Below are 497,672 nucleotides of genomic sequence, written 5' to 3' on the forward strand. Positions count from 1 at the left end.
GAAATTAGCGTGCTCACCTAGGTGTTATGTTCCCATCAATGCCGATCAGAGCCGGAGGTGAAAAAAAAACTGTGACTACTGCAGAGTCATTTGACCTGGGTATGAATGCCAATTGTACACTTACACATCACATAGAAAAAAAACAGATTTTTGAGGGATTTTTTTTTTTGGATTGGAAATTAGGCTTAAGATAAATTATCAAATAAACTACATGTTTGTGATTTGACTTTTTAAACCTTTACATGAGTCTGACGGGTTGATCCCACCTGCAGCAGCAGGCTGATGGAATAAAGCAAAGAGCAGAACTGTGTCCAGATCAGCTGTCACTCTGCTGGTCAGCTTTAGCGGGCCCCCTGCTTGTTTCTTTCCTGAATCCACTATAGATGGGATTGTGGCTAAAACAAAATTAGCCAGACTCAGTAAGAAGTCTTGAGCACGCCTGTTCTATGGGCCATAAATAATATAAGCAGTGCTAATTATCTGGGTAATTTTATGCACAGCTACCCAGTTGAGCAACTATCATAGGAATGAGCAAGGCCAAGTGCTCCACAGATTTCACCATGAAGTTGCTTTCCAGCTGACACCGGACGTCAATATGACGTCAAAAAGATGTTGGACTCTTACGTTGGACGTAAAATTTTGGTTGGAATGAAAATTGATTGATGGAGTTTCACATTGTGGGTGTGTGTGGTGTTTTGCAGATATTGTATTTTGTTCTCATACCTTATGACTCAATGATGTTATTCTATGTTAAGATGATGTTTGCATGAAACGTTGGGAAGATGTTGGATTACGGTTACTTAACAAAATATCAACGTTATCTGTAATCAGTATCTATGTCAAATTCTCATTAGCATTAGATGCTATCCTGACAATGAATTTTAGTCACCTGACACACCAACCTAAATTCAACTAAATACCAACATTTAACAATGTTGGTTGCCAGCTGAGCTTGGTCAATGTCGCATTTGGTGATGGGAAGGATGTGTACAGTTGGTTTTTTCTACATGTTTTTTTAAAGGGAAAAATCTGCCTTCTGCAGCTGGAAACAAAGCAGATGAGAAGAGAATTGTGAGCCTAAAAACAAAAACAATGAGCTGAATTTGAATGAATGTGCTTCACAGAGCTGAGGGAAACTGCATAGTTGGGTGGTTATACTCTGAGAGTTTATTACTACAGCTAGAGCAACCACATTTGCATTATACAAAGTAATTTGGTCCATTGTCAATATTAAATACATTGATAAGTAAAGCTTCAATTTCTGCCCTTCCAAATTCATTTTATGGCTCAATTTCAACAATGGCATGCCTTTAAATTCTACACCGTCACCTCTTTGTTCAGTGAGACCAGAGGCAAAGTCACGCCTGATGCTCAGCAGTGAAGAAAACAATAGTGCTTACATGGTAAAACAAGTACTGAGCAGAAGTTTAGCTGGAGCAACTACTGCATGGGGAATTGTCAATGATGCAGAGAGCCACTGCCTTCAAGATATGCCATCCCATCGGATCCACCTCACAGACCATGCTGCTTCCTGTCAACTTATTCAATATAAGATAAGAGCCTATCTCCACACAGCAGATACACAGGTAATTTAGGCTACAAGGATGGAAGTAAAAGAGATTTCTTGTCTACTGGATCACTGAGGTTAAAAAATCTGTGGATTTGATGTTTGTTTTTCTGGTTGTTGCAGGTTTTCAATGTGGTGCACAGTTACTTTCAAAGCATCCATTAGCAGAGTTTATGCAATGTTGCCCCACCATAAAGTTCTGCATTGACTCAACAATGACTCATTCATTTGAGCTTCACACTACCGAGAGTGTAATGTTCAAACTGACCCATTTAATGGCTTCAAATCAGCGCTGTTTGTTTTAGTTATACAGACTCCTGTTTTTTAATATATCCTCCTAGTGGAGAGGAACTCTAGCATCACTGAAGCTTTGTATAGTCTCTACCATTGACTCCTTATGTTCAGAATCAGAATCTGGTTTTAATGCCAAGTACATTTACATATACAAAGAATGTGACTTGGCGTTTTGGTGCAAAACAATTAACATAAAGAAAGAATAAAATACTGGATTTATATAGAATAGAACATAAGATAAAAATATAGAGGTATTTAAATATATAAAATGACAAAATAGAATATGTATATATATATATATATATATATATATATATATATATATATATATATACTGGCAATAATAAAGGACACAAAAGTATGTACATAATGTGCAATGGAGGGATTGTAATTAAGTTAACCTAAAGTGTGCAGTGTACAGAAATACAGTCCTGTGTGCGTTCATGTAACGCATAAAAACTCCCAAAACTATGAGCTGACCAAATGCCACACACACATACACACATACACACATACACACATACACACACACACACACACGCGCACACACACGCACACGCACACACACACACGCACACACGCGCACACACACACACACACACACACAACACACACACACACACACACACAAAAAGCTACCCAAGTGGCCTTCAATATTGATCATTGTTGGTATTTGGTTGAATTTAGGTTGTGGCGTCAAGTGTCACATTATTCCATCTTTACGTTTTACCACTCTGCCCCCCCCTTCTGCAAAGTGTATATGCAGCTATTGTGCCAAAAAAAAAAAAAAGACAAGACAAACCAAATTCTCCTGGTGCGTGACATGAAAGAAAAGTGTCATGCAACACTTTTATGTGTCAAAAATACATCATATCTGTCAAACAGCGCTTATCAAAAGTGTCAAGCTCCCTACTGAAATTAGGTTTCAGGCAGAGTAGAGCAGGTCAAGCCTTTGATAACCCACAAAACCCAAATTCCACCACCTGGTGGGCAGAAATCTGACTCGTTTTACATGATAGTTGCTCGATATCTGTATGCTGTATATCTGTATGTAATAAAGCGATGCCCTAGAGTGGCAGATAATAAAGTAATTGCAAAATAAGTTAATCAGTAGTGGTCGTTAATATATGTTACATAGTGAAGGTTCATCTCATGAGCCTGCTCTTGGTTGAGAAAGTAGTGACATAACTTTTTATTAGACCCATGTGTTTTTTTTTCTTTGCTTTGAACAGTGGAAACTTTCATCTTAAATCTTACTTCAAAAAATGTAGTTTGATTTGTGGCGAAGACACTCCTCTCTTCATACTATTAGCCACTGCTAAATTGGCACCAGTGTGGCACCAAAGGTGTATACAGTAATGAGGCAGTGTTGGCAGATGCTGGTCTTAATGATGTCTGGCTACTACTTCTTTGCTTTCTTGTGTCTTTAAACATTTTTAATTTAGTATTTTGAATCATAATGTTCAGGTTGACTCTTTAACAAATAGGGTTTGTTAATGATTTTTTTTCCTCTGGGTGACACAAGGAGCTTCTGTCCCCAAAAGTTCTGTATAGCATCTTTGGATATGTCTTTGACACTGACAGCCACCATTATTAGTTTAGGCAGCGCGCTGATTGTTTGTCCATGTGAGCTAAGGGAGCGGGGGTTAGCCGTAGGTCAATTGTGGCTAATGTTAGCACTGTTGGCTAAAGTTATTGCTGTGTAACTAGCATTACTGGCACCATTATATTATGTAATCATCATCACTTTAGGTCACAGAGGCTGCTGTTCAGCAAAAGTTATGTTAAAAAAAAGGTAGGCAGGGTTTCATTCAGTTTAATTCAAAAAGGCTTTATTGGCATGTGGAAACATAAATTTACATTGCCAAAGCAAGTCTGAAATAGAATTTTTTCCACACCGATTTGAAGAAAATGTTGCTCAACCTTAAAACCGTAGCAAAATGGTGAAACCCCTGCACAAGTTTGAGTAAAGCCCCTTAGATGTAATTCTCTTAACGGACCAAGGCTGCGTTCAGTGACAAAATGTAGCAAAACGTTTATTTTAACAAAAAGAGAGGTGCATTAAACACCAAAGGCGCATTGCCTTTTAATATTGCAGGGTTCATTCAGTTTAATTCAGAAGGTTTTATTGGTGAAAACAAAACTGTAGCAAAATAATGCACACCGTTTTGAGATTGAATGTACCTTTGGTGTCAACCATGGCCTTTATTGGCCCCTCTCGTCACCTCTCTGCCAGTTTGAGAATCTGATTGGCCTGAAGCCACACGATCATAGACCCAACCCATTTATGTGAGCCCCGTCAGCTAATATATGGCTGTTTATGTGTTTGATTTTTTTTTTCTGCTTCCTGCTATCTTACAAAAAAATACAACTACTGCAACACCAGTTAGAGGTGAGTGGTAGATGACATTTGTTGGAAAAATATTACAATTATGTTTCATAACATTACTTTAATTCAGCAGATGCTTTTATACAAACTGACTTAGAATAAGTGCATTTGATTATGTGGATGTAACCCAAAAATCACATCAACTTTTAAATGTGTTGCTTTAAGTGCTACATCAAAACAATAAGAGATGGAGAAATAGGTTGCATATTTATTTGCAGGATTGACAGAATGCTTGTGAATGTACAGTGCAAGAAAAATAAGGGGTTGTATTCACTTCCTTAATTTATCATAGTTGTGTTTTGGGCTTAATATGAATTCAAGCAATCAGGAGTGTCATTTATTATTGTCTTTACATGTCAGGTGTGCCTGTACCTGGTGCACTGCTATTTGCATGGCAGATTTGGAAAATTATAGAAGTGAACGTTTTTTTGCTGAGGGTAATGTAGTGAGAGGGTGATGTCACTGCAGCAAATGTCTTGAGACATGTTAGCAACAAAACTAAAACCTGTAGTTATAAACCTGACCTGCAACAAAACTAAACTCTTAGTTTCTGAAATAATCAACATGGTTACACTGCTCCTTGTGAGAAAATGTGGCATCTCTCTTAAAGGGGTACTTTACTGATTTTCAACCAGATTTGTGCCATCAAAGCTGGCAGAGTGTTTACAGATAATCATTGTTAAGGCACTCCTCAGGGTACTCCCCACCCATGCTGTGGTGCAAAAAAACTCACAAGGTGACGTGAAACATGTCATTTTGGTTGGCAGATGGGTGGATGGGTGATGGATGGTCAGACAGCAGCTCTGCTCTGATCTCTGCTATGTTCACATTTTTGAGAAGGCAAGTTTATATTTTCCTGATTATGATGATGTGTGATTTCTCGTACCTGGAACCCATCTGCGCATCTGTGTGTGTGTAACAAGCAGAGTCTGCGTGTGTTGTGACCCCTACATGTAAGTGCAAGTTAAACTCTGAATAATGTTCTCTTTAAATAGTAGAAAAACACTGCGCCATTGACTTTAAAGCAGTTTTTTTTGGTCACTCTCTGCTGCCTCACAGTTGCAATTTACCAATAATATGCTTGACGACATCTAGGTTTAAGACCTACATGCCTATGGGTGCAAGTTTGCTTACACAATGTAGGGGCTGGCCATAAAAATGACAACTGCGTCAGTCTGAAATAGCAATGATAGTTGTGCTGTGCTGTGCGCTGCTTTGAGTTGGGTGTAAAATAGAGCCCATTGTCTCAGACTGCTCTTCCATCTTGGATATCAGCATGCTGGAGAGGCTGGACACCCTTAGGGTGAGCAATTTGTTTGGCAAAGTGTCACTCTGGTAATTGTTCCATGATGTCAAATGACTTTCTGGGGGTGACCAAGCCTTGAGCAAGCTGATGGTCGCCTCAACACAAGCTGGCTCTGTGGGTTATAATGTTGTCTCGGTGCCATCAGAAAGTTGGCAGGGACACCATCAAACTTCATGTTCATATAGGAATATTTTGATTTGATAACTGATTGTACAGTAACTTATTTGCAAATCTATTGATCAGTAGAGACTCACATTAAGGTCACATTTCATGGTCAGAGCCTGGCCACTTTGCTTCAGCATTAATGATAATTTAGGCTGCATGACGTGGTGTTTGCAGCACAGAGAAGATGGTAATTAGCTGCAGAACATTAGCTTCTGTAAAGCTTTTGAAGGACAGTAGTCTGCTCTGGTTTACTGCTCAGTAACGGTGGTGAAGGACCTCCTGTCCTACTCCTTCTATTCCTAACCTCCTGTCCATTTTCTGAAGTAGATCTGATTGTAATGTTGGTTCTGTTATGCAGCAAATCTTAATGGAAAAACCTGAGTAATAAATCCCTAAAGTCTCAGGACTACAGATTCAATAATTCTGTGGATGTGTATGTTCTTTGAGGATTGTGCCCTGGGGACACTACAAATGCACAAATAACATTTTAATTAAAGGAAAACCAAAGAAATAGATGTTTGCTAGTGTGCCCAGCATCACTGATGAAAACCTTGTCGTGCAAATACAGTAAAGGTACCATACAGAAATTACGCAATCCTTTTGGGGAGGGTGGCAGGAATCTCTGGAGTTCTGCCTGGCTTCATGAACTCATCTTCCCCTACATCGTAAAGGTGTTTGAGAAATAGCTGATAATGGCCCCTGTAAGCCTACCTCACGCCATCTGGCTTCTCTGTATTTAAACGTTATTGCAGTTCTGCCATTTCTATCTACTCTCCACATCTGTTGCATGTCTTTGCACTCTCATTCTCAGGATTCTCCCTTTAAAAAAAGAAAGAAAAAAAAACCTACTTTAGGTTCTTTTGTCAAGTTTTTCCTCATCCCTGTCAAGGGTCTAGGATAGAGAGTACCATATGTTCAACCCTATCAGCAAAAAAAGTGTCACTACTGGATGATTCAGCAAAATCCAGGCATATGTTCAGTGCCAATGTGTTTCTTACTTTCTGCAATACCTGCACAGTGAAACTATAATACATTTAAGGTTTAGGGGGAAATCACAGTAAAGCAGATGTGTGGATTTGAGTCACATGACTGGGACTCAAATCTGACTGAAGTCACAAATTTGATGATGTTTGACTCAACTTGGCAAAATCAAAAAATACTTGCAACTCAACTTGGACTTAAACAAAATGCCTTATGACTTTACTTTGACTTGAGCCTTTTTACTTGAAGATACTTGATACCTTCATCTTAAGCCCATTTGGAAACATATAGTTATAGATATTTTCCAATATGATTTGATTTAAAGACCAGACAGGACAGAAACATGCAAAATGATGTTCTGGTACTGGTTTATAGTGCTGTATGCTATGGAAGTACAATGTCAGCACTGCTTTTTTATGATGAAAATCAGGTGCACTTATTTTACAAACATATACAATTTTAAAAAAGTATTCATTATTTTTCAAAATTCAAATATTAAGAACTTGGGACTTGACGTCATCCTGCTTGTGTTGACTTCGGACTTGAATATTTGTCTTCAATGACCTTTGCTTGCTCTTAGGCTTTGTATATTCATATTAACATTAATCTTATTATATTATTCATAATAATTAGTTTTTATCATAATATTTTATGTTTGTAACTGTTTTTATCAGTTTTATTCTCTTTTAGATTTGTGTACGTATGCAATATTAACATTAGGCTACAAATGCATCATGGTTCAGAAAAGATTGTGGTTATGGTTAATAAAAAGGTGACGTTTATCGCAGGTGTGTGGTGAAAGGCTAACTCCGGCTTCTTACATGAAATTTAAAGGAGCCACTCTGATCCTATTAACTTCCTGCATTGACACTGAAAGCTGGAAGTAAACTGGGGTGGGCAGAGGTTTTTAAATGGACGTAATTCTGAGGGAAATAGAGCTTGTATTATGTTCAGATTCTTAAAATTATGAATGACCCATTACCGTATTTTCCAGACATCTCCTTCTCCAATTACATGTAGCATTGCCACCACATGGCACATAAAACCACAAGCATGAAAGTTATATCTTTAAGTGACTTGCCATATTTGCTCAAATTCATTATGGACTTGAAAACTTGTGTTTTAAAGCCCAATAACAGATGCATCAAGTCATTTTTTTCCTGATGCCATGTCTGAAAGAAGTTTACAGTTTATTTCAAATAACATTGATGGCATATTGAATGATCTGCACCCTTCATGTATCTTGTTGTTTTCACTGCTTGTTCATTTGTACTCTACAGTGAGCGCTTGTCTACACGTGCGTCTATTAAAAGCCTGTCGCTGGTGCTGTCTGTTTTTAGACATCAAATGGGTTCATGCATCATCAGCACTTTCTTGGTGCTTGAACATGTTGTTGTTGTTCTACTTGGATTTTGTGCAAATGTGGAGAACAAACATCTTTTTATCACATTTGTATTCTTTTGATCTACGTTTCTCTGATATTACATTTGCTTGGAATTGCTGTTATTGTAATGAACTCTGAATTACAGCCTCGTGTGTTTCTTGCATTGTTTCTATTCTGGTATCAGTGGATTTAGAATTTCTGCTCTCTTAACTTGTTGATGGTTCCATCTTGTACAAATTCCAGGAAAATTGTTGAGCTTATGTGCTGAATGATTTTTTCCCCTTTTCGTGGTGTGCCCCGCCTCTCGCCCAGTGTCAGCTGGGATAAGCGGGTATAGTTGATGGACGGGTGGATGGATAGATGGATTTTGTGCACACAAACACTCTTGAGAGATTTCACCATGCTGTATCCCATAGCTCCTCATGATGAGACTGTTTTTTGTTCTGGTGAGTGTTCCCTGTTAATTGTTTTGTTGGCACATGATGATTGTTAAGCGTTTGACTCATGTATCCTGTGGGTTTTGTTGCATAATTTAGTGTGAAAAGAAGGCATTGTTGAAAATGTTGATTTTGTTCAGTCATTGTGAATGTGTCTTATATGGACACATGTGAGTTGACTAGACAAAGACTGATTGTTTTGTGCAAAACTACGATAAAGAAAACCACAAGTTCCACTGAGGACATATCATTTACTTGCAACGCATGAATCTGGTCTGGAACCTTTGTGTCTTGTCACCTCCCCTCTCTCCACCATGCTGTCACTCTTCACTGTGAGTTCTCTAATAATGCAGATTTAAAAATAACCTTTCAAAAGACTAGTTTCTCTGAATGCTAGGGGCGTTCCTGGAGCATGAAGCTCCTCTGGGAGGACATTTTTGAAAATCTGCTTTGCTTTTTTATAAGTTTTGAACAGTGACATGTAGATACTCTTTTAGGACAGAAAATAACTACTTTTTTTAACCTGAAAAAAATCACTTTAAAATAAACTGTATAGATATAATTTCATATAAATTGTTTAGCAAGATTATTATTAAAACTTATGAATTATTTTATATAAAAGCCTTGTTAGACAGTTTTTGGAAATGTACATTTCTTATTCCTCTATCAATTCTGTTTTTGTAGATGTGCTATACCAGCCCCTGACACACATCTGGTACATTTTCATACATAGGTTTGGTGGTGATTTTCAAGTAGGTACCTAGATATATACTGCTAATAATTTGTGGGGAAACTCAAATAAATTGTCCTCTCATGTTGTCTGACAATGGCAGAGCATCTGGACCAATTGTGAAGACTACCTGGGTGTCTCTTGAAAACTGTCCTCACCAGAAAAACAGCAGCATTGGTCATAGGTGCCAAATTTATTATTTCCCTCGGGATGCCTGACATAGATGCCCCCACCCAGAGCCAATTAGGTCAGACAGCAGCAGTTCACAAGGTGATGATGCACTTTATATCACTGATGAGACCACTGAGTAGTCAGAACCCTCGGGGACTGTCAGGGTACCAAGAAAGTTGAATATAGGAATGTACACAACTTAGGCTCTCAGTTAAAACTTTGCTTGGCCTTTTATATGTCCTGCCTTATTTTGCCGATTTGGTCAGCTCATTACCCTGTGCATGCCTGAGTTTCTGAGCACATGCAGGATTGGCTTCTATGGCACTGTTTTGTTGAAATGCTACATTTAGATAATATTTATATATATTTTTTAGGTAACTACTAAGGTAATGTGAGTAATGTAATGTCCTTTTCTCAGACATAGGCATAAGTAGTGTGATGTTGGCATTGCACAATAAAACCTCTTTAGATGGGAGTAAGGATGAATGGTGGGGTTTCCAAAATGTCTGACTGTGACCCTACCATCAGTAAACATTGACTTCTTTAAGCCATTATCTCAACATCCTGGACAGAACCTGTAGAGGCTATTACAAAGCATAGTTGGAATCATTGTCTTAGTACACAGGTTGCGAAGTATTCTTTACAATCAGTATTATAGCCAACACTTCCTCATACCTAATGATAAAATAGGTTTTTACATCCAGTAAGCTCTATTCAGCGGTGCAGAACCATTGCTTAAACATATGGTTAATGTTGTGAAATGGTTGCAGTTTGGTTTATGCACCAAAACTACTTAATAGGGTTTAGGAAAAATCATGGTTTGTCTTAAAATAAGTACATTTCTTCCCTTGACTTTTGATTTTTCAAGGGACACAAACAGTAGTCACTAAGGTGAAAGTCCTGTGTTTTGACCAATCAATATATCCTGACCTTCTCCATTTGGGGGACTTTGTCGCTCTTTATACTATGTCACTGGACTTCTTCCTTTTCTCCTGTTATGATGACTACGGCCACTAGAGGTGACCACTTAACAAAAAATGTAAATTAAATTGCTTTTACAGTGGACAACAGTTTCTATGATAGGACGGTCTGGATATATTAGTTCTGGTTGCCTTGCCTGAAATTAAGCATGACCATTTTGTTTCTTTGTTGATTCTCATTATTCAATTAGCATAGAAATAAACACATGGAGGCTACAGTAATGTTTTCACTATTGTTTGTGTTTGTGTTTGTGTGTGTGTGTGTGTCTTCAGGGCAGAATGTGGTCCTGGTGACACCGATTGTAGATATTGATATTGTGTATTCATCAAATTCCACCGCTTTTGCTGTGCTTTTGGCGTAAGATTCCGACACCGAAAGCCACCTTTTGTGTCCGTATGATATGCCACTGAATGTCGTCAGCTGAGAATGTTGCAACTTAACTATGCGCCTTTTCTCCTAAACCTAACTGTGTCTTTTTCCCTAAACCTAACCATCTGTGCCCTTGTTGCCTAATCCTAGCCCACACTTGTTTTAAGTCGCGGGTCGCTGTATCCAGCCAGAGTGATCCCATTGTTAAAATGTATCAGTGAGTTATAAAGTGCATCATTTAAGGCTAGATGTGAAACATCATCAGGAGTGGAGACAATACCATTCAGAGTGAGGATGTGTGTAAGGGTGGTACCCTTCCCTTTAAATTGAGCCACTGCCCATCAAAATGTGTGTGTACATGCCTGAACACATTTTGCTTTTCACATAACTAATAATTTGACAAGCTATTTTAAAAGCAATGTAGACCACAAGTGATTGCACACAATTGGCTTTCCCAGAAAGGCCAAATTGTTTCTTCTCAATGCAATTTGGCCTCTCTCAAAATTTTATACATTACATGTGGTCATAAAGCCTCGCTGCTAACCAGTGAAAGCTCTTATAGAAAGCTAAGATCTCTGCTGGGATTTAACAGTCTACATGTAGAGGAAATATGGAGCTATAAATGCCCGTCGGAGTGTTTATAAACCCCACGTCTAGCAAGATCATCATTGTTAGCATTAAAATCCATAACTAGGCCATTTAAAGGTTAACAGGGACAAAGAGGGCAGAGGTACATAGTTTCAAAAATCTTTCTGCCAAAATATGAGTTTCAGTTTGTGCTTTGACACAACATTCTCTCCTACACACAGTTAGATAACAATGTCCTGTGGTATATAGCTGTTGGCCAGAGAAGCATACATTTTTGATTTGGAAGTTATTGAGCTGGGATTTCTATATTATTGAGTAGTTTTGGGGCAGAGGAACATTTCTTTTCTTGTTAGAGAGACATTTTTGCCCTCGTAATGTTTCTCAGCCAGAGACAGCAGGTTTCTTGTAGAATCATTGCTGATGTTTGTGAGCTCCCCTCCCACCCGTTAATTATTGGAAATATATAATGTACTCCATATTATAGAAGTGGACACACTTCAGTGAATTAAAAGTGACTGTTTACTCTGCCTGTATTTCACTGCAGTGAATGTTACTCTGCAGTAGGGGAAAACCTCTGTGATATGAAAGTGCTGTAGTTAGTTCTACACCCTTTTAAATAGGGTAGCTTCATATTGGTTTAGTAAACAAAGACCTCTGCAAACAATGCCTAATGAGGCAGCACTGCTTGTCTGGCCTTGCCAATCGAGGCATTTATGTATCTATTTTATTGCCTCCTCTTCCTCTTTCATCTTCCTGTACAGTACATGCATTTCCGTATTATGCACTTCAATGGGAAAAAGATTGATTAGGATGTGGTGAGGGCACAAGTCAATTCCATTTCCATTTCTTCCACGACAGTAATGCCTACAATAGTCTATGGTTGACTGTGGGTCTTGGTGTATGGACACTTTGTACTCTAAATTGTCTCCGTGGAACATTCACTGGCGTGTGCTTAATGGACCGTGATGAGTCACTTATCATCCTCAGCAGACACTTGTGATATCTTTTAAAATGGGTATCCAGTGATCAAGAGAGTTTGTGTCTCCTCTGAGTAAGCATTTTGAAGAGGTGAAACACTGCTGCTATAGGCTTTGCAGGAGTTATGGTACACCCAGAGCATGGTAACAAATAGTGGCCACAGTAAAGACAGAGGTGCTTACTTCCTGGGTTGTACCTGCCCGTTCTCATTCCGGAGTTGTCAAATAGGGCCACTTTTACAGTGATTATGGTGTAGGTGCCTATAGGCGAAATGCCACCTTTGGACACCTACCACAAATGACAGCTACCGCGGCAGCATGATGCAGACGGGCGTGGTCAGTTATAACGCGACCAGACAGAACCTGACGTATCCACATGATACACCACTGAACAGTGTCAGGTTGTAACTCTGCAGGTAATGATTTAATATCAGGAGCATGGAGGTCCCTATAGTGCAGGCAGGAGGGGCGGTGATGAAGGAATCCAACATCTGGGAGGTCAGTGTTTGCTTCCTGTGTGAATGTGATTTTTTTTGTTACACCTTACCATGTGTCTTTTTTGCCGTAGCTTAACCATACGTGCCTTTGTTGCCAAATCCTTAGCATGTGCTGTTGTTGATGTCCTGGCATTGGTTGCCATGTGCTTTTGTTGCCTAAACATAACCATGTGCTTTTGTAACATAATCTCACCATGTGCTTTTGTAACATAATCTCACCATGTGCTTTTGTTGACATCCCAGCGCTGATAGCAGCATCCCGCAATGTAAATAGCAAAGAGGATACCATGATATGTCAATGCTAAAGTCCATGGACAAAGCTGAATATATAAGATTTGGGCTGAGAACCTGTTGGCTAAAGGTAACAGATTTCACTCTTGTTAGTTTTTTGTGTGCTTTTAATTAAAAAAATCTGTATTTTTACTCTACTTGTGCATTTTCTCATCATCAAGTACTATACTGCATTAAATTTCAAGTCACATTGATACAGAGTGAAAACAAAGTCAAATGAAAAAGTTCCTTAAGAAACGTGTAAGAGTGGGACAGAGGAGAAGTGATCAGCTGGCTGCAGCAGCGGAGAAAAACCTGCTGGTGAACTTTTTGTTCAGCTGACTCTCCAGAAGAGAAACGTGTTTTAAGGGCTAGGGCTGGCACTTTTTGCAACAAATGAACAACATAATGAAAGCAAGGATCACACACTTACTATGGGATATGGTTGTAATTAGCATGATTGTATTTTGGCTTAGTTAAAAAAAAATGGATGTATCTTGCGAGCACACTGAGTGACCTGAATCAAATCATGCTGTTTGATTAATGTCCTAAAATGCTCAGGATGGAGCCTCCTCTGGACTTTTGCTTTAACTGTGGCGTTGCACCCCCAGTGAGGTTTGTGACACCATTCTGCTGTTTGTGATAGTAACCCCTGATTTACTGCAGAGCCTCATTCTGTTAACTCAAAGGTATAGGACCACAGTTGGACAAGGAGAATGAGTAGACTGGTTACATAGGGACAGATCAGCTGAGTGGACTGGTTACATAGGGACAGATAAGCTGAGTGGACTGGTTACATAGGGACAGATAAGCTGAGTGGACTGGCCACAGTGGGACAGACAACAGGCCTTGTCTACATCTGTTATAAACATACATCCTGGGTGATTAAATAATAATTTGGCTTTTCTAAGAACAGGAATAAATGCACTGAATACTCTGCTGTACTAATCACTCACAGAAAACCATTCAGACAGGCAAGTACAACATACTCATTGAACTCACTCTCAAGATGACAATGTCAACAACCACTAAAACCACCTTAGCTAGCAACACAGCCTTGCTTGCACTTACCTGGTGTATATATGTGTGTTTGTGGCTGCAGCCGCTCTGGACTTTATACTGTTATATTTAACATCTGTATTGTTGCATTAGAGATGTTTAATTCTGCTGTTGATTCTAAGTCAGTCTGTTTAATTTATTAATGCTAATATTACATGTTGCACCAACTGGGGTCTGTCTTTATATAACTGTCTGAGTGTTGTCTCATTTCTGGTTAATTCTACACTGTGAAAAAGAAACTATTTGTTTAAACATGGAAAAAAAAAGTGTCCGGGGCTTGAAATTTTTAAGTTGACTGAATTTGAGAAGACAAGTTAAGGTAAATTCTTAATGACCTCAACTTATGTTTTCAAATTCAGTCAACTTGAAATTTTAAGGCAGCTCTCACACTACTTTTTTTTCAAGTAAAAATGAATAGTTTCTCTCTACAGTGTAGTGAGGCTACACAGAGGAAGGCAATTGTCAGCAATATTTATAGGAACTGATAGTCAGTTGTATGCACATAGTGCAAAAGGCCTACTTTATAAATGGAATTTATACTTAGCTTGGGTATTTGTTGCTCATTTAGTTCCACTTGTCATAAGTTGACATTTAATGCAATTTATTTTATAGCCTAAAAATTTTCTTATTTCAGTTTTTCTATATCATAGAATAGGTATAAAAATTTGTTCTGCTGATGGTGCTCAAGGGGAAGTCATGAGGAGTTTATTCTCTGGAGAACACAGTGATTAACAAAACAAAAAATTCATGGCTATTTATCCAGTAGTAGAGATACTTCAAGCTGGGACAAAATAGTGGACTGACCGGAAAACAGACGGCTCAATTGACGTCCTTAGAGCCATGCCACTAACATTTTTAAAAAATAAAAGGAATTTAATAATGTGATAATATTAATTTACTTTGTCAGCTAATTTAAACCATTGTGTATGATGATTTATCAAGCTGCAACCTCTGGGGCTGAAAGCCAATGTGTATGTCCCAAAAATTGCAGTTCCTCTAATGACCACTTGAGGCTTGCTCTAAGAGCGAGTCAATCCCCAAAGACTTTCATGTTAAAAAACACAACTTTTTTTCATAAACATTTTTACAGTCTGGTACGTTAAACCCTTTTGGTCTCTATAGCTAATTTCAGTATTTCTGACAACTGTATTTGGGGCTGAACGTGTAAACTCTCTGGTTTAAATGTCATTAAGGTTAAAGTTACTCATAATTAAGAACGTAAATTTTGCCGTTTTTTGAAAAGTCGCACTATGGTGACAACATTAGATAGGTAACGTAAATAGCACAACCCCAGATTCACAGAGTATAGACATAGTCATGTCACTATTAAGTGTTTTCAGTCCACACAAGTTAAAAGTAATGTTCTGTTCACCTAAAAAAAAGTATTGTTCAGGATTTCATTTTACTAAAAGACACTTCAAGAGCCAGCTCAGTTTTTCAGGTTGTAAGCCTGTTTTTTGCTCTAGTGAAAATATGCATTAGCATTTGTATTATCACAGTTAAACAAGCTGTAAATGAGCTGTCTAAACTAAGCTAGCAGTGTTAGATTCACCATCTCATCTGAATATGGTCACTGCTGACTTCAAAAATCCAAGATGGCAACGGCCACAACTCTAGGTTTTAAAAGAGGAGTCCACAATGCAATGGTCGACATCAGTGGCTACATCTGTTACTTTATATACAGTCAGTGTGATTTATTTTATTTATTTATGCATTTGCAGTCTACATATAAATCTATAGAGTGCTCATCAAAGGAAGATGCATTACTTTTTAAATCCTAAATCTTAAAATTTTAATGCAATAGAGTACCCCACGGAGGACATTTTTCTGAAGGCCAACCCGGAAGCTAGCCTCACACAGATTCCCTTATCAAAAAGCCAATGGGATTTTTCCATTGGATTTTGGATCATTGCAGTAAATAACCTCTGATCTTAAGATCTTACACAAGATAATCATGTGAATGAATGAATGAATGAATGAATGCCATGCAGGATTTTTGAAACCTAAATGCAGTCGCCAGAAGTAAAAAGCTCACGTTAACATGAAAGCTTCAAAGTTGACAAATTGATGTACTTTATGCCATAGAAAATAACATGAAAGTCTCTTGAGCTTGTGTTAACCACAGACCTTATTCCAGGCTTCTAACCAAAAACTTGATGAAATGCTAACTCATGTACGAGTTTGAGGACTTATTACTGGGGTTCTCTATAGGCCTATATTATGTTTTGTAATATATTATGTTATACCAATGAGCAAAGCTGTCATGTAAATGAGTTAAAGTCTGTATTCCAAATGTCCGCTCAAAGTCTCTTCCTCTGTACTTGTGAGGGTATAAAGAGACCAGCAATATTTCATCAATGAAATGTTCTCTCTCTCAACAAAAAGCCAGCAAAGGGTTCCTCTCTTCCTTGTAATGTATTTCTACATCACTCATCTTCTCTCTTTACAGACTTGAGCAAACTCTTCATGAAGTTGAAAGCATGAAGTCCTTTATGTAAAACTTTTCCCTTCCAACTCTGTTCCCATTAGACCCAGAGATATGCGGCATGAAATTTCTCATTAACGCTCGCTCCTGAAGGGGTTCATGTAGCCCAGGCCTGCAGGGGTGTGTGTAGAATGGTGTGAATGAAGGGGCAGGAAGGGCCAGTGATCAGCTGTCACATAAGCAATATACTTATTGATATTTAAAGAACCCAATGGCAGAGCAGGTGGACTGCAGGGAACATCCATTCAATCCATGTTTCATCAAGCTGGCTATTATCCTTGTAACTGGAGCTTACAGGATCAGGTTATAATTGTCTTTGAAAATGAGGAGGCGCAGCAGAAACAGTGCACACTTTTCTCTCTTTGCACTTATGTGTATTGGATGACGATCTGTCAAAATGTGGTAGTTGTTGGTGACAGAAAATCACAATGGCGCTTCCTCAGATGCCACTGCAGTTTATACACTCCATGAAATCAAAGTATCTTCAGAAGTGTTTCAACATTTCTCAAACTTTTGGAAGCTGAATATTGTTAACAAACAACTTTTTTAAAAAGTTTACCACAGTTGTTTGCCTGTTTATGTAGAAAGATAACCTCCTTGCATACAACGCTGATCAAAACACTTCATCTAAAACTGAACTGCATGCACTGTGGGATTGAATTAAGGGGAAAAATATGTACGGTGACAGTGACAGAGGAAACATTTTTTGATCCCACTTGAATTGTGCCATGAATTACACATATGATGTTTGCCAATTTAAAACATAATTTTGCAAGTCAACAAAGTCGGGCCACATAATGCAGAAGTAAACCCAGGAGCTAGAGAACTTTTTGGGGTGTAATACCTGCTCTGCGCGCAATATTCATTAAAGTAAATGGACGCCATCCATGAGTTCCCCATACGTTTGTAGGGTTGTCATAATACCATTTCGTTGGTCTTGGGTGCACATCTTGTTCTGCCTTCGCTTGTTTGACAAGTTTGCACACAGACATCTTCCTGGGGGAAAATGCACTGGATCACCGCAGATCCTTAAAAAGTCTTTCAAAAGTCTTAAAACAGGAATTGGAGGTAGGATGTTTTGCTTTTTTCTGAAGTTGCATTGTAAGATCACAAAATAATTGGTAACATTTATTTATTTATTTTTTTTATAATTCACTGAATTCCTCTTTTTAGGCTCTTCGTGCTGGGAATTAAAACAGGGGAATAAACCCATATATGCAGTGTTGTGGCTGTGAGTGAGGCACATGAAATTAGAAAAACATATCACTAATAAATGCTAGGTATTTCCCAATTCTAACCAGATCAGAGGTTTTGACTTGTTTAATGTTATAATAAATATTTGGGCAAACTCGATCCTAACTTTGGAAAAAAAAAAAAAAAAGAAAAAAAAGTTTGAATTATGTTTTTTTTATTTTATTTTTAATTGTATTTTTTTTTCCAGTTTAGGTTATTGTAAAATTAAATCAAATTTCACCGCAAGTGCTCTCAAAAAGTCTTTAAAAAATATTACATTTAATTCTGATAAAACATAAACAGGTGATATATACACTTCTACATCTATCAAAAAAAAAAAAAAAAAAAAAAAAAATCACAGCTGTACAGTTGTCATGAGTGTAAGCAGCTATAGAGACCAGAACAGTTTTTTGGAACCAGGCTGTAAACATGTTCATTTCGGCTGTAACATTTAGCATTTTAACAATGGGGTCTATGATTATTTGCTCTGTTTTGGAGCCAGCCTCAAGTGGCACTTTTGCATTGGCTTTATTTTGTTTTAAGCCTTGGAGGATTGGTTTTGGTTCTCTGCACATGCACATATACGTATCTCATGCTGGCTCTGACTGCACGTTCTGTGGACTTTACTTTAGGATGATGTTACCCATTTTAAAATTGGGAGAGGTATAATAATATTCAAGACTGCATAACTGAATGGACAAGTAATAATTGACCTTGTTTGCAGTTTGAGGTGTCTTGTCAACAGTTTTTCAGCCATCTTTTTTTATAATTGTGGTCTCTGGGGAAAATTAATTTTGGGCCACAGAGGATTTTATTTTGTTGCAGGTTGAGCGGCCACTGTGACAAATTAGCAGTAAGGCTGAGCAGCGGCGTTGTATCCAGCTATATTCATACATTAATGTAACAGTCTTGTAAGCTACAGGTATCAATACAGATTTTTTTACACTTCAGCTGTCAGTCAAAACATAGCCCAGCCCGCCCCCCTCAGAGGCTTTGTGAAAAAAAAGTTCAGTGTAAATAAAAATAAAGAAAAAAAAAGGAATAACCTTGTTGGCAAATCTGAATCTAAATAGCTTTATTGTGTCCAGAAAAATTCCAATAATCAGATTAGATTTAGAAAAGTGTGATTTGATCAAACAGCCACAACTCACACGAGGCATTTAATTCACCTTTGAAACTTTTTCTGTCCTTGATGTGTCAGAAAAAAAATCTCAAACTGATTGAAAGTGCTTATGACTCTTTTTTTTTTTACAGTTTGCGCTTCCATTATCCATTTGACACTCTTCAGTCACATACAAAGAGAACAAAAATCAATACACTTGAGGAGTGGTTGGAGGGCCTTTATCTTTTTGCGGCGGATGATTTGGCTGTGTGAATTATTCATCAGCAGAAAGCTATGGCCTGTGCTGGTGAGCACAGAGGATAGGAATAACAGCTTTTCCTTATCACTCTTAATCTTAGAAGCTGCAGTAATGCAATTCCTAACATTTAGCACTTAATGGTGTGTCAGAGAGGGAACATGATCTAAGACCATTAGGGCTGTTTTGTGCTGAGGTTCAAAACAGGCTTTTCGCCTCTTATCTCTGCCACTGAGCTGACTACGGAAGCAGAAAAACCATGAAAGGTGTGAGGAAAGTCAAGCTCTGGATTTTTCCCTTTTACACTGATTGTAATCTTTGCATACAACATTACACTATCTTGTAAATACTTTTGACCTTTTCCACTCAATTTTGCCTGGGAAACTTGGGAAACTTAACAATGAAACCGCGAAAACCGGTGTATACGTTTATTGGAAAACTACAGGGCCATTTTCTTAAAAAAAATGAGGTCCTTCTATTTAACTTTATATACAGATCATGTTAAGGTTGTTTCTGAACAGCATTCATTCATTCATTCATTCAGTAACAACAACAAAAACTATCATGAAAAAAATGTGTTGACCACCTTTTTTCAAGGCGAAAACTACCGAACAAAGTAAACAAAAAGTGGCAGAAATCAAATAGGACAATTGTTTTGGAAACAAAAAAGTTATGTTTTGACTAAAAAAAGAAAAGAAATGAACTTAGAGTTACTTTTAACAACTTGAATGCTTGAATCCTTGGAATCGGATGTCCTGCTGGTTGTTTTAGCTTCATGGCTTGTGGTACTTATGGATATAGGAGAACTGGATGCAGCATTTGGAGGCACGGCACACTGCCGAGCCAGCTAACTTCAGGGTTTGCACTCTGCTTACCCGAATGGGGATAAAATGATTTAATTGCAGCTCTTCGAAAGGTTTCTTTGACCGAATTGATCCAATCTTGATATCGAAATGTGTGACTTAATAGGGGTTGTGACACTCAAAAAGATTTTTCCATGGATTAGATGTCTCTTTCCAAATGTAATACTATACAAAGAAGTCTTTTTTGGCCCTGTTGCATCACGTGTCACACCTGGAAGTTGTAGTTGTGACCACTAGGTCGAACTAGCACCAAAGCCTGGCGCACTTCTTGAGGGCCTTGTTGTCCCAATTGGCAGTCCCAATTATAATTGCAAACTCTGAAGCTTGTTTCTTAAAAAAAATGCCATCCCTGGATCACTCCATGTCTCTGCTAGTAATATAAGATAATGTAAGCTAGTGATGTTAGCATGTTAAAACTACTGGCTAGTTTGGGAATAGGTTAGCTAACTTTTGAGGCTTAAAATAAGTCAGTCTTTATTTTTGAGAAAGTTTTTGTTCAGACCACTCTAAGAAAAATTTAATCTTGTCTAAAACTACAGACCCATTGAAAAATGTTAACAATGAGAACAACATCTATACACATTAAGGGTGGCCACAGCCCTGAGAATTCCTGGAAGATACCTCTGCATAGCAAACAGACCATCAGAAAACTGTAACCCAAAACTTTAAATATAAGTTTGCGAGCCATTACAGTTTCTTGCTTTCAATTCTCACTTCTCACACAAATGTCTCTATCTGCTGGAATGTCAGGATGCATCCACCCTCCCACCCTTTTCATATTTTCAGCTGCTCCACAATGGAGGCTGGTGCTACAAGTGAGTGACTGGCATAGAGAGACTTTTCATTGTCACAATTGACAAAGAACCATTGTTGCTGTATTCAACACAATGCTGTATAACCCACTCGATAGATGCTGCTGTTGGATCTCTGCTCTAATTAGCTTTGCTTAATTGAACTGCTTGTCAGAAGTGGGTGATGTTGCCAGAGAACTTTTAAGTTTGAGTTACTTACAGAAGTTGACAGGAGTGAAAGGTTAACATGAATGAGTGCACATGAATGGCAGAGTCCAAAAACTGTGCTTTTTATGGTTACAAAAGAAGTCGTTGGTGCTGTAATGCCTGTGGCAGCTTCACACTGAAATCTGTGATTTTGACTGTGCTGAATGCATCCAAAACTAAATGTTTTTTTTTTTTTTGCCAAATGTGCTTTGGAGAAAATGTAATTGCCTCAAGGATTATGTTCTCTGAAAGCCCATTTCTTCTTTTTTTCACATAAAGTGCTACATCCTTGGGCATGACACTGGGGAACCAGATTTTATGTAGCCTACTGACTCCCACTTGTAATTTGGATATTGTTAAGTATATACTTTGGATAACGAGGGGGAAAGATCAAGGTTTAGTTTGAGAATGAAGTTGGTTTCAGTTATTGTATAAAGCACATCCCCTGTTCTAAGTTATTTTTTTAATTTGGCCCAGACACATATTTATCCTAATCTATGAGTTACCTAAACATAACCATGGTTCCATACTGGGCCCATGCCATTTGTCCACATGGGTGGACACTCAAGTGGGCCCAAGATAAAATGCCCATTTTGGGCCCATACCCACTTGTAGCCCAAGCATAACCAATGTTATGTAGGCAATTGCCATGGACAATCCCATATAGGGATATCCTAGGATACTTTTCAGTACATTTTCTACCTACATGGGCCCCACATACAAATGTTGGCTGAACTGACTTTATAGGCCAGGTGGGTTTCAACTCATTGCATTGCCCCAAAGTAGCTTAGTGAAATAAATCATGTCAGCTGCAGGGAAAAATTTCTTTTCATGGTATTTTTTGCTTTACACTAAGGTGCCGGTCTTGTAATTTGTAGATCGGTTAGGTATGAGATCAAGAGGTGTATTCATGACACGTGTGTTGGCTATAAATGAGAGTAGAGACTCTCCTAGCAGTCATTTGGACATTTCTCTCTCTGCGGATGGATCAGATTTCTTGTTGAAATTTAGTTGACTTAATCTACTCATTATTACCTCCTCCGTATGAGTGACCACTTGAAGTGAATCTAACTGGACTTAACTTGAAGTCTAACTAGGTCCCACATTATCACATGTCCCTGCTGTGTGCTGTGAGCACACAGTCCCCTCCATGTCTTCTTGTTATCATGTCCTCTGGCTGCTCAGCGGGCGCAGCTGACACCAGGGAGCTGCTCAAAAGACAGCACATGGAAAGGTGTGATGAGATGAGATGTGCTACAGTGAGCAGGGAAATGAAGATCAGTGCGTCACTCGTGGGCGATGAGGTGGCACGCTTTAAAACACTACACTTCTCCCTGTGCCTCCTTACACTCTACCTCTGTTTATGATCTTTTTCCAATCTGAGAAAAAAAAAATCTCAGTATTCACTGGAGCGACATCAGTTTATCCAGGGTATATGCTGCTGTCTTCCCCTTCAGCTCTGCATTCAGAGGCTTTTATCCTCAAAACGTGATCCCGTTTTGCCTGAAATAGATTTGGAGAAAATTACACAGCATCAACACATCCTTTGTTGGTGTACTTTCTCTTGCAACTTCCATTTTCATTTGCACGTGACAGAGGTAATCAATCTGCTGTACTTTGACCTGTGCAGCCTCTGTTTGAGTGCCTGTCTAATTGCCTGTCTGCAATATCCCTGAACACTCCGCCACTGTTCATTAACAGTTAATGAACAATGAGAGCACAAGTGCTTAACAAGTAGCCATGTCCACTCAAATTTTCCTGTGTTGACAAAACAGATCCCCGTCTGGATCCTAAAGAGATACACTGACATTCTTAATTTTTCTGTGACTGTTTTCCCCTACTTTGTAGTCACATGTCATTCGGTCAAAAATCCATATGCCTATTCATACTGCTCTTTAAAGCTGCTATAACTGATATTTTGGGGCCATATTAGGACAGCAGGAGCAATGCAGCATTGGCATATAATCAGCTTTAAGTTTATATTGTAAACAATTTAGCAAATAGTTGCTCATTTATACATCCATTGGTTACATAGCAACATTACTGTTGGCTTGAGTTTTATTATTTCTTCCTCATGGAAATAAGTTAGATAATTGCTTTCTTTTAGCTCTGTTTTTGACTTTGTTATTCGAAAGATGGATAGTGTGATGGCAAGACAGCTGCCATGCTGCAGATCACAGCTTGAGAACAAGAAAAATATATGATGTTTTTTAGTGAGGCTTTAGTGATTGCTGTATTTTTGGCAGCTTTTTAGGTAACAAAAGTGGGTCTTTTGCAGCAGTCTGTTACTATGTTTTCAGTGGGTGTTTCATAGTAAAATGTCGCTGTATTTCCAGCAGTTTATTTAGCCGCCAAAAGTCTGTGTTTTATAGCACAGTCACTGCGTTTCCAGCAGCTTTTTAACCACCAAAGTGGGTGTTTATAGCAAACTGTCAGTGTTTCCAGTAGCTTTTTAGCTACCAAACACGCGTGTTTGGTAGCAACCTGTTACTGTTTACAGCAGCTTTTTAGCCACCAAAAGTGGGAGCTTTATAGCAAACGGTTACTGTGTGTGTTTGTCTTTTTAGCTATCAAAAAGTAGGTGTTTTATAGCAAACTGTCACTGTGTTTCCAGCAGCTTTATGACCACTAATCGTAGGTGTTTTATAACAAACAATCTCGGTTTTTCCAGCAGCATCATAGCCACCAAAAGTGGGTAATTTGTAGTTACTTTTTAGCCGCCAGATGTGGGTTTTGTTTAGTGACCTGTTTTTCCACTGGGGATATTACCATGAAAAGTGGCTGTTTTTAAACAGTGACATCGATGGCATCCCAGCCATGACTGTGCCACCAAAACTTTTTTTTTTTAAGCCCATAATCTTTTCCTATCCATGACCATGTGTTTTTTTTGCCTACCCTAACCGCACATCAATCACAGTGTTGTGAAGGCCTAAAATGTCATTGTTGTATCTGCAATATAATTATGTAAAAATATAGTGTATCTACGGTTTGCTGAAACCCACAACTCCAACATTTTTTTTCAGGTGAGTTGGTTAAATAATGATTAAAGATACTTTAGCAAGGCTCTACATGACATAAAGTATGTATCATTCTTTTAGAATTTATTTGTTCATTGAAATTATAAAATTGTAAAATGTTGAATAACTTTCTACAATAAACATTCTGTGTAGGAGTATTTAATTTAATCCCAGATCTTAGATTATTTCAAAACTAAAGACCTGGCCTGTGGTATTTATGTAGTGTTTGTATAGATAGTCTGAGTACGTATAAATGTATATGTATATGAAATTTTTTCTCTTAACAAATTTCTAAATTTTTTTATGTACTGAAAAACAATCAATCAACATGCAGATTGGGTGAAAACGGTACAAATGACATATCATATAAGATGCTATAGGATTAAATAATATAGTGAGGGAATAATATATATGGGAAGAATGGCATAGTTGGTCTCTACTCCATGACATTATCCACTGAAATGAAATTCTGATTACATACATGTATACATATGCTAGATTTACTTATTGTACATCTATACCATGTATATTTATAGCTGTTGTTTGCCGATATCTAAAATTACTTATGGTATCTTGCTTGTGCTTGTGTTTGTGTTTAACCAGTTGTTTTCAGTGTATGCTTTCACAGACCAGCACCAGACTAATTTACTGTATGGAAGCGTCTAAGTATTTTCCACTCAGCCTTCTCCTGTATTTAAGTATCTTTAAGCATCTGACAAGAAAAAAAGCTTCTACAGAGAAAAATGCGCAGTATTGGTCACAAGAGGGCATGTCCCCCTATAAAACAAGCAAGTTGCTAATGACTTTTTCAGGAACTAATTTTCTGCTTTGTGGCGCAGCCCATAAAACAAGGTTATTCTCCCCCATCAAGGGATGAATAGAGATTTAACTGTCTTTTCTGTTTATTGTCTCGCAGCAACATTTACACGTTGCTTATGCCACAAATTGCAGAGGGTCTCTGTTGACTTTGTCACTTGCGTCCCATGTTTTTCTTTTTTCTTTTTTTAAACCCATTAAGAGCAAGGGTAAAAGCACTGATCCATTCTGCATTGACAACAATCTCAAGTGTGTGCACCATAGATCAGTGATAGTCAACTTACGGCCCATGGGCTAAATCTGGCCCCCATGCCATTTTCTAATTCACATTAAAAATAAAGTGATTCACACTGGGAATTGTTTTTGCACTTTTAGTCTACAGCTGGTTTATCAAAAAAAGTGCCAGTCGAAGACAGCCTAAACTAGAAATGTCTTAAAATCTGAGAAATTTCCTTAAACCCTAAAAGTGTCCTCAAATCGTAGTTATGTCCTGATTCCATGCTAAAATCCTAGAAATATCCCCAAATCCTAGAAATATCCCCAAATCCTAGAAACATCCGGAAATCCTTGAAATTCACTAAAATCCCGGGAACTTAAATCCTAGAAATGCCCTAAAATCTTAGAAACGTCCTAAACCCTTGAAATGTCCTAAAGTCAAAGATATGTCCTAAATTCTAGAAAAGTCTTAAAACTGTAGACAAGTCCTAAAATCCTAATAGTGTCCTAAAATCCTAATAGTGTCCTAAAATCCTAGAAACGTCTGTAAATCGTAGAAATGTCGGAAAACCTAGAAATGTCCTCTAATCCTAAACATGTCCTAGAATCCTTTAAACAACCCTGAATTCTTGATATGTCCTAAAATCATGGAAAAGTTCTTATTTCCCAAACATATTCTAAAATCCTAGAAATTTCCTCAAATCCAAGACATGTCCTGAAATACTTGAAACATCCTAAAATGATAGACACAGGGGCTGCTGCGACTGGCCCCTGGCCTCCTGTCATTTTGCCAAAGTGGCCCCTAAGCGAAGCAAATTGAGTATCCCTGCCATAGATTTTTCAAAAGAATGCTACCATTTTACTGCCTTGCTCTTGTCTATTATGCATGTTTTTTTTAAATTTATAAACAGTCAAAATGCAGGATTGCAGCGGCAGAAATCAATGTGACAGTAATGCTGAAATTAGCTTTAAAATGCTGAGCTCTTACTATTACACAAGCCACCCTGTGCACTGTAATTCTCCCACCTGCTAACACTCCCATAACTCTGATCCAAACCCCTGGGGTTGGGGACATGATGACTTGGGCGTACCAGATGACAAAATGATTTTAATATATGTGGAAGGATTTTGTTAAACACATACACCAGGGTTTCACAAATCATGCAAGTGTGTGTGTGTGTGCCGACCACTCAATTAGCACAACGTCCCCTGACAAGCCGTCATAAAAAAGACAAAGAGGCTCCGGTGAAGTTGAAATTCTGCAAAACTCTATTTAGAAAAGCTGGCCATAAGGGCGTTTACAGCTTTCAGTCAAACTATAACCTTACTGATGAATGACTGCAGCGCGATGACTTAATTATGAGTGCACAGGAAATACTGTCCATCCCTAGTAATGACCCCGATGGCCATCGATAAAAAGGCCTGATAAACGCAGACTTCCTGAGCACGGATGGATAAATACGGCCTGAGTAATGAGACCCAGGCTGGTCAGGATGACAGCTCTGCTCTATATCATATGCTGCTCTGTGGTTCTGAGGCGGCACCGTGTGGGATAGGGTATGGGGGGGACTCTCACAGGGAGGCTTTGAAACCTCTGTGTGAACTCCCTCATTCGCGGCTGGCTTTTCAGACACAATGGTTGTGTTCTCCAAGAGAAAATAACCTGAGATATCAGAGAGACAGTAATGAGAAATTCCATTTTCACTCATCTGGTTCTATCTGCACGACTCTCTGGTGCACTCTCAAGTGAAAAGCAACTGCATCAATCTTGCATATACAGTCTAGTTGGATAAATCTTTTGAGCTCACAAAAGGAGATGGTGCGCACATAATAAAGAAGGGATAGGAGATGATTCTGTGCAAATATCTAGAGTTGGATTCCAACCCGTGATGCTTTCAGTCGATGGTAGGTCGTGTGTTTCACCGAGGAACCAGAGCAGGCAGGTGCAGAGGGGGAGGCTGAGGGTACTTGCAGCATCTGCTATGCTGGGGGTAGGATCTGCCCTTGCATCCCTTGATTTCCAAAGAACGCCTTTATTAAGGCTGTTTTTTGTTCCATGACCTGCCCACCATTGAAACAGAAAGTTAGTGACAAAGTTCAGATGTTAAGTTTCGGTAGTGCTGTTGATTATCATGTTATATTTATAGCTTTAATGTTACACAACAACCCCTTCAAATTGTGCATCAGTCATTCAACATAAGTTTAAAAGTGGTCCTGATTGCTGATTCTTACTGCGGTCAAGGAAGCCATTGTTTGAGAAAGTTGGTGAAACCAGCCCCTGCTTGGATGCTGGTGCTTGTCTGTTATTGTACAGGTGCCTCGAGCGTCCAAAAAGCACAAAGAATGAGCCGCATTTTTAGCAATATTTTTCACATTTGATACCTTTTTACCAAGTAAAACGTTATTATATTGCACATTATATTGCACCAAATGTTTTTGTTTTTTTTATTCATGCATGCAAACAGTTTATTTTTGGCCACATTTTAAATAAGTGGTAGAACAAAGTGATTTTAATGAAATATCACTATTTTAAGATGAGATTTGGTCATGTTTTTTTCCTCATGGAAGCATTTGTTCCATATTATGTGTTCGAGAAAATACATTATATGACTTCCAATTCTAAAAAAAAAGTTACTTAAATGTATTATTTCCTTGCAAGCAGTTTATTTTTGGCCAAATTTCAAATATGAGGGAGAATAAAGTGATTTTTATCTGTTTTATGCTCAGATTTGGCTGTTTTTTCCCCTGACTGATGCATTTGTCCCCTGTAATGTGGTCAAGGACCATCAAAATTTCCAATAAAATAAAAACAAAATGCAGTCATTTAAACCTGTAAAACCCTCCCCTAAACCAAAATAAAAAGCCATAAGTCCCTCCCCAGTGCTTAAAAATTATTTGACATGTCTTACCTTTTTTGTACCCCCTACCCCTCATGAATTAAGAGCAGTCCCTTACTGTAGATTATTAATGTTACAAAATTATTTAAGCTGACTTTCCCTTTGAATTTCTCTAAAAATTTACTCATTTAGTTTTGCCTCTCTGAGTTTATTGGGTGAGGGAAAATGACAACAGTGTGGTTTGTTGTTATGTCCCGTGCCACAGTCTGTTTGAATATGGCTCTCTATAAATCTGCAAGTTATGTTGTAAATTATGCCCCTTTTTTAACTTTGAGCACCTGCCCCTCTATTGGCCTCTGCACGGCCCTGAACCAGAGCATCAGTGGGCTTCAGTCAGCTCTTATTGACTGCAGCATGTGGTGAGATTTCCCAGGTTAATACCGCCGCCGAAGATCATCTCTCTCTTTCCGCTCTTTAGCAGGTCAACTAGGAATATCCTCCATACATTCTTACTAATTACTGCTGGCCGTGCATATAAATTGATTTTTTTTTTAAAGAACTAGATCTTCTTAAATCCCCCTCACTATAATTAAGGCTTATATAAGGATAATGGAAAAATGGTGGATCAAAGGTTGAATTAATTGCAGACTTGAGCATGTAATTCAGGTACTGAGAGTGAAAACATTTCCTACCTTTTCCATCATGTTGGTTGACAGGGATATAGACTTAATTCATGTTTATATATCAAAAACCCAAGATTTTTTAAAATGTGGCAACTTTACACAGGTTTAATGTCACCTAGTGGTGTCTCTCCCACAACACACATTTAAAAAAAACCTGACATTAAACATTTACACTTCTCACATGTAATTTCACATACAATATATGCTCTGCAACTCCCACCAAGTGAGTACACATACTAGATGTTAACAACGACACCTGCGTAACGAATATCTAAAAACTGCCAAATTTTGCTGTAGGCCTACTTCTTCCTTCTTCTTAAACATCAGCATCGTAGCATCACTGAGGATAGAAGACGTGGAATACAGCCTTGCCTGTTTAAGATAAAAGATATTTATAACTGGATTCTTTTACAGTTTAAATTAGTCGTATTCTGAATACAGTTACTGTCTTTTAAAATAGATTACTTAAAAGAATTACGAACAAGCGTCAGTTTGAAATGTTTTAACTGGCTGCCAGCGACTGCACAGCGCTGCCATTCTGAGGTTGTGCCGGATGTCTTGTTTCTATGTATTTCTCTCACATGCTTTGAAAGCTACGCAATTGGCAAAGAATGGCTGAATCTAGTTAATACATCCACTGCTCCAAAAATCCTTAATTCACCAAGTTTGATGAAAAGAACATGCCGCTGTTCCCCACGGTCTCTCTCTGCTATTGCTGGCTGCCCGCCATTTACAGTCCTTTAACTTATTCCTCCACCAATGGCTGTGGCGATGTCTTTAAGCTCAGCTCAGTGTCTGGTCTCTACTGATGGTGTGTGCTGTGCTACATACGATGAGTTTAATAGAAAGAGGAATGCTTGTATTTATGGGGTTATTGAAAAACATACCTTCAGGGTTTCTTAATACCCTGGTACACCGTAATACCGCCCAAGCCTGGTGGCATCTGAGCACTCTCAGCAAGAAGGCTGATTAGCATTCTGTTAAGTCCCTGACAAATCAATTATTTTGTGAGCTCAACCACTAGGACTATATTTCTGTGAGATTACAGCATGACTTTCCAAGGGATCCTGGATTTTCTTTGGATATTCTAATAGGTTTTCATTTTATTTTTTTTTCACCTGTAGCTGAGGCCACAGCAACCAGTCATCCTACAACTGTGTGTAACACCCTCACTTTTTACAACTGTACAACTCCTCTGATATAAATACATAATCTGCCCCGTCTTTGAAAGACTGAACTCTTAACAAGATGTGGTGTGGCGCTATGTGGTGCCTAAAACCCAGGGAGTCATAAATATATTTACTACAGGCCTAGTAAATGAGGGAGGTAAAATCATTATAAATACACTTTCCTTGGGGAATAAATTATGGCACACTGAGACAACTTCTCTGCAAAGTCACTCTGAAATAAGCATGAAACTGCCAAATGGGGTTTGGGTGTTTTTTATTGCTTTTGGCTGTGTGAGTTTGTGTTTGTGTGTGTGTGTGTGTGTGTGTGTGTGTGTGTGTGTGTGTGTGTGTGTGTGTGTGTGTGTGTGTGTGTGTGTGTGTGTGTGTGTGTGTGTGTGGCTGTGTTTGTATTTTTATTTGCGTGTGGTCTGTGCAGTGTCACTTTTTGGGACCAGTTTTGGACTAAAAGTCGGCTGAAAGTTGGACAGTGCATCTAATTAGAACCATAATAGGTGTCTGCACTTTTCTAAAACTGCAACTGCATTTAGCTTTTCACAAAAAAACCTTGTTTCTCCATTGAGGATACAGTTAAGGTCTGGGAAGCCTCTGGGGAACTAATATGCAAATAAATGAAGTGTTCCTCAAACTGATTTAAACAAACAATGAGAGTTATATGTACAAAAATTAAGTTTTGTGCACATCTGAACAATCTTAGTTGCATTTTAAAGCAAATTGGTTTCCTGTGGAAGTCATGATCAGCATTGAACGGATATATGAAATGTCTCAATAGCGGAAAAAACTGCTGAATGTTGGTCAGGGCTTGAACTCCTGTTGAGGCAGGAATGATACAGTGTAGGAATGACCTGTCAAAGCTGCTGGGTATCATCCCTTAAAGCTTTTGACACATTTTAAGCCGAACTTCACCGAGACTCGGCTTCACCGTCACTTAGATATCCTGCTGATACACTGCACTTCTTTAGCTCTGACAGCTTGTGTGATTATGTAAATGTCTGTGGTTCAGCGTTAGCTCACCGTACAGTTGCGACAAGTCCAGGATGCAGTGCTGGCTGGAATCAGTGAATAGAGACGGATTTACAGGTGTTAGTCCAATCAGTTTATTGATTAAGGTTGAGGTGCAGAAAGGTTATGGACCCGTTTGACCTCCTGCCCCCACATCCCCTGTCAATTTTAATGTCCAATATTGATTCTTTCAGGCAATCCGGCTTGACTGAAGGGATCTCTTTCTTTCTATTGAATGGTCAGAGAATGAGATAAATGATGGCGAGGGGATTTTCACCACATTGAGCAGTGAAATGGTTGATTAGTCAGTGTTGTTTATGGGAATACTGCACGTACTATATATTTTTGTTTGTTGTAATGGGAACATTGGATGGCATTATGTGAAATCAGTGTAGGGATGTACCCAACACAATCGCGAGAAACAACTGGGGCATTTCTGCTTGGTTATGGTAAGAGAAGAAACAGCCCTTTCTCATACCAGTCTTCATATAGTGCCGCTTTGTAAGGGATTTTGGCAATAGACACCAACGTCAAAAGCCACCTTTTATTGCAGTGTGATACACTGGTGGCATCAGTTTGTAATGCAGCCGATTGGAACCTTTCCTAGTAGTATGATATGCTGCTGGGTGGTGTCAGTTTAAAACAATGTTGGTGTCGATGTTATGTAAGGAGTTGACAACGTTACTACATTGCGGGTGAGAGGGGTTGGTGGATGGGTCCAACAAACCCCAGACTTTCACCCAGGAACCAGATGTACACCTCCCGTATGAATGCAGAGCCAAACCATGGTGTTGTTTATTTTTCTAAACCTAGCAGTATGCTTTTGTTGATGTCACTGCATTGTTTGCAGTATACCAGATGCCAACAGCAGGGGCAGGAAAATACCTAGCGCATAACAGGCAGATGTGAAAGTCCACTAACAAAACAGTGATATTTGACAACTTGGGATGAGAACCTGTTGGAAAAGATCACTGTTGGGTCTGGTTTTGGGGGCACAATCACAGATTGAGAAGCTAGTTGAAAAAAAAAAATGAAAAAGCTATTTATAGAAATATACCAGTTGAAAATGTAGCAATGTTTTCGCTTAAAAACAGAACAAAACAACCTTTTTGTGGACAAACAGAAACAGTTTACTAAACGCCCCCAAATGGCAAAGAAGCTGCAGGAAAAACAGCAATGACTCGCTAAAAAAACGGTTTGGTTGTTTGTTGGTCTTGAACAGTGGTCTGCAGTGCTTTGCAGCCGTTTCACCCACGTGTCACGCTGTCCACCACCCCTCCACCGTCAGCTCATATACTACTTTACTTGAGAAATGTTGATATGATATAAACACAAATATAAAGCATATCTGGGTTGCAGAAACATACAATGCCAACGTTTTCTTCTGGTGACTCGGCCAACATACCTGTGGCACTCAAGAGTGAGATCATAGTGACTTTACTGTGCCCATGGTGTCACGATAACTACAGTTATATTTAAAAAGGTTTTGTCTTCATGAAATTCATTGCAGCACCATCATATTTCTGTACCAACCAGATAATATATTCTATAAATATATACATTCAAATATTCATGTATTATTAGAGGAGTGCAGTAGTTCCTACTTCAAGGAAACTTGGCATATGCAAATTGCTCTCTTGGTCCTGTGGGTGGTCTCTGAGTTTTCTCAGAAACCCAAGCATGAGTAAGTTACTTGAATGACTCCAGCTGGGAGATGTGCACACCTGAATCCAAATTGATATGAGTGCAGGAGAGATTGTTATTTTTAAAAAAAAAGGCATTTGCAAACTAGTTACTGAAGTGTTTTAAGATAAAGGAGAAACCCCGACTTGTTTTTCTCGCTTCCTCTCCAGGACCTTTCAACAGATACGCATCAGGCTACAGGCCTGCCTCCTTTGATAACATTTTGTCCCACATACCTCAAATCTGTGAGGGGGCTTGTTGTTAGATATGACCTAGAAAAAGACGTAACAGCTCGTTTTAGAGCCACAGTGGAAGGAATAAAAAATACCAACTTTTCATGGATTTAAAAATAAAACAGAGATAATGCTGGATTCTGATGCGAATACACCTGTCGGGGGAGTCTGTTCCAAAGCAGGTGCTAAAAACCTTTTTTACTTTTTAATTTCAAGATATTTAGGTGTAGGTTAAACAAAGTCAAAATACATGATTGAATTACTGAAAATAGATGCATCAGCGTGGTCTCACTCCAAGGGGATCAAAAAATGCTTCATGGGTAGTGTCTCCTGCGTCGTTAGTGTGACACCCAGGGCACCCTTTAGCATCTGTACAAGGTGCACTGGTTTTTCCACCAATGCCATCGTTATTTCACCAGTGTTATTATAAGACGTTCAGAGCAATGGACGTATTATAAATAGTAAGAAAGTCTGCTTAGGGCAGGTGAGAGGTGAATGGGTCGATCACAGGGCTGTCAGTACAGACCCCTTCTCTGTCACTTCAGTCAACTCACTAGCTTTCTGCCGACCCATTTAATGTCAAATCTGCTGACCCCTCTGCGTCAAAACACAATGCGAAAGGCTTTCCCCGCATCATTATATTGATGCCAGGTCAACACCTGTTAGTTTCCTGGGAAGAAATTTACTGTGCTACTGTGGAAACCCTGGATCGCAGCATAGTCAGTGATTTTTTTCTTAAGGTGAGCCTCATAATTGTCAGGTAGTGTCAGACTCCTACCTGAGAGTGCAATAAGATCTGGAAAACATGACACAGTGACATTCAGACCGCACCCTCCTCAGGGACCATTCATGTTTTAAAACCCTTAATGGAAATTTGGCCTGGTATGCTTTTATATAACCCTTACTGGATCAGACTTTGTTCAGAGCTGTCAAAGACTCATCAGACTTCTGCATGAAAGTCCAGGGTTTGTTGGACCCATTCACCGCGTCTCCTGTCCATCTATAGGCACCCTTGCACTCCTTCTATTACATCATTAGCGGCAGCATTTCAACGTGATGCCATCCTGGCACGTATTATGCTGATGCAACAGGTTGCGTCTGGCTGCGTTTTCAAGTGACGCTTCCAATGCGCGTTTCATGCTGCTGTGGCAGGTCTGGCCATCCGCCGGCTTATAATAACACGACCGGTTCTGTTTGGCCGCTTTCTCAGCTGACGCTGTCCAGTGGGGTATCATGTGGAGGTGAAGGGTGGCTTTTGGAGTAGGGATCTTACGCTGAAAGCACTGCAAGAGCAGCAGTATGTGACGACTTTGGAATGGAGAACAGGCTTGTTTGGCATCTATGTTAAATTGGCGTCAAAGCCTGATATGGTTCCTGGGGACTTCATGGAGACAAAAAATGAAGTGAAGTTCCTCTTGGGTTTCCAACAGTATGTTATAATTAATCAAAAGCAAACAAACAAATAAACCAACACATTTGTCATCAAAATTTTATATTAAGTTTTATATTATGTTGAATATAAAACTTAGTATGCTTCTCATAACTCTGTTCAAAGATATCACCGGTTGTTTACCACAGTATAACAAGCCAGCCGAAAGGTATACAATATGGTCCATCACCACTCCTTACTTGGACATCCCAGCAGGAGGAGGAGGAGAAGGAGGTGAGGAAGGAGTAGTAGTAGTAGGAGGAGGGAGTCTGTTCCACTTGAATGGCCGGAGCAGTGAGGAGGCTGGTCGGGGGTGCAGACAGACAAGACAGCCGCTCTCTCTTCCACCTCTTCCCTCCGTCTCTCGCTTTTCTTTCCGTGGCCGGCCGCGTGTGCGTGCGTCCCGCTCCGCTCCAGCACTGTTCTGTTCGAGCAGGGAGGAGGAAGGGAGGGGAGAGGGGAAGGAGGGGAGAGAGACACTTGACGCATCGGAGTGAGTGAGCACACCAAGGCTTCACTTTCCAATATGCAACCTGCGAGACGCCGCGCCGTCAGCTACTTGTGCTTGTGACACTGAGAGAGACAGAGAGGAGAGGACAGGGGATGGAGGGACAGTAGTGGAGCGGCGCCGAACAGCTCGGAAACGGCGCAGCCCGCGAATACAACCGCCACACAAAAGAGAGAGCAGCAGCTTTGCGCACAAGTCAGACGGATATTTATTTATTTGTGGCCGGGAGCGTCGCCGCGACTCGACAGAGGTGATGTCTATGTGCAGAATTTTGTATAGTGAGAAAACACGGATTAATCTGAGGCTGTGAATTCCTCGGAGACATTTCTGCCGCGTGGACAGGTGAGATTATTATTATCATTATTATTATCATTTTCCATACAGCAATTTACACCTCTCAAGTTAAATCCATCGTCTCAGATGAGCAGCTCAGACCCAAAATAAAGCCCAGTGAACATCCTAACTTTTCACAGATTACATTAAAACCTTGTATAGGGGAGGCAGCAGCAGCAGCAGGATTGCCTTCTCTGAATTTCACCCTCCGCTGATCTCATTTGCCTGTCTACTTTGTTGTGGGACTATCATGGTGGTGGAAGCAAAGTAATCTGCGAGTGTGTGTGTGTGTGTGTGTGTGTGTGTGAGAGAGAGAGAGAGCGTCTCCCCGATCAGTGCAGATGTTTAGTAATCCTTGTGCGTTGACCCTCCCATGAATAATCCCTGCGGATTTTGTTGATTATGTTGCCCGCCGCCGACTGTTGACCACCTACCGTGGCCACGGGAATTCAGTCTAGTCCCGGATACCGCGGGATTAAACGGAAAAAAACCGGGAGAAAAACTTGAGCTGTTCACATCTATCAAATCCAGTATTTACTAGTGGACCTACCTCGATTTTATGCACTTTAAGGATTAACCAGGGTTTCCACACATTGCCATTAACAAAATTTCAAAACTTTTCCATGACTTTTTAAAGACCACATTATTTATTTTCTTGCACCACTTGTTTTTTACGATTCAAACTCTTATTCAAACATAATATCAGCATCCCACATGATGTGTTCAAGGACTGTCGGATGTGAAAATCCAACCATATTTTTTGTTTTTACAGTTTCTATTATAAATTAGGGATGCACGATATTTGTTTTTTTCCTGATATCGGATCCCAATATGTGACAAGTCATTTGGCCAATAACTGATACCAATTTTGATTTATCCACTTTTTTTCCCAACACCTAATTTTAGTGATCATCAAGTCTCTACTGTATGTCATGATGGCCCACTAACAGATGGAAACATGAAATATATGATTATATATATATATATATATATTATATGATATATATGATTTTCAGTGTATGTAATATTCATTCATTGTGCAAAATAAGAAAAATACTTTAACATAGGATTGATGTTTTGTACATGTTCACTTTGTCAATTAAAAGAGAAAGAAAAATAGCAGTTTGCCACATCAGCAGAAACCAGCATGTTGGCCAATATGATATTTCAAACAGAAATATGAATTGCCACAAATTTTAAGTTTTCTATAGAAATTTCCAAAAAAATTTATTGCTACAAATTAAAAAAAGAAGATAATAGCCAAATCTTTTAAAGAAAACATGCCTGTTTTTAAAAATGTTTTTTTTTTTAAGAAAATAGAAACAAAAAAAATCTCCCAAAAATGTTACATTGTCTATAAAATCACCAAAACAAAAAGAAAAAATTGCTGAAAATTTTTTAAAGAAGACATGCTTTCCAAACTTATGGGCCCGTTGTATGCCAATCCCATAAAGCCAAAACTGCTTAAAAAATTATTTGACATGCCTTGTTTGCATACAATAATGGAGATACGAAAAATGGGAGAAAATTAAGAAACTTTCTTGATGAACAAATAAACAAAAACATAACATTGATGTATATTAGAGCAATGTTGCGTCATCAGCTATGGAAATAAGTTCACTGTTATGTTACATAAATGAAATGTAATTTATTACAACACATTTCCCTTATTTTCCCCAAACTTTTAATAGTTTCTAGTTCCATGACTTTTCCAGGCCTGGAAAATAAGATTGACTTTTCCAGGGTCTCCATGACCGTGGGAACCCTGATTAACCAAAATATTGAAGGTTTTTATTTTATTTTATTTTTTTTATGAGATCAGAATTAATGATCAGCTGTGCCAGTGCTCTGGTGGTGTTTATCAGTGCATCTGTCACTCACTATATCAACTGTCCAGCAGAAGCCTGTGGGCCTGGAGACTGATGGCCAGCAAAACGCCACATAAGCCTACTTTAATATGTTTAATAGATGAGCATCTGTGCAGCTTCAGCACATTCATTGTGCCAACTTCTGCCAAAGCTGCTCACTCAAATGATATCGGAAAGGGATTCGCGTGGAATATTTTTTTTCCAACTGGGGAAACAATAAACTGGCTGGCACAGAGAAAATGTGTCAGTATGATGATAACACCTGTCAGAGTCGTGCTATCAAGCTGCAAATGAGCGTATATCTGATGATGCTCATTCCCCATTAAATCTGACTGGGGGAGCAGCTCCTGCAACTCCGTGTGAAATCTATAGACTTCTCATCTGACTTGACAAGAGCTGAACTTCTACAAAAGGTTAGAGAATGAAAAACTTCACCTAAAAAAAAAAAGTGTACGGGAAGATTATTCCATGGCTCAGTCTTGATTTGAGAACATGAGTGTCGATAGCTCCCCAAAAGCCGGAGACAAGAGAACACAGACTCTCTTGAGATCCAAGCATAAATATTTAAGATTTTTAAAAATGGCTGAATTAAAGTCTGTGGAGCGGAGAGTGAATTTAACCAGCACCTTTGCACACGTAGATATAACAGGCACAAACTGAAGCACCATTAACATGTTATCTGGTATCTAATGATATCCGGGGGGTCTGCGTCATGAGGCCCAGACCGCCTGGATGCAGCCTCGCAGGAAAACAGCCCTTTAATGGCTGGTGATGTCCTGGAAGCCAACACGCCTGTCAGAAGTGACGGAGCACAGAAGTGACATTAACAATATCCTGGGATAGGTGCTTTTAGAGGCGAGGCATGAAAATTTCATTGCGCGGTTTCCACAGGAAGTATCGAAGAAATGTTTCATCAAGGTCATTTTTATTTCATGTCTCTCCAGGAAAGCTAGCTGACGGAACAGAAGAAAGGCAGAATGTGTTTTTGTGTGTATGATGGGAGAAATTCCCCTCCTTGTTTTAAATACAGATGTAGTCTTCTCGTAGACTTGTTTTGTCACAGGATATCGTTGCAGCTACACGGACACTTCACATTAATCATGATAGTTTCACCATCAGTCGTCAGTTGTTTGATCTGTGCAGAGGCATGCTGGGAGTTGGGGAGGCAGGGGATAATAAGACTTGTTGCATCAGCTTTCACCTCACCTCCAGCTGTTTTCTAATTCTTTGGCGAAATCTTGGGGTGGGCAATTCCTACTAATGATTGTGATTAATGAGTATAACTGACTGTGTTAACAAGCACGTAATATTCCAGTTTTTTCTTATTCCAAATAAGACGATCTTCCGACTAAGCTGTTTACATGGCTAATGAAAATGAATGTTCCTCTAATATTCATGATTACATACAGCCATGCATACTCCAGTTAACCCTGGAAAACCTGTATCGAAATCGCTTTTCATGTGCTGAGTTCAGACACCTTCACAAGTAGTTAAACATTCAGAATCTGTGCAAATAGGTTTGCTTTCTTACAAAAGCACAGGGAAAAAGGCAGTAGGCAACTTGGCAAGAACTGTGCCACAAATTGCAAGAAATTGATTGATTTGAATAATCATTTGTAAAGAAGTTAGGGAAAAATTAAAAAAAAAACAACAACTATTAGAATGATAATAATTATATATTTAAAAATATTTTACTGAATCATTATTATTATTTTTTTTAATTAATTTATTTTTTTTTACTATATTTAAGCACTTGAGTCATTGTCTGTTTTGTTTTCTTTTACGTTATCTTTTGCTTCAGGTAATATTCTTGTGCTTTCTCCTTAAGTTGCTTTTAGCCTTTTACCTCTGTTTTTGAAAGACAACAAGACAGTTTGCTCAGGTCTTAATGGGTTAACATGCCCTAATGTGCCATTTGAAAATATGGAAAAGTGGAATTCTTTTTTTTTTTTTTTTATTTTTCCATCGTAGGCAGACTTGTTCAACCATGTGAACGCAACCTCCCTCTTTCATTCCTTCAACTACCTTCTTGAAAAGGTTGGCCCTGTGATTATTTGTGCATATCCAAAAACTTTCATTCTGTGTAAAAGTAGGTGTGATTCTTCTGCAGACCACAAACATGTTTTTTTCTTTTGGGCATGCATCTACTCAGCCTAGTGAACTGTTGTCTTGGTTGGTTTGTGTACAATGAAGCCATGACAACACAGAAAGACAAGTCAAAGTGCGGTAAAAACCCTTGTTGAGATGTTTATTCCAAATGTGCTGTATACATGGTCAAATAATGCTACTCAAACTGGAATAAATCCAGCATATCCCATGTCTTGATTGGAATATGATAAATTCAGAGTAAGACCTTATTTGAAATATCCAAACGGGATATACCGATGAAGTGACCCTGATCAAATTCGGAATATTTTCATATTCGCAATAAGAGTGGAATATTAGTGTGAATTTAAAGGTACCCACTGGTTTCTTTCTCTTTTTTCTTTTTGATTTGGCATTTTTGACTTTTGATAATTGATAGGACAGCTAAATGGACAGGAAAGGTTGGAGAGAGATGGGGGGTGACATGCAGCAAAAAGCCAAGTGTTGGAATCAAACCTAAGCCGCTGTAAAGGCCTCAGCCTATATGGGGAACACACACTACCAGGTGTGGAAAAGGTCGCCCCACACTCACTGTTTTTGAAGCAAAATATAACTCCTGTTTTGTACAGCAGCAGTTCCCAATCTTTTTGCTTAGACCTCGGCTACAGAGCAGTCCAACCTCGTACTTTATTACTCATATGTTTCAGTATACACCAAATTGGTTAGTCAGTCTTCAGAATATCAGTTTTCAAGCAAAGCTTCTGTGTTTTCATCTCCTAAAATGTGACTATTTGTGCTTTTTTGTGCTTTTTTAATTCATGCTGATGAACTAATTGGTGAAACTACTAATTGTTTCATCACTAATTTGAGTCTGTCATTTTTTTTTATCTGCGGGAAACTGTGATTTTTTTTTTAATCATTTTTTGCCATTTCATAGACAAAATAAAGAATAATTAAACAAAGAAAATAAACAGCAGTTTAATCTTAAAAGAATAGGGCTGCAACTAACAATTATTTTCATTGTATATTGATTAGTCAATGTTTTTCTTGATTGGTAGATTAGGTGTTTGGTCTGTAAAGTGTTAGGAAATGGTAAAAATGTTGATCAGTGTTTCCCAAACCCCAAGATGATGCCCTCAATTTGTCTTGTTCTGCCCACAACCCAAAGATATTCAGTGTACTGTTAGATTAATTTAATGTTTGGTGATCAATTGATTATTCAATGAATCAGTTACTTGTTCTTTTGAAATGGCAGAACACGGTAGAAAATGTAGATCCGTGTTTCCCAAAGTCCAGTATGACACCCTTAAATGCCATCTTTGTCCAAAATCCAGAGATATTCAGTTTACTGTTAGTTGACAATTAACTGATTAATCAGTGAGTTGTTTAGTATATAAAATGGAAGAAAATGGCGGAAAAATGTCGATCAATGTTTCCCAGAGCTCAATATGACGTCCTTGAATTTGTTGTTTTGTCTGCAACCCAAAGACATTTGGTTTACTGTTATAGTAAAGAAACAAAGACCAGAGAAACCAGATTATATTCAAAATAAAGAAGCTAGACTCATTAAACAATTAAACAGATTAATCGATTATCATATTAGTTAGCAATTAAGATACTAATTGATTAGTTATTGCAGCTTTTAATGAGAACAGACTTAAAACCTTTACATACAGTATTTCACAGGGGAGAAAAAAGGAGATAAAACAAACATCATTTTACAGAGCAGATTTGTTTTTCTTCCTTCCCCTGCTGTCGAGTATCCATCATCCTTGCATCCACTCTAATAGACATGGTAACATCTGAAGTGTGTATTTATGCCACCACCTTGCTGATCAGGTTAAAATCACTTCTTGGAGATAAACACGGCACAGAGCGGCAAATAAAAGCAAATGCTTGGTGTCAGTTGTTTAGAACCACTGCTTTCTTTTTTTTTTTTTACCTCACTCTGCTGAATTTTCAAAGTAAACAGCGCTGTGAGATTTTCCACAATGCCATAATGGATGAGGAAGCTGCAGACCCCTGATACCACTTTACCGGAGCGCAGTGTGGTTTTATGTATGCCATGCATTACTTGTTTGAATCTGGCATAATAGAGTTGTTTGACAAGCAGAGCTGCGAGTGGCGAAGAAATCTCGCCTGTCAAGCAGGAAACTGGAAAAGTGCACGTTTATTCCTTTGGCAAACTCTAAAAAGGTGTGATGGTTACAATTAGGCTGTATTCCAGATGTGTCAGTGCGCCATCGAGCTGTTATAGAAAAAAGTTGTTTTTTCTGTATCAAAGTGACTATGGCACAAAGAGTAGGGAAGAGATGGAAGGAAAGACAAAGTGATTAACTCACTGTAAGGCTCCGTGATACAATTTGTGAATTTTGGCTTCTTTTTTGGGAAATACATCTGCTGACAAAATACAATTACTGCAAAAAAAGAAAGAAAAAAATTCAAAAAGCAGCTTCTGTAAAGAGTTGCCTGTTTGATGTCTCTGTGCCTGGCACAGACCGGTTTTCATTGAAACAAATCTTTTATCTGCATACAAAATCTTCCACCCACCATACTTTACTCCTAAGCGGATGAGGGATTGTTGTCTAATTCAGTCAAAGGAAGGTCATGAATAAGTGTAATTTTCACAAAAATATGTCCAATCTTCAAAATCAAAAGCGGCTGTGAGCGCAGCGCTGTGAATTGGGAGCCGTGACACAACTGCCAGGAATAAGTACACTTGACTTTAATACAACACAGCTCCTCAGCGTTGTTTACCGAGTCCCATCTCTCTGTTCATTTTTAATATTTAGATTGAAGGAGGAAAAAGATTCAAGACAGCTCATTGAGACAGCTCCATTTCCTGCTCTATTTATCTAGTCTCATTGGTTCTGTAAATGCCCTATTTGTAATCCAATCATATTAGAATAATTTCTCTGCTTTAGCGATGCTTCATGATGCTGTGTCTGTCTTTGGTTCCAAGGCACCGCGGTCCTCTGGAGTAAGTCTTCACAGACTGTCTGAGCTCTGCAACGTTTCCTAATTCAAACATTGTTGCGCACTGCCTCTCCTTGGGAATGGCTTTAATTGAGTGCTTAATAAGAGCAATGCCACACAGCAACCAACTTCAGGGGGTTGGGGGGGGTCTGAGCACTGGCGGTGCTGCATTATTTAATGCACTTACATAAGGCCCAACAACATCTTCTTTCCAAGCAATCTTAAGTGGATAGTTCACCCAAAATAAAAATTCAGTTATTATTGACTCACCCTCATGCTAATGGAAAGTCAGGTGAAGTTGTATAGTCCACTAAACACTGCTGGAGGTTCACGGTGTTGCACTCATCTCCTAAAAAATTGAAGCAAAACAGGATCCAGATATTAAAAAAATACACAATCAAACCACAAAATATCTGTAAATACCATACTGCTGGTCTGAAGTAATCCAAGTCTCCTGAAGCCCCAACGTGGCAAGTTGTTTTAAAAAATGTCACTGGCGCCATGTTTTTAGCCTTGTAGCCTGAAGCTTTTAGCTCCCAGTGTGGGAGCTGCGTTCATGTATGCACACTCAAATGTTTTTTCCTCACAGACAAATGCTTCTGTTGGTTAATCATCCAGGAAAAGCATACACTCAAGCCATTGTTTTGTAAATCTGGGTTTTTGAAGGAAGCTACAATGGCTGGATAACAGAAAAAAACACCAAAAAAGTAGTTTAATATTCTACAGAGGGACTTGTTGCTTGCTGCTACCTTCAGAAGTCTCTCTCTGTGTGTGGGGGAGGCTTCTGGGTAGCATGTAAACACTGGCGTGCAGAGACCATGAGCGCGCATAGGTGAATGCAGCTCCCACACTAGGAGCTTCAGGCTACAAGGCTAAAAAAATGGCACCAGTGATGTTTTTCAAAATAACTTGGCATGTCAGGGCTTCAGGACACTTTGGACAAGCAGTATGGGGACATTATGTGGTTTTATTATATATTTTTTCAAGGTTTGAATCTAGGTCACTATTTGCGTCAATTGATTGGGAGATAAGTGCAATGCCTTTTCCCCAAGAACCTCTGCCAGTGCTTTGTGTACTATAAAACTTCACTCCATCTTTCCATCAGCATGGGGGTGAGTAGATCCTGAGTGAATTTTGGGTGATTTATCCCTTTCAGATGAGGCTCCATAGTTCTTGTTGGTGATACACCTGGCTTGCATGTGTTTGTTGTTACTGAATAGCATTTGTTTTCTCGTGTATTGTGCCCCGCTGGGTGTGGCTCTTATGCGAGAGCCATCTTTCCTCCTGCGTTTAGTCCAATATAAGCAGTCGATCAAACTGCGTTCCCCACGGGGCATTGTTATTTTCTTTGTCTGAATCGAGATTAAAGGACTGAATGGACCGGCTGAGATGACTCAAAAGAATGCTTCAAATATACCCCGAGCACTGTTTTGCTTTCTATTGAAAAGTGTCGACAAAATACAAGCTACGTTAACAAAATACAAGCTTTTTAGGGTTTGATATTTTTTTTGGGGGGGGGGGGGATTTTCCAGGAATACAATACTCAACTACATGTCTGTAAAATTCATACAAGGCCTTTTGTTGATATGGCATTATATTTTGAGTTTCATAACTAAATAACACTCAAGAAAAAGGTTGTCCTTGTTTGTCTTCTAAAATAACAAAAATGTTTTGCATCCTTCTAATCAGGGGCTACAAAGGTTTATGAACTCAAAACTGGAGCATCAGACTATATAGTGTTTGTTGATTATGTTGAAAGAGGAAGAGGATTATTTTGAATGAAAAGAGTAAATTAGGACAAGAGATGGAAATGAAGGCATAGTAGCGAGGTCATATTATCCATGGTGGGCAGACAAGACTTTTTCCTAATAAATAAAAGTTTGGTGCCAGAAAATGCCGCTGGAAACATGTTGTGCTGCTTCGAAACATCTGCTCTGTGCTTAAAGATCTGTTGAAAACAAAGTGATGGGTTGCTACAAAACATCCATGTTTGGTGCCTCAAAAGCTATTTAAAAAAAATTAGTGATGGTTAATATAAAACACCCCTGTTTGCTGTCCACAAAGCTGCTGCAAAGACAGCACTGAAGTTCTAAATGACTCCCCCATGATATATAGAGAACTTTGAAATGTACTATATTCATACTTTGCAGAAAAATACAATGCCAATATTTTCTTCTGGAGACTGGGCTAATAATAATAATAAACACAAAGAGGTATTTTAAAAACACCATATTATTAGATATTATACACAAGCATGTAAAGTTCATTAAGTGAACTCATGACTGGATGTCACATAGTCGCATACATATTACACACAGCTTGAAATGGTTAAATAAGGCCTTTTTTTGGATTTGTTCACTACTTGATAGCTTTTCCCACCTGTATACTGCTTTAATTTTTCACGCATTCCTGCGTAACACATCTGCTTCTGCCTTAATGAAATATATTAGGGAGAATCAATAGCAAATATCACATTCAGGCTTGTTATTTATACACAGGCATATTGGAATTGGTTAAATAAGCCACTCAAGAAATGTGATACCGAAACGTAGGCGACACATTTATTTAATTTATTTTAAGACGGTTGAGTGTGTGTTTCTTCTCAAATTTCTCTGAGCAGCTTGATATTTTTCATTCTTGTCAGCGCCAGTTTTACACATACAGTACAGCTACATCACACCGTTGTGAAACTAGAGGCTTGAAGCTTTACACATGAACAACAGTGATTTTAATTAATGATTTTATCATTCAAAGTGTCTTTTGATAAAGACTCGTACAGTTTTTCCTTTATGTATCCAGGATAAAGTGACATTCCTGAGTACACACACGCACACACACACACACACACGCAGACCTGTAAGCTGCTGAGAAGTACTAGTTGAAAGTGTCTTGCTCAAGGGCACCTTCATGGTGCCAAACGCCTCTGGAGAATATTTAGACATATTTGGCTGCTGGTATGCACTGTCATTTATATAATGGTTTTGAATAAAACTTATCACTCAGTGTTAAATAATGAGGCTCTTTTATCCACATTCACAAACAATATTAGATTAATTCTTTGCTGCAGCGCAGATTTCGAATTTGGTAATATGCCGATTAGTTAGTGGACACATGTTGCAGCTGCTCAATGGATGTTTTCTAATTATTAAATGAGAAAATTACAATGTGGTGTTTGCAGTCATTATCATTGCTTGCATATTGTTGCTGATTGAAGTCTCTATTATTTTGTTTTGTTTTGAATATTTTGTTCACTATCCAGTGAAAAAAAAGGTCGCTAATGACTTTCAACAACTAGAAAGAACAGTCTGTTCATGTGAAGTAAGTTTGGAGAGAACGGCAGATGATGCAACATGCAGGTATTCAAAATCTCATCTGTGTCTCAGATGAAATAATTAGGCATTCAACAAAGGCACTGTTTGTGTAGCAGACCATTTCAGATGTCTGCGGTTCAGATAAATGTGATTCTGTAGTCATTGTATCAAAGTGCAATTAGCGGCCTCATCCATTTAAACCAAGGACAATAAGAAAAAAAGAACAAGATAATGCATTTTTGGCTTGGCTATGGAATGGAACACTATTCATTTTGGATTAGATAAGAAATGCAGATCCATTCAACCTCAAAACGGTGGTAATTTGCGTCAGATGATCACGTTCACATATACAGAAGCTCAATCAGACCTTCTTTCCTTAGCATTGACATGGTCATTGCATCATCAGTGCATCTGTATTATTCAAGCTGGAAACATCAAATATCTGAATCTGAGTGTTCTGTTTATGCTATGGCTGTGTGGTGTACCTCAGTTCTTCGTTTACCTCAAATTTGTCTGACGGAAAAGCTGACACTTGTCATTTCTCTTTGAAATTGTTATTGTCTGACTTTTTTTTTTAAAAAAAGGGATGATCTCATTGTATAATGCTGAATTACTGCGCATAACTCGAGCTATTATGCATTCTTTGATTTAGGTGCAGACGTTTCTGTGTCTATTTTGTTGGTTGCATACTTTGTTTTTGTTATTGTGGCTGCGAATCACTCATCAGGATGAGGACAACTCAACAGCCTGTAAACTCTGCTCTTGTGTCTCTGCTAGTTAGCCAGGACAAGGGCTTAAAATGTTAACATCAGTGAACATTAAGGAAAAGGTAGAGAACATGGACACCAGTCAAACTACCATCCTGCTAGCAGTTGTATAGGCGTTGGATAATAACTGGATCAGCTTTTTGCCTCATTAGTTTCTAATGGCATATTAGGACTGTAAAATACTTGGACTCAATGAAACTGCTAAATCCTGGACAGCACTAGTTTATCAGGTGACTATTTTTCTTTATGCCAATAGCAGAGGCTGTCCTTGTCCTGCGCCACAAGGGGAATACAATATCAATGCTATACGCCTTTCAGAGATGGCTCCAGAGTGGTGCTGTTTTTGGTAGGAGTGAATATGTGGCCATCTTGGCAAAGTCAAGATGTACATACAAACTGCGACACATTCCCTCAGTCCCACTTTGCGTTTCCGAGGATAGCAAAGGCATGGCCTGCCCTATTCTCCCTCTGATTGGTTATTACTCATGACCTTCATTGGTTGGGGTGGTTAGGTTTAGGCAAGAGGAGAGGCATTGGTTAGGGTAGGGGTAAAAATGTCAGGGCAAGCCAATCAGAGACAGAGAAGGACAGAGTAGGGTGGGTCATGCTTCTGGTATTCTAGGAATTACAATGAAGTCCCAAGAGACACATGAGATGGAGTTAATTAGAGTCTGGAGAACGTTCTGGGACACTGCTGTCTATGTCACAGATAAAATCAATGAATTCACTTTTTTAAAGAAACAAAAGCAAACGTAGCCAAAACTTTCTTTAAATCATTCCTCAACCAGAACCCATAAATAAGAAGAACCATCCTGCAACATGAACAATTACAAAGCAGCAGCCTACAGTCCAAGAGGAGGCAAAAAGGGAGTAAGTAGCAATGCATAAGTAAAGGGATCCTACAGAATTGCATTTTACTCGAGTTGTACCCTGTATGATTTCATGAGACGATCATACAGAGATAGTAGTAGATAGATAGAGTTGTGTTCTGTGCTTACTTGACTGGTTTTGTGTCAGCTGTAAAAACATGACTATGTTCAAAATGCCTTGACTCAAACAGTTTTAAATCTGGGTTAGTGAATTAATTTTGACTTATCCCGCAGTATGTGCATATCTATAGAAACATACAACATAAGCATTTCTCCTCAACAAAACCCTGTCAGAATGTATTTATTCTTACTGCAGCTGCAGAGATCCCCATGCAGACCTGTTTTATTTCAGCTAGATATTGCACAATGTCAGATTTTGTTAGTCAACTTAAATGTGTATAATATATGGTATGCAACTTTCAGTCTGCCCAGTGTGTCTGTATTGGGGGTTTTGCTTAGGTTCAACATTCGCTTATGATGTCACTGAAAGATCTTCATGTGTTGCTATTTTACTAAAGATTATGGTCTAGAAATACTTGACAGACACTTTGGGAAATTGGTTATTAAGATTGTCCGCACCAGAAAAGATTTGCCTGAAGTTACCAAGAACAAGAAAAACTTTCACAAAAACTTTTTTTTAAAAAAGCAGCATATTAGTGTGCCCTGTCCACAGCGGTCAAGACTCTTTAACTGGAACCAAATTTAAGTTTCTCTCTCAAAATAAGTTTCTTAGCTTGAGCTAAAGTTCAATTTTTCTTTAGATGGCAGTTGAGATGTGGCAGGGTGATACAGTTTAGAGAAGTTACTGTGAGATGTTACTGTGTGATTCCAAACTGTGAGAATGTGCCACCCACATCAGGAATGATGTTGGTACACAGCAGAAAGCTGTGCTGGAGGGCAGTCATAGTAAACTGCCCCTGTTTGGTCGGGGACTGTGGGCGTACTGCATTGATTTTGGCTCTTATTTGAATGGTCTTTATCGATAAAGTTAACCTCACAAGTCGTAAATGATCAGGATCAAAATCTGATGGAGAGCATATCTAAAGACATTCTGGATACCAGCCTTAACACAGTGTAATCAGTAATTGGTAATTTAAAAAGAAAAAATCTAATTAAAACGCGTAGATTTGCTATTTGCCATGAGTGTAGATGCATTGCACTGATGAAATAATGTTACTGACCCTGCCATTATGCTGCTTATGCCATTATGTACTAAAATGCTAAGAGACAAATATAGTAAGCCTTTCTGATCTGGACTTTATTATTTCAACCAAATGGCAAAAGGTTATGACAGAGCGAGCTGTATAATGGAGCTAATGTAGTTGTGACAAATAATAATAATAATATAATAAGCAGCTTTTCTAGTTTCAATAATTTGGTAGAATTAATGTATAGATAGGAAAAATGCTATGATAAATGGTATAAACAATGGATTTTGCTTCTGTGACATCACTCTTTGGTTTGTTGATGGCCGTTTTGAAGTCTTGACTTTGTCATTTTGGTTATCACCATCTTGTTTTTTTTGGAGTCGGGAGCTGCGAAATAGAGGGCTGGATCTGACTCATTATCAGTGGTGATGCCTCACAGACAGCCTGTCACTCAAAGGGCCCTGCCCTTGTTTATGCGTAACTTAAGAATTGACTTTATTTTTCAGCTTTTTAGGCTGACACTTGAATGTTAGTAAGCAGCTAATACCAAGACCATAAACATGTATCTGAACATAAACCCCTGTGTTTCCTGTTTGTTGCTCCACTCCTCTTGCTGCATAAACCCAATTGCCAGGAAAAATGTTGGTAGTTTACATTTTTGCATAATCTGTGGGTATCGGCACAAAAACCACTTGGTAAATGAAATATCATGTTTTGGCTTGAAATATGGGGTCTGGGGGCCAAATTACTTCTGTAAAATTGGCCATCAGAACAGGTGCAGTCTCACCTAGGTGTCACGCCACCTACTGTCCCCTCCACCTTCCCATGACAGTCAACTAATTCACTACTTATGTATGAAACATACAAATGTAACTTATCCATGATTTGCAGAAATGTACAATGCCTGCATTTTCTTCAAGAGAGTGTGCTGGGTTGTTTGCTTGCTTGCAAGACCCTAGACATGCAATTCTGCATTCGGGTTATGTCTCTCAGTGTTCATGTCATGAATCTTTGTTGGCACTGAAGCAGCACAACAATGTCAATTCATGAACCGCAGGTCACACTCTAGGAGTTGGTTGATATTTTAATGGATGTCATTTATGTCAAGGAGCACAATGCAAAGTACAATCATTTATTCTGCAAAAATGGAAAACTTTGTTGAAATAACACACTGTCACTTTGGTGAGGGATTCTTTTCCGTGTCTTGAATACCTCAGACTTGTAGATCAGCACACTGTAAGACTTTATGTAATCTTTAAATAAAGTTAAACTGTATATAGAAAAAGAGTACTCATTGCCTGTCGATGTTCTCCTCTATATAGAGATCATAGAAAGGACGAACATAGCTTTGCCCTTGAAATTATGTGAAGATTTTTCTTTTGAGACCACATCCTCTCAGGTCCCAGTACAACTTTTATACTTATGTTTCCCTTAGAGATACTGTAATCTTTATCAGCTGCTTTGGTATCTCAGCCTTCACTGTACATCGCTTATTGTATGCAAAGTTTTGAGCTGCAACAACAACAGCAAGTCTATCTCTAATTAAATGTACTTTGGGTTGGTGATCACAGCTGAGATAGGACTTGCTCTTTGTAAGGAAAAAGGAAAAGAGATGTGCCATTGAAATGACAAATATATGTGTTGATCAACAGAAAATGTATGATTATGACATTAGTGATGCTGATTAGACATTAGTATGTGCTTTCTTCTCAAAGTTTCATACCTAAGTAACACAACAGTATTTTTTTACTGACTGTTAGGCAGACAATATAAGGTTTTTGAGATTCTCATCATTTTTCCAGATCATGAAATAATACCAGCAGGCCTAAAAATATCAGTTATGCTTTTGTAAATTACACGTTATCCAGCTCTCTGTGTCACATTTCAGTGGTCTTCTCAAATACATTAACACTTGTGTGTAATATGCTCAATTTGATTTGATTGTCATGACCTGCCATGGTGGGGAATTGCAGAACAGCACTTTGTTTTGTGCTCTTTGCACAGCATGTGAGCATGAACCATGTTGCATTCAAAGGCTTCCCTACTCTCTTAGTGATTATTAAACACTTTGACTAGAAATAACTTAACAACTATGCAACTCATGCAACGTAGTCTTTACACACCACAACACATTAGTCATGAAGGTGGCTGAAACCCCTGTTAGAAACTGACTGGTAGATACACCTCTATTAATGTTGATATGTCCCTTCGATCACTGCTGCTTCTGTTTCGCTTTTTGCCCCGATATCATTGAACATTGGACGATGGATCTCTTAGGGCCAGTGCAGTACATTAACCAAACGTTGTTATCTCCTCGCCAAGCTTATTTAATTCAAGGTGTGATTGTGCACCTCCTGCACAAAGACATCAGTTTCCTCTTGGAAAAAGCTTCTGTAATAGATCGATTCTGGACTGATCTCTGCATCGCCGAATTCTGGGCAGCATGTTCACAGATTTTAAGGGGAACTTCCGAGTAATTTATTTCTATCCATAGTGCTGGATAGGTTAAAATATGAGGGGTAATTTTGAAACGGATTATTAATTTAATTGCTCAGTTTCTAATGTAAGTACCTTTTCCATAAATATACTAGATACACTCCATAGATACTTACATAGATACTCAGAATGTAATGTGCAGAATAACCTTGCAACATGTACACTTGTGGTTATTGTCCTCACTTTGCAAATTTTAAATGTAATTAAGATGTTGACTGCATGATGGGCAAAAAAATCTATCAATCTTTTCAGTTTTCAATACATTTATTATCTCCACCCCCTGTGCCCTGAAACATCATTAGTCAGTTCTCTTTGCAAAGGGCAGTTGCAGTTTATTCTGTCTATAATATCTGAGGATGGAGTGGTGAATTCAATTGCAGATGAGGGATTTATGGTATTATGTAATCAGGGAACATCAGCATTACAAAATGTGAATATATGTAAATTATGATTACTTTTTACCGGCTGTGACAATGATGGGACAACTGGTATTGTTTTCACCTTGTGATTCTTTGTGTGTTGTCATGGCAAAATGTTGTCCTGAAAACACGTATTGTATTGGAAACTACCTCATAGACTTGGCTGGTATAACGGTATAAATGTGAACCAGGGAATTTAGAAATCCTGAAGGTATGTTTTTTAATAACGTCATAAATACAGGCTTTGTATTAAACCCATTGTATATAGTACACAGCAAGCGCCACCAGAGCTCAGTCTCTGGTCTCTATTGGTGGAACAGGCAGCTGGGCTGAAAGACACTCCAACACTTATTGGTGAAGGGAGAAATTACAGGACTAAAAAACAGCTGGTGGCCAGCAGGCGGAGAGAAACCATGGGGATTAGTGGCATGTATTTTACATCTGACTTGGTGAATTAAGAATTTTTTTCGACCAAACTGTGATTGTTGGATCAGTGGACTTACTAACTAGATTGCTAGCAAAGGTAACCAAGAATGGTTGAGGAGAGTTTTATTTTGTTTCTGTCAGGTTTGAATGAAATGCGGTTTATGATGAGTTAATGAGGCAATTAAGCCTCATCAGTCTTCAATGACCGAGAGAAAGTTGAATCCCAAAGGTGTGAAATTGTATTTCTCTGTTTAATAAGGAAAATAGATGTGAGTATAACTTTTTTCTTTTTCCTTCTTTTTTCTTTTTTAACATTTTGTGGGTTTCTATTGTGTATTTTATTATAAAAAATGGAAAATAGGTAGGCCTTATGCATTTGCTGTCTTGGAGGGTTAGCTGTTTGGTAGCTGGTGTGATCGCATCTCAGCTCTGGTTTAGTCTTGAGATTGGTAGTAACAATACAGTGATTGGTATCCACATGTGAAATTAGCAGCATTAGTTTTATTGTTGTAAAGGTGAAAGAAGTAATAGTGGCAGCAGTCATAGTGGTAGTAGTATTAGTTTAGGTACTAATGCTGGTAATGGCAGCAGCAGTGTTAGTGTTATTGCAATCGTGGTAGTACTGTTCAAATTCTATTACTTAAGTGGCATTTTGGAGGAATGCATTCATCATTTTGTCCTTTTCTGCAATTTTTTAATCACTGTGCTCATAGCAGTTTGAATTTAATTATTTGTGGGTCAAAGTATCACTACAATTACAGAGTGTCAGCCTTGTTTTTATTTTCCTTGTGTCATCTTTGCTTTTGTTTGTTAAGTGCCTTGAAATGTGCCCTTGCAAATGAGTATGTAAGAGGAGTGTGTCAAATTTGTGTCATCGTTGCACCATTACAAGCACAAATAAGCCTTCTAAAACTAGGCAATACCTTAGTTAACAAGGCTCAGCTGGATATGCTCTGTGTAGCTAGAACATATATCAACTTCCATTTTCCTGGCATCAAGTAACTAAATAGATTACAGCAGCAATAGGCAAGAACAAGTTTGTGAGGCTTTCAGTAGTGTGTTATCTTTTGCTGCCCTGGTGCTTTATCAGGTTGAGTTGAAAGGCTTGCAGGGAGCCAAAGCAAGACTCTAATACTGTAAAAACAGCCCCTAACAAAAATAGGAGTAGAAAAGTAGCTTCCAACAGTAACCCCAGCTCTATAAATGCATGCTGTGTCCTGACAAAGCTCTGACATGCCACACAGATGCAGATCAATGTATTATCTCCATCTGTGTGCCACTTTTGTCCAAGTCCATTCACCTTGTGATTCTGTCCCATGTGAACATTGCAAAATATAATCATAGGCATAAGTTTGATTATGTTTAGATAACTCCAAAATGCTTGGGGACGTGATTAAAAAAAAACCCAGACAATTAATAGGAGACAGGATTTTAACAAGGCTTGGGGAGTATGTACTATTTAATGCCCTCCTGAAATTTCACAGGAGTATATGGTGTACAATAGTGTAAGGGTGCGGCACTAACCTCCCAACAGCGTGTGCACTATTTTTTTTCAGCTTTTCAGACAAATAATTACACAATAGAAACCCCAAAATTGTGAAGAAAAGTGCTGTTGTCACACCTTCTTTCCTTATTAAACAGATAAATAAAAATGCACACCTTTTGAATTAAACTTTTTTAAAAACTTTTTTCTGTCACGGAAGACTGACGAGGCTTAACTGCCTTGTTAACTCATCATAAAACACACTTCACTTGACAAAACCAAAATTAAACCCACCCAAACTGTCTTGGTTACTCTTGCTAATAATCTAGTCAGTGAGTCCCCTTTTCTGACAATTACCAGCTCTGATTTGTTTTAAATATATCCTTAATTCACCAAGGTAGATGTAAAAAACATGGCATTCCCCACGGTCACTCTTAGCTGGCTGCTGGCTGTTTACAGTCCTGTAACTTCTCCATCCACCGCTAGGTGTCTTTCAGCTCAGCTGCCTGTTACACCAGTAGAGACCAGAGACTGATACTGTGCACTACATAGAATGAGTTTAATAGAAAGAGGAGGGCCTGCATTTTGACCGTAATGAAAAACATGCCTGCGGGATTTTAAAATACCCTGTTAACTGTAATACCATGATGCTGCCCCAAGCCTAATTTGCACCACAGTCAAAGTGTGTGCTTGGTTGCTGGCTTTAAATTGATGTTTAACCTTGTGTATAAGCCACTTTGGGGCAGCACAACAGATTCAGAACTTGAAGCCTATTCAGTTATTTTACATTTTACTTTGTTGCCATAATATTTTTACAGTAAGCATTGGTCACATTCTTATGATACATACCCATGTCCGTATTTTAAAATTCGGGATGTGGCAGACCATTGTGAGGCTTTATTGCACTTGGTTGGCACCATTTACACATTTATTGTTCTTAAAAGTGCCACTTGCATGGCATTTTGTTTTGTAAAATAGCTTACATTGCACAGTGCATACATTTCCAGGCCTTTCCTTCTGTCATTGTATTCATATTACCGATTGAATACATAGTATTCTTAGGAGTGTCTCTAAAATGAAACTCTGCTATTGTGCCTGTCATGTGCCTCTTCACCATACTAAATATTTTTTACTAATTTCATCTATCAAATTAAGGCTGATTTGACATGTTAAAAGGAAGCCATCACCGCAGACAAAACAGGCATTAGCCTAATAGGCACAGGGCTTGGTTCTTTCATAAGATACACTTTAATATGCATAAAACTGCTCTCTAGGAGTCAGGCACAGTCTTGCACCATTGATGTACTCAAGACAGACTCTGACAACCCTCCATATGATGTATGCAGATAAAAGGCCATTTTTTTCTGTAGGTGGAGACAGGAGACAGAGCTTGAAGGTAGAAAATCTGAGATTAATGAGGATGTGGCAGTTTCGGGTACCTTCTCGTATGTGTTTTTCGTTGGTTTTGTTCCGCTCTTTTTTTGCAGTTTTCTAAAACTTTGTGCTGTCGATGTTGAATCTCAGCAGGGGTGGGATGACAGAGTTCTTCTGTTCTTCTCTGTGATAGCAAAATTACACAAATAGTTGTAATTTTTGAGAGGTTTGTGTCGAACATGCCTCAACTCCAAATATAGTATTTTCACCCAGGAGACATTAGATTAAAGCTGCTTGTTTCCTCGAGGAGTGCTGCAGAAGGTAGATTTTACGTCTTATGTGGCTGTATTGCTTTAATTCTTACATTAGTGCAGCTTTTCCAGAGGAACCCTCTGACATTTTCTCCAACTTTTTCTGTATTCTGGCAAACTGGATAAATCCACCCTTCACCGTGCCCTATTTACATCCCGCTTTACTCAACTAACCCTTTTAACCAAATTCCAATTAAATTGGTTCCAAAGTTAAAACGATTTCTGATGTTTAGCCTGGGAATGGAGACTTAAATGTACCTTGCATAGTGTTTGACAACCAGTGGCGCTATAGAGCATGTGTTTTCGAACAGCAAGTCCCACCAATTCGTCTTTATGAGGATGTTAGCATGCTATGAGCACACAGGTGCAGAATACGATCTCTGAATTCACAGATCTGTGACTTAAACTGTGCTTCCTAGATGGTATTGCAGGCATCTGAAGAGCACATCAAGGCAGCCCCTTGTGTTGTTCTAATGAAGGGCTGTTTTTGTCTGAATGCCCGTTAAAGTGATAGCTGTAGGGCACTTTATAGCCTCGTGGTGCAGGGATATATCTTATAACCTTAATGCGCATGGGTCAGTACCAGCCTGGAGCCTTGAACAAAATGTTTATTCAAAGTTGAATGATACATTGTTACTTTCTCAGAAAATAGAGAGAGAAATACAGAACTAGTCACAGTTTGGCCAGTAAACATAAAAATTATAACTCGTGCTTCAATATAGAGGAATCTCAGGAAAATATGCAAGTACAATAAAAAAAAGAACAATCATCTTGCAATTGTGTTGAGATTGAGATTTCGAAAATATTGCTTAAACAAGTGTTTAAGGAAACCCACCTATGAACAGTTTCATCAGGTTTGAGTTTCCTATTTGAAATTAAAAAGAAAATTTTAAAGCATTTTCATAAGCACTGACAGTCTTTTAACACAATGCATTTTTTTTCTTCACCTCAGCCTCTTACACACCTTCAGCTCCTCTCTTGTCACTGCGGTTTGAGACTCTGAAACCTGCTACCTTTCTGACACTCAACAAACTTTCGAGTTTTAATCTCCACTCCTGGGAGACATTGTCTGTGTTGAGGGAAAAGCACACAGCTGTTGTGAAATTCTTCTAGATGTTTCAGTGTTTTTCATCTTTTGACTTTGCACTTTTATGTGCATGAAAGCTACGAGGCTTCAAGCAAGAACAATGCTGTCCCTAGAGTTGCCAGGGATATGAAAATGAATGTATATGAGATATTTGAATATATGAGATATTCATGTGCCCACCATCCACCCAACACTGAAAACACCTTTTTTTTTTTACAGAGAAACTGTCAGGAAAGTAGAAGGAGTTTGTTGCACCACGGATTGGATGATTACAATGAAGATTAAAAGACTTTATTGTAAAGATATAAATGGCGGTTGATTAAATATGCCATAAAGTCTGGTTTAAATTGAGTTCATGAGCTATAAGTGCACTTCATAATAAGACTATCGCTGTGCTCTTCATTGTAAATTCCTGCTGTCTCTTCGTGTTCCGCGTCTTGTGAAATGAGCATGCTGAGCGGGAGAAACAGAGCCGCTGATGAGAACCCTAACACCTTACTCATCTCATGTTTTTCTTTTCATACAGATTGGGAAACCAGAGAGGTGCACTTCGGATTCCATACATTTGTGATTGGATGTGAGACTACTTTGACCCTACAAAACTGAAGATGATGTTGCTATGGAAACTGCTGGTGCTGCAGTCACTTATGGGGTGCCTTGCAGGTAAAGTATCTTATTAAGAACTTTTGATGCATGCCAAAGCTGCCTTTGTGAAGTCCTTATTCATATGTATTTGGGGCAGGTGACGGTATGAAAGCCGTAGTTTAGAAAGGAGCAACCTCAACTAGATTAGCCACGAGCAAACATATTTTTCCCCGCTGATAAAATAATGAGAATGTAGAATCCATTCAACAAGGAAGTTATTGTTAAAGTAGACCATTGTCTGCTAAAGACTTCCAATCACAGGCAATATTGCATTCTGGCTTTGCTGTTGTGTTGTCTGTGGCACTCAAAAAAGGTTAGTAATATCATCCTGAATGTGAATGAGTGGAGTGCACCGCATCAAAGCGAGAATGAAAATATTCAGTTTCACTTAGTTTCAAAGCAGGCAAGATTTTTTCATTCATACAAGGGGTTGACCGATATTGGTTTTTCAGGGCTCATACCGATTATTAGTACTTAATGAGACTAATGACTGATATTTGGAACTGATTACAGTAAAAATCAAAAATTATGTGGAAATTTAGGAATTTGGAATATAACTCCAACACAAAACTGTGTTTAAATGCCTTTAGCAAATGTTTAATCAAAACTTAAACTTAGAACATAATTTGCAGCAAGTTCCCTACAACCTTTTTTTATTAAGTTAAGGGATGACTTAAATTAGAAATGAATAAATAAAAGTAGCTCCCTGAGGTTCCTACCATGCTGATACTTTCTCTGCATGTATAGCAGACTGCCTTCTCTGGTGTTGGTTGCGTGTAATATGCACACTTTTACATTAATTAATGTTATTAGCGATCATTAAGATAAAACGCCGATAGAGATAATCGGCAAAATGCCAAATAATAGCTCTGATAATCAACCAGGTTGACAATCTGTTGACCCCTAGTGCATACACAAGTAACATTTTCAGTTCTACAGCAATACTGTTTTATCATGTGTCCAACCATCCATCAGTGCGTATGTACATCCGTGTGTCCTATTCTTGTGATTGCGATATCTCAAGACCACCAAGAGGGAATTTCTTCAAATTCAGCTCAAATGTTCCCTTGGACCCAGCGATGAACTGATTACATTTACTCACTTGCATTCAGGTCACTGTGACCTTGTCTGTCTCATTTTTGTATACGCATTATCTTAAGAACAACTTGAGGGATTTTTTTTTCAATAGCAAATGAACTGATTAGATTTTAGTGGTCAAAGGTCAATGTCAGTGTGACCTTTCATCCATTTCACTCTTTTAATTGAGATATCTCTTGAAGACCATTAGGGAATTTCTTCAAATTTGGCATAAATGTTTTCTTGGACCTTTCAATGAACTGACTAGAATTTTGTGGTCAAAGGTCAAGGTCAGTAAAACCTTGCATCCATCTTTTTCTCATAAATGAGACATCTCTTTAACACCTTGAGGAAATTTCTTCCAGTTTTGCACAAATGCTCACTTAGACTCAACAAAGAACTGATTGTATTTTTGCAGTTAAAGATCAAGGTCATCAAGCAGATTTATCAGGGTGGCCATGACTTCACTGCTTCAAAAATCACAAATAAAGGCGTAATTTGATTAGGAGCGAAAAAACTGCCATTAACCTACAGTAATGCTTTGGTTAGGTTGCCTGAATCTTACTATAGATAGATAGAAGGAATTACACAAAGTTTTTTAAAACATCCAATACAAGATATCAGATGCAAAATGTACTGTAATCAGTACAGTGCCATATTATGTTGTCAGACCACAGTGGTGTTATTTATGAATATTCTACATGGAAACTTTATATAAATGTTTGTCATGTTATTGCATGATAAACTGTAACTGAATGCAAGTGAATAATCAAATACACATATAATCAGATAACAGCTTTAAATAAATCAATGCTTTGACCACTAGGAGTGGTGTTGAGGAATGTTTTTATGAAAAGGTCCTTTGAATGTAATGTAATGTTTACAAGAATCTCCACAGAGTGCTTTTAAGGTAATGTTGATGTGAAGGATCAAAATCTCAAGAAGAATATAATGCTATAGCATAAATGCTTTTCCATTGTCTTCCATTGTAAAATTAGATATAAATAGAATGCTGCAAATTTTAGCCAAAGACTTTATTGTTTATATTTGACAAGTGGTTAAATGTGTTTTTGAAATGAAACATAAGATATGTTTCAGAAGGTCCTTCATATATTAATACAAATACATCTCATGTCAGGTACTTCAGAGTTACCTGGATTAGAGTAGAGCATGACTGACCCTAATTAGGTATGTTACAATTGTTCCACCATTTCAGTTATAGTAAACCACCAATCAATCAGTGACTCAGTGAACCAATTATTCGTTCAATCAACAAAGAATATAAAAAAAAAAAAAAAAATCATGCTTCAATATTTATTTGATAAAATGCTTTTAAAGAAGGTCAAATTGAGGTCAATTTGTCCAATAGACATACAGTATGACGGAGGCAATGAGCTAACAGGAAATCATCTATTTCAAACGTCCATCATTCACTTACTGTGCAGTAAAGTTGACTTATAGCTTCATTATAGCAAGGTGCCCATTTCAGCCAGAGGCTCTCCGGCATTGATCACATTTTGATGGAGGACTTTAATTTGTCTCCTTTACAAATAGGAGGGGTCACCAGAGAACATCAGTCGAATCACTCATGCATTTAATCAACAGGTATTATACGAATCAAGATAAAGAAAAGGCTCTATTGATGAGGTCTGAGTTCTAGTGAAACCCTCCTTCTCATTACTCAACTCCCATTAGGGGATTCTGCGAACCCCTTGCCCCCATGTGCACATTAGATTATCAGATTTGCTCAGGGGAATCTTGAACTATATTGCATTTGGCTTGTGATTTGCCTGTGCACGTCGCCAATCTAACAACCCCACATGATGACGCGGCACACAGCTGGTGATAATTGACCAGGGTGCTTTGGGTGTGGCTGAATCCTCATAGAGTTGATTCCAATTGGAGGTTATTTCTGTAATGGAGAAATGTGTCATGGTGCGAACTAGGCATGGGCATCGTGAAATATTTCATAAATTTTTAAAATTTTACTGGGGTATATCATATATGACGGTATAAGTATGCTACTAAAACACAATGGAAACCCACAAAATGTTAGGAAAAGTAATATTGTCACACCTATTTTCCTTATTTAACAGTGAAATACAACTACACACCTTTTGAAATTCAACTTTCTCTCAGTCACAGAAGACCGACAAGGCTTATTTTCCTCGTTACTCATACAGCACACCCAGGGTTGAAAATTAGCACCAACCACCAGCCAAATGCTGGGAAAATTAAGTGGCTGCTAGATTTACTTTATTCATCAGCCAAAATACAGTTGTAATCTATTAGATTTTGGAGTCTACCAGCCACAGTGGCAGGTGGACAAAAAAGTGAATTCCCAACCCTGAAAACACCTCATTCAAACTTCACAGATACAAACTAAAACATATCCAAAGTGTCTTGGTTACCCTTGTTAGTTAACTAGTTAGTAAGTCCACAGTTCCAGCATTCACCAGCTCTGGTTTGGTTGACATTGCTGTGTTTCGAGCCAGGGTAGTGCCACAAAATGTTTAATTTTCAGCTTGGATTGTGCCACCAGAATCAGAATTTTAAGCAAAAATATGATCATGCCTTAACCACAGCACTGCTGAAAAGTAAAGTTTCAATGTGTGTCTTACATAATAACCTGCAAAGGTAACATATCCATGGTTTGCAGAAATGTACAATGACGGCATTGATTCTGGCAATTGGGTTGCACCAAGGACACGCATGCATACATGGACATGCACAGTTGAGTTATGGCTGGTTTTGAAGGTGATGTGATAACTGTTCCCATGGTGGCAAGTTTACATACATTATTCAACAATAACTAACATGAAAAAATATTTTGCTACCTTTCATGTTTGCTAGTTAACAACTAGCTAGCTAATAATAGCTTAATTCATAGTGTCTCTCAAAGGCTACTGCTGTTTCCTTGCCTGTTACACAGTGCATCAGTTGACATCTTAAATCAGTGAATGCACCTTAAATATCAATATTACAACTTTGACCATTCGATTTGTTTTTAATGGCTCTCTTGCAGGACATAAACTTCAGTGGTGATTTGATCTTTGAAAAAATGTAAATGAGTTTCAATGGCATTATGAAAACTGAATATTCTAATTCCTTACTTGGAGTAAAAACATGATTGTGCGTTGATCTGGCAGTACTACATCACCGTATATAGTATATATCTCGATTTCTATAATTGTCTTAATATGAATATTTGTCTTCTCTTCCATTCAGAAAGCTTTGATGTCTAGGCTGGAGCGGTGTATGGAGATTTACACCATGGGAAAAGCAGGGTTAATGAGGACATAGTATACATTTTTAAACTACAGAGTGAAAGCTGTGTGTGTGCAGGCAGACCCACTGAGAATGTCCATGAACCGCAGCCGTGAAAGGGTCGCCCTTAGACTAAAATTGGTTTATACTCCTTTCAAAAATCACCAGGCATGAACATTTGCTTTAAACAATCTTTCAGGAATGCGTATCCTCAGACCTCCTTAACGCTAATGTGTTTTCAGCAGAGCTGGAAATGAACATCTTGGAGCATTTTTCGATCTTTAAGCTTGAGAGCAGGATTATTGTACTAACCCTCCTGCTTATCAGTTTGGAACAAAACTCACTTTACAATGGATGATATGGCCCGGATATGGATTTGAGAGGTGGCTGAAAATTGACTACTGGAAACAGGAATGATGCACAATATGCAGACCAAAAAAGCTTGGCATTAATATGCTGCAGAGTGCAATAATGGATTTGCAAGTAGAGTGAACCTCATATAGGCTTGGGGGAAAGGAACTGTACAGATGTTTATTGCAGCTTTAGTTACACTCCTCAGCATGGAGAGTTATAAGTTGATTTGTTTTTCATGCACAAATGAATAAAAAAGGCTTGATAATAACACATGTGCCCACTGAATCTAAAAATCCAATTACATTTTTGACTTAGTCACCTGCTTGTTCACTGGCTGACTGCAACAACAGACAGTGGTGTGCAACAAAGTGATGTGGGAGGCATTGTTTGATTATTAATAACTGCTCTAATATTGTTGTTTCCAGTGATTTATCATTTTCTGTGAGTTATAAAGCTGTAGCAGGTTTTTCTCAAATTTCTATGATAGAAATGATGAGTAAAATGTCATCATGTAAAAAAAACCCAAAAAAAACCCAAAAAACACCCTAAAATTAAAAGCATGTAATTGAAGACACTTTTTATGTAGATCTTTGATATGATATATGACTGTGTGTGATATAAATTATTCCTCTGTGCCATAGAGCTCTGTTATTGTCCAAAAACAATTAACTGACTCTCCAAAGCTTTGCTAGTTTGGCTGCTGGTATAAAGGATAATCGGGGGAGAGTCGTGTTTTGAGTAAATTGAAAATTACTTCTTAGTAAGGGGAAAGGTTTGTTCTTTCTCTATTCTTTTTCTTCACTTTAGGTTTCACATATCCAGCAATACCTTTGTTGGTGGTTCAATGTACAGTAATAGTCCAGCTAAGATGTGAAAAATATTATTACAAGAGGAATACATCTCGAGCAAGTAGCTACCTCTTAGGCTTGGGCAGTATCACGGTGCAGTGTGATTTTCAGTGCCAACAAATTTGCAGACACTTATATTTTGTAGTAGACTAAGATAGAGGTCAGTCTCTATTGGTGGAACAGGCAGCTGAGCTGACAAACATGGCGAACGAGGATAACGTTACAGGACTGTAAACGATTGGCATGCAAAGCTGGAGAGACTGCAGGAAAACTGCATATTTTCACATCTAATTGGGTGAATTAAGGGTGTATTTCAACAAAACCAGAATTTGTGATTGTTGTTAACAGTAGACTAACTAACCAGGTGACTAGCAAGACTAACTAAGATGCTTGGGTGACTTTAATTTTTTCTTTCTGTTGAGTTTGAATAAAGTGTTTTACGTGAGTTAACAAGACAGTTCAGCTTATGTTAGTCGAAGTTTGGTGAAAGAAAGAAACTTTTTTCAGAAGGTGTACAGTTGTATTTCTCCATATTTTTCTGAATATTGGGTTAAGAATATTACCTTTCTTGACACTTTGTGACGATATATTATGTATTGAATATTCTGAAAAAACTAAGAGAGCTGTGGATTGAGAGGCAGCATGATTTGGTGAGTGGATGTGTCTTAGCCCCCCTGATACTTTTTCACTTTCCAGGGAGGAAGCACTCAAACCAAAAAAACAGGGGGTTTAATTTCTTTTAAAATATTTATATAAACAAACAACACTGAATCAAATACACACCTAGGAGAAGGCTAAGGTTTGTCTTTGAGCATTTTCCTACATATTTAACAGCTGTTCATAGCAAGTTATTTATGAACTGCAGTGTGACCTTTTATTTGCTGTTTTGACATATTTTACCACACCTTTGTGCCCTTCCTTACTCTGAACTCAGAACTATGCTCTTATTTTAGAACAGTAGACATCATAGATGTAACCTATACATATGTTTACATTACATCTATAGCTCATTAAATCAATCACGCGCACGCACACACACACACACACACGCACGCACGCACGCACACACACACACGCACGCACACACACACACACACACACACACACACACACACACACACTCCATAATTCTAAGCACTTCATGTTTCACCACCAGAGGAGCTTTTGTTGTATTTAAGAATAGCACTAATTAGGCTCATGTTTCCGGACATTGTAAGAGTGCACAATTTAAAAAGTCAATCATAGAACAGACAATGCACCCACAGTATGTGTTACTTAACAAGTGAATAACAAATTGAGCAATTAAACACATCATATCTGCATTAGTTATAATAAATGGTTGTGTCAGCCTCTTTAATATTTCATATGTAAAGATAACTGCCTCCAGCTTGCTGCTGATATGAATAAGTATGCTAATATAACAAAGCTTCCTTTGTGCAATGCAGTATTAAATATTTAGTGGAATTTCAATGTATTTATTTGAATATTCATTAAAGAGGATCATATAGGGATCATATATATCTCTTTTTTTTGTCCCTGTGCTTTATTCACCTGAGGATTGTTTGCTGAGCACACAGGGTTTTTTTCAGCGTTACATGATTTATACTCGTACTCACAATTTCTCCTGGGAGCTGCAGTGTGATCAAATTTGTGCGTGCTGTTAGCCATTGAGCTGCTCTGCTACTTAACTCAAGAGTAGTTGCTGAGGGAGGTGTGTGTGTGTGTGCGGTTGTGCGTGTTTGTGTGCTCGCAGATTGAATCAGTTCATAAGCATCTTCCGCTGAAGTAAGAGGTATCCACTGATATACATCTCCCACTTGTGATATTCACAGGCATTGTTTTATGGAGGAGAGTATTACTGCTGAGGTAACAACTAAATAAACAATAAAAAGGGTTTTACAAGTCCAGTCTACTAAAGGAAAAAATATCAGACATAAACCAAAGATAAGAGAAGATCAGAGGCGGATTGAGGGGGGGGCTTGTGGGGCCCAAGCCTTAATGTTATCTTCAAAGGCCCTGAATCATTTTTAAAGTTTTTAAAGTTAGTTTTTAAAAAATCTTTCAACTTTGTGTCATTCAGAAAATAATACATTAGAAATGGGGAAAAAATTGATATAGCATAGTATCGCAATATTTTTGTGTGGCAATATTCTATCATTACATGATAGAATTACATTACATATTCTATCATAATGCCAAGTATTGATTTTTTAAATATGTAAATAATTTTTATATTACAAACACAAATTAAACATTTGATAACCAACCAGATGAATATAACCAATTTCTTTTCAAGTCTAGTAGATACATGTTTCTACTATACTCTGCATATCGCAATAGGGCTGGGTAAAAAAATTGTTTTATCAATGCATTACAATATGTTTTTTGCCAATTCATTATCAATTCATAAAATCCTGAAACCGATTATTTCCGTTGTAATGATGTTCCGCTCCCATGGGCGCAGTGTGAGTGCCGCCAGAGCGTGATTGACGTTGTTCAGGAGCCCCGCTAAAATGGCAACAGTGGTGTGAGGCAGCAGTGTGTTAAAATCAGCGTTGACCACATTAAAAGCCAACATTTGGATACAAGAAGTCGATAGTAGTTACGTCGTGTGTGAGCCTCGTGAGTCAGTGTTAAAACACTGCAACAATACGACGAACCTACGTAACCGTTTGAGCTGACACCACGCAGATGTTTTGCAACCTGTTGCTAACACTAAAGCTGTCTGTCTCTGATCACACACAAATACTGGTTTAAAAATCCTGCATAAATGTTTATTACTTTTGTTAAGTTCAGCTCAGGCAAAAATGTGCACTTTTCTTTACTTTAAATTTATTTTAGTTTAAATGTTTTATTTAATAAAGAATAATGTAATGGTAAAATACGTTTTGGTGTCAGTTTGTTCTAAATCAATACAGATAATGCACGCTTTATTGAACACACATCAGAAGGTATTCAAATGAATTATCTGGGTATTTTTGACATCAACACACATAGCTGAATCAATATCGAAGCAACTGGATCAATATCGCATCGAATCGAAATTGAATCGAATTGTGACCCAAAGAATTGAAATTGAATTTAATTGTGAGGTTCTTGACAATACCCAGCCCTATATTGCAACACGTTAAAAATCACAATAATATTGTATCCTGACTTAAGTTTCGCGATAATAATAATATCATATCTGATGACACTCACCCCTATAATATATGCCCATGTTGTTTATCCTACTATGCTATACCCCAAAGAAATGTAATATTATTGAGTAAATGTTCTTCTGTTGGCCTAATAATCATCTCAGAGTATCAAAGACCACATTAACTTGGCATTGTCAGGGATCCTTGATTTACAATTAGAGCAGCCCCTGTTATTATGGCATTGATTTAAATGTAGCACATTTTTTAACTACACATATGTGTGAACTGCACTCCAGAATACAAATACAAATTCCTAAACCACCTTTCTTGTGTAACTTAAAGATAGTAACATCAGACAATTATTGCCTGCTTTAGGCAGCAGGATTGAAAATCATCCCCTATGTTTATTGTGTTACGGTCTCAGATTGATCAAAACAATTGGAAAACAGTTAGTTACAAAATAGAAAGTAGGCTCCACAGGATCACTTTTATCCTTGACAGATATATTTTTTTTCCCAAATGATGCATTTATTTTTAGGCATTCCATAATTTCAAATGGTTTGAAAAATAGTGTATAGAGCTTCCATAAATGGGGAAAAAAATCTTTCCAAGAGAGCATATCCCTTGATCCCCCATAGGTTTTAGCTAAACCTTGAAAGTTTACAATGTTTGCAGGACATTTCCTGTGAAGATGCTCATTGCCCTTTCACCCCATGTTCCTGAAAGAAATCTAACTAATTTGCTCAGGGTTCACAGAAATGCTTGTGAAAGGCGCCAGAATGCAGCACGATTATAATGTCAGAGGGTTTAAAGCTATATGATACATATATTACGACCTTAGACTATATACGAGAACTGCAGGAATCAGAATTTGTTCAGGGGATTTCCAGAGAGTAGATACTGTATAAGGAACTGTATTTTTTTAAAGGTAATTTAGCATATTATTCTGTCACATCTAAAATCAAGAAAGAATATTTAGTTAGTTTGCAGGTCAAAGACAGGTCCTGAGACTTAAGGGTTGATAGTTGGACCAAAACTTTATCTGTCACCCCAAACATGATGGAGTTGAATTGAATTGTTGATGCTGAATACGTTGAAAAATTCCATTTGAAATAAACATGAGCGATGAACCCTCCCAGAAATAAAGGCCCGGTTACGAGTTTAATCCTCAGACCTCACTATGAACTCTTTTCATTTGTACAGTTTCAGCGGTGCAGAACAGTGCCAATTGAGTATCAGTAGCAAAATTAGCTGGGCAGAAATCTCATAGATATTTCAAAACCTCTGCAGTTATTGTGAACAGCAAAACACTGCCTGAAACTGCATTGTATGAATTATTTTCTATGCTTTAGAGTACCACATTGAAGGATATGTTCCTGTATGGCTTTCAACAATGTCCAGGTTTGACCAAAACCTTCAGACTAAACACACAGCTGTGCTCATAAAGTTGCTCAGTCATTTAAGAATTGCTGTTAAACACAACTTCTCATTACCACAGTAAAAATGTTTGATATGTGAGTGTCTGTAACCCACAGCCTGCCACCGTCTCTGGTGGCCCTAAACAAGGTAGCCACCAAATTATTCCAGCCTTTAGGAATTATCTTAATTCCATTTTGTATTGCCCCTCTTGGTGACATGCAGTGTTTTTGCCACAGGCAGCTCTACAGAACACCGCGCAACAATCTCCTTATAGGTCACAGAAAAATATATCTGTAAATAAATAAAACAAATCTCCTGAAGTCAGCGTTGCTGATGCCATTTTTGTGAACATAGGAGTCAGACTTGGGCGGTATCACACTATTACAGTATAACAGGGTATATATTATTTAGAAATCCTAAAAGTATGTTTTTCAATACCATAATAAATACAGGCACTCCTCTTTCTATTGAACTCACTGTATGTAGTGCACAGCATGCACCACTGCAGTTCAGTCTCCGCTCTCTACTGGTGGAAAAGGCACCTGAGCTGAAAGACACCGTGACACCTAGTGGTAGAGGGATAAGTTACAGGACTGTAAACAGCTGGTGGCCAGCAGACAGAGAGATCGTGGGGTATAACGGCATGTTTTTTACTCTGAATTAAGAATTTATTTCAACTCTCTCTTTTAGGGAGGGAGGAGTGGTGGATCAATCAAACACACACACAGGACTTTCACCCAAAAGACTGCTGTTTGTGTCCCGTGTTAAACCAGATATGTTGTGACACAGTTAATGTCACTTGACATACATGTTAACTCACTTAAAGGCATACTATGCAGCACTGTTGGTTACTGTTTATAAACAAAACTCACTAGCAAAAGTGACAGTAAAAAACAACCTACAATTCACTTTTGTTAGGAGTTTTGCCTCTCTATTTATCAGTTTATTCTGTGCTGCATCTCTGGTATAAAAGCTTCTTATGGTGCATTTTTGTAACGTATAATTTGAGCTGTTGTATGATAAAACATTGAAACAGTATTGCCACCGAACAATAAAGCCAACCCCAGATTGACCTCGTTAAGTATATTTTTCGTTTTTCATAACTTGCAATGGTCTGGTACTTGGTCACTACTTTTTTCAAAGCCTCAACCCTACAGTCGGGTTATCTATAAAAGTCCTGAACACAGGAAATAAGAAAAAATATATATAAAAAATACAGGCACAGAATAGTCTCTCTGCAGATGAATAATAATAATCAGAGTTCTTTTACAGCAGCTAATTGTGCATAAATAATGTAGGTCAGGGAGACTGAAAAAAAACTGTACGTTAAAAAAAAATATTTGTTGTTTGACAGTGGGTCTAGATGAACTTTTTACATGCATGTTAGAGAAAAAAACAGGTTAATATGAGGTTGAGCAACATCACTTTGCTTCTGCTGCTCTCATATGCCTGTCACAGGCATTTAAACCTTTGAACCCTGATCACATTGATGCATTGTCATTCAAAATATGAAAAAAAGGCAAGAGTAACTTGTTCAGAAGTGTTCCACAAACTGCACAAAATTTGTGGATTAAGAAAATTATTATATTATTATTAGAGTAAAATATCCATGAACAGTGTGGTGGTGTTTTTAAATTGTTTTCAAAACCATACAGTTTCTTCTGGATAAATAGTGAAATGTCAAGCAGTAAAATTAAATCAAAATTGTGTTCCTATAATTCAAGTTGTGAGCATGGCAAAAATGATTTCTTTGTTTTAGATCACAGCATTATCCTGTGAAATTTGGTTTTCATTCTCTCTGCTTTTACAAAACCAGCGGGTGTGAAATGGACCCTCGCTGTTAAAACATATTCCATATATCAGTGTCCTGACTATAGAAAATGAATATCTCCAGCCCAGTGAACTACTTATGACTTGTGACAGAACTATACATTCTAATAGCTACAAGGAAGCATGAATGATATGTGCAGATATTCTCCGTTTGTGTCACTTTGAACCCATTTATGAGACCCTTTACGTTCTTGCAGCCTTGCCACGATGTTCAGCGAGCTTCTAGCCGCGTGGAGGAAATACATTTTCTTCAAGGTTCATGTGTCACAGCTGTCTCTGTTCCACTGGCGGAGCCTTGTGTATTATCTCAAACAATAACAGAGGACAGTATCTCTAATGAACTCCAGGTAGAGGCTCATAAAGAACAGCTGCACTAGATGTTTGATCCGCTTCCTCAGAAGATGTACTATCTTTTGCTGTGCTTTCGAGGGCATGCTGTTATATGAGAGTTAGAGTATTGGGGGGAGATGATGGAAATCTTGTTTCACAAAGTGGACTCACTTAGGTGCTCCTCAACCTGTTTTCTTTATTTATGCTGAGCCAGGCTCTATAAATTCATATACTGTCAACTGCAATAAGACGAGAGATTTTTTTGTTTTCTTCTTCAAACTGTCAGTTGTCAGCACGGAAACTGCTCTTTGACAGACCAAAGCAGTTCTGCTGTGAATACTAGCTGGAGAGTGGGAGCACAGAGATGAATAGGACGCTGATATCCTCTCATTTGTAACCCTTCGCTGTCAGTGTAGGCACTTTTTGGATTACTGCATACGTTTATTTTTGGATGATTTCCTGACAAAGAGCACGCAGTAAAATAGATCACAGTAAAGCACACGGATACACTGATTGACCTGATTTAACATTGTACGCTGAGAGGTAAATGGTAAAAAGGGGCTATTTAAAAGAATCACACACCAAGCTGGTTCTTGAACAGGATTCCAGGGGTCCATAGCTAAATGAAAACAGCTTTACTTCCTCTAACTCATTAGAAATGAGCTCAGTTGGGGACACTGTGTTTAAGACTGACGTTCTAATTATAGTTTCATAACAGTACTTGTCAGCTTCCAATGGTAGACTTTATACAGCTACATATGTGATTTGTACAAGCAGCAATCACAACCCACATTTATGTTTATTATCAGGCAGCAAGCTCCAGTAGCATTAGTAATTCTAACTCTAATTCCATATAAGCAAAGGAGGAGAAGGTAGGAGCAGGAAGGTAGAAGGTAGATTTAATGGTCATTTTTTAAACCAAGTTTAAAAAATGAAATTACTTTTGTCCTTGATCTTGCTACATCTTTGGAGTTTAGGGATGAGTTGATTAAAATCAGCAGCTACTATGAAAATTCCATCCAGTTCCTTGGGCATGCTGCTGCTGGTGGCATCATTGAAATCCTGCAGTGCATTTTTTTAATTTACATCAGAGTCTTGTGTCTAAATGGCTCCCAAAAGGTCCGTCCATCCAGTGCAACAGCTTGACCTGGGATGTTAGGGGGTTATCCATGTCAAGATTTGCGCAGAGCAGTCTCTGATCTCCCGATGCTGAGTGAGCCTCAGTGAGCATCTCATCCACAATATTCTCTGGTGACCGGACATTAGCTAGAAGAAGGCTTGGTAGAGGAGAAGCTCTTGGTCCAAGTCGGTCCAAGTTGGGTCAGCCTCGCCCTGATGCCGACTCTCCTCCCCCTCTTTGTTGGGTGCTTTCAGTTTCGTTTCTTACCTCTGGTCAGACTTGCCACTTGGCACAAGTCACCGGTAGGGATCCTGTTGCGGTCTGCTGCATTCAGTCCAAAACTCACACAGTTTTCCCTGATGTTGATAAGTGCTTCTCTATCGTAGAAAAGTCGTGCTTCAGCAAAAGGAATCCTGGTGTTGAAAAATTTTTTAAAACAATGCAGCAAAAAAGTAGCAAGGATTTGAGGAGCTTCTGGCTGCTGTATCTACAAGTACATGAGCTGCCGTGATCATAGCAGGTCAGGTAACATAGTATAAAGAGAGACAAAGCCTGCATAGGGAAGAGGTTGGGCTTCAGCGGCTGACGCAAAAATGTGAATAACCCTTTTTAAAGCCACCATTTGGTTTGTCCATTCTAGGCTACTGTAGAAACAAAATGGCAAACTGTTTGGACGACCACTCCATATGTCAATATTAACAGCTCATTCTAAGCAATAGAAAACACAATGACAATCTACAATGGTGACAACATACTTAGAATTATTATATTGATTTCTCCCAATACATTCCCTTAAATCCTACACACTGGACCTTAAAGCAGTTGTGGCAACTGTGGCTCAAGTGGTAGAGTGGATTGTCCTCCAATCGGAAGTTTGGTGGTTCGATCCCCGTCTCCTCCAGTCAACATGTTGGAGTATCCTTGGGCAAGATACTAAAGCCCAAATCACTCCTGATGGCTGTTCCATCTGTGTGTGAATGTGTATGAATGGTTAAAAACAGTGTAGCAGGTGGCACCTTGTACACTTCATCAGTGCATGAATGTGTTTATGAATGTGACTCATAGTGTAAAAGCACTTTGAGTGGCCGAAAGACTAAAAAGCACTATACAAGAGCAGGTCCGTTTACCATTCATCAACTGGAGAGTATGCAGTGTGGCTGAAGCTCTGCTGCTATTATTGCATGCCCTAGAAAAAGTGACTAGCAAGAAAAATACAACATAATCAACATCGCTGTTATAATCATTCTGATTATCATCATTATTATGATCAAGATTATTATTATTATCATTGTTGTTAGCAGAGCACCACTTTCGAACACAGTTATCTTTTTTATACCATCATCACAAACATGATTAAAGCCAAAGTGTTTTAAAAGTACTACACAACCAGCCTGGATTGATGACATTTTGAGAGCAGAAAGAGTAGTTTGATATTCGAATAGTGAATAGTATTAACCCTTGAAAACTTGGATCATTTTCGCTTTTCTTGTGTGTTCAGATGGCTTTCACAAGTATTTAAACCTTTCATTCCTAAATTAATTAGTTTTATTCCTTTTGAAAATGTGATTTCTGTCACGCAATTTGCATTAAATCATTAATTTAGGAAATTATTTTTAAAAAGCAAGGGGAAAAGTCTAAACTATATTTATAATTAGCATAATTATGAAGTTAAAATTATTTTACAGAATTCTAATAATTTGTAGGTTATTACCTTTTCTATTTCCATTTTTTTTAATTATATTATTTTATTTTATTTTTTTAAATGTTTTATACATTGTATACATAACTTTTGGATCATTTCTTCTTAGGTGATCATAGTCTGCAGAAGAAGTGCCTTTCACAAGCATGCCTTTCACAAGCGTTTATGACTAAGAAGAAGTCAAGCCTTTGGCCAGGTTTCAAAGGGTTAATATCAGTAAGGTAGGTGTTAGGGTTGCAAATGCTAAGTACTTTCCTTAATCAATTACTGCCGAAAATTAATACATGATTAATTGATTATTATTTGAAAAAACAAAACAGCTTTGCATAATTAAAACAATACCAAATGCATTTTTTCCTTAATCAAATCTCATAGCAACATGCAGCATGACATGCCCTTTTGATTGATCAATTAAATTTATATTTTACGATTAAATTCTTAACAATCAATCAATCGATTGTCGACTAATTATTATCATTGTAGGCTATACTGTTTAGTTGTCTTAAACTCATTTTCCCTTAAATTTGAAGTAACTTCTGCAACAGTACTGGGTTTTTTAGGTCAAAATCTTTATTGTTGAGCTTATAAAATGAAATAGTGTTTCTGTTATTGTTCTACATAAGCACATACATACACTAATATCAACTAATTTGCTGTACCTTTATTTAATTATCTAGCTGTGCTTTTAAGCAAAAGTTGACCTCAATCAAAAGTTACGAAGCTAAATGTAGTCATTACCCACATTTTGTGCGTGAAATAAAAAGCCAAAATTGTATGCCTAGTTATCACCTGATTCTTCACATTAGTCATGTACCCACCTTGTCAATTATGTTCCAGCATTTTACAACATTTTGTGAGTGTATGTCAGAAGTGCAGCCCATGCAAGTATTCATCTAAAATGCACAGTGAGCAGCTTAGCAGCTCAGCAGCTCAAGTCTGTGGCTGTGAGAGCACTAATGCTGAGACAGACACATAGCTGGGGGGACTCTGCAGCCATTTAGCCATGTGTCACCCCAAGACTGGATTCACTCAGTGAGTCATAGGCCGCCCCGAGCAGGACACAGTATGCACTTGACCACTGCGAGCTTACTGTCATCGCAAATAGGAAAATAGGACAAACTGCTGAAGTCATGGCAAAGGGCTGGAGATGCTGACATTCAAAAACAAGGTTAAAACTATACTTTTTTTTATTATGCTTCTTATGCTGCTCACATTTCTAAACTGCAATATGGATGTACTGTTTTATCATGAAAATGTCTGTATTTGGGAAATGACAACTGTTCAGATTTATAAATTTAATTCTGTTCAAATAAAACATATTTATTCCTGAGGGGCAATATGAAACATTATCTAAGAGCACCCAACACAATGCAATAGAACCATTGCCACATGGCACAGCGCTACTGCACATGTGCAATACAACTGTATAGTGCTACATAGTAGAATGCACTGTGCATTTTCCCAGCTATACAACACTTACATTAAAAAATGCTATTCAGTACAAGGCAGGTTTATTGAAGATCTCTTTGCAACAGCAAGGCGCATTACAGTGACTGTTGCTGTATATAAAAAGTGCAAACAAGCAACATTACACGTCCTGTGGTCACATAGAGTCATACATGCACACTCCTGAAATGCATAGCACTCCTCAACCTTGCTCGATGTGGTCTTGCATGCAATCACATATTAACCAGACCTCCCACCGATGGCCTAGGGAGGTTGTTGTTTGCATGACTCCGTTTAAGTAGATCTAAAATAAGAACCAAAATAAGTAGAGCATTTATTTTGCAGAAGAAAGCTAATGCTTCTGTGTTTCCCGTCATCATGTCATTATCCTATAACCTCATATTATGATCGGTGCAAACATGCTATTTCGTCTGTCTCATGCCAGAATATCCCTGTGATGGTTTTGGCATAGCATTATTTGCATAATCCTGTATATATCAATCTAAAATAAAACCCATAATAGCAATTACATTCATTCTTTTTGCAGCAAATAGCTGAGGCTTTTGTCTTCCATGTTGTCACACATTATGCTTGTAAAGATGTTATTGTGCTACATTCCTTATGGTGCTAAAAGGTGTGGTTGTGGTGCCAGGAATGAATAAAAAGTCCATCACAGTGTCTTTGGACTCTGCTCATAAAAATTAGCCTATTTAAAAACTCAGTAATAGTTCAAATAACTTGTGAAGTGTTGAGAAATATTTTGTTTTTGTTTCTACATTCGACAGTTTTTTGTATCAATTTGTTTTGTGCTTTTATGCCTCTGTCAGTTCATCCATGCCTTCGTAGGTCCCATTCTCAGGAACATGATGTCTTATGAGCACCTTGAGAACAGTCTTGTGAACACAATATCTCAAGAACACCTAGAAGGAATTTCTTCAAATTTTGCTCAAACATCCACTTGGAAGGTCTTTTTGACCTCATAAAACATGTTTTTGGACACAATTTAGGAATTTATATGCTAATTATGACAAAATTTCTCACAAATGTCTAATAGGATATAATGATGAAGTGATGAGAATTTATTTCCAAAAGGTCAAAGATCAACTTCATTGCGACATCATAATGTTCTGCGAAAACACTTTTATGTCTGATGGGGGACACTAATCCTACCCACTTTGAAACTGTGCTGACTGTATACATCTTGTCGGGTGGAAGATGCATATGAAGCATCCATGTTTACACAGACATGGATGTAAACTATAACTTAAAAAAAAAAGCGGAGCCATACAACTACAAAGCACATTGTAAAATCAATTAAAGTATTATGTTTTATTAACCTAAATAACCTTTTAGCGGAGGTTGTACAGATTCTAGGGGTATGAAGCATTTGATACCCCCCAAAAATGGTCTATTTCTGTTTCAGAATTCAAAGGGTTAATAATGACTATATTTAGATTACAGGCATCTTAGCAAAAGCACAAAGTGCTTAACATGATGACAAATAAAATTGTTTTGACCTACATTAATCTATGGCTATAATAGACAGTATAGCTAGGTAATATACTGTCATAATGCCAAACATATACGGCATCTACATAATCCACGCTAATGACATTTTAAAGAGGTGCAAGACTCTAAGGTCAAAAATACACCAATGCATTATGCATTATCCAAACTCGTTACATTATGCAATAAGTCGCTCCGGCAGATCTCCATTGGTGCTAATGGATGGAATTTATATGCTGAATGACTGGGACAGACAGATAGATGACTTGTAGGCCTAATTATGACATTTCATTAACGAGATCTCTGTGGAGGTGCTCTGGCAATTTTTGCTCAAGCATGCAGTGAGAATGCCGCTGCCATTTGGCCCGAAAGTAAAATGATCAAGTGGCTACACATTCGATAGGATAGACTCCATGGCTGGATTGTCCCACAGCACCATGATTCCCGCTTCTGTTGTGCTCCTGTACAAATGATAGCTAACTGATGTGATATCAAACATGCCAAAGTACAGGTTCAGCAACAGGCAGCCGCTTCCTGTTTGTGGTGTAGTCAAGGGTTATATGTAAAAGGGGGATCATTACCTGTGCTTCAAAACATGCTTTGAAAGTAATGAAGTCAGATGGTACTATCTACTCACTAGATTAAGTTATTGATGGCAACAGATGGCCCTCTTTAGCATATCAAAGAGTCCCTCCTACACCAGTTTGCTCACTTATTATTGTGTTTGTATTGGCTGTGATTATGTTATTTAGCTGTAATGTAATCTAAGTTGAATTTCCTCAGTGAAACTTCTCCAGTGCACAGCAAGCCCAGACTAAAGTAAAGAAAGAAAAGACTCTTTCTTTACTGTGAAACTTGGTTTTTGTTGTTTAATTATTAAGATATGCTACAAAAAGTGCATAAAGTTAATTAATGTGAGAAGCACCATTTGGCATCGAATGCAGTGTCTTGAAAATGCATGGAATTACTTTTCTTAATTGGGATTCATCTTTTTTGAGGCACACATATACAAGAATTGACTGAAGGACTGCTGCCTCCTCTGAGTCGGCCAATAGTGAATCAACTTCACTTACCCAATTAGCCATGTGGCACTGTGCCTTGTTATCTCAGCCAGTGATCCAGCATTACAAGCCCCTCTTGATGAAAGAGTTAGCAACTGTGTTTTTGCTACAAGCACTGGCCCACATTGAGGCATAAATACATCAGTTTGTTGTGCTGCTACAGAAAGTGTTATTTGAAGACAGTGTAGATATTACAGCGGTGTTATAGATTAGGTGGCCACTATATGTAGGTACAGGAGAACGGGGTCGGCGGGAACATTTTTCTCTTGACATAAAATAACCTTCCATCACTCACAGACTACTTGGAAAAGTAATGAAAATAATTTGATCCCTGAACAGATACAGCTGTCTGCTAACATCACATTTTTTTAGAGCCCAACCCTAAATGGAGAAGGCACGATTTTGTTAAACGTGTTATCCCAAAATTACACCTCCCCAGGACAATTTGGAACGTGGGTACATTCAATTAGAACAACTTGTTCTGGGCTAAAAACAAAACAAAAAAATAGTCATTTAAATAAGAAAAAAAACCCCACTATATTTACAATGTCACTTGTTCATGCGTCTTTAAAGACAAAATATTAGTAAAATCATTACAGATATGGAATTCATTCATTCCAGTGGCACCTATAAGGCTTGATGTGGTTAGCATAGGCTACGTGTAGCCTATAGGTTTATGTATATTGCTAAGTTTGCTTAATTTGACAAAAAAACAGTCAATTACAACAAATTAGAAAAGTTAAAAAAAAAAAAAAGTTAAAAAATTGAACCCTATGCATTCCAAATATGCTCAGGGGTTAAAATGCAGGCCTATTGCTAATGCAGTTTATCAATCTGAATCTAAATGAATTTACACAGTAGCATTTTCACAGTAGGTCTTATTTAATGTGAAAAGCCTTTGTCTTGTTTTTGTCTACTTTTTATTGATTTGTAACAATGCAATAAACAATAACAAACAATACTGTCCCAGGGCAGAACAGACACACTTTGGACTCCTGTGTAAGCTCCCAACAAAAAAATCAGACAGCTAACACTTCCATAATTTTTTGTGTAATGTAGCCTAACAAAATAACAACAACAATATGGTAGAGGAAAAACAACAAACCTAAAAATTACACATACACACTTAAGATTTAAAAACTGTGGGGAAAAAAGCGAATAAAATGTGAGTAATAGACAGATGGTCTCTACTTTGAGTTTGAAAGAAAAAATGGTGTGGCTGAGTATGAGCATGGTGAATGGAATAGACGTAGTAACTTTCTAACTTGTAAAAAAAGGCACTCTTCCAACTATCCCCCTGTTCCAACTGACCCCGCCCTCCCCTAATATCTGACACAGATTAAACACTCATGGAAGTAAATGTCTACACTTTGCTGAAGCTACTAGCTTGTGTAGATAGCAGCTATTAGCCACCACCAAGTCGATAGTTAGCAAATAGACCACCAATTGGCATAAAACCTATTAAAATCCGGTTTTGCATCTCTTTCACTTAGGGGAAAATGGCTCCAGTGAGAGCACGGCACAGTTCCACATGTTTCATTGCTAACTGACTAAGTGAGGCTGACTCAGTGTTAGCTCACAGTTGGCAGGCTGAGAGAAGGTGTCAGCCATGCAGTCATCTCAGGAAGGACAATGTGATATAAAGGACATTCACTACAAATCCACTTTGGAGTTCTACTTCACCATTTACAGGAGATACCATTAGCTACTACTCCTACTGAAGTATGTTTTGATATCTTTGAGTATCTTTTTATACCTTTTGTACTGCTGCTAGTTTTCTCTCATTTCTGCAGGCTTTGATAAAAAAAAGTTAAAACTTTAGACCTGCTTAAGAGGCATAATCGATCACTGTTAATATGATGCCATGTTTTATTTCTAAGAAACTGCTGTGTGATATTGCTATGAGGACTTCTCCAAATCATTCTGCATTTACAAATGCATCCGTACAATCATAACCGTGACAGCAATAGAAGCTGACAAGATGCTGGATGTGATGGATTACACATCTCAGGCAAGTTAGGATGCCACAAATTATGTTTAAAAATGATTGAAAACAAATTTCCATTGTAGAGGGTGGGAAGAGCATTTCCAAAACTGCAAATACTGCATCATCCTTCAAGCAAGCTGAATTTGAAATTATGGATAATTCACTAATCACATTCAAATGTAACCCTCATATTCCAACAGTTCAACAAATAACTGCAATTTAAATAGAGTCTACTGGCACTAAACCTCTCCATCAGTGCTAAATAATCTGAATTTACTTGAACATAGGAATATAGCAATGCTGTATATAGTAATATTGAACACTTTTTGGTAGATTTCCAAAAAAACACCTAAAACTCTGCAGACTACCTTAAATTACTTTTATAACTTGTTCTGGTTCTCAGCTATATTTCTATGATGAAAATATGTTGTTAGATTATTTAGAAACTTTGGAACGTCAAACACATCGAGAACTCCTGCCTCAATGCGATGACATGTTCAGGTAAAATGGGACAGCTTGGAAAAATGGGACAATCGTGTTTGTTTCTTTTTTTGAATGATTCAATCCAATTATGAGTTCAGTCATTCATTCATTAAGTCATTAATGTAACCTGTGGCTATTTATTAAAAAAAAGATTTTTTCAACTTTTCAGCAATGCTTTCCCTATTTTTTGTTACCTGTTTCCTTGGTGCCATATTGTGTGAAATGGACATGACCGCGTGTGTAACAATTATGACTAACAGCATCATATTGGACTCACAGCATCATATTGTGTGAAATCTAACAGGATGGCACATGATAGCATAAGTCATGATTTCATGGCACCCGGTAGCCTAAAAATATAGTGGTTTCAATTCAGGAAAATGTTCTATTTTACCTGAATACATTAAACACTCGCTCAAAACCCTTTTTCCATCAAAAAGTAAAGTGTCAAACAGTAAATCAAATGCAAAATCCTAAAATGTTTTTTGGTGTTATACTCTTATTGTTTTTTGCTGCAGTACAGTGTAATAACATGTTTACTGACTGGCTGCTACTATTTAAAGAGCCAAAGATGTAAAACCCTATTTGTCCCATTTTACCTGATGTCCCACATTACATGACTTCACCCTACATCACCCCAGCTTCTGTCTGATTAATATTTCCTACTCAATCAATTCTGCGGTTTAATGTTGTTGACTAATGGACATGCAGCATCTGTCAAAGCAGCACCAGCACTCCTGGATGTTGCAATAACTGCCATCCAGAATGATGCACCCCTAATGTGTCTCCATAATCATGCCCATTGCCCGTGAAGGGCACTTCTTAGGTTGACGTGCATGTCAGATGGCCTCATATGTCAAGGTCTCTTCTAGTAGCACTGCCCCGATCTCTTCAGGCCATTTTACAGTGACAGGATGAACATTGACCTCTGTCATTCCACTGGGTGAGCAGCCTGCGGTGAGCCTGACGGTGCCAGACCAGCTGAGCCACGCTGCTAGGCAGACTCCGTGGCCCCTTGCCCCTGGGTCTGCGTCCATTGCACACCTCCAAAGCGGCCCAGCTGTCCCCACTTCATTATGCGCTGATTAGGAGTAGATTACTCTGTGAGGTGGGGTTTTATCACCTTACCCGCAGCACTGCTCAAAGAGGCAAATGGTTGGTCACTTCTTATTGCAAATTTGTACCTACACTGTAAAATCGGACAAGCTTATTTTAGTTTTAAAAAAGGTACGTAAATATAAATATTAGTCTTTATGTGATCTTTACATCTGATTGCTAAGTTTACTTCAGAAAAAAAAATATTTACTATATATTTACTCGATTTTGTGAAGTTGTTGCAACTTTAAAATGAAAAGTTTAAATAAATATATCTTTCAAAGTTGCAGCAACTTCAATAAACCAAGTTTATGTCTGTACTGCTGGTTGCAATCTACTCAAGCATATTTGTATATTCTTGAACATGTTAATGAAACAGAACTGGCATATCTCCTGACTTCATCATTGGCAAAATCCTCTTTGTGATGACCAATTTAAGTCATATCAACTTGGTTTACTGCAGTTGCTAACACTTAGAACAAACAAGGTAATATCACTTGATATTTTTAAGTTATAACAACTTCACAAAATTAAGTAAATACAGCTAAATTGGTACGACTGGTACGCTGTTGGACTGGTTGGACTGTGGGCATGTTTCTACATGATTACAAGGCTGGCCAACTGTCAGTAAAGCTAATAGAAAATAAAATAAAATCAAGACAAACAAAACATCAACATTTTACCACCTCTGAAAAAATAATGCTTTAAAATGGAGTGTTAAGGCGCGAACTGACATCCCTAATTACTTATTTTTACTCTCCTTTTTCAAGGCAATCAGTTTCCAGGATTATTTTAAGTCAGTTGTTGTCCTTGGTATTTAAATGTAGGCATTAAGTGTGATTTTACAATATCCCCCTTATGCTGTGCAGTTTCCCCCGCACATGGGGGCAGATGTAATATTCGACTTCTAGAGTTTTAATCTATATTGTGACTCTAACGTTGCTTGTAAAAACTGTTAAAAACCATCAACATGTAGAACACAGATACAAGTTGCCTACATAAAAATTGTATTGTCCCTGGTCTCCCCCTAAGATCAACTTGTCAGATTTTACAGTGTAGCTACATGACCTCACATCTTTGCCCTTTTCTTGACTCAAGGTTTTCATCTTTTTAAACACTTGCCTATTACAGCTTTCATTAGGGTTGAGATCTGCTTGATGAGAGTATTAGCGAGAGCTCAGGTGTAGTCCATGAAATTGAAGAGCGCGTCTGGCTAACCTGGAGCGGACGTCTCTAGGTGCACTCACCTGCTCTTCCTCAGGAGGAGCAATTATGTCAAGATGAGGGGGGGGGGGGGGGGGTATTCCCAGATGGCCTCCGAGCCGAGCCCTCGCTAATTGGCGGTGTTAAAGATTCAGAGCAGGTTCAAGAGAAAGCACTCTCCTCTCCTCTTTCCACTGCCCCCTACATCTTTGTTTGTCTTTGTTTTGCTTTGTCAACTTTGCCTTTTGATATGCATATCAGCAGCATGTTTTATTCATGGCATTTTGGAGTAGAATCAGTCGAGATCACCTTGCTGTTGTCTGTAAGCACAAGAAGTGTTTGCCGTGTGTATGCGTGGACCGGGGGGGTTGCCATTTCAAAGCTAATTTTGTGACACCGCCTCACTCTCACGCAACCCAAAGAAATGAATGATTTATGCGACTGTCACGCCGAGGCTGCCGAACAAGCGAGACTGTGCATCGCACACCATTCTTTCAGTTTTCCGACAGCTTGTAGGGTTTTACAGCGACACAGGGATGCTAATTGAGAGGCTGGAAGAGAACAGTGATGAGACGTTGGTGAAACAGGGAGGGAAGGACGGGAGAGAGGGTTTACTATCCACCTCCCAAAGGGCACTCGTGCAACACCTGTTTCACCAGAGCGTCATGTTAATCATAATGCTTAAGATGTGAATTTTAATTAAAGTTTTCTTTCATTACAGTCATGTCGGTGTTTATTAAATCTCAGGACCCCATCGCCGCACAGACTTTATCTGTGAAATCAGCGTATGTGTGTGACTATTACAGTACATTATGCGAGGCAATTCAAAGTTTTGCCTGATAATCTGATGATCAGATAGACCACAGGCTGCTATCAGATTGAACACATACTTCTGAGGCTTTGACCTCTAATGGGGCTCTGTAGGCAGGCTAACTCATTAAGTGGCTCAGCCTGCGACCATAAAACTAGAGTTACGATGCTTCACTATCAATAATGATCTCACTACAGAAAAGGAGACACGCTTTGTATTCTGTGAGCAAAATCAATGTCTGATGAAGAGTCAGAGCTGGCGGTGGAGGTGATGACAATAAAAAGTCATATCAGTAAATATTTATTTAAAAAAAAAACACATTTAGGTCCGAGAAACACATAGCAATTATGACTGTGGTGTTGGGTGGAAATAAGGAAGTGACGTTTGCTGTTCACTTCCTGTTTCCTACTTACAGTCACGTTAGGCTTCTTTTAACCATGACACAATGTTTCCATAACCATTACCAAGTCATTGTTGTGTTTAAACCAAACTGTAAAGTTGTAATCCTTGTTGTAATCCCTTGACACTTACTTTCAACATCTGTCACTATCAATGTAAAGTTACGTACGTACTAACTTTGTCATTGGGAGGTGGAGGGGATGGTGGATGGCGTGACATGTGGAGATACGGAGCTTGCCAAGCTGAAGACCACTGTTTTAGACCAACAAACAACATAACCAGTCGTCATTGCCACGTCCTCCAGAGGCTTTTTAGCAGCCGAACATTGGTGTTTTTAAGGGACTCAAAGTTAAAACCCTCTAGTGTTTTATATTCAGTTCAGCTAGATACTAGGTTTTGAGGTAGTCCTATTTTTAACTTTAATGAATCATGTAGAAAGTATTTTTATTATTGTAGAAAAAAAGAAAAATTCAGCTCCACTGTATCTTCTTTAAAATGACATTATTTTTTGTTACCAGTTACAGAATATTCAAAAGTAACTGAAATATGCATTTCAAATACAGGTAACAATTACAGCCTAGCTCTGATCACCGTTATGCATGGAGGCTCCATAAACAAAATTAAGGTAATAGTGTATCTGAGAATCTCAGGTTTAGTTTTAGGAAGAATAATAAATCAAAAAATAAAAATGACACCATTGCAGTTAATTTGATGTTAAGTTCAGATTTACACATTTGTTTAGTTATTCATTACTTGATAATGATATTTGGTTCATCTCCAACACTGTCAATTTTTTTTTTCTGAAGGGACATCAACTGATGTATATGCTATCAACCTTTTTCGGTTCCAAACTATCATAATTATTATGCCTTTAAAAGTAAATTTTCTGTGGACCTATACTTGGCAGCTAGACAGCTCTGCTATGGTATTAAGAGAGTGGACAGGCAGAAGATGTTCTGCTGAAAGGTCATACCTATTTGTAGAAGTTGTTGTTGAGGTGAGGTCTCTTTTTTGTTGTTTCATCCTGGCGTTGCTGCCTGGATGCTATGCCTGTATTGCATCATACGTGCTAAGGCTTGTATACTCATTTGTCACTTCACTGTGGGATTCAGTCACCCTAGTGATGACTGCGACTACACGTCTGTCTGAGTGGAAAACACATCAGCCCAATTATACTGTTCAAATTAGAGGGCGACGGAATAAGAAAATATGATTTATTTCTGTCTCAACAAACCTCTTTATGTACAGCACGGTGGTGCAGAGTGTTTACCTATAAAGTTGATTGGCTCTGTGTTTGCAGTGCAGACTGTGCAGTAAGGCTTTAAAATGGCCACATTAGAGTGCCATGCTGTTCACTAACCATGCACAATAAATTTACACCATGCCTAATAGTATTGGCAAAAGAGCAGTGGTGGCGGGCAAAGCAAACAAAAACTCTGTTTGGAAGCAGTCATTTTGAAAAGTATTATGTTCAAAAGCACAAACAGTACTTACAGGGATTATACAGGAAACCATGAGTCAGGGCTTTCTTCTGATTGTATGCATCTTTCTGCAGAAATCATATCTTTATCTCCTTTGTGTTATAAAGATAACAAAAGGTCCTAAATATATTGCACAAATGAAATCATTGTGCTCTTTCTTGTAGGTCAAACCACTTTCCTATCCCTGCTAACCTAACCATGGCGAACAATAACAACACATCCAGCTGGCCACTTCACATTTCACACATGATGAACTCCAACATTGATGTCCTGAAATGTCCTTTACCTTTCTCCGAATAGTTTGCACCTCGTCTCTGCGGGTGTTCTATTGAGGCTCCAATCGTGGCGAAACCTTTCCAAACAGGTCAGGCTCAAAGCATGAAGACAGTTCAGGATGGCCAAATCAGAACCGTTTTCAGGCAATCTTTTTCTTTATGGCCAGCTTAAGTGAGAGCGAGCATAGTCTGTCCAAAAATATCTCTCTTCCAGCTCTTAGAAGATCGATGCTGATACCATCTGAATAGCTGTTTGATTGTAGCATTGTTGGATGACATTAAAACCTGCCAGCCCTCAGTGGATTAGTTTCAAAGACCCGGTATACACAAGGCTGCAGCAGCGAGTATGGAGTTGGATTCAGTGAGCACAGGGGTGGTTGTTTTTGCACGGTAGTATTTGTACTAACGGATTCTTTTGCACAGAATCATGGCTAGAATGATGCATTTTAACCACACAACATAGCATGACGTTCTTTTGTGATGCCTTTGAAAGCATGGTAAATGAAAGCACCTTGTTGACAGCTGCATATTAAATCGTGTAAAAGAGGAGTAGGAATTCAGGGACAGCGTCAGCACTGAGTGTATTGGGGACACGACGTTCCAGGCATCAAATTCCCAATGTGGAACACTTTCTTTATATTCACAGACTGCAACAACCAATCAGAAAGGAGAACCAAAATTCCAGAGAGCCAAAATCTGAAACACCTGAGACAGTTACCACATTAATAATTAATGAAAACATCCTTGGAATAAGACAAATACATGACAAAGTCCATTGTATACACATACATAAAAAAGATAAATATACATATAAAAAAAACATTAATATGCAAAGAAGTATAGTAAAAAGAGAAACAGATTCTTTTAAATATTTGTATATAAAAGTTTAGATGGACAATGGAAGAAAAGTTATCTCATTTTCAAACTGTGGATATCTTCATAATCTTGAACAAACTATTCATACATCTATTAATGGGACAAGGGAAAAAGTCAGAAATCAATGTTTTTTTTAAGAGAATCTTTAAAGGTGTACTGTGCAGGAATTGTTGGATGCACTGTTCATATATATATATATATATATATATATATATATATATATATATATATATATAAATTCACCTATGAAAAGTAGAGCCCTAGAATTCATATGTGACACATAATCATGAGCCAGTAATTTGTGTATTATCTGTGCAATCAGAGACTTTGCGATTACCTGACCAAGCTAACGGAAGTAAAAAAGTTTAAAAAAAGTAAATAATATAAAGAGTGAAAGCTTGTGTAATAGGGCAGGTTTGAGTGGTGGATGGGTCAAACAAACACAGGACTTTCATCCAGGAGACTGGCATTGGTGTCCCTTGTAAAACCAAGTTCGCTTTGAGTTATTTTAAGGTACCTTGTTACCACTTTTCTTTTTCTAAACCTAACCTCATTAGCCTAAACATAACCTACATAACATAACATTAAGTATGAAATTTTTAAGTTACGTACATAACTTTATGTTAAATACGTAATGTGATGATGTCATCTGTGGGGCACTAATTGGTGGATATCATACAAATTGTTGTAAATGCATTTTTGTAAGATATACCAACCTTTGTATGGGGATACAAAAAAACAGTATCAGTAAAAGTGAAAGATAACCCCAGATTCACTCTGCAATATATTTGCGCTTTTTTAGCACAGAATCCATAATTCTCGTAACGTCCTCTTGTATGTGGGCTGATGGACCTTGTTACTACCTTTTTATAAAGACCTTACCTGCATGCTGTGGAGGAACACATCCATAAAGGTCCTGGGCCGAGCAAAATTAGAAGAAAATAAGAAGTACAGGCAAAGTGCAGAGTCTCTGCAGGTAAATGAAGTGCTACTCTCTTCTAAGTGCTGACTGAAAGGATGAGAGGGCTTACTTTTGAATAAGTCTGGACACTTATTAGGTAAATTCTGCATATATGTTTAAGGTATGTTAGACAACATATATTTAAAGCTACTAATATAAACAAATATAAGGATCGTTGGATAGAATAGGATAGTAGTTTGTGGGAATGACAAGTAAATAACTTAACAAAATAATATATGATAATATCAATATATGATAATAATATGATATTTTGTGGAATATATATTCACAAAATACCAAAACAAAATACCAAACAAGAGTGTTAAATCAAAACATCAAAGAGATCAAAAATATAAGCAGAAAAAAAAGTGCAAATTCAATCAAGGAAAAAGGATGTCCAAAGAGCCCCTTTACTAGAGGAGGATCACAGAATTGAAAATGGGAACCATCATAGTATCACATTAAATAGCAATGTATCATTCAGGGCCTTAGGACAGCGTTTGCAAAGCGTAGATTCAATACTTAAGAAATAGCTGAAGGGAGATCAACTTTCTCACTCCCAATGAAATGTTTTTTTTCCCATTCTGTGGAGTCATTTTAATCACTGGCTAATGTGGTAGTTTAATATTTGACTCAGAAGTTTTGGTTTCCCTTTTTCATTGATTGTTACAGGGTATTGTTTCACAGTACATTTATACATTTTTTGAAACTCTTCTGTATTCAGTCCTTCAATGTTTCCTCCTCTGTCTGTGTCTTCACAGCTGATAAATGCTGAAGCATGCACATCAAACTCAAATTATACAGTTTCATTCTGACTGTTGCAGGGTTTGTATCTATTTTTTTCCCCTTCTGTTCGCAATTAAAAAGGCAATCAGTTTTGGGTACATGTTGCACAATTGAATTGAACGAGGTTGACCCAATCACATACTTTGCTAGCTGAGGTCATGATTGTTAACTGGACTATGCACTTCCTGGCCATTCATGTTCATAGAAATGCAGTTATCACCCTAAAGTGTACACTGAATATGTTCACATGAACAGTTAAATAGAGCTACGATTATAGCTCGATTAGGCCACCGATTCATTGATGGAAGTATGTCCCACTCTGCCACTGTAGCAATATGTCTCCTTTCAGGTAGTTGCTATTTGACCTTCTTCAATTTGACCTATTATGTCACAAACTAAACAAATCACCAACAGCAAACAGGTTGCATGTCGAATGGTGACAACATAGAAATATTTTGGTGCTGTATATTTTGTACATACTTTTCACTTTACTTGGTACCTTCATCTTGTTTTGTTTTCTTCTTCTTTTTCTTTTATTTTTCTCGTCTTTCTCCTATACGCATATACATTAAAGAGTAAATCAACCCCCAACTGCATTATCTAGGTGTGTTAGTCCGACTTTGAGAAGTATGACTTAGCACAATTTCAGTTGGACTAACATGTTTAGATGTATTTGAAAAGTCAAGTTTTAGCCACACTAACACAATACTTTGACTTTTTCAAACATCATGTAAATGTACTGACTGTACTGAACATTGAAACCAAGACACAGGCAGAAAAACAAAGACAAAAAACCCACCCCAGATTGATTTTGTGTGTGGGTGTATGTGTGTGTGCGTGTTTGCTGAACAATCAGATGGAACATTTATTTTCACAAACCTTGGCTCTGAAAGAGATTTAATGAGACCTGATATGATAGTGAAATGTCTGAGGAGGCAAATAGATTGCAGAAAGTAAAAAGGTGCTGGATAAAGAGGCCTATGATCTTGAGATGAATAGCACCACGTAAATGTTTAAAGTACTAAAATAAATACAGAAGTCGACTATAATGCATAAAGATGAGAGAAATAACCCTCAGACTGTCACAAAGAAAAGTGAGAACTGTAAAAATCAAAGGCTTTCCTGACGTCTCTGCATATTTTTCATCCCATTTAAGAGTTAGAAATCTTTGAATGTCACCATAATGTAGGCAACAGCCAATATCCAGAGAGCTGGGGGTATTCCCTGTGGCAGCAACCCGGTGCTTTGGGCTGATATGTTTCTCCCTTAGAGTCGCATGCAGATGAATCAGGTTGTAACAGTGAGAAGAGAAACAGCCCATTGCAGGTGTGTGAGGCCTACTGGGAGGCCCTGTAAAGGTACCTGAGTGTTAGAGAAACATAGGGTTAGGATTTTAATGGTGACCTACTTCTGTTCTGTTCAGCTCAGCTCCGCTGCATGAGGACATGCTAAATAGCCTCCTCTGAGCTGGATGAGAGAAAAAAGTTTCCAGCTGCCTCTGTTCACAAAGACGAGGTCTGGGTTAGCCTCACACATACTGTACATACATAATACTATGTATAATTTAGATATCTGAACAGATAGTTGATCAGCATCTGACTCTTTGCAGACTGCCAGTCTGTGGTGTCACTATAATATCCCACATTTTTGTGGGTCCGTGAATGCAACGCAGCAGGCAAAGTTCTTTTTATCTCCTTCGCAGCTGAATGTCACTGGTGAGGTAGATAATTGATCTGTTGATACGTTCACAACTGATCAGATCGACAGATGAGATATGATGTTTGCAGATATTTGTAAGTGAAAGACAATTTTAGGCTCAGCAGAATGAACAGTTTAGTTTCACTTTTAGTGTGCCTGATGTTCTGCTATGCATCTCTGCTGCTACTGTGATGTAAATAACCCATCTGTGTTTTAATACCGCTCTTAATCAATAGTCCAGCTCAATTGAGACTATGTCGGGACAAATATGACGATGGCGGCCCGTCATAGTCTTGGTTATTAATGGGAAACACTGGTGTTACCTGGTCTGCAAAGTCTTAATAGCTGATGCATGTAGAACAAAAAACTCCATAATAAAAGACAATAAACAAATACTTTCACTATGCAAACACTATTGTGTAGCAGCCAGCATCAATTTGAGTGTACCTAAAAGTTTTGTCGGGCTGAGTGCCCCTAATGAAGCAAAAAAATAGCGCACTCAAAGAGCACCTCAGCGGACACCATCCGTTTATCTCTAGCGTCATCTGCTGTGATCCTCCAACATCGTAGCTCCGGTTACATTCAGCATGTGTCATACCCAAAGCGCCCACGGGGTCAAAGAGCGTGTCACTGCCTTTGAACAGTCTTGCCATGACTGCATGCTCTTTTGAAACTACTATGCATGTAATGAGCGAAAGTTGACACACTGTCCTTGAGGGTCCAAAACTGATGCTAGAGGGGTACCCAGAGCATCATAATTTGAAGCATAGGAACACTGAGCAAGTTGCTGTTTTTGACAAGTTGGGAGTGAGAAAGTGTTGGCTAATCAGTCAAGATTGCCCCTCTGGCTTTTTTCTATCTTTTCTCTCCACTGTTCAGTTTACCTCACCCCTGGCCTTTTTCTTTTTCACAGTTTCACTGCATTTCATTAAATAAAAGCTCAGCTAGGCTTCAATTCACCCAGTTTATTCGAAAGATGTGTTTCATTTATCGTTTTTGCCATGACTCCTGCCTGAGAACTGTCTTTAAACCACGACTCTATTATAAAAGTTTTAACTCCAGCAGAGGAGATTAAATCACAGTAAATGGTGCAGAACAGCTAATAAGCTACAATAGCTACCTTCCAAAGGTCAACGCTGTCAAGACAGCTTGTTATTTGTCAATGGCAAAAATTTGCAGAGTTCACCAAAGTGGAACTTTTCAGAATATTCAAACAAACCTAATTATAACAAGGTTTTTCCTCTGGCTTAATAAGCTTATATATACGCCCTTTTTTCAATAGCTTTATATGCCTCCAGGCCCTTCGACAGCTGTGGCCAGGGCAGTATGTTTTCGCGTTGTCTGTACAAACCTTTATATGTCCGTCTTATTCTTGTGAATGTATCTTTCAAAAATGCCTTGAGTGAATTTTCTCAGATATGTCCACTTTGACTCCCAGATGCACTGATTATGTTTTGGTGTTTAAACTTCAACAGTCAAGGTCACAGTAATCTCACAAAGTTTGTCATAATTCAGGAATATATACGCTAATTATGACCAATCTTGAGACAAATATCTAATATAAAAATGTATAAAAGTAAAAGTATAAAAATAATAAAATGCTGAAATTCCATAACAAAACAGGTCAAAGATAAACTTCAGTGTGACATCATAAAGGAAAAAAATAATTTTTGGCCATTATTCAACGCCATAACAAGCATTGACTTTGTAGAATCTGTAGCGTCTTTGCAGCAATATCCATATTTGTAGCACTGTCTACTGTCATGACTGCATATGAGTCTGGACAGCAGACATGGAGTAAACTGTAACTTGACTTGGTGGCTGAGGCATACAACTGCAACATGGTAATTCTAGTAATTATTTGTATTTGTATTTTTTCTTTCATTTTTTTGAAGATGGGGTTCAAATAGAAATCTGGCTTTCGATAGGTTTAGTCACATGGTTCGAACGTTATTTTCTACGCTTCAACAACATGAAAAAGTTAAATATATCCCCCAGTATATGCCACACTCATCTCTGATCCAAATCTCCCAACTGTTTCCCAACAATTTTAGTAAAATTAACAGATACAGAGACAGTATAAGGCAGCATCACACCCCTACTATGTATGCAGCCAACACCCCTACTGTTGTTATGCCTTGAAAAATTGCATGCCAGCAACAAGAGCCAAAGAGACTATAATGCATGCATGATGACTGGATTAAGATACATACACCTCATCATCGAAACTGCATGCGTAAGTAAATATACTATATTTGCTAATGTTTATTTAGCGAATGATATATTTGATTTGGGACATGGGCACAATAAATGGGCTGGCCGTGTGTGGAGATGTTTTCACAGATATTTTCGCAGCATGTCCCACTGAATATAGCTTGTATGATTTATGACCAATAAATATATTAATCTTTGCTGAATATATAATTGAGTGATGTAGAATTTCTGTCACTTTATCAACTGACACAGAACATTGTTTTTGTACTCTGACAGGTGTGGATTAATGGAGCCATTGTAGCCTGTTGGGGACATTAGCTTCTTTTTTCCCCCCACAGCTGCTGGAGTTTGTTTTTTCGGCACCTTAGTCCCTCCATTCTACCTCTTTTGTGTTTTTGTGAGTGAGTGGAGATAATACAGAGAAACATATTCTCTGCCATTTTCTACCTTTTGCATCAGGTTAAAAGCATTCTTGTTGCTGATAGTGGATGCACAACAAGGTTTGTTAAGTGCATTTCCATTGGAAAGCCCTTGACTCACCACAATTGCAGCCACAAAATGGCTATTGAATGCACCCATGCCGACTATTGTGGGACAGCCAGTATTATCTTCTGCTACAAATGGTGCACTGTTGCATGTTGGCAATGAACACACAGCCAATTCATTTTTTTTTGCCCAATAATTTATGAGGTTACAGCAAGCACAGTGGGCTGTTTGTAACCAAAATATTGAAAAGTTGTCCCACAGATAAGATTTGTTGCGTCCTTGAACGATCTTAGTAATTACAACTGGATGATCGAAAAACAACTAACACATGCCATGAATAATTACAAGGGAAAAAGATGAGCAAGAATGTTGCTGTATTGTTTTAAATCCTCTTTTGGAGGGATGTTGGTTTGTGGCTGAGAGGCATCTCTGAGCAACACTGAGCAGCACTCTCTGCACACAGAGTCGTGTTACAATTGAAAATATACAATCTATTGTGTGATCAATTTGTTTTTAGCCAGCTGAGCTATATGCAACGACATGAGCTCTGACAGCATCAGTGGCAGCATCTACATACGCAGAGATTCATTCCTTGGTGTTTTTATTAGAAGCTTTTGGCCTTATGATATCAGCCTACAGATTTATGCAGATTGCATGTTTGTCAGAGGTGATACCTTTAAATGCCATGTTCAGTTACATAAAAAAAGAAATAGCTTACCCCGCACTAAAATTAGCATGATGTTTGAAAGCTTCCTGGGGACTGGAAGCATACTCTGTTGTGTAGATTTAAGGTGTGCAGGGAGACACTTTCTTGAACTAGATTGCCTATTGAGCAGTTCTTCGAATTATGCATTACCCCGTGCATACCTTCCTATACGGCTCTGCATAGTCTGCCACTACATTCGCAACACAATGGTGAAATTTCTCTCGTAGAAAAGCTTCTGTAGTTTGAAGGTAGAAAGACTGGTTGCGATCTCCACTGTGGAGGCAGTTTATACAAAAGGACCTTTTTCCACTGTTGCAACACATTTTCACTCCCATCTTATTGAATACTGGAGCTCAGTCAGTGGCTGCACAAGTCAAACTATGACACTTCGCTTTCAGCTACCCCTCTGCGTCATTTTTGGATGCTCAGGCACGGCATGTTAATTTTCACTTAATAATAATAACATATAATGTGACTTTTCAAAATAAACTTCAGATTTCACAGGAAATGTAGTTTCTACTCATTAAATGCATACAAAAACAACAAAAGAAGAAATGACCCCAAAATTAGCAAGATATTAGCAAAAGGTATCAGAAAATCACCTGAAAATAAGTTTTACTTACCCAAAATTAGCAAGATATTAGCAAAAGGTATCAGAAAATCACCTGAAAATAAGTTTTACTTATAGTGATTTTATTATCTTTATTACTATTATTCATATTCTACCTCCACCCTCCCGCCACCCCCCGCTCTCCCTTTTTGTAGCCCTCCAGCTGTTATCCCATCCTTCTACACCCTCCTAGCCCCTCTCTTGTTTCCACACACCCCCTTCCGCTTCCCTTTCGCCCCCCTCGCGTTTCGCACTACGACCCCTATCCCGTCCCCGGCTCCTACCTTCTTACCCTCCCCCCCGCCTCCTGATCTTCCTCCCCCCGAGCTTTCCTGCCGCCTAACCGATTCTCCTCCCCCGTTGCCCTTTGTTCCCGCGTATGCCTCCGAACTTCGTCCTTCCAAAGTGCGCACTCTACCCCCCGTCTCCCTATCCCACCTTTTGCTTCTCCCCCCTTTCCCTCCCATCTCCAGCCCCACTCCCCCTGTTCCCCAATCCCCCCCACCCTCCCCCACCCCACTCGTCGCCTCGTCCACCCCTTCACCCCCTACACCTCTCACCCTCCATCTTACCCCACCAACTCACTTCCAACTCAATGAGCCACCCCCCCCCTCCCGTCCCCCCCCGTCCCCAGAACCTCATCAACCCCCCTCCCCGTCCTCACCCCTCCGTCCCCGCATCTTCACCACCACGTCCCCTCCACCCCTCCCCATTCGGGTCCTTCCCCCATACCCCCCCCGCCTCCGCTCCTCCCTCCCATCCCCCCGTCCCCCCCCCCCCCCCCCCCTCCCATGTCTCTGTTCGCCGTCCCTCTTCTGTCTCTCCTTAATCGCACCTTCCCCCCCCTATTCTCACTCCCGTCTGGCACCCTTTTCATTCTCACCCCTCCCCCTTACATCAAGCCCCCCTCTCCTCCCCTTTCCCTTTACCCCGCATTTACCGGCTCTCCCCTCCGCCTCCCCATTCGCACGCCTCCGCCACGTCCCACCCCTTACTCCCCCCCCGCATCCCGTACCGACCCTATTCAGTCACCCCCCCCCCCCCCCCCCCCCCCCCCCGCCCTTCCCCGCCTCCCTCCACCCCGCCTTTCCGGCCCAACCCTGAGCCCACACCCACCCGCCCCACTAGTCTCCCTACCTCCTCCCCAATCCCCCTCCCCTCCCCCTCCCACACTCCTGCTCCCTATGCATATCCATCCGCCCCCCTCCACCACCGCCTTACTTTCCCCCTAACCTGCGCCCCCCCATGCTGCCCTTCCCGCAACGCCAGTCCCCCCCTCCCTGCACCCACGACCTTCCCACCCTCCCCCTCCCCCCCCCCCTGCCCCCTCCACACCCTACGTAACTCCCCCCCCCCTCACACTCTATCACCCCCCCCCCCCCCCCTCCCCCCCAGCTTTCACCTTCCCCTCCCCACGACTCCAACACCCCCACACACCGCGGGGGGGGGGGGCCCAGCCCACCACAACACCCCAACCCAGACTCAAGCACCACTTTCCCCCTGCTCCCCCCGACAACGCCCCCACGGAACTTGCATAACAGCAAACCAAGCCCACACCACAAACACCAACCGCAGCTCTTTGACGAACCCCCGCACCCCACCGCCCTCACGCTATCCTCCCAGGACCCCCCCTCCCAACTCAACCCGCACAACAACCCTCCCACCCCCTTCTTTCCCACAACGCCTACCCAACTCCACACAAACCCCACACCTCACCTGCCCCCCCCCCCCCCACCCCCCACTCCCGGCCTCATTCCCCCCCCATCCCCCCCCTCCCGTCCCGCCTCCAAAATCCCCCTGCCCATTCCCCGCATTCCTCTCCCACACCCGTGCACCTACCCCCCAACCCCCGATTCCCCTCCCACCCAACAAACTGTACCCATTTCCCTCTCCCACCCCCTCCCTCCCCTTCAAACAGCCCTCCCGTCATTCCCCACGATTTACCCCCCCCTCCCCCACCTCCCCCCCCCCCGCCAAATGATCTACCTCCCCCACCCAACCCCTCACTCCCCCCCCTACGCTCCCCCCCTCCCCCTCCCCCCCAACCTCGCCCTACAACACTCTCCCTCCCCCCCCCCGACCTATTACCCCATCCCCTCAACTCCCACCTCCCCTGCCTTCACACTCCCCCCCCTCTCCCATCTTGCCACTTACTCGTTATCCTCCCTCCCACCAACCGCTCTTCCGTTTCCTCAAAACCCCACCTGCCTCAAGCCCCACTTCCCTGCCCTCCTTCAAGCCCCACCTGCCCGACACACCCCATGTACTCGCCCCATCCTCCACTCCTCGCGCGCCCACTCCCCCCCCCTCGTCTTCTAATCGCTCCAAAATCTTCCCTCCCCCCACATCTCCCTCCCCTACCCCCCCCCCCCCCCTGCCCAGTCTACACCTCCCCCCCCACCCCTGCAATCTCCCTCCCACCCCTCCGCTCCCAATCCGACTCCCTACCTCCTCAATTTCCCCCTCATCCCAACCATGCTTCCCGCACTCTCCAACCTCCATACCCCTTCCCCCCCTCCCCCCCCCCCCCGGGCTTATTACCGTCCCCCCTCCCCGTACCCCAAGTCCCCCCCCCCCCCCCTCCCCCCCCCCCGTACCCCCCCCCCCTCCCCCTCCCTCACACTCACCACCCTCCGCACCCCCCCTTCCTACTACGCCTTCACCCTGAAGTGCTCCTCCGCCTCCTACCCTTCCCCCCCGCGTTTCCCGTCTCACCGGCTTTCTCCCCATACCGCCATCCGCACCTTCCCGAGCGGGCACACACTTCGCTGCGCTCCTATTCCTCCGACCTCCACTTTCGTGCCCGAGCCCCTCCTCCAGATTTCATCACTCTCTTCGACCCAATTTATCCCCACCTTACCTACCCGTCCGAGCTGCCGTTCTCATACTAGTCCAACACACCCCCTCCCCTCCTACCTTGCCCGTTTCTCTAACTCGCGCTTTCCCCTCCCGACCTTTACACTTCTCCCCATCCCCCCTCGTCTCCCACTCTCTCTCCTTCCTCTCCCGCGCTTCTCCTCCTGCCCCTTCTACCGCGCCCCCCCTCTCTCTCACCTTCCCGGCTTATCTACCCCCGGCTCCCCCCCTCCCCTCCCCACACGCCCCCGAGCAGCTCTTATCCGACCCCTCTCCCCCTACCCCGCCCGCCTGTCCACTCTCCTTCCCGTTTCGGATTCTCCGTTCGCCCCATCCTGACTCACTCTTCCTGCGCCCCCGCCCACCCTGACACCCTACTACTCGTCACGCCCGCCGCCTCCCTACTGCTTGCGCCCCACACTCCCCACCGTCATCTCTCTGTGGCCCCCCCTCCCCGATACCCCCCGCACACGACTAAGAATCGACCTAGACGAAACAACGACACTCTCTGCACACAGAGTCGTGTTACAATTGAAAATACACAATCTATTGTGTGATCAATTTGTTTTTAGCCAGCTGAGCTATATGCAACGACATGAGCTCTGACAGCATCAGTGGCAGCATCTACATACGCAGAGATTCATTCCTTGGTGTTTTTATTAGAAGCTTTTGGCCTTATGATATCAGCCTACAGATTTATGCAGATTGCATGTTTGTCAGAGGTGATACCTTTAAATGCCATGTTCAGTTACATAAAAAAAGAAATAGCTTACCCCGCACTAAAATTAGCATGATGTTTGAAAGCTTCCTGGGGACTGGAAGCATACTCTGTTGTGTAGATTTAAGGTGTGCAGGGAGACACTTTCTTGAACTAGATTGCCTATTGAGCAGTTCTTCGAATTATGCATTACCCCGTGCATACCTTCCTATACGGCTCTGCATAGTCTGCCACTACATTCGCAACACAATGCTGAAATTTCTCTCGTAGAAAAGCTTCTGTAGTTTGAAGGTAGAAAGACTGGTTGCGATCTCCACTGTGGAGGCAGTTTATACAAAAGGACCTTTTTCCACTGTTGCAACACATTTTCACTCCCATCTTATTGAATACTGGAGCTCAGTCAGTGGCTGCACAAGTCAAACTATGACACTTCGCTTTCAGCTACCCCTCTGCGTCATTTTTGGATGCTCAGGCACGGCATGTTAATTTTCACTTAATAATAATAACATATAATGTGACTTTTCAAAATAAACTTCAGATTTCACAGGAAATGTAGTTTCTACTCATTAAATGCATACAAAAACAACAAAAGAAGAAATGACCCCAAAATTAGCAAGATATTAGCAAAAGGTATCAGAAAATCACCTGAAAATAAGTTTTACTTATAATTATTTTATTATTGTTATTATTATTATTATTATTATTAGTAGTAGTAGTAGTAGTAGTAGTAGTAGTAGTTATGTTTTTGTAATAACATCAGTAAATACAGTTGACAGTGATAGTAATTCATAAATTCATTGTTTGCTTAAAAAAATATGAATAAATGTAAATAAGTAAATGAAATGAGCAACTCATTGAGTGGTTCATTGTCCATGCAGTCATTTAGTCCATCTGTTCAACTACTTCATTCATAGTCATTTGCGTTCCCTCCGTAAATAAACTTGGACACTTAAAGTGGGTTTGGTAATGAATGGGGAGAGGTGCTCAACAAGAATAACATGAATCATCTTAAATTCTGATATACTGTGGAGCTTGGCAGATTGGGGAGTATTTTATTTTCCAAAGGGACACTCGATGAAGCGGCAGTGTGAGACTGAAGAACACTTCCTGCAGCCTCCTGTCTCGGCAGGCAATATTTGACATGGTGCTCATCAGGATACAATACAACATAATGATTGATCTGTATCTTCCTCAGTTTCAATGTTACATTAACAGCTTTCTAACACCTGAAGTCTTCTTCAGATTGATTTACTGTAGGTTACTTACTGGTCAAGAAAGGCTTCATGAAGCCATGTTCTGCACCACTTGGGCAAGAATGGAAACTCAATAAGGAAGTGGGAAGGACAAAAAAAAAAAAATGAATCGACTTCCTGATAATATATTAATGTCATCATCCGGCCCTAACTCACACACTTATAGACCATGATTCAGCTGAACTGTGTGAAGGCTCTAGAGCTCATTACACACAGCATAATCAGACCAGCACTCACTTCTCATCTCTTACTGCAGATTGAGAACTAATCTGTACCCCATTTCACTAAATGCAGCCTGATTTTCTCATTTCAGCAGTTAAACTTGTAGCTGGTAACTTTTATCAAAGAAGTTTTTGTCATATTTGCTGAGGCTGTCTCTACATCCATACAGGATGAGACAGATTATCTGTGAAAAAAATCATTTTCCTCCACCTGCTCGTAGTGCTTCTTATAGCATTTGCAAGAATCCGCCACGAGTGAATGAAATCAACCAATCAGAGGTCATGTGCAAAATGTTTATGACCTGGGTGCTATGTGGAACACAGTCGAGCCGAAACCAAGCACTACCCACCAACCAGACAGTACACTACAATATGTTTCTCAAAACATTTTAGGCCAGAAATAGGCAATGCAGTTACAGAATCTTGATTCACTTTTTTCATTTTTCATTCAGCACTGCGTAGTTTTACTGCAGTTGATGAGCAGTGACTGATATGATAGATATTGATGGCTGCGATGTCATGTCATGTCATGTCATGTCATGTACCTAATTTTTTACCACTCGTAGCCCTCATGAAAATAAAATCCTTGTTAAACTGTAAATTCTTCTTTCTTCTTCGTCCTCTTAAGCTTCTTTTTCCTTTCTAGATTTCAGATGGAAAAGTACAATCCAAGATCTATGTTTACTTTTAAACTTGATAGAACAATCGATGCAGCATAAAGGCAGATGGATATAAGTGAACAGGCTGATATCAGATGGCGGAAAAAATCTGGATTCTGGTCGCCTCATCTTTAAAAAATAACAACAATTAAGGCCTGACAAAGAAAAAAGAGTGATTAAGTCTGTTCATTTTCCTTATCTTTAAAGTGTCATTGATACTTTCTAAAGCCATGAACAAGAAGCACACTGTGATAATAGGCCCTTAATGGAGTAACTGAGACTTGTGTTGTGTCATTTACAACAAAGAGCTCTAACCGCATGAAACCAGCTGATTACACCTCGGCATGGACACATAATCCAAACATCACTGGGCAGATAAATAAATAAATGAACAAATAAAAGCAGGTTGACAAAAGTAAATGAAGGCCTTTTTCCAGACAGTTGTTCTACATAAATCAGGCTCTATATCCTATTACCACCTAAATAGCTGTTGAAGACACGTCTCACTTCAAATCATTCTGCTCAGTGCCGCCGTGTTGTGACAGGCATTTCAAATTGATATGTTTTGTCTGCCTGTGGTTTTGCCCTTCAAAATGCTTAAAGCATTATCAACCTGTTTCTGACACCGACTAATTGGCGTTTTAACAAGCAGGCCGGAGTTTTATAGTCCGCTGTGTTGTCTTCCCTTGTTGTCCTACAGGGAGCAGTGTCCTGCAGAGTCCTGTCTTCACCAAGCAGCCTGGCAGCATTGTGTATCCTGTGGAGACGGTGGAGAAGAACAGGGAGGTGGTGTTCAGTTGTGAAGCGCAGGGGAGCCCGCCACCCATCTACCGGTGAGTGTGGGACTGCTGGGTGTTGTCTGTCCCCCTCTGCACATTGCTCCTCCCCATCAATGCTGCTTGATCCTATACCACTGACATTTCTTATTATTTTTTTAAACAACTTATCACCGGAAAATGTTTCAATCGTGTCTTGAAAAATCTCTCTTGACCATAAACTGCATAAAATAACACAATATTTACAAAATAACACTAGCTACTAGTGTGCATTGGCAACTATGGTTAACTGTGACAATGCTAAATCTTTTTCTCAGCAAAAAACAGTTGTAAAATCAGTCAAACAAATTCTTTTTGCCAAAAAAAACACTTAGCATTCAACACCTTAGAGAGCCTTTTAGTACATTTATATACTGAGAAAGACTTCTTCAGGAAAACAAAATGTTACATTTAACTTCCATGAACTGAAAACACACTGAAATGGCCGTTACGGCTGTGCCTATACCATATGAATGTGCAGTTATGCCATTGTTGGTTACCTGGGGAATGTCTCCGTTGTAGAAACACGTCTTTGTCCCAAGTCCTCACATATTTTTTATTCTATGTAAGTGCACCAGATACTGAGACTTTGCAGACTAGGTTTCATCATTACTGACAGTGTTTCAATCTGACACGGTGCAGCAGAGTATCATGTGGACCACAAGTAGCCATCCGGCTACGATCTTACTTGACACCCCTCCGTCCGCATGACATGCTGTCGTGGCAAGTGCCGTCCAGCCATCCGGTGGTGTATCATAACTTTGCGTACGGTTCTGTCCTGCTGTGTTCCCAGCTGATGCCACCCAGCAACGTATCATACAGCCGCAAACAGTGGCTTTTGCCACTGGGATCTCATGCCAAAATCACTGCAAAAGTGGCAGCATTTGAATGAGAATGAGCTGGTGGCAGTAATTTGTTAAGGGACGACACCCATCTGTCACTCAAACTGGCCACGCCCTAAACTATGCTCAGCTTTCAGCCTTGATAACATTGAAAGAGGTGAGTTATAAAAATATTCACCCCCTGAATGTTGGCTAAAGAAACCAAAGGTAATTGTTGTACTACGCTTTAAAGTGCTGCTGCTAAGTTTGGCATTTCAGTTTTTTGCACTTCTGCATCGCCTTCACTTTTCAGCCCTGGATGTTGCCGCTTGCTTTTAGCATTTTGGTAGCTCTAAATACCAATAAGAAAAAGCTGTTGGAAAACTTAATAGCTAATCCTGTGACATAATGGAGTGTAATTCATGTGATTTCCAACTCAACCAACTCAACCAAGCGAGAAGTAAAAATACTGCGGTGTAAAAATACTCCATTAGAAGTAAAAATCCTGCATTCAAGATATGAAAAAAACCCAAAGATTGGACCCAAAAAAAAAGAAAGAAAGATAAGAAACTGCACAAAAACATCTTAGGATTCAAGTTATTTTATATTCTGAAAGAAAAAGGGATCTAGGTGGACAAGTTTGAGATGTTTCTCAGCACTTAGGCCTCATTTCTGTGTTTATTTTATCTAATTCATGTAAAATTAGATGTAAAAGTAGAAATAAAAACTAGAATGGTTCAAAGGCGTGTCCAAAATGTACTCGGTCTTTAGAAGTGTTTAATCTTTTAAAATCCTACTAATTTGGTAAGAATACAAAGTAATTACAGAATCATGGATTTGCCGCACTCTCATGTGACTACTAAACTAAAACGATGACCCGTACAACAGAGATCACGTATTGTTCTTTTGATCTCAGTTTAATCCGTTCACTCTACATGACACTTCTGCCCCAAACTAGAGACCAGAAAGTTTCTAATCTGACAAAGCCTGAAGCTGCCCCAGCAACAGTGAATTAGACTTCTCATGGACTTTTGAGCTTCTTCTTTCAAATGCTCATTGTAGTCTTTAACAGTAATGAAGCAGAGAAGCTGTCTGTATTCTGGAATATGGTGCTGGGTTTTTGTCACCATGTCCTCAGATTCTTCCTCACATTTACCCTGAATGAAATTGCTCCAGGATTTGTCTCTTGATGCAGCAACAAGAGAGTCTTGGCTCTCGGTTGTCTCTAGGTTTCACAAAAGACTCGTTCATCCTTGCAAGTCAGGCCTGAGCTGATCGGGATCATAGGGATGTGTTACATGATTTCTATTTTGTGGTGGATTTTCCACTCGACCCCCTGCTGGAAGCGCGTCTCGTCTATCTGCAGCCTTGGAATGCCTGTTAAGCTTTGCATGCACCCGGCTCATACCTCGTTTTTTTTTTTTTTTTTTCTGCCGCGGAGTTCAAAGAGCAGCGGTTTTTCCCTCTTTATTTCCTCCGTGCATGGACCATTAGTCTATTGAAAGAGTGCCGTGTTGTGTTGGAGCATCTCTGGCAAGTAAAAGTTCAGATCAATCATGTTTGCTCACTGAAATTGCTGGGCTGAGATGTGGAAGGATTGGTACATTTAATACTTGGGATTGGGCCAGCTTAGAGGGTGACCTAATCAGCTGTTTCCTGTCAAGGTCGCCGCGCGGCCCTGTCAGAGCGGCTGCCGCCTTCTAAAGATGTGTTGCAGCGAGAGGACAACAGCTAAATCATGTTCAAAGTTCATTAACTGCACAGCAGTAAACTGTGACAGTTTGAGCTGCACTGTTTACATTTAATGCCACCAGTAGATATATGTGCACAGATTGTTCTGCACTAAACCTGAATGGAGAGAAACAAAGAAAGTTTTTTTTTTATTTTAAGAAAACATTTAGATGAATAATTAAGAAGCCTTTAATGAATATGGACTGAACCCATATTGACACAACAGCCATCCTTTGGGTGTTTTGATACACAGTGCAGCCAGACTAATGGGTAGTCTCATTCCACACAGCAGTGTTAACCCTTAGAAACCTGAACATATTGGCTGATTTCTTTACAAAACATAAAAAAAAATATGTTAAAATGATAAAGGATAACAAATGATGAAGAGAAAAGTAAAAAGGTACAAGAAAATTACCGGAAAATTGAAAAAAATAAACTAAAAAATGAAAAGAAGAAGTACTTTAGAGATGTCATAACTTTTTTTTACATAATTTTAAATATGTAATTTTTTTTGTAAATTTTAAACAGTAATTGCATTTTAGTTACTCAGGGTGCAAACATTTAAATATTTGTGAAAGGTGTCTGCATGCAGCACAAGAAAAGTCATGTTGCTTCAGGTTTCAAAGGATTGAACTAGCTCCATATTTTGGAAAATCTATTTATTTGGTTTCTTGTGTGTCAGATGATAATTGCTTTTGTTGGACGACATATTTCCCAAAAATAATTGCAATAAATGATATTTTATTGTAATTTGAGACCATTTTATGCCACTGATATAATGATAATATAATAGCAAAATACGCCCCTTCAAAGAGGTCAGCAAAGTGGTTGAGGTCATGTCCATATATGTGCAATAAGTTGATAATGTATTAATTGTGACAGACCTAGATACCAGTCTGATTATCAGTCTGAAATGATAATAACAAATGTAACAATGACTCAGCAACATTGGCTGACTAATAACTATAAAACTATACTGCAGTTTCTATTCAAATTTTAAGAACAGCTATAATACCTCTGTGACTGTCATGTTTTTTTCTCTTGATGTTTAATGTTTATGTAGCACTTTTATTTTGAGGTCACAGTCTGCTGGAATTACAGCATCCTTTGGATGAAATGTTTTTACGATGAACCAAATCTGATAAATTGAAGAGCAGTTCACAGTATGTTCCATCTCACTCTGTCCACCGTATATGTGCTCTAAGAGAGGGGAAGAGGTCAAGTTCTTCATTCATGTGTGGGTGACTTGTGGCTGTGAGGCCGTTGATGCAGTACTCTCTCATCGCTGGAGGCGTTCGACTTTGTGAAGTCACTGCCATGCTGGGCCGCCAGATAGTTGCAGGCCATTGGGTAAGCAGGGTTCCCAGTGCGAGAGGTGTAGCGGTGTTCAGGTACGTGGTCCCTTGGTCTGCTGTTAGTTTGATCTATGTAAAAGCAGTCACAGGGGATCGAAACTGCAGACAATGTGGGTGGTGTTACATTTCACAAAGATCCTTTAAAAAACTTGAATTCTTCAAACATGTTTTCAGTGCAATTTTTTTACTGCATTTTATGGCACATAAGGAGATGCTTATGAACTCTGAAAGTGTAGCGCTGGCTCAGAAGACACAAGGGAAGTTTCCCTCAGAACATCTTAAGTATTGTGGCAATATGGTAAATGGTACAGTGCTTTAGATTGATTTTTGTATGTTACGCCCTCATCCATAGTTGAGGGCATATTTTCTTGTCATTGTGAAGTTTGGGGATTTCAGTAGCACTTATTGCTGAAACGTGGACAGAAAACCCAGAGCTGGCAGTGCAGAGAAGGTATGCCAAAGAAAAAAGAGAAAAGGGCTTTGGTTGACGGTGCATAGTGTGCGGAAATAATGTATTTACTGAGGCAGTCTGCTTGTGCTGATGAGGACAACGATGGTGAAGAGGCAGAAACATCATAAAGGAGTGGGAGGGGAGCAGATGCTTTACATGCGTGAGTGTGATATAGTGTGACTATAATATGCTTTGTATGATGTGTTAATGATGTTCTTAATGGGAATTTAGTTCGCTGTAAACACTGTGCTTTGTGTGGATATAGAGTGATTTAAGAGATGTTTTTTATAGACTGACACAAAGTTAGCATCACTCTTGTTCCCTCGTAAAAAGCCTATGGGATTTTCCCATTGGATTTTAGATTATTGCAGAAAAAAGCTCTGTGGTGAACAAACATTTATGATACTTATATGTTTTGTTCAGCTCATTAAAATAGAAAACAAACACTTTGGGTTCCCAGAATCAGGCTAATTCTACTACTTGTATAACATTCCGTGTTTAAGCCTTTGAAACCTGAGCAAACTGGCTTGATTTCTTTCAAAAACAAGGGAAGAAGGCAATAAATGAAATGAAAATAAAATAGTAAAAAGGACCTGAAAATTAATAAAAGAAAAACAACCGAAACAAAAGATTAGAAGAATTCTGTTGCATAATTTAAAATCATAATTATGATAATTATCAATTAAATTGTTTTTTTTCTTAGCTTTTTTCCATTTTTTCCCCTTGACATCTTCCACTAGTTTTGTAAAATGATTTTCTAAATCTATTCATTTCTTGCAGTTTGTGAAAGATTTCTTACTGATTTACTCATTGCCTTTCCCTGCATGTTTTTTTTTTTTTGGGACATATTTGCTTACCCAAGAACTGATTCCACAGAGAGCTGCTCAGAGTTTGCCCAAGAGGTTTATTTTTGTCCTCAGTTGTGTCATAGGACAGGATTTCTTGGGTTCAGAGCCCAGCAGGTGACCTGACAGGCCATACAGACAGCACTAGCCAGCAGGGTTTCAAAGGTTTAAAAACCTGGCGTTAGAAAGCAGCACAACAAGTGATGTCACTTTAGATGTCAAATGATTAAACACATTTGACTGTTTTTCAATAGTTTAATGATTCTGAAAAACAGGCTATTAAGTCACATTAGGTGCCAGGTCATTACATTATTTCAACTAAGAATGTTTGTGAGGAGGAAAATTTTGGAAAATTAGCCTAACACAAGCAATAAATGAACAGATTGTGTGTGTTGTACTTTTATATTAATGATTTGTTGACTGTTAAACATGTGTCAGTTTGAATTTGGTGTATCAAATCTGGGTCGCTTGACAGCAAATTAGCGGGCCATTTTTTGTTGTCAATCTGCCACTTAAAAGTAATCTTTTCTTCCCGCTTTTAGCACCAGTTATAGGGGACACTAGAGGCTTCTTTACTTTGTAATGCGCTACACACACAGTAACTACTCTATATTTGCTTTAAGAATTTAACTGTCAATGTACTTAAAATGTAACTTTCAAGGTGTAGTAGCACAATGTAGTGTTTTTTTAAAGTAGTTTTAACTCTGACAGTATTGAGTAAATCCTATGAGTTTTTGAAGCTTTTTACTTTAAGAATTATCAACTAACCCCAAGAATCACTTCTTTAAGGGTACCATAAAACTTGAATTAATAGCCTGGGCTTCTATTTGCTCAAATAATTGAACTCAACAGGCTTATATTTGGGACATTTGATTTTATTCAAAAACATAGGAGGAAGGTAATGAGCAACCAAAGAGGAAATGATCTAGAGGTTAGCAAGATATCTGTGAAAAGTACCTGGAAATTTGCCAAACAAAAATCCAAACAAATAAACAAACAAAAAAGAGAGAAAAAGTCATTGTGAAAAATTATCTGAAAGGATAGGTAGCCAACAACACGGTTCTATACATCTAAAGAACTTCTGTAAGAGTGAACTGCATTGTAAACGTCTAATTGAGACAGTCCTGTACTCGTCAAAATGCGTCACCACACCAGGCTAGTAAGAGGGACTGGGTGTTGGCTTATATTTGAAGTTTTACGGTGACTAAAACTGTCAAATGAATATAGAGCCATAAAAACTACAATATTTGCCACCAAAGTGTGGTTGAGTAGAAGTATAAAATGGCATAAAATGGAAATACTCAAGTAAAAGTAACTCAATATCTCACTTAAGTACAGTGCTTGACTTAACACATCAAAGCGCCAGGCTTAAGAAAAAGGAACAGACCTAACATTCACAGCCTCGTGAGCCAGATGGTGTTGTATTATGCCGCTGTGTACACGGCCTGTTGTTACATGATTGCATAAAGCATGTGCCTAACAAATGGAACTGCTGTTGTGGCCTGCTTGCCAGCATAAATCATTGTAAACGGAATTATTAAATAATGTTGTTTATATGTGTTGGATGTAATCTGTTGCTGCGGAGGAGGAGGGAACGCGGTGGTGGCGGCCACTGTTTCACCTCATGCTGCTTTCTATCACTGTTCCTGAACTGCTCTCAATATAACCGTAGTTAGACTGTGCTCGAGTTTCACACAAATTAGAGTATCTGTCACTTAGTGGCCTTAAAGTTGTTATCTAATTGGCTTAAAGAGACAAGAGCTGTCATAGGGCTCTCAATTTGTCAAAACAGAACATTGGCAGCTCTGGGTGGGCAATTATCCTTAACCACCACTATGTTTAACTACCACACACAATTTACAGTCCTCCAACTGGGTAAATTCTTAATCCTTTTTCAACATTGGGAACATGATAACTCACTCAGATACATCAAAACATTTTTTCAAGCTCAATTAGCTATCCCGTATAATGTTTTAGAAAGATAAAGGATAAAGCTCGGAATCGACAACTGTCAGAGAAAATCTTTTGCAACATTTGGTTTTCAAGCTGTCGCGTTTCAATAAACCGCTTCAATACGGATACAATGCCGACTCTCTCCGAGTAATTATGACTGTGAAAAGGCTGCTTTCATATTTGATGGGTTCCCTTTTAAGAAACAGAAGAAAACACTATCTGAGCCCGCTGCTGAGGGTTTGGAGTGTTGCTCCCCTCCCTCCCCTGTCTGCTCTGCTTTTTCACTCCACTCAAAGGTGGCTGTAAGATATTTATGTTGATTTTTGTTTGTTCCACCTCAGCTGCAAATGAATCGCTGCTGTAGTCCTGCGAGACTGTGGCCACCACCCCCCCCAGGCTCTTCTCTATTGTGTGCCATAATAAGGCTCTTGAGAGAGCACACTTACTTATGACTGAACTGGAGAAGGGCCATGAAAGACCATTGTGCTGCACACTTTGTCTATTAAAAGAAAAAAAAAAGTCAGTAGAGGCGCTCTGTGAGTGCTGTAACGCCCAGCCCACAAATATCCTGCTGTTTGTGAGACATTTCAGCTCGGGTAGGCGGGTAAGCAATACAGTCTGACATTGTTTTTCATGTAATCAGCTCCTACTTGTGTATTATATGATGATCCAGGATTGACTCCAGTGACCACGACATCAAAATTGCTTGATTTTCTGCAACAGCAAAAAAGCAAATGAGTCCATTCTGTTGGGTATATTCCTATAAAAGCTGTAATAGAGCAAGAGAATAGCACAATGATAACGCAACACCGCTGTCAGTGTTTCCTCAAAAAGGTTCTTATGCCTCAGAGGCATCAAATTGGCACAAGAGAAGTTAGATAGCAGCGCGCACAAACAGCTCTGCACAGCTTCTTTCTACTGTAGAAAAGGAGCTTTAGCAAAGCCACATTTTTATGCCTCCATAGGGGTGGTAGCTGTGGCTGTAAGCATGCTTTCAGGTTGTCCTTCTGTCCGTCCTATTGTCATAAATGCCATCTCCAGAACACCTAAAAGGAATGTCTTCAAATTTGGCAAAATGTCAACGTTAACTTAACAACGAACTTATAAGATTTTGGTGGTCATAGGTCAAAGGTCAATGTCATTGTGACCCTGTCTTTCAATATCTTATGAATGTAATATCTCAAGAACACCTTATGATATATATTTTGTTAAATTTGGCCCAAATGTCCCCTTCACCCAAGGCTGAACTGATGTTTGTAGGTGTTTGTGTTCAATGGTCAAGGTCAGCTTAAACTTGCATCTGTCTCATTTTTGTGTATGCAATGACATACACAAGAACACCTTGAGTGAATTTTACAAATTTGGCACGAACATCCACTTTGGCACAAGGATGAAACAATTTAAATTTGATGGTCATAGGTCAAAGGTTAATATAATTTTGACCTTGTATTTCTTATTCTTGTGAGTGTGATATATCAAGAATGCCTTGTGATTTTTTTTTTTTTTTTTTTTTTTTTTAATTTGGCTCAAATGTCCATTTGGACCAAAGGATGATCTATTTAAGAATATGGTGGTCAAAGGTCAAGGTCACTGTGACCTCATCAGTTGCATTCTTCTGAACCCAGTTTCTCAGAAACACAATGAGGAAATTTCCTCAAAATTTAGCACAAACATCTACTCAGACTCAAAGATGAAATTATTCAAATGTGTTGGTCAAAAGTTACTGTGACCTTGCCTGTCTCGTTCTTGTAAATATGATATCTCAAGAGGGCCTTGAGAAAACCTTGTCAAATTTGATACAAATGTTCAATTGGATTTAAGAATGAACTGTCTAGAATTTGATGTCAGAGGTCAAGGTCCCTGTGACCTTGCAAAATATGGTTTTTAGCACTAACTCACGGAATTCATATGCTATTTACGACAAAATTTTACACAAATGGCTAATAGGATAAAATGATGATGTGATGACATTTTATATCCAAATGGTCAAAGATCAGCTTCACTGTAGTGTCATAATGTTCTGCAAAAAAAAAAAAACATTTTTGTTGGCCATTACTCAACATAATAACTCAGCAACAGAAGGGGAGACATTTGGTCGGATACAGATTTGGTGACACTAATCTCTGGTGTCTATCTTGAAACTGTGTTGATTGTACAGATCTTCTGTGCTGCCGGAGTGAAGATGCGTGCGAAGCATCCATGTTTTTTACAGACATGAATGTAAACTGTTAACTGCAAATTGACAGGTTGGCGGAGGGATGCAACCACAAGGCAGTAATTCTAGTTTTCACACCAAAGCTGTTTTCTCTTCCAAGTGTAACAATACACCGTTTCCCCAGCTGAACCTGAAATCATTCAGAGAAAATTAAAAAATCAAAGCAGGAGGAAATTTAGAAGTTCTCCTCGAAGAAATAATCAGCAGCTAAATCACATTGGGTCCTAATCAAATCTGCATTGTCCATTTTGCGATAATTTATAAAATGCTCCTTTCATGCTTGTTTATCTGTGCAGCCTTTTATTGCTTTGATGGTTATATATCATCGACAACAAATAACAGCGCCTGAGCTTTTCTTTTTGTTTTTTTTTTGTTGCACCCTGGCTGAAGTAAGTTATGGCTTGAAACCATTGTCCTGAAATGACTGATTTTCCTCCCATCTGTGTTTTCTAATAAGGTGCATCTGTGTGGAGAGATTGAAGAATTTGTTGCCATTTTAAGTGAATTATACCCTTCGTTGATCACCCGTAACACCAATGATTAGCGGGTGGACTCGTCCGGAATGCACAAGTGTGAAGGCAAGGTTGCAGGCATTTGTTTTAATTGTGGCAACATAATGATTAAGCAGCATTTTTATGCGCTTTGACTGGGGTCTGGCAAGATGGATGGCCTGCAATGCTATCTATTCTCAGGGAGTCAAGTCCTTGGCACCACATTGGTTCACTGTTGCTTAGATTAACACAAAGCCGGAGGGCACGAATTCTGGGCCTCTCTCCACCTTTTATTTCTCTCCTGTTAAAAAAAACAATCAAATGTACAAGTCACGTTCCACCTCTTGTAGTCTGGAATGCTTCCATCGCTCCAGTCCACACTGAGCAATGTTTAACTTGTTAATTTACATGTTAATTTTCTCCATTTATTTTTTTATTTTTTTTTTTTAGATGGAAATTGAATGGCACGGAAATCAGTCCCAAATCTGGATCTCACTACAGCCTTTCTGGAGGCAACCTCAGAATCAGCCATCTGAACAAAGACCAAGATGCTGGAACGTATCAGTGCCTCGCCTCCAACTCTTTCGGGACCATCGTCAGCCGAGAGGCCAGTCTAACCTTTGCATGTGAGTCTCGTTTTTTTCTCCTCTCTCTCTCTGGGCAAATTTTTGTGGTTTCTGAGCTTCCACTGCTAAAAGAGGTGCAGCAGAAAAAATAGACACGCTGCTGGCACTTGAGGATAACATGGTGGGTTCTGCTTGATAACATGACAAACATGGAAACATCTCTCTGGGGAACTATTAACTCCCTCTGTGTGCTGACTAGAGTTTACTCGAAGTCATCAGTGCAGATCAAACACAAACCTACAAACAAGTTCAAGTGAAGTGAAACTCAAAGCAAGGTTTCTTAATAACAGAGCTGCCACTATTGCTGCTCTCTACTGTTGAAGACCCAGTGAAAGAAGTAGATTTTACTTGAATTTGCTTAAAATTAATAATATTACATTAACAACATGACAATGTGACAGTGTATCGTCACTAATAAGCCTACAGTGAATTATCAGTTGAGTCTGTAGCCCTTTTTTAAATTTCAGTGTTTTTATGTGGAGTTTCAGTGGAGCATTTAGCAGTTGAAGAGACAGATATTTCCCCAGAAACTAGTAGAAACCAAAAACTGAACTAAAAGGATTTACATTCAGGTATCCTCAAATAGGACTTCAAATGAATGACGATGTTGCTTGGAATCTGCATGATGAGTAAATAGGTAACTGTTTTACTGTTTTAACCATGTACAAGAAAATGTCGGGCTTTTAGCACAGTGGCGGACGAGAAAAGACGCTGCAACTTAAAAAAAATACATGCAAATAGACAAACACAGAAAAATTAAGAAACATCTTCATCATTTTGGGAACACGAGTAGCATTTGGAGAATGCGCTGCAAATCACACAAAACATTGAGAAAATGTGCTACAATACATCACAACACAATGTAAGTGTTTCCAGAGTGCACTGAATAGTGATGCACACATGTGAACATGCTTGTTTTGGCCGTTGTTTCTAGCTCATATTTAAACACCACTGACGGAAAGCTGACTTCTTGCTGTTTGTTTTACATCAGTTGCTCTCAGCATCAAGTTATTGCCACTGGTGCTATCAACATTAACGCGTTAATCGTGATGCAGATAAGGTCTGTAACTATCAGGTTAATTTTCAAAAAAATTGCGTTAATCACTGGTAAACATTTCTGTCTTTAAGAGGCTGCACCATGTTCTAAAGCTAGAGTGATGATACTGACATCATATAAAACTACAAGACCAAACTACAAGACCAACCTTGTCTGGCTTCTCAGTAAGGGGGCTGAGTAACACTTTTGGCGATGGAAAAACAGCATGGCCATTTCACATGGGTCCCTTAACCTCTGACCTGTAGATATCTGAATGATAAAGGGTTCTATTTGTACCCAAAAGTCTCACCCTTTACAAACATTCCCACTTTATGCTAGTCCATCGAAAACATGCAACGAAAAATGCGATTTATCATGATAAACTGTAAAAATTCTGCAATTAATTGGGATTTAAAAAATTAATTGTAGACAGCCCTAATGGCCTCGCATATCGGTTCACATCTGACATATTTGAAAGCCTGGCATAAAATGGAAATACTCAAGTCAAGTAAAAGTAGCTTAAAATCATACTTAAGTACAGTGCACCCTTTAGGGGTGCTAAAGGGTGCAATTTCACACACAGAGGGGCAGAAAAAGACAGCTGGGGGATGAGAACAGGCTGCCTCTATACAGCAACAACCTCAGCTGCCCTCTGTTGCATTTCTTCGGCCACATACTCTGGCTCAAATAAAACAACTAAATATCCAAGTCAGCCAAAACACTGTACAGTGTATCCTTGTACATAACATCCTCTGCACTCACTCTGCACTTTTCAAAACAAATCAGTGAGCATGCAAGTTGTACTGAGTGACATGTTTTAATGCCTGTGCTCCAGAGATAGAGCCGTAGAAATTATTTTTTCAGTTGCCCATCTGTCCATCCTCTTCTTAATAACACTGAGGGAATTTCTTAAAATTTAACACAAACATCTGCTCGGACTCAATGATGAACTGAACCAAGGTCACTCTGACCTTGGGTCCATCTCATCCTCCTGAACCTGATATCTCAAGAAAGTCTTGATGGACCTGTCTTAAATTTGGCAAAATCATCCACTGCAAACTCTGCTTACTTGGTTGATATAGCAAACACGAGGAATATATTCCTTCTATCAACTACATTTACCATCAGCACCGATTGACTGTTCACATAAAGGATGTCATTTTTTTTACTTTAATAGCAATGCACTTGAACATTTAAAGTAAAATGTGAGTTATGCAGAATAGCCATGTGTGTTATGTTACCATATGAGCCTCATAATTGAGTCAGTTCCAATGTACATTTATTGAGTATTCATTCTATTTACAAGTCAGCTAACACAGATAACATTTTTTTAACCACTGAAGTGAACAAAAGAACAGCAAACTAAAAACAACAACTTTCCAACATGCACAGTCAGCACTATCCATTTTGCAGATTCATGTTTTTTTAATGACGTACCGATTTGTGACCGTCACGATGATAGACTGTTTGACGGATCTTGATGAGTCAAACTGACAGTCTCTGGACTTCATATTCCTAAAGCAGGGGGAAGTCAATAAGTGCATACTGTATGGCCAGTTATCGGACAGCCAGAAATGATGACATTAACGGCAAGTGAGTGATCGCTCGCTCAGATTAGATTCGGAGGTTTAGCATTTGGGGACAAGGCCACCGATATGTCTCGGGCCATTTGATTGGTCCCCTGGACGAGTGAGAAGTCAATCTACAATCTGACTCTGCTGGTGGATTTCCACTCTGATAGGATGACAGTTCCATCAATTGTTGGGCTCTGACCTTACCAGCCTTCAGTTGTTGTCACAGAGTCGGGGCATGCATGTATGACCGAGTGTCATCTATCTTCTTTATTACTCTTGCTATTGCTTAATTAACTCCACAGCATGATTGAACGGTGAAGGTTCAAGTGAATAATTTAAAGGGCAACCGATATTACTGGGGACTGTCATGTAATTCTTTACAGGAATATAAGCGAACTAAAGTACATGAGTTTTTCTCCTGCGGGCCGGCTGGCAGCCAGAGATATTCGGCTCCTGTAATGCAGACGACCAGTCAAATACACAGCGAGGGCTCTTTAGGTACAAATGGTGTTTCAGCAGCAATCCTATTTCCCTCAAGAAAAGACTGTGACCTTTTGGTGGCAATTAGTTTTACGCGTAATTTGATTCTGATTTTGACACAAGACAGACTTTGAGCCTTCTCACACCTCTAATAAGCCCACTGGTAATTATAGCTGCCTTAGCCAAAAAGGGAATAATCATTTGGAACTATATAAATGCACATCTGCTGCATGGGAAAGGTCAGAAATTGAGAGATTTAAGGATTGTCAAATCTTTCTAGGTTTGCATTGGCCTTAGAATAAGATTACTTCCCTGAGTTGATGGGCTGTGGGGGGGGGGGGGGGGCGGGGGGGGCACGTCCCCTTAAATATATAGAAAATATGCATGTGTGTTGATGCTCAAATTGTTGCAGAAAAATTCACCAAAATGCAGAAAATGAACCATTAGATGTTAAAATTTTTTTTGATAAAAAACACAATAATGCTTAAGGGCACTTTTTTTCTGTAAAATAATTTTAAACATATAATCAAGAGGATTATAAACATAGTTTTCTGGACATTGCCCCCTCTTTTGGAAGATTTGCGTCTTAAACAAGTAGGAAACAGTGTGGTTTAGTACTCGCCTCTGTCAGAGTAGGGAAGTTGAAAAAAAAAAAACTGATTGTTGGTTTTGGTCTTTGAATGAAAATTGTTGACAATAAGGAAGTAGATAGAATATTTATCCAACAAAATTTACTAGGTTGTTAATCTTAGTAATGCTAATAGGCAATGGGATTTAGCGGGAAGGAAAACAATATTTAATTTTATCTCATTTCAGTTCAATTCAATTCAGTTCAGTTCAATACTTTATTAAGGACTCAGCTCATAGACAGGTCCATAGAAAATAAAACAAAAATAACATATATTAACAAATAAATTAACAAAATAAATTTCAAAAGGATATATTCTATTCTATATGTAATTTGTTTTGCCTTTTTTTGAACTTGAAAAAAGAGAAAATATTAAACAAACAGGCAGATGAAAAAGTAATATTTACAGACAATGAAAAACATAAAGCAAAGATAATGTCATTATTTCTTTAGACTTACATTTGTAGTATTGAATTAAAATACACCTCACCTACATACACCTAAAAATAAAAACTTTTAGAGCTTAAAATACACAGGTAGAGCCGATGTTCTGTTTTTGCAGTTCCCCTCTTGCTATAGCAATAGCTTAAATAGATAGAGAGCAGAGATTCATTGTAAAGTGTTGCAGTGGAATAGGGAATCATTTGTTGATAATAGAGGCAGGTAGTGAGCAATCGCTTCTCTTTATGTGATACATCTTTCTCCCGTCACCTCCTATGAACAGCTACCTGACCACATGGCAAATGTTTCATCTGCAATGGCCAAGACAAACAACACTTGAACAGATTTGTAGTCTGACGCAGGATTAAATCTGATGCGGCAGACTGTGCACCGTCTACAGATGTCTGTGTGTGAGTCTCTGTATAAATTGTTCAGAAATAGTTGGAGACACACTCTAAGATAGATGTTTCATATGTCCATTATATAGCAAATGATATAGATTAGATTCAACAATATATTGCAGCCTGAGGACTCTGGTCAAAACAAAGTAACCTTTTGGGTACGAACCCTTCATTTTTAACCTGTCACACATGCATTTGTACACTATACAATGTGTTTGGTCCAAAGTCTTTACTCTTCACATACAAGTAAAGACACAAAACCTTGTTTTTGTGTCACAGCGCACTGACAGAGGAGAGATTTCTTCTCATATCAGCAGTGACTCTGTCAGCTATTCTTTTCCTGCGTGCTTCAGTATGAGTCAGTCTCTGCTATCTTAAAGACAGACCCTGTGAACCTGATGTTCTTAATTACATGACTGGCAGGCAGTATCAGAAATCAAATATAGACGAGTGCGGTTCCTTTGCAGGAGCTGGCATAAGGCCAACTCACTGTGTAGCTCAGACTAGGAGCAGAAATCTTTATGTTGCCATTTGTTTCATTTTTAAAATGCGATTTCTTGACTGCAGAATGTGTTAGTTGTTTTGAGGGTTTGATTGTACACACTGGTGAAGCAAATGTCCCCTATAGAGGACAATAAAGACTGAATCTGAATATAAATAGGCAATACAGACAGAAACAAAAAATTAAAAAGCATGTTGGGGTTAAATGGATAGATAAATGAAAAATCCGTCATTATCTACTCACCCTCATGATGATGGAAAGTCGGATGAAGTTTTATTGTCCACAAAACATTGTCAGAGTTTCACAGGGAAATGGCGTAGCACTCATCTCCCAAACAATTGAAGCAAATGTGATCAGGATTCAAAGGTTAAGAAAATACATCATAAAACAACAAAATGTCTACATACTGCGCGTCCGAAGTAATCCAAGTGCCCTGAAGCCCTGACCTGCCAGGTTGTTTTGAAAAACATTACAGTAGTTGCTACTTTTTTTAGTATTTATGAGAAAAAAATATTGAAAGAACAATCTCATTATTTAGCTTCAGATCATTTTTGATCACAAAAGTAAGACTTTGAACACAGCTACCCAAATGATGCATATGGACACATTTTACATGGATAATTCTCACAATTTTAAAAATTATGGTCATTATCTGTACAGGATACTTGTTTCATCAGAGTATTTGGCTCAGCCTTATTATTTATTGCATGTATTGTGATTTTACTATGATGTCTTTTAACCAGTCTAACCAGCTGAAGGCTAATTTCCATATTTATGGACAATAAATATTATTTTCTTATTGGTCTAGTGTCTCACAGATAAAGAAAGAAATTATATTTAAATTAGAACTGGGTTTTAAAATTGATGATGGAATCCTGACAGTGAGGCGTTTGGAGCAGGAGTTCCTGCTTTCAGGAGAGCATTGTTGTTCAGAGAACATGCTCTGCCTTCTAATTCAGTCATTTAGCTCTGAGTGTGAGGGATTTCTGCCTTTCCTTTAATTAAATAGGCATCAGTGGCGTCCTAATCTTGTTCCTGTTGAGTAATCTTTCTGAAACACATTATTGGTGTTGTTGAAGTTACAATGCGTTGTCACAGCATGATAACAGTGTCACTTCAGTTGAGACCTGCATTGGTCTTTACTTAAATTATACATAGCCAACTCGACTATCCTATAATATATTAAACAACACTCTGTCTGTCTGTCTGTCTGCATCATTTTTTCTCCTAGATGGGTTTCCCAATCAATCTGAAATTGCACATAGCCATTGAGTATTGCCATAGGTAGAGACTGATGAACTCCTTTGTCTCAGTCACCCACTGCCCATGTCTGTTTTGTATAAAAATACTTCATAAGTAACTTACCTCTTCTTCTGCCCGTGGAGGTGATGAACGAAAACACAGAGAGTACCACTCTGCCATTGCAACCCACATTGTGGTCAAAGGTTGAATTGCAGCTTGAATGACAGAAATAAAGCGTTATTTTTTCATCCTTTCACACCAATTAAAAACCTTTGTTGTTACAAAGCAGATTTTTTTTACCTGTTTATTTGCATTTTTTGGCAAAGTCTGCACCAACAAGTAGGTCTGTGGTCTGCACAAGGTTGTGTTGCGGACATTCCTGAAAGTCTGCATGTAGTGGCAGTGCAAATATCCCCGGGTATGGACTAGAAATAACAAAAAAACTTCCATTTTGGGTTTTGTTTTTTTTTTTTTGATATGATAATACTAATCGGTTCACTTTGTATGACTTTCATTTTTACAGAAAACCCGCAGGCTAAGTTTATATTTGCTAATCTGCGTGTGAGCGCTGTTCTTCCTGAACCTGAGCGTATTATATATTCTGTAGACAAACACACTGTACAATGTAACTCAGTTCTTCTGCCAAATGATATTCCACGGTTAACACTTGTTAGTCCACATGCTCCACAACGCCTTCAAGGTTATTCTTTGAAATTGGCGGGACTCCAAACACTTCAGCATTCCTCTCCATGTCACAAACTTTTGATGGATGATGCTGCTCCTCACGAGGGTTGTGGCTGTCTACCCCCCGAGGCAAGGATAACTGATGGGCAGTGGGCGCTTCCACTCAATACTCGCTGCCCTTGATTAGTATGTCCATTGATTCTATATCAGTGATTATGTAAAAGATGTACACCCATAATTCATACTGATGAATAGGCTGTATATTCAATATCGGAATTCCAGCGCGTGCCTCTCACGCGGGTGGCACTGAGAGGGCTGTGCTTTGAATGCAATGACAAGTTGCTGAAGTTGCCACCATGCAATTATATTAGCAGAGATGTCAAAAAGGGCCAGCTCTTAAGAAAAATGTGGAGCACGCCTTGAAACGTATCCTGTTTTGCGTAGGGAGTTTATATTCACTTATTTATATAGTGACTCCTCTGCGCCAGACATGCTGATATTTTGCTAAGCATATAGGGGTGAGAATTCCTCATGTCACCAGAGTCAGCTTTAAAGCCTTGAGGGGAAACATGAATACCTCATTTAAATGCAAATAAATCCTCGAGACTCCTCTCAGCTGTTGTGATAATGTGGAGTGAGTATATTGACTTAGTTAATGAGGTGTAAATAGCTAATGGGTGTACTCTGGCTTTTACTTTTTATCTGCTCTACACTATCAAGATATCACTCTTGAGGACCTGCTAGAAGGTGGTATACCATACTTAGGATTTACATCTTTTTGCGATGCATAACCATCCAGGCCTACAGATAGAAATGAATTGTGTTTTATGACAGAAGTTGCCATTGTGAGAAAGACTCAGCAGCATCTGAAAGGTTTTTATATCAGCAGATTGCAGAATGTTGACATCTTTCATACATATTTTACTGAAAAGAAATTACATTTTCATGTATTTGCTGGTTGATATCCCTTATTTTCCTAATTTAAATCCTTAGTCCATGATCATTAAAGCAATGCTTTTCCTGATATGTTGCCAATAACTACTGAATCAAAATGATGTTCACTTAAACTGCAGCGGCGCTGAACAAACACTGCCTCAATTTATTCCTTTTTAGCTACTTAAAAAAAGGCACTCTATTTTAATTAATAAAATAAAACAAACAAATAATTTATTGATAATAATAATAATAATAATAATAATAATAATAATAATAATATAATAATAATAATAATGATATCTGTTTCACTATATACTACATTTATTATATTTTTTGACTGGGAACCCAAGCCTTTATCGCACCACTAATAGACTCCATTGACAGAAACAGTAGTTGCTGGTCTAGCCGCTGTCTGGATTAGTTAATGCATAAGGTGAAGCATAGAGATTATTCTCAAAAAAAGTACACTTACACTAATGTTGATTTTTTTTTTAGGTGGCTAAAATAGGTTTTGCTGTGGCCCCATCCACAGCAGAACATTGTTTAGCTTAAAACAGGGTGGAGGGAAAGAGAAGGTGGAAGGTGGGCTATTGAGCACAATGTTTCTGTCATTAAAAATCTTAAACTGTGAGTCAGACTGCGTCGCTAGAAGTTAAAAACATATTTTCTCAAAAAACAACAGCTATAAAATCAATCAAATCTTTGTCGTCTTTGTTCATCAAGAACTCTGATTGGCTGTTAAACACATTTTGAACATATGAGTAGTTAAAAAACAGCAATAATTATTAGGTATCCCCAGCTAAAACTAATGCAGTGTAATAAAGGTCCTGCAATAGATCTCACCTTCATAAAGGATATAGTTTATATATTCATAAAGACCTCTTTATAATTTAACTGCTAATAATTTAGTTTAGCAGTTTGTGGTGTAGTTGAACGGCATTGTGTGACAGGTTGGTCCACCCGATCTCATTTATTTCAGTGATGGTAGCCCAAATATACTATAAAATTAATACCACCATAAACTCCAAAATGACAGATAAGTTGAATCCACAGCTTTCTAAAAGTTTCATAGAAACATATAACTGTCATGTATTTAAATGTGATTATATTATCTAAAAAAAAAACAGCTGTGTGTGGGACACACACACACACACACACACACACACACACACACACAACACACACACACACACACACACACACATTACCTACCATCCACTTAGGAGTCTCAGGTTGTAATGAATCTCCTGGTCACGCTTGGACAGGCTTGTTGAAGTATGATAAGTCGTGTTGGCATTTGGAACGCTCATATGTCTGGGATGTGATCATCAGCCTAATCTGGATCATTGTTTGTAATGCCAGCCCAGGTTTGCAATAATTAATGCTAATGGATCTAGATGGGACATCACGTTTACTTGTTCTGAGGCTATTAATCATTGTTAGCCGCTCTCCTTTTGAAAATTACACTGGTGCTTTTGTGTAAGCTCAGCGCCGAACATTTTCTAATAAAAATTTGAAAGGAGTTATGTTCACTGCTGTTCCTTTATATGTGACAAATTTAATGGATATGTTATTTGAGCTGTCCCTCGCAGGCAAACTGTGTGCTTTCATGCTTTCTTTTGAACTCAAAAGTGAACATGTGCACAGCTGCGTGTGCTCTGAAAATGCATGCCTTTGGTGAAGCCCCCCCACGATGTCCGCCCCGCATCTGAAGGCATTGGCTGTAGCATGTTGTAAATTATGCTTTTCGCCGCTCTCCTCGAGCCCTTTTTACAACAATGCTTCTTTTGCTCTTTTTTTTTGCTGTTGAGAGTGGATGGACGAGGAGGTGGTGTGTGTGTGTCTGTGTGTGTGTGTGTGTTGAATTTTACTAGTGTTGCAGCATGCTTTCAGCACGGGCGAGGCCATGTCTCTGGATGCGGACAGGGACAATCAGTGCCTTTAGTGAAGCAGACATCACCACTTCACAAATCACAACAGCTTTGATCTCAGCCAAAAATAATGCCAAAAAGACTCTTTTTTTGGGGGAATAAATTCAGTACCTTAGATGTCTCTTGCTCTTGTCCACTTTGTTCTAAGGCTCATATTTTGGGGAGGCTTGGGTGCTTTTATCTAACCTTCTATCGTGCCTTCAGATGAAAGTAAGTGGTGAGGCTACTCGAAAAAAAAAGCCTCTGTTGCCATTTTGGAGTGGGCCAGATTGACTCAAAAACAGTATTTTGTCCATCAACTCAAGCCATGTTTGGATAAGAAGGGACTGTCTTCCTATTTGTAGCCTCTTACTTTACTTTCAAGAGTAGAAAGCCAAAATCAATCATGGAACTGAAGGTGCAGCAGTGACAGTGGCGTCATCAGGCCTGGGCATAATAGTGATGTGTTTTAGGACCATAGAAATGTGAAAGTCAATTGTCAAAGACAATTTTCATATTTTAAGTTTTTGCAGTTTTTAGCTGTACCCGGTGATTACAAATAGAAAAAGAAATGCAAAAAAAATAGCTAAAAAAAGTTTTTTTAATCACCAAATATCTTTCAAAAAATACCCCTCACCAATAATGTTTAAAGAAAAAAAAAAAAAGCCAACAAGTTTTAAAGAAAAAAAAAAAGCCTTTGGAAAATTAATAAATAAACCCCCAAAAAAGAAAATTAATATAAAAAAATAAAATATAAAATATAAAATATAAAAATAAAAGTAAAATAATTAAAAACATAAGTCCCTACTTTATGTTAAAGTATTATTTGACATGCCTCCCTTTTTGCACTATCCCCTTCCCTCTCATAATAAAAACAAACAGTCCCTAATATGGTTAAAAAGCCCTGGATCTCTTTTTTTTTTTTAAAGGTTTTTTTTAGGTTAAATAAGATGCCAGAGTGCATAAAAAAACCATCAAAGTGAAGCTTTTCAAGGTCGTTCAAAAAGGAGGATCTTCCCCGGACCCCCGTGACAGAGGTCCGGGCTAAGCCTCCAGTGTCCTTAAATCCTAGGAACGCCCCTAAGCGGTGAAGAAAAAGCAGATCAGATGCGTCCGCTCTCTCATCAGTGATCTCTGATGAGAAAACAGCAACCAGAGATAAAGCCAACTGACAACAGGAAAGTCAATTAGCCTTGCTACGTTAATCACCTTTGAGTGACACGTAAGAGATAACCAGACAGCCAACGTTCCTTGAAAAAAGCGACTGAAAAGCAGCAATTTGTAAAATATGACAAGCTATAAAAATAAATGGTCTAATTTAAGCACGGGGGCCAGATTGAACGCTGCACACGTCATAAACCTCCAAGAAAGCATCTTAAATTCTGATCTTCAGACATCTTTGCTCTGTCTTTCCTTTTTAAGCGCTTTTATGAGTTGGTCACTGCCCTGCCAGTGTTGGGCGACTTTTTCTCAGCCTGGGGAATATAATGTGGAGGGACAGTGATCTGCAGAGTAAAAATGACTGTCGACAGGGAATTTGTCATCCCATCTATGGACTGCGCTCTGATGCTCAATTATTCTGGTGTGGAGGGATGGGGTGTTGTTTTTCCGGTAAGGAGCAGGGACAAACAAATTCATAAATCAAATGAGTGGATTTTACATGCTATGAGCAGTTTAATCTCGCACTTCTTTTCTCACTTTGATGGTGTGTAAATAATTTACGCTTGAGATGCTGCACACAAGAAACCGACCTCCTGTAAGTTGAATTACTTGGTGTTTGAAATGCAGTGGAGGCAGCATATTTATTCCTCAGATTGGAGCTTTTGAATGACACAAATTGGAGCTTTTGCGATCCTCTGTCAGAGTGTGCAGCACTTTGGAGCACTGATGGTTCATCATAGGATTTTGGGGAATCAGAAGTGACTGTTTACTGCAGGGCTATTGAATTACAAATTTAATTGGGGTGGGGTTTAAAACCAGGAAATGTAGATGGCCAGTTATTTCAGCAGCATATTTAAAACCTTATTTTAGCGTCTGATAATGACACATTTTAAACAAATGGAAATGAATGCAGTAAAAGACAGCAGGATCTATTATTTTACGTTTGGGGAAAAAAAAGTCACATAACAGATACAGGCACATCACACAGTGCAGAAACAGAATAAAAAAGAGCTTTTAACTATATTAATGCACAGAGCTAAAACAGGTGGCTATAATAGGAACCATAACACACTCTACCTCTTTCTGCCAGTGTCTCCCTCTCAAGATATGATTGACTGTGTCGCTTTACTTATCCCTGCACATCCTGCCCAAACTGTGCAATGTATAACTGACATTAGAGTAGATCGAGATGGCTCATTCCTAAGCTACTTCCAGACGTTAAATGTAGTTTACATATTTTTGTCATACCAGTGCATCTGATTTATGTATTAAGGGCCGCTCTGAGGTTGCTTCTGGTCCAGATGTGTCCTGCAGGCTGCCATCAAATAGGTCTGGTTTACAACCACCCCACTGTAGAAACAAATATTTGTTTTAACTGAAAAAAGGTAGTATCCAGACTTTCTTAAAATTATAACCATTTATAAATTTAACACATTTTCCTTTTTGAAAAAGTCAAATTTGTAGATGCTAAGTCACATCAGTGATCTTAAGAACAGGCCAAAGTTGCCTCAAGATTTATTTATTTATTCATTAATTCATTCCTCTTTCTATCTACTTATCTTTCCATTTAACTTGTAAGAGTTACTTTGAAGGCCACCTAATGAATGTTAGACCGATATTAACCCCTTTAGCTCTGTTTTTGTCTCCACCAACTCCTCGACCAAATTGCACTTAGACTAAATGAGCAAATGCACTGAGTTTCTTTCATCACTGCTGAGTTGTAGCTGCAGCCCTGCAGCCACGCAATATCTTAACCCTCAGTTATAAAACCTGAGCTGTGGTTCAGCAGTTCTCAAACTGGGGGGGCAGAAGCCCTTATCTGTGGGTTTAGAGGCACTGCAGGGAGGAGCACATGACCGGGATGAAAAATGTGGAGTAGAAAGTTTGATACAACAAGAGTGTTTTCAAACCTGCTATTGAGTTTCAGGTTTCAGACAGCTAAATGAAACACAAAGGACAGCAGACAGATTTTTGACAGATAAGAAAAGAAAAAACTCTGACAGACAAACACATCAGTCAAAAGTGATGTCAAGAAGTATGATCCAGTCTGTTCACTGTCAGTGTTACAGAAAAGTCCTTTTCCTTTATGTTCTAAGAAATAAGAAAGAAAAACAAACTCACTCAGACTTTCTTTTTGGACAAATTAATCCACAATTGTTAATGGTTGAGAGAAATTGTCTGCACCAACACAACCACATCTAGTTTAGAGGTACTTGCTAATAACATTTGCTCTTGTTGCTGTAACAAAGTTGTTTTTCTGTGTACTAGTGTTATTTTTAGTAATTTAATGAATTAATTTAATTAATTTTAGTTATTTTTTAAATCTGTAATTTTACATTAACTGCCCTTTGTATCACAAGTATATTGCACTTTGCTACATTTCAAGTTGCATCCATTATGATTTAACATAAAAGTCAAGTGAAAAAGTCCAGATGAACTGTGAGAGCAGCAGAGACGAGAGGTGATCGCTCGGCTGCTGCAGCAGAGAAGAAGCTGCTGGTGTCTGCGGCTGCAGGAGTGCTGACACTCTGCACTCAGCTGACACTCCAGAAATGATACGCCATAAATGGTTTCGTTCACTGGGCTGAGCTAGCAATAAACAATAGGGCAAAAAAAAAAAAAAAAGAACAAAAGTGCAATTAGGCTAGGCAGCGTTATGTCTATAGCACATTTCATACAACAGGGCAATTCACACTGTTTTAAAGATATAGATTTACAATAAAAGAGTAAAGAGTTAATATATAAAAGTTCAAATCAATTACTAAATGATTTAAATTAAGAATCACATGAGGTGTTATTATCATTAGCATTATTGTACTTTAACTTAAAAAAATAAAGGTTGCATATCTAAATTAATGGCCACAAACCTGCATCCACTGTGAGGTTAATATTGTTTGTAAATGTCCTCTTTGGTGATGTTTAACTCTGTTGATTCTGAAAGAAGTTTCAGAGTATTTAATGCATGCGGTTGTGGTGTCCATAGCTCTTTTTATTAAGTGTTGCAGAATTTTTTTGTCTGAATTTGTCTCTTTTCGGGTAAATTCTGGTGAGGCTACACTGAGGAAGGTGGTTGTACATTTCTAACTTAAAATCAGTTGTATATGCAGGCTGAAAACAGCAGTCTATAGAAATGGAGGGTGCTTGTTGCAAATGTTGTTCCACTTGTTTAGAAGTTGACATTTAATGCATTTTAGCCCAAATATGTTTGATAAGCAGTAGTATCGTTTGTCATCATAACCCTCAGTCATACAGAAACTTTTACTCAGAGTCAGGGGCGTACATAGAGACAATGCAGGCAGTAATGGGCTGAGAAATTATTATTATTATTTATCTTTTTATTATTTTCTAATAATCTCCCCTCTTTTTCAAAACTAATTTCCAGGTCATTTTTTCAGGTCACCTTTTACTTATTTCTTGAGATTTGTGGGACATTTCTTGTCAAGTTGGTCATTGTCTTTTTCCCATGTTTAAGAGTACATTTGAACACCAGTACTTGACTTTAACTTGAGCAAAATTTCTGAAAAGCAGCTTAAATTTTACTTGAGTTCAGTATCCTAGCACTCTTTCATACCTCTGTGTTCAGTGATTGAGGATAAACCGCTACACCAAACTTCTTCCCTCCTTTCACTCGCTTTCAATTTATCTCTCCAAGTTTGGTGTTTCCTGTGACACACCTGTGCTCCCTCAACAGAACCGCAAACAGTCCTTAATGAAACCCAGTGCAGCTCAGTGGCTCACTTTCTATTGCAGCTGGTGGGCAGCCAAAGCTCCAACACCACCAGTGACAATCAGCTCCTGGGGGCTCACACTCCATCGACACGGCTAGTTGTGCCGCCACCCTGTTGGAGCAAAGGGAACATGAACCTCTGCCTCGCTTTGTCACTTTCACAGCGGTGGACTCCTACAAGTGTGTTTTGACAACTTGCTTTTAAATGTGAAGTAATCCATAGTGTCCTCTGCGTGGATACACTGGGAGGACATTCGGACTGCTGAGATGCTTTTCTCAGCTCCTGTATCTGACTGAGCCGAGGTGCAAACATCCCAGAGGCACAGAGAAGGAAAACAAAAGTCCTGCTGCACTTTTTTACCAGTCACTAACGTCACGATAAATTTAGTTATACCAAGGACTGGGAGGTATTTTGGACATTATAGATGGATCAATAAATGGAAGCAGGGTAAAAAAAGCAAGTCCTCCTCCTTGTTTTACAAGCAGCATTAATAAAAGTCTTTGTATAGCTTTAACAAGACTTTTTTTTCATAGAATTTTTACATCTGTGAGGTAGTCACGTCAAAATGACCCTAAAGTGCCAAATCTGGCATTAATCTTTGGAAAAATACAGAGAGTTGATTTCTTAATAGGGCTTAAGAGTCTCAAATAGCTATTAGTTAAACTGCGCTCGTGGGTTAAGACGAGATTTATGTTTAAAGAAATAATCAAAGGCTGCTTCTTAATTGACTTGTCCTGCAGCCAATATGACATATATTAACTGACCTTATAGTCCTCTTCATAAATCAGTGAGCCCAATAATTTTACATTGAGATCACTCGGAGCTGAACTAATCAGTAATCTCATTTCAGAGTGGATTGGTTGCAGTTTTGCGACGAGCAGGTCTGTGGAGAGAGCTGCTCGTGCCCGCACGGCTGCTCTCAGCGACTCGAGAATATGCTGCATATTATAGAGCAAGGTTAATTAAGGTTAATTAATCCAATTTGCAGAATATGTATGGATACATTTCAGACCCACTTGTCTTCATATATTAATTTGCTGTAGAACGGTCTTTTGTTAAAAGCACTGTATGCAGGCACTTTAACCTTAAAGCAGACAACCTTAATGTAATACAAAAAAAACTAAAAATGAATAGGAATAATCAAATATATGAATTAAAAGTTTGACAGGTGGGTATATTTCAGGGGGGGACCGAGGGGGCACATCCACCTCTATGTTTAGAACATGTGTATTTGTTCTCCATAGTAAAAATATGAAAGTAGCAGAGAAATGTTATCATGCCTCCACACCAGTGATAGCCGTAGCCTGAGGCATGATGTTTGGGGCTGTCCATCCATCTGTCCATCCATCCATCCGTCTGTCCATCCATCCCATTCACATAAATGCAGAATCTCAAGAACACCTTTGGGAAATGTCTTTAAATTTGGCACAAACATCCTCAAGGACTGAAGAATGAACCAATTAGATCTCGGTGGTCAAAAGGTAAGGTCACTGTGACCTCACCTGTCACATTCTTGTGAACACGATATCCTTAGTAACACCTTGAGGGAATTTTTTTTTAAATTTGGCACAAGCATGCACATAGATTCAATGATAAACTTATTGGCTATAATTTAGAAATTCATACGCAAATCACGACAAAATTTACCACAAATGTCTTATAGGATATGATGATAAAGCGATGACATTAAATATCCAAAATTTCAAAGGTCAAGTTCACTGTGACTGTATAATGTTCTGCAAAAACACTTTTCTGGCCATTAGTCAGCATCATGACTCAGGAACAGGACAGGAGACATTTGGTTTGACACTGAAATGGTGACACTGATCTTGGGTGTCCACCGGATTTTCGGAATGAGGATGTGTTTGTATATCCACATTTTCACAGACATGGATATAAACTGTAAATGCGACTGGACTTGTTAACAGAGATGTACAACTGCATAGTGATAATTCTAGTTTGACTAAAATAATGACATTCTACTATAAATTGAGGCAGAAAAGGCACAAATTGGTGCATAAAATTCAAGAGGATGCAGGAAGTGTTTTACTGTCAAGTAAGAATAATTGTTTTGGACTATTTGAAACTATGCTAATTTAATAAAGTTGCCATGTTACTACAAATTGAAGTTTTTTAAAAATATTTTCTTACAATTAGTTTGAAATATCTGTGAATAATGAAATAAAGACATTATATTACATTAGAGACATTTGCATCTTTAATTTATGCAGAAAAAACACAAATTGGTACATAAAAATTTAAAGTGATGGAGGAAATTAAGTGTTTTACACTCAAGTAAGAATAATTGATTGTTTTAGACTATTTGAAACTATGCTTATTTAATGAAGTTGCCATGTGTAACTGCAAATTGAAGTTTTTTAATATTTCCTTTCTATTACTTTCAAATATCTGAGTGTAATTAAATAAAGGCATTCTATTAAAATAAATGAAAGACATTTGCCTTTTAAATTTATACAGAAAAAAGCACAAATTAGTGTGTAAATTTCATTCTCAAAATCTGAAAATCTATGTTCTTGACATTTGAAATTGTATTTAGTTTAAATAGAACAAGGCAAGTAGGAATAATTGATTGTTTTAGACAATTTGAAGCTATGCTGATTTAATAATGTTGCCAAGTAACTGCAGGTTGGACTAATTATTTACATTTTCTTGTAATTTCTCTCAAATATCTGCACATAATCATATTAAATTGCTTAACAGCTAATCTCAGATTAATCCTCTAAGAACATATACATAACACGTAACATGTTACCCTCCTACCAGAGTTATCAGTGCAGACGTGAAGCTTTCATTTGACGTGTGAATTCCTCTTACGGAGCTTGACCAGGATGTAAACCATCGGTGCGGCAAATCGTTGGAAGCGGTTATTGCCTGCTATTGTTTCCATCAATTGTCAAATGAAAAATTGTTCAGTTTAACAGTAGTTTTGGTGTCGGAGCCATACCAGGAATAGCTTTGTTCAGTGTTGGTGGGTGTGATGAATGAAAGGTAACCTGATTACCACCGGAGCTATTAAAATCCCTCATGTGTGACCCGCCACAGCAACCCTCTCTGCTTAGCAGCAGGTCTGCAGATTGCTGTTTGGCTCATATTAGTGGGTGTGTGTCACTATTGATTTGAACTCTTTTTTTTTCATAATGCATTTAGCTCATGCAAGACTTCCATTCATTATTTGGAATATACAATTACTAGAGCAGGGTGCAGTAATAGTCCTGATTCTTTTCATTATCCCACCTTCTCAACTGTGTCTCTCCCAGAATGCAAATATTAAGCAGGTGAAACTGTATGTCGTTGTGTTAGGTGCAATCTGCCGTTTAACACGCCTCTCTGAGTATGACTTCAAAACCTGGCAAAGGAAATTAAAGCACACCGATAATTTTTAAAAAACAGGGATCTGACATGGATGGAAACAAAGCAGGTTATCCTGATGCATTCAGAGGCGGCCAATAAGTGTGTTTCCATCACTCCCTAGTACAACAGCAGTTGATTGCTGTGTTTATTTCTGCAACTATTTTTTTTTTGGGAATTTGAAGTTTTATTGATTTTGTCAGTAATAATCATTATACAAACAGGAGAAACAAAAACAACCTAAAATAAATAAAAACAGGCAGGTAGCCAAACAGACATTGACACAGTAGTGCTCATTATTTCATTATAACTTGGTGGGCATTAGCACATGACAATAATGGCATAATATTGTATTACACCCTCATGTTCTTGCCAAGGTCAAGTCCCATATATATCCACTAAGGCTGTCCCATTGTTCCTTCACCATGTCATTTTTGCAGCTCAGTCTTCCCAGCATCTTTTCACATGCAACTATTTCCATCATTTGTTCCTTCCACATTTTCAGTGTGGGAGTTTGAGGTTCTTTCCAGCATCTAAGGTACAGGTAGTTAAGCCAGTTATTAATACTCTAAATGCAGATTTACTTAACTGTGGCACCACTATTCTGTCCCCAAGAAGACACAACCTTGGTGATGTGGGCAGATCAAATTTTAACCAGTTACTCATAAATTCCAGAACATTTCTCCATAAGGGAAACACCATGGGGCATTCCCAAAATGCATGTATGTATGTACCATGTTCTGCTTTACATTTCCAACATAAACTGTCTTTAATCAGACCCATTTTATTGAGTCTTGTTGGGGTGTAATAATATCTATGAAGTATTTTGTATTGGATAAATTTGCCTCTGGCTTCTCTGATGTTTTCTCCGCTGCTGGAAAGAATTCCATCCCATGTTTCTTCGGCAAATGTACAACCAAAGTCTTTCTCCCATATAATCTTAAGATTTTTACAGCCATTGTTGTTTACCCATGGACATAGCTCATACCACTTCGATGCTTTGTGATACATTGTTGGCAATTGAAAGTACTGCTCTATTGGGTTTTTAACTTGAGAAAAGTGAACTTTATCCTTAAGACAGCTTCTAATTTGTAAATATTTCCAAAGATGGCCATGTCCCTCCAGATTAAACTTCTCCCTCATTCTATTATAGGAGAGAAAATTACCCCCTTCAAATAGGTCATTTAGTATTCTGATACCATGTCTTAACCACCCAATAAATTGTCTGTTTGCCTATTTTTATTTTAGTATTGTACCATATGGGTGCATATTTTTGACTATTGTGAGATATTTTACACCTTTTATGTACTTCCTGCCAGACTATCTTTGAATGTTCTAGGATTGGATTCAGACTATTACGTTTCCTTTTTTGATGTTTGTGCCAAGGCTGCTATATTTCTGCAACTATTTTAAATTTAATCTTAATTGCCAGATGAAAATTAGTTTTAGTTACATTTTAGTCATTTTTATCCTTCATAGTTTTATTAGTATCTTATTAGTCAAAATGTTCCTGATAAAATATGCCAATTAGCCAAAAACAAATATCAGAAAATAGATATTAAGGTGACAGGTTGTATCAAGTGTTAAAAATTTACTAAGACATTTTTTTCTAAAACTACAAATGATGATACAAATGATCACATTTACAAGCTTGCATTTCTTCAGTAAGGTTTTGACAAGTTTAAATGATGATTTATGAGCACGCAAAAGCCCAAATTCTTAAACTTGCAAACCACAAATTAGAAAAACTAGACAACTAGCATTTGTACCCAGGTTCACTGTAAGTTCTGATTTTATGATCTCACTGCAGAAAAATAACTTTATTTCAGTCTCAATTCTGTCTGCAACATGAGACTGGAGGTTAGACTTTCAGCTGTGAGAGAAAACTGGGTTCAGGCTGTGTACTTAAGCACAGATACACTCACTGATAACTGAGCCTCCTACCTGCCTGTCAAACAACAATCAAACCATAAACCCTCATGAAACAGTCCAGATCTGAGTGGGGTTCACCTGGGATCAACGGATTTGAAGTCCGTCAGCTGGCGCCTGCTCGCTCTGCTGCAGTTCAGCGGCTAACAAGCAAAGCTAGCTGCTAACAGCGACCACTGCAACCAACAGACTCCACAAATCCATTCAACAGCTCCACCATGTTGAATGGATTTGGTATCGTCTTCCAGCAAAAGCCCTCAGGGCCCCTCACTCTTGGAAATGTATCTTACATGAGCATAGATACATTGAGGAAGATGGTGTTGCTGTGTTTGTATATCATTTGTTTATGAGGGTTGTTGCAGTGTTTCAGTGGTTTGCACCGCTGCCTCACACACAGTGTGGGTTTGAACCTTGGCCTTTGGAGTTTACAAGAACTATATTTGTTCGGATTAAGCCCCAGTTTCTTCACACAGTCTGAAGAAATATAGGCCAGGAACTTTCTGGTACTGTGCAAGTGTGCAATGTGTTTATCTGTGTGAGCTCTATAATAAACTGGCATCCTGTTGCGAGTGTTTCCCCGCCTGCTGCACACTGCTTTAGGCTCCATAGGGCTGTGACCTTGAATGGGAGTAAGAAGCAGGAAAACCAGGGGAAAGAAAAACAATAATTTGTTCATGACGATGCTTTTATGTGTTCAAAGATCAAATTTTTCAGCCTCTGACTCATGGAAATATTTTACTTACTGCCCTTTTTTTCAGATTTGGAAAACTTCAAGACTCACAGAAGAAGCTCTGTATCAGTCCGCGAAGGTCAAGGAGTGGTTCTGCTGTGCGGCCCTCCACCGCATTCTGGAGGTAACACAAAACAATCTCATTTTCAATGACTGTTAAATCCAGTTGGCAAACACGCACTGAGAATTAGCTGGCTGATAGAACAAGGAAGAGTAAGTGAATGAGATCGTAATGTTTGAAATGTTTTCAGATGGATGTTTGCATTTTGAGGCTCTCAGTGTTTGGCTTGGCTGCTGCTGTTTAAATTGCACCTTCATTTGGTAATCAACACCTTACATCTGCCACTACGAGGGACTGAGAAATTTCCAAGTGATTATTGCATTCCATAGGTGTGATCTGTCTTGGTTGGGCCATGAGAAGCGAGACAGCTTCCCTGTCAGGAGTCTACAGCTGATGCTGCTTTGATTAGAGCCTTGCTTACTTAGTACTTACTTTTCTGTCGGCTGAATTAAACTATAAGGCAGTCCTATTTATTTGTCACTGGTTGTGCTTAAGCTAAAGGCAAGCAATGCCCTGGATGAAATGGATAAGGTATAATAAGATACAAATAATATGCCTCTTTGCTTTCTTGCCAAGAGTTAGATGAGAAGGTCAGTAATCTCATATTTGTTCAAAATAGGCAATGCAGATTTATTTCTATAGCACATTTTATACAACAGGTTGATTCAAAGGGCGTTACAGGGCAATAAAATGTAATACCTATTAAAAGATAGAGACTCACAATAAATGAGTACAGAGAAAAGATAAAAAAGGTAAAAATGATTGCAAAATGATTCACAATTTTTAAAAAAAATCACCTTTAGAGTAGCAAAAGTGCAGAAAATTCTAAGAGCGAGACAAGCTTGATTTGGTTTAGCACAAAGACTGGACAAGTAGGTTTAAAGTCATAGTCAAATGGACATTTGAGCAAGCCTGGCTTAGCCACCTTCCAGTTAAGTTTCGATTTCCAAGGGGTGTCTTTCTGATCAACAAAAGCTTTAAAGGAAAAATTAGCAGCTTTTAAACCAGCTCTATGTCAGTGCCGTATGTGCAGATGAACAGTGTTTGATAAATGGACTTGCACTTGTATAGATCCTTTCTAGTCTTCCCAGGCTGCCATACAAGGTACCACCAGCTACTATGTTAATCATTCATATGCAGCTGCAAGCACATTGGGGTGGTGATTGTTGGAACAGTGGACTTACTAAATAGATTACTAGCAAGAGTAACCAAGATGGTTTGGGTGAGTTTAATTTTGAATATTGTTTGAATAAAGTGTGTTTTATGATCAGTTAACAAGTCTTCTTTGGCCAAATGAAGGTTGCATTCAAAGGGTGTGCAGTTGTATGTCTTTGTTCGATAATGACAATAAGTGTGAGAATGTTACTTTTCTTAACATTTTGTGTGATTTCTATTGTGTATTTATTAATCTTAATAACTGAAAGTAAGTAACATATAAACCAGTGAAATTTCAGGAAGGTGTGAAGGCATGAAATATAACATACCGCCTAAGCCTAGTAGACAAAGTGCTCTATCTCCAGAGCCACAGCCCCATGTGCAGTGCACCCAGAGCTCCTCGTTCCTGCACCAGCTGATGACTGCTGAGCTCCAGGCCACAATGAAAAAAGGTTTAGCATTTCATTTCCATATACTGCCTTTGTTGCAATGACACAGTGCTGGTTGTAAACTGGCAATGTGTCCCTTTATGTGCAGTCTTTGTTCTTCTATTAGAGAAAATATAACTTTCAAGTTTATTTATATGGGTTTGACAGAACATGCAACAGAACATGTTTGCCTCAGTGGCACTTTTCTGTCCATCATTGTAAAAACCAGCTCCATATTAGATAAATGGTTGTGATTGGCTTGACCAGAGGTCAACTTGAAATGTGTTCCAACCAGACCAGACGCATCTGCCAGAACAAATAAAACATGAGCTCACAGATATGTCTGGTTTCCAGGCTACATTAGAGCATCGCAAGCCCTTGTGGTGTGACATAATTCCAAGTGAAATGGAAAATATGGACCGGGTATAGTTAGGAGAACCTAAATCAGATTTAAAGCATTTGATCAATTTTCTCTGCAAGAAAGTGACTAAATGTATTTCCCAAAATGTCAAACTATTCTTTCAAAACATTGCAAACAAGCCTGTTTTTTTTTGTTCAGCTGCTACACACCACAGATATTGAATTTGGCATGAATTGTGTGGCTGGTGTGAACTACATTTGTGATTTAAAACATAGTTTTCTGGCAAAGTACCTCATAATTTCTGTCTTATTGCAGCAGATGAGTCCTTTCGTAACTTGTTCTCATCTCTTAATGCAACAGCTGCTTGGATTACATTCCCCCAATTGACAGTCATCTAACAGATATCACTGATTCATGCATCGGTCCACTGTGATAAAAATGCTGCTTGCCTGGAATTGATTGTAATTGTTTGAGGCTTGTATCCTTTTGGGGTTTTACCAGGTGAAAGCTTGGCAAGCTTGGTGGCAATCTGGAAATTTGAGATTTATTTGCAAGTGGAGACGCCTATATTTGATTGCTCTCTATACTGTGAACAGTTGCTTCGCTGACTCTTTTCATATCTGCCAATTTGTGCTGAAGTAATCCAATTAAGGTTTGGTTTTTAAGACCAATGGGGAAATAATTCCAACATGTCAGGCATCTTCAGGCACATGAAAAGCCCCCTCAAGACACTTGTCTTCTCGCTAATATACAGAGCCAGTACAAGCTGTCAATTAGAAGTCCATTTTGGTGACTTACATCTCTCCGCTGTAATAGAAGCCACTATCACCGTGTCATTCAGCTAAATAAAGTAACCAGTCTCTTGATTTTTATCATGGCCCTTCTCGCATGATGCAGATGCAGTAAACAGTGTTGTGATGATGTGAGTTGGATTTATACTGGTAACTTCGCTTCCTTGTCGGGACTCCAGCCCACTTTTTCAAACTGGGATCATGCCAGCTGACTTCTACTGTACGCAGCACATTGACTATAAATAAGTACCTTAAACAACCCCATTTTAAAAGATCCAAACTAGTATGATTGCTTCCATGTTTTTCACCAAGCCCTTTAATGAGAATCTAGCATGAGGAGCAACTTTAACTAAAATCACCCTAAAAACAAACTGCCAGTACAAACTGTCTCATACTGTATATCAGCCACACACAGTGTATTCAGCTCCAGTAACATCTATCCATTCACTCACCACAGAGGATGACAACAACAGACAGCACATCAAGATTCAACAAGCTTCCCCACACATCCTGGTCAGGCTGTTGGCACCAAACACACACTCGCAGGCACGCGCGCGCGCACACACACACACACACACACACACACACACACACACACACACTCAGCCAAGCTGCTGGTCGAAGCATCACAGTATTCAAACTGGCAACAATGAAAAGCAATCAATCTGCAGGCAAAGACCTGAGTGTTTTGCCTGTGCTGGTTTTCCTTGTTGACCCGACACGTTGCTTTTGTTACATCTAAAATGGCACTTGCCTCCGCTTGTAGCAGCAAAACACTGCCGGTTATCTAGCAACACAGATTTGCTTCTCTCACGTCATGCCGAAATCAAAGTGATTGCCTTGAAATTTAGGTTAGGATCTTCACTGACCAGAAAGTTCTGCCATTAGTCAGCAAATTGAAATTTCATTTTATGTTTTGAATCATTTAAATTGAATTGCCCTGGAAGAACATAAGTAGCATAAAATAAAAAAAAATGTGTGTTCCTAAACTGAATTAAACTTTGGGATGGCTCTTTTATTGTGTTTTGGTTGTAGATGGTGGACTACAACCTATAACTAGATGTTAAAACATGTGTAATTGGCTATAATTGGTATAGGCTAATTAGTGTCAGTCAACATGATCACATTTGTTTTATTTGCAGTTAGTGCCTGTTTGAAATTTGACAGATATTTTACTCGTTTGTGTTTAATTATTATTTTGGGTGGGTGATTTCAGAGCAGTTTCAGAGAATGACACTAATTCTCCTCATGCTTTCTGAAATAATTTTTTGTAGTTGTAGTTATTAAATGTTCCGTCATACCCATAAGCACACACGCACGCGCGCGCACACACACACACACACACACACACACACACTGTAGTTTCACACAATCTTGTCCTGCTGCTCTAAATACTCGTAAATGCACCAAATGTGCTATTTCCTGCTGTTTGAGTAACATTTGCTTAAACCTACGGTGCCCCGACGTTAGAGCTAATTACTGTGCCTTTTTCAAAAATGAAACTATATTTTTTTTTTTTACCTGATTTTAAAGATGTACACCTTCTGCAAAGGAATGAATGAGCTGGCAGGGTCGGAAAAAACAACCCTGACTCCTTGAAATTATGTTTGTATGTTACAGATTTTTCCTAATTATGTTGTTGTGGCAACATAATTGCTGCATGGATTATTTTTAGAGACAATGTTTCTTTCGGGTAACAAAACACTACATAATACCTAGAATGGTCTTTGCAAGGAGGTGGTTGAGAACAAAGGTGGGCATACTCAATGCAGGACCTTGACACCAGAACCACAGGGACTCCTGTCTTAGGTTTAGGCAACAAGAACATTTTGGTTAAGGTTAGAGAAAGATCAGTAAATGTTTTGTTTTTTTTAAAAAAAGTAATATAAACATGATGCCACAGTCAGTATGAGTATTGCAGGACTGCTTATTGGATGGAAAACAACATTTTGCTGTTAGCTGATTGCTGAAGTATAAACACTTTTGAACCTTGCCCGGTGCCTTTATTAACAACATTTCCTCATTATGTTAATAGAATATTTAATTTTCTCAGCATTATGTTTCCCTCAAAACATTTTCTGTTTCAAATTAGTTGTAAATGTAATGACTAAGAGACGGGGCTCAGTGGATACACACCACTCCACTCACATTATCAAATCAAATGCACAATTGGTATTGGAGTCACTTGAGAGGTAATGGAATCTGTGCTGGTATTGTCATTTTTTAAATAAAATCCACCCCTAGTCATGACCCAGTCAACGTTTGTATGTCTGGCCCTTGTGGGTATAAATGGGCTAAAAAAGGTTCCATAATGGTGCCATTCCAGTTGTTCACATGTGTGGGACCCAGAAAAGATGCACATTTTGGGCACACTTGATACCCAGGTGACCTAACACATGTGGGGCTCATGGGTAATCCCATCCATCTCGGCAACAAGCATTGGTCCCATTATGGAACCCGTGGACCATCCATTATAGGGCCCATTTTCAGCCCATTTACGACGCAGACAGGTCTTACATCTCTTGAAAGAAAGAAACAAGAACCTTTCAAATCAATCTGCACTTCAATGGCAGACAATTGGATTTTGCTTAGGGATAATAATTTATTTACATGTTACTGAAATAACGACAGCCGTCAGGAGGAGTAGGATCAATCATTTTAAATTTCTAAAATGCAACAGTAAACACCTAAAATTCATCCATGATGCCGGTGACTTGAACTTAACGGCCTTTTATGATCAGAAGATATTGCATACATTGGACTGTACTCACAGGTTGTGGTGCTATAAGCCTCCTGCAGACTGTGAGATTTTAGCATAGGTATCATGAGTATAAAAAGTTTAGTGCAGCAACAGTGTGCGACATGGATCTTAATAACTTGGGTACAACATCAAGTTTGATATATGCAGACTGTATGATCTCAACTCCTTCTGAATCACAGGCCAGGACATACGTCCATCGATATCAACATGTATGAACAAAATGTCATTTTGCGTGCCTCATTGATCTACGCTTATGGAAGCGTATTGCTGCCACTCTAGAATAAAAAGATACGTGTCATTTTCACGTTACAACGTGAAAAGTTGTAGTAGTGTAGAGTCAATAATAATCAAAACACCATCTTCACTGTCTAATTCTCATGACATACAGTATAAATTATCATGTTATAACGTGAGATTTTTTACGTTGTAATGTGAAACTGATCCGTATTTTTATATTCTAGAATGGCAGCAATACGCTGCCGTATACGCTGCTGTAGTGGTAAGTGCAAACTGCCCTCGCAAAGTGCCCTCGCTGCAGCGGCACTTATGTGTGCTGGGAAAACGAGGAGGAGGAGGATGTGGACGCGGTCATGGCTGGGGAAAAAAGGCCAACTTGGCATGCTAGTTTTGCAACAAGAGCTCGGAGTAAGTGTCAGCATCTATTAGCAATTAGCATGCACTATTAGAGTCCTGCTGATCAGTGCGTCATTTCATGCTGCATTCCTGTTTCTTGGTTAGTAGATATAGGTCACAACAGCAGCCACAGAGCGCGATGGTCATCCCTAATTTCTGACTATCAGATATTTATCCCAAGCTGTCTTTGACCAATGCCCGTGACAACCGCCATCTTTAAACCTCTCTCACTGTGCAACTTAGGACCACTGTTTTAGAGCCACGACCAAAGATATCGCCACGTTTCTTTCACGATGGTTATCTTCCGTCTGAGACAGCCCAAAATTACACAGCCTATACTGGGCTTGAGTACAAAGTTTTGTCGTGCTTCACTAGCGGCAAGAATTCAAGAAGCAGCTCAGTCATGAATCTCGGTTGTTTTATTGCAAATCTGCTTGTCCTGTCAGAAGGTAGACAGGGGTGTATACATTCACTGAAACAACATGACTAATGCGGAGCAGGCCGACTACAATCCCATGATATGAGAGAATGTGCCCTGGTTGTGAGGAAATACAAAAATCTGCAGGCAACCTAACATGGAACGAAAAGTGATGGTTATAATGGAATAAAATTTCATATTCATGAAATGCATTCTTCATGATTCTGAGGGCTATTTGACCTGGGAAGAAGACTTTCCTGTCCTGGCAATTTACAATTGATCAAAATAAATGTGAAAGTTTGCGCTGTTCAGTTTGTTTGTGTGGGTGACACTGTCCTGATACGGGTGACGGCCGTTACGAGGCTCTATCCGTGAGCCAATTTTCCTGCTTCTGAATACAGAGAAATTCATATTCCGTGTTGCATCAGGTTGCTTTGAGCAGGTATAATAAAGCATAGCAACCCTGCCCCAAAACCCTGAATACCGAACAATATATGAGAAAATAAAACCAGAAAAAAGATGATGATACATATTCAGTGCTTGTAGTGCTCCGCTGCAGAATTGGAGAAAATCTTTCAGGTGCTCGTTCATCTGCATATTTCATGACATTCCTTTGACATACAGAGGAGATGTATGTATCTCAGTGTGGCATCAGCAGTCTGACAGCCAATAACAAGACAATAATGACTGTCGGGCCACCTTCCCTCACTCGCGAGGACCTCATTGCATTTTAATCAAATTCTGCATGTGGGTGGCACATTCAAGGAAAACCTCTGCACATCCCTATTCAGTACCATATGTTCGCAGACCTTCCCATAGTGGTGGGGCCCTTGGTGAATGCCCAAGCCTCCTGAGGGTCTCCACCTGCCAGAGGGGGCTCTCAGAGGACACATTATGCATGGCAGACAGCTGTCCTGCTCGCTGAATGGAGCGTGGGCTCGTCCATGCAAAAAGACGTGTTCAGACAGAAGCTGGAGTATGGGGAGTGGGTGTGGATGGTGCACTGATATGGGATGGCGCACATCTGGTGCAAAACCCATCATATAGTGTGAACTGCCCATCATATGGTGTTCATGAGTGTGTGTGTGTGTGTATCTTTAGGTCAGTGTCACTGCTGTATCTACAGTACAAATTAGTTCAAAAAGATATTGTTAAAATATGTTTGTTTTTTTTTAACTCTTTATTCACCATTTAGTGCATACACACAACCAAATACAAAGTAAACAAAGTAATGATATGGGATTAGATACTGGATAAAAAGTAAGAGACCAACAACAATAATAAAGATTAAAAAAAGAGGAAATAAAAAGAAAAAAGACAATAAAACAAACAAACAAACAAATGAGCAAATAAAGTGTTGATTGTTTAGGTTTGCCTACATTTCATGTAAGAGTTTGCAGGATGAGTTTTGTTTGGCGTTAAATAATTAACCAAACCAGGAATTAATTTGATTTATTTTTTTTATTTGATTTGATTTATTTCAAACATGCTAAAAAGAAAATAGAGAGTTTATTTTACAAACAAGCAGACAGAAAAAAAAAATTAAAAACGATGCAAAATGTAAAGCAAAAGAAGTGGTCAAACACATGATGACTTGGTTTACATATTCAAAAAGACGTGAGGAGTATGACTTATTTAATCCCACACCTTCTCCAAAAGTCATTGAATTCTAATTAATCAGTTTCCTTATTAATTTAAACCTAGACTCTGGTTAATTAAACATATATGCATACACACACATAGCCCAAAATCAGATATCTACAATTTGACATTATTATTTACAGAAAAACAAGGAGGATAAACAAGGAAAAAAAATAAATATTAAGTAACTGAAACTGCCTTAGTTCACCAAGTCAGATATTACCTTTAGACTTAATCTTGAGGTTGGTAAATGGTCAACATGATCATGTAAACATTTATCAAAAGTGTTATCGTGCTGGATTATGAAAGAACTTTATTTAACAGAAATGGTGCGAATTCCTATTGATGCTTACAAATGAGCTCCGGTTTATTAAATTCATAAGAAAAGTCAATTTCAATGATAGATGTGGAATTCAACATTTTGTTTTCTGATACTCTAGTTTTTCTAGTTTTTGTTTTCTGCCCTTTTCTAATTCTTAAAAAAATAATGTGAAAATAAAAAGGAAGAACACAAAATAATTCATTAAAAAAACAGAAAAAAGGCAACATTGATTTTTGTTGTCAGCTGCCTAGCAACAGTATTCAAATGACTTAAACCAGTTCGTCTCAAATCCTGCAGACTCAAAATGTAAGAGATCCTTTTGAAGTTGAGACGAAGGTACCATTGCATACCTCTTATCCACTGTGAGGAGAAACATGTTTACTTCTGTGGTATTTTGTTGATGATACTGTACATGACTCATATTTAGTCTTTTTTTTTTTTTTTTCACCGGGGATTATTCTGCTCTTAATCTGATTAGCAGACGACACATTTCACAATCTCCATGAGTAATCTCCTTTCACAATCCCACATCCCGTCATATTTCCCCCTCTTCATCTGTCTGGGGACTTCAGCTCTCTGGAATTATATCACATGTCACTGTCACACCATCCATGGCGAACTCGCAGAGCCTCGTCTCCCAAAAACCCCCTTGCGGTTTTGGCGTTATGTAGCTCCGTTACCTTACAGTGAGGAGAAACTTAAGTGACAAGCAGCCAACAACATGACAGCAGCATGAAATGGGATCTAGTGTATTTCCAGGCAGCGACGCTCCGACTTGATTGGAGTTTCTAATCACGTATGAAAAGGTCACAGAGGAGTCTGAGTGCGGCGTGCACACATTTCCCAGAAGACATGTGTGAGTGACACGCTTCCTAAATCTCTCTCTAAGCTTCTTAAAGTTTACAGTACACAGAGCTGATGTTATTGTTGCATCTGAAGTGTGAGTCCAAAAGAGAGCGAGAAGAAAAAGGCTGCTGGTTTACTGTCCTTTTACATGTATGCATCTCATGTGTGTGTACAGTATGTGTATGGAATTGAATTCAGATGTTTCTTTTTCTTTACGGTTGGCAGTGTGTAAGCACCCCCGTCCTCTCCGCTGGGCTGCAGTCACACGCCATGTCCTCGGGCTCCCCGGTGCAGCTACATAAACACAAATCCCTTGGTTGCCCATGGGGATTTCATCCCAAAAGAAATGCGCTGTCACCTGCTGTGCAAGGGGAAAATAACAATTGTCGAAAACATGACAGCTCCATCCGCAGCACCTACTGGACTGCAATTTTAAGCTGAATCCATAACACCTCAGAGCTGGCTCGTACAGCTTTATAACTGCATCCACTGGTGCAAAGAGTTCAGCTCAGTTAGTAGGATTGTTCACCACTCTCAGACTGTGTGAGCTCTGAACCAAGCAGGTTCACTTTAATGGTAAACCAATCAAGTGGTTTAGTATATTTAGGTAAAATGTGCTTGCTTTCCTAATGCAAAACTAATAATGAGTTGTATTTAATGCATATATCTGGAACATTTTCTAGTGTTCAAACATTGATTTAGATTCTGGATGACACAGAAGGAGACCTGGGTAGCTCACGCCCATAGTCACTATAGTTTAAAATAATGGACATACATTGATGTCCCTCATTAGTTTGCTGACTTATGTTTTAGGGGCTGTTCCCATGGCCACGGTTCTTGCACTAAATGTTCAACTTTTGTTGCAGTTTGGCCTTTCATTCACATGTCAGCGGTGTTTTTGGGGCCTGAAAACTCAAACTTTTGAAACTGGGTTTCAGAGTGTAATCTAAACACAGCCCCTTCTACCGCTGTGTAAACTGGCAGTGCGCAGATCCTGTGAAAACAGTGATGTCATGGCCACACCTAGCACATGCTAACAGGTAAAAGACGACTGGGTGAGCTACAGTCTGTCAAATGTAAATCTAGTCATTTTGAGGCAGAAACAACCTTTCAGTGGCAAGATAGCAGCTGCAATCACTTTTTGGCAAGTTTTTCAAAATTGCATTTTATGCATTGCACTGGCCCATTAAATGTATTTACACAGGAAGAAAAGGGACTGGGTGAGCTATAATCTGTCAAACATAATCACTATGAATGAAATGTAGTCATTTTGAGACAGAAACAGCCTTTCTGTGGTAAGATAGCAGCTGTAATCACTTTTTTGGCAAGCTGAAATGGCTTTAATACATTGCATTGGCCCTTTAACTCCCAACAAGCAGAACACTACGTAAATATGCGTATGCGTAAATATGAGTTCACAGCAAAGCCGATTCTTTGGGACTGTTCTGTAGCTGTGGTGCTTCCTGACATTTTGGGAACTTTCCACTCTGTAGTTCCACTATAACTCAAACAAATATTATTTTAGGCATTATTTTTGTACAATTCAGGTTAACATAAGAAAATTAAATAAAAAAACAAACCAAAAAAAAAAGTGTTTTTTGTCCGAAAATGCTGCACAAATACAGATTTTGACAAAAAGGGAACAGACAAAGCTAGAATTAAATGTTTTGTTGTGTATTAAAGCCGAAGATCTGTTCATTATCTTGTGTATTCATTGTTTATATATTCAAAATCTTGAAAGATTAGTAAACATGACCAAAAATGCTGGCACTAGCTGGCAACTTAATAAAAATACTCTGGAGGGGAAAGAGCAGCATTATTTACAAATTTATCATGATAAATATCAATTTCGATCAGTATGGAGGAAATTATTGTGATAATATTTTTTGCCATATCGCCCAGCCCTACTTTATTTTCAAAAAGAAGACTCTTATTATGATCAGTGTTAGATGAATTCAATTAATAACCCGATATGATAATAAAATGGTACATACATGTCCTTAAAAATATAAGAAGTGCTTAAAAATGTAATAAGTGCTTAGTGTCAAATTAAAGGACACACAACACATGCAGGAATTTAAATTCAAGTGCTATAAAAGGTAATAAATAAATGTTAAAACAATGTTTTTTTAGTTGAGTTATATTGTGGGTAAAAAAGGCATTCAGTTTTGACACGGAAGTTGAATATTGGATAAACAAAGAAGATATCTCTAGTTCTGCTGCATTGACTGTGATTCTAAATCTGTGGAGATTAAAAAAATATTGCATGGTAGTTGAGACATTTATAGTGGCTCTTATTATGCATTTGTTTTTTTGTTGTTTTTTTACAAACTTTTTCCCTCTTGGTTAAATAAGGTTATTAATTTGATAGCAGCAGAATAATAGTTGTGTCAACTGTAAGCTGGTGTCTCACGAGTGCCAAACCATTGAGGATTCATGTCGTCACATACGTCCCAATGCGCTCAGCCTTACCTGTTGAAAGAATGATGCAAGCCGCAGCCTGCGCTAAAGCTGCATCAGTTAGTATGTTGCAATCTCCCTTCTCTTCTCTGGGGAACAGAGTTGATAGTCACGACATTTGGATTTCTCAGAGGCACGTAGCTCTTTGTGTTCTTTGTGATCTATTTTAAAGTAAATTACAGTTGCCATTGGACATGGAGAGATTAAAGTGCCAGTGAAAGATAGGTGGTAATTATCCTTAAAGACACTGGAAACATGGCCTGAAATAGAAAGAATGTACATATTATAACAAAGTTGAGTCTCGTTAAGTATCTAGAAAAAAATCAGAGTGAAATTAATTGTTACCAAACATTAGAAAACCTAGTTTAAAACAGCTCATTTTGAAGATAATATCATTTCTTAAGACTGTGTGGGCGTGGCAGATCACATTTTCATTGAAGCCTCTTTGGATCCCAACTTTGTCAACTGTCTCTCCTCTCAGCACATGGAGCTAAGCAGAATCATTGTGGTACAACAATATCTGTTCCAGCCCTCTGACTCTGAACTTTCAGAGTCAGAAGACTCTCAAAAGAATACATTTACTCTGACACTGAATGGCAAGTTTATAAAATGCTTTGTCATTAATATTACTTTAGCATACAGTTAGCATCACATAGAAAACAAGAGCTGAGATGCACCCATTTGTTATCAAAACCATGAAGGCAATGATAGATTACCGTACTGTAGGGTTAGCTAACTAGTGCTGCATTTTCAATCCATTTTTATTATTTCATTGCTTTCCCATTTTATATATTTATTTAATCTTAATATTTTATTTATTTATTTATTTATTTATGTCACTTCCCTCTCATAGTAATTTTAAGTTGTGTATTGTCCAGGATTTAGAGATCTTTTTCATTATCACTGAAACCATATTACATCACCAACATGTACAGACACCTTGATGTATCTCAAAAAATGTATCCTCGATTTGCAGACAGCACTCACACAGCATCACCTATCTCACTTACAATAACACGTATCACAGGATAGAGAGAAAAATCAGTGTGAGGATGACAAAGCCCGAGATGAATAAATGAGAACAGATATGTAAGAAGAAGAAAACCAGGACAGTCACACCTTCAGTTATATAATACTGTCAAAATCAAAAAACATGGGGTGTCTGTGTTAATCTTTCTATGCTAACCGACACTCAAATTCTAGCACACACGCACACATACATACATGCAGACTCACCTTAGCACTCTTTATTCATTCAGCAATGGGCAAGGTAATATAACCTACTTTAACATACTAACTTTCGGCATAATGATACTAGATAAAAAAAGGTGTAACAGTGTCTGTACACCAGTGATACTCAACTTACAGCCCTCGGGCCAAATCTGGCCCTAATTAGATGGCCCCCCAAACATTGTTTCATTCACAATAAAAACAAAGTGATTCACACTTGGAAATTGTTTTTGTACTTTTCATATAAGGTACCAGAGTGGCTAAGCCCTTAACTCATTGAGTGCTATTGACGTATATATAACATCAAAAAAATCCTAGAAATGTGCTAATATCCAAGCAACTTCCTAAAATCCTAGAAACATCCCAAAGTCCTAGAGATGTCCTAAAATCTTAAATATGTCCTAAAGTCCTAGAAATGTGCTAAAATCTTAGAAATGTCCTAAAATCCTAGAAACATAATAAAATCCTAAAAACAGCGTTAAATCCTGGAAATGTCCTAAAATCCGAGAAACATGCTAAAATCCTAGCAAAGTTGTAAGATCCTAGAAATGTTGCAAAATCCTAGAAATGCCCTAAAACTCTAGAAAAATCCTAAAATTCTGGGAAACATCCAAAAAGAACTAGAAATGTCCGTGGATTCTAGAAACATCCTAAAATCCCAGAGATGTCCTCAAATCCTAGAAATGTCCTTAAATCCTAAAGACATCCTTTAAATCCGAGAAACATCCTAAAATCAAAAGAACTAGAATTATCCTAAAATCCTAAAAATGTCCCTAAATCTTACATATGTGCTAAAATCCTGGAAATGTTTTAAAATTCCAGAAATGTCCTAAAATCCTAGAAACACATATGGGGCTGCTTTGACTGGCCCCTGGCCTCCTGTTATCTTGTCATCTTTCAAAAGTGACCCCCGAGCAAAAAAAAAAAAAAGAATATCCCTGCCTGCTTTATGCCAACAAAACACATATTTATAACTTTGCATAAATTGTCTGATGACAGCAATCAACTACAAACTGATCAGCAACTTACATCTAAAAATAACAGAGGCACTGGCTCTCAGCAACACTTCAATATTAAGGTAGCAGGAGTTAAACTGAGCTGGAACAGTTATGGGTTGGACTATATGTAATGTGACCCACGTCATCAGAGATTCTACCTGCTCTCACAGCCAGCAGAGAACAGACAGAGGAAGAGCCTGAGTGCAGATCAGCCATGACACACCCTGCCAGTCCAGATCTGAGCACAAAGGCAGAGAGGGCTGCTGCCTCCACGTGGCATCCACACACTCACTCTCCATCTGACAGGCCAGTGTCAGAGCACGCCAGAAATATATGGTAATTACAATCTGCAGAGTCAAAAGAAAGGGAATGGATTAACTCAACAACACGAGTCGTATTTTCTAAACCCCGACACCTCCAAAATGTGTGTTTCTCCCAAATGTGCAATCCAGTTCCCCTCCTGTCTGTCACTGCAGATCAGAGGCAGCAAGAGTAGCTGAGCGGCTGTCAGTTTCTGTCTTTCTCAAAGCCAACCGCATTAATGGGCTGCCAGTGTGACCCAGCCGCGCTCTTTGTACTACACGATTACTGTGTTTAGTCGTGGACCTAATGCTGCCGACCTCTATTTTCTAATGGGGAGAGACCTTAAAGGGGCACTCAAGACTGAAATCTCTTGTGTGCATCTGCGCTAAGAGTAGATCTTTTCCTAGCGTGTGTGTACGTGTGTGTGTGTGTGTGTGTGTGTGTGTTGTCCAGCTTTCTGCTTCCACCCGAGGCTTCGAGAACACAGAGCATGTGCATCCTGTCCGGTCCTGTAAAGGAAGCAGTGGAACAGAGGATTCTTGGAGCCTGGAGCAGATATGGGAGTAGTGCACTCAGTAACACAATGTGAGATGACAGTAGTTTAACTGAGGAGGGGGCTCTGCAGTTTGTTTGTTTGCTTCTGTGCAAAGAGGGAACATTTCAGCGATGCTATGGTGGATCTGTAAATGTGTAGATTCTAATAGGACCAAATTGTGAGTTTGTTTTCTGTGTTTACTTTGGGACTTTTCTCATGTTGAGCCTGTGAACATGTTGTATAGCTGCACCCTCCATAGCCCTTTTAACACATAAATTGCACTAAAGGGTTGCTGCTAAGTTCTTTCTTAATGCCGCTTTTGCATTTTTGCACCAAACCATGGTGCATCATCCATTATGTGATTTTAGATAGCATGCTGGCATTGTGGAATCACAAGTGACATGTAACACAGCAGTGTCTGCCTCTAGTTTGACATATAACATACACAAACATACACAAACATATATATATATATATATATATATATATATATATATATATATATATATATATAGAGAGAGAGAGAGAGAGAGAGAGAGAGAGAGAGAGAGAGAGAGACAAAGTGAACATGTACCAAACAATTCTAATCAACTCTAAATTAAAGTATTTTTCTTACTTTTGCGGAATGAATGAATATTACATACACTGAAAAGAATCAGCACGGTGGTGTGGCTCACAGCAAGAGGGTCCCCGGTTCGAATCCAGGTTTGGTCAAGGTTTGGACCTTGGGTGGCGGGACCCTTCAGTGCAGAGTTTGCACGTTCTCCCCATATCTGCATGGGTTCTCTCCAGGTTCTCCGGCTTCCTCCCACAGTCCAAAGACATGCATGTCAGGTTAATTGGTGACTCTAAATGGTACCTGTAGGTGTGCGTGTGAGCATGACTGGTTGACTGTCTATATGTGTCAGCCCTGCGATAGTCTGGCCACCTGTTCAGGGTGTACCCTGCCTCTAACCCAATGACAGCTGGGATAGGCTCCACCCCCCCACGACCCTTACAAGGACACGCGGTTATGGACAATGAATGAATGAATGAAAGCATCGTATTTTATGTGGCCATGTGCTTGTGGGCCATCAGGATAAGAGTATGCATAATATGATGTAAATTCCTCTACAGAAGATACTTAATGATCACTAAAATTAGGTGGGGATATATAGATATCCTTATGGTTATCGGCCAAATAAGTTGTTATTTATTGGCATATCGGATATCTGCAAATACTCTAGTTGACCTTTGACCTCTTTAAATGTCAGCACTTCATCATTAGACATTTGTTTGAAATTTGAGAGTACAAATTCTTGAGTTATGGCCAATACCATGTTGAATGAGGACAAATGATCTTGACTTGACCTTTGACCTATGACCCCAAAATTCTGATCAGTTCATTCTTGAGTCCAATTGGACCTGTGTGCTAAATTTGAAGAATTCCCTCAAGACATTTTTGGTATATCGCGTTAACAAGAATGGGACGGAGCTACAGATGGACGGACAACCTGATAACATAATGCCTCCGGCCACAGCTATTGCAGGGGCGGATAATGCCAATGGCATACCATGGCAATAACAATCATTTACTATCCCTGCTTTATGGCGGTGGATCTCCCCCTCTGCTTGGAGCATAAGGACCTCCTGGACCTCATTGTTTTCCTATTTTGTGTACATTTATGGATGCTGTTCTTATTCTTTGAGTTGGCTGCTACCTGCCAATAACTGCGTTTTAAATCTCCCGCGTCACACCAGTGCTGCCTATGATCCCATACTGCCAGCTGTCCCGTTTATACAGACACCATTTTGCCGCTGTTACTACCTCCCGTAGCAGCTTACAGACAACAGAACTCTGTTCCCACATTCTACGATCGTACCTTTTTATAAAGAGCAGCATGGTGGCATAGGGCATAAAATGTCCACCTTGAAGAGGCAGTGTAAAAGGGGCTCGTGGCTCTGGAACTATTTTAGACAAAGTACTTCATGTTGTACCAGATATTTTTCCCAGTTTGACATGACTCAGCAACCCCTCCTGCTTGTGAATGTAATACCAAGCTACTGACGCTTGTAATCAGAGAATTATTCAGTCTGGGAGAGGATGAGTGTGAACCGTTTTGTTGTAAATTTGTGCATTTTGCAGCATGTCCACATCCCACTGCTTTGTAATTGGGTGTTTAAAAATGCATATTGTTGTCACAGTGTGCTCTTACATGTATTATTAATATCAAATGATGAGGCAGCTGATGCTGATAATATATTATGATGCCAAAGCATCCTGATGTAACCGTAAAACTGCAGACATCCTTTTTGTATTGACAGATGGCTGCTTTGTTTGGAGGAAAAATGATTTCTCGTTGTTCCTCACAAGTGTAGTCTTTGTCCAAATGAATATGTATTGCTGTATAGTAGTAGGGGCAGACCCCTCTGGGGAGCATCAGTGGCTGGCTTTGCTCATGGGCTGCAGCAGGAGGAGGAGAAGCAGGCCAGGGCCTGTATTGTGTAGAAATTAATCACATTACAGGAAAAAAAGGCAACTGCTGGCTGACGTCACTGACTGTAACAGATACATGAGGCCTGCCAGTCGAAGCAATCATTAACTACAATTGCTCCACTTTACTGTGACTTTGTTCACTTGTCATCTGCTGCATTTTGTTTATCTACCTCAAATCAACCGTTCGCCGAAGATGCAGTGCACATTGTCATCTTTTCATTATTACTTCGATGATGCCATATTTACAAAGATTGAGCAACCTTTACAATAAACAAGTGTGAAATGCACACACTTGAGCTTTGAGTGGCAGCACTCATCCCGCATACATCCTCTAATGGAGATTTTTATTGGATGATGTCATCATATTTATTCATTTCACTGTAAACAGCGTATATGGCAACACTGAGGTAATTGGACATAAGAATGAGTACATGCTGGAATCAAAGTGGCACTCGACATGGAGAGCACTGCTCAGCCTGTAAAACAGTCATATAATGTCCTCTGGGGCTCTGGAGGAGCTTTCTACAGCCTTAAAAAAAATAGCCCAGACAATGTCATCAGGAGACAGTGTATTTTTAACAAAAAGCCTATGTTACACACTCTGGGTATGATGTTTTGAAAGACGTGGCAGGGAGGGTCTTACATAAGCTGCATATGAGAACTGTAGGATCTTGTGTTTTCAGGGATTGACTCATACTTTGGCAACAAAAAGTCAGATGTCTCTGCCTTGACATCACTTTTGACCACTTTTGACTTTTGATCTTTTTTTAATCAGTCGCAAGTCCAACTTTACAGAAATGCAACAACAAATGATAATAATAATAATTAGATATATTATATAGCACCTTTCATACAAGAAATGCAGCTCCACGTTTTACAACAAAGAAATTACATGCACCAAGTGCTTCACATGAAAAGACATGGAAGACATAAAGATGTTACAAAATAAGATAAGAATAGAACACAACAAATGGATCTTCACATGGATAAAACCCACTTGATTATACTTGTAAAAGTAAGATTTAAAAAAAAAAGGATAAAAATTGAATGCACAGAATGCATAACATAAGATGGAAAATAAAACCTATTGAGATGATATTAATAAAAAGTAAGGCGACAAATAGAATGTATAAAATGAGTAAAAGGCTAAAGTGAAGAGATAAGTTTTAAGTTTTCTTTTACAAATATTTGGCGAGGTGGCTTCTCTGATATCTGTAGGCAGTGTGTCAGGTATTGCTGTATTATCCCTTAAATTATAAGTATCTTAAAAGTAGTGCTTCCCAACTTTGCTTTTTTGGTGTGTATTGATTTCATTTATGCACCATGGTAGAAGTTTATAGCGGTGTTAGGCATAAATGTTTGCTTACAACAGTTTGTTCAGTGTAGCTGAGCTGTAGTAAGTCATACACTTATACTTGGAACTCTGCATTAGATTTGAAGTCCAGCTTTAGTTTGTTAAATTTTTGCAGTCTGCCTATGCATTCATTTTGTTTTTGTTTGGTGAGACTGGCAGTGGGCATCCAGAAATTTGTCATGGGGTGTGTGCCAGATAGGGCCACTGAAAACCCTACGGAGACACACCAATACCAAAAGCCATATCTGAATTTCAGGGATTCAATTGTGCTGTTTATATTACAGTTGAACAGTATATACTGTTGAAGTATAAACCATATTAACATGAAGAGTTAAGGGATCCCATACTGATATACTTTGGTTTCTTATTTCTCAGTTAATATTACTAATTAGCTGTTGTGCATAGACTAATACCAGCACTGTTGTTTGAGTTCCACAACAACACGGTTTTTATATGTTAGGCCTACAGTATGTTTCTATACAAGTTAAGTGTTTTCAAGTAGGCTGGTTGTCCTTTTCCTTAAGAGGACAAATATACAGTTTTAATTGGAAGGAGAACATTTATTGTAAGAAACAAAATAATTACTGGGAACATGCCCTCTCAAGTTTAAGCAGACTTGTGAGTACCCATAGGACCCATTATCATTCAGATATCTTGAGATGTGGGTTCAAGGGACCCCTTTGAAAGTGGCCATACCAATCCCCTCACCAAAATTTAGCCGAATTTTGGAGCCTTGTTTAGCCCCCTTCCGAACAAGCTGTGCAAACATGGTTCGTCCCCATGGATGCTTTAGGTTGTCTAGTTTTCAAAATACCACTACCTTCACAATAGCTCAGTAAATGGATAGGCTACAGCCTCTTGACTACAGCAACTTCAACTTAAAATTATTTTCACTCTGAAATTACCACCCTGATATCAGGGCGGCCATGGCCTGGCTGTTCCCCCTTTGGGGTGCGCCACTGGATACTGGGGCAAGTCTGACTTATCATTTTGTCTATTAAGAAGATGTTAAACTGCCAGGAACCCAAAATACAAGTAAAATTACACAGGCACCTACAAAAACATATAAATATGTGGTGATTGTCATTCAAAATATTAAAGCTCATGAATAAAACATGTTGAGAGTTTTCACAGATGAATAGACAGAACAGGGTTTTAAAACTACTAAGTCTTCTCTATGAAAATATTTAAATAATGGAAAAATTAATATACAGCACAGTTAATAAAAAGCATGGTGCAAAAAAACAGTGTGGTCATTCAAATATTCCATAATAGGCGTTGCATTTTAACTAGTTATTATTTTATGTAAATACTGACACTGAAGAACTGTGCATGTGTCCATCCACAGGTGCCCCAAGCTGATAGAGTCTTTTCCTCTTTGGGCTGTCATAAGGGATGATAGACCTACTTTGGGATTATTGCCCACCATCTTTGTCTTGGAGCCTCATCCTTACATTATCACAAATCAGTCTTGGCGTGATCTAAACCGTGTAAGAGACAGGCATGTTTGACTTGCACGACTTGTTCAGCCTTTGAATATTCAGCGAGGTCTGTCCTTTGAAGCTGCTCCTAGGTCTCCTTTTGTGAGTGAAGCAGCTTTATTCATCGTGACTTATGCAAAGTGATCTTTAACCCAGAGGGAAACCACAAAGAACTCTTCAGGGACTTCTGCAAAACCTCTCTTCACTGGATCAAGTTTTGGAAATAATATTTTTTTGGACAGAATAAAAGAAGCCGTAGACTCTGGTAGAATTGCGATTTTCAAAGGGTGCAACGTTAATATTATTATATACATATTCAAATTTGACAAGACCTTTGCAACACCAGAATATAGTCGAAAACCACTTATATTGTGAATTTGAGCTTAGGTGTTGTTTTTGTTGTTACAAATAAGGCTGATTTTCTGTTGCCATGGCAGTGATTTTAATACTGTCTCCCCGGGCAGCTGGATTTCTTCTACATTTTGTCTTGGAGATGTCCCCTTTTTATGCCAGGGAGCATTGTGTAACCCATAAAATCAATGCCCTGGATGATTTTGTGAAGATGGTAGGGCCAGCTGTGTGAGACATCTCATTATGTTTCCGCTCTCTGCGGCATTCTGCGGGCTCATGTTGTGCCATGTAGTCATATGGGTTTTAAACATAGAACGAGAGCAGGTGCAGCCATATTCCAAAAGCACTGGAGAGGAAACAAACACAAACAACATGCCTTATCCTGCCTTCAAGTGTCCCTTGTCCCCACGGACCTCTGCTGTGCCATCACTCGGTGTTCAGCTGCACGCTCACAGCAGCCAAACCCTAAGCCCGAGCCCCTAGTGCTGCTGATCGGCAGCCTCCGCTGCTTCCCGTAGAGTACAGTACCTGCTCCTCTCAGCCAGCAGGAATTTGGGATCATGCTGTGATAAATGGCCAAGCAGCTAAAGGAGGGGAAGGGTTCCTCCAAGACTGTTTTGTTTTAATTGCTAGTCCACTAACAGTTGGTATGGTTTGATTAAACTCAGCAGGAAAATAGCGTATGCCTGTCAGTTAAAGTGGCTGCTAAACTCCAGATTACACCACACACTGTAAAATCTGAAAAAGTAGATGTTACTGAAAAAGATTTAGGGAACTGATTCCCTTGAAAAAGGCAAGAAAATAAAACAATTAGTCCTAAGTTATGTTTAGTGTATACATAATTTTTTAAAAAGTGTTATTTACTTCATTTTGAGAAGCTGTTGCAATGAAAGAAATTAGATATATATAAAAAAAAGAACATAATATCTGAATCTGAAAAATCTGCAACTGCAAAAAATACATCATATATGAAATTGAAGTAAAAATTAAAATAGTTTATTCAAAAGAATATCAGAATTAAATCAAATTTAAATTTAAATGAACCTTTTCCTACCCTTATTTTTATTTCATTTTTTTTTTTTTTTTTTTTGGTTGTTGCTATATTTCAAGATCAAAACTTGAACTTTCAGTTTCAATATTTTATTTTTCAATCAATTTTTTTTTCAAAATAGCATCCTTTTGGCTTTGATCTGGCTCAATGATTAACAACTAGTTATATTTCCTGGCCTTTTTTAAGGCGGTCCGTTTCCCTTTATTTTAAAGTAAAACCAACGTGTCAAATTTTACAGTGCAGCATTCGAGTTTTATTAGTTGGCTTTAATAATGTAACGAACTCATGCAGGAGTAGATCTCATATGAGTGAGCCTAACCCCACAGAGGACTTTTACTAATATACTGTATCCAATTCATGTAACACAGGTACTGAAAGATAAATGAAGGCATAAATCAAGAAATGTATAACAAGACAAACATAAAATATTTCCCTCATTTCACATATGTAGAGCGCATACGATACTTGCATTTCAAAATAATGCCCGCTTCTTGAAATTGCAGCACATTGGAGTGTAAAATGAGGTTAGACCTGTTTCTCACATGCCAATTCTGAATCATGTTTTTTTTATATCTCTGAGTGCATAATAGAAATGATGTCTGAGGTTAAATTATGGTATACTGGTACTAGTGAATGTGACAATAATGTAGTGACTCCAAGCTCTCTTTTCTAAGTTTTATATGAATCACATTGTGCTCTAAAAGCCTGCACTGTTCACATTTTGCCGAGCATTTGTTTCAATTTAAACACCGTTTCACACTTAATTGAATTATTGACCAGGTTAATGGAGTCCCTTAATTACCTAATTTCATCTACTGTAACAGTTAGTCATTAATTATTGTTACATAGTTATTATAGAACTATCATCGGTTTATGAATTTCTTAATAATTGACTATTGATTTTCAGAATTTGTTCTTTTATGTAAAGGCATCTCATGCCAAACTGGGAAGCCTAATGAACCAGATAAATCAAGTCTTTTGTCCTGATGTGGCTTCTTACAGAAGTTACACAAAGTGGAAGAGCATTAAAGGTGCATTATGCAGGAATTTGGCAGTGGCTGTTTGTAAACACAGCATTCAAACTCGGCCCCTCCTCCTTACAGTGCTTAGACATACAATGTCTTTGTTGTAATGGAAAAGCAGGTACTTTAGCGCACTAACTCTATGTATCCATTCCCATGCTTAGTTCTCCAAAACAGCCCATAAAACATCCATAGAGCCCTCCTTGCCCTTGCGTGTTTCTTTACTGCCTTGTGTCTGATTTGGCCTGCTGAGGGTCCGACTGTCCGACAAGTTTGAAGAAATTCAACAAACTTGATTGTTTTTTTGTCATTTTAACACTTTCCTCCTTGCCGCTGATGGCAGGCTGTATTAATTCAACCTGCACTTTCAAATCACATCAGCTCAAGTGAGGAGCACAAACTTCCAAAAACTCTGCACACTGCTTAGTTTTAAATGGTCTGTCTCTCTCTCTCTTAAAATCCAATTCAAAAAGCGTATAAAATAGGCTAACAAAGTATTTTGGTGCGATTCTAGTGGGAGCTAAAGAGTAATGACAGATACAATTGAATAACGGATAAATAAATAATTAGACTGTATCTTGTTAAGCACGGTAGATTTACAGCTAAATTACATTTACTGATAATGCTGATTTTCACTAGAAAATAACTTAAAAGTTGATGAAGGTTCTTTGTCATCTAGGTTATGGTATCCATATGTGCTTTTTCTTTGGCAATTGGACTTGTTTCAAAGAAAAAACACTTTCTTTCTTTTTCAACAGCCTTAAAACCAACCAAACAAAATGTGCTTACTGGAAAAACAGAACATCCGACTCCTTAAAGGGCATTTACATACTACAAAATGCTGAGCAAAATGTTTTTAGGTGACCAAAACGTTACAATTAAATATCATGAACTAAAAACAGACTGAATATGTATATATATATATACATATATATATATATGTATATATATAGGCAGCTTTGACTATACTTACCTAACCAATGTCGTTGCAGTGGTAGCAACTGGCATCATATTGTCACTTAAAGCACTCATGCCCTAAACTTTATATAGCTTTAATCCTTAATAACATTTGAAAGGGTGAGTTTATTAATATTCGTCCCCGTACAGTTGTTATGTATGGGCAAAAGAGAGACCACAAGTGTTTTTTGTACCAAACTTTAAACATGTTTCTTTCTGCTGTAAAATTTGGCATTTTAATTTTTTGGTACTGCTGTGTCGGATTAGTTTTCAGCCCTAGACATTCCCTCTTGGCTTTGCCACATTAAATCTGCGTGGTTCCTCAAGAAAGACTAACGAAAAATGGAGAATAGGAAAGAAAGAAATCCTTCTATACATGGATCTCAAGACATCAAAGGTGTGTTTGGCTCTTTTTGAAATACTCCAACACAATGATGTGACATCAGGGAAAGGTTGACATTTAAACTCCTACATTGTTATATTGATTTTAGCAGTCTGACAGGTACTTGCCAACATGATGCCCCACTTTAGTGAAGAGTCACACCTTTGACTGGTTTTCTCTAAGAAGGGTGAGATGACATTCTGGAAAACTGTGGCTCTCTTGTTGACACAAAACAAATGGTATCATAACTGTGAATGTATCAGCATGTCTGCACAACTAATTATTGTTTTAAACTGTTTTACATTAACGGTTAATTAGCCTACAATAAAAATCATTGCAAACTTTGTGGCTTATGAATGTCAATTAATAGAAGGTGCTGTTGTATAAAAGCAGCATCATGCTCGAGGTCATGCGCATGGCTGACATTCAGTGCAACTTGTGTGATGCTTGTGTTAAATTTATTAAAAACTCTGTTGTTCATTTTCGTTAGCTGTACGAGGATCTGTAATTATTCATGACAGCACAGCAGAGTGTCTCCCATTTCCCAAGTTGCACAGTTCATCCACATGAAAAATGGTCATCTGACAAGACTTTAAATATCCTTTTTGCAATCTCTCACTGATCCTGTCATTAATTTTCACCTTAGCGTGATATAACTTCATCACCATATTTGCTCTCCTTGGGGGGGGGTCTGAAAACTTATCACGCATCACCACCACCACAACAAAAATATCTGTTTCACAACCCTCTCTGAGTCTCATTTAAAGTGAGATTTTCTTCTTTATCCACAGATCTCGTGTTCTCCTGGATCTTTAATGAATACCCGACCTTTGTGAAGCAGGATACGCGCCGGTTCATCTCACAGGAGACAGGGAATCTGTACATCGCCAAAGTGGAGCCCTCTGATGTTGGCAACTACACCTGTGTGGTGACAAATACTGTCACAAAGACCCGGGTCCAGGGTCCACCCACTCCACTAGTGCTCCGCAGTGATGGTGAGCTCTGCTTTTCAACATAAACAACCATAGCACATGACACCGCTGGATGGCAGTGAGCTGCATAACTGGGCTGCAATATGGTGTGTTTTGTCATAGAATCTGCTAATATGAATAATCTTACATAGGGTAATTGGGATGCAAATTGTGCTTAGTTGGCCTAATCAGATTCATTGTTTGTCAGAAGATTCCCCTTTTCCAAGTTGGAATGCCATAAAGATATATTTCATCTGTACACAGCCAGTCAAGCCTAAGGTGCAGTTGTGAAAAAGGTGAATTGTAGAAAAAAAAATAAGAAAAATGGAAAAATGTGAAAATGAAAAAAATTCTAAGAACAAAACTGCTCAAACTATCATAAATCAACATGTTCTCATCCTAAGTCATCACATATGAACAGAGAAGAACTTGCTATGATCGGTCACCTCTCAACATCACCAAAACATGCCCAGAATGTTGCAGTTAAAACATTACGTCTCGTTAAAATTTAACCTTTCAGGACATATTTGAAATGATAAACATCCTTAAAAGGTTCTTTGAACATTAAATTACGATGTTTTTTTTAAGCATTATTACAACTTGTAGTTAACATTAACTAGTGTTGTTTGAATGTTCTAGCTGGCCACTTACTGCCAATCCAGACTCAAGCCTCTATCTTTGGCTTTTAAACTGGAAGCCCTCATACAAGACAAACCACAGTCAGTTGAAATCAACCAACAAACATATGCAATCTTTATATATATAGACATTTCTGTGCATATTAACACATCAGTTATTCTATCCTGACAAAGACATGCCATGAGTGCCTACTTATTTAGGGCCCGTACAGGAGTACATCTGTCCTACATATAAAAACACCCCTCTTTACAGCTTACATATGGAACATTCTGCCCCCCCCCCATAAAAGCTTTGGACTCTCCTGCCTCTGGTTTGGCAGTTCAACCAAAAACATCTGCATGAAGGTGACACCAGATGGACTAAACCAGACAAACAATTGGTAATAATAGATTGAATAATTTAAATAAGGACCTCAGAGTTAAGCTTTTTGTTTCTTGATGGTATCTCTTACAACTGGATGTGATAACTGTTAACATGCATAGCACAGCAAGCTGAAATAAACTGTTAGCTAGGGCTAGCTTACTATGCTGACAATCTTGCTAATGCTAACAGTGGTGCAACAATGGTGTTAGCATAGCACAACAAAAGTACCAACAATGCTGTCAGCTGGCTAAATGGAATTGTAATTCTAAAGTGAAATTAACTGTTAGCTAACACTAGCTTACCATGCTGACTCCCTTGCTAATGCTAAAGTTAATGCTAATGGAGCTAGTTAGCTAATGCTAACTGGCAATGATACTTAACACTGGGAAGAAGTGCAAGTATGATGTTAGCACAGCATAACACAGGTAGCAACAAACCTATCAGCTGTAAAGATGGTCCACTGGCCTTGTGAAAAAGCTATGTGCTAATACTTATCAAGGCATGAGGCAACCCAATGACATTTAGTTTCAACATCAACCATGCGGTTAAGGTTTGGTAAGATTTAGGTGTAGAAAACACTTGGTAATGGTTAGGAAAGCATCATGTTTGGGCTTAAAAAACAGTTTTGGTGGCACAGTCACAGTTGGAGCAGCTGTTGATGTCTCTGTAAAAAACACAATCACTTGTCTTGGCACTATTCCAACTGGAAACACAGCAATGACTTTGTAAAAAAAAAACATCTGCTTTTTGCGTTATTAGCCCAATTGGACAAAAGGTGGCAGGTTGCTAAAAGCACCCTTTTGTGGTGGCAAGAAAGTGGCTGAAAAACAGCAATGACTTGCTCAAATACTACCAGTTTTGTTTGTTGGTCTTAAACAGTGATCTTCAGCTTGGCAGACGTCCTGACTCCTCCACCTCTCAGTGACAAAATCAGCTCATATACTACGTCGCTCTAGAAATGTTGATACATATTAACCAAATTGAATGTATCCGTGTTTTGCAGGAATGTACAGTCGACATTTTCTTCTGATGACTGAGCTGCCTATTTGCTCACAGGGAGATTTGAAATAGAGCTCTACTGCATTTTATATCACATAATAGCAGTGAGATTGCTCATTTATGTTACTAGGATACAGTTTAAACCTTTGCAATAATAAATGAATGTTTTTTTTCTGATAATGCCTGTATTAGCACATGGAATCATGAAAAATATCACATTCCACAAAGGCTTTCTCCCCCATTAGTCTCCATGTTGTGTGTTATGTTTTGATAATCACATGGCTCACATATTTATACTCCTTGCCACTTCCATCATGTCGCTCAGAGGTGTTTTTCCTTTATTTTTGAAACTTTATCAGTACTAAAAAGAAATACAGCTCCTCCATTCAGAGCTGGATGGAATTGAGGGTTTTATACCGCATTGCTGATAAAAAACAAACTTGCTTTGTCAGAACTGGAAAGTAAGAAAAGTGGTTTTAAAGAATATAATTGAAGTCCAAAGGTTAATTATCTCTTTCTCTGCTAATTTCAGCATGTCCTTTAACATGTGGATCTGATGCTTTAGGCTGGCCTTATCAAGGCACTCCGGAGGAAAGGTCACTGTCAGCAAGTAATCTAATTGTAGGCTTCTGTCCTAGGAGGATGTTCTTTACCATATATAAAGTAATGCAGTACAAGACATGTGAAGCTATGTGTTATTTTCATGAGAAATGTCTTGTATGATATATTGTGGGCTTTTGTCTCCAAGTTAATCACAGCTCATTTGGTGCAATAGTGAACACTAGCTCTCATCAAACAGCATTGGGCTAGGCTTCATTATTGAAAACTAATGCTAAAACTTGAAGTATAAGTCATAAGAGTAAAAGTTAAATGAGTTATGGATGTTTTACAGTAAGAATTGATACACTGGCAGCTAAAAAATATCTGCCTACTACTACATTATGTGCTATTAATTGTTTTGAAACTTCGTGTAAATGATTAAACCTGGGGAAGGCAGTTTAATTTTGGCATCAATGGGCAAAAATCCCATAATAACTTTTCAGCATTTTGTAATTGAAAGCACTTCTGTGCCTCCTCTTGGCTCTTTTTTCAGGCTTTAGAAAATCTATCCTGTGACTGGAGACTTTGGCCAATAACAGGTCATTTTCAGAGAGTGCAGCTGTCAATCATGTCAATCAGTGCGTGTGAACTGTGATCAAAGTGTCAAACTAAGCAGCACTTATCAAATATGAATCAAGATTATGTTGCTGCCTATTTCTCACCTCAAATGTTTTCAGAAATATATTTTCATGGACTTTTTATCTGTAAAATGAGAAAGTTTGCTCCAGCTAATAGGCAGTGCTTGATTTTGGCTTGACTGTTTTACATGGCAGCTGGGTCACAACCTATCTAATTTTTCAGCTACTCGGTACACTTAAATTTGTTTTTGAAAACATTTGAGGCAAGAAATAGGCTATGTAGTAACAGAATTTTGATTCATATAAGATCAGCGCTGACAGTTTGACTGCAGTTCACAAACAGTGGTTTAAATGATTGACAGCTGAGACTTCTTGGCTTGGTTGTTTTCATCATTATTGGAAATGCCATTAGGAGCACTGGGAGGAATACAACTTTTTCTGCCAGATGTACTATTGTTAGGATTTAGTCACAGTTTGAAAAAATAATTTTCTTGCCTTGTTTCCTAAAAAACAATACCTACAGTAGTTATAGGGAAGGTTATATTTAAAAATAACAAATATGGGTAGGAATCGTTATTAGTGTATCCAACACTATTATTAATAGTAATACTAGTGGAAGTATTATGAGGTATGTTTTTGTAATTATCAAATGTTGGAAAGTATCACAAAACATCATGCACATCTTTTCCCCATCTTACTTTCAGTGTTATTGTGTAGATCAGCTGTGGTAATAAAGGGATCAGCTTGCAAATTTGGGGATCAGAAGCTGACTTTGCAAAATAAATTAATAAATAAATAACACATTGGGCATGTTTTATTAGACCTTGCTGACAAACTTTAAATTAAAGCACAAGTAGCTCACATAAGACAAACATTGGATATAGTTTACAGTTAAGAGTTTACAGACAAACAACCAATTGGGTTGACTGCATTCTTTTAGTATTTAATATATATAGACATATGTGTATATATATATATTGTTTGAATTAAGCATACATGGTAATTTGAGAGCATCCACAGGATGTCTACAGGTCCTTAAAAGATCTTGACATCTTAAATTTCCTAAATTCAGCAACTTAAATAATTGGTCCTAAAATTCATTAAATTGTCTTAAATTTAGATTTGTGAGGTCTCAATTGCCCCAGACATTTTGCCCAATTTAATTTATCCTTCTTTAATTAATTTTTGTGAGCATTAGGTTAACACTTTTCATTATTTCCATGATTCTGCCGGATATAAGTGTAATATATCAGAATCAATTAGCTTGCTAGTAGCCAAAAATGTATTGTAAATGTACAGTCAAACATTTTACAGTCTATCTATCACTGTGTTATTCTCACAATAATTTATTGTGAAACATTATGGTTACATCTTGTAAAATCCTGGAAATAATCACACTATCTTTGTGTCTATATCACTGTATCATTTTTTACAGGAATTTATTGTGAAATGTTACAGTTCATCCTGTAAAATCCAGAATATAATCATAATACGGTGAAAGTAATGCAAGTAGTAGCCGGTTATTTATTGTAAATGTACAGTCTAACATTTTAAAGTCAGGGGTTGGGTGTAATGTTAGGGTGAGAGTCAAGCTCTTCTGCGTGGAAAGCCCACATTTCTCATGTTACAAATCTTAAAATGTACCACTGAACCTTATGCTGTCTTTATACTTGCTGTTACAGTTGGCAATATGTATGTTACCCTAAGTCATTCTAATGACCATAATCCTACATAAAACCTATCTCTGCACAGGACCTCATATACTTATCTTTCTAAGTACCTAGGATACTTAAATAAGAAAAATCAGATTTTTACTGAAAATTGGTCTTAAATTTAGTTTAAAATGATCTTGAGAAGGTCTTAAAAGACATTAAATTTAAGTGTTTGCTACCTGTAGACACCCTGATTGAAAATACCCCGTGTGATTTGAGAGATCGTTATTTCAAGCTATTCCTGAGCACTTTCCCTCCATTCTTCCTTCCTCATTTTTCATTACGCCTCTATTTCACAGAGGCAGCGGGTCTAGCGGCAACGCACCAGCCCCACCGCGGGCACAGGGGCCTCGGGCACAGGCGGTGGGGATCGGGGGGGTGGGGGTGGAGGTTGGCACATTAAACAGGTGTCCCCTACAAAAGGTTACGGTGTGAGACAATTACCCGTCCACTTCCACCTGTCTGCTTAAAATGGGTGATAGTGCTGTGGTTACATTCCAGTATGAGACAGTTGTGATAAGGATCTGAATTAGCTTTCACAGTCACTCAGGGAGCCATCCTGATAACACATGCCTCACCAAATCAACGAGATGAAATTGGCCTGTTTCCTCCATCTCTAGAGCTATTTGTGCAACACAGACCTGAATTACAGCAATGGGGGGAAAAAAACCCTATTGTCACACTGGTGAGGATGAGAGGGGCTTAAAATACCACGTTGTGCACCCAGAATTGGCACAGCTCAGAGAAATGAAAGCAGGACCATTACAAACTCACTGATGTAATTTACCTTAGTGTCATTTAAGGAGAAGACAAAAAATGTGGGCTTTTTCTTTTTTCTTTCTTTTCTATTTTTTTTTTTTTTTACAGGAGATGTTTGACACTCCAGTCTTGATTTATGAATAAGCCTCTCCCAAAGAGGGAACACCAGAGAGCCCACATCCCCCCGTCTTGTCCTTTATTCCAAGATTTTTAGCATGCACAGCAGCAATATTATAATCCACCAGAGCTGCTGCACCGACAGTGAATGGGATGCTTTGTAGACACAGTGGCGGTACCCAGGGGGATTTTATGGGCCCATTTTCTGGTTCATAGCTGTTAGCACTACAACGAGATGAAACTCATCTGGATGTAAAAGCTCAAACTGTCTATGAATTCTCAAAGTTTTTTTTTTTCTCCATTCAACATCAGTGTGTTGCATGTCCACCGGAGAGCTTGTGTTTTTGGCTTCTTTTCTCATTAATTTCAATGGGGAGAGCAGTGTGTGACAGCGCCGAGAGCAGAGCGCGTTTCTGCTGCTCGGATCGCGTGGTGTTGGAAGTTGAAAAACATTTCAGCTTATAGTAAAAAAAAAAATGACTGTACTTGGAAAAAAAGGTTTTCAGTAGCTGTGTAGCAGCAGCGGAAGCCATAGTGTTCATATCTCTCTTTTTTTTAGCTGGAGTTCTTTTTTTGCTCTAACACCAACGCTCATTTGCATTTCTCTTTCAGGTGTGATGGGTGAATACGAGCCAAAGATTGAAGTTCAGTTTCCAGAGGTTGTTCATGTTGCCAAAGGATCCACTGTGAAGCTGGAATGCTTCGCTCTGGGAAAGTAAGCCCACTCTTTGTCAGGCTCTGCATGCTGACTTGCATATAAAAGAAAAATATTGCCAGATGAGTGCTGAGATATTTTTTTCATATGCATCACCACTTTGCTGCAGTCCTTGTGTGTTTCAAGTTAGGCTGCTCATCTAAGAAATGAGAGGGCACATGTTGTGGTGAAAAAATGTTCAGCTAAAACATCAGAATTTGTAAGATAGTTGCTGCTGTTACATGGACAGTTTTTCTTTAATCCAAGTGAAATTTTTTCTAATTAGAGATTCTAATGGAGCTGTTAATGGACACTAAAAACAGTGATCCCATAAGATGTGTGTTAACTTGTCCCAAAGCGTTTAATCAGAATTAAACTTCTTTTTTTTTTTTTTTTTTTTTTTTTTACTCACGCAAACTGGTTCTGCCTACTTCAAAGTGTCAAGATTTTTTTTCTCAACCTCATTGAGAAAATTCAATTAATAATAATCCATAAAGTATAGATGTAGAAGAAGTGGTTTTGCCATACAATACAATAGCATGCAGTGTTAAGTGTAACCCAGATTATTTTTGGAGCTACAAATTACAGATGTCCCCTAAACACCTCACATGCATTATTATGTAGACATAATCATTTATTGATGTTCCCTGAATGTCTCGTTTGCAGGCTACTGCAGCCATTAATGACAGATGATTGTTATGTCCAGCAACTCTACATTAACAACAGCAACTTTGACTAAGGCTACTCTTTCAAAATCAAAAAGCTCCCACACAAGAACATAGTGCCAGCAGAGAACTAAGAATTTTTTTTAAATTTTCAAATTCTTTGTCAAAAGAAGCAGAGGAAGGGTTGTAGAAACAGCTGTTGTGGCATGTCAGCGTAAAAATGAAGAGATGCTATCCATCGATGTATTAAGAAACCTAGATAAAGCATTCAGGGTGGGGCCTTGTTTATTCAAGTTAGTCAGTGTCACATGAATGCCAAAAAGCTCAATTTCTGTGGAATGACATTATCTTCTGATTATGGGGCCTATAGAGCAAGTGCACAAGAGACTTATGGTGGTTGAGGACAGCGAAGTGCAGTTGAGCAGCCAACTGAAGACCTACATTCTGGTTGACATTAGACATTCCAAATGTTATCAGACCAAATTTGTCATTTTGCAGGCGTTATGATGCTCAGAAAAATTCATCCACTGATTTACAGACGTCTCTTTCACAATGTAAGTCAATGAAAAAAAAAATCTTTTTGGGCCCAATGGCATCACGTGACAGACCTGGATGATGTAATTCCGCTTTTTGCCATTATGTTGAAATGGCTTCAAAGCCCGGTGCCACTCCTTAGGGCTTGATGTTTTCCCCACATGCAATTTTAGGTTTTTACTTGGTTATTAGGGCTAATGCTTTTTTAATGATCAAAGGTTTACTCCACTTCTCAAAACAACTGAAAATGATTTCCAATCAGGCCGAATCATGCCAGTCGCTTCTGATTTAAGTGGTTACATCATTTAACATTTAAGCATGTGTGGTAAATGTATGAAAAGTTCACTTTTAGCCATTTTATTTCAAGTTTTGCCAAACGGTAATCAATATAAGAACTAAAATCTTTAAAGTAAAGGGTTTTCTGCAAACAAAGTGATTTGCACAAAAATGGAGGGATAAGTTATTCTTGCTGTCAGAACCTGAATAAAATAAACCTTGTGTTATATATTTTTAGGATAGAAAGTTGTGACTTCAGAGGATTAAACTTCTCCCTGTCTCTCCTCACAGTCCAGTTCCATCTATAAACTGGAGGAGAATGGATGGCATCCCCTTCCCCAGAAAAGTGGACATGAGGAAAGCCAGCGGCGTCTTGGAAATCCCATATTTCCAGCAGGAGGACGCTGGCACGTATGAGTGTGTGGCAGAGAACTCCAGGGGAATGAACACAGTGAAAGGGAAGCTCTCTTTCTACGGTAGGTGATCCTGACGCGCATGAATATTTGACCAGCGTGAACCACATCTGTCAGACCAGCTCAGAATGAGAGGCAACACAAGCAGACACAACGGGTCCTATAAAGCAGTCAGCGGCGATCAGCAGAGGCTCATGTGGCGTACACGAGGAGGGAGGCTCGTTTTAACGGCACATCAAAATGATTAAAGGCTGTCAGCCATGATGCCTCTAATATTTTGATCCAGATTAAAGGAATGATGCGGATGAGGCTGAGCCCTTGGATACGACCTTGTTGGTGAGCCTTGTATTGGGTTCCACCAGATGGCATCGTGATTGACATCCAGCTTGACTGGAGATCAAAGCTGTTAAATGTACTATACGTAGGCCAGTGGCACATATGTCAGGGACATAATCTGGACCGCAGCATCTGGATCAACAGGAAAGGGGTTAGTTTCACTTGATGTCGATCATAGTCCCGTAGAGTCACACCTATTGAGTTCGGATAGGAGAAGTCATGATATGCACCGACATTCCATTCCTAGAATAAAAAACTACAACACCATCAGAAAAAATCTACTCACAAAATGAGAGATAGTATAGACTTACACTCATTATTTGAAAGAAAACTAATTTCTTAAACTTTAATCTTCATTTGACAGTAATCATTACCAGAAAGTAAACCGTTACTAATGGTTTCCCTTTTAAATCAGGTATTTTTTCAATTATCTATCAATTAAATACAGCAACATTTTCTGCATTTAAGAAAAATGTTTAGAGCTGAATATCTGAAGTCTGGATAGACCAATAGTGTAACATGTTGATATCTGTGTGTAGCATGGCATTTCTATTATTAAATATGCTAGTTGATGTGTCCTCATACAATGATTTGTAGGTTTGTGTTGGGCTTGGGCAGTATACTGCACTACTTACTTTCAGCTTTTCAGAATAATAAACACTAGAAGCTCACAAAATGTTTAGAAAAGTAATATTCTCAAACCTTTTTATCTTGTTAAACAGAGAAAAATAACTGTACACCTTTTGAATTCAACTTGTTCGCAGCCACAGAGTACTTATGTGGCTTAATTGCCTCGTTAACTCATCATAATACACACTTCATCCAAACTCGACAGAAACAAAATAAAAATCATCTAAACCACCTTGGTTACTCTTGCTAGTAACCTAGTTGGTAAGTCCACTATTTCAACAATCACCATCTCCATCAGCTCCCCGACTGAGCTCTGGTGGTGCTGGCTGTGCACTGCATACAATGACTTTAATAGAGAGAGGAGCACCTGGATTTATGATGGTATTGACAAACATACCTTCAGGATTTCTGAATACTATGGTATACTGTAAAACAGTGACACTGCCCAAGCGTAGTTTGTATGACATTTAACAAATTTCCACCCCACAAATGACATTACTAACATGGTTACAAACTTCACCTGAAGTTATATAACGTAGGTTAAGTCTTCACTCTTTATTCTTCTTCCTTCTTTACTCCCATCAGTGCGTTGGTCACATGATCACAGCCTTCCTGTCACAATATCACAAAATATCACAAAATAACATGACCAATGTGTTGAAATTTTTAGAAACTTAACAGGTAAACAAACCATTTTTGAGCTTTTTGAAATAAATATTATAGATCTGGGGTTTTTAAAGTTTTGATAGTTGAGTGCCATTTTAGGGAGCGAGCATTGATTAAGGGCCACACAGTAAAAGTGCACACAAACTGACTTTTATGGCCTGTCTATGAAATATTATACTATGACATTTTTATGACATACTAGACTACAACTCTTTTCTTAACCTTTTTATGACATTTTCGATGACATGCTAACACTTAACAAAAACTATACCAATCGACAGTGATATAGCCTACATACATTTTATTTTTCCACATTTAAATAAAATTGAAATAATGAAAAAGAGAGACAGCAAAGTGTTTGACATTGATCGTACCCACATGCAGCAGTCAAGCAAGAGCTTCTGCTGGGGTATGGAAACACCACTTGGACAAACCACACACAGAACTGCAGTACAGTGTTGTAATAATAATGGCAGTCTGTGCAAGTTAATTTATGATTAGGTTTACATTTGCTAGATATTGTTGATCGGCAGTGCACAACAAAAAATAAATAAATCTATTTTGGCCATTTTGAGCATATCTGAATATTGTAGAGGCAGTGTCCCCTTATATACAATATAATTAGTCCCTGAGAGGAATGTAATGACATCATGTCCCAACAGAAAGCAAATGTCTAACTATCATGTAACATCATGTTAACACCAGAGCTCTCTGTCCATGCTGACTCCATTATATATGCACCTCTGTTACTTCATGTAAACAAACAATGTAGCCATCAGCTGTGCGCTCAAGATCAGGCTGGAGATATAAACACTTAAAAAATGGGTGAGCAGCCGACTTGCTGTCTTTCTACATTTGTGATGTTACTTTTTAAATCAGAAATCACAGGGTTTATTTTGTGATATTTTCTGGAAATAACATTCAGCTTCCCAGCAATCTCCCCCCAGGCACCTGACACGGTATTTAGGTTTATGTCATGAAAAAAATAAGGCTTTCATATAAATAATTCCTCATTTCAACTTCATGAATCAGACGGTCCTCATCTGTTGCAGCTCTTTCAAAGCGAGCAGCAGATATAAATAGAAACACAGCGTCTGTCAGGACAGCTCTTTTGTCAGCTTCAGATTCAAAATGTTGTCATATTGGTGTAGTTTTAGTTTGTTTAAGAGAACAACTTTTTCCTGTCTGCTGTTATCTTCCCAAAATGTAAAAAAACAGAGACAGTTGCATGTGCTGCTCCACCCTCGCTGAAATGTGATCTCTCTTATGTTGACAACACCGGCTGCCTTGCCACGGCAGTGAATTACACATGACTTGTATAGTTGTTCCATTAGTAAATTTAAGAACATGATATTATATTAATTGCGCATCATATTACTTATTACTAATTCAATCTGAGATGAATTTGTGACTCAGGCTACTTTTAAAATTGCCAGAACATGACATAATGACAAATTCTGGTTCAGCTGGTTTGTATATATCAAACCTGTACACCGGGGCGGACCGGCAGAACCTGAAATTGACCCAACTTTACTGTATACAGTAACTGCATAAGGTAAAGGTAAATAAATAAATCTACCTTGTACTTTGTACCTTGTATATGAAACCAGAATTGATCTTGTTTTTCAACTTAAACTTTAACTAGACCAAAAGATTTACATTTTTTGTAACTTATCAACACTAGACTGTAATTGATCTTGGGGAAAAGAAAATTTAGAGAGGAGGAAGCAAATATTTTGGATCCTATTTGTCTGTCCGTTTTGTAAAAATAATCCAAGTCAGCAAACCCCTGCAAGTTTAAAACAGCTATATTACTATTAACCTTTCCTCATAACTTCCCATAATCTTGAATGACATGATCATAAATAAATGGATAAAACAATGCCATTTTGCCCAGAACGGGTGTGTTCAGGTTCGGCAGGCTGAACTCTGAACAAACTATGGATTTTCCTCCCACCTCGACTGCTCTCTGTTTTCTTCCTCCTGATTTTCTCCCCTTCAAGTCATGCTGTGTCAGCTGTCAAAAATAACTCATTTGGGGCATTAAACAATTTGCCGTGATTTACAGCAGCGCTGGAAGCCCTTCGCCTCGTTCGCTAGAACAGCCCAGGAGCACGCTGTGATCCACCAAGGCTTGATTTGTCCTTTTGAGCTGCGGCTCCTCTCTCATTTTTGATGTGTTTTGTCAGTCTCTCTCTCTCGTCGACTGTCTGCAGCCAGGTGATAAAAATCAGTAATCTTATTTTGAACTCCCTTTGAATTAAGCCTTTGAGACATTCGTCAGCAGTGTAAGCCAATGGGGGAATCGATAAGGGTATCTCTTGTGCATCCAGGCGGGCTACAGTGGAAAGGGAGCTGGGCTTTGTGTGAGACAGGAAGGAATGAAGGTGTTACTTTACGGGGGCAATCTGGTCACTTCTAAAACATTCTCACACTTACAGTATAATGCACCCTTAAATCCCACCCATGCAGTTGGTCTAATGTGTTTTGAGTTGATTGCTCTGGATATAAAAAAGGGGAATTTCGGCCACTGTCTTTCCTCGTAACTCTGTTTTGGAAGCACTTTTTAACTCCTACTCAAGCCAAAGACGAGTTCTTTTGTTAAATTTCCATCTCTGAAAGAAAAGCTCAGAAACGAATTGGCTGTTTGCTCCCTTGTTGATGTTAATATTACTCAGAGGGAAAGTAAATACAAAGCTGTGACAGGTTAGTTTTCCCCCGATGCATTCACATCTGCGTTCCTGCAGACTTTACCGCTGCATTATCTCATAGTGATTTCACTGATAAGCCAAATCCCCATCTTTCCTTTGCTTTAGCCACTTGACGTTTGCTCTGATTGTATGCGCGCTTGGCCCCGGCGCAGGCAGAGATGGGCTGCCTGCTTTCATTTGGTAAGCGTTGACTGAGAGTCGATACATTCGCAGTGGGTGAGGGATAGAGTGAGGGACCCTGTCAGCGAGGGGAAAATAAATAAAATAAAAAACACCACCAACAACAACAATGCAGTCCTGGAAGGTGCAGCGGGGTGGGGCGGCTCAGCCAGGCTCTGATAGAGGGCTGCGGTCGCATGAATGGATGTGATGCCAAATGACTGGTGATGCTGGAGTCTTATAGAGTAACTTTCATCTTTCCCTGTGGGCTCCTTTCTAAACACACATCCCTCAAAGACTTCAGGTGTAGGGACTGGTAATAAAGCAGAGACACTACAGGTGAAAATACATTTTTTATGCACTGCTTAATTTTTGATATTTTGGGCAATTTGCTTACATTTTCTTTCAGACTAACAGAAAAAAAATATCTAAAATAGATATTTAGGTGTAGTTTTTAGTTGAGATTTCTCTTCTGGAAATTCAGGCAAGAAGCGCAAATTTTATAATTTCATCACAGGTCAACATTTTGAAAGTGATACAAGGACCCCCCCCCCCCCCCAGTTATTTAAGATTTGGATTTCTGTAATTTTATTACGATTGTAAAATTGTAAAATTATAGACAATTACACATTTTTATCGAAATGATTTTTTTTCTCATACTCTGAGCCAGAAATCTCCCAAATGATTTTGATCTAAATTCCAAGGATTTTTACAGAGAGGCTTTTTTCATGTATCATTCATAGCCTGCTTTATATACAGTAACATTTCATTCCTGAAATCATAGCGAAAATTGATTTTTTTTTTCATGGCTGTTGACTGTATTTTCTGATTTATAGAGTGAGACAAAGAGATATCTGTAATCCTCTCAGTAAAACCTATGACTCTATGTCAACAAAATGAAATAATAATTTTGAACCAGGCTGTATCCAGAATTTAGACTTCTGTTCTGGAAATGTACACTGAAAGAAGAGAAGTGTTGGACCAATGTTATTAAAATACTTTCATCAGTAACACACTACAGAATTACTTTTTTCCAAACTTCATTAAAAAGTTCATAAACAAAACTTATTTAAGACAAATGTACTTTAATAATTTGATTGCTTTTAAATCAAACATTTGAATCAATGCAGCTTAAATTTACGGCAAGTCAATTTAAAGTTTCTAGTTCTGCCATCTTGCTGTAATTGTTTGCTTTACCCAAAGGTGAAATGCTTCTTATTTACAACCTAATAATATGGCTTCAGGAAAGGCAATTTTTGTAGTAAGTGGTGTGTTATTTTAGTTTGTTAAATATAATTAAATCACTGTCTTGGAAATGTAATTTTCAAGTTGGCTGGAAAAAAAACCTTATAGCTAATGGGTTTTTTTTAAAGCTTTGTTAAAAAGACAAAAATACACACATTGAACAAATTTGCACAAAATGCACAAGTCACAGGACCAATTTGTTGTATTTTTTCTATTTTGTGCATAGTTTTGGCATATATTTAATTAGATAATGCCTCATTTGCATATGTAAACTTAACATTTCAGATTTTTTTTAATACACAAAGATAAGTGTCATAATATGAGCATTCAGCTGGGGAATTTTCATACTGAATCTATTAAAAAGTAAAAAGTGTTACCCTTTCACTTGTAGTGTGATCCCCTGGAGCTGAAATAATAATATAATAATGATAATCTTTATATATATATATATAGCACTTTTCAAGCTTGAGCACAAAGTGCGTCACAAATAAAAAGGTTAACAGAATAAAATAATATATCATGTAGCCCCTCCCGTGCCCCCTTATGACATAGCCAAAATTAAGAACATAAAGAACTTTAAAGCACAAATAATAAAATAGCAATGTGTAAAAAAAACAAAACGAAAATATGTGAATAAAATTTCACAAATAAGTAAGTAAAATGTGGAAATGGAGAATAAACCTAATTTAAGCAGATAAAAAAATAAGATTAGAAAAAATAACCGTATGTATAAGCAATAGATTTGGAATATGCCACTTTGAATAAATGGATTTTTACTTTTTAAACATAACACAGCGACAATAAAGAGACATAGATGTTCCAACACATGCAGCAAGAGTAAATGTCTTGTTTTTCTGTAGCAAGGAAAAATAACAGAAACATCAGCTTCCTGTCAGAGGAACTTGTAACCCTTTTTACTGTTTACACAGACGGCAGCAGCACAGCCTTCATAGTAGTTAAATGTTAATGACCCCAGCCAACCTTGCACGGCTACCTCTGCTGCCAAAGGGATCTCAAAAAGACCTATAGTGCCGCACATGATCACAAATACAAATATTTCTCTGATACTGGAGGCACTTTGATGTGGAACCTGTGCAGCACTCTCAACATAAATACACAAAACCGCGCAAATACCCCCCTCCGGTCTCTGCGTCCACCTCTTTTTTATCTGTCGTCGCTCCGTGGTTCTGAACACCCCCACCCACCCACACACACACACACACACACACACACATACACAACGCATACAAACTCTCACACACACACACTCCAGCTCACACATTCACACATGTATATGCTGAAGTTGTAATGCACAGAGATAGATTTGCAGTTAATGGATTTCTCGCAGTGTTATCCTGCTTCACTCGAAGGCAAAATACAGCCTTATATAATATAGCAGAGGCCAATTAGAGCGGGATTGTACCGTCACTGGAAAGCCTCCACAGAGGTCAGTCCTTGAGATCGGCATTCGAGGTGAGATGTGCGGAATGGAAACGTGAAGTCAGCCATTACTCTTGTCCTGCCACTGGCCTTGTGTGATATAGGATGATGGTGGCTTGACCTACACATCATCCACAGAGTACAGAGAATTACACACACAGAGCTGTGCTGATCTACTTTAATGTTCCACTTTTTGGGGCTTAATCATTAACTAGCCTTGAGTTACCCGCATGACACAGCAAGAATCACTTCTCCTGCTGTATAATTATACCATCATTTCCTCACATTGTATTGAATCAAGCCTTTTATTTATGGCACCAGTAGCCACCTTAATGTGTATGGGACTGTTTTTTTATCATTTTTGTTTTTGTAGAAGCGCGTTTTTCTTTTAATTCTTTTAGAGTGCAGTGGTGTAATGTAACAAAATAATCATACTTTGTTACACATTTTTGGCAGTATCTGTACTTGAGATTTTCTATTTTTGTCAACTATCATGTTTACGTCACTTAATTTTCTAAATAAAATGTATACTTTTACTCTGCTGTAATGCCCCTAAGCATTTCTGTTACTTACTACAAAATAAGAAAGGAAGGAAGGGAAGAAGGAACAAATAACTGAAGGAGGATTTTTGTTCTTAAAATCCATTTAAGTTGTTAAAGAAAAGGACCTTATTTTTCTTCAAGTGTAGTGCAAGCTTAATTTTTAAGGTGGTATTGTTACCAAGAATTAAACTTCATATTTTTTTCAAATAGTGTTCTATTAACAGCATTTACTTTTACTTTTACCTTCAACACTTTAATATTATAAAATTACTTTTGACAGCAAAGTACAATAATTACCAGATATTTTGGACATTAACTCAATTTATGTTCTAATAGGAGAATTAAAAATCTACCAAAGTAATTTTCTGGTAAGATATCTGCACTTTTACCCAAAATATGTCTTTCAGGTATCCACCACTGGTAGACTGTAAGCAGCTGGGAAACATAATTAGGCGGCCAGAAAAAAAGATTATTCTTGCATTTATTTATTCTATTTATCACCTAGAAAAGTGCACATTTTGAATAACATGGCTTTCTCATGGTATTAGAGATACTCTTTGTATCGCTGCAGTAATGCTTTAACTCCATACCAATGTTTCACTTCCTTGATAAATCCATGATACTTAATAATTAATAATATAAAATATTTCTTTTCATAATTTGAAGACATTAAGTTTTGATGTCCTCCTCTAAGGCTCTGCAACCACCAAAGCATTTTTTTTTCCCCCAGCTGAAAACACCAGGCACTGGGAGTGCTGGGAGTGCTGGGAGTGCTGGGAATGCTTCAAAGCACTTTGAAGGCGCAGCATTTTTTCAGCAGAGACACTTTTGTTGCATCTGGTTGCTTTGATATGAATATCAGCTAGGGATGCACAATATTGGATTTTTTGCCAGTATCGACGTAAAAACTAATTTTTGCTGATAACTGATGCTGATATCTATATATCCACTATTTTCCTCACCTAATTTTAGTGATCATCAAGTCTCTGCTGTTGTTATATTTTGCATACTCCTAATGTGATGGCAGATGGAGACATGAAACACAGTGCTTTCCAATGTATGCAATATACATTCATTTTTTCAAAATAAGAAAAAATACTCCAACTTAGGGTTGATGTTTTGCACATTTTTACTTTATCAATAAAAAAAATCAATGAATAGAAATATCTATTTGTGATATTGACATAAATCAGCATGTTGGTTGATTTTGATATGATTTGGGTTCATGAGAGGCGACATATAATATACACTGTATACAGTTGGTCTTTCTGTATTTGTCCTGCATCCTCCATTGTGATTGGACAGCTTTTTTAAAAGTGACCATGATGGGAGCAAAATTTTCCAAATGTTGAATAAATCTTGCCACTCAGGAAAAAAAAAAAAAAACAACAACAAAAAAACAACAGCCAAATTGGCAGCGCATGGCTAGAATAAGTGTTTAGCACCTTGTCACACTGCTGGTTTGTAGCATAGCATAAATGCAAATGCAATGGACGCTGGAAACAACAGCCCCAAAAAACTGCAGAAATAAGTGCAGGCTGAATGTGGCCTGACAGACAAAATCCAGGGTAAAATTAGTTGGGGGATGCAGAGTGGTTGGGGAGTAACTAGATACTCCCCAACTAGTGTTATGTAATTAAATAAATATATAACAAATAACAAAGTAAATGGAAATGGAACTCGTTGCCAAGGTTGCCCAATAGCGATCAGCCCTAAATGTATATACGTAAGTGATTATTAAATTACAATTACCAAGCAAGATGTTGACAAAGGGGTTAGGTCTGGAAACATTCTCTTCTGTAAAAACATTATGTGTAGAATATTACATTTATTCTGTTGCTTCGCATCTCTTTGTCATGCAAGAATGCCTTCAGCACATCCGTTGGGACAAATTTGAGAGCAGTATCATCAAGGGTAGGATGGTTACCAGCAACCATCTCTACAGCCAGACAGCCTCCATTCATTTGTCAGTTATGTGCTGAAATTTCGAGCATTGTTTTTGTTTGGTTCTCTCGTTTGAATTTGCACCACCTCTCGTCTGCCAAACAAATCAATGCACATTGCTCCAAGCAGCCCCATGCCTGCGACCGGCTGACCTTGTCAAGGAGGGCAACGATGTCATTGGACAAGAACGCCTTTCAGCACTAAAAATTCAACAATATTTTCCTTCTGAAATCAATAAAAGGGCTCCAACATTACTGCACAATTTAAAGCTTGTTCACGCTGCCTGTTTTGAATTGATGTCTTTAGGACTTTTACAGCCAGGCCATTAAAACATTATTTAGAAAACTGAATATGAAGAAGTCAAATGTAAATAAGTTGCATTATTTTGATGAAGTAATGAAAACAGTTAAATCAAAACTAAAGGTGACAGGACTTTGCAGTCCATCCGTGGTACTCCCTGCTCGAGGATCTGAGGCGTCAGAATTAGTAACTTCTTCTAAATCTCTACTCAAAACATATCTGCAAACCGTTCATTTCAAACACGTCATATAATAATATCATAATTGTCATCACGCATTGTACTCTTTTTTTTGTTTTATTTGAATAGTCTGATTTTATATACCTCAGTGCAGTCCTTTGGGCACTGAGCTTTCAACTTTGCTTAAAGATGTTGTTTGTTTGTTTTATTGTTAGGGTTGCTGTTTCTTTGTTTTTCTTGAAATTCCCTGATTTATTTTGATAAAACCTGCATTTTTTAAAATCTGGGATCGAATTTGTAAAGCACTTTGTAACTTTGTTCCTAAATTATTATTATTATGATTATTAGTAGTAGTAGTAGTAGTAGTAGTAGTAGTATTCTAAGTATTATTATTAGTAGTATTAATTATGTGACGAGATTTGTAAAGCACTTTGTAACTTTGTTTTGAAAGTATTATTATATTTTATTTCATTTATTTTTTTAAGTAATTTATCATCTTTAACCTATCACATTTTAAAAGTAACCTTCCCAACATTTGTAGTCCTATAAAATCTCATTGCTGTGAGCACATAGTAATAATTGAGTATGGCTTAGATTAGCATGAGTTCACTCTTCCATTTCCTCTGTTCCAGCTCCTCCTCATCTCATTGAGAAACCCCAAGACGTCCAGAAGCTCATTGATGACTCGTTGGTGTGGGAGTGTAAAGCCACGGGGAAGCCGAAGCCTTCTTACAGATGGATGAAAAATGGAGAGAACCTGGAATCTACAGAGGTGAGATCTGCCAAGCACCAGCATGTCTTTAGAACTGAAGATAAAGTTCTGCTTCCAGGGTTAGATTTAAGACAGCAGCTTTAGCACAGATGCTCATCCTCTGCGCAACAATGTACTGTACTTCCAAAGCTTTATTGTGCCGTTTGTTCAAGCTTTACTGACTAATTACCATGCATTATTGTCTTCTTCATTACAACATGGTGCCTCCTGTGCAGCAATACATTATGTTATCCACGTCTGCAAAACAGCATTTGTTTCAAAGGACTGAGACTGTGTCTGCTGTGCTTTGCTGTGCTAAGAGACTCAACTGTAAACAGGCCAAGTATCTCATGTTAGTCTGGGAAGCACAGTGATGTAAGAGCTGCTCTAATCTTCTCTTAAATCTGTCTTTGCCAAGTGCGGTTATTAATCATGTGCCACCAAAAATGAAAAAGTAGGATTCTCTATAGAAACACTGTATATCCTACTTTCATTCTCGCTCCCCGCCCTGGCGGAGTTCCCATTATGGGTACAACTATTAGAGATGAGCCTGTTGTGGCTCCAGCCAGCCTACTTATACATCTAACTTTAACTCTGTTGTATGCATTTGCAAAAATAGGATTCATCATATTGGATTATTATATCGGATCCTTTAGCCAGGTTGTTTGGGAAAGATTGATTGGACACTCTGGCACAGCTTGCGCTTGATAAATAAACAGGCATTATGTTAATTTGCTTCATTATGCAAAAAAGGCGACAGACACACCAGAGGATATCGATCAGCACTTGAATGTTCTACATGTGGTTAGAATGAACCCAGTCTGTTGTTGAATTACTGGAGGCAACACAGCACAGCAAAGCATCTTTCTCATAAAAAAAGAAAACAAAAACAACACACGTTTGGCTTTTTATCAGGGAAGAATAATCAACAATCTGTTTAGCCAATGGCTGAAGTTATTATTAAATCGCCAGTAAGGTAACACTCTAGTGTTTGTTTGTTTAAAAAAAAAACAACGCAGACCATCTGTTTTTATGTGTAAAAAAAGAGGTTTTGTTTCTCTTATTGTTAGGCAGGTTTAAAACAGTAAATAATTGGGGCACTGTAATGGCCAAATTCTAATGCGTGAATGTTTTTTCAGTGCAGCTTTTCTGCTGCTCCTTTCTCGTTTCATTATGAACTGAATACATACGAATAAAAACACTTAAAACTAGAAAAGAGCACTGGACACAGCCAGTCCAATTTCCAACAAATGCCCCACAGTATGTTTCGGAAGATATGATATAATTGTGATATTGAATGTGTTTTGTTTTTTTTTAAACATGAATATTTTTTAAATCATTTTCTCTTTATAAGTTTGTTCAAAACACAGGAACTGAAGTGATAAATATGTGTAAACCACACCCAAAACACACTTAAATGAATCAAAAATAAATCAAAAACTATGAATCCTTCTTAAAAAAAGAAAAAAATCCTCACTTATTTACATACATATACATGCAAACACATATGCACGAACACATGAATAAATAAATAAATTAACAAATTAATTAATGCATATTGAATAAATATGGCTATGGCTTTTTTTTGCATCTATTTTTACTGATATTCAAAAAACTGGAAGCTAACGCATGCTGTGTATTGAGATGGCGTGTTTGTAATCCCATATACGATGGGCCAGACTGGCATGAGACATAAATAAAAACTAACTAACTAACTAAGTAACTTAACTAAATAACAAACTAACTTGAATAATGGAATAGTGGAATTGCCCCCTCCAACTCCCTTACAGTCAAGATGGAGGTGAAAATAGCAAAAAATATTGATGTATTCATCTTGTATAGTGCCTAGCTTTAGAAGATCATAAAATAAAGGGTATGAAATTAATCTGCAGATGGTCCAGTTCCAAATGAGAAAAAACTCTTCTATGGATGTCAGTTTTTGAGCTGTATCGAAGGCCAAAATGTGAGTGACTAGGTAAGGTTTGTTGTTTTTAGTCAGACAGTTTCCGGGAAACTTGTGGCCCCAACTACTTGTTAAAAGGAATGAGGAGTCAGCTGTCTGTGATGATATAAAACAGTCAATAAATAATAATAATGATGTTCATAATAATAATGATAAATAAAAATTATACATTTTATTTAGGGCACCTTTCAAAGCACAGAAGGATACCGTACAAAACACTGTTAAAAACAAGCAGCAATGCATCCAAATAAATAAAATAATATCAAATTAAATTAAATTAAATTTGACCTAAACTAAGCACATCTTTCAACATTATGAATCACCACAACCACCAGGTCCTTAAGCAATAATTCATAAAGGTGCACAAAAAATATTAGGCTGATTGGTCCAGTAGTTTGCCAGATTAGCTGCGGACAGATTGATATAAACATACCCCCCCACACACACACACACACACACACACATAGAAACACATCCAAACACATGATGCCTTCCACACTCACAGCTGGCTAAATAATAAATATCCTGAAAAATAAGAGAACCTACTAGCACACCTTGCCACTCGGCCATCTGGATTCAAAGCAATGAAAGTGTGATTAAAGGTTACAATGGCTGTGTTGATTTTTGTGCAGCAGATTTCCCCGTAACATAAATATAATAAATAGATATATTCAGAATGCATGGGTGAATGGATTAATCAGCAAAGGTGTTACATTGTTCGAAATGCCACCATTAACCACAGCGGCTTAATGAGTGGAAGAGGGAAAGGTCAATGATGGAGGGAGCAGTGGGGGGAGGATGCACCATTTGTTGTTATTTATTACAGTGAATCAATTGAGACCTTTCTGACTGTATAGTTCACTGGAACGTATTTCTGCTGACAGTTTTATAACTTTGAGCAGCGGAATATGGAGCAATCGATACGTTAAAATAATAAAGATATGGGCCATAACTGCTGTTGACTATACAGCACAGTGGATTTCTAGAGAGTCATGATATATATATAGCTGAGTATATGTGCATTCAATTATTCAATGTCAGTCATATCAAATATTTAAGAACCCCAACTATTCCTAGTGTTTCTCTCTAATAATAGTACCTTTCGGACTGGTTCTACAATCACCGGACTCTTTGTTGGACTGCTAGTTGACATGCTGCTGTGTTGTAACAGTATGACTATTTCAGATGCAGCCCTTATAGAGTATGAGACTGCTGGTATTACAGGTGTAGCTCTATATCACTGGTCTGTGTCAAGAAAGCAATGGTTTATTGGAATGCTTGTTTTGTTATGGCTGTTTTCATCTCAAGGACCTCACTCTCTTCTGCTTTATTGACAATGGCTGCAGGATTAAGTGGATGTGCAATTAAAGGGAAACTCCAGCGTGAAACAGGATTAGGTCCGTTTAAAGGAGTGAGGGACCACCACACAGCTGGCTTACAGTAGTGCACTTGAACTGAGGTTGTTCCTGTTAGGACTGTAATGGTAAAGCCTTTGATTTAAGCAGTGGATGATTAGTGCTGGAAAATATATAGACTTGAGTACTGTACTTCTGAGGTACTAGTTTGCCCGCTCAGTAGGCATATCTCCAATTTTTTACTACTTTATGCAAGCCGTCTTTCTAACTTTACAACTCTAAGCCTCCTGACATTTCACCAGGGTAAAAAGTATTTGATGATTTTGGTATTTAAGTATGATAAACTGAAACAAGCTATAATAACTTGTAGGACAAACTCTAAAAAATGCTAGGAAAGGAAATATTTTTACACCGTCTTTATCAACCCTTTGAAACCTGGAACGACATCACTTTTCTTGTGCTGCTTTCAGACGCCTTTCAAAAGTATTTAAACCTTAGAGCACTGAGCAAATTGGTGTGATTTCTTTTGAAAACACAGGGAAAAAAGGCAATGAGCAACTTGTTAAGAAACATTCCATAGATTACAAGATAATAGCAGATTTAGAAAAATATATTTTACAAAGTTAGTGAAAATGTCTAGGGGAAAAAAGTAGGGAAAAACTGTTTTAACTACAACTATTTAGATTTCTATAATAACATATTTTGAACAATGTATTTTTATAATCTTGAAGCCCTTTTTACACTTATTAAAAACTTTTTTGTGCTAGTTTTCAGGAAATTTTTCTGTTCTTTTTAAAAAATAACAATTTCTTGTAAATTTCTGGGTCATTTTTCCTTATGATTTTCTTCTTTACAGCTGTAAAATTTGCATAATTCTCCTGAAGTCTCCCAGTAATTAGTGATTCTGAGAAACATAACTGTTGACAGCAATCAAACCCCAGATACTCACTTTTCTAAACCATAAAAGTCATCCCTTCCATCCATCCATTCTCTTACATGTTTGTGCAGTTTTATATCAAACGAATCAGCCCAGTGTTGTTGGCAAATGACATTGCCAATCATTTTCCTTCAGCATAAGGCGTACAGATGGTCCCCCCAGGTCCCTGCATGAAAAACTGCTGATTTGAGAGGAACGTCATGCTTAATTAATAGCAGCCGTAAACGGGAGTGCTTTCCATGCACAGACTGATATACGCCACCATTTGCCTCCCTTGCCAGCAGGGATATTCGCCCCTGCACATCCAGAGCTGCAGAGCGTTATGGAAATTCAGGCACAACCTGCTCAAACACAGGATTAGTTTGTGATCTTTCAGTGAGGACAGTCTCCCTTTTCATGTGACAGTACCTTAATCCCCTGCGACTGGAGTTCAGGCCGCTCAGACACCCCTATGGAAATGGGCTGTAATGACATTACGGGTGAGCCTGAGGAAAACACAGGAGATGGGGGGGGGGGGGGCAGAGCCTAACACGGTTGCATAGAGATGTATGAAAACTGCTCAAGGATTTAATGCTGTAGTGGAGGTCTTGAGTGAGAACCCGAGTTCAGAGAGATAAACTTATATTGAGGATTAAATGTCCAACAGATGCACTGATCCAACTGAGTTTTTAGTTCATCAGGCCCAGCCGTCCGTAAATAGATCTTAATTTGATGGCTCAGTGACGAGCGAGATTTCTCCCGCCGGCGGGCAAAAAAAAAACGATAGTCCAGACAGATGAAGAGGAGGTACAGCTTGACCATGTACACAGCACTTAGTATGTATGGGGCATACCGATCAGAAAAGCAATTTTCACAATGCATTATACCTCAGATGTTACGATATTCCTTCCTCCTCTTATCCCCTCCTCCGGCTGAAGGGGAAACAGGCCCTGTGGTGCAGTTGCAGATATAAATAGGGCATGGTTTTATTTCACTCTCATAAACATGCAGATTGATTAGGGTCATTTTCTGCTAGCCTGCCTCCATCCACCCAAGCCTTTCCCTCCATTAGTGATGAAAACCTAGATTTATTGCCACGTCTGTCACTTCCAGACCATAATTCACTGGCCCACTGGCTGGCTGTTTTTATGTAGATGAGCACTGGGAATAAGGCATATTAAAGTCATGTGTCTCTGTGTCCATAGGAGCGTGTGCAGGTTGGCAACGGAGCATTGTCAATCAGTCGTCTGACCCTGTCCGACACAGGAATGTACCAGTGCGTGGCCGGGAATAAGCATGGCGAAGTCTACTCCAATGCAGAGCTCAGAGTAATAGGTAAGGCTTGGTGTGTGCATACGGTGTGTGTGTGTTGGCATGGAGAGGTGTGCACAAGCATACAGTGGTTGGTATTTGTGCTCAAGTTTGCGTCTTCCTCTGCTCAATGCCACCAGCATGACCTCCAGCCTTTTTCTTATTGGCCACTAATTGAAAAGCATTAATTATAAGATGAATGCATCCTGGTTGACAGTGATGTATGCCAGAGCTGCTCTGTTCGCCGGCCTCGCCCATCTGCCCTGTCAAGCCTGTCACTCTCCACTCTGAGCTAACAGCAGCTTTCATTACTATTCATCCTCCAGCATGTCTCATCTGGATCATGTTGCTGATATAAGCTCTAAGCAGGCGAGTGTATTGGCCAAACAAGAAAGATTGTCAGGGATGGTATCGGACAGTCGCACACCTCTTGAAAAGGGCACATATTTTTAAAGTGGTTTATAACCATAGAAAGTTATTATGTGGGAATGATGAGATGGTAAAAGCTAAAGAACAAGTCATTTCTGTCTCTGCTGAGAATAATAATAAAGTTATATCAGTCTCCTGAACTCCCCTCTTCCCTTTCTTGGGGTCAGTGGGGAGACCGGGTTTAGTTGGCACACTTTTCACTCTTTTACATATTTCTCTGGCATAATTTGTTAGAATATTCTAACCAGCAGCAAATGAAATGTTAAGGTGTCAGCTGGAAATGAATAAGTTTCAATGGACACAAATGTTTTCTCAATTTAGGTGATTTGTGATTAAAGTCATCATCGTATTCCAGGAGTGCTCCAGGAATGAGTCCAAAAACCCAGAATTAAGTCAGCATTTTAGCACTCCCAGTTCCCTCATCGTGAAGTTGAGGGGTTTTTGTGAATTGGTTTTTGGCTAGATGTCTGAAAAATGATCTGTGGTTAAAAGAAAGCTTTAGAAAATTTTACATTTTGTTCTATGACAGTAAATAAGTCAGTAAGTACCCCTGTCATAAACTCTGAAGCTTTTATGTGTCTTAAAAAAGTGGATACTAACAAGTGGTTAAATGAGACTAGAGAACGTTATCATGCTCTACACGGCTTTATAGCGTCTTTGTGATGGTGACATTAAGTCATGTGACTATAGTGCAGGTTGCTTATAGCAACCTGCTTATGCTTATGCTTATAGCCTAACACTGGCTTTCTTCCCCTGGCGATTGTATTTCGGCGGTTATCTTGCTGAATAAAATGAGCAAAAGCTCATTTTCTGCAATAATCCAAAATCCAATGAAAAAATCCTGCAGGCTTTTTGATAAGGGAACCAAGGCGACGCTAACTTCCTCATCCACCTACAGAAACACGTCACAGACATGGGACATGGGAAGGGCTAATCGTTGGCATCACTGTTCAGCTTTTTGATTCGCCTACTAATGATTAAGATTTGTATGGATGTGATCTAGTGTCTTTGAGTTATCCATGGCAGTGAATTTCATATCTGATAAATAATCTGATATCATTTTTAGGAGAGGGAATGTGAGGCTTTTCACAAACACTGTCTTTAATATGCTGCTCTTGTCTCAGCCGTTGCCCCAGATTTCTCCCACAACCAGCTGAGGAGCCAGACACTGGTGAAGGTTGGAGGAGATATTCTCATCGAGTGCAAGCCCAAGATGTCTCCGTGGGGTGTGATCTCCTGGCGAAAGGGCAGCGAACCACTACGGGAAAGTAACAGGTAACAAAACATTTCATTCTGCTTTTACGCCACTATGAGGCTTGACTTCTCCTCGCATGCGCTCTCATTACTTTAAGCCAGCTATGGATCCCTGGTGGCCGTGTTCATGTGTATTAATACAGACACATCTTATGCTTACTTCACTCCAGATGTACCGTCTTGTTCACATATAAATATGTAACATTCACTTTCAGTCATCTCTTAAGTGATGTTGCCCCCAGCTGGTTGCAATATTGGACGAAAGTCTCACACGATATGAAAAAAGTCTATAATTAATGCATCACATTTTCACTGCCACCACCTTTTTAATCCTCCCCTCAGTAAGCATCGCACTTCATGAGGGGAAGGTACATTTCTATAAATATGATCATCTAGACTGAAATATTATATTTGCTACCACAAGATCTATTGCAAAAACATTAATAGCACTCATGGCAACAGACCTGAGGCAGCCTAAAAGTTTTATTCTTGTTTTTTTTTGTTTACACAGTCAAGAACACTGCGTGAAAGAACACAGCTCTCTATCATTGGGCCAGTATGGCAACACAGCAAGGGTGGCAAAGCAAAAAAAAAAAAAAAAGAAGCGCTTTGCCAAAAAAAACAAAAAAAAAACAAAGCAGGGTTTCCTGGCAAAAAATGTTGAACCTGGCTCACCTTTTGTTGCAATGCAATGCAGCATCAAGTATTTGCAGTCATTAACTTTACAGCATTTTGAAATCATGTCATTGTATGTGACAGGTCTTTTGTGTCTGTTAAGACTTCAAACTTTCCTCAAACGGAACGTCTACTACCCTACTACTACCCTACAGCAACAGTAGCATATCCAGAAATTTAAACAGTATTCAAAGTATTTTCCTAGTATATATTGCATCGATATGGTTTGTTTTCTGCCACAAATCAACATGTGAAAGTGACAAGAAATAAGGTGGCTGAGGCAAAATACAACATTATCACTTCATTTAATGCTGCAATGATTTCCCCAGTAATATTATAGTACAACTTTTGCATAAAGGCAGTATCAAGTCTGGAACTGTGATGACACTCCACTCACTGAACATCAGCAACATTACATGCAACCACATCACATTATATTTTCCTAAAAATAATGGTAAAGACACAATTATGAGTCTTCTTTTTAGGCTAAGCCTATTAGCTATGCCACTACATGGCAAAAAAAACAAACAAACAAAACAAAAAAAGGGAAGATAACAAAAAGTAAGTGAGTATCCATCAATTAAGCAAAGTGAAAAAAGAAGTGCTTAAAAATTAAAATAACTTTGTAACATAATTTTTAACATGTGATTTTGATAAATATAAATGTTTCCCTGGATGTTTTTACCTTTTTTCCTTAGATTTTTTTTTTCTATATCTTCATTTCAAATAACTTTATCATTTCTAACAATTTGTGGAACATTTCTTAACAAGTTGCTCATTGCCTTTATCCCCATGTTATTGAAAGAGATTGCATAAAATTGCTTTAGGTTCCAAAGCCTTAAGCAATAGGCTGTAATAGCATGTCCCTTTTCAAAAATTAGTGCTATAATCAAAAAGCACATAAATATGACTGAAGCCTACATGTGTCAGCATACTATAAGAGCAATGTGAGCTATATAACACAGCATCACAGAGCAGGTTGGCAATAATTGCATTATAATTCAAAGTGTCTGTCAGCACCTTTTCAAATGAAAGAATAGATCAGCTGTTCAGCCTGTGAGCATGATGTTAGTTGCCCTGTTGCTTGTTTTGATCCTGGTAACAGTAGAAAACACACACACACACACTCAACTGTGCAGCTTGTTATTGGAAGAGTAACTATAATGAGCGCCCGAAGTAAACAGTTCATGTTTGGAAAAATGTCTTTTGGACAGGAGTCCAGAACCTCGGTTAGTGAGGGGAAAGAATGACTTTCTCTTCTTTTTATCTGCTGTAAAAGTCAGTTCAGGGCCTTCAACTGAGCGTCCATAATTCACAGTTGGAGACCGTTGTTTAAGTGGCTGTGACACATCACAGAGATCAGTTGAGCATCACAGCCTGTGAGAGGTTGTCAATCACAAATAGGTTTATATGAGAGGCCATCCATCCCATTTTCATGAAAGCGATATCTCGGGAATGCCTTGTGAGAATTTCTTCAGATTTGGCACAAACGTCCACTTGGACTCAGTCGTAAGGCTCGTTTCACACAGCATGCATCAGGAGCGCGTGAGCAGCGCCGAGCGTGTTGTTTTTTATTTCGGCGCCCATGTTATCATGTTAGAGCATTCACACTGCCTGTTGAGCAGCGCTTGTCCCAGCTGCGTGTCAGCTGCAGCACATCTAGAGAAACGGTGGCTCGCCGATCATTTTTGCGTGACACGTGATACAAGGCATTTTATTTTGAAACATTTAAAGGACCGTGTTGTCGGCTCTGCAGGAGCTTTCACAGCTTCATAAATGAGAGGAATTTGTGCTTTTAAATAAGGAAGTACAGTACTAATATCTGCAGGCAGTGAAGCAGCAGCAACATTGCAACATCGCATGTGTGAACACCACAAGCATGAAACATGCTGCTGCTCGGGGAGGCTGAAGTCACGCACTTCTGACGTGCACTGTGTGAAATGGACCCAAAGTGATTTGATTTTGATGGTCAAAGGTTACTGTGACCTTACATCCATAGACTTTCTTGTAGAACTGCCCCCTAAAAGTCGGAGATACAAATCAGCAGTCAGAGATCCCAAAGTTGACTGAGATTGCGTCCAGTCAAGCAATTGTTTGTTGTTATTGTTGTTTTTGCTAGTTAGTATGCCTATCAGTGTACTTCTGGGGACGTTTTGGTGCCCAGATTTTGTGGCTGAGTGAGCGCTCTTGACTTTCACACTAATCTTTGGTACATGGAGCTGCAGACATGCAGGCAGCGGCACAGAGGAGGAAAGGAGAGCGAAAACATTGTTTCTCTTCTGCTGAGAGGTAGTAAACTTCCAGCTCACAGCACCTTGATACGACAGAGACTCTAAACTAGAATCTAGTTTTGGCAAATATGTTGTTGCACATTTCCCATCCATCATTAAAGCAGTTAGCTTGTTTACTTTAGCCTAATATGTGAATGTTTCTTTCACATTTAATGTCCCATTGAGCCTGTTGAAATCTTAAATCTTTGTAAAGTGTAAAAATGAATCATCTTATTTGTATTGAACAGCCAAATCTGATTCAACCGCTATCATTCTGAGTTGGGTACAGCCCTTCTTTCTCATGGAGGCCGTATTTAAAAAATGCCTTGAGGGAATTTCTTCAGTATGGCACAAACATCCACTTAAATGTCTAATAGGATAAAATTATGAAGTTGTGACATTTTATAACCAAAGGTTAACTTCACTGTGGCATCATAATGTTCTGCAAAACATTTTTTCTGGCCATTATTCAACATCATAATTCAGGAACAGAAGGGGAGACATTTGGTGAGACACTGAGTCGATGACACTAATCATGGGTGTTCACCTTGAAATTGTGCTGATGGTTTAGATCATTTGTTCTACCAGGTTCAAGATGTGTGTGAAGCATCCATGTTTTAAAACATGTAGCATCCTTGCAGCAAAATCCATATTTAAAGCATTTTCAGCTTTCATGACTGCAAATGAGTCTGGACAGACATGCATATAAACTGGAACTGCAACATGACTGGTCAGAGGAGGCTTATAATTTTAGTTTTTAAATATTGATCAATGAAGCGAAGTCATACATTTTTTATGAATATGCTGGGTTTGCCAGCTTAAGATTTAGATGGCACAGGCACATAATGCAATAAAATAGAATAAAACAACAATTTGGATGATAGCCAATACAGATATTTAGTGGTTAATGTTGCTATTGTTGTTTGTTGTCATTTATTCTTCTTTTGTGTCAGGGAAACAAATAAATTAACACAATAAAAAATGACTCTTCTGTTTTAAGGCCATTTAGCCCTTCATTAAACTAACTTTGAATGAGCACAAATTCAATGATACACGTAGCATGTGCAACAACCTTTAAAATAACGTATATTTTTTTAAAAAGAAAATAAACAAAAATAACTTTTTACTAGATACAATATATCATAAATGCTCTCCAAACTCTATTTTATATTGCTGTTAAAATGTTAAAAAATTATCCTTTTATACAGCTGTATTTATTACATTTTGTCAGATTACATTGAACACATCATGAGAAAGTTATTAATTACCTTTGACCAAATCTATTTTCTTCAGAGTAGAGCTTGAATACACCAAGTGTAACATTTGTTTTCTTTCTCCTCGTGCAGTCTCCTCAGTGGTATAGTGGTAGTTGATGAGGTGATGCACTTGAAGGTAGATTGGCAGGTTACAGATTAGGAAGTAGGTATACTCCTCTACATATTGCAATAGCTCTTTGACGGATAGGTGGGTTTATTGTGAATTGTGACTGTGAAAAATCAACAGGGCAAAATTTTTCAGAAATACTTGAAATAAAATCCCTTATTGGGATGGATTGACTTCTGTAGTTCCATAACATATTCAATTATTAATGCAATGCGAGATTTTTATGATCATTTATTACTCAGTCAGAAAACTAAGACTTTTTAGAGATGTAAAAGTATTGAATCAAGGTTCCTCAAAAGCCTCTAAGTCACTGTGGCATATTTTATTGCTGTATGTCCATGGAGAGATCTTGATGCAGTCCTCAGATGTGGTAAAAACAGTTAAGAGAAAAAGCAGCATGGAGCCTAAATGAGTAATGGTTTATGGAGCTTGCCGTGTTTTATCTCCAGCTCTTTAGTGGTGGTCAAACAGACCGGCTGCTGAGTAAATTCAAAGTGCTAATCAAGTACTTTTCACCTCAGTGGGGCTCCAGAAATCAAATTATTCAACTTCTGACACCAAGTTTCTGCAGAACAGAGGGCGCCCTGCCACGTTTGACCCCCCCGAGATGCGATGCATGCTACATGTGATAACTTTTGCCAGTGTTTGTGTGTTAGTCTGAATGAAGTGTGAAGTCTGGCCCAGTAGCCTCATTGCAGACAGGGGTCATCCATGGGGTGTCACAACTCTAGCATGACTCGGCGGTGACAGCAGAGCTGTGTGCACAGTGTCTTGCCAGGCTTTGCATATATACAAAGCAGTGTTGTTGCTTGTCAAACAAAGTGGCGCCGAATTTGCATAGTGGTTTCGCTGCTGGTGCCCTTCACTCGCCCTGCGCCACTTCCATCACACATTTCAACCTCTCGGCACCTGGACCATTTAGATTCTACTGTTTTGAATTCATAGCCGGGATTGATTTCACATTTGTCTTTGGGGTGACACGAATTGACGTCCTTGTGAAGTGATAAATGAAATGGCAGTGTCTGTCCCAAATGTTAAATAGATGCCTTGTGATGCTTTGTTTTCCTGAAATTCTACCACTGCATGTGCTTGTCCTTCAGATCTCGCACTTGTTCCCTAACTATAAATCTTATAATGACCAACTGCTGTGATAAATAATGAATGATTCAAGATGTGAATTGTTAAAGTGTTATTCGTTAATTACTCTCAAATAATTCAAATGAGGGAATTCTTTTTGTTACAGCTGTGAGATGGAACACTGAAGCCTTTTGGTTAAGGTCTTTGTTGCACTAAAGGCAGATATATGCACAGAGCTAACACTGTAGCTTATGTAATGGCTAGTAGTTTTCCTCCTCTCATATGAGGCCAGGAAATAAAGAAACATTTAACAAAGGTAACGTTATAAAATCTGGCTCCATTATAACTCAGAAAGTTCAATCATATTTGCCCCCCCGGCTGTAAGTTGAGTATCACTGTCCTTCACTATAGGTACTACATCGAGTTAACGCAGACGTGTCCCACTTAAGAGAATCATAATTTGTCATGGCTGTTTTTATAAGTCTGTCTGATGCTCAGAAATATGTCTTAATGCTTTTTATTCCCACTCAATAAATGATATTTGGCTCAGACCACCTGTGCCACTGCTCCAAAATGAAGAAGAAAGAAGCACAGATCTGAAATTAAAATTCAGCAGTCCCAGCTGTATTACATTAAAAGCAAATGCTTTGCCATGATGCCAGATCGTAGCTAGGAAGTGGAGTAACTATTTTCAGAGCTTGAAAACACGTCGGAGCCTTCAAATGTGCTGATTACAGCCCCCCCTGCCCCCCACTCTCTTTCCTATTATCTCCCGTCTCTCTCTCATCCGTGTGACACACTAATACACGCCAGTGTTGTACGCCACACAATAAAAATGTTCAGCATCTGTTGTGATAATCATCAGAACAGTTGTCTTTTAAACGGCTCCCCAATAATGGCTGTCCTGTAGGTCGACTCCAGTGCTCAGCCTCGTCCTCCTGCTGGTTGTTTTGAAAACCAAAAGGCTTTAGTGAAAGCAGGCGTCTGATGCAAATGATGGAAAAAAAAAAACAACAACATCCTGGTTTTACACATCAACTGTGTGATAAGAACCAGTGTTATATTTCTTGCTTGTTAATTGCATTTATTTCTCTGTAAGCCTAGATAAAAAGAATGGTGTTTGTGGGCATGTGCAGACTGCGTGCTTGTCTGAGCGAGGCTGTTTAGTTATGCACCTGTACAGAAAGGTGTGAAATCATAGAGGGTAGCTGTGAACCCCTTTTGTTGAAGATTAATTGCCTTAATTGCGTTAGCACTCCACAGTGGCTTTGGCGGAAAGGGAACTAGTGTCACCAGCTGGGTAATCCATCTTCATAGCAGCAGCCCCCTTTTTTTCTGCAGAGGACCAGCAAAGGGGGGGGGGGATGTCTTATCTACCCCAGACAACCCTGCAGGGACGAGGTTTAGATGACATCAGCTGGAACAAAGCAGCTGAGAGCGCAGAGCCGAGCTAGGTCTTGCTGATGAGTGTGTAAGTGGGCCGTGTCAGGCGGCCCTAAAAAACACGGCATTTCAATATGTCACAAGCAGGAAGGAATCAAGTCTGTTAGGCCGCTCGCACCAGACACTCTCAATCAAGTGTCCTCTCGTGAGCCGCGGCAGAATGTGCTGACGTCCCCATGTTGCTCCCTCCCGCATTAAATGGCATCTCTTTTTAAAGACCTTGGGTATTTATCTCTATCGGCTTTTGGCAGCCATGCAAATATTTGCGCTGGATCTTTCAGGCCTTTGAAGAAGGTGTTTACCCCTGGAGGGAGGCATTAGAGGGCTTTGGGTGTGGCTGGGACAAATCCCCACACTTTTGTTTTCCGGCATACTGCTCAGCAGATACATGTTGCCTTATTGTGTGCTTTGGTGCACATTACAAAAGAAGCAAATATAACCCTTAAGTTTAGAAAAATAGTTGATTAACCCTTTGAAATCTGGAGCAACATCACTTTCTGTGTGCTGCTTTCAGAAGCATTTCACAAGTATTTAAACCTTTGAAACCGGAGCAAATTGGCACGATTTCTTTTAGAAACATGGGAATAAAGGCAATAAGCGAGTTGGTAAGAAATGTTCCACAGATTGCAAGAAATTAATAGATTTAGAAAATGATTTTAAGAAAGCTCGGGGAAAATTCATAGGGAAAAAAAGAAAAGCATACTAAAATTACAATACAGAATGATTATAATTTTTAATGACACTTTTATTGAATATTTTTTTTCAGGCTATTTTATAATTATCATATCAATTCTTAACATTATCATAGTTAAATAAAAACTAAGACTTTAGACTTCCTCAGGTTATTCCTTTGTTGATGTTGTTGTTGTTTTGTTTTTTACATTCTTTCTTTTTTTTTTAATATCAAAGGTAATTGGGTATTAGGTAATTTTCTTTCTTTAATTTTCTTCTTCTTTTTTTTTTTTGCTAAGGCCAGAGAAATTATGTTTTTGGGTTGTCAGTCTGTCCAGCCCGTTCTTGTTATTCTGACTGCCTTGAAGGAATTTCTTTAAATTTGAAAATCGCACATTCACTTGGATGAGGAGATGAGCTGAATAGATTTGTGGTCAAAGGTCAAGGTCACCGTGACCCTGCATCCATCTAGTACCTGTAAATGTGCTATCTCTTGAAAACAGTAAAGGAATGCCTTGAAATTTGGCACAAGCATTCATTTGGATGTAAGAATGAACTGACTAAAATCTGGTGGTCGAAAGTCAAAGGTCAAAGGTCAAGGTCGCACTGACCTCATAAAACATGTTTTTGGCCATAACTCAATAATCTGCTCAAATTTTACACAAATATCAGATAGGATACAATGAGGATGATAATTAGGAAGTTTTGATACTTTATAACCAATACGTCAATGGACGACTGTGACATCATATTGTGGTGATTCTAGTTATTAATTTCTTGATAATTTTGGGGGTCATTTCCTTTTTCCTTGCTTATTACCTTCTTCGCATGTTTTTAAAAGGAATCAAGCCAATTGGCTCAGGTTTCAAAGGGTTAATACATAATTATTTTGCATTTTTAGCATTCATTCTCTGTTTCCCTCCTCTCTGAGGGACAGTGAGAAATTCAGCATGCCCCAGGTATCCATGGCGATTCTATTTAGTAAGCGCAGTCCAAAAGGTCATACATCTTAAACAGGTTTGAGATATGGCAATGTGATGCAAATGCTTTATGCTAAATGTTTTATTGTACTGTATTTCTAGGTTATGCATCATACCTTTAAAAAAAGGCATTTGGAATTGCGGGGGGGAAATATGAACCCTGCTGGCGGCTGCATTTCCTGCAGAAGCAGAATTCGGTCTTTTATGTGTATTATAATTGCAGAGGGGGGATGGTGCTCCAAGAACAAAATGCACCTGGCAAACTGCTGCCCAGTCAAAATGCCAGTTGGGCTCCGGTTGTGTCTGTTAGTGCCCAACACAGATGACACACCATATATCAAAAACTGTGTTTTATGCATCAGTTTATTTGTTTCAAATCCCAGCTTACTTTGGCTAATTGAAAATAAGGGCCTGATAGTAATTGAATGACATTTATTCAAAGATTTTGCATTTAATAAATCATTAACAGTCTCTGAGCTCTGAACAGAGCCAACTAATGATGATAGCATTCGTGACATTCAAAAACTCAATTTCTGAGTCCAGGATTCCACAAATTACATTTTTTTTTTTCCTGGCTGAAAATGAGGCATAGGTGGTAACATCCTGATCAAGGGCACACATGTGCACACAAGTGACTCAAGCACACATTTTTACATGCAACTGATTTTAGGAATTGCAAACTGGTAACTCTATTTTAAAAAATATATAAATATATATATTTTGATTAATTTAGTTTCTAATGTAAATAATTTCCTTTTCATATGTGGCAGTAATATGGCATGACCTCAGGTGTATTGAAGTAAACTATTATATTTAAGAGATGTCTGTTTGAACTTTTGTATTCAATACAGTGTGAAAAAATGGATTGATTAAAAGGTTTGAAAACTGAAAAAAAATGTGTACATTTTACAGATGTAAACGGAGTGCATAGAATAGAGTTTGCAAACGCTGTGTTGTACAATTTGCAGTGACATTTATAAAGCTGGTGATATGCAACTGTATTAAAACATTGCATGGTAGGGAATTTTTTTTTTGTTTGTTTTGTTTGTTTTTTCTGTATTGGCAAAGAAATTGGCATTGAAAACACTGTGGCACACCGGGTTGGCGGCAGCTGGCCCCCTCTTTGCAGTGGTCCAAAACACACAGCAATTTTCTTGCAGTTTTTTCAGTGCCTTTCCAAGTTACGATACTGCACCACCACATTGACAGAATGCTGCAATTATAGTTTCAAATGACAGTTTGTTTAATGCCTCTTAGAAAATAGTTTTCCATGATGACAGACGTCAGAGTTTGTCATAAGCTGGATGTAGGCCAAAATTTGACCTAGGCAGCTGCTTTTAGACTCTCTATGCAGGAAAAAAACAGTGATACAATGAGATGTCTCTGCTGCCGGCACTCTGTCAAACAAGCTTCTCTGATGATCTTTGAGACTTGTATGGGAGAAGAAAAGAGTAATGCGATCACTCTGTAGGGCCTGAAATGGTGCTGATGGTTCTTTAAGGTACAATAATGGCACCACTTTTGATTCTGCAAACATGAGCTGTGGATCTTAAGTGTGTTTTTTAATGTCTTTTAGTGGGCATTTTGAAGGAGCTCAAGATACTTTTATGTTTCAAACATTCTTTATTTCTCCTCAGATTTTGAGCCAGAAGCTTCTGCTAGGTACTGTAACATGCCTATTAAAATGGTGAACTGTGTGAAATGGTGTGCCAGTGTTCACTGTAGCAGTCAATTTGCACTGGGGAGTGTAACTATTTGAGTGATGTCTTTGAACGAGGTGAGTACAGGAAGCTCGCTGTCAAGGTAACATCTGTTCTAAGTTATTTCGGCTCTTTTTTATCCCATATTAGTGGTTTCAAACAGCTCGAGATGTACAGTCCCAGGACACATAGCAAGGAACACAAAGAAGGGATGCTACCAGAAAGAGGGGGACGCTACAGACTCTAATAGATGTCTCCCAAATATCAGCAGTGTAGAAATTCATATATCATGGCTTGTCATCGTAAAGCTGTCACAACTATTTCTCTATTGAGTGCAAATAAAAAAATGTTTTTGTGAAGTTTATTCAACACTATTGAAAATAGTAAGGCATGTTGAATAATGTTAAATAATTGTTTAAGCTTCGGAAAGGGAATTATGTTTGCTATTTACGCAAAGGGGAGGTACCATAGACTATAAATGATGTCACTTAAGTGGCTGTGCCTTTAAATATGCCGTACTTTGGTTAATTGAATGTAAACAGGTGAGTTATATAAAAAATTTGCTCCCAATCCACTGACTGGAAATGTGGGAGCAACATACAATTTGAAATGAAAATACCAACTGAACCCCAAAACCACATTTATAAGGCATGCAAAATCACACCATTTAGCAAGAAACTATAAATACAGAAATTATAGTTAGATTTTCAAATTTTTGAGTTTTTGAACACATCAAAAAAAAAAAAAAAAAAAAAGTTTTATTTCAACTCAGCCTTCATTTTCAACTTTAAACTTTTTTTAAACATCCACTGTGCTATTACTGATACTATTTTGGTCGGCTGCTGTTGACACTGTTGTGAACAATTTATTTTGGAGAGGGTACTCGTGCTGCTAATGCTGGCTGTGTGTGCGCTGTCATACATGCGCACGTGTGTGTTTGTGTATGTGCGTGCATGTGTCCGTGCAAGGACCAATGGCTGTCATGCACCCATATTCAACACACAGCTTGATAGTTATTTTATTAGCTTTTGTTATGATGATGCAATCTGTAAAGAGGATTTCCATTTTGGTAAAGAAATTAGCATTTGCATTGGCTGCAATACCTTCATTTGGTGTGAAATATAAATATGGATAGGGCCTATTTATGGTGAAGAAAGGGTCATAATTTCCCTGCAGTCACTCAAGGAGGCTCAAGGAAAATTATTTGTAGCTCTGGGATGGGTCAAGATGAAACAAAAAGTAAAAAAGTAACACCCCAGCAACCCCTTCCTCTGATAAATAAAGAACAGTCCTTAATGGTTGTAATTCTTCCTGTAGACGGAGATTAAAAATGAACAAAGATTCATTTTTGACATACTTTTACAGTAACACACGTTTCCCCTTCTTTTACGATAGTGTTAGTTTTTGATGCAATTAGAACTGTGTGTAAAAATAGAATGCACTGTTGCCAAGAAATCTCATAGCAACCTCTGTCTTCGTGGCCTGCCTGGCCAGTGACCAAAAATAATCCTTCACTGGTCGGTTTTAAGTGTCCAAATTAACTGTATCATTCATCAGTGCATTCAAAGAGGGTCAGTTCAAACAAGCTGCATCATCACAAATCACTGCTCATTCAGACAATCAGTCAGGACAGCCGTGGGTTAATGAAAACTACAGTTAGCTGGCTTAAGACTAGAAATGGACTAGAAATGTTGACATCACTGGCTTCCTTGGCTTGAATTTTAATTTTTACTATTTTCCACCTGATGTCATTTTTAGCACATGTGGCATATGGAGAAAATACATGCCATTTCCAATCTGTGCACTGTCACTATCAGTGTTCCTGCAAATTATTGACGTACTGTATTCCAGGCTGTGATAATAATAATAAAAACAATTCTATTTAGCATGTACTATATGGAAAACAATTTGTTTTTTGTGGGGTTTTTTGTTCGTATTTTCATCAAAAAATAAAATGGCATCATGACAAAAACCTGGTGTTTAAAGGGTTAAAATTCGGAAAATTTGATCTTTATGATTAATGCTGATTTTGCTTAAAAAATTAACTCAATGAAAGTAGACGATATAATATTAATGTATAATTTATTTTTTTAGCTTGATTTTGAAAAGAGCATTTTGTGTGCATGGTGATAGGAGTGTCTGTAATAGTGAAGCGGGCCCTAAGGGTTAACATGTCAAATTACACTTGCCTTTGTCATAAAAAAAAAAAACACCTTCAGATCTCAAGGTGGCCAGCTTTAATAGCTTGATACACTAATGGGCCCAAAGTCTGTGCAATTTACTGTGAGAAATCAAACGCCTTTGGGAAATTGGCCAAATGTCAGCCCCTGCCTCCTCCCATATTTCTGTTTTATCACCTGTCACAAACTGAGCCCCGATGTACTTTGAGGTCTCTTTAATTCTGTTTTTTCTTTTGCCAAACTATTGACACACACATTGAAGTGCGAGTGCGGCGCATGAATCAGCGAGCATGAGAAATTTTGCTACCAAAGGATGTTCTCTGACTCATTCCGTGCTCGGAGCTGTTTGGAAGTCATCTGCTGAGGTGCGTTTTATAGCTCTAAGTGGTGTCTGTTAACGTCGGAGCTGTAGGTGCAAGCTTAAGACTTTTGGAGTGGCTCTCTGAGTTAAAACGAGAAGAGACAAGAGGGCATCTGTATGTGGCCTGGATGTTGATGAGTCCATTAGTCTGTGCAGAGCACAACACTTGCTCTCGCTGGATTGGCCAGATTTCTATCTGTACTTGTGACTCTCGGGGTACACTGTCCCTCTTGCATATTGTATGTCCCTCCTACATTGGCAGAGCAAATAAGCATGGCTGTCACGTAAATGAAGAGATGTCTCGCAGAGTGATCTCCATTTATAGGCCCATCTGCTCTGCCAGACGCACTCCAGAAAGAATCAGTGTCAGGAGAACACCAAAACTGTGGAAGAGGCACAGCAGCCAACTTTGCATTAATTTACTTATCGGGTATCGTCTTATCTTGCCATGATGCCTTTGTTCTGTTTCAAGGAGATTGTAATAAGAGCCTCATCAAATGTCTCAGGGCTTAATTTTTACGAGGACTTGGAATTAATAAGCGTTGTATGGAAACAGGTGTATTAATAAAGGTGCTGATTAAATGATCCGTGCGAAACGGACGGCCCAGCACTGCTATTTCAGTCTCCTCGTTCTCACCCGGCGTGATGTTATTCTTATTAAAAAAAAACACTGTTTATCATGTTTAAATGTCACTTCACATTTTTTTTCCTATCACATCTCTAATTCTCTCATTTGCCCCTAATTGAACATCTGCTTGTGAAATGGAGGTCTGACTCTCGGTGGAGGTTAGCAGTGTGAGCGAGCGGTGCCAGAGCCTGAATACTGAACGCTTATGTGCCCAGAAGGACTTATTTCATTACCTTGCCTTGAGGAAAAAAGGGTTTACTACCTGACAAGACTGCCGCAGACAGCTGACTGGTGCTTTTCATTTTGTCTTTGCCCACACCTCTACGCCCTGGCTGTAGCTTAAAAAGCCTCGTGAAGGAGTGTGCCCCCCCCCTTTTTGCCTGAGAATGGGAGCAAATGGAGGATTAGCGCTTTGCTGATCCTGGCAGCTGCAGACAAACACTCGGCAATGTTCAGAGGTGCCTGCTAGCGCGCACACAGACATCCGCATAGCAGATTACTATAGATGTTTTATTTATCCAAACATCTCCGAGTTGGGGCTGCTCAGGGGGTGGAAATAATTTCATAGGTTGGTTGAAACCTCAGCGGGCACAGCTGAAGTCCCATGTTTCTTTCTGAGGGAAGGTCAGCTAAATGCCTTGCTTGATTACTAATCAAAGTAATAATAGTGTGTGTTCATAGAAAGTCCTTCTCTTTTTAAAGTCCAATCATAACCACGGCATTCATGTTGGAAGGTCAGCAGGGCAGCTCACCTGGAAGGCTATAGACAAGTATGAATAATTTGAACATGAAGGACAGCGACCGCATGCTAACGAGTCCACCCAGATGACTTAATAAGGCGTGATTATATTTTATTAAACAGCATAAAGTGTGTGGCTTCATTACATTATTTTTTCTCCTGCTTTTTTTTGTGCCTTCTGTGCAACCCTTTTGTGCCTCTGGTTTCCTGAGTCATTGCTCTGTATGAATGAATCATGGGTTTGATGTATTTGTGTGTGTGTGTGTGTGTGGGGGGGGGGGGGGGGCACCGTATGTGACATGCTGTGATCATCAGATCAATTTGGATTAGATGAACAAGTCGCTCACAATCTTGACATTGCTCACTGCTGTCTAGTAATTAGATGGATAATAGGCAATTGCCTGTATTAGAAACATGTTCTCGTAGGTTGTGCAATAAGTGATTGGCGGTTTCTTAAGTCAGACATTAGCACAATTACATTACAATTAGCACTAAATATCAAATGTACTTTTTAATCATGCTTTATTTTAGACATACAACAGGTTGGATTGTGTTTGTTTAGACCAGCAGTCAGCAACCTTTACATTCAAAAGAACCATATTTGACTAAAAATAAGTTTAAAAACCTATCTGGGGCCGCAAAACATATTCGAGCCTTATAGTTAATGTAACACAGCCTGTTAATTCTAAATAGGTCTATCAACACTATTTGTCTAAATAAGTATTTATTAATATGTTTTACAACAATGCGGCTACTCTGCAGTGGGCTATTTATGATTATTTGGTACTTTAAGTTTCTAGAGTTAGCAGTTAAAGCAAACACATCTTTTTACACACTGTTTATTTCTCTGTTTTCCTCAGAGACTTTTCAATTTGTAGCTCATAACTAGCCTAGCAGGGGGAACTGGAGGCAAACCACCGCCATTGAGGTTTGGCAAAATTTAGGAGAAAAGGCACCAGGCCATAGATGTATGACACAAATTTAATTTTTTTGTGTGTCAAAGCCACTGGAAGCCACTAGAGAGGGGCTAAAGAACTGCATGTGGCCCTAGAGCCACTGGTTGTCTACCGCTGCTTTAGACCATACTGTATAAATAATGGACATAGCAAGTTTGGCATTTTGGCTGGAGCCATCTTGATTTTTTATTTATTTATTTATTTTTTTTTGAGCCAGAGCAGACCGTATTCGGAATGGTATAAGATAGCTGTCAGAAAGATGTATCCATAATTAATCATTCTTATTTGTAATTTTAACAATTTCTGTGTCAAAAACGTTGTTTTACACAAAACTCTGCTGTCGTATACGTGAGTCTGTGAAAATGGGTTCGGATTGTTTTTATAGTATGAGTATGAGTGTAAAATCTGTGAGTGCAAAGTCTTATGAATACAACTCCTGTTTCTACGACTACGAAGTCTTCACTGTGAGCATGAATCCAAGTTTACGGGTACGAATCGAAATGAATGCTGAAATGACGTCACTGAGGTCACAGTCAGGTCGCAGGGAGAGTGATCGATCCGCGATTCCTCCAACTGCGCATGCGCATGCCCCAGAAACAAAAATGGAGGGCAACACCGTACCAAGTAGTCCACAGAAACATCACAGGTAATGTCAATCATAATGTGCATGGCATAGCCATTATTTATTTCATCAAACCATTATGGCCATTAGAGGAATTGCAGTTTTTGGCACTTCTGCATTGACTTTATTTTTCAGCCCTGAAGGTTGCCGCTTGATTTAGACAGTTAAGATCTAAGTTGAAGAAGGTTTAGAGTTTTGAGATGCAGCCTAATGAGTCATAGTACCAACTTAACACTCATAGTTGGCTTATAAAGTGCTGCAGGAATAAGTCCTAAAACCTGAAAATAAGAACCCTCCTCTGGTAGTCTTTTTTTTATTTTAACTTTTTTAGGGGTTTTTAGTAAGACTCCTGAAATACTATGACGATGACATAATATAAATCAATAAATACTTGTCAATTTTGAAGCTGGTTGCTAACCAGTTGCTAAATGAGACTACAAAATGTCATCACGCATAATGTAAAATCTCATCTTCTTGCTAGTCCTTCTTCCTCCATGCGTATATACTTACAGTCTTACAAATTATTTTGACTTGAACTTTTCACTTTAGATTCATCAGTTCATAGTATTTTCCAGTTGTAGATATATTTGAAACTTAATGGTGGTCATGTTAAAGTCTTGGGACCATGGCGTAGTAGTTTTATAGATGGTAACTTTTTGCTGGCGGTTGCAGTTAGGCTTTAAAAATTCTAAAAGTGGTGTTCATTTGGGAAGATTATCTTGCACAGCAAAACATGAAAGTATTTTAAAACTTTGTTTGCAACTGAGCTTATTTTTTGCAGTAAAATTTAAATCTAATGGAAAAATCCCATAGGCTTTTGGTCCAGGGAATCAGGGTAATGTTCTCATTGTCCAGCCTATATCTCAACTGAACCACAAACAACAATTTTTTTAATCATAGCTGAGCAACTAATCAATGACTGGCCTGTCAAGCCTGGGTTTTCTCCATATGCTGAAGCTGTGTGCATGAAAAGGTTACACTCAGCAACCCCAGCCAACCTTATTATCCTCTATAGCGGTACATTCACAAAACACACTGGTTTGTCCTTGTCCTGAAAGCCTTTTTACTAATAAAAGTACAACTTATTGTCAGAATCAGTAAAAAAACAAATTAGCTGATATGGACATATATCTGTGATGGGCCAATATCAATAAAATTGTCTGATCATGACATGTTCTGCGATGGATAAAAGCCTTGGTACCACTGTTCACAATCTTTCTTCTGCCACAATAACCATCCTATATTTACATGTTTCTGTCAATAACAGTTCTACCTCATCTTTGGTCAAGGCAAAGAAATGCTTCCTGTTTACACAGGTGCATGTCCAGTGGACATGAATAGCCATGTGATACAATCTCAGACTTCTTAGTATACAAACAGTGATTAATGCTGAAATGCCGCTAAAATGCTCATTTGTCTACTGAGATTGTTCATTTTACATTGACCGATTATAAGTGGCTTTTAGTGGCGTTCCAGACCTAGATCATGTAGCAAAACCCAGAGTTTATGAGATGTTGTGCGTATTATTTTCTTTTTTTCAAATGGTCTAAAATGTTGTAGCCTATTTGCATTGGTCATCCTGTTCATTTTTCAGAAAAATTTGATGACGGGTCTTTGACTCTGCCCACCTAGAACCACCCCATTGCTGAACCACCTACACTTGTTGACTACCCTTCCATCCTGATAGATGGAGCGGGCTTTGTGATAATTACAGCTAAATCTAACATGCCTCTGATGCTTCTTTGACTTCTTGTCAAGGTGATCGATGTTGAAGGACACTTTCCTGATGTACATACTGTCCGTCGGCCTTTGCTTGTCAGTCATGATCACAAGCATTCATTCAATTTGTTGTTGTATTCGGAGACCATCAGAATGATTAGTAGATCAATTTACCTTCCAGCCATTAGAGTCCTGCCTCCCACATCCCACTGCATCACTCACACAGTATATCCTTTAAATCATTAAGACTTCAGAGCATGTCGTGCCATACATTTTTTATCATCTGTCTGTCCTACTGCACATTTGCTATATTAGCAGTTTTTCCTTTTTTACGAGAGGGGAGGGTGTAAAGCATGTCTCTGCAAATAATCTGGTGGTGTCTGACTAAACTCAAATAAATCTCCAACCAGAGATAGTGAATTCTGAGATATTTGCTAAGATTAGGTCAGAACCCTCTTTACCCGTCTGCATCCCATGTACTGCTCACTGGGATTATTTTTATCTGGAAGACTGTGGCTGATACCATTTTTCAAAGTGAGAATCCGCCAACGCAGCATGAGTAATCCATCTTGGTTCCTCTGACAATTTCCTGTGGAACATGTGTGTGCTCTTTATTCCTGAAGGGATACCTCAGCGCACGAGAAGAGATGAATATCACTGGAAGGGGGGGAATAAACCAAGGAGAGCAATTTGTGATTAAAGGAATCCTCTGGAAGTGCATATACACACGCCTCTCTGCGGATGGGGGCCCGATAGACTCCCTCTCCTCGCAATGCAATTACCAACACAATCACATCGTGTTCCACAGGCGGGAATTAAGACGTTCTCAGTCAGCCTGCTTCATTAAGACACCTTTGTATAAAAAACGCACCCTTTTTGCACATTTATTCTGAGAGGGTTCATTTCCACCGTGGTCCTTTGACAGTAGAGACAGTTAGTGGCAGAAAGGGTTTATTGTTATTTTTTCATTATATGCACTGATAACAAGTTAACCATGTTTTTGTGCCAGGGGACATAATGTGATCCTGAGCACCTCTGTTGTTGAAGTGAGACCAAAATGTGTGAGCGTTGTGAAAAATTGTGGCTTAACTTTTCTTGTTATTTAGAAAATGAATATTGCATCCATGAAGAAGAAATTGGGGAGTGCTGCACCTGGTCAAGACACTAGGTGTAGGAAAGTGTAAAAAAAAACAGGTGCTCTTCAAGGATAGGGCATATGCCGTCATAAATACAAGAGCTCCTCTTTTTATTTAGCTAATTGTATTTGGTCTCTAGTGGTGAAACAGGCAACTGAGCTGAAAGACACTGCAAAACCAAGTTTATTGACAAACTAAACATATACAAAACATAAACTCTAAGTCAATTTTTCTTATTTTGCAAAATGAATAAATATTACATACATTGAAAAGCATTGTATTTCATGTCTCCATGTATCATCGCAATAATGATATGCATAATTTGATGTTTTTTTCACTACAGAAGAGAAAAGATGGATATATTGATATTGTCCAAATGAGTTGATATATATCAGTATATTAAATATTGGCAAAAAATCCAATATTGTGCTTCCCTATTAAAAATACCCATAAGGGCTCACCTGCAATAATACTTATTCAAAGACATAAAACCAATATTAAGTATTGAAAACCAAAGGGAATCACCCTGGGTGATATTAATTGGAAAGAATTATAGCAGGCAAGTCAAGAAACCAAGACCTGGAATGGAACATGCAATATTCATACAGTCTAACAAACTGTACCTTAGGACTGTTAGTATTATAATGCAGTGCACAAGTGTACAGCTTTATCTATCAAAAAAGTAATACAAAAAGGAAAGAAAAGTAAAATCCATCCCAGCTGTTGAGGCAATGGGGAACAACTTAACTATTTCCCTGCTTACATTATAATAATACACAGTGGAGAAGTAGTGCTATTTCATTGAGTAAGAGATTAATACTTGTGTCGCAGTCCAGCACCCCTGTCAACTGGTTGTGTTTTTATAAGGCAACATTTTTGCCAAAGAAGCTTTAATGCTCGCTGGTGCCCTGGAGACAATTGTCAATACACAGTGAACTTAAAGGAAAGTCATTTCAAGTACTGCCTTCAACTTACTCCACTGTTAATGTAGCCCGATAGAGAAAACAGCCCAGCGTCCAGAGCTTTGCTGAGAATGAGCGCTTATTTTATGTCAGTCATTCTTCTGTGTCTTAAAGCCAGCACTCCCTGCAACAGTGGCCGCAAAGGCACTTGTTATATTGTTGTTGGGCTTTGATTGACACCTCCAAAAGATCCCTGTCACGGATCTTTTCTACTCGACGGATGGTAATTGTCTGCAAGGTGCAGTGCTTTTGTACAAGCTGAAAGACTGGAATGGTAAACCGTAATCGAGCCACCTAATAACTTCTTACGCCAGGGGAGTGATTTGTGCTCCTTTTTCGGCTAGTGGGCATTTTTAATGTGATCACGCTGAGCAGTGACTCACTGGCATATTTAAAGGACAACTCCGAGGTGCTTTTTTTTTTGTCTTTTTACCTGCACTGTATTCCTCCAGCCCTCTAACTGTCATCTTGCTCACAAAAGTGCAACACTGTCCAAACTTGGCCTGCAGCATTATAGGTACTCCAAATAATAAACCCATAAGACATGTTGGATTCAACAAAGTGGTATCACGCTCTGCAATGAGACATCTGGAATTAGATATAAGAGAAAATGATCTGATCATACAGCAACTCAGACAGTTTTATGGTACTGCAGTCCTTTATTTGGTTCCATTTTTTAATGATAAATTTGATTTATAAAACACTTCTCTAGATCCAAAGCACCAGATAAATAAAATACTGTAGCAGACGACAAGATTTCTAACAGGTGTTGCTGAAAGCATGTTCGTTGGTGGAAATGAACTGTGATAGTTAACACGTCAAGGCTGAATTTAAGTGAAAGATTCTGCCTGTAACTCTGGGCCAAACGCATTACTGATACCTGCCCCTGCACACTTTCAGAATTTCATTTCTTTTTTTAAATTTATATTTTCAGCTTTGTGTTCCTCTTGCTTTTTGTAAGTTAGTAATGCAACTATGCTGAGCTTTTGAAAAAATAAGTGAATAAAAAACAAAGTACAGAAAAAGAAAAAAATAAAGACATTAAATAAAAAACATCCCAGTCTCAATTAAAACATGCGCCAGTGCCTCCCTATGAATGTTGTGATGATAAAATTGACCAAATTGACAAAGACTAAAACAAAAGACATTTTCTTTTTAATTCTGATTATATTTTAGCTTTATTTGTTAGTACACAATATAATTTAAGGCAGTTTTCATTTATTTCTAAAGTAGTTTTTATTTTTATTTCAGTGAACTACCGTGTTTTTTAACACCTAGGTTTTATTTTTTGTTGAATTTTAGTAAAGCAGGGTATATTATTGTCTTCCTTTTTCCATTCTGCACTGTGCCACCACTCCATCCAGTGCACCTGCAATCCTTTCAAAGAGCAGTGTGTTGTGGAAACTTTTCTTACGTAGGCAAACTCTCAAAATCTTAATAAAAATAAAAAATGAAAAAATGGAGGGATCCTTAAGAAGGATGACATAAGCACGGGCATCTTTTCAATGCTTTGCAGGCTGTAACCTGCTCAGCCATCTACATTCATATGGAAACATCCTTGCTGGTCATCTTCTTCATCCTCCTCATCTCTGGACTTCTTTGCTTTGATCCAGGAGTTATACAATTTATGAATCTCTTTCCCAGAGAAGGCCTCTCCTTGAAGACCTTTTCCAGAGTCAGCCAGCTTTGGCAGATGGTGTCTCTTGCCCTCCTTCTTGAAATGAAAAAAAAAAATTAAATAGTAAGGTTTTTTTCCTTACAAAAAGAAGAAAGAAAGTCTAATCCAACTCTATTGTTCAATAGATTATTTGGGTATTGTTTAATAGCCTTTGTTGGTTACACTAAACATGGCAAACCTTCAGTGTCAGATAAAAGTATCTGACGCAGAGCAAAATCACATTTATTTTAATTTTTGAAATTCGTCTTTACAAGACCCTCTTTGCTTTTCCAAATGACCTCCCTCTGTATTTTTGTAGAATGTCATTGTCAAGGCACAGGGACGTGTTTTCATTGGAGAGATTACTGTATTTTTTCTTTTTCATTTTGGCTGCTCAGCACCTTATTACTGTACGTCAAGACCTTAAACAAGAAAATGGGGAAAAAAAGAAAAAGAAATGGAGAGGCGATTCTAAGAGAGATCTCCCCATAGATACAGCTGAGGGTATATATTGTCTTTTAAATTAGCTGAATAATGTGTTGTTTAGCCAGTCACACAGCCATCATTAATCTTAATATATATTTCTGCAGAGCTAGAAAAGTAGTTGTGGTGTGAGCTTCACCATCCACTTAAGTTGGAATCAATTTTAAAATAATAAATTGAAAATTGTTATTATTGTTTGTGGTGTGGATGGTATTTAAGTGAAAACACAGGATGTGAACATACCATCACTCTCCAACCGACGTTTACTGTGAGACAACTGTAGTCCCCGAGTGTGCTCATTTATTAGCTCATGTATTGAGTCCTCACAAACATTAAGTAGCTGCTTTTATTTAATTATGTTTCTTTTGTTAGACAGCTACATAAGAATTTAAAAAGTGATTTGATCGTGGCTAAATCAGACACGCCATAACTCCAGCACGGTTGAGCAAAGACGCTGGTGAAATTATGCTGTTGTTCTGTATATTCATAAAAACAATTTGTTATAATGTTTTTCTTGACACTTAATTGAAAGGAAAATTATGAGATGGAGACATGATCTGGCTCTTACAATACATCAATTACCGAGTAAAAAAGGGAGTTCTCTTTATTTACCATTTAGTGATTAAATAAATAATTATTACAAATATGTATATATTACAGCTAGAAAATAGCTAGCAGTATATTATGTTAAGAAATTTAAACTAAAAATTGGATCCTACATAAGCAGAAAACTATAAAGGAAACATAATATACTTTACTTAATCATTAAACAGAAAAGAAACTTTTCTTCTTCTTCTTTTTCTTTTTTTACATAAACATTGAAAAATAATATGTAGATCATTCAACAACAACTTAAAAAAATGGTTAATATATAAGGATAATATATAAATGGTAATTTCTACTCCTGCTCAGCATCCTCAACTTGTGACTTTTGATCAGAAACTCCTTGACAGTTTCCTTCAGCCTTTCTTTCTCTTCCAGGAGAGCCTGATTTCTTCAGTTGACGGCCTCCTTCTGTTGGTGTTGGTCAAGGTTGTTTAGCTTTGTTTGCAGGGCCCTGTTGTCTTTATATAAGATGTCAATTTGAAGGCCCTGTAAATGAGTTGTACACCGCTATATGTTGGTCTTTAGGACTAGATGCAGGTATCCCTTAAGATGCACACCTTGAGTATGCTGCCTGGACTCAGCAGTGATGAAGTAAATTAGCGATGATATCTTCTGGTTCATCAAGTGGGCGCCCACTTCCCTCAGTGTCATAAGCCCATGACACCTCCAGAGGGTCCAGCAGTGAATCCTGGTGTTCCAGGCTCACCCCATAGATGCCATCTGTGGAGTCCTTTCTCTTCATCCAGAGCCACTGACTGCTTTTTTCAGCAGCTACAGAGAGGTGTTTGAATGCTTGCCAGTGGGCCTTGCCTCAAACTCCCATTGCCCAGAGTAGCCTTGACTCATAGCTACAAAACTTTTTTTCCTCCGCTGAACCATGCTGCAGAAAAAAAAGGTAACTGGTCAAAACCATATTTTATTTTTTTCATCAGACCATCGAAGATGCACCAACTCTATCTATTTGTGAGAAATGAGTCAGTTTAATTTCTTTTTTTTAAATTTTACTCAAAATCAAACTAGAGGGGGCACAGCTCAGCCTGCCCCTCGCTTATCCACAGAAAGCAGATGAGACAAAACGTTACGCAGCTGAGAGAAGAGAGTGTAGGCGTAGAGAGCTCCAAGACTTCACTTGCTGCCTCGTCTGAGACGCCTCAACATCGCTCCCCCCTGATAGCTGGTGCACAGTCGCAGTGTTGATATGCTGGTGTTCATGTTGGAAATGTGATAATGGTTTTGATTTAAAAAAATAACATTTCTTAAAGAGCATGTTTGGCATTCTCTATCAAAAACCGGCGGATCCTTTCTAGATGAACCCTGATTTCCAAAAACATCTCAGTTTTTGGTAATTTGGGCTTGTACTTCAACTTTCAAAACAACTACTTGTAAAGGCATGATGACAAATTAGAAGCAAAACTCTTGTCATCTGCACTTTTCATCTGCACGTTTCACAACTATTGAACATTGTTAGCTTGGTTAGATTTTAACAACTCAATCGTTCACTTCATTTTGGAGGAATCATGAGCACCAAAGTATAATTCATTCAGACTTACTGGCGTGGTAAAGAAAGGGCCCTGCCTGTGCTAATAGAAGGGTTACAATATCGTAACCTTGGTTACATTTTTGTTTCTGTAACCTTTACAGACCAGACAAGAGCTGTGTGTCCGTCCACCCCTGATGTTAACCACCCAGTTAGCTTGAGCTATCTATTGTTTTTTGTAGGAGTTTGCTTTGGCCGGCTCTGTCTGAGCTTTTAAATTTAGTTGTGCACAGCTTTACATATCAGATCACCTCAGAGCTAATAATCGTCTATCATAGAACCATGTGGTGACACTCTGATCATTTGCTGCAGCTAATGATCCACGTGACAAGGTAAGAGGCATTGGTACAGGACTGAGTACAGGAAAAAAATCAATATCAATTACACCTTTATTGGAGAATTGTCAAAAGTAAATGCCCAGGTGTCCCTGTTCCTCCAGAGTGAGCCAATGGCTTTGCTCACTGAAAGAACAACAATGAAAAAAACAAGGGTGTAACTGCTTTGTGGTGTAAAATAAGGGAGCCTTCACATGAGCAGCTTTGGCCGAGGAGATAGAGCGGTGCTCCACTCATTAGAAGGTCAGTGGTTCAGTCCCTGTCCCCTTCAGTCTACATTTTTAAGTGTCAGTGAACAAGATACTGAATGGTTATCACTCCTGTAGAGCAGGTAGCCCCTTGCATTGTAGCCTATATTGTTTGAGTGTGTGGAAATGGTTGATGCTGGCTTATGCTGTATAATACTTAGAGTGATTGCTAGAGCCCTGTTTACATGGGACTAGTATTGCCTGGTGACCTTTTGTAATTTGTAATGATTTCATAGGGAGTCTGTGATCCAAATCTCACGTGAATCTGCCGTGTCAGTAATTTGCAAAGTAAGAATTCCTCAGTAAATTACCTACCTTATTCAGCCAAACGAAGATCTAGTGATAATAATAGTTCCATGCAAATCCGCATATAATTGTTTTGGGGTCATATTTAGGTTTACGGTTTTATGACAGTGTGTGGCAGAATCAGTTGTGTTTGATTAGACCTCATTTAGAAGAATGTTGCCAACTTCTTAAGAAAGCATATCAATGGCAAGTTCTTTTAGTCATGATGCTGCATGAAGCAGACATCTGAAAAGTTGTACTGCAGTTGCATGATGCTAGGCAAGTTGTAGCGTCCTGGGTCTACGCTGCACAGCTGGGCTTGATTTATGCCACTGACAAGGCCGTTTCTCTCCAGCACAGCACACTGTGGGGAACCTTAGGAGAGACAGCCTTTCAATTTATCTCAAACAGTCCCTCTCCACTACACACTTCAGGGTTTTTAAAGCAGTCAAGAGCATAGATCAACACCTGAAGTTAGGTCCCACCCCTTGTCCCGGCTCAGAGGATATGGTGACCTCGCCTATTTTCTCTGCACACCCGCCGCAATACAGCCTCGAGCGCTGTTAGCAACACTGACGTTTTGATACAATTATGATTAGAAACATCACCCGCAGGTAGGTCGATGATGGTCAGTGGTGGGTTGGAAAATAGTAACGCGGACACACCTCGCCTTATCTGCGAGCTCACCATGGCAGGCAAACACAATATCAAACACAACCCCTGCAGTGCTTTTTTCACACTTACTTTTCCCATTTACTTGTCTGCTATTTGGAAGTGGATGGCTGCTTCGATGGTGAGTTGAGCGAGCTGTGTGTGCACTGAGGCAACAGTCTTTGTGTATAGAAAGGCCTTGGCTGAGACTAATTATTTGGTGGAATCACAGCAAGCTCACGACGATCTCTCTTCCTGTGGTCTCATGGCTGAGTAATCCCACTGATAGAATCTTAACCCCTATTTTCACAAGCCTGTTTTATTTACCCTGTTAATTAAGTAGAGACGCATACAGGCCTCCACCCTGCAGTCACGCCACCAATCAGCCATGGCATCTCAGAGTCGCTAAGTATTCATGAGCGGTCCTGTTTGAAACTCTCAAATCACAATCTAATCTGTGATTAGGCATATTGTTTGTATGTTGAATTTTTATGAGTGCGCTCCCTATTCTTCAATTGCGTTTGTTAGTGTGTTTATGTAGAAAGTGAGCGAACATTATTTCACTATTTGAGGCTCCAGTTGCTGCCATTAGAAACTCGCTCCACATTCCTTGCTTCAAAGCGCGCAACGCAACATTTTCTTGCCTCCTTTATTTGCAACTCATTATTTGGATTGTGACAGTTTCCTCTCACAATGTCGAATTTATCAAACAGATCAAAGACAAAATGTGTCTGAATGAAACATCAAAAACAAGGCTTTCAAGTGCTTTTTTGATTGCGAGGAAGCTTACAAAAAGGCAACGTCTGCATCTGTTAACAGCAAAGAGAACGTAAGGATATAACAAAAAACAGGCTTTTTACTTTGGACCGGGCCTTTTTCCTGCGATTTCCACTTCACAGTGCCCGTGATAGCTGCTCTGTGACTGATGTTATTTGTCTCTTTCATCTTGTCACAGAGCAGGGAGGATCAACGCTGCAGAGCCCCTGTCCTCAGAGGCTTGATCTCACCCAAAATACACAGCTGTGTTTTTTCGGGATTACACGAGTGCATTCAGCCATCTCGCCTTGTTCAAAAATAATCGCCTCCTTTTAGGAGAATTATTGCCGTGTCCATTAAACCTGTGTGAGGTAGGGATGAAAGGAGTGGCACTTGTGTTCATCTCACCTGTGAATTATTGATACCTGCCCCTCTGCCGGCTTCTCTCTGGGATGGAGGTGGGAAATGTCTCCTCGCATAATGGGCATATCGCGCCGACATGTTGTCAGGGCCATGGCAGAGACGAGGGAAGGCCGGAGCAAAACTGAAATGTGTTAATAGTACACCAACATCTCTTATTCACCCCGGCTGCGCCTCGGTTGACTTCTACTGTATTTGACCTCATCTGCTCTTCCATTAGCTTCAGACTTAAATGACAAACGCAGATAGCCGGTCTGCTTGTCTTTTTGTGCAGCCTGTGAAAGAAATGTGCCTCCCCGTTCTCCACACTTCAAATAAAGGTAGACAATGCCGTGACTGGCTGAGATCAGTCTCAGCTCCACGGGAGGGCTACTGAGGATTTCTCTCGGAGCCATTGTGATGGCACCACTTGTACAGTCTCCTCTTACAAGATGCATCGTGCACAAGTCACGTGATAGCTGTTTTGTCCCTGAGGATAAGGGGATTGTGGATACACAGAGTGCATGGCACAAATGCAGGTATTTAGTTATGTTGAGGTATTGCTGTGAGCCTGTGCTGGTTGACATGAATTGGGTCAGAGCTTGTTCTAGTTGAAATGGTGTTTTCCATTTTGTTTTCACTCCAGTTAAGGGTCCAGTGTTTAGGATCTAGGGTTATATATTGACAGAAAAGGGATGTAATATAATAAGTATGTTTTCTTTTGTTTGTAATCACCTGCAAATAAGAATTGCTGTTTTTGTTGCCTTAGAATGAGCCGTCCATATCTCAGGGGGAGCGGGTCCTCATCCACAGAGTCTGCCGTATTTCAACAGTAGCATATAACAGGTAGACCAAACACCAGCTCTAGATAAGGCTATTCATGTTTTTGGATCTGCCACTGTTGTTAGCAGCACCTTCTGTGATGAACCACAGTGTCGAAAAAACTTTTTTTTGGGGGGGTATTTTATTTGAAACTGCTTGAGTCCATTTCCTTATATATATTAGTTCCATTCTCATGAACATGATATCTAAAGAGCGCCTTGAGAAAATGTACCCAAATTTGAAATGTCCACTTGAACTTATTGATGTACATGTTAGACTTTGGTAGTGAGGTCAAGGTCATTGTGGTTTTGTCTTTCTCATTCTTGTGAATGCATCTAAAGCTATCTAAAGCTTTAAAGTGTTTTTTTTTTTTTTTTGTTTGTTTGTTTGTTTTTTTTCAAATTTGGCACAAACATTCTACTTGGACTTGACGATGACCTGATTAGAGTTTGGTGGTCAAATATCAAAGGTCAAGGCTTCTATGACCTTGCTTCTAGCTTGTCAACCAAATATCTCAAAATCACCATGTGTGAATTTCATCAAATTTGGCACAAACCTCCACATGGTTTTAAGAATAAACTGATTAGAATTTGCTTTGCTTTGCCACTTAGTTGCTGTTTTTAATTGTCGGGTCCATTTGTTTTGAAGAGAGAAAGACTTTCATAGAAAGGCTAGCTCCCGGTACCAACCTCTTGAATGTCTGGGTGTGAAATTATCAGAGAAAAAAGCTGAGCACACATTAGGTGGGCTAGCAGCCTAGACCCTGATGAGATATACATCATAGGAGAAAAAACAATTTCTAACATAAGACTTCTTTATTGAGTGTTTTTACCAATTTAAATCATCAGGGTCCATTTGTTTTGGAGAGAAAGACACCTCTGCAGATAATTCAGCTCCTGGTAAAAACCCCTCTGAGCAATGAATACAAAAGGAATCTTAACAAGGAGTTCAAGCTTGGTACTTGGGAAATGTTTAAGGTGGTTGCAATCTGCAGTCCTCACTGCTAGATGCCATTAAATTCTATACACTGCTTTTAATTGATAATTGATGTGTATGTGGTAAAAACTCACTATAATGCAGAACCGCTACCTCCAGATAACATGTGTCATCAAGACAAACTTTACTATATACCCAGAGCACCAGCAACACAGTGTAATTAATGTATAGTGGCTGTTTTAATTGTGCTTACTCTGCTCAGGGTTATTGCCAGTTGTAGGACTGTGGTGCCATTTAATGGGCCATTTTCTTCAAATTTATCAGCCTCCAGGTTTGATGTCATTAACTGTGGGCCATCCCACACTAGAGATATGCCCCTCATGTAACTGATGGTCATTGTTGGCTACTTTACATTCAGCACTTTTTTCTTACGCCTGATATAAACCAAGAAGTCTGCACTCAGCAGCACCATGTGGTTTTAGAAGCAGATCCTCTTACAATAACTGTCTCTGCCTTTTCTTATCACATCCACCACTTGAAAAAGACTCAATGCAGACACCGAAGCAGGGAGCAAGGGATGTAACACTATGTCACACAGTATCAACCGCATTTCACAAGTACATCCAGTTAAATGCATCACTGGTGCAAACAAGAAACCGCCTGCTCACATAACAGTGAAAGCTGATGAACTGTTTCCGGTGCCATGTGTCATTTAGACTCCTACCATGGCGATTAAACTCCTCTGTGTTTCAGCTCCGGCTGCATCCTCAATTATATTCAACGGTTAGATGGCTGTTTGGAATCAATCAAAAGCAGTAGAGGAGGAAGTTTAAATTTGAGGGAGTGACATCAGTCTGGAAAGCCAGTGTGCTAAAATACAGTCTGTTACTTTGGCCCTGTTCCAGTGGTGATGCAGTCATGTAGTGGGTGAGTATGAGACAGATTGTTCTAATTGGTGCTTTACAGTTGAAGCAGTGTAGGGTTAAGGGAATAGCCAGTAATCTGTCAGATGAATGGGTATAAATACTACTTTCTAAAAAAAAGAAATTAGAAAAATATGACACTGATTTAATAAAAAAAAAAACCTCTTCTTTGAAGCGGCTCTAATCGGTAGTTGTACTACTTGTAATGAGCCCACAGAGAATTGTCATGCAACTTTGCGGTTCGATAAAGCTTCATGGCACCTTTTAGCTCAATGTTTTAGACCCCACCACTGTAACGCTCCTTTTCAGTATCAACTGAAGTTCACTCTCCCGTCTCCATCTAGTTTAGAAACCTTGCATTTTTCAAAAGATTGAACTATTCATGTTCTGAAACAAAAAGGCATCTGACTGTAGAGATTCATTGTTTAACAACAGGTCTAATATAAAAACACAAATGAAGAAATGTGCAGTGATCTTAAATCTTTCTCTTTTCTGGCCACTTAAAGTCAGCCCAACAAGCTGTAACCACAACACTAATATATCACCACCTTAAAAAGCTGATTTAGCAAATCATCACATACAGCAGACACAGAGAAACATAATTATTCATTTTTATTTTAAGTCCAACATTTCTTGTAGCTCTGCTTTGGTCCATGCCAACTGCTGAGAAAGGTATCTGTTTTCATGTGCTGTAGACTATTTTTACCAACTAGACACTAACTTTGTCTCTTTACCAGTCCGTGGGTTTACACAGCTACCTACTGTGCTTGTAAACTAATGTTGATGAGAGCTGTGAGAGTGAACCATATGTCAGAAGATTTTCAAACACTCTGTAAGACCCATTTACACATATACATGTATTTTTGAAAACAGTTTTTTTTCCCCTACGTTTTGACCTCTTGTCCAGATGCAAACACACATGCAAATGTTTTAGGTCACTAAAACAGAAAATTTTAAAAAACGTCTTTTAAGGTGCAAAATTTTCTAAACTTTGGTTTCTTTTAAATATGTAAATGTATAAAAAAAAATGTTTGAATGCAGGACACAATAATGCTATCTCCTCGATTCACGTATGCATTTTGTGTAATGAGAATATGCCAAAAATGACAACACCAACAGACTACTGGTTTGTCTACATTTTCCTGGCACTGCTAATAAATATTTTAATAGTAAAGACGGTAAACTTTTCACGTTATGAGACCTCAAATAGAGGTTTTGAAAAAGGTACACTTGTGCACTTCACAACCTTTGTTAAAATGGGTGATGGTGGAAGACAGCTAATATGAGTGAGTGTTTGGGGTTGTTTTGCGTTCTTGTTTGGACAGAGATATTTTGTAAAAGGAAGGCCATTTTTAAATATCTGTCTTGTAGACATGGCCTAAATCTGAAGGGAACTGCAGAGTCCTGTGACAATTCTCTGTGGTACTGTCATTTCGAGTGACCCCTTTACGAATACACAGTCATTTGATCCATTGTTAATAGAAAAATATCGACTCGTGCCGCTTTAAGTGTTCATGTGTGTTCCTGCACATGTGTGAAATAACGCACATGTGGTGGTGTCCATGTATGGGAATCAAGAACAGTCATTACACAGATTCACCTCTCCCTCTGTATTCCTCCGTTTGCTTGCATCTCTCAAACCCCCGCTGCCATCTCACAGTGACTGAATCCGCTCTCTGTGACTCCTTTGACTCAAAGGTGAACAGAGCAATTTACAGGCCACACATCATTCCCCCCCTTCACAATCAGGCTGACGCCGTTTCATATTTACAGTTTGCAGATTCAGCAGAGCATTTCACATAATTAAAATTCAGCGTGCTTTGATGAGCTGGTCCACCCTTGATTTCCCACAGTACCTAGCTTTCAAGGGCACAATTTCCATTTTTGCTTGTTATTTAGAAAATGTCAAGTTTCGTTAAGGCCTTTTGACCTTTTTTGAAGCACTTGTGGCCATTGTATAAAGGGCAAGAAGCCACTGTTGTCCTGGATATCTGGAAGTCATGCGCTGAATTAATCACCCCTGAAAATACAATCCTATTTCTCATCGTTGTCATCTGCAAAGAAGCAGAACTTAATTAGAGACACGGAGGAATGTTCTTTGCTGTGTTAGTCACTTGTCTTTGCTGCTTTGTCAACCCTTTGTCACACAGTTGAAACTTCACATATGTGCATTGCAGCACTTGTTATTATAGTGCAAGCTGATGCTACAGCAGTAATACAAATGTCCCTTTTTTAACTACAGGGTCTCCATCTTGGACAACGGGAACCTTCGAGTATGGAATGCGACCAAATCTGATGCAGGTCTCTACACCTGTGTGGCAAGAAACCAGTTCGGTGTAGCAAGCAGCACAGGAAGTGTCACAGTTAAAGGTATTTCCTATTTCCTCTTTAAATTTCATCAGTCTCTTTTGCAATTCAGTCAGCAGGGACCCTGACCAATAAAATACTGGACACCTTTTTCAAATACACGTTTTTCACTCTGACAGCACATAGAGTTGCTTGATGTTTCATTCTGCTCCCCCGGAAAAACTAACCCGAAGTATTGGATTTCATAAATAAAACATGACCAACACAGAGAAGAAGGACACAGATTTTTTTTTTTTCTGAAGCCTCCAACCACCTGTTTTTTTCCGTCTTTTGATAAGTCATGAGGAGCACAGTTTTATCTCTGCATTGTCATCACCAGAGAGACAGACACACCTCGGTTGCTATGTCTGTTTGCAGAGGTGTTGAAAACATTCAGCTCACTGCCTCGGTGCCTCCACTAAAAGAGGATATGCTGTGTGAAAAAGGCCTGGTGTTGTTAGATCATCTGGGCTGGGGATTGTGTTTCTGCTCTGCTGCTGTGACTTATTACACTTCATAACAGAGTAAGAGACCGTTTTACCATCACTAAGGGTGTTAATATTTCAAGCGTTATTGTACGTAACTGACCTTGCAATATGGGATCACATCTGTGTTTTATGTGATTTGTCTATTACTCCCTAAGTCCACACAAGAACAGCAACAGTTGAAAAAGTGGTACATTGGTGAAAATAGAGATGCACTGTTTAAGGAAGCTATTTCTGCATTTTCTGCCTTTACTTTGCACTCTGTGAATGAGCTTTTAAATTATTTCAATCACAAAATCAAGAATGTTGTCAGTGTCATTCCACCCAGGGTTAAATCGTTATCTGGCAAACAAAAAGCACCATGGAGACACGCTGAATCAAAAATGAATCTGAAAAGGAAATGCCAAAAAGCTGAGCACAAAAGGCGACAAACAAAACTTCAAAATCACCTTGACACATTGAAAGTAAACCTCAATAATAATTGCAACTTGGAAATGAGAACCATGCAGACCTTCTCTAACTATCATCAGTAACAATGTCAATAATGCCCGTGCTCATTTTGGTACCATTGATAGGCTGACTAATCTACCCATACTAGTTTAATTTAAACTCTTTTACACTAAGAAATATGACTTTGCTGACCTCTAAATAATAAAATGAAAAGTACTAGATAGTCTGAATCATCTGAGCTTACCAACCCTTGAGCAGCATGATACCATTACTTTGTAACTTATTGGACCAGTTCTCTAGTGTAGCAGGGTTAATGATCCCACTTGCCATTACTTGCCAATAGTTGTCATTAAATGTAATCCCCTGCAAACTTGAGCAAGGCATGTCATTTATCGTTACCAGTCTGCAGGAGCCTGGCAGGGGGAGCTCAATAACAAATTAACACAAGTCTCAGTGCAAAAAAAACGATATTAGATAGAAATAAACAGTATTAAAATAAAAAAAAATTAAATCATATAATTACTGGTAGTGACAACCATAGGCAAGTAATGGCAAGTGGGATCAGTACACAGGCATCAACTAAGTAACTTCTTAACCTCAAATGGGTTCTTTGATAAATTTGCCATGAATACATTTGACTTTACAGTATTACTTGGCAGACTGTAAGAATTGGACTGTGCTTACAGGAACAGTGCTAAGGTAGTTCAAATCATATCTTCAGGCAACATGTTCTCACTTCCATCTTGTCAAATTTGCCAACTTGGATAGCGGCCATGTGCATCAAACTATGATGCTCTCGGTACCTGTCTGTTGATTTTGGCTTGTTAAATGCTACAGTGTCCCTTTAAAGTAAACTTGTGTTTCAACAAGAAAAGAATTTTAAGGCAACTAAATTACTTGGATAGATTTAAATAAAACATAATGGTTTAAATCATGATGTTTATTAAATTTCTTAACTAACATTAGTATGGGATGTATATCGCTTATGTCACATGACATGTACAGTATGTGACGTGACTACTTTACGTAGATAAAATCTCAACGTAGACTTTAGTTTGTTTTTGTTTTTTCATTTTGGCCCTGTGAGTGTTCATGGGCTTTTTTGCTCTTTTTAGTATGCCATCGCCACGGATGGGTTTACATTCACGTTAGCCTGTAATTTTGCGTCTGAGCTTACCAACACAATGTGTGGAATTCCCCAAGGCTCAATGATTGGACCTTTACTGGACCTGTATTGGACCTCTACTCATATATTGACCTACTTTTGTCACATAACACAAAATATTAACTATCGCAATTATACAGACAATACCCAAGTTTGCCTTGCTCTGTCACCGAGTTACGGCCATCTTTTAAATTCTCTGCAAAGAAATTAAGCAAAGAAGTGACTGGAATTTTTTGAGCTACTTCCTACTAAATGCTGTTCTCAGATCTCTTCACTGGCTTCCAGTGTGTCAAAAATAGTGTTTAAAGTACTGCTGCTTGTCTATAACACTCTCAGTGGCTTAGGACCAAAATACATTTGTCTTTCACTAAATGAACCCTCTCAGCCTCTCTGTTTGAAGAGTGCTTATTAAACACGAGGAAGCAGCATTTAGTTACTGTGCACAACAGAGTTGGAACACACTTCCTGGGAATGTTTGACTGGCACCAACTTTGACTACCTTTAAATGCAGTTTAAAAACTCTTATGGACTGTTTATGATTAAACACTCACCATTAGCCATCTCGTCCTCCTTTTCTGTTTATACCTTTGTTCTTAACATTTTGATTTACTTTTAATCTTCATATTTTTATACCATTTTGCTGGCTTTCTTAAAGAACTATTTCACTGATATTAAGGAGGCCCTCACATAACTCTAGGCTGTCTCTGCATACATAGAGAGACTTAAATACTTTTGAAATCGGAGCTACATGACAAGAGAAAACAGAGAAAAAGGGTGCTTTTTCTCAAGAGATAGAAAACCTAAACTACCAGAATGCTACATTCCTGATCAGATCAATAAATAACTTAGAACTTAGAATAACTTTGAATGAAAAAAAAACGTAACTATAGTCCTTTTTACTTAACATTTATTATTTTAAGGGCAGCTTAAACTTAATTCTTAGCAAACCTATCAGCAGTCATCAAGCGTAGCTAAACCAACTTTACTCCAGTGAAGTGAAGGGCTGTCTTTCACGATGAATTCGGCAGCAGCCCTTTGAAATTCTGCTGTTTTATTTCTGTGTCATCTTCCCTTGTTTTTCGCAATGGTTAATGGGTCGGACTTGAGTGTCTGACTTCTATCCACTAAGATGGGATTAATAAATTGGAACATAACGTTACATTAGAAGTGCTTAAAATTGATGGCATTAACTGGGACATAACTATGAGCTGCAGTCTTTTTAGTGTTAACGAGTGTTGCCTGCATGTTTAGTTTTGCTACTCATTGTAGCGTTGCCATCGGACCACCGAGGCTCGGGGCTCCACTGCTGGACTCACGTCAGCATTAGCTGCTTTGCTAAAGCTATCAAAGACACTGCACTGCTTAATATTTAAGGAATGCTGCACTTGCACCTATTTTTTGACAAAAATTGCATTTAGCTGGACCGTGGTGACTTTTAGAAAAGTGAGCCCACACTCTCGTAAGCTTGAGTGACATTCACCTTACTATTACTACAACTACAAGCAGAGGAGTGAGCCGCGGCACAACAATAAACGCCATATGCCATCCCCTGATGCTGGCAGCTTTGTCATCATGAGGAGCACGTTGCCGGATATGTTAGAATTAACATTACACAAAAAAAAAAAACAAATACAGATAGCGGCACTGTTTGTCATGGAGCTTATTAGTGCTTAAGTACAGACCCAATTATGTACAGGTGCCAATTAATATCGGTTCTCAATACCCATCCCTATTGAGGAGTGACCTCTAGCTCACCTGGTATACTGTGCGCACCATATGGCTGAGGCTTCTGCAGCGGCCTGGGTTCGTTTTTGGCCTGCGGTCCTTTGCTGCATGGCACCCCGCCCTCTCTCTCCCCCCTTTCCTGTTTCTCATAAGCTGTACTGTCAATAAAGGGAAAATTCCCCAAAATATAATCTAAAAAAATATGTGTTGTAAAACATATTAGAGAAGTAATAGGCAGTACAGTGACATAAGCTGGATTTTTATTCAGTCTGTTTTGCCAAGTTTTACCGTTTGATCAGATTTCGATTCGACTTTGAGAGAGAGAGAGAGAGAGAGAGAGAGAAAGAAGTTAGTCTCTTGATCCAGCTCTATACTCTTTGTGTCAACTGTGGCGGGCAATAAGAAAATGCGAAAGTACAGCCTGTAGTTTGAGCAAGAGCCAGCAAAACTCCGTCAAATGACATAAATTACATTGTTTGCTGGTGTATCTCCTGAAGGGAAGGCGGGGTATCCAGCCACTGGTCAGATGGAGAGAATTTACCACAGTTCATCTTCACATACTACCAACATTGTTTTGATACAAAGCTAGTTGAAAATCAGCATCTGATCTGCATCAGTATCTTTATAGTGTTTTACTGCTACTTTGCCTTTGTGTATGAAATGAGCTATACAAGTAATCTTCATTGAAACTGAATGTGAGTTGGATATAACATGCAGTGAATTGTGTGGCTTTACTCTGTGCATACTGCTGTTTTTCTGTCCTATTTCCATCTGGGATGGTTTTCTCACCTCCTCCAGTTCCTGAGGGATTTGCTGACTTATTCAGTGAACTATACCCTCGCCGTGACCTCCTTTTCACAGAGGTTGTACAGTTCATTTGTGTTATTGTTATTTGTTCTGCCCTGACCTTCCCCATTGGTTGGCTTGTGTCAGATCTATAGACTTATTGATCTCCATTATACTGGCCTCTAGGACAAAAGTTCATGCCTCATATTTCACAGGTTTGCCATAGATTTACATGTATATTTTAACAGGTTATTGGCATCAAATCTTTTAGACAAATCAGACAGCTGCCACTGCATTTCAGTTTTACTACAAGCAGCAGATTCTGAGATGTCAAGACAAACCCTTTGGGCAAGATCGTGCTTGGCAGATTCACTCAGAAGCTTTATTCGCCTACCTAGGAGAGAATACGCCTCAGTGTAACCGCATGTAAACAAGCAGCACATAGTAATCGTTTGCTTGTGATGGTGCTGAAAAGACCTTTCACCTGTTAGGCAATAAATAGCACAGGGTAAAGAAAAAATTAATAACATGGCGCCGAAATCCCTCCAATTCCCAAGACCATATGATGAGAAGTTTTCCACCACTCTCTGAAGTCAAATCATTTTTTTTCATAAAGTCTCTGAGACAGAGCTTCTCCTCTTCTTCTTCATCTCCCTTCTTCTTCTTCTTCTTAGATTATTGCTCAAAGGTTCAGTCCATTTAATTGTCTTTCTTCTACAAGTTAGCCATCTGTAAAATCCTTTGAAATGCCATGTCAACAACACAGTGGCCCGCTAGAATCAGTTGGATTTTTTTTTTTTTCCTCCAAGTTGCTCCTTTAATACATGAATTAATATTTTATCCCCACAGTCAAGTGTTAGATTGAATACTTTTAAAAAACATTGATTAATGTCAGTGCGAATAACAGCAAAAGGAATGTCCTACACTGTATTTATATAGGAATTCCCTTTTTCTTTTTAACCAGAAAACAAATCAGATAATGGAATTAAAAAAAAAAAACTAGAGCAGCTCTTTCTTCTCTAAATCACTATCAAGGCATGTTTCCTTTTTCTGTTGAATTATAAAAGACAGATTTCATATATTATGAATGCCTGAAAGTCGGCAACAGTAGAGGATGTGGGGAGAGCTCAGAGTGCACCTTACTGCAGATTTATTCAGAAGCCTCCCATTGATGACTGCCTTTCTACGGAAATTATTAGTAACCTCTGCATAATGAATTGAAGAAATTAACGCTATTAAATGCCAGCGTATTTGTTGTTTTGCACATGGAACATGTTCAAATTTTAAGCACGGAGCTCAACTTGGAGGCATAATAAAAAGCCCAGCATTGCTACACCCTGCCAGTTACACTTTACACTCTCCTTATGCCCATTTATCACACACTGTGAAATGAAAATGGTACAGAACCCCCCCCAGCCAATCAGTGTGCAGGGGGGGCGGGTGAAACCCGCCGCTTTCTCTGTAGGTTCAGGCTGATGGCCTATATGTGATTTTCCAATCAAGCTGCAAGGAAACACACCCGCGTATGTCTTCTCAGCATAAACAGACGGCGCCGTTATCCACTTATTATTCCTGTGAAAGGGAATATGGGTTTTATTTGACACCCCCATTCACTCGCTTCCTCTCCATCATCATATGTTAAAGCAGTTTTTCTGCAGCTGATGTACAAATGTTCCTGTATATGATCATGTGCCTCTCTGTCACAATCAATATTGTTTGGAAAATGGGATGGGGTAATTTACATGCACTATTTCATTGAGGATTGGAAACCTGTTTAGCGGGGAGAAATGCATGTTGCGGGAGCAGCCCTTATGGGAGATGACAGTAGTTTATTCAAATTGACTTTGGTGATATGAATGCCGAAAAATACCTGTCAAAAAGCATCAGACGTCTCCTGCTGTGAATAAGCCACCTCGCAAACAGCGGAGGAGCAGTCACAACAGATGAGGCCTGTTAATGTCCCCATTATTCCAACACTGGGGGGATATTAGCAGATTAATTGCACTTGATTATAGACGTGCTCCCTGAATTTTGATTACACTGGAGATAAGCCGCTGCAATTAGGGTTGCCTCCGATCATTACAGATGGTCAGTGAACTCAAAACTTCAGAGATCATGCTGTGCTCACTTCTGTTTGCCTCTTTAAACTCTGTAAGCAATTTATCTTCCCAACGCTGTGACACCATTGCATTTCCACTTTTTTTTAAGGTATCTGACTCTTTTGTCTTTTTAACATGGCTCTTGCAAAGGCAATGTCCGTAATTTTTCAGTAAATGTCTCAACATTTATTGACTAGATTTGCATGATGTTTGCCACACTTATATTTCTATCAAGATTAAATGTTATCGCTTTTGGTGATCCTTTAACTTTCTCTCTAGTGCCATTTTGAGGCTCAAGATTCTTATTCACCTATTCACTAGAGCACTTCAGGGATGACGTTTTCCTCGAAAGTTTTTTCCATTGGATTTTGAAAATAAGCTCTGGTTAAGAAACATTTATGATACTTACGCATTTTGTTCAGCAAGATAATCTTTACAAATGAATGCCACTTCCAGGATTTTTAAAGCCTAAATGCAATCACCAGAAGCTAACGTTGGGCTAAAAAGGAACTATACTATGCTCGTGTCGCCACTGCCACAAGGCTGTAAAGCTGTGTTAAGCTCTGCTCATTGTCATGATGTTCTATAGTCCCATGTAACCATTTGTTAAGACGCATACAAACATTTTGCGAATGGGGTATTTACTGACATATTTTATGACGTACAACAAAACGTTAGTCGCTTGTGTGACATGCATGACATGTTAGATTGTGTACATGTATGACATGTAGTCCGACCACATTGAAAGGCAAGAGTATTTTTAGCCGTTCTAAATAAAAAAACACGCAGAAAGGTTGGAAAACTGTGCCTCCCTCACGTGCAATTTATTAGCCCATACACAAAAGACGTCTCTAGCCAATGCTCTTCTTCAAATACTCTGAATTACTGCATTTTTTAAAAATTGGTCCAACACCTTCCTTTACCTGTTTTTGGATACACACAACTAGTATGCTTTTTTGTGTAGCTCCTCCAAATGGCCTCATTTGGAGTGAAATGCCAGGCGCCATAGAAAAAGGCAAAACATGACAAATATTTAAATACAAAGATGATGCACATTTTCTGACAGCCTTTGCCAGGGGGGGAGTGCACTTGATTTTACACTTGAAATGTCAAATAATTATGTAAAGTATGAAGAAAGAGGGTGAAAGGGAGATATTTCAGCTATGCGCAACAGCCCATTCCAGCGTTGGGAGGGAGGGAGGTTTTCACAGAGAGTGTGTTCTGGCCTATTTATTCTAATTAATTTCGATTAAAAAAATATTTTCTGGGATCACATCGGATTTGATCCCAGGCACTGATCATTGTTTTTTTTGCTTTTGTTTGTTTGGGAGGAGGGGTTGTGTTTGGAGGGATGAAACATAAGATAAATTGTGTGATCAGTTACTTGGACCGGAAAACGTTCTGCTTTTATACAAATGTTTGGGAGGCGCTTTTCCAAGCAAACCCTTTCGTCCACACTGACTGTCAGCAACTATACGAAAAAAGTGCAATGTGTGCCTCCTGACTGCCATATAGAAAAATAATGAGCAGCCATCTGTCAGTGATCACCAGCAGGTTGCTACAGATGTGCCACTGCACAGCCTAAAAGTACAGAGCTGAGTGCATCTTGTATGTATCTGTTGAGCGATGTACACCATGTTCTCCCTCATTGAAGTTCGTCCTTGAAAGACCTTTGATTTTTTCATTTTTTCAAAAATAACACCATTTATGATAGCCAGAAACTATAAAGCTAGAAATAATTATTACATTTTCAAATTTCTGACAGTCCTTGGACACATCATGTGTTATTATACAGGTTTGTAAAACAAAATGCTATGACCTCTCCAAAACCTTTTGGGGGTATTTTTAGTTTTCCAAAACATTTCCATGCCTTGAAATTGCTATTTGCAAATTCCATGACTTTTCCAGGTTTGAACTGGGGATGGAAAGATTTCCTTTAAAAAAAAAACTTTAAAAAAGATCACCACAATTTTGTATCAAAATGATCAGATTATACTGAGACACGAGGGCTTTTTCAGCAACATGGAAGTGATGCATATTGAATAGATATACCTTCAAATCCATGATATGAACCGCAGCCTGATGTGCACCTTTATAGAAAAGGCCTTTGTCCTGTGAGTGAAAAACCTTTTCTTTTACAAGTTTGTTTGTCTTGAACCTACATGCCTCCACTCATCATGTGAATCTCAGTTTGAAGGACTCAGAGGGCGAGGGTGAAGCTTTTCTCTGTTAGCTTTGTTTTCAAAATCCTCGGCTCACGTGACCCATGGCTCTCCGACACCCTCCCCATGCATTATTCAAGCTCACATCACTCACCTTGTGTGGAAAACTACAGTGTCTACACACTCAAGGAGAATACACACGTACACATTACAGCTATAGACCATTAAAGCTGGGAGGGATTCTCCAAAGAGGGGAGAGAGAGGAGTGTGGGCATTATTCATGATGGCGGCTGTTTGTAGGAAGACTGGTGAAACTGGCCATGTGAGGCGTGTCAGTGCGCCTCGGAGAGGAGCGGGGAGTCATTTGGTAACTGTTAGCTCGCTCTCTTTTCAGGTCAACCATATGTTATGGTTGCACAGCTTCTCTGAGTGTTCCCACTGCGAGCCGCTGTCAGTAAGTCATCTGTTTGGCTCCCACACCTCCTTTACTTTCTTTTGCCTCATAATGGCACGTGATTGTCGTTGCAGCTTAAGGTTAGAAGTTCAGTGTTGCTTAAATAACAAGATATTTATCAGTTTGTTATTCATTTAAGCATTAAACAATTCTGGGTGACTGTTTGCAGCTTAAAGGGACAGTTCAGTGTTGGAGATATTGGCCGTTTTGCACCAACAGTGCATTAGAACAGCTAGCTGTTCAAATTTTTCCATTGTTAAGTAACTGGTGACTTGTAAAGCAACAGTATGCTTTCAAAGTACCTACCACAACAAACAGGTGGAATTTCTTGGCCCACTAAACTTTCATTCCTGGTTGGATAAATCCCACCTTTGACACTTGTTTATGTAGTTCACATGACGGATATTGGTTTAATAAGTTTATGGCTTATAATTCATGTTGCTGTAATAGTCTTAACGACCGGATCCTGTCCCCGCTGCCACCCTGAATGAGATGAGCGCTTACAGATAACTGATGGAAGGACGGATGATTATTCATGTCAAACACTGTGTCATGTAAAAACAGGTGACTGTGGAGAGAGAACACAAATTGCCAGTATCTTAAGTACAAACTGTAACACATCAGTGGCAGTTTCGACCCACCTCAGCAGCAGCACTTCCCGCGGTGCCACCCAGTCTGTCTCAGCACGTTAACACACTCTCCATCTTTGCCTCTGATTGACCCCGATAAGTAAGTGGGTTACCATCCTCTCGTTTACAGTGGCAGCAGGTAACAAGGCATTATACAAGATAGAAATCAATCAAATTACACTCAAAAGCCCAGTGTGTGGTTGTGTAACCAACCTTGCTTGTCCATATAATCTGTCACAAATGATGACAGAGGAGGGTAATAAGGGAGCATATTCCCATCATCATTGTCACAGTCCTGGAGAGGCAGAGCAGCGCACAGCATGGGGAGAAGAGTTAATGTTAGGAAAGAGAAATAATAAATAAGATAAATGTAGTGTGTTTTCATGTTGCAAAGACCAGTGGTTACTAACTGGGCAAGCCCCTTGGTCCAGATCTCTTCTTAGTCATTGGTTCAAGGTCCGCCCATAAGAGAATTACCCAATATACAATTTTATTTGACAAAATGTAAATAAGAAGCAGGCTTAAAACGCAATGACATAAAAAATATTGCAAGAATAAAGTGGAATTTGTTAAAACCAGGGATGTTTCTAGGATTTGAGGAAATTTAGGGCTTAGCCTGGACCAAAAAAATCCCCCCTTTTTATTGCTATTAACATTTTTGGTAATTTTTACAAACTTTTGGCAATTTGTTTTCTATAAAATAACTTTGGTGGTTTTTATTTTTCAATATTGTTTTGTGATTTAAAATTTAGTTTGTGATTTTAAAGAAAAAATGCTTTCCAAACTACAGGCCTGACATTTACATTTACACTACATTTATCACAGCCAGAAACTTAAAAAAAAAAAATAGCATTGGATTTTCAAATTTCCTACAGTCCTTGAACACCTCATATGGGACGGACACTTCATATATTTTCCCCAAGTCACTCAGGGAGGCTGAAGGGAAAATATTTACAGCTTTGGAGAGGGCCAAAGAAAAAACAAAGCAAAAATAATGGCCAGACAGTTTTTCACACACACTACATGTTCACAAGTCACTCGCAGTCCATTCAGAAAAGACCTGCGACCCACTTTTGGACCATGACCCATTAGTTGGGAACCACTGGAGTAGACAGAGGAGTAAATATTTTTGATTGTGGATCCAGGCATTTCCCTGTAGATCCTCACTAAACCTTTTATTTTCTCGTGTTTCCTCCTCCTCACATCATTTTGAGAACCTCTGCAAAACAAGGGAAGTGTGGCTTTTACCTGTTACATTTTTTAGGTTTTCGATTTGCTTCCTGCACTTGTTCTACGAGGTGTAGCCGGCCTTTGGAAACAGAGCAGACAGAGTAGAAACAGACCCTTGAATACCTCCCGTGTGTTATTACCACGGTTTTACTGCACCGCCATCGCTCACCATTTAGACCCAGCTATAGAGGACTGGGGCTCTCAGATGCACTTTCATTGTGTATATGACAAAACCTACCAGCTGATAGCATTCTGGCCTGATATCACAAAACGACGAGATAAATCACATCGGGAGCGCATGGTGGTGTGTGTGTGTGTTTGCGTGTGTGTGTCTGTCGGGGAGGGGAAGGGGCCAATACAATGGAGGTATCGAATTCACTCTGGATGAAGACTGCACTGCCGGCACTTTCTACACGAATCTATGCCTGTCCAGGGATCATTTGCCATGGTTAATTTAGTCTGTGTGCTCAGAGTGGCAATTTCAACCAAGTAATCACAGCACCCCCAAGAGGGAGACAGGTGTTGTACACTCCGAGAACAAAGCCTCTCCCTCTCATCCTGCCTCTCCTCCTCCGCTGCTCACACACAAGTGCGGATAAGGGACACTCGCCTTATTCCCTTGTGATGCCATTGTAATGCACTGCAGGCTTGAAAAGAGAGTGGCGACGACTGGAAGGAGTGCTCGCTGCTGTTTACTGTTCTCCTCGCGCTGCGTTTTGGGAATTTCGGGGGGAGTTCCGCGCTGAAGGCTGCGCTGGCAGTGACACATAGAGGCTTCTCAGGATGCAGGAGAGACATGTCTCTGAGTCCCCACAGAGACAAGCTCAGGCCGAAACTAATACCAGTTATTGTAGCTGTGCGCCCTAGTTTGCTGTGTGCTCTGTCCCATATATCCTTCTATTAACTGAGGCTGACATATCCATAAGGATGATGGAAGGGCTCGGCTTTTTGCAAAGCCATTTCCTGTGCTGAATTATAATGCCTCAAAAACGGGGTGCAGAACACTGTGTTTGATCAAAACCTATATCATGTGTATGCACGTGTGTGTGTTTCAGAGCCGACCGTCATCACCACCCAGCCGTCCACGCTGGATGTTACGGTGGGGGAGAGCGTGGTCCTGCCCTGCCAAGTGAGCCACGACCCGTCGCTGGAGCTCAAGTTCACCTGGTTCTTCAATGAGCAGCTCATCCACTTCGGGAGCCACGGAGGATTCTTTGAAAAAGTGGGAGGTGTAAGTTCCTAAACCCTAATGGTTTCTGACAACCCGCGAGGCTCTCAGGCCTTTGCTTTTTAAAAAAGCTATGCTGTTGTGACTGAGGAAGATTCCCATTTGCAAACTGCTGAGGATGTGCCTGTGGCATGGCATTCAAAGCTTACACATTATGTACATTTTCACTATTCAGACACTTACTGAAAACATGAAATTACTATTTAGAGATACATTTTTATGTTACACTCATAACTCACACATTAATAACATGACAGATGGCATTCCAGCAAGAAACAACAGCTACTAGCAGTGATAACGACAAAAAAGACTACACAAAGTTAGCTGTTGCAGTTAGTGAGATATTGATACCATAGTGCCAGAAAAAAATGTATTGTATATTTCTGCAAACTACAAATACATGACATTTGTACAATATTATGCGTGGATATATTGAAACTTAACATTTTTTTATTTTTTAACTACATTGTGGTAATGTACTGTTAGTTTTGGCACAAAAGACACTTGGTTATGGTCAAGTCATTTTTTTGGCTCAAAATCCCGAGTTCTTGGGGAACAATCCTCATTGAAAAAACAGTGTCGTCTTGGTCTTGGTGAAAATACAGGGATGTCTTGATTTAAAAAAAAAAAAAAAAAACAAAAAAAACTTTGCACTATCCCTACTGTAAAACCAGTGATGTCTATGTGAGAATAACAACCACTTTTCGTTGCACTTTTGTTGCTCTATGTGTAAACGTGGCGCTATTCCTGCTAGAAATGCAGGGATGACACAGAAGAAGAAGAAAAAACACTTTTTCCCGGACCATCCTGGCTGGAAAAGCAAAGATGTCTCGGTTAAAATTAAACAATCTTTGTGACCATATCCCTGCTGGAAAAGCAGTGATGTCTTGGTAAAATGAATGCTTCTCACAGCAGAATCTCTGGTTGGAAAAACAGCGACAGGTCACTAAAAAGACATATGCTAGCTTTCTTGAATGATTTGCTCAAACACAACCAGTTTTGTTGCTTGTTTGTCTTTAACAGTGGTCTGCAGCTCAGCAGGCTTCTCGCCTAGATACCACACCATCCACAGTCCTGAAAAAAGCCAACTCATATACTATGAAAGCTCATATGCTACATTTGAAACACATACATGTTTTGTGGTTTGCAGAAATTTAAAATGCCAACATTTCCCTCAAGTGACTGGGCTGGATATTATATCTCAAACTGTGAACGAGCTGCGTAGATGGAAAGCACACAAGCCTCCTAACACAAACATAAAGGTGGCATCGGTATTAAAGTAACTTAAGTATATGTAATAAAGAGCATAGAAGCTTCCCCACTGACAATGCTGTATGAAGTTGTTCACCATTAGAATACTGCACTAGATTTATCTCAGATATGCTACGTTTGTGCTAAACCTCAGTGCAAACAGGAAAGCTTCACTCATATGAAACTGTGTCAATGCAGGATTTAGTGTGTTTATTCAGAATTATGTACTCATCAGCCACACAGGATCATGGAAAGAGGCACCACACAACTGTTTGTGATTTTTTTTTCCCCTTCTGAAATATTAAAATACATAATGCAGTTTCCAGATACAGCCACCACTCTGCACCACTATCACAAAGTACCACACTGAAACTTTAAATGATCACCCAAATAGAGCCTGTTGCAATGTTCATCAAACACACACACAATAACAGTGAGCTGCCTTACCTTAAACAGGCGTTTCTCCCCGCAGTGTCTGTTTGAAATCCATGATTCTGATCAGATAGCTACATGCAAACTGCTAATTCTGCACTGTGAGGTTACAGGTTTCCGTTTTGAGTTATTGAGCATGTTAATCTCTCCATAAGCTTCGAGTCATTCGATGATGAAGTTGCTCAGAAACCCACCTTCTGTCCCAACTTATACATCATTTTGCTGATGACCCAGAATACATAATAAGTGATGAAGAAACAAACCTGATTGTGCCGTGTTGAAGAATGCTCATTCTGTTAGCGCCACTGCGCTCCTGTGCTGCATAAAAGCCATTGATTTATTTTTCAACACCTTCAGAGATTTTATTGGCTTAAGGTCAAGAGGTGACTGAAGATTCATTGCTACATCAATATTATACCTTTTTCTTCTTTTAGCCGGGTCATAAGAAATTCAGCCGCAGTGCAGAGGGGAATGTTTGTATCAAGTGTATTATTTATGGGCAGAAAATTGCTGCCTGTGGTTTATTTTAAAATGAAATTTACATACGCACCCTGCAACCAGTCTCAGTCAGCCGCTGTATACTTCCAAAGGTTCGCAGCATACATCTCAGCATGTGATACGCAGACTTATTTTTCACCTAAAAGAAAATTCAAGGCTCCCTCAAAAACTGCAGGCATAAAAAAATACAGCAGTGAGGTGTCTATCCTGTTACTTCTGTGATTCACTTCTTAGACCATAATTTACAGCCTACTCCGGCTAATAAATTGCTCTGCATCTACACATACGTTGATTAAGCTGCCAGCCACTCCATAGAATTCTTACTGCCATTTTACCACATCTTTCCGCATGTCCAATTTATTACAGAACCTGCTCTGATGAAATGATGATGTGGGAGTGGGAATTGCAATCAGAGACAGAATAAAAGGCTCCCTTAAAGACGCAGCGATCAGACTTGCCATTAGGCTGCGCCGTGCCAAAATCAAGCTATCTGAGCATGTGCATTTCTCTAATTATAATAATAAAATAAAAGCATCAAGTGTGCCCAACATGGAGAGGTATTTCAGTGCAGCTTTTTTGGAGGAGATGCTGCATGAGGAATTTATTTTTTGAAAGATTCACATACATGAGAATGAGCTTTGTGTTCAGCTGGTTTGGTTCCCATGTGACTGGAAAGTCAGTATTGTTTTTGAATAGCTGGAGGCGTACCATGTTGCTTATGGACCTCTGTGTGCTTGTGTGTGTTTGTGTGTGTGCATGTGTTGAATGACAGCAGCATTCGGCAGGAGACATTATGATTCGAAATATCCAGCTGAGGCATGCGGGGAAGTACACGTGCGCCGTGCAAACGAAGGTGGACAGCATTTCCATCGCTGTGGACTTGGTTGTCAGAGGTGAGCCAAAATGTTCATTCTGCTTTCACTGAGAATCAACATACTCCAACTCAGAATGATTACTGACAATAAAGCCATGACCAAGAAAAAACAACCCAAAATGTTTATTTTTTTCCCATTATTCCCTACTATACAAAAATCAATCTTTATTTTTTAAAAGACACTGTACTTTTTTTTGGTTTTTTTTTTAATATAGGCCTCTGCCACAAGGTTGAAATGGCTATTCATGGTACTGGTAAAACAGAGAAAAATTTAAAAGTACAATTCATATACAGTTATAATGCGTGTACTATGTTAGTATGCCAACATATATTAATTTGTGACTATGAAATTCATAGTATTGCCAGTACAAGTATTATTTCCATTCATATTTACCATTACACTACTTTGAAAACATCTGAGAAATGGTTGAAAAATCATACTGCTGTATTTTTTTTTCACCAAAGATATATAATGGATAAATATTTAATATATGGTATTAACAACAGTTAATATTTATCCTTTGTTATTTCATAATAAAATGCATTTATTATCCTAGCATCACTACTTTTACCATAAAAGGCCAGGTTGTTGCAAATTTCCCTGCTCAAAGCTTGGGAAAGAAGGCAGAATATTTTGTTTAAGAAATATTCTGTTTAAATAATTTCTAATCTTTGTAATGAAATGAAATGTAATGAATTATTTGACTGCTGCAACTGCAGTTTATGTTTATTATAAACCCATGAGAGCTGGGCACATTGTGTGAATGACACGAAAAACAAAGAAATCAATCAATCAATCAATCAATCTAAAGACACAGTGACATCTAGAGGAATTTTTTTAGCATAACATACCCAAACCAAATGGTAGAGATGGCTCAATCAGATTAAATTGAATTCAACACATTTTTCAGATATAGTGACTCAAAATGTGCTCTGCCAAACAGCTAAGCAGGATGTAAGGGTTAAGGATGTTTAAGCTTTTAAAACACTTATTGTCATTCATCCACTGCAGCAGAAAGAAGTTTGTTAATGATTGACTGTGACTTGTTTTGCCTCGCTGATGAAGAAATAAAAGGCCAGAATGAAAAGGGAGGCAAATAGAAATTTCTCTCTTCAAGGTTTAAAGGAAATTTACTGTCTAATTATACCAAATCGCTCCCAAAGGTTTCACTCACTTCGCTACAGTAGCTGCAGGTGCTAAAACTGCTGCGACTCTCTCCACCATCTTTCCATCTCCTCCTGATTTACATCCCCCCCTCCTCTTCCCTCCTTCTTCCGTCTGTCTCTCTGTCTCTCTATCTCTCTCCTCTTCCCCTGCCTGGCTATACCATCTATCAGGTCCCCCGGGGCCCCCTACTAGCATCCATGTAGAAGAAATCACTGATACCACAGCCTCTCTGTCCTGGAGGCCTGGTCCCGATAATCACAGTCCAATTACGGCACACACCATCCAGGCCAGGACACCATTTTCCCTCGGGTGGCAGGCTGTCACCACAGGTAAGCTCTCTCCAACCAGCCGTGGCCTCCTCCAATCACATGGAGGGGGCCACTCTTCATTCTGCCTCGCCTGTGAGAATATTGGAGATGTAATTTTTACCCCAGCACCAAATGGTACGCAATTGTAGCATGACCATTGACCGCCATTTTATCGGACTCCCGGGAATCCTGAAACGTGGTTCTCATCCTGATGATGAAGCTTGCTGCCAAGGCTGTAATTTGATAGTGTAGTTAAGTGATAGCGCTTCTGTAATTTTTCCCCACATCCTCTTTAATGGGGCTGAGCATTCACGCATGATTGGTATAATGTGCATTTATGCCATACTGTATACCTTGTTCTATTGATATTTCTGTGAATTAAGGACACTTTGATCTCAGATACTTTTACTGGCCTCATTGATTTACCACATCAGGATCATATATTTGAAATAGACCTGCAGTATGACCTTGCAGGTAGACAGAATTCCTTCAAGAAAGGAAATTGACTTTTTGTTGTTTCAAGTGGACTCGTCTCGATTTTGTTTCTATGTTTTGAATCACTGTGAGTTTGATGCTCTGATGCAAATCCAGCAATGCACATACCGTGCCATATCACATATCTTACTGGAGTGATAAGAAAATATCTCCAAATTAGAGTTTATAGTTGTGTTTATAGTTAGTTAAGTTTATAGTTTATAAAGTGCAATTCTTTGTATGTAGTATTTATGTATTGTTGCGAGGCCTGTCGTGATTACTACTGTTTGGTGATATTTTGCTCTAGATTTTTTTTATTTTGCTCTAAATTATATTATTGTCATTTTGAGACTGCTTTATATCACTGATATAATAAAAACAGCATAATGACACACTATAATAATACAATAATATGTACACCATTTAAAAGCGCAATTAACTTTTTTAAAAACCTTTTAAATACTCCAAATAAGTGTGTGTTTGTGTTTCAGTTGGGTCCCTACAGGGTAAAACTGAGGGGAACTAAAGTTTTTTTCCTGTTTATTCGGCTTAGGCACTGCCCAGGTCTTACAAAGGTAGAGAATACATTGCTGTTTATTCTGGCATCATGTTGGCTAACATTTCAATAGATACTCACACAACTGTCTTTTATGATAGCTAAGGAATTAGCAACCTATAAATGATGTTACATTCTTATTTTGAAGTTAGGTACTTAACGCAAAATTACGTATGTTAGGTTTAGGTAAGTAAAGTTACATGGGTCCAGTTCAGGGAAATAAAGATGAGTGATTTAGGTAAGTAGAGGTACATTGATCAGGTTTAGGTAAGTAAAGGTGCGTAAGTTAGGTTTTTGTAAGTAAAGCTGCATATATTAGATTTAGGTTAGTAAAGGTACATTAGGTTAAGGTGAGTAAAGGTACAGTGATCACCGTCTGTCTGATGACATGGTTATACAAATTACTGACTTATACAAATTACTGACATGATTATCTGGTTATATACAAATTGTAAATGTGTAAACATTTCAAGAGAACAGCGTGAAATGTTGGTAACATTCTTATGTAAACACACACACCTATAAAGGCAATATGGATATATATATGGACATTTAACAGTTTTGCAGACCTCATTAAGTCAGTAAGGTGTTGTCATGACAGGCCTAATTGTGAGGTTGTTTTTTAGTCTTAGTGTGTGCATTATGTGCCCTTGTGAGGGATTACACCTGTCCTTTGTACCTGTGGTGGAGTCCTGACAGGCCTGTCAGCCTGGAGGACATTCTGCTGCTGATGCTAAGCTGACACACACATAGAAAACACACACCCACAGAGTTTTTTGATACTGAAGGGGGCACTGTGTGTTTTCTGCCAGTTCCTGAGGTGGTGGGGGGCCACCGGCTGACAGCTACAGTAATAGACCTGAGCCCTTGGGTGGAGTATGAGTTTCGAGTCCTGGCAAGCAACACCATCGGGACCGGCGAGCCCAGCAAGCCATCTAAACAAGCAAGGACAAAGGGGACCTGTATGTACTGCATGAGAAAGAAAACTTTTCTTATGCCTCTTTCAAAAATGTTTGCCATATTTGTTTGTTCTAACCTTCCAAGGAAATGTTTACTTAAATGGTTTTTTTTTCTCTTTGAAAATAGTAAACTATTTTCTTTAGAGGTGCTATTGGACATATTTTGTTACCTCTGGTCGGAGCTGCACCATACAGTCTCCAAGTATTAGCTTCATATTTAATGACCACATATATGAGCAGTATCAATCTTTTCATCTAAGTCTTGGCAAGCATATTACCCAAAATGTCAAACAGCACCCCACATGGAGGTCCCATAAATTCTTCAATACGCAGATCTGTCATTTGGTTTGGTCCACTCTCTGGCACAAGAAAACTTATACTGAAAAATTACAAGTCATCTCTAAAAAGCAGTATAATGCACTAGAGAGCTTAGTTCATCAAGGTTGGATCATTTGGTTTCTATATGTCTCGCCCTATTCAGTATCATTTGGTGCAAAAAGCACCACGGGCTGGCCATGACAGCAAATACACAGCAATTTGCTGATATCTACAAGGGTTTCTGGATGTTGAAGTTCAAATGTGTCGAAAAGTTGACTCTCTGCAGTTTGGGAGTAGCAACATGAAAAATGATTACATGTGCCTTCTTAGGCATCGTGTGAAGTCAACAGGGCTAAGCTGATCTGTCTTCTTCCTCCAGCTCCGAAGGTCACACCAGCTAATGTGAGTGGAGGCGGTGGCAGTCGCTCCGAATTAGTCATCACATGGGAGGTAAGCAAGCTTGCTCAGGACCCCCTCACCCATAGAGGAGTGAGCCAGATGTCATTATTCTCTGTGGATCTGGGCCTCTGTTTCATTAAGCGGAACGGCTTAATGTATGGCATTTCATTTTTAAGAACAGAGAGGCAATAACTGCTGCTGTCACCCTAGGGGAGAGAAAAATGCTTTTGAGGTTTCAATAAGATAATTAAACTCAATGGTTCCTTCGAAGTCCCAACTTTTTTTTTTTTAAATTGTTTTCCCTTTCTTTCTTTCTTTCTCTCTGTCTTTCTTTATATTTCTTTCCTACAAAGCCCCTTGCATATCAGTTCAGCTCCAAAAGCTTATATTTATTCGGGCTTCTCAAAAATCATCAGCCCCCGCTGTGAAACATTTTACAGAATCGGTGTTGATGTTTCAATATGCAAGAGTTCAATTAAAGTCTAACTTCTGCTTAACGGAGCTGCAACTCCGCCTCAGCACCGAAAATTCCTGAGGCATTTTCCTTTGGACATAAAAGCAGGGGTGCAGTGTTGCATTTTTAATTTTGGCTTGTGCTTACAAGCTTAAAGCATTACCTATGGTGGGGCTAAAAATGTAACTTTTGTCCCAAGGGTAGCAGTAGTGCAAAAGACCTTTGGGTTCTCACTGTCATGTCAAATGGGTATGACACCTCTGTAATCTGCCCAATAGATACTGAATTTTTTTCTGTTTAGTGTTCGGATCTTGGCCTGATGGTGGCACTACAGGCAATGTTAAGCTCAGTTATACATGTAATGAAACACAGGGAATTCATAGAATAATAATGAAGCATTAGTGCAAAGTGCAAACTGGAAAAAAAATACACTTGCCAATAATAAAAAACACAATAAACTGTATGTACAGATGTCAATTATTGAAAAAAAGACAGCCACAATACATAAATGTGGATTAGTGGATTTTGTTACATGTACGGCAAAAAAGGAACATTCAAATCACAAGTGTTGCTGGATGTTCAATCTCACTATAAAATGTAGCACATCTCACAATTATTCTGTAAAGAAAGAAGCTTTTTAAGGTTGGTGGAAAAAGTTCCAGCCCAGACTGAAATTAATGCACTTCAGTTCAATTAAATTCAGCTCACTTCAGTTTATAAAGCCCAATATTTCAGAGTGCTTTCCAGCTTACGCTATCCCTCTGTCCTTGATACCTCACAGTGGATAAGGAAAACTGGAAGTGTGACATATAGGTAAAAAAAATGTGGTAAAGTGTTAATGAGCACTTGCAAAGAAGAAAAACAGTTATTCCATTTCCCACACCAATTGATGTTTTTTATGTTGCTGATAATTAAATGAGTGTCATATTTCCAATTCAATTTCCATTTGTTTTTGGCAAAACAAATCATGAAATTAGACTTATTTAAACAAGACTTATTTGGAGAAAGTTCAATTCATCCATTTCAAAATAAGTGTGGAAAAATGTTTCCATGAAGGAAAAGAAACTAGTATCATCTATAGAATCACTGATGGAGATGCAGTGTTCACATCATTGATATTAATGAGGAACAAGAGGCGTACCAGAATCAACCCTTGTGGCACACCACATGTAAATCACACCATGTAAGTCCATTAATTTACATTTACAAATCGTTTTCGTATCATAATTTATAATTTGAGATCCTTCTGTAAGTGCTATCCACTGTATGGCGAGCTTTTTATAAAACCAAAAACATACTCAAAAGAATATTCATTAGAAATCAGGGGCTGTCCAGAGTTGAGATATCTAGCAGGGCTAAAACAGGAGGAAAAAATAAAGTGAGTTTTTATATGAACATGTATCTATTAGAGGAGGAGAGTGGAGGGTGGGTTTATCCACTAGAATGGAAAATCTGTGGCTATAAATGTATGAGCCATGTTATCACTCTGGACAACAGCTGAGTTTATGGTATCATGCTGAGTACACTGTACTGTGTAATGGATGTGTCCAGTTATAGTTCCTGTGTATGCAGCATGTTTTATTTGAGGCCAAGCATTGCCCCAAAAATTGTCTTTCCTCATGGTGTAGTTTTCAAAATGTGTTGTACATAATGAGTTACAAATTAATGTATTAACCCTTTGAAACCTGAGCAAATTGGCTTGATTTCTCTCAAAAACGTGAATAACACAATGAGCAACGAAAAGACAGAAATGACCCCAAAGTTAGCAAGAAATTATTATTTTTTTTAAATTACAGAAAAAATGCCTGAAAATTTGTTTTAAAAAAATAAAATCAATAATAATAATAATAATATAAAAGAATAAATAAAAGTAAATTACCTGAAAAAAAGCTTTGAAATTATAAAATTCAGTAACATGACATTTATATATGATAGTTTTCCAACTTTACTAATTGCTTGTAATTTGTGAAATATTTCTTACCCATTGCCTTTTTTCCCATGTTTTTAAAAGAAATCGCACCAATTCACAGTTCCAAGGCTAAAGTACTTGTTAAAAGGCATCTGAAAGCAGCATAAGAAAAGCAACATTGTTTCAGGTTTTAAAAGGTTTACTAAGTGATGAATTTAGAGTTTTAAATTAATACCTAGAGAAGGATTTTGGCACAAAATTGTGGTGACATTAGTTTTTATTTTAAACGTTCTTTTTTTACTACAGCCGGTTCCGGAGGAGTTGCAGAACGGACCAGGTTTTGGCTATGTTGTCGCTTTTCGGCCCCACGGTGCCACAGGATGGATGCAGGCTGCTGTACCGTCTGCTGAAGCATCAAAATATGTCTTCAAGAACGAGAGCATCCAGCCCTTCTCGCCTTTCCATGTGAAGGTCGGGGTTTATAACAATGAGGGGGAAGGGCCATTTGGACCTGTTACCACTATCTACTCTGCTGAGGAAGGTGCGTATAATTTTGTGTCATACACAATGTGTAACATAGCAGCTCTGCTTGCTCAGCCACTGTAAATATATGAGTACATTACTAGATTCATCCTGGGCATGGACAGCAGCTGCAGTGATCTTGCAGCCAGCGTTCTTCTATCAGCACTTGCAGACGTCTTCCCCATACTTCCTTCGCTCTGTTGTACTGATAAAAGGAAGAGCTTTGAAACAGTTTTGATGTTCCCGCTTTGAGGGGTCATCAAAGCTCGGTGTTACTTCTAAAATCATTCAGAGTCTTTATACATTAACTCCAGAGCCTGGCCGAGCTCCCACCAGGGTCCGCGCCAAGAGCCTCTCTGCATCCGAGATTGAAATTTCGTGGAAAGCGCTGCCCTGGAATGCCAGCAAAAAAAGAGTCCTGGGCTATGAGGTGAGCTAAAATGAAATACCTTGCTTATGTGTGTGTGCTTTCATTGGATGCAAGGGTGTGTGAGTCCGTGTGTGTGTGTGCATGCGTGCGTGTGCAGGCACATGGCAACTGCTGTTGAATCTTGTTCTCGTCTATTATTGATGAGTGTTTCGGGCTCATGCACCTTGGGCATAGGAGATAATAGCTTGCTGCATGCAAAATGGTCCAGCCTAGTCCCACGCCTGTGGGTTTAGTTGTGTTTCTCTTGTTGTTTACCTAAGTACTGTAACCACCCTGATTAGCGTACTGATGCAATACTCTAAGGGATAGGAACGTTTAGCTTCTAATCCACACAACAAAGCAGTTTCAGACACTGGCTTTGCGCTCAGTTAGTTCTTGTCATTTTAATTCTGCTCATTATTGAAATCCAAGATGTGAACAAAGGCGATGTTTTCATCCCCGGATTGCTTAAAGTGCCAGATTTATAAATTGTTGACCACTCAGAGTCAACAGAGGAGCAGGGCCTGAGCAAACTGTTCCTGTGAGGAAAGACAAATTATATTTGTGCTGTCAAGCATGCCAGCTATTTCAGCCCTGACAAGCAGGGTGACAAAGAAAATCTGTTATCAGTGGAAGTTGATGGCAGGGGATTTTTGAGGATTCTTAGTCTTTGTTTTCCTTTTTTTTTTAATTTTATTTTTTTTAAATTCTTTTGCATATTTGACCTCGCTCTTTACCACATAACTAAAATCATGACATGCCGTATAGGGCATGTACAGCACAGCGAGCAAAAGATACACGAGGTGACACGCTGCTGAAGCTTGTTTTCAGACCAGTTCACATCTTCCGTCCAGTTGAGTTCACATCGCTCCGTTTCCAGTTTGCACTTCATTGACAGGGTGTAACGGAAAGCTTTTAAGGTGTCTGTCGTGTTTTTTTCCTCACGCTCACGTCTCTGGTTGTGCCCTGTTGCTTTTCAGCTGAGGTACTGGAGTAGAAGTGAAAGGGAAGACACGGCCAGTGTGCAAAAGACTGTAGGAAATCAAACATCTACTATTATCCGTGGGGTGAAAGGCAGCACCACATATTACATCTCAGTGAGGGCGTATAACACTGCCGGAACGGGGCCTCCCAGCTCCACGGTCAACGTTACCACCAAAAAACCACGTAAGTATCAGATCTAATTATAACTCACTCTCTGCCACTGTGCAGCTTTTCATTGAGGTGAATAATGTGTTTTCCTGCTCTCAGCACCCAGTCAGCCGCCAGTTAAAGTGAGGTGGAATGCTTCAAACTCCAAGATTATATTGAACTGGGAGCAGGTCAAAGCCCTTGAGAATGAGTCAGAGGTCACTGGTTACAAAGTAAGCACTCAGTTGCTTTTTTTTTTTATTATCAGAAAATAGTGTATGCTGCTATTGCTTCTGTGCCTGACTCTTGCCATACACCTTTCGTCCTCAGGTGCTGTACAAGAAGAATCAACACAGCCGCCCCAACGTCATGGAAACCAACACGACCTCTGTAGAGCTCGCTCTGCCCACCGACCAGGATTATATCATCCAGATAAAGCCATTTGGAGAGGGAGGGGAAGGCAGCAGTAGCAGGCTGATCACCATCCCGAGGCTACCAGGTCAGTGGAGAGCTAGTTAGTGCCTCCCTCGTGGCTGAGCTGAATAATCCACTCCCCTGCTGCCGTCTTGCCAGAACAGATTAGCTATCAAGATCTCCATAGGAGCAGGAGAGAGTGGGGAAATAATGCGCTACATGACACATTTGTGTAATTACGCCCTCTACGTGGCACCGTAATGCAAGCGTTGCACGAAAAGTCGAGAGATTTATTTAAAATACTTTCACTGTCTCATTTCTCTGCTTGAGTAATAACTATCAAACATTTTTTAGAAATAAATGCTTTTAGGCTGCAATTATAGTTTTCCCCACAGAATTAGAATCTAAGGGTGGCAGAAGATGATGACAGAGGGTGTGGGGGTCCACTAATTTCCCTTTTATAGAAATTTAATCTTGTGTGTGTTCCTTTTTTATCGTTATGTCCCCTCTCTATATTGAGACATTTTTACGGGTCCATGAATGCAGTGCAAAGGGTACTCGTTTTGAGTTCATTAATCCCATATCAGTTGTTTTATATGGTGGCCCTGAGGGTCAAAACACTTAAACATTTCCCAAAATACTACAGCATTTCAGAAAGCAAAGTAACATTTCCCAAAACAACATTTCAGAAAACAAAATAGCATTTCCTAAATCACTACATTTCCCAACATAAAACACTTCAGAGAACAAAATAACATTTCCCAAACATGACAACATTTCAGAAAACATAATAACATTTCCCAAACATGACAACATTTCAGAAAACATAATAACATTTCCCAAAAATGACAACATTTCAGAAAACAAAATAACATTTCCCAAAACAAAACATTTCAGAAAACAAAATAACATTTCCCAAAACAAAACATTTCAGAAAACAAAATAACATTTCCCAATACAAAAACATTTCAGAAAACAGAATAACATTTCCCAATACAAAAACATTTCAGAAAACAGAATAACATTTCCCAATACAAAAACATTTCAGAAAACAAAACAAAGCATTTCCCAAAATACTACAACCTTTCCCAAAACAACACAATAATTAAGAATACAAAATAACATTTCCCAAAACATAACCACCTTAATAAGATTTTAGAAAATAAAGTAACATTCCCAAAACAAAATGTTTGGTGAGAATTGAACCATAGAAGGTAGGTACTACTGGACGAGAATTCCTTGTAGCTGACTGGATGCACTGACTGTCTGCCAGTCTGAGACAAAAGGAAGTACTTGTTCTTTTTGTTGATTTGTGGTGGACTTGCCTTGCTGCACATTGCTGCCTTTCACAGATCACGAGTATAAGTTAAAATAAAAAAACTCTTTATTCCCAAAGGGAAACTGAAGTGTTTTTTGATATACTGCAGTCTTTTGACCCTCAGGGCCACTGTAGTTTTAAGAGTTCGAGTCACGGAGTGGATAATTGATCTGTCTATCCAGTTAGAGGTGATAGGATCCATGAATTATAGGAGTGGCTGCTGCAGACTTTTAGACCCATTACAAGAAGCGATTAAGTTTTACTTTCACTTCTCCTGACTCTGGCTCTACTGCTCCCTCTGTGCCCAGAGTACGCTCTGCACTCGGAGAGGGTTCTGCAAAGAATAACTGAACAATAAACATATTCCAGGAGTGCTCTTAGTGACTGGTCCAACTCCCAAAATATATAATAAATTCATGGGAGCCACAGATAAATGAAAATGTGGGAAACCATTAATAGGCAAGTTAGAGAGGTGGCTGACACAAGCAATGAAATGGCAAAAAAGTCTGACTCCACCCCCCACCCCCCCAAAGAAAACAGACTAACAGCGGTGTTGTTTTCAATACCTTTTCAGGCCCCAACGCAGTCGGCTCGGCATCCAAGGTCTCCACTCTATCAGCCCTCAGTACAATAGCACTGTCTTTCACAGCACGGACATCTTTATGACAAACAGCTCCCAGCAGACGTTGCATCTGATGTGAAGACAGCTCTGCAGCGGAACGCAAACACAGCCCACTCTGGTGTAACTAGATCCATTCATTTAGATTTTAGAGGCAGAAGGAAGAAATAAAAAATAAAAAAAAACATGCCATTGAGATATGACAGGGAAGGAGTCCCCTTCAGCACCCACGCTAAGTAAAGGAGATTGAGCGATGTCGTGACTATGTTGTTACCAAAGCAGCTTTCATAAGAAAAAAACAAAATAAGGAGAAAAATGTCTTATATGCATCTTTTTGTATGACATGTTGAGCTTTTTATAGATTTTCTTTTTTTTTCCTCAATCGATTTGAAGTCAGTCTGGGCTTACTGGGGTGAGAACAATTAAGTGCATGGCAAATAACATCATCAAATTTTCCACTCTGGAGGTTAAGAATGTGATTTGACGGAGCACCTTTATCTTCTGAAATAAGATGATATTTGTATCTTTGGTTCTCACAGACCAGAGTGGTTTCTTTTCTTCAAGTGAATGAACTATCAACTGTTATCTGTAACATCTTTGCATTTCTGTTTCTGCAATATTTCACAAATATTTCACCAGAAGGACTTCATCAACATGGATGTTTGTCATTATTGGCCATTTTCCAAAGTACTGTGGGTGAAGAGAGGATTAGCATTTGAAATAATCTGTCTCCAGACAGCACATGCTAATGCTCTATCATGCTGGTCAAGTATTAGTGCTGGCAAACACAAGTGAAGTTAGCCATATTTAGTTTTTTTGTTTGTTTGTTTGTTTGTTTTTTAATTGACTCAATCCACATAGATTTTCTATTAACAAGACATGAATCTGCAGATAATATAAATTTGAAAACAATATTAGCATCCAGTTATCCCTTTGAATCAGATAATGCTAACTGGCGCTAATTACGTATGGGATAGGTTGGGATTTTTAAAGTCTGTTTTAATGCAATACTTACATGTGTACGTTGAGTTTTGAGTCATTGTAATCAATTCTCTTGTCCATTGTGGCCCTTTACAGTGCAACTACACTGCTAAAGATAGGGCTAACGTATATATATAATAAGGCCTAACTCCGCTCCTGCACCTGGAGTTTTAAGAAAGGGAAAGGGAAATTGGGGTTCAGAAAAAACAAAAAGAAAGAGAAAGAATGCAAAAGCAAAAAAAAAAAAAAAAACAGAAAGAAAAAAGAGAGGAAGGGCAGAGGGGCACTGAGACTCCTTATGCATAGTACCCAGGATCTGATGATACGCTCCTGGTTGGAACTCCACTATTTGGCCTTAAAAAAATTGTCTTCAAAGCCTGGTGCATTTCCTTGAAGCCTGGCAAAGTGCTGAGGGATGCATCTTGGTAGTCCCATGTAAATTTGTTGCTCGGATTAAACACTTTTACTTACAAAGATCCCTGCTTGATTCTGCTTATTGACGAATTCTGAAGCTTCTTATTAGCTTATGCTGAGCTGTAAATTACATTATAAGTGTACCGTTAAGGGTCCATGGACAGACAGAATTATTACAGTGATCTGTGTACATATGGGGAAAAAAGCCAAACCTATCCTCTAATTAATACTAAGGCATTAGCATTCCATATTTTGGGTGCCAGGGGAAGCTGACAAAGAACTCCCAAAAAAGTCAATGGGATCCTTAAAGTCATCCATGTGATATTTACTGACCTTGTTGCCAGAAATAGCACCATGCTGTTTTGGAGAGCATCTCCCCTGGGTTCCTTGACCTTGGCCATTGAACTGCACTGGTGACTGGACCCTTGTGGCTGTCTCATGCTCCTCATTCTTTCGGTTAGCCCTGTGTCTAGAGCTATTCTTTGCCTTCTGTGTGCCTCATCATATGTTCAAAATCCTCAGGTCCTTAAAGAGCCTTAACTTATCACATGTATATCAAAAACATTAGAAACATAGAACTATGAAGCAGCCGCGGTGATGTTTACATGCTGCTGTGTTGATAGATACTGTATGTGATTGGGATTGGGGGGGGGGGGCAGCGTCCTTTGTGCAAAGCTGAGGATACCGAGGTTAGTTTAAATGGCATTCCGCTGTTTCGCATGGGATATTGGCAATATATGAGGCCTGGTGCATTTTTATAGGTGTGTATTCTTATTAAAAGACAATGCTGCTGATCTTTTCCTTTTCCCATAGTCTCCTGATGCCATGTGGGACTGCCGTGCTACAGACGTACAGTGCAGTCTGTATGTAGCTTGTAATCCAGTTAAGTAGTTTGTACTTTGAAGGGAAGTGTGCTGTAGGCTACTGGGTCTTGCTCAGAATCATGCATCAAGAAATGTGTAATATACTGTTTTGTACACTTCAAATCATTTATATAAAAGAACCTTTCTAAAGAGATGATTTACTTGGTTTTTATGTAATAACTCTGTTTCATACTGTAGCTAACTGTTGCTCAGCATGACTGTGCTTTGTCCTCTCTCTTCTGTCCATCCGCAAACTGACTGAATGGCTTTAGGAACATGCAAGGTCCATGCATCCGATAGGTTTGTGTATACTGTATGTGTACCACGAAATCTGAACCACATCTATCAGCCCCATGTCTATGCTTCTGTCTCAGTCAGCCCCTCTGCGATGTACTGGGTCTACTGTCCATATACGCTCTACATGAGGGTTTCCTCTGTTGCTGTTTGTTGTTTATACTGTGTTAATAAAGATTATTGATTTATAGAACAATGTCAAGCTCTGTTGGTCCATCCATCAATGCATGTGACTTGTTTGAGAACAGACCTATAGTAATATTATTTATCTAAATTTAGCAATCAGTTAAGGGGCTAGATACTTTGTTAGTATAAAATTATAGATCTACTGCAATGATTTAATGTGGTACTCACCAAAACTGAAGCAATAGAGGCCCAGACATCCCAAATTGTAGTCCCTAATACGGGTCAAGTTCCAAAAACCACTAGATTCTACCATTGGTACTCCCAAAGGGGGCTAGGGAGGGCCATGGCAGCCCATTTTTATTCTTCAAATACCACTGCATTGTCAGCAATTTTGGTGTAAGATACTGACACCAAGAGCCACCTTTTGCTGTGGTATGATACATCACCAGGCAGCGTCCGTTTGTAAAGTGGCAAAAGGAAACCCTTCTTGTTGTAATGATCTCCCGCTGGTCAGCTGGATGGCACTTGGCCCTGCCAGCTGTTCCATATGTGGTTGGGCGGCATCAACTGATAACACAGCCAGATGGAAACTGTTGCGGCCATAAGATACGCCACTTGTTGGGCTCAGGTTGAAAAGCTGCAGGTAACAACATAATATAAGGAGCGTGAGGGTCCCTATTGTGTTGATGGGTCCAACAAACCCCTTTTTCAACCAAGAGCTCGTTGTTTAATTTCTGGATGAACGTACAGCCAAACCATGATGTTCTTCGGTTGCCTAAACCTAACTAAACATGACTCTGTAGCCTAAATCCTAATCATGTGCTTCTGCTCACACCCCGACGTTGATTGCAGCATCCTGGAATGTCAACAGCAGATGTAAAAGGATGCCTAGAGCAGAATATGTAGACATGGAAGTCCACTGACTGTGATGACTTAAAATGAGAAGGTTATCACCATGGCCATCCCTATATGATTGCAAAAATAATTAGGCCAATATTACTACTTTTAAGAGTTTTTAGTGAGCTCATTTTTAAGCTTGCAAAGGTAGTGGTATCTTTTCAAATAAAGGAATGTGAAGGTAAATCAACTGGCAGGGTGATTTTCAAAGAGATAGAAAAACTCTGCACATTCAGATGATAAAAAACTAGGTGTTAGACAAGAGATCATACAAGAGACAAAAAAACAGTGTTCATACACTAGACTATGCCCCCAAATCTCTGTCTTTTTAGTTTCATTTTCAAAGGGCTCCCTTACCCATAACACAATAAAATAGGATAGTTGTGTAACTCAGTGTTAACTGTACCATATAAGTCTTTTCACGTCAGATAGTTAACTGTAAAATAGGGAAACCAAGGTATATCATTATACAATTCCTTAATTCTCCATGTTGACATAGTTTTCAATTTGCCTCTATATTTCAAATTCCTGATATTCAGTTATGGCATTTAGTTTTTGTGTGCCAACCTAAGATTTTTCGTGCCCACATCTGTACACCTCTACAAAAAATTCCTGGGGCACCACTGTATCCCACTTCAAATACTACAACATGTTGCCATCTCATCATTAAACTCTTCACACATGTAAATGGCCCAAGCTTTCAAACTCCAAAGATTTTAAGTTAAAAATGTGAAGCCTCAAAAGCAAAGTCCGAAAATCTATCACATCATCAGGAATTGTTTCCTGTGACTTAACAAAGCCCCTTAAGAGCTGCATTATACAAATGTTTTCATAGTACTTCTCCTCATGCTAAGTAAACTGATCTTGATGTGTAAATCTGTGAAATGCTCCTTTAAAGAAAAGTCAAAATAGTAAATCTGCTGCATATTTTTTGTCTAAACATTCATTAAATCCTGAAAAACTATGGTAGTTTCTTTCAACATGTAAGGTCATTTTATATGTAGAGTGAAGTGAAGCAGAAAATACACTAGATGGCACTCACGGTGCCAAAATGCCTTCTTAACAATCCACACCACAGTTGTATGTGCTGAATTTGGCCACAAGGTGGTAGCACAAAACAAGGAAATTTCCCTTTTCTTTCACTACAATAACAATACCACCCATTCCCCTTATATTACAAAAACAATTTATTACATATGATGAATTATTAATGTATAAAAGCCTTACCATTAAGCTAATAAGAATACATTTCTCCAAGTTCTTCATTATAGGATAAGAAGTCAAAGTGAAATCCCTCAGAGAGACTGTGTTTTAATCATACTGAGACATTTATTTATGCATGTATGTTTTTCCATTTAGACTGAATGCAAATACAGCAAATACACACCACCAAGCACTAGGGGAATGTAGAGCAAAAGGCAGTGGAGAATTGAAGGTGGAGGTTAAACATCAGAGCAGTTTTGACGCTCTTCACGGAGAAAATAAAAAGAAAAGCTCATATCCATAATCTGAACTATGCTGGTTCTCTACATTAATGGGGCCAATAAATGCTTTCATCTCGCTTGAGGACATCACAGTCCAGAATCGGAAAGACTTCTCCCCCAGTGCGCTCAATGTCACATCCTTTACAAGACAGTAATTCACTTCCAAGACAGCTCCTCTTCACCTTGGACTGAGAGGAGAGGTCACTTCTACATCTGCCTCGCGGTGATTAACTGCACTTTCAGTCGAGCACTGATAACCGGCTCCTGCTCCCAAACATAAGGCACCCATTCACACTGTCCTCCAGATTATACTTAGTGCCTCGACTTAAAAACACATCCCTGCTCCCGTCCATTTCTACATAGTTTACAGGATAATACACAGAAGTATGGGTATTTATATATAAATACAGGTCCTCCATCCTTCAACTCACCACCTCGCCCACAGCACGTCTCTCCTGATGCATACAGTCATTTCTCTTCCCTCAGCAGTGTATCCAAACTACAGCAAAGACATTATTTTCCCAACGGTCTAGTATGTGCTGCTATCATTGCAAGCAAGTGCCTTTACAACAGTCCAGTGTCATGTGACCAGAGAAAAATTAAAGTAGAATATACAAAGAATCAGTTTGGGGAATCTCATTTCCTCAGACACAAACAGCAGGACGACAGTTTCAAGTCAGGGTGATTGGTAGGATTAGACGACGAGGGGGCGACAAAGCCATGGCCACAAGTGTTGGAAAAGCTCCTTTTGAATATCACTAACTCCGTGTTATAGGTTTTGGTTACGCTTCGATAAGCATGAGAGTTCACAGTTTTCTCCCTTTAGAGGACAGAGGATAAGAATAATGGCTGCTTATTGCAAATCTCACAGGCAGTGCGCTTCACTGCTTCGGTTAACAGTAGCACAACAATGACGGCAACACGGCTAACATGGGTCCATCAGACGGATTCTCATTTATGATAAGTGATGCATAGTACATTATTAAAGGATATATGTCATGTGACGGCCAACAGGTTGTGTGGAGATACGGCGTTTAAGTGTGTGAGTCCTGGCTTTGTCTGTCAGGGAGAACAGGGAGGAAAGAGCACAAGACTCACATTCAGCACTCCTATAAATACAAACTCATACAGCATAACTTAAAAGAGTTAATCCACCCCAAAAAATAAAAATAAAAGTACCCATGTTAATCTTGTGGGTTTTTTTAAACGTTTCAGGCAGTGTCTTTGACCATGCACATACTATTCAAAATGTAATTTTTTTTTCTAATTGCTTTTCAAAGCTGCTTTTTGAAGCGGCTTTGATCAATATTTTTAAATTATTTTAAATGTTGAATGAACAGCAGACAAACAACACAACAACTGCATTTCTCCTCATTGCATCACAATTTAAAGACTCCTCTCTAGTTTTGGGTGGGATCTCTTTGATTAACTTGTTGTGTTTCACTGGACTTCTTACAAAGTGACAGCACAAACAAACAAACAAAAATAAAACCTCTGCAAAAGGTGTCTGCAAGTTCAAACGTTAAGACTGAAGCGTCTAAAAACACAAGAATAACACACAAACTCTGTTTCTCACTGGAAGTCAGTAAAATCAAATAAAAACATATCAGCACATTCCTGAAACTTATTAGATAAAACATCATTTATAATAAAATATCTCTAAAAATCCTAGAACTGTACCCAAAACGTGTGACCAGCATTTCTTTACGTAGATGGTGAGTTGACGAAATGATAACAGTGAGTGGGGGGGTGGGAGTGGGACAAGGACAGTGTATGTTCCAAAGGAGAGCTCCAGCTGTCCACTGAAGTGTCCACCATGGTCCTTCTTTAGTGGACTCAATAATGTGTCCACTACTTATCAGCCTGATTATTTATATTTTCTCCATAAGTCCCATCGTCTTAGATTTCAAATGTAAATATGTCCGTGTATTTATTTTTTCATTCCCTCTGCTATTTTTTAATTGAATCATGCGGATTATAATCATCTGATATTATACATATTTCATAAACAAGCAAACACTGGACATAAATTAGATCCTCTATAGATAAAAATGTAAAAAGCTAATAAGACAGCTGTTGATTATACTGAAGGTGTCACAGCCAGGAGGTGGCGACATAGAGCAAAAGGCCACATCTTGCCACTCTGCGCCAACCTCCCCACCCCACCACCACCAGAAATGTCCCCATGCGTCCGCTCAACCCTCCTCTGCTCGTATATATTATTTATTTTACATGTGGCAGATGATTGGGGGCTTTATTACTTAAAGAAATCATCTGTGAGGGAGGGCTGTTGGGGCGGCAGGGGTGGTGGTGGTTATGGGGATAAATTAGTCAAAATGTATTCGATTAAATAATATGGAGTAAAGTTTCAGACATATTACAGAGGTGAAATCATACAGCTGTGACCGCGTTTCACTTTCAAGCTTGCATCGCTCCACTTGCTTAAACCAAGTGGTAAATCGTCCAACAGAAGACTGGTCCATGAGGGAGGCGTAGGGCTGGGATGTGCTGGGAGGCCGGGTTTGGGTCGGAGGCCGCGTCACAGTTGGTTTGTCTAAAGGGACAGGAGTGGAGGTCTACTGCTTCATGGAATGCAGTCTGTTCTCGTGTCGGCGTTTACACAGGCGGGGTAGAGAGTCCTCGTATCTGGGTGGTGGCGTACTGCGGGGGCGGGGCAGGAGACACACAGTTTGAGGATCCTCTCCTGTCCCCCCGTCTCAGGAGCCACCATGGCCGATCAGGACTGCAAAGAGACAACACATGAAAAATGTAAAAGACCCATTTTATCTGAATAAGACACTCATGTCATTTTGCATCCCTTTATAGCTTTTTTGTATCACCTTGAGTCTGTTTTTGGTATTTTTTCATTTGGTGTCATTTTGTGTCTCTTTGTAGCTGTTTTTTGTCTCTTGGTAGCTCCTTAACATTCAAACAAGAAATGTTCAAGCAGGTGCTCTGGCCCAGGGGCCCTCTGACTTCTTAGTCACGGTCAGGCCAAGTCATGGTTTTGCAAGTCTTAAGTCTTTGCACTTAAGTCCCAAGTTAAGTCCAAAAGTAAAAAATTGAGATCACCCCAGTATAGTCAAAAGTCCTAAACTTTGAGTTACAAGTCCTAAATAAGTCATTTATTTGTAAAGTTTGTTGTAAATTTGTTGCTGTTCTGTTTGAAATTTTTTTACCCACACTTTTTGTATACTGCTTTTTTTTGACCTTTTCACAGTTTCTGTTGTGGAACAAAATTTATCTTTGGTGTTTTTTTTCCCAAATTGGTGCTGGATGATGTCAGATTGGTTCAAACAAAGTGGATCTGAGAATTTAGTGTTGACTTGCTGGTAATTAATAGCAATAATGCTAGTTCATTCAGGAAATGAATTGATTGGTGGCACTTTTTTTAAAATAACATACTTTTCCATCTTTGAGCCTTGTGGGAAGTCTTTTTTTGTTTTTGTCAAGTCTAAAGTCATCAAATTTAGGACTGGAGTCTGACTCAAGTAAAAGTCATGTGACTGGAGTCCACACCTCTGCCTCTTGGGCCCCTGTGCATTGAATGCGCATTAATCAGTCGAAGCACACCAAAGGCAGTAATCTTGTAACCTGCACTCTGATCTCATGACCACACTGTCAGCAGTGTAGGAGTCACATACCTCTGCTTGCTGCTGCTGCAGCTCCTCAGTGGGAGACTCTGTTTCCCTGATAACCACTGCTTTTGTCACCAGCATGTCGGGGTGCTGCTGCTTGGCCTCTTGGATGGCCATGGCGAGGGCCTGGGCACATGACGCACAGGTCATAAACCTCACATATTGGCTTCCTGTGCCTTATGACTTATTGAACATAGATTGCACGTGCTGCAGTATTTCTGTAATAGTCCTTCTCACCTGATGTTGGTCCACATCATCGTCTCCTGTGATTATAATCCTCTTCTCGATTCTGGTCTCCGAGTAGCCTCCTTTCACAGTCTGCATACAGCAAGAATTTAATTTTATGAATCATCATTAGAGTTTATGACATTATTACACTACACTGTGTGGCACCTTTATCTTAAATATATTTGTTTTCCTTTCCATTTATTAGTTTTATTCGGTCATCTACTCCTACATGTCGATGAGACATATTTAATAAGAGTGTACCATAACATGCAGATGTAGTGGGCTGACTCCAAGCCCTAGTCATTAAACTGTATCCATGGGAACACATAAGGTGTTACCTTGGTAACTTGAGTTGTGGTTGCTGAGGTGACGCTCTCAGCGGTGATGGTCAGCGGGGACACAACAGATTCTCTCCCCTGGGTTCCAGCTTTTACCTGCAGCACAGTCATTAGATGTGAGTTATACACACTTAGAGGGACACACTGCAGACACACACACACACACACACACACACACACACACACACACACACATGCTCATAACACAACATGAGGTGTTGTCTCAGCCAGGGGGCCTCAACCTCCCGTGGTGAGTATCACAGCTGGGTACTGGTGGGAGCCTTTTGACATGATATTTTATTTATGTGATGTGTGTCAGACACTTTCTCATTTCGTAGAGACCAGGAAGGGGTCAGAGAGAGAGAGAGACCGAAGCATTCCTCCATCTACGAGGTACTCCAGAAATTCACTACTGCACCTGTATGAAATTGGGGTACTTCCAAGAAAGATTTTTCTAAAAAAAATGGTCCAAATTGAAGCTCGAGAGCACGAGATATCCTGACATTTTCCCCCCAGTATGGATCCAATTTCAACTCCATTTCCTATAATTTGTCTTTTGTTAGGTTTTCTCTTACATGTGAATACCCACATCACTAAAGGTGCTCTATAGAGCTGTACCAAGTGCACTTTGGGGGATGTTTGAGCACCAACAAATGTGTTACATTCAATTGCTTTTTCATAAAATATTTCTCATTCCAGGTTGTCAAAAAACGCAGCTCTTGCAGTGCTTTCGGTGTAAGATCCCAACGCCAAAAGCCACCTTTTATAGGATGAGGGTCCCTATAGGATGGGAGGGAGGGGCAGTGGATGGGTCCAACAAACTCCAAACTTTCAGGTATTAATCAGGAGTTCACTTCCCGTCTGAACGTTTTTTTCACTCCTACAACTTACTATGTGCCCGTTTTGCCTTAACCTAACCATCTGTGCCAGCATGTGCTTTTGTTAACGTCCCAGCATTGGTTGCCATGTGCTTTTGTTGCCTAAACATAACCACATGCAGCATAATCTCACCATGTGCTTGTGTTAACATCAAGGTTGTGGAATCCCAGAACGTAAATCGCAGGCGCAGAAGGATACCTAGAGCGTAATTTGTAGATGTAGAAATTCACTGCAAAGTGGCAATATGTGACAACTTGGGATGAAAATGAGTTGAACATTTGCAATGCAAAGTATTTTTAATCCACCATTGTTTGCATCCATGTAAACTAACTTGCTGTCCTCCTCTTCCCTGACTTTGGTGGTGCATTGCTACATAACTTAGCCCATTACTGCCACCTGCAGATCAGTGTCAGGTGTGAAACCATTGCCAAAATATTGTGCATGCCTAGATGAGGGTCCTTAGCGTGTATGACAAAAAAAAAAAAAAACAATAACAAAAAACAGGAAACCGCTCAAAGAAAATCTGAAGGCTTTCATAAGCTTTTTCATAAGCACGTTGGAGAATGGTGACATAAAAACTGATGATTTTCAGAATGAATGTCTCTGAAAGATATGCTGCATATTTTGGCCAGAAGAGATCTACAGTGAGGACTTGCACAATAACACAAACTGGTGCTGGCAATTTAATGCTGGTGGCTACAGTGGCTTCAATGTAAATGAAAAAAAAAGCCTTAAAAGAATTCTTCACCTGTAAAAAGATTTGTATAACAATTACTCATCATGTAAGTAATTGAAACATAAATGGAAAATTATGTTGAACTATTGAAGAATACTCTGTTTTTCTACTGTGAGCAGGGAATCCAAAAATGCAAACATTCTTTATAAATTCACATAAACTGGGTCTACATTTAGCAACAGCTAAAAAAAAACCCCATCAAAACCTCAGTTTGTAAACTCTCACACAAATCTTGCAGTATAATCCAAGTCTCATGTATCTAGTTGTATGCTCAGTATTTCCAGAACACATGTATTAAGACTAAGAAGTTAAACTAAAAAAACACTATCCCAGGCGTGCCATTCGGCCGTGCATGAGACTGTACTGATGTGTTTTAAATGAGATGTTTTAGCTAAAATGCATGTTTGGGAAGTACTGAGCACAAGACTGGATAAATGTGATTTGGATTGTACTGCAGGAATCATATGAAAGTTTGTAAATGGCTGTTCTTGTTTTTGCTGTTTTCAAATGTATTCCCCAATTACTTAAGTTGATCAAGAATGTTTGCCTTTTTTTGGATTACCCGTTCACTGTCAAGGCATGTGAAAAATGCTTTCTTCACAAAATCAAAGTAATATGCATAGAGTAATTTGTGGGAGAAGTTTTTTTTATATAGGACTCCACTTGGAAAGAGGAATGAAGGGGGGGTAAACACAACCTGGCACAGAACTGTGACCCCGGAGATAAAAACTGCTTACCAAACCTGGGGTAGGCACCCCATGCTGCACAGGTAAGGACTGAAGCAACAAAGGTTTTTTTAACAAGCTGAATTTTATCTATTAACAGGAATTAAAAGTAAAAAAAAATATACCAAATACAATGAGTACAATTATTATAACAATGTTGTTCCAGACACTGGTGGTGAAATGTATTCATCTTCCCATCCACATTCTCCATCTCAAAAAGGTGAGTCATTATTATTATGACATCGACTACAAGTAAGCCCTGTGAACACTTGGCTCGCACACTTGATGTTCTTTTCTAACATTATTCATTTTGACACTCTTTCAGGGGGATATGAATTAAAGGTCAGGGCTACAAAGAGAGACAGCGACAGAACAATGGCTGAAGTTTCTTACCCTGCCACCACGCACACATGCTGTCAAACAGATGTATTTCCTCTATAAAGATACTTACAGGGGAGCCATTTTCTTTAACGGCAGCAGGAACCTCCCGCGGGCTGACCACTCCAAAGGTCTGAAGGAGAGAGAAATGAAGTCTTTATTAACTTCCTCACAAGAGGTAAGTCCAGCTACATGAAGAAATACAATATGTGATTAAACAAAGAAGTGTTTACATCAATCAGTAGATTAGAAATACTAAAGATTTTATGACAAAAAGATTGTGATATTTCTTCTTTAAATTTAAAGTATTTTCTTATTGTATCATGTCATAAAAATGGCAGAAAAGTCACAGTATAGCTTGTAATAAAAAAACAAAAAAACTAAATCAAAACAGTATTTCATTAATAAAGGTCAGTATATTATGTCATAAAATGTAAAAAAAAAAAAAAAAGGATGATGCTATACAATGTGAAACAAGTCAAAGTATAACGTTATTAAAAAATCATTAGTCATAGTCAACTATGTCAAGAAAAAAGCCTTATAAGTGTATATATTATGTCATGAAAAATGCCATAATAAAGTCAAAGTACACTATGTCATCCAAAATGGCATAAAAAAGTAATATTGTAGTATGTCTTTGAAAATGGCACATAAATGTCCTAGTATACTATTTCCAAAACAGTCTGAAAAGTAAATGTAAACTATGTAATCCAAAAGAGCATTAAAAGGTCATACTGTGGAGGTCATCTATAATCCAATGAAAATGTCCACGAAAAGTCGGCATTGAAGCAGTACAGTAAATTGTCCAAGATGGCAAAAAAGTCATAGTAAAGTATGTTGTCATAAAGGGTATAAAAATGTCAGAATATAGTATGCTGTCCAAAACGTCATAAAATAGTTATAGTATCTGTAATCCAAAATGGCACAACAAAAGTCAAAGTATGTCATCCAAAATGGAATATAAAAAGCCATAGTATATAGTATGTAATCCAAACTGGAATAAAAATGGCACAGTATAGTAGGTTGTCCAAAATGGCATAAAAAAGTAATATAATAGTATGTAATCCAAAATGGCATGAAATCAGTCATAGTATAGTATGTCTTCCAAAATGGCATGAAAACATCATAGCTTGTCCTCAAAAACGGCATAAAAACAGTTATACTATTTTGGACAACATACAATACAAAGTCTGTTTTGATGCCATTTTGGATGACATACTATACTATAACTATTTTTGTAACTTTTTGGATGACATAAAAACTATGACTGTTTTTATGCCATTTTGGACAACATACTATACTATGACGTTTTTATACTAAGATGTGTCATCCAAAATGGCATAAAAACAGACAAAGTTTAACGTGTCATCCAAAATGGCATAAAAAATTCATAGTATGATATGCATTCCAAAATGGCATCAAAATGTCATAGCACACTTGAATGGCATAATATTTTCATAATATCATATGTTGTCCAAAACGGCACGAAAGCAATCATAGTATAGTATTTCGTCCAAAGGGGCTTAAAAACATCATTGCATAATCTGTATTCCAAAATGGCATAAAAACGTCATAGTAAACTTTGTTGTCCAAAATGACGAAAAAATTTCATTATATATCATATGTACTCTAAAATGGCACAAAAACAGTCATAGTATAGTATGTCATTCAAAAGGGCATAAAAACAGTCATAGTGTAGCATGTCTTCGAAAATTGCATAAGAACGTCATAGTATACATTGTCGTCCAAAATGGCATAAAATGGCAGAGTATAGTTTGTCGTCCAAAATGGCATGAAAACGTCATGGTATACTTTGTCATCCAAAATGGCCTAAAAACTTCATAATATTGTATGTCATCCAAAATGCCACACAAACAGTCATAGTATAGTATGTCGTCCAAAGTGGCATAAAAACATCATAGTATACTTTGTCATCCAAAATGGCATAAAAACAGTCGTTGTATAGTATGTCGTCCAAAAAGTTCTTCAACATGGTATTCTTGTCAGTTTTCAACAGTTGGAGAAATTACTTTTTTGTCAATTTTTAGACATGCTATAGTATGGTGTTTTTTTGACAAATTATACTATGACTTAAAAAAATTTAATTGTTCACTTTTTGGACAGTTTTTTCAACTTACTATACTATTGTCATCTTCAACGTTCTATTCTAAGATGTTTTTCAACATTTGGAGCTATGACATTTTTGACCATTTTTTGACATGATACAGTATGGCATTTTTTAGACAAACTATTCTATGACTTTAACAATTGAAATCATGACTTTTTGGACATGAAAAATGTAAAATTTTGATCCCTCCCAAAAATGGCTGAAAATGACATATAATAGCTTGTAGAGATATGTCAAGGTATACAAAGTGGAGAGAAAGGCCAAAAACAGCCAGAAACATCATAATTTAGCATGCTTACAAGATGGCCAAAAATGGCATAGTATAATATGGCAAAAAATGTGAAATTTTGACCCCTCCCAAAAATGGCAGAAAATGGCATATTATAGCTTGTAGAGACATATCATAGTGTAAAAAGTGGAAACAAAGGCCAAAAAAGTAAAAAAAAAAATAATAAAAAAAAAAAGTCATAATTTGGCATGTTACCCTTACGAGGACAAGCGGTTACAGAAAATGACTGACTGACTGACTAATTTGGCATGTTGAAATAATTGCCAAAAATTGCATACGGCGAAAATATGTCAAATTTTGAACCCTCCCCAAAGTCCTGACAATGACATATTCTAGCTTGTAGAGAGACATTATAGCGCACAAAGTCAAAACAAAGGCCAAAAAACATGAAAAAAGGTCAGAATTTAGCATGTCCAAAAAATTGCAAAAAATCGCAAGCTACAGAATGGCAAAAAATGTCAAATTTTGACCTCTCCAAAAAATGGCTGAAAAATGGCATGTTATAGCTTGTAGAGGCTTATCATAGTGTACAAAGTGGAAACAAAGGCCAAAAAAGTCCAAAAATGTCATAATTTAGCATGTTGAAAAAAAAGTTAAAACATTGCATACTTTAGTATGGCAAAAAATGTCAAATTTTCACCCACCCAAAAATGTCTGAAAATGACATATTTTAGTTTGTAGAGGCGCGTCGTAGTGTGCAAAGTTGAAACAAAGGCCAAAAATTGCTAAAAAGGTCATAATTAAGCTTGTTGCAAAAATGGCAAAAAATCGCATACCCAAAAATTTCAAATTTTGACCCCTCCCAGAAATGGCTGAAAATGACATATTATAGCTTGTAGAGATGTGTTATAGAGTACAAAGTGGAAACAAACTCCAAAAAAGTCCAAAAATGACACAATTTAGCATGTTGAAAAAATGGCCAAAAATTGCATACTATAGTATGGCAAAATATGTCAAATTGTAGCCCGTCTCAAAAATATGTGAAAATGACATATTCTAGCTTGTAGAGATGCATTATAGTGTACAAAGCTGAAACAAAGGCCAAAAAAGGCCAAAAATGAAAAACAAAAGAAAATGCTAAAAAGGTAATAATTTAGTATGTCCAAAAAATGGCATTGCAAAAATCGCATACTATACTATGGCAAAAATTTCAAATTTTGGCCCCTTCCAAAAATGGCTGAAAACGACATATTCTGGCTTGTAGAGACACATTATAATGTACAAAATCAAAACAAAGCCCAAAAAAGGCCTAAAAGGTCATAATTTAGCATATTGAAAAAGTAGCCAAAAATCACATACTATAGTATGGCGAAAAATGTCAAATTTTGACCCCTCCCAAAAATAGCTGAAAATGACATATCATAGCTTGTAGAGACGCGTCATAGTGTACAAAGTCGAAACAAAGGCCAGAAAAGGCCAAAAATGTATTAATTTAGTATGTTGAAAAAATGGCCAAAAATCTAACACTATACTATGGCAAAAATTTCAAATTTTGACCCCCCCCAAAAAATGACTGAAAATTACATATTATAGCTTGTAGAGACTTTATAGTGTACAAAGTGGAAACAAAAACTAAAAAAAAAGTCCAAAAATGCTATAATTTAGTATGTTGAAAAAATGGCCAAAAAAATAAAACTATAGTGTGGCGAAAAATTTCAAATTTTGACCCCTCCCAGAAATGGCTGAAAATTACATATTCTAGCTTGTAGAGACGCGTTACAGTGTACAAAGAGGAAACAAAGGCCAAAAAAGGCCAAAGATGAAAAACAAAAGAAAATGCTAAAAAGGTAATAATTTAGTATGTCCAAAAAATGGCATCGCAAAAATCGCATAGTATACTATGGCAAAAATTTCAAATTTTGGCCCCTTCCAAAAATGGCTGAAAACGACATATTCTGGCTTGTAGGGACACGTTATAATGTACAAAGGCAAGGCAAGGCAGGCAAGTTTATTTGTATAGCACGTTTCAGCAACAAGGCAATTCAAGGTGCTTCACACAGAACATTGAAATACAACAACAGGGGGAAAGGAAACACATTTAAAACATTATAAAAGAAGCATGTAAAAGGTGATTAAAAACAGCAAGTGGGAAAACAACAGATAAAACCCAAAAATATAAGAGTTGCAGTGCAGAGTTTCGAAGTAAAATATAAAATTTAAAAAGTAAAAAGCCTTTTAGTCAAAGGCAGCAGTGAACAGGTGAGTCTTTAACCTTGACTTAAAGAACTCAGACTCTCAGCAGACCTGATATTTTCTGGTAGTTTGTTCCAGATATACGGAGCATAGAAACTGAATGCTGATTCTCCATGTTTAGTTCTGACTTTTGGAACACAGAGCAGACCTGCACCAGATGACCTGAGTGGTCTTGATGGTTCATACTGGACTAGAAGGTCTTTGATGTATTTTGGGCCTAAACCATTCAGTGCTTTATATGCTAGCAAGATAATTTTAAAGTCTATTCTCTGAGAGACAGGGACCAGTGTAGAGACCTCAGAACTGGAGTGATGTGGTCCGCTCTCTTGGTCTTAGTAAGGACTCGAGCAGCAGCGTTCTGGATCAGCTGCAATTGTCTGATTGACTTTTTAGGCAGACCAGAGAAGATACTGTTACAGTAGTCAACTCGACTAAAGATAAATGCATGGACAAGTTTTTCAAGGTCCTGCTGCGACATCAGACCTTTAATCCTAGAAATATTCTTGAGGTGATAGTTAAGTGGGCTTTTAAACAAAATTAAAAACAAAGCCCAAAAAAGCCAAAAAGGTCATAATTTAGCATGTTGAAAAAGTAGCCAAAAATCACATACTATAGTATGGCGAAAAATGTCAACTTTTGAACCCTCCCAAAAGTGGCTGAAAATGATATATATTAGCTTGTAGAGACGCGTCATAGTGTACAAAGTCGAAACAAAGGCCAAAAAAGGCCAAAAATGTCATAATTTAGTATGTTGAAAAAAATGACCCGAAATCGCACACTATAGTATGGCGAAAAATGTCAAATCTTGACCCGTCTCAATAATGGCTTAAATGACATATTTTAGCTTGTAGAGCAGCCTCATAGTGTACAAAGTTGATACAAAGTGCAAAAAATGCCAAAAAGGTCATCATTTAGCATGTTGAATGTTACATTCCAGGCAGGGGCTACAGTGCTGTGTGTGTTTTTCTCCCCTGTTTTCTCCCTCTTCCCTTGTGTTTTTTACAGGTGCTCATGATCTGAATGTTTCCACTTGTGCATTTCAAAGATTACTATCTGTGCAGAGGGTCAGGATTGTCCCCTCCACTCCGAACTGGCCAATCATCTGTCAGCATGGTTTTTGAAATGGATGCACTACAGAGTGCCAGGCTTTCTTCCTTTTTTGTTCTGCGTCTGAGATGGCTGTGTGTTTTTGCATTCGGTGAGAGGTATGTGATGAGAGGTTGTGGACTTTAGGTAAGTTGGGGGTACCCTTTACATTTTTCACACACTTAGGAAATCTCTGTTTAGACACACTAGGTTAAGTGATTGTTGCTACCCCCTGGTTTTTGTTCGTGAAAGCTGTTATTTAGAGAAGGGAGTTAGGTTTTTGTTTCTAGTTTGTTTTCCGAGATAGTGGTTTAGTTGGGCCCATTTTGTTCTATTCAGTTATTTTCTTTGGCATAACAACCTGGTCCCATCCTCTCTCACACTTTGAGAAACCATTGTTTGGTCACCAATAAATTACTTCAATTTCAGCTTCTGCTCTGGTTCGTCCTTCTTGGTTGTAGTGTTACCGTCCCTTTGCTTAACGGGAACGTAACATTGAAAAAGTATCCAAAAATCTCATATGAAAAATGTCTTCCCTCCCAAAAATGGCTGAAAATGACATATTATATCTTGTAGATACGTCTTATGGTGTAAAAACTTGAAACAAAGGAAAAAAAGGCCAAAAATGTCAAAATGTAGCATGTTGAAAAAATGTCCAAAAAATCACATACTATACTATAGCGAAAATTTCACATTTTGACCCTTCCCAAAAATGGCTGAAAATTACATATTATAACTTGTAGAGATGGGTTATAGTGTACAAAGTGAAAATAAAGACCATAAAAGGCCAAAAATTTCTCAATTTAGAATTTTGAAAAAATGGCAGAAATTTGCATACTATAGTATGGCAAAATATGTCAAATTCTGACCCCTCCCAAAAGTGCCTGAAAATGACATATTCTAGCTTGAAGAGACCATTATAGTGTAAAAAGTCGAAACAAAGACCAAAAAAGTCCAAAAATGACATAATTTAGCATGTTGAGAAATGGCAAAAAAATCACATACTATAGTATGGCGAAAAATAAATGGCATAAAAAATTCATAGTTTAGTGTGTTGTAATAAATGGCATTTGAAAGTGATAATATAGTATATGAACTAAAAAAGAACAGGAATATCATGGTATAATCTGTTGATCAAATTGGCATAATGAAAGTAATAAAATAGTATGTCGTCTAAAATGGCTTGAAAAAAGTAACAGTATAGTATGTCGTCCAAGACCGAAGTAACAAAAATCATATTAAGTATGTCATCCAAAATGGCACAAGAAAATTATGTGCTATCCAAAATCGCATATATAAGTCATAATTTAGGATGTTGACCAATATATCCTTTACAACATGGAACAACATGGCACGAAAATGCCAAAATACAGTCTGAGAACATGCCACAAAAACTTCTTGGCATAGTATGTCATCTAAAATAAAGTCATAGTGTAGTGTGTAGACCATAATGGCACACAAAAAACAAAAGACTTCATAGAGTAGAACGTATCATAAAAAAGTCAAATTATAGTTTGCCATAAAAAGTCAAAATACTGCATGTCACTAAATTTTATTTATTTATTTTAATTAGGGTAATTATGGCTTTTTAAGGTTATGGTATGGCATGTCATTAAATAGCCCAAAAGTCACAGTATAGTGTTTCAATAAAATGTCACCATGTGGTATGTTATAAAAATGTTTTAGTACAATATGTGACAAAATGTTATTGAAAATCATAGTGTAATATGTCCAAAACATTTTAAAATCACAGTGAAGTTTGTCATTTAAAATAAAAGAACAAAAAAAGTCATAATAAGTATTGTAGTTTGTTGAACAAAAGGGTGGAAATGGCTTTGAGCTAAATGGACATACATCAAATGTAGCATTTAGACTGTTACGTCTTTTTTTTTTTTAATACCTCAATTTTTTAATATATTTTTTTATTTCATATTAACATCCTAAGAGGCTAAGTGTCATACACGAAAAGAGACAACAAATATGGTACAATTTCTTTAGCTTCTAGTCAGGGGAATCCATGTACATTTTTTGGATTCAATGAATTGTGAAAGGTTTTTGTACTTACAGCATATTCCATAGTCATGACTCAAAATCAAACCAAAAACAGCATGTGTATAGTTAATTAATTGTTTGTGAAGGCAATCTTCAAGCTGAACAGATTCTTTTTACATGCTGACACTAGGCAGCAGCCAAGACTTTGTGCTGCTGCAAAGGAGCACCACAGACATGATATGGCTCCCTCTGCTGGTTTTAAAAATGTCAGTGCTGGAGATCTTTGTCTGCTTATCGATGACGTCATCCTCCATTCACTGCAGATGCACACACACTTTTTTTTTCCCAGAGATGTCTTACTCTGATGTCTTCAGAAAATTGGACTTAACACTGATCTGACACTTCAAAGGCACCCACTCCACATGATTGCCTGGGTTCATCCACACCATTAGCTGAGTGGCTAAAGAGCCCTGCAATGATTACATTTTAATAAGGCACCTGTGGGACAGTCAGCCAGCACTCAAATCTTTGCCTAAGGAGATGAATAGGATCCACACCTGCTTTCATCATCCTCATTAATACACTGTCAATACTTAAATTACTCCATAATCATCCCATAATGTCATTGCTGTCTGGGGAATATGGGCTACATGTCATGTTTCTCTCACGGTCCAAAGAAATAACTTTCTCCTCTGAGATCTGCAAAAGCATTACATGTTTCATTGGAAGACCTTTTTTTTGGGGGGGGGTATTTTTTTTTTTTTTATTATTATTTATGGGATTGATCCTATAAGTATGATAAAGCCAAGAGTATGAACAACAAATACAAATTATATACAGTACTTATATAATTATATTATATAAGTACTGTATGTATATTATATTAACTTATATTAAAGAATAAAATAAATAATGAAATAATTGGACATTTTTGGAAATATGTCCAAGTACTACTGAATATGCTATTAAATATATTGTAAGTACCAAAACCTTTCACAACCCATTTTAGACAAATATACTTGCCCGCCAACACCTCAAATAGTTAATATAAACAGAATACGAGAGAGAGATGCCCCCTCTCTATCTCTTCAAATTCAGATCAAACTGTAAAACTAGGCAGCACTAATCAAACATGAACCAAACTACATCTATTGGTCCAGTGTGGCGCAGTGTATTCTGGTAGCTGTAAGGTGTTTACCTCTTGAGCAAAAGCGAATGCCAGTTTGTTTGTTTTTTTCTAGTCATGTAGCACCAATCCAAAAGTATGTGCTTTTTACTGCATAGACAGCCAGTTTTTTAAGTGCACTTGAACTGGTAAAGATTATAGTTTACCTAAATAATGTTTGGAAAAAGAGTTTTTCGTACGGTACAGTGCTACAACTTGGTCACTGGCTGGAACAATGGAGCTAATGTTGAGCATCATTATACATGCAGCTAATGACAATGAAAGGTGCACTGAGGAATCAAAGGCAGCAGATGTGAGAATTAAGACTAACACATTGTATGTGACAGTACAGTTCGGTCTGCTTATATTATAATATTAATGTTCATTTACCTGAGGTGAGACATTCATGGTTTGTGGGTGGATCTCTGATCCATTTGTATGCGTCTCTGTTCTGGAGTCAGCCCTCTTCAGAATTTGGGCCATGCTCACAGCACTGGCGTCTTTCTTTGCCACAGGAGGCTGTGTGGAATACAAACAGTACAGTTAAGCCAAACATCAACATCTCACCACATAAAATGGCGCCTTGCTTAACAGCAGCATATTTCTCAGGGACAAAGCATTTGACAACTGCTTACTTTAAAGGAACAAACCCATGTTTTTATTGGATTGTTCAGCTTGATGACAACATGCAAATGATAATGCAGTGGCAGGTGAATAAAAAAAAAAAACACTGACAAAAATAACAATGCATGCAAAATTTAAAAATAAATGCATTAAGAAAGAGAATAAAACATGTAGAATGTAGAACAAAATTTAAAAATAAATGAATAAATAAATAAAAAGAAATTCAAACGATGGGAAATGGTCAAACAACAAAAAAATTATATTAATAAAGAAAAACTATAGGTAGTTATGGCATCAAGTCCAGGCAGGCAGGGTGAATCCATTGGGTGATGATGATGAAGGATGAGCACATTCATCCGTCTACCTCATGATGTGTTCCCTCCTCTGGGAGCTTCTCCTCTATTGGAGACTTGTCCCGGGAGCCCATTAGACGGGCAGAGTAGAACCTGGAAGTCTCCTCAAAGTCCTCCCTGCCCACCTCAGGCTGTCGCTCCCTCTCTCCCAGCTCTGACATTCCCTTGGAGAAGTCCTCCACGCCGGAGTGGAGGTCCATGATAACGGTAAAGTCAACCTCGGCCTCCAGGCTGGACGTGGAGCTGACTGTCATGCTGGAGCACTTGCGCTCGATGCCCAGGATGGTTTCCCTCATGCAGGCCACCGTGTCCCGCTCCTGCTCTTCCTCTGAGGCTATGACCGGCTGAGGCCTCCTGTCCCCAAGCTCCTTCTGGGGCAGTTAGATACACAGGATCAACACGCTTAAGGTTACATATCTGCAGACAAATGGATGATGAAGATGACATGGATTGGAGTCATCCTCACAGGGTTCTGTGTTTGCTGGATTCATGAAGGACTCAAAATCAAAGCCGCTGTACATGCAATGTATCCTGATATATATACAGTTGAAATAGTGAAGGGCATGCAATCATGTCAGGAATGAAAAGGTTAATGACTGTAAGATCAGGAATAGATTTTGAATTAGTTGGTCTGAACCTGGAGAGCATCCCAAAAGGTCTGAAAATAAATAAGACTAAAAAATAAAATATTTCTACAGAAAATAAGGACTGTTTTCTTGTTTTTTTTAGTGAGATCTCGATCATACAATGGATAAATGTTAACTGCATGTGTTCAAAACGGAGAAAAGCCCAAAATCTGACTTTTTGAAAAAATGTTTTTACTGTTTAAAATCTATAATGCATAGAAATATATGGTTGCTGCAATAACAATAATTAAAAATTTATGGATATAATACAAAGCCAAACAGCAATGCCTGCACCCTGACTTGCCAATCTCCTAATTCATTTTTTGTAGCTGTGAAATACACATTTTAAAGGTCTAGTGTGTAGGATTTAGTGGCATCTAGTGGAAAAGTTGCAGATTGCAACCAAGCATGTAGGGTAACTATGGTAGCAGACACTAAAACATCAATGGAACCTATTGAGCCACTGTTTGGTTTGTCCATTCGGGGCTACTTTGGAAGCAAGAAGACTCTGTGGAAGAGGCCCCGCTCCATATGAACATATAAATGGCTCATTCTAAGGTAATGAAAAAAGACAGCAATTCTTAGCTTCAGGTGATTATAAACTAATGAAAACATCATTGTTTATATTACACTCCACTCCACATGCAATAAATTCCCTTAAATCCTACAGCCTGGAACTTTAATGAACAAATGTATATAAATGCGCCGCTAAATCCAATGATGGAAAAACTAACCTTGCTAATGTTTAAGTCTTGGTGTACAGTCAGAATATTGTTTATTTTCTTTAAGGCCCAGGGAGTAATATTTGAGGGAATATATTGGCAAAATTTGATTGTAATACTCCCAACTATGTCTTTGTTAGCGTAAAATCACCAAAAACTAAGAATCTTTGTGTTTTTGTTACCTTAGAATGAACCATTTATTTCCACCATGGAGTCAGCCATGTTTCTATGGCAGCCCAGAACTGACAAAAACACTGGCTCTAGATAGGGCTATTCGCTTTATTTTTTGTGATAGTTCTCCTACACACTTGGCACACAAAGAGATTTTCAGTAAGTTGCAACCTGCACCCTCACCAACAGACGCTACTAAATCCTACGCATTAGACCTTTAAACAAATAAAGAACTCAGCATTTTTCCACTTTTTAAGATAAAATGTAGGTTCTGTGACTAAGACTTTTTGGGTCAAGTATTTACATGAAGGCATGAAATGAGGGCTGAAATTAAATGTTACCCAGTCATTATGAAAACTTTAGTCCTGCATCTGTTCCATTAAAAGACTGGAAAGAAAAAAGTAGAAATATGCAATCTGCGATGAGGGGTCGGAAGACAATCGGATGTTTTAAGGGTCATGAACCAAAACGATTGGGAACCCCTGAATTGTAAATGAAGCTTCTGAGGCAGCTAATTTAAAATAATGCCACTTATAATAATTACACGTACACTGGGTAATTAGATCACAGTAAAATCTAGACCATGGCGGTAACAGCTGAGCGCAAGGGGTTTTGTTTTCCACCCACACATACAGCTCAAACTCCTGATGATGGATGACTGCAGCTAGGTTGCCTGTGTAAAGTAACACATTTCATATTTTATAGGTTTTGGCTACTTTTTGTATATACAGGGAGAATCTGGTGCAGTGAGTTCAGAGGCATGCCATTTACCCAAAGGGATGCAGTGAGGAAATGAGACGATGGGTGGAGCATATGAAGGTGGGTTTAAATGTGAATGAGTAACCTTGAAATCAGCAAACGGCTCCTCATAAATGGCAGGAGTAGAGACGGGCTCCTGCAGGGGGGAGCAGAGGAAAGAGCAGAGAGAGCAACTAAAGGTTAGCACAAGCTGAAGTGGCCAGTGGACACACAGGCCACAACACAAAGAGAAGATCTTAACAGCAGAGCTTGACTAGAGCCTGAAAATGTGAGCTCAGTGTGCTCTGAGCCCAAAATATTTCAGTTCCAACCTACACTGGGATCAAGGTGTAGTACTCAGTGAGACTCTTAATCTGATTATAGCCACACATTTCGAAGTGGCTAATAATTCAGTATTCTAAATGCCTCTCAAAGTCCGGGTACAGCAAAAATATGTGTTTTGAGTTTTTCACTTCACAGAGCCAAATTTATTTCACGTGACTATAAAAAAAAATGGAGAGAACTTGCTGTATTTGATGTTGAAAGTTTCAGTTTTGATTAAACATTTGCTGAAAGCATTTAAATAAAGTTTTGTGTTGGAGTTTGTTATATTCAGAATTTTAAATATTGAAGCTAAGATTTTCATTGTTATTGTTAAAGCACATAAGTTCCAAGTATTGGTTGGAACTAACAAGTGAATGTTAGCTAGCTTGCTTATAAATACTGCGAAATACGATATTTTTGATACATTTTCTAATTTCTTACACTCCATGCCTTTCTCCTGACTCATTGCTCGCCAGGCAACATCTCTCATGCCGTGTATTTGTATTTTTCATGGCCAATATCATTCAGCGTCGGCTTGTTAGGAAAAGAGACATCCATGGTCAACCACACATACCTCTTAGCTTTTGGTTGAGGCTGCGACCTCAGCGGTCAAAGTTCACGAAAGTTGAAATCACAATGTTTTGAAACCAGAAGCTATTGTTTTATTCACTTGTACTGAATGGAAGTTAACTGGAGGAAAATATTCGCAAGTGTTTATTTTGTTTATGTGTAAAAATACCCCAACTTCACACTTCTGTATGACTCAGGTCAGTATTTTTTTTTTACATGTTTTCATGTTTTCTGACATGTTAAATGTGTTCAGAAATGCATTCTTGTTTTTACTCTACCCGGACTTTAAATGTGTCAAACCTAGGTTTCAGTGATTAAATTTCTGCCAAACCCAATCAAACAATTAAAGTGGACTGGTTCTGTTCCCATCCAATCAGATCCAAATGGATTCAGGCACAAATTTCAAGCACTGCTCCACAGTAACACACAGCAACACAGTTTAGAGGACAGAAAAGAGGTGAGCTCACTGAAACCAAAACAACATCTACAGCCAGGTTTATTAGTTAGAATTAGCAGAGGCAGGAGAATCATGCGGTTTGTATCATGAGCAGATTTTCAGCATAGCAGCAGCCACTCATTGACCACCTGAGAAAGTGTTGCAATACTACGCACCTTGAATTTCAATGAGGGAGGATTCAAACACTATTGTCATGTAATATTGTTAAATGTCCAATAAAAGGTGTCGGGGCTTATTTCAAAGCCTATCAAAATGAGTGTGCGAATGGGTCCGCACGTTTGGAGGAGCTCCTAATATTTTCCCACACTCGAGTTCAGTGTGATCTTGATATGATTGTCACTCGCCAGTGAGGCTGTTCACACACTGAGAGCTACGCAACACCTCTTCTCATGCCTGTTTAATCCAATATATGCAAGAGCTTGACTCAGATGAAAAGGTGGGAAATGATGAAAGCTGTCATGTCTATTCACTTTAAATTCCTTTCATTCCGGTGCCAAAGGCGTGCAGGCTCCTAATGATACCAACAGTGAAATGAAAGCAGCAAATCTGACTGTGTCAGGCACTGAGCTGTGGTGTCTGGCTGCTCACTGCCTGCTGGGGTTTCACAGTTGGGGGAACCAATGTGTTTACCTCACCGCTTCGTTCTCGATCCAGAAGAGAATAATGCGTCTGATTTCTTATATATACACCTATCAGAATGTTTAAGGGATATTTTGTGAGTTCTGTTGATGGAAGATCTTCAATTTGGTGTAGTTTCTCAATCACTTGTGGGCAAACCAATTCTATACTTCATTTATCTCTAATTTTGGCAAATAATAGCTGTTTGTCTCAAAGTAATGGATGGCGGTACTTTTCACCCTTTCTTCCTGAAATTTGTATGCAATAAATTGTGTTGTTTTGTATTCTTTCCCATTTGAAAATGGCACAGCGATGTGCAAAAATCATCAGAGCGATGATAATATGTAAAGCCTTTCTTTCCTTGTCACCGTCTGACAAAGAATAACGTGAGCTGGAAAGAAATTTGAGGCTCCCAATTCAGAGACAGTGAAAATAAACCACAACAACCAAAACATGAGATATTGATTTTGTCTCTTTTTTTAAAAAATCACAGCCAGTGGTGAGCTGTACAGATTTGCCAGACAGTGTGGTGCATGTTGGGAGGCAATGGGAGGGGATAGATTGGGTTGCCATGTGGGAAAATGTCCAAACTTTTTGACATATTTTTTTGCCACAAGACGGAGCAAAAGTACCACTCCGCCTGCTCTTCAACAGGCACGGACAGGTAAGATGGATGAGTGTTTCAAGTCACTGAAAACGCAGAAAGAAAGAAAAATGGCGTGCGAGTCTGTCTGAAGCTCATGCGATGCTTTAATTCCAATGACTGAATAGCAGATGCCAAACAGAGTTACCGAGTGTCTCTTCTTGGCCGCGTCCAGGCTCGGCTCCCTGCCGACATTTCGGCTGTTCCGCAGTATTAGTCCAGACTCCCGCGCCTTCTGTGTTTTCACTGGCGGGGCTGGGGGAGCCATTTTGGGAAGCGCTGAAATCTTTGAGCCGAATGAATGACTCTCTGTGGGTCCTCTGCCAGACTGGTAGCTATCGTCGGGATGTTCTGCTTTAGCGATACCCTCCAGATCTGCTGCGAATGCTGGATGGAAGGCTGCGGAGTCAGTCCAGGCGAGGTCTGAGGATCCTTCTGGAGAGCCCACCGACCAGCGGTATTCTCTTCTCATTAGCCGTGTGGGCTCGTCCTGTCCTGTCCTATCCCTTTCATCCTTGCACGCTATGCTTTTTGAGCGCTCCGGCTTGAGAGGAACAATCCTGGTGATTTCCGACTGGTAGCTGCTGCCGGACAGTCGGTGGAAAGACGTCCTCTGACCTCCCAGGAAACCCTCCATATCCTCGCCACCAGAACTACTGATCTTCCTCTCATGGGTCCTGACTTGTCGCAGTTTTACTTCAGCTAGCTCTTTGTTGTCGATAAGGCCCTTCCCTCGCACCTTCATCACATACTCCCCTTTACCACCTGCTAATGAACTATCGTGTTCTATCTTTCTAGGCCCGTTTACTGAGCCTAAATCGATATCAGCCGGCCCAGCCTGACTCACTTTTTTCTTTACCTGCTCTGTTCCTTGAGAGGAGACTTCCCTCCGCTCTGCTATTGCTATATCCTCTTGTTGGCTGTCTTTATAGCCCCTGACAGACTGATCCTTTCCTGATCCCTGATCATCTTTTATCATCGCCCCCGGGGACGATTCACAATTATTTCCTGTTTTAGAGGTCTTTGCTGGACTGTTGTCCGAGTCTGAGCCCTCATTTTCTTCTTCAGTTGAATCGCTTCCTTTCCCGTAGATGAGCTCACCAGGCATTCCCAGATTTAGGCTCTTGGGTCTCCTCTTTTTCCTTGGATTAGAAGCTGTGCGTTCCTTTATCTGGCGCGAGCCCGGAGCCACATCGTTTGCCTCAGGGTCTGAGGCGCGAGACGGTTTACTTTGAGATTTGTCTTGAAACGAGTCTGCGTTCTCAGATAATTGAATCACAAAACGACTTTTGTTTGTCGGCTGAGGTTCAGAGCATTCATCTGCCTCCCTGGATGATTTTGTTGATGGAAATTCATCAATATGGCTTTTCATTTCTTTTCTGTCATACCCCGTTACCTCTTTATGTATCATCTTGGTAACGTTTATCTCTTTTTCCAGCTCCTTTTTCTCCCATGAGGAATCAGATTTGTTCTTTTCTTCTGCCTTCCAGTCATGGTCCTGTTGATAAGTTTCTTGTTTTTCAATCAATACCCACTCCTCAGAGCCCTACATGTTGGTATAGATTAAACACAGTTAGACACGCCAAGCACAAGTGCTGCAAATAATGAAATCTACACAATTATTTGAATCACAGAAAAGGTAACAAAAGTGAAGTTCTAGTAAACATCAATTTGCATTTAGGGATTCACTGGGCATTATGAGGAGGGATTTTCTTAATTCGATAGGCAAATGAATGATAATGATGCACGGTAGGGTGTGCATGTCACCAAACCACAAATGGTATAAAAAGTAAGCTTATCATGAAAGAGGAAGAATGAAAGATGTGAAACCTCAGGTGAAGTCACCAGAGTCTTCTGGACGAAACCCTCAACAGAGAGGCTGTTAACAGGGTCCTTTCCAACTGTGCGGCCCACCAACTGGCCGACAAGAAGCAGAGGAGAGAGTTTGAGAGAGAAGGAAGAACAGCCGTTAGAGCTTGGACCCGAAATGAGGGAGTAAATTAGTAAGACGTACAATAAATCGTTTCATGCAAAAGCGAAAAAATGGGAACAGCAGAGAGAATCAGAGCTAACAGGACTTACTCTGAAGAAACTTTTTAATGAACTTCAAACTAAAAACATGCAATCCCAGGAACCTGACAGCCACCAAATCCACATAACCAAATCAGAAGATATTTGCAATGCAAATGTTTTTTTTTTCACCCTGTAACTACATCAAAGAATCGAGTTGAATCTTTTGGAGACCGTCAAGAGCACAGAGACTTCCCCAGCCTTTGACTGTCGCTCAAACAGAATAATGCACCCCCACCCCCTCCTACGCTTCTTACCTGGAATGAGACGCACGGCAGATTACATTTTCTGCCACAGACGACGCTTGACATTCTGTGGCTTAATCTGATCATCCCAGACAGCAGATGAGAGATTGTCTGAAGACAATTTAGGCAGCAGCAAAAACCGAACTATCCTATCCGAAGACTCCAATCTCAGTGCTCTATCTTCAAAAGCCTAATTACCAAAATGTGATCAAAGCTCGAGAGCTTTCCTGATCTGGCATTAAAAAAAAAAAAAACTGTGTCACTGTTAGGCAATCAAGGAAAATAAAAAAAGGATAACTGATAATTATTTCTCAAGTGCCTCATATTGAGAAAATCTCAAAAACATCTTGACACTAATCTCATCAAGATGCTTCCTTCTGTGCTACATGTCAGTCATCTTCAAGTGCCTCAGAGATTTTGTCAGAATTATTCCAGCACACCAGAGAGAGGCTGAATGCACTTCATTACACACATTTCTTAAAATAAACTGCAGTTTTTTTTGTTTGTTTGTGAGCAGTAGTGTCTTTGCATGGAAGATACATGCCTGGAGGAAAGAAATTAAATAGCCGTAACTACCTTCACTAATCATACTGTATATCTTCAGGCTTGAATTATTCAAATGAAAAGAGCATGTCAAAAGGTGGCAAAACATGTTTCTCCATGTGACAAAAATACGGCCTGTTTTGCTTCAAGTCAAGCAAGAGGAATTCAACATGACAGCACCCAGATGGGAATATCAATGTCCTCTAATGGAATGTCAAGCATCAGAGTTTGCTGGATTTGAGATATTGACCCTAGTGGACCTAAGAGCCCACATACCGCACCCCCCCAAGAGCCCTTATACTCACAGCCTTCTTCTCTGGTGTGCCAGTTGGAGAGGTGGCTGACAGACGTTTCTCGCGGTACGACAGCTTGCTGTTCGGCTCCCTCAGGGTTCTCTTCAGCTCGTTGATGCTGGCCTGGTGCTTCAGCAACACGTCCTTCGACTTATCCAGAAACTGGTGGAGTATGTGTCAAAGAAGGAGGGAAAAAAAGATGTAAAGAGAAGCGGACGTGCATTAGCTGCATGTCAACATCCTTTAAAACAGCAGTCCTCACATCAGCACATCTGATATGCATGACTGAACGGGACGTGAGTGCAAGATAGCTGAGTAGATGTGATGTGAAATGCTTACGCTGACGTTCACTAGGATTGTACGGGTGCTTTACTACTCTGTGCCGTAGCCTAGGGAGAGCAATGACATTTCAGATGCTATTGGAGCTCACAAAAAACAAGTATATTTACAATTGAATTAGTTTTTAAGACAATCCATGCAGTCACTGCACTGTAGATGGATGAAGAAATGAATGTGTTACATCTATTAACCTTTCTGGATATTATCAATTCTACATTATTTTGTTTGTTTGGAGTCATGGCAGTCTGTCGTGGAAAGTAACTTTGAACATTTGTTGTACTAACTGACATTTTCTGCAATTTTTAGTGCCACTCTGCAACATTTCAGAGGGAAATTTACATTTACCTGAGTACATTTTTCTTATTACAGCTATAGCTACAAGTAACTACATTTTTAAGTATAGAAAAAACTTACAACAGTCAGGTGTCCATTAGTACATTAAAACATTTGGACTTTTTTTTTGACGCACTTGCCATTAACAAATACCTTCTCATGTGTTTTCAATAGACGCCAAGGGGGTAAAATCCACAGTCCTCCTTACTGTGTGAACATGCTTTGTGATGATGTAATATGGCAGATATACAGCAGTGATGTTTAGTTGGAGCACCTTGTCGCGTTTTTGATGTCTTTAAGTTGTTCAAATTTAACTTAACATTTTGAGACATTTAGCCTATCTGCTAAACCTCTGTTCCATTTAAATAACAAGGTGGTCAGACTATGTTTCAGAAGAAGGCAAGGATTTAAGAAAAGCCAAAAAACGGAAACAAAAAAAAGAATACAAAATTGTGTATGACCTTCCAGATCTATCTTGAAAAAAAAATGCAACCAATTGCCCTGGAAAACGTAAATAAATAAATCTTGGTATTAAGTTATGTTTGATAAGTAACAATAAAATTTGATTTTGTGAAGTTGCTGCAACTTAAAGTTAAATAGTAAAGTTATCATGTTCTTTCTTTGTGTAGGCAACTTAAGTAAACTACATTAAACTGATTTACCTTGATCATGACAAACAGCATTTTTTGGGGTTGAGTTAGCATATCTGCAAGTTATGTCATGTTAACACATTTAAGAATATACAAATGTGAGTGAGTAGTCTGCAACCACAAAAATACATTAATAAATAGCACAATGTTAACATCTACAGTGTTGTTTTGTTTGTTACAGTTTGCTGAAATTCTTCATTTAGCATGTATGTTGCCTGAAGCTGGACTGCATATTTAGAATATTGTTTTTTGTCATAAAACTGTGCCATGGAGCCCTGCGGAAATGGTGTCAAGTCAGAGAGAGAAACTTTAGTCTGAATAAATCTAGATTTTTTTTAAAAGATATTTTTATAAAGCTTAAAAGAAGCCTTGTATCAAGAATCTCAGAATGCCATTTTGTTAAAATAAAAAAATCCTGCAAACTATTTATTCTTTGTTGTGCTTACTTTTTTTTTTAATCAATCAGGCAATCAGTTCCCTAAATTCTATTGAGCAAACACAAATGTGAAGTACAATCAGATCAATTTGCTGGCATGGAAAAGAAGTTAGTGTCACTTGTTATTTTTAAATTGCAACAACTTCACAAAATAAAGAAAATGCAACTAAATTTTAAGTGAACTTAACAATTAGATATAAAGTACAATTAATATATAACTAGTTTGTCCTTTTTAATTTTCAAGGCAACCAGTTTCCTCGATTTTTTTAAAACCAGATCAACTCGTCAAATTTTACTGTTTAGCTCCACCTTTACCTTCTACAACAAAAAAATGTGATGCAAGTATCAATGCATCAGTACTTACAATATAATAATGTAATATATGTTAAGATTTTATCTTATGGCTCAATGCACTCAAAAACTTTTTTTAACATGTAAGACATATATTATTATATATTCTTTAGGAAGCATAAAATATGCATTCTTGATTTTTATGGCAGCTTCTTTATCGACCCTCTGATATCTAGATCAGTCACTTTTCTCCTGCTGCTTCCAGATGCCTTTAAGAAGTATTTAGACCTTTCAACCTTAAGCAAATCTTTGCAATTTCTTTTAAAAACATGGAGGAAAAGGCAGTGAGAAACTTGATTAGACATGTTACACAAATTGCAAAAAAATAGTAGATTTGGATTTTTTTTTTTAAATTAGGGAAACATGTCTCTCAAAAAGAAATGCTAGAGAAAAACTACTATAGCTATGTCTCATAATTATATATTTAAAATTATAATAAAAAATGTAAGCCCCTTTTTTTAAGGTCATTTCCTTTTTAAATGTTTTGAAAAATTGTATTTATTTATTTATAAACTAACTTTAAGGTTATTTTCTTGTACTTTTTTTGTTTTTATTATTAATTTCTCGCTATTTTCGGGGGTCATTTCTTCTTCTGCCTTCTTCCCATGTTTTTGCCAGAAATCAAGCCAGTTTGCTCAGATTTCAAAGGGTTGACGATTTCCATAATCTTATTTCAAGGGCCCAAAAAAGACAAGAAAAAAGCCTTGGTAGTATGCCCACAATAAAAGTATGTGCTAATGTCTGAGCTCATTTGGAAGAGCTTTCTCAGTTGCCTTGTTAGGCAACAATCTCCAGTTTTTGCAGCAAATACAGTGAATACTGATGTTGCATTTTACAACCTCAACTGGTACCTAAAGTCTGCATGAATGCGAATGAAATCAATGGAAAGAGCGAACCAGAGGCTTCTTTAAGCCAACAGCTATTTTTCTGAAGAACAAGTACTTTTAATTTTGGTATTTAAAAAGACATTTAGCTGATAGTTTTCTGTATTTTCACTCAAGTAGGATTTTGAATGACAGACTTTATCTCCTTCCTGATAGTAGTATTCCACTAGAGACTAACTTAAAAAAGTACTCTGTGCTCTCAGCGACTTGATATTTCAAATCTCTACCACATTCTAAAAGAAAATATAAAAAATATCTTTCGTTTCAAGCTGTAGGAACATTGCAATCTGTGAAAACCTCCAAAGACTAAAGGTGCAAAGGAACGGCGGCACACACGACAAAAAGCACTAGGGCTGAAGACAGGAACCTGTACCTCCTGCTTGTGCCGAGGAGTGGCCTCCTGGTCCAACTGAGAGAGCTGAGTTGGGGCAGGAGGGTGGGCGAGGGCAAGAGGGGTCAAAGGTGAAGAGTGCAGGGTCAGAGAGTGCAGGAACAAGGTCAGGTGCAGAGACAGGATGGTAGAAGGTCAGTCAGTCAGAGCACAGGCAGGCACACAGACAAGACGGCTAAATTTGGCCACTTATTATCATGCCAAGAGCAATTTGGAAATGATCTGTAAATACATCCCAGTAGACATTTTGGAGGACGATAACAGAATGATGCAAATTAATATACAAGTGGTTTTTCTGTAGCGATCATAGCTGTTCTTGCCAATTGTGAAAGTGAGACAGAAATATCTTTCTCACATCAGTTCAAACTGCTCTCTAAAGCTTTTTTAGCGTGTCGGATTGTGAAAATTCTTCGCCTCAGTTGTCCCTACTGTACCAATCACTGTCAGTCAAACGTTTGCTGGGATGCTTAACCATGACAACTAAGTCCAGACACAACCTTTGCAGCATCACTCGCTCATATGGTGCAATGCAGCACAATCTTTCTTGTATATGATGACATTGTTGACTGCCACAGTTCAACAGCGGAGGAGAGAATGAGATAAAAATTGGACAAATATACTTGGTGATGGATGGATAAAGACAGGTGTACAGACAGAGACCAAATCACCAGACACCAAATACCTCCTGTTTACTGTCAACTGGTGACCCAGCCTCCTCCTTATCGCCAGCAAGAGTGAAGAAAAAAAAAATAAAAAGAAATAGCGTGTTAGCAACAGTGAGCTAGGCTTGAGTTTCTCAGCATAATGAGAAAGGGTTAAAAAAAACTGTGAAGCTGTCAGCGGGATTTATGAGCAGTGCAGTGTAAGCATATAAGCCTGAGTGAATAGGAGTGAAAGGAGAAGAGTTAGTAAAAGCTAAATCCACCAAAAGCCACCACAGCTCCTGCTGGATAAGCCCAAATTGGCCTGAGAAGCTTGTACTGCGTGTACTTTACATCAGCACCCCTGCTGTTTGTGCTATCTCCCTGCACCAAAGTTGGAGTTGTCTTCAAGTTGAAAGCTCTATACGTTTGATTTTAACATAGTAAAAAAAATCTACTTTAATACAATGGGTTTTCATTTTTTAAAAAAAGATGCAGTTTGTAGGAAATCTTTACTACCATGATCTCTTTCTTCCTGCTCGGTGTGATGTTGCCTTCGTAGTCCTGCTCCGTCTCCTCAACCCGCTCTTGGTCCTTGTCTTCCTCGTCCTGCTCCAAACTGGGCTCTAGCTCGGTCTCCTGCTCATCCACAGAGGGGCTGTGGAGGCGTCGCTGTTCGCTGATGCTGCGGTGGGACAGTCCATCGTGGTTCTCACACATAGCTGAGACCGGCCGTGAGAACTCTGCTGGTAACAAGAGTTGCAGTATTGTGAGGGACAAGTCAGAGTTCAGCTGATGGGGGGGGTTAAAGCAGTAGTTTTGGGGAATATGCAAAGGATGCTTTCACACTTGTGTTTCAGCTCATTTGGTCATTGGAGGGATATTCTCCAGTTAATCTGTCATTCATGTGATTTAATTTTTGTTTGGACAGAGTCAGGCTTAACCCTTTGGAACCTGGATCAACATCAGTTTTCTTGTGCGGCATTAAGATGCTTTTTACAAGCATTTAAACCTGTGAATCCAGAACAAAGTGGTTGGATTTTTTTTAGGAAAAATGGGGAAAAAGGCAATGAGCAAGATGGCTAGAAATGCCCCGCAAAAATAAATCAGAAGAAAATTAGACAATTTCTCCAAATAAAAAGGCAAATGTCGAATACAAATTAAATCTTTGAAATATATATAAAAAAAAATAATACAATTCTATTTTGATTTTTTTTTTTTCATTTTTGGGGGGTAAGTTTTCTCGTTTTTAATTTATATTTTTTACTTTTCTTTTTTGCATATTTTAAGGACATTTTCTTATTTATTTATTTATTTTTCTAAAATTTTCTGGTAATTAATTACATACTTAAGTTACTGCTTGCATTTCTTTTTTTTTTTTATCAATATCTTTATAATTTTGAATTCTAAAATTTAAGCTTAGATCTCTGAAAGAGAGAAAAAACACATATTTACAAATGTGCATTTGTACAATGATTCCTTTAGAGGTCGGTCTAACATCTGCACCTTTAGTCCCTCCATAAACAGATCTCTCAGGGAGCTATTGCGGCTCTCACCTCCGTCCAAGCTCCTGGACAGCAGGTACCTCTTGCTGGTGGAACGCTCAAAGTGCGGAGCAGGTCGGTCTATAAGAGCACTGGCCTGTCTGGTTTGAGCCTGTGTCCTTCCACTGTAGCGAAACTTTGAACCCATCACCAAGAAGCCCTTTGGAGGAGGCTCCGGAGACACCAGCCTGTGAAAACAAACCAGTGAACACTCTGATGCTCACACTGCAGCTGCGGCTGCACCTGATGAACCATGAGGCCAGATCGATCCTCACCTGAAGAAAGTGTGATGCTCGATGCAGACCTTCCACAGCCTCTTGGCCGCTCTGTGGTTAGGAAGCTTAAAACCGATTGTGCTTTCAAACTGCTCATACTGGAGGGGAGAGAGCACAGGGAGACAGATAGAGATGGTGTGAGGTACAAAACCAGGTGTTTTTACTTTGTTTTGCTTCAGGCCATCTAAGTACTTCTCCGTGGACTGAAGTCAGTCTTTATTTAGTGTTGGCATATATACTAGTAGTACCATGCAAATATATTTCCCAACATGGATTTTGCTGAATGGACAGAAAACAGCAGAGCTGGGCAGAGGAAGGATAACATCTAATATTCAGACACTGGGAGAAAAATGGGAGGCAAACTACTTCATGGCTCTATATTTACACTCTTTATCCCTCCATTCTGGCTGTGGCTGCAGCTGCAGCCGCTCTGTTAAAGGGCCTCTTTATTTGGCTCGATCACAGGCTCACTGTGCTGCTCTGTCACTTGACTGGGTCTGGCCCAGACAGCCTGTCACACTGAGGCTCAGCATGGAGTTTAAGCTGCAGCGCTGCACAGCACAATGAGGAGGGCCAGAATATAGACCCTGACTGTGCAGAGGGGCAAAAACTGAAGGTATAAAGTGGAGGATTTTTACAGCTCTGTGCTCAGCACAAATGACCACACATTCATTACCGCAGGGAATTTCAACAGTAACAGATGTGGCAGAGCATCAGCTATTATTAAACTCAAAACCTGAGGTCATGGCTTAAAGGCATATTTAACATTTTGGGAAATATGTGTATTTTACTTCTTGCAGAAAGTATTTAGATGACAAAATAAATACCATTCTCATGTCTGTGTACTAATCATGTAGCTGGAGACAGAGATGGTTCCCTGAGCATTTTTAAAATGAAATGGAATAAAATAAAATAAAAAAACAACAACAATAATAATACTACGTCTGAAGTTGTAAAAAATATTTGAGCCTTATATTGAAGGGAAGACAGCCTAAAGTCTAAATGAGCATCAACATCAGCTTATATGTCTTAGCACAAGGTGACTACTCTGCAGTGGGGTACTTATGATTGTTTGTTACTTTAACCTCGCAGCATTTGCAGCGAAAGAAAACAAATCTGTTCTCACACTATCAAATTCTCTTTTTTTTCGTCCCACACTTTTCCTTTTTGAATTTGGAATCCATATCTAGCCTAGCTAGAGGAGATTCAAGACGAGCCACCTCTTTTGAAGTTCAGCAAAATTTAGATGAAAATTAGGCTGTAGACATATGATGCACATTTAGAAAATATTAAAACATTTTCTATGTGGTGTATAGTCGCATATTTTTTACAACTGGAGAATGTGAGTCACTTTAAGTCTACAACAATGACAAACAAAATTAAAATGTAAAAAAATAAATAATAATAACTGCCACAGGATGCCTGCCCCTGGTGTAAAGGCAAAAACTTAAAAATACTCAACCTGCCAGCACCTCTTTTCAGTATCTAACTAGTTAACTAGCTAACTTCCTGGAGTTTAACCATCAGCAGGCAACCAGCAGAGACAACAAGAGTTCACTGCGCCAGGCCAAGAAATAGTACCGCACAACCCCCTCCCCTAACTATACCTTATTCATTTTCTACGTGAGGTTTTTGTATGAATTAAACAAATTAGATGAAAGTGGTTAATTAGGGAGTTTTAGACTTGCTGGTAGGTAGATTTTTTAATGGTTGGACAGAGTTTGCAGTATTTATTCTAGGCTAAGCCTTATATTTAATGTACACACATCAGATTGGTAATGTTCTTCTCATCTAAGTCTACCCAAAATAGTGATAGTCATATTTCCCAAAATGTAATTTTCTTTAAGGGAGTAATCCAGTTGTTCCATATCTCATTTAAATAAAGCTTCAGAATTGGTGAGAGAGTTGTTTTTTTTAAAAAAAAAGAATCAAAATTGAAGCAACAGAGGCCCAAATATCCTGACTTTTAATTTCCACTGTGGGTTCAGCTTCCGTCCTACATTGGATCCTAAATTTCCCATGATGCAATTTAATAGAATCTGGAAAAAAATTTCCCTGGCTGGTTAACACCAGGCTCCAAGGAACGCCACTCAGCTTTCTTCCATTTTGTCAAATGACCATGAGACATTATCAAGACATCTGTAAACCTGTTGATAGCAAAAGGTTAAATATGACTTTCTACTGTGAATTTGTGCTCCAATCGGGGTTGTTTTTGTAACACTTTTCTCAGGCCAAGAAAAGCAATTTAAAAATCTGTGAAATCATCACAAAGTAAAGTCTATGAGGGAACTTGCAAGCAGAGCCAGCAGGCAAAACAGTACTGCCCATATTCAGCAGAAAGCATATCCCAAAAGTTATTCAGGACAGTAAAAAAGTTTTATTTTTTGCCTGTGCGCCAGGGGAGCCAAATTTATTAAGCTGAAAAGGTGCCACCTTGGCATCCATAATCAAGTATCTATGGTTAACACATGAACTTGAATTTGAGCCCAGATAACTCAGATAACATCAGTGTAATTGTTTTTTGTTGATTAGCACTACCAATGGCTAATATACAATTTTTTTGTGTAAAATTGACAGAGTATCCATTTAATTATTATTAACCCTACTGGATACCTCTCCAGGTCGTATCTTGATGTAGAAGTTGCTCCTCTTGTAGGAGATCTTCAGGATCTTTGGCCAGGCAAAGCGGTTGATCCTCAGCCTATCACGGTAGATCAGCAGGCCGTTGGCACAGACACCCAACATTATGTCAATCCCTTCAGAATCCTACACAGAACACGGGACAGCAAAGAGGCAGAAATGATTTAACGGTGACACTAAATGCATCTTTGAAACCGACTGTCACGCAAATAAGAAAACAGGCAACCTTAGCATGATGGAGGTCCACCCCGTACATGGACAGTTTCTTTGCGTTCTCCAAGAAGTTAATTTCTGCCTCTGCGGGAGTCATCCCCCTGCAGGCAGAACAACAATAATATCTGTAACTAACATCAACAGGCCTTCTTAAAAAAATAAACCCATAATCTTGCACTGTGGGAGCAGCATAATCTTGGTAATATGCTTGATATCTTCATTTCTAAATTTCTCCTATACATCCCTCCCCAGGCATTATGTCTGGGCATATGCCAAAAAAGCAATGCCAAACAAGAGCAGTGAAGAACCTGTAACTGAGAAAGTGTTCTCGCACTGGCAGGTTTCGCACTGTGTACATCTCAGTGACAGATGGTGCTGTAATGTGACGGCATCTTTCAGCCATATGCATGATGGAGTGTTGCGACACAACAGAAAACTTATCAGCTGATGAATTCTCAGAGGTTTGAACATAGATGATCTGATTGAAACAACACTGCATCCAGTACTTGTAGTTTCGATGGAGCTCCATCACCCTCTCCTCCAGCTCGCGAGTCTGATTGGGGGCGAAGCGGAAGTCGGCGACGTAGTCAGAGCCATGGTCGTCCTGGTCATAGTCCCCCAGCTCGGCTTGAACGGTGTAGGAGCCGAGGAGGGCGTGAGTGACGAACGAGCATGGCAGTCGGCCTGACAGCATGTCATCCCTCAGCTGCAGACACAGGTAGTATCTGTCAGACGAGACAAAAAGGGGAGGAGAGGAGGGTGTTGGCAGTCAAACAAGCCTGAACCAAGGCAAGCTCCAACAAGTATTCAGCGCAGTTAATCCGTGGCAGTTAGTAGCATTCCAGGTCTAATCCTCGAAAAGGAGTGAGGGATTTGGGTTGCTTTGACACCGGGGCAAATACAGCATGTAAATTGCTACAATACTTTTATGTAAACACTTGTCTTTAGGAAAATTTAGGAAATTATTTGCCGAACTGACATGTGTAAGCAATTTCTCCTCTGATTAACTCTGACAGCACAGCCAAAGGAGTTACTACTGTTGATATTGTAAAAGTGTGTGTGTGTGAGTGTGTGTGTGTGTGTGTGTGTGTGTGTGTCTGTGTCTGTGTCTGTGTCTGTGTCTGTGTGTGTGCAGGCAAGACGTACCTGGTGATATCCTCAGTGAGCTGGGAGGGGTCTGGAGGGTAGAACTTGACAGCAAAGGCAAAGTGCCATGGAGAGTCTGGGGAGAAATTACAACGAGAGCAGAAAGATTAATGATCATGTTTGTCTAAGAAAAAAAGTACAAAACTTTAATAACAAGCCTATGATGGAAATGTATTCAACAGATTACCATTAGTTTGTTACTCTGTTTAACCGTTTTACTAGATCACTTTATTATTTTAATCATTTTTATCTATTATTATATTCTGTGCTGTTATCTTTTCATCTTTTATCTACTTTTTCTCTTTTATCTCACTCATGGTAGCATTGACTCAGTTCTCAGTTTTAATGAGTACTGCTATTTTAGTGTTTTTGTTTATTGCAAACTCTTGCTTTTTTAATCCATGTGCTTGTGTGCTTTTGTGTGTATGTGTGTGTGTGCTTGTATGATTGTGTAATGACAGACTGACTGACTGACTGATTGACTGACTGATTGACTGACATTGGCAACTTCACAGTATTACGGTATACCAGCGTATCGGTGTGACTTTAAATATCCTAAAAAATATAGACCCTCATTTTTTTATTAACTTCAAACTGGAGAGGCTGTAATTGAGGATGTTTTGCATGCAGTGCACATCATGTGCCCAGGAGGTTACGCCCACACCACACTGCATGCATGAGCAGCAAGTGTTCACGTTGGCAGTGGTTGTTTTTGCGGCGCTGCCTCAAAGCTGCCTACTGTCATAACTAGTGTATATCAGAATTCAAAGCACATATTCCACTTATTTATGAAGCTGTGCAAGCTATGGCATTGTCAACAACACGATCCTGCAAATGTTTCACAGTAAAATTTTGAAACAGGAGAGTTTGTACAAAACAGATACATTTGTATTTCCTCATGTCTGTGACAAATAAGGACATTGAAACTGTGGTAAAAGGTGATATAGAATCAATTTAAATATCAAAAGACCATTTTCACCATCTATTTTTGCTGAAAATTGCACACATCATGCAGAAAAAATCAGGGAGACTGTTTCTCTAGATGTGCTGCAGCCGAGCAGCACATCTCTAGACAGCGCTGCTCACGCAGTCAGTGCGGCTGCTCTAACATGGTAACATGGGCGCCGAAAAGAAATAACAGGTTCTGCAATGTGGAAGTTTTGGTTTTGGTAAAAGAGAGAAACATGAATTCAGAAGGTGTATGGTTGTGTTTCTCTGTTTAATAAGGTAAATGGATGTAAGAATATTACCACACACATACGGTACCATATACCCTGGTGAAATTCCAGGAAAGTATGAGGGTATGAAAAAATACATACTGCCCAAAGCCTAATCAACACAAAACTTTGCATTACTTCATAAGCCAACAAATCTACAATTTTACTGATTGCATTTTCAAATATTCATCATCTCATCTACTTGAACATGACACTCACTGCGCATCTGCTTCTTGATCTCCTTGGAGGGGTCCAGCCAGTTCTGAAAGACAGAAGGCAGAATTCACACAGGGAAAACTGGAAACATGGCAAACGCACACCCCGGTGTCACATTTAGCTCTAATTGCCGTCAGCACTCCTAATGAAAGCCTTTCCATATGGTTAAATAAAGGAACTGAGCTCTCCCCTGCTGAGCCACTCACACGTGCAGAAAGCAGATTTAATTCAAGCATCTGTTTCTTCATTGTGTTGCAGAAACCACCGCCAACCAGTTACCTTTCTTATAGCATCACAATCTGATCGTGCAGTGAACCGCTCGGCCTGTGGGGGCACCATTTCTGATCTGGCTGCGAGAGCATCTCATCAGTGGTGCAGTGCACACTGACTCACTTGTAACAGAAGCTGTAAATCATGCTGTTTAGAGACACTGCAATACACAGACGGCAATGAAGAGATAATGAAATGCCTCCCCTCACGTACTCTTACGCTGCAAGAAATGTTTGAACTGTTTGTAACAAGGATAAAAAAAATCAGCATTCTGTTTGCTTTCTTTGGTTTGTTTTTTCACAAGAAAACATTAATACATATTGCGGTCCCAATGGGGGTTGTGGTGTTTTCAATATCCGAGTCAATCTTGTACTTTACCAGCTTTATCTAATATCTTTTACTCTCTGGAGGGTTATGGGGTTTCATGGACGCCTCTATTGCATATTCATCCTATTATTGCTTTCACAAAGGAAGTTTTGTTTTCGGTTTGTTTGTCTGTTTATCAGCAGGATTACGGAAAAACAACAGGCCCAATTTTCATGAAACTTGGTGTGAGGGTGAAGCATGGGCCAAGGAAGAACCCATACAATTTTGGAGTGGATCTCAATAATTGGCAGACACAGAAATTAGCTTTTACTTTTGTTAACATTGCATGCAAAAAAAATAATCAATTTGCACATCAAAGAGCATCTTAAAATGGACAGTTGGCTTGATATTGGAATTACTGGATTTTATTAATATTTAGACATTTAAATTTTTAAGAACTTTAATGCCATTCTCCACAAAGCTACCACAATAGCACTTCGTGACTGTGACACAGCACTATTTTGAGCTAAATGCTAATGCTAGCATGACAACATGCTCACAGTGAAAATGTTAAGCTGCTGATGTTTAGCAGATATAATATTTATCATTATCACAATCTCAGTTTAGTGTGTCAGCATGCTAGCATTTGCACTAAACACAAAGTACAGTTAAGGCTAATGGGAATGCCAACATTTTGAACTGCTAATGACGCTAAAAAGGGTAACACCAAAGTTATCACAATTTATTAGTATCATGGATCTATACCTATTGCAAATTGTATGACAAACCATCAGATACTTTTTTAGACGACTGATACTGAAAAACAACTAGACAAAGTGTCTTACAGTTGTTCGCCTCAGTGAACCTGTCAAGGTTCAGTTACAGTTTACATCCATAACTGTCCAGACTTATATGTTGCCATGAAGGTTGACAGTACTCCAGTTATGGATGTTGCTGTTAAGGAGATATAAATTCTAAAATGTGGAAGCACAGCACAGAAGCTCAGGACAATCATCACAGTTTCACTGTAAACACCAAAATTAGTGTCACCAATTTAGTATCTAATCAAATGTTTCCTGTTCTGCTCCTGAGTTATGGGTTTTAACAGTGGACAAAAAATAACAGAGAGCATTATGATGTCACAGTGATGTTGACCTTTGACCTTTAGGATCAAAAATAGGTTATCACTTCTTCATAATTAGCCTATGAACTCTTGACTTATGGCCAAAAACATTTTTTGGAGGTCACAATGGCCTTTGATCTTCAACCATCAAAATATAACCAGCTTATTTTTGAGTCCAAGTGGACGTTTGCCAAATGAGGAAATTACCGTCTTCAGATATCACACTCATGGGAATGGGACGAACAAACAGAAAGATGGACGAACAACCACAAAATAAAAGTCTCTGACCATGACTGTCAATGCTATGGAGAGCTTTAAAATGTCAGTTTGAAAGGTCAGAGGAACACTGAAATTCAGTATGTTTCATCCTCTTGGGATCATGAATGTCTGCATAAAATTCAATAGCAACCCGTCCATTAGTTGTTGAGATATTTCATCCTGTACTTCACTGGATAAACCAAACATTGCAAGATTTCAATCCAGTGCTGTTGCTAACTTGGCTGAAATCTAATTAAAACAAATCAGGAAAAAGTATTCATTAAAAAAGTTCTACTTAGAAACACAGTAACAAGAGTTAATATAATTTGTTACTTTGATCCTTACTTGTGCTTACACTCACAAACAGGTGTTTGATGCGTGCAGTCTGTAGCTTTGTGCTGCCTGTGGTGCGGAGAGCTGACAGCGATCCTTGCTACCCTGAATACCTCACAGCAACTGCTTATTAATGCTGACAGTCTTTTTGGCATCTGGTCTCACATCAGTCAGAGTGGAATCAGGAGCCTTGGGGGTTGATACAGCGTGGTGCAATCCTGTGGCCATGTTGAGCAAACTGCAAGCACCTGGCAGTTTGAACTGCGCCTTCATGTACACACAAACACACTCATGTACTCAAGCACAAACACACATACTCCTCCAGTGTTTAATCAGGCTGTTAAAGACTTTAATGAGCCACAGGCATTTATCGTCCCCCTGAATCCATCTTATATCAGCTGAGGCCAAAGAGCACTCAATTAGTAAAGCGCTCTCCGCTGCTTTGCTTTTCTCTGCAGAAGAGCCGGAAGAACTTTTAATCACTGACTCTTCAAGGCTCTGCTCCTGCTTTTTGCAACCTTAGTTCATAAGCAATCACACGGAATAAATGTTCTCGCAAAGAGCGAAGATTAAATCCTCGTTTTCTCGACTGAGACAGAGAAAGGGCATCTGAAATGACATTTCAATCTGGGGCTTGTTTGGTCTACCAATCAGCAGTGACCCCAGACAGTAGGCTCAAGCTGCGCTCTGATAAGCCCATCTTTGGCGAGCCTGTCATATTGATCTAAGCTGTAACCTTAACTACACTCAGCGAGAGGAAAATATTTGAACTCCGAGCCTGTTTACCTCTCCAACACCCCAGTTAACCTGTCTGTATGGGCCGAGGTCGTGCTCAATCCAAAGCTTCGGCCGTCAGACACGTGTCAAGTCACAACATGCGAGCTGACAAAGTATGCACAAGCTGATGATTGTGACAGAGGATATGCTCCAGATGTTAAAATGGACTTAGACTTGTCATCTTTCCTATCTTCAAAAGGCAGGAGGTGCCTCTGTGGCTTGTGCAATCACATACCCGCCCTGAGGGAGGCTCGCATCAATCAAAGCCCAAAATACACATCTGACAAAGAGCTCTGATGCAGGCCGACAGCTAGGACCCATCACTCCAGCGTCATTGTTACATGCTGTGGGGTAGCGTCTGTGTGTCTGCTCTCTCTTGTGTCTCTCCAGCTGTTGCCCCCCCGTCTTTGCCAAGTAGTGGTCGACTGAGCACACCGGTGCCCACATACTCAATGGTGAGATGATGATATAAAGGCACTCTACAGTGTATTTTGGCATTTTTATTTATTTATTTTTTCTGAGTCAGTGTTGATTAGCCACACAGTTTACCAAATATTTTTTGACCAGCTGGTTCTGGCATAAATGCATAAATGTTTGATACAGTAAATGAACTAGTTGCTCATATCTGTCGTTACTACTACACAGTCCTCATTCAGAAAAAAAACAGCTAAATTAGAGCTAAATTTTGATTCATTCATATTTTCTTTAGGTAAATGAGGTGGAGACAAAAAATCCTTCAACTCATAACTTATATAAGCGTGACTGCTGTCACTATCCTTGCTGAGATCCAAGCTATTGCTTTTACAGGTATGCTAGAAATCCAATCTGAATGCTTTAGCAAAGGATAACATCTGACTATTAATCACAACCCCAATCTCTGTTTGAGAAAGAATGTTAACCAAAAAAACAGGAAGTAACACTGGCTGGAGAGGGAGCTTTATGGTGTGAGGAGCCAAGTGGATGGTGCCAGCAGGCCAGTTGGCAGATTGAGGAATGTGTGTGATTGGTTGTGAAACCTTTCTGGAGGTGAATTGGGATCAGTAACCTTTAATCCATTCTGGGGGGAAGTGTATTAAAGAGTGTTGGATTCTAAGTTTAATTCAACAGTCAACTTGTTTATGTATTAAGCTGTACAGCTTTTTTTATTTTGTGAGAAAAATAGTTAATAGTTCAGATGTTGTTTTTAATTTTTTGGTTGAAAACATTTTATTTTCTTCTTAATAAAATATTTTACTTTGCTTGTACCCCAGTTCCCTTGATTCTTTTTCCCTGATTTCCATGATTGTATTGTTACTCCCAGCGTCCCCTGGGTGCATTTGGGGAATGTAACAATTTGGGGGCTCATCCAGGAATCAGCATAATTGGGGAACATAACAGTCATTTACTTGATTATATGATAATGAGCCTGGTCTGTGCATCCAAAGAAGTCAACATGAATGAAATGGAATCATATTCAGACCGTCTACTTGAAATGTCAAAATGATTTGAGCTGATTGGAGTTTAATGTATGTACACATTTATCAAAAGCAAAACAATTTAACCTCAGAGGACAGAACCAAAGGACCAAAGCATTTCTGGCAAGTAAGTTTTTTTGTTGTTTTTTTAGGGAAACCAACTAAATTTTTGCTAACAACAGAAAAAATGAATTTTAGCCAAACCAATTATATTAACTAGTTTAGCCTGGCCAACCTTAAAATGAGACAATGTAAGTTTTGAAAGAAGAAATAAGCTAAATATAAATTCAAATGAAATGCTGGACTCATATGCAATATACTCAAATTTTATGAATTCAACACACATTATGGTGTTGCTAGGGTCAGAAAACTTTATTCAGTGTTTGCCGTGTAACTGACATTTCTGAGTAAGTTACCCTTGTTTATGACGCCACGTATGTATATGTTACATTATGTTTAGCATTTACCATGACAGTGGCTGCTGTTAAATAACATTACATAGACTTGCATTGAAAAAAAAAAGATATTTTTTAATATGGATCATGTTTTTGTGTCTAAATGACTAGACATGAAACTGGTCCAGTATAGAGAAAAAGCAGCAAAACAGGCTGCAATGTAATCTGTACGGATAGTTGTTCATTGTTGGTATATGTCCATTTAAAATGCTTGTTTTTGCCACCAACAGGCTCAGATTGTTATTCTAATTACCAACTTTTCATAAAAGACAATTTAGAGACAATTTATTTTCCATACCTTTAGTTGTTCAAATTTGTTTGTTAGTGTGTGTAACCAAGTCTCAATTAAGGAGAAGTCTCATTCTGAAATCTCGCAAACTTTTCTACATTGTCCAAATCAGCTAAATATTCAGCCATGACAGTGAAATTCTTTTAGATAACACAAACTAGGCTTCCTGTACTCACAAGATTTCAGAATGAGACTTCTCCTGATCAAGACTTGGTCACAATGATACACTAACAAGTGAAAGTTAAGGAAAAGCCTTTCATTTCTCTGTTAGACTCTTGCCGTAATGCTGTCCCACACTTCTAATAATAATCTGAGCCAGTCAAAAATGAGCATATTTAATGGACATAAAAAAAAAAACATGAAATAGGGTCCAAGTTAAAAAAATACCAAATTTTCCTCTAAGGTAAGCCCATAAGGTGACCTGTTTATAGTATTATGACCAAATTCTTCTTCTAATTTTCCTGATAAACAGTGAGATTATTTCTGCTTTCAGAGCAGCTGTGGGAAATATTTTTATGACTACATTTCATATGAGAGAGCATGTGAGCAAAGAGTAGATGAGTCATTTTTTCATTTTTTCTTCAACAGCACACATTTTTCAGTTGTCTATTGTCCAGACCCATTTTCCATTCATCTCTGAATGATGGATAGTGCACCCCTGAGAGAGCCGACCCAGGCAGCAAGTGAGAGGAATACAGATTGTTCTGTGAGCAACGTGCACTAAAATGTCCCACACGGCTTCTGTGGTACACGATTCACTGACCTTCTGTGTGTCTGTGTCGGCAAAGGTCAGACCAAAGTAGTCCTTCTCCAACAAGTTGAGGTGCTCACACACCATGTCCATCAGGGTCTGTCCTTTGGAGTGTTTCTGCAAAGACAAACATGCATGACACAGCAGTAGTAAAAAGGTCAATAACAATGCAGAGGAAAGCAGAAGAAAAATTCTCTAATACATCTCTGAAAAACTATATGTGCAAAAGAGTCTTCTACTGGTATAACTCAGTTTTATTGGGCTACATTTGGCTCATTAATATCAGACCCCATTAGACAACTGTGCTTGTCGAGATTGCTTTCCCGTTCCATAGTTCTGCACACAATAAAGCAGTTCAGCCATTTGGTGCTGTGTCACAGTCGGTGTGCATCAAACAGTTGACAGTGAAAATGGACTGTGAATTGCTGGGGAAGATTGGTCTTTGTACTGTAGGCAGAGATTGACTTAGCTATTGATGGAGTTCAAGGTGAGCATTTTCAGGAACATTTCTATTCACATTCAAGTGACAAGTTCATGTTTTTACATTCAAGGGAGAGTTTGAATGTGGATTTTGACCATTCAACATCAAGATGTACAAATAAGCATTTCTGCTCACAGTGCTGAAGGACCAGGGGTGTAGTGGAGGGCAGACACAGGTATACAGGGTATACCCAACTCTTCTTCTTGGTATTTACAGTATATACCCAACTATTAGCATAGACTGTATATAAAGATGGACAACATGACAGTTCATCCACGATGAAGCTTTTCAATCTCAATCGCCCCCTGGTGTCTGACTGCACTATAGGTCATAAATCCCTAAGAGTATATATATAAGAGTATACCAACACCCTCCTCAGCAACCAACCCATCTACCTAGTAATGCACCCACCTCATCAACCACCACTACACCACTGTGAAGGACTATCTGGCAGAGATCAGTATATCTTTGTCACAAAGCCTGGGTGCAAGAAGTGCACTAAGAGAGAGAGGATAGGCAGGAAACAGTTTAGTAGTTGGGAACATGGAATTTTTTTCAACCAGTTCTACTTCCCTCGATTAATTTTACCTTTTTTTCAAAGGTTGCAATATTGGAAAGAAATGAAATACAATACAAAAGCAGTATTTCTATAAGTGGGATAATCCTATAGAATTGAGTATGGATTGGATTATCTAGCGCCTGTCACATTTCATTGATAACAATAGTGCCTCAGTTGGTTTACATCCCATTATAGAATGCAACACTATAGTCTCACAATAATCATCACTCCCAACATCCTTCTTGGATGATGACAAAAATATGAACCAGAATAGCACTTATTGTACATATACAGATAATTACAAATGTGCCATGCACAGACAAAATGACACATCATAAGACAGAACTACCACTGAAGTAACACCATCCACAGTTAATAAATAGGACCAAAGGATCTACATTCCTGCTAGCAGCTCTGTGATGCTGAACTTTGAGCTAAAAGCTGATGCCAGCATGCCAACATGATTTAACAGGTAAACTTTAGTATGTTCAAACATCTTAGTTGTTCAGATGTGTGTTAGCTAGGGTTGTCAAAATACCAATTTATCTATACACAACATCTCTGAATATTTTAAACGGTGTCAAAATTATTAACTGCAGTACAACACAACCCTACCAGTTAAATTTTATTGCTCTCTCTTATCATCAAGGTTTACTACAGTCTGTTGCTCTCTGCTATTAACCCTAATAAAAAAGGTCATCGGAATCATATTATAACCTTGATATATTCATCTTAAAAAAATAAATAGTGTGCCCTCAATGTCAATTTTCCTTGTGGTATTGAAAATGGTATCAAATATCCATAGTTTTTAAGGCCTTGCAGCAAAGTTAGAATTTCCAGTACCGTGATAACACTAGTGTTAGCATGCTAAGATATGTCTATTAGTACTAAACACATAATGAAGTAAACTCCAATAGAAATGTCATTATTTTTGCAGGTATTTGGTCATAAACAAAATATTTTTATTGAAATTTTGACCCAATGGTGGTTCTAGATGAAAAGTCAGGGGCGGACTAAGGTCTGTGATATGCATCCTCTTGAGACCATGATTGTCAGAATTTTTAATTTATTTTTTATTTTTTTATTCATCAGGTAGATTTAATGGACCTGCCAGTGTTGCTACAGGAAAAGTCAAGTCACTGAGATTCATCCTCTGGAGAGCACCATCCCAGTTGGTAAAAAAAAACATTTCACTCAAAACTATAAATGTCAGCATCAAAGTGCACTAGAGGGGAAGCCAGGGGGTCACCTAAGTCATTTGGATTCATCTGGTGACTATGAATGTCTACACATTTCATGGTAATCTGCTGAAAAGATATTTCAGTCTGGACCAAATTGGTGGACTCAGCCACTGAGATTGCCATATATTTCTAAGCAAGTAGAGTCTGTCACATTCCATTGGTAACAATAGTGCTAAAGAGGGTTAACATCCCCTTCAGTTATTGATTGAAAAAACTGCAGACATCTGTTGTCACAGTGGTTCAGTGTTTGGCACACGTAACAACTTGAAGGTCAAAGGTTCAAAACCTGATTTGCCAGACTCTTAATGTTCTTACCGGTATGCAGTTTTTATATCTGGCACAAGAATAACACTAATCTGATTTTAAGTAATTGAATTCCTTTGTACAGAGTAGTTTATAACTGAATTAAGTAAAAGTCATTTACTGCACTAGCCACCAGATTTGCTTGTTTCAAGCATAAGAATGCTCTTATCAAAAGTGTTTTCACTTCAGTTTGGTAGGGCAAATGAAATATTGACTCAACATCATCAATTCATGCATGGGCTCATATGCCACTGTTAAATATAGAACGAGGAAGAAATACAATATGTTACTGTACAGGCCTAACACTGAAGCACACATACATAGTATTATACTCTCACACACATATGGTGCCTCCTCCCCTGGAGCCTACTTTGCGAGGTGACAGGGAGATGGAGCAAGCAGTTGCCAGGGAAACAGATGCAGAATTATCCCTTTGCTGTCTAGTTTCTTAATATCTCAAGGCTAGGACTTGAAAAAGTGTTTCACCTTTGCCTTATTATGGGTGAAAGAATGGAGGAGAAATACCTTGGAGGTGCGTGTAAGCTCTCATCATGTCAGCCAGTACAGTTCCCCAATGGCAGCAACTTTGATGCAAAGCAAGGGTCTGCTGTGTGACATCAGCAACAGCCAGTGAAATTAAATAAACAAATCAGCCTGCGGAGTCTTAATAATCCATGACTGAGGTGATGCGGTCTATTTGCTTTCTGCTCTGGAGCCATTAAATATTCAACTGCACAATAATGATCTCAGCGTTTGCACCTGAATGGACACCCAAGAGAATTTTGGCAATGTAAAAAAACAACTAGCCAGCATGAAACACTCAGTTCCACCCAAAAATCTCCCTGTTCTACACATCAACCCAGCCAGGCTTGACCATTCATAGTCAGGCGGATTACACCCCAGTGAGCAGAGTAGGAAACTGGGCGACAGAAATGGGTATGGGCGTGGTGCCTCCTCTCCTGCCTGAGGACCACAGGGAGACTCATCCATGCATCCATGACAAGAGACTTAATTAACCCATGAATGCGGTACCTCCTCCAGGGAGAGCTCTCCAAAAGTGTGGCCTGCTTTCTCGCAACGCTATTATTACCAACTCCTGGAAGCGCGAGGGAGGTTTCGGATATGGCAGGCATGAAGTTCCACCCCCCAGCAATTAAAGCCAGGAAGTGAGAGCAAGCCTGCCAATGACATAGAGGTCTGAGGCTCTCCCCGAACTAAAATTTTACAAAACATTGGCTGACAAGAGGCCGCTTTTGTGCATCTTTCTTGCGCAATGAGTGGCAGTGCTGCGAGGGCGGGTGAATACTTACGAACAGCACTTAAGACACAAAAGCTTTCATAACCATAATGCTAACTATTGTTGTTGTGCGGAAAAGGCCCCAAAGGTATTTTTTGAATGTTTTCACAATGCAGAGAGAACGGTCGGTGCAAGTGTAGCATTCCTGATATTCTTACCACACACACTCGCACATAAAAAGCACCCTACCCTCAACACCACAATACACACACACACACACACACACACACACACACACACACACACAAACAAAGTTCCATGCACTTGTGCATAAGTATCCTAAGGAGGAGGGGGAGGGAGTCATAATAACATTGCTCTTCTATTTTCTCCTTGGCTGCACCTGGCTTGCAACCATGTAATAACTATAGATTTCCTATCACCCTGTTAGCAGCCTCTGCTAAAGGCTTTTATTGGAAAAAATGGACATCCTGTAACCACTGGTATCTAAAGAAGACTTTAATGGCAATACTAGATCAGTACTGATACCTTAGTGTATGGATTATAAAACATTTTTATACTAAATTTAATATTAAATACCATAGCAAACTCCTCAATGATCCAGTGGTAAAGAGAATATTTAATAGAATATTTAAACATATGTAGAGTGGAAGTAAGGGCTGGCCGAAAGGGAGAAACTCAAATATGATGATATTATTCACCAAATACTTTCATTTCAATATTGTGAAAATATTGTAAGAGGCATGGGCAGTACTTGTTCTGACCTGCCGAGGGACTGCAGATGTGAATTAGCCCTAAGCCATAATCTGGTACTGTGCATCAAATGATGACATTTATGTTTTAAACTGTATATGGCCCCCTTTAAATAAAATAAAATAATTTACTCATGGTATTGCAGAATACTAGGGAATTTAAAATCGCAAAGGTGTGTTAGCGCAGCACAGTTACATCATCATGAAAGTATGAAATACTACATGCTGCCCAAGTCTATTGTAAGTTTAATATTGTTTCTTTTAAAATCTATTGAAACAATAACATTTTGATAAATAGATCATATACTTCTATATATAATACAATTCCATGGGACACACTGGATCAGTAATGTGGATATGATGGCTAAGTGGGTTTAAAGGCAAATAATAGAACAGTCTAGTCTCTTATCACAATACACAGTAAAATCTAAAAAATGGAGCTGCATATAGTGTAGCCATGCTTTCAAACATTTTGATGGCATCTCTGCCAACTCTGTCAAATACCACAGACTGTATGTTGCTGATGCTGCAGGAGTGTGAGCTCCACACCCAGTTGTAAGAGTCCACCCAGCCAATAACACGCAGTGACAGAGCTAACTGTTGGCATCACACAGCTAATGTTAACCTGTAACGGTTATTAATAGGTTTAACAACAGAGATGAGTCTTTTGGTATCAGTGTGAGTTTGTTGGGACCCACAAATGGCTCAGTGTTGAATATTAGCCTTTTTTGACAAGGCAGATGTTGAACTGACTATTCAGCGGAGAAGAGCGGCTCCAGAGATGGAAGCAACAGAGAGTTTGCAGATCCAGAGGGGAATTGGGCAAATTCAGGAACAGACCCCAGTGCAAATTGGATCGAATGTAGTTATTGTTTGACTGGAGACATTTTGATACAGTGGAGTTACTTTGGTCAGTATCAATCCAATCCCATCCCTACTTGAAATCTTAAATCTTAAACTTAAAGTACTCAGAAAAACTGAAAGTTAAACTACAAAAAATTTTAAAAAAACAACTTATTTTCCATGACATGATGAAGTGGGTAACTGCATCTGACAAAGTACATTATGTGATACCCTTGAAAGCTCTGAAACAAACACTAAATTGACCTTTTGGTGAGACTGCTTTTGGAATTTCCAATTTACCAGATCTGGAATTGTCTGATCAAATTGGTAAAGAAGTCTAAGAATCTTAGAAAGCATTTAATGCCGGTTTTCGAAACTTTTAACATTTTGGGAAATATGCTTATTGCTTTCTTGCTGAGAGTTAACTTATTCACATGCCATATCCTGTTTGTTTCATGTGTGTCAAACCAATAAATTGTGGTTTTAGGGGGGGTTTGAGCTGAATTATTTTTAGGATGGAAGCAATGACTTCCTGGAGTCTCTGCTGGTTGCCTGGCATCTTCACTGTAATGACAAAACTCCAGGAAGTCATCGCAAGACACTAAGGAAGCCAAACATTTCCCTGATAATTTTTTGTTTACATGTAACTTGTAACACTGACCCTTTTTGATACTCAATGCTTCAGACACCTTTCCAGTAGTACTCGGACAATATTGAGGTTTTACCTAACACTGACACACAGCCATACTCCATGATGCATCTAACAGTCTTCCCCACAAGGCTATGACACAGTCTGGCTGCCAGCAATTCCCTGATTTAACTCTGTCATCTCTGGTGCAAAGCCAGCAGTGCCAGACAGATACATCATGTCTTAGATTTCAGTGTCTAGAGAGATTCTCAGTGAGCAAAATCGAAAGCTGAGCCCAAAAAAAGCAATTGCTTAAAATAATGCTGCACAGTCATCTCCACAGTCAAGTAATTGGGTGATTTCCTTCCACACAATCCTGCAAAAAGATATTTTAGGAGGAAAGATAGACAGTTTCTGCCAGAAGTGTGTGCTGCTGCTAGTCATAAAAGCTCCAAAATCTCCGGCTTCACTTTGTGCATTTATCTAAGGCAGCGCACTTACATCTATCTCTTCCCTCCTTTTTTATGCATGCCTACAGTTTCCTTTCCAAGCGAGCGAGAAATGTCCTCTTTCACACTGCTGGAGTAATGACAACACATATCTAGTGTAGAATGTAGACTTTCATGCTGCACTTTTTTGTGCTACTGTGTGCATTACAGAAATGTGTAACATTGCTTTGGCTTCGCCCCCCTGGTGAGCTCTCAGCATGGCACCCTCTCTTTTATTCTGTTCGCCTGTTTTATCCGTTGACTGCAGAACTATACAACACACACACAACTGTCCACAGAGGACAATAAGAACAAAGGGAAAATATGCTTTTCAGGGGCTTGCTCAGAGCATGTTAAGGCTAATTCTAAAAAAAACATGTTATCAAAAATTGTTTTTCATACCTCAATTTCTCCTTCGTACTCAGAGGAGTCCAGCAGGGTGATTTTGAAGGGGGCTGTTTTGAGTCGTTTGGAGCCTTTCTGGGGAGATTTGAGGTTCTTGTTTGGGGACGTCTTCTCGGACATGTCGTCTGTTTCTCTGTGTTCATCCAGATGCTTGGAGTTTTGTTCCTAAACATATAAAAGAGAAGTCAAATGACACAGTTATACCTTTCATCTTTCTAATTCCTGGGTGGTTATATGAAACAGGTAAAATACTTTGCAGAACTGTATCAGAATCAGGACACTGCTTTAAGATTAAGTTCTTTGATTGTAATGGTTTAAGAGAAAGTCAATGGTGAAGAGTCAGCATTGTGGCTTTAATAGATATTGAATTTGGGCAATGTGTGCAATCTGTGCAAGTCTGCCAATTCAAATACAGAAAAACAAACAGTATAATGTAGATCCACTAGAAGCTGCATTGACGTACAATCATTTGACAAATTAAGCTATTGGACAAAACAGAAACCAGTATCACAGAAGTTATTAGTGATGGTACCCCTGCATATCATCAGCACTTAAACAGAGATTCCACATTAGTACTGTAAAGAGGATCAGCCATTACATCGACTTTTCCTTTTTTTAAACACTGAACCACATAGTGTGTGTGATTTTAAATAGCATGCCGACACTGCAGAAGCAAAAGTGGCATGACATGTAACACAACAGCATGGGAGTCAAGTGTGACAGCTCTCCCATTTTACATAGACGCCAATTCGGCTCAGTTACTACCCCAGGACATCAATGCTCAACATAAAAGTTTGTGCCAAATTTTAAATCATCCCTGTTCTCAAGGTGTTCTTGAGATATTGCGATAATAAACATTAGATAGATTAAGTCACAGTGACTTTGACCATTGATCTATGACAACCGAAATCTAATTAATTTATCTTTGAGTCTATGTGGATATTAGCACAGCTAATTGTGGAGAAATTCCCTCACAGCGTTCTTGAGATACCATGCTCATGAGACTGGGCAAATGGGCGGACGGATAGGCAACCCGAAAACATAATGCCTACAACCTTGGCTATTGTCAAAAAAAATGATGATGTGGAATAATGCTGCAGTATTTCACCTTGAGCAGGCTGTATTACAGGTGCTACAGAGTGCTCCAGGGATGACATTTGACACCGAATTTGCAGTCACCCTGGTTCCCTTGTCAAGTAAATAGCGAACGTTTGGCTATAAGTGAACAACACCTTGGTTGCCTGACTTCACATTCCTCCCACAACAAGACAGTAATGCCATGTTCAGCATGATGACATACTCATCTAGGCCCTTTTTAGCAGCTGCCTTTTGAAAGACACATAAAAGCTTCAAAATTTACGAGTGGGTTATTTTTTGATGATTTCATGCTATTGAACAAAATGTAAAAGTTTCTTAAGCTTGTGTCAACCATAGACCTTATTTCAGGAATCTAACAAAAACCCATTAACTTTGAGACCAGGAAACCCAGAGTGCTAAAATGGAAACTACTTTACGCATTTGAGGACTTATTCCTGGAGCACTCTGTAGTCTCTTCAGAGTCGTCCGAACTTGCACTGCTTCAAACCAGGCAAGACTGCTGCAATACCAAGAAATTCTAGTGAGTTAATGAATCCAGATGAAACATAATCAGTATCATCTTCATTATCTACAGGACCCAAAGGCCTGTTGTAAAGGAGGCAATAGAAACAAATGAGGCCTATTTTTTTCTGCTGTGTAATGATTCTCTAAGCTCAATAAAACACAGGCTTGGGAGCTGGTTGCATCAGCTTGTGGCAGGCTCAAATGCAGCTTAGTTTTAAGCCTGTTTCAAGTTTAGTTCTCACATAGACATTTGTTGTTACTAATTATTTACACCCAGCAAATGCCAGGTGAAACTTAGAAAACCATTAGACTGCCTTTTAAATTGAAAGTAGAGTGTAGAGAGTAAAATGGAATACTGTTAAGATGTCTGACCTGAACCTTGATAAAATGCTGTTTATTATGTAAACTTGGAGATTTTAAATAGCATTGAACAAAATAATAGGCCCATAATATAGGGTACCTCAAAATTTTTAAGCTAACAACGTCAGACCATATGAGTAAAAGCTTTGTTGAGGTAAGCGTGTTAAACTTCATGGATATTATTGGCTAATTCTAAAACAACCATATTTCTTCAATATGTAATAATACAAAAAATATCACCATATTGTTGGCAGTCAAGTTAGAACTTGCAATGCTAAGGTAACTTCCTGTATACAAAGTTAAAAAATTAATTTAAAATACTTCTTAAAGAAGACTCTGTTTGCTCGTTAGCAGGGTCAAACTTGTATAGGTTTGTAGAAAATGTTCACATGCTTTAATGGTCAAAAAACACTTTATTTTACTGTCTGTGAGGAACACCTGAGACTAGCTGCATTTTCTTACCATATTAACACCAATAAAAGTTTCTAAACACAACCAGACATGTGTCAGTGGGAGTATGACTCAAAATCTGTGGGAAAATTTCCAACATCAGCAACTAAATAATAACATTTCCCTGATGTTAGCATGTAGCTACATGTACGTTAGCAGTATTCTTGCAGCCACGGAATGTCCTGTTATGGAGAATAGCGACATTTATACTGTGAAAAATCACCAATAAAAACTTCTACACACAACTGGACATGTACCAGCAGGTATACGATGCGGAATTGGGAAGCAATTTACAGTAAAAAGATTACATGATTCTTTGATGTTAGCATGTAGCTACATATAGCAGTGTAGACTATTTAGCCTAATGCAAGCACTTGAAGTACCTGGCACAGATGTACTTATAGAAAAAGTTGTCACACTATCATATCATACAGTAGCCAAAATAGAAAACATTAATATGACACATCCTTCATTTTAACATTATGTGACAGAAAATATGTAAAGGCATAATAGGTCCCCTTTAAGTTAAAATGGTGCAATGTGGTTTTGTAAATCACTAGTTTAAGATGAGCCTCCATTAAAAGACTTCTGAAAAAACTTCCTAATGGATTTGTGGAAAGCTGTTAGAACTTTATGAGCCCACTGCTCCCACCTTATACAGTAAATTACAAGCGACTTTTTCCTGTATTTTTACTTTACACAACCACTGGGGAGTCTGTGGCTTTACCAGTAATCCATTAGTGCAATTAGGGCCATGCTGACCTGTTTGGCCATCTTGCTGTCCGAGGCTGAGTCCTGCATGCCCGCTGCTGCCCCTAGCTGTCTGGGAGGACTCCTATCTCGCACTCTTCACCTCTGACTCAGGGCCTGCCTCTGTCACTTCAGTAAAGTCACACCAACCTGAGGAGAGACGAGAACACAGCAAATATTTTCAAATAGTGTCCCAACCGAGCAGAGCCTCTCTTCGAAATGTCAAAAGCGTTAATGCATGCTTTCTTTCAGCATCCAAAGAGCCAAGATGACAGCAGGAGCTGCAGCTGGGGACTGTGAAAAAAAATTCCAATCATGAACGCATTCACCCCAAAATAATAACAGCACCAGCACCAGGATCACACCTTCATTACCAAATCTGAACACTGAACCTTCTTGATACAACACAGTTTCCACAGACATAATTTCACCTTGCCATCAAGGACATATACTTTAATTATAAAATCCCTCACTGAGCCAGATAATGATCATCTATTTAAGCAAGACAAGCTCCTGCACTGAGATGACGATTAGAAAAAGAAATTAATTAATGAATGAGGCCACGAGCGCCACTGTCGCTACTCACGGCAATCAACAGTACCTTCCTTCAGTCACAAAGGTGCTAAACCAAAAAACTGATAAGAGTACTAGCACTCATGAGTGGGTATGAGTGGGTATTGTAACACTCCAGTCTGTATCACTCCATGGTGCAGTCATATATGAAAGTTCCCAAAATGCATATCTTAGTATCTTGGTATAGATATGTCATAGTGTTGTCTTTGATTTATCTATTGTTCTTCAAGTGTTGTTTTCTTGCCCCCCCCCCAAACTTATCGACTTGTACTTCACTTTGTCAATTTCTACATTTTCCTGAGAATCAGCTGGAACTTGTTGGGTACAGGTGTGGGTGGACTGAAAAATAACAACAGCTGAAGTGAAAGTAGACTGCTGCAGCCAGTTTTGTTAGTTTAACAAGGTGTGTACTGTAAGCATGTATGAACAGAGGCTCACCATGAATTTGAGGATATCTGACAAACTGGGACTTTTTACACAGAAAACCACAGTATAGTAAAGAAAAAAATTTCATTCAATTTTTTGTTCAGTTTAACTCTTTTATCAACAAGCCATCATTTACTTTAAAAACAGGTTACTGTTATATTCACAATACACAGGCTGTTCTCATGCATTGTTTATATGTTTAATTATATGAAAATTAATGCACCACAATTTGTACATAACCCTTGGAATCAGGAAGGCTGCCATCATGTGACAAATGTGCTGATTAAAGTAAGAAGGAAGAATTATAAATGAGCAAAAGTCCACATTAGGAGGCTGGGGTGGTGGATGGGTTAAACAGAAACAGGACTTTCCCCCAGGAGAACAGTGTTCATGTCCCATGTGAAACTAAGTCAGCTTTGAGTTACTTTAATGTACGTACGTCATCAACATGCTTCTTTTCCTAAACTCAACCAATGTAACTTTACGTTAAGTACATAACTCACTGCGCACTAATTCGTTAGATATACAAACCCTTGTATTAGGATATGTTGCAATACATTACGTTGGAGCAATAGTTTAACATTTTATGTATATCTTTTATACATATGTATTTTTGTATTTGTTTGCTTTTTTGATGAGAAGATTGATGCTACTCTCACACTACGTCCAGTAAATGCTTAGCTTAACATAAAAACTGTTGATGTTGATAAAATAAAAGCAATAACTTTGTGGACTCATTGCACTCATTGCCCATACGTGTATTTATTGTTTTCACTGCACCCTGTATGATGGTTTAATGGTGCAGTGTGTAGAATATAGTGGCATCTAGTGGTGAGGTTGCAAATTGCAACCAATAGAATTCCCCTCCCTTACCGGCCTTCAGGTAGCATAGAAACACAAAAGGACCTATCTCGGGGTCAGTGTTTGGTTTGCCCATTGTGGGCTAGACTAAAATAAATGTGGTGCAACATAGCAAAATCTCTGACATGATTCCTATTTTACACACCAACAAAAACATGATTATGAATATCATATTCCATTTCTGCCAATTGATCCCCCTAAATCCTACACACTGCACATTTATCACTGTACTCTTTCATACATTGTTCTGAATTTCTGCAGATTTATTCTGTTACTAATGAAAGACTCGACTTGTGTTTAAGGATTGGAAGTCTTTTTGTGTCAGATTTGGTTTGTAGAGCTTAGAAAAGCTAACGCTGTAGAAGTATTTTGTTCCCAACAGAGTTTTATGTAATAATTTATAATTTTCTCTGACAGGCCTTGTTTCAGCACTGCAACTGTAGATTTAATGTCTTATAAGCCCACGTGGGCCTGGTACTTTAATGTGCATGAGACAAAAATAAAAATCACATTGTGTGCATTGCATTGTGGTCTATTAAAAAGAAATTGCCTTCTCTGGCTCGCCCACAGTGGATTTCTCCCTGAAAGTCTGTGGAAAGTGGTATATTAACACAAAGCCTCTGTGATTCTCAGGACATGAATTCCATTCACTGTGATTATAGAAATAGTTGGCAGTTTAACCCTTTGAAACCTAAGACTTCTCCAACCAATAAAAATTAGCAAGAAATTAACAAAAGGTTATACAATAATTACCTGAGCAAAAAATAATATTGACAAATAATAAAAAATAAAAACAAATGAGGGTGTGATCTGAAAAAAAGGAAAATTAATACATTTTAAAAATAAAGTTATAATTATTATGCATATAGTTTTCTGGACATTTTTCATATTTTTGATCATTTTTTTATAGTTTGCTTTCCCTTTCCCCCTCTCTCTCTCTCTCTCAAATTCAAATGCAAATAGCTTTATAACCATGAACAAAAATGTTATTGCCAAAAGAGTTTATCAAAATGTTATCAAATGGATTTTATTCAAAATCAGTAATAAAGTAAAAGTTGAGTAAGAGTAATAAATAAGAAGGCTGGGTGTGAGCTGTTAGTAGTTTTTTTCAAGTGTAAATTTCTTGTCAACTTTTGCTAATTTCTTGCATTTTGCTGGATAGTTCTTAGTTGTTTATTGCCTTTTTCCCATGTTATCGGTTGAAATCAAATCAGTTTGCTTAAAAGATTTCTATGCTTGGGGAAGGCATCTGAACACAGCACGAGAAAATCTATGTCGATCCTGGTTTCAAAGGGTTAAACCCCACTGTGGAGATGATATAGTCCATTCCACTTATTCAAAGGAGAATGAAAAAGAACTATAAAGAAAATGAAATATTAAGTGACCTGTGGATAGATATGTTTGTAACCCAGGTTGGATCTTTTTTTTCCATCCTCTCAGTGCATTCCCCAGCTGAGGAACAGGATGCTTATGACCCTGGAACATGTTCCTCCACGACCTTTTCTTAAAGAAAGACAGGGCACGTAATGAGTGAACATCCTCAGTGGGATCTGCTCAGCGCAGCATATAGGAATAATGCTCCAGTTCCCCAGACAATACTCCAGGACCTTGTGTTTAATGCAGTCTCTGTATGACCCTGGAGGTCTCTCTGCCCCATGAGCAGCAAATCACATCAACATACTGCACCGTGGGGTTACAGGCAATTGTGGCTGACAACGAATGCAGGAACACAACCGGTTCACACTGGTTCAGAGAAGACACAACCCCCCCACGACTTCTAATCAGAGAGGGTCTTGACATTTTGCACGTGGTTAAAGGAGTGTGAAACCTTCCCCCTCACTCCTCCTCCTCCTCCTCCTCCTCCTCCGCTGTGCTATCGCAACCCTCCCATTACTTACAATCACAGAGATTTGACAGAAATGAATTCCTCTCCTTGGGGAAAAAAGTGAAGCGTGGAGTGGTATGTCCACTCAGGGCCTCATTTTCCCCTCGCTGTCTGATCCAGCTGGGCACTGTAAGTTGCTAAATCAATTTCCCCTCACTGGCTGAATCATGGGTACGACTGCCAAGTAAACTCCCCTGATTGGAGAGGAAAAACTCCACCAGGTACTGTGTTCTGATGGCGAAGGAAGCAAACACTCCGAGTTAACATGTCTGTCTGTTATCGCCTCCCAGTCCAATTCAGTCGAGCTGAAAATAACGAGCGTCTCCCCCTGGTGCTTTACAGGTGCTTACTTTCTCATTCTGTCAAACTCAAGCAGACGCTGACATCTCCCCTCATTTAACGTCCATCTGGGATACATGACACGTTGCATTCATCTACAGCTGCCCGTGTGAATTTACCTGTCACAGCTGGGCTGCGTTCGCAAGCAAGAAATAATCTGAAAACAGCCCGTCTAACCACTTCTGCCCCCCAATGTGGACATTTTTCCCTTCTTTTTTTCTTTCAATCACGCATTTGAATGTTTTCTTAAGAAAAATAATGTTAACAGCAATCTAAACCATAGCAAATAAATTATATGCACATGATAACAGATGGCAAGATAATAAAAAAGATAAAAATGAAAAGGAGAAAAAAAGAAGATTAATGCAATGAATAAACAAGATACAATCACACACCAGTTTCCCAGCACCAATGTGCAGCTCTGTGATCCCAGCCCGACAAGAGCTCACCTGCACAGGATAGATACTATGTAGCATGTATAAGGCCACTTTAAGGCACATTTATCAAGGGGTAGATCAAAATACATGAATGAATAAATAATAATAACAACAACAACAACAAATATAATAATAAACTAGGGATGAACAGATTATCGGCCTGGCTTACTATTGGGGTGGATATTTAGCATTTTGCCGATTATCTGTATCAGCATTTTATTTTAACACTCACCAATAAAATTAATTCATTTAAAAGTGCATAGAAAATGTCAGCATGGTAGTAACTTTTACTTTGTAAAACTCAGGGAGCTATTTTTATTTATTCATTTTTTGTTTAAATTTTCACGACTTCATAAAAAGTTGCTGGGAACTTGTCATATATGAAGTTGAAAGTTTCCAAAAGGCATTTAAACAAAGTTTTGTGTTGAAGTTTGGTATATTCCTAATTGTAAACATTGTTAGTAAGATTTTTTATTTTTATAGAAAATGCATATCAGTCCCAAATATTGGTTATTGGTCTTATTAACTACTAGTAACTAATAGAAAAATATAAATAAATAATAAAGCAAATTAAATTAAATATTACACAGAAATTAATATGAAGGAATTAACAGTTGCTACAAAATTATTCAAGAGACAATATTTTATTAACCCTCATCCCCTTAACCTGAACATATACCAGCAGTCCAAACTACTGGATTGTGGCTGTATGTTTTGCCTCCAAGATATGTCAAGCTAGACACTCCTCTGGGTTGTATTCCTGAAATGTATCAAAAATTTCAAAATTTCCAAGACGAGGTCCAGTTTATTGTTTATCTTGTATATGAGGTGCTTGTAGGTAGCTGATTCCGCAAGGGTAATCTCAACATAACGAACACAAAGCTAACCGTGACAAGTTTTCTGACCGTACCAAAATCAATAGTTACTGTTGCTTTGAAGTGGTCACGTAAGATTTGCACGATACATGTCAGCCAAGAATGAAAAAGCCCTTCGAGGACGCAAAATTGAGAACACAAATCACATAACCCAAAGTTAGTTTGTGGTAAATGGGCTCCTTTATTGAGACATCATCTCATGAAATCAGATTGATTGCCAAATTAATACAGATTGGTGTCATAGCACGAGGCAATAGAGCCCTGCGAATCCATTAATTTCCAGCACCAGACCATTACCCACAATCACCTCTGTCAACCCAACGAGCGGGACCTCAGCAGAGAAGAAGAAAGCACCTAACAGTGCAGGAATACACCACGTTTCCTTTGTTGTACACCGTGTGCAGCTCATTGACAATGTCTGTCTTTGATATCTGTCATCAGTAATAATGATTCATCACAGAGAAAAGCACATTGTTTCCTTGGAGGGTTATGAAACGCTGCTCTTCCCTAACAAGGGCAGCCTCTTCCCTTGTTTCTCCTGCTTCTTTCTCTTCATTCTCATCAGAGAGGTAAGCTTTAATCTAAGCGAGGCAAGAGGAGGGAACACGCATGTCTGTGGAAGACTACTGGCTCAGCTCCGAGATGCAGTTGCCATGGTAACAGCATGTAGTACTTGTTTTTTTTTTTTTTTTTTTTTTTTCCCCCCACACCCGCTCGTCTCTCTTCAGAGGAGTGACAGAGAAACAGAAAGAGGGACTGAACAAGGAGGGAAGATGAGAGGCCAAAAGATGAGGCGGCCTAAAAGACGGAGGGATCAAGGATAAACGGAAAAGATAAGAAACGACAAGAGGGAGGAAATAAGCTGACGTGGCAGCGCGACTCAAAGGAAATGTCAAACAGCCTCCCCTCTGGTTAGTGGTGGAAGAGCTGCACACAGGGACGGACAGGGAGTTTGAGGCAGAAATGCAGGCCGCCGTCGCCGCTGCTGCTGCTAACCTCCCCGTCTACCATCTACCAGCAAACACACCCGGCTCCTCATCTGAGCCCTGACAGGCGTAGTCAGCACTATTTGGCTGATACACAACTCTAATTCCATTGTAGAATCCACGGTCTTAATCGCATTTATCCATTAGCATGCACCGAGCGCACAAAGACAGCCGAGTAATCACAAAGAGCTGCACTGGCAAAAGAGAAAGACACTACAGTGCATCCCTTTGCCAGCGTGTGAGTTATTTGCATATGGGTTTAATTGCTGCTGCAGAAATGCTCCATCGTATTAAATGTACAAACATCTCACTTTTGAAAGAGTCACAAGTTCAGTACAAGGTGGATTCAAGTGATGACCTTCCAGTTTAAGTTCAGATATGTTGGCTTGATTTTATTCAGAAAACATGGAAAGAGGGTAACGAGCAAGTCAACAAGAAATGGCCCAAATATTAGCAAGACATTAGTAGAAGCTAACTTTTAGTAAAAAAGGAAAAAAAGCTTTTGAAAAAAAGTTAACCTGAAAATAAGCAACAAAAAATACCTCAACAAAGTCCTTAAAATATTCTGTAATATAACTTTTAATATATAATTATGGAAATTATGAATATAGTTTTCTGGACATTTTCCCTCTTATCTTTTTAAACATAGCGAACAATCCACTGACCTAATTTTCTGGTCATTTCCTTGTCACCTTTTACTTATGATTTTTTTTTTTTTTTTTTTATTTTTTTATTTTATTTTATTTATTTTATTTCATTTTATTTCATTTTATTTTATTTTATTTTATTTTATTTCATTTTATTTCATTTTATTTCATTTTATTTTATATTTTATGCAGTTTGTGGGACATTTCTTGACATGTTGCCATTATGTTTTTCATTTATTTTTGAAAGAAATCAAACCAATTTTCTGATGTTTAAGAGGTTTAAATGCTAGTGAAAGGCATTCGAATGCAGCAAGCAAGAGGAAAACAAATGTAACAAATGAAAACAAAAAGGGTCAAGGGAGGTGAAGCAGAAGCACTCTGGATGACTGGTAGTAATGTGAGGGGAGAGATGAGGGCTTACAGAGTGAGAGAGCATTATTGATGAGAAGAAGCAGAGAGAATTTACAGTATTCCTGTTTGATGGTGAAGACATACAGCATGCTGCAGATACAAGAGATGTCTTGGTTTACGGGCCCACAGTGCTGAAGGTTGTGCATGTGACATTCAGAGCATTAATACTGCAGTGAATGATGATTTCTTTCAAAAAAACATGGGAAAAATGCAATTAGCAATTTAGCAAAACATGTTATGCAAATTGCAAGATTTTTTTTTATTATTATTTTACAAAGCCAGGGAAAAATATCCAGTCATGTATATTTATAATTATCATAATTATATATATTTAAAATTATGTTGCACAATTGATATTTTCAGGCTCCTTTTTCAAGTAGTTTCTTTGTTTGTTTTTGTTATTTACCATACCCTTTTTTAAAATTGATTTGTTGTTAATTTTGGTCTCAGATCTTCTTAAGTTGCTCATTGCCTTTTTCCCATATTTTTGAAAGTAATCAAGCCTATTTGCTGAGGTTTCAAAGGGTTAAAATTCTATTACACGCCCTGCTAATGGTAAGCTCAAGCTAACAGTAACTCTTTGTAGCTACAGAGATAAAACTGGGTCAGCTTAGCACAAATTCAGCAAAAACAGTGTAAAGTTTTGTTCCCAATTCCAAAAACAAAGCATTTAGAATTTGTTATAGCTCTGATATGTTCATCTGACCAACTTCTCCTCAGCATCAGAGGCTGAGACTCCTGCTTATCTATGAAGAGAGTGCTGTGAGGCTGTACTTCTGCAAAGTGGTGCTTTGAGCTAAATGCTAATATAGCATGCAAAATGCTCACAACAACAAAGAAATGTTGATGTTCAGCAAGTTCAACATTAGGCATTTTCACCATCTCTATTAGCCTGACAACATTAATAAGCACAAATCCCAAAGTACCACTGAAGCTGATGGGACTGCCAATAGTTTAGCACACTAGTCATAAACAAAATTATAGTATGGCTCCAATGTGACCGGATAATGGTCCTACGATGGACAGTCACAGGGATCTCCAATGTAGGGCTAAACGATAAATCAAATTAAAGTTGACATTACAATGTAACAAAATTTTCAAAGTGCTAAAGATTAAAAAAATCTGCTTATCCTACTTTTTAATTCTCCACATTACAACCAATTGGAGGTTGCCATATTCTTCATTTACACTTCACCTCTTCATACTCTATGCAAATGGACAAGATGAAGAAAATTACATTCAAACTAGCCCAAAAGTGAGCATTAATGTCTGGAGGCTAAAGTATAATTAGTTAATAGAATGCTAACAGTGAGGCTTTGAGTTATCCAAGTGGTAAAGTCACATGTTAAGACTTTTTTCTTTTCTTTTTTTTAATTTCTGCACTTAAGTTTGTGTGATTTACTGCAAATTGCTGTAAAACAGTAAAATTCACATTTATTTTTCACACATTAGCCTAATGATCACACCAGGATTGTTGTTCTGCAATGCTTTTTTGATGTTTTTTTTCTCCAGGTTTTATTTATGTTAAGTCATGATGATTAAATTACATGTTTATAAGGTTTGAAATGAGACTATTCCACTGTTGTTGAAGGTTTTTACAATTCATAGCTTAATAAATGTTATTAACATTAAATCATGCATCAATTCATCTCATTTCATCATAACACACTTGGCCAAGGGAGCAGCTAACTGTATCCAATGTTGTACTGGCCATACTATACAATGATTTATAGCTTAAATAAAAAAAAGAGGATACCAAAGATAAGGAAAAAATGGCACACTGAATCAAACTGCTATACTAGTTGAAAAGAAAATCACAATTACATTACATCAGGCCAGCTCAAAACCATTTCTTTCTTTTCTTTCTGTCCATGTAAGTTCAGTGAGCATCTACTCCTGTACTGGTCAGGGAAATTGGAACACCTCATCATGTTGTCAACAAGTCTGGCTCTTCTTCCTAGAAAGCAGCTTCTCTCTGGCATGCCTTGGCCCCACTTATCCACGGCACACTAAAACGTATCAGCGACAGTTCATACTCTCACTCAGAGAGAGAAGGATGGGAGGCTCAAGGACACGACTCTCATTCACCAACATCACACATACAGCTCGTCATACACGCTGACAACTACAGAGTAACGCTGATGGAAGCCACACAGGCATCGCCTGGAGCGCTTTTTTTTACAAAGCACCGTGCATTAAGGGATACAGTGTATTTTTCCACACTGGTATTCTTTCCAAAGACAGCTCTAAAGCTGGGTTTATACATCTGTGTTGAATTGATGCCAAACGTACAGACTGCACGGATGCAGACACCAAAGCACACCTCCCCAGATGTAACAACAGGTTATGGCGACACAGACCAGTTAAATTTTGTAAACTAAAAAATCATTTGGCTCAGTGGAAATTACGTTTTAATTTACTTTTGTAAAATATGTATAGAAAAAGACAACTGTCAGCTAAGCCAAATTTTGTTTAATATTGTCGCTACAGAGTGCCCTAGAGATGACATTTTTTATACGCTGAAAGCTGGCATCACCCTGGTTTCCTTGTTAAAAATGGGATTTTTTCATTAGATTTTGGATCACAAATAAAAAAAAGCTGTGGTAAACAAAGGTTTATGATACTTAAACATTTTGTGGGGATTTTTGAAGCCTAAATGCAATCATAAATAGCTAATGTTAGGCTAAAAAATGAAACACTTTTCATGTTGCTGCCACACTGACGCTGTAAAGCCGTGTTCGACACAGTTTAGCTTGATTAGATTTACCCCATTTAAGAAACCCACAGACTTTGACACGAGGGAAGCGGAAGTGCTGAAATGCTAACTGATTTCTGTTTTTTAAGAGTCATTCCTGGGTTTCTCTGTTAAATCAAACTTGACTGTACTTCCCAGAAACTCAACAGAGTTGCTTAGATACGCCATCGCTAAGTAGAATTTTGGTTATGTAACTGCAGTGACACAATCTCTTGTTTAAACACTCTTAGCACTGAAATGCAACCCATTTTCTTTGTAGCTTCCATGTTGTTCCCACTTTATGACCTCAAAATACATATACACAACAAAGCCGGAAGAACAACTTCCCAACTCGGAAACGCCAACCTTCCAACATCACATGGTTGCAACAGAAATGCGGCAGTTGTATCTGGAATGTGGGAAGCTAACGGCACGTTTCCACTACATGGTACTAGCTCTTCTCTACTCTACTCGCCTTTATTTCTTTTCCATTCGGAAAAAGTGCCTGGTACCTGGTACCACCTTTTTTGGTACCTGCTGTCCTGGGGTTCCAAAGAAAGCCAACCGGGTACTATGAGGTACTAAAAGGTAATGTGGAAAACTAGAGACCACAGATTGGTCAGAGAGAATCATCACTGCATTATTACGTATCCAGCGAGTGCAAGTCTGTGCGTATGAGTGTGTCGCGTTGAAGATGACGTCACGGCAGTTTCGCACAGCGTCACTATGACAACCAGCTACACTGAGGCGGTAATATCTTCTATTGGAAAACGACCCCCAGGAAAGTACCTGATACCAAAGGCAACTAGAGTAGAGCCAGAACCATGTAGTGGAAACACACCTGAAGTGAGCAGCTGGTGCAGAATCTAGGAGCGGGACATTACAACATAAAAAACACAGCTCAAAGTTTATTACATGCTTCACAAAGTGTTCCCCGTCAGTAGCTGGCCTTTCAAAGTTTCTTCTCTGAGATAAAAAGATATGATTTTCCATCATTTTCTTCATTGCTGGCAAAAACAAAATTACGTAATCCACCTTATTTTGCTCTGTCCTCTGCAGCTTCCCCCAAATATCAAGTCAGATGTGTGCTGCACCCTGCAGCAAACACAGCTCGAGTCCTGTTGTATCTAAAAGGACATTTACTCTGTGTAGTTTCCTGGGTGAGCCTCAAAAAATAATGACAGATGAGGCCTGAGTGGAAAGACTGGCTAAAGTAAAGTACAGCCACAACAACTGCATGACTCTTCAAGCTTCACATTCCTGCAGTACGTCTGGAATCACCCCCAGAGAAAACAAAAAACACGTTTCCTGTGTGCAGCTGTAGTAATAACACGTGCTCACCTTCCTCTCAGCGGACCACATATCTGAATGCGAAGCAGCACGAAGTTTGGCTAAATGAAAGGTGCTCGCTCTCAGATGAATATCAACACACGCAGTCGCAGACAGAGAGCAGAATTACCAAGAGCCAGCGGCGGGCTCGGTATAAATTGCTGCGGAGACATCATTCTGTCACAGTGCATCTAATGGAAGCTGACCTTTCTCATGCTGTGCTGGAGACCACTGGTGCATGCATGAGGAGGGACATCTCACCGCTGACGGATCTGTCCCTGAAGCTGCCAGACACCAAGCACCGCAGGGACTACGAATGCAAAGTTTTTCCCCCTCAAGCTGCTTCTATCTTTCCCTCTCTCACAGCTGATACTGTGATAAATGAGTTAAAGTATCGTAGCTAAAGGGGGGAAAAGAGCCGTTTGAGAGCAAGCTAACGGGGGACTGCAGCAAGGAAATGAGGACATGGGTGTGGGAGCACATGGGTGGTTGTACAAGCATCATCATGAACCTCGAGGGCAGGGAGACACATGGTGGCAAGACAAAGCTTGTTGGCTTGTCAGCACACTGTCTAAGCCGTGCTTAATTCTCAGAACCATAAAAGTGACATGAGGATCTATGCGACTTAAAGGCGTTATGCCCTTCAAATGCTTGTTTCTGAGATGTTCCCTTTTGTGACTAGTAAGTGCTCGGGCTACAATTGTCAAAGTCTCTTCCACAAGTCTTCCAGCAGTTTTTTTTTTTTCTAACCACCCACTTTAGGTCTGAATAGTTATTATTTCATGGCAAGGGCGCCCAGTCTCTTCACCAAAATGGAAATAATTATTTTGTGCTCGTTATGAAAAACACACTCTGTTCCACTTTTATCGCATCAGATGCATACAATATGTTGCATCATTTAATCTTGAATCTAACACTTTCGGATGCGAGAGTGCGAGAACACGTGCCTCCTGTTTTATCACTTCCTGTCAGAAATCGCTGTCATATTCTCAAAGGCCAGCATGTAATTGTCCCGGCGTGAAGCCTCTGCCGTGCTCCAGTTAATGAGAGACTGTCACAATGGTGGCACTAACCAAACCAGATTCTCCACCACTATAATCTATGAGCAGGGAATTATTTCCTGTAGCTTTGAGAACTACAATTACAGACAAGATTTTTGCTTCAGTAAAGTGCTGATGACAAAAAACAAACAAACAAACAAACAGGTTTGTTGCACTCAGTTATTTCCGTGTCAGGATGAAACTGTACTCGCAAGCATTTTTACATTTTACTTAGTGTAGAATTACAGACCATTTGATCCACAAAACAGAGAAGAACTGTGGGCTGGGATGATATGCTTGTCTCCAGATTAGATACACAATGCTTGAGTGCCGATTCAATATGTATTGCGACGTTTAAGTGTTGTGATTCTACAATTATTGCAATTCAATATTACAATTTATTGTTTTCTTGTATACTTTTTACCACCTGACCAGAAGACATATTTCCAAAAACAATGCACAACACGTCAGTAAGTCTTTCTAACTTTTATTTCAGCAGCATCATATACTGCATAGAAAAGTGATAAATAAGTAAATAACTTTTTATTGTCTTATTTTTTTAACCATTTTAATGCAGTCAAACACTTTGTGGCCTATGATAAATTTTACATCCTTACTTCATAAAATGTAGGCCACATGTACAACAGAATATATAAAAAATATATTTTCATGTCAGTTTAATGATTTTTTATGTAACTCTGGAGAAAGATAGTTGATTGTAATTTTCAGGTTGTTAAATAGGCTACAGGCTTGGGTGCTATCACAGTATCACAGTATACCAGAGTAACTGGAAACATTGAAGGTATGTTTTTCAATACCTTCACGTTTCTCTTTGGATTAAACTCATTGGATGTTGTGCACAGCACGCACCAGAGCTTGGTCTCCGACCTGTGCTTGTAACAGACAGCTAAGCTGAAGCTGACACCATGATACCTAGTAGTGGAGGGAGAAGTTACAGGACTGTAAACAGCTAGTGGTCTGCAACAACAGACCATCTGGGATATTAGCATGTTTTTTTTAACATCAAACTTGGTGAATTAAAGATATATTTCCACCAAACTGAAGCTGGTGATTGTTGGAATAGCAGACTTACTAATAAGATTGCTAGCAAGAGTGGCCAAGATGATTATGTTGAGTTCTATTTTGTTTCTGTCAAGTTTGAATAAAGTGTGTTTTATGGTGAGTGAAGGCAGTTAAGCCTCGCCAGTCGCCAAGAAAAATTTGAATTCAAGGTGTGCAGTCGTATTTTTATGTTTAATAAGGGAAATAGGTGTGAAGATATTACTTTTATCAACATTTTGTGGGTTTTGATTGTGTATTTATTAGTCTGAAAACCTCTGTGAAATTTCAGGAAGCTATGATGGTATGAAATGTTAATGCACTGACACCTTGGTACCTTTGTATGTGGCACAAACCAACAAACCACTAATCCTAAATATTTTTGCATTTAACAGCCTGGGAATGGGAAGTTCTATGTCCTCAGACCTTCTGAAGTTTTCTGGTTTCTTGCTTTGGCTTGGTTTTTTGAAACCCTTGTCTTCACAGTACTTGTACATTACCACTGTAGCACCAACTTCTTTTCATTCCTGCATTTGAATTATATCGCAAAAAAAACCTTTTTTCCCCCCGCCCCTATTATTACAATATTAATATTGATATTGTATATCTGTTAGCAGATAGACTGATAGTGTGTTATATATGAATATAGTCCCTTCACTTACCAATTAAATCAACTTTTTATTCAGTTCACAAGTTCAAACCTGTACCACAAGACCAGAAGCCCACAACTAAAGAGATTCCCAGACAACACACTGTTTGTTCTCCATTAGACGAGGCAAGCTCGTCTGCGCCGCAGTTCAAGTCACGCTGTCAATAAATCCACATCTCTCGACAATTTCAAACAGGACTTGTCTGATGACCCAAACTGCTTGAAGTTTTGCCTCAGCATGGCACACACAGTTAGTCTCAGCCTCATTTTCCCTTTCCCTTTGAAGAAATACGCAAACACACACACATCCTCCCACGCACCACACTCTAACTTTCCCTTTGATTTCACTTTCAGCATTAGGGCTATATTAATTTATTTCTCTTTTTGTTCTCATGTATACATCTTCTATTTATTTTCATGCTTTTTGTCAGTTTTTTTTCTTCAGCTGTGATGTGTTTACATGCCTCTAGTTTGTCTTCTCACTCCTACATTGTTGACTGTACTTTGTTATTGTGTTTATTTTTAATGCGGAAATAAATCAACTCCCTTCCAATGAATCTGAAAGCAGGCAACGCTTGCAGGCATATTAAGTGACAGCGCAGGCCGCCATTATGCCCCTTTCAGACATGCACCTGTGACTCAATGGGCTCATGTCTGAATAATGTCTGATTTACTTTCATGTAAAAGTCACGAAACAAATTTCCTAGTTGGTAGTAAACACTTCACAACACTACACAAATGATGCTAACTGATGCCTTGATTAGGCTATAGTGAATAAGCCAAACCAAACCTGCTATGGTTAATTTTTTTAAAGAGGTGATTTGCTGAAATTGTCGCTATATCGTGACAGTAGTACATGAGACAAATAATCTGCGAAAAAAATAGTTTCAAACAGAATTACAATCCAGATCATGTGACCAAAAACAATCAGTCAGGAGTCTCAAAAGCAGCGGTCAATCATGTCAAGCAAAACTGTCAAACTAGGCAGTGCTGATCAAATATGAATCAAGATTTTGTTACCCCATGGCCTATTTCTCCCCTCAAATGTTTTTTTAGAAACATACTCTAGTGTACTGTTTAGCTATGTTTAGAATGTTTGTCAACTGGCCACCAAATCGGGAACAGTCGAGCCAAAACGAGGGACGTACCTTTTAATACCTGTCATATCAATGTTCCCAAAGTAATGTAGTATTTGAGCCTACTTTGTCACTGGGAGGTGGAGGGCACAGTGGATGACATCTAGATGAGACACCTGCCAAGGTACCAGGTTGTAGTAGCGACACACATCTTCCAGCAGCTTTTTTTAGGTTTCCATTGCCGTTTTTTTCACTAGGAATAGTGCCACAAAAATCTGATGTTTTTTTAACCAAGACATCAGCTTCTCTAGCCATGATTATAGCCCCAAAAGTGAAGTTTTCAAACCCAAACATGATCTTTTTCTAAACATAACCTAGAGCTTTTTTGACTAAATCTAACCAAAACCAAACTTTTCAACATATCTACTACACAACATACCATGAAACATAATGGTTTGCAGAAATGTGCAATGCTACCGTGGTTTTTTGGGGTGGCATTGAGTTGGCCTGTTGCTGGAACAATGATGATAAGAACTACACGCATATACCAAAACAGTGAAATTAACAGTGAAAATAATTCTCTTAGGATTTGTCACTACAAGAAACTCCTTACACATTACACATGCTCGTTTGACATTTTGTTCATGTAAAACTTTTGATGGGGGCAGCTATGTGGCAGTATTCAGTAAAGAACTGAACAACCCTCCTTTATATCATTATTTTCCAACACACAGTGGTAAGAGTCACGTCAGGTTTGAATAAAGCCAAATATTTACGTTTGTCTAAATGACAAAAAGCCAGATGAAGCCAGTTTAGTTATATATTCCATTTCTAAAAAGCTCCCTTTATTTAAAATTTGGCAAAGTTACTTTATCCACTTATTGGAATTATAAATGTTAATCTCAGTAATCAATAACAGATTAAACATAGCACAGTCATTCATTGCACTGCTCCTGGATATCTTAGACAGAACAGCATCTAGACATCCATTTGGATTTTGCATCCCTCTGGTCCATAGTAACAGTGAGATAAATACCTACAGTAAGACTGTTGTGAAATCCATCTCTTCCAACCAGGAAGTAGCAAGTCTTGCCTCATGACCCTCTTGTAAGCACTGACACAATACCTGCTTTGTTTCCTACAGTGTTTGCCTGGGTGGCGCAATGCTCAGATTAGTTTTCCTTTTTAGTAGAAAACTGATCCACGCACAGGCTTTCTTTAAAATGCATTCTGCTTTAAATGAAAGCCTCATTTTGGTCACTTTCCAGCAACGAGGTGTGTTTCAGCACAATGTGCTTCTGGGGAAAAAAGGACACTTTCATCTTTTGTTTTGTTTTCTTTAGGCATATTTTGATGTATTCAAGGTCAATGTATATCCCCGCATCTTTACTCACAAATACTGCTCATTTAGGAGATTTCCATGCTGTGTCTGTCCCGCGCATTAAGCGACATCGAAGCCTTGTGTCAACCTGCATATGCATGATATTATGCTAATGGTCATGCTCAGCTGCGTTCTGCAGGCGTGTGCCCTTGTAACAGAGTTCATCTGAAAGTGCTGTCCTCTTTGGGAATGAATCCAGAGACAACAACACGGCCACAAGCCTTGGATGTATCCCGTAAAGGAAGGACAAACTGCTGCCTAACACTGAGCTGCCATTTATACACACAGCAGTCACCTCGAAGGTGGTTTTTCCAATTTCCTTTCACCCTTAGAAGTCATGGAGAACGCAATAAATCAACAGGAAAATGGTAGGTGTCAGAGAGCCCTCACAGCAGGACTCATCACAGGTCGCCTTGAGTTATAGTCGCACTCTTTTACTGTACTTATCTCAGCAGATCAAGATGGATCACCTTGCAATACCAACACGTTCTTATCCCAAGTCGTCACATATTGCCGCTTCGCAGTGGACTTCAATGTCAACACATTACGCTCTAGGTGTCCCTTTGTGTCCGCTGTTAACGTTCTGGGATGCAGCTACTGTGATGTCAACACAAGCACATTGTGGGATTATGCTGCACATGGCAACCAACGCTGGGATGTCAACAAACACACATGCCGGCATGGATGGTTGGGATGGGGGCCCCTCCTGTCCACCCTATAGGGACCTTAGTGATCCTTATATCACGTCATTACAGGAAGCAACCTTTCAACCTGACACCGTTCAGGAGCGTATCATGCAGGTGTGACAGGTTCAATCTGGCCGCATTCTCAACTGACGCTGCTCGTCTGCGTTACATGCTGCCACGGTAGGTGCTGCCCGTCCGTCCAGCAGCGTATAGTAAGACCATAAAAGGTTCTGTCCAGCCGCATTCTCAGCTAACGCCCCACAGCTGCATATCACACAGCCACGAAAGGTGGCTTTTGGGGCTCTTGCACTGAAATCACTGCAAAACCCTTCCCTTGAGCAAGTCCACTGAATAGGTGATCAGTGCAGAGTTGTTTGGGATTTGTCAAATACTGCAGAGAATGAGGTCATTTGATTGTTGTGAGAGGTGGGGATTCATAGAACAGGAAGCATATTATCTCACCATTGTTGCATTAAGTAGAAAGATAAAAAACTGCTGTCTTCATCTCCAGAACATACAGTGCTGTATGTATATATATCTATAATTGTTAATGGCAGCAGACTTTCATAAAAAAAACTCATCAGAACAACTCTGCAGTGTGCTCCAATGGGACCAATTCAAAAAAAAAAAAAAAACTGGAGAGGGTTGCTGGATGCACGCTATTTCGGCACAAATGGCCCTCCCGCTAGCTCCCAGTGGCAGCACTCTGTGCCAGCTGAACACATCCTGCTGCCCAGCTAGCTAAAGCAGCACTCAGCCGCTGCTGGCTGATGGACTGCCTAAAGTGAGAGAGGCAGAGCAACCGAAGGCCCTGTGCATCAGCATGGCTTACAGGCTGCAGGTGCAGACCGTCGCCACACAAAGAGGCAGCGGCTGGAGTACATGAGTCAGTGTGTGAGTGTTTGCTTGCCTACGTTCCTCCTCACTGTTTCTCCACACACACACTTGGCCTAAGCTTTTCCATCATCTGAGGGGAGCGGCGAACACTCTAAAATATTTTGGCTCTGGGCCGATTCACATTCTCCATGCCAGGATGCAAAGAATGAAGCCGTGGTATGGCTATCTAAGGCTCTTCCACATGCATGCTAAATACCGCACTGCTGTGACGGTGTAAGGGGAGGACACACAGGAAAAGATGACATGTGCGGTGTCTCTGTACAAATTACCACATTGATCCACAACCCAAGATATTACTTCACACAAAACACTATGGCAACCGAGCCTGCAGCATCACCCACTGTCCCCGTCATGGCCCATTTGAAGCTCGTCGCCTGGTGCCCATGGGAGAGGGTGGCACAAGGCCACACCATATGGTATTCTATGTGCAGCACACTGCAGGAGAGCCGAGCTGTGAAAGGAAGGATGCTGCCTATTGGACTAATTAAAGTTTCTGTGATCAGGGAGGTTTTCATCATAACCAGGCTGGAGACCCTTTGCCACACAGCACCTTAGCAAACAAACAAAAAGGTATCCTGCTTTACATGGTGAGCATATGGTGGTCTGTGATCCTGACTGCAGATGAAGACACAAGCAGCATGTTTGAGACATTTCAGCTCTCTCTGTCTTCCCCCCCCTTTCTTTCTGTTTCTCCCCTGATGCCCTTTGTGATCTGATAGGTCTGGAATAATAAGCAGTTAGCGTGTTATCTGCTAACAGCTCCATTACAGCGCCCAGAAAAAGCTGCATAGATCTCAGCAGGTGCAGCCCAGCAGCAGCGCTCTGTAATAACAGTGGAAGTCATCACAGTGACATGTAATTATCATGGGCTGAAGATGACATTGGCTTTTAAGAAATCGTCACAATGTCAGGGTCTATTATTAGCTTCATCAGGCAAAGTTTTTATGTTAAGTTTGTATTAATAAGGCGATCGCTTGATCGGCGCTCTGTTGTTATATTTTACACAGTAAAGGACATTAACTTCGGTTTGTTTTCTATGTCTTACATTATGTATGCTCTCAAGCATTTATGTACACTGAACAGAAATTTATGAGCCGTCTCCAGTGTCATTTCCATGAATTTGGCAGTACATCCAAGCAGCTTAACCACAGACCACATGTAGTCACAAAAGCTCAGGCTTGGGCAGTATCTAAGTTTTAATACCATCCAGAAATTTCAACAGGGTACAGTTTATGACGGTGTAAGTATGCTAGCCAGATTTTTACAGTCCTGTAAATTATCCCTTCACCACTCAGTGTTGTTGTGTCTTTCAGCTCAGCTGCCTGTTTCACCAGTATAGAACAGAGACTGAGCTCTGGTGGTGCGTGCTGTGCACTATATACAATAAATTAAACACAAAGAGGAATGCCTGCATTTCTGATGGTATTAGAAAACATTACATTTGAGATTTCTAAATACCCTGATACCATAATACCATAATACCGTGATACCCCCTAAGCCTAATCAGGACCTCCACATCCAGCATCTTCACCTGCAAGATCATTGCAGACCAGCCATCCAAACAGCTGAGGCAACAGTTGATTTGTACAACCAAAGAATTTCTGCAAAAACTCTCAGAAACCATGTCAGGGAAGGTGATCTGTATGCTTATTGTCATCAACAGGGTCTCAGCACCTCAGCAGTTTGCCACTGTAACCAATATGTGTGGATGTGAGGCTGGGTGGATGTACCGCCAAATTCACAGAAATGATAATGGAGATGGCTGATGGTAGTTAAATGAACATAAAGTCCAATGAGGCCTTATGTTGTGTGATCGAACTGAACATTTTTGAGCGGCCTTTTATTGTGACCATCCCAAGGCACATCTGTCTACTAATAATGCTGATTATTCAGCATTTTGATGTGTCAAGGAGTGCTCACTAACACAGATTTTAACAAATTTGTGACCAAAATTTCACAAATAATTCCATTAAATGCAAAAAATACACCTTTAACAAGCCTTTGAAAAATGGGAACAAAAAAAAGTGTTGTTAATTAAATTATTCACATTTCTTTTTGAGGATTAGCATAAAGCTGACCACCAGGCATACAGGCCCCTTATGTTTATTTTGTTTCTTCAATCAAATAGAAAATTAATAAACAAATCTCTAAATCTCTGTGTTCATTCTGATGATTATGTGGATTTTAAGAAATATCTTTCTTAATTCTTATTTTTATCACTGTGCTGCAAACACCACATGAACCAAATGTTATGAGGTTTTTGCAGATTTTTTAGGCAGAGATGTGACGCATTTGATATACTTTGTTTTTGTTTACTCACATAAATCTAAATGCCAGCAGACAAAGAACGAACGCAGCACAGATGTGGCTAGGGACCTGCACTGAATCAGTTCACTAAAAATAAATGATTGACACAAAATAGAAAAGAAAATAAGGAAAAATAAGCAACATAACAATTAACAACACACTATCTGAATATTTCATCAAAAAGCAAACAAACGGGGAAAGTTTGTTGTTATTTAAACTAAACTTGAATGTGATGTTCAGTGAACTGTGAAATGACTACACGCAATGACTGCACTCTAAAGATATCTTACAGTTTGCATTGGGCTACATTTACCTCCAGTGAAGAATCAGCCATTTTATCAATTCTATCCTCCAGCCTCTCTCTTCTTAGCTATCAGTCAGCTGTGGTGGAAATAATGCCATTCATATCTATGTCAATTTAAAGTTAAGTATCCAGACTTTCATAAAATCATCCTCCATGTTTGACGCTATGCATTAGGGCTGGAAATAAGGAGAAAATCATATATCACAAAATTTTTGACCACATACCTCAACATCAATATTGCAGGTTTGATTATTGATGCTTTCATAAAATATTCATCCAATGATATTGTTGATAGATAATCATCACTACTGTGGATAATGACTAAAGTAAAATGACAAACAGAACAGTCAGTTCAGAAAATCACATCATTTTTCTGTCATGCAGCCTTTAAAACCAGAAGACAACTTACTTAGAATTCAATCATATCCAAAAGAAAACAATATCTGGTCTCATATTACAGTATCAATATAAAATTGATGTAGTGCCCAGCCCTATTATGTATGGTCCGTATTTTTCTGCAACACCCATTTCCAATCATGAATTATTTCTTTGTATAGTAGCTTTTGTTGTTAGTGGCAGTCTGCCATTCCCACACTGGATTCATTATGTAATCTAGCGTTAATGTTTGTATTTTTATCTTGCTGATATCAACCTCACTGTTTACTTTTCACTCTCCTACACCCGGATCAGAACATGCATTAAGTTACTGCTACTGCTAAGTATCACTAGTTCATATTAAAGCACTCAGCTGGGGAAGCATGGAGTGGCTTTCATTGTGAAAGCCACTGGAAACACAGTGTGCTTCCCAGAAATCAGATTGTAGGTGCAATCATTATTGACTGACTTCTTTATAAAAACAACATGAGTTTGTTTGGCTACACTGTAACAAGATACACCATCCGCTCTCCTGTCCCAATTCTGACAAGATAGCTGCTCAAGGAGCATTTGCTATTACAGAATATTAAACCACCATAGTTCTTAACACAGTTACCAAAGGTGTTGCCAAACCAACCAAAACAACATATTATATTACAGCCTTAAAATACCAAAAAGCCCTACAGATAGAGATATATTATCATTTTATAATCCCTTTGTATAAATAATATGCTATCCGAGCCATGCTTGTTATAAAAAAGTTTTACTGTGAGCTGCAATAATAAGCATCTTTTTGTAGCGGAGAAAAGTCAAAAACATCTTGATACTTAGGGGATTAAAATGTAGGAGAGAACAGATCTGCCACTGTTATGCATAAGTCTGATAAAAATGATAATACGCTAAGGCGTCTCAAACTGGTGGTGTTTTTTACCCAACTTCTTACCCTGCACTGCTTCACTGTTGCCAACACTGCAAACTCCGCTGAAATGAGTGGCAGCTGCCAAACATAAAAGCTACAGCATTCTGCTGTGAAAGAGTTCCTCAGGATACTGTACGTCAAAAAGAAAAGCTGAATGTCATCAAACATTATCCAGCACCATATGGTTCTTCAACAAGACATACATCTATCCATAGGAACCACTAGGACAGATAAACATATGTTTTTTTGTAAAAAAAAAAAAAAAAAAAAAAGAGCAGAAAACGGTATGTTATAGTGTAGCTGTGTGTGACTCTGTTACAAAGGCATAGTGTTTGCTCTCTGTGTTGTGAGATTTGCCACAGCAGAGAGCATAGTCTATGCTGCCATGAATCTGTCCTCCTTCAAGTGTCCTCTGCTGCTCGTCCTTAAAAAGCAACACAGGGAGTGGGCTCTGGGCAGCTCGCAGTGCTGCTCAACATCTGTGGCACAATCTGCCAGCGGGGGCTGAGCATTTATGCCAGGAGCCACGGACCGTGGACCGTTAGATGCAGAATGTCAGATCACCAGAAATCATAATCAATGTCAACAAATGTAGGAGACATTACAGAAACATGTCGGCATCAGTCACTTAAAGCAGGCAAATATGCAAACAGAGTATTTAATCCTTTGAACCATGACAAAATTGGTTTGATTTCTTTTAAAAAACATGGAAAAAGGGCAATGAGCAACTTGGTCATAAATGTTCCACAAATTGCAAGAAATTAGTAGATTTATAAAATTCTTTTTGAAAAAGCCAGGAAAAAAATTCTAGGGGGAAAAAAGAATGACTTTTTGAAGCACTTTTCCCCATGTCTTGTTGCCTTGTTTCACTTTTTAAAAATAACTTTCAGGTAATTTTTTGTATTTTTTTACTAATTTCTTGCTAATTTTGGGGTCGTTTCTTCTTTTGATGCTCATTGACTTCTAACCATATTTTTTAAAGAAATCAAGCCCATTCGCTCAGGTCTCAAGGGGTTAATTATGTGGCTGTTCGCTGCTAATCCGACTTTAAGGGTGCAAATATTGTTTCCAGCATTGATTCACAGTCTATTTAGCTTTTGACTAAAATACTTAAATGTCATGAAGAATGACAGAAGACAAGAAAAGGTGAAAATCCTCACATCGGAGAAACAATAGAGCAGTAAGTGTTTGGTATTTCTGCTTAATGAATGACAAAAACAATTAATCGATTACCAAAGTTCTCAGTTAATTTGCCGTCCATGCACGAATAGAGCAGATATAGTCCTGTTGTGTTCATAGCTGACTAAACTCTGCATATTGGGATTTTTTCTGAGGTGGAAAACAATGGGTATTGTATAGAAGGGCAGCCAGGAGACTGTTCCACATCTCATTAAGATGCTTCCTCACATCTCTTTTTGCTTCACCACTGAAAAAGCAAATTAAAGATGAGACTGACTCTAAAACCCATTTATTTTCCTCTGCAATTATGCAGCCTGCTTATAACAGAGAGAAAGACTGAGTCGGTTTTGTTTTCAGCCTTCTCAGATTCAGAGTACACTAAGTATACCACTATAGCTGCACTCAAGCTTTATGGAATTGATGTATTAGATGAGAAAGCTGAAACTGCACTCAGCTGTAAGTGTAGAAGTCTTGAGAGCTGTTTTAACACGACGATCTGCCTGCACACAAATTTGTTGGAAGTTAGTTGGCCATTACTGTTACATTAAGGTTGTTTCAGAATTATGTATAATTGTGTTTATTTAAAAGTAGTGTAACGAAGAACCGAATGACTTGCAAACACTTCAGCTATTGTATAATGATGATTTTTTGTTTACCTCACAAAAAAGAGGAATTAAAATATATAAAATATACAAGAAAAATATAAATATCAGCCTTGGGCCAAATGGTTACTTTAACCAGAAATATAGAGCCAGAATTTCCCAACTGATGCATCCCTGCTAACCTGTCAACATCTCAAACAAAAGTGCAAAATGGTTCAACTGACTTATGAACATATCAACCTGAGCAAATAAAAAATAATAAAACGTGTCAACTCTTGGGAAGCAAAGTGTCCTGGCAGATTTGAGATTTGAGTCACATGACATATCAAGTTAACTAGTTCAAGGTAGCACATCCTACAAAACCGATTCTGTAAAGTATCAGATAAAACACACAAACTACAAAGATGTTTGTCTGGCTCCAGTAATAACGCTTTAAACATTCCTTTATCTCACATTTTCATTATTAAGCTGACATATAACTGTATCTTTATTACTCAAAATATAATGTGAGGAGATACCAACCAGCTGATGCCTGGTTTCCAGTGTTAAAAGTTGGAGTTGTTTCCTGCTTACAGTTTTCTGCTTGCACATTAAAATGGCATTTATCAGGCCAGTGTGAAATGTGTTCAGTACAAGAGACGTGTGGCTCATGGAGGGCACCATGACAGCGAGCCGATATGACAGTGAAGAAGTGTTTCTGCTCCTTTGTGTTAAACACAAGCTCCTGCAGTTTCCAGATTTAAGACTTTCACATCTCAGCTTCAGATTTATGACTGTGCTGACCTCAGAGCAGCTTCAGCCTCACTGCAACAATCTCCCACACTGGAAACACAAGGCGCCACTCATGAAAAACATTGTTATGTGCAGCCGAAAGGTGATTTTTGACTATATTATTCTGTTTAATCAGATGTATGAATGTGAAAACAGTCTAACTATCAAAGGCAGTATGTCACAGTTACTTTGATCGTGGATGAAAGCTTATAATCATAAGAGTATGAAAAACAACACACTCCAGGGATTTTTCTTTTAAATGTGCCAGATGGAAACATTATATGTGCCGATGCTGGTGAAACAACGTTTCTTTGTGTTCAGTGAGTTTTGAATCTGACCCTAAAACAAAAAGAAATCAACATTTTGACATTTTGTTTTGATGTTCCTGAGTAAAATGTGCATTTTAGTCTGAAAAATTGAAATCGAACCATCTGTAACTCAAACACACTTCCTGAAGGATATTTAAAAGGTTCATGCACCAATTTGAGCCTGCAAATGAAACACAACACCCATGCCCAAATTTGATTGCAAAATCAATAAAACTTAACATTTTGGCTGGCGCTTGAATCTTATTTTGTTCGGCTTTAAGCCCGAGGCATCTGTGATTCCACAAATAAAATATTTACTGCAGCAAATCCGAGGGAGAAGGTCATTCTTGGGCGAGCACTGGGACATTTACCAAAAAGAAGTGATTCTGCTTTTACTGACTCTCATGATCTGAGGTGTTACACTTTCACACAGCGAACGCTCCAGCCTGACAGGCGGAGATGGAGTGGGCAGAATTTCCCCTAACTCAGATTCCAATCCCTTTACCGAGGATTTCAGAGCCGCCTTAAGACTCTTTCCTGCATTCACCACCGAGACAGGCACAGCGCGTACCTCTGACCAAGTTCCAGGCAGCCTCTTCCCGAATAATCTTGTCCTCATCAGAGCATATTTCACTCTGCCATTGCCACGTGTTAGTATACATAGGTGGTAGCGCTCTATTGTGTCCCACTTCACGCTATCAGGGGGAGATAAACAACATTCTGAGTGTAAACCCGGTGGGAGAAATAGTCCGTGTGCTGACACAGTTGATGCAGAGCTGAATTTTGACTGAGAGTTCACACTGGGACACCCAGCAGACTCCTCAATGCCTCCATGAACATGCATTCCTACTGGGACATCACACAGGGGAGTGTTTCAAACACACTCACACTCACACACACACACACACAGAGTAAAATGTAACCACTGCACAGCCAGCCAGTTCTGTAGCTGAAAAAACTTAATTCTAACTTTGTTCATTTGAGAAACAAACACTTACACACATCAGTCAGTACATTTACATGCACAGTTGAGTTGAGTTATGGATATAGTTCGATTAGGCCATTTAACTGGATTACTGTCCTCGTCCTAGTATATAAGCACTGGGGGAGAATCCATTTATTGACAGAAGTATGTCCGACTCCAGATATCAGCTTGTTGCTATAAACCTATATTATTTAAACAATCTATGATATAGACTGAATCACAATCATAACGCTTTATTTTTACAACAACTACAGGGTAGAAAACCACCGCGTCACCTACATATAATCAAACGGCGCTGAGCAAACTCTGCCTTTATTGATTAATTTTAAGCCACCTTAAAAAAGTTAAAGTAAACACTACATTTACAATATTTTCACCACTTTACTGTGTTGCATGAGAGCCCTTACAGATGGGAATTTGAAGCTGTTATCAAAAACACCAGACTCCATTGAGAAAAACAGTGACTCTACTCCACAGAACAGTGGAGTTGTTGCTTTCCCACTGCCTCCATCAGATATTTTTTTAAAAAAGAGACGCAATTTAAATATAGTCAACACTTACATTGATAGTGATAGTGACATCGCTTAGCTTCCCTGCTGGGACTGCACTTTATTTGGATGGATGAGGTGTAACTTTTTCACGAAAATAAATATGAAATAATACCTTTAGAAGTTGTATGTCCCTCACCTAAGCCAAAAATAAAGAACACAAGTCCCTCTTCAGTGCTTACATTTTTTTTAAATGCCTGACCCATTTTGCAGCACCCCTCCCCCCCTCAGAAATAAAAGCTTAGTCCACTTAAAGTCAGACTAAGGTGTCTACATGACAAAAGAAATCGAATTACAATCACATTAAGTGAGTGTGTGGTAATTTTGTCAGATTTCAGTTGGACTGTCACTTCATCAAGTCCAATTTTAGTCACACTAATACGATTATTCGATTTTTATTCTAACGTCATGTAAATTTACTGAGAGAGGTCCCATACACATGGACCGACATGACCTTGTCGCTGCAATTTACACACACACACACACACACACACACACACACACACACAAGTAAACACACACTTACACATCAGCTGCTGCATTGAGTTTATATGAGCACGAATGCTCATCCTTGCTCTGCTATCCTCCCACTAAGGGCATGCCAAGAGCCACTGCGGCACAACTTACTGCATCAGTCTGTGTGTGTGTGTGTGTGTGTCTGTGTGTGTGTGTGTGTTGGATGGGTGAGTGGAGGTGTGTACTCCTTGATAAGCAGCCATGTCTTCCATCCTGATGCGCTTCGCAATGAGTGACAAGACCAATATGAAAGCCAGTAATACATTGCACGTGGAAATCCAGCGTTTAAGACCTGTAATATTTTGCAGGTAAACACTTTAAGAATAAATTGCCGTAAACTGTGGCATACAATGAGACAGGGCTGAACAATTTGAGGAATTACCTATTTTCAGACTGTGACAGCCGCGACTGCTCCCACACAACTGATTTAATGTTGGCGGCTCTCTTGTACACTTCTTAGTTTTCTTTATAGTCTACACCTGACAGGTATTTCAACAAATATTGCTACTGAGATATCAGTTACAATGTCAGTGAAATATGTAGTAGTCAAATAGTCATTTTTGTATTTAAATATCTTTTTTTTTAAACTTGAATGTTTTTTGAGTTTTAGTTTGTGTATGTAATAAAAGTGTTATTCACTCATGACTTTCTTTCCACAATCCGAGAGAACGCTGTCACTTGTAACCATTATTACTGTTGTGTTTTTCCACTTTTTTTGTTGGTTTCTTATTTTTTCATTTTTATTTTAATTTCTCCACATTTTATTTTCACTGTAAATAAAAATATAAATTGAAAAGAATGTGGGTTTTTTTGCTGGGCCTGAACCAAACAAGCATGTTCCCTCATGTGTAGAATATGATTTGCACTTAAATATGGCTATGTTGTAATTCTGACAATGTTTCTATAAATTGTGAAGCTTTCTGCACATGCATAAGCAAACAGCTAAATGACACATAGCTTTTGTTGAATGTATTAGTCATTATACCCATTTTAGTATTGTTGGTATATTAGTGTCCATTTCACGCACTGCATCACTTTAGTTTGTCTTCAGATTAGTTATCAAACCTAATTTCTGTTTACAAGTGCTGAGTGTGCTGTTGCTGGCTGCTGCTTTTGGAGGGCCATCTTGTCAGACAAGGAAAACATGCTCCGCCTACAGCCAGACCCCCAGGAAGTGTGCCGAAATCTGAAGCCAATCTGACATAATGGACAATGTGGAATTACAACTTCAGGGTCTGTCGGGTGATGCCATGTAGCCCAGAAAGGCTTTTTTCCCCCATGGACTTACATCCATTTATAAAAAGCCATTTATAAATCAGTGGATACATTTTTTTAGAGCATCACAACCTGCAAACTGACTCACTGTCACTGTCAGGATTTGATCCGTTTAATCCAATAACATTTCAAAAGTATCAAAGAGCCGCACAATTAAAGAATTTTAGCCCTTTTCAAGTTATCAGAGGGCTAAACAGCAAGTCAGCCGCACAAATGGTTGAAGTCTCTGATGCTCTTGCTCTAAAAGTCCACTGATGCAAAAGATCAAGGTAGATTTATTCCCACGGTGTTGAACTTTTTGGCCTTTATATGCCACTGAGCAAATTTAATGGGAATAATTGTGGACCCACCTACTTAGACTAAAAAAAAAAAAAACATGTCCGCAAAGATGGAATTTGTAATCCAGCACGGTAAACAATAAACATAAGGTAAACATGATCACAACAGAAAACATCAAGGCAACAACAGTCCATGATCACAATCAGTAAATAAATAACTAAAACTCCCAGCCCTACCCTATTATGGACATCTCCCACTGCAGCTTACTGATTTAGGAAATACTGTATCCAGGTCTTTTTATCCACGTAGGCCGACAGCAGAGCTTTAAAATGCAGGAGGTGGCCGATCGGAACGTACCAAGTGTCCGCCACATCCTTATCTCTCGTTTAGAGATTGTGTTTATCTCTTTCTACAATGATACACATTTGTTGGTGTTTTTGTGATTTGGTTATTTACTGAATATTTTTTTAAATAGACCAATTGTCCTGTTTTGTTTTATTAATGGTTTCGGTGGTAGTGTTTGTTTATGCATTGTCCCTTTTGCTCCCAGAAAGGTCTGATCAGTAATTATGTTCTCCTTTGTGTTCCGCTTGTTCAATCAGCTTCTCATTAGTTAAGTCTGTTTCGTTTTTATTCCTTTTTTTTGTAAGGTTGTATAGTCTGAGTTAAGTACTGTTTAGTTAAACTCTTATGGTACCAGAATTTAATTTAGTAAATTGTTTCATTTCTGATTAAATAAGAAAACTTTTTTTTGAAAACCCACTTGTGACTCCTCATGCCTGCCAGCTCGGTCCCTTACGCTAACTAACACTGCCATCTGAATGGCTTCATTTCGCTTAATTAAACTTTAGGGTTATTTTCACCACTTATTTGGTTCCCACATGCAAAGAATCAGAGAAAGCGACAGTTACTCGTTGATAAGTTGATGTCTTTTTTTTTTTTTTCAAACAAAAGTCAAATCAAAAGTCAACTTCTACATAGCCATAAGCTCGTTTTCTACAGCTTAGCAGCTTATTTTAGGTCTGTTAAGCTTAAAATAACAATATGATGTATTTATACAGTTCACAGTTGGCCACAGTTGTCAGTATGGCTTGTGAAGCTGTGATTGATTTTGATTTTGAATCATTTGAAATCATCTCTTTATCTTTGCACCTTGTCTGCACTTTGGCATTTTTTAATGGTGATTTTTATTTTCATTTTTTTAAATCATTTAGTAATTAATTTTACCTTTTATATCTTATCTCTTTACTCTTTTACTGTAAATCTGTGTCCTTTATTATGTTTGATATTTTATTGCTTTATAAAGCACTTCAGATTGCCTGTTGTATGAAATGTGCTGCACAAATAAAGCCAACTTGCCCATAAATATTTCACTTTATCTGCTTGACAAAACATAATTAAAAAATGTCAGCTATAATTGAATTGTGGCTCTTGCTTCAATTTGCATTTTTAATTTAAAAAAAATGAAACATTTAATCTTACTATAAGACTCAAAGTAGCTATAATCAACACTTTCATTGTGTCAAATGACAATGTGAAAACAGTGTCACAATATAAAAAGGGTGGCTTGTATCAGTGAACCTACAGAGCTTTGTAGTGAGTTTCAGCTCATTGTTTTTCTGTCCGGCTGCAGCTCTATTGTTTCGGTTCACTCTCAGCGCTCTCATAGCATCATTTTCAGCCACAGTAAGCAGCTAGTGTCAGAGAAAAAGCTCTAAAAAGCCTCTGTACACTCACCACCTGCTCAGCAGCAAACAGCAGACAGACAGTCAGAGACGAGCTGGTGAATACAGTGAAGCATTCAACAGAGACAGATATTTCCCTCAGGAGTTTGTAGAGACCAAAAAATGAACTCAAAGAGAGAGAATATTGAACTTACATCCATCAGGTGGACATAAACACGACTCTAAATGAGTGATAATGTTGCTCTGTAACTGAAGTGTAAATAAGCTTCTGTTGGCAAACACTTTAAAAGCTGCTGACGATAGGTCGATGCTGTGTTCACAACTTGTTCCCGCTGCCCTTAAGTGGCCAAAGAAAATCAATTAATGCAGTTATAAGGTTCCTCAAGCAAGACAGTGCAAATACTTCAAGTCCAATAAGTAAAAGACTCGTTGTCGTTGGTCAAATATAGGCTTTGGTTTGCCCACGTGGGTCCCTGCTGAACGTTATCAACATGATCACTAATGGCGACAAGACAGCCTGCAGAGATGAGGTCAGAGCCCTGACATTTTGGTGCCATGACAACAACCTCCATCCCAAAGTCAACAACAGGCTAAAGGAGGTTTAACGTGGACTCCAGGATACTCTGCAGCTTTTACAGGTGCACCATGAAGAGTATCCTGACCAGCTACATTGCCTCCTGGTGTGACAGTTGAAGGGCTGAACCTGACTTTTGCAAATTGGCAGAAGGCCAGGGTCCAGTCATTGAAATTTCTAGGATTTTAGGATATTTCTAGAATTTTAGGACATTTCTAATGACGGATGAGCATCAACACCAAATATCAAACAAAAGCCAGAGATTTTGTTGTATTAAGTTGCTGTTAGCTGTAAATTCACCACTTATAAGCAGAGGAGAGAAATGAATGTCATCTCAGAGCCTTGCAGTGCAGAGTTTCTCCTCTGTGCCGCTGCAGCCTCTACCAAAGAGTAGCGTAACAGTTCAGAACACTCACTCTGCAGCAAGTCTGGGGACCAAAATGTCCCTAGATGCACACTGCACATCACATACACCAGCAACTTGACGAGTATTGACTAGTATTTATAATACCCTGGACAGCGGAGAGCTTCTAGGGATGAAAATGTCCTCAGAAGTACACTGCACACTAACTGACAACACCAACTCCCCCAAAAACTGCTCAACTTGAAGAAGCGAAGTCTACTTAGGGGTCTGTGACTGATGAGTTGCACGTCCCTCGGCCATAAGACTCTATAGAGGATGGTAAAAACTACTCAGAATATCACCAGGACAGAGCATCCATCCATGCAGTACCTTTACACCCAGCTGTATAGGAAGGAGGCCTTAACGATTATCAGGAACTCCTTTCACCCCAACTGTCACGTTACCTTTTATATACTGTTACTATAATGATAACTATAAAATAAGTATAATGATAATACTATAGAGATTCAAGGTTACACTTAGCTTGTTAATTTCTTGCATTACATTATTTTATATTTCAGTTTAGTCCTCATTTTAACTTTCACTTTTAGATTCTCATTTTGTTTTCAATTTTCATGATGTTCTTCATCTTTTGTCCTTCATTTTTTTTATACATATTTAACGAGCACTGTTGGAGGAAGCCTGAGACTTATGATTTTCATTGCCAACGACTGTTTCTCTGTTATGTTTGTGCAATAAAGAACTCAAACTTGCAGTGTTACAAGCAAAGCCTGGACCTGCTTTTTATCATGCTGCTCGGGGTACAGAAAACTCAGATAACTTCTAATTCTCAGCTCTTGTTCAACATTAAAGACTTGACAGATACACACACACACACACACACACACACACACACACACACACACACACACACACACACACACACACACACACACACACACGGCTCTGCTGCAGCTCTGCAAGAAAGTCTAAATCACTGAAGGTCTTGGCTGGTGTCTACTGAAGCCAGGAATCACACTCTGTTCAATTAGGCTGACCTGAAGGTGGGTGTTAGGTGGGATCTCTGCCTCTAATTCACTACAATCCCGCCTCGGGCTCATATCCGAGCCTGGCATCAGCGTGCACACGGCTCACCCTGTTCTTCTCCTGCACTATTTGTCACCTCAGAGACCCTACCGGATCAATAGCAGAAAGCATTACACATAATCTCCTGTTTAATATTCTTGTCCAGAGCCCGTGCTATAATTGTTCCCTTTAGTAAAAACCTGGTAGTTATAAAATCTATCAGTCTGTGCTAAACAAGGGCTGACCTGGAACCTGAGTGGATGAATAATTGAGGAGAGGAGGGTCTGAGTGCCGCCAGCATGCTACCCATAATTCCTCTCAATCTTCAAACCTGCTACACCAATACTTGGAGCAGCTACTTATCATGTGATGCAACTTGTCGATGCTCTTGTGTGTGCACACCGGTGCTCTACATTCACACTGATGTTTGCTTGTGTTTATTAGGAGCTATCAGAGGATATTCAGATCAGCTGCTTCTTTGCTGGTTATGATTCCTCTTCTTATTCCCGTGTGCACCCTTTTGAATTATGCATTCCTCCACTTAAAGGCAACTTCGGTGTCCTCCTTAAGAAATGAACAGCAGCCCTGTGACACCTCTAAAGAGCGCTACCAGGAAAAATGTATGCAAGAGGATGGGGCACTTTTTGCCATCTTTTTTTCTTTGCTTTGACCAAAACTTTGTCTTCAGATACAGCCATGTTAACCCTTTAAAATGTGAGTAAATTGGCTTTGAAATCTGAGTTAATTGGCTTCTCATCATGTGTTTTTTTTTTCCAAAAAACATTGTGAAAAGGCAATGAGCAACAAAAAAGTGACCCAAAATTAGCAAGAAATAAGCAAAAAGTACAAAAGATTTCCTGTAAATCAGCCCAAAATAAGTACAAATAATTTCTAAAAAAAGAACAAAAAGAAAAAATGACCCGTAAAAGTGCTAAAATAAAATTAATATGATAAATAATAATATTTTTCTTGTAACCTAATTTTTACATATAAAATTATAAATATTGCATAGTATTTGTATAACATAAATGTTTACATCAAACATACAAACAAAAACAAAGAGATGATCTAGAAAACATACTTTAAAAACTATAGTCATTATAATCTTACATATATTTATATATATCAACAAATTTGTATCAATATATATATATATTTTATATATATATATTTTTTTATAATGATCTTAACTATGAAAAATATGATTTTTCCCTAGCTTTTTTCGTTTTTTCCCTTGACATTTTTGCGTAGATTTTTTCAAAATAATTTTCTAAATCTTCTGATTTCTCGCAAATTGTGAAGCATCTATGACAGAGTTGCTCATTGCGTTTTAGCCTGTGTTTTCGAAAGAAATCGCACCAATTTGTTCAGAGTTCAAAGGTTTAAGTGCTTGTGAAGGGCAACTGAAAACAGCACGAGAAAAGTGATATCGCTCCAGGTTTCTAAGGGTTAAAATTTCAGTGTTTGCTGGCTTTTGCATGCTTGCTCAGTTCATGACCTCATCTCTATCAACACAGAAGCAGCAGGCAGGGCAGCAGCAGACAAAAGCCAAGTGTAAGTCAGCTCGATGTAGTAAATCTCGTACAGTAAGAAGAGGCAGCAACACACCAAAACAAAAACACCTTTCAATTCTCTCAGTCTGCCTTTCCCGGGATGTCTGGCAGCCGGCCGCCTTGAAATAAGAGAGGCTGAGTGTGCTGACCCAGCACTCTGTAGGTAAATGGCTATCTGTCCTGTCAGCCTTGTCAGTGTGGGAGGTGGGTGGGGGGGGTGGGGGTTGAGTACTCGTGGACGTTCTCTCTCTCAGACACACACACACACACACTCGTTTTCCCCACAAACAATGCTCAACACAGAGTCCTTAAGTATTTGCTGTGGATTATTGAGAGAAATGCAAATATAATCACCGAAGTGAACATTTTTTCCCCAAATCGTGTTTTTCGCCAGACCTTTCTCCAGGCGCTGTCTGCCACTGAGTCCAAGCTGCATGACTAGTGTATAAATTAAGGTTAGCACAATACAACAGTGTGGCGATATGACCAGTCTTTTAATTTGAAATTAGTTTCAGTCAGTTCGCCGGGTCGTCTACTAGGAATAAAATTGTTTCTTCTTGATCACAACTAATAAAATCAATCTTCAGTCTAATCCTCGAACTAATGAAGCATTAGCTCATAATTATACCCAAATATGTTGCTATTACACCTGCTTGTATTGCAGATGGCCAACCAAAGTAATTATTACAGAGTGATGTAAAGTGATTTCAACCTGGTGATAGGTTGGCAGTGTGTAAAATATGCAAAGAAACTAACTTAAAGGAATAGTTCACCCGCAAAAGTACTTTTTGTATACTGGTTACTCACATCGTATTATGTTTAATTCAGGAAGAAAACTTTGTTTTTCTCGCAATTTCTCAATGATTAATGGAGAATACAACAAAGGTTCTTCATTCGTCCACAAACATTCTTCATTATTTGAAGTCATTGTGGTCCACATTTAACAGCAGCAAAACTTTATCAAAACATCCATTTACAATCTCTCATACAACGTGTTCAGAAAAATCTAAAGTTTAATTTATCCATTTGTATGCTCAGTACTTCCTAAACACAAGCATTTTTTATTGAAACTCTACTATTCAAACCTTTGAAAGCCAGCAAATTGGCTGGATGCATTTTAAAAACATGGGAGGAAGGGAATGAGCAACTTAAGAGGAAACGTAAGAAATTGGCATAAAGTACAAGAAAATTACCTGAACATTTCCACATAAAAAAAGAATAAATAAATAAAATAAAAACTGAAGGTAAAGTAACAAGTGAACACAGAAATGACCTGAAAAAGATCCTTAAAAGTATAATAATTTGGTAACACAATTTTTAATACGTAGTTTTCCCCTAGCTTTTTTCCTTTTTCCCTAGACATTTTTTTCCCTAGCTTTTTAAAAATAATAATTTTCTATATCTTCTAATGTCTTGCAAGTTGTGGATCATTTCTTATCAATCTGCTCGTTGCCTTTGTTCCCATGTTTCTGAAAGCAGCACAAGAAAAGTGATGTTGATTCAGTTTTCAAGGTTAAAACACTTCATTCAAACATTCTCATGTGCCTGGGCATCAGGGCGCTCTACTCAAGGGACTTGTTTTATATTTGTACGTTTTAGCAAAAATGCACGTTTAGGAAGTACTGAGCATAAAACTGGATAAATGACACGTAGATTATGCTGTATGACTGATGGTTTTCATACAGATTTGCTCTAAGTGAGGATCCCAACGACTTCAATTCCTAAAATATGTTTGCCTTCACTCGATTCTTTGGTCACCGTCATAGCATGTGTGAAAAACAATTTCTTCACAAATTCAGGGTAACATCGGGTGAATAACTAATACACAAACACTCACTTTTCATGTGAAATTTTCCTTTAAAACCATTTCATTTTTAGTGTCACATGATGGTCTGAATTCTGCTTAAGTAGATTTTTCAGCAAGGCAAGAATGGGAGTCTGCAGTAAACACCCTTGTTACACAATAACCAGAATTTCAATACTACTTAGATAACAAAGAGAAGAATTCAATGCAAAATTGACTTTCAAGTTTAATCAGTCAACAAATATTGCTCTGCAGGCTTTAAGTTCCATTTCAAAGTCACATGCTGCGCTCAAGGAGAAAATGTGCAAACTGGAATAGTTAAAGAATATGTCACTCAGGCTCTGCACTGCAAAAACTGAGAGCAAAAACCAACAGAGGCAAGGAGCTATAACATGAAATCAAAAACTAAGCAACTAAGTGAGTGAGTGTTAAGGTAAATGCAGAGGCAGCAAAGATGCAGTTCCTCTAATATTCAAGATGTAGAGAATGCGAGCTACAGAAATTGCTTCATTGCACTGAAATCCACTGAAAAACACACATCTTCCTTCTTAACATATATTTTAAAGAATGTAAGTACTCAGTGGACACTTTTACATGTTCTAATACACCTCTTGTCAATATCATTTCCATTACGAAGAAAACGTTTTTCTTTTGCCACTTGTCGGGAAGAACTTTGGGAGAAAATACGTGTTTAACAGATTCTGACCACATCAATTAGATAAAGCGGCAGATCTTCCTATAGGTGAAATAGGTCACATTGGCCATTGGTCCATTCAAAGTAAAAATAAAATAAAAACAAAGGAATCAAAAGCAGCTTCAAATCTGTGATGCAGTATTTCCTTGTTTTTTTGTAGTATCATGAAAAACAGAATTTTAGATCTTAAGACTTTCTACTGTTATCAGAGTCAAAATGATGGAATTACACCTCCTTGCATCATGCCTGTCATCCTTGTTGCATGGAAATTGTCAGACTGAGAATAAATCTATTAGCAGCATGTTGGCGTGGTGGTTCGCAGTGAGGAGGCCTTGGGTTAAGATCTCAGCCCTGCTCCTGTCTGAGTTAGCTTGATCTTGCTGTGTCTGTGTAGGTTTCCCCTGGCTGTCCTGGTTTCCTCCTACACACCGAAAGTCGTACATGTTTGGTTTTAAAAAATACTCCTGCCATCGGTATTGGCTTCGGCACTGAATTGGACTTCATCCGCTGGCACTGGAGCATGACTGGCCTCTGCTCCTAACAAGTAAAGGTGGGTCAAATGAAGAGGATGGATTCACCCACAGGGGTCAAAAAAGTATAAGTTAACTTTCTCAAACTGGCAAATATCATCAGCTCTCAGCCTTCAGCTCAGTCTGACCCTAATAAACAGCTCCGGCGCGTAAAAGAATGCACCACTGACAATTTGATGCAGCTTTAGATTTTGACTAGAAGCTTGCACACCCCTGGCTGTTATAGAGGTATTGTAATAACCTTGAGAAGATGGTTAAATTGAGATTCTATCAAAGAAGTATGAGGGATGAGTCAGCGGCAGACACCTGTGATTGATGCGGCGTGATAAAAAGCCTTGCTCCGAATCTCGACATTGATCTTCGCTCTACTTCCTGCTCTCAACTCCCGCCGAAGTCTGTTCAGCTAGGTAAACAAAGGAGACGGCTAATAACCTGTCGCCCTGTTTAATCAATGTTCCCTCTGAGTCTGGCCAAGATTCCCACGTCTCATCGATGCAAGAATCATGGAAGGTTGGAGGGGTGACCGCAGTGCAATACTGCCAAGAGGGGGCATGAAGTGGAAAGACAGGACGCAAGGAGGGCTGAACACTCAGAGACGAGAGACAAAAAGTGGCTGGATGAAGTGTTCTCCACACAAATGAAGTCCAACTTGCCTGGTCCCCTTCAAACAGAGTAAGAGTCCTTCAGGAAATAGCTGATATTTTAGGACTAAATCTAAATTTTAGGTTTGTCTTTTAAAATTCAGTATACAATCAGAGTTTGATTTTGGCACAGATCTAACAATTCCGTTTGATCCTAAATGGGTTGCATCTGAAAAAAAAAAATCTTTACAGTAAAAAGTTTATATATATAAAAAAAACCAACATTAATTCTGTTGCTTTAGATCCAAGTGTCATTTATCCAGTCATACTATCAGTATTTACCAAAACATGCACTAATGCCGACATGTTGCATTATAAAAGACGTCTGATAACAAGTAGCGTGCGTGAGCATGAGCATGTTTTTGAGCTCACTTGAGCAGGCTTCAAATGCCCAGGCGCACTACTTTTTTTTTTTTTTGTTGTTATTGTTGTTAAACATGGGCCCCATTTACTTCAATTCATGATGAATCTTCACCTTTTTTGGATTATCCGTTCACCATGAAGGCATATGAGAAAAACAAAGTTTTTGTTACAATTTTAAGGTAAAATTGGGTGAGTAATTGATGTAGAAATAGTCATTTTGCAGGTGAAGTATTCCTTTAAAGTAAAAAAAAAAAAAAAGACATTTCCCCTTTATGAAATCGTAAACCAAAATGGGCAACCAAACTACATTTACTTTCAGGAGCAGTATGAGCAGACAAACAGAAATTGAAAATCTGTGTTGTAATTCATCTGTTTGTATTTCTTGACATTAAACTGATATCCGCAGACAGCTGCAGCTAACATTAGATATCTAGCAGGTTTAGGGACAGACTGAAAAGGAATTTGCATTCTGTGTCATTCCACTCTCACAGCTTCACCTCTCATAACAAGAAGAAGACACTTTGTCAAAAAAAATCAAGATCCAGATATTGTATTTTTAAACAATTGCTATAATTTTGTATCTAAAGATGACAAAACTCCTGAATGTTATATCACTTTTGCCTTAATGCCAGTCTCTGCTCATGTTTGACACTCTAATGGTACTCACGCTTTAAGTGAGTGTTGCAAGACAATGTACATATTGTAGTGTGTCAAGGAGACTCTCAGTCTGTCAGAGTCTGTCAGCTTCAGTTTGAGTCAATTTCAATTTTACTTATTTCCAAAGCTGGCAGAGATTATACATTGTCAGACAGAAATATAGGTATAAGGTGTTGAAGTGATGAAACACAAAAGCATTTTCAGGATTTTAGTCCCTGCAAGATTGAATAACATTTTGACAGTGATTGTAGCTTCATAGTGCTGCTGCCGTGTGAAAACATGGAAACACAACAGTCTCGCATTGAATTAGTGACAGAACTGGGAAGCTCGCATGGTCTATTACTTTCACTTAAGTTTCTGGAAATTAATTCCAAATCAATTATGTATTCCTTAATTTGCATGGTTATCAATCTGAAAGTTAAGCTGTTTTACTTTTCAGAAAATTGAAAGAAAAATAGTTCTGAGGAGCAATCATGTTTGACGGGGCGTACTCGCAGACACACACACACTGCAACTTTCTGCAAAACTTCTGAAGCAAGAAATTCACAGATATAATTATATGAATTAGATGAATGGCTCATCCTTAATTCTGCACTGAACGTCGCTCAAAGGCAAGAACAGAACAAATCAGCACTAATAGAATGTCTCGTTCACCAATCATGTGAGCGACAACATTTAATGTGCTGAAGCCGTGTACCTTCCATCTCCACGCATTAAATATTCATACAAACACAACAAACCCACACTGGACAGGAGTTATTGAAAAATGGATAATCATCCCGGCCCATGAAATATGGAAAATCTGAAAGTATAATAAGCATGAATTATAAATGCGTGCATGACGAGCAATGATAAAGGAATACGCGATGTACGTGAGCCAACATGGAGAGGTGGACGCCCCGCAGCGCTCATTCATCTTCCACGTTCCAACAGAAAACAGTCCGCGGTCCTTTGGCCACAGCGAGGCCGCACTGAACCAAGTGAAATGTCACAGAGCCCATCCAAATCGAACTAAAGCCATTAAATTTGCTGTTTGTTCCAAATCCAAATGACAGTATGTTGCCATCTTGGCAGCTATAATTACCAGCCAAAGGCTACAGAAAGCATTGTCGGGTCCTTTGAAGGCACATCGCTGCAAATTGCTCTCTGCTGACCACTGACAGCAAAAATCGCAGTAACTGTGGATTAGCATTCGGCAGAAGAATAACTTATTCCATTAAGGCAAAGATGATTGATTTACTTGAATGCTGTGTGGATGATACGCTGCGCGGCTGAATAGGGAGATGTGAGGAGTTGCCCCCAGTGTTTACTTTTTCTTCTCTCTTTTTTATTTTATTCAAACTAACACATTAGGAATTTGGCAAGAGAAGTGAGTGTTTCTACAAGACAGCGTTGCATTACAGAGAAAGAAGAGGAGAATGTGATATGATATAGAGTAAGAATATTCAACATGCTTTACCCAGGGGCCACTTGTGCAAATGCCAGGAGGCCCAGGGCCTGTTAACATGCAAACATTAATAATTTTGTCAGATAAAAATGAATAAGCATTAAAAATAAATGCGAAAAAAAAAGAAATTCAACCGTCCAAATTTCATTAAATAGACAGTTTTTTAATCTTTTGATGTTTATTCTGTCTTCACTCATATTTGCCAAGAGAACAACAGGTTAGATATATGCAGGGGCGTTTCTAGGATTTGAGGACATCTGGGGCTATCCCCCCTGACATCCAGACATCCCCCCTGCCCCCCTTTTTTTTTTCAAACAATGTTCCGATACAATTTCTACCTTCCAAATACCAATTCCTATTCCTGAAATTGCAGAACAGCTGATACCAAACAATAATTAGATACTTTTGTATTTTTTTTTTTTTTACAGATAACAGCTGTATATTCTCACCCTGTATGGATGTAAAATGATTGCTGTTATTGCTGGCTCAAAGCTCAGGCTAAACAGAATAACATAAATAATTACATGCAGAGAATGAGCACTGTACGATTTTCTTTCATTATCAAGTTTACACTGCGTTGCACTTTTTTTTGTTTTTGATTTTAGAAAAAACTCCTGTTTTAATGCAGTTGTCAATCTACTTTAAAGGTTATTAGTAAATTTTGTGGTATTGGATTGGTGTGTATACTGTATTTGTATTGTGTATTTGCTGGCATTTTAGGCATGTCTGATACTGATATCTGTATTGAAACAACCCACAAAGCTCTGTTTTGATCACTTTATGCATTCTGGCAGTTTATTTAAAGTCAAAGCAGCAAAAAAGAAAATTTCATTTTGAATGCCAAAATGGTTAGCAGGCCACCCAGCACCCTATCAGGGGCCTGATTTGGACCGTGGGCCGTAAGATGAGTATCACTGATATAGAGGAACATGATTCAAGGGGACAGATTTAGTATTTTGCACCTCATTCTCGATGCTATCTTTGCCCTGTGTTTCCACGTGTTAATTATCAAACAGGCACACCCGCCTAAAAGGTTGGATTGCCTGGTATCTGAGGATCAATCTGCATACAGAACACTAAGGTGGGGCTCGACGGGTCTTTAGGCCCACCAAGAAATTACCAAACATTTGACATACAAATTGACCTTTTATCCTCTGCTGTCTCTCTCACTCCAAAGTAGATCCAGTCCGATAGCATCCTCCACTGTCATTGCAACTTTTTATGCAAGAGAATTGAGAGCAAGTTCCCAATCATGTCATGCAAGATATTTTTACATATTTTCTATAATCAATATTTTTTGTGTGTAATGGAAGGATCACATGACTATGTATAGTGTGAAAGGGGTCATTTGTAATGGTGTAGCTACAGGGTATTATCAATGGACTCCCCTCAGCTCCATTGGGCTTTTAAGAATTCTTTATCTCACTGCTTTTTGTTTGTTTGTTTGTTTGTTTTTTTGTTGTTGTTTTTGTACAACTTTGAAACTTTACTAGTGTTATTTGTTCTCATTGCTCTCATCAGCATTATTTCCAGCAAGCAGCTCTGATAAACAAATAATGCACAGCCTGCCCAGCACTAAACAGCAGGCAAAGAAAGTCAGCAACTAACTGTCTGAGAGTTGAGCACTTGGCAGCTAGAAAGCCAGATATTCCCGGCGCAGACCAATGCAGAGCTAAAAAAGTGAATATAAACTCATCAGGTGAACAAACACGAGTTTGAATGCTAATGTTACTCCAAATTTGCAACTGTTTGCTTAAACATTCACCAGATCAACTTTATCAGCTGATGCAGGTTTATGTGAATGTGTATCTAAAGTGAGCAGCCACGGCCGGCCAGCAGAACCTGAGAGCAGGCGTCAAAAACGCCGCCTGGTCAGTGGTCCTCAACATCAGATACAGATGCACGAGTCACCCTTTAGCATCTGTGTGAGAAACAACAGGCTTTCAACCAACTCCAATGTAAACCCGACTGCAGCATTATAAAGCACTGCAGGGATGGCTTTTTTTTGAAGGCTGACCCAGAAAAAAGTGTTGCCCAGGTTCCCTGAACGAAAAAGTATTTCCAATGTATTTTGGGTTAATTTACATTTCACATAATTACACGTTGTGTTTGACAAGATAATCTTCACAAATGAACACCACTTGATGCATTAATGCAATCACAAAAACCAAAAGTTAGGCTAAAAACTAACCACACCATGGTCGCATAACTTAAAAGTCACCATGACAACGAGGCTGTTTTTAAGACAGATGTGGGGTATTTATTGATGTATTTTACGCCAAAGAACAAAACATGAAAGTCTATTCAGCTTGTGTTACCTGCAAACCTTATTTCAGACATCTAAAAAACCCATTCAAAATTTTTACTTATCCTGTTTTAGGATTAATTCCTGCATCACTCTATTAGACGTTAAAATCAAGGGGTCGGAGGATAGATGGATAGGTCCAACAAGTACAGGACTTTGACCCAGAAGATCGGTGTTGGTGTCCCATGTGAAAGCAAAAGTCATCCTTGTGTTATTTTGTCATGTCAGTTATATTATGTGAGTCATTAGTCACGTGCGTCGACAAACATCAACCATGACCTTTTCGTAACTCCTAAGTAGTTTACTTACCTAAAGCTAACGGCCTATCCCCTGCATAAAGTTATAACACAAAAACCGGCCCCGGCATCATTAAAAAGACACCGTGGCTTCTGTCCAAGTGTCAAATATGACGAGTAGAGATTAGATTACATTGCAAGACATGAGAGGCTTTGTGGGAGCTAAAGAGAGGCACACAGTACAAAAGGATTGCAGTCAGACTGAAGGTTTTGCTAGAAGCCCGCTTGCTGCTCCTTCTCTGAAGTAGTGTGCCTATTTCCAGTCAACAGTCCAGTCTGATGGTATGATGTGAATATGAATTAGGGTTGCATAAACATTGATCCTCAAAAGTGGGACTTCCTAATGAAATCTTTCTCTGTTTTTATCACTAATAGTACATTTCTTTCTTGACGTTTCAAGACACAAAGAAAACTAAATATGAACACTAGAAACTAAGAAGCACTTCTAAGTGAGAAACGGTCCCGGAAATATGAAAAATTAAAACGCGAATGTAATACGTATGAATTATGAAACGCGTTTTTCAAACAGAGAGTTGCACAATTAGGTGCAAGGCAACACAGAGAAGTGAATAATGATGGTCCTCTCCTGCCTCACCCATCCATGCACACTTGTTCTCGTGTTCATGGCTGCGATGAGGGCGTATCGATCCCAGTGAAATGTCAAATGTGTCATCGAGACAGTGCTTGAGTTATCTAATTTGCTTTGTTTGTTTATCTATTTGATAAATGTAATGGCAGCATGCAGCCCATCTTGGCTGAGATTGTGCGGAGGCGGATGGAGGAGCAACTGCACAAAGTCTGCAGATTATTGACTAAATCCTCATTTTGCAAGAAAAACATTTACCCGGTTACAGCTTCCAAAAAATATCCAATAAACACATCTGTCACATTTGTCAGGTGTTTAAAACATTTGGAAAATACAGTCCTTATTTCACTTAAATACTCTAATGACTGAGCATGCTGTCCAACCTGTTAACACAAAACATAATTATCCTCATGTCACTGGACACAACACCTTTTCCATCTTGGGAAACAGGATTATTGGTTTTTGAGAATTTGATGAGAAGATCAGTAACACTGCCACGTCTGTAAGCTTATGGTAAATACAGCCGGCAGCCAGTTAGCTTAGTTCGCACAAAGACTGGAAACAGAGGATTTGTCAGACAGTAACAAAATCCATCTTGGAGCACCTCTAATGCTGCATTCATGTAATGTCAGAAGGTCAGAGTTTCTGAGTTTCATTCTTCTGACTTTGTTGTGTTTATGTGCTTTGAGGTCTTAAAGTGGCAAGAATATGGAATATGGAAGCTATACAAATTGCAATTTAATGTTAAGGGCATTAAAACAAGAGGTTAATAGCTGTTTCCAGTTTATTTACATTTTAAAATATTTATTTTTTTATATATTACACTTTGCATGTGATCACTGACCTTTGTGATGTCAAGTCCGCAACCCATGTTATAAAAAAATGTTTGTTCGTATACTCACCTGCCATGCTTTAGTTAAAAAAAACTGATTGCTTGCCACAGCTAATACATGCACATATGAAAAATTGTGCAACTACTAAAAGTAAATGGCGGCTACAAGAAACAAAATAATGAAATATATACTTTTTTAATTTTCCGTAAATTCCGCCATTTCTTTGGCCCATAAACGTCACTTAAACGTCACAAATCTGCATCTTCAAAATTTCAAAATTCAAAATTTTACGACTTTGGAGGGCCGTCCATGTGCTTGTAATTTGTGAATACAGTAAATACAATATTTTCAAGGAACAAAAGAATGCAGCATAATGCACTTTAATTCACAAAGGTGGGGGACTTAAGTAAATGCAGTTGCTAAGGTTAGGCTATAAATGAAATGCTCTACAGTTGGATGACTTAATAGAGCACTCCAGTAATGAGTCTGTAGTCACATTAAGCCACTTGTTAGCAACCACCTTTTATTAAGACACACAGAAACTTCAAAATTCACAATTAGGCGTATTTACTGACTTTTTTTTTTTTTTTCTGTAAAGCAAAATGTGAAAGCATAAACAGACCTCATTTCTGGCATCTACCAAAAACATTCACACTGCAATAATAAAAAAGCCTTACCTTTGAGATCAGGGAACAAGTGATAACATGCTAACTCATTTCTGGGTTTTAGAATTTATTCCTGAACCACTCTCTTATCAAATAAACATTTTTTGAAAGTGTGAGCCTATCTCTTTAACCCTTCAGTGGTCCAGTAATAATGGCAGAAACACCTATGCTGCCTTTCAATTTTTTAATCCAGAGTTCTGGGCGACTCATACGTCCTTGAGTGATGGCTGGCTCCTTGGGAAAAGACAGTGTAGCTACAAGTCAGACAGGCCTAAAATAATCAGCGAAGCTCACAGACAGCCAGAGGCTAAAATAAGGGTGGTGTCAGGCACACTACAGAACAAGCAAAATAGAGTTCTTGACTAATGGTGAGCAGTGATGACTCAGGTGTGTAGAGACACAGTCAAGTTTGCTCCTGGGCTAAACAGTAAGTGACCAGAAGCACTAACATCCATTTCTAAATACAGTCCCACTCCAAAAACAAACAAAAACCTGGACTTCTTTTGTTAAGTGTTACAGAAGCGGTTAACAGGAAGCTGCCAAATTACATTAAACACTTGAATTAGGTTTGTCTTTATCCAGCTCCAGTGAGTTTAATTCTTCGTAAAACCCTACCTTGTGGGAGAGAGTTATTCCATTTTCTGGATAAATCCACACATGATTTATTCTCCTGATGTGCAATTAAAGCAAGGGAGCAGATATGCCATAAAAAGAATGACAGAGTGCTACTGAGGAAAAGCAGAAATATATATAATCCCAGCAACAATGTGACAGTGCACCGTTTCACTCCCACATTTCCCTATCTGTTACGCAACATGTGCAAATGCAAACCACTTTGCAAGGGAAACATTTACGGCGAGAGCTTCCCACTCGCTTTTGAGAAAAATAAATAAGAGCAAAGACAATATCTTGAAGAATTCCTCGGCTTTTATCGTTCACCGATTTCATATTCCTCCACAGATATGACTTCCAATAACGGTCTTTTCTCATCTTGTTGTATGTTGTCAACGGAGTACAAGGTGTGATAAAACACCTGCAAACCCTTCCCAACATTATATCATATTTTTTTAAAAAACAGCATTGATGTTCTTTTGCAGTTCATCTTGGTGGAAAGGATAAAGTGTGAGCCGATGAATTATCAGCATTCAGTGATTTTATTTTGTTTTTCTCTTTCTAAATGCAACAGGGAGCTGAATAATATACATAAATCTGTATCATTGTTGCTTTTAGAACTCAGTGCATCTTTAAAGGAGCTTTTTCCCATTTCTAAAATAAGAGTGTTTTTTAATATAGCTCTGAAATGTGCTTGAGGATAGCAATACATAACATCAAACTGACACTGTGGGTGTAAAAGCCATCTGCTGATTATTTCCCAGTGTTAAAGCACAGTGTAAAAGCAGGGTTTAAAACAACCTTTTCTTACAGTCTTGCCTTCCTCCAAATATTTTATTCCCCACTCATAGCAAATTAAAAGCTCAGATCCCCGATTGTTGCACAGAGCCCCAAAGATCACAGCCACAGTTTCTGTATTCCACCTGTGGCACACATTTTCCCCCTGTCCAACAAACTGCCACCATGTAACACAAACCGTGTATTCTTTTGGGAACCTTGTGGACTAGCAGTTGGTGCAGAGAGAGTACTGGGCAATATTTGGAGCTTTGGAGACTCTGAAAAGTAAAAAAAATATTCCCTCAGGTTATCATGTGTCTTGTGACTTTATTAGTCTAAAAGAAAAACAGACAGTACTTTTAATGTATCCATAATAACCCTCTCTTTTCTATTTTTAACTAAAGTTTTAATATGTTTGATGACACATCTTGCACTAAGAGATGTACCAGCATACATTTTCCATTTTTTATTGTTTTTTTTTAATATCCCAGACTAGTGATTAGCATTTTTGCATTGACATTTCTTACTCTGAAAGTAACTAGGCCCATTAGTAATTTCTATCAAACTATATTCTTGTGTTTTTTTTCAGTTCCTTAAAGTTTGATGCAAGCAAGCTAGCCAATCTAGGTAGTAGTAGGGGAGAGAGGGGTCAGTTGGGACAGAGGGACAGTGCCTTTTTAGAAATTTAGAAAGCAACTATGCCTATGCCATTTACTATGCCTAAACTCAGTCACACTTTCTTCACTTTTAACCTAAAAGTGGAGAGCTTCCAACTATTCCTTACATCTTATTCACAGCTCTGAAATCTACAGCTTGTGTGTTAATTGTTGGCTCTTTTGGTATTTTTCTACTATACTGTTTTTAGTTATGCAAAATAAAAACAAAGAGCTTAAAATCTGATTGTCTGGCTTATCAGTTGATGCTAGTGTTATCTGAATTTTTGTTTGTAGCTATAGCACAGGAGACAAAAGTGTGACTGCTCTCCCTGAAAGAATTGTTTACAGTATTTATGTTGTTACGAATCAACAACAGTAGACAAAAACAAAACAAAAGCTTTTCCTAACTGAATAAGACCCACTGTGAAGTCAATAAGAATCTTCTCTAAGAAACCCTTTTTTGCCCCTGCAAAATCCCGTGATGTAAATACATTAATCTTCAATTTCTTAGTTTTTTTTTTTTTAAGCCCAGAGTAATGTGTACCCTCTTTTCCCAGCTATCACCAGGAGGTGGAATTTGGAGAAAAATGCACGCCTCGTGAGTTGCATTTAACAAAACTGCCTTTATTGTTTGGGTTGGGCTTTAAAAAACTTGATACATTGTTGGCAGACATTTATGTCTGTTCATTGATTAAATTGTTTTCATTTTGTTCAAGAGGTCTGTGAGTAATGGAGAGTTATTTTGTGTTGATACAAAAATGTACCAACTGACCCCATTCTCCCCTTCATTGACTACCCAGTTTTAAAGTATATTATTATACACCATTAAAGAGCTTGTGTTATTCAGAGAAAGCCAAGATTTTTTGCATTTTGTGAACTGATTTTCAAAAATATTGACCTGTACGTTTTACTAAAGTACATTAGTAGGGCAGCTAGTCCATCTAGTTAGCCAATTTTTCTTTCATTATGCAGTCACCTGTTTGGTCATTTTTAAGCACTACCACTCAATACTCAAACACATCAAGCCTGTGTGTGTCTTTTGGCTTTCACTTAAAGAAAACTATTTTCTCTGCCCTGTCCAGGAGCTGTGGGAGTTGTTGTCCCCTTTTGTCCACACCTGAGCTGACCACTGACCAGTTCAGCAGAGGAACAGAAGCAGATCAGAGGAGACTGAAACAGGCTTTTCACCCTCAGTCAGCACACAGAGAAAGAGAGAGGCAGTGGGCATACATCCAGTCCCTAGCTTCACTCTAGTGTTTGTATAGAGCCATTCATCTCCTTATTAGGATCAGTGCTGGGCCTGAAAGGAAGCTACAGGAGCTCTCTGTGTTATTGGTGTCAGTGTCAGGGGTTTTGAAAAGATGCTGAACAAGGAGCTCAATGCTATTTGTTAAAGTATAGACGGGGAGAGACACAGAGAAACCAAGGCTGAAAAAGCAAGTCGATAAAGAACATTTTAAAGTTGTCTGGTAAACTTTTCAGGGTAGAGCCAGCCGTTTGCCAAGCACCACTACTATGTGGACAACAGAGTGTGGTTTGCTAGATGGCAGCTGAAAGCCAACACCAAGCATCTGAATCAGTGGACTGGAGTGTTTGGCAGCGCAGCATGCTGCTGGCGTAGAAGTGTCTGGTGAGATTGCAGCATGAAAACTGCTACCAGAGGGACATCCATCATGGCATGAATTATAAAGGAGCCTCTCATTATCGCTGCCAACATAAAAACAAAAGAGAAGAAAAATCGATGACTGACAGAGAATCCATTAATGATCAGTACGTGCAGAGTTAACATTTTACCGGCCCCAAAAAAATGCTCTAAAAACCATGGAGCAATTAGCAAAAAGCCCTCAGTTGAAAAAAAAACCCAGCCGATTATCACAGAAGATGCTGCTAATGCCAAAACAATGAGTGGTTTCTGCAACTGAGGAGTGGCCTTACAACTCTTGAGTGCAGGTGGGGAGGAAATGAGAGTGTTGTGCAGGGTGCGATAACAACATGATTGATCAAAAATTAAACACACAGCAGTTTCAGGCAGAAGTCAGCCACGTCTCCAAAAAATTACATTTATATGCAACTAATTTGAAACACAAAATATGTTTGAGGGAAATTGCCAAGAAAATTACGTGGTCTTTTAACATAATGAGGCAGGATATTCCTATGCACTTTGTGTATATACCTATGAAAAGCATTGCACCAGAATTCACATCCTACCACCAGATGAATGTTCTGACGGAAGTAAAGGAGGAAGTAGAATAAAGAGTGAAAGTCCCATGAAGTGTAGGTCCGGCTTGTCCATGGGTCAAACAATTTCAGGACTTTCCCCCAAGAGACCAGTGTTTGTGCCTCATGTTAAACCAAATAACCTTTGACTTATTTTAACATGATGACACCCAACCATGTTTCTTTTTCTAAACCTAACTAAGAAAACTTCACTTTCCAAGACCTAATAACATAACTTCCTTAAACATTCCTAAACTTAACCTACATAATTTTACTTTTATAAAGCTAACCTAGGTAACTTAACATTCCTAAACTTAACCAAAGTAACTTAACGTTCCTAAATTTAACCTAGATGACTTGACGTTCCTAAACTTAACATCCGTAACTTAACGTTCAATTTTAACCTACGTAACTTAACATTTCTAAACTTCACATTCCTAAACTTAACCTACACATCTTAATGTTCTGAACTTAACCTCCATAACTTAAAGTTCCTTAACCTCACCTACATAACTTAATGTTCCTAAACTTTAGACTACTTAACTTGGCACTGATTCATTAGATGTCATACATACATTTTTCTTATCATATCAATGTATGTGGATGAATGAGGAAATGTCACTAATTAGTGTACCTAATTCACAAGCTGCAAAAATTTGAGGTATCAAAGAAATGTTCACTGTAAACATATTTGATTGGTTTTATGCCAAAATAGGCAGACTTCAACACACTGTTCACTTGTAGTAACTATAGCATTCTTTTCTTTTTTTATTTCCTCCTGAAAACATTTAACCAACATCACAATATTTCCCTAACCTTAAACAAAGTGCTTGTTGCCTAAACCTAAGCCACCATCCACATCGACCATGACTGTGAATAAGTGTAGTCCAGAAAAAGTCAAAGAAACATTGTCTCTAGTTCAAACAGCAATTACACTGTCACCAAAACATAATTATAAAAACAATTTAGTAATACAAAAATGTAATTCTGGGGGTTGCAGGGGTTGACCGCCACAAAATACAAAAGGTTTTCTCTACAAACCATTGCTGCTTAGTGCGCATGACTTTGGGATTTGTTGTAAACTGTATTCTGGCTTTAGTATCGACACATTCCCAGCAAGGCTGGCTAATGATGCTGCAGCAGAAATCACTTTATGATTTCATCAAGAAGCTCGCTGCAGATGCAAGTGCCTGCTCTGATTATAAATCAACCGTCTTATTAATGAGGTGAGAGGATGCTTATTGGCACACAGAGGAACAAGGCAGTAAAGGGGAACAACAGAGCATGCAGCTCAAACAAGTATGAAGGCTATACTGCATGAGCTGTAGTTACACTTACCGTAACTCAATGTGAGCTAAATAGTGGAGCTAATTCTTCTGAAGCAAAGAACTTTTTTTTTTTTTTAAATTTACAACAAGATATTCGACTCTTGCATTTGTCAGTATAACAGCGTGTAGACTTTTCTCTGACAGTTCATCACAGTGAAGATCATGTGTACTTTTATGTTTTGTGATGGTGGCATGAGTTGAGAGTGCAAATTAATGCAAGTTTAAAACATTATGGCTGCTTTGATAGTAGCAGATTTCAAACTGTGAGGTGCTCCCTGTGTAGAGACAGTTAACAGGGGTGCGTAGAGGGGCAGACATGAAGCAAAGAGATACTGCGTGAGGAGAGAGGGACAGGTGCATGCCAGTGTTCAAAAAACAACAGGAAGTGAATTATTGTAGTTTGTCCTGCTGATTTGGCTGCTCACCAACAAAGTCAACAGTTTTGGCAGCAGCTGTGGCTGTGACATACACATCATGCAGGCAATTCATTTACTTTAAAACCCTTAATAACTGATTGCTGCAATTTGCATCCAAACTACTTCTCTGACTCCTAACCCTGTCAATCCTGAACACAGAGACATGATAATACATATTTTTAGATTCAGTGTGACACCCACAGATGTCATTTTATCTCTGATGTACATCCTGGAAAGAGTTCCAGAAATCTGCTTAGACCTATAAGAAAAAAGCAATAACTTCAGTATCAAAGTAATCCAATAACAGCGGCCTGTAACATCTATGGGTATACTGTAAAAAAGCACTGATAGCTCATAGTGTTGTCAAAAATATTGATCTATTGATGCATTTCTGAATATTCAAAACTGTTTCGATACTGATTTATGCATTATCATTACAACATTACCAACGCACTTCCTCACTCTCTCTTATTGTTGATGTTTACTGCAAGCAACTGGAATTACTACCTCTTGGTTTTATCCCTCCGAAAACCAGTCAAGTTGCAGTTACAGTTTACATCCATGTCTGTCCAAACTCATATGTAGCCATGACAGCTGTCAAAGCTTCAAATTTGGATTTTGTTGCTAGGAAGAAAATTATAAAAAAAATGAATGCTTCACACACATCTTCAACCTGGCACGAACTACGCAATCAGCACAGTTTCAAGATTAGTGTCACCCATTCAGTATCGGACCAAATGCCTTACCTTCTTCTCCTGAGTTAGAACATTACACAGAACAGAACATTAAAATGTCACAGTGAAGTGACCTTTGATCTTTTGGTTATAAAACATCATTACCTCCTCATTTTATCCTATTAGACATTTGTGTGAAATTCTGCCATAATTACATGAATATATATATATATTCATATTAATTCTTGAGTTCAGGACAAATTTTTTTTTTTTTTTTTGAGGTTCCCGTGACCTTGGCCTTTGACCTCTGACCACAAAAATTAATATAGTTCATCTTTGAGTTCAAGTCAACATTTGTGCCAAATGTATAGAAAGTTAGCATTTCCAATATGACAACACTAAACGCTAATTCTGCATAGTTTCATTAGTGCCAGTGCCAATTTGCCAAGAATGAAATGGTCAACATGACTAATAACATGACAAGACACACCACATACAGAAGAAATGTCATTTATAATCTAAAAATGTAACACGCTGATGGGGGTGTGATGGAAGAATGACTATGTACACACATACAATGTATTTCTGCATTGTGTGTATGCGTTCGCACCCACACACATTACAGTTGATACTTTGCTATGCTGCAAACACAGCAATATGCAAGACTGTGCAACATACCAAAATGCATGAAGCACACAGAGAACACACAGGAGATGCATCACACGTGTCAACAGATTATTACTGAGAGCTGTAAACAAACACAGCAAGTGTGAGCGTACAAAGTGTAGAGTAATGACTGCAGCTGTGTCTGGATCTGCCTCCCAACCTGTCTGACCAGTTTAGAAGCCACACGACGGGCCAACAGGGACTGGGAGTAGTCTGTGTATCTACTCCTCCACAGACCACTGCAACAAACTACGCTAACGCGACCCTTAATTTCTCTCCCTGAGAAAAAGCGGCTGCTATCCAATGTGCAGACAGACAGCCACAGTCCGCATGCAGACTACTCCCACCTGCTTCACTGGGCATTTGGCAAACAATCATCCTTTAATAATTTAATATTTCACTAATTACCAATGAAATATAATGCAGGGTCAGAGCGTAGCCACCTTCCTCAGCAGAGTTGCATATCTCATTAACCACATACAGCAGCAACAGTTTTTAATCACAGTACAACTACCATGGGACCATCGTCCTCACACTTCACTTTATTATACCTCCATCATGCTGTTAAAAATAAAATTGTGCAAATCTGGGTTTTTCCTCACTAGCAGCAGCAGTAAGTGTGGTATTGTAGTGAATTTTTGGCAGCTCTAATCTCTCCTAATCCTTTTTTTAGGTCTTGTATTATGTATTTATAAATAGTTTGCACTAAGATCGACCTTAGCACAGACTATTTTTCCCCTCAATTCACCAGCTTACCACAATGTGCAGGCAATTGCACACACTCTAATCATCGGGGAAATGGACGCACCAACAATGGAATTAGGCTTCCTCCACAACTGTTGAATGCAGAGGCTCTAATTAAAGATTGCCAAGTGTGAAGTGGCCAAAAGAAAACAATGGCTGCTGGCTTGGTTTGTTGGAGGAGGCCAAAATAGCTGGAGAGGACTGTTTCCACTGCAGACCACATTGAAGGCACCAGAAACAGCCTCAGAAGATGTATTGTCTTTCCCCACAACTTTGCCTGAAATATAAATTCGGCTTTACTGCGGGGAGGCAAAAATGAGTGGCATTATGGGTATCATTGCACCAGATCAAAGCCAGACAACAACATGATGAGTCTCATCCTTGAGAGGCAGGGGATTTGTTCAAAGAAGGAAGTGGAGAGGGAGCGAGGGAGCGAGGGAGACGAGCGTAGGTATGCAAAGGAAGAAGAGGGGGGAAAAAATGGAGAACCTGCTGACTCACTGTAATCATCAGGCTGAGGCAAGCCGCGCTGCTGCTGCCGCCGCTGCCTCTCAGGGTAAAGCTCCCTGCCTCCCCTTCAGAAGGACAAAGTGATGCTTCCCATCAACTGTGAAGAGCTATATGACTGAAGGTGGGAAATAGAATGGTGAAATAAACCTGCCTCATGCCATGAAATAGCTTCTCTTTCTCTCCTCTCACATCCGAGTTCATACAGAATGATGCAATCTGAGGAAGGCGATAAATCGCTAAAAGCTGTGTGAGTAAAAAACCTAAGCTAAAAATAAAGCCCAGATCAGAGAGACAGCAACAGGATTGCAACCAGCTTGGTAAGAGACCCCTCAATAGGAGGAGATAGAGGGGATCTGACCGCCGCAAATACCTGTGGACAGTGTTGCTGGAAGCCCCAACAGGCTATCAAAGACCATGCAGTGAAACGATGTCATGTTTAAGTCCTATCAAGACTCTGACCGGATTGCAGCATATGCTGCATACTGATGAAACTCATACAATTCCCCTTAAAACAAAAGCACGCAGGCACCGTGATTACATTGGCTGCAGAATGTTGTGTTATCCTCTTTTGATTATTCCAAACAAAGCTGATAAAAAAGCATGTAAAACAGAGATTTGAGTCTAAGATTAGGCATATTGGGTAAACAAACACAAAGCTGCAGCGCACTGTATCACTGTAGTTTTGCAATTACAGCCAGCAATCAATGACACAGTGCTGCTCATCAGCTATCAGGTATCAAGTATTAGTTTCATGATGTGTAAACAATGTGTACGTGCATAAAGTCTTAGAGAGGACGTATTATGCTCATTTTTAGGTTCAAACCTGTATTGAAGGTTTGTAACAGAACATGTTTAATGCTTTAATGATCAAAAAAGACTTTTTTCCTTATACTGTCTGTGCTTGACCACCTGTATTTACCCATGTCTGAAACCTTATCTGCTCTGAATGGTCTCCCTCATCTGCACTGCAACAGAGAATAGTGGCAGTTTTTGCCTGAAAAATCATCAATAAAAGCTTCGAAACACAACCGAACATGTTCCAGCAGGAATCTGATCCAAATTTGGGGGGATATTAACAGCTTCAGTAGCCAAGATTACATATTTCCCTCTTGCTAGCATGTAGCTACTTGTAGCAGTGTACTAGCAGCAGCAAGAATGAATGTAACGGAGAATAGAGGTACTTTTACCAAAAGAAAATCACAAATAAATCACAAATAAAAGCTTTTTACAGACATCCTGACATGTTCCAGCAACAATATGATCCAAAATCAGACAGAAATTAACAGTAGCATGTAGCTACATGTAGCATACTTGCAACCAGAGAATTGACTGTGAGAATAGCAGCACTTTTTAATTTAAACACAAAAAACAACAAAGCTTCTTAACATGACCAGACGTGTTCCACCACGAATATGATCCGAAATTGTGCAGAAATTTACAACACCAGACCTTCAGATAATATATCTCCCTGAATTAGTAGCAACATGTGTACTGGCAGCCGGGGAATGACTCTAACAGAGAATAGCAGCACTTTTTCCATGAAAAATTACCAATAAAAGCTTTTAAACACAACTGGACATCTTCTGGCAGGAATAGGATCCAAAATCAGGGAGAACTTTACAAACTTAGCCACCAAGTTCACATGATTAGCTGATGTTATGTACTTACATTTAGTGTAATGGAACAGAAGACCACACAAAGAACTGTAGAGTAGAAAAACTATTTTGGAAAGTGTTCAGGGATTACTTGTACGCAGGTTTACATCATCACTGAAACTCTATCCACATTTAATATAAACATCCTTCATTGTAACACTATATATCAGGCAATATGGCATATAAGTCCCATTTAAATATTAATTTATAAGGATTAAGACTTCAGATATAGGACAGAAAACCTGCATTATAAACTGGGGGCAGGAAGTTTGCAAAATGATGGCATTCAGACTGGGAGGGTCTGCATTATTCCTGAGTTGCTTTTAAAGCTTGACTAAGACTAGCAACTGAAAGTTAGGATATCTCAGCAATTGTGGACCAGTTCTGACTTTTTCTACGAATCCTTTTCACACAAGTCCATCAGCCTTATTGTTTTGTAACTGTAAATCTGAACTCATATCAAATGTTGTCCTCCAAAATATGCATATGCATCAGCTTTTATCTTCCTTATCACGTCTTGTGTGCTACATGCATGCACTGTTTCCTATGAATCCCTTGTGTCTGGGTATGCAATTTGAATGCTGCATTGACAGAATGCAACACAATGAATGGGTTCTGCTGGAAATATAAATAGTATGAGAATGGGGGCTGCTATACTGACAATCCTATGGACAATATTATATATAATTTCATTCATCAGGTTAGAGAGGTTAGTTAAGGCACCTTAAAAGTACAGAAATACAAATGAGTGTGTGTGTGTTCGTGTATGTGTGTGTGTGCACGTGCGTACGTGTGCGTGTACGTGTGCATGTGGAATTGTGTGTGTGTATGCTAGTGTGATTGGTTGCTGGTGTTTAGCAGGCAGGAAGAGACGTGACCGTGCTCACCAGGCTACAAAAACATGGCGAGTCAAAGTACATTCAACTGGGCCAACAGCAATGACAAGTGCAGAACACACATACACCCACACCCACACACACACAGCCCCTGCATGCTTTGGCATCATCATCAGTAACATCAGGGTGACCCCGCACAATTATGCAGCATTCCCTGCATGTGCTAAGAGCTTTACAAAAGAAACTATGACTCAGGTTACGATGGCCACCTAAAGAATATTTTCCCTCTGTGACACTTGAGAAGCCAATAACGGAGAAGTCAATAAGAAATGGTTGAGTTCACTTGCAAGTGTGAGAAATGATTGCTTCCAATGAGACACAGAGGAGAGGAGGGCCGCTTCAGCCTCACTGGATGCCTCATACATGCTCATTTGAATTGCAAATTGTGGCAGGCAGCATGCTGGGCTGTGAAATCCCAGCAGCACCCTTGGGCATCTGAACTCACGCACCAACACTGACTTGTAGTAGCGCGACTTTGTGCAAGCATACACCACATTAAAACTGAAAAGGCATATGGAATATTTGAGCTGGATTCACTGTGATGCGTCTGAACTCTGTGATCATGAATTTATTTCGTAGTGCTGATGAGCAAACAGTGGAGAAAAATGGTGCTGCTGGGATGAGGTAATGGCTCCCTGGCATTTAAGAGGGGTGGGAGGAGAAGCATCAGGTGATACTCTGAGGGAGACTGGTTGGCGGGGGTGACTCGGCAAGCCTGACACAGCAGGCACAGGAGTGTCCGATGTTAACGACATAGATGCTGTGTGACAGCAGGTCTGCCAGATGAGGCTGACAGCGTGTGCGGCCTGAAGGAAGAGCGTGACAAAGTATTGTAAGCCCACCTGTACGGCTACAGGGTGCAGGCCACAGTGCTGCAGAGGAGCAGAGCCACACGTGGTGTGACTTGCAGAAATGCAAGGACATGACAAACCAATACAGTTAGAAATATAATAAGAGCCATTCAATAGAGCTTTTATGGAACTATCCTGGGAAATTTGCAATGCAAGTTGATTGCAAAAGACTTAAAGATCATCAAATTGCAAATGACTTATTAAAAAAGACACAAAGACATATAGTTGATGAAGCTAGCTAGAGGTGCACAACTATCAAGTAAATATCCCAATGGCCCAATAGTAAACTCAGCCTGTACATGGGCATAGATTCCAGGGGGAGGGGGGGGCAAAGGGGACATGTACCCCTCAATATTTAGAACCTGTGCATTTGTCCCATCAAACATTAACAGGAGTCACAGGTGACTTTTATCTTTACAAAACTAGAAATTTCCACCATACAATGATGCAGAAAAGGCACAAGTTGGTGAATAAAATTTCACCAGAATGTGCAAAAATAAAGAGATTCTTTGTCAACTGTCAACCAGCTTTGTATCGAAACAATGTGGGGAGTGTGTGTCAATGAAACATGGTTAACTTTCCTCAATCTAACCAGTGCATGAATCTAAGATGATGCAAAACTTGTCATCTGACATTGTTTCACTGACTCTTGGGCTGTTCCTCAAACTACGATGTGCTTTTGCATTTTTTGTTTTGCCCGCCACCCATGCCACCATTGCGGACACGAAGAGTATAAAAGTGGATCAAGAGACAGATCCGCCCCCTTCAAACTCAGACCAAACTCCGACCAAAACAAGATTATGTTACTGCACTGCTTATTTTTCATCTAAAATGTTTTTAGAAATATATTTTAGTGCCCTGTTTAGCTGTTTAGTGAGTGTTAGTGAACAAGAAGTGGGCGCCATACTGTTTCCTTCACAGTGAAAACAAAGGCTGAAAAAACTGAGATCAAACAGTAAAACTAAGCGGAGCTGAACCAAGTAGGAACCAAGATTTTCTTACTGAGTTTGTGTATCTTGCCTTGAATGGTTTCAGAAAAGTGTTTAGCTTACCATTTAACTGTAATACGAAATTGTTACCAGCAGGTGGCTATTGCATGAAATGAGTGTGCATTAATGTCACCTTCTGGCAAGACCATTTGTTGGTGTGGTGTGGCGCAGTGCATTCTGGTAGTTGTAGGTTTTCTACCTTTTGAAAAAAGCTTTTTCTCTGCCTTCTCTGGTCATGTAGCACCAATTTCAAAAGTATGTGTGTCTTTCTACTGCATAGCCAGCCTAATTTTATTATCTTTCATGGACTGAAATACTTTTTTACATGTTTGATTCTCTATATTTTCTAGTGGAAGACTCTCAAACCCAAGATTCCACATGTGCCCTCCAACTGTTGAAACGAAATTTACGCCCTTAGTTGACACATTCCTAATTAATACTGTATGTAATTCCACAAAAGCCAGGGGGGGCAAAGGTGAGACCATTTCCATACACGGACCTGCCAGAGCATGCAAGCAAACACAAGCAGAGTGGTGCTTCACCTCTGCAGCCACACATCTCCACAGCACTCAGCTGCAGTACGTATTTTACACCATTTACACATCACCGACAAATTATTACACTGAGTACAAAAGGGCCCAACACTATGAGCTACAAATTCTTCAAGTTTGCTTCAAAAGGCGAACACTTTGTGTGGTGGTGTTGATGAGAGGGTGTGACAATGGCAACACTGTGTAAGTCCTCAGTGTGTGTGCATCTGTCAGTGTTGCATAATTAGTGATGGGTGTGTTGGAAAATACACTGACTAAGGCAAAAGCAGATCCAGTTCACCCTGACAGGCTGAGACACAAACTGAAAGGAGAAGAAAACAGCTGATCTCTGCAGCTCACCACAACTTAAACAGACCTCGAAATTGAAAAAAATGAGGGCTATGGTATAGGTAGGACCATCATGTTTAGTCTTGAGTGGCTGTCCGGACAGGAGAGAGGACACTGGAGGGGGGGGGTCTAAGTACCTGGTTTGCTGTCAACACTGACAGAGCAAATGGGCTCAAAACGACGCAACAACTTGTTCTGCTTCTCCTTCATTCCCACAATATTCATCCCCCAGCACAGGACGGCAAGACAGCGGGCAAAGTCCATGCGAAAATGTACACATTTCACCGCTGCAGCTTGAAGCACAAAGAGAATATCACAAAGCGCCGCAATCATTGATGAATTACGCGTAAAACAAGGAAGCCTTCAAGACCGCGACATTCAACAAATCGTTTGGATTCATTACGACATGAGTAAACTAGCAGTGAAGGGGAAAAAATATGATCAACATACCCTCCTGTCAGACAGACATCCAGGGGAGGACCATGGATGGTGCGCACCGCGGGGGAGGTCAATCCTGCTCCTGCCGCCGCTTCGCGTTTCTTCCCCGGCTACAGGGAAAGGGAGTGTGTTGGTGTTTTGCCGGTGAAAAGCCTAATGAGAGAGGGAGGAGGAGGAGAGAGAAAGAGGGAGGGACACTGTCAGATGCAGTGAGGGAGTCAGGAGGGAGGAAGACGCACGCACACACACGTATACAGTCTGATGGGGGGAGGCGGGTAAAGCCAATTGTGTCATTCCTACAAAAATACCTCGCTCTGTCAACAAGTACTGAAATCTCAATAAACATGCGGAAATATTCCGGCACGATGACATAACCCCACATTGTTTCCACAAGCCGCTGCACCTACGTGTCAGTGATTTTTGTCAGGTACATGAATGAGGCAAATCGCATGAGCGCCATGAAAAAGAAAAAAAAGAAAATATAAAAAATATATATATAAATATATATATATATATATATATATGCGGAGGTTGGCTTATCAGTTTCCCACTGTGCCTGGTGAATCAACGTTCTATATATATTTGGATTGTTGGAGCGAGCTGGAGAAGATGTTTCATTTTTAGGCACACATCCCCTTCTCTTGCTTTTAATTAAATATTTAAAGCTTCGGCACTACATCAGAGGAGTTGCTGTTATTTCTCGCAGTGTCGTCAGGATGGCACAATCCCTTTGATTTCATCACTTAAGTCCACTGCTAACAAACGCACTGCCGCCGACTCCCCTCACCTTTGCATACAGAGATGATGAAATTTATTAGCACAAAGGGCAGCGAGTCGCCCACTGCTGTAAACAAAAATAATAACAGGAAGCAATATGCGGAGGTTGGCTTATCAGTTTACCACTGTGCCTGGTGAATCAACGTTCTTTTATTTTGAAAAGCTAGCTGAGTTTGATATCATTAATCACCGATGAGGAGTTACTGTTGCTGATTGATTAATCACTGACATTTCCTCACATAAGCAGGGTTATAATGAGTGCTAAGATAGGTTTAGTAATGATATTACAGCAACACAGTAGCCTAATGTTATCATAAGCTCACTAGGGGAGACTGGGATAGGTTGGCACACTTTTACTCTCCCTGTTTCTCAGGCATAATTTATGTTAAAGTATTCTACCCAGCAGCAAATGAAAGGTTAAAGGCATACACGTAACATCATTTTTAATATGTGGTTATGATAATTTTATATATAATTTTCCCCTTTTTTTTTCTTTTTTCCCTAGACATTTTAACCCTTTGAAACCTGGAGCAACAGCAATTTTCTTGCACTGCTTTCAGATGCCTTTCTCAAGTATTTAACCCATTTAACACTGAGCAAATGTGTTTTTATTTCTCTTAAATACATGGGTAAAAGGAAACAAGGAATTCTGGAAGAAAAAAAACAAGTTCTACAAATTGCAATAAATTTGCAGATAGTTTATTAAAAAGCTAGAGAAAACTGTTTAAGGAAAAAAGAAAAAAGGAAAAGCAAAGGAAAAAGTACTTATTATTATATAACTACTTTTTTCAACTTATGTTACAGAATTGTAAAAAGAAAAGAATAAAAGAACAAAAGGGAATATTTAGTTGCTAATGAGCCAGATAATAATAGGTGCACAGTATCTTGGTTTTGCCCTGAGGCCCTGAGGCAGGTTAATCTGGCCTTATTTATATCTCCTTATAACGTCTGATCTATAAATGGGTGACAAATCATACAGTGTCTCAGTAGACATCTTTCAGTGGTTGAGGTATGTGTCACATCATCTGTTCAATTACAGCTGCATGCCCAGGTGTTCATTTGGGTTGTGATCTCTTGACTGTGAAAGCCATATGATGCGCATCATTATCATATTCAGTCTTTATAATTACATTTTGTTCAGGGTTGGATCTTTAAGACTCTTTCTCTGACAGAGCTGCATATGTGAAATGATGTTTGAGCCCAACAGGCCACAAGACATAAAGGTGTCTTCACCAATTAAATAAAAGAAGTCCAGATTTCAAATCTCAACATGAAAACATACTGTGAGGGCCCTCCTTTACGGGCCACTTGTATTTAACTTGGAATTTGATAACTGCTTTTAAAAAGCATGTCTGCCTCAAGGACATCAAATGTTTTTTAGTGGCTACGTTCCTGTGCTCTGGCTATTTCCTAAAGAGGATCTGTATGCACAGTGCACCATGCTATTTTAGCCAACACAAATGAAAACATTTGAAGTATTTATCCATTGATCTGTGCTTTGAAGCTCTTAATACACATAAGAGGGTATAACTTACAGAAAGACAAATCAATTATAACTACTTCAAAGCCAGTCTGTTTAATAAAAAAAAAAGCACCATTATTGTCTGCAGGTGGAGATGTAAAGAGATGATGACCAGGACCAGGCATGTATGGAAGAAGATGAAAATTTAATTCAATTCAAATTCTCAAATTGCTTGATAAATGAAATACAATTAATTTGTGCAAGCATTATTTAGGTCAGATCAGGTCAGAATTCTTATTTTTTCCTGTAATAAGGAGGGCACGGGGGGTAGAGACGGTCTTTGCCCCTCTATACTGTGGGCTGTATAATATGGAATATTACATTATATTGCGTCATTGCGTATTAGCACACCTTTAGACAAACACCAAAACACTTGAGTTTGATTCAAATTAGTCAAACTGTACTTTTTCAATACACGTGTTAAGCTAATGCTAAAGCTAATGGTTCGATGATGCTGCCACTGGCTGACAGAGTTGGAAATTTTAAATTCTATTTCCTGGTGGCTTTAAACTCTGCATAAGTACAGGCATCTTAAGGTGCAACCACTCCCCAAAAATGTTGTTTTTGCTGAGTGCCTCTCTGCTTCTCACCTGTTTTCACTTCTTACTGTTGGGTGTGGTTACAGGTACACACAGAATATTTCTGAACACACCAACCCACACCCATCAGTAGTGTTTAGTGTTTTCCTATGTCAAAGATATATGTGAGATGGCAGTGAAATACAGCTTTTCTTTTATCTTTTTCTTTTGGCTCTAGGCAGACACCCACTTGGCAGGACAGTGGAAGCACTGCAGACAAGAAAAACAGCTGAAACCACAAAAATCCTGGTTACACATCATCTACCTTTAATCCATCTCCCTCAGAACAGCTCCGGGGCATCTTGAGCCAGTGCTCCCCAAAATTAGAGCTGATAGATATTCATTGATAATCTGTGAGAGATCCTACCAACAGGCTTTTAACTTCCTGCTGTTAGCTGCAGGTTGCTAATCAAAGACAGGAATAAATACTCAAAGTGAAGCTGCTTGTTTGGGATATGCTGCAGCCCAGGATGTTTTTAAATAGGACAGAACATCATAATTATTTAATTCACTGCTTCTCCCTTCTCACCTGCACAGTTTTCTACCCCAGCATGCACTGGGTTGAAGGTTGGGAAGCATAAGTAGTCCACCACATGACAAACACAAAGTGACAGATGCTCTCATTCACACTGATGGGCACTTCAGTCTGACTTAAAGGAGCGCCTAAAATAAACTGTCTGGACTCGAAATTAACTTAAAAGGACCAGCAATTTAAAAGCATATACATGAGAGGTAATATTTTGTTTGGCCAAGTGGATCATTTTCAATAAAACATACATTTTATTCCTAATTTTCATATGCTATATTCCTATTTATATGAAAGTAGGTACTTTTGTTAGGATAGAAAAGGTTGTCAGATCTCAAAAAACTTCAATTTGCGTCAGGTGTTTGAGTTTAAAGTGTGCCATTACAACCTCTAGCCAGTGTTAGGAGATAGTCTTTCTCTATTTGAAAAGAATTAATCACAGGCTATAACAAGCAGAGAAAGCCACAAGAGTAGGGGAAAGTGCTGGGGAAACATATTGGAAAAATGTCTTACTTTTTTATTTAAGTGAGGAAAAGAATATTTGCATTTCATATAATCTGGTTAAAATTCACACTTTTTTTTAAGCAATAAAGGCGACTGAACACAAGTAACTGTGTTTTGAAGGACTGCCTTTACTTGTGCTGATAAAATAAACCTGCCTTCAAAACATCCACTCTGCAGTGCAGGCCGAGGTCAAGTTCATCTAATTGACCTGACTAAGAAAATACAGCTCAGCAAGCTTTCATTTCCTGCAGGCATTGTGGATGCAGCACAAGCTGACCAAATTCAACAGGCCGGCTTGGTAATGTTTCTTTGAAAACTGTCAGAAGAGTGATGCATATTTCATATAGGCCCACAGTTAGTTGGCTATAGACTGAGAAAAAAATAATCTAATTCATTCTGCAGCTCAAAGGCTAAGGGCATTTACAGACAACTTTTAAAATGGAATGTATAACTGCATGTTACTTAATGCATATTGAATAATATTAAGTAAATCATCGGCACATCTTAAATGTCAATGTAACAACTTTGACCGTTCCGTTTGTTTTCAATTGGCTTTCTTGCATGACATACGCTTAAGTGATGATTGGATTTTCAAGTGCTTAATGTCATGCTAATTTCAACCCACTATGGTATTACTTAATACTACTTAGCCAGATGTTTGGCTGACTGCAGCATAATATTCTCAACATGATGAAACTATAAAGTCCGTCAAACAATTGGTCGTGGTCAAGTATAGTTGACTAATGTATGGAAACTTGTCACCATGGAACAGTGGTAACATAACTCAAACTGAACCATAACTTAACTGGGCACACGTGTGCATGTCATTGGTGAGCTCCTGTACTACATATAGCACTCGGTTTACATCCCTAGCCCTCAGCTTGGTGAGCTGTAACCTTGAAAATGAGAAATAACCTTCATACCATAAACATTACAAGGCTTAGCTAATCAGTTTAATTCTAATTAGGGCTGTCAAGCCATTATTTTTTCTTAAATTTTTTAATCACATTTTCAATTCCATTATTTTGTACTACAAAACAGTTCATATTAACAAGCAAAAAAACTGCATGGAACTAGCATAAAGTGGGCATGTCTGTAAAGGGGAGACTCATGGGTACCCACAGAAACTATTTTCATTCAGATATCCTGAGGTCAGAGGTCAAGGGACCCCTGTGAAATAACCATGCCTTTTTTTCATTGCCAAAATTTATCCTAACTTTATGGTATTATTCAGTCTCCTTCCTGAGAAGCTAGCATGACATGCTTGTTCCTTCAGTTTTCTAGTTTTTTTATGATGCCAGTATTGCTCTAGCCTTAAAACTCAGCCCGGTCCAGCCTCTTAAAGACAGGTATGTCAGCAAGTGATTAACACGATTTTAAAAGATTGAGCTAATCACAGACCTTATTGATTGCGATTAACACGTTAACACTGACAGCCCTATTTTAAATGTTATAACATTTATGTGAAAGTAATGACAATTAAAAAAAAAACATGTTATTTCTAGAACCAGTTTGCGATGCCGAGGATCACGCCTGGGGCACCACCCCTGCCTGCCGCCCAGTACACAATGCACCTGACCACGACCCTTTTCCCTGTGGGTGGTGGGCCCACAGGGTGGCGGCTAAATGTAGTGTCTGCGGGCTGCACCATGGGCAAAGGCCCGGCCACCAGATGCTCGCCGGCTCCCTCCCTCCCTAGGACTGGCTCCGGGGGGTGACCCCATACCAGGCAAGGTACCCACATCCCGAAAACAGCGTTTGGTCATGATCTTCTCTGAACCACTCTTAGTCTGGCCCCTCCCCCGGCCTTGGGAGACCCGGCCAGGGGCTAGCAGCCCCGGATAACACAGCTCCCAGGATCACAGTGGCACGCAAACCCCTCTACTACGTTAAGGTGGCAATTCACAGAGGGCAGTAGAGTCACTGCTCCAAATGGGCCAGTTGAGGTACTTTGGGCATCTGATCAGGATGCCTCCCAGGTGCCTGATGTTATTTCTGTGAATTTACAATGTTGCTATGTTTTAAATGACAGGGTGGCATTTAAAATTTTATTTTATTTTTTTAATTTTATTTTGTTAAGCTAAAGCTTAATAGTTTTAGTTACTGTGTGCTGTGTTTATATATAGTAGAAGCCTCTAGTTAGCCGATTAAGAACAGCTGACATTGTTGTTCTAGCTAATGGGAGATAACTACCTAAAATTGATTGCGGTTGTTGAGCTCACTAGTATGTGATTTGCTGAAAGGCGAGTGGGGGCAGTGACAGAAAAACTATTATTAAAACTCATTCTCACTTTCCACTTGTCAAATGCCTAGCTTAGCTAACTTTGGCCCTTTAGCCTCAGTCTTGGAGGCTCAGGGTAGGCATGTCATTTCTACTCTTTACATGCTGCAGTGCCCTTTCAAAACAACCTTCCCCATAACCAGGAAGCATAGGTTTTGGCAATTAGGCTACTTTAGGTTTAGGTAACAAATTTCGTGGTTAGGTTTAAAAATAAAGACTATGATTTGGGTTTAAGTAGGTGCTTGTTATGTAACTTCACTACCCAACACTGACATTTGGTTTGACATGGGACAAAAATAGCAGTCTGCCAGGGTAATGTCCTGTGTTTGTTTGACCCATCCACCACCTCCTTCCTCCCACCTTGCACAGACTTTCTTACTCTTTCTATTATGCAATTGCCACCGACTGGTTTACACTGAAGATAATTGTCTCATACTGTCATGAAAAGAGTACGTTGTGTGTCAGTATGACACACCAAAGGCAACTGACCGAGCTGCCATATTTGGCACCCTGGGAATGACAACCCATCTTGACATGAATTTTTTTAAAAAAATGTTTTTTTTATTGATTTAATATCGAACGCTTTGGGGTTCCAAACACCTCTGGGGCCCAGTGAAGCCAGCCTGGCATCTTTCCTGTCTGTTTTTAAGATGCTATTTGAAGAAGCCAAAATATAATGAAATAAAAATGAAAAAGCTTTCAAATTTTGCTGTCTCATGAAGTCACTGTAGAGTGAAAACTCTACCCTAAGGCAAATTTTATCAGGTGTCCACACAGGCCTGGAATCAAATCTGGGTCCTTCCTGCTGTGCCCCTACCCACTGAGCCACCAGAATAGCATCATCTCAACAGCATATTAACTCCACTTGAACAGTAACTATTTAGTTATGCAGAGTACCCAGGAGAGAGGTGTGTTTTGCACAGCACCTGAGAAATTATCCCAACTTTTTTCTATTATTCTTACTGCTACCATTTTGCACTCATGCAAAACAGTCACATCCCGTACAAACAATTCCCCCCATGTGACAAAGTCTGGCGTGAAATGATAAAGTGAGGCCGTCCAAGTGATTTACAGTGTTTTTGAAAAGACTCAGAGGAGAGCAGGAGCATCCTGTCTCTTCCCTGTCTGATCCCCGCCCCCTGCTATCAGTTGGCCGGGACACATGGCTATTTCCTTCTCTTCATTTGTTCCACCATCGCATGACCTTTCCTTTGGTGCTGGAAGGTGCTGTGGCTAAAACACAAATTTGAAAGGTCACATTTCAAGTGTAGTCTCTGTCAGATGAAAATGAAGGAAGTGAACTAATTATTTATGATGATAGCAGTAATGATTCAATTTATTTATTACCTATTTATTTATTTATCTATTAATTCATTCATTTATTATTAATTTTTTATTGTTTTGTTTCGTTATCTTTAGTTTCACTGTATGTGTCACTGTATGTCTCACTCAACTGTTTATATGTTGTTGCACTTGTTTTCACTTGTTCTGTTATCACATAATTCTGCACTGAGGAAAAAAAAGGAGAAACAAGCCAATAACGGCTCCAAGTGTCAACAAATTGTTTCTGATTAACGCAAATTGTCTAGTAGATGCTTATATGCTTGTAGGAGGTGTGAAGGGTTTCAAATGTCCAACATAAAAAGGTGACACCCAAACTCTGACAAAATGATTGATGGTGTAACATTAAAACAAATGAGATTTGTTTGCCCTTCGGAGGAAGCCCTTGACTGATAAGAATGATAACACTTCACAGCGGATCTTTTGTATTTCATAGATAATAAAACATAACCTTAAAGAGGTTTTTAAAAAGAACATTTTGAAATTCAGTGTAATCTTTGGGGACATTAACATTTAACCTTGGCAGGGTTTGGAACACTTGACTTTTCCATCTTTCCTCAGTTAAAGAGACAACAGAGACACTATTTTTTATGCTACATTTTCTGTGCCATCTGCAGCCTCATCTGACACATATCTGTGCAGCATCAGGGGTCAGAGGGGAACCCGCCTATCATGCTCCACCATGCATGTGTGCCTGGACAGGTCTGATGATTGCAGACGGCAGCACAGCTCCCTCGCAGCTGCACAGGAAACCAGCCGTGGCATCCTGAATCCCGTGACTTGTGCCCACATGTGGTCATCATAACAATAATAACAACAGCCCCTTGACACTGACTTCAATGACATCTTTCTCTCTAGGGGATGTTATAAGGTGCCAAAAAAGGATGTTCAGATGTCAGATTCATTAGTGGTGGAAGATGATGAGAAAGACAAGCAGACCAACCTAAAACAGATCTTTAAAAAATTGAATGATTTATTATGCTTTTCAACTGATTTATAACCAGAGATATTGTTTTTTTTTAAATATATATATGTTTTTTATTTTATTTTATTTTTTATTTTTTTTATTTTAAATTCACTTAAGTTTCAGTTTTTTTTCTGTTAAAATGTGTGGTTATAGATTTTTTTAAATTTAGTTTCAGTATTAGTTTGTGGGGTTTTTTTTTTTGATAATGGGGGTATTTGTCAGGGGTAAGACCATAAAAGTTCAGAATAGGAATGACTAGACAAACACAACACTTTGTAAAGGCAAGTGACTCACAGTCAAATAAACATCCCAATCTCAATATACGTTTGCAGCAATGCCTTTTCATGCTTGCTGTGTTGACAGATTTGACGAAATTGAGGAAAAACTAAAAGTAAAAACATCACCTGTATATTCTTATTTTTATTTAAGTTAGTTTTTAAGTTGTCCACAAAAAAAATAATTTTTGGTAGTTTTTTTCTGAAGTCTAGTTTTTATTTTTATTTCAGTTAACTAAAGTAATCTTTTTTCTATAACAAATCCAATTACCACTAAAAATCATGCCATTGTGCAAACCACAGATAAGTTTCCTTTGCACTTTATTATGTAATGAATATTTTGAAGCTTTGAAGTAACATTTCAACAACACTATGATTAAAGCCTGGTTAGGTTAAGGCACAATGACCACTTGGTTATGGAAAGGAAAATATCATGTTTTGGTTGAATATATCCAATTTGGGGGGCACGATCCCAGCAGCAAAAACAGCGATGTTTCAGTAAAAAAAAATCTCTTATCAAGCCACTTTGCCAAGCAAGGGGTCACTACAGAACACCTCCGTTGAGAGGCTGAAAGGCACTGAATACACAGCAATGACTTGCTAAAACACAACTAGTTTTGTTTTTTGTTGGTCTAGTGGATATTAGCTAACTTAAGCTAACGTTACCTAGCAAAGTTTGCTGCCATAATGTATGAGGTTAGATATACTTGTGACTATGAAAAATTTTGCTAACACTATGTTGCCTTACCTTAAAACAAATGTAGACTTGTTGTTTATCTTCTTTACGTGTCACACAGCTTCATCCAAAAGAGACACTTCGCTCTGTTTATGTGAGGTTTAGGGAACGGGATAAAATACACTTCATTTCTAGCCTCTCAGGATACCTCATATCAGTGTTGCATTTACCCCATGCACATTGTTTGACCATTTTTTAAAATTATAACTGCAACATTTAAATAAAACTGCAGGAAAATCAAAACTTCTGATATTTTTCTATGGAGGTCTAAGAGCAGGATGTCCAAGTGCATCGTGTAGCTGCACAAAATGTGATTGGCTCGTGGCATTTGAGGGCGGGGCTTAGCGATAGGTCAATTGCAATATCAAGTTAAAGTTATTTGCAGTAAAACTAAAATATAACATCAATAAAGAAGGTATGTTCCTTAAAACAGTCAATCCTGCATTTCACAGTCAAATAAATTATACTTTATAGTAGTTTATAGACTACAATAGTACACATTGTAGTCTGTCATTACCTCAGAAATAGATGTATATATGATATGACGTCACACAAGAACAAAGATACTGTATAATGTGAATGAATTATAAAATGCACTCTATGTTAAGGACTTGTCTACACCCATAGCTGCTCAGTTTGTTTGCTGTTGACCCTGTGTGTGCCGAGTGGCTGATGGATGAAAATAAGCAGAGTGATGATTCATATACTGGCAAAAACATCCAATTCAGATCCATCTCCAACAAATGCAAACGTACACACACACTCACTGAAAAGATTATGCTTGAATTTCTATCGCAAAAAAGCCTAAATGAACTGCATGTCCTTCTCAGTGCTTCTGCTCTCTGTGTGTGTTCTCCCTCAGAGACGGACTCATATTAACAACTCAGTTGTAATGCTGTACGCAATAAATGTCTTAATTATGCTCCGATTTCAAGTTTATTTGTAGTTTTCTTATTTGAATCTTTGTCAGGCACAGACTGGTTTAATACATCTGAATTGAGGGGGAGGCACCTCTGAAAACCAATTTTAATTCCTTTCTTTTCATGATGAGATCCTCACAGTGGCACTTCTATGAAGTTTCAGCTTCATTCACTGTTCTCACAGTGCAAAATTCTGCTACTGCTGGTTTTATGTTTATTCATTTTTTAGACTAAAAGACTGCTCCACTGATTAAGCATCGCATTCCTATAACACTGTTGGACTACATATTATATCATGATGTCAGACTGGGGACTGAGCATTATTCAGACAATCTCAAAATCCAAAGCCCCGTTAGTCAAATGAAAGGCCCATTAGACCAAAAGCCAACAGTGCCGATAGTCAACCCTACAGTGTTGGTGTGATATTGAATATCACATTCCTGTATTTGGTCACAAATATCACAGTAGCCTATTATGTTTTTCATATGCCCTGCTCTATTCAATATATTAAAAAAGTGGGTGCAGCAGAACCAGGAATATTATTGTTTTTATTTAAGACCAGGTGCCTATATTACCCACAATTCAACTCAACTACCTGCCTTCACATGCTCCTCATAAATAACGTATTTACCATATTTATGAGTTACAAACACATGAACGGCCCTCCAAAGTCCTAATTGCTTGGCAAATTAGGAAATTTTGATGAAATTCAAGTTGCCCTGTTGTGACGTTTGCGTGACATTTCAGGGCAGCAGAAATTGCAGGAAGCATGGAAACAGTGTCAACAATTGATGGTAAAAAAAAAACTATATATTTATATATTTGTTTTGTTCCTAGTAGCTATCATTTACTTTTAGTAGTTGCACATTTTATGCCTCTATTATCTGTACCAAGCAAGCAAACTTTTAGATATAAAGCATGACAGGCGAGTATACTAACACTGATAACATTTTATCAGTTTTTTGATCACATGTAAAGTGTGATATGGTATTAATGTTAACTGCTGTCCATGCACAGTGACCTACATTAATAAAATGCAACCCTTCGCCTCTGTAGCCTCCATGTTGTTCCCTCTTTACGACCTCAAAGCACAATAACACATCGAAGTCAGGGGAATGACTTCCCAAGTCAAAAACTACAACCGTCTGACATCACATGACAGCAACATAAGGTGTGCTATTCTAGTAGCAGCTAATGTAGCTTCAATCTGCTAGCCACAATCAGAGATGAGGTGTGGGCTGCAGAGCTCTGGTAAACTAACGTCTTTCTCACTCAGATTCTTTTTATTTTTTCTTTGTCAAACTTAGCCTTCTGCCCCAACTGATGCTGACACAAATGACATAATGTGAGGCGCACAGCACAAGCCAAAAACACATAACATCTGACTATTAGCATTTATTTGGAGCTCAAATGAAAAATGCAGCTAAGCCCATTATTCACTCTCCTTTTTGCTCTGCTACTCATTAGGGGAAATATCCGTCTCTTTAGCTTGCTAATGCTCGAGGGCTTTATGTTCACCAGCTAGTTGCTAAGTGTGTCTTTCAACTGTTTGTTTCAGGGCAGGTAGTGGGACTCAGTAGCAATTTGACAGTGAAAACAGGTGCTGTCTACAGTTGGAAATGAGGTTTAGAGGAGGACAGTGGTGGTTTGGTGCTGAATAAAACAAAACAATGCCCCTAAGGAAGTTTAAACACTTTCAGGAGCTAAGAGAGACTGCAAATCAGGTGATAAGTATTTTATTTTATTTTTTTTACATTACCCTTGGTCATTTAGTTTATTAATTGTATTAATTAATTTATTCATTTATGTATTTTGTTACTAGCCTGCTAAAACAGTTGCAGATTATTTTCTGTGGCTCTTTGTCAAGTGTGAGGAATGAACCCTGAATTCATCAGGGTTATTTCAGCTTGGTTTGCAGACTACAAATTACTCACAAAAAGCATCTGTTACAAACTGGGGTTGTGGAGTTTAACAGATACGGTTGTTTTTCCATGCAGGGAGCTTGAGTTGCATTATGGGAAATGTAGCACCAAGCAGTTTTGGATCTTGAACCCCTATTGATTAAATTTCTGCCCAAGTTAAACCATTGTTTAGTTCATCTGTCTATTTTGGGTCCCTAGGCTTAATGGAAGTCCCCTTTTAATGGACAGGTCACCCCAAAATCAAAAAGACATTTTTTCCTCTCACCTGTAGTGCTATTTATCAATCCAGATTATTTTGGTGTGAGTCACAAAGGTTTGGAGGTATCAGCTGTAGAGATGTCTACTTTCTTTCCAATATAATGGAACTGGATAGCACTCAAAAATATGCATTTGAAAAACTCAATAGCAGTGTCTCTTTCCGGAAATCATGACCCAGTTACTCAAGAGAATCCACAGACTTTGCAAGCAGTTTCACACTGAAACTATTTTCTTTCTACAGAACTACACCTGCCAACTGTATCACTGCTCACATTAAGATTTTATTCTCTGATGGAAAGACAGTTTGACCTGGAGAAGTTAGATTTGGTCTCAGCATTTGTGTTTGTCTTGTCTCCCACTAGAAGTCTAAGCTTTTATTTACATGTGTCATTGTCTTGAAAGATTTCCAAGCCATTCCACAATATAGGAGATAAATAGGGTATAGCAGAGAATCCAATATCTCAGATAAGAAGACATACATGCCTCAGAGTGGACTAAAGAGGCCTTATTGTGTGTGTTATTGAGCATGAAGCCCTGTGGTCACACGAGGAACCCTGCTCTGCCTCCTATTCTGCAAAAACAGATTTCAGGGATCATTGAATTTTCAAACACATGATAAACGGATGAAACAACTGTAAAACATAAAATATAAAAATACATCTCCCCCCACCTCCTTGTGCTGCTTCACTGGGCTCATGTCGCAGCCTTCACAGAAACAGAGAGCGGCAAGTCAAACACAGGTTAGAAAGTTACTGACTCGTGAGCTGACACACGTCATTTGCTCTCTCGGTCTCCGAACTGCACGCACTCCTCTCAGAATCTAAATCTATATTAGATTTTTAAAGCACCCACAAGCACACACATTTTAAAACGATATATAACATTGCATTGCAGTAGCAGATGCGTTTCCAGTGCACTCTTCTATGGAAATAATTTTACAGCTTGTAGTGTTTTGGCCATAGAGGGAGGACTAACAGTGTATGGAGCATGGAGGGCATGGATGGGTGCCCGGGTCCCACAGCTGCATGGCGCTGGGGCACAGACAGCCCTTCTCTCTGGGGCACATTGCTCCTTTTATGCCCAACACACTGAACCATTGATCTGAGGCTCCCTCATGTCCGTTGCACCAACACAGCTCAAGTCAGCACAGACTCCAGTGGGGCTCACTGACCACAATATCTGATAATATCTCACATGCAAACACTCATTTGCCTAATGGCTCTGTCAAAGCACGAGCTATTGTGGAAGTGAAAGTTTAAAACGTCATTACTGAAACCTCCAAGAAACCAACATTGCGAGAAGTAAACATGCATGATAGAGAATATGAGTGCTGAATTTATGAGCTATAGATTATTTGTCATGCAAAACTGTAAAATCTTTGATAAATTGTGTCATATTCAATGATATTCGTGCATAGATAAGTAAACTTAGTTTGTGTGATAGCTCAGACTTTAAAGCTGCCACTATCAATATTTTGATTGGAATGTGGATCATTATCTGTTTTTTGTGCTGCGTTCACCTCTCAGAATCTATTTAACCCTTTGAAACCACAGCAAATTAGTTTCATTTCTTTGAAAAAACATGGGGAAAAGGCAATGACCAACCTGACAAGAAATGTCTCAAAAAATTTCAAGAAATTAGAAAAAGGTGACCTTAAAATTAGTTGAAAAAAAGGGAAGGGGGTTAGAAAAAATAAATAAATAAACTGTGAAAATGTCAGCATAACTACATTCATATTAATTATAATTTTAGATTGAAAATTATGTTAAAGAATGTTTTAAAATAATTATTTAAAGCACTCTTTTGGTATAATTTTCTTGTTTGTTTTGGTTTCTACTTTTTTTTCTTTTTTTCCTTATTTTCACGTTATTTTCTTGTAACTTTTTTTTCCTAATTTCCTGCTAATTTTTGGGCCATTTTTTTTGGTAAGTTGCTCATTGCCTTGTCCCCATGTTTTTAAAAAGAAATCAAACCAAATTTCTCAGGTTCCAAGGGTTTAACAATGGATTACATGACTATTGTATGTAAAATGAATCACTCATCGTGACATACTGTAGTGGTAACTATTACCCTTCTTTGAAGTGCCCCTCAGCTGAGCTTTTTGAGGGTTCTTTTACTGAGCTTTTCATCATCTTTCATAGTTTTACAACCCACGACTTTAAAGTTAGGTTCAGTCTCAACGCTCTCATAAACACTGTTCCAGCAGCAGCAGGCAGCTGATCAAAAAAGAGCCATAAACCCACTCTACACTATGTGTCAGATGAATTTGTTGGAGTACAGCTTAATGCTGCCAATTTTCCATCTTAGTTCACAATTGAATTGCTTTACAGTGATAGGAACAGGTAGTGTGTACCAATACCCATAATACCATACTCTATAGTATGGCAAAAAAGACTAAATATGTCCCACTAAATATGTCAAGTGCAATATGCCAAAATACCAGGACGTCTCTATTCGGTTGGATTTTGCAAGCCAGTATGCTTTTCTGGCTATTCTGACCCACAATCCTCTGCGCAGTGGAAGATTCATCACATTAACTGAGTCTTCATCTGATTGATGACCAGTCGAATAGTAATATTAGGAATATATACATTGTTTAAGTAAACAGCAACAAAAAAAGACAAAAACAAAAGGAAAAAAGAAAGATAGAGAAATGCATATTTAGACATATTTGGACTAATTTCACTGTTGTGAATATAAGAATCTTTTTCACAAAGCTTTTTCACAGCTTGTTTAGTTGTGAAAAAGTGGCCAAAGCATTTGTCAATGCAGATATAAATCATCTTAAGATCAGCAGGATTTTAGGTTCTTTCTTTTATTTCTCCTCGAATCTTTTTGTATATATTTGTATATATATAGATATAGATATTTGTATACTGGAGCCAGATAGCATTAAGATGAGTGTAGATAAGGAACTCAAATTAAAATATAGTTAACTTGTGCTATTGTATTCTCATTTGCATTCACTCAGGGCCAATTTACACCCATTCACATCAGCTCCTGTCTTTGCATTGACTAAAATTTACTTGAAACGCAATTTAAAAGGTCCGGTATAGGATTTAGGGTATTAATATAGTATTTATAACTATGTTTTCATTAGAATGGACAAAGCACACATTGGCAATTTGACAACGTCAGACCCCGGTGGCACCCAATGGTAGAATTAATGGATCCAAAACACAGAGAAACACTTATGCCTCATTTACATTGCATGGTTTGGCTCAACTCACCTTTGGCATCAGGTGCTTTTCTCAACGTTGTTTTCAAGGGCAGATAATATCCGGCCAATGTAGGTGAGACTGTTACAGCAATGGCCCTTGAAGCTCCCATGAAATAATCTTTAAAGCGAAACAGGGCGAGTTGCTCCCTCCAGTTATAATTGGATCCTTTTTTCAGCAACCAATCAGAGGAATGTCTGCACTTCATCAGTTGGATGTGCATGGTTTTGCGAGCTGCCATCTTTTAAAATCTGGGTAAATAAAGAAAATAAAGATATTGGGTCTCCTGATTGTAGCTTTTTTAAAATGGTAAGCTTATGCAGGTGTAACAACTTTGTATCAAACCAGGACTCAATTGCAGAGAAAAGCCCCAAACACTAAGAACAGATAATCAGATCCAGTTCTTTACTCTGGTGAGCTGGGGTCGTACACTTGAGGGCAGTCAGTGAAGGCCAAACAATCTGTTCAGGGAAGTCCCACAAGAAACAAAGTCTACAAATAAAGCCAAAAATATTAGGGCTGATTACACACAGGTGAGTGAAACAAGACTCAGGTGGGCTAATCAATAAAGGCGGGAAAACTCTAAACACAATGAGAACACATTTCAAAATAAAACAGGAACTGGACCAAAAAAAATGAACATGAACGTGACAGAATATGTACTAGTGAGGGTTCTCTCTAACTATCAGTGGTCTACACCTTTAACTTCACCTTCTTGTACTGGCTAAGCTTGCACAGAACCAGAGTGGTACCAAAAAGTACCACATACTATCTCCAACTCGCAAGCCCAGACGAGTTTAGTTGAGCCATGCTGGTAAAGCACAGTGGAAATGAGGCTGTAGACTTATTAATTTTCATTAAGAGTGCCTCATTTTGATATAAACCAAAGCTTAACTGATAAGTAAATAAGTAAGTAAGTGATAAGTAAAGAAACAAATAAGTAAATAGTGACTTTTAACCTTTGAAACCTGAGCAAATTGGCTTGATTTATTTCAAAAACATGGGGAAAAAAGGCAATGAGCAACTTGAGTAGGAATGACGCACAAAATAAAAAAAAAAAAACATATAAAAAAAGGACAAGAAAATACCATGAAAATCAGCAAAAACAAAAAAGAGTCAAGAATATTACTTTTAAAAAGGTGCCTAAGAAAAAAATAATAATTCTGTAAAATATTTTTAAATGCAGAATTATGATCATTATAATTATAGCTAGATGGACATTTCCCCTAGCTTTTTAAAGAGAAATATTTTTCTTAATCTAATAATTTCTTGCAGTTTGTGGGACATTTCTCCCCATCTTTTTCCCCATGTTCTTGAAAGAGATGAAACCAATTGGCTCTGGGCTCAAGGATTAAAATACTTGTGAAAGGAACCCAGCATGAGAAAATCAGTGTCGATCAAGAATTCAAAAGGGCTAACTAACACTCATAATATGATGTGAAAACATTTTCTCTCAGATTTCATCAAAAAAAAAAAAAGGTTATACTAAAAACTGTCTCAGTATGGCAGTATGAACAGCAAAACCTACATAATATTGTCAAACATTTGCTAACCTTAGCCACCCTAAGCTATGAGTCACAACAGTACAGCAGCAAAACCCCTGAGTGTACTGAGGGGCATGTCAATGCATATGAATTGGATTTCTTGTTTGAGAAGGGAAGGGAGCAGAGGGACCATCATATGGAGCCTTTGTAACCAGATATAGTATAGTATATTGTATAGTAATATAGTATAGTATATAGTATAGTAATAATAATAAGAATATAATTTACAACAGTTGTCCAGAAAATCCATGTTAACAGTTGCGCACGTAACGGATTATAGATGTACACATTAGCTGTAAATTTTAACACTGCAGACTATAACATCTGAAAGTTAGTCAATTGTCTACAGGGCAGGGTTATTCCAAACTGTTTCCTATTTCAAATCAATCCCCCCCCCACAACCAGTCTCTCTTTCTTTATGCATGTCTTTCGCTCTGTGGACAGCTATCGCTCTGCTGGCCCAGAGTTGCCTGATTGATATTCACTGCACTTTTCCGCTGGCTGATGCACTGACCATTTTACAACCTCAGTGGGAGGAAGCCTGTCAATACGAGGCTGAGGCTTTTTTATGATTCTGGAAAGCAACTTTTCTAATTCCACTATTTGCTGTCCCTGCAGTGTCCTTCACTAATGTATTGAGTGTTTGGAATAGTAAGCCTTGATTCAGCTCATCATCAACTGAAAATTCCCTTTGATTCGTGCAGGGTGTCGGTCTGTTTTAAATGATGTGGCTGAGCTCTGCTCACATTTTCTCAGAACTACTGTCAAGAGAAAAGCATGCATGGGAAATTTGTCTAAGTTTCATGCTGATATGATGTCAGTGTCACCAGCACGTCAGAGCTTTCACTTATCCAGTGACATTTGAAACAGACTGATTGGCATAACATTTGGTACATACACTCATGGTTCCCAGAGGATGAATCGCATTGACAGTGGTGATTCCTTGACTTTTCTTTTGATAACTCTTGGATAGATTACCATAAAATCCAGTACACACATTCATGTCTCACTCAGAATGACTTGTAATAATTTCCCTGACTTTTCCTCGAAAATCCAAAATTCCAAGATTTTCTTGGTCTTTAGGTTGTGATCATGTAGGCGGAATGCAAAGCTGTTCTGTGTTTGGAGCTCATTTACAATTGTCAGCATTCTAACATGCCAATTAAGCTCCATTGGTAAACACTGTATAGGCTAAACACCATTGACTGTATAAAAAATAATGGACATAGCAAATACGATGCCACTCATTGCTTTGTCACCCCATTTAGAGATCTCGAGTTTGGCATTTTAGCCGACACTTTCTTGGATTTTTAAAGTGAATTTGGATGAGAGGGTGGGAGGACAATCTACAAACAGCATGTCACTCAAAGCGGCCATACCCTAAAATATGTGAAACTTTAAGCCATAATAAAATTAGCTATAGTGACAAAAACTTGTACAAGGCTGTAAAATTGTAAATTCTGCTGTAAAGATAGGCATTTTATCATGGAGGTCTATGGGGATTGACTTACTTTTGGAGCCAGCCTCTAGTGGCCATTTGAAGAACTGTAGTTTTTAGCATTTCCACATTGGCTTTTTTTTCTTCAGCTTTGTATAGGTCATGTATGAAGCCAATCGCTGTGGCTGGAGAGGCTATATCACTCGCCAACAATCTACACGACTAGCCTACCATATGTGGATCCAAACTCTGAGGAAATGCTAAGTTAGCATATAGATGGCCATCAAGTATAAGGATAAGGGTTACAACTCATTATTCATAAGGTGAGTCACATATGATAAAGTGGATTATTGCTACATTTGGTCGTTTTTTTTTTTTGTTTGTTTTTTACTACGTCACAAAGTAGTAGGGGTTCAAATGACTGTCGTATTAGAAGGTGTGTCTTGTACAGGTGGTGGGCGCAACTTGTAGGGGTATGTTTATGACCTTTTTTATAATTTTTGGACACAATACTATAATGATGTTTTTCATGATTTTTGGTTGATATCCTATACTATGACTTGTTATAATTTTTGGACGACATCTTATACTATGACGTTTTTTAAGATTTTTTGACAACATACTATACTATGATGTTTTTTGTTATTTTTACACAACATACTATACTATTACCATTGTGAGCATGTTAGCATTCAGATTTTAGCATTTCGCTCAAATCACAGCTGTTCTCAAGCCGCACAGAGCTGCTAGCATGGTTGAATACTCATAGCTTTTATATATAAGAACACACGGGTCTTCATCTGTGGTCTACATGACTTGTGTATAGAGCAGTGGAAAATATTCCAACAATTGTACAGCCGGTTACAGCCAGGAGCTCAATATAAACAGGAAATGAAGATTTGAAATATCAATCCAAACTGTCTCCCACACAGCAGTGAGCAGACGGTCTGTTTGGAAAAAGCCAGACTTGTTCGTGTTAAAACTGTCCCTTTGGTATCTTTTGGTGTAACGCCATCAAAGACTTGGGTGGTAATCATGCCCATGCTGTGCGCATTTCACTGACGCCCCGCTGCATCATTTCAGGACACCGTTTAAATTAATTCTCGCTTCCATTTGCAGTCATTAATGTAGAAGCTACCAAAGGAGATATGCAACTGCTCATTTAAGCATTTCCCAGTGTTTACCTCTACCCTTGATTTATTGGTTAACTCACACGACTCATTTAACAGGGGAATTGAATAAAGCACATCAGTTTTAATAGCATAATTGTGGCTAAGTGAATCATGCAGATAGATATGGAAATATCCTTGGACAGTAGATGATGTGTTATTCTTTGTCACATTCTCACACTAAGATGTTACACTGGTCATACAGTCAAACACTAACTAATGACCTGACACAGTTGCATCCATTTAAGTCTGAATGTTTTATGATTTCCTGCAAATTTGTAGTCTGAGCGAGCACAGACAGGCTGCTGGTATTGCTTCTTGTGGTTAGAAAATAGTGCTTTTGCTGTTTTGAAGTAAGTGGTAGGATGTCCTTGAGACGCTTCCATACTCAAGGAAAGAGTAATGAATTTGCCCACAGTGTGACCACAGGGGTGCTTAGGCCATCTGTGTCATCCCATTACTTGACTGCCAGAGCATTTACAGTGTCTCATGCCCATGCTTTACCTTTAAGATGAAAGAGTTCATGGGAATTGAAACAAAAGTAAAAATAAAAGTCTGTGAGAGTGTGTGATACAACTTCCCCTCCTCCCCCAAAGGAGCTGTCAATATTTCCCCTCTATAAATTGTTTGCAGAATACTGCAGCAGGATCTTGCAAATCTCAAACAGGCAGAAATGCAATGCACTCTATAGATTTGTTTATTTATTGAAATATATTGATTCCTGCAGCAAGAAAAATGTTTTAATCATTTTTCAAAGCCTTTTTCTTTCTATTGCTTTATATTTTAACTGGGTCAGAAAACAACAGGGTTAGTAATGAGTCTTGCATCCATCTCTGCTCGGCTCTATATTATACTATATAGGACTATATACAGTATAAAACATTCATCACATGCTGGGATCGTAAAATAGCTCATTCTTTGTGTTCCCAGCAGTTTGACACTCAACTCTTTGATGATATCACATGTTGAGTACTGCACTTTGGAAACAGTTATTCTTTTCTTCAATATTTTTCATACGATTATTTTTATTTCTTTCTGGAAAAACTTGAGAGTCAAACTAATTATCTTTTGGGTTAAAGTCTGGTGATTAATTGGGCTATTCCATGACCTTTATTTTTTTTCCTCTGGAACCAATTGTTTCCTCTGCACGGCCTGTGTGTTCAGTATTCTGAACAATGGCAATATGTTTTTTTGGAAGAATTTGCTGGTACATTGTCCTGCTCCTCTTCCCCTAACCTCACTATCAATATGGTGTTTTTTAGATTTTTTGTACTTTTGCATCAAAAATGTTTTAATGAAAAAAAGGTTTCCTGCTGTAATATAATCATGAAATTATGAAATGGCCCAATAAAATGTTAAACTCATATTTCATCATTCGTCTTCACAACAACAGTTTACTACATACCATTATTTATCTCACTCCAGCAGTTTTCATTTCTAAATGTCCCTTTTATTCCAAATTATGTTTGTTTTCTTGTTTCACAACACCAATTTACCCAATTACTATTTCATTCACAACACCACTTTTCATCTCAAAGCCTTTATCTGTCAATCAAGCAAATGGCGCACAGTCACTTATGATTGACTGTTGCTTTGGTCGAAGTCATAATGTCATATTTCATTTTGAATGATTTGAATCGCCTCACAAATGAAGTGAGAACGGAGTGCTCCACACAGATGCTCCCCTGCTGACCAAAATCCAATTCCAGCTTGAGTTTCAACTAATTTGCACAACCGCCTGCTGTTTTTAGCTCTGAAATATTTACACACAATACTGAGAAATTATGATGACTTTGTTGGCAAACACTAAAGCCATTATGGAGGTGGAAAAGAAGGACATAAAAGCACTCATGGCAGAGTTTATGACAATGAAAAGGATCTTTGTTTTGAGAACAGCTGGAGGCCCTGAAGGACACAACACAAAATATTAGGGAGGTTTACTTGACAGATCCCAGAAAAGCAAGCAGCAGTTGTGATTGCATTTCCTTTATAAAACACTGTATTAGAAACAGTATGATAATAAAAAGACTTTGCAGTATCAAACATGTGCATCAAAACTGTTGCAGTAATGCTGCTATTTAAGCACGTTTGATGCCCTGGATTTGTTTTTTGACACAAGTTGATGCCATAATGCTTTCAGCCTCAGGGGGGCGGGAGTGCATCACAACCACAGTTTAAAAAAAGCCGGCTTGAACCTTATATGTGGTGTAAAGATAACAAAAGTAGATCATAAAAATAACATCAGTAACTGCACCAAAGCAAAGTGTAAACAAATACTTTCTGAAAAGTAAGTATAGATGTACACTGGACATACATTCAACCACTTGAAATCTGAGCAAATTGGCTTAATTTCTTTCAAAAGCTTAGGGAGGCGACAAACAACTTAACAAGTAATGGTCCAAAAAATTGCAAGAAAAAAATTATAGATTATAAGCAACAAAAAGTAAAAGTAAAAAATGGATAAATAAATAAGAAAATTATTTTCTTTAAGTGCACACATACATTCTCTCTGTATAAAGATATATATATACATATATATATATATATAATATATATATATATATATATATATATATATAATATATATATATACACATATACACACACATATATACATATATATATATAACATATATATATATATACATATATAAATATATATAATATATACATATATATACTATATATATATATATGTATATATATATATATATATATATATATATATATAATTATTTTCTGTAATTTGAAATATATAATTCTAACAATTATACATATAGATTTTTGGAACATTTTTCCTATTTTCAGTGCATTTTTTTGTGACCTTATACAGATGGTTTATGTGTGAGATGTGGGAGATGACTTTTACATTTACATTTTTTCCCATGTATTCAAAAGAAATGGCATTTAAGTCTACAAAAAGTCTTTGAAAAGCGGCACAAGAAAACTGATGTTAACCCTGGTTTTTAAAACATTAAAACCATTTTTACTTGCTTTGACAAAACCATCATTGGATTTCAGTATTCGCACAATTTCAAAACTCATAATTAAAATTTAGTCCTCTACATATTTCCAGTCTGTCATGTTAAAAGGACTGGTTAAACTCACTGGTAAAGACAAAAAGGAAAAAATGCTCTGTGCTCTGCCTCAGTGTGGACGGCCTTGGGCAGCAGCAGAGGAGAGCATGACGCTGATAATGAACTCTGTGTGAACTGCTCCTCGGACTACACTTCCACCTCCTCTATAGAGACGTGCAGAACATCTTCAGCCTCCGTTTCATCGCCCAACCCCTCAAAGTGTACAGAGCACTCTTTTTGTGTCGACACACGTCAGGCTTGGACTGTTTGTCCAAATGGCCCCAACAAGCCAGATAGATCTCAGAGACTGTGTCAGAGACCTGCTCTCTGGTCTCACTCTGGACTGCAAACATCAGTATTTTGTCATAGGAGTCAGTATTTTTTTTACGATATGTTTCATTATAGAGACAAATGTATGTGCTAAATGGTGCTTTTCATTCCATGTCTTGACAACATATGAACAGATTGTGGCGCAAATGCATCGGCACATTCACATCATGTTTTTGCACATTTACTGTGGCCAGGGGTGGTTGCACCTAATTTTGGGCCCTATGCATAAGCAGTCTTGCATGGTCATGCAGGAGCAGACTAAACCATTTTGTGCCTTTTAGGGGTGACAGGGGCACCAGATCTGTCTTTAGTTATTTTTTTTCTTTTTATACAAAATTCAGTCTTTTAACCAAGTAACTCAGTCAATTTTAATCTTGTTATGGCATTAATTACTTTAAAAAATGCATTCCAGGCTGTTATTATAACCCTCTTTTCACCTCCCATACAGTCATAATGAATTTTAAAATTAACCAAAATCTTTCCTTTTTTTTTTGTACCAGGCTTGTTGGGAATTTTAACATGGGTGTCTATGAGGACTGACTCACTTTTGGTGGCCATTTGATGAACTGCAGTTTTTTGGCACCTATGTGTCAGTATGGTTTTTAGGCAGCCCTGAAGGTTGCCCGTTGGTTTAGACTTTATTGAAGGGAGAAGTCGCTCAATAAGCACAGCCATCACTGCTGGAGGATTCACTGTGAGCATTTTTTATGTTCAGCATTTAAGCCAGTCAAAGCTTGTTAGTGATGCAACATTTTGGTGGCGTTTAATTTGAGCCACTTCGCATGCTTTTTAAAATGACTTTTTCATGTAACTTTTTTTGTAGTGTAGTGCTTGTAGTACTTATAAATGCTCAACAGGGTGGTGTTATCATATCTTTAAATAAGTACTTTAAAAAAAGCTCTGATCTCAAAGAACCCATGTACCTTGCAAAAAATCTCACCAAACAAGCTGTGAGCGTTGATGGGAAGGGACCGTTTTTTTTTTTTTTTTAGTCATGTCCTACCAGCTTTACCAAACATACGCCAGCAACATCCAATGTCCGACGGCTGATCTACTCCAACATATGGATTTTTCTGTATTTGTTGTGACAGTAGACTAGCTAAAGGAGCAGAAGTGAATGTGCTCTGTCCTTATTGAGACGACTAAAAAAAGACTCCACCACTGAGGAAAAAAACACAATGCGCATACAGGCCTTAAGATTATGTCACGGAGTAAATTAAATAATAGCAGGCATAGCAACAGTTGCTAGGCATTAAGCCAGTATTCACTCAGCTCAATATTAATAAGTGTAATTAAGCTAATTAATTTCATAAATACTAATAAGAATTGAATAGAACAGTTTTGACGGAAACACTTCTTCTGAGAAACAAAAGACGTTATTGTCAAAAGAAAGCCAGCGTTGGTGTTTGTTTTGTCATACATCAGAAATACATTGCAATAGTTTTAGCAGCAGCTCTGTCAAACTGCTTTATAGACACAATTTACATTTTTCTATTCTGATTTCCTATTGCTTTACACACAATGTGTTAAACAGCTTTAGAAAGAATGAAGCAAGGTAGTTTTAAGGGGTTTGGGGACGTATCATTGAGAGCAATGGTCTTTTTTTTCAGTGGGGCCTACCACTCTGTTCACACTCAAACCCTTCACACATTCACACCTGGAAGCTTCCCAGTACAGCCCCAGTTTGATCTGCCAGCCACTGAGCAGCTTTCTCCAATCCAGATTTATCTGGCCGGTCCAAACAAGCTCACTTCAGGTCACAAGCCTGCTTTCCTAACCCCCCCCCCCCCCCCCCCCCCCCCACACAGGAAACAATTTGAATTTAATTTGATTTTGAAAAACATAATCCAGATCACAATTATATATATATAAAAAAAAAAGAATCTACTTGGTCATAAGACACAAAGGTCATTGTGTCTGACACAGTGAAAGTTACTAAAGTGGCTGTAACTTGTTATTGTAATTCCACAGCAGAAGGAATTTGGTCATAAGCATCATATTAGTGTCCCACGCTGTGGACCGAAAATTATAATAAAGTTATTATGTTAACAATAATACAATTACTTGATATTAAAAAATAGCACGGCAACTAGTCCTCTACAAGTTGTTGGTTTATCTTTGATTAAAGGATTTATTAAATGAGGTAAATAAGTGGGAAAATTAACCCTTTGAAACCTGAGGACATTGACTAGACTTTCAAAAACACGGGAAGAAGTTACTAGTTATGAGCCACAAGAAATTCACCTGAAATCTAGCAACAAAAAAAGTTAAAAATAAATAGCAAGTAAATCAATAAAAAGTTAATAATAAATATAGTTGTCTGGACTTTTTATTATTATTATCTCTCTATTTTTTAAACTAATTTCAGCTCTTTTTCTTTTTTTTTTTAAACTTGTGAGCAATTTCTTGGCAAGTTGCTTTTTGCGGCATGTTTTCAAAAGAAAACCCATTTGCTCAGGTTTTCAAAGGTACAAATACATGCAAAAGGCTTCTGAATGCAGTGCAAGAAAACTGATGTCACTCTCGGTTTCACAGGGTTAAATGTTCCTGTTCTGAGATTCAATTTTTTCAGTTTCTCCATTAAAGTTAGTTAAAAAATTATACGTAGTACAACCAAGGCCCAACAAGAAAATGTTGGCATTGACCAGGCAGATCACGGTTGGAGACCAACAAAATGTGTTGTTTTTTTAAGGGAGTCATCCAACAGAGATAGTGACACAAAAAGGTTTGTTTTTTATCAAGACTTTGCTGCCTTTTCAGCAGGAATCGTGCCCAGTTAACCATGTATTTTAAGCCAAAACATGATCTCCTCTTAACCATAATCAAGTGCCTTTTTTTGTGTTTCATTATATCCACTAAATAATGAAGAGCAAATGTATCTGTGGTTTGCAGAGAAGTACATCAACATTTTTTCTAATGATAGGCTTGATGATAACCGCAATAGAAATTCAGTCATAAACATGTTTTTTGGAGATCCTCTCTGTTGATGTGCTTGCTTTCAACTTGTTTGATACACTACCGTTCAAAAGTTTGGGGTCACTTAGAAATTTCCTTATTTTTGAAAGAAAAGCACTGTTTTTTTCAATGAAGATAACTTTAAACTAATCAGAAAATACACTCTATACATTGCTAATGTGGTAAATGACTATTCTAGCTGCAAATGTCTGGTTTTTGGTGCAAATATCTACATGGGTGTATAGAGGCCCATTTCCAGCAACTATCACTCCAGTGTTCTAATGGTACAATGTGTTTGCTCATTGCGTCAGAAGGCTAATGGATGATTAGAAAACCCTTCTGCAATCATCTTAGCACAGCTGAAAACAGTTTAGCTGGTTAGAGAAGCTATAAAACTGACCTTCCTTTGAGCAGGTTGAGTATCTGGAGCATCACATTTGTGGGGTCGATTAAACGCTCAAAATGGCCAGAAAAAGAGAACTTTCATGTGAAACTAGACAGTCTATTCTTGTTCTTAGAAATGAAGGCTATTCCATGCGAGAAATTGCCAAGAAACTGAAGATTTCCTACAATGGTGTGTACTACTCCCTTCAGAGAACGTCACAAACAGGCTCTAACCAGAGTAGAAAGAGAAGTGGGAGGCCCCGCTGCACAACTGAGCAAGAAGATAAAGTACATTAGAGTCTCTAGTTTGAGAAATAGACGCCTCACAGGTCCTCAACTGGCAGCTTCATTAAATAGTACCCGCAAAACGCCAGTGTCAACATCTACAGTGAAGAGGCGACTCCGTGATGCTGGCCTTCAGGGCAGAGTGGCAAAGAAAAAGCCATATCTGAGACTGGCCAATAAAAGAAAAAGAGAGTAATATGGGCAAAAGAACACAGACATTGGACAGAGGAAGATTGGAAAAAAATGTTATGGACAGACGAATCGAAGTTTGAGGTGTTTGGATCACACAGAAGAACATTTGTGAGACGCAGAACAACTGAAAAGATGCTGGAAGAGTGCGTGACGCCATCTGTCAAGCATGGTGGGGGTAACGTGATGGTCTGGGGTTACTTTGGTGCTGGTAAGGTGGGAGATTTGTTCAGGGTAAAAGGGATTTTGAATAAGGAAGGCTATCACTCCATTTTGCAACGCCATGCCATACCCTATGGACAGTGCTTGATTGGAGCCAATTTCATCCTACAACAGGACAATGACCCAAAGCTCACCTCCAAATTGAGAAGAAACAGGCAGCTGCTATTCTGATCTGTAATGGAGAGGCCAGCGCAGTCACCTGATCTAATCCCCATTGAGCTGTTGTGGGAGCAGCTTGACCGTACGGTACGCAAGAAGTGCCCATCCAGCCAATCCAACTTGTGGGAGGGGCTTCTAGAAGCGTGGGGTGAAATTTCTCCAGATTACCTCAACAAATTAACAGCTAGAATGCCAAAGGTCTGCAATGCTGTAATTGCTGCAAATGGAGGATTCTTTGACGGAAGCAAAGTTTGAAGAAAAAATTATTATTTCAAATACAAATCATTTTTTCTAACCTTGTCAATGTCTTGACTATATTTTCTATTCATTTTACAACTCATGGTGGTAAATAAAAGTGACTTTTCATGGAAAACACAAAATTGTCCCAGTGACCCCAAACTTTTGAACGGTAGTGTACATGAACAGATTTGGGTTAAAATAGATTATTCTTATTTGATTAGAAAATGAAATGATCAAAAATTACATTAAAGATTCATGTTGCTTTGAAGCCATACAAAGGCCAGTCAGCACCAGTGGTGTTATTCTAGCAGTAAACTTTTTTTTTTTTTTTAAATTTGAAGGGTCTTCGATTGAGCCAAAGACATATTTTGTGGTTGTACAGCTTTAATGAATTGATTCACCAGAATTTATAACCTGATACAATGTGACCAGTGCTCACTGAAAATTCAAGCTATTAGTTCAAATCCTATTCAGAGGTCATACACAATATCAGACACTCCACAGAAAGCTCACACAACCCCTGTGGACAATTCAATCACACTATACGGTGGTAAAAGCCCTTCAGGGTGCAAACGCTGTTTTTTGGCCAAATGTATGTGAGAAAAATTGATGTAATGGGTATGACTTCAGAAATATTTTAGATTTTGGTAGCCGTGACATAAAACCTTTCAACGGTTCTATTTGGATGAAATATTTTTACATTAATGTTCTTCGTGAAAGACTTTCAAGATATATTTACAAGAATATATGTGAAGTACTTTAAAATCAACCAACCAAAAAAAAAACCTACAATTTAACTTTTAGAATTACATCATTTTCTGTGATACATGCAATACAAACCCTGCTCTGCCACTGCTGAGATGAGGAGGGAGGGCGTGATTGCATTTCCCATTCCTGCTTGCGTTATGACTGCAAAGACTGAAAAAAGGTAAATTGTGAGCACTGAGGCCTTTTGTTGTCAATGGTGCAACAAGTATGATACAGTACATTGTTTGGTGCTTCTAGTTCCCTTTTCATAATCACTTCTAATATTTGCTATTGTTACATCCGAGGTGTTATGGTGCTGCTTCAGCTAAACTGGCACTGGATCTGACTGCACCGTGTGGCTTAAGGAACATTTTTTTTCCTTTTTTGTGCGTAGTTCCTTATTTACAGAGAATTGACTTCAGGAACTAGAAAGTTCAAAATCGCATCAAGCTTTAAAATTGTATCTTTTTATGCAAACACACTCCACTCAGATAACAGCACTAGCAACAGCACTTAGTGTTTTTGATATTGACGAGATTAGAAGAGAGCAGGAAGCAGTGAAGATAGCAAGTTTGTTTATTGTTGCTTTATCTGGGGCAGTCCCCTAGAAAAAGTTCAATTCTGATTGGGTAAGTGAATTAGAAGCCATGTGCCTCCCTTCCTCTTTCACTGTGCCTTTTTGCCAGTCTGACTGACATCAGGAGCAACCCGACTAACTGCTGTTTCAGGTAAGTACAAATTTACTTATTCACTTTCTTAAATGTGTTCTTTAAGCTTAATCTTCATAATGACGGTCCAAATGTACTGATCAGGTTAACCTTAATGTGTGAAGGAACCTTTAACTTTTTGGAAATGTTCTTGACAAAGGTAGATTCCAGTGAAGATGAACTGCTGTTAAGTGCTCCATTGATCCTGATTTGTGTAGTTTTTCTACGTCAGCCTAAATGACAGTGTTATTTGTTAAAGAATATGTTAAGAGACTGGAATAGAGATTTAGAAAGACGTACCCAATGTTTTGTAATGCTGATGTTGCAAGTGTTTTGGAATGAAATATAACTACTTTTGGAATGGAGAAGTAGTCTTGGTGTGTATCATCGAAGAGTGGTTTTGGTTCCAGTTGTGAGTTATGGTTTCTCTTTGACAAGCAGCTTTTTATGTCGATATTTACAATACAGTTGTTGAAAGCTCACCTTATCCATCTACTGAACTTTTGAACCACATGGAATCTTCCTTAAGGCAACTTTCTACTTGTACTGACACGACTTACAGTTGGTCAGTTCAGTCAAATCATTCAGTCTGCTCACAAACATTTTCAGAGCCTCAATCTGTCAATTTACAACATTCTAAAGTTCAGGCATCAATGGACAAAAAAACCCCACAAGATCGAATGAGATTTTTTTCCATCCCTAAATAACTGACAGAGCTCTTGACTGTGGCAAACAACATGTGACTGCCACAGCATTCGCTGACAGTGAGGTATTGCAATTGTATGAGGAAACGCATGATTTGAATGTTCCAAAAATCTTCCATCTGTAAAATCTTGTAGATTGTTGAAAATGAACAAAAATAGCAGACTGGGCCTTTAATCTCAGTGTTATTTAATAAAAGTCACGCTCGCCTGCTGACTTATCAGGGGTCATGTGGTTTCTGCTGCAGCACTGACAGTCCGCTCTTTCACAGACCTCCACTAAAGGCTTCTTTATGCTGAATTCCATTTCAGAAGGAAATATTGTACTTTTGACTCCATGACATTTATCTTTAGTGTTGATACTTTTTAAATTAAGATTTTATATTTAAAACACATCATAATCTTATAAAATGCAATATATTGTTAAAGGTTAAACAAGTGTTTGCAAAGTATATGGCCTATGATTGCTTGTCGAATTCCAGATGATAGTTAGACAGTCATGAGTCTCAGGGAAGTGTGTTTACTTTTGATACTTTTAAGGGACAGTTCACACCAAAAGCAAAAATACATATCTTTCCTCTTCCATGTGGTGCTGTTTATCAGTCTAGATTGTTTTGGAGTGAGTGAGTTGTGGGACTCAAAGAGCCAAGAAATTCATTTGAGAAAATCAATAGTCATGTCTTTTTCAAAAAGCATGACCCTGTTGATAGAAAGAAACTAGTTCCTGCATGAAACTGCTCACAACAAGGTTTGTGGATTATCTCAAGCAATCGGGTCCTGATTTCTGGAAAGAAACAATGCTGAATAGTTTATTAAATGTACTTTTTGGTGCTTTGAGCACCACAAGCTAAGTGCCATCTAGTTCCAACACTCAATGACTTACACCAAAACAATTCAGATTAATAAATAGCACTAAGGGTAGAAGAAACATGTATTTTTGATTTGGTGTAAACGGTCCCTTCAAAGTATCAAAAGTAAGAGTAAAAGCACCTCCCTGAGACTCATATGACTGTCTAATTATCATCTTGAATGTGACAAGCAATCACAGGCCATATAGTTTGCAAACACTGGTTTATATAGCATAAGATCATCATGTGTTTTTTTTAAATCTAAAATCTTTAGCTGAAAAGTATCACCACTATACATAAATGTTGTCATGGACTACCTTATTACACTGTCCCTTTGAGTATATTTTGTTGATAACACTACCACACCTTCACCTAAGTAGGATTATGAATGCAGAACTTCATGTAGGACACTTCTGACATGACTAATACAAATTTGATTTCACTGTGGCTCTTCTCTGTTTTATTGTGTCACGTCATGAGTTTTGCTGATGATCCTGTTCTTTTTATCAACAGTCAAGATGTTCCTGTACTGCTGGCTGGCTCTGGGGGCTTTAATCCCTATGACTTTAAGCACCGATCCCGGGGTAAAGGTCAAGCTAACAGCAAAAGGCCTTGAATATAGTAAGGTTTACAGCAGGTTTCCTCACAGTTGGAAAGCACTGATCTCTCCAGAGTTTCATCATCAAATTCCCTTCATTGCCTTTTGCTAGGCAGACAACTGGGGATGGCTTCGATCCAGCAGAGACTCAAAACCATCAAAGTCCCGGATATTTCTGGGAAACAGAAGGTGTCTCCCATTGGCAACGTCCACTACACCCTGTCAAAGTAAATTCACCAGTTTATTCAACACTAAATTCTGTAGGAAACTGGTTTACTTAAAGTACTATCGTTTCCCAAGTACAAACATGCATGTTGTCTCTTTCAGTATGCAAATAGAGAATGTGGGATTACCAAAGTCTGCATTGGATCTAGTGCCAGGGACTGGTGTCAGACTCTCCATTGGTAACGCCTTCATTAGTCTGCGCGGAGACTGGAAGGTGAAGTACCTCCGAATAATGTAAGTGAGACAAGATTTCTTCCTTATTCACTAGAGTTAAATTCATTATGAGGTATTTCTGCTGCAGCAGTGACTCCTCTCGTTACAGCAAGGACAGCGGATCTTTTGATTTGAATGTCAAGGACCTCACAATCACTACAAGCATTGCCATCAACAGTGACGAGACAGGCCGCCCTACGGTCAGTAGCATGAGCTGTGCAGCAACTGTCGGCAGTGCGAGCATCAAATTCCACGGCGGAGCCAGGTAAAAGAAAGCCTGCTGTGCACTATGTTTGAGGGACGCGAGGGAAAGCAATGTGGATGTCCAGTTATTTCTTAGCTATGCTTGACACGCTGCATTGGGCCCTTATTCCTGTAATTGCTTTTTGTTTCAGCTGGCTGTACAATCTCTTCAAAACCTTTATTGATAAGGCTCTACGAAATGCAATGCAGAAACAGGTGAGAGCAAACCAGACGTATACTTTTTTGATCATCCCACTTTGTCTCTGGGATTGTTTTCACAAAGAATCTTACTTTATTCCAAGAAATCCTAAATGCAGGTAAAACTGAAGTGGGTAAGTTTTGTACACCCCCCCCCCCGCAAGAATTCACCTGAACAAAAGCAACCAATCAGAGCCAGGAGAAGTCTCCAACACAGTGGTCATTTACTGCTTGTGCACACACTGTCAACAACAGTCTACATAGCAAAATAGTTAACAAAAGCAGATAGTAAAAGTGAAAGCAAGTTATTCTCCATCAGTCTTCTGATTACTTGTCTTTGCCATGTTCACTGATGTTGGCAAGGGAGGAATGAAACTTTTTCCATTGCTAGTGGTTGTTTCTCAGCCACTTTTTCTTTTTTACAAAGCTCTTTCTGAAGCTGAGCTGAAGTTACCGACTGAACCTTTAAAAGTTCCTCTCACTTCCCAATTTCACAAAGTTTTACATATTCTGTTAAATAACTTTGGTAGTTAAATGTTAAGCAACTTAGTGGTCACACCCTATCCAAAGTATCCCAAGTTAAATCTAAAGGGGTCGTGAGAAGATTATTGAGAGAAGAAATAAGAAAAAACAAAGTTCCTATATATCAGATTTTTCAGAGTCTTTGAGTTTTTGGGGGGCCTTAAACAGTTATTTAAATAAAACTTTATGAGAAGTTTACAGGGTAAATCAGCCTTTGATAGATCAGCGAACAACTCAAAGTCATCTGTTTGTGTGGCGAGTCACAAGGCAAACGGTTCGGATAACATTGGTTTAATCTTTAATCTTCTCATTTAATTAAGTTGTATATTGTAATCTTAGAGTGATTTTTTTGTTGTCTTATTTTCTAAATAAACTAGTAGCTACTACTATCTGATAAATGTGTCAAGTTGTGCATGTCCCGTTTTCGAGATTTCTTTTTCTCTTTTCTCTTACCTCTGCCAGTTGGTAGCAACTTTTAGTCTTAAGATGTTTGAGAAAACAGCCTAGTCAGAAAATATCACAGATATGACATAAAGAATTGTTTTCTCCAGTCAGAAATCATTGTTTGAGGTTATTTTGGAGTCTGGGAATAGAGTGTGTCTGTTTTTTTTTCTTTGTTGCAGATCTGCCCTCTGGTGGCTGATGCAGTGTCTGATCTGAACCCTCAGCTGAAAACTCTCAATGGTAAAACATTACTTTTATGTCAAATATTTGGATGTTTCATAAATAAAACATTGTCTTAATGTCAAATATTCGGATGCTTTATAGATAAAACATTACTTTTATGACAAATATTTGGATGTTTTATAGATTAAACATTGTCTTTATGTCAAATATTTGGATGTTTTATAGGTAAGACATTAACTTTATGTCAAACATTTGGATGTTTCATTGGTAAAACATTGACTTTATGTCAAATATGTGGATGTTTCATATGTAAAACATTATCTTTATGTCAAATATTGGAATGTTTCATTGATGCTGGATACATGAGAGACTATCTGCCTTCCTGCAGTTGTAGCCAAGGTGGACCAGTATGCAGAGATTGAATACTCCATGGTGTCATCTCCTACAGTGTCAAACACTTCAATAGACTTCAGCTTAAGGGTATGTATAGTCAATTTTACTGAATAGCTTATAAATAGTATATCTAAAGCGTCTGATTAGTTGTCGAGAAATTATGTCCTTACTTTTCTGTCTCTATTGTTTCTTTGTCATTTAGGGTGAATTTTACAACATCGGAAAGCATCAGGAGCCTCCGTTCTCCCCCACAGCCTTTTCTCTGCCGCCTATGATAAACAACATGATGTACATCGGCCTGTCTGCCTTCACCACCAACTCTGCAGCCTTCGTCTACAACAAAGCTGGACTCCTCAGCCTGTACATCACTGACGACATGGTAAGCTGCAGCCAGCTGAATCCCCTATCAATCTACGTTCATGACTTCACACTAACCCTGAAACCTTTCTGCCTACAGATACCAAAAAGCTCTCCCATCCGACTCAGCACAAGGACGTTTGGAGCGTTCATCCCGCAGGTGATGACACATTCCACTGATTTTTACTGAGCATTATCTTTATTGGTGATTTATCAACTATGTATCTCTTCATTTTCAGCTAGCCAAGCTTTTTCCAGGTCTAATGATGAAACTGCTGGTGAAGACGGTGAAAAATCCCGTCATCACTTTTGGACCCAGCAATGTGACAGTTCAAGCTTCTGGCACAGTGACTGCCTACGCTATACAACCCAACGCCACACTGTCCCCTCTCTTTGTCCTGAACTTGGTAAGTTACACAGCCAACATAATAAAAAGCCAATTTTGTGGTTCAGAGGAGCACTAACTCTCCTCACCCCATTGTCTTTACAGGAGACCAGTGTCAGCGCCAAAGTGTTTGTCAGTGGAATGAAGCTGGCTGGAGCTGTCGGCCTAAATGCGTGAGTTACTTAAAAATTGCTACCTGTTCTCAGAGGAGAAAAATGGGGCCAAAAGGTCCTCGTACAGATGAACGTCGTAGTCTAATTTTGCCTAATTTGCACAGAATGGATCTGACCCTGGGGACAAGTTACGTGGGAGATTTTCAGGTGAGAACTGCATTCTAATACGAGTCACGGTATGCAACATCCGTGTCGAAATAACAAACTAACCCTCACTATAACCCGCAGGTCAAATCCCTCGACAAAATTCTCCAAATGGTCCTAAAAGTGGTTGTGATACCGAAACTAAATGGTGAGTTCTTGCATATTTAGTTTATATAAACAAGGTGTCACATCAGGTACTTAGGCTATTGTATGCAGATCAAAGGGGAGTTTATGGGGTCCTTTCTTTAGACTGATTCAAGTATCACATCCAACATCAGCAGTGTCACTAAAACAGAATTTTTCCTTTCAACATTCAAGCCGGCCCCTGACCCTTAATGATGCAGGCAAGCTAACCTGTGGCATCATTTTGAGCAGCCTACACTGGTGATTCCCAACTTTTTTTTGCCTGGTATCAGCCCAGTGGCTGGAAGGAAATACTGGCACTGCGAAGTGTAGTGAAGACATAGTGTATGAACAGACTTTGTCATCGGGAGGCCGAGGGGATGGTGGACAGCGTGTCACCGTGGTGGGACACCTGGCAAGTTGCAGTCGCCTGTTTAAAACTTCCAAACAACAAACCCGTTGCTGTTTTTCCAGTGGTTTTATATGCACCAAACGTGGTGCTTTTTAGGGACTTGTCACAGTGTGTCATCCTTGTATAGTGCCACTAAAAGCAGTTATATTTTATCAAGACACTTCAGTGTTTCCTGCTGGGATAATGCCCCAATAAACTTTTTTTTGTCTTTAACTGAGATTTTACTGAATTTCCAACCAGGACTGGGGTAAAAGGGACTAGGCCAAAAATGTATCTATTCTTAACTATGACTAACTGTTTTTTGTGCCTAAACCTAACCACATGTTAACCACAGCATTGTCAAAATGAGAAGAAAAATAAAGTTTCAAAGTAACTGCTACAGTATCTGCAATGTACAAATGTAATGTATCTGTGGATTCCACAAACATTCAATTCCAACATTTTTCTGGCAACTGGCTTTATGATATGCCACTGCAGTCACATCACACTATTAATTTAAAAAATAAGTAACACATATCATAAATACAATTGTTTTTTAAGTTTGTACTGAAGCCCATTACATTCACCAAAGAAAATCACTGGAGACTTTATGATTTCCATATATCATAATTACAGTTGTTACACTGTATTCTGAGAAAACTTGTGTGACCTGATGAGCTACGTTAGGTCTACATTACCACTGCCAGCCAACGTGCTCAGCAGCAAACAGCAGACAGACATAGAGACCAGCTGGTGAACATAGTGGAGAATTTAGCAGCTAGAGAGAGACAGGTATTTTCCTCAGGTGTTGGTGGAAACAAAAAATAGAGCTAAAAGACAGTGAGTATTGGACTTACATTCATCAGGTGGACAGAATGGTGACTACAAATAAATGGCAATGTTGCTTCACAGCTGCTGGATGTGTTAATGTTTGCTAACAAGTTCATCATGTATATCAATGTTGTTTTTGCAACTTATTTTTGCTGCCCCCTAGTGGCCCAAATAACAGTTAGTGCAGGTTTAACTGAGGACAAAAGGCCAACTTTGCCTCTTAACAACTGCACTCATTGCTTGTGTCTGTAAGTGTTTTTTTTTCATTTTTATTTCATTTTTTTTTCAGTAATTATACTGAACCAGTTTCAAACTCATTTATTGTCCTTTTACCTTAAAGTTCATAATGTGTGGTAGTTTTTTGTCCTTATGATTATCTATTTGATTGTTTTTATGTGAAGCACTTTGAGTTGGATTCAATTCAACTGTCCTTTATAATTAAAATTCAATATTAAGCCTCTACTAATAATATTGCTGTAATGTTTTCCATATTGGATTTCTGACAGTAGTTTGTCTAAATGTTTAAATTCTGCTTCATAGCACAACTTGAAAAGGGATACCCACTTCCTACTCTTGGAAAGATGAAGCTTGTGAACACCCAGCTGCAGGTCATGAAGGTCAGAGATTGGAGTTTTTCTTTAAAGCTGCATGTGTCTGAGCTAACTGCGTTTATTATATGTCAAATTTTAATGCGGTCCAGTAACTCAGAGGAAAACATCTTAAATATCTAGCTAATCAACATAATTATTAATTGGAAGCTGTTCTTAACTGCTGTTGCACTTTCTTTTTTTTTAGGACTATATGCTGATCGGGACAGATGTTCAGTTCTTGGGATGAATGGCCTCTCTGGAAACTCACAGGATTAAAAGTTTAATTACCTGGCAGAGAAATTTCAAAGAAAAACAAACAGAATAATCTCAAGGTATTACTTCCCCCACAACCCTGAGAAATGCAGATCTCATTTTTGCATGTAATATTAAATGTCAGTTTTATAACTTTACCATTATCAATTTTGTCATTTTATCACGTTTCTGTTCATGTATCATGTATAATCTTTTTTTAAATGTAAATTCAGACCAGTTTTTCCATAAAAATGTATATGGGGGCTGCTGCAGTCATGTCACAGCGGTAAACAGTCTGCAGGACAGGGTTTGCTGTTTTCACCACAATCATCTTTTTGAAACAACATGCTCCTCTCAAAGCAGATCACAGCACTTTCTGCTGCTGACTTTGGTCAAATTCCCTCTCTAAGTTTCTGACTCAAAGTGCGTTTCTAAAAATGTGCTGATCCATGACATTATTACTGCAGTTTGAGGGGTCCCATAAAATATGTGATGACATCAGTCAAGTACCAGCCAAAACTAATCAGTCAGCGCTGTTTGTATTAAACAAACATTAGAATTTACATCACCCACACCAGTTTCAGCATTGTAGGCTCTGATTACACGATGTTAACAGACGTCACGGGTGACTAAATTGAGTGGTAAAGTGATCATTTGAGACTCATGTGGAGACACATTCCAGTACCAAATGTGACCTGACAGACATATACCCTTTTTCCACCAAAGTTTGTGTACGCCCTTTTTAAAAGTGAACCCATTAAATATGTCCTCTATTGTCTTTTTCCTTTGCCAATAGACCAGAGCTGTGTACATGACTGCAGCAGACAAGTATCCATTTCTGTGTGGGTTTTTTTTATTTGTAATGTTCGACGTCACAGACAGGCCAGAAAACAGGTTAGTAAACAGTAGCAAGCAGCATGGACAAAAGTGTGTGAAAACTTTACGGTGTTACTTATCTTTGTATATCTCTTACTTATTCAGATTTTGTTCGATGCTGCTTAGATGAAGACAGACAGTATTTTGTGGCTGCCCATCATTGCATCTCGCCGGTAGAGGGCTATAATTAGCGCATTCACCCAGGTTTTGTGTGTCTGTCAATGCCAATTGGAGCAAGAGCCGATAAACACCCGTGACTACTGTAGAGTCAACTGACCCGGGTGTGAATGCTCATTATAATCTTTACTATTACATTAAAAAGCCAGATGTAAGCAGGTGTTAGTGGGTTTTTGATGCAGGTGGAAGGGGCTTTAGAGCCGTCCACTTGTGATCAGATCATCCAATACCTTTGATAATACCAGGTGTAAAAAAGGGTCTTGGGTTGTAGTCACACCAAATCAGGTGGATCACCAGGGTTGTGCGTTGGTGTGGGAATGCTACATAAAAGGACATTTTGTGGGAGATCCAAGTGTGAAAGCCAGCTTTGCTGTCTTAGTGACTGATTTGCAGAATTCCTTCGCTGTAGTATTCACTGCCACAAATGACACACGTTCTTGCACACACAGACAAAGCAAGTGCTCTTCTTTGTAGGATAGTAGCCTTTACACTGCTGTTAATACACACTTTGTTATTTCTTTTACCCAATATATCATTGTATTTCTTGTTCCCATGGACAGCGGGCATCTTTGGGTTTAATCACCTGTTAAATGATTGGCCATGACAGCATGATATTGTTTTGCGTTTCTCCAACAGTTGATTATGTTTAAACCATCTGATGCAGACCGCTGCATTTTTTTTAACCTGGCCTCACCTGCAGTCCCACCACCAGAGTCTAGACACACTACCCACACTCAAATGAATGGTAAGACAGCCATTTTCATTGCAACCCCTGATTTCGTGTAAATGCAGCCTTGAGCAGTTTAATGTGTACAAACAAATACTTACTGTCTGTATAAATAAAATATTGCACAGCCCATTCAAGGAGTCCAATGTGACTGTAAGATGATCAATATTCCCGTTATAACAGCCTCCGTGTGTCTTCAAAGTCATTCAAGAGAAGTGGGCAGTGTGCTAGTTTTCCCAAAGAGTGACAGTTTGTTTCTTGTGATGTCACCTGTGTCATTCAAGAGCACCTTTCAATCATGGATGAGTCTGAGGCCACATGTTCATCATGCCGGTGGCTTGGCAGAGTCTCGTAGTGCCTCACTGATCCTCTCAGGGAGCTGTGGCTGAGGCCTCGGCCTCTCAGGCTCTGGGAGTTGGCTGACAGTATCTATGTTAAAGACACATAACATCAAAGAATGAATAATTGTCTAATGAATTCTTTCAAATTGACAGATAATGTCTTAATAAAGCTCCTGACAGGGATGATTGTTTAAATTGTGTTTTTTTCTTAATGCTACAACTTTAAACTTGCCTTTTTTAACAGTGGTTGAAAAATGGTTGGTGTGTCACAGCTGGACATGAGTTTAACATGATTGTACTAAAGGTATTCTTACATCTGAACACTCTGAGGGGGAATTTTCATTTTAGGATGAGTATAGAGACATTTCCAGCCTTGAGATATATATTTTTTTTATTCAGATCTTTAAGTTCATTTTCTCAGTGTATGAAACAGAGCCTCACCATTACTAGATTTTTTAGTGTTATAGCAAAATCACTATTTGAGATAAAAATACATCAACTTATATTTGTTTATAAAAACAAACAACTGGAAGGGCGCTGTAGCACAGACCTACACCATGGCCATAGATTTCATGAAAATTGGGCAAGTAGTTTTTAAAAATTCCAGCTGAAAAAAATAAAGAAAAAAAAACACACACAAAAAAAAACAAAAAACACAACCTCCTGGCAGAGGTAACAAACATTTCAGCCTATGAAAAAGTTGGCTTTAAAGCTTAAATGCTTCTCTTAAAACAAATTCTAAAGATTCATCACTAATTATATTAATTTACACTTTAAAATTCAATTCAATCAAACTCCTTTGTGTGTCTTGTTTGATTAAGGACTCTCATTCAAATGTATCTCTACATCCTGAGGGACACAACATCATTTCTTCACTATATCCTATTAGATATTTGTGTAAAATTTTATCATACTTAGCAGATGAATAATTGAGTTATTGTCAAAAGTGCAGTTTTATGAGGTCACAGTGACCTTAAACTTTGACCTTTGAACAACATTCGAAGCGGACGTTTTTGCGAAATTTAAAAAGAATTCCCTAAAGGCGATCTTGAGATGTTGTGTTAACAACAACAGGATAGACCGCAGGTCACAGTGACCTTGACCTTTGACCACTAAAATCTAATCAGTTCATCATTGAGTCCAAGCATTTTCCTCAAGGTGTTCTTCAGACATTGCTCAGAAAAGGGGATGTACGTCTGAACTCGAAAACATACAAATTAAATACAGAAATGTTAATGAGACATTACCAAAAGCTTTGAGACTATGACAGAAGAGTGTGTCTATGCAAGATCCTGCACGAAGAATCTGATGAGAAAATACATTTTAAGGGCCTTAAAATTCAGTTTGAATTATGACAAACATATGTACTGACATTTTTAAATTGAAAAATAAAGTCAATGCTCTGATGGAAAATGACAAGGTTTGTAATTGACTTCAAAGCCATCTTTGGCATTCTGTTCTGCAGCTTGTTGTACCACTCAACATACCATATACCAAAATATGTGTAATAAATAGATCTACTAATAACATCGGCTTGATCAGCCAGGCTCTGCTTTGAAAAAAAAAGTCCAATCTTTAAAGATGTGTTATCTATATGTATTAAAGCGTACCTTCACCAGCACATAGTCCCCAGCACTGACTGGTGCAGTGTTGGATTCAGCAGGCAGAACAGCAACGTCCTCTTTGGGGAAAATCACTTTCATATTGCCATCAGTTCTCCCACACAGGTCCTTGGCAGATCTTTTACTTTCCTGCATGAAAGTGAAAACCAGAGATGAGCAGTGTTGCCTGGTAACAGGTTACAGTAACCCCCAAGTGGAACAGGACTGATACTTTGATCCACTGCGAGCAGTGTCACACATTACTAATTCAATTTCAGAATTTCTACAGTGTATGTATATAGTACAACCGTATTTTCAGTAGGAGCAAATCAGTCTTTCCCCGACATACTGGCATGGGATTGAATTTTTAATTTGTCATTATACAACACAGGGCTGTATGAAAAAATGTAATTGTTGCCCCCTCCAGTGTACACACACAGGAAATGTATTAAAAGATACATAAAATATTTAAGTCATAAGCATAAATTGAACAAACCATATAAAAGTCGTGGTAAAGGAAGAAATTAAAAGGAAAACTGAATAACTTTCACAAGGAATATATACAGTTACGGTTATATTTGGTGACCAGATGTCCTGAAAAATTTGCTGCAGTCCAAATTTACTAGATATTTGTCCGAATCCTAAATCCTATCCTATTTGTCCCAAAAGTAACTGTTATTGTAAGAAATCATAAACAAGCTAAAATGAGAGCTGCTTTCAAGACTCAAATTGAGACTTGAAGGAAATACTGGTGAGGCCTGACTTTGTGACACAGTAATATTGGAAAATGCTGCAGTGAACATATTGTTTTTTTTGGTGCTCTGCCAAAGTGTGATTAATGATTAATAACAACAGAGATTTGTGCAACAAGCTGCTGCTGTCACAAGAATAAAGAAAACTCAAATGACAAACAAAGATGATTCGAATGCGAGAAGCCTTTCATTAAATTATAAATTATTAAAGCCATGAATTAGCAGATCAATAGTTTCTTTCACTCTCTGGACTGCACTGCACTGATTAGGCTATCATAATAATGGATTGATGTCATTCGACCCGTTTTAAACTACAGGAGGAATCTATGACGAAAATATCTACAAAATGTGTTTGTATGCTCTTATAGATAATTAGCAACAAAAAAATGTTTAAGATGACTGCAAAAGACCTGTCACCCATGCATACTGTATTTTATAAACACGGCCAGGACGCTGTGCTGAATTTTATGGAATTTATGATAATTTACACACTGTTACACACTTTTTTTGTCCTAATGACAGACAGTTGACTTCATGAAGAAAAATAATGTTGAGTTTTGACTCATGTGTTGAACTGTTGACGCTGATGTTGACCTCACCCAGCCCTAAGGCCTCGTTTTGAATAGAACAGAACATTAGTGTAATATGAGTGTTTTATACTTGAAAAGAAAAGGGAAGTAAATCCATGGATCACTTTTTCTCATGCTTTGGGCACCATTAATGTTTTTAGCAATTTATCTGAAAGTTGCTGAGATATTCCATTGAAACCAAAGAGCTGGACCGACTGACTGATCCACGCTGATCAAGGCATTCCTACAGCAAAACTACTAGCATGGCTAAACAGTGAAACTATGATTATTTCACCTTATCTACTTAAAGTAGCCACTACCATCTCTATTTAAGCTATCTTTAACACAGGGCGACGGTGTGCAGAAAGGCAGCAGCTTCTTTAGTGTCTGGATTTATTTTCAGGGGCACCTTAATAAAATAAGTATTTGAGTAGGGCTCCTATCATTTTAATTCATGCATTGTTATAAACAACATATCCTCTGAAAGAGGTGCTGGTCATGTGTGCAGTACTCACTCCCTCCACCAGGACGAGCTGTGTGCTGCTGATGAGAGCAGCGTTAACTCTTGCAGCTTCCTCTCTGAACACAGTTATACATTCCTCAAGCCTGCGCTGCTTCACCTCAGCTGGCACGTCGTCTTGTAGCCGATGGGAGGCGTGGGTTTTCTGAGTGAGGAAACTGTGGTTAGAACACTACTGTAAAACTAGATTATTTATGGGGCGACTGAAAACACTTGAGAGATAACAATCTGAATTTATTTCTAAAACACAGTTGTACATTACAAACCCACGAGAGCTCACCTTTCTCATACTGTACGCAAACAGGAAGCCCACGTTGTAGCCCACCTCTCTGATCAGTGACAGAGTCTGCAGGTGGTCGTCGTCTGTCTCGCCACAGAAGCCTGAGATGAAGTCACTGCTGAGACTCACCTCTGACACACAGACACGTCATTTATGTTAACACACGCCACTTTATTAAGACGATAACACCAAATCAAATACCCTTTAGGCTATTGTCAGCTGGGCTTTTCCACACAGTAGGATTCTTTGTGTGATTTAATTGTGATTTTTTTATTTTATTTCATGAAGTCACGTTACTCAAATTAGTGTTATATGAACCTACAATTGTTATATAAGCTATTGATCAATGTGTAAAGTACCAACCGCATCGCCAGTAAAAGTGTTTGAGTTTTACGTTTTTGTAAACCACAGATCTGTTACATTTGTATGTTATTAAAAAGCGGACACATTGAAACTTTATGTTTCAACAAAGTGGTGGGTAACATTTGGTTAGTTTTAGACACAAAAACCACCTGTTATTGTTAGGAAATGTTTATGTTTGGGCTTGAAAAATAATTGGTTTTGCTGGCCAAATCAATGCTGGGGAAGCCATGTGTCTCTAAACGCAGCACAGGCAGAGCTCTCCGTGAGTTCATTTTTTCCTCAGCAGCAGTTTTTAACTTGCTGGATGAGTAATTGATCTGTTGATCAGAGTTGATCAGATCAGATCGACAGATGAAAGGAGCAGTTGTTGCAAGTGAATGCAAACTTTTAGACCCAGCAGAACAAACGGTTAAGATTCACTTTCACTGCGCCTGAAGTTCTGCGGCTCCGTCTCTGCCTCGAGCGCGCTCTGTGCTCTAACAGCACCCCGAATGAATGGCCCAGCTACAAAAAATATAAAGTCTATTTTCGATGGCAGATGTTTTTCAATGAATGTGTGTAAAAACAAACCCTTATTGTTGTACTATCCCAGTTGGAAAAAAAGATATGTGTTTCTAAAACATGCACATTTGGTGGCTAAAAATCTGCAGGAAGATATGGCAATGACCCGCTTAATAAAACAACCTGTTCTGTTGTTTGTTGGACTCGAACAGTGGTCTGCAGCTTGGCAGGTGTGTCTGTTGGGTGTCACACCATCTGCCATCCCGCCAACCTCCAGATGACAAAGTCAGCTTATATACTGTCCATTCGGGAACACTAATTTCGTACATATGAAATGTACAAATGTAACGCATAGGTGGTTTGCAAAAATGTACAATGCCAAGATTTACTTCTGTCTATTAAACTGAGAAATGAACAGAGGTGGAGTAACAAATAACATTTACTCATAAACCATGCTCATTTTTTAAATGTACTTGTACATTTTTGAGTATTTCTTAAAAATCTTTGATTTTACTTTTGCTCTTTGGTTTCAAGTATTGCACTTTTCTACTTTTTTTTTTTTTTAAAGATCATTTTTTGGGGCTTTTTAGCCTTTAATGACCAAGACAGCTGAAGCATGAAAGGGCCAGAGAGGGGGGATGACACGCAGCAAAGGGCCGAGGCCAGAATCGAACCCACTGCCGCTGCAGTGAGGACAGAGCCTACATTTTAGCTGACCTACTTATCACTTTCATCCCAGTTTTACACAAGCCATTTTCTGTTACTAGAGTGAAATTTCTTGAAAGTTGCAATAATTTAAAAATATACTTGTACTCTTGCCATCATTGCAAAATAAAGAAAGAAAAGACACTTGACTTTTTATATCCTACCTGGGATAATTCTCTTGATGTGCTTTACAAGATCAAGGTAGGCCTCTCTCGTGTAGCTGTATATTTTAGAAGAAAGGACATGCTGTTAGAGCAGTGACACTGAGTGACATATTAAGACACTTCGTCAACAAGTTTACAAAGAGATTTGCTTTGATGAAAACGTAGTGTTGTCTCACCCTCTGCGCATTGCTTTCAGGACCTTGCTGCTGCCACTCTGAGCTGGCAGGTGGATCTGCTTACAGATGTTCCTTCGCTCTGCGATCAGATGCAAAACCTGTAAAAAGCAGCGCACAGAGCATGTTAGGACCACTAAATCAGCCCAATCGATACACGGAATTCCCCACAGGGATTTGTTTCAAAATGAGTTCAAACGGAAAAAAAGGCGCTTTGAGGAACATCTATATTTACACTGAGTTGAGAATGTGTGTTCAGTGAGTAAAGCATCTCATGTACCTCGTCAGGAAAGTCCTTGGGATGAGGGGAGGTAAACCTGATCCTCATGTCAGGATCGATGAGTGACACCTGGTCCAGCAGGTCGGAGAATCGCAGACCTCCCTGTTTTGTTCTGTAGATGGTGTTGAAGCCGCGGCTGAGCGCGGTCGGCTCTGAGCCACAGAACTGTTCCTCGGACGTGTCTCTGTAGCTGTTCACGTTCTGACCCAGCAGAGTCACCTCCTTCACGCCCTGGAAAAAACATCCACCGATACACAACTGGTCAGAGAGAGATGAAATTATTCATTCACTAATATATACATTATTATACAACAGGTAGGTCTGACTAAGTAACTTGATTGAGTTACGAGTGTTGTTACAGAGTATAACAGCACTGGGACGTTTTACTCTACAAGTTCCATTATCAACACATTATTTAGCCTACTGTAACAAGCTTAGCACCATAAGAATGAACATATTTGCGTAAATTATGAATGGTTTTCAGAAATGGACGAATGGAAGGAAAAAGACCTGAATGCTTCACTGCAAACCTCCAAGTGTGCTCACATGACGTCAGCTGATATTGTAACATACTGTCTGATCAGGCTGATAACTCAGTGGAATCACACACACTGCTAAGGCGATTGTCACCAGTTGCACAAAAATAGAATCATACAGATAAATTGTAGCTATGTCTCGTAGTCAGCTCCAGAAAACTAATTTGCTGTTATGTTACATTATGTGAAAGGTTGTCCACGGAAGATCAATGTTATGATTTCAAAGACAACAACATTCTATGACTTTTCCAAAACTTTTAATGACTTAAGTCTAGAAAATGTAATTCTGAAATTCCATGTCTTTTCCAGGTTTTCCATGACCGTAGGAACTTCGGAAAGTACTGAAAAGGAACAAAAATGACTGAAAGGGTTAACTGCAACAATTTAAGTGTTCAGGTTATAACTTGCCTGGTCAGAGAGCATCCGAACTTCTTCAAGTATGGAGCTGACGGGTCGACTCCTCTCTCTCCCTCTGGTGAAGGGGACAATGCAGTAACTGCACATGTTGTCACAGCCTCGCATGATGGACCTACAAACGCAAGAAACGTACAAAGAATCATCAGATGCTTCCATAAAAAGCCACAGTGTTGTTGTAGAAGAGGACAGGACGTGTCACTGTTCCAAAAATCATAGTTTCTTGGTAAACAACTTACACAAAAGCACTGTGTCCCTGAGGAGCGTGGTGGACAGGCATGATGTCAGCGTAGGTCTCCTCTAACGACAGCAGCACGTTGCTCGCCTGTTGACCTCCGTCAGCTACAGTCAGGAGGCGGGGGAGGTCTCGGTAGGCGTCTGGACCGGCGAGAACGTCCACAAGCTTCTCCCGCTCCAAAAGCTCTGTCTTCAGCCTCTCTGCCATGCAGCCTGGACAAACACAACCGTTTATAGATCTTCTGCTTCTTTCAGACAGTAAAATAAGTGTGTAATAGTGAAATTACTTACCTAAAATCCCAATTTTCATTGGTGTGTGGGTCTTTAACCGTTTCTTTTTCATAGCTGTCAGCTGTTGTAGTCGATTCCATATAGTTTGTTCAGCTTTTTCTCTGTCAAAGGAGAAATCTGTCCATCAGCTGGAGATTCAAATTTAGTTTCTTTGGTCTAACAGAAGCTGTGTAATGGCAATTTTAGTACAACCCCAATTCTGAAGAAGGTAGAACACTCTGAGATGTAAATAAAAACAGAACGCAATTATTTACAAATGCTTTTTGATCTATATTCAACTGAACGCTGTACTAAGACAAAATATTTAATGTTCAAACTAATAATCCGATTGTTTTATTTATAAGTATACACTCTTTCTGAGTTTGATGTCTGCAAGACGTTCCAAGAAAGTTGTGAGAGAGGGATGTTAAGCAGTGTTTTACATCACCTAGTCTTTTATCAACACTGAGGACAGTAATTGGTGAAGTTCTGAAAATGAAATTCTTTCCATTCTTGCTCGACACATAACGTTAGTTGTCCAACAGACCGGGTCTCAGTGGTCATATTTTGTGCTTCAAAATGCTCCACACATGGTCAATGGGAGTCTGGACTTAAGGTAGGCCAGTCTCGTACCTGCACTCTTTTAGGACAAAGCCACGCTGTTGGGACACGTGGAGAATGTGCCTCATTGACTCACTGGAATAAGCAAAGACGTCCCTGAAAAAGACGTCATCTGGATGGCAGCATATGTTGCTCCAAAACCTGTATGCACCTTTCAATATTCATGGAGCCTTCACGGATATGAAGTTACCCATGATGCCATGGGCACTTGGTCAAATCTTAACTTCCATTTGTTGACACAGCAATGAAACCGTGTTTGCGGACAGTGGTCTTCCAAACTGTTCCTGAGCCCATGTTGTTATATGCTTTTTACCATCATTTTGGATTTTAATGCAGTGCAGTCTGAGGGGTCAAAGGTCGCAGGCACGCAGATAAAACATTAAAAAATCATTCTGTTTTAATTTTCATTATACACAGTGTTCCAACTTTTTTGGAATTAAGGTTGTAAGTCGGGTTAAACAGCTGTAAACCTGTCACTCCAATCAGCAGTCTTTTACTTTATTCCCCAAAACATAGCATTTTCCTTTAAGTGTTCAACATTATCTTACCTTATGGAGCATGTTACCAGAAGGACAACGTCTGCCTGTAAGCACAATCATTTTTTAAGTACACGGTTTTAAAAAATACACTATGTTAAAGTTATATAAACCTTTTCTTTACCTCACTAAGGTGAACTGTGCGTTGATATCCTTTCCTCTGCAGTATGGACCAGGCTATCTCTGTGTCGTTCACATTCATCTGACATCCATAGGTTTCAAAATACACTCGAATATAAACACAAAACACCAGTTTAGTATTGGTCCCAAACAATAAAAACAAACTTGAAGGCTCTCAGTGATGCAGACTGACCTTTCCTTGAATTCCCCAGCTCCAGATCCTCAGAGAGATAACCATGTCTGTACTCTTCATCTGCAACAAAACTCTTATTCACTGAAACTCCTCTGATAAAGTCCTGGAAACTTGGACCAGAGGATACCTGGCTCTTGAACTTGTCTACAGTTGTCTTCCTCTCTCTTGAAGCCACACTAAAGTTCGCTGATTTAGAACAATATCTGTGTTGAATACAGCTGAGGGGTTTCCACTGCTGGGTAAAAGTAAACAGGGGTTTCCTGAGATACTCCATGCTAGCTAAGTTAGCTACACTAACAAACGCCGTGTAGCTAGCTGTCGGGTTTAGCTTGACTGAGCAGCTATGTACTGCAGTTAGCTACGTTTAGCGCTACTTAGTAGCTGACATTTTGTCGTTTGTTTAACTTTCTGAACAAATTAGTGTGGAAGTGCTAGCTGCGTCGGGTAAATGTCACCCAAACATTCATATCATGTGGAGCCAAAGATGACGTGATACCGAGAGGACTATCTCCACCTTTGAAACGGTGACGCTGAAGTTAGTTTTAGATTCGTCGCTTTCTATTCAGCAAGACCATTTCCAAGATTTGTCACTTTTATTCTATATGTAAAAATGCAAGAAAAGAGGGAGTTTTATCTGCATTTTCTCATTTAGACCACATTGCACAGGCTCTAGATCAAAAACATGGAGGGGTCGAATTTGGACTAGAATATTCCAGAAGTGCTAAAGATGATTTAAAACGCAAATTCAGATTTGTGAAACCTATATTTCATTTTTTTTAAATTCTGGGAGGGGGGGGGGGGGGGGGGGCGTCACTATATTATTTATTTATGAATTTAGAAAAAGAAAATTTCAGATTTGTGAAAATGCAAAAAAAGACAACCAACCAAACTCCTCTGCTTTTTCCCCACATAGACAATAAATGGTTTTCAGATGTGAAACTGTGTTTTAAATCATATTTGTATGTCTGGAATAAACTAGTCCAGATTTGACCCGTTTAAATTGATGGAGCTGATTCAGTGTCATCTACATGTGAATAATCTGTGAAATCTCCTTTTTTGCATCACCACAAATATAATATTGGTTCCACAAATTAAGTTTAAGACCAAATGTCTAACATGCTATTGCCAAAGTAAAAGAGAATCAGTCGTTAAATATTGTAAATTACGTTTCTCTTTAAACTGCTGAATCGGAGGCCACCAACTGAAAGCTAACTTCAACGTCGTATTCAAAGGGACATTAAAAAAGCATGGAAAAGTATTGAAATGCTAAAATATAAAGAGGTTGCTGGACAGTAATAACTAGTTTTACGTGTGGTGGCAGGAATGCTACCTTACGCAGTTAATTCTTAGCGAATTACCGAAACTAAACTGAGGAATATCTGACTGTAGCCGTGATTTAGGAGCACATGCGTAGAGTAGGTTGTTCATTGTTCATCTTTTAGTAATCTATAGACGTGGCGCAACGTCAGGAGACAATAGCACCGCTAAATCGTTCTTATTATCACATTATTCCTCTTGATTCTGAAGGCCAAGACTAAAAAGGATGGTTACGATGTCTTGCTGAACAAAGACGGAAGTAAACGAAAGAAAAACATCTTGTAAAATAAGTCAAAGATGTTCCCGGGTACGTCCAGCTCAATGTTCCGTCTAGAAACCTTCTCGATGTAAAACCACGTTCCGGACGTCGGTTAAATAAAAAAAAAAAAAGTTTATTTTTTATTAATTTCCTCTCACAGTGACAGAATGTACTAATGTCTATTTAGCAGAATAAACATGTTCTATAGATATGCTTTCATTCAGTCTGTAGCAACAACAGTTATATGAACTACAAGGTAACAGCATAAATCTTTGAAACAATTCAGTGTGTAGCCCTGCAATAAATAAGCCTAATGAAAAGTTAATCAAATATGTCAGTTTTCTAAAAACTGTACGAGTGAGCTGTTTAATAAAATGTGGCCTTATTTGGGGGGAAATGTGCATAATTGATGTACAAGATAATGCAATGGCTGTAAAGATCTTCATTAGCCTACATGTAATTTTCATCCTATCATATATATTCTTTATTTTTTTTAATTGTTTGAAATTACTTGACTGCAAAAATGTGTTGTTGTTTTTTTTTTTACTGCGATAAAACAAAGTTGTAATGTGGCAACTGTCTGCGATATTTTTTTTCGACAGTCTGAATAGTACCTAGTTATACTTAAGCTATATTGTACACTGTGTACACATGTTTTATTTGAGTAGGTCACATATTTATTTATTTCATCACCCACACACTAATGCAGATAATTAATACTTAACAGATCTCTATAAGAAATTAAAAAAAATAAAAATCTACACAGAAAGAACACTGGACTGAAAGTAGAAAAATAATACAAAACAAATAAGTAAGGCTTGAGTAACACCAAAAGGCAAAACAAAAACAAACAGACAAGCCAAGTGTCCACACATAGTCCCCAGTAGATGGGTGCTTAAATAGTGTCCATGATACAGTGTCCACATACAAAATATATAATATATAAGAGTGCATGGTTTATATTCACTTGCACAACGTATTTATGACACATTACAGTATGTAACAAACACACTCATTTTAACCTAAAACATGATTTTTTCTTCTAAACCTAACTGCGACTGTTTCACAGCATTAACCACGTGTTACAATGTGTTTCAGCTGTGCGTCATATAGAGACACTAAAGGGCTCCCTGTGCATCGCTATTACACGCCTGAGGTCATGACAAAGCATCAGTATTTGACAACCGGGGAACGAGAACAGGTTGCAAATGTACAATCTGAAATAGAAAAGGACGCAAAAGGGCACTTATCCAGTCATAGGACAAAAGGGCGGGTTCTTGAGCACCACCTGGGGCCTATTTGTGCTCATGCCTGACCATGGGCCAAATCAAAAAAACTGAAATATAAAATGAGAAATAATAAAAGAAGGAAAATGTCTTAGAAAGAGGGCACTTATCTTGACAAAGACTAAAGGAACAGGTGCTCAGGCACCACCTGGGGTCTTTTTGTGTTTGTGCCTGTTTGTAACATTTTGGTATCTCTGTTATTCAGTCCTGGTCATACAAATAAAGCACACTTGAGAAAGGAGAGAAGGACAAAAAAAGGAGAGAGAGCATGCACACAGCTCAGCCTTGGGGAGGGGGAGAGAGAGTGATCATGTGTGATGTGGGAGTGACTGGGAGCTACAGGTTGACTATAAACTGACCATGCAGGCAGGAATAACAAACACTACTGGTACAGAGGTTGTTTTTTTTTTTCTGTCCAGCGTCTCCTGGCAGAGAGAGATGATGATGAGAGTTGAAGGCACCAAATAAGGAGGAACTACAGGGACGCTCAGAATTACACTAAAAATCTAGGTAACTCTCATATGCAATTGTGTAGATGTTATACATGTAATGTCCATGCTTGGGCAGTTTTCAACATTTCAGATTAAATGTTGATGTTTTCCATCATCTCTGCCTGCTGAGACTTTGGTGCCTTCTGCAGAGTGATGAGGCTGGTTGAAGGAAACTGTGGTTTCAGCGTTTTTTCTAATGTAATTTCTACTCCTGTCATTTATTCTAGCTGTTCATTCTTTTCCAGGACTCGCTGGGAGGATGGAGAAAGCTGCACTGCTGCTGTTTTGTTGCCTGGTCATGTCTTTATCAGGCTCCCCGCTCTACCCATCCATTAGGTAAGTCCTTACACACACATTTTCTGAAATGATTTCCATTTCTGATTTTCAGATGTTAGAGATTATAGGGGGGGAGATTATAGGGTTATAGGGTTCAAAAAGTTATTTAAATCGTTCGGGACAGCTCAACTCAACTATTCAGATTTGTAGATGCCTAACAGTGGCAGCAGAAGTGCAGAAAAGTCATTTAAGATCAATATTCTGAATAAATGATTTAAAAAAAAAATAGAACTCTGACAAAGAATAAACACCACAAAAAATACACTCCGTAAATTCTCTGTATTAGTAAATGTTGCTAAGGTGACTAAAGGATAAATAAAATAACAAATAAAGTAATAACCTGCTTTATTAGACAAATACTGTGTGTATATTTAAAAAAACAAAAACAGTTTTAAAGGAATCTGCCTTTTTTTTCTTTTCTTTTTTTTTGTTCCAGATGTGCAGAGTGTAAAGAGCACTGGAATAAATATAAGATGATTTATGTTACTGCTTGTCTTATATACTTTACATACATGAACTGTGTGGATATGACAGTATATACAGTGTGTACACCGTGCTTAGATTTGATTTAACAGATATTTACATTTTTTTGTACATTTACACTATAAAAATAGGCTATTTAAATATTTAAATATATATATATATATATATATATATATATATATATATTATATATATATATATATAATTTTTTTTTTTTTCTGATTTAGATAAAGATAGAGGTGCACAGTTTAATGCTGACTCAGGCTCAAAGTTGACAGAGAAACACATGATTACTGTCAGGGCTCAAAGAATGACCATGTCCATGCATAAAGCACATAATGTTTCAAAGCGTTTACTTGTCATTCTGCGTGTCACAGCTGTGCCCTCTGCACTTGTTATGCTAAAAAGGGTCAAGATGTTGGTATTAGTCACCACAGCGCATGTTAATCACAGTGTGCTGTGCCAAAGCAGCAGAATATTTAATTTAAAAAATGATCTAAAAAGAAGATTGTGGATGTTTTTAAAGAACTCTGTGTAATAATTTAATTTACATATTGTGTGAGGAGATGTTTGAATGCAATGTTCTACGTTCGTTTAGTTAACCAGGATGTTTCTCAGGTTTGGCCAGAGGGATACATCTATCCTGATGACATCTTCTCTAAAGAATCCAGCAGAGCAGCTGGAGGATGACTCGAGCCCTCCCGCCGAGCGAGCAGAGCTACGGTCAGTTGATTTCACTATAATACATCCATGGTTAATATGGACTGAGCGGCTGATCTGGCTTAAAGGGCCAGTTTACCCATTTTACATAATAGCACTTATTTTCTCAGTTACCTCTCTCCAGTGCAGATAGCTTTGTTTTTTGAGATATCTGCCTCTAAGATTTCTGGCTTCACCCTTAACTCTTTGGAATCTGGCTCGACATCAGCTTTCTTGTTCTGACGCTGTCAAAAAGCATTAAAACCTTCAAAACATGAGAAAACTGGTTCAATTTTTGAGTTTGGCAAAAAAAAAAAAAAGAAATCAGCAACTTGGTGTGGAATGTCCCTCTCATTGAAAAAAAAATGAAAACCAGTAAAATATGACAAAAATATGACCTGAAAATTAGCCTAAAAAAGGAGAGAGAAAGAGAGAGAGAGAGAGAGAGAGAGAGAGAGACAGAGAATTGTCAGAAAGTCATTACATAACTTGGGGAAATATATCAAGAAATCTATATTTATAGTTATATATTTAAAATTAGACTACAGAAAAAAATATATATTCTTTTATTTGAGAACTTTTTTCAGGTTATTTTCTGTTTGCTTGGGGGGTTTTGTGTGGTTTTGTTTTTACTTTTCTCATTTTGTTGCTAAATTCAGGTAATTGTCTTGTATCTCTTTTCTATGTTTCTTTTTTTAAATAAATTTTTAAATTCATAAAATAAATTTAATTTGCTTAAAGGATTAACAGTTTAGTGACTATTTATTTGCTACAAACAGGCACCAAGGAGTAAGCAGGGGTTTAAAGACTCACCTGGCAAAAGGGACAGCTGTAAATCAGAGGATACTTTTTTGTCTTGTTTTTTTGACAGCAAAACCCCCCCCAGAATCACTTTTTTCACTATTGGGATTAAATGAGTTTGGTCTAATAACATTTGAAAAGTCTAGAAGAGTTTCAGAATTGAGTCATTTCATTCTCATTCAAGTTAGCAGAGCTCTGAAATGAAAAAGCCAGCTCGGGCTGCAGAAGTCTTTAGTGTGCTTGCTCTGTGTGCAGTGAAACAAAATAAGTTCACAGCAAGCTGAGGAAGAGAAAATCTCAAAATCTGGGCAAATAAAACCAAAGCTATCTGCATGATAGTGAAGTTCGTTTTTGTAATTTAGGTGAATTGAACCTTTAGCTGGGCTAAACCGCACAGATACACCATATACCCGTCTTTTTGTTACTGCTATTTGAAGAATAACTAAGTTGTGTGATAACTGAACTGTTGAACATTGTTTTCCTGGTTTCAGCTCAGGACGCCATGCTGACGCCATCTTTACGAACAGTTACAGGAAGGTCCTGGGCCAAATCTCTGCCAGAAAGTTCCTCCAGACAATCATGGGCAAACGGCTGGGGTAGGTTGCACACGAGGAATGATATCACTTCAATCTGTGCAAATCCAGCTGTGTGTTTTCAGGGTGCAAACAGAAACGCGCAATAAAACATGAGCCATTGATGTCTTTTTTTCTACAGACATGAAAGTGAGACCTATATGAAACGCCAGTCAGATATCTATGAGGGGACGTACAAAGAGGATCTTACATCCATTCAGAGCAATCAGAGGTACAGAGGAGTGCACGAGAATGTCATGAGGCCCAGGTAAATGTATGCCGTTAAAACCCATTACACACTCAAGAGCTCTGATAAACGCACATGCTAACGGCATGTTCACTAACCCGACTCTCCTCTTCACAGACTGCTCAGCTGAGATTGGTGGATCGGACAGACTGAAGACCGCCAGTGCTCCTCGCCGATGTCACTTTTCACAACCATCACTGCAACCCCTACGATACAGACGAAAATGATTCATGATGATTTTTTTATTCCCATTAAAAACTGTGATGAAAACCTACAGCTCAGCTCATGACTGTGAAAAAATAGCATTGAGAATCTTTAGGTTGAGAACTCATGCTGGAACAGAAATACTTATGTTGAAGTGGCTGCTGAAATAAGGAATAAATGTTTACAACATGAGGCTGTATATTTCTGACTAAATACACAGTAATGAAAGTTTTTAACAAAAAAATACATCTTCATGTACTTATTTTTAGTAACTTTATGCTCAAAACCTCTAATCTGCTTCATCAGGACTGTGTGGTTTGACCAGATTTTATCAAACAACCAGCCAACAGATTGTTGTGATTATGATTCAAATGGTGCTGAATCCTAATTGGTGCACAGACGTATGTGACATCACATTTTTCAGGTGAGCCCCGCCTACTTTAAACCAGTAACATTAGCACAGATTTTAAGAAAAACAACCAACATGAATATTTCTCATTACTTTTTTAACATAAATTTTCAGAAAAATGGCAAAGAAAAGAGTGAATTTCGGTGCTTTGCTATCTACTTTTGTTAAGTGAATATTGGGAGTGGCAGTAGGTGGCTCTTATATTTCCCCTTTATCAGCACCAACTTTTCAGCCTCCCCAAGAATAACATTTTTGTGATATTTCAAGATTTATTTATTTTTTTTTACATTTCCACTCTTTTATTGATGCATAATTTAAGGATGCACGCTTCCTTCTGCACAGCAATACAGTTGGAGGCTGTAGTTTGATAGAAAAGAAAATAGGAAAGATAAATATTTTTGATTTTAGGGCGAACTGTCCCTTTAAAATGTAATCGATGGAAAAACAGAACTGGGTTTCTGTTTTGCCGTGATTTAAGAAAGAGGCAAACTCCGATTCACCTCAAATTCTTTATTTCCTCTTCTTCATTACAAAAAAATCACTTCCTCAAACTGTCCAAATTTCATTAACAATTTTTATGGGGAAATGCCAACTTTGTATCAAATAGGGCACGACCATTCCTAATGCACATCTGACGTACCAAACAGGCAAACACACTGGCATAGTTAGTAATATCCAAAGTATCAGTGCTACTGCCAATGGTTTTAATCAGCTGAAACACGTTGACTTACGGCTTCTGTTACGAGGTGAAATGGCCGTTCAGCAAAAAAAGAGGAATGTACAAAAACAAAAACACACAAAACAACCCCAAAAGCCATCAAGAAACCACAAATAAAAATCCCAGCTCACTTTGAAAACACTGGCATGTTGGACAATAAGACAACAAATCTCACAGGAAGATGAAGTGCAATGATCAGTAGCTTTACAGCCCTCAGTAAGAGTATCTGTCAGTGAGCGTTTGTCCTCGGAGACTGTGATATCTCGATTTATTCCATTTGGCAACACAGACAAACTGCATGTTTAAACTGTCGATTGGATCCTTGAACTGCCACGCCGCATTTTAAAGTCTGATTTGATGCATCGTTGAATGACTCCTTGGAAACAAAATAATGAGCTTCGTCAGTGTCTTCTTTTCATTTTCTTGCTCTTTATTTTTTCTCAATTCTGTAGAGAGAAGAAAGCAAAATGAAGTTATTACAAAAAAATGATCCATAAAATCTTTTTAAAGGGATAGTTTCATTTTTTTAAAACTGGGGTTGTATGAGGAATTAATCCATATCCAGTGTATTACATGCAGTACATGTAAGTCAGTACACCCTGGTTTGGAGAAGCAGACTGGAGTTCGACATGGGAGCTAAACAATGTACTGCTGTGAATGGGGGCCAGGGACAAAACCTATTTTAGTCACCTGAAAACATCTATCTCAGTTTTAAGTGTCTGCTTTTTTGAGAGTAATTTATTTGCTTTACATTAATGTAAGACTGCCCCTCTGACAGGGAAACTGTCAGAGGGGCGCTTCAGTCCTAAGTCACCAGACGCCACTCACAAAAATAATTATTTTAGTGAGCTGAACACAGGTGCTTCTGGTCTACTGCTGTTTGGATTCAGCTAGTTAAGCTAATTTCCAGTGCACAAAAAAGCAGCTAACACCCGCTAAGCTCTGGCTTTTTAATACGATGGGAAAGAGTACAATCGGCATTCAAACCCGGGTCAACTGACTCTGCAGTAGTCAACAGTATTTATCACCTCCAGCTCCGATTGGCATCAATGGGAACACAACACCTGAGTGTCTCTAATTCCTGCTCCTTAATCTGCCGGATTCACTGACATGCCACCACTACTTACAGGCCAAGTTTGGAATAGAGACTGATTAAAAGATATATTAAGAGAAGTAACCAGTCCAGTTTTCCTGATCTCTGTTCCTCTCTGCTGTTTCTACCGTTAACCTGTTTTCCAGCCTGTTCGTGAAGTTGAACGGACACACCAACAATCCACACACACACACACACACACACACACACACACACACACATACTCGTCCGCTACAGAGCTGCGTACACACTGACAAAGGGAAAGCAGTCTACAGCCTATTTTTAAAGGGTTTACCCATATTTGAAGAACCTGCAAACATAACACAAAAAAAACAATAGTTCCAGGGTGAGGTAGACCACCAGCTCCTGTGTTCAGAGATGCTAAATCACTGTTTTTGTTAATAAAGCCTGGCTTTGAAGAGGGCGATTTAATGGCTTTATTTTCCCGCTGGAAATAACTGTCTGACATTGCGCTAAAGCTGTTAAAGTACTTTTGGTATAGACACTTAAATTAATACTAGTTTTGTTGTTAATTCCATCCACAGCAGTACATTGCTTGGCTTCCATGTTGGACGCGAGCTTGTACCTTGAAATTGGGTAAGTACCGCATACAACCCCACTTAAAAAAAAAAAACTCTGAACTTTCTCATTAACGTCATGTAAAGGCTCAACCATGCATTTTAATGTGCACCTTTCCACAACAATGTACACAAATTCTCATGACAGATGCCTAACATCTGGATGATGCACACCTTGGCTCATGAACACAAAACATGTCACTCAAATGTAGAAACAGCCAGAGTCATGAGTGTTAGACCACAATGGAGGGGCTACCAAAGTGCTGGTATGGTTGTAATGATCATGGTGGGATGAGTGAGAGGCAAACCAAGGGGAGGGGGGCGGCAAGTACACGAGAAAACTCGGTGTTAGAATGATCGAGCACCACACAGCCATGCACGCTTCCAGCCGTTATGGGGAATGCACTGAGGATGCGGTCGGAATCTGAGGATGCCCTTACTTCAGCCTGGAAGCACGACCGACTCATTTGTTACAAATGGGGGGCTTTATCGTAGGCTCCTATACTTTGCCAACCTACTACTTTGCTCTGCTGCAATCCTGGAAAAGGAGTATAGAGAAAGCGAGGTGTGGAGAAAGGGGTTAAAAAAAGACACAGCTTCAAGGAGGCAGAGACTAGCAGGAAAGAAGGAAAATCAAAGTCCTCACATTTGTGAAATCATTAAACATTCCACGTGCTTAAAAGGGTTAAATGGGCCGTCGTAGGAGCAAGAAGTAAAAGTGAACAATTACACAGTGACGTTCTGAGTCGGAGACACAGGCTCCAAATTGCTCACTCTGGCCCTTTGAGGGCTCTACATAGTGATGGTGAGGAAATTGCCCACTTTAGACCGTCACTTCTGCAGATCTTTCTTCTTCTCTCCTGGTCCAAGTAGGCACGAGCTCTCCTTCTGCCAGAGAGCGTGGCATTCATATCAGCCTCTGGGGACCAACTGAGGAGCTAAGAAACGGAAAAGGGCACTTTTCCTCAGGTTTAAGGCTAAGAATTACCATGAGGCCCCAAAGCACCTGAGTCTTCGTTGTCTTAAAGAGGCTAGGCTTTTTTTCCCTGCGACTAAAGGACTCTCTAGGAAGCTTTTGTGATGGGCGCCATCAGGAGACGTACCTCTTCACTGCTTTCTGGGCCAGCATGCGGTTCCCGGCGAGGAAAGTTACGCCACCAATAATCGCCAGGTACTTCAGGGTCTGGAACATGTTCAGGTGAGTCCAGTAGACGTACATCAGACCCAGCATGGCTAAAATGAAACAACAGGGTGAAATATTAACATCCAAACAAAATGACTATCACAATCATCTTATTAAATGTACAACATGTCATTTTATTCTCAATCAAAACAGTATAAAAAGATGGAACAATAATGTCATTGCAATCAATTTCCTAGTTAAGATTCCTTCAGTGTTCTTTGGTCAGGTTTTTTTTAATCAGGAAATTATCCCCAGAGGTCTCTTTTTCTCCAAAACAAACGCACCCAGTGATTTAAACCATTAGAAACACTTCATGGGGATTATTTCCCGCAAATTGTCTTAGTCAATAACCAAAAAAGTAATATGCTGAAGCCCAAGGTTTGTTTTTGTTATCCTATATCAACCAAAGGGCAACTCTGAATAACAATAACTTAATTTTAAAAAAAAAAGAGATGTTTGGACGTTAATCCACAATTATTTTACACTATAATCAATCCTGATTTTTAAAAAAATAATAATAATTTTTTTTTTTTTATGTAAGTAAAATTGGATTTGATGGCTGCATTAGTGGGTATTTTGTACACATATAAGGAGTCCTGTATGTTGTTATACGCCAGCCGTTTTAATTTGTTTAAACTAAAGTGGAAGTGATAGAAATGTGAAAAACAGTCAAAATATCCTAAAATGTTTTTACGCTTGCCTGAGATTGAAAAGTTGGAGTATCTATAAAACACAAAACAAAGATTTGGCTAAGAAATCGTGACGTAAATGAAGATTCTGCTCCAACTGAGAAACGATGCGATGCAGCAGATGAAACCTCAGATCTGTGGAGAGTGACGAGAAGACGAACCTTCCTCAAAATAATACAAGAAACACACAAAATCACATTGCCCACCGCCTGAGGTTCGTCTGGTATTGTTTAAATTGCATCATCTTGTTGCACCCTCTTCTTCTGTAATGATGTCATAGCACCTTATTGACGCTGACGTCAGCAGATGTTTATTTTTATTTACCTTCTAATCTTCAAAAAACAGTAATAAGTGGAAACACACATTTTCTTTTTAAAATTTTCTAAAATTCAGTAAAATTTTTCCTAAAATATAAATGGAACCTCAGCTGTGATGTAAAAAATTCCTACTCATTATGTTTTAGGGGTGTAGTGTGAAAGGAGTTTTCATTTTGAGATTTTATGTGCGTAAATTCATGAATAATGCGTCGCTGAAATTATGATGATTCACAATGTTTCCCACAGTCGTAACTGCAATTCACTTATCACCGTGAACAACAGCGGATGAGCAGCAGATAAGGAGGCTGTAAAACAAACGCATCTGTGATAAACACGTCGTATCAAAGACTGGGACTGACCTGCGTGTCCTACATGGAACAGAATGGTGCTGGGAGAGAAGCTGAAGTTGGAGATGTTGGCTCCGAGCTTAAACCACTACAGACAAGTGGGGAGAATAAAAGACAATGTGAATTTCATCCGCTGCAAGAGCTGCAAACAAAGGGGCTGAAAAACTGTTTACCACCTATCACACAATACACTGTACCACTGCAACAATAACTATTAGTCAGCACTGCAAATGCCAGGGAAAAAAATGCACCCTAGCTTTTGTGATTTCAAATTAAAACGTGTTATGTTCATGCAGTTTCTCATTCACTGTCTATAAAAGCTTTCTGATGAAGAGCTTTTCTGGGTAAAGAAACTCTGCTTAGTACATAACAAAGCTGTCTTTTAAATAAGGTTTTGATTAATAATGAAACTAAATTCTTTTTAGGCATGTCTTTAAATACATGTTTTTTTAAATGCTTTCCACATGCAATCTGCTCTACAGGTAAAGGGAAAACTTGCCACCTTTTACATGGATGTCCGGTCAGTGTTGACAGTGAATGTAGCCGACTAAAGCGATACATTTCTCACTGACTGACAAAGCTGCTCAAAAACAGAACTTACTTTTTCTTTTCTCTTACATTGCAAACTAGACACATTTCCAACAGCTAAAATTGCATCCTAAAATGTTAGTTCAGGTGATGTTATGGAAGTTTTGCAATGATGCTCGCTTTTTGCCGTGTGTTATAAATCCAACACACCCTCTTCCTTTACAGTGGTGCTGTCAACTTTTCAGGAGGGGTTGACCGATACTGGTTTTCTAGGGCCAATACTGATACCTATTATTAGTTATTAATGAGACAAATAACTGATTTTTGGCACCAACATGGAGAGATTACACATTATCTGCCTGGCCGACTATTGGGTCTGATATTTGGCATTTGGCCGATTATCTATATCTGTGTTTTATTATAATGATCTCTGATAAAACTGATAAATTAAAAGATTGAAAGAAAGTCTCAGCATTGGAGGAACTTTTACTTTGTTAAACCTCAGGCAGCTATTTTTATTTATTCATTTATTTATTTAAATTTTCCCTTGACTTTATAAGAAAAGTTTCTCGGAACTTGCTGTATTTGATGTTGAAAGTTTCAATTTGATTAAACATATGCTTAAGGCATTTAAACAAAGTTTGTGTTTGTTATATTCCCATTTTTAAATATTGAAAGAAAAAAATTAATTTTTATTGCAAATGAATATTGAATCCAAATATTGGTTATCGGTCTCATTAACTACTAATAATCGGTATTGACCCTGAAAAACCAATATCGGTCGACCCCTACTACTTACTGGGTTATTTCGTTTGATACCAGAGTACAGCCTCAGCTCTACCACTGAGAGTATTTTTGTCACCTGATGTGATGTTTTGGCCATCAGAGTAATAGCTATGGGCATCAAGCTTGCATGCAGTGCTTTCTGGGTACATGTAAACACTGCCGTTATGGCTCTGCAAGCAGGAGAGCTTAGCTTTTTTCACCAAGCACAGCATGCACAGTGGAATTTATTGCTTCAATCGACTACATTTACCGTCAACACTGACTGGCAATCAAAATAATGGGGGGGCGTTTTCTTTTTAGCTTATAGCCAAAAAAAACAGAGCAAAACCTGGAAACAGTTCATTTTAAAAATATTACCAGGATGATGAGAAGCAAAAAGGGAGACAGGATGAGTGCAGTGAAGGTATTGGAGACCACTGTGGGAGGCTTCTTCTCTGGTTCCCTGAACAAGTGCTGCAAAGACAAGAGGAGATGTTAAACTGCTGGACTGACAGATCCTGCATGCTGCTTGATTTCCCATCATCAGGCAGGAGGGAACAAAACAGTACACAAGTATTACCTGGATCTCCGGTTTGGGAACATAAAGAGTCTTGGGCTGAATGGCCGCTGGGGCCTCCTCATCCACAAACTTCAGAACAACATCAGCCTTTCAAAAGATAACACTTCAGATTTAGAAAATGAACTTAAATCAGTAAATGATGCTTATTAACACCGTGAAGTCTGAGCAAGCACTCACCACATTCCATAAGATGGGATTCTCCAAGGTGGCATCCCCAACGATGAGGTGGAGGGAATATGTGCCAGACATGGAGTCAAACTCTGATTTCCGCTCTGCTGTGTCCAGCTCAAACTTGTACAGGTTCTTGCTGTCGGGTTCGGCCACAAACACAACCTCTTGGCCAGTTTTCTGATTGTGCAGGCGGACGAAAGTCTGTGACAGAGAAATGAAATAGGTCTTGAACAACACTGAGAGCTAAATTTTGGGTGAGCTGTTTTGTCAAACTGCATGATATTGCTGTATGGTGTGTTCATGTCCCACGCTGATTACATACCTGGTGAGGTGTAAGCTCCACTCCAGTGTTGACGTCGACCAGCTGGAAGGACATGGCGAAGTTCTGGTGGCTGTCGGCTGTGAAGGAGGTCTTGGCTTTGGAGGGATAGTCCACTCTGAGTTATTAAAAAAGAAAAGCATTTAGTATTTTATTTTCATGCCAAAAAGGACTTTACTTATCACACTTTGTCCTAACCTGGTGGTCTTTGTCCCGATGCTCTGGTCCTTATCCACCACAGAGAGGTCCATGTTAGTGACGGCCACCTCAGTGGACACCTTCACTTTAAGCTACGGGTGGACAGAGTTACAATACAAAGCCACATTAAGTTATCTCTTTCTCCACCAAGGCAATAAAAGCCAGAACACATTAAAGGTATAAATACATGCAAAAAATCGGGCAGATCCATTGCAAATAAAACATTAAGTCTCCAATTCTGACCACCACCTCACCTCAACATGATTGGCGACGAGCCGGCTATCCCCGGTGACTGCGACAGTAAACTGATAATATCCACTGGCTGGCTGATTGGACATGAAGTTCAGTTCAAAGACACCACTGAAAATCAGGAAAAAAAGAAAATACAGTGTATGTTTTACCAAAACCAGAGAGACAAAGAAGCTCTAATGCTACACGATGGTCAGACACTCGTTTGCTGTTGGGTGTCGTTATTTTCAACTTAGGAGCAGTTGACGAGTCAGGTACAACATCCAAGGGTTAAATATAGCATGCCAGTCAGGAGTTGAGCTTAATAATAAATTAGTTTGAAAATGTACTTGCCGGAAAAACCCTAAGGAGAAGAGGGATTAATATTATAACGCTGACACTTATCTCTCCGATGATACGTACTCGTTGAGTGTGAATGGTGCTTGGTTGAGAATGATGCTCTTGGAGGCCACAGCGTACGCAGATTCCACCAGCACGTTGGCTGTGGCCAGAGGTTGAGACATAACATCAGTAACAAGGAGCTGTGAATCAAACAGAGAAACTGTGTCACTATGACGTGATTAAAAAACATGCGATAGGACTGCGGCTCGGTTGAGATCCGGCATCAGTACCTGCAGGGTTGGCTGGCTGTGGGACACCGTGGCTGGGCCCTGAGCAGTGACAATGACTGGCACATGGAAGCGGTTGTTGGAGAGAGCGGCGGCGGCGCTCGCCACACTGAAGGCCTCAGACAGAGAGTCCCAGGATTTCTTACTGAAGATAGAGTTCACCAGCTGGATGACCTGGTCCTGTGGGGACAACATGTCTTTTATCACTTTCACATGTTATAAACCACTCAGATAAAAGAACACGCCTGACAGTAAGAAATAATACCTCCTTCAGAGGGGGCTCCATGTCCACATGATCTGACAGGGAATAAGCAGCGGTCACAAACATGGCAGTGGCCTCAAGTCCCTCTTCAAACTGGAGGTAGATGCCACCAAGATCGTCCAAACGAGCTGTCAGGTCCTGAGAGGAACAAGGAAAAAAAAACAAAACAAAATTTAAACTTAGTTTTGCTAAAAATGATGATAACTTGGCATAATCAAGGATCTAGTGTGTCTTGTACTAAGTTAAAACACAGTGACACAGCACCTCCTGGTGGACATTAAAGGGCTCACCTCAATTTCCTCCAATATTCCTCCAAGCTCTGCTTGCTTGGACAGACGGGCTGCTGTTAGCAGAGCTGAAGTGATACTGTACAGAGAGCACACATTATTTGTTAGTCAAATCACTCAAATAATTTGCTTGTGGGGCACTACAAAACTCTCCACACAGAATGATACTGCCCCCCCTAACCTACAACTACTAACACTTACGCCATAACATTGTCCTCCTTGTTGATGCGACCCGTCAGGGCACCTACAACTTCCTGGGAGGCCAGAGGAAGACCCAGAGAGCTGAGCGCGCTCACGGCTCTGTGAATCTGAGTCATGGTGGAATCTTCACTGACTGCTGCTAGGAGGATGTCACGGGTTTCATTGGTCACAGGGATCTATAAAGTGCACAAAAATCTTATATAAATAAATGGATCCGTGGGTGTTTGCTTTATATCACAGAATCGTCCACTTTGCCATGTCACTGACTATGCTTACATGCACAAAAAAAATCCATTTTTGTCCTTAATCCTTAATTCCTACTGAGCTGTTTGGATGGTTAACAATAAAGTGCCCTAACATGTCATTCATCACATCAGAAGATGAAAAGTGGAACAGCTGGAGCTGCTTGTGCCATTATGCTTCTTTCTGTCAAAACAGGATTTTTTTCAAGATTTCCACAGATGGCAGACTGTGCAAACGCAGCCTCTGTCTTTCATTCCTTCAACCACCTTCTTAAAAAGGTCAGCATTGCGATATTTGTGCATACCCAAAGACCTGATGATACCCTAGTATTTCACAGTGATTAAAGTAAGTGTGTTTCTCCTTCAGATCATAAATGTGCTTTTTTGGGGGCATGCATCTCTACAAAAGAAGCAGTGTGACGGGTTTTGGCATAACTTCATCTACTGCCAAGGTGCACAAAGAAAGAAAACAAATCAAAAGAGGTCAAAACTAAAGCAGCAAGTGCAGTACTTTAACCAACTTGTTTCAGCTTGCGGTCATCATCAGAGTCATGCATCTGTACCCCACAGCCTTGCAAACTGTTGCTTTGTGCACAATACATCCATGACAAAGCATAAAGCTGACTATAAACATGCAAGAGACTGATTGTTGCAATCAGAACATCTAAATGTGCTGTATAGATGTCCAAAAAATGCCCCTAAAACCCCAAATAATACTGTCATGTTCCACAGATCTTTTACTGTGTTAAAAAAAAGGCCTATTTGAAATATCTTCACCAAAATGTGCTGTGACTTGTGTCAAATACATAATATTGACACATTTAGAATAGCAGTGAAATATTATTGTGCATGTAAATGTATTCAATGTTCAGGTCAAATTTAGGTTAAATGATCTCATATAATTACTTTTGTCTTTCTGTCATCAGTTGAAGGATTGTTTTACATCATGACCATAAAGCTCTATGTAATGAAATATTTATGTTCTATATTTTTAAGCACATCTACACATTTTCGATGTCCAAAAATGACTTTGGTTATAAAAATAGCAATAGGACAGATTAGACGGCTGAGGCAGACATACCTCGCATCCTGAAATGGCTTGACTGGTCTCAGCAGCATAGAAGAGTGAATCAATACTGGTGGGATCGAGCTGGGATTTGAGAAACTGGCATACACCCTAAAAACAAAAACACATTTGAAACAGAGAACATAGAGGATCAACAATCCTGCACAGAGATATATTGATTATGACTGCACAATTCTTACAAGACTCTAAGGGACTGTTTGTTATTTATGAGAGGGGAGGTGGAGGTGCAAAACAGGGAAGACACTTGAGAAATTTTTTATGCACTGGGGAGTGAGTTATGTTTTTTGATTTGGCTTAGGAGGGGGACATTCAACTTTAAGTTGTTGCATTTTATATTTACTTAAAATATCCTCAGAAAAAAATTCAAATCATACAATGTATTCCAATCAGAGACTGTGAAATATTGTTACTTATGATGGAGTCATGCATTTATCTCAAGTCATTCCAGGAGGCTAAAGAAAAAATATTTGTAGCTCCAGGGAGGGTCATGATATAAGAAAAACCTGAAGTCACACCTCTGCTGCCCCCTGCTCTAATAACTTAAAACCGTCCCTTCTAAATCAGAATAGCTAACTGCATAAGAGACTGATTTACAAACCTCGTGATCGGGAACATTTGCTCCAAGCTTGGTCAGACCAACAACCGAGTAGTATGCGGAGTCCAGGTCTGTGAACTGTTGGCTCAGGAGGCTCTGCAGTCGGTCCACATCGGACAGGGAGAGGTAGTGCGCCGGTGTGAGCGCCTGAGCTCCGGCAAGAGCCAAGCTGAGGAGGAACAACCCGAACAGCCCTGCGGACACAGCGGAAACAAGTTAACCAGCCGCCGGCTGCTCCATAGGTGTATTTAACGGCCACCATAAATAAAGCAAACAATGCATTTTTAAAATCCACTACCCATGAAAGGAAACAATACATTTTTATTAATCACTATCTCTTGTGACGATAAGTATTCATTCATTGAGATAACGCTCGCTCGTTCATTGCAGGTTAAGCTAACGTTACTTGGTGAGCTAGCTGTCGTCAGTAGGAAGCGACACACTGCATGCCTCGCGCGCTATTTCTTCGCCAATTGTACAATTGTCGATGCATATTAGCATTCAAAAGACACAGAGGACACATATTTATAACGTTACATACAACAAATATGAATTTATTCACTTACTAGACCGGTCCATGTCTTGCAGTCTAATGCAGCGTCACCAAAACGGACGATTGCTTCCGGTGTCTCCGAATGAGCTGTCACCAAAGGTATAATATCCGGCTGTACGTTTTACTTTCAAAATAAAAGCCTGTGTAAGTACACGTCGCATAAATCATAGTGTAGCAGTTTATAATATTAGTCAAGCTGAATATTGATTATAAATGTGATTTTTGTGGGCTGGAAAAAGAAAATATTTCACTTTTTTCCCAGTGTATATACACCATAATGTTTTAGATTGATGTTGGCAATTTAAAAAAAAGGAACTTCAGATAAATGTTGAAATAAATATTTCATGTTATGCTATGCTTCAAGCACAGGACAGAAAATAACAAATTATATACCGCTTTTTAGGATTTTTGAAAGTTTTTGTATTCATGAGTAAAAAATGGTCAGAGTCGAAATCAACTTTCCTGCACTTTAACTTTCAGAAATATAGCACCATGTTAGCTAAGATTAAGAGCAAACTGGCTATTAAGACATTTAAAATATTAAATGCTAATCATATGATACTTGCAACACAAACCTTTTATTGCAGAAAGTATGGTATTATTTGTGAACATAATCAACATAAACAATAGAAATTGATAACTTGATCAAATGTATCTTTGGGGCAAATATATTCACAAAGGCAAACTAAAGACCTATTTATTGAGTCTGAAGGATATGGAAAAAAAAAACAAATAAGGCTTTAAAACATTGTGGAGAGCATCACCAGGTGATTTAACATGGTTTGCAATTTGCTTAAAGCATTTTTAAAGTGTTTTTCTCCACATATATATATATATATATATATATATTACATTGTACAATTTTGATTATTAAAAAAACACTTTATGATATTTTACTTCCCATGCTGCATAATTGTTTTGAATTGTTATACAAGTTAGTAAATTATTATTAAAATTTTAAACAAAAAAATCCAAATTGGTAACACCTACTTCCTTTGTACAGAACTGAGGAAAATCAAAGCCAAATAATTCTATAAACTACTTCATCAATAAAATTACAACAATTACATATATACAATCCAAAATCGATCACTCCAATTATTTTCTCCAACGCTATGAACCCATTTAAGTCTGCCCTGTGTCCAAGGAAATCATGCTGCTTTGTGCTGTGGAAGGATAATCAAGAGGAAAGTGCGCAATGTACATATTCCTTTTATTAAATTTCTTAACAAAATGCTGTATGATTAAGTAAAAACATACAACACAAAATATTTACAAACAGTGCCAAATCACATAATACTCTTAGCATCCAAGGCAATACAGCATCCATGCTGACATGGCATTGCAACTATACCACAAATAAACTTTCCAAAGTGTTTTCAGCACTTTGTTGGATCTCAGTGAGTCACCTTGATGGATTAGCGATGTGTGCTGCAGTCACTATTATATCTCCGGCAGACATCTAATTTACCCCTGAGGTCCTCAATTTTAAATCTAGACACAATACTACTAAAGTGATTTTTACAACAAGGCAATGTTCATTCAACAACATGGACCCCTTTTCTCTAAAGGCATTACTGATCATTTGTCTGAACTGACTCCATATTCAAGATACACAACTGAACATTAGATATGGAGCTGCTGCCTGAGTCCTTGTACTCTTTACAACTTTAAAAAAACGGTTAAATTACAGACATTATGCAATGTAAAACCATGTCTTTTCAGTGATAGCAAACGTGTATGGCCGTGATATTTCAATTTTACATTCATTTTTCTCTTCATGTTTGTCAAGCTTTGCACAAGGTCATTTGAGTGAGACTCGATCTAAAAGCACTACACTGTCAGTGTTTTTATTGCTAATTACTTGTTCAAAAAATGGTACTAAACCTACCCATTACATGCTCCTTTTCTCCAGAACAAATTACAACATTGAAAATTATAGGGGACACAGCAACGTCAAGTTCTGCACATGTAACATGTTGGTTTAAAGACGAGACATGTCTCAGGATAGAATCAGCGCCCGGTTGGGAGCGTGGGATTTTAGCGGGCGAAGGTAGCGTCTTGCTTTCTCCGTCATTATGAGCTGGTCTTTAGTTTGTCCACACACAACCGTCTCCCATTCTTTGGACATCTGAAGAGAGAGAGGAAAACATCACAAGAGTTTAAACCTTTGAAACCGGGAGAAACATCACTTTTCCTGTGAATCTTTAAGTAGACTTTCAGTAAGTATATAAACCTTTGAACCCTGAGCAAACTGAAGTCTTTTAGGGGGAACGAAGGGGGAAAAGGCAATAAGCAACTTGGTAAGAAATGCTCCACAAACTGCAAGAAATTTGTAGATTTAGAAAATTATTTTCACAAGCTAGGGAAAAATGTCTGTGGAAAAAAATAGCAAAGTTAGGGAAAAACTATAGCTATTAAATTATAATTATTTTTACACAATATAATCATTTTCTTCACACACATTATCTAAGTCATGTTTGACTTTTTTTTTAAATTTATTTTTCTTAATTTAAAAAAAAAATCCTGTAATAATAAATTTTACAATTAATAATTTTTGTACTGGTTACTAATTTCTTGTTAAATTTGGGGTAATTTCCTCTTTCTTGCTCATTGTCTTCTTCCCGTGTTTTTGAAAAAAATCAGGTTTAAAGGTGGCACTTACTGGGAGCGGGATCACTGTGCTGGGAAATATGGCACTGTCACTGGGTCCCAAAAGGAAGCCCTGATCCAAAATGCTTTCATGCCGCTTACTGCAAAATGACGAGGAGCTGAGAGAAACTAGTACCGGTTCTTCCTGTGGCCAGAAAAGGAGGACAAAAACAATTAGGATAAGTCAAATCTATGGACAGGCGAACAACACATTTGTCTTTTTCATTTATTTTATTTTACGTTTTTACCTTGACGGTGTGTTTGGCTTCAGTTTTGATGGCTTTGCGTTTGGATGCAGGCGTCACCTGGCAGTCTGCGACATCTAAGGCCAACGATTTCCGCACTTTCTTCATAGGAGGCCGATGCTGGGAATAACACAAACAAACAAAAAAGATTAAACTATAGCAGTAAGGTAGTTTTTTTCTCCAGTGGTCCTTTTGAAAAAATATGTTGATTCACTAGTTAAACTATCCATCTTTAAATATAAAAGATACATTAGTATGTACTACGTTACTTGTTATTGATATAAAGTCCTTTATAATTTATTTGATAAAAACAAATGTAATAAATAACAAATAATATAACTTTTTTTTAAAATTTAGCATCCTCATATGGGGATACACAGTGAACGACATGCTGTACAAATGTCTCATTATTACAAATGTCTATGGGATTTAGAACCAGCTTCTCTATTTTCTTATGTCATACTGGCTCTATATGATCTCGAATTAATATATAGAAATGTTATAATATACCTTTCACAGGACTTAAAGGATTAAAATAGGTGTCATGTATTAAAGTTGACTCATTTACCATCGTTTTGCGTCTTTGTTCAGGCGGAGTGGAACGTACAACAACCAGGTCAATCCCAGAGTCTCTCAGGATGACCTCGTTTATGTCGTCTTCAAGGTTCGGCGTCTGAGGCTAAGACGACACGGCAGAAAACTGGTGTTAATATGCAGTGCTGATGAAACCGTAAAGTGAACTCATCGCTTTTCACTAATAAACGCAGATACTCACCAGAGGCTGCAGCGGCCCGTACTTCTCCATGGCATTTTTGAATGGCGTCGGAGTCCGTGGTGTCGTACAAATCTCAGACTTGTGGTTGGGTGTAACAAATCTAGAGGAAAACAAAATGTGAGACTGAAAATCAAATTCAAATCCAGTATTGTATTCATTGGATCACTTTTTGTTAGTAGATAAGGCACAAACGCTACAGTTTTCGTGGCAGTCTGACTCATGCTCACAACCTGTACCTATGTCTCAAAATGAGATGAGCATCTTTAGGGGTAGCATATTGAGCCAGACGGCTGCTGCCAGTAGTGACAAAATAGACTGTAATCCCTGCAGGCAATCGAGTACCACCATCCAATAAAAGTGCTCGTTTTGGCCACTGACAGGCTCAGATTGTTATTTTAAGAGTGTGACAACATTGTGGAAAAGATCCCTACATTGATAGACCTCTTTGTTTGTGTAAGATTATTTTTTTTAACCAGAAATACACCTAAAATTACTACTGTCAAACTAATCAGACTCCATTTAAATAAATAGCAAATTTATCATAATAAAACACATTTCATTCAAAGTCAATAAAAGCAAAATGAAACCCAAAAAAACATCCTGGTTTCTCTTTACAGTGTCCCAATAATCATCAACTCTCGTTGGGTTGAAATGAATCCTTAATTCCATAGTAATGTGTCTTTTCTCTCACGACAAACAATCTTTGTCTGAATACAGGCGCCAGCTGCACAAAACACCTCACCCAGAGAACAGATACACTTTTCAATGTCGCCATTACTGAATTAACTGGATCCAAAATGCAACCCATAGCAAGTTCGAGACAACTCACACTGAGTTTTCCTTCTGAGTGAGGGGGGTCTTGTCACGCTGCAGCGGTGTGGTGACAATGGCTTTCTGGCTGCACACTGGCGTGGACGTGAGAGACGGGTTCTCAAGGTCATGAGTGTCCTGCTTGGTCCACATGTTGAGGAACTGGAACAACACGTTAATTGAGTTAATTGTTTGAAACCTGAATTGACAACACTTTTCTTGTACTGATTTCTGAAGCCTTTCACAGATATTAAAAGCTATGAACCCTGAGCACACTGGTTCCATTTCTCTTGAAACCATAATAAAAAGGCAGTAAGCAACTTAGTAAGAAATGTTCAGAAAATTGCAAGAATAGGTTTAGAACCCCCCCCCCGCTTACAATTACATATTTTATATAATAATTCTATTTTTTTAAGCATCGTTTAGATCATTTTCTTGTTTCTTTCTCTTTCTTCGTTACTTGTGCTAACTTTCAGTTAATTTTCTTGTACTTTTTTTTTTTTTTTTTTTTACAAATTTCTTGCTCGTTTTTGGGTAATTTCTTCTTAAATTGCTCATTGCTTTCTTCCCATGTTTATGAAAGAATCCAAGCCAATCTGCTCAGGTTTCAAAGGGTTAATGGAGCAGCTCATGAGACATTCTGAGCAGCCTTAAAGTCAGCGCTACAGGATTAAATGACTTACTTGAGATGGGGAAAAAGGCAGGATTTTGACAGGAGTGCTCTTGGGAGTCATGGAGTTGTTGGCGTCAGGAGACAGGGCGATGCGTCTCCTGCTGCGGCGGTTCAGTATGGAGGGCGGCGTGACTCCTCCAGGAGAGATAGGGATGAGCTCTCCCTTGTTGCCTTTGCTCAGCTCCTGCAAGGCGCTGCCCTCCAGACGGAACTGATGGCGCTCTGGGCTCGGACTGTCCTCAGGCAGGTCAAAGGCTGCTAAGTTGCACCAGCCATCGAGATCCTGACAGAAAAAGCATTTTACTTGTTAGTTGGACATCTAGTTACTACTTTGAAATATCACAAAAAAACATAACCAACATTAATCACTTATTAGGGACATTTTTGCCGAAATGTTTACTTTAACATAAAACATTTTTTGTTCAAGTTAAAATGTTATATAATGCTGAAAAAACGTAAAACTTTCTAGAGTGGAAAACATTAAACACATATTAGGTTATTAAAGTATCAGTTTGGGTTGCATTGAAAATAGTTTGGATAACTATTAATAATTCAGAAAATTATTTAAAAAATAGATTTTAACTTTTTTTTTTTTTTTTTTTTTTTTTTTAGATTTTATGATGCAATGTCAGAAAAAAGATTCAGGTCCTCTTTAAGTGATATGCTATGTGGCCTGTATTTATTGGTTATTGGGGATACGTTTTGTCAAGATCCTTGGATTTCTACTCTGATACAATACCTGGAGAAATAGACATTCAACATCATTTTTGATACCAAGGGGGGAAATTGACATTGAGGGCATGCAAGTACTTTTTTTATTAAGAGATAAATAAAACAAGGCTAAATCATGATAATGACAGCTTTTCTTCTCTCATTTGGTAGCACACAACAGCAGAATGACTGTAGTAAATATTAACAATAAGAGAAATCGAGATACCGGTGATATCGATGTCTCAATACTATGGAAAATGGAACTATTCAGAATTTATATTTTTGACAATACCACTGAGGGCACTCACCCCATCCACCATGTCGAGGACTTCCTTCAGTGCTGGACCTGTAGGAGACAGAAATCCAGAACTGTCCACCACCCAGCTGGTGACTGTTGAGTCAACTTCAGTCTTGGGACTTAAATTGTCCTTTGGAGAGGACTCCGCCTTCGATGGCCCTGCTTCGCTGGGGCCAGCTTTAACTGGGGCTGAGACAGGCGTCTCCTGCAACTGTTGGTCATAATGGTTATAATGCTGAAATTAAAATATGATTACAGCTGTGTAATATACAGACATTTTCCATCTACTGTTGGAGATCAAATCATTTAAAATCTGTATTTGAATTGTGACATGTGGTTGCTTACTGATGGATGCATTTTCTGCTCTGGATCCTTTTCTGTACAGTCTTGAGAGCAACTGGGTATCTGTGAAAGGGAAAAAAACATAAACCTTTCAACACTGTTTGCAAAATTCAATACTACATCCATCCTAGAGACAACATCATGTAAAGACAGCTCACCTGCACATCTTTATTAACACGGGCCAGCAGCTCTTCAAGTTCATTCGGCCTGAACACCTCCCCAGTATAGAAGCCCATCTCTAATTTCCGTTTGATGGTCGAATTCCAGTGATTCTTCACTGCATTATCCGTTCTGTAAAAACATATACCATAACACAAATGCTTTGGAGATGGTCTATTTCCACACATCAGCAGGTCAAACTCAAAACCATCCTCTGAGCTGACGTAGTAGATAACAGTGTATCTACCGTCCAGGGAGCAGCTTGGCGATTTCAGCCCAGCGGTTTCCGAGCAGGCAGTGAGCCTTGTAGATGATGAGGTCCTCCTCTGCTGTCCATGATGACTTCTTCACATTTGGATTGAGGTGGTTGTGCCAACGCTCTCTGCACTGTTTGCCCAGTCTGCCCTTCAGATGCTTCGCTACCATCGCCCACTGTTTGTTGCCGTAGAGATTTACAAGCTCTATAACCTGAGGAATAAATTAAGCAGAATTACAGCTCATTCTGACTTTCAAACTACACATTTTAATCTTTCAAAATTTGAACACCAGCACTGCTACTTAACAACAAAACTGCAATAATAATTGTATTTACACAGCTGCTTTACAAAGTGCTTTGACAAACAAAGCAAATCAAAAGCAAGAAGGATTTCTAGCAGTGGCAATATATCTATAAAAGCCAGAAAATAATGCCAAACTAAGGCCAGACAAAAATTAAGGTATAAACAAGAGATCTGAGGCAAAAAAACATATTAGAGGGAGGACAGATAATAATGAGAAATTAAGACAAATAAAAATAAAAACTCATACCAATAAGACTAAATACAATTAAAAGAAAGCAGTAAACACAGAATATTCATAATAATAAAATCAAAAGGATCAAGATAGAATGAAAGAACACATTGAAAGCTTCATTAAAAGAGAAGTGAACATAGATATCTTCACATAAAAGCATATCAAGAAAAAGGAGTTTTAAGAAGATTTAAAAGAAGTCATTGATTCTTCAAGTCACCTACCTTCTCATCCTCCTCTTTGGTCCAAGGGCCTTTAACCAACTCTGGATCCAAGATCTTAAACCAGCGATGCTGACACTGGTGTTCAGTGTGATTCTGAGCATAACAAAACAAGCAGACAAGATTTAAAAAACTTGAATGAGATTTATGTTGACATAAGTAAGCCAAGGAGGCCCTGATGCTTAATATCAACAACACAAAGGATAAACAAACTCACTGGTATGTAGGTGGCAATATATTTCCAATCATTTGGTCCAAGTTTTTGCACCAGCGCCTTGAGCTTGTCATCCTGTAAACATAAACAAGTGTTTATGTTCCCTGTCCTGCAGAGCTTTTGTTTTATCCTGACAGGGTCAGAGATCATTGGGACAAAATGCAAATGACTGGGACAAGTCCAAACAATCACCTCCTCTTGTGTCCATTTCACCTTCACTTTCCCACCATCTCTCTGCTCTGCCACATCAGAATCTGTGTCTTGATGCATGGCCTCCTCCCCATCCTCACTGAGAAACAAACAGCTGGGATGTGAACCAGTAACACTGACAGGAAGCAGAAACTAGCTACTGACCCTTCTGGAGGGGGGAAGACTTGAGTATCAGGTTTATTTATATTGTAAATTGGGACTTGGCGACTGTCTCATATGCATAAACTACTCGTTAGCAAAGTATCAGATCAGCATAGTATTATACTGATTTATTTGATTGCTGTGATTTAGCAGACAGAGTGTCTGGCGTTAAACTGATTCTGAAACATGTTTATCGCGACACCACGGAAAAGGGCGGTACAAACGAGAAGACGTGAAGTACTCACAAGTAAAAAGATAACGTTAAAAAGGCGAACTTTAGCCAACCAAATGCCATTATTACTGTTAAGTAGTAATTCTTGAAGCTGTTTGTTATGAAAATAAGTAACATTAGTGCTAATGCTACTGTCGAAAACAAAAATAACATCTTACCCGCGCGGCCACCAAGACATTTCCCTCTGTTTCTGCTGGTTACGGTCAGACGGTGATTTGTCCTGCTGCCGCTGCACGTCATGTGCGTGTATGTTGGATATTAAATTGTGTTTTCCGTGATTATAGTCTTTAAGAAGGTCGGAGGTGCTGGCGGCTGCTGTTGTTGAATGGTAGCGAAGCAGCTTGGACCCAGCTGGAGCGGAGCGCCCGAGTTGTCCGCGCTCCTGGATTTCTATCTCGCGCCCTTCTCTATCGTACAAAACCGGGCAGTGACGTTGATGCGCAGTAGATGTGCGCGTAGGGTCTACGAGCCACATCGGAAACGTCAAATGGGAGCTTCAAAATAAAAGCTTGAATAAAATGTGTCCGTAACCTGTATACCCGTGGTATATACAGTCCATGGTCGTGCCTCAGTCAATAAATTAAAAAAATGAATAAATACCAATCGTTTAAAAATAATTAAACGGGATTAGCTGTACTTTATTTATTCAAATCAAATGTATGTTGTCAAATTACCTCCCCACATATTTTTTAAAAATATGGTGACAAGTAAAATCCAGTACATTCTAATATAAAAACTCCCTTATATTATTTTATAAAAAAATGTTTGAGCAAAATGGAAAATAATTAAAGGTAAAAATTGTGCATTGTACTATTAACTATGATTTTAAAAAACACCAATAATCTCAGTATTAAATATTTAAAGATAATGTTTAATCAGTGATGAAAAAAATCAGTTAATCAAACAGAAAATATATATTCAGTCACTTCAAGTCAATTAGCATCCCAAAATACTAAATATTCTCTGGTTTCAATTTCTCAAATTGTAAGATTTGCTGCTTCTGCCTTTGATGTTTCATTGATTTGTGAACTCTGGTTGTTCAAAATAAGTAATTTTGTATGCCTCATCTTAGGCTCTGGGAAATTGTGAATGCTGACTATTTTATTACTCCTATAGACAAATTGAAAAACTAAATCAAGAAAATAATCAATACATTCATTGATCACGTAAGTTATTCTTATCTGGAGTCATATCACATTTTCTAGCCCAATTCTGAAAAAAAAAAACAAATTAAAGAATTTGAATAAAAGCATTTAAAACTCAAAATAAACATAATGAAATAACATTTTATTTTCTTATTTATTGGGTTTAAAAAATAGATATTTAAAAAACCCCAAAAGTGATCACAACTAAAATGTGCACCTTTACCAGTCTGTATGCTCCACCTCCTCCTGACTGATGACCTGCTGAGCCTCCAGCTGGTTCAATTAGCAAGCAGCTTCAACAGTTTAAAACCCACCTGTGTTCAGTTGATACTCACTGGCTCAAAGGAAACAATGGCGAAGGTGTTTGTCATCCAAGGTAATAAAACTTTTTGTTTTCCATTTAGATATATTTATTGATGTCTGATCTGATGATGTGGCTCTAAGTGGGATCTAACATTTTACCTCCTAGATTTGAAAAGCTTTGAGTGTTCATCTCCATCAGAGCTTGACAAGAAGTTTTATGGTGAACAAAGTTTGCTGTCTGCTTTGGCACTGGAGCAACTGTCCACGTCAAGAGTGTCAAATGACACAATGGCTGAGGGATCAGACTCCAAGCTGTCCATTTTGGCTTCCCTCTGCCTGTCATCGGACCCTATTTCTCCCTGTCAGGCCTCTTCAGTGAACAACTTCAGCACTCAAGACACTGACAATTGTCACCTGACTTTGCCTTCACACAGACAATCCTCCACTCCCCACATGCTCCTTCAAAAGCAAAAAAAAGCTCCTTTTTCTGACCAGTCCTACAGTGATCTCATTGCATCTCAAATGTCATGGGATGTGTCTTTGATTAAATCAGAAAACAACAGCTCCATACCCTGCATGGAGTCCAGTGCTCTGGAGTCAACATGGAGTCCAAAACCCCAATCTGCGCAACATTCACTTGCTGAATTGTCTCCCTGACGTGGCCGAGAATGTCCCTCTGAACATGCACTTAACATGGAAAAATTCAGAGCTTTGAAAGGAAGAAGTGATGTTTTCAGCTTTTTGTGTCTGTATCAGTGATAAATCAAACAGGATTTAAAAGACTGGATGTGCATGTGAAGGTAAGCTTTTCTTTTTTATTATCACTATAATCTAGTGAAACATGCTAATCCATGTTTAACTTGTACATTCTGTTTTCACAGGATCAATGTGTGAGGATTTCTGCAGTGCTTCCAATGATTTCATGTTTTTAAAGATCTGAATCTTCAAATAAAAGTATCAAAGACTTTATTTTGCTTTAGTGTATTGTACATGTTTTTTCTGAAATTAAATATGGAAAGGTATAAAAACAACTTTGAGATATACGTATATATACAGATTGTAAAACCGTACCCAAGATGATGCCACATCGTCCACGGCTACTGCAATAGTCCCTTCTCTTTAACTGAAGAACATATTCATCTGCTTGGTCACGTTGCAGTATAGTGAAAAGGCAGAGGTGAAAATCGAATGTTTCTTGAATCCAATCACATCAGAGTAAAGGGTGCCTCTGTGTCAGCATCATGCTCCTGGAGGGGGGGGGGGGGTACATTTTAGAACACGCCTTCAACAGAATTGATATTTTATAGCTGTAGTTGTTAAAACATTTCCTGAAACTGATATCTGTATCTGATTTAGAACCACATATGAAAGTGGCCCTGATCTGATTTGAAAAGATCAGAAAACATGTGATTTGTGCTGTTCACACTGACATTTAATAATCACATCAGAGTCACATGAGGGGAAAAAAACAGATTTGAGCCACTTGGTATGTGAACGTAGCATCAGGCAATCCTGATTCATCGTTCATCTGCGATGCCTGGATTGACCACAGTTCACGACCACTGATTGACAGCTACATTAGCAACTCCTTGGCTCTGATTTGTTTTCCATGAGCCATAGTAGATTCCAGCAAATGTGATTAGAATATTTTACACACTGTCTCATATAATGCTGTGTAGTAGTAGTAGTAGTAGTAGTAGTAGTAGTAGTAGTAGTTACATTTTCAGCAAATATGATCAAACTTATCTTTAGAAAAAGTTAGCAACTACAGATTTTAAGTTAGTAAGATTAAAGTTTAAAAGGTTCTCACCTGATTGAGTTTCTTGAACTCTACAACTTGGAAGAAAATGTGTTCCAATATGTGCTTGGCATCCCTCTGATCTTTATCCAACTTTGGAGTCACCCCCAGAATTTCACCACATTTCCGCACGTAGAATTCAAGATCATCGTCTGTACCTGTAAACGGAACCCATTGCAATACATGACAACATAATATATATAATAGTCCTGAACCTAAACCAGCTGATCACTTCATTTAGTAAAGAACTGAACTTACATTTATTGGTGAGCTGTGCAAGGCGCACTTTCTCAGAAGAGAAAGTTTCATCTAGGTCGAACAGGTCCAACATGGGAGGAGGCAAATCACTTAAGGCTGGTGGAAAGACCTAAAAGATATGACAACATCTGCTTCTGGGGTGAAACTTGTGGGCAAAATTTCTGATCCCTAAAGGTTTAATTTCTCTATGAATCTAGAAATGAATTGTGTGTATGTCAAAACTGTCTGGGACGGTAATGCAGGAGTGAACTTACAGCAGGTTGCAGCTGAGGCAGAGGCGTCTCAAACTGTGGTGTGATCAGCTGAAGTGGCTCGGCTTTCACATTAAGCTGCTTGTAAGCACTGCAGAAAAAAAAACATTTTTTTAGCTATGAGAGAAAACATAGCAGTGCTGGAAAGATAGCCTTGTGTATTTTGCATTCTCACCTGATGACTTGGGGTAAAGTGTCAGTTGACAAGTTAAACAATGACATGTCAAAGAGAGAGGTGAAGTCCCTGGGGTTTTCGTCGCCCTCCTGTAAGCACACTCTGAGCTGTTCCGATAAGCACCCCGTGTCTGGCAGCATGGTGTAATCTGTGATCTGATGGGAAAAAAAAGATTTTCACTGGTTTTAACAGACATCACATAACCCCAGTCCCTACTTCCCTCCATTGACTCCCTGTTCATTTTAGAACTGATTTTAAGATTTGTCTGATCACTTTAAAAGCTTGTTTGGGTCTGGCCCCGAGGTACATAACAGAAATGTTGACCCCTTATGTGCCATGTTCGCAGCCTGAGATCCTCGGGTGGGACCCTTCTGGCCGTTTCAAGGTCGAGGGTTAAAACTAAAGGTGACCATGCCTTTGCCATCAGGGCCCCTCGGCTTTAGAACAACCTGCCCGAGGAGATAAGGCTCGCAGAATCAGTGACTTCTTGCAAATCACTTCTTAAAACCCATTTTTTAGACTAGCTTTTATGTAATGTCATCTATTTTAATTCATATATTTTAGTTTATTTTCAAATTTATTCTTTTATTCTGTCTCAATTGTGTTTAATTCTATTATTGGTACTATTATTTACAGCTAATATTCTTTGAATTGTATTTACTCTTATCGGTATGGGCTGTTATTGTTAATTTTGATTTTTAATTGTTTATCTCTTGTTTAATCCTACTTTAATTTTTTTAAAATTTTGTCTGGCCTTAGATTGGCATTATTGTTTTTCTCTTATATTTATGTTGCCTCTGCAAGAAACCTGTCTTGCTTTTGCTTTGCCTTGTTTGACAAATCACTTTGTGAACTCTGTTTTTAAAGGTGCTATATAAACGAAGTTATTATTATTATTATTATCATAAGATGGATGTAAGATAATTTAGAAGGCTATATTAGCATCGCCATTCTCCTATCACGTATACTTCCTCACCTCTGGGTCTTCGGCATCAATCTGATTCAGCTGGATATTATCAGCCATGAGCCACTGGAGCACAACATCCTGGAATGAAAAAGAATGACAGGCCGTCACATGACGCTTCAAAATATTCCACCGGAGAGCACAGTACTGTTCGACCTTTCGGATGTGTTGACAAAAACAAATCTTAAAGCATCAGCTACACTCACCATGATTTTACTGTTCTCCTCTTTGTCTATGTACTGGTCACTGAACATGTGGCAGGAACCCAACACCACCAACTTCCCAGCCTCCTTCATAGGAGATAAAACTTCTTTTAACATCATCTCACAGGTATACACACGCGATATATTGTCTGTGAATGAGTATGAAAACTACATTGTGCCTCTGACCTTCCCCTGATGGAAGGCCAGGACAGGCCTGTTGAGCGGGAAGCAGACGGAGCCAGTTGATAGAACAGCCACAGCAGGCTTCATCACACTCAGCGTGGCTCCGTAGGGATACACAAATGTAAGAGCTCTATGCAAATAAAGACAAAAAAGCTTTTTTTAGAACCCATCCAAAATACTAAATGTTGTGCTTAATGTAGAAGATGGGAATATAAACGGGAATCATTTACTGTGCGTTGTTTCCAACATTTTCATCATCGATGATTCCTGTCACTACTTTGCCAGCAGCCCGACTGATCTCTCTGCAAAAGAGAAAGGCAGAACATTTTTACTCTGACGTACATCAGCTGATAATCTATTCAAAAGTTGTACATTTATTACAACTACATTTAACGGTGCAGTGTGTAAGATTTCAGGGGATATACTGACAGATATTGAATATAATAAGATTGTTTTCTTTAGTCAATAATCACCAGAGAATAAGAATAATTGTGTTTTAATTTATATCGTCATACAGCGTGTGATTGTCCACAGAGTCCGCAGTTTTCTCGACAGTAGCCCAGAATGGACACACCAAATTCTGGCTGTAGATAGGACCATTTGTGTTTTTGTGTATTCACGTTGGTACCCAATTGTGCAGTCCCTCTGTGGTGAACAAAACAATGTTGGAAAAACACTGATTTCTAACTTAAAATTGCTTTTTTTCAGTGTTTTTAACGCTATTTATCACCAGATCCTTTTTTGGAGAGGTAGAGGTAGAGATAATTCAGCTCCTTGTAAAAACCTCCTGAACGCCTGGATCTTACGTTATCAGAGAAAAAAGGTGAGAGCACCACAGCGGGTGCTGGAGCTGCATCAGTGTAAGAGAATTGCTGATGTTTAAAGTGAAACAGATTTATTCAGTGTTTTTACTTGTTTAAATCACCCGGTCCATTTGTTTTGGAGAGGAAGAGACCGCTGCGGATTTTTCAGCTCCCTGTAAAACCTCCTGAATAATGAAAACTGAAGGAATCATAACTGGGAGTTCACATTTGGCACATGAGGGAAGTTTTTAGCTGGTTGCAATCTGCAATCCTCACAACTAGATGGCACTAAATCTGATACACTGTTTCTTCAAATACATCATATATTACGGCTACAGACACTCTTGGACTACTGTAATGGAATATACAGTATAATATGGGTGTATTTGTGTGAAAAAGATATACGCCGTAAGGACAAACCTGTTCAATACACCATTGGACACAAGCGCCTCTTTAGGATGGAAGTATTTATAGTACACATTCCTCACAACAGTATCTTTGGCAGTGATGGAGATAGAGAGAAAAAAAACACAGCTTTTAAAACAAATGCAACAACATCTATAACACAGATGAGTTTAACTGTCTTTTCATCAAATATAAATATTCACCACTGTTGACCATTATTCCAAACTCTTCCAGGAGAAAGTTGATGTTCGTGTCATATTTTATTTCCCCTCCTTCACCGAGCATCACCAGGACGTTCCCTCCTCCGTCCAAGTAGTGCTTTAGTACCTCCAGCTAAAATAACATGGGACAACAAAGTAAAAATGTGCCTGTTTGAAAACCAGAGGACATATTCTTAAAAAAGGAGCACAAATGTGGCTGTGGCTTCCTATTTCTACCATCTCCCACACCAAGAGTTAGTTCATTGAAATAAACAAAACATGCTTGTTATTTTTTACTTAGGGACTGTGTGTTATTTATGAGAGGGGAAGGAGTGGTGCAAAAAGGGGGAGGCATTATAAATATGATATATTTCACACAATATATATTTTTGAGCACTAGGGAGGAGATTGTTTTTTTTTTTTACTTTGCTCAGGGGGTGGGTATACAACTCTAAATGGCTGTATTTTGTATTTATTTACCAAATGTATGCCATTTATCATGGCCAGATCGTAAACCATTGGATTTTCAAATTTGCAGCGTTTATATAACACATTATATGCAACAAACACCTCCATCTGAAAAATTACATAATTAAAAATAAACCATGTGTACAAACTAAGCAGCACGCATTTTTAACTCCAGGACTTGGTCTTCAACTTTTCACTTTCACATATCAAAGGATACGTTTTTAAAATCTAATCAGTAATTTATGGGGGAGGGCGAGTCATCGCTTCCCCCTGCTTACTTGGCAAGGCTCAAGGAAAAATATTTGTTGCTTTGGATAGGGTAAAACAAACAAACAAAACAAAAACCACCCCGAGCCACTTCCCTCCTCTGAAAAATAAGAACAGTCTCTTAACAAGTAAGCTTTTTCCTTTGTTTGACACATCACCTCCGATGCTGTAAACTTCTCCCTTGGGCCTGCAGTTATCCACAACTTGACACCCTTCATCCTCTCCATAGACAGCTCCTCCTTCATGCTAGGAGAGACAGCATTTATCTTGCATGTGGATAAGTACTGCAATACTATTTGATCTGTGTAGTTAAACTAGAGAAAGCAGCCATAAACATCTATAATAATTAGTGTTACGCCACAAACACTTTACCTTTGGATCTTCCATTGAGCTCTTAGTCGTTTGTGCATGGATTTGTATCCATTGTTCGCGGTAAACAGCTCTCTTTTTGAAACATTGAAGACGACAATGTTGTGCTGTTCCTTTTCCATTCTGTACCTGATTCACCCACCGAAGTTGGCTCTTATTTGTATTCGTACACCTACAAACAGTTTGCAACTACAAGTTAGATTACATTTCATTAGCTATAAACTGCCCTTGTTGATGTCAAGTTACATTGTTAACGCTACTGTCTTAGCTAAATGTGAATGTAGTTATTCACAGGCTTTAAGCGACATTTAGCCATTATTTAACTACAGAAAAAAATGGTTAATGATCTCTGAAGTAACTGGTTAAGCGCCTATCGTACGCTAGCAACCCGTTAGCAAACATAGCTAATTTAGCTATTTAGTAACACGCTACGTTACAATAGCACTGTAGCTAACAGCCAAGCGTCATTACCGAGTGGTCATTATCTTACATTAGCGTTCAGTGTTTGCTTTTATTTAGTTTTTCCCTATCTATTAGCTAAAAGAAAGTTAATGTAAAAGCGTTGCTCCGAGTTACCTTACAAGCTCCTCTAGCAGTGATGCATGATGGGAGGAAAGTGGTAACCAAGGGCGCTTACCACATAACAACCAAGTGGTGCAGCGGGGTGGGGGAAAAACACGTAAGGGACTGTTCTTTATTCATCAGAGGAGAGGGTGGCTGGGGTTTGACTTTTTAATTTTTAACCTACACTATTTTTCTTTGAGCCTCCCTGAGTGGTTGGGGTGAATGCATGACCCTCCCTCCACCATAAATTAGTTCGGACTGTCTGTAATTTTAAAATCCATTGATAATTTCAGTTTTTACCATGGATGCGTTTACATCTTCTGGCTATGATAAATGTTGTTATTTTGTCTATTTTAAAAGAAAACATAAAAAAAAAAATGTCTTCTTTAATAACATTCATTGAATTTCTGCCCAACACAAAACAAAACTGATGTCCCTGTCCAGTGTTATTTGTTTTGACATGCCTCTCTCTTTTTGCACCACTTCCTCACCTCTCATAAGTAATAAAGAGTCCCCACCTTACACTCCATCCAATACTCATTTTTAATGTCGTTACAGTATGTTTAAGGAAAACCAAGGCCCTTAAATTCAGCCATACTCTACAAGTGCAAAGGTTCCTGGTTAATATTTCGTGTAGATCCTGTCATGCATACGAATTTCATCAAGCTCTCTTGTAAAAAAATAAATAAATAAAAATGAACACAGTTCAAGGTTGTTCTGCAGAAGGAAAAATCTGTACAGATTCGTCCTGTCCTGTTTCACAGTCATTTTTTTCTTGTTTTAAGTTTAGTGGCTATCTCATTTTAAGTTGGTGGATCAGGTCGTGGATCCAGATTCCATTTACCTCCTTTATTCTCTTGAACAGGTAGCTCTTCACTCACTATTAAGAAAACCTTCAGGACAGCTGCTTGTAGTTGCATGTGCTAGACAGGCAAACAACATTTATGTCATTTCGTTTTCTACTTCGTGGAACTGTCAGACAAATAAATTTTTTTGGTCATCTCTTTACACAAGCAAGCTCAGTGGCAGCAAATTAATGTCGATGCCTACCATATAAATGCATGATACCTTTCCAAAAAGTGATCAAAAAATGTCCATAGTTTGTTTTTCTTTATTGTGTCATCGTGAAAAGTGACCTGTAAGAATTGTCACACTTTAAAACTTAAAGCTGCACCCTTACAGAAGAATTTGGTCTTGACGTTGTTGAATTTTACATATAAGCATGAATGAAGATGCAAATTCATTAATTTAATTTAATGTAACTTTTCTTTGTGAGAAACATGCAAACACTTTTCACCTAAGAAATCACAAGCATTCATTTATTAGAACCTTTTAATTTTTCATTAGCTGGAAATACAAAATATAGCTTTGATTATATATTATATTAAACATTTAATGTATAAAAAATCAAACATAATTTCAATGACTGGAATTCAAATAAATAAAACTTAAAGATGTCTTGTGAATGTGCTTATAGTTTGCTGGACTCTGTGACTGGCCTCACTCTCAGGACGCCCTCCTGTGAACACGAGGCAGCCAGCACCCCGTCTCTCCTCCACAGGCGGCCTTGAACCAGTCCCCTGCTGCCCCCTGCGGGACACAACACACACCACATATTAGGCTTAATCCTTTGAAACCTGGAGCCACATCACTGTACTTGTACTGCATTCAGATGCCTTTCATAAGAATTTAAACTTTGGAACACTGAACAAATTGGGTTGATTTTTTAAAAGGGGAAAAAAGGCAATGAGTATCTTGGTGATGAATGTCTGTGGTTAGTACATTTAGAATTTTTTTTTTTTAAAGGAAAAAAAATCCTGACATCTACACTTCTTATCATCTTATCATAATTCTATTTTTTTCTAAAATTATTTTGCAGGACAATTTTATTCTTAAGCTATTTTTTTCAGGTCATTCCCCTGTTTTTTCCCCTTTATTTTCCTGTTATTGTTGTCTTTTTGGGGCTCATTTTCAGATAATTTTCATGTACTTTTTTAATAAATTCTTCCTAATTTCAGGGTCATTTCCTTTTAAGCTGCTTTTTGCCTTCTTCCCATGTTTCTGAAAGAACTCAAGCCAGTTTGCACAGTTTTCTAAGGGTTAAAGCATAATGGGAAGAGGTGTCATTCATGTGCGAGCTTTTGATAAGCACTGCTGAAACTGATAGTAAGCCACACTAGTAACATACAAAAAAATACATATTCAGGAATATACAGAAATTGGTGGCTGTATTCAGAAACTTTCTGCCAGAGGTGTGACCAAGTTCAAACTCAAGACACACAAGTCCCAAATAAAGTCCCAAGTAAGATAAGAGTAAAACTGATTACATATTAAATTCACAGCAATCATGAATACTATTTAAAATTTGTATTTATTTTCCCAAACCAAGTTTTTTGGAAGTTGTGGCATATCCGTCTGTAATTTTTGACTCACCCTTTTTTGCATATTGCAATTAATTTTTTTGGTTTTTATAACTGGCGCTCAGTAACACAATGTTAGCACCTCACAGTTCTCTCCTGAAACTTGACTGGTTGGTTCAGACTGGTTCAAACAGAGCAGATCTGGGTAACTAAGATTCAAATTGTGAGTTATGACTTGAGTTAACATTAGTTGATCCAGGAAATGAGTTGATTTGTTGCACACTTTTTACATGACAAACCTTTTCATCTTTGGGTTGGGGGGTAGGTATTAAATATTTTCAGGTCAAAAGGTTCAAGTCTAAGTGAAGTCACAAGTCATTGGTGTAAAAGTCGAATTCGTGTTGCAAGTCTTGTGATTTTGTCAAGTCTTAAATCATCAAATTTGTGAGTTGGGTCTGACTTGAGTCCAAGTCATGTGCCTCAAGTCCATCCCTCCAGACCTTCTAATTTAGCCTAAAAAAATTCTCTAGTTTAGGAGTGATGTAGAAAAATTCTCGAAGCAACAGTGAGAAACAGAAACTTTTATATGAGTGAGGAGGTGTGGTTGACCACATTGCCAGATGTGAATCGTTCTTTTAAAAGGTGTAATTGTCTTTATCGTGACTCTGCAAGGTGTGGACATCCAGTAAAATTTCTTAACAATTAGAGACTGTGAAAGTGCTGTAATTGTTAATTCTTCGTGTAATCACGCTGTTAATGGAAGGTTGAGACGAACACAATCACTGCTGCACCTTTGCATTATTCCAGTTGCCGTATATCATGTAGCGTTGTAATCATTTTCATTTCTGTCGTTATTGTGTTACTGTCATTGATACGTGTGCTGTCCACCAGCTGCTGTATGTAATACACTGACTATACACAAGTATCTCAAACAGCCCCACTTCAAAAATCCTGACCTATTTCTTTACAGGTTGCATCTACCTCAATTACTGTAATTACTCATTTAATACCTCATCTTGCGAGCACGCCCAGTGACCCATATCAAACACACCTGCATTGTCGCATGGCCCAGCGTAACATACTGATATTCTCACCGTGGATCTGAAGGGACTATTTTTGTAACAATAATCACTGATGTATGCGCATTCAGCTCATTATGTTGGAAAACTATGAGGAACGCAGTGGGACAAAGATGCTGAGTGGACTGGTCATATTGGGAAAGAGCCTTAGTAGACTGTTGATATTAACATTATGCATCCAGAATGAATGAGCAGATGAATGTGGAGCAGAGTGAGGACTCTGTGGTGCACTCAGCTCACAGTGGCATTCAGGCAGGTGAGTACGACAACAACTCTCCAGATGAGAATGTCAACAACCACTGCGTTGCCAAGCAACATTCCATGTGTGCACTATATGGTGTTTAAAACTCTCTCTCCTCTGCTGCGTGTCTGCAGCTGCTGTGCAGTTTATCACAGTATACAGCTCCATGTTGTGTGCCTTGGTGATGATTTTATTCTGCTTTTGATTAAATAAGATGTATCAATTTTTTTTTGTGTAGATTAATATTGTTTTTTGCACCTGTCGCTGGTGTCCATAAACTTGTTATTTATTGTTTTTCATTTTTGTGTGTTTTGTCTCTTTGGTGGTTAATTCTAGTTCAGCTTAACTGATTGACAATCAGTTGTATGTACAAGCTGAACAGAAACTGAATTATTGCCTAAAAATGCTGTGTCCCCTTTAAAAAGTAATGCAGGAAAAAGTACTCAAAGTACCTTTTAACTGACTTACACTTTTTACTTTTACTTACTTTACTTTTACCAACTTGTAATAAATAATAATTATAATACATTTTATTTACAGAGCACTTTTCAAGGAGCTCAAAGACATTTTACAGAAGTAAAAAAAAAGATCATATAATAGAATTAAGTAAAATACTAACCTTACTAAAATACACAATAATATACATGTAACATCTATACATGGCATTAATTACACATTAAAAGGCAAACTTGTTTACTTTTTTATTAAGTTTCAACACAAGAACTTTTTTTTAACTTAGCTAAAATCTCTTTTCAATTACAGTTCTTTTCTTAAGTACGAGATTCTAGTAGTCTCTGTATCTCTAATCCTAAAAGGCCACTGTGAAAGCATCTGTGGGTAAATAAATCAATGACCCCAACACTGTATAAATACATATAAGTGCATGTGCATCTTGTATTTAGCAGGCAGTGACTATTATTTGTAGGCCCTTTCCAATACAGCAACTAAATGACCCATAACTTAGAGTGAAACTGCACTCCTTGCAGAGGCACACTTGCCAATCCCAAGACATAAAATGACAATGTTGATTACAGTGTCACCTTTTTTTTATCTGTAATGTTCAGGTTTGCTTGAAACACAAGGGTTCTTAAAGATTCAGGTTATGGAAAGCATCAGGTTTTGAGTGTTGAAAAGGCCCATATGAGATGCAGTCACAGACAGAACGACATTAAGCGCAGCAGATCGAAAGTGAAGAAGACACTGACCTGCCCACGGGCTCTCACACTCATACAACATCCACTCATCGCTGCGGAAAGTGTTGTGGAACCACATGGCGTGGTCCAGGGAGGCTGAGAAGTGGGCTCTGTAGTTGGGATAAGGCAGCAGCGCTGTGCCCAGGAATGCAAAGTCTGATACATAAGCAGCAACGCAGCAATGCAACTTCATGTTGCCCTCACCTGCATAAATACACAAACAAAATTCAGAAACAAACACTCTTCAGATTGTATCATACATGGTATACTGAGCTTAGATTTACATTTTGGGTTATTTGCATATATTTGTGACTATTTTATTATTTGCCCAGTGTTTAAAATTTTATGCCAACTGAATTTTAAACCTCAAAATTTGCTCTACTTATATATCCCAGGTGTATGTAACTGTGCTACATGCTATATCTTATTTTGGCTGCTGCAGTCATTCAATTTTCTGAGAGTACCATACACCCACCCAATGTGGTAAACAAGGCAATTCACTATTTGTAATATATGCAATGCACACGTGAATTTAATGCATTTTACCAATATATCCTCGTGCTCGCACCCAGAACAGCTTCTTCGGCTCGCTTGCAGCAGATCTGTAAAAGTGTGGTGGGTTGACTGGCTTTATCTCAATAGGGACCTCATTTGCCAGCAGTTTATTAAGGCCTTGTTTGGATTTCTCTGCCAGGTCTGGTTTACTGTGAAACAACAGGAAGAAATACAGACCAACAGTGCTAAACTTCAAGATATTCAGTTTACAAAGACATGACGGAGACAGGCAGCAAATCATCACATCTGTAAAGCTTTAATGTTTGGAATTTTTGCTTGAAAAATTTGCAGCAAGGATCGACTGATAACAGGAAATAGTTGAAATAATTTAGTCACAGCTAACTGATCTTAGAGGTTTACCTGAGATACAAATGAATAAGCTCCTCTACAGTGAGGAGGTCGTCAGGCTGTGGGACCTGCGGCATGGTGAACTGGTGCTGCAGGGGACTCGGCTGCAGCATCTGGAAGGACGCTTGGCAGATAAATATCGGCTGCCCATGCTGGATGGCCTTCACCGAGCGTACCGTGAAACTGCGACCATCTCTTGTGCGATCCACCTGGTACAGCACTGGAATCTTAGGATCCCCTGAAAAACGCCCAAAGGAAAGTTGTTAGGAAACAGTAACTGAGATAGACTCTGGCTAATTTACAAGACATTATCATTATGACAGGATTGCTTTCATTTGTGGCCTTTATGTTCACAAATGCTGATAAAACTAACTGTAATCAAACTCCCGCTACTGCTCTAGTCTTCTGTAGTTTCATTCATTCTGTCAAAGATCATTTGCATGAACAATGGTTCCCCTTTTCAACATCTGACTTGCACTATCTCTGGCCAGCACACGTAAAAATCATACTATACCTTACCTGTTCGTACAAAGTAGCAGTGCAGAGAATGGACATAGAGATTATCGCTGACTGATTTAGCAGCAGCAACAAGGGCCTGTCCGACTATTTGACCGCCGAACAAACGCTGAGTGCGGGGGACCCAGTGGTGCGTCCCTCTGGGGAAAAAACAAGAGACGCAATTGAAATGTAGGCAAAGCAGTCCAACTAGATGATGATTATGAGGCTTTGACAGTAAAGGTGATCATTGCATTGAAGCATGAAGTAGATTTTTGGAGCCAATACCAGTGTTGGCATGTTAACATTTTCTGATATAGATGTATTGGTCAGTGTATATATGCTGTTTAGAAGGACAGTGATTATGACCATATGAAATTTAAAGTGTTCAGTTTTGGAGAAGTTTAAAGTCAAAGTCACTCACTGAAATATTTAATCAGCCTACAGACACCATTTATAAAACACGAGGACATATTTTGATGATGTTCTAAACTGTTTGTTTAATTAAAACTCTCAGCAGATGAGCACCTCCTCCTTTTACAAGATTCATCTCTCACAAAAATGTTGGCAACAGATAAAAAAGGGCAAGGCGAAGAGGAAACACAGCTGCCTCCAGGAGAAACACACCCTTTAGATTGATACCTTAATTTGATTGTCTGCTCTATTTTACTTCTTCCGTAATATGATTTAATGGTGTCATGTTTGGACTCCTTGTGCCCTTTGTCTTACTTGCTTTGTGTTATGTGTTCCGTAATTTGATTTAATAAGGTCACATTTTGATTGATTGTGCCAAGCATCTGCTTAACCCTTAGGGACTGTTTGGCACATTTTACACATTTTTCATTCTGCTTTTTTAATATTATCATTTTGGCTGTGTATTTTTGTTTAATCTTGAAGTTTTCAGCTCAGCTGCTACAGTAAGTCTAAAATACACGGTGTAAACAAAATTGTTACATTCAAAATGTTGAGTGCAAAAAAAATGTAAATATGCACTGCATTAATTCTTAGTATCATTCTGGGCTTTTACCTTGTAATTTATAACTTACTGTGTTCCACGGATGACATGATTTTTACCCATAGTTGGCAAATGGAGAAAATACATGCTACTTCCACCAGGTGCACTTCACAATCAATGTTGCTGAAAATCAATGACATATCCCAGGCTGTGACTATCCAAAAAAATCTACCTAGCATGTCATATACTTTATAAACACACACATACACACACACACACACATATATATAGTTTTGTTTGTTTTTTGTGATTTTTTTAATCTAAAAACTTTGTACCATGTTGACATAAAGCGGGCATTTAAAGAGTTAAGATTTTGAAAATGAATGAATATTTGATATTTATGATTAGATCAATGTTGGTTAAAAAAAAATCATATAACTGTAAAATATGAAAGCCTGATTTTGACATGCACATTTTGTGGAAGTAGCAGTGTGAGTGTGACGATTTGACACTGCACAAAAAAATTTTTAAATATCAGTGTTGCTCCAAATCGCTGACATATCTTTGGTAGTGATGATGGTGGTATCATAACAAAAACCTGGCATTTACATGGTGCAGCTTTTCATTCGGTTTGGCTGTTCCTATTTTGTTTTATAAAACAGGAACGACTTCAGACTTTAAGCGTTGTGCGTTTTAGGCTAGTTGCTGTTTTGAAAGCTAAGGTTACAACAGTAAAAAAAAAAAAACGTCAAACACTGGATAACTTTCACTAACTTCAAGTTGACGTGAATACTATTTGCAGGTGCTCATAATAACGATAAGAACCGTGACAGGACACATGAACGCAGCATTAAATTCTGAACTGTCGCTATGACGTCATGTCAATAAACTTTAGCCATGCAGCTAACCTGTAAAGGTCAACGTCGAGCTTTTCCAGGTTTAAAATGCTGGTAACCAGGACGCTTTTGAGGTCCTGGTCATGCTGACTTGATGGACCTTCCGTTCTCTCGTCTTCAGGTGATTTCGGGGACACGGTACCCCCCGATAATCATTACTGTTGGTCAAATCGCTAGCGCTACCGCTTGCATCCGCTTCTCTCTTCGCCATGTTTTTTCTTCTTCTTTAACTTTACCGGCAGGCCACAAACCAGCGTTAGAGGTGCATGTCGCCACCTGCTGTACAAGAGTTCGTAACATCATGACTTGACTCAACATAAGTTATCAAATGAAAATGTAAGTAAGCTTCCTAAGTAAGCTATATTCTGGATATTAGAGCTGTTTTGTTTAATGTGTAAATAAAGCCCTGAACTCGTTTGCCCTTATCACTAACAGACCCTTACTGAGCAGAAAGAGACAGGTTCAATAAAAGGGATGAGAAATATAGCAGCATCACATTTTATAGGGAAGAGGATGGAGGGGTGAAAGGGGGTTAAAATGCTAACAGATGTCACCAGTGTGAGTTTTGGTTAAGACTTCATCCTCAGAATGAAACATGACCCAGATCTGGATCTAAACGCTGTCAACTCAAGCACGCCGGTTGGGACATTTCTAGTATCGACATGAAATAAGATTACTCACAGATGACTTGAACAGTAGCTAATGAAAATAATTTGATCCTTGAGAGCCCAACCCAAATCTGAAAGGCACAGTTTTGAAAAATGTAAAAGAAGTGCATTTTCTCGAAATTCGGCCTCCCCAGGATGGTTGACACAGTGGTTAGAGTGGTTAAAAAACATAGTGCCTAGTAAAACATACTTGCCTAGTTAACTTAACTAGCTTGACCCCCTGGGCTCACGCATCCTCAGTGGTCCACAGTGGAAAAACTGGGAAATTTGTAATTTTGCCAGGTGAAATGGGTTTGAAACAAGCTCAAGGTTTGAAACACAAGCATTGTACTTCAGGTGGGAGTTCATCATTATTATTTAGATGATGATTAGCTGTTTTATTGCCCACCAGCTCTTGGTGCCCTGTGCGTGCAGTTTGATGTATGGTACATAGAGCTGAGACTGAGAATGTGGGTCCAGTTACAATTGATTTTAGATGGAGAAAGTCAAATTCAGCTCTTTGTGAGCAGTCAGAACCATAGGAGTGCTTAATTTAGCATACAGGTATACTTACGATACAGGTATATCCAAACTGAAGGCCTTGGACTCCTACATGGGGCTGCACTCCATCTCATTGTGCTGGTGTGTCACACAGAAAGCAAAATAAATAATATTCCAGGAAGAAAGCAAAGAGCAACAAGGAAGAAATTACCCCAAAAATGATCAAGAAACTGGTAAAAAAAAAGTACAGGAAAATCACCTGAAAACTGGTTAAAAAAAAGAGAAAAACAAAACAAAACAGGGAAATGTCGGGCAAATCTGACAATCCCTACATCTACAAGCGTGTTGCATTTTGTGGAACACATCTTACCAAGTTGCTCATTGCCTTTTGTCCCCTTATTTTTGAACAAAATTGCACCAATTTTCTCTCAGGGTTCAGAGGTTTAAATACTTGTCAAAAGCATCTCAAAGCAGCTCAAGGAAAGTGATGTTGCTCCAGGTTTCAAAGGGTAGAATTAGCTGAAGCCTTTGTCTTTTTTCCCTGCGCTTTGTTAATTAGTAACAAGGTAGGAACTATAAACAATAGCCGACTGTCCAAACCACCCCTGAGTAAACCACCCCAGGGAGTTTGGATTTTTGTGCTAGCTACCAACAAAAGAGAAAACCAGTAACTCCAGCATCAACTTTCAGGCCAGAAAATCAGCTGACATTAAGTCTGTCACAAACATATGGTATTTACATGACAATGCATCTCAGGCAATGCTGCAGAGTAAGCAAAAGTAATTTAGCAAGTCGTGTGACAAATTAATTTTCACAGGGAGTAATTCAGTAAAGTAATGCATTACTTTTCATGAAGTAATGTAAAAATGCGTATCAGCCCCAACAACACAGCTCATCTCTAAGGCCAAGAAGTGCAATTTAAAAACATCTTCTTCCTGATATTGGATCCATATCTGCACATACAGTATCTATTTAACTTCCTTATGACTCACTCACTAGATCTTCATTTTTATTTCTTCCCCTGAATTCCGATGAATTGAAAATCCACACAGGGATTATAGGCTAAGTACGACCAATCTCCTTTACCTAAATCGCTTGCTGCTGCACCTCATATCCAGCCAAACTTGATTTTTATGTTTTCTCCCTTTTCTAGCATATAAACAAATAAAAACACTTGCCTAGTTAACTTAACTAGCTTGACCCCCTGGGCTCATGTATCCTTAGGTGCTCTCTCCTCAGTGGTCCACAGTGGAAACTGGGAAATTTGTAAATTTGCCAAGTGAAATGTTGTTTAATTAAAACTCTCAGCAGATGAGCACCTCCTCCTTTTACAAGATTCATCTCTCACAAAAACGTTTGCAACAGATAAAAAAGGGCAAGGCGAAGAGGAAACACAGCTGCCTCCAGGAGAAACACACCCTTTAGATTGACACCTTAATTTGATTGTCTGCTCTATTTTACTTCTTCCGTAATATGATTTAATGGTGTCATGTTTGGACTCCTTATGCCCTTTGTCTTACTTGCTTTGTGTTATGTGTTCCGTAATTTGATTTATAAGGTCACATTTTGATTGATTGTGCCAAGCATCTGCTTAACCCTTAGGGACTGTTTGGCACATTTTACAACATTTTTCATTCTGCTTTTTAAATATTATCATTTTGGCTGTGTATTTTTGTTTAATCTTGAAGTTTTCAGCTCAGCTGCTACAGTAAGTCTAAAATACACGGTTGTAAACAAAATTGTTACATTCAAAATGTTGAGTGCAAAAAAAATGTAAATATTGCACTGCATTAATTCTTAGTATCATTCTGGGCTTTTACCTTGTAATTTATAACTTACTGTGTTCCACGGATGACATGATTTTTACCCATAGTTGGCAAATGGAGAAAATACATGCTACTTCCACCAGGTGCACTCACACGTTTTGATAGCTACTTTTTATATAATTTGAGAAACCCAATCTTTGAAAACATAATCCACCAGGGTTGACCCAGGCAGTCATTCAGGTGTTTTTCTTGCCTGATGGGCACCTGATCTAAGTAACTCACAGTGTGTCTCTTACATCCTTTACAAACACTGTTGAACCTTAGAGCTGACCGATAAGAAAGACTTGCTGCCCCTTAGAAACTGAATGGAGTACTAATAATATACCTTAAATCATATCCCATCCACCACGCCAACCTGCCTCCTTAACGGACCAATCCCTTTACATCACCGTTACCACATTGGTTATGTGTTCTCAGCTTTCCCAGTTACAAGGGTTATATACATTTACCATTTACTGGCTAATGGTTATGTGTAATATGTACTGAACAATTTTGGTGCATTACCATTTGTAGGAGCTTCAGAGCAGCCTGTTCATTCACTGAAGCCCAGTGGATTTACTGGCATATTCAGAAGCATGAAGGTAATGTCTTTTGGGAAAGCTTTATTCCTATGAAAAAATTATATGTCTGTTAGTTAACAGACACAATCACAAACAACTACAAAACAGAAACAACTTGACTTCGCCTAACTTGTTAGAGTTGCCTGTCTAGATGTGCAACATTCTTGAACTTGGTTCATGCATTAAGGAAGCAGGACCTTGGCTATCAATTTTGGAACATACCACAGCATCATTGTGCCATCTGATCTGACCCAGCAACCTATAAATGTGATGTGCAGTGAGGGAGGCAGCACAGGCCTTCTGGGGCTCTTAACCCCAGCACGGACTGAGCATCACCAGACAGCCTAAAGGACGACGGCCAGTCTCACACCTGGAAAAGGTAAGAGAATGATGATGATATAATATGGGGAAGCTGTGCTGATAAACATTAAATATGCACAGTGCAGTACATTTTATGATATACATGTGATACGAATGGCTAACTCTAATTTATACTAGCAACATTTCATTAATTTTTTCCAGGCAAGCTGTTTCACTCACTGTTGGAGTTCTAAAAAGTCACTTTAAGGCAAGTGAGCACACTGGAAATCCACTGTCTATTAATCTAATCTAATTTCTGCCCTTGATAATTGCTGAATGGTAGCACAATCTGGATATTTTTAGCAAATGAGTATTTGCTTTTACCTCCATCATTTTGAGCAAACCAGTGAACTCTGCTTTGATGCAGTTTGTCATACCCTTTTTTAGCAAGTGTGTGTCCCATAATCAGGATGACTCGAGGTGTACTGTTGCTCCTGCTGATGCAGCAGACTTTGACAGGATGGACAGGTAAGTTTTCTGACTTACTATCAGTGTACTCATTAAGATAAAAAATGTCTTACCAGAAAGCAGTGATAATAAAATGTTTAAATTACCAGCAATCAAATCATTTCTTGTAATGTGAAGGAATTGTCAAAACCACAGAGAATTTCCAGCCCACTCTGCAGTTTTCTCAGCTTTATTGGCTTTATAGACCATGTTAGTGTATTTTGGTGTGTTGTTTTGGTGTTAAAGCCAGCAACAATTATTTAACTTAACTCTTAGTGCTCTAATTAACCTTGTTTCCAGCCCCAGGAGGTAGCTGCCAAGTCATGTTTTGAGTGAAATTATGTTTATTATGGTTCAAAATCAAACTGTAGGTCAAAACACTGTACTGTCTTTTTGTTACATCTATATTTCTTAAATTAAAATAAAAATCATTGTATGACAAAAAACTACATTTTCCAAGAAGTGGCATTAGTTCACACAATCTTAGATAATTGTTTTGTAGAAGATAAAATACTATGGAGCCACTGTAGTCCTAAACGGTGATTTATTTATTTTTAATCTTGTGCTCACAAGTTAATTAGCTTGTCGTAACAAGTTATGATCTTGTGTGCACAAGCTAATTTTTACTGGAGAAAGAAGTCCTGCATTCAAAAGTACAATTGTATTAGCACTAGGACTGTCAATAAAGCATGTTCATTTTGATAAGCCTATCAATTACAAAAACAAAAAAATGCATAAAAAAAGATTAAAGCAGATCAGTCATGCTTTATGATGCCCCTTGACTCCGTACATTACTGAATGTATAAAGAGCTACAGTAGCTATATAAACATGATGAAAAAAAGTTTCTTGGCCTAGTGAATGGATTATTTAGGATAAAAAGCAACAACAAAAAAGCTGAGATGATGCTCATAAGAAATGTTGATAAGAACACCATTCTGTACAGTTTCTGTGGTAAGGAGTTTTCATACAATTGGAGTAGTTCAAGCCTGAAGTTTCACGCCAATGCAATACTTAGCAACTAACTTTGAGGTCAGACCAAGCATAGCCCTTTGATGCTACCACAAGCGACCTCATGGAGCCATACTCTAACAGGCATTCAGATGTAGACTCCTGGATAATTCCACTAGTATAGGAAATTCTGAGAGCATGAGAAGATTTGCCACACGTACTTAAATTTTAAATTTCATCTTATATCGGTGAGGGGGTTCATTCACTGCCAAAAAACACACTGATCATTGCTTAAGCACATTGGATGTATCAATTTGATATTCAGTGTCTTTTTTTTTTGCAGTTTCTCAAACAACAACAACAACAAGTCTTCCAGGTAAGTGTGCATGCATACAACAAGCAGACCACAGTTAGTGTTGTTCACATACTATATCTAGAAACTGTGCCTCAAATCCTAGCACAAACTGGATACAATACAGAATAGACATGATTTTTTGTTTTTCACAAAAATAAGCAACATACAAGTTTCTGAACTGTAATTTGTTACAGATGGTGCTTTTGCTCAATAGTAGTATGACTGTATCCTCCAGTCATCCTGGGGTTAACAGAGATTTTGCTTTCAACTCAACCAGGAATTTCCACGACAACCACACCTCCTTCAACACCACCAAGTCTTCCAGTGAGACTGGTCAATTCTGACAACCCCTGTTCTGGCAGAGTGGAGATCTACCATGATGGACAGTGGGGGACGGTGTGTGATGACTTCTGGGATTTGAATGATGCTCATGTGGTTTGTCGACAGCTGGGTTGTGGCCCTGCCACAGAAGCACCACAAAGTGCACACTTTGGGACAGGGCACTGGACAAATTTGGTTAGATGACCTTGGGTGTTCAGGGAGTGAGTCATCATTAGGGTCACTGTCCACATCTGGGATTAGGGTCCCCACAACTGTGGCCATCATGAGGATGCTGGTGTCATCTGTGGAGGTAAGTGTGCATGCATACAACAAGCAGACCACAGTTAGTGTTGTTCACATACTATATCTAGAAACTGTGCCTCAAATCCTAGCACAAACTGGATACAATACAGAATAGACATGATTTTTTTTTTTTTTCACAAAAATAAGCAACATCATACAAGTTTCTGAACTGTAATTTGTTTACAGATGGTGCTTTTGCTCAATAGTAGTATGACTGTATCCTCCAGTCATCCTGGGGTTAACAGAGATTTTGCTTTCAACTCAACCAGGAATTTCCACGACAACCACACCTCCTTCAACACCACCAAGTCTTCCAGTGAGACTGGTCAATTCTGACAACCCCTGTTCTGGCAGAGTGGAGAGATCTACCATGATGGACAGTGGGGGACGGTGTGTGATGACTTCTGGGATTTGAATGATGCTCATGTGGTTTGTCGACAGCTGGGTTGTGGCCCTGCCACAGAAGCACCACAAAGTGCACACTTTGGACAGGGCACTGGACAAATTTGGTTAGATGACCTTGGGTGTTCAGGGAGTGAGTCATCATTAGGTCACTGTCCACATCTGGGATTAGGGTCCCACAACTGTGGCCATCATGAGGATGCTGGTGTCATCTGTGGAGGTAAGTGTGCATGCATACAACAAGCAGACCACAGTTAGTGTTGTTCACATACTATATCTAGAAACTGTGCCTCAAATCCTAGCACAAACTGGATACAATACAGAATAGACATGATTTTTTGTTTTTCACAAAAATAAGCAACATACAAGTTTCTGAACTGTAATTTGTTACAGATGGTGCTTTTGCTCAATAGTAGTATGACTGTATCCTCAGTCATCCTGGGGTTAACAGAGATTTTGCTTTCAACTCAACCAGAATTTCCACGACAACCACACCTCCTTCAACACCACCAAGTCTTCCAGTGAGACTGGTCAATTCTGACAACCCCTGTTCTGGCAGAGTGGAGATCTACCATGATGGACAGTGGGGGACGGTGTGTGATGACTTCTGGGATTTGAATGATGCTCATGTGGTTTGTCGACAGCTGGGTTGTGGCCCTGCCACAGAAGCACCAAAGTGCACACTTTGGACAGGGCACTGGACAAATTTGGTTAGATGACCTTGGTGTTCAGGGAGTGAGTCATCATTAGGTCACTGTCCACATCTGGGATTAGGGTCCCACAACTGTGGCCATCATGAGGATGCTGGTGTCATCTGTGGAGGTAAGTGTGCATGCATACAACAAGCAGACCACAGTTAGTGTTGTTCACATACTATATCTAGAAACTGTGCCTCAAATCCTAGCACAAACTGGATACAATACAGAATAGACATGATTTTTTGTTTTTCACAAAAATAAGCAACATACAAGTTTCTGAACTGTAATTTGTTACAGATGGTGCTTTTGCTCAATAGTAGTATGACTGTATCCTCCAGTCATCCTGGGGTTAACAGAGATTTTGCTTTCAACTCAACCAGGAATTTCCACGACAACCACACCTCCTTCAACACCACCAAGTCTTCCAGTGAGACTGGTCAATTCTGACAACCCCTGTTCTGGCAGAGTGGAGATCTACCATGATGGACAGTGGGGGACGGTGTGTGATGACTTCTGGGATTTGAATGATGCTCACATGTGGTTTGTCGACAGCTGGGTTGTGGCCCTGCCACAGAAGCACCACAAAGTGCACACTTTGGACAGGGCACTGGACAAATTTGGTTAGATGACCTTGGGTGTTCAGGGAGTGAGTCATCATTAGGTCACTGTCCACATCTGGGATTAGGGTCCCACAACTGTGGCCATCATGAGGATGCTGGTGTAGTCTGTGAAGGTAAGTGTGCATGCATACAATAATCAGATCATAGTTAGTATTGTTCATATACTATATCAAGAAGCTGTACCTCATATCCTAGCACCGACTGGATACAATGCAGAATGGACAAATGTTTTTTTTAACAACAATATGTAACATCATACAATTAAAAACACAAGTTTCTGAATTCCAATTTGTAACATACAGAATGGACATCGTCTTTGACTGTTTCTTTTCACAGTTTCTCAAACAACACCCAAGTCCTCCAGTGAGACTGGTCAACTCTGACAACCCCTGTTCTGGCAGAGTGGAGATCTACCATGATGGACAGTGGGGGACGGTGTGTGATGACTTCTGGGATTTGAATGATGCACATGTGGTTTGTCGACAGCTGGGTTGTGGTCATGCCTCGGAAGCACCACAACGTGCACGTTTTGGACAGGGCACTGGACAAATTTGGTTAGATGACCTTGGGTGTTCAGGGAGTGAGTCATCATTAAGAGAGTGTCCACATCTGGGATTAGGGACCCACAACTGTGGTCATCATGAGGATGCTGGTGTCATCTGTGGAGGTAAATGTTTGTGCATACAGTAATCACACTGCAGTTGGTATTGTTCACATATAACTGACATAACACAGTATATTCTAGTACTAATAGGATATCAGACACAATGGAGATTTTTTTTTTTTCAAGTACAGTGACATTGAAGAAATTCGGCTCTTGATTGTGGTGTTACAGCAAGCTGCATTTGTCATGTAGATTAAAAACAAATGTTGCTTTCAATTTTACCAGGAGTTGATACAACAACCACACTTCCCTCAGCAGCACCAAGTCCTCCAGTGAGACTGGTCAACTCTGACACCCGCTGCTCTGGCAGAGTGGAGATCTACCACGATGGTCGTTGGGGGGACAGTGTGCGATGACTTCTGGGATTTGAATGATGCTCAGGTGGTGTGTCGAGAGCTGGAGTGTGGTGGTGCTATAGCAGCACCAAGACGTGCACGTTTTGGACGGGGCACTGGACAAATTTGGTTGGATAACCTTAGATGTTCAGGGAGTGAGTCATCATTAAGAGAGTGTCCACATCTGGGATTAGGGTCCCACAACTGTGGTCATCATGAGGATGCTGGTGTAGTCTGTGAAGGTAAGTGTGCATGCATACAATAATCAGATCATAGTTAGTATTGTTCATATACTATATCAAGAAGCTGTACCTCATATCCTAGCACCGACTGGATACAATGCAGAATGGAAATGTTTTTTTAACAACAATATGCAACATTTACAATTAAAACACAAGTTTCTGAATTCAATTTGTAACATACTAAATGGATATATTTATTTTACAATTTAGTTAGTAATTACATTAGGTCGTAAGGTTTTGACATAATACAGTAAAAAATCTAATTTTTTTGTCTTTGGTGTTTTAGGTCATCAACCGTTACTCCAGGCCTCACAGCTTACCTGCTCCTCTCACCAGCTTTTAGTTGGGGTGCGATTGGACAGTCTGCTGTTGGCTGGTTTGAACCCTTTCTCTGGTCACTTGGCAGACCCTTATTGTACAGGTTATAGACTTAGTCATGATAGTGTGTGGTATCAAGCGGCACGTCGGGCTGGTCTCTGCGGAACTGTACTGACGGTAAAAACTGATTACTTTATTATATCCTGATAATGTGTTTCATGAGGCTCTTCCATTTTCCTGTTTTTCTGTTCCCTTGCCTCTGTATTATTCTTCACTGCTCTGTTAATGTATGTTTATCCTGTCTGGTCAAACTTAAGTTGTGTTCAGACAGACAGCAAGGCAAATCTTTGTTTGCCTTGTGTGAATTGCATAAATTTGACTGCCAGAAACAGCCAATATATACAATTGTAGAATGTACATTGAAAGCACCAGCTGTGTGTTTGTGTGTGCCCAGGATATAGCAATGGTGCCTTTGTAAATACTGTCGGGAGGGAACTTCTCTTGTTTGAGAGGCACTTGCTGGCATTAAGATAGCTAAATCTCTGCAAAAGAAAATGTCACACAAAACAAGATGTTTAGTGTTTAATTTTGCTAGGCTTGAGGTTGTTGTTTCATGCACAACACTAAAACAAAGTATGGAGATAGGTCCACCTATGCAAGACTAGTTTCACAGTGACTGGAATTTTGAATACAGTAACACATAAGAGATAGGCAGCCAATGACAGGTTTTATACTCACAGTCTTCATTCTGTTAACTTCAACTGAAGTTGAAGCCAAAGCTAAGGGGGTCTGTCTTCTTTATAATGGCCAGCAGGGGGCGACTCCCCTTGGTGTAAAACCGAAGTCTGATTGAGTAGAAAAGAAAATGACCCAACTTCTCACCTGATTTATTATCTTGGTAGACAGACATTTTCCCAATGAGTTCATGGTCTCAAATATAGTATAATATATTTTAAAATCATCTTAAATACAGCATGTTGTACATTTTGTCAATTATGATCCCATCCCGAATTCAAGGCATCAAAATATTAGTCCGCAAAGCAAATGGGTGATGTCATGGTGGCCATGTCCATTTCTTTTTTATAGTCTCTGGTCAGTGTGTGCCGTTAGCAACTTATAGCATCTTTGAACTAACTAGCACAGATAGCTAGCCCAAATCTACATTTACATTTACATGTGTATACAGTAAAACCACAGTACTGTTTTTGTTTTTGTTTTTTTTTCTTGGTATGACTGTCTGTACCAAATTTATTACTAAGCTACTGCAATTTTTATTATAATTCCTAAGAGCAGTTTAGTGGTTTCAATACACATTCTAATGACTTGATCAGATAGCTATCAAGACATGTCAGCCATGACATGACCTGACCAACATCTTCTCCCTATCACAGAAAAGGATAAACTTACCTAGTCAAGGTCATTGATGAAAAATGGTTTCTCTGACCTCCTAGTCACATGCTAGTTTGCACTTAAAGTCGGGATAGCTGACTGATTATGTGGCTGACTGGCCATTCATTTGTCTTTTTTCTTTCAGACCAACACCACCCATGCCATCTACTCCAACAGCTTATTTTTCTACCCATCAAGTAATGGTTCCATGGTTGTACCTGAAGTTATTCCATTCACCTGTGCCTATCCCTTGGAAACCAACGCTAGCCTGAACGCTGCAATTGGACAAATGTGAGTTTTTTTTTCATTTCTCAATTATGACAACACTCTTAATAGATGCACATCACTAGAGGGGTATGGCACATCTCTAAATGTCTTTCTTTCTCAACAGCCATGGGTATGGCCTCATGGGGTCAGGTGCCAGAGCCAGGGCCCACCTGAGTCTTTTCAGTGACTCCAGCTTTTCAAACCACTACCCAGTGGGCCAGATCACCCTTCCAGTGGGCTCTGCCCTGCATGTGCAAGCGTATGTGTATGACAGTGATCCAAGCTTTGCAGTTGTTCTGGGAGACTGCTATACCACTTACTCCTCAAACCCTGATGACCCCTCACGATACTATCTCATCCATTACGGGTATGTTTCTCTCCTGATTTACATAGACAGGAATGGAAGAAAGAAAATCTGTGGTGATGCATGGTGGTCCTAATGAGTGTCTGACATCTTTGCCAGTTGTTCTATCGATCCTCATCGTGTGTCAGTGGTTGAGAACGGCCTGTCCTCCCGTGCTCGTTTCTCTGCCCTGGTCTTCCCTCTCCGTGGTGACAACCCATCAGTCTACTTACACTGCAGACTGCACCTGTGTGACAGGAGGAGCCAAAACTGTGTTCCAGTGAGTCGGACACGCATCCTCTCACTCACTCTCAATCAACACTCAATACTTTACATCCAAACATTCGGTATAGGTCTCTGATCATTCCGCTGCATCTCATGTCACAGTTTTGCAGAAGAAGGGTGTATCGCTCTCTTGACAACCCAGAGACACTTGAACCCGTCACCATTGGACCATTAACCTGTGAGTACAAAATACAATCTGGTATCAGAGCAGTGCTCTCAGCACTGTGGACTGTGTGGAAGTTATAACCTTATATTCTTTTACTTTTATCTTGATGTCTAGGGAAGAAGTGACGCGTCAATGGAGTGAGCTGATAAACACTGCAAAGTGATTAATTTCAGTGTTGTTTTTCTTCGGGATATTATATAATTTACCAGTGCACTTTAATCAATCTTTATTCTAATCTGTCATGATTTACCTTTGCAGTTTTTTTCTGATGAAATTACAGTAATAAAATTATCATCATAAATAGAAATTCTGATCAAATACAAATGAATGGGTGTGTACTATTCTGCCTGATGTAAATCAAAACCTTTTTATTAAAAAAAATCTAATTTACATTGCTTTGAGAAGGGCAATAAAGTTTTTTCAAGTATCCACAAAAAGCTCTTTTGTCTTAAATATGTTTTCTTTATTGTGCAAGGTATTATAAATATTTCTTATAATAAGTGCTTACTTTAATTCGAAGCTGTATTATATATTTGTTTAGCTACTTGTAAGCAGGATAACTGCTTACAAGGCGTTAGCAGGCACACCACCTAAATATTTCCCTCTTTCTTTTGCTTAATTACACATAGCAGATGAGGCAAACTTTAATAAACAACAAAAAAAACCCACAAAAAATGTTTTTTTCCAATGCCTCCTAAAATATCTGACCTTGACTATACAGACTTTTATTTGTGCAGTTTGCCACTAGAGAAGTGTTACTGCAAGCCGTCTTAACATGTAATCAGCAGGGCTCACTAGTAGCTATTTAATCTTTACTGAAGGAAATGTAATTTAAGATATCTGTACAATAATTTTGACACGTTAGAAATATATTTTACTTGTAGAAATTCAATTTTGACAACTCAAAACTGCTTTTTTTCACTGGTAGGAATAACAGTCACTGATATCTTCAATTGAATTTCCATATGTTGAGGACTATGACTAGAGGAAATGTAATCATTGATTTCAGATATCAACAATTGTATTTCTGATATATCTCTTGACATATCAACAACATTTTTAGATATGTGGGTGTCTTATCACTAAACTACCATAAAGCCATTTGTTGACTTTTAAATTACCATTTTCATTTCAGATATTTATCAGTTATATATTTCATCAAAGATCTCTACAATGATGTTTCTGAGTAGTCGAAATTCCTCTTTTTCACATCTGAAACTCAACTCTGAGTAGTTATATAAGGAACTGCAGATATCTTCAAAAATGATTGTTACCAGTATGAATATAATTTGCACTAGTTATACTAGTTATACTATACTTTAACCAAGCTGACATATCAATAATTTAATTTCAAACTATCAGAATCAACATTTGGTGTGACAAATGAAAACGAAAACATGAAAGAACACTTGTTTTTACATTTTTGACAGGGAAAGGTGACACTATTATTGCTACCTGATCCTTACATCCTGCCAGATCAGTGCCTTGCATGTGCAACATTCAGAATTGAGAAGGAAGCAAGATGGCTCAGTAATAAGCTTGTTTTTAGCTTGAAACCTTGATGCCCTGACATATTGCCTTTGCTTAGCTGCAGCCAATGTAGCTTTGCCCCTAAAATTTGAAAATTCCAGGCTCGATTGATGCTAGCTCCATTCAGTGTAATGTAAATTTATTTATTTATTTGTTTTATTTGTTTATTATAAGGATTCCCATTAGCTGATGCCTAGGAGACAAGCTAGTTCTCCTGGGTATGTATATATACAAAGGTATTCCACTCTATGTTTGTGCTGCTTCTAGTGAATCTTGGGTGCATACATAAGAAGCAAACAATACATACTCTTTAACTTAGAAAGCATGAGCATCCACTGTATTTCCTGCTTTGCAAAATGAAGCTACATTTTTGTGTTCTATTGAACTGGGTCTATTGTTTCTAACAATGCATCTTAACAATGGAGAAATACAGTATCTTGAGTGATGCTGGAATAGTGTTTCTCTTTTGTTCAGGTGTGTGACTGAGACACTATGCTCCAGTTGGTAAAAAAAAAAAAAAAGTTCATGCTTAAATGTGTGTGTGTGAGTGTGTGTGTGTGAGTGTGTGTGTGTTTTGTGTGTGTGTGTGTGTGTGTGTGTGTGTGTGTGCCCATATGCATTTTGTGTGTATGCTATAATTTTAAAAAATGCTCACTTAAATCACATATAGTGTACAAGTGTGCAGCATTTCATGCAAACTATATCTAAAAAGTAAAGTTATTTAATTTTTACAGACCAAAAATATTAACCTCTTGTAGTTGCTAAATGAAAAAAAGAAATCAAGGGTTTAACAAAGACTTAAGGATTCATTCTTTAGGGATCATGAACATCGGTACAAAATTTCATTAAAAAAAATTGTTAAGATGAGTGAGTTGAATTTAATTTTGATCCAATGTGGTGAATAGATATATAACTGACATTTCCAAACCCTAGATCAATACTAACAGGTCTTTACTCTAGATCCAAGTAAAACTGAAAAACAGCATTATTGTTGTCACATGTGTTAATACAGGGCGTTGGTGGGGGAATGTAGTTTAAGCTGCTTGTGAGACAATGAAATACTATCTGGGAAGTTCAGTGTCAGTTACAGGTCCATGAATTAAAAAAAAGGCTTATCAGAGGCCAAAACATTGCACAGCAGTTTATTTGAAAGCTGTCTTGGTGATTATTTTATTTTTGTTACAACAATCACGAGGCAAACAGTAAAAATACAACACCCTTGTTACAGTGTAATTGTTTGGAAAAATGTGTCTACATTTACCATCTTGCTGGATGACTTTGTGTTGCGTTGAGGCAAACGTTGAGTCAGATTCAACTTTTTGTCTGGACGACCCTGTATTTTTTTTTGCCAGAGCCCTGTGTGTTAGCAAATTTACCATTGGCGATTTTAATTATATATTCACATCAAACACAATGGGTTTTGAATAACTGCTTTACAAAAAAAATGGAATGAACATCAAGTGATGAGGACTTTACTGAATAAAATATGGAAGAAATTTTAGGTATATCACATACTGACAAGACGGCAGGAGAGTATAGAGAGTTCCACTGATTGGTGCAGGAAATAAAGCTGTACCATGGCAACAACAGAAAGTTGTTGGTAAAGTTTGTTAATGCAGACTTACTTTATTTCATACACTTGCTGCAGCAAATTCCCGAAGCTGCCTTAATACATGCGCTCACAAACTTGACTGTTGATGCTGTCTCTAGGCAAGGTTCTTACGAGTCAATATAAGTTATACTGATGCTTCTTGGTCACATCCTTTAGGAGAAATTGTGAAAAAAACAAACTATGAATAGACACTATGTCTGGAAGTGTTTGTTTTTCTTCGGGATATTATATAATTTACCAGTGCACTTTAATCAATCTTTATTCTAATCTGTCATGATTTACCTTTGCAGTTTTTTTCTGATGAAATTACAGTAATAAAATTATCATCATAAATAGAAATTCTGATCAAATACAAATGAATGGGTGTGTACTATTCTGCCTGATGTAAATCAAAACCTTTTTATTAAAAAAAAATCTAATTTACATTGCTTTGAGAAGGGCAATAAAGTTTTTTCAAGTATCCACAAAAAGCTCTTTTGTCTTAAATATGTTTTCTTTATTGTGCAAGGTATTATAAATATTCTTATAATAAGTGCTTACTTTAATTCGAAGCTGTATTATATATTTGTTTAGCTACTTGTAAGCAGGATAACTGCTTACAAGGCGTTAGCAGGCACACCACCTAAATATTTCCCTCTTTCTTTGCTTAATTACACATACACATAGCAGATGAGGCAAACTTTAATAAACAACAAAAAAACCCACCCAAAAAATGTTTTTCCAATGCCTCCTAAAATATCTGACCTTGACTATACAGACTTTTATTTGTGCAGTTTGCCACTAGAGAAGTGTTACTGCAAGCCGTCTTAACATGTAATCAGCAGGGCTCACTAGTAGCTATTTAATCTTTACTGAAGGAAATGTAATTTAAGATATCTGTACAATAATTTTGACACGTTAGAAATATATTTTACTTGTAGAAATTCAATTTTGACAACTCAAAACTGCTTTTTTTCACTGGTAGGAATAACAGTCACTGATATCTTCAATTGAATTTCCATATGTTGAGGACTATGACTAGAGGAAATGTAATCATTGATTTCAGATATCAACAATTGTATTTCTGATATATCTTGACATATCAACAACATTTTTAGATATGTGGGTGTCTTATCACTAAACTACCATAAAGCCATTTGTTGACTTTTAAATTACCATTTTCATTTCAGATATTTATCAGTTATATATTTCATCAAAGATCTCTACAATGATGTTTCTGAGTAGTCGAAATTCCTCTTTTTCACATCTGAAACTCAACTCTGAGTAGTTATATAAGGAACTGCAGATATCTTCAAAAATGATTGTTACCAGTATGAATATAATTTGCACTAGTTATACTAGTTATACTATACTTTAACCAAGCTGACATATCAATAATTTAATTTCAAACTATCAGAATCAACATTTGGTGTGACAAATGAAAACGAAAACACATGAAAGAACACTTGTTTTTACATTTTTGACAGGGAAAGGTGACACTATTATTGCTACCTGATCCTTACATCCTGCCAGATCAGTGCCTTGCATGTGCAACATTCAGAATTGAGAAGGAAGCAAGATGGCTCAGTAATAAGCTTGTTTTTAGCTTGAAACCTTGATGCCCTGACATATTGCCTTTGCTTAGCTGCAGCCAATGTAGCTTTGCCCCTAAAATTTGAAAATTCCAGGCTCGATTGATGCTAGCTCCATTCAGTGTAATGTAAATTTATTTATTTATTTGTTTTATTTGTTTATTATAAGGATTCCCATTAGCTGATGCCTAGGAGACAAGCTAGTTCTCCTGGGTATGTATATATACAAAGGTATTCCACTCTATGTTTGTGCTGCTTCTAGTGAATCTTGGGTGCATACATAAGAAGCAAACAATACATACTCTTTAACTTAGAAAGCATGAGCATCCACTGTATTTCCTGCTTTGCAAAATGAAGCTACATTTTTGTGTTCTATTGAACTGGGTCTATTGTTTCTAACAATGCATCTTAACAATGGAGAAATACAGTATCTTGAGTGATGCTGGAATAGTGTTTCTCTTTTGTTCAGGTGTGTGACTGAGACACTATGCTCCAGTTGGTAAAAAAAAAAAAAAGTTCATGCTTAAATGTGTGTGTGTGAGTGTGTGTGTGTGTGTGTGTGTGTGTGTGTGTGTGTGTGTGTGTGTGTGTGTGCCCATATGCATTTTGTGTGTATGCTATAATTTTAAAAAATGCTCACTTAAATCACATATAGTGTACAAGTGTGCAGCATTTCATGCAAACTATATCTAAAAAGTAAAGTTATTTAATTTTTACAGACCAAAAATATTAACCTCTTGTAGTTGCTAAATGAAAAAAAGAAATCAAGGGTTTAACAAAGACTTAAGGATTCATTCTTTAGGGATCATGAACATCGGTACAAAATTTCATTAAAAAAAATTGTTAAGATGAGTGAGTTGAATTTAATTTTGATCCAATGTGGTGAATAGATATATAACTGACATTTCCAAACCCTAGATCAATACTAACAGGTCTTTACTCTAGATCCAAGTAAAACTGAAAAACAGCATTATTGTTGTCACATGTGCTTAATACAGGGCGTTGGTGGGGGAATGTAATTTAAGCTGCTTGTGAGACAATGAAATACTATCTGGGAAGTTCAGTGTCAGTTACAGGTCCATGAATTAAAAAAGGCTTATCAGAGGCCAAAACATTGCACAGCAGTTTATTTGAAAGCTGTCTTGGTGATTATTTTATTTTTGTTACAACAATCACGAGGCAAACAGTAAAAATACAACACCCTTGTTACAGTGTAATTGTTTGGAAAAATGTGTCTACATTTACCATCTTGCTGGATGACTTTGTGTTGCGTTGAGGCAAACGTTGAGTCAGATTCAACTTTTTGTCTGGACGACCCTGTATTTTTTTTTGCCAGAGCCCTGTGTGTTAGCAAATTTACCATTGGCGATTTTAATTATATATTCACATCAAACACAATGGGTTTTGAATAACTGCTTTACAAAAAAAATGGAATGAACATCAAGTGATGAGGACTTTACTGAATAAAATATGGAAGAAATTTTAGGTATATCACATACTGACAAGACGGCAGGAGAGTATAGAGAGTTCCACTGATTGGTGCAGGAAATAAAGCTGTACCATGGCAACAACAGAAAGTTGTTGGTAAAGTTTGTTAATGCAGACTTACTTTATTTCATACACTTGCTGCAGCAAATTCCCGAAGCTGCCTTAATACATGCGCTCACAAACTTGACTGTTGATGCTGTCTCTAGGCAAGGTTCTTACGAGTCAATATAAGTTATACTGATGCTTCTTGGTCACATCCTTTAGGAGAAATTGTGAAAAAAAACAACTATGAATAGACACTATGTCTGGAATACTGTGGGCACTCAAAGTACATATTATTTTTGTGCACATATGTGCAGTGTCTTTCTTTCTTACTTTCTTTCATAGGCTTGCACAGTGTTAACATATATGTTCTGCATTAATTTTAGAGATGGTTTTTAAATGGGTAACAGCCAACATTTATTCAAATTCGGAAACCTCCCTGAGACCTTGGAGAAACATTAATTGTTTGTTTAGTTTTGCAAATTTGATGTTGATCTTTCAGAAAAATTGTTGTGTTGTCTGCATACTGGCTAATATCAATTAGCAATTATCGGTTCATAATATCAATCAATTATTTTTTAATCACATTGACACTGTGAGGATTTTGATGATGTGTAATCATAATGATGCCTTTGTTTAGGTCATGGCAACCTTTATTATCGAAAGCAAGGTAACTGATCTACTTCTATTACTATAGAAACATTATATCTTTACATTTTTGCCTGTATACAACATTTTGTAGAGCTTGAGCTATGAATGGATGTAACCACTACATTTAGACAATCTATATCTGGGATAGAATGCATGTTTTCATGAAATGATCTTGCATTCATAAACCCAGACTGATCTGGAGGCATGGCCCCATTGCTGGCCCCTCCCACTGGTCCCCTCTGGCAAAAGTCATTGTTGGCCATTATCCTAAGAGGCTGAGGTGCACTCTTTTTAAGCTAGCACAAAGGTATCTTGTGAAACTAGACAACCAAAGTCATCCATTAGTAACAACAATGAATGGGCCTAAATATCATTCGAAATTTAGGCTTATTTCTTGCAAGGGAATAGCTGGCATGGTCATTTTTAAAAGTCCTTCAAACTCTCACCTCTTCCCCAAACTTAAGAAGGTTTGTTCTCAGTAAATGCTTTGTTCCTAAAAATCAATGTTTATATTAAAGCTGTATATTTGGCTTTTTGAAGGAATCCAACTAACAGGCATATTTGTAGAAGAATGAACTGCCTGACATATACAGGGAAAAATGCATTAAATAGGATTATTTAAGAACTCAGAAATGTTTACTCTACAGGTGTTAGTCTATGCACATCAGATGATTAGAAAAGGCAAGGCAAGGCAGTTTCTTTGTATAGCACATTTCATACACAGGGCAATTCAAAGTGCTTTACAGAGTAATAAAATATAAAGACATAATAAAAGATACAGATTTACAATAAAAGAGAAAAAGATAAGATAAACAAGTTGAAATCAATTACTAAATTATTAAAGAGGTGCAAAGATAAAATGATAATTTAAAATGATTTAAAATCAAATTTGAAATTAAGTTGGTATTCCACAGGTGGACTAGGCAGTGTGAAAAAGGATTTTTTTCAGCTTTTCCTTAAAAGTGATCAGAGTCTGGGCTTGACAAACCTCTTCTGGGAGGTTATTCCAGGTTTGTGCTACATAATAACAAAATGCTGCTTCACCATGTTTAGTTCTGACTCTTGGGACGCTCAGTAGGCGGGCCCCTGATGTTCTGAGGGTCCTTGAGGGTTCATATGTCACAAGCATGTCAGAGATATATTTTGGCGATGACCAACAGATTGATATGTAGACAAGGAGTGAGATTTTAAAGTCAGTTATCTGAGTGACAGGTAGCCAGTGTTAGGATTTTAGATCTGGAGTAATGTGCTCATATTTCCTAGTTTTTTTCAGGACTCTCGCAGCAGCATTCTGAATAAGCTCAAGTTGCCGAACAGCTTGTTTTGAAAGCCCACCAAACAGACCGTTGCAGTAATCTAACCTACTGGAAATAAAGGCATGGGTGAGCCTTTCAAGGTCTTACTGTGACATTATTCTCTGACTCTGGCAATGTTTTTTAAATGATATAGTTGGCAGATGAAGTTACTGATTTGATGTAACTGTGGAAATTTAAATCAGAGTCCAGGATAACCCCGAGTTTTTTTTCTTGACTCTTGACTTATGAGAGAGGGATTCAAGGTGAGAACGGGCCCTCTCCCTTTCTTTCTGTGGCCCAAAGACAATGATATTGGTCTTATCTCTATTGAGCTGGACAAAATTTTGATGCATCCAATCATTGATTTGCTCAATACAGTGACACAGACGTTCTACAGGTTCATAATCACCTGGTGAAAGTGATATGTATATCTGTGTGTCATCTGCATAATTGTGGTAGACTACTTTGTTATTTTGCATAATCTGGCCGAATGGAAACATATAGAGATTAAACAAGATGGACGCCTGTGGGACCCTACATGTCATAGTCATCTTCTCTGATTTACAGTTTCCTATTGAAACAAAGTACTTCCTGTCATGAAGATATGACTTGAACCATTTAAGGACAGTGCCAGAGAGTCCGACCCAGTTTTCTAGTCTTTCTAATTAAATTGTGTGGTCCACTGTGTCAAAGGCAGCACTTAGATCCAGGAGCACTAAAATAGACGGAATCAGTGTTAAGGCGGATGTCATTTATTACCTTTATGAGTGCAGTCTCAGTGCTGTGATGGGACCGAAAACCTGACTGAAAGTTATCATAGTAATTGTTTAGTTTTAAAAAGCTGCTAATTTGCTGGTGGACAACTTTTTCAATAACTTTACTGAAAAATGGTAAGTTTGAAATTGGCCGATAGTTGCTTAGCAAAGTGGCATCCAGGCTGCTCTTCTTTAGGAGAGGCTTGATGACTGCAGTTTTCAAGTGCTAGATTGGAGAGACAGATTAACTATAAGAGTGAGTTGTTTTACCAGACTGCTTAGAACAGTTTTGAGGAAGCTAGTGGGTAAAACATCAAGGCAGCAGGTTGAGGAACTGAGACTGGAGATCATTTCCTCCAGTGATTTGTCACTGATGGCCTTAAATTGTTGTTCCATACTTAGTAAGTTACTTGGGAAGTCTGCAGTGATGGCACATTATTCTTTGGCATTGAAGAGTTAATTGCAAGTCTGATGCCTTGAACCTTGCTATTAAAAAAGTCTGCAAACTCGTTACATTTGCTGGTGGAAACTAGTTCTGGAGATATTGGAACAGGAGGGTTAGTTAATCTGTCCATGGTAGCAAATAATACACGTGAATTGTTACTGTTTCTGTTGATGATCTCTGAGAAAAATGACTGCCTTGCACTTTTCAAGATCAAATTATAAATGCATACGTTTTCTTCATAGATTTCAAAATGAACGTTAAGCTTTGACTTGCGCCATTTTCGTTCTGCTTTCTGGCACTCCCTTTTCTGGACTGTTACAGAAGGAGTGTTTCTCCACGGTGCCTTTTGCTTTTTTCTTTTTGAATTTCACCTTAACAGGAGCAATGGCGTCAATTACATTTGCAATTTCAGAAGTGCAGGAGTTCAACATCATCAACATGGTTTGAGATTGTGTCAGTTTTAAATTTGATGGATTCCATGAAAAGTATTCTGTATTCTCACTGAAGTATCTTTTTTCAACATTTGTTGATCCGTGGAGAGTTTAAGTAATTACTGACAGATCAAAAAAATACACAGAAATGGTCTGACTGAGCAACATCCAGCACAGTGACATTTGAAATATTAACACCTTTAGTGATGACTAGATCTAGAGTTTGTCCTCTATTGTGGGTTGTCTCTCTCACATGTTGACAAAGATAGAATGTTTCAAGTATTGCAGAAAGTTGTGTGGCATTTTTCTCACAGACATGTATATTAAAATCATCCGTGATGACTACACAGTCAAATTTTGTGCAAATAATTAAAAGCATTTCAGTAAAATCATCAAGAAAATTTGGAGGCATGTAAATCACTGTATATAAGATACATGGAGAGAATTTCACACATTAACAGAAAGTAAACCAAAGTATATAGGCATGTAATTCCTTAACAAAACATATCAACATAGTTTCAACTAGTTTAAATACCTCAAAAGCATAAGCAAATTCTTAAAATTCAGTTATGACTTTTGGTTTTGACGTGCCACCCCAAGCTTGTCAATGGCCCCATCAAGCCACCCCTATGGAAAAAGAAAACATTGGGAAATTCACCTCTGTTGAGACCTTAAGGCTACTGTAGTAATGTAGTAATGTGGTGATTCATTTATAGTCATTGACTTACAGTAAAGGAATATTGAGCACACAGACTAAAATATTTCTTCTATATTATGTCTTGATCATCACCAGTAAGATGTTTGCAAGTGTTTTGGTGTTTTATGTAACCTATTCTCAAGACTAGGTGTTTTCTCTAATAATGCACTCAAACAAAACTTAATACGGTATTTAATATATCTTGAGGTCACCTAACTAGTTCTGATCTACCTGATCTCACCGGTTGCCTTATTAAATATCAAAAACTTCTCCAAAGAATTACATTGGCTGCCATTTTGGAAACAAGCTATTATCTTCATTGTTATCTAATCCTGCTGAGGCAGATTAGATGGCCCACCGGCGAGTCATATAAAATACTCCATGGACTCAGGTTGGCACAGGTTTGTAGCTTGCAGAGGTTTACTTTACTTCAGCTCTTGCAAAGCACTGCCAGTCAGAATCCAAAGACAACAAACCTGGAAAAGGTAAGAAACTAATGATGACTAAGATGATGGAGGCGGCAGCAGCAGTGATAAACAATAGCTGCACACATAGCACATTTAACAGTTAGAAGTAACTGATTGTTTAACACTAACTGGCTATTCTATACATTGAGTGTTTCTGCACTGTGGCGTAATTTTAAAACCGAATTTTGTAGATTTTTGCTTGCATATGTGTCTGTAATTCTTTAGTCAGTAGAGTGGTGCACTAGTTTGGTGTACATTCTCAAAAATATGACATTTCCAAGGATTCTGATGCTGTTGCAATTTACTAAGCAAATAACACTGTCTTGGTTTGGATGATCAAAAGTGGTTTGATAGAACACACTCCCTTTTAATAACAAAGGTGTACCACAATCTTGTGTGTGATCCCATTATTAATTGGATTATTATATTATAAATAACATGATTAATTCAACACACATTTATAGACATAATGCTAAAATTGTGGTTGTCCAATTTTATAAATATCTGATCTGTTGTATCTTGGTTACAAAGCGGTGTCATGTGGAAGAACACACAATCTGAAGATAAAAATAATCTGTTTAAAACACATTGAAAACAAGCAGTGGTGGACAGTAATGAAGTAGGCTGCATTTTAATAAGCACTATACTTGAGGAAAATTTTGAGTATTATTTTCTGGAAATGTATTATTTGACTCCACTACATTTGAAAGACAAATATTATACTTCTGACTCAACTACATTATTACGAAGGCTCACATTACTCATTACATTTGCTTTGACGTAAGCAGATTAATTTTTTTTCCTTTTAAATTTAAAAAACTAAACTATAAACTGTGATCATGCAGTTCTGTGTGTGGGTGTTGAAAAAAAGAAAGAAAAAAGAGAAAATTAAAATGGTGGTACTTTTGTCAATTTATGTTTCTGTAAGTATTTTTATTGGCTTTGTAGCATATCTGACAAGCTTTTAATTCCACAGGTCCTCAAGGTAAGTAGGTGCATTCAATGGGTTGTTTTAGTCAGTTCTGTAAATGTATTGTGACAATATATAACAATGTATTGAGACGACAAAGTACTTTGTATACCTAGTTTTCTTTTTCAAGCAAGCACTCCAATACTTATAATAATATATCAAGTAGCAATAATTTAATTATTTCACTCAACAACTTTTACTTGTACTAGAGAAATATTTGACCAGGAGTATCTATACTTTGACTCAGGTAGTACAAGTAATGTGTACTTTGTCACAAACCCCAAACCTAACCCATCCACTACTGCTCATGAGCAACAAGAAGAAAAGTTCACAATCTCAATTTTGTTTATAAAAGTGTCCTACTAAAGCTCAACACGTCACATCTCTTCTCAAATTTAGAACTACAGTTTATCAGACCAGGTCCCCAGGACTGTTTAACTCCTGATAACTTACAAGTACATAATGAAGTTGGAGAGAATGGAATTGATAACAAAGGAATTTAAAAACTCTTATCCTATTGATTAAATTCAAACATTTTAAAAAAACCTTTTCAGATGTCTTTGAATGTTTCTGATGTTGCATGTGTGTACTTTTGAGTTACTGCCAATATTTGTGTGTGTCTTGTCTCTGTTCTTATTTATTCTGCTTAGGTGGCCCAAAGTGAGGATGACTTGGGTTGTGCTGCTCCTGATTTTGCAGACTTTTACAGGATGCACAGGTAAAGTGTCATAAGGCTTGCCACCAATTTAGCTTAATCAGTCAATTTGCTAACAACGACGCAATAGAGTCCAAGTTGTGTTGTTTGATTAAAAACTCCACATTTTAGTATTTAACACCAACAACAGCCTGGACTAAGTGAGGTTTGACTGTTTTTCTTTGCAAAAATAAAGTCAAAGCACAGCTAATTTTAATTCCAGGAATATATTCTATAAATGTAAGGTGTGAATGGATTTTGATTTCAAGTTGAAAGTAAGTCAAATGCGTCTGAAAAAGTGAAATAAAAAGCAATACAGCAACAATCTGCCAATGCTGTATTAGATCTCAAGATAATATAAACAATACACAAAATATCAACAAACCAGAAACTGAGACCACATTTTATTCCCAATTCTAAAATACAAGCAGGAAGTCTCTGAATGTCTCTAATTGCTGATTTGTAATGCACTTAGAAATTACATTTTAAATACCAGCCCTGATTTCTTGTCTTCACTTTCACAGATTCTCAAATCGCACTTAGTCCAACAAAGCCAAGTCCTCCAGTGAGATTAGTCAACTCCAACAGCCCCTGCTCCGGCAGAGTGGAGATCTTCCAACATGGGCAGTGGGGGACGGTGTGTGATGACCTCTGGGATTTGGATGATGCTCAGGTGGTTTGTCGACAGTTAGGCTGTGGCAGGGCTCTGGAAGCGAAAAAATGGGCATATTTTGGAGAGGGCAGTGGAGTAATTTGGTTAGATGACCTTCTGTGCTTTGGGAGTGAGTCATCGATAACAGACTGTCCACATGGGGGATTCGGGAACCATAACTGTGGTCATTCTGAGGATGCTGGTGTCATCTGTGAAGGTAAATGTGGTATTCTACCATAAGTAGACTTAAGTTGCTCGCAAAGAAGAAAAAAGAAATACATTTAGCTTTGACTCTAATAATATATTGTAGAGAATAGAAATTACATTATGTCTCTGTTTTAAAGGGATAGTTAAGGTTTTTATGTGGGGCTGTATGAGGTATTCAATTGAGGTACTTTCTAAATTACATGAGGTCCCCAGGTCATACTAGCTCCAATGCGAATAGGGTTTTAAACTGTTATTGTCCTTTTTTAAGTAGGCCTTGTTTAAAGCGGCTTAAATGAGTTCAGCTGTTCACAGAAATGCAATGCTAAGCTTCTGGGGTGCTAGAAGTCCATCATATAGCTGCAATTGAAAAGCCCCAAACTATCCCTTTAAGGCATTTTTCTGAACTAAAGAAGCTGAAGGATAAAATGATCAAGTACAGCTATACTGGCGGAATTGGGCTTTTCCTTATCCAGGTGCTATGTGAGTTTACAGAAATTTTCCTTTGACCTTATACAGGTACTGGCGGAACATTTTCTTCAACCTCCCCTACTCCAACACCACCGAGTTCTTTAGAAACTAAAAGCACAGTTTCTATGACCACTCCTACTCCAACACCACTAAGTCTGTCAGAAAACAAAAGCAAAGTTTCTACAACCACACCTTCTCAAACACCACAAAGTTCTTTAGTGAGACTGGTTAACTCTACCAGCAACTGTTCTGGTAGAGTAGAAATCTTCCACAATGGTCAATGGGGGACGGTGTGTGACGATATTTGGAGCTTGACTCATGCTCAAGTGGTATGTCGGCAGCTGGGATGTGGCAATGCCATGGAGGCATCATATGCTGCATATTTTGGAGCGGGCACTGGACCGATATGGTTGAACCATGTTCAGTGTTCTGGGAGTGAGTACTCAATAACAGACTGTGCACATCAGGGCTTCGGGTCCCATGACTGCAATCATTTTGAGGATGCTGGTGTCATTTGTGAAGGTAAATATGTTATACTGTATATACTGTATATATATTGATAGTTCTCTCAAGCTGCCATTGCTTGAGAGTAATATAGTTTATCTTTGACTCTATTTTACAGTATACAATGGATGTCTACTACACAATGAATGGAATTTAGAAACAATTTTCCACCACAATAAGCTTAATACACAACTGAGGCATTACCTTTGACCAAGAAAAAAAAGAGTCCTGAAATATGAAAGGATGAAGCACACCTAGGACTGTACAATATATTGATACTATAAGGATATTGTGATATGAGACTAAATATTGTCTTAGATTTTGAATATCATGGGTGTTATATTCTAGGCTGCATTGCAGTAATGTGCTGTAATTATCTGAATTTATAGTCAGTCCTAGTTGTTCTATAATTTGTCTTTGTCCACTTAATCATTATGTCCACATTACTGATGATTATTTATCAAAATTCTTACTTTGTAAGTATTTTTTTAATTCCCCATAGTCAACCCTACAATATTGTTGCAATATCAATACTGAGGTATTTGATCAAAATTGTTGTGATTTAGATTTTTTCGATATTGTCCATCCCTAACTCAGTGTATCCTCATAGAGCAGTTGCTCTATGAACACGCCGCGGTTCTTATGATATTTTAAGAATTAGCCCCATGAATGATATGTATTTAATATAATGTTTTATAATTCATGTAAAGTTAGGAGGTTAGGTTTAAACAAGTAAAGCTACTGTCACAAGGTTTGGGAATAAAACCATGGTGACAATGTACCCTAAAATAACACAATGTTCACATGGTTTCAAACACCAGTCATTCGGGTGAAAGTCCTTTATATTGTGACCATAGTCTGTATATAAAAACAAGCACTTGGACAAACATCAGGGTGATGAGAACTACCTTCAGTGGCAGAAACCATATTTGAAAATTTTATTTGGCGTGTACTTTGAGTTTTTGGTTATGCCTATATCCATTCACTAACATGGAGGGGCGGGATCTAGGACCTGTACTGCAGTCAGTCACCAGGGGGCAATTGAGAATCAAAAGCCACACTTTGGGGGAACTGTCATGTTGTCCATCTTTATATACAGTCTATGATTGTGACTCTCCCACTACCCTCAACCTGCCCCTATACGGGACTGCATCCTGCATCCTGTACTCTTGACAATGAATTGGTCATGTGATTGCAGCCTTCCAAAATACATGGTATATGTGGTAATAACTGGTTCATAATTATGTGGGATATGTATGGATTTTAGAACATTACTTTTCTTAAGAATCGTACAAACAGTGCATGAGAACAGCCCGCAAATTACACCTAAACTGGTAAAATTGGACTTTTTGGCATTATTGGTAGAGGCAGCCTACAGTAGCCATGTGGGCTCACCAATTTGTCTTTCATTTAAACCAGACATGAACAGCACAATGTCTACCTTCACACCAGCTCCCACACCCCCAAGTCTTCCACTGAGACTGGTCCACCCCAATAGCAACTGTTCTGGCAGAGTGGAGATCTTCTACAATGGTCAGTGGGGGACGGTGTGTGATGACAGCTGGGGAATTGCTCATGCTCAGGTAGTTTGTCGACAGCTGGGCTGTGGAAGGGCTGTGGAAGCAAAACAAAGTGCACATTTTGGACAGGGAACTGGACCAATCTTGTTGGACAATGTTCAGTGTTCAGGAAATGAGTCCTCCATAACACACTGTACACATCAAGGTTTTGGATCCCACAACTGTGGTCATTCTGAGGATGCTGGTGTCATCTGTGAAGGTAAATGCGTCATTATATTTTAAGTAAACTCTAGTTTCTGCAACACACACTGATTCAAATTTAATTTTAACCAGAAATTCACAGTACATTTTCTGTGATTGCAGCTGCTCCAACATCACCTCCAACATCAAGTTCTTTAGTGAGACTGGGCAACTCTAGCCACAGCTGCTCTGGCAGAGTGGAGATCTTCCACAACGGTCAATGGGGGACAGTGTGTGATGATAGCTGGAACCTGATTCATGCTGAGGTGGTTTGTCGGCAGCTGGGCTGTGGAAGGGCTGTGGCAGCATTGCATGGTGCATATTTTGGACCAGGCACTGGACCAATCTGGTTGGACGATGTTTGGTGTTTGGGTATTGAGTACTCAATAACAGACTGTGCACATGAAGGCTTAGGATCCCATGACTGTGATCATTTTGAGGATGCTGGTGTCATCTGTGAAGGTAAATGCATCCTTTTATTTTAAGTACACTCCATTTTTTTGCAATATGGATTCACATAGATTCTCATTCCATTTTAACCAGGGATTCCAAGTACATTTTCTACAACTGCAGCTGTTGCAACACCACCAGGTTCTTTAGTGAGACTGGTCAACTCTGCAAGCAACTGCTCTGGCAGAGTGGAGATCTTCCACAATGATCAGTGGGGGACGGTGTGTGATGACATTTGGGAACTAACTCATGCTCAGGTGGTTTGTCGGCAGCTGGGCTGCGGAAGGGCTGTGACAGCATCGCATGGTGCATATTTTGGATCGGGCACTGGACCAATCTGGCTTGACAATGTTCAGTGTTTAGGGAGTGAGTACTCAATAACAAACTGTGCACATGGAGGCTTTGGATCCCACAATTGTGGTCATTCTGAGGATGCTGGCGTCATCTGCGAAGGTAAATGTGTCATCTATTTTAAGTCCACTCTAGTTTTTGCAATGTGTATTCACATAGATTCTTCTTTAATTTAAGCCAGAAAGTGCTACTTCATTTTCTACAACTACACCTGCTCCAACACCACCTTTAGTGAGACTGGTAAACTCTGACAGCACCTGCTGTGGCCGAGTGGAGATCTTCTTTGATAGCCAGTGGGGGCACATATGTGGCAACAATTGGGGACTGAATGAAGCTCAGGTGGTTTGTCGACAACTGGGCTGCGGCAGTGCTCAGCCATCACCATCACCTCAAAATACTTTTTTTGGGTCTCTGGGAAAATCCGGTTGGACGTAGTTTGGTGTTCAGGAAATTAATCATTGATAACAGACTGTGAACTTCTAATATTTGGGTCTTTTGATTGTTACAGTGAAGATGCTAGCGAAATTTGTGACATTAAATGTTCATACATATTAAAGTACTCCTGGTGCATTTGGAATATTTTGAAATCATACAAATCCAACATAGGAGAGTTAAAATTCTGCCCCTAACCTTTCTTCTTTTCTTTTTTTAAAAAATAATCATTTTTAGAACCATCTCTACTCCAGGCTGCTCAGCTTGTTTGCTCCCCGTATCAGCTTCTAGTTGGGGTACAACTGGACAGCCTGTTGTTGGCTGGTTTGAACGCATTCTCTGGTCAGCTTGCAGCTCCCTACTGTAACAGCTACAGAGTGCATGGTAATACTGTGTGGTACCGAGTTGCACGTCAGGCTGGCAGCTGTGGAACTGTACTGACGGTAAAAACTGATCTCTTTTATATAACCTGATTACTTGTACTTGTTACTTGTTTTCTTCACGTATTTTCTCTCCATTTTGGCTACAATATATTTTGTTTGATATGTATATTAGGCCTCCAAGTAAGAATTCATTTCATTTTTGATTAATATTTCAATAATTTTTTTGATTCATTCAAGAATTGTTTGGTCTATAACACGTCACCCCATTGTTAAAAAATGTCTGTTCTAAGTTATGAGAGCCCAAGATGACATTTTTAAATGTCAGGCAGGATCCAAAGAGTGGACAGCTCAGACAGGACAGGACCATGAGAAGATATTCACTTTTATTTGACAATAAATTTATTGGATTAAAATCGCTGACTATACCTTTAACTGGCATTAAACCGAAGAAAGATGGCTTCTATAACCCAGGATGATTCAATTATTTTGCTGACTGATCATCCTTTCTCTTTCAGACCAACACCACCCATGCCATCTACTCCAACTCTTTGTTTTTATACCCAAAAAGCAATGATTCTGTGCATCTACCGGAGGTTATTCCATTCTCCTGTGCTTATCCCTTGGAAACCGAAACCAGCCTGAATGATGCAATCCGACCACAACTGTGAGCCTTTTATGTAATTTCTTGATAATAACAACACACGGAACAGATATATATCACCTGAAGGGTAACACACATCACTAATCTTCTCTCTTTCTTAACAGCCATGGGGATGGCCTCATGGGGTCAGGTGCTCCAGACAGGGCCTACATGAGTCTTTTCCGTGATTCCAGCTTTTATTACAGCTACCCAGCGGGTCAGATCACCCTGCCAGTGGGGTCTGGACTTCATGTGCAAGTGCTTGTGCATGATAATGATGCAAGTTTTGCAGTTGTTCTGGATGACTGCTATACCACTTACTCCTCAAACTCTGATGACCCAATGCGATACTATCTCATCCATTCTGGGTATGTGTCTCTCCCGATTTACATAGACTGGAAGGGAAAATGGAAATCTACAGTGATGTGTATAGCTGCTATAACTAGTACCTAGATCTGCTCTGATCTGATCCACAAACAGTACTTTTACATGTGGGTGGGGCTGTTGTCACTAGCTGCTCTTGCTGCATTTCCTTATTCACTGGTTATACAGAGTGAAGCCTGCACCCCGTTTATCACCCATAAAACAGTGCTGCAGGCTGAAATGAGAGTCTATCTCAATGGAATAGTTATAAATAGCAGGTTTGTGCATTGACTCCTTGTCAGGCAAAGACAGCAGGGTATATTCAGAGTTTTTGTTTTTTCTCAAAGTGTAAATTAGAATTTGAAGTTCTCATAATCCAGTCGCAAAGATCCACTCATTACTGAAAGTGTAATTCAGTCGATAAAAACATATGGGGTGGTCACAGTTGTCATGTTAAAATGTAAGGTGTCAAAAACAGGTGCTATTTGGATTTGAAGACAAAAATGACCAAACGAGGAGGGAGAGGTTAGACTTGTTATTTCTTTTGTCAATAAGTCAAAAAAAAAAAAAAAAATCAAAGGCACACTGTTTTGCAAAAGTTAAAAAAGCCTCTAATAAATAGGCTTAACACATACATGCTTCAACTTCTTTATCAGGGCATGTAAAAACAAGTGGCAGCTCACAGATATATACCAGGACTGGTTTCAGGTGCCAGGCAATCAGAGGAGCACTAGATAATTGTCACAGGTACAATTAATGAAGTGAAGTGTGCACACACTCAGGTCAGCTCCAACAAAGCAGCATTGTGCTCAAGACCATAACATTCATCACACATACAGTAACATCAGATAAAAAAATATATACAAAATAGATAATTCCTCACCTAGGCCTGGGCTCATAGTGGCCCTTAACTGGTAAAGTTTCTCTTTGTAACAGTTTTTTATTTTATCTATCCTTCTGTTAGACATCTATAGAAGGCATGAACAGTAGTTAAACCAGCTACAGCTCAGCCCTGAGCCTACAGTGTTGATTCTCTATTGACTAATCTACAGACTGCAGTGTTTCTAGCCACCTTTTAGTATCAGATTGGTGTGCTAGGTACAACAAGCAGAGGGGTGACGAAAAATGGCCGTGGTTCAAAAGGTACTAAATGTACCGTTCAGAATTTTTCACAGCGGAAATGCAAAAAAATGCGTACTGAGCAGGTGGAAATACCTCATAATGGTCTTAACGACTGTCTGACATCTTTACTAGGTGTCCTACCGACCCCCGTCGTGTGTCAGTGGTTGAGAACGGCCTGTCGTCCCGTGCTCGTTTCTGTGCCCATCTCGCCCCTCTCCAGGGTGAAAACTCATCTGTCTTCTTACACTGCAGACTTCACTTGTGTGACAAGAGGAGCCAAAACTGTGTTCCAGTGAGTCAGACATGCATCCTCTCACTCAGTCCAAATAATCAATCAGCAATCAATGCTCTACATCCAAACACAAGTTCTGTGATCATTCTACCCTCTCTTACCTTACAGAGTTGCAGAAGAAGGGTGTATCGCTCTGTTGATCCTACTCAGCTCAATCTTGTCACCATCGGACCATTCACTTGTGAGTACAAAATACAATCTGGTGTCAGAGCAGATATGTCAACATTGTAGACTGTATGGGAGTTACAATGCATGTTTTATTTTCCTTTCATCTTGGTCTTTAGGGGGGCAGTGACTTGTTAATGGAGTGAGCTGATCAACACTGCAAAGTAAAACAAATGCATTTTGATATTTTCATTTCAAATGTATAATTAAACTTAGTCACCAAGGCATTGAATTTTACAATCACATTTTCCAGGCCTGGAAAAATCGCTGAATATGTAAAAAAAGGTTTAAAAGTAAATATCTCTTTATAGAATTGTGTTGTGTTTAATTCAATTATTACAGTCATTTTCAGTGGAAAACCTTCTGCCTAATGTTGTGGCAAATTTATTTTCTGGAGCTTTTAATATAACTTGGCTCCAATATGTATCTATGTGTGACAGCATTTTGTTTGTTTGTTTGTTTGTCTTCCTCAGTTCCTCCCTACATCCCGTCTCTTCCTCATGTATATGTTTCTTTTTTTTAAATGGACTTTGAATCTGACATTTTAAAAAAAAAAAAACACAGAGCAAATTAGAGAAGATTTTTTTCCATAATGATTCAGTGAAGAATTATGGAAATGTTTTGAAACTTTATCCTTTAAAATGTGTGGGAACCCTCCTTAGCAACAACATTCTTTCATGTATTGTATTTTTCCGTAATTAAAAATGGCTCACCAATATTAAAAAATGCATGAACAAAACAAATTGTAATAAAGATTAGTGAGTAAATATGACTTATTTTAAATAAAGTAAATAGAAAGAAAAAACGTTTTGTATTATATTCATTCAGTCACTGAGTTTATATTTGAATCAGTTTCCGGTTTGTTGGCTCTCTTATTTCATCCCAAATTCTTTTTTTAAATCATAGAATATAATAAGATTTTTATTTTAATAAACATTTATATTATCCATCCATACATCCATCACAGATACATACCACTCATCCTAAAGCATCATTAGAGCATGACACCGACTGAGCCCACCCCCATGTGGACTGACAGTGTATTGCATGCTTTGATTTGTACCAATTTGCACAAATTTTGGGTCTATGTTTCTAGTGTTGGAGAATACATGATAGCAATGCAGCAATGGTAACTCTCTATGTGCTATCATTCCTTTTTCATCCCTCCATCATCACAGTTTCTTCATGATGTTTCACCATTTTGCACACAGAGCCAGTATAAAAGAAAATAACCTGCACAGAATAATATAAAGTTATATATTGTAAAATTTAGGCTATAGTCTTATCTAGTCCCATTTTCATGATGCTGAAGACAACAGAATTTGACCTTTGACCTCTCACGCTGCAACTAACTTAATATTGATCTGATATGCCTATGGATAATTCTATCATAAAAAGCACGAATAGAACTTTAAAATTATCTTTTTACATGAATGACAATAATAAGCCATCTTGTGTTACTCACCAAATTGCATTGTTAGTGTCCTTGAGACTAAATAAACACACTGAGTGGATTTCCTTCCTTTGCAAAGCATTTTTTTTACAAGAATGTGAATGCTCTGGTTTTAAGTACATTGACTGTATCTTAAATTTTTTTTTTTTTTTTTAAAAAAGAACCAGGTATTGTCCAAGACAGCAGCTCATCTTTTGAACAAATTAAATTAATTTTCAAATCTTTGGGCCTTTGCTTTATGTGCTAAAATCTGTGTTGTTAAAGCTGAGAAGTATTTGAATATGTCTGACTTTGCTGACTCATAGCAACATCAAAAAAGAAAGAGGTTACATACAGTAGAGCACAGGGGAAGATCAGACAGACACAGGGTTGGGTAAATGTCCAATAATTGCACTTGTTATCTTTACCATACATTCCCGTGGGATTAATTATTCTGATAATAATAAAATATCTATAAGTATTCTTTACAAAGAGATATTAGTATATTTCCATATGTGACTTCACATAAGAATACATTTGAGAATGACATGGATACTTAACCACCATTGAAGGTGAGGATTTTTTTTAAAATAAAAAAAAAAAAAAGTGGAGTAGAATTTGTTACTCCTACTCCTTTTCAGACAAGAAATACTTATAGGCATTCTGGTGTTGTTTTTCTCGCTTACATATTATTATGTTTTCCTATTTTATTTGCCATGTTCAAAATAAAGATAAGTAAAGAAACTAAAAAGTTAAAAAGGTATTGATTTGAACTGCAGTCTGTTCACAAAAGTGTTGGCATCGCCCATGTAAAGAATTTCTGGCAAAACCTATGTGCTTTTATTGCTGAGAATACTGAGGAGAGTTTCATCATGCTTTGGAAGAATATGTCGTTTGGTCTTTTGGAAAATAGTACACAGAAAAACATGTTTACATGATTTATGGTATTGTTTTAGGTCTAAAGGTCAAATTCCTTATCCATAAATCCACAGGTTAAGAAACCATGCTTTATTACATTTAGCAATGATTTCAAGCAATAGATTTATTCAATTCGACACTCTAAAACACAGTGCAATTAAAACTGTAGTAGTTTATAGGCCATTGTTATCAGTTTTACTCATTCACTTGGAGCATTTTCAGGGCTTTACAATAATTGACTAGCCTTATCATAGCATAACTAAATAAACATTAAATGTCCCATTTCCCCCTGTGTGTTTGTCTTCCATTTACAGCTGTACACATTTTCTATCATATCCTGCTGTAGGACCTCACACTATTCAATATGCAGATGCTTTGGTCCAGTGGGAAAATGTCATTAAGAAAGTCCTCATTTTCTACCAATCCCAAGCGGACCTGAATCCAACGCTGCCTTCAAGGGTTGTGGGATATTTTGCTTTAAATGTTGGCCTCACATGAGCTGTGAGCTAAGAGGTATCAAACATTTGAAATTGTCCATAAAAAGGTTCTGCTCGCTCACACCCACAAACATGAGTCAAACAGTTTAGTGAATAACATATTCCTGTAGCCTAAACATTTAATATGTGTAGATATTGAAGATGTAGTCATTATTGTGGACAGAGACCTTTAATTTCAGGTTATTTCTCCTAACATATCAATACAGTGCAGCAACTCATATTGTAGATATATTATGTTTGTTAGAGTGGCCATACTTTCCCGTTTTCCGGTGACAGTCCCCTTTGTTTGGAGAGGAAATGTCCCAGTTTTGACTGCAGGACTGACTCGGAGACTCATTTCACATGATGTCACCCGATATATCCATGGGCAGACTATAAGACAATGGGCTCCTGGCCACAGCTATGTAAATGGCCCTACCACCTTTCCAACACACTTTTGGTGCTTTTAAATCCTCTTTTTTAATTTTTAAAATTTTTTTAAGAATCCTTTTTTTTTTTTAGATTATTTAACATCTCTTTGTTGTCTTATTTTGTGTCCCTTTGAGATGTTTTTTTCTTTTGTTATTTGGGGTGGTTTTGCCCGTGTTTGTATGTATTTTGTTTCTTTTTGCAGTTAGTTAGCATATATATATATATATATATATACTGTATATCTTGAGAGAGAGAGAGACTTAACCATGGTCAAACAAAACCGAAATTTTCTTCCTTTTTTATTTAATAAATAATAACGCTAAATATTTAATGATGATGACTGCCAAAATAAAAATGTCCCCAGCTGTCCCAAAATCTGGTCACTTTAGCCTATGTTTGTCGCCATGGCAGCATCACTGTAATTGGTCTCATCAGTCAGTGGGGTGTGACGCCATTTAACATTTAGAGAGCGGGTTTGTGTTAAACACGTTATGCATCTGAAGCTCCTCTGCAGTACCACGGCAAATTGTCTTTTTTGTTTTCCTTGTTTGTCTTTTGTGTTTTTTTGAAACCACAAGAAACGTCAGGTGGTGTTGAGATTATGCGGTTTACGAGCAGCACTTGAAGAAGGCATGATGCTGCGCGCGTAATGGATTTCCCCAGCACTGCTGCTGCTGCTGCTTATCGGGGACCAGGAGCTGCAGCTGCAGCAGTCCAACCTCTTTAAAATCTGCTCCACCACCACTTGATGCCGGTGACCTTGGCTTACGGTGATTACGCCTCTCAGTCTTGCCTTTTGCTCTTTTATTCACCATGGCATCATCGGACGGGCTGGATGAGGATTGCGTGTTGCAGCGGGGAAGATCTCAGAGTGACCCGAGCAGCATCACCGAGGTCCGCCTGGGCGAAGCGCACAGAGCAGGTAGGAGGAGAGGAGAGAGACGGGTGGCTGAACGCATGTTGGACATCTGTCATCTGCTCGTTAGGTTGTGCTTTTGGGCAGGTGGTAGATGAGGAAACACATCACGATGTTTGGGGCTCGCCTGCAGTCTATCACGGTGATCCCTGTGAATTTGTATGCAACAAACGTAGGCTGTGTTGTAAACGTGCGTCATTTACTATCCCCTACATGTAATCACTGCTGTGCTCAGCTGTAGGCGTTATATGTTAAATTATCATAATAATAGATGAATCATGTTCATATGTGTCATGCAACATGATCTATGAAATGTTGTCCAACTGGTGTCACACCAGTTAAATCTGATTCTCTTTCAGCAGTATATTCATTTAATACCAATAAAAGCGTGCACTGATTTCCAGATTTAACTCTTCTGTATGACCATGTATGCTATGGCAGTGGTGTGTTACCTCATGTCGTCCACTGCCAATTCCTCTCCATATCATCAAGCTGCATCGACAACCCTAATTGTTGTCACAGGCCTACCTACAGTTGATGTCATTAGTGCAATTAAAACCAGCATGACACAACTGAATGTCCTCTATGTATGTTTTATGATCCAGTTTTTGTATTTCTGTACATGGAAAGATAGAAAGTAACCTGCCATCACCATCACACATGGACTGCAGTATAGCCGAAGCCGATGAGAGGACTGGTTGTGTATTTGGTTGTTTCCATGGTGATCCAAATGGCAGAAGGCAGCACTTGGCTCTCCAACTGTGAGCCGACATGGTGTTTGTCTGCTCCACTTACTGATCTTTTTTTTTTTCAATGCACTCGGTGATGTATAGCAGCCAGCCATTCAAAGTGAAATGCCACTTAGACTGTGAATCGTGTTTATTTGCGAGATGGGATTCACAGTTCCACTGGGAATCTCTGGGCCCGCCATTCGCCACTCCTCAACAGCTATACCGAGCAGCTCAGAAGATGTACTGCTTTGAAAGATAATGAATGGTGGATCCATGGAAAAACGGGATAAGTAACTAATTTTACCTTGCAGGCCCCTTTGATGTTTGCCAGCAGTCATAGAGTACCCCAGGGATGCCATTTTTATGCTGGATGCAGGGAAATTTAGCATAGCTCGTCAGAAGGCCTATGAGATTTTTCCATTGCATTTTTGCGTGTGGTGGAAAATAAGTTCTATGACAAACAAACATTTATGACACTCACTCGTTTTGTTCAACAAGATAATCTTCACAAATGAACACCATTTTTAGGATTTTTGATGATGCATTTGCCTTAAGTAAAAAGCTTACAAGAGGTTATAAATGAACTGCACTACAATCACATTACTTGGCGTTGCCACCACTACCAGGTTGTAAAGCTGTGTTCAGTGTAGTTGGCAGTGTTTCCAACAGTATTAGTGTGTATGTACGATATGTTCTCATCTCAAATCCACATATTGCCACTTTGCAGTGGACTTCTCTAGGTATCCTTCTACATCTGCTTTTCACATTCCAGGATGCGGCTACCATGAAGCCAATACAAGCACATGCTGGAATTATGCTGCAGGTTGTTATGTTTAGGCAACAAAAGCACATGGCAACCAATGCCAGGACATCAACAAACGCATCATGCTAGCATGGATGGTTAGGATAAGGCAACAAGGGCACGGGGAGTTAGAATTAAGGAAAGGAGGCATATAGTCAAGTGTAGGAAAAATATATCACATTCAGACAGGAAGGGAATACCAGACTCCTGCATGAAAGTCTAGGGTTTATTGGACCCATCCACTGCTCCTCCCGCTTTTCCTATAGACGCCCTTGTGTTCCTTTTATTATATTGATACCGATAGTGTTTCAGCCTGACGCAGTCCAGGAGATAACTATGCCGAAACGGCCATCGCGAGTCATTCTCAAGTGGCGCTGCCCATCCGCATATCATGCTGCCAAGACATGTGCCAACTGGCCGTCCACTGGCATGTAATAACACCGCAACTGGTTCTGTTTGGGTGTGTTCTCAGCTGGTGCTGTCCAGTGATGTAGAATGAGGATGTGAAAGGTGGCTCTTGGCATTGGGATGTTATGCAGAAAGCACTGCAATAGCGGCAATATCTTAAGACCTCATAATGAGAGTGGACTGGTATGTTTGGTGGTAGCTGATGAGAGAGGGTAGCTGATGGGAGGGGGCACCTGACATTCGGTATATATATACCAGTAGCGCTCACATTAATTTTGAGACCAGGGAACCAGGAGTGCTGAAATGCTAACTCATTTCCAGGTTTTAGGACTCATTTCTGGGGTACAATTACCCACGTACTACATGTTCACATGCCAGAGGAGTTGACACTGCAGCTGTTGTATCTCTACAAATAAGGGGCTCAGTTACTGAGTCACAGTCTGACGTGTGTGGGGGTTGCAGTATAATGTACGAGACAAGATTCTTGGCTTGATATTATAGCACACATATTGAGCCACACATTCATTTTGACTTATGTGTGATGTTACAGTCTGTTTGAACATCAGAGCATTTGACAGGGCCGGCTATCTTTAGATTCGAGGGCCACAGTGATACTGCGGGAAGGATCTTCAAGTTCTCTTGGATATTGTTGTGCTTCATGCCCTCCAATCCAGGGCTTGTCACGTTGTCGTGGTTGTTATGGTTACATAACAGCGTTGGTGTATGTGCAACCCTGAGACAACACTTGCAGGAATGTCCTGTGATATGCACAATTTGTTAGTGATATAAGCTTAACATCAAATTCACTCGGACCCCCCCCCCCCCCCCCCCCCCCCCAAATGCAGAAGCAGATTTCATCCAAGTCTGACGTTTCTCTTTGCAGCTTCAAGGCAGACAGGGCTTGGGCAATGCAGCACTGAAAAAAAACGCCCGCCCTCCCCCACCCCTCTACCCCTCTCTGCTTGGTGCTAACCCTTTCGTAGCCCTGGCACCCCCACTGCAGCTTTGGTCCAGGCACTTTAAGAGCCGTTTCCGGTTAAGGGCAAAGAAGGGGGGACTGACAGATCTCTGATGGCGGCATTATCATGGCACCCAGCTGGGCAATGTCACAGTGAATCAGCTGCACTACTGACTGAAGATACAAATGACTTATTCCTCTATCATGATGCTTTTGATGATTTGTCAATGCTTTGCAGTACCAGCTAGAAACAGCAGACTGAGAACAGGATTAAAATATCTTTATATGGAGTTCTGTAGCTTCATTTGGAGCATTAATAAGCAGCCACCTTGTTCAGCCCATACAGGTTACAGTGCATTACCAGCTCTGTAAGAGATGATGCAGAACAGCGAGTGCAGCCAAGACAGTTTAGCCCAAAGGTGGAACTCGTGCTGCATTCAGATTTTGGCATATGCAGTCGTTGGCAAACTTGGTATTCATTACTTTCATCAAGAGAGAGACGGCGCGGGTGCAATGTGACACTTAACGTGCCTTCAAACAGAACTTGGCAGAATGACTCGAATTTTTCCAACTTGTACAGTCTGCTGGCAGTGAAGACGAGTGTGATTTTTTAAAAAAAGCCAAATTTGATGTATCCACATTAGGCAAATACCCAATTGTTTCATCAAGCAACAATATAAAAACCGTATAAGATATGTCCTATTAATGGGTTTGGCTCAACATGCAGTTGTAATCAATATCTAATATGTAAGAGATACTTTTCAGTGCAGTATAATCTTGGATCTGCTTTGAACTGAACTCAAAGCTGCGCTAATCAGTCTTTATTATGTCTGCCAGACGTATACCTGGAGGTTATTATACATTTGGTAGTGCGTGTGAATGTTTGTGAGTGTGTATGTGTGTAAGACCAATTTTGCAAACTACTGGATCAATCAGCCTAACAGTTTGTGAGCACATTAATGACTGTATTCTAAAGGACCCTTGTGGTAATTCATATTTGGTGAAAAACCTGTTATTATGGCTTATAAATAAGCTTGAAACAGCCACCTGCAACACGCTAGACTAAATAGGACAATTTTACTGTATTTGGTTGTACTCACGGTTATGTTTGATGATCCAGGGTGCTTGGGGTGTCAATTGATTTGCATGATGTGTAACGGCGAGGTAAAGCGATTGAAATACTCAATATAACAATTAGTCGTCAATCGGTCATTGAAAATTTAATCAAATGTGAAATTTAATCAATTAATCGATAGACTATGCAAAGTTGTCAAACTATATGAAACATGTTGCTGTTGGTTTTGATTTAGGAAAAAATCCCTTTGGAAATTTTGAAATAAGCAAAGTTTTAATGTTCTTTTTAAATAACAATTAATTGATTAATCAATTGTTAATTTTACCAATAATCAATTAAGGAAAGTGCTTTCAATTTGCAAACCTAGTCCACTTGGAGTAATGTTGATTTTTTTTTCATTATTTTTGTATTAGGAAATGTTGGTGTATGAAAAGAATACAGTGGATATGTACATAGACGAACATTTCCTTTTTTTCTTTTTTAAAAAGACTGATATTGATTTTTTTAAGAGGGCCTTTTTTAAAGTGGCTAAAATACATTTTGATATTAACCCATGTGGTGTGGGCACCCTGTTTGTTTGTGTGCCATCCACTACCTACTGTATGTAATACACTGTGTATACATAAGTATCTCATACAGTTCCGCCTCCAAAATCCCACACTATCACTTTAAATAAAATGAAATATTCAAAATGAATAGCGCTTCTTTTTTTTGTTGCACTAATTAGCATCTTTAAGGTATTTTGACATAATGTAGGTCTCTACAGTGGAGCAATGTTGCAGAGTTGTTTGAATACAGCATCAAACTGTAAATATCCTTTATGAAGCACATTCATAGAAATGATCGAGGTGCCTGCAGGAGTCTCTTCTCTAGCTTGCCTCATCTCCCTTTTGGAGCTGGTGCTGTTGTACTAATCTGACATGCTGCTCTAACATGAAAGGCTTTCTCCCTGGGCTGCTCCGCTGTCCTCCAACTGCTACACACCCTCCACCACCGCCCCACTCCCACCTCTCAGCTACTGATAGGCGTCAGTTTAGTCCTCTCTTTCAGTCAGAGGAGGCAGAGGGGGCCTGATGAGGAGATTAGGATTCCTTTTATTTGATTCCGGGTGCCTCATGTTTTATTTATCAGGAAGCCTATACATGAGCCAGTTCGTCTCATTCCATATTCAGAGCTGTGATTGAACAGAGAGAAAAGCAAACCTGGCACCTGGCAGCTCACTCCTACATGCATGTTCAGCTCAGCATGGAACGTGCAAAATCTCCTCACTGCCACATGAGTCATTTCAAGAGATGAGATGGGATGACAAATAATAGATAGAAAAATGATAAAGCATTGTCACTTCCATTGTACACAGGTGCTTCAATGGAAATTTCATTAAGGCTTCTGGCTATCCATTATGTCACAGTGTTGACTAAATCCACAGAATACACTGAGCTCACCGAAAATGTCTTCTAGTTCTTTCTACAGCGTAATTTTTGACCATAATACTTACAATTCGCACCTTAGCAGTGTCTGTGAAAGCACTGTGACAGAATTCGTGTGACGCTGAGGGTGTAGCGATTTTAACACGAGATATCACCAAAATACTAAAGTCCAGCTGCAGACCCCCGTGCTTGAATGTATGATTTACAAGAATAAAAGCAAAACAGGCATACTTTTATGGTTAGGTTTATTGCTTTTGCTCAGTTAGAGGGTAACAGTCATGTAACAGCTGTAGAGAAGAGACAAACAAGAGTCTACAGCCATGCTGGAGGCTCTGTGAGGCGGCTCCCGGGCACGGCGGTGCTTTGAGAAAAATGCCAAATTTAGCATGTAAACATGCTCACAATAACAATGCAAACATGTTGATGCTAAGCAGGCCTAATGTTTGCCATGCTCACAATTGAAGTTCAGCATGTTAGCTCACTAATCTTTGCTAAATAGCACAAAAAAGTACATCTGGGGTTTATAGAGGCTGGAGAATAGCTGACAGGCATTTTAAACACCTGCCAAGGAGGAGAGGTCTAAAAATGCTGCTAAGTGGGATCAAGAGCAGTTGAAAGTGAATCAGTGGGTGAAACTGCCACAAGAGGGCTCTACATGGCAGATAGATAGATGAAGCATAAATGAGGTAAGCTGTCACTGTCACAGCGGCTCCAGCACTGCAGTCACCAGACCTCTCATGTAGAATAGGGACAAATGGAGTGTCCAAGGTCATGCTGCATATAGAGCGGAAATGGTCCAACACTTTCTCAGGATTACTCAGCAATATACTGCGAGCTTTACGATGAGTTGAAATTAGACTTAAGGGAGAAGCTCTTGAAGTGAATAGTTACTTTTTGGCAATCAAGCCTCAGACTGTGAGACATGGATGAACAGTGGTGCTGGCAGCATTAGAAAAAGGTTTGAAATATTTCCAAATTCAATCAGAGGAGGTTAAAATTGAAAGCTCCAAACAGAAAACCAAACTTTGCTTCTACTTCACGGCCTTCAGTGGGTATTTTTAGAGCTGATGCAACTCCTCCGAGTTTTTTTGGATCTCATGTCATCTCGTTTCAAAAGTGGAGCATCGGAAAGCAGTGATGAAGGATTTAGCATAGACAGCGTGGTGATGATTAATGTGGAGCATTGCAGAAGTGATGTGACTAATCTAGGGCTACAGATGAGAATGTGACTTTGCTGAGATGGTAGTAGGTTGGTCCTTTAGTGTGTTTTACCCTTGAGTCTTTGGTGCAGCATTGATTCTTTTTTTATTAGCTGGCCAAGACTCAGTGGTATGCTGGCTTATTCAAAAGCACCTCTTTTTTTTGTGCCAACTCATCTCTCATGCCAGTATGCACTATGCTGAGACGTCCCCGGGTCCCACTGACGACAGGGCCCCGGGGAGCGGTGCAGAGGCAGGGCAAAACATGACATCATCCTCCAACAATGTAATGAAAGGACATTAACACCACTACGTAGGGGACTGTCATAGATACAGGGCTGTAGCAAGAATTTTAGAAATGCTGAGGTCACAAGCCCAAATCCAACCAAAGACAGATAAGTTAGGCAAGGCAAAACAGCTTTATTTGTACAGCACATTTCTTATAACAGGGCAGTTCAAAGTGCTTTACAGAGCAATAAAATATTATAAAAAAGGACACAGATTTATAATAAGAGTAAAAAGATAAGATATACAAGCTAAGATTAATTATCAAATGATTTTAAGAAAAATTAAAGTAAAAATCACATTAAACCTAGCAAAAGTGCAGACAAGATGTGCAAGGACAAAATATGTTTGTACTTATTACCGGGTGGAGTAGGTAGTGTAAAAAAGAAATGTTTTTAGCGTTGACTTAAGATTGGTCAGAGTGGTCAAGTCAGCATCTGTTGTAGCTTAAGACTACAAATTTGAAAATGAAACTCCTGAAAATATCTGATTAAGCTGCTAAATGTTCCACAGTGTTAACCAGCTTGTTTCGTGAGTCTGTCTGCTGTTTGCTGCTGAACAACTTCAGGTTTTCAAGTTATTTATTGCCATATACACAACGATTACAGAGAAGCAGTTGTTTGCAATGAAAATCTTAGATCTCAAGTTCCAGCAAGGCTCATTAAATTAAATTGTATAAAAAGTAAATCACACAATTGAAAAAAGTGAATGGAAGAAGATGTTGCAGCATGCTGGCATTCCAGAGGCAAAAGAGGCGAGGCGGCAAAATGGGGTGATATTTTGCGCTTTTATGCCACCCTGCCTTTCTTCATAAAAGGCACAATCCTGGAATGGGTTACAGAGTTGTCTTGCCTTGAAGTCAGCAAAGGAGGTAGTAACAGTGTCGAGGTCTATGTAAAACTGTGAGCTGACACAACCAGACCATGGGCAGGACAGATGTGATGTTTTCACTACATCTGATGCTTGATACCCACCATGGGAGATTCAAAAGGCAGATGATAGCAGTTAGCAGCTAACTCAAAGAAGAAGAACTGTCTGTAAATAGGGGTGGGACAAAAAATCGATATGGCGATAATCGTTGTCCTTCCTATATATTGATATCTTAAATAATAAAATATGGCGCTTTAAACAGATGTCCATGTTGGTTTGTCAGTCGGCATCACTACTTTAGACTCCTCGCGGGGGCACTTCACACTTTAATGAGTAACATCTGGTTTACTAAGTTTACTAAGATCCTCCAGCCTCATTTAAATCCAAGGTATGGATACACTTCAGCTTCTACAACACTGAAGGGACAAACAAACTCGACAAAGACTTTGCTGTATGTAAGAACTGTCTGACAAAATTGAAGTACACAGGAAATACCATAAACATGCAGAGCCACTTTCAGCGAAAAATGAAGGTTTTCGCCAGATGCTACAGACGCTGGAGCCAAAGTATGAAATATCGAGCCGTCAATATTTAATCCTGCACTTGACCGTTGTACAACTATTTTGTATTTTCTGGTTAGACATATTTTGTGATGTATCGTTAAATGATTTTCTTGCAATATATCGATTATTGCAGAATTGCTGTATCGTGATAATATCAGTATCGTTGACCATGTATCGCGTGTCGTATTGTGAGGTACCCTGTGATTCTCCCCCTTAGCTGTAAATGTCTGCAAATTTGAGCACAATAAAAGATCAGCCACCATATAACAGATGATAAATGAACTTTGTTGACATGTTATGCCATTGCTATTGTTAAAAGCTGACAATGCACATGTTATATGTCACAGTAGAATCAGATGCTGTTGTGTTAAACATCACACCCATTAGGCTCTCTTGTTTCAGCGATGCCAACATGCTGTCTAAAATCACACACCGGAGCGGCATGATGCCGCCATTGTTTGGTATTGTATAAAAAGGCAAAGGCGACTTAAAGAAGGGACTTTGTAGCGTCCCTGTAATGTGCTTAGTCATTTCTCATAAGTTGTTGCTGTAATTTTTGGCTTGATTGCATGTGTTATACAGATTTGGTGCTCAATTCACAGCATCTGAAGGGATGGGAAACACCAGCATCCCCATTGTGTAGAGGAGGTTAAAGGAAGAAGCACTGAAAAACAGGAATAAAACAGTTTAAAATTGAAATTGATGGCAGTCAGATAATAGGCTGGTACTAAAGCATCTTAAAAGTGAACCACTATCATACTTTTTGTCTAGCTTTGGATAGATTTAGTCATCGGCATGAATGGAGGGTAAATTTTCTGAAATTACGGGACATAATTAGCATCAAAAGCATAAATAATGAGCTAATTTTATCCCAAGCGGGTTCTCCCTTTCAGAGAACAGACAAAACATATTATTATGGGGAGACAGTCTTTGTCTTCCTGCACAGACTTGATTGAACGACAGCAGAAACAGAAATGGTGAACTGTACAACCCCCTCCCCCACTACACACACACACACACGCACGCACACATGCACGCACGCACGCATGCACACACACACACACACACACACACACACACACACACACACACACACACACACACACACACACACACAGCTTCCCCTCCCCCAAGAACTAAACAATATGGGATTTTCAAACAACAAGCATGAACACATACAGAAAGACTTAAAAATGGTTAGTCTGCTGTGTTCAAGCTCTCTATAAAACAGGCCAAATTATAAAAAAAAGCTGTGGTGAAGCCATGGCCAAAGAGATGAAAGGTTTGTTGCATGTCATCCACAGCCAACTCACAGTTTTCTCTCCCAGCAGACCTTTGGTTTTATGCTCTCTATATCCATGATTTGTACTTGAGCAACACTGCCTTTATGAATTGTAATAGACCTTGCTCTGCATGTCACACATGTGTAGTAACTCCTGAGGATGGATGTGCACATGCCACAATGTGAAAGACAGTGGAGAGGCAGCAGAGATCTACCCAGCAACTGGGCTACGCATGTTGGGGAGAGCTACTTGACTTAAGCTGTCAGCCATTTACACATAATGTATCTTTTATGAATGTTTCATGTGCTGACCTAATTCCTTTCAGAGCCGAGTAAAAGCAATATGCTGCACACAAGAACACAGCGGGGCACCCAGATGATCCTTTAGACATCCTCATCCCACAACAAGGGGGTAGGCAGGGCCAGGCAAATGGAAACAGAGCTGCGATATGATCACTTGGATGGCCTGGAAAAGGCAAGAATAAAGGCTGTAGACCACCCCAGCTGAGTTATTTTTAGTCGTTTGTTTTAACAAAATCTCTACTGCATCCCACAGAGAAAGAGAATAGAAACAGTCAAGAGAGAGCTTCATCGCGAAAAGAGATATTTTGTGCTGTGTGGCAGATGTAATTAAAGCAAATGCTTAAGCCCAGAGAGTAGGAACGGAGAGCCTGATCACTCACAGACTTGAATCTCTCAGCAATTTAAAAGAAGGAAGAGGGAGGAGGGGCAGGGGCAGCAGCTGCACAAATCTGCCGAAACTGGTTGCTGGATTTGAAGCCCTTAAAAGTAAAAATGAAAGCTACTAATCAGCGCCGAACGGCTGTTGTGATGTGACTCGAGCTAACCCCATGAAATGCATGCAATTAAAAAGTATGGCTGTTTACAGGGAGCCAAAACGCAGACATGGGCCTATTATCTATTCTACAAATACATAGCTTATTCTCTAGTTTTCTTCCAGACAGCCTCCCTTGTTGTGAAACATGACGACACCAGTGTTACCAAATCAGGCTGTTCTCATGCAGTGTTGGTATGTATATCTATAAAAAGCAATGTACCAGACATGTAATATAACCAATGTTTTCATGAAGGCTGCAAACATGTGACCAGTGCGTGAGTAAAGAAGGAAGTACAGTATAAAGTGCAACAGACAATCTAAAGACATCACCATGGGCTCTGGATAATGTGTTAGGCATTTTTCAGGGTTTTCTGACATTCTTAACCATAAAATATAAAGTGATTAATCAAATCAAAATGGTACATCCCCGCAATGTCGAGGCAGCACCAAGTCCGACCTGAAAACCTGGCCTCCTCCCAACCTTGAAACATCCCCTCCAGAGGAATCCCACAGACTATTTTGTTTGCAGCTCACACACTCTAGTCTACGCAGTCGAGGCTGTGTCTTCCCCGCTGCTTCAGTCCCCTATCTGTCACTGTGACTCCGCGCTGGCTCGTAGGCTGTGGCTCTACCTGATGAATGATTCAGCAGATTTAAAGGGGAACAGTGCCGGAGTTGAGCAGCAGCAGGGTTTATGAACGTCAAATTTATGTTTTTAAACTGGCAGCACCGTCGCTAAGCAGTGATTGTTCAGGAGGTAAATGTCAAACGCGTCATGAAAACACAGTCGCCCTCCCACTTGCTGCCTGTGGAGTGGTTCCCAGCCTAACATGACAGCCTGGGCTATAGTCTTTGGATCCTAGCTTCAGTGCTCAGTTTCGTTATAGCCATTGGCCTGTTGTGGCTTGGGGCACATGTTTAAGTCATTTGACATCTTGTCATTAAAATGTCTTTTATAGCCACTTTTGAACTATTCATAAGTACTGTATTTGATCATCTAATATTTGCTGTGTCTAACACATTGCTTCCTCAACAGAGGAATAATTGCTGCTTGCATGAAAGATGGGGGAGCAGGAACATGCAGAGAAGCATCCTAAATTGTTTCTGTACTCCTGTTGCATTCATATTTTATTATGTGACTCAAGGTCTGGAGGTTAATCAAGATTACATCATTCTAACATGATGACCTTAAGGTATAAACTTCATAAACACTCAGTCATTAGTTAAAGGTCCACGCATTATAAATTACCACATATTTCATTTCATTTCATAAAATGTAAACAACATGTAAGGACTAAAGTTTTGATGGTGTGTTATGATGGCGACCCATTTAAATAGCAGCGAGTAGCCAGAGGAAGAGTAGCCATAAATGTACATAAATTGGTGAAAAAAATTATGTCCAGGAGCTCCTTACCCTCCGAGCAGAGGGTGAGAACAGCTGCCATGTAACAGGGATGGGAAATGATTCTTATTGCCATGTTATGCCATTGTCGTACACCACACTTCAGGCAGATGATTGTCATGCTTGTCACCCCTCTTTTGGTTCCGCGATGCTGGCATGCTGTCTAAAATCACACACTTCAGCAGCATGATGCCACCGATGTTTGGTTCTGAGTAAAAATGCAAAGGTGGCGTAAAGAAGGACTTCGTAGAGGCCCTATAGTGCGATCTATGTGAAAAAGGGCGTTTGGTTCTTGTCAAGTGACGTGATAATAGAAGGTTCCCAATGGGACAGATACTGTGTAAGGCTGAGATGACTGTTCTGCATTTAAGGGTTTTGGTGTGACTATGTCCATACGTACCAAGATCTTCTCTGATTTGAGATTTGTGCTGTAATTTATGTCTAATTATACATTCAAATAAGAACTGAGGCTCATTGAGTTTATTTTATTATTCATAAAAAGGAAGACTGAGTTAAAATATTTCTACATCACATGCCACTGCTGCTTCAAAGAAAACTGTGCAATCATCTGCATATGTGAAAGAAAGCAGGAAACAGTTTTAACTATTTTGTCTTTTTTTTTTTAGCTCTTTATAGCCCTTGTATAGGTATAATGCATTAGTTCCTAATGCAGATCTAATGTAAATGGGGACAATCCTATAACAACATTACAAAAATGTTTATTATGTGTAAAAAAAAAAAAAAAGTTCAGCCGAAGCTAATTTAAAAACTCCTACAGTCCAAGCCAATCAAAATGATTTAAAAAAAGGTAAATTAATCTAAAGTAAATTCAAGCTTTTGTTTAAATACTGAATTTCAAATAATCCACACAGAACCACACACAACTGCTACGACTGTACAATTAGTCAAAACATTATTAAAATCACAACATGTTGCTGCAATTTTTGATGAAGATCAAATGTTTCACAACATACTAATAAAAATGAGGCACTGTAGTGCTATAGAGATGATGATGATGATTACATTATATTCCAGATGTAAGGCAACAGGCTTGTTTGTTACAAACCTGAGCAAAAATTACATCAGTATCATTTTTACTTTTTTTGTGTGTGTGTGGTGAAAATGAAATGTAAAAATGAACATTCCCACTAAAACCGTAATAAATTATTTGCTTGCATATATATTGTGCAGCCCTAACTACTCATAACCTAGTTAGCTGGTCTGCTAGATGAGACTGTGTTCAAAATTACTCCCCATTTAATGCATATACATGATATTGTGTCCCTTAAAAAATTCATTCATTGATTGTTATGGCCTGTACTATACTTTTTGCTAAACATAACTCAATGCGATGCATTCTTGCAATATTGGCAGAAAAGGAAGAGGAGGAGAGAGGAGAGCTTCCCATTTTTTTATTTGAGAGTGTTTATTATTATTATTCTATTAACATTATTCTAGGATGGTTATAACTACTGGTGGCGTTTTGGTCACATGATTTATTTTCATATACTGCACGTTGTGACTACATTCCTGCAGTCACTTCAGATTTCTTCATCGTCAAGTTTGCAAGCCTGAGGTCAAGTGTCAGTTATGCAATAAGTGACGGCAATTTGTGTGCACACCCTTAAGGCATTCCCTCCATCCTCAGCCATATTAGATGTCTTGTAAATATTGAATGAGATTCATGTCGGGTGAGTAGCCTACACCATTGTTTACATTCTTTGCTTACTGCTTGTGTGTCCCCAAGGAGAAATCCAGCCATTGACTTTTATCATCTCTGATGAAGCTCAGACCTTACTGCCATGTGTATGAGTGGCCCTCGAGAAAATCGATTTGAAACCACAAAGGCTTTGTTTACACACCACGTGATGTCTGAATAATTAATAATTATTCTCCTGTGCCGATGCAGTGTGTGCAAGTAAAGGAAGATAAAAAATATATACATTTTTTATTATTAGCAGTGTGGGGAAAAAAAATCACATAAGTAGCAAATCACAATTTATTTTTTTCCATTTTTTAAAAACATTTTTCTAAATATAATTCTTATTTACAAACCCATGTCTACCTTTGCAAAAGCTTCAGTTTTCAGAAGGCAGGGCCTACTTTGATCATTGGAAGGTATCATGTGAATAAGTGCTTACACAGAGGGCATAAAAACTGCATGTCCTACGATACGCAATGACCTATTTCTCAGTTTTCATGCAACTACATATCTGACATTATATATTTATTATGTAGTACCCAGCATAGGCGGTCCCATACTGTAGGGAATTCATTCACATATGATAATACGGAGATATGGTTTTAAATAGGCAATACCAAAATGAAAACTTGAGATAACTCTTAGGCTATGAATATTACAAAACTAAGACATACATTTGCAAGTTTGTTTACATATTCACTCACTTTTTTAGTGTTAGTGAAATTTTATGGTCATTTTGTAAGCTTTAGTTTGTTTTGCTGTTATGATGAAACAATTTGCTGATTAATCAAGTGGTCAACAAAAAACAAACAAACAAACATAAAAACATAAATTTGCTAATAGTAATTGTAAATTGACCCCCACACAGGGGGGATGTAGTGGGGGAAACTGATTACCAAGGACCTCAGTGAGAGGGGGCTCTTAAAAAGTCTAACATGAGGTATGCATCTGTTTGCAGTTAGTCTAAT

At 38.7% G+C, this 497,672-nt stretch overlaps 10 protein-coding genes and 1 long non-coding RNA gene across 17 annotated transcripts; 5 read left to right on the plus strand and 6 right to left on the minus strand.

Moving 5' to 3' along the window:
* Window positions 1-56,284: 56,284 nt before the first annotated feature.
* Window positions 56,285-238,844, plus strand: cntn4 (contactin 4). The gene is made up of 22 exons (XM_042495354.1): window positions 56,285-56,329; window positions 97,887-98,019; window positions 108,314-108,489; window positions 129,269-129,364; window positions 154,049-154,252; window positions 160,608-160,710; window positions 162,456-162,640; window positions 173,361-173,500; window positions 178,919-179,048; window positions 180,578-180,728; window positions 212,091-212,218; window positions 224,435-224,610; window positions 227,561-227,681; window positions 229,001-229,159; window positions 230,981-231,130; window positions 231,825-231,895; window positions 234,514-234,748; window positions 235,044-235,159; window positions 236,119-236,305; window positions 236,390-236,502; window positions 236,600-236,768; window positions 238,576-238,844. The coding sequence occupies exons 1-22, from the start codon at window positions 56,314-56,316 to the stop codon at window positions 238,665-238,667; spliced, it is 3,051 nt and encodes a 1,016-aa protein (XP_042351288.1). The 5' UTR covers window positions 56,285-56,313; the 3' UTR covers window positions 238,668-238,844.
* A 4,663-nt stretch (window positions 238,845-243,507) lies between these two features.
* On the minus strand, window positions 243,508-355,025 carry LOC121952532 (band 4.1-like protein 1). 6 transcript variants are annotated; one of them, XM_042499291.1, is made up of 25 exons: window positions 354,901-355,025; window positions 295,873-296,010; window positions 292,696-292,863; window positions 285,756-285,860; window positions 279,731-279,773; window positions 278,295-278,370; window positions 277,655-277,873; window positions 277,162-277,249; window positions 276,909-277,061; window positions 274,296-274,393; window positions 274,033-274,208; window positions 272,996-273,219; window positions 272,518-272,553; window positions 271,818-271,862; window positions 268,464-268,613; window positions 267,131-267,217; window positions 265,449-266,846; window positions 262,795-262,845; window positions 260,443-260,802; window positions 259,845-259,973; window positions 250,675-250,734; window positions 247,884-247,979; window positions 247,555-247,635; window positions 247,324-247,443; window positions 243,508-246,422 (listed from the first exon to the last, which is right to left on the minus strand). In XM_042499291.1, exons 2-25 carry the CDS (start codon window positions 295,909-295,911, stop codon window positions 246,417-246,419), a joined length of 4,008 nt encoding a protein of 1,335 aa, XP_042355225.1. In that variant the 5' UTR covers window positions 295,912-296,010; window positions 354,901-355,025; the 3' UTR covers window positions 243,508-246,416. The 6 variants fall into 6 exon arrangements, with proteins under 6 accessions (XP_042355225.1, XP_042355215.1, XP_042355233.1 ...); XM_042499281.1 differs by having other exon boundaries at window positions 272,996-273,222; XM_042499299.1 differs by lacking the exon at window positions 271,818-271,862 and having other exon boundaries at window positions 272,996-273,222.
* Window positions 355,026-384,076: 29,051 nt separating this feature from the next.
* LOC121952577 (bactericidal permeability-increasing protein-like) lies at window positions 384,077-392,131 on the plus strand. Its single transcript, XM_042499344.1, has 16 exons — window positions 384,077-384,180; window positions 386,222-386,329; window positions 386,419-386,533; window positions 386,634-386,765; window positions 386,854-387,009; window positions 387,140-387,203; window positions 388,331-388,391; window positions 388,723-388,814; window positions 388,930-389,106; window positions 389,185-389,244; window positions 389,324-389,491; window positions 389,575-389,642; window positions 389,747-389,789; window positions 389,871-389,934; window positions 391,672-391,748; window positions 391,927-392,131. Exons 2-16 carry the CDS (start codon window positions 386,227-386,229, stop codon window positions 391,966-391,968), a joined length of 1,422 nt encoding a protein of 473 aa, XP_042355278.1. The 5' UTR covers window positions 384,077-384,180; window positions 386,222-386,226; the 3' UTR covers window positions 391,969-392,131.
* A 1,071-nt stretch (window positions 392,132-393,202) lies between these two features.
* On the minus strand, window positions 393,203-403,390 carry cdk5rap1 (CDK5 regulatory subunit associated protein 1). The gene is made up of 13 exons (XM_042499334.1): window positions 402,930-403,390; window positions 402,741-402,844; window positions 402,629-402,663; window positions 401,481-401,581; window positions 401,192-401,402; window positions 400,947-401,067; window positions 400,003-400,233; window positions 399,726-399,823; window positions 399,550-399,605; window positions 397,817-397,947; window positions 397,532-397,681; window positions 395,705-395,845; window positions 393,203-394,182 (listed from the first exon to the last, which is right to left on the minus strand). Exons 1-13 carry the CDS (start codon window positions 403,201-403,203, stop codon window positions 394,033-394,035), a joined length of 1,803 nt encoding a protein of 600 aa, XP_042355268.1. The 5' UTR covers window positions 403,204-403,390; the 3' UTR covers window positions 393,203-394,032.
* Window positions 403,391-406,507: 3,117 nt separating this feature from the next.
* On the plus strand, window positions 406,508-411,098 carry ghrh (growth hormone releasing hormone). Its single transcript, XM_042499377.1, has 5 exons — window positions 406,508-406,618; window positions 407,720-407,824; window positions 409,093-409,197; window positions 409,316-409,441; window positions 409,538-411,098. Exons 1-5 carry the CDS (start codon window positions 406,542-406,544, stop codon window positions 409,548-409,550), a joined length of 426 nt encoding a protein of 141 aa, XP_042355311.1. The 5' UTR covers window positions 406,508-406,541; the 3' UTR covers window positions 409,551-411,098.
* rpn2 (ribophorin II) lies at window positions 410,529-421,690 on the minus strand. 2 transcript variants are annotated; one of them, XM_042499365.1, is made up of 17 exons: window positions 421,617-421,690; window positions 421,054-421,244; window positions 420,450-420,545; window positions 419,127-419,302; window positions 418,929-419,004; window positions 418,642-418,776; window positions 418,380-418,556; window positions 418,171-418,289; window positions 417,774-417,879; window positions 417,520-417,611; window positions 417,325-417,439; window positions 417,009-417,203; window positions 416,832-416,918; window positions 416,630-416,725; window positions 414,971-415,046; window positions 413,526-413,655; window positions 410,529-411,197 (listed from the first exon to the last, which is right to left on the minus strand). In XM_042499365.1, the coding sequence occupies exons 1-17, from the start codon at window positions 421,627-421,629 to the stop codon at window positions 411,182-411,184; spliced, it is 1,896 nt and encodes a 631-aa protein (XP_042355299.1). In that variant the 5' UTR covers window positions 421,630-421,690; the 3' UTR covers window positions 410,529-411,181. The 2 variants fall into 2 exon arrangements, with proteins under 2 accessions (XP_042355299.1, XP_042355291.1); XM_042499357.1 differs by lacking the exon at window positions 410,529-411,197 and adding an exon at window positions 412,709-412,960.
* A 1,783-nt stretch (window positions 421,691-423,473) lies between these two features.
* mybl2b (v-myb avian myeloblastosis viral oncogene homolog-like 2b) lies at window positions 423,474-430,484 on the minus strand. The gene is made up of 15 exons (XM_042497188.1): window positions 430,234-430,484; window positions 429,685-429,781; window positions 429,496-429,567; window positions 429,282-429,374; window positions 428,516-428,736; window positions 428,268-428,400; window positions 428,113-428,172; window positions 427,778-427,978; window positions 426,769-427,041; window positions 426,105-426,247; window positions 425,276-425,375; window positions 425,069-425,179; window positions 424,504-424,620; window positions 424,269-424,400; window positions 423,474-423,734 (listed from the first exon to the last, which is right to left on the minus strand). The coding sequence occupies exons 1-15, from the start codon at window positions 430,251-430,253 to the stop codon at window positions 423,606-423,608; spliced, it is 1,902 nt and encodes a 633-aa protein (XP_042353122.1). The 5' UTR covers window positions 430,254-430,484; the 3' UTR covers window positions 423,474-423,605.
* A 1,048-nt stretch (window positions 430,485-431,532) lies between these two features.
* LOC121949039 lies at window positions 431,533-432,492 on the plus strand. The gene is made up of 3 exons (XR_006106211.1): window positions 431,533-431,596; window positions 431,690-432,323; window positions 432,405-432,492. It is a non-coding gene; the product is annotated as an uncharacterized LOC121949039 (long non-coding RNA).
* Window positions 432,493-432,567: 75 nt separating this feature from the next.
* ift52 (intraflagellar transport 52 homolog (Chlamydomonas)) lies at window positions 432,568-438,495 on the minus strand. Its single transcript, XM_042495811.1, has 14 exons — window positions 438,444-438,495; window positions 437,871-438,039; window positions 437,657-437,744; window positions 436,767-436,896; window positions 436,579-436,654; window positions 435,586-435,657; window positions 435,359-435,485; window positions 435,176-435,259; window positions 434,982-435,050; window positions 434,006-434,160; window positions 433,834-433,921; window positions 433,580-433,688; window positions 433,334-433,479; window positions 432,568-432,770 (listed from the first exon to the last, which is right to left on the minus strand). Exons 2-14 carry the CDS (start codon window positions 437,987-437,989, stop codon window positions 432,729-432,731), a joined length of 1,305 nt encoding a protein of 434 aa, XP_042351745.1. The 5' UTR covers window positions 437,990-438,039; window positions 438,444-438,495; the 3' UTR covers window positions 432,568-432,728.
* A 1,033-nt stretch (window positions 438,496-439,528) lies between these two features.
* acot8 (acyl-CoA thioesterase 8) lies at window positions 439,529-446,764 on the minus strand. The gene is given in 7 exon segments (XM_042496302.1): window positions 439,529-440,021; window positions 443,317-443,508; window positions 443,851-444,008; window positions 444,220-444,445; window positions 444,727-444,863; window positions 446,566-446,699; window positions 446,702-446,764. Coding segments are annotated over 7 exon segments (1,029 nt in total). The 3' UTR covers window positions 439,529-439,902.
* Window positions 446,765-450,857: 4,093 nt separating this feature from the next.
* LOC121951938 (deleted in malignant brain tumors 1 protein-like) lies at window positions 450,858-478,963 on the plus strand. The gene is given in 31 exon segments (XM_042498439.1): window positions 450,858-450,915; window positions 452,187-452,219; window positions 452,476-452,690; window positions 452,692-452,781; window positions 452,784-452,829; window positions 453,092-453,180; window positions 453,183-453,448; window positions 453,739-453,897; window positions 453,899-453,945; window positions 453,948-454,079; window positions 454,303-454,454; window positions 454,457-454,667; window positions 454,907-455,209; window positions 455,432-455,544; window positions 455,546-455,783; window positions 456,070-456,278; window positions 457,636-457,781; window positions 457,882-458,124; window positions 458,221-458,380; window positions 458,488-458,563; window positions 458,666-458,674; window positions 471,724-472,068; window positions 472,575-473,048; window positions 474,483-474,809; window positions 474,950-475,252; window positions 475,364-475,699; window positions 476,261-476,466; window positions 476,922-477,070; window positions 477,172-477,414; window positions 478,664-478,752; window positions 478,932-478,963. Coding segments are annotated over 31 exon segments (5,499 nt in total).
* Window positions 478,964-497,672: the final 18,709 nt, after the last annotated feature.

This window comes from Plectropomus leopardus, chromosome 2 (assembly GCF_008729295.1).
Source record: "Plectropomus leopardus isolate mb chromosome 2, YSFRI_Pleo_2.0, whole genome shotgun sequence".
In the NCBI taxonomy this organism is placed as follows: Eukaryota; Metazoa; Chordata; class Actinopteri; order Perciformes; family Serranidae; genus Plectropomus; species Plectropomus leopardus.

What these genes read in the sequence shown, in the direction of transcription:
- ghrh (XM_042499377.1), top strand. Translation starts at nt 406,542, where the DNA reads ATGGAGAAAGCTGCACTGCTGCTGTTTTGTTGCCTGGTCATGTCTTTA. An exon ending in CCGCTCTACCCATCCATTAG is followed by an intron (nt 406,619 to 407,719) that starts GTAAGTCCTTAC and finishes GATGTTTCTCAG; the next exon opens with GTTTGGCCAGAGGGATACAT. An exon ending in GCCGAGCGAGCAGAGCTACG is followed by an intron (nt 407,825 to 409,092) that starts GTCAGTTGATTT and finishes TCCTGGTTTCAG; the next exon opens with CTCAGGACGCCATGCTGACG.
- ift52 (XM_042495811.1), bottom strand. Translation starts at nt 437,989, where the DNA reads ATGGAAAAGGAACAGCACAACATTGTCGTCTTCAATGTTTCAAAAAGA. An exon ending in TGCCTCAGCTGCAACCTGCT is followed by an intron (nt 433,689 to 433,833) that starts GTAAGTTCACTC and finishes CATATCTTTTAG; the next exon opens with GTCTTTCCACCAGCCTTAAG. An exon ending in AGTTCAAGAAACTCAATCAG is followed by an intron (nt 432,771 to 433,333) that starts GTGAGAACCTTT and finishes CCCCCCCTCCAG; the next exon opens with GAGCATGATGCTGACACAGA.
- mybl2b (XM_042497188.1), bottom strand. Translation starts at nt 430,253, where the DNA reads ATGTCTTGGTGGCCGCGCGG. An exon ending in ACTCAGAAGGAAAACTCAGT is followed by an intron (nt 425,376 to 426,104) that starts GTGAGTTGTCTC and finishes GTTTTCCTCTAG; the next exon opens with ATTTGTTACACCCAACCACA. An exon ending in GCACAGTGATCCCGCTCCCA is followed by an intron (nt 423,735 to 424,268) that starts GTAAGTGCCACC and finishes CTCTCTCTTCAG; the next exon opens with ATGTCCAAAGAATGGGAGAC.
- LOC121952532 (XM_042499281.1), bottom strand. Translation starts at nt 295,911, where the DNA reads ATGCAGGACTCAGCCTCGGACAGCAAGATGGCCAAACAG. An exon ending in GATCAAGAAGCAGATGCGCA is followed by an intron (nt 278,371 to 279,730) that starts GTGAGTGTCATG and finishes ATTTCTCCCCAG; the next exon opens with ACTCTCCATGGCACTTTGCC. An exon ending in CGGCCAAGAAGAGACACTCG is followed by an intron (nt 262,846 to 265,448) that starts GTAACTCTGTTT and finishes TCCCCCCTGCAG; the next exon opens with GAGCCCGTCTCTACTCCTGC.
- rpn2 (XM_042499357.1), bottom strand. An exon ending in AAGCCATTTCAGGATGCGAG is followed by an intron (nt 419,303 to 420,449) that starts GTATGTCTGCCT and finishes TGCACTTTATAG; the next exon opens with ATCCCTGTGACCAATGAAAC. An exon ending in TTTTGCTTCTCATCATCCTG is followed by an intron (nt 415,047 to 416,629) that starts GTAATATTTTTA and finishes ACTTGTCTGTAG; the next exon opens with TGGTTTAAGCTCGGAGCCAA.
- cdk5rap1 (XM_042499334.1), bottom strand. Translation starts at nt 403,203, where the DNA reads ATGGAGTATCTCAGGAAACCCCTGTTTACTTTTACCCAGCAGTGGAAA. An exon ending in CTGGTAACATGCTCCATAAG is followed by an intron (nt 401,582 to 402,628) that starts GTAAGATAATGT and finishes CTCCTTTGACAG; the next exon opens with AGAAAAAGCTGAACAAACTA. An exon ending in CAGGGACACAGTGCTTTTGT is followed by an intron (nt 401,068 to 401,191) that starts GTAAGTTGTTTA and finishes TTGCGTTTGTAG; the next exon opens with GTCCATCATGCGAGGCTGTG.
- LOC121952577 (XM_042499344.1), top strand. Translation starts at nt 386,227, where the DNA reads ATGTTCCTGTACTGCTGGCTGGCTCTGGGGGCTTTAATCCCTATGACT. An exon ending in GAAATGCAATGCAGAAACAG is followed by an intron (nt 387,204 to 388,330) that starts GTGAGAGCAAAC and finishes TCTTTGTTGCAG; the next exon opens with ATCTGCCCTCTGGTGGCTGA. An exon ending in CTCTCTTTGTCCTGAACTTG is followed by an intron (nt 389,492 to 389,574) that starts GTAAGTTACACA and finishes TTGTCTTTACAG; the next exon opens with GAGACCAGTGTCAGCGCCAA.
- cntn4 (XM_042495354.1), top strand. An exon ending in AGCCCGCCACCCATCTACCG is followed by an intron (nt 98,020 to 108,313) that starts GTGAGTGTGGGA and finishes TTTTTTTTTTAG; the next exon opens with ATGGAAATTGAATGGCACGG. An exon ending in TGTGGACTTGGTTGTCAGAG is followed by an intron (nt 227,682 to 229,000) that starts GTGAGCCAAAAT and finishes ACCATCTATCAG; the next exon opens with GTCCCCCGGGGCCCCCTACT.